The following is a 576,716-nucleotide window of genomic DNA, read 5'->3' on the forward strand; positions in this document are numbered from 1 at the left end:
TAAATTCCCCATGGTTAGCTTCTGAGTATGCTGTTATTAATATCAAGGAAAATGAAGTAGAACTTCAACGGTTTCTTTTATTTTCAAAATCTCTCTCTCTCTCTCTCTCTCTCTCTCTCTCTCTCTCTCTCTCTCTCTCTCTCTCTGTGTGTGTGGGTGTGGGTGGGTGTGGGTGTGTGTTCACATATACATATATTTTAAAGGTGAGACCTCAATTGTTTATTTATTCCAACACATACCATGAACATTGTGTGTATGTGCTTTCTCAAAATTCTATCAATTGTCTTCTAATTCTATCTTCAGATCACCATACATTATAATCTTTTTGTTTATTTGTTTGTTTTTCCAGAGAAGACACCCAATGTTCTATTTCTGGTAGGAATGATCAAAATATATAAGAATTGGAAAGACTCAGGACAAATGGACAGGAAGATCAGGTGAGATTATGGCAATAATGGTTGAAAACTTAAAAACCAATATTGAATGACTATACTCTTACTTCAACACACTTAAATTTAGGATATTAGTTTCCAATTTTTATATATGTATGTAGAAATATATAATTTATGTCAGTCACATATAATAATGCCTACCAGTCATTATAGATAGACATTTTAATTAAAGTCATAATTTTAAGATTCATAATTAAGAATTGTAATGATCAAAAATGATAATACATACTGATCCATAGAGTTCTCCTTTGTCATTCATTCCAAGGTAAAGACCGCTGTCCACACCTCTGATACTGACCAGTCCCACTGCCACACTGATGAATTCCAGGATACCTGAATTTTTAAACAAAATAAAGATTTGGATTGATTAATGAACATATAATTACAGGAAGGACAGTGATAAAGATCAGCACTTTTAAGCATTCATTCCACAACTAGGAAGCTAGTGTCATCATGGATGAATAGGTGACAGAGTTACTTCTGGCCTTCCATGGCTCTACCAGTTAATTATAACCATTTTCCATGAATTATTTTGATTTCATTTATAAGAAGCAAACCAATCTCTGATACTTCATATGGGTATAAAATTATTTCAAAGCTTCTAAAAAGCTTCTTTTGGGCTGGAAAGATGGTTCATTAACTAAGAGTACTTGCAGCTTGTGTTGATTTTTTTTTTCTATCAAGTTGACATAAGCTAGAGTCATCTCAGAGAAAGGAACCTCAATGGAGAAAATGCGTCTAATCAGGTTGGCCTGTGGGCAAAGCCATGTTAATTTTCTTGACTATTGATTGATATGGAAGGGCCCAGACCAATATGGATAGTTCAGTCCCTGGGCAGGTGGTCCTGGGTGCTATCAGAAATCAAACTTAGTGAGCTATAAGAAGCAAGCCTCCTGGGTTCAATCCTTAGCTAAAAAAAAAAAAAAAAAAAGAGGTAAGCCAGTAAACAACATTCCTTCCTCCAGGCTCCTGACCTGACTTCCTTCTGTAGTGACCTGGGAATTGCAAATGAAATTCATCCTCCCCTCCCCCCCCCCCAAGTTCCTTTTGGTTCCTGTTTTATAACAGCCATAGGAAACCTAAGACATTGTTCTTACAGTGGACCCAGGTTTGGTTCCCAGCACCCAAATGGCAGAGAACAACCAGCTACAACTCGATTTCCAGTGGATCTGACGCCCTCTCTGGCTTCTGTGGGCACTGCAGTACACATGTGCACAGGCATACTCTCAAAGCCAAGAGAAAGTACAGAATCTGACTGTTGGCTGATAGGGAAAGCTCTATTCTACATAGAGATTATTAATTTGCTCTTTGGCAAAAACAAACAAACAAACAAAATGCGCACAACATAGATTCTTAGGAAGACAGATGAGCTCTTTGGAACTATTAGAACTTCCATTCTAGTAGAACTCTAGACTTTCAGGGATCTTACTTACAGCATAATACACCACTACATAGCCTGTGAATTGTGTGAAAGAGCCAGTCTCCCTAACTGAGAGGCTGAAGCAGGAAAGACACAATGCAGCAGGAAGGTCTAGACTCCACAGGACACAAGCACAGTGCAACTGTGGGCTGAGGGGTAGTGAAGGAAAATCACACTCACTGCCAAGCTCCTCAGTGAAAGATCCATGTTAGGAACAAAAATATAAACCTGAACCATAATTGGCATAAATATATATAAATGGAATCTCACCTAGGATATAATTATAAATGTGTAATTACTTTAAATTATACTGAATATTCACTCAAATTAAAAAGTATGTGTGGCTGTTGTGTACCCAATGTTTCTACCCCAGGACACACTCCACCTACACATTAAATCTTATCTTAAGATAATGCTATCCAAAATATGTAATTACATAAGTAAAAATGATTACACATCTTTAGAATAATTATATCCAATAGTTTTAGCTTTATTAAACAACATGTAAAACCTTATACATAATCAGGCATAAATGATTTTGCAATGGCTCATGGAACTGATGGGGAAAAGATTAGGTGTGTTTTTGTGCCCCTCCTAAAGATTTTAGCCACACTTTTAAATTCTGATCCTTTTTCTCACCAAAGAAATAGTATACCACATAGTAATTTGTAATCGTTTGATTCTTAAATGAGATGTGACAAGTCTTTCTTATTTATAATATGAGGTGGCAACTAAGCTAATTCTCTTCCAAAGAATAGACGTGAAGCACTTTCCTTAAGAGGTAATCACAGATTTTAGGTAGATTTTCTAATGCCCAGTGTCCCATAAAAAGACTTGGAGGTCCTTTGTCTTTCTGGTATCATTTTCAAAGCCAGCCTTTTCTCAAATCATAATAAACAGGTGAGTCAACCCACAATGCAACCACATCAGACAAATCTATGGAGAACAGAGGAGAATAAAGGAAAAGGCTTTAAATGAATATGTTTGATCTCAGGCTACACTTTTTTTCTAAAGGAATGATTCTATGTTTACGTGTTAGGTAAAGTCTTCCTTCTATACTACTGTGCAGAAAAACTCTGCTAGAGAGATCCAGGTAGCTCGGATGGGATATTATTTTAGCCTCACTAAGAACTCTCTGTTTATGTTCAGTTGATATGGTTTTAAATTTTTAAAAATTTGAGTTTTTATGTGTTGTGTTCAAATTACCATAAAACTATTTTAGTGGTATTTAATAGCTTAGGTAGCCATCATTGAGGGTTTTTTTTCAAAATTCTTATTTTAACATCACAGAAGTGAGTTTTTTTAATGGATATCATTTAATACTTAGCTATTAGGGCACTAGCAAAAGAGGATGGAGAAGCACACCACATTGCATATGTTAAATATGACCTTGTCCCAACATGGTATATATTAACTCCTAAGTGGATTCTAGATATAAAGCAAAGAACAACCAGACTGTAACCCACAGAACCAGAGAAGCTATATGTATAGCAGGGGGGACCCTAGGATGACTGCGGCTTATAATAAGTTTTGGTTTTACTCAATTACTGAGCAAGCCTCAATGAAACATTTCACTATTAGGATAAGAATTTATACTGTATCAAGCTGATAATAGAATAATTAATCAATTAGTTAATTAAAAAATATGACCTTTTCCCCTATCCTCTGGCAGTCAGTTGTGATATCTAGGCCACTCAGAGCACCTTAAGGTATCATAAAGAGGCTCTTCCTTTAGGCTCACATACTAATATGGGTTGTTTTCCTTTTACATAATAGTGATTATTTTGTTTCTTTATATAATCTACCACCGAAGTTTGACTTAAGCCAATACAGAAGCAAAGTCATATTTTCCTAAACAATCACACAACATATAAGCTTTACAGTATACTAATAAGAATATGCCACACCCATTCCTAAAGGATCAGATTTCAATACAGCTCAAGGAAGGTTACCATGTCTGCAAGTATTCATTAATCTATTCCAACAGAATCTGTCTTCTAAGGAGACAGAACATAGCAGCAGAAGAGGTAACAATTACATTACAAGTGGCTTACAGGAAGAATTTCCTTACTCCATTGGTATGAGGAGAAAAGTCGGATTTTGCTTACATTTAACTCTCAGCTGCTTTGCCTGAAAGAGTTAGCACTTTGGGGGAAATTTTTATGTAATGAGTAGACTACAGTCATTCTTGAAGAGAAGTGGGCCACCTGGTGTCAGCAAACTCTTTAGATACATAATGTCAGCCTCCTCCATTTAAAAAACACTTTCCAAAAGTGACCCCAGGTTGGCCACTAGGTCATGACACTCTTGACTCACAGTCAGTGGGAATTTGGAAGAGATCAGTGGAAGCTGCGAACACGTGGGTTTTTAAAAGTCAAGTTTTCTAAGCCCTTAAGTGCAGCCAAATGACCACCACATGCTTATTCTCCCATCTAAGGTTACAAATGCTCCTGAAGTGGAGATTTACACTCTCCAAAGTTTTAATGAGCACTACAAGTGCAAAAAGAAATGGGAGTGTCAGGCTAAGACCAGGATGAGACAAGAAAGAGCGACACCAAGATGATATACTCGAGAAATTCCATAGTGAGGGAAAAAAAGTTGTGTAGGGCTTCCTCATGCTGTTGACAAATAAATGATATTATGTATTTTTTTAAATATAATGACATCCTCCAATGACATCGCAGGTTAGATAAAGAAAGTCCCTTGAGCATGTTAGCAGGTTAACTGATGGAAAAAAAAAAAAAATGTAGCCACGGGGGAAATATCCCGGGATATTAGAATCAGAAGGCACCTTTAGCAAACCATGGGATTTAACCTATCTTGTCTGTTGTGCAGGCAAGGAAGTAGTATTCACACGGAGGAGGGCGCCTGCTAGTTACCTGGCTGGCCCAGGAGCAATTAACAGTAGAAACTTTACTGATCTAATCTAGAATTGGCTTCATCCTATTAACCCCTTCTGCTCCCAGGTACTACTGGCTGTATGTGGAAACCATTCTCTGCGTTCCCAGCCGTATCTTCTTTCGCTTTCCCATTTCCTCTTACCTAAGGTCAATACCAAGATCTCTGCTTTCGAGTTTCGCAATTTCTAAAGGGACTCTTGGCCAGGTGGGCATGCTCGGTCCTTCTCCCTCCTCCCTCTCTCCATCTCCCTCTACTCACCCCCCCGACCCCCTAGCCAGGAGCTCAGAAAACTGCAGTCAGGCAGTCCTCTCCTATGTAGAACTGTGAAGAGTCACATCCTGTTTAAGAACCATCCCTTTAGAGTGAGACACTGGAGGATTAACCGCATAACTGCGGGGCATGCTTTACGATACCGGATGCTTCCCGTTATTAATTTCCAAAAAAGGTGGACACAGAATTACATGAGTGTAAGGAAGAGAACACGATATAGGTACCTCTTAAAATAATAAAACTGCCTGAGAAGCAAGGACTGCGGGGTAAGACTGGGGGGGGGGGGGGGTGGGTTAAAACATGATTCCTAGTCCAAGACTTGGCGCCCCAGGCAGCAGAGAAAACAGAGCAGCATCGTGCCCCGGGGTGAGGCACCCATCCACGCTTTCTCCTCCCACGCCCTGTACCAAGAGCTGCGCTCCTCCAGGGCAGGACAATTTCTCCCAAGCCCAGAGCCCGGCACCTCGCACCCAATGGGTCTAGGGTCTCAGGCAGCCCTTGCTCATTCTGCCACGGTAGAGAAAGAGAGGTGAGAAGAGGAAGGGAGTTGAGGGCGCAAGGGCGGCATGCTTGTACCTACCGAAGAGGCTGTGATCCTGCCGGGTGCCCTGCACGCTGCCGTCGGGCAGGATCTGCAGGTGGAAGCCGGTGCGGCAGTAAAGCTGCCGCCGGCGTAGGATACCGTGCAGGTGCGCCAGCTCCACCGAACCCGGTCCGCCGCCTCGGGCACCCCGCTCCAACGTGCCCCGCCGCTCGCCTAGCAGCGGCGGCCGCTCCCCTGCAGGAGGCAGCAAAAAGTGCGACCCCACCTGCTGGCCCAAGCCCTCCAGGCCGCCCAAGAAGGCTCCGACTTCGGTTAAGGGAGCCATGGAGGGGCCCCCGGACAGAAAGGTTGAAATTCCGGAAAACAAGAGAGCCCCAATAAAAAGTGTAGCAAGGGTGGCGAGGCTAATGCGGAAAAAATATAGCAAAATAAGCACACAAAAAGTTAAGGCTGGGTTACTCCTGTGGGGTCTCTGCACAGACAGTGCACTGCACTGTCTTGGAAGAGATCTTCTCTCCTTGGATAGGTGAGAGCTGGCTGCTGGCTTTGCAGAAACATCTAGAGCTGAGGCTGCTGATTTGAGGCTGGGGCTGGGGGCTGGGGCTCCAGCTCAGCAAACTGATCAGATCAGCGTCCTGTGTACATACACTCCCGGTATATATGCGGGTCCTCTTGACATATGCTAATCAAGTCCTTTCATGCGCGCCTGGGAGGTTGGTTTTTGTTTGAAATCTTAAACCAGCCTCCTCTCAACACGTTTTTGCTCTTCGGAAGTGACTACACCGAGCACTTAGAAAACTCCTTCTTGCGCTTGGCCAAAGTCAGTCAGCCAGCAAATTCGGGGAGGCTCAGCCGACACCCTTGGTACTCTGGGTTGTCTCTGGGACAACCAGGGTGTTGTCTGGCCGCGGCTGTACAACCCACCTTTGATGTGAGCTCATTTGCAGAAATAGGGGGCTAGGGGGAAGGAGCCCAGCTTGCAAGATACAGAAGGGGGAGGGGGTACAGAATCGGAGATGGGTGGGAGGAGGAAAAAGAGAGTACAAGAGGATTGGACTCCTTGGAAGCTGCTGGGAGCCTGCAGTGGACAGGTGCAAAGAAAGGCAAGGAGGGAGAAGGGAAAGAGAAGGGGCGTTACCCGAGGCTTAGGCCTGCCCAGACACACATGAAAGGAAAATCAAAGCTTTGACAGTTTCACTCACTAATTTTAAAACACTAATAAAATGTACAAGCATTACTCTTTTCTTTTATCATTTAGATGGGGGATTTTCTTTACATAATCAAGCTTAGGTTGGGAACACCCGGCTCCCCCACCCCCCTTCTCAAATTCTCTTTAATGTTTATCGTAACTCAGCAAATGATATAACCAGGATTGCCTTCTGTCTATATGGAACTCATAAATGGTGTGTGGAGGTCATGGGCTTCTCATTAGAATAATAAAATAGCACAGTATAATCAGGAATCAAGGGATTACGAGTGCATCCAAAAAGGCTGGTTCACATTCCTACGTTTTTCCGTGAATACAAAACAAGTGTAAGGAATAGTGTCATAAATGATAGACGCCTCCGGACCCTTATCCCGTCCAAGAGCACTTCCTTTTTCTCAGCAACAATTTCCTAGAAGCTAGCCTTTCTTTTTCTTTTTTTTTTTAATCCACACTTCAAGTATACAACTAAACAGAAATAATATTGGTACTTGATGAGTGTCTGAGAGTTCAAAAACTTACTTGTCAAATTTAAGAGTACCTAAACATATTTGCAAAGTCAAAATTGACCTGAAGGGGTTAGACATATATCTACATATATTTTAAATGTTACAACTCTGTATGACTAGCTAGCCTCAAGAGCTAGCTAGTGAAATCTGCAAGGGGCAGAAAAATTGAGAATTGCTGCTCAGATTTATTCTTTCCCTGTGCAGGGAGTTTTAAAGAATAGCTAATATGAGACAGAACCTCAGTCTTGTTTTGTGCTTTATTCAGCAAAAGCCTAAATTTGGGAGCTCTGATGGGTTTGACTGGGTTTATTTTATTTTCTTCAAATGTTGCCTCCTGCCCTCCTCTTCCTCCTCTTCTTCTCTCCCTCCTCCTTCCCCTCATCCTCCCTCGCCTTTGGATAATTAATTGGCAGGTGCTCTAAAGGAGGTAAAATGACACCTTTTTTTGTCACTACAGGCCTAACTACTGACCCTTGTGGAAGCAGGTTATAAAAGAGTCCTTAAAGCAAGTGATTTACTGTTGATAGACACAAAATAAAACAAAGGCCCAGGCTATAAACAGCAAGCAGATCAATTACTTTAGAAACATATATTGATAAGTGTCTTTTAAGGTTGCACCAGGTAAATATCATGTTATTTTACCTTTCCAATAACAGCAGCCTGTTTTGTGGTGGGACCCCCAAATCCACCATAATCAAGATTTCAAAGCACATCTGTGTAAACATTATCACATCAGTGTAAAGCATCAGCCAATGGGCTTTTACTTTGAACCAAATCTTCTTAATTGCAGTGTTAAATCAAAGAAAGTTAGATCAAAGTTGTGTGAATCTCATAGCAGGATAATTCAGGTAGCCAGAGCATACATTGATCACATTTAAAGAGGGGATGCTTAAAGGTTTTAGACTGAGATCAAGTGCCTTTTAATGAGGTTTGTTTCAAGATTCTATGCAACATACAACACTGTTTATATTCCACAATGAATATATTATTGCCACTTGCTTCTAGAAGTATTAGTTTAGTATGTATTTCCTCACATGAAAACTCTTAGTCATGGTATTTAATTTATAGTTATTAGAATTTTTAAATTTCTTGTATTACATACACACACACACACACAGTTTTTCAAGCATAGTCACCAAAGCCCAAATAATGTAATAACAGACCTCCTTTGTCTTTGTGTACCTTAGCATTTTTGTGTATTTTCTATCACAATAATAACCCAAAAGAGAGATAAGTATAACCAGGTTATTAAGGGAGAAAGTCTTTAACCAGGTTATTAAGGGAGAAAGTCTTATATTCTATTGGGTTTTAGTTCAGAGTCTAACATCATTTATTTGTAGACTAAAAACAGCACCACTCCATAGTTCACTGTATCCAAGGTTGCTATGAGACATAAATGTGAAAATACACATTGGAACGACGTTTTAAAACTATAAAGTTTCCTGTGTATAAAGTCCTGCACAACTTCAATTGTTGAGCAGGATTTTTTTTATTTTTTACTTTATATTTCAGCAAATGCAATTTATCTGAAATGCAAAATAAACCTTTTTTTTAACCCACAACCAAAGCTTTAATGTGCAAGTTTTAAATGGTACTCAATGCTATTTTATAAAAGACCAGAAAGAAACAAAAAGATAAGGATTTCTTTTGTTTGCTCTAGTCATGTGACAGGAAAAGATAACGTTAAAGGTTCTTTTTTTTTTTTTTTTTTTTTTTTTTTGCACATGCTGTGATGATATCATGGGAAGTTAAATAATTTTGAAGAGTGTTTTACAAGGGTACATTATTCAACGTTTAAGTATACACTGCAATCTAATCAACTTTACCTATGCTTCCTAGAGACCCCACTTGCCTTGCTGTTATACAAATACATGGTATGATTTTTACTTACACAAAATGTAGTTTCAGTTTTCCAGACCATATAGTCCTACACACCTTTTCAGTCAGCATAGTCTCATATAAACATTTGTTTTTATACATCCAATGACTATATGTGCTTCACTGGAGAAAAAATAACTCATGTAAAAGTCATGATTTACACCTTAAATAAAACAAAAATCCCCATGTGCAACATTATCCATTACATACATACAATAAAACATTGGTAGCAACATAAATTTCTGTACATATTAAGCTGATTAAATAAATTGTAATAAACATAATGAGATATTATATATTTAAAGCATAGTTTAAAATAATATCCATTATCTTTAGAATATGATATAAATTAAAAAGCGTACAACCAAAGATTAGATACAGAGTGATGACTTTTCTATAAGAAGGAAAGTAAAGAGAATTTTACATGTATATGCTTATTTTTAAAAACCAATGAATAAATGCATTAGAAACTAATAAAACTGGTTCCTGGATTTTAAAAGGCAATGGAATGAAAGAGTTACGGCACTTCTCTGAGAACTTTTTACAGAACTTCGACTCTTAGAAAAGTGTTTTTCTTTTAAGTAAAATAAACAAAGGTGATTGGGGGTAGAATACACACAGGAACAACAGAACCTAGCTGTATAGGTTCAAGCCAATCAAATGACAAGCACACACAAAATGACAGTGCTTTCAGAAAGTGAGCAGCCCTGCAGAAGCCTTTGGTTATATAATCCTGTCCTAAACACCTAAACAAATAAATATTGAACTTCAGTGAGAAAGAGTCTTTTTTCCCAACAGTGCAAGTTACAAAATGGTATGACTGAAAAAAAATGGATAGATACACCAAGGATGAGAGAGGAGTTTACATAAGGAAGGAAGACTAGAATAGGAAGACTAGAATTTACTCAGAAGTGTTGAATTACAAGTGGTTACCAGGATTAGTTCTCTCTCTCTCTCTCTCTCTCTCTCTCTCTCTCTCTCTCTCTCTCTCTTTCTCTCTCTCTCCTTCCCTCTCTTCTTCTCTTTCCTCTCTTCCTTTTCTCCCCTCTCTCCTCTCTCCTCCCTGTCCACCACCACTCTATAGTGTGTGTGTGTGTGTGTGTGTGTGTGTGTGTACTCTATCCACTAAAAAGGGCCTATATCCAAATATATGCCCAAGCAATGAGCATACCTAACATCCAGACCTTAGTCCTTTTAATTTATTCACATCCTGAAATGACTGGCAAACTTGAAGAAATTATCATGTTGGTTCTAGGACTGGGGTGTCTTTTTATGTGCCAGCTAGCAAGACAACAGAGAAAATTATAAGAAAGTATGAAAAGGACATTAAGTTTGATCTTTGACAATTTGAGCATCAAAACAAATGATAGAATAAAATGTTTATGGAACAAAATAAGAATATTCACAGGCAACTGTTTAAGGGTACAATCAAATGATAAAAGGGAATCTTTGTATTGTGAAAAATACCAATTAATAAATAGCAAAAACAAACAATGGAATTAGAGAAGGATCTTTTTTTTTTTTTAATAAGAACACTGCTGGTCCAGACACAATCATTAGTGCATGGTAAAGCTAGCTAGTGAGTTTTGATTAAAACCAGCAACAACAACAACTGAAATAGGGGAGAAATGAATGAAGTGTATCTATCACACAGAGAACAGTAACTATCATCCATAAATCTAGTGACTACTGTTCCACCTGAGTAATAAACACAACCACGTGACAGATAAACTCCATTTTTCTCTTATGCCTATATTAGTTAGTTACCTGAAAGAAAAGCTTAAGTAAGGAAAGCTTTCTTTGGCTCCCAGTTTCAGAGGGTTCAGCCCATAGTTGCTTGACCGCATGTGTTTGGATGGAACATCATTGGCCTCATGTGTTAGAGTAGAACATCATTGGCCTCGTGTGTTAGAGTAGAACATCATTGGCTTCATGTGTTTCGGCAGAACATCATTGGCCTCATGTGTTTGGGTGGAACATCATTGGCCTCATGTGTTAGAGTAGAACATCATTGGCCTCATGTGTTTCGGTAGAACATCATTGGCTTCATGTGTTTGGGTGGAACATCATTGGCCTCATGTGTTAGAGTAGAACATCATTGGCCTCATGTGTTTCGGTAGAACATCATTGGCTTCATGTGTTTGGGTGGAACATCATTGGCCTCATGTGTTAGAGTAGAACATCATTGGCCTCATGTGTTTCGGTAGAACATCATAACCGTATAAGCATGTGATGGAAGCAGTTCACCTCATGGCAAGTGGGATGCAAAGCGAGAGGAGATAAAGAAGGACTCCAGGGCAAAATCTAGCCCCTGAGGACATTTCCATACCTTCTACCTTTTATTAATTCCCAATAAGACTGTGATGTTATGATCTCAGCAAGGGATCAATCCGCTGGTTACATCAGAGCTGTCATGATGCAGCCCTTTCTGGAAATACTTGGTGAACATGGAATGGTGTATTTTACTAATCACCATAGTTTCTCTCAATCTTGTCAAGTTGACAATGAATAGTAACATCATGAACCCTAGGAAGAATACAATGCTACTTTTGTATTATTCCAGTCAAAACTTTATAGCCTGATTTTATCATGATATCAAATAAACTCCAACTGAGGGGCAGTGCAGGAAACAACCAGCCTGTGCTTTTTCCAAAATGTCAAAGGTTCACTGTCCAGATTAAAGAAAACTAAAGAGACCTGGAAATTAAATGTGATGTATAATTCTAGCCTAGAGGTCAAACTAGAAAAATAAAACCATACAAATTGTATTTACACAACTTGTAAATTTGAATACGGGAGTTCCATTGTCCATTTCTTTAACCATAAAGAGGAACAAAATGATAGAAATACATAATATAATATTAACTTTATATTTCCCTTTCCCATTTGCATTTGTTATTCTTTTGTATTTTTTTTCTTTCCTTGTCTTGCTCAACACAAGCAGGATAATGCCACTGGCTGTTATAAGACCTTGGGAAATTTTTATTATCTCCACAGAATTCAGACTTTTTCCTTTCATAAAATTCAAAGAGTAAAAGTTCATCTCTTCAGCTTGTGTGAGTACTGTAGGAATCACACGGGTCACTGTGTGTGAAAACATGAGGAATAGCTTTTAGTAACCATATTTGTTACCAATTTTCCCTGACTGTTAGGCCACATAACATTTCATGTTTTAGGTTCCAAGAAGACAAAGATAGAGCATGAGGTTTATAGCATCATGGAAACCAGCAATGATATTTGGAACCCAGAAAGAAAGAAACTGTCTACTTTCTGCTTAATCAATAGCTGGGTTTTTCTTTTGTGAGACAGAGTCTGCAGTGTTGCCTAGCCTGGTAGTGAACTCTCAAGCCCAAGTGGTCCTTTCACTTATGCCTCTAAAGTAGCTAAGATACTAGTCAATATTCTTTTGAGATGAGTCTGAGACCTTCAGCAGGAGGCTATGTAACTGCATCTTGATGAACACATGTCCATTAATGTCTCGCATAACCTTTCATTATCATTTGAAAACTCATAAAAAATTTACCGTGAACATATTTAATACTAATTTCATGGGAGGAACTGGCCAGATCACCTCAATTGAAGAGCTTCATTTGACAGTGAGTAAGGTGGCTTAATTATTATTATGACCAATACCATGAAGCTAGTGAAAAAGTATGCATAATTTAAATTAATTCTAAGGGTATCTCCTGCTTGTCCAGAGGCAGATCAGAGAAGAAAAAACAATGTTAAAAACACAGATCATGAGAGTTTGGTTACTTGAAACTGGACACATTTAAAAGTTGTCTAGTATCAGTGTCACACTAAAGAGAAACACAGTCCTACTAAAATGAAAGCTCATGCAGGAAGGGTTCTGTATCTGTTTTGTTCATTAACAGTTATTTCTACTTGACAATCAAGCTACAAATACCTAAGAAAGTAAGACAAATTGATTTTTTTTAAAATGAAGTATATGAAAAACTGGTTCAAAATGGCAACATTGTTTATACACATTACTTGATGGCTCCAGACTCTGCCATTGAACAGTGGATTAAGGAACATAATTATAGCTACTTTTCAGCCCTTTTAAGTATCTTATTATGAATGTGTCCAGAGATACTACTACATTGTTTGTTTGTTATTTTTCCATTTCAAGTAAAGAAACTGTTCTTTAATAGTCTTCATTCTCTGGAAGAATACACCACATGAACACTACAGGGATGTTTTTATTATGATGACATAAAAATCAAATTATCACATTCAAATAAATTAAATTTCCAAGAGAATGAAAGTATCAGTAAAATTTCATTTTAAGTGTTACTCTTTCAAATAACGAATCATTCCATAAAACATAGGGAAAATTTTAATAACTAATAAATTTGTTGTCTCTTTAGAATTAGATAGAAATAAAACTGCCATTTCAGAGCTGGAGGTATATGTTTCATCTGTAATAACATCAATAATAAGGATGAATGATGTTATCTTTGAAATGCAGAAAATGGACTAGTGACCTCTTACTTATTAAGCCACCTCGAGATTTTATATCTTGCAAGCAAAGTGATAAGCTGATGATACCTTATTTATGCATTCTTCTCCCTTAATTAGAAATCTGAGATAATTAGTCCAGTTTAGGAAAAACTAGAGCCTAGCCTGTGGTTAAAAAGTTGCCCAGGAGTTTAGCCAAACTAGAGTTGAGGAAATAGGAAAAAATCCATCCCTCCAGGGGGAAACCAGATAGGAGGAATGGAAAGAAGACTTGGAAATTTCTCAGACTTGGCCCAGGTTAGGAAGACACACAGCTTTCTACAATGACCAGTCTAGAAGCACTAGCACATGGCCGCTGAGCGATGCATCTGGCAGAGGGACATGGCTCGTATTTGTCTTGAAAGCAGGTACTGATGTTACGAGCACAGAGCACGACAGTATGGTTTTTGAGATTGTCTGATTTACAAATAGTCTGGTTTGAATTCCATCTTAACAAGAAACGTTGGTTCACCATTATAGTCCTGCTAAAATGTACGTTCCATGCAGGCAGAGAAAGGGAAGGTTAAAGATGGGAGAGTGGGAGGACAGGCTCGAGGAAAGAGTATGAGGAGGGATAACTAACATTAAAAAACCGTGAAAATACCATATAGAAACTTACTACTGTAGAAACCTCCAGAAATATATATATACACAAAAGGAGTTTAAACAGAGTTATTCTACAATGGGGCAAGGCCCCTTCCAGAGACCATAGGCCATCAAATAAAAAGCCCAGTGCCAGATATGAGATACTCTTTTTGAATCGTTTGTTACTGTGATCCCCATAATACCCCCAAAATATTACAAGGTATCGTCATTGTTCTTGAGTATCTTCCAGAACTTGATGGTAAGACACTATCAAAGATACCAACACTCTTGAGTCACAGAACACGGATGGCACAGACCTGGAAGTCTCATCCCTCTTGGCTGGCTCCCATACTGACAGGTGCTTTGCACACTGCTGGCGTAGAAAAGTGGTCAACAGCGTTCTATAGCTGTGAACTCTGTGACCTGCTCTAACAACAGGCCTGACAAAATCACTGGTACATTAGTGGCATGAATATCACAGGAGCAACCAGCCACTTTTCAAGATTATTGAATTTAAAGCCTCTCCACAAGACAGAACTCAACCCTATTACCACTAACTGGAACCACAAGCTATGTCTGGCTAGGGCACAGGTCCTACGGCAGAATCTAATACCATATTCTGCAAAATGGACAAAGTAATAAACTGCCCAATATGTTCTTACCTTTGTACCCATAAATTAATTCATCTCTCAAGCCTCATTGGGAGATTTTGTTTGGTTGGTTTTTGTGGTAAATGGTGATTAATACAGAGCCCTATATCCAGTCAAACTAGATAGTATAAGAAACTATGGGCTGGGCAGTGGTGGTGCATGCCTTTAATTCCAGCACTCAGGAGGCAGAGGCAGGTGGATCTCTGTGAGTTTGAGGCCAGCCTGGGCTACAGAGTGAGGTCCAGGAAAGGTACCAAAGTTACACAGGGAAACCCTGTTTCAAAAGACAAAAAAACAGAAAAGAAAAGAAAGAAACTATGGAAGATTGAACTTAAAATGGGATATATATCATCTCTCCGGGTCCCCATGGCTCAGGGAATCATCTTAGAAGAGGAAGCAGAAAAATCGTAAGAGCCAAAGGAAATAGACATCTGCAGCAAAATATTATATTTTCCAAATATGACAGCTCCTCTGCACACATGAACTCTTGGAAGCTGTGACTGCACACACATGACCCGCTCAAAATCACGCCAGTCCAAATATCCCCGTTAATGGCAGGGGAGGGGATCGTTAAGCCCTGCAGCTAGCTAAGGTGCCACCGTCAGTTGACAGCGACCAGGAGAAAGAGTGGGTTTTCTTTAGGGATGTGGTCTTTGAGGCGGCCCATGTCCCGGTACATAGCCCTACACCCACGCACACACAGGGAGCACTAAATGGACTCGGTGGCTTTTAGAAAAACAGAGCACAGGAAGTTGAGAAAGGAATGTTCGGGGGGTGGGGAGGAATGGAGAAGAAGTTTGTATGGGGGCGTGGATATAAAACACATTATATATTCAAACAATAAAAATTGAAAAAAGTTAAAAGCCCAAAACAGCCTTACATAGCTCGCAACTCTCTGAGCTACTGTAACCACTGGCCTGGTAAAATATACTATGAACTCTGGCATATTTTGCAATTAATAAATCTTTTTTTTTTTTTTTTGCTTGATTGATATGCACATTGGAGCTTTTTCAGAAACCTCAAGTAGTTACTTTAACTTCCTGAATTTACTTTACTATTACTAATTTACTAGTAATAATTCTAAGTTATAGAATCCAGAGATATAAAAATGTAACTTGGCTCTCAAAAAGCAAGTATATTTGGGGAAAACACCCTTGATTTTGGAAAAATAACCACAACTAGACATACATCCACTTGCTGTTACTGTGGGAAAGTGGTTGTTGGCCTTTTCTGGGTCAGCCACTAGAGGACGGTGTGGTCACATGCCAAGACCTTGATAAGGCCAAGAGGGGGCCTTTCCAGGCCAGAATGAATGCTGCCAGGTTTAATTTCTCAGCTTCTAGTCCTACCCTTGGCAAATTCTGCATGTAATTCTGACTTCCAAATGTGGATAGAAGAAAAAATAGAAAAAAATTAGAACTGTAGGTGATTGGCAAGACAAAAAAAGTCACAGAAAATTGTGAAATGTCAGTGGTCTGATGGGGAAGAAAATGCAGGTCAGCAGATACTACACAGCTGTCAGGACACTGAGAAAGTGTTGACGCTGAGAATATTTGACTCGAGCTATTCCTGTGAACACGCTATAAGGTTCTAGCTGGCAGTGAAACCTGGAAATGAGTTCAAGGACGAGAGCTAAGTCAAGTAAATGAAATGGCAAGGAGCTAGTGGCTGGATTTGGAATCCACTATGTCAAATACAATGACTAAAAATTTCTTTAAGAACTGTAGCACCCATAGGCTGAAGCTTTTATGTAAACACACAGGAGTCCTGAGGAGAGGGCAAGAGAAAGGAGGGGCCCCAGACAAAAGCCAGATGACAGAGTTTCTTTTCAAAAGTAGGAATCTATTCAGTTGTCTCCTCTCGATCCTCGTCTAGATAGTCTCTAATGCCAGCCAACCTGATGTTCTGATAGCCTACCCAAATTTCACAGTAATATTTAATAGTTAGGTAACTTGACTTTCTAGGCTAATTCTCTTAAGCCTGTCTCTTCAACTTGCTTAAGTTCTCCTTCCTGTACAGTTGGAGCTCTAAGGGAGATGAAGAAGGTTCTAACTATGGGACTCAAATATTGACACTTCATCAAAACAAATCCACACATAAATGTTTTATACATATAAGAGCATGAAGTTTCTGAAGCTCTCCTAAACATACTTAATATTTCTGCAGGTCTATCTACAACCTCTTATTATATGAAAGCTATCTGTGTAAAAAAAAATCTTTTTGTTTTAACACAACCCACTTATATATAAACTTTTGAATCATGGGTTTTAAATACTGGCTTTCAAAAATCAGCTAGGCCGGGCGGTGGTGGCGCACGCCTTTAATCCCAGCACTCGGCTCGGGAGGCAGAGGCAGGTGGATCTTTGTGAGTTCAAGGCCAGCCTGGTCTACAGAGCAAGATCCAGGAAAGGCGCAAAGCTACACAGAGAACCCCTGTCTCGAAAAACAAAAAAAAAAAAAAAAATCAGCTAATTTTCAGGTGATTTTTCAAGCAATGCCTCTAGGCATTAGCCACCTAAATTTCAATAACTACCTTTATGACCTCTATGTACGTTATAAAGTAACTAGAATGCTCATATTTGGCTGATGAAAGTGTAAAATGGCACCAGCACTTTGGAAAATGCTTTTGTTTCTTAAGTGGCTAAACACATATTTATGCAATTATTCAGCAGTTCCACAGGCAGGCATTAATCCAAGAAAAATAAAAAGATTTACCCATACAAATGATTGTAGGATCTAAAACTGAATATAGTAACTATGCCCATCAACAGGAGAATAGATCATGATACCATAGTATAAACAAGTAGAATACTATTCTGCAAAAAGAATTATTGGCACAAACGAAAAGATAAATCTAAATAACATGCTGAGTTAAAGCAGCCAGACAATCGGATTGTTTGAAAATGATAACATCAGTTTACATATAACTCCCCAAAAGGTAAATACCACAGTCTACAAAGACAATTAACTTTACAATAGACATCAGATGAGATCAGTGTTGACTTCTGGATATGAAGGATAGTGAATTAATTGGGAGGGTCAAAAGGAAACTTCCCAAGGTAAGAAAAATATTTTCTATCTTGAAATGTCTTTGCCAAAACTATTTGAACAGTACATTTGACACCCAAGCATTCCAGACTTTCAATAAATGTCAACTGCATTTCAATGAAAAAATAAGGATGAATTAAACATTCTTTACAAAAGAAAAAGGCCCTTCTCCCAAAGGTATGGTTCATATCTATGCAGTAGTCTCTTCTAGTTTAATGTCATATCAGCCTGCATAGTCATCAGAAAAAGATTCTAAGAAAATTTAATTTCAATGAACAGACTCAAGATAAGAACAAGAGAGCATTTGTGCCACCTTTTGAGATTTATTGAGCAAGTTTCTATTTATTTAAGACTTAAATGGATAAACTGTCCTATTAAACAATTTTCAAGTCTTCATTCTTCAGTGGGTGTATTTCCAGTTTGAACGATTACCTTAGTTTTGGAAAACATCTTGAGTTTTGTGGGTTGATTTTTAATTGTACTCTTCCAGAATAACAATAATGGCAAACTCTTCTGAAGCTCACCAGTAAGTCAGTGTAACATCTGTATTTAGATGTAGCCATGAGTACAATGATGAATTGTGGGTCTCACAGAGCATAAGTCTCTATGAAATATATTTTGATCAAAGTATATACCCTGAAACAAATACTACATACATCAAGATTCTAGTTAAATGTGGTTTCTTTATATTGCAATCGAGGGAGGAAGGAACAGGCCTCCTTATTCTGGAATAACTTGTTCAAGGAGACCTGTACACCTGGGCAATGTTAGAGTCGATCATGTAGTGGTTTTCTAGAAGGTCTTACCACCAAGTGAAAAGTCTACTTCATTTTCCTTCATGTGGTCATTTTGGGGTTTGCAGGGTCCTGAGCACAATATTTGAGATGACCTTGAAAAATTGGGAATCATTTTTTGAAGTGTATGGGTTTTGATATGCTTCAGTTGCCAAAGAACTTAGGAACACTTGCACTTTCAAACTTTGTGTTTAGATCAATCTCTAGTTTCTGAGGCACATTAATTTATTTTAACAGAAAAAAACCACATTACATAAATTACTCAAATACTACTTTCTTTTATGTATGAATACCTTCCTGTGGATAATATACAAATTTTTAAGTGGAATAAATTAAGCATTGGGTTAAACGCATTACATCACTGATATATGACTTTGAAATATATTTTTTATCAAATCTAACAGTGAGTGTTTACCTACACCAAGACGTCATGTCCTGCTATCATAAATAAAAATGTTGCTGTTAGCTGATCCAGCCATAGTAGTCTCTTCCTGGTGTGAGTAGTATGTTGTACCCATGTAGTGTCTGCAGGCCTGAAGGGTTCCCAAATTCTGAGAGAAAAAGATTAGTAAAAATGGTAATATGTAGGTTGACTGAAATTAATGAATAATCTTGTGAAAGTGAAAAGAACTGGGATCCTCCTCTTCATTAAAGATGAATAAATTCATTTGGCTACTTACAGCTGAATACAAATCCTCAATCCTGGCCTTCCTGGGTTAGACTAATGTCTTATCTACCCCATCTCGTTCTTATGTCAGTTGTTGAATTTTCCAAAAGGTTGGTATCAAATGTGGAATTATACAAATTTAGCATTAGGTAGATTAAATTACAAGTTAATACAGTTTACATTCATTCATTAAATAAGAATTCAAAGGTAAAAAGTGCCCAAACTCACCCCTTCCTGTTCATTTTGCTGTCACCTATTGTACCCTTCTTTTGTAAATAGACAGTAGAAAATCTGAACAATGATACAGTACTCTGGATGTCTTCCCAACTCTACAATCAAGTATATCATATTGGTAGCTTAAGAGCACCATGGTAGGGATATTTTATATCTGATCTGTCCTGCAAATGCTACAAACTAGAGTTCCCTATCCCTTCTATTCCCAAACTAGTCATTAAACCTTTACCAACCCACTGGCCATAGGGTCTTCCAAAGGAGGGTGATCTCTCCTTTTTTCAACAACTTGTTACATGACTCCCCAACTTTCTAACACACTGGCTTAAGCTAATGCTTCCCCTGTATAATTTGAACTAAGATTTACAGAGATTGAATGTTCTTGAACTTTCTAGGATCTTTTCACTGACTTCCACATAATTTCATCTAAAAATACATCTTTTAATTGTGTGAGTGGGATTATGATTGTATTCCTTGCAAATCAATGTGTCTTAATGTGTCTCTCCATTTCTGATGGGTTGAATATAAGAAATTTCTAAACAGTCAACCTATGTTTACAACAGCCTTTTTGTTTCCTCATCAATATAGTTAATGAGTATGTCTGCTACTGTTTTTTAAGGCTTTTCCATTGTAAAGGACACCATGTAGACAGGACTTATACCCCTCCCCCTCTTAATGAGTGGCTTTTTTCATTATCTACTTTCAGATTTCCATATAAGATTTCTTGGCAATTTTCACTAAACAGTCTTGGGAAAAAATGTATAAAGGGTTAAAAAATTAGATTAAGCTATCCCTAAATTCTTTTCAATATTCTCTGACTTTACAATGTGAACATTATAGAAATATTTAAACATTTCTTTATTTGTCTGTTTGTTCTTGCTGTTGTGTGCATTATTATTTTTGGAGGAGTTTTGAAGAAACTGTGATGGTCAGTCTCTCTCATTTGTATAGCTCACCTACTCATCCACTTTTTCATGTGAATTCTGAGCTTGCCCTGAAATTTTTACTTTATCCAAATTTTAATTGAACAAGACTAAATCACAGATGTCAGCAAAAGAGGAAACTGGTTTGCTGGCCCACTAATTTTCCCCATGTATGTGCACTGAATTCTCCTTGCCACTTTTGATTCTCTGATGGTTCCCTCCTTGTGCTGAGCTGTCCATCTGTTCTGAAGGTTGTCCTTCTGTTTGGATATCTGCCCTTAAAGCAATTTCCCATCTAACATATGCCAGTCCGGGGTTAGAGCCAGAGACAAGAGTATGCACTAGTTGCACTAGGCCTTAAGACCAGGTACCTACCGAGTCTGTCCATATGGGCATTTCAGAAGAGAGTTCTGCAACCCACAGAAGGGAAACACTGAGCATTTGCTTTCAATTCTGAGTTCCCTTTGGCTTTCCTTAAAAATAAAAAATAAAAATAAATAAAAAATTTTTTAAAAAGCTAGTGACCATCTTTTGTAGTTTGCAGGCACTGAAAAAGACAGTTTGTAAAACACTCTTTGATTAAAGCTCTGTAGTCTATGCCAAGATCATCTAAATTCCTTTTAGTTTTGAACTCTTCAATTAATTTTATTGTTTTAGTTCACACTAAGCTCCATATGCTCCTAAATTTGTAGCTTGTAACTCTACAAGATTTTCTATTTGATAAAGTGTAAGAGCATCAAGAAGAAAGGTTTTTATTTAACATAAACACATTATGCAGTGGCATGTACAAAGGACATGCAAATTTTAAGAGTATAGCTCTATGGTCATTCAGAATGGAGACACTTGGGTCAATTCACCCAGGACATTTGCAGAATGCTGGAAGTCTCTTCCCTTAACTAGTCTCACCAGCATTATCTATCTAGGGAAGCAACTATCCTGAGTTCTAACATTATAAACAAATGGATAGGGCTGGCTGAGAGAGCAAAGGCATTTGTGGACCCATATGATGGAAGGAGAGAACCAACTCATGCAAATTGCCCTCTGACCTCCACATGCACATGATTCGCATGCACTTGTGCATATACATACACACAAAATATACACAGGAAGTTTATTTTTTTGTTGTTGGTTTTTCGAGACAGGGTTTCTCTGTGTAGCTTTGCACCTTTCCTGGAACTCACTCTGTAGTCCAGGCTGGTCTCGAACTCACAAAGATCTGCCTGCCTCTGCCTCCCAAGTGCTGGGATTAAAAGCATGAGCCACCACTGCTCAGCTTAGGAAGTTTAATTTTTAACTATGTTTTTGTGCATGTGACTGTTTTCCTGCATGGATGTCTATGCACTGCATCTGTGCCTTGTGCCCATAGAGGCCAGAAGCCGGTGTCTGATCCCCTGCAACGAGAGTTACAGACAGTTGTTAGCTACCACGTGAGTGCCAGGACTCAAACCGGGTCCTTTGGAAGACCTGCCAGTTCTTCACCACTGAGCCATCTCTCCAGACCCATCAGTGAGTTTTTGTGTTTGACTTCTTAGACTCAGTTTTATCCTGTGAAATGAATCAATACAATTACACGCAAATTGCAGTTTGGGATTCTTTCTTATTTATAGTATCCAGTTGTTTAAATAAACTATGCCCTTTACACCTACACTTCCACTGAGGGACATATGAGTAGCTTATATTCTGTTGACCATTACAAGTGATGCTGCTCTGAATGCATACTTAAGTCTCTGGGCAACGTACATCCTCACTTACGTTATTTCAACCAGGAGCGGAATTAATGGGCCATAGGACAAGCATGTGTTGGGTCTTAGCAAATACTGCCAACACTTTTCAGAAGCTCATTACCTACGTTGCTACTTTGGTATTGTGGTTGAGTAATGGCTGACTAGCATCTAGGAAATGGGGAGCTATTTTGTGCCAGAAGATACCCTTTGATGGGCATGGAGCATAAATCACTATCACTCTGTCTTAGTCAGGGTTCTCTTGCTGTGAAAGACACCGCGACCATGGCAACTCTTAGAAAGGAAAACATTTCATTGAGGTGGCTCACTTACAGTTCGGAGGTTTAGTCAATCATCATCGTGGTGAGAAGCATGGCAGTGCACACAGGCAGACATGGTGCCACAGAGATAGCTGAGAGTTCTTCATCTGGATTGGCAGGCAGCAGGAAAAGAGGGGGACCTCAAAGCCCACCCCCAGTAACTCACTTCCTCCAAAACGGCCACATCTACTCTAACAAGGCCACACCTCCTAATAGTGACCCTCCACTCTCTGAGCCTATAGGAGCCAATTTTATTCAGACCACCACAACACATGAACAGAAGGCATGTGAGTATAAGATGGGCTCACTTGCTTTGGACAAGGGGCTTTGCTGGTAGCAAGTCTGAGATGCTGTTCCATCATATTCCCTAGATAATGGTAAAGTCCCGCCCAGCAAGTGGTAGGCAAAGACAGGAACTTTAAGGACTACCCAATAGGAGTTGAGCAATAAAGCACCAACAGCAAAGACCTTGAAGATTACATTAAAAATGCTAAATAGGTGGAATGGTCATGGTTAGACATGACTTGGTGTTAGAATGGTTGATGTTAGAATATAAATATGTATTAGTAACAATGTTAATGCTAACAGAGAGATACATGAGAATAAAGAGAGATGTGTGACCAGCCAGGCCAGTGACTTTGCCATAGATGATGCTGGACTTCCCTATGGGATCATAAGAGCTGAAATTCAAGGCTCTACTCCAATGTGATTGTGCCAGATTATATTTAAAGTGCTGGTCCCAGCACTAAAATCTCATTCTTGAATTAGCCTTTCTCCATGACCACCTTCTGCCTCCGATGCTTTCACTTTTCCATTTTAGCCTCGACATTGGGCAATGGGTTTCTAGAGAAATGGAACCAACAGAATGGATGTATATTATGAAAGGGGAAATTACTAGATTGGCTAACACGATAGGACGAGGGAGTCCAATAGTGGCTGTCTGCATGCTAGAGAAGCTGGGAACCCTGGTACCTGCTCATGAAGCTGGATGCCTCAGTAGTTCCAAACTGACACCAAAGGCCCAAAGGTTCTCTGGAAAGATGCTGGCATTTAGCTCACATTGGAAGGCTGAAGAGGCTGGAGCCTGAAGTTATTGGGAAGACTGCAGCAGTTGATAGGCTGGTAGCCACATTCAACCAAGAAGAAGCTCCAGAAGGCTGATGGGAACGTACTTCTTCCTCCGGAACTTCCTTGTAGCTTTGTATCTAGGTCACCTTCCATAAGGTGTCTTTGAGGGCAGATATCTGCCCTCTCCTAGTTAATCAACCACAGTCTCTCTCTGTGTCTTTCTGTCTCTGTCTCTGTCTGTCTCTGTGTCTCTGTCTGTCTCTGTGTCTGTCTCTCTCTGTCTCTCTCTGTCTCTCTCTGTCTCTCTCTGTCTCTCTGTCTCTCTCTCTCTCTCTCTCTCTCACACACACACACACACACACACACACACACACACACACACACACACTATCATTCCAAATCCTGTCATGTAGATAATCAAGAACAACCGTCGCTGCCTCCAATTTGAACCAACCAGATGTGCAGTTTGATTTTTCAGGAAGTAAAACTAATTTTTTACTTAATGTGGATGTTTTGTTGGAGTCTTATGTATAAAAAAGGGGCCACTCTAGTTCTGTATCCTCACAGTCTCCTCTTTGCTTCACAACCATAATAAAACTCCTTCATTTTAACTGACACTATTGAGGTCCTATCATGCAGCAGCAGCTGAGCACCACAGATGTTCTGACTCCATGTCACTCAGCTACAGCCTAGGTAAGAGTAAGGGAAAGAGGCTGAGTGTAGATCATTGTCCATGAAGGTGGGAGCTAGTCAAAGTACAAAGCAGATCCCCAGTGCCTCAGGTAACTTCCTGTCCACAATCTCAAATATTAGGAATTGAGCTCCAGGTCCTGGTGGCTAGCTCTCAGGACAAAAGAGCAAGAGAGGGTTGTAATCATTGGTACCAGAGACTGGGGTGTTGCTGTGATAGGCCTGATCATGCTGTTGTTTGAAGGAATATGGACCTTGGGATTGTGGATTAGAAAAGCAGTTGAATCCTTTAAGTGCTGCTTAATGGGCCACACTAGTAGAAGCATAGAAGACAGTGGTGCAGAATGGGATTTGATGAACTATGGAGCCTGGCTCAAGAGGTCTCAGAGATGAATTTTAGTATGTTGCCTAGAGACAAGTCTTGTGATATTTTGGTGAAAAATGTGGCTGCTTTTTGCCCTTGTCCAAATAGTCTGCCTGAGGCTAAAGTGAACAGTTTTTGATTACTTCTGTTGCCAGAGGAAATCTCAAAACAGTGTAGTATATAGACTCTGTTGTGTGGTTATTAGTGTTAACTCTAATGAACATTTTAACGAGAAAGCACAAGATGAGCAAGGAAAAACACAAAATGTCCAATTTGAGAAGAAAAGGAACACCAGGAAGTGGAATAGAGCTAAGTCTGTGTTCAAGGAGATAAACAGATTAAGAAATGGAATAAAGGGAGTGGTGACCTCAAGGTAAGATTCCACCAAGCTAAGTTTCTAACCTGTAAATAGGAACTAAAAGAAAACTTAGAGCCTGGTGTGGTGGTACAGACATTTAATCCAAGCACTGAGAAGGCAGAGGATGGCAGATCTCTGAATCTGAGGCCAGGCTGGTCAAGAGAGAAAGTTTCAGGATGACCAGACTTAGGCAGTGAAGGACAGAAAGCTGTGAAGATGTAATAGAATGAAGGGGCCATGTTGCAGCCCAATTAAGCAGCAGAACTTGGCAGCTTTGATCACATGGTTCTGGCTTTAGAATTAGGGATAGAAGAAAGGAGTTATGGAATAAAGCTGCTGAGGCCAGGCATGTGTCAGGGGTGTCACTGAATGGAGGTCTAGTAGAGAGGCCATTTCGTGAAGCTGAGAAGTTGAAGCCTGGATTGCTTTGAAGAACCCAAGATAGTAGAGATGCCAGAGTCATGGGATACCTGCTGAGGAGAGCTGCTAACAGTCCAAGAGTAAGAAGTGTGTTGCAGTCAACAAGGCTGAACAGAGTTGCAGATCTGATGAATATTTGACATCAGACATGGAGATGCAGAGTTTAGAGTTTGCCCAGCTGGTTTCCAGTCTTGCTTTGGTCCAGTATTTCCTCGCTATGCTCCCTTCCATGTGATTTGGAATGGTAATGTATATTCTGTGCCATTATATGTTGGAAGTAAGTGATCTGTTTATTTTGATTTAATAGGGGATTACAATTAAGAGATTACACGAATCTCAGAAGACTTTGAACCTTAAAACATTGAGACTGTGATGGACTATAGGGATGTTTGAAGTTGGACTAGATGTATTTTGCATGTGATATTGCTACAAGCTTATGGGGCTAGGGAGTGGAATGTGGTAGTTTGAATGTAATTGGTCCCCATAAGCTTATAGGAAGTGACACTGTGAGGAAGTGTGGCTTTGTTGGAGTAGGTATGACCATGTTGGAGGAAGTGTGCCACTGTGAAGGCAGGCTTTGATTTTTCTTTCATATATGTTCAAGCCACACTCAATGTTTTAGTTCACTTCCTGCTGATCAAGATGTAGAATTCTCAGCTCCTTCTCTAACTTAATGTCCCACCATGATAATAATGGACTGAACCTCTTAACTGTAAGTCACCCAGTTAAATGTTTTCATTTATAAAAAGTTGCTGTGGTCATGGTGTCTCTTCATAGCAATAGAAACCCTAACTAAGACACAGGGTTTCTCTGTGTAGCACCAGCTGTCCTGGAACTCACTCTGTAGACCAGGCTGGCCTAGAACTCAGAGATCCACCTGCCTTTGCTTCCCAAGTAGTAGGATTAAAGGCATGCAACCTCACCACCCAGCATAGCGGATGTAATTTTTAAATTGAGAAAACACAAAGCAAGTACGGCAAATGCAGACTTGAGGAGATAACATGTAAGAGTGCCCTAGAACTGGAAAAAAAAAATCAAAACAAATGCTATAAAATGCATGTGTACATGTATATAGGAAATGAAACAAGATATTTAACAGATTCATAAGGTGAACCATCTATTTAGCCCCACTATTTGATATGAAAGTGTGGCCTCCAAGACACTTCAATTGTAGCTGTATAGTCAGGACTAGACTCCAGATCTCTAGCCTATAATTACTACATGTCTAAGATACACACGTTCCTTAAGAATCATTTCTGGCTTAATCCTTTCATTTTCATTATTTTTTTTTTCAAAACAGTCTTTTTTACTTAGACCATAGCGAATAAAATGCAAGTGACTATTTCTTTGGAATGTTGAGTTCTCACTGTGCAGCATGGGCTTTGCGGGGCTGGAGGGGTCATCACTGCTTCCCTTTAGAATTGACCCAGAAGAGGAGAAAAATTGGGCTCAGTCTATATTTATGGAAGCATAGTATCTGAAACTTCAAGAAGTCCCAAATTCCTAATACCACATTTTCTTTTTCTTTTGCCCGGGAAGCAAACTTGGAGCAATATCCAGAGAGCACAGCAATATGGCTATTTTGTTGTGGCTACTGTTACAGAGCATATAACATGGGAAGAAAACAATGATTATTCTTAACAGAGTTTGGGTTTCAAATAAAGAAAGTGTGGGAAGTTGGACAACTTCCCTGCACAATGAGACATTTTTATCTCGGACTTGAGTTATCCTGTAACTCTTACAACAGAATTTGGCTTCTCCCCAGAGAAAATACTTGGAGGAAACATGGCCTATAAATCTATTAAAACTTGGAGGAACTATGCTACACACAATGCTATGTATATGTATACAGAAACACCTTCGGGAAGTAAATGCTTTGGGAAATCTAAAAACGTCAGAATTCAGAGATGACAAAAATTGAGGGAAAAAAATCCTGGAAAAGGAAGGAACTGTCACAAGTCACTGTCACTAACAAGTGGTGTTAACAGGCTTAACTGGAAAAACACAATATCCTAAAATAGATATTGCCCTTATACGTCACAGACATTTCTTTTTACCATTTTTAGTAGCTTTAAGGAAGTAAAGCTCTATGAACCCATATTAAAGCAAAACGTATCGTAGCATATGTGATAGATTACTTGCAGGTAAGGAGTGACGAACAGAAATAGCAGGATGTAGACCAGAAAACCACATTTTGTTTGCCCCCGAGTTAAGTTTTTAGCAAAAATCATAACCGACTAACTGAAACTACTGGACTTTATTGTCTATCCTAGATCTGATACATTTCAGGGTTTCCTGACACCATTCTACATGAAGAGCAGAGCAAACACAACTCGGTTATAAAGTTGACATTGACAATGTGCACACCCAAAAAAGTATGTAACGTGCACAAAAATAAAGTACACTTGTCAGCTATAGTTATACCAACAACCTCACCAAAAAAAAAAAAAAAAAAAAAAAAAAAAAAAAGGACAAAACTGAGTCTTGACAATTTTGAAAATCCTTTGTTTCAGATACTCCTCGACAGTTTTATTGAACTGAGTAGTACTAGGTATACTAGCGTTTCCGGAACATAAGAACGCTAACTAGAAATCATTAATTAGCCTGTCCTTGCCCAAAGTCCAGATACCATCCTCACGCAGTCGGGAAAACCCATTTTAAATTCAGAACTGCAGTCCTGACGACTTGAAGCAAACGTCTGCACCTTTTCTCATTTTGTTTCATTGACGCTGCGCACGTGAAGCTACATGCACAAGTTCATTCCCAGGGTGTCAGAGGACGAGGAGGAGGCGCGGTCAGGAGGGAGCCGGGGCGTCTCTCGAAGGGGCGCCGGCTCGCCCCGCAGCCTCCGCTCCGGGAGTTCCGCCGACGAGGGGTTCCCCGCTGTCGGGTTCCCTTGGCCTGCTGCGGGGGCCGTTATCTCCGACGACTGCGTGGTTAAGCTGGGGTAGCACGACGGCGAACATCCCCGCCTGTCTGCGGCTCCGTAGCTCTCCCCATCGTGCGCGGACCTCCCCACCGTTGCCCCGAAAAGGCCCCGGGCCGCGGCGGCATTGGCGGCGGCGGCTACGGTCCGCCGGCCGCACCACGGGCTGGGCACCGCACCGACTTCTCGCGAGGTTTCAGCACCGCTCCTCCCGCTCCCCCTCCCCTCAGCTCCGGCCCGCGGCTCCCCGCTATGGCTGCGCTCCGGAGGCTCCTGTGGCCGCCTCCTCGGCTGGCGCCGACTCTCGCCCCCCAGCAGCCCTTCCTGTCACCGTGGGGGCGGCCGGCGGGGACGGCTCCGGGGCTGTCGGGCCGGCCCTTCTCCTGCCGGGAGGACGACGAGGGGGCCGTGGCTGAGGCGGCGTGGCGGCGGCGGCGGCGGCGCTGGGGGGAGCTGAGCATCGCGGCGGCGGCGGGCGGGGGGCTGGTGGGCCTCGTGTGCTACCAGCTGTATGGGGACCCCAGAGCAGAGCCCTCGGAGTTAGCGGCCCCAGAAGCCGAGGACCCGCCCCGGGCCAGGGGGCTGCTGCCCATCCCGGTGGCTGCTGCTAAGGAGACCGTAAGTGACAGCGCGCGTGCGCGTGCGCGTGCGCGCGCCTCGCAGGCGACGCGTCCCGGAGGGTTGGGCTGCCAGGTGTCCCACCTGCGCGGGGAGGGCTGGCTTGTGGGGTGGGGTGTGACCGTGACATTCGACCTTGGAGGTGGTGGAGGCACTGTGAGCTCCGTGGCAGCGAGTGGGCAACCTCCAGTAAGGCGACACGCATCAACGCCAGGGGTCCTTGTTCCCACGGATGCTGGGAAGATGGGGATGATGCTGTCACGGATGCATCAGGACCGGAAAGGTTGCTGCGGCGACCGGGGGAAGCAACCAAATGCAAACCAGTACCCCCCTTCCCACCTCTCCCCGACGGAGGGCCGTATGAACAAGAGAACAAGACCGGCTGGGCCCGGCAAGAGAAAAATGATAGGAAAACCAAGTGCAGGATGAGTTTTGAAGGTGTCTTTAGATCAAAATCTGCCGCCTTAGTGTATGGAAACCCCAAGGAATGTGTTGCCAAACTGGGAAAGAAAGAGAAAAAGTAGTACATTTCTCTCTTTCATCGAATCCCTGAAGTAGTAGATAAAAACAAACCAGAAGGTAGGACGGGAAAGGTGGTAAACTATGAATGAAGCCAACTCCTGCAGAAGCATCACATGAAGATGTTGCGCTGTAATGTAGTTTGTGGTGTACAGTAAGGCAAGAATAAGTAGTGTGGTGTTTTTGTCACAGCTCTGTATTTAATGGTCATGCAAATGGCTTAGAAAGTTGGTCTGGAGAATATTTCTGCTCCAAGACTAGAAGAACAGAAGACTAGATTAGGTAAAAATAATTTAGGAGAATGGCAGGTGTGCCCTTTCTAACCTTATTAAAATTTTATATTGTTTATGCTGTATGTAAGTAAATATACAGTGGTGAATAGACAGAAGTACACCGCTTTTTTTGTATGTTTTGGGTAAAGGTTGGCTGTGCATTTAGGTTAGGGAATCTACACTCTGCACCTTCATTTAGTGCTATATCAAAAGTACAAAAAAAACCAAAGTATTGGCAACCTCACTCAATCCCCACATAACACATGTTTTATTTTGTGTCTTAGGAGATTAGCATGACATTTGTGCCCTGATTGACCATGTAAGAACATTAATTAACTGTAGTTGATCTGGAAACAGATTAACAAGGCAGGGAACATGCAAATGGTGTTTTCTTTCCTTTTTAAGAATTGACTTTATTTTAGCTTTGAGAAATTTAATCACAGAGTTACATGACATCTGACTTGGACACTTACAAGTTGTACCATGATAGATTAAGTATGTATGTCTCAATACCTGTTCCCAACAGGCTTACAGGGTGCTGTGGGAATTATATAAGTTAATATATTTGGAACAGAATGGAACACTTGGTGTGTAGTAAGCAGTCAGTGAATTTATTTTGCCTTTATTCACATTTCATGGTTTTTGTTTGTTTTTAAGTTACTAATGATCAAGTCCAGGGCACCATGCATGCTACACAAGTGCTCTATCAATGAATAATCTCCTCAGCTCTTTTATTATCTATATTTATTTACTTGCATAGTTATTGCTTCATCTGTACACAATTTTCTGTGTGTTGTTTTACAAGTAAAATGATACTAAAGTCCTGTGTCTTATCCTTCCCAGAGTCTCTGAATCAATATTATAGTTGTCACACCTTTTGCATGTGATATTTTTTCCTTCTGTAAAATGTTTTATAATCTTTTCACTATCTGAATATTGGGATTTTCACCATAATGAGCTTTGGCCTGAATATTTTTTTTATTGCTTGTGCTAGGTACTTAAATGCTTTTCATTATGGAAATTCACATTTAAAAGTTTCTTGTAATGTTTCTTATACTATTTCTGTTCTCTTTCTCTTCTGGAACTGCTGTGGGTCTAAATCTAAGCCTGGCATTCTAATTTAATTCTAATTCTAATTTAAATTTAAAAAAAAAAGAAAGAAAATGCATCCACAGAGCATTATAACCAGCCTTCAGCAGGACTCCAAAGATACATTCACTTTTAGAAGTCTAGGTTTGGCATACAACCTGAAGGAAGAAATATTTATTCTTCTAAATCCATCTTTATTTGGGGTTTTGTATTAGTTGCCACTCTCTTTGGAGGCCATTTTCTTTTAAACCATGAGACCATGTCTGGACGTTTTACTCTAATCTTTGATGAAGCCATTTTAGTGTTCAGAGTCACTTCTGAGTTTTGTGGGCCTTGATTTTGGGGACTTTGCATGTGAATGCTAATAAAAATTAAAACCCACTACATATCACCCCATGAAAGTTGACAGTGGCTGTTGTTCACAGTATGCTGTGTTATTTTGCTGACGCTAGAGATTGAATCCAGGCCCCTGAGCAGACAAACCACATGTTGTACAATGTATCTGTGAGGGCTAATGAGTAGAAACTTAAGTTACAATAGCATGAGCAGGTGTGAACAGAGTAAGTACAGGTTCTTGCAACAGCAGGTACAAAATGTGTACATTTATTTCATCACTCTAAGCATATGATAAAGTAATTTCCTTTGTATGCTTTCTTAGTTTTTCAGCATTAGTGTTTAATCAAATGCTCTTATGTTTTTCTTACTTTGAGATGTTGCACATGTAAAATTATGTATTGAGACTGCTGACCACCTGGCTCATAATAGCTATCAATTTTGTAATTCTGTCAGCAAGTGGCTCCTTTCATCCCTAATTAGTTACTTCTGCATCACTTTGATCATATAATCTGACATAAAATAAAGTTAGCAAAGATTTATTGTGGCTGAAATTTTTGAAAGTTTTCAACCTCTCATGGCAGAGAAGGCGTGCAGAGCAGCTCAGTTGACATCATGGTGGACCACAAAACAGCCAGGTGGAAACCTTCATAGGCTCACCTCAGTGACAGCCCCAAATACACACTAGACCTCACCTCATAATGGTACCGAGGGCTCCTTAAAGAGCACCATTAACTGAGGAAAAAGCCTTCAAAACAGAAGCATTGCGGGGGGTGGGGGAGGCATTTCAGACTGAAGCCATGACAGTTCCTCACTTTCTGTTTTTTCTCTTTTAAATACACAGCGTATTAATTGTCTTTGATATGCTAAAGGGTAATACACTTTATAGAGCGATCATTTATGGTAGTGGACATAAGTCTGTGTAAATAAGTGTTTTTGAATTTATTTATTTTGATGATGTTGGAGATTGAACCCAGGACCTTGAGCAGGCAAATTATATCCTCTATTATTAATTTGTGCCGCCAGCCCAAAGTGACTAATATTTTTTAAACTATTGTACCAAACTTTTTTTTTTTTATTATTTCATGGATATGGTACCAAATTTTATGTTTTGTTGGGGTTGGGGATTTACTAATATTAACATGAGACTTGAAAAATGAATAGGAATTATTAAAGAGGGAAATCAGGGCTGGTGGGTAGTGGGGGGTACTTGCCTAGCACCTAGGAAGCCCTGAGTTCAAACCCCAGTACCACCATCAATAAAATAAAATTTTCTTTAAATTATTAAAGAATGGGATTAGGGTAATTATGACGGAAAAATTTCCAGTTGGATACATAGGTCAGACTCTCATGAGGGCTGTCTATGTGATACACTTAAAGTTGGGAATGATCAAGTATTAAAAATCATAAGACTAGATGGTGTGGTTTACAATATGTGAACAGCAAAGCAGCTTAAGGGAAAGCCCTGTGAGTATCAGTGACTTAAAGAACTGACCAGTAGAGCAGTGCAGATATGAGAAGTCTAGACCTGTGGAAAGAAAAGCAAGAGGGTCATGAAAGCCAATGGAGGATGGTACTTAAGAAAGGAAGCAGTAACAGCAAAGTCTATCACAGAAAGCTACCAGTGGATGTAAAAACAACCCTCACCTCAAAGGAAATAAGATATGTTTTAGGAGCTGAATATGAGTAGTTGTACTCTAGGGGAACAGATTTAAGTTTTCTCACATACCACATTCTAACATGGTAGTAGTTTCATTAATGAAACTTCATGAAATGTTTGTTGTTACAGAACAAAAGAAACGTGCTTTTCAGGTAGTTGGTGGAAACTAGGTAGGTAGAGTTTAGCAAAGTGCAAACTCTGTGCTATACGTTTTTTTTTTTTTTTTTTAATTTATTTGTAGATGAAATTTCTAAATGGTCTTATTAAATAAGAAACACAGAGCCAAATACAGAGTTAAAGCCTAAGAGATCAGAACAAGAGCCATGACTCCCTTTAGCTTACTGCTCGCTCTACTCGCTGTCATCTCTTCCCAAGAGAGAGACCTTCTTCCTGTGTCCTATCTTTTTATTGCCTTTCTGTTCTGCCTTCTCATTGGCTCTAAACCCAACCACATGACTTCCATGTCACTGCCTGTCTATACAGACCTCCAGGTCTCTATAGTTGGTACTAGGATTAAAAGCATGTGTACCATGCTTGGCTGTGTCCTTGAACACACAGAGACGCTGTCTGCCATGTGATCAGATTAAGGGCGTGTGCCACCACTGCCGGATTTCTATTTAATGGCTATGACCTCTGATCTCCAGGCAACTTTATTTATTAACATACAAATAAAATCACATTTCAGCACAAATAAAATATCACCATATTCCCCCTTCTATTCTGATAAAAAGAAAAAGGAAATAAGTTATAACTAATATAAGAAAAACTGTATACAATAAGCACATAACTAAAAAGCTTTTTTTCATTTTACATACCAATCCCAGTTCCCCCTCCTGCCCCTTCTCCTATCCCCTCCACACACCTCTCCCAAACCCACTCCCCATCTACTCCTCAGAGAGGGTAAGGCCTCCCTTGGAGAGTCAATTAAAATCTAGCATACTAAGTTGAGGCAGGACCAACCAAGCAAGTTATCCCATCCTAGGAAATGTGTTCCAAAAAGCCATTTCATGCACCAGGAATAAGTCCTGGTCCCACTGCCAGGGGCTCCCCAAACAGCTATCCACACAACTGTCACCCACATTCAGAGGGCCTAGTTCAGTCCACTATTGGGCATATACCAAAAAGATGCCAGATAAGGGATTTACTACTAGACACTTAGAGAAATTAATGCCTACAAGTTGATAATACCATAAAATGGTATCTCTTCACAACAATAGAAACTCTTAACTACAACATCTAGCATGCACAAGGGCTGACTGGGAAGAAAAGACCAGAAAGAGAAGAAAGGGGACAGAAGGCAAGGGAGAGAGACAGACAAGTTAGGTGCTGTTGTAGATGGATTCCATGTTGTCCAAATTTCTGAGAAACTGGAACGTGTGCCACCCGATATTCCAGCCAGACTCTGCTCAACTCTTCTTAATACAGGTACATGGTCTGTCTTTGTTTTTATAGTAGAAGTTATCTATCAGATGTAAATTTTCTCAATTTATTACTTAAGTGGGTTTGCCTACTTTTCAACTTGCTTCCTTTCTTCCAGTTCTAGGAGAGAATTTTCCCTATGAAGCTACTGAGAAAAGATCACAGTTCATGTATTTGCATTTGCTGTCAATTCTGTCAATACCTCAGGAGTTAGAGCTACTCTAGCTATAGGGTGATACAGGGTACTTAGAAAATACTGCACCTGTTTCTCAATATTAGGATGTCAGTGAGCTTTGAGGCGGTTACAAAATGAGCAATCTGTTTACTGGAGTTATTTCTGACATGATGTGGGGTGGTGAGGAAGATCATGAATTGTGTATAAAAGTCCTCTTTAACGGTTGAGTAGGAATGCCCACAAGTTGCTACCTGGCAAAGTGGTAATCAATATAGAACTAGTGCATACCCATCTTTGTTAGCATTAGTGGCTTAGAACTGCCAGATATAAATGCCAGGTGAAATTAGAGGTAGAGGTGAACAGGGTACTTCCATCATCATTTACCAAAAATTGGTTAGTAGATGACAAGAGAACTTATTAATTTAATTAAATATGTTGAATTCTTGGGGATGTTGAGTTTCTAAAGGTAAATAAAAAATGTTGAAAATATAAACATTTTACTTTGGACCAATACAAAATCATTTAATAAACTCCCCTTAAAGACTAACATTCATTCCAGGAAGACTTTTCCCTTGAGATGTGCTCTTCTGTAGCAGGCTTTCTTGGACCACAACCCCCAAATCACTATACAGAGACTTATTAGTTATGAATGCTTGACCTTAGCTTAGGCTTGTTTCTAGCTAGCTTTTTTTTCTTTAACTTAAATTAACCCATTTCTGTTAATCTATGTGCTGCCCTGAGACTCATTTACCTCATCTACATACTGTCCATCCTGCTTTCCTGCTTCCTCCATGTCTGGCTGGCTGGCTCACTTCCCTTTTCTCTCTGCCTGCCAGGCTCACCTATCCCTCCTCTACCTAGCTATTGGCTCTTCAGCTTCTTATTAGACCAGTTAGGTGCCTTAGGCAGGCAAGGTGAAACAGGAACTCATGTTTACATAATTAACAATTATTCTGCAACACAAACAAATGTAACATACCTTTACTTAGTTAAACAAATATTCTACTTCACAACACTCTGATAAAGTTATCTGATGATAATAGGCTTTCATTCCATTTCACATTAAGACATTCACATCATCTCTAAGACCCAAAGTCAAGTTAGTACACAGTATAATAATCTTTTAATATCATTGTATTAGGGTGGATTAGTTTGCAATAACAATTACTCCTTCAAATTTCAGTGGATTAACTCAACAGAAGCTTCTTTATGTAACCCTTCGGATAGGCAGGCATATGGTTAACAAGGCTTCTCCATGTTTCTGTCTTCCATATGATTATTCAGGGACCCAGAGTGCAAGGTGAGCTTGTTTTCTTTAACAAGCAGCTTTGAGGATTATTCAGAATGCTGACATCATCATAGTTACAAGGTTAAAAAACAGGAGAAACATAGATGAGGATCTTTTGTGGATCAGGCCTGGTAATGACATATATCCCGTCCATACATGTTACACTTTCTAAATGTAGTAATATGGCTATATCTAACTGCAAATAATTGAAAAATGTTCTCCAGCTACATATTTAGGAAGAAAGGAAACAGGTTTGGTTGGAAATTAGTGGAATCTTCCTTAGTGAAGAACCACCTCAAGGTGGGACAGTTTTTCTTCCAGTGCACAATATGGTAATTACATTATCCTTTATAGTTTCAGTTTCCTCCAGGTCTGCTCTTCCTGTGTGCATCCCCCTGGAAGCACAACATACTGCCCATCTAAAGCCATGAAGTTAGAATGAACATACATTCTTTTTAAACACTTAAAGCAAATTTTATTTTTTTCCAAATTGACACATTACTATATTGGAAATTCTCTTGTAAGAAAATATTATTTGTTGTATTAGCCATCAAGAACAACGATTTTCCCTAGTTGACCAAATCTTTGACATGTTTCTGTGTTCCTCCACCCCTTGTCTATACATTTTCAGTAAATGTTTTTTAACTCATTAATAGTCAGTATAGTTTCTCTACTACCCACTTCAAATATCATGTCTTAATATTTAAGCTCTCACTTTAAGAATGTTATATTTTACTTAAAAATTATTAAAGGATAAAAACAGGTAAAATCCAAAATCTAAATAAACATAACTATATTTCACATATAACATTATATAGGTGTGTGTATGTGTGTGTGTACATATCCATATATGTTCATTCCTTGATAACTTCAGTCTACAAAAATAGATCCCACTGGCTTGATGAAACTGTGGCATCTGCTTTCCTGTTTTACCTTCACCATTTCCTCATAGCAGGAGAAATTTATTGACTTTAGTTTTTGTTGAATTAAACATCTTGATGGTCCTAGAGCCCTTTCCCAAGAGCACTGACAGGTTGGGAGCCTGCTCTGGCAAAGCTATGCTGGTGCTGGAGACTGAGAACTTAAGAGAATTTGGCCTATTTCTTTGAATGACAGGTTTTTCTGTGCTTTTGAGGGTAACTATCTCACACTAGGGCCATTTTCAATGTCTTCTTAGATGGTTTAAAGCATCTGTAAATAGTCTGCAAGAGTGAAATCATAAAAGCTTATTTAGAATTGTATGTTAACTGTGCCTTTAAAAACGCTTCTCAAATAAGATAGGATGTATAAGAACATTGAGTTCTCTGCCACTTTCTGTCTCTTTGACAATGATTAAACCATGTAACCTTTCAGGGAGATCATTTCGTCACTTCTGAAGTGTCATGGAATTGGGATCCATGAGGTCCGTTTCACCTATGAAGATCTTTAATGCTAAGTAGCATCCTATTTGGTTAGTGGTTGTTTTAATCTTATTTCCATTCCATGATCCCCTATAACTCTCACTTTAAAATCTATTTTAGCAGTATGTGGTTGTGCATGCCTATAATATCAGCACCCGGGAGACCACAGGATTGCTAAGTCAAAAACCAGCCTGAATTACACAGAAAAATTCTTATTATAAACTATCAACCAAGTTATTAATTCAATTTTTATAAATTACTGCTTTTATAAACTTTGTCACAGAGAGTGTCTTTTTGGCTTTCATTGATTTTAAATTTAAGTAGCCCTTAGGTAAACAAAACAAACCATCAGTAGGATGGAAGTAGACTGCCAAGACTAAATCATCTTTGTTTTTTAAAACATATTCAAGCTCTAAGTAGTTGCACATGCCTGTAATTCCAGCTACTTGAGAGGTTGAGGCAGGGATTGCAAATTTGAGACCAATTTAGACAATTAGTAAGATCCTGTCTCAAAAAAAGGGCTGGGTATGTAGTTTAGTATATAGTAAGAACTAAATTAGAATTGTATTTTAATCATTACTTTAAAAATGTTTCTCTGTAGAAGTTCCCATTTACTGCAAAAAGAAGCTGTGTATGTATTTCTTGTTTTTCTTTTTTTAATCTGATTTATTGGGAGGGTTTGTTTGTTCATTTGTTTGCCTGATTGCTTGTATTCTAGAAAGAGAGGGAAAGGGGACATGGAATAGGATGTGTTGGGATATGGAAAGGATCTGGGAGGAGTTGGGGGAGGGGAAAACACTATCAGACTATATTGTACAGGAAAAAAAAACTTTTTCAATAAAAACATAAGGAAAGAAATTAGATCATTGTAATAAAAATGTTTCTCAAATGAGTTAGGATATATAACTTAACTTTTAAGCTCTCATTTTAAGAACTAGCAAAATCTCAAATGTATGAATTTTATAAACAAAACTGTATTTCATATATAATAGCATTATATGTACAAAGCTGTACATCCAATCTCTAGTGTTGTATAAAATCAAAATAATAAGCATTGTTTTGCTATGAGTTCTGCAATGAAAAATGAATATTATTTTGAGTTTTTATATCTTTTAATTGTTTATACATTTTTTTCTTATATACTTTTATGTAATTTTTCCAAATATAAGAGTTAAAAAGTTGCCGGGCAGTGGGGGCACACGCCTTTAATCCCAGCACTCAGGAGGCAGAGCCAGGCGGATTTCTGTGAGGCCAGCCTGGGCTACCAAGTGAGTTCCAGGAAAAGGGGCAAAAAAAAAAAAAAGAGTTAAAAAGTTGTGTATTTACCATTCAGAATTAAAAAATACTATTTTGACATTTTACACCTTTATTCAGAAATATATACTCCCTAAGTGTGCTGTATTTTTTAAGAGCAATATTGAAAAACAGAATTTCCCTTCTCCTTTCAAAAACAAAGAAACAGACTATTTTAAAACAGTTTAATTCACAGCAAATGGAGCAGAAAGTATAGCATTACCATGTGTTTCCATATGCAGTCTCCCTTACTACCAGTACCTGGCTTCATGGTACATTTAATACAACTGGTAGACTTACATTCTCTAATTATTACTACTCAGTACTGTAGATATAAATATGCATATCCATTAAAGTTCCACTCTTGGTGTTACACATTTGTGTTTTAACACCTGTCTAATGGTATGTGTCGACTATTGTAGTTTTATACAAAGTTATCACTGTGAGGGTTAGCTATTAAGGAGAGATTGAAATTTGAAGCAGACTTGGAAGGAAAACCTTCTCCTAGGTTAGAATTGGAGTCTTCTCAGCGGTTGTGGAATCCCCAGATGCTGGGCAGATGCTGGGCCAAGGCTAACAAAGAGACTGGCTGGCTTGGACTGGCAGCATGAAATCCCACCAGTAGGGTGTCATGGTCAAGGCTGTCACTTGGGAGACCGCCTCCCAACCCCTGGGGATGTAGGCATTTCAAAGGAGGTGGTTGGCTAGTTAACCTTGACATAGGTCAAAGCAGCAGACAGTTCCACTGATGGAGACCAGGTGGCCAAGGATTCTGGATGTAATCTTAAAAACTGCCTTGTTTGTTTTCAGGTGATCTAAAACATCCCCAGAATGAAATGCCCACTTGGTAAGAATGCCCTGCTGGAACACCTTTACAGCTTGTGTGACACTGTAGAGAAAGGAGCAGATGAGCTGCTCTGTGATTGACAGGTTGTACTGAATGCTGGTGTCCTCCACAAGTCCATCTTGAAACTCTAACCTGTGTGGCTGTGGCAGAGATTGGGTTGCTAAGGAATAATTGAGGGTAAATGGTAGCATCATCACCTCTACAGGAAGGACACCACAAGAAAGAGCTTATCCACAAACTAGTAAGAGGACCTTACAGTCAAACAGCGTGCCAGCACCTTGTTGTCAGATTTCCACCTGTGAACCATTGTTGTTTAAGCCGACTAGGGGGTGATACTCTGTTTTGGCAGCCCAAGCTGAGTAATGTAGTTGGTAAATTCAGGGTGATTTACTTGGGGAATAGTGTAAGCGTTGATGATGTGTTTATGTTCCTTTCCTTTATTTGCCACCTAGAAAAGCTGTCTTAGAGCCTGTGTTAGTTTTGTGTACCTGTCACTATATATATATATATATATATATATAACTGACTTAAAAGATTCATTTTGGCTCTAGGTTTCACAGATTTTAGTTTATAGCTATTGGCTCCTTTATTTAGGGAACCATAAGCAAAACACCATGGCTACAGGAGCATGAAACATGTGGAAGTGGGGGCTGTTCATGTCAGGGCAGAAGGGAAGCAGTGAGATGAGAGGAAAGATCTGAGAATAAGACAGAACAGTGCCAGAATAACACCCCCCAAGTGACTGACTTCCTTCATCTAGACCTCATCTCCTAAATAGTGCTGCCAGCTGGAGACCATGCTTTCCACACATAAGCATAATGGAGACCTTCATTTTCAAACCTTAGTAGAGGCATGGTATAGCCAGGCCTTTCTGGCCATGGATGCATGTACAGCTAAAGATTTTGTCTCAGAAAGCTGGCAGTGATGGTCAAGAAGTAAAGAGTGTCACCACATTATATACTCTAGATTTTTGGAACTGAATGAGACTGAGAGAAAAGTGATAGAATGGAAAGCAGATGGGAAGCTCAGGGAAATGCAGGCAGTTGAAACAATTTTATCACCATGAACAAATGTACTGAGCATCCAACCTATAGTGCACATAGAACCTTGGTTTAAACCTGCGGCACAGAGCTGAGTATCTAGACTCTTAAGAGTTAGCCAATAAAGGGGGGATTCTCTTGACTATCAGAGAAAGAAGTATTCTCAATAATGTTTGCTTTGTCTTTATAATTTGTAGGCTTAATATTTATCTATTTTGAAGCTAAAGTTCAAAGAGTTAGTATTTTTCCCAAGGTTACTTAAATAGAAAGTAGTGAAGCTGACATTTGAACATAATCCTGAAGGATTGCAAAAGCAGTGTACTTTTATTCCAATCTACCAAGTTGTGTAACAGGAAAGAATACTGGATTGGGTGTCAAAACATCTGACTACTAGTCCTAGATTCATTTGCTGTCTATGTGACCCTGGTGACAACCTCTATAGACTGTTAACTCCTTTTTTCAAAATTACAGTAATACATTTTCTATTTCCATGTTAAAGATAATATGCTGATGTAATTATAATCTTAAAAATATTTTTATAAAAGATAACACACTACTCTTAAGTAACAGCTTAGTGTTTAGTCCAAAAAAGGGACGTTTATACCACCACCTCTAAGGCTAGTGAATCATTGAAGAAGATGAACAGAAAGACTAAGAGCCAGAAGAGAAGGAGAAAGACTATGAATATTGATTGATTGGGGGGAATGGCAGAGCCAGTGTAGTCATAACCTCACAGCAGCTGTGGATGTCTACAATGAACCTTTCACAATACTGAGTCCACCAGCAAGCGGTCTATCGTGTATTGCAAAGGGCCCACCCCCTCCCAGATGAAGTGTTAGTTACTAATGGATTTCAAGGTCTTCAGTTGTGTATTCACTGAGGTGTTCACTGGGCTCCAAACCCATGACCACACAAATGATTCTGTAAAACTCAGTGGGTCTCAGAAACAAAGGAAGAGGTATTTGAAAAGGAATTTTGAGAGGAGAGGGGCTTAGTAGGAGTTTGAAGAGGAAGAGGGTTAAAAGAATCAGAATGCACTTGATGTCTGACATTGTCAGAGAACAAATTCAACAAAAGTTACATATTTTTAAAAAAAGATAATAGATCATTTTAAAATTTGTTTTATCTGTATACAAACATATTTTTATAAACAAAATTTAAGACCAACTTTTCTGTAACTATTTTTGCAAACTATGTGTTTCGCAAATTATATCCATTTCTTTGTCCATATTCTTTTTTTCCAAGATATACTTCATATACAACTAGTAATAGGCTTCTTTCTATATTCCACCTTCACTTAATATTGTCCAGTGTTTTTGTACAATTTACTTTCTGTTTCCTTGATAATTAGTGAGCTTTTTTATTTTTATTTTAAGACAAGGTTTCTCTATGTAGCCTTGGTTGGCCTGAAACTCATATGTAGACCAGGCTGGCTTTGAACTCACAGAGATCCACCTGGCTCTGCCTCCTGAGTACTGGGATTAAAGGCATGGGCATTATGCCTGCTTGAAATAGAGAACTTGTAAAAGTGTTTTTTCTAGAAATTATCTATTCTTCTGTTCTGAGTTTGATTTTTCCATTTTCATGCAGGTAATTTTTATTATGAATTACATATCCCTGAACTTTAAGTGCAAGTATCTACTGTATAAATATTTCACTAAACTGATAGAACGTCCATATTTTTTCCCCAAGTAACATGGGTGATTTATTTTATTTTTATTTTCAGGAAATTTAGCTTCTTATTGAAAATCATTGTGAGATATATATATTGATTTTTCAAAACAGATTTTCTCTGTGTAACAGCCCTAGATGTCCTGGAACTTGTTTTATAGACCAGGCTATCCTGGAACTCACAAAGATTCACCTGGCTCTGCCTCCCAGTGCTGGGATTAAAGGTATGCTCCACCACTGCCCAGCCACTGTGATATTTTTAAATCTTCATGTTATACAGAAACCAACTTTCTGCTTTACTTAATTTTTAATACTTCTCTTTTTTTAATTAGTTAATTTTCCCCAGCTTGATACTTCCACATTTTATATTGTTGATAATGTTGTGAAGAGTAATAAATGATTAGTTTATATGGTCTATTTATTAGAAACAATATTAATAATCATCATATATGTTTTGTTATTCAGATCTTCTCATATGTTTTCTTTCTATTTTGAAAGATTGAAGTCTCTAGCTAGGCGGTGGTGGCACACACCTTTAATCCCAGTACTTGGGAGGCAGAGCCAGGCGATCTCTGTGAGTTCGAGGCCAGCCTGGTCTACAGGGCGAGATCCAGGACAGGCACCAAAACAACACAGAGAAACCCTTTCTTGGAGAGAGAGGAGGGAGGGAGGGAGGGAGGGAGGGAGGGAGGGAGGGAGGGAGGGAGAGAGAGAGAGAGAGAGAGAGAGAGAGAGAGAGAGAGAGATTGATTGAAGTCTCAACTCTGGCTTTGAATTCACTTAATTCATAATACATTTCTCTAACAGTTGCTCATTGATCTATAGCTATTTATTTTATGATTAGTTATGAGTTTTTCATTGTCCCATTTAATACTTCTAACCTTTAATTCCATGTATGCTCAGATATTATCAGTAATGTTTAACTATGACAGTTCTTAGGGACATTTATTTGGATTTTTGAAAAGTATAACATGAGAGTTTCTCTTTCTGTATTTGTGTATGCTGGGAATCTTGTACATAACAAGCCTTCACTGTACTGATGAGCAGTCACACTAACCCAGTGAGGTATTCTTTTTTTAATGAGGCATCTTAACAACATTGTATTTATTGTGATTGGGAAATGTCTGCATTTGTTTTTGCTCTCTTATGAATACATGTTCCTTTGTTTGTATCTCCTGGAATAGATTGGATTCATATTCTTGGTTTTGTCCTTCTAGTGGTTTGAAAGTTGGATGTTCTGTTTTTAGCTTTAAATTTTTTGGCTACACACAAAATTGAATAGTTTATAATTAGGTATCTTAGACCACACCTTTAATCCCAGCACTTGGGAGGCAGAGGCAGAATGATATTCATAAATTTGAAACCAAATTTGATTATATAGCAAGTCCCATATCATCAAGGGCTACATAATATCAAATAGTTTGTAATATGTGTATCTGAAAATTAAGGATAAATCATTAAAAGGAAATGTCCCGTTCCAGGGAAGAAACATGAGTATGTTTCACACTATTACTTTCTGCATCTATGTTATTCTAAAGTCAAGTGAAGTATTTTTAAGAGATATGTATTTGTTAATTTTCTCATTGCTATGACCAAGTACCTGACAAGAAGCAACTAAAGGGAGATGAGGATTATACAGTCCATCATCCTGGTGGGGAGGGCATGGCAGCTAAGAGCTCCCTGGTGGCAGGAGTGGGTGCAGTTGGTTCCATACTTTAGCACTCAGGAAGCAGAAAAGCAGGAAGCCTGAAAGGGCAGTAACCTTAAGACTTGCCTCTTCTATCCTAAGGGATCCACTTCCACCTGGCCCATTTTCCAAAGGTTCTACAGCTTCAGATTAGTGACATGAGCCTGGCTTCACAATGACACTTTCTCCAGCTAGGCCCCCTGCACTAACAGTTCCATAAATTTCCCAAACTGTCACCAATTGAAGACCAAGGATTCAAATACTGGAACCTCTTGGAGGGAACATTTAACATCAAAACTATAACAAAATTGCAGATTGTTGGCCTTTGTTTGTTTGATAATCTTTTCTCATAGTGCTGAGGATCAGACCCAGGGCCTCACACATGCTCACCATGCACTCTACCACAGAAGTGCACCCTAGCCTTGATGCTAACTTTTGCAAATATATTTTAATTGTTAAAAGAATCATCATTTAACACTTAAAGTAAGTTTTACAACTACATTCATGCATTCACTCATTCAGCAGAAATTCTTGTAGGCACTGGGAAATCCAAGAAACTAAATAACTAACCATTTCTGCCTGTGTGCTAAATGAGAGATCATTGTGGGGAATATTATAGATAAAGAGAAAAAGAAAAATTAAGGGCTGACTCTAGGGCATGGTATAAATGAAAAGTGCCCAAAAGGAGGGACTAAGAGAGATGGCTCATTGGTTAAGAGCATTTTCTGTTACTGCAGAGTACCAGGGTTTGATTCCCAGTACCCACAAGTTAGCTCACAATTGTCTATTCTGTAACTCCAGTTCCAGGGGATCTTATGCCCTGTTCTGGCCTCCTTGGTGTCACTGCCTGAGAGGTGGCAGAACTTAGGAGAATGGAGCCAACAAATGAGGTGGACTGAAGTCTCATGCAATAGCCAACTTTATTCAAAGCATCGGACAGCTTACACCCTGAGGGGTAAGAGAAGTCACCTGAGTAAAGTGTCCAGTCACAAGGACAAGCTGCACATGCCAGGCAATCATATGCCTCCATACAAGCATATAAACAAATAGCAATAGTCAGTTGTCATGAATAATCTGAGGTAAACTCACTCCTATCTGCCCGGGTCACAAAAGCCCATTCCAAGAATAACTTCCCGAAGTAGCCCTCCAGCTTCCACAGGTGTGACAGGCATTCGTGTACACCACACATATAAACAATCAGTCAATCAATCAATCAATCAATCAGTCAATCAATTAATCAATCAATAAATGTATTTGTAATTCAGATACATTAAACTGTACCATTTTTTTTAAGGACCAGTTCTGAGGTTGGGGATTTAGCTCAGTGGTAGAGTGCTTTGCTTGCCTAGCAAGCGCAAGGCCCTGGTTTGGTCCTCAGCTCTTGCAAAAAAATAAAAATAAAAAAGAAGAAGAAGAAGAGGAAGAGGAACAGTTACATGTTTTTGAAGAAACTGAAGTCGCAAGACTTTTGTCTTGGTTTCATGCAGTTTTCTCACAAATCTGGTACCTGGGCATTAGGTATAAACATGATGAATAAACATATATGCAGGCAAACACTCATACATATAAAAAATCAATTTTTAATAAAAAATAGTACTAAAAAGGAACTGCCAGAAGGACAGAGACTAGCAGAAGAATGAGGTTTGGGAAGTAGACAAAAATAAAATTTTTCAAGGGGGTTACCAGCTGTGTCAAATGGTGTAAGATGAAAACTGAGTATTGACCTTTGGATTAAGCAACAAGGAAGTCATTGACAACCTTGACAAACAGTCTTAGTGGAGGAAGAGAGCAGAGCCTGCTTAAGTTCAAAGGAGAATGAGAAGAAACCTGAGACAGGAAATGTGGACTGCTTTCCCCAGTCGCTGCTGGAAAAGGTAGAAAGAAGTAGAAGGGAGAAGAAGGCTAGCTAAATGGAGAAGTGAGACAGAGGCTTTCTAAGGCAAGAGTAGTAGTACAACAGGCATATTCAAAGAGAAGTATTCAGTAGAGGAAGAAAAGTCATGAAATTGTAGGGCAAGGGAGGTATTAGAGGAATAATGTATTCAATACACAGGAAGAGATAAGCTCTAAGCAGTACTTTGTGGTGTTGCTCTGCCTTCCTAAGAATGTCTTCATTTATAGCTTACCAGCTATACATTAAGGTATGTACTTGACAGATCTGTAAAAACTAAGCTACTGCAGCAATACAGATAGGAACATAAAAATTGGGGCCAGTGAAATGGCTAGTCAGTTAGGAGTACTGACTGCTCATTCAGAGAACCAAGGTTGATTCTTAGCACCTTTGTAGAGGCTCATAGCCATCTATAACTCCAGTTCCAGAGTATCTGATGCCCTCTTCTGTCCTTCCTGGGCATCAGACATGCAAGTGGTGCATAGACATACATGTAGACAAAACACCCATGCACATAAAAAATAAAAAAATTAAAAAAATTTAAAAAACTCTCATAAATGACTTGTTCTTTATTAACACCTTTATTCTTATCTGACCTCAGCCAAGAATATACCACTGGCTTGTCTTCAGCTGTGTTTTTCCATATAGATATATTTGTTAAGAATCAAAACATTTTACCTTGAGTACTTTGGGATTTTCCCCACACCGGGAATTTGATGATTAACCTTTGGACCACCCAGCAAGCTAAGAAAGTGTTACCTCTTTTATCTTCTTAGACTCTTAAACAAGCCGCAAGCCATATGAGAAAGTTAAACATATTACCATGAACAGCTCTTCTAGCTACTTGAATAGAGTCATAAGTATGTCCCATAAGATTTTTGCCCAACAGATTCTTAAGTGTAAATGCAAAGTTATTTGGTCTTTAATGTTTTATAAAAGTGTTGGCACAGTTGACAGCATCAGAAAGGACCTATTACCAGATAGTCCATTTCCTATGTATAATTGAATACATTATTTTTAATTTAAATTTAGTATTATTTGATTTAATTAAAATAAATGTATTTTAAAGGAAACTGGTAATGATGTCTGTTCTAAATAATCTGATTAATACAAATGATATTTATTTTTCTTGTTATTCTTCATTCTCATTTCTCTGTTTCTTGATTGTTAAAAAGTAAGACAATGTACACTGTTCAGGTAATTGTCTCAAATTACCTTTTTATGGTATTATCAGCTTGTAGGCATTAATTTCTCTAATTGTCTAGTAGTAAATCCCTTATCTGGCATTTAATCTTGCCTCCCTGGGAAAAGCAGACCTTACCACAGAGTAAATTTTCACATTGCTGACCCGAAGTAACTCGAGACTGTGTCTTGGCAGTGAACCTTTGCTTTCTGTTATTCATAGGAAGGATAATGATGTACTCTGTTGCCTGAAGGCCCTAGTTAAACTCCAATAATAAGTAACGTCTAAAGGTTGTTTGCAAAGGTTTGCACTTGGAAATTCCAGGGTAATAATTGCATTGACACATTATTTTTGTTTCTTTTGGAAAGCACAGTAATTAAAAGTACAGCTTTTAAAAATTCTGCAGTAAGATCATCTTAGCTCTGTCAGCTTGACTTTAGAGGATCTACACAGTAACCTAAAAATGGTCATTAATTTTATTAATAAATTATTTGTGTGTGCACAGGAGCAAGTGCATTCACATGAGTATGCATGCATGAGTGAGCATATGCACTTGCCTGTGTGTACCTGTATCCAGGAGAAGCCATCAACTGTGTGTCCTGGTAAATCTGCTTTATTCCCTTGGCAAAATGTCACTCATTGAACCTGAAGCTAGTTGGGTGGCCATTAATCCTCAGGGATTGCTCCCACCCCCCAGTTCTGGAGTTATAGGAGCCCATGTCCCCACATCCAGCTTTTATATAGGTGCAAGGGATTTGAAATCAGGTCCTCATTGTAAAATATTCTTATCTGCTAAGCCATCTCCTCAGCCCCAAATTCTTTTTTTTTTTATGAGCTTAGAACCTGAAATAAAGCTCACAGACTCTTTTTTTTTTTTTTTTTTTTTTTTTTTTTTTTTTTGGTTTTTTCGAGACACGGTTTCTCTGTGTAGCTTTGCGCCTTTCCTGGAACTCACTTTGGAGACCAGGCTGGCCTCGAACTCACAGAGATCCGCCTGCCTCTGCCTCCCAAGTGCTGGGATTAAAGGCGTGTGTCACCACCCCAGTAAACACAGACTCTTAATAGCGAAGAAATGTTAGGTTTTTTTTCTAGAGATAAGATTCGCAAAACATTTGTCACTAATGTGAAAACGAATGTCAGAATTTTCTAATTTTCTAGAAAGTGTAAGATATAATTTCTTAGGAAAATATAAAAAGACAAGTTTAAATTTTCTGTTAACTGCAGAAGTCTATGATTTTATCTTCTACTCTGTGGCCTTGTGAGTACAGATAATTCATGTGCTAAATGTGTGGCCTATGCTTGGGTAGTTTTAAACAGATATTTTATAGTATCTAATGTGAAAATTTTCCAGTTGATTAACAAAATTTGCTACATGTAAAAATCCTTTGGGTCTAGCAAGCCAAATTGGTAGAACACTTGCCTATCATATATGAAGCTCTTGGTTCAAATCCAAGCACCACATGAAATCAGATGTGGTGGTGCATTTCTGTAATCCCAGAACTTGGGAAGTGGAAATGGGTGTCAGAAGGATTATTATCCTTAACTGCACAAGGAACCTGAACTTCCTCAGACCATATTTCAAAACTGCAAAAATTTTTAAAGTACTTTGGCAATGCCTTCCCATAAGTGCATGGTGTTGGTATTTTCCTGTTTTGTTTTTAAAAAAAATAGTGCTGGGTTGGGGATTTAGCTCAGTTGTAGAGCTAGGTTCGATCCTCAGCTCAAAAAAAAGATAGTGCTATAAGATTTTTTCAATGTCTAGTTAGAATATTTCCATGTAAAGCCACAAAATTATAGTTGTATTACATTTAATTGGTAATATTTTTCAAAATTATTTGTGTGTTATTTCATTATTTTGTAATTTGATGATAGTTTATTTTCAGAATGAAGTTTGCTAACAATGATGAAAGAAGTTTAACTTTTCAAATTTTAAAGTTAGAATTATAGTTATTTTGGTTGATATTTTAACTATAGCAACTTATCACCAGATTTAGTTTAGGAATACCTCCATTTCTAATTAGAGAGTAAAATGTAAAAATCATGGTCTGCTCACCTATAGTTAGTTAAAATTACTTTTTATAAATTATAGGGGCAGTAATGGTAATTACTGTTCACCTTCCTCTAGATACATAGATAGGTTTCTGGAAAATGAGCAAAAAGTATATGCACATCTCTTATGGATGAAAAACAAAACATGAGGATCTCAACATGCAGGGTTATCATAAGGCAGTGTTTATGGGGAAAAAGTTACAGAAGCATTTTGACAAATTTGGAAATACAAAGCTCAAAAAAAGACAAGTACAGACATTACATTTCAAATTGATTATGGCTGCATTGAAGACTTTCAGAGAGACACTGCTTGCATGGAAATAAATGTGCATGTAGACTGCCTGCCAGAATTAATCACTGCACCTTTGTGTACCTGCAAACTGATAAAGACAATTTAGATGTTACCTCTCATAGACCTTTTAATACCTCAGTTTTGGATTATGTGTTGGTAGTATAAATCACTCTTACATACATAATTTTAGTAATTTTCTCCCTCATCCTTTATATTACACTAGTGTTTACCTCTCTAGTTGGTGGTGTGAACCTGAGAGAGCAGGGCCTAAAAACAAGATAGACTAAAGTCTTATGCCATAGCCAACTTTATTCAGAGCATTGGGCAATTTATACTCTGAGGGATAAGGAAAGTCACCTGAGTAAAGTGTACAATCACAAGCACAAGCTGGATGTGGCAAAAAACAGTTTTTCTTTGGAGGCATATGGACAAATAACAATAGCCAGATGTAATGAATAGTAAATTGAAGTAAACTCACTTCTATCCATTATACCTGGGACAGGCACAGAAGCACATTCCAAGAACAATTCCATGTTTTGAAGAAACTGAGGTCACAAGATTCTTGTCTTGTTTTCTTGGAGTTTTCTCATAAGCACTCAGAATTCTCCTCATATGACTTCATTCTTGGACTGTGTGTTCCAACACATGAGTACTTGATGTTCAAAAGGTAGTGTGACAGAGAGTGTAAACTGTTAGCCATGGTCTCTTCTCTTCCTCTATAGTAGTTAGGGAATAGATCATTTTTCATTTGCCAGCATCTCAAAAACTTTTGTGGCCAAGTCACTAAACTCTCTTCAGCTCAGTGTGAGGCAGATTATACCTCTCCTAGTCCTGACCATAAGTACTTCCCACATGGACTTCTTGACATTCTTTCACCCTCTCTTTGATGTCTTGTGGCAGTCACCATTACACTGGGTCTATGAACTGCTGCATGAAGCAGAGTTCCTTGAGCCTATATCCAACCCTAGTCTAAGAATATTCTTCCTGGATCCATAGATATTAGAGAAATTAACTCTCTTTCATTGTATTTGAGCTGGTTATTACATTTGAAAAATTCAGACTAATTGACAAAATAGAGAAATGAAAAGGGCCCTTATCATTGGGAAAGGAGGTGATTTTTTTTTAATGAAGATGATTAACTCTGTCAGATCGAGTAGTAGTCTACTATATTCTCCTAGTATGAAAGTTCTCAGAAGGACAAACATGGTATGTACTCACTCATAGTAGGATACTAGATGTAAAACAAAGATGACTAGACTGCTACACAACTCCAGGGAGGCTACCTAGAAAGCGGGACCCTGGGAAAGACACAGGGATTGCCCAATGACAGAGAAATGGATGAGATCTACATGAACAACCTGGACAACAGTGGGAGTAATGAAGGGCAATGTTCGAGGGAAAGAAAGCTTAGGGGAGCAGGAGATCCCAGCTGGATCAAGAACAGAAAGGGAGAACAAGGAATAACAGACCATGATAAATGATGACCACATGAGAACAGGAATAGGCAGAGTGCTAGAGAGGTCCCCAGAAATCCACAATGATACACCCTCTGTAGACTGCTGGCAATGGTCGAGAGAAAGCCCGATCTGACCTGGTCTGGTGATCAGATGGCCAAACACCTTAACAGTTGTGCTGGAATTCTCATCCAATAACTGATGGAAGTGGATGCAGAGATCCTCAGCCAGGCCCCAGGTGGAGTTCTAGGAGTCCAATTGTCAAGAAAGAGGAGGGACTGTAAGAGCATGAATTGTTGAGACCAAGATTAGAAGAGCACAGGGACAAATAGCCAAAAGAATGGAAACACATGAATTATGAGCCAAAGGCTATGGAGTCCCCAGCTGGATCAGGCCCTCTGGATATGTGAGACAATTGAATAGCTTGAACTGTTTGGGAGGCACCCAGACAGTGGGACCCGGACCTGTCCTTAGTGCATGAGCTGGCTGTTTGGAACCTTGGGCTTACACAGGGACACTTTGCTCAGCCTGGAAGGAAGGGACTGGACCTGCCTATACTGAATCCACCAGGTTTAAATGAATCCCCAGGGGAGTCTTGGCCCTGGAGGAGATGGGAATGGAGGGGAGGGGCTGGGGGGAAGGTGGGGGTGAGGGTGGGAGGGGGGAGGACAGGGGAACCTATGGCTGATGTGTAAAATTAAAACACAAATATACTTTTTAGAAAAAGGAGAAAAAAAAAAAAAGAAAGTTCACCTAACTGTCCACCTGTAGTTCTAACTTCACCATAAACACTAAGAGCAGTAAAAATATAGCTCATGAGGCCATTTAAACATTATTGATGGGACTGATCCCTGTGACTTGGTCCAAATTTTATATCTAAAGAAAGTTCCTTAAATCCCTACCTTGTACCCATGAACCTAACCTCTGAGTGCCACCTGTATCCTAGCTGAGATACAGAGCTTGATCTTATACTTCCTGGAGACTATGCCAATTCAGCCATATGCTCCATCTTCTTCAGCTGTCCTGTTCTGGTTTTCCATCCTCTATGCTGCTTCTAAGTCCCTTTGTGAAGCTGCTTCTGTATCATGACAACTTTCAACCCTTTCCAAGTTATATCCATATTTGTCTTTTTATCCAGCAACTTGCTGTTTTCCTATGTCTGAACACCCAACATTCATTCAAATTTAAAAAATATAAATTCTTCTGCAGAATTTTCTGTTATATAAATTGGTAAAGTTATACATAACCCATTTTTTTCTTGTTACTTTTTATTTTTTAATTTATTTTTTAAAAGTTATTTTCATTTTACATACCAATCCGAGTTTCCCTCACTCTCTCCTTCTCCCGCCACCCTGCCTCCCCCACATCCGACCCCTGATCCACTTCTTAGAGAGGGTAAGGCCTCCCTTGGGGAGTTAATAAAGTCTGACATAGTAAGTTGAGGCAGGATCAAGCCCATCCTCCATGTGCCAAGGCTGAACAAGGTATCCCACTGTAGGGAATGTGTTCCAAAAAACCATTTCATGCACCCAGGATAAATCCTGGTCCCACTGCCAGGGGCTCCCCAAACAGATCTAGCCACATAATTGTCACTCACATTCAGAGTGCCTAGTTCAGTCCCATGCATGTTCCTCAGCTAACAGGCCAGAGTGCCTGAGCTCCCACCAGCTTGGGTCAGCTTCTCTGTGGTTTTCCCCATCATGATCTTGTCCTCACTTGCTCCTGTGGTCCCCCCTCCCTCCCTTCAGCTGAAGTCTCAGAGCTCAACCCAGTGCTTGGTTGTGGATTACTACATCTGTTACCATCAGTTACTGGATATAGGTTCTGTGATGACAATTAGGGTAGTCACTAATCTGATTGTAGGGGAAGGTAAAGTCAGGCTCCTTCTCCACTATTGCTAGGAGTCTTAGCTGGTGTCATTCTTGTGGATTCCTGGAAATTTCCCTAGCACCAAGTTCCTCCCTAACCCCCTAATGGTTCCGTCTACCAAGATACCTCTTTCATTGCTCTCCTTTTCTGTCCCTCCCATTCCCATCCCCCATCCTTCCCTTCTACACCCCGCCCCAGTTTGCCCAGGAAACCTTAACTATTTTCCCTTCCTGGGGCCCTCCATGTGTGTCCCTCTTAGCATCTGCCTTTTTACCTACCTTCTCTGGGGTTGTGGATTGTAGACTGGTTATTCTTTGTTTTGTATATAATATCCATTTAAGAGTGAGTACATACCATGTTTGTCTTTCTGGGTCTGGGTTACCTCACTGTGGCAGGGTCCTGTGCTGTTGTTCCCTTTGTGGGAGGGGGCAAGTAGGCATAGAGTCAATGACACAGACTTCCCAACTTGAAACAACAAGCTCAGTTTATTCAGGATGAGGCAAGGCTTATATACCCTCCATTCCACCCTGAGTGAGGGTCTGATGAATATGCACCTGCTGGTGTGACATGGCTGCCTCTCATTGGTCCAGGTCATCTCCAGATTATGTCTCTGCTGTTATTGCTAACGCACTTAGGCAGACCCAGGTTGGCTCTCAGAAAGTTTCTTATTACTCGTTTGGCCCAGCTGGCCCTCAGGTCTGTTAGGGATGAGTCATCCCACACCTACTAAGGATGATTCTTTCTAGTTCCATCCATTTGCCTACAAATTTCATAATGTCATTATTTTTTTTAACTGCTGAGTAATACGCCATTGTGTAAATATACCACATTTTCTTTATCTATTCTTTGGTTGAGGGGTGTCTACGTTGCTTCCAGGTTCTGGATATTACAAATAATACTGCTATGAACATAGTTGAGCAAGTGACCTTGTGGTATGATTGAGCATCTTTTGGGTATATGCCCAGTGGTGGTATTGCTGAATCTTGAGGTAGGTTGATTCCTAATTTCCTGATAAACTGCCATACTGATTTCCAGAGTGGTTGTACAAGTTTGCACTCCCAATAACAATGGAAGAGTGTTCCCCTTGCTCCACATCCTCTTCCAACATAAGCTGTCATCAGTGGTTTTGATCTTAGTCATTCTGGCAGGTGTAAGATGGTATCTCAGTGTCATTTTGATTTGCATTTCCCTGATGACTAAAGATGTTGAACAATTGCTGTAGGATAATGTTTTTGTACACTGGTTTAATAAAATGCTGATTGGCCAGTAGCCAGACAGGAAGTATAGGTGGGATAAGCAGACAAGGAGAATTCTGGGAAGAGAAGGGCTGAGTCAGGAGACACCAACCTGCCATCCAGAGAACTGCATGTAATCGCACACAGGGAAAGCCATAGAACACGTGGCAACATATAGATGAACAGAAATGGATTGAGTTTAAGTGTAAGAGCTAGTCAGTGGTGGGCCTGAGCCAATGGCCTAGCAGTTTTAACTAATATAAGCTTCTGAGTGGTTATTTTATAAGCAACTGTGGGGTCCATGGGACTGGACAGGACCAGAGAAAACATCAGCTACAAACAATTCCTTAAATGTCTTTCAGCTGGGCTGGAGAGATGGCTCAATGGTTAAGAGCACTGGCTGCTGTTCCAGAGGTCCTGAGTTCAATTCCCAGGAACCACATGGTGGCTCCCAACCATCTGTAATGAGATCTGGTGCCCTCTTCTGGCATGCAGGCATACAAATCTTTTTTAAAAAAAATGTCTTTCAGGCATTTTAGATTTTTCTGTTGAGAATTCTCTGTTTAGCTCTGTATGCCATGTTTTAATTGGATTATTTGGTATTTTGATATCTAGTTTCTTGAGTTCTTTATATATTTTGGAGCTCACTCTTCTTATGTCAGATGTGTGATTGGTGAAGATCTTTTCCCATTCTGTAGGCTGCTGTTTTGTCTTGTTGACTGTGTCTTTTGCCTTACAGAAGCTGCTCAGTTTCAGGAGGTCCCATTTATTAATTGTTGCGCTCAGTGTCATTGCTAGTAGTGTTATATTTAGGAAGTGGTCTCCTGTAACAAAACATTCAAAGCTACTTCCCACTTTCTCTTCTGTCAAGTTCAGTGTAACTAGATTTATGAAGTCTTTGATCCATTTGGACTTGAGTTTTGTGCATGGGATTAGATATGGATCTATTTGCATTCTTCTGCATGTTGACATCCAGTTTTGCCAGCACCATTTATTGAAGATGCTTTCCTTTTTCCATTGTATAATTTTAGCTTTGTCAAAAATCAGGTGTTCATAGGTGTGTGGATTTATGTCAGGGTCTTCAATTTGATTCCATTGATCCACATGTCTGTTTTTATGCTAATACCAAGTGGTTTTATTACTATAGCTCTATAGTAGAGCTTAAGGTCAGGGGTGGTGATACCTTTGTTGGGGGGCCTACCCATTCCTCTGTGGGAGGGTACTCTTGAGGGAGGAGGGAGAAATATTTAAATAGAAGGATAGAGGGGAGAGAAACAGAAACACAGGATAGCCTCAGGAGGGCCTGGATCATAATCCACCAGCCGCTCCAGTGTCTTCTAAAGGGACTTTTATAGGATTGCCAATGGGTGGAGCAAAAGACCTCCCCCTACCTAGCACAGCCAAATGCAGACCCTTCCAATCGCCTGGTAACCATACATGTAGTCAAGCAATCCTCCAGTGCAGCCCTGCTGGGTAAAGCAAGCTCAGATCTCACTATGAATCCTTTGTGGGCCACCACAACTCCCTGCTGTTGATATAATAAAGGGCCCCCTAGACCCCTGAGATAGACTGTACCTATATCAGGTCGTCCTTCTTGATTAATTTTACATACATACATTCAGGAAGCTATCAAGAAGAAAGTTGCCTGTCTTTGGCTACCAGCCTCTGCCAAGAGGGAGTACAGAGCTTAACTCAGCTCTGACCTAGTTGCTCCTAAGAGCTTGCAAACAACCACAGCAATCTCCATAGCTGTCACATCTCTCAGTAAAGAGTAAAGAATAATAAAGAAGGAATATTCTTTTTTGAATGGGTCTAAGGTGACTACAGCAGTCTTAGCTGCACCAAGCCCTTTTGTAAATCAAAACTCTCTAACAGATGTTCAATGAAATTTTCAAGAGACTATTTTGATTCCCAGGAGAAAAGAGTCATTTCAAAACACTCCGAAGTATCAACTCAAGTAAACAAAAGCCTATGCTAATTATAAAGACACTTTCAGCTGTTTAAGTAGCTCATCTATACTTGTGTTCCTATCACAGCAGTAGAATTTCTGTATAAACTAACATGATTGTGGGAGGCCTACCCCTTTCTAAAAAGAAACAGAGGAGGAATAGAAACTTTTAGGAAGAAGACAGAAAAAAGCTCCCCTAATTATGACACCTTCATTTATGTTTTCTAGGGGCCATTGAGACCATAAAATCATATTTTGAGCTATCATAAAAAGTGTTCAAATATATCTGAAGGTAAAGGAGTAATAAAAACTTCAAGATGCTTCTAAAGTGATTGATTTGGTTTATTATTTAAAAATTAATGTTACCTAATTTGTCCAGACTAGACAGATATTGATGGAATAATAAAAACAATTTTAGTATGAACATTACTATACATATTTACACTTTTTACAAACTTACATTCAATATTTACACTTTTTACATATTTATAAGTAGCATGAATATCACTATACATATTTATACTTTTTTGCAAACTTAAGTTCAAAAAGAAACTCTATAGGTCTATTTTACAAACTTTCGCACACATCTAGAAAGACTCTCTTAACAAAACTGTTATATTTTCTTCCAACAAGACAGAGTTCCCAAATCATGAGTTACTACAGTTAAAATTGTAGGTGAACTCAAAACTGCTTCATTTCTAAAGTTTAGAGTTCATGGTCAGTTTTGATACAAGATTCCTGTGGGTAGCCAGCAAGCTTTATTTGGTAACTAAAGGTACAGTTTTCCCCCTTCTTAATTTTTTGAAGCTGTATCTTAAGATTGCCATGAGCTCTTTCAAGGATGTCTTGTCTTCGATAGATTTTTATTAGACCATAAGTTTTTTGCACACACAAGCAATTTTCTGGTGATCTGACCATTTTTCCCTTGCTTTCTAAAAGGTTTCAAAGTGGCTTGTTGACAAATAGCATTAGCACTTTAATTGTCTCCTGACAGGCAAGCTTTCACCTATTTCTTGTTTTCATGAGGTAAGGCTAACAAGGCTTGTGGGAAACGTGGCATTTTTAACTCCTTAAGCTATTTAAAATGAATTAAAACATGCATTTGCTCGATCTGTTACGGGGAATGAAAGCTTTTGTCTCAGTCTGTTTGCATTGTTTTCTGGGCCCGCTTGCCTATGCCACCTGGCTTTTACCAACTACATTTCTCAAGCTACCTTTCTCTATACTGTCACACTGTTACAAACTACATTTCCCAAGGTGCCTTTCAGGGCCTGGGAGAAAACTCAGCTGCAGCCAATGGTGTTCCCGGTTTTGTTCACACAGTCAAAATCAAGTTTCTGCTCTTTTATCACGGGAGGTTTTTGAGACAAGATTAAGCTTTTCACCTGGTACCATCCCCAGAACAGATCACAGGTGTCCATGTGCACTCAGACATATGCTTGTTGCCAGAAGTGAAAACTTCTTGGTGCTTAACTCTCCCACCTCACCAGATCACTGAAAAGGAATGAGAGCTTTTTCAGAGAGATTTTTTTCCCCAGTTAGAACTTCTTTGTCCCTGCTTGCCTCCTCCCCCAAGATACAGAGTCACTGATGCTGCTGCAGCTCAGGACCTACACTAAGAGCACCACACTCTTTTTCTGAATCTGGGACCAACCAAGAGTCCCAGAACAGCCACACCTATAGCTGTTTGTTTTTATTGCAGGGAGGATCCCAAAGCCTCCCTGCTTCCTCCACGCCAGCAGCCCCTCCCCAAGTCCTGCACCACCTGTGCTGGGGCTCCACCCTGGGGAGAAGCTGTCTCTGCTGGGCTTTTTCACCTGCACTCTCTTGGGCACCAGCTCTGGCAACAGGGGACTCTGGCTGCTGTTTTCTAATAATGGCTTGTAGGGGAGATAGGATTAGCAGAGAGGATTTGACATGTTTCAAGAGGGATTTTTGTTTCGTTTTTTCTAGGGCCATTACAGGTGATTTTTCCCATTCTGATAGATGTTATTTCCAGGTGAATCTAATTTTTGCCCTTATAGGAAGAAAAGAACTCTGAAAAGAAAAGACCTGGAAAGCTCTCAGTTTTTTAGAGAGAGATTACTAGGTTTTTCCCAAGACTTCTGTTCCCTAAACTTTGCTTTTGCCAAGAGGAAACCAACTCTGATAGTACGATGTTATCAGCAAGAATTTTTATCCAGCCACAACTGAGCAGAGGGTTTGGTCACACCCTTGTCTGCCTCAGAAAAATGGTTTTTTTCCCCCTGCCACTCAGGGCTTAAAGCTAAGCTATCCACAGGGATCTTTTTCTGCCCATTTTCTTTCAGAGTATTTTTTTCATGACTTCCATGACTTTCCCAGGAGTCTGCATTCATAGTCCCAAGAACACAGCTCCCCTGTCTTGTTGCTTTACTATCTTACCCAAAGCTTTTTCTACATTATATTCCTATTCTACCTTATCTTAAGTTTCTTTTTACACTATATTTCTATCTTACATTTCTTTCCTAGTTTTTATAGATAGAAATTAAGAGAGAGAGAGAAGAAAGAAACCTAGATAGAGATACTCACTGCAGCCTAACTTTTTACTTCGGCATTTCTTTCAGCCACCTTACTTTATCTATACTCTTGAAAGTAGAATACCCCCATCTTCATTATACTACAAAACCAGACATGCCCAACTGCTTCCTATGGAGCCTCCAATCCTCCTTTCACTAAGTCCCTGGTGCCTATTCTTGGCACCATCAATGGGGGGTGGCTATCCATTTCTCTATGGGAGGCCCACTCCTACCTTTTCCCCAAGGTACTCTTGAGGGAGGAGGGAGGAGAGAGAAATATTTTAATAGAGGGATAGAGGGGAGAGAAACAGATAGAAACACAGGATAGCCTCAGGAAGGCCTGGATCTTAATCCACTGGCCTCTCCAGTATCTTCTAAAGGCTTTTTATAGGCACACCAATGGGTGGAGCAAAAGACCTCCTCCTAGCACAGCTAAGTACAGACCCTTCCAATCACCTGGTAACTACAAACATCGTCAAGAAATCCTCTAATGCAGCCCTGCTGGATAAAGCAAGCTCAGATCTCACTATGAAACCTTTGTGGGTCTCCACATACCTCCAGAAGTTCCTTTATTGTGCAGGATTGTTTTGGCTATCCTGGGTTTTTTGTTTTTCCATATGAAATTGAATACTGTTCTTTCAAGGTCTGTGAAGAATTGTTTTGTGATTTTTATGGGGATTATATTGAATCTGTAGATTGCTTTTTGTAAGATTGACATTTTTACTATGTTGATCCTACCTATCCAAGACCATGGGAGATCTTTCCATTATCTAACATCTACTTCAGTTTCTTTCTTTAAAGACTTAAAGTTCTTGTCATACAAGTCTTTCACTTATTTAGTTAGAGTTACTCCAAGATATTTTATGTTGTTTGTGGCTGTTGTAAAGGGTGATGTTTCTCTGATTTCTTTTTCAGCCTGTTTATCATTTGTATATAAGAGGGCTACTGATTTTTTTTTTAGTTAATCTTGTATCCTGCCACATACTGAAGGTGTTTATCAGCTGTATGAGTTCTCTGGTAGAATTTTTGCGGTCACATGTGTACTATACTATCATCTGCAGATGGTGAAAGTTTGACTTCTTCCTTTCCAGTTTGTATCCCTTTGATCTCCTTTTGTTGTCTTATTGCTCTAGCTAAGAACTTCAAGTACTGTATTGAATAGATATGGGGAGAGCGGACAGCCTTGTCTTGTTCCTGATTTCAGTAGCATCACTTTGAGTTTCTCTCCTTTTAGTTTAATGTTGGCTGTTGGCTTGCTGTATATTGCCTTTATTATGTTTAGGTATGTTCCTTGTATCCTTGGTCTCTCCAAGACCTTTATCATAAAGGGATGTTGGATTTTGCCTAAGGCTTTTTCAGCATCTAAAGAGATGATCATTCGGGGTTTTTTTCTTTCAACTTGTTTATATAGTAGATTACATTTACAGATTTTCGTATGTTGAACCATCCCTGCATCTCTGGGGTGAAGCCTACTTGATTATGGATGATTTTTCTGATGTGTTCTTGGATTCTGTTTGCCAGTATTTTATTGAGTATTTTTGCATCGATATTCATGAGGGACATTGGTCTTTCTTAGTTATGTCTTTGTGTGGTATGGGTATCAGGATAATTATAGCCTCACTAAAAGCATTTGGTAATATTCCTTCTGTTTCTATTGTGTGGAGCAATTTGAGGAGTATTGGTATTAGCTCTTTGAAATTCTGGTAGAATTCTGTGCTAAAACCATCTGGCCCTGGGCTTTTTTTGGTTGGGAGACTTTATTACTGCTTTTATTTCCTTAGGGGTTATAGGTCTATTTAAATTGTTTATAATCTCATCTTGATTTAATTTTGGTATGTGGTACCTATCCAGAAAATTCTCCATTTCTTTTTCATTTTCCAATTTTGTGTAGTACAGGTTTTCAAAGTATGACCTGATGATTCTCTGGATTTCCTCAGTGTCTGTTGTTATGTCCACCTTTTTGTTTCTGTTTTGTTAATTTGGATGCTCTCTCTCTCTCTGCCTTTTGGTTAGTTTGGATAAGGATTTGTCTAAACAAGCGAAGGACCTGTATGACGAGAACTTTAAGTCCCTGAAGAAAGAAATTGAAGATGTCAGAAATTGGAAAGATCTCCTATGCTCATGGATAGGTAGGATTAACACAGTAAAAATGACAATCTTACCAAAAGCAATCAAAATACCTAAGAATCCAATTAAAAATGGGCTATAGAGATAAACAGAGAATTATCAACAGAAAAAGCTCAAATGGCTGAAATACATTTAAGGAATTGCTCAACATCCTTAGTCATCAGAGAAATGCAAGTCAAAACAACTCAGAGATACCATCTTATGCCCATCAGAATGGCTAAGATCAAAAACACTGAAGACAGCTTATGTTGGAGAGGATGTGGAGCAAGGGGAACACTCCTTCACTGTTGGTGGGAATGCAAACTTGTACAGCCACTTTGGAAATCAATATGGTGCTTTCTTAGAAAATTGGGAATCAACCTCCCTCAAGACCCAGCTATACCAACCACCCTTGGGCATATACCCAAGGAATGCTCAATCATACCACAAAGACACATGCAGAACTATGTTCATAGCAGCATTGTTTGTAATAGCCAGAACCTGCAAACAACCTAGATGCCCTTCAACTGAAGAAGGGATAAAGAAAATGTGGAATATATACACAATGGAGTACTACTCAGCAGAGAAAGCAATGACATCATGAAGCTTGCAGGCAATGGATGGATCTAGAAAAAATTATCCTGAGTGAGGTAACCCAAACTCAGAAAGACAAACATGGTATGTACTCACTCATAAGTGAATACTAGATGTAAAGCAAAGGATAATCAGACTACAACTCACAACTCCAGGGAGGCTACATAGTAAAGAGGACCCTGAGAAAGACATAGGGATCACTCAACAACAGAGAAATGGATGAGATCTACATGAGCAAAATGGGGGTGGGTGGTGGGGTAATGGAGGGCAAGGGTTGGGGGAAAGAGCTTAGGGGAGCGGGAGATACCAACTGAATCAAGAGCAGAGTGGGAGAATAGGGAGGGAGATACCATGATGAATGAAGACCCCAGGGGAATAGGAAGAAGTAGAGTGCTAGAGAGGTCCACAGAAATCCACAAAGATACCTCCACTGTAGACTACTGGCAATGGTCGAGAGAGTGCCTGAGCTGACCTGCTCTGGTGATCAGATAACCAATCACCCTGGCTGTCATGATTGAACTCTCATCTAGTGTCTGATGGAAGTGGATAAAGAGATCCATGGCCAAGCCCCAGGTGGAGCTCCGGGAGGCCAATAGATAAGAGAGAGGAGGGATTACATGAACAAGAGGTATTGAGACCATCATTGGAAAAAACATAGGGACAAATAGCCAAACTAGTGGAAACGCATGAACTGTGAACCAATGGCTGAGGAACCCTCATGGAACTGGATAAGTGGGACAGTTGATTAGCTTGAACTGTTTGGGAGGCTCCCAGGCAGTGGAGCCGGGACCTGACCTTGGTGCATGGGCTGGCTTTTTGGAGCCTGGGGCCTATGCTGGGACACTTTGCTCAGCCTTGGTGTAGGAAACGGGGGACTGGACTTGCCTTGGAGGAGGTGGAAATAGGGGGTGGATTACGGGGGAGGGCTGTGGGGTGGGAAGAGGGAGGACGGGAATCCATGGCTGATATGTGAAATCAAGTTAATTATAAAATAAATAAATGTGTATATATATATATATATATATATATAAAATATATAATATATATAAAATAAATAACTTCATGGACACAAAATAAAGAGAGATAATCTCATTCTAAGTAAGATTTATTTCTAATATAAATATGTTTTAACATGTAAAAACTTAATTTATGGGGTTGGGGATTTAGCTCAGTGGTAGAGTGCTTGCTTAGCAAGAACAAGGCCCTGGGTTCAGTCCTCAGCTCCAGAAAAATAAAAATTTAAAAAAAAACAACTTAATTTATAATCACATAAATACATTTCTTGAAGGCAACTTGCTAGTATCTAAGACACAGTTTGGCCAGTCAATTCTAGAAATTTATCCTAAAGTATCATTTGTAGATACTGTTAAATATTTTCAAGCTTTGTGTGTCTGTCTACAAAGAAAGGCCTTGAGGGAAGTAGAGGACTCTCCGAATGCCTGTGTACACGTACCTGCTAATCCTATTCATTTTGACTCTATGCAGAATTCACAAATACCATTGATGCTATATTCTACTAGAACTGTACTTTGTTCTAGATTATGATCTCAGCTCTAACCCTCAAGCATCACTGTCCCAAGGCTTCTGTACTGATAGTCATAGCCATAAGCAACCACCCTGAAGGCATTGGTTTCTCCCTAGAAAAGACATAGATAAGACCATGGATCACACACTAAGCACTCAGCAAGGACTGGGTGTGTAATATTCTCTCCAACTAAATCCTAAGGACCCTTCTGATGGGTGGCAGTTTAAAACTCCTCAATCCCTTAGTCACACTGTGGTAGGATCCTTCAAACATCAATTCATTTTATTACTGTAAAAATTTTCCTTATGAAGAGATTGAGGTTTTATGAAGGGATTGGGGTTATAAGAAAGAAAGTTTTCACTCTTTTACATTTACGTGAGCAGTTGGCTCTTAATAGTTTAAAAGCATCCATCTTCGTAAAGGTGGTGGTGTTCCTCCAAGTTAATATTTTCCTGCTCTCTTAACCATAGGTTGCTACTGGCAGAGCTGTTACTGAAGATTTGGACCTCTACGCTACATCTCGAGAGAGACGATTTCGTTTATTTGCATCTATAGAATGTGAAGGACAGTTATTCATGACTCCATATGATTTTATTTTGGCTGTTACAACAGATGAGCCCAAATGTAAGTAAATATTCTAAATTGCCTTTATAATTTTACTTTCATAATAATTTAAAATATATTAATAGTATCGTGATAATTTTCAATTCTGGTCTGGTTAAATAGATGACAATAAAAGTGAACTTTGAAGAGAAGAATCTCTAGTTAGTAAAAAATATGAGATCATATACATATTTTAGAATACATAACAAAAGCAATGTGACAACTCAGAATTCATTGTGTTATGCAATGTTTATGGACTGATATATCTTAAAAACCTTTATTATGTCTAAAATTGCAGAAATTTTGAGTCACTTCCTTATATATTAAACTTCAACACCACCTTCCTTGAGATATTCTTATAAGAGATTAATGTTCTACCTAATTATTTCTTGTATCCAAAATGAGTAAAGTAATTTAGAGGACTAGCATTGAAGTTAGCCTTGCTCAAGGATTCTTCTTTTCTGTCTTCGGCCTCTGTCATAGCTCCTGAAGTATAAAGATGGGCTAATTCTATCCCACTTTTCCACATGTTAAAGGAGTGGTTTTCAAACATTTGAACAGCTGCAGTTTTGGAAATGCTTTATAACTGACTTAATAAAAAGCAGCAGGATTCTTGCTGGGTGGGTGGTGGTGGTGCACGCCTTTAATCCCAGCAATGAGAGGCAGAGCCAGGCAGATCTCTGTGAGTTCGAGCCCAGCCTGGTCTACAAAGCAAGATTCAGGACAGGCATCAAAACTCACAGAGAAACCTGTTTAAAAAATAGCAAGATTCTTGTATACACTTTTATACCCAGCCTATTTTAATACATTCTTTTCAATGAAGTGTAAAAAGAAAATCCACTTCACAGATAACAGGTAGTCAGGAAAGGGAAGACAACTTTCTTCTGACCTTGGGCATTCTCTGTTTACACTGTCACAGCTTGCTAGTGGTAGTTCAGGCTTTCAAACTCTCCAGAGATGTATTGAAAGATTCTCTAGAATGAAGGGGTTTGGGCTAGATTAACTGGATGGCTGGTTGGTAAGAATGAAGTTGAGGAGGAAAGAAAGTCACTGAATTTTTGACTGATGTATTTAAGATGTATCAAATATGTAAGTTGAATTTATCTAGTTCCAGCTCACTGAAAGTTAACTAACTAAAAATTAATGTACCAAATAAACTGGCTAGTATTTGCTTCAGTTTCTCATAAAAATATATGATAATTTAGACTAAAACAGTTATAGCCATTTTCCTCCAGAGCAAAACCAAACTTTAAAATTTTTTCAATAATTTTGCAAACTTGTGCAAACTAGCTTTTAATTCTTCCCCACCCCTCAGTGCTGGATGGACATTAGATCCAGGGCTTTGTATATGCTGTGCAAGTGCTTTTCTGCTGAGTTTCATCACAACCCTCAGTGAACTGACTTTAGGTGCTTTGAATACTCTAAGTGAATATCAGGGAGAGGTCTGAACATTGGGGGTTTGTCTGTACATGATTCGTAGTTAATAATATGTATGTTGAAGTTGTCCATAGAAATACTATACTATTTTACATGACAGGGACCAATCCTTGAGGAACTCCTACACTTCCGGATGTACAAATGCTAGAAAAGGGTAGGCCTCAAGAGCACTATCCAGAGACACAAGAAAAAAGAAAACAAACAAACAAACAAAAAACCAATGTAGACTGGTACAGTCATAGAGGCCAAAGGAAATGGCTGTAGTGGTCCAGTGAGTGGAACACTGCTGCGAAGTCAGACAAGGACAGAGTAGATTCTAGACTTAGTAATATGAAGGTTGCTGAGGGTTTCAGGGACTGACTAGGACAAAGGCTAGATTGCAGAGTGGTATACAGATGAGGAACTGAAGGCAGTGACTGTCAAGTATCTAGTGAGCTGCTCGGCTCAGATGACAGGGAAAGGAAATGCAGCTGCATTGGAGTCTGAGTGAGAGGCTTGATCATGTAAGATTTTAAATCCCCCAAAATCTGAAAAGTAGAATTTGGTTTTGACTAGAGGGAAAGGCCTGAGAAAAAACACACAATCAAGACAGTAGTGGTGTATTTACAGTAGCCACTTTGGAAATGCATAGGGGAGAAAAAGTTGAAAAATAAATAGGGCTCTTTAAATAGTAATTATAAGGCTAAGATAAGATATATAGCCCTTTGCCTTAATTAACTTGGTATAATGTGAGTTATTCTTTAATTTTGAGTACTCTATACTAATTTTATTAACATGAGGTAATAGTAACCTCATGAAGAATTTTTTTGAGAATAAATTGTGTGTGGCTAGAAGACTAGATCCAGTATTGGATCTGTCATCATCATTGTGATCACTTGAGTTCATAATTAAGATCTCTGATATAATGTTATGATGACATTCAATAGGAAAATTTATTTAAGTATTTACTTAGTAATTGTAGCTCAAATAAATGTTAATTGTAAAATATATATACCACATTGTTTTTTGTAACTTTTTGGGGAATTATTTTATTTTTCTCTTTAGAGTTTAAAGGGTAAATTTCCCTTCTAGAATTAGAATATGTAGTTATTTTCCTATAGCATCAAGAACAATTTTAGTTTACATGTGTAAAAATACACTATTAGTTCAGATACAAAAATGTATCACAGATATAATTAACATCAGCCTATAACTTGAGAAATAAAATACTTCTAATATTAAATCTACTATAAATTTAATGCCTCCCTCCACCTGTTGTATTTATATACTCAGTGATTTCTTATGATAAAAGAATTTAGAAAGTCAGAACACCCTTTGAAGACTTATCTTAATGGTTCTTTAGTCTTTATTTCTTTAACAGCTAATAATATTGAACATGGTACATTTCCTGCAGTATGAATATGTCTTTTGTGAATAATCTACTCTGGAAATCTTATGAAACCACAAACTCAAGAGTAAATCTAACTTCCTCGTTGGATAAATAGCTTCTGAGCATTGCATAAGAACATGTCCATGTAGTTTTACTTTTTATGTATTTTTCTTACACTCTTTCCGAACTGTTATTTCATTGTTCTACTTACTAAAAGGAACCATTGCAGAATTATGTGTACAGTAGCATAGGTAAGGTTACATGCCAATCCTGTGATTTCTCTGCTTGATCTCTATTCATATATACTACCTAGGTAAAAGAAAGATTTATTATAAAATAGAGAAGAATTGATCTCCAAGAAAAATTAGTTTCAAAATTTTATAAAAGTATATTTTTACCTTTGATCTCAAGACGAGTTAGTATATTGCCTTAAGAAGAGAGTTGCATAGCAATGTGCCTTCTGTATAAGTTTAGATTTGGTATATATTTAATTATGCAGCCTTGCTAAGTAGAAACAATTACTGATAGTTCACCAGTTTTCCTAATGCAGATATACTGTAGAACTTAATTCCTACAAACCTGGAGATAATTCTTAGTCATTTACAATGGCAGAATCTGACAAGAGAAACAACAATTTGGGCTGTGCATCTGTCCCTGTATTTACTGTTTAAACTGAGACCATCGACATGATAAAGAAAATGATATTTTATTCAGCTACTACACTTGTGTCTCCAAACTACTTCTAGAACAGCCATATACAGAAGGGACAATGCAGATTGGAGAAGAACTCCCCAGCTCTCTGTTGGCTCCTCTTCTCTTTGTCACTATAGTTGGACACTATCATTTTTATCCTGGGCAGACCTTCACCGATGAATTACTCCACAAGTGCTCATTCAGCTGATTCCAGCATGAATATTTTATAAGCATCAGTATTTGTCCTTCAAGTCCCATAAAATATTTAACATTAAGTAGCTTAACTTAACAGGAATCCAGAAAGGCCCAACCATAACCCAGTTATGGGGAAAAAAAAATCCTGTGACACTGATTATACTTATTATAAGTTACAGTATTTTAAACAAGTAGATAACATGAAAAGATCCTATCTTAGATTCAAATATTGAGGGTAAAAAACTTCTGCCTTTTGAACATAAAAGCTTGATTTTGAGTTATGGTTATATATGGTTACTAAATATGGATCTACATTACATACAATATTATCTAATTATTTTATATTTATTTTAGTTGCTAAAACGTGGAAGTCACTTTCTAAACAGGTAAGTTAAAGCTCTTGGTCTACAACATATGCATGTACACACATGATACACACGTGTAGGCACACATGCACATTATCTGATTATATATGATTATATGTTTATGTATATGTGTGTGTGTTTTACAAATTAAAATCACATAATGGTGGTATTGTTTAGTCTTCATAGTGTCAGTAAATGAAGAAGGTTGGCAATTCCATGTGCTAGTGAAGGCAGAGGTTAATTGTCATGTGTGAGTGTAAATTTGTGTCCCTTGTTTAGAAACAATTATCATTTCTGCAAAGTTGAAACTGTATAGACTCTCTTTACCCAGTAGGTTCATGCCTGAGGTTAAATTCTACAACAGTGCATTCACATGTACCTAGCAAAGTCAAACTTAATATACTTTATAACTAGGTTATTTCACATCTGTGTTCATACCTAGAGAAATCTTCAGTTACATACAGAAGATGTTCAGCACATGAGTAATAGACCTAATAAATTTTCAAAAAATATAACTCCATTCAGATAGAATTCAAAACTGGGAAAATAAGACTACACTATTAAAGGATTCATCCACAGTTGGCAATACTAAGGGGGAAATTAACATAAAATTCAGGCAGTAGAAACATCAGGGAGGGCTTCAAAGTGGCTTCTAATATACTGATGAGTGTCTGCTTTTAAGTTAGCTACTTTTAACTTCCTTAACTAGTAAAAGGGAATTCTCAAAAGCTTATAATGGCAAATGCATGCTTCCTTGTGAAACTTCAGAAACATTCTCTTTACAGTTAAATGTAAGATAAAGGTACATGCTATCATAGCAAGAGACCTAGCAAAGAGACATACACACCTCATTAGCTGAGAATTCTAGACTGCCCTGATAAAGTATCACAGCCTAGCAACTGAAACTACATTTATCATTTCATAGTTCTGCAGACTAGAAACTTAAAGTCAGGGCGTTAGCAGGTTGGTTTATTTTGAGGATTTTCTCCTTTTCTCTGGCCATCTTCTCACTCTGTTTCCACTTGGTCTTTCCTCTTAATTTAGGAGGATCTCATATGATAACAGTGATATTTTTGAAGGACCTGTCTCCAAAGTAGCCAAGTTCTTAGGTACTACATTAGGGCCATAATATATAGAGGAGAAAGAGGAGGACAAGGGGAGGGTAAGTGTGGAGAGGAGGCATTGTAAGGACTACAGTAGTGGCAATAATACAATTAAAAAATCATATCCAATAAAAGTTTTGCCAGTTACTACTATATATAAGAATTAATGAATCAAAGTTAATAACAGGCTGATATTTAATTTTAAATTTATAATGACAGTTATATAAACTGCATTAAGATACATTTCACAATAGCAACAAAATCTATCACGTACTTAAAAGAGTACCATCTTAGTTACTTTTCTATTTCTGCGACAAAGCAGTAAGGCAACTTAGGATAGAAATTATTTCCTTGGGCTTGTGGTTCAAGATGGCAAATCAAAGGTGTGGCAGCAGAAACAGCTGAGAGCCCTCACCTTGATCCAAAAATAGGAAGTAGAGAGCTAGCTCAAAATGGAACAAGTCTTTGGAACTTCATATCTCACCCACAGTGACATACTTCCTCCAGCAGGGCCCCTCTTCCTCCTCCTCCTCCTCTTCCTCCTCCTCCTCCTCCCCTCCTCCTCCTTCTTCTGTTTGTTTTTTTTTTTTGTTTTTGTTGTTATAATTTTTTAAAATTTTTTCATTTTACATACCAACCACAGTTCCCCTTCCCTACTCTCTTCCCATTCCCTCCTCTCCACTCCATCCCCCCACCCCCATTCACTCCTCAGAGAGGATAAGGCCTCCCATGGGAAGTCAACAAAGTCTGGCATACCAAGTTGAAGGCAGGACCAAGCCCCTCCCTGCTGCATCAAAACTGAGCAATGTATCCCACCATAGGGAATGAGCTCCAAAAAGTCATTTCATACACTAGGGATAGATCTTGGTCCCACTGCCAGGGGCCCCACAAAGAGACCAAGCCACACAGCTGTCACCCACATCCAGAGAGCCTAGTTTGGTCCCCTTCAGGTTCCCCAGCCTTAAGTCCAGAGTCTCTGAACTTCCACTAGTTCAGGTCAGCTGTCTCTGGATTTCCCCATCATGAGCTCAAACCCCTACCCCCTTCTCATACAATCAATCCCTTCTACTTCTCTTTGACTGGACTCCAGGAGCTCAGCCAAGTGCTTAGCAGTGGATCTCTGCATTTACTTCCATCAGCCACTAAATGAAGGCTCTATAATGACAATTAGGGTAGTCACCAATCTGATTATAGAGGATGGCCATTTCAGGCACCCTCTCCACTATTGCTAGGAATCTTAGCTGGGATCATCCTTGTAGATTCTTCCTAGCACCAGGTTCCTCCCTAACCCCTTAATGGTTCCCTCTGTCAAATAGCTCTTTCATTGCTCTCCCTCTAATACCTCCCCCCACTCTCTCGTGTTCTCATCCCCATCCCCACTCCTCTCCCCTCCTCCCAGTTTACCCAGGAGATTTTATCTATTTCCCCCTCCCAAGGTGTTTCATGTGAGTCCCTCTTAGAGTCCTCCATGTTACCTAGTTTCTCAAGGGTTGTGGGCTGTAGCCTGGTTATCCTTTGCTTTACATGTAATATCCACTTATGAGTGAGTACATACCATGCTTGTCTTTCTGGGTCTGGGTTGCCTCACTCAGGATCATTTTTTTCATTTGCCTGAAAATTTCATGATAGCATTGCTTTTTACAGCTGAGTAATGCTCCTTATGTAAATGTACCACATTTTCTTTATCCATTCTTCAGTTGAGGGGCATCTAGGTTGTTTGCAGGTTCTGGCACTTACAAATAATGTGCTATGAGCATAGTTGAGCAAGTGTCCTTGTGTTATGATTGTGCATCCTTTAGATATATGCCAAGAGTGGTATTGTTGGGTCTTGAGGTAGATTGATTCCCAATTTTCTGAGAAACCACCATTCTGATTTCCAAAGTGGCTGTACAAGTTTGCACTCCCATCAGCAGTGGAAGAGTGTTCCCCTTACTCCACACCCTCTCCAACATAAGCTGTCTTCTGTGTTTTTGATCTTAACCATTCTGACAGGTGTAAGATGGTATCTCAGAGTTGCATTGCTTTGCATTTCCCTGATGACTAAGGATGTTGAGCAATTCTTTAAATGACTTTTAGCCACTTGAGGTTCTTCCATTGAGAAATCTGTCTAGATCTGTAGCTCATTTTTAAATTGGATTGATTGGTATTTTGATGTCTAGTTTATTGAGTTCTTTATATATTTTGGAGATCAGCCCTCTGTCAGATGTGGGGTTAGTGAAGGTCTCCCGTTCTGTAGGCTGTTGTTTTGTCTTATTTACTGTCCTTTGCCTTACAGAAGCTTCTCGTTTTCAGGAGGTCCCATTTATTAATCATTTGCTCCTAGTGTCTGTGCTACTGGTGTTTTATTTAGGAAATGGTCTTCTGTACCACTGAATTCAAGGCTACTTTCTGCTTTCTCTTCTATTAGATTCAGTGTAGCTGGATTTATGTGGAGGTCTTTGAACCACTCGGATTTGAGTTTTGTGCATGGTGACAGATATGGACCTATTTGCAATCTTCAACATGTTGACATCCAGTTATGCCAGCACCATTTGTTGAAGATGCTTTCTTTTTTCCATTGTACAGTTTTGGCTTCTTTGTCCAAAATCAGGTATTCATAAGTGTATGAATTAATGTCAGGGTCTTCAATTCTATTCCATTGATCCACATGTCTGTTTTTACGCCAGTACCAAGCTGTTTTTATTACTGTAGCTCTACAATAGAGCTTTTGAAGTCAGGATTGTGATAAGGCCACCCACACCTTTTAATGCTCCCCAAACAGCCATCAACAAGGAAGCAAATATTCAAACATATTATACTCTGGGGCCATTCTCATCCAAACCACCACATTCTACTTCTTGGCCCCCATGACCTCTGGTGGCCATGTCATAATGCAAAATGAATTTAGTGCAACATTAGAAGTCCTCATAGTCTTTCAGTCTCAACACCATTTAAAGTCCAAAGTCTAACATCTCTTCTGAGACTCAAGGCAATGTCTTAATTTTAACACCTACAAAATTGAGCCAGGCGGTAGTAGCACACAACTTTAATCCCAGCCCTCGGAAGGCAGAGGCAGGCAAATCTCTGTAATTTTGAGGCCAGCCTCATCTACAGAGCAAGCTCCAGGACAGACACCATACTACACAGAGAAACCCTGTCTCGAAAAACCAAAAAATTAAAAAGTATATAACACCTACAAAGTCAAAAGCAAATTACATACTTCCCACATACAGTGGCACAGAATATGATTGCCATTCCATAAGGGAGGTGTTGCAGCATAGTGAGGGAATTCTGGACCAAAGCAGGACTGAAGACAGAAGGGTAAACTCCAAATCCTGCAGTTTTGTGTCTAGTGTCAGAGGGCTGAAATGGCTCTGCCCTTCCAGCTTTGTTCTTGGGATGGTTTCACTCCCTGTTGGCGTCTCTCCTCAGAAGCTCTCTCATGTCTCCAGCACCTCTAACATCTTGGAGAGTCCAGCACAATCCAAGCTTCACTTTTACAGCTTCACACAATGTGGCCTTCAGGACCTTCATGCAGGGACTGCCCCACCATACAGTGCCTGCCCTCAGCCATTCTCCTTTTTCATGGAAGAAGATTGCATAACCCCTTTAAAGCCAGAACCATGTGGCTGAGGCTGCCGGGTTCAGCTGCCCACTGGGATGGAGCCTTCTTGAATCAGCTTTGCAGCAGCTTTCCGTTGTTGTTGGTTTTTAGGAGGGGGAATTCTGTAGGCCTTTCCCCTTCGCAAGTTGATAGCTACTTGCGACCTCCCCTTGAGGGCACTACTCTATATATTCTATTTTCAATCAGGCCTCTCTTCAGTTTTATCTCTTTCAGCACAAGCCTTGACTTCATCATTAAATTTCTTGATGTTATTTTTGTCTTCCAACTGTACACTTCATATTTCTTTTGTTCCACTGTGCTCTTTCATTGTAGTCCTGCATAGTAATTATAAATAACCATGTGATAGAGTCAATATCAGGCTGTCTTGAAATCTCCTCTGCCAAAGAAATTAGTCCATTGCTTTTTAATTTAGCCTCAGGAAAATTCTTAGGTCAAGGGCAGAAGGCAGCCACATTCTTTCCCACAACAGCACAAGAATGGCCTCTAGTTCAGCTGCTGTTAAAGTCCTTGCTTCCCTCTAAAGTCTCTTGAGCTGGGCCTCCACAGTCCACATAGCTCTCAGGACTGTGTCCCAGGCTCCTAGTAGGATGGTCCATTAAGCCCTGTTTATAGTATCCAACCACTTTACTAGTCTAAAACCCCAAAGTCTTCCATTTTCATCCAAAAACCACATGGCCAGGTATGTCACAGCAACAGCCCGCTCCCTGATTCCAACTTCTGTCTTAGTAACTTTCTGTTACTGTAACAAAGCCCAGGACCAAGGCACTTTACAAAAGGAAGTGTTCAACTGGGTTTGTGCTTCCAAAGGGTCAGTCAGGCACCATGATGGCAAAGCAAAGTCATGGCAGCAGGAATAGCTGAGAGCCCACATCTTGATCTGAAAGCCTCAAAGCTGATTCCCAGTGACATACCTCTTCCAGGAAGGCCACACCTCCTAATCCTCCCCAAACAGCCACCAGTATATACTAGAGCCCAAGTATTCAAAGATTTGTCTGTGGGGCCCATTTGCATTCAAACCGCTACATGTACTTAACAGAGTATGTACAACATTTTTAAAATGTCTTTCAAGGAAGATAGATATAGTATCGTGTTCATGGGAACTAAACTATTTATAATAATACTTACAAATTTATCTACAAATTATTGTTAGTATTAGTCTTACTCTCATATAATTTCAACAGAATTGATTTTAATTTTCACTTTTTGAAACATTTCAGTAAGGACTCTAAAATACTTAGAATGGTTTTAAAAGGAAATAAAGAGGTGACAGAAGTGAAAACAAGTGATTCATATTAATAAGATTGATAAAGATTACTAGTAGGTTGATAATTAAAATAATATTGTATCATTGCAAGAATATTTTAAGTAGATGAAGATGAATAATAATAGTAATAGAAAAATCCAGAGGCATTTTAGGGAAGATCTGTAAATCAGTAGAGAAAAGACTGATGCCCCAATCATGCATAAGAATAATAGGCTTTCCCTATTGGGGCAAATGAAGCTAATCCTCAGAATCCATCATCACATATAAAAGCTAACTGCAGATGGATTGTGTTCTTTTTTATCCAAGCATCACGGCTAGTAACTTTAGTCTTCATTAAAACATATTTCATATACTTAGAAAGATGAACACATCGTAATATGCCATGATAGTTGTATATAGGTACTATGAAAATCATCTCAAATTTGTAAAAGTACATATTGTATTTTTCACAGCATAATATTTACCAACAGTGTTCATATTTTACCAGTGGTTCATTCACATATATGATGATTATGTTTAACCTATTATGTATCACATACTGTCAGAACTATCTAAGTAAACCTGAAAAGAAATTACTGGCAGATTTTACTAAATTAAATAACTTAAACTTTGGCTACCCAAACCCATCAACAACATTGAAAGATATTTGATGCATAGGAAAATGCTTTCATAATTTATTATCCAAAAAACAACTTTAAAAGAGGACCCTATAGTTGTCTAGAACTTGTATAAATTGATACTAAAAAGATAATCATCTCAATAAGAAATGGACAACCTAGCTCGAATAACTAGCAAATACATATAAAATAGTTAAACTAATAACCAGAGAAACGCAAATTAAAGCAATGATGTTCTGTTCCACACCCACCAGATGGCTAGCTTCCAGAAATTGGACAGTGTCAATACTGACCAAGGGCATGAAGGAACCAATTGAAAAAATAGATGATGCCTTTCCTTTGTGGGGGGATTTGGTAATGGCTGATAAAATTTAAAATGTATATTTGAGGTCCTATTTATAGGTATGTATGCTAAAGAAAGGTTTAAATGTTCACACCTGCTACCTTATTCACGTTTCCTGACACACTGATGGAAGAGTGAAAAATTTAGAAACAATATAATCATTGGGGAAATGGATCAAATAACTGTAAGTAGCGTACCATGGATAACATAGTAATACAGAATGAAATAAATAGGTGTGTTAGAGCTGTGTGTATCCAGCTTTAGACCTAACAGATATGGTTGAGCAAACAGCAAGTGGCAGGATGGTGATGTTTTCTAGGCCCTAGAAAATCAAAGTAATTTTCCTGATTCTGGGAAGCTGTTTTATTTGGTCTCATTCTCTCACAGGTATCAGTAGATTTTTCTAAAGGCTGTATGATGAGTGATTTTATCACTTTTGACAGCTGATGGAGTGTGTGGTTGTCTATGCTTGTACTTTAGTTTTTTTGTTTTTCAATTTAAATAAACACTGATGAATACTATACAGATAAACATCTTTTGTGTCCCTAGTATTTTAAAAATGTAAACAGCTAACTTTAAAAAGTGCTATTATAAACATCTACTGTGTGTGTAGGCATTAATATCAAAATAAAGACTTTTACATAAAGATATATTTATATTATGTAAAAGACAAAGTAAAATACAAAACAGTATATAGAGAATAAAGATTCAATATTTACAGTAATAAATGGCTGTATACAATATCTATGAGAGAGTTAGATTAAAAAGTATTAAATAAAATTGAAGTGTGGTTTGTCTTTGAATACAATTTTTCTTTTCTAAACCTACAATTTTCCTATGTAGTGTGTGTGTGTGTGTGTGTGTGTGTGTGTGTGTGTGTGTGTGTGTATTAACTATATGAAAGAGCTATACTCACTTTAGAAAATTATGTAAGTTCTTTAAAAACACCTATAACTTTAGAAAAGTAAAATTAATTCAGCAAATGTGTATTTGTTCCCTACTTGCAATGCTGCAATGTAATTGTGGCACTGGGCGCCCCAGAATTAGTATCTGACTCCAGTAATTTAAAGACATAGTGCCCAATAGACTGCTCTCTTTTCAGGTGTGTACCCCAGTTCAGAAGTCTTAAGGTGCCTCACTTCTGACCTTATGGGCTATAGTTCCAGGATTTTCCTACATCTGGTGTAGTAGTTTACTAAAATGACTCATAGAACTCAGAAAAATGTAGTAGTTGGGATTACAAATAAAAAACATTTATTAAGATATCCCAAATGAAGAGACAAACTCATAGGTCTGGAAGCATCCTGACCAAGAATGTCTATCCTCTGTGCATATGGAGGCAGTCTGTCGTTCTCTGAGCATCTTCATGGGCTCCAGTGAGCTCAGTGTCTAGACTTGTCTTGGGTTTTATTTCTGAGGTGTAAGTTTCCAAACTGTTGATCATGTCTTTATCTCTGTCTCCACCTCTCTTTGCTCCCATCCTTCCTTCTGGTGACCAAACACCACCCTGAGTTATTTCCTTAGTGTACACTCAAGTGTAACTAATGGATTTCCTCTTCCTCCCAGGAGTTGGAGACAAAGGCCAAATTCACTGTATGTGGAACAGTAGTATAATAGAAAAGATAAGTATTGTGAGTGAGGAAACAAATTTCCAGCATGAATGGATATACAAAGATTTTAGCAAAGGTTAAGAATCAAAATTAGCAGATAACAAAAATGATCACTAAAGCAACTAGACGACTTAGGCCTGGAGAAACTATATTTTTATTAAAAATAACTACTTGAAATCAATGAGAATCAGTTTCTAGAATTTACTTCTATGTGCCTGACTTGTGAAAATTACTTGTCCAGTTTAGGTCTAAATAAAATATGTGTGAGAATTGGTTAGTAGAATTAAATAAGCTATTATGAGTTGACTGTTAATCACATAAAGACTCTCAAAAGTAATTGATTTTTAAAATCAGAACAGAGATTGGAATACATAGTTATAATGGGAGAAGATTAATATCTATACAAGAGAAATAGTATAAATTTAAGTATGTACAATGTATTGAGGATTTTTTTAATCTCTTAATTTGACAAAAATATTTTAGTTTCATCTAAATAGTAAATATCCTAGTCTTACCTGTTTGCCATGGTCCCCTATTGGACACTGTTCATCAGCTTGGCGTCTGTTACCTGCAGTGCAGATAAACCCCTGTGAAAGAAATGAATGCTAGAATCCATGCACAGGCTTCGAGGCGTCCAGAAAGCCCCTCAAATGCTTCTGCTTTGACATCCCAATGGTCTCTTTATTTTCCTGATACCTCAGCTTTGCAATTTAAAAATATTGTTTATAAACACCACAGAGCACTTTCTAGATTCCACTTACCAGGAAAAGTCTGTCTGAAGTATTCTCAAACTTGAATGTGCATAAAAATCACCTGGAAGTCAGGGAAAATGCAAGTCTAGTTCAGGAGGTCAAGAGAAAATGCTACTCTGCATTTCCATAAGCTTTCAGATGACACTGGGATTGTTGGAAACCACAGTAAGACAAATAAGGATCAGATCTAGAATTGGAAGTGACTTCTACATTAAAAATGTATTACTGAAAAAAGTAACTTTTAAACTTCAAATTATCCTTTCACTGGTTTTCCTTATAGCCAACCATTTTATAGTTGTTTCTTTTTTATTTTTATTATTTTTGCAGAATATGTATAATCTGTCCAAATATTTTTATATAAGCAATGTTCAACTGTTTAAATTCTCCAGTAATTTCTCACCAGCAGTGATAATTTACTTTAAGAAAGATGAGTACAAATCAATATTCCGTTTACCCAGTATTAAGATTCTTTGCGTTACCATTAAAATACTCTATTCATTCCTAGCATATTCCTTTGCTCATCTGTTTCTTTTGCTCAAACTCAGATAAATCCAGGCATGCAGCAAAGAAGAATATGGAGCCAGCTGGTCACCTGATTTTAATGAGGAAATCTACATGGCTTTTATAAAACAATCCCTTGTTCCTCGCTCCAGAACTCAAGCTTACTGTTTTATCTTAACTTAGTTGTCTTGCTATATGCATCTAGTTAGGAAATTTATCAGAATTTTTCAATAGTTCTAATTAAGTTTAATATAGCATCTTTAGCATATATTTGATATTTGCATTTTGGGCAAATACTGTAGTGGAATAAAGTGCAGGTATAGAATAAGATGATTAATGTCACATTTCTGGTCATTTAAAAGGAGAATTTCCTGGGGAGGATGCTTATATTTTTTTTTAAGATTCATGTTGAAAGAAAGTGATTTGACTACTAATCAGTATTTCAATTCTTCTTTTATAGGAATTAAGTCAGATGCTCTCAGAAACACCACCAGTTTGGAAGGGATCATCAAAGCTCTTTAGAAATCTTAAAGAAAGAGGTAAGCTAACCTTAGTGTCTATGTATTTTAATATTGACATGGATTTAAAATTACATATATATATGCATCTCACCAAATGCAAATATTTCTGGGTAACTAATATAATTTGGTATAGTGTGATTAAGGACTATGTTGTCATTATATACATACACAATTATATATACTTTAGGACCTCTTTAGCATTATCATTTTCAACCATACTGAAAACCATTTTAAATTTGCTCATAGGAAATACTTTTCAAAAATATTAGATCTTCAAATGTTAGTTTTTATCATTCCATTTTGCATCTAAGGAATAATAGTTACTTCTCCAGTTCATGAATATACAAGACTAGCCTGTGCTACATGATGCCTTGATTAAAAGAAAAAAAAAAAGCAAAGGTATCTTGGGTTTAATTGCAGTTTCCTTTTGTAATATTTTCCCAGTTGTTCACATGTAATATGAATGAAAGAGACACTTTTATTGTGGATATTTTTTAAAACTAGGGTTGAAATACTAGACTCAGGTATATTAAAACACTCCTTGGATATTTGGGCATGGTGGTCCACTTCACTAATCTCAGCTTCTCGGGAGCTGAAGAAGGAGAGTTTTGAGTTTACAGCCAAAATAGACTACATAAGCAAATACATCTCAAAAACAAAATATTCTTAGAATATTGTCTTCACATTTTAGAGTGAGATGATAGCACTGAGAATGTTCAAAACTTAAAAAGAATAGGTAAGGATAATAAATTTTAATTTTTTTGCCTTCATATATCTCATGGGAAAATAAATAAATCAGATATAATTTGAAAAATGCATGGAAGAAAGAAATCTTTTTACCTAAGAAAAGGTTAGCCTGGAAGACCTAACCCTCTATTGTTATATGCATTTTTTTATGTTTTCTTTCTGCCTTTGTTTATTTTTCAGGAGAGAGTATTCATTTAGCACTGTTAGTAAAAGTTTCTACAGTGATGGAAGTGTCCAAATTTCTTTTCTAATTTGTATAGAAACCATTGGCCAGTTATGATTACTGAGGTCTTCAAAGGTTGCTGCTGTAATGGAAGAATGAAATCTTATTTGGATTAGTCTAAATTTAAATACTACACCTGCTCATTAATTACCTATGGGATATTTTGTATCTGTCTCATATTCTTGATATTAGCAAGATCATTAAACCGTAGTCTTATAAGAATTTAGAACCAGCTTGCTAGGTGGTTGACAAATATTGAACTACTTGATTTATGTGTCGTGTGTGTGTGTGTGTGTGTGTGTGTGTGTGTGTGTGTGTGTGTGTGTGTATACAGAGATTAAGTGGTAGGAAATTTTTAAAGCTAAATCTTTAAAGCTACTAAATATTAATTTAAAAATCTTTTTAGCTATAACTCGGTAAAAAAAATTTAAGCAACTTCTTATAAAAGCAGTATGTAACACTTAGAAAAAACATGCAGTATATCAAGAAATAATAATTTAACACTGTCATGTTTTTAAGGAAGTTCTTAAAATTTTTTAATTGAATTTTCAAAACCTACTTGTCCTTTCTTCTCCCTTCCTCTCCACTACTCAGACAAGGTCTCTTTAAATAGCCCAGAGCTGTCCTTGAACTTACAATCCTCCTGCTTACCTCCTGATTGCTATAATTTACTTGACATCTTCTGTATCCTTTACTTTAAAAGACTGTACCATTACTATATAGTAGCATTTGACATTATGTTATTGTTTGTCCTACTTTTAGCCTTAAGTAAATCGAAGGGTTAGTCTTCTAATTTTCTTCTGTTTTCTGTTTATAGTTAGGAAGCATTGGGAGTCTGTAGTCAGCTTCAGCAGAATTTTCTTTTTTCCTTGACCATTATCTTTAAATTATATCACTTTCTTCTCTCTTCCTGTGTGTATATTAATCCAACTCAGTAACCAGGTAGCCCTACAGAAAAATGCCTGCCATGACTCTGCAGTCAGTTAGTCCTCCTGTTAATTAATCTTTTCATAAGAGAAATCTTGAATTAGTCATCATTAATTTTATGGTATTTTAAAGTTCTTTATATCAACTATAATACTTTGTCATCTCCTGAGCAAATTAGACAGTAAGAGGACTCTTGAATAGTTATGTTTTTATAGCCATTGACTATTTCAGAATCTCTCTCCCAGAACGTTCATGGCAGTCATCCAGAACTATCTGTCTCTAGGTCACCGTCTTCTAGTATAACAGAAAAGAATGCTTTCCCAGTCTCATGGGTAGTTCCCTTCATGTCCCTGACAAACTGCCTGAGTGACTCCTAATCTCTTCGTCCTGTAACAGAGTTAATGGAGCCTCAAAGAACATCAGATAAGTGGAGATTTAAAGTCCACAATCTATTTAAGGGTGCTTTTTTTTTTTTAAATACTTTTTACCGAACATCAGATTGACTGCAATCTAGGTAAATATTGTAGATTTATTTCTGAACTTAATTTTTTCACTCTTTTCTCGGTCAATTAAGCTATAACGCTAGCTTTAACAGTAGAAAGGAGTGGCCTTGAAGTGAAAACTGTGGTAACAGAATGTGTATTTATTTACTTCATATACATTCTTGGTAAAACTTACAGTTATGGGATACAGAGAACTCTCAATGCAGAAAACATGAAGTGAGGGCCACTGAACTAAAAATCCTTAGAGTCAATTAAGGATAAAAACTGTTATAAAAGTAGCAAATGATCATTTGACAGCAAAACACTGGTAAGTGTAAGGTTTTATTTTTGAATGTTACACATCAAATTTCTAAGCAAGTAAATATAAATGTTTTATTCAAGTGTTGCTAAAAAGTGGCTATGTTTTCTGACCTTTTTATGTTTCACATAGTAACAACAAGTAACAAGTTTCAAAGTTAAACTATAAATAAACATTAATGTGTTGCTTTTGTTGCCAGTATATTTATCATGAATGGATGTTTTGTAGGAATTTTTATAGTGGCATGTGGAAAAATTTAAATAAAATGAATTTTGCTACATTTGCAATGATTTATAATATTGTAGTCCCATTTAAAACAATATTTAGCATATACTTTAAAACTATTCATAGTTTTTATTATATACAATATTTTACTTTTATGTTTGTGAAATGTAAGTTAATATTTTATAAAGCATAATTGATACTGTTTTCTTCTAGGTGTGATTTCTTATACCGAATATCTTTTTCTTTTATGTATTTTAACAAGTAAGTAAACTCATTAAATTTATTTCTAGATGTATTTTTCCTTATGATCTTAAAAATATACCTTAGCATACTATTGGAAATTACCTGTGTATGTCAGCTGTTGTACAAATTCATATCTAGATATCACAGGAAAATGTCAAGTATAACACTGTCAGTGTCAAAAACCTCTACATTTTGGCTTGTGACAAAAATAAAATGTTCTTCAATTAGAAATATATTACTCTGTGGGTGATAAGCTACATGAGACCCTAAAGATCAGAACTTACAATAATTTATAAAGTTTCTATTATATGCATTTAAACCAGGTTTCTGCAAGTCTAATGTGAAAGAGTAGTAAGTCTTGAGTCTCCTAACTGCTGGTGAGTGTGTCCAGATGCCCATCATCCGTCTGCTGCAGTGGTTTACTCTAGCACACATGTAGCAGTGTGTATGGAAGGTTGGCTAGAGCTTTGGGTTCAGGTTCTTCTCATCCAGTGGAGGAAACTGTGCTCTACTCGCTGTGCTTCAGCCACCTGGCCTTTCCATTCCTTGGACTCCCTCCCAGGGGCAGCCCTGCACTCAGAGCCAGTGCTTCTCTCAAGAGCTCCCTGAGAGGAGGAGCGTTCGGGTTTCCTTTTGAAACACAAGAGTCCTTGCTTGGCCCCACTCTTCAGATAGCTCTCTGGCCCTTCTCTTTAATCCCTGCACCATGCTTTATTTTCTTCATAGAACTCAGGTTGCTTGAAGCTATTGGTTTATGTGGTCAGTCTCGTGATGGCTATGAAAGGTCAAAAGAAAATTGTTTCTTGGACTTTGGAGGGCCTGGAATTATACATTAAAACATTTTATAAAAGCTTCTGATTTTTGAAGCTTTTGAAAATTTAGCCCCAGATCTGTACTCTCATGATCACATTTGTTCCACAGGTGGTTTTAGATAATTTTTTTCTGAAGAATTTGAACTGGTGCATTTTCTGCCACTTCAAGTAGTTAAAAATACCGAAAAAACACTCAAATGCAGTGACCTCATACTTCCTTTTTAACAAATAGGCAGAATTTGGATATTTGTTTTTAGAGGGACAGATATCAAATATTTCCTTTAATGCTATGCAATAAGTAACAGTCAAGTACTTTGAGATCTTATTTTCAGTTCTGTTACTAAGTCTGCAATACATGAGTCAGAAATATGTATCCTTTAGTATAACTTTGATTGTATTTAATTCATTGTAACATAATGCTTTTCATTTGTTGTTTATTTTCTGCAGTGTATGTATCTGTTGAATGCATGGATTTTATGCTTTTAAATACATTTTTTCCATTTTATGAAAACTTTCTGGTTTTTTTTTTTTATTTTGTGGCAGAACCTCATGCAGGTTTTAGAATAGCTTTCAACATGTTTGACACTGATGGAAATGAGATGGTGGATAAAAAAGAATTTTTGGTGGTATGTACATGATATACTGCATTTTCTAATACTTAAATATTGCTTACTTATATGTTATGTTTTTTGTGTTATTAGGACCATTAATTACTGTAATGTGATGTTTCACCTGAATCTAATAAGCAAGTATATACTTCAAGTAATGTTTACATTATGGAAGTATAAGTTATATTGGGTTTTTAAAGTTGAATATAGTTGGAAGTTTGGAATTTGTCAGATATCTTCTAAGTGATGGATAATAGGCTGTCCTGAGATTATGTTTGTCCAGCTAATACTCAGTTTCTGTCACATTGTCATAGCTCTTTACCATAGGAACCTTTCTTTTTGTCAGTTTGAACTCACTTTTCCCTTTCCTTTTCTCTTCATTCGCTGTTACCTCAGACTTTAGGTGTGTGAACCCACTTCCCTGCTCCCTTCCTTTTCTGTGACCAAGAGCTTTGGCCTCTGGTCTTCCTCTTCTGCTTACTCATTTTCCCATTGGCCCTTCCAAATTTTTTTTTCTTTTACTTCTGTATCCAACATCTGTTTCTGTGGCAAAATGCTTCCTCTGGTTGTCTTTTTTTTTCTTCTTCTGAAAATGTGTGTGATAGAGGGGTCTTTGTAGACATCACGGCCAGCAGAGTAATGATTTGCATGAGGCAAGAAGGAAGTCCAGTTCAACATGACTCAGTAGCTAGTGTTGATTCAAACTTCTAGAATCTCATGCAGGGCAGTTTATTTTAGGCATATTTAATCACAGCACAATTTGGGGCAAGTTTCCTGATGATAATTAACTCAATCTCCTATACACAATAAAGCTTAAGTCATGACTACATCAAAACTCTTTGTAAGTTACATGTAACCTCTTCCATAAAGATGGGTTCTATAGATTGACCACATGTGACTTCTTAAGGGTCTTAGGGAGGATCTCGTGTGGCTTGACCATACAGACAGCACAAGAATCACCAGGCAGTTAACCACATCCATGCCCTGCTTTCTGGTGGAAAACAGGTTTTTTTTAAACATTAAAACATCTCTTCCTTTGGAGAGAGACCACCCTGTGTGTTTACCATTCTTAGTTTCCTTAGTGCTCATCTGTGAGCACGAGGACCTCATGGCCTCTACAGTAAAGGAAGCAGGATCAGAATTTAAAGAATGAATAATACTGTTTATAGCAGTATTATTTATTTAGAAATAGTAGGCAAGGTGCTAGGTAATTTTTTGTGATTTTTATTTTGTGTAGCACTCTATAAGGCAAGGGATTTTCCTTATTTTTCAAGTACAGAAACTGAGCCTTGGACAATTTATCTGAGGAATGGTATCAGCAGTATACTCTCCACAGTGTACACTTAGCACAAGAACTTTACAGGTGATCTTGTCCTTTGTTCATATGTCAACAAATTAGAGCAGGGAGAGCTGAGTAGCCTGAAAGAACATTAATGTGAGACCGAAGCTGGACTCTGCCTTGTCCTTGGGGACTGCTTCCATGTTCTTTACAGCCCAGCAGTTCTTCTGTCTGTGCCTCAGACTCAGATCTCATGCCTTTTTGTCATGAGCTGGAGCCAGGGAAATGGTAACATCAGAGACATGTAATTCAGCTGCGAGTTGCCAGTACCAAAGAATGTATTCTTTTCTTGTGAAAAATGCTTCAGTCAGAAAATATACCTAGAGTAGTTTAAATGTTGGTGAAACTACGTTGCTTATTTTTAGGATGTATTTAGCATAGAGTAATGTTTAGGTACCTCAAAATTCTGATGGAATTCAATTCCTGATTCATTTCCTTATAGCTTCAGGAGATATTCAGGAAAAAAAATGAAAAGAGAGAAACTAAAGGAGATGAAGAGAAGCGTGCATTGCTGGTAAGACATGCCTTATGGTAGTTTCAGATGGGTTTTCCAGGTGACAATTACTTTGTACATGTTGAAATAGTATAACATCTAAAATTGAACCTTTTCCTTTGTTGAAAATATTCCAAAGGTTTAATGTAGAAAAATTCTTCAGTATCTTATACATCAATATCAATATTTATGTTAAATATTGATATTAAATATCTGTACCCACAGTCATATTCATTAAGTCATTTTCATCCATACCATTGTTATTTGTGAGATTTGAAGGGTATATATCGTATAATAGATTAATAAGATCATTATGCATGTAAAAATTTAAAGGTGAATATGCAAAGGTTTAATTATGTGAGTGAATTTAATGATAATGTAACATAATGAATGGTAAATATAAGGGATTACTAATAATAATGTGGACTTTCTGCATCTCTTAGAAGTAGTATAGATTCCTCTGGGTTGCATATTAGTGCTTTGTTCTGAAGTTAGAATTGACAGTGTTTTATCCTTTCAGTCTTCATTTTATTTTTCCAAATATTTCAGTCTTGATTAACAGGCCAGTTTACATAATAAAAATAACAGACTGGCCCTAACCCTTTACTATCAACTGCAAGACTAGTGCTTTTCGTGCATTTTGTCATTTAATCTATCCAACAACCTTCCTGTTGTACATAATTATGGGTGATGAAACTAACCATTATAAAGTTTAAATATCTTATCCAAAGCTAAAATATTGTTCGATGGCAAAGTCACAGTTTGAATCTGTGGTGGCCAGTTCTGAATTCCATACTTTTACCCATCTTCAGTTAATCATTTGCTAATTAAAAACCAGAAAATGCTATATTTTTGTTGACATATAACAGATATTTGGCTAGAAGTATGGTTCTGGTCATTAGCATTTTTTTAAAAATACATTAGATAGCAAAGGGAGAGGGGAAATGGAAAACTGCCACACAGCACACAGTGGGGAATCAGCATCAACACAAAAGCCAAGATAAAGGAATTTTAAGACACATTTAAAGCAAGTATTTCATAATAGTGATATAAATCACATTAACTTGGATTAATAGGCAAAGTCTAGGTAAATTATGAAACCTATATTAGATCATCTTATCCTAGATGATCTCTTATTTCTGTATGTTAGTGATACATTCCCTAGCAAACATATTGGGAAAGAAATGTAGTTTTAAAGTTTAAATGTAGTTTTAAACAAGTAAAAATAACACATAAGTTGTATAGAACTTTATATATTTATATATATATATATATATATATATATATATATATGATTTCATTTCAGTATTTAATCTCAAAGGCGCCTCAGAGATGTTGACCTTAATCTAAATAGCACTGTTTAAAGCTCGCTACTTAATTTAGTCATCAGATGTTCCTGAAGTCGTTTACCTCTCACTGATAGCCCCATTCAGCAGCATAGTGCTCTATAAATCCTCACCACTGTATTGGATAGTGACAGTCCTTGGTTTCAGTACATTAGTCATATTTTAAATAATACAAATCTGAATTGATTTTATACTATTTTATCTATAGAGCATCAAGTAAAATACAAAATTCATACAAAGTTGATACAAATGATAGTAAACATGTACATGTATTCTAAACATTAGGTTGAGATTGAAACAACTAAAATTTATCTTATAGTAAAAAATAAAAAAAATCCCCAAAAGAAAGTAAAGCAGGCTCCTGCGCCAAGTTTGGAGAGTTTGAATATTGCCTCTATAAAGCATTACCTGTGTGATCTTCAGCAAGATTCTTAACCTCTCTTCTCAGTATTTTTAGTTTTACAATTGAAATGGTAGAATAATGTGGTCACCATCTGTAATTTTATGAGGATTAAATAAGCTAAAATGCTTAGCTATTTACCAGTAGAAGATATAATGATAAAAATAAACATTAAAAATGTTAGCTAATAGATTTGATAGCAACCTCATGGTTTCTTTAGCCTAAAAATTAGCATATCCAAATTAAAATTATAAAATACTTCCATGTCAATAAAACGCGTAAATGAACATTGTGTTCTGAAGTCTGTGCTAAGACCACACAGAATTCTACTCCCATGTAGTCTTCACCGTATTTCTGCCGGTAAGTATTAATGCTGCTTCCCAGGTGAGCAGAGTCTTGTCATACAGTGATAGTAGCGACTAGAGTTCCAGAGCAGGCCTCTCATACCACTGTCACCAGCATGCTGCTGAATCTACCATTCCCATCTTAGGAAAGATCCCGGAACCTCTCCACAGCATCCATGCTAAGAGGAACATGTTTGCTCACAGCAGTAGTTCTTTCGCATACAATGAACATGGCTGAAATGAGCACAAATTCATTTGATGTTTACTTACATTAGATTTTCAAAACTTTGCTACTCATCTTTAACATTTATCTCACTTGTGTGTGTGTGCTTTATAGAGAATGTAGCATAATGATTTGCCCTTCCTAATTGATTATTTTTGTCGTCTTTTTCTTTTTTTCTTTTGCTGTACTTGGGTTCATTCTGAAATGTGACACTTCATTTGGCCCTTTGTGCTGTATGTCAGCGTCTTCAACTTTATGGATACCATTCTCCTACTAATAGTGTATGTACAACACTTTAAATGTTCCTTATGTATATAGCCCTCACCTGTTATAATAGATAATGTTATTTCTTCAGATAAAGCTATATCTGCTATTTAAACTATTTTGGAATTTGTTAATACAGTAAGATGCAACCAACTCAAAATTTCTTTTCTTGATTTATGAGACAAAAATATAGAAAATAGTTGTATATCTTTATTAGTTATATATCTGTAAGTTAAAATAAATGTGAGTGAGTAAGTACCGCCAGAAATTTTGGTAGAGTAATTGAAATTTTATATTTTTCAGCAATATATGAAGCATTATACAAAAATAATAGAGCAGATAGGCTCTCTTCCTGAAGAACACAGGTATTTTAAAAACTAAATTCAGACTTCAGTCAATGCCAATAAAAGCATGTTAATGAATAGACTTTTTAATTTTCGGTTTTCATCTTTTTCTGAAACTCTTGTTTCCTGCCTACTTTCTCTGGCCTATTAAAAAGATGTATAAGATGCTACTCGCTACATTACTACACAAAGATGATTATGAGTTTTGTTCTTTTGTTGTGAAAATTTGTATAAGTGCTCTTCTTAATTGTGACTTTTCTGTTCTCTTGAGAATAAACTTATTGGTTAGCCCAGCACGTAAGAACTTGCTTAGAATAGACCTGACCTTTTCCTATAAACATATGCAGTTCATTTACTTTTCCCAGGTATCCTTCAAGTCTGTAAAGGATTCCTCAAAGTATAGAAATTCTACCTGAGAAGTCCTTAAATTCAGGGACAAGTGTTTAAGGTGTCATGTACAATTCTAAACGTGGGCATATGACCTTCTGTACTATTTAATTAGCTACTCTAAACTGTAGAATTACTTAGTTTGGATTTGAACACATACTAGAGGCAGTTTCAGCATCAAGTAAGCACAGGGTATCCTGCCTAATCATAAGGAACAACAGGGAATAATTGCAGAGCAAGACAAATCTATGGGGCTCACTTATCTGATTGTTTAAATTTGTCTAAGAAATGGAAACATTTTCTATAAAATGTACAGCTGCTTCCCAATAAGAGAAATTTTTCGTTAATTTTAGGAGTATTTCCCAGATAATCATTTAAAATTTTGTAAGAACTTAAAGAATGAAAATCTTATATTGGAATATCCTATGTACTTTTAAACATATTGTTAATAGTATTTATGACATTATGGTTTATTATCCATGTCATTGTTTGAGCCACTTTTTAACCATGGCAGTTTCAATGGTTCCTTTAATTTCATAAGTAGTTACCATATAGTTCAAACTGTACAGACTTTACAGTCTCAGGGGTTAAGAGATTATCAATAGCCAGAGTTAAACAGTGTATATTTTATTTATATTATCCTTGATGAGCAAAACATATTTTTTTTTGAGCTGAGAATCGAACCCAGGGCCTTGCACTTGCTAGGCAAGCGATCTGCCGCTGAGCTAAATCCCCACCCTAGCAAAACATATTATCTTTATTATTTTATTGGTTAGCACATTTTTCATTTTCTTTTATTGAAGACAGCTTCTGTCCTCATGTGAAATGCATGTGAATGTGATGTAACTTCATGATCTTCTGATCTACACACCAAATGGATGGCATAATTTAACTCTCTTAAGAACTGGTTTGATTTTATGAAGTTTTCCTGTAGTAGAAAATTTCTTATCAGTTAGTAATGATTTTCCTGAAGTGGCTTCAGCAAGGAGGTGGTCTGGACATGGAGACAGACACTCGTGCCGCTCGGGTAGCCAGCTCCAAGATAAGATCTTCTGCAGTCGGTTCTGCTGTGTCTCTCCCTGCTGCAGTGAAGACTGAGGCTCTTCCCTGTGTCTAAGAGTAGAGCAGTTACTTCAGCAACTGCTCTAAGTAGCCCGAATTCTCTTTAATTTTCTCATGTAGTCCAGTCTCGGTTGTTTTTCCACCGTGAAGAAAACAGTACAAAAGGAAAGTCAAAAGAATGAGTAATTCAAATAACTCTAAGATCAAGAATGTTTGACTTCAGCATCCCCCATACAGATTTTTTTGGAATTTTGTTAACTACCGTAATTATATTACTATCAGAAAATATGTCAATTTTTAATACCATTTCTCTGGTATTTCATCATATGTTGAATTGTGTTTTATGGGCTAAATGTTGATATTCATAAATGATCTTTATTTTAAAAGAATGTCTCTTTGGTTTATGATGCAGAGTTGTGATATATATGTACATATATTTTAAAATATATATTTTGAAATATATATTACTATGCATGTTAATTGTATGTTTTCAGTTTTCTCTGTCATTACTGGCAGTTTTGCCTGCTTGATCTGTCAATTGGTATATTAAACTAAATGTTACATTTATAGATTTATTGTCTATTCAAAATGTTCTTCGTTTTTATTTTATCTATTCTGAGACATTATTACATGTGTAAAAATATAGATTAATTATGTCTTAGCCAAATCTCCAGTTGGTGTTATACTAGATTTCTGAGTATATTTGCCTTACACAACCTCTAGTTTAGTTATTAAGTATATACTGCCTTTTTAATTCATATTTTAGGTTTTTTAATCATCATTTTCTGTAATGATGATAAAGCTTTTTCTGATTTTAAAAATGTATTTTAATTCAAACTTAATACAAAATAAAATGAACAATTATAAAATAGCTCAAGAAATACAATGTTACTATGCTCCAGAATCCTCTTTATACTCTTTCCAGTCATATTCTTCCCTGTCCACCAAATGATCATTGCAACCATGGTTTATAGATAGATCTTTGCTTTTCTACCTGTGCATTCTGAAAACTAGTTTGCTTTAGTTTACTCATTGCACATTATATAAATGGAATCCTTGTAGGTAGTTCCAGCTCAATCCTCTTTATTGCTGCAAGCATAGCTTTATTAGTTCTGTCAAGAGAACGTGGTGGTTCATGGAGAAAGTAGCTAGTTCAACTTGTAACATGGACTGTCTTGCTGGGCAGTTCCAGCATGTGAGTATGCAGCAGAAGTGCTCCATGAATTCTTCCTGTATTGCCACACCAGATACTGAAAATCTGAACTCAAAGGTTGCAGCAAGTGCATTCTTAAGTGGAGTCTTCTTTTCTCCAGCTGTGAGTGTGTGGCACTGAAGAATGTGGTGACTTTGGTCTTTGATGGCACGGTCTCTTCTCATTGTACAAAGTTACCAGAACTTTCACTCATTGCTTTTGTACTATCAGTACAAGTACAAATACAAAACCAAAGGCATATATCATTTGTAAAAATCTGTAAGATGTGTCTATGTTAGATTTTGTCTGGCCTTTTCATTTATTCTCAGTGAACAAGCTGGTGCTAATTACTGTTCTCTCATCAACAGTAGCCTGTTATACCTTTTTAACTTTGCTTTTCTCATTAACTGGGAAGTTTTTAATGGTATATTTTGTGAATTACACTGATCTATCTTCTCCTGGCTGATAGCCTGTGCCTTTTAATTAAAAAATTCAATTGATTTACATTAGTATGATTACTTTCTGATGTGGAGTTTAGTTATTTTTCTCTGTAAATCATTCTTTTTTCCTTGCTTTACCTTGCCTTCTCTAGATTAACTGAAATTTACTTTTTATTTAAGTTTAGAAGATATTTAATATATTTCTGTGTTTGCCTTCTGAGATTTTGATGAGTATACCTAAACTAATAAAGTCTTAGGCAGTGTCTTTGTGCTCTTCCTTAATTATAAATGCTTAGATGCTTAACCATCTTTGATATCTCTCAGCATAGTTAATTGGAATTCTTGTATAGTGTCTGCATTATTCTTTTTTCTGATATCTCAAATTAGATATTTTAAATACATACCATCAGTATCTATGATAATTTTACTGTGTAGCTTGGACTGCCTTTGTGCTCTTGATTCTTCAGCCTCAGCCTCTCAAGTGCTGGGATTACAGGCTTGTGCCACCACTCCTGGCCACTGATGTTCATTTAGAATTAACTGCATATTTACCTTTGTTTACTCAATTTCTGTTTGGAGCTAAGATGGCTCCATTTATAAAGTACCTGCATTCTGAGTTCTTATGCCCAGAGTCCACATCAAGGCCAAGTAGGTGGGACATGTATGTAACCCCTGAACGAAGGAATGTGGGACAAGAATAGATGGGTCCCTGAAGCTCATGGCCAGCCATTCTAAAAAACTGATGAACTCCAGGGACAGTATCTTGTCTCAGAAAATAAGGTGAGGAGTAAAGGAGGAAGATAACTATTGTTGACCTCTGCCCTATGCAGACATACATTAGTACATGTATATTTCTATGTGCCCACCAGTCCACATGATTAATTTAATCTCACCCCTTTCTTAACTTTGTAGTCTAATAGTCATAAAACGTGTCCTCGAGCAAGTCCCTTTGTAAATTAAAAAAATAAAATGATGATTTAGCAATATAGCTCAATGGTAACTCTACCATTGAGCTTTAGAATGTCTAAGGCCCTGAGTTCAATGCACATCACAACCAAAAGGAAAAACAATCAAAACCTCACTTTTAACATATGTTTCTTACATGTGATGATAAAATTTATACACTGGTTTTTGAATTCTATAATTGCAATTAAAAAGGTCAACTCTGAATGTAATTATTTTTCTTTTGTAGGTAACCTGGGTCTCCTCCCAGCCCTGCTTTCCTCCCACTTCTTATTGAATGTAGATCTTTTTTTCATATAATACATCCTGATTTCAGTTTCCCCTCCCTCTACTTCTCCCAGTACCTCCCTACCTCTCCTCATTTCCAGACTCACACCCCTTCTCTCTCATTAGAAAACATACAGGCTTTAAGGAATAATTGTAAAACATAATAAAATAAGATAAAACTAACACATCAGAATTGGACAAGAGAAACCAACAGAAGGATGTGTTAGTTTTGATAAGATCCTCTCTAGAGTGGTGTGTTCCAAGTCTATCACTCTCTCCATAATTTCTGCTGTGGGTCCCTGTGTTAGCTCCCATCTCCTGCAGGAGGCAGCTTCTCTGAGGATGGCAGAGCAAAGCACTGATCTCAATGAGTACAGCAGGTCATTTGAAGTCTTCTCAGTCTTTGTTTTCTGTAGTCTTGCTGCAGTGAGCCTCTGCCCTCCTTTTTTCTGTGGGGAGATTTGTTGAGCTTCAAAAAGAGGAAATTATTTTCTCCCTTTTATTATTGAGAGTTCACTGTCTTTGCCGGAATGGTATTTCCCATCTTTCTCTGTTACTCCTTTCTGGAGCCTTCATGGACACTTATTTTGTCTTACATGTTTGTTAGCTTCTCTCTGAGTTTCACAGACCTGGAGAAAACTAGTTCAACACAACATTAAATTACAGTTCCATGATTACTGGCGTACTTTTGTTGTCATTTGCTTGCTTGCTTGACACAAGTACCACAAACTCTAAAGATAGTTTTGTTTTTGTTTGTGGGTTTAAGCATGTAAAGTATCTGTTTAGTTGTGGATGACTTTCGGGAGTCATTATTCTGCTCATCACAGTAAAGGTCACTACCTCTGAGTCTTTCTTCTGAACTTCCTTTGACCTTTGACACTGCTGTTTCCTCCTTCTCTGCACTCCTTTCTTCCTTTCACAGGTATCAGTGACAAGAGATTAGAGAATCACTTGAATAGGACCCTGCTTTGACCGAAAAAAGAAAACAACTTAGAAATTCTCGAATCTGCAAAGTTTAAGAAGTTCCATTAATACCTAGCCTCTGAGTTTTGACCAAAATATATAGATCGAGATAGATAAAGATATAGATATCAGTCAGACTTAGGAGGTAGAACATTTTGCCTGTTCCATCTTTTTTTGAAGTTCTTTTGAATAGTCCATGTATTCTTTTCTCTCTTTTAATGAAAGTTCACAGTTAATGTGTTCCACTGGTAAAGGGCTAAAAGCTGAGATAACACAGTGAGATGTCTTCAAGAAGTCTTTACATGCTGCCTTCTGTTTATACACCCAAGCATCGGTGCTATCAGCCTCATTACTATCTTAGTGCCTGGCTACAGTTGTACAAAAATATCATTCTTTAACCTGTACACCTGTATCCTGATATTGAATTTTCTGTATATGTCTTCCTTTTAAATTCTACTCTGAGCTTCTTATTTACTTGAAAATAAGGGCTTTATTACAAAGCCCTACTTATATTTTTTTTCTGCTATTAAATCTTCCTACCAGTTTTGCATGTTACAAAAGTTCACTCTTAATTGTATCATTAAAGTTACTCATTAAAAATTAAATACTAGCTTAAAACCAGACATATATGGGCATCAGTGAGGATGCCCAGCAGGAGGTGATCTAGCAATCTAGCAACTATCTTTTAATTGCAATAATAATAGCTGTGAGAATATTGGATCTTCCCTCAGAAGCATTATATTTTAAAAGATGCTATAAGATAAAACAGAGAATATAGACAATCACAGAATTCTGGAAATTCATATTCTAGCATGATTTCAACTCTGGAGCTAAGTGAAGACTGAGAGAAAAGCTTTGAGGAGGGCTATATGTTGTCCTATTTTTTAAATTATTGCTGCCTTTTAAGCCACCACCACTACCAGTGTTGGTTAGGTCACAAGGGCCGTACCTAGAGGGAATTCTGTTCCATCAGGCTCCAGCTCTTTCAGAGTTACAAGGGAACTTAACGAAATCTTGGTCCCTCTAGAAACTCAAGATTCAAAGGTTAAGGTAGAATTCTGCTCTTCAGAGAGGCTGAATAGCAAGTAGCTCACCTCCTCTCCTTGCTCATGTCCTCCAAAAAGCCCTCATGATTCGCTTTGCCCCTCCTTAAAAACCCTTCTCCCCCTGGCTCCTCCCTACCACTTCCTGTCAGCTAGTTGCTGACTCAGCCTCCTGACTGCAGGTGAATTTTATTTAATAAAACACTTCTTTGCTTCATTAAACAAATGTTCCAGAGCATAAACAAAAGTGATATACCTTAAAATACTATTCTGTAACAGCTATATAACTTATGTTTTAATATCTAAATTTTAAAGTAGTAAAGTATACCGACAAATATACATTTTAGTGTTTTTAACTGTAGGGAAGTTGAAAGGGGCAGAGAGTCTGATACCGAACCATGCAGGGCACTGCTCTAATTTCATAAATCTAGTTCTTTTCTATACATGTAAAATCCTACCAGCATAGATTCACTAAGTTGTTTCTCTTAGCTCTTGTCATAGTGGCCAATAAGCCATATTTTTGAGTTTAGTGAGTTTAATAAACCTTTTTTAAATCATGTTTTAATGTTCTAAGTGACAGGTAAAATGCAAAAATCTTCAAAATAGGTCAATAAAACAAGAGTAAGTTGTTAATCTAGCATCTTTTGAGGTTATTTCTTGTTTGAGTAAGGGAAATGCACTGTGGTGTTTTGTTTTGTTTTTTTAAATACAGTTTTCCCAGTGCAGTTTGTAACTGCTTACTGTCAATTCAGTTAGAAAAAGCCGTAATGACAGATCCTTGTCCTGGGACCACACTGATACACAAGCATGTATGTCTGGTACCCATTTCCAGCTAAACAATACTTTATTATCAGCAAATTATTAGCAGTGGCCAGTGTTGTCTAGTTAGTTGTAAAGCTGGCTAAAATGTAAAAATACCTTTGAAAGATTTCTCGTGCATGCTATAGTTCTAGTATTCCCTCCCAATTTCCTGTCTATTTGCCTGAGATGGGATCTCACTGTGCTGTCCAATCAGGCCTTGAGCTCTTGGGATCAGGCAGACTCCTGCCCTGGATTCTAAAGTATCTGGTAATATAGCCACAGGCACCACACCTCACGATCTCCACTTTTTAAAAGTAAGACAGAAAAAAAGAGAAAAGTTCTATTACCCTGCCATAGTACATCTTCTTCTCTCAGTAACCAAAAGATCTGTAAGCCTAATAACTTGAGTGTTCATTGAATGTCCAGACAGAAGCTGATTTTCATTATTTTTGTTTAGAGTTTCAGGTTAGGCTTGTAGTTTTTAACCTGAGAAATTCCATCACACGAGCCAATAATGAGATGAAAATGAGTGAGTGCCCTGCCCTTGTAAGCATTAAATGCACCTTATCTTTCTTAGTAGACACAGCTGTCAAATCCTGGGATAGGTTTACAACATTTGATTTAAACAGTTACATATATTTTTTACAAGCTTTATATTAAAGTTTGTATCTACAGGTATGGATAAGTTTATTTTGATTTTGTTAGTCAAACAAGATGGATGAAAAAACAACTAATTTCTAATTTAGATAAGCATTTAAAAGGTTACTACAAATTTACAAAGATCTCCATGTACCACTTCACACAAAGTGTAAATAAAAATTTTATGTCATTCTTTCGTTGAAGTTAATGTATGCCCCAACAAAGAGGCAGACGAGATTGGAGAGCCCGATTCTTTTTGACATAGCCACATTGTGCTAAGAAACAGGTTATATACCATTTCATCCCTAAAAGCACCATGGCTCTGCTAGCTGCGTAATGTAATACTGTTGTGTACAGTAGAAAGACAATAAAGATAAGTGAATGGTCTCCCTTCTCGGTTAACAGAGACGTAAAGCACGTAAGTTATTGTTCACTGTGACAATTCTTTAGATTTATGATGTTGTTCTTAAAACTTCTACAGGTACTTAAAACAGATACTGAGGAACTCGTCTCCAGAAGCTACTGGGATACCCTGAGACGTAACACAAGTCAAGCACTCTTTTCAGACCTCGCAGAGGTACAATGAAACCTCCATGTGGTCCTTGCACTAGGTCCATTTTTTAAATCTAATCTTTGTTTGCTTTCAAGATGAAGCAAAAACAATGTACTATTTGTTTTTCTATTTCTTTTCTTTTTTGTAGTAAATTGATAAGTACTATGTGCCATATATATAATTACTATACAGAAAGAATATTTCAATACATTTATTATACTGACAAGAGATGCCTGTTATTATTGTCTGTGTTGACTGAACTTGTTTATTATATAAAGCATAACTTTCCAACTTATTTAAAAGGAAATAATAGTAAGTCTTAATTAAGGACCACTTCCTAGAAACTTGAAATAGTAATACAGATTTGTAAATTCACTGAAACTATTTATCCTCCAACATAATAGTGTTACATGAAATACTAAAAGGCATCACTTATAAAATATGGCTGGCTCTTATGTTAGATTTTAACAATTAAACTTCCTCAACTAACAGTGAACAATTTACCAAGGGCAGGGGTGCAGACGTATGAGATGGTGTGATAGGAATATTCAGTCAAGAAGTGGAGAGGTTGTTTACCATTATATTACTTAAGATTGCCGGTCCATGTTTAAATAAAAATCCAACCAGCTCAGATTCTGTTTTCTTATTGTTTGAATTTGATGCTGGTAGACACTTCAGTGCTGCACTCGGGATGGACTGCCTCTCTTCCTCTATTCCTGTAGTGCCACCATCAGCAGGCTTTAAATCTTAACTTTAAACTTAGCATCTCATTTCTAAACATTAACTGTATGATTCAGTGTTAGAGTGCTTGACATGCAAGTGTGAGGACCTGAGTTCAATCCTCCTGCATCCACAGAAAGGGCTGGTGCAAAAGCACATTATATATTCTTTAGTGCCAACAGTGAAGAGGAGGAGGAGGAGACAGTTGCTGCTGCTTGCTGGCTGCAATCTACCTGCATTGGCAAAGCCCAAGTTCATTGAGAGACCCTGTCTTAAAAAAAACTAAAGTACATCACAATCATTTTTTACTTCTTTTTCTTTTCTCTTTCTTTAAACTTTGAGGTGAAGCCTTATTTAGAGATTGATTATTTCTGTTACTGCACTCCTACATTTCTATATTGTAGAAAATGAGAATTAACTGTGTCACAACTTATTATAATTTCTCACGTTACTTTGGATACTAGTATGACAGAATTATTTTTAGTACCTTATTTCAAGATTTGGCTGATTCAGAAGGAAAGCTTAGAAATTTGCTTATGTCTTCATTACATATAATATACAACTCTTAAAATATTAGAGGTAAATTAGATCTTAGCCTCTCGTTTTCTCATTCCACTGTGGTGATAGACTGTGAATCCTAATAAAATTTGCCTGAGGATCAGAGAACAGAACAAGCCACTAGATTAAACATAGAGGCCAGGCAGTGGTGGCACACATCTTTAATCCTAGCACTTTTAATTCAAAGCTACCTAGGAGTATGTGAGATTGACTCAGTCTAGGAGAGAGACAGAGCCAGGCAGTGGTGGCACACACCTTTAATCCCAGCACTTGAGACCTCATGCCTTTGCTTAGGAAGCACATGTTTCTTTAATCCCAGCACTAAGAAAGAAGTGAGATGACTGAGTGGAGAAAGGTATATAAGGCATGAGGAGACAGGAACTAAGGTCCCTTTTCGGCTAAGGAAAGCTTTCCGGCCAAGGATTCAGAGGCTTTCAAACAGGATTCCTGGAGTTGGTGAGGTGAAGCCTGGCAATGGTTTGTTCCTTTGCCTCTCTGATCTTCCAGCATTTACCACAATATCTGGCTCCCGGTCTTTATTAAAAGACCATTATAGGTTTTGAGCAACATTCCACAGCAGCTTACAACTATTGGTATTTTAAGTTATAGAGAAATCATGTTTTTAAAATTACTGTACAATTATATAAAGAAAATTTGCATATGTCACAGCTGGCACCAATTTCTGACAAAAATAATTCAGAATACAATATGACAGGTATATCATACAATTACTGAAATCAGTTTATCAATACCAGTGTTCTAAAAATTATTTTGATTTTTACAAATAAAATTTAACTTTTTTATGCTATTAAGTTCTAATTATATATTGGATTATTCAGAAACTTCATTGTATTATGTTTAAAGGTTTCCCTTTGCTAGAGATTAAAGTTATTTTCACTTTGTAATCAATAGAATTTGTTAAAAGACTATGTTAAAACTTTATTTATTTAATTTTGTATTTTTTGGTTTTCTTTGAAATAGGGTTTCTCTATGTAGCTTTGGAGCCTGTCCTGGAACTCACTTTGTAGACCAGGCTGACCTTGAACTCCTAGAGATCCTACTGCCTTTGCCTTCTGAGTGCTAGGATTAAAGGCATGCACCACCACCACCACCACCACCACCACCACCACCACCACCACCACCCAGCAAAACTTTATTTTTATAGTTTGATGAATTTGTATTTTATATAAATTTTGAAATTTAAAATAACTTTGGTCATGCATTTATTATTGGGCTAAGGACTGAACCATGCTAACACATACTACCATGGACTGATACCCCACTACCTCTGAACTATATCCTCTGAGCTTTTATATAACTTTTAGCCAAAAAAAGAAGATTTAGATAGTGAATTTGTGTGTTAAGGGCCCATGAGGGTTTCTTTGGTTTTTTTCACTTTGTTATGAAAACATCTGAATTCATTTTTTAACAATAAGCACAAGAATCAGAAGGATAAAGTCTTTTATTTTTGCTTCCACCTTCTTGTAATTTAAGTTATGTAAATTGCTGGGATACCAAGAACACTGGGATACTTTTCAGTGGCTCCAGGGCTCAGTTTTCCTAAGGGAATGGGGTCTCCATTTGCATTTTTGGGTGTTGTGTTTTGTTTTGTTTTTTCTCTAATGTCCAGTGTTACTTACCCCTCTGCTGAACTGGATTACCTGAATGAGTGCAAACTGAAGCTAATAAGATTGGACACTGAAGACTGGGAGTGAGGGTCTTCCCTGCTCAGTGAGGTCATTCCAGCAGCCTGTGTACACAGTCCTCATCTTAGGCTAGCATCATCCTGACATGTGGGGACGTCCCAGCACTGAAGGCAGTACTATATTACCATGTCCCCTCACTTGTGGTGCTCCTGCAACCTCTCAACTTGAAAGTCTTGCTTGAAGTTTATACAGATTTAATTTCAGTAACAAAGAAGTAAGCATGAACCATGTAACAATCTTTTTTTTCCATTATCTTTGAAAATTACTTTCTTTTTGCCATCTAAGTCATGTGTCAACTTCTTAAACTTGACAAAAATAAGTAAAACATGATCAGAATAGATTATATGAAAACAATTTTCAACTAAGAAACAGGAAAAAATCCTGCTTCATTTCTTTAGCTTCCAGACAGGTGCACTGGTTTTTCATGCTAATAGGCTAGTGTCTACTCTTAAGCTCAACTTGAGCATGCCTCCAAGATCTCTGTGACCACCCTGTTTACAGCTAAGCTCTTCAGAGCAAAATAAATTGATTGAGTGAGACTATACAGAAATCATAAAAGTATATTTGATTAACATCAATTGATTTTCCCAGTGATGTTTGCACCTGTGACTACCAAAAGGAACATGTGTACATATTTTATTTATTTTTATCTATCTTCATAGTGTAGCATTTTCCTCCAAGTTGTTATGGACAAGATTGTCAATGAAGTCGATACCTCTGATTTGAAATCCTGTCATTTTCCCACTAGACAGTCTACCTCCTCCACCCAGTTACTGCTGAATTAGTGTCTTTCAGGGTTAGTCTTTCCTTGTGTGGCACACTGAAAGAAGGGCTGGTATCTCCCTCATTATTTGACATTCATAATATGCTTTTCAAACAAATATTTTTAAGATAGTACTCAGCTACCTGTATTATTTTCTCCACTAACAACCAGATGGGGCTGTTATCCAATCTTCAGAGACATTGTAGCATAAGTAGGCTTTCCTCAGGGATTTGGACCACTGAGGATACATTGGACTTCTCTGTAAATTAAAATGAGAATGGGTACTAGGGTTCTTTCAAAGTCTAAGGAAGCTGTATACTGGAGACCAGTAAGAAAATCCATACTTAATTATTAAAGAATGGGTAATTACTGAAGAATTTAAATAATTTTAACTTATTTTAAGTACAGATTCTCTACAAGATAAGAGGTTTTGGCATTTTGAGGGGAGTGTTGGATTTGGGTTTGGATTTATTTTTTTGAAATAGGGTTTCATATAGCACTAGCTAGCATGGAACTTAGTAGGTGGCTGAGGCTGGCCTTGAGTTCTTGATTCTCCTATCTCAGCCTCCCAAGTTCTGGAATTAAAGTCATGTGCAGTCACACCTGTCTCAGTTTTTAAGAAGGACATGAATAATCCAAGTAGCATGGATCACTTTTTAGAAAGCAGTTTAATGAGTGAAAGAGGGCCATCTAAGAGGGGAAGTGGGCAATCTAACTCTGCCATGTGCTGATCAGTAGTAGAAAATAATATTGGTCCAAGAGAAAGGAAGTGAGGTCCGACTAATGATGAAAACTAGAAGAACTACCTTTGTGAAAGACAGGGAAGAGCATTTTGAGGAATCAAATTAATATCAAAATGTACCTTATGGATGATGAGTGAGACACAACTGCCATGAGACCCATCCCTTTTAGAAAACCATTCTGCTTCGTGACTTCTGCTCAGTGCTATTTCCGTTCCTCACCTTCAGTGATGTAACAACTGCTTACTAATGTTGAAAATGGTGGCACTGCCTCCTTTCCTTACATTTCCTGTGAGTTGTAATCAGTTGGATTTCCTGACCTGTGTACTTGAATCTATAAAGTAGGCATGGGTTGATGCCAAAGTAGATAGGGAAGGGGAAGAAAGGGAAAGGCTAATGAAGCACTGAAGTGGGAAGTTGCGGAAAGTAATTCCATCCTGTGAGGGCCGTAATCAGAAACATTAGGAGTGTGTGTGCTGAAACATAGTTTATTAAGTTGAGTGGAGAATGGAAATCCTGCACAATTAACTTCTTGACCATTCAACAAATTACATCATGTTTTGTGTTGAAAAAAGTAGAGTGACAAATTACTGCTCTAGTTCCTCTTTCTAAAAGCAGCATCACATCTTTAAAATCAGTTGTTACATAATATATGTGGTTAGAAGAAGCTGTTTTATGAAAGGTTGGGTTCATTCCCTGTCATCTCCATATAGTCAGTATTTTTGGAGAATATCCCTCTTTTGAATGAATTTTTCAGGTTGTTTAGGAAAAAACCTAACTACTTAAATAAAAGCAGCATAATTAAATGATGTCTAAATAACTAAACTATTTTAGATAATACAAAGTGTTGGTACCCTATATGCATAATAATTTCAGAGAGAATATTTTTAAAATATAACTATGACTTTAACATTTTCTAGAATAAAGATAAGTATTGCTCAAATTTCTGTTTTTAAAATTTGACCACTTTTGTTAGTTATATTCAGTTATGTCCATGATTATAGCCTTTGCTCTTCATTCTAATGTTTGTACGTTACATTCTTGGTTTTTGAGATGTTTTTATTTTTATATGTAAAAGTATTTAGCCTGCATGTATATATGTGTACCATGTATGTGCCTAAGTCTGTGGAGATAAGAAGAAGGTTTTAGATGCCCTGGTGCTGGAGTTGTGGGTGGTTGTGAGCCACTTTGTGGGTGTTGGGAGCCAAATCTAGGTCCTCTGCAAGAGGAACAAGTGCTCTTAACCACTGATCCATCTCTCCAGCCTTGATGTATATTTTGATAAAATTCTTGGAGGGATATTGAGTATCCTGCTTTGCTTTTGTTTTTTCTTTTTATTGCTAAAATTAAATTATGTTTTTAAGCGTGCTGATGACATCACAAGCTTAGTAGCAGACACTACACTTCTGGTACACTTTTTTGGAAAGAAAGGAAAAGCTGAGCTCAACTTTGAAGATTTTTATAGGTAAGCTAACTTTCTGTTGAAAATGATTATAGACTGCTAAAGTCAAGTGATCCTGGGAAATCATCTAGTACAGTGATACTGTGCCACTCTGGTCTTAACAGAAAATACTCCATGGCCTATCAACTGGTACTGCTGTCTCTGGTTATATTTATGATATATGGTTACTGAAAGATAAAAATGAGAACATATGGATTATTATAGCTTGTGTATTTAGAAGAAAAGTCCTCAGTATCAATAAGCCACAGTAATAATGGCCAGCATCATTTCTACCCAACAAGGTACTGTTAATCATTTTGCAGATGGGCAGGCTCTGGCCCCAAGAAAGAAGCTGTATGTTCAGGTACCACTGTCACTGAGCAGTAATTCCTCAGTGTGAAGTTTTGAGCTATTATATAATTAAATTTTTTCCATGTAACCTTTTCTAGGACAGTAAACGTTTGATCATTTACCTTATTTATTTTTCATTATTTTATCACAGATTTATGGATAACCTACAAACAGAAGTTCTAGAAATAGAATTTCTTTCCTACTCTAATGGAATGAATACTATCAGTGAAGAAGATTTTGCCCATATTCTTCTACGGTATACTAATGTGGAAAATACATCAGTATTTTTGGAAAATGTGCGCTACAGTATACCTGAAGAAAAGGTGTTTAACCCCTTATGTTTATTTTGTTACATCCATTATATTGAAACATTATCCAGTAAATGGCATTTTTTATAGACTGATTAAATAATTTTATTAATTTAGCTCCTCTGTGAATTAAAAACTATTTTTTGATATGTTTCATTCTTTCCCTTTGTATCCCAAGGACTGTTAATTTTGAATTCAAGTAGAGATCCGTATTCTTAGAAATACTGAAAAATCTTTAAGACTATTTGGGTTTTTTTTCAAGTTATGACTATTATTATTTTTCAAGAGAATTCTGGTGAGTTAGGTATTTTGACTAGTAGGGATACGCATAAGGCAGCTGATATTGACATTATTCCTGTCACCCTCTGATCTTTTGGATAGCACCTCTAATAAAAGGTCATTTGAAAGGTGCCATTGCTGAGTGAATGATCTTATCTGCATTTGAAGTGAGGCTTTTCAACAAGCTTGGATGCCATGAATGGTTGAGAACCCAGGACAACTCCTTGTGTATTTGCTTGGTAGCCAATGTGGTGTCAGCCCTTTTGAGCAGTTGCATTATCTAGTGGTGTTTGAATGCTTCATTGCAACCAAATAGAAACTGCTGTCACAAGTATCCCTTTAAGCCTGGGATGTTTGGGATCGATTGCCTTCTGTTTGTTTATGGAAGGATCAGGTTAAACTGTTCAAGAAAACTTGCAAATAGTTTGAGTTTGTTTATAGAGTGGACACACTGTGACAGTGTTAACAATTCTCAGACTACTCTAAAGAATGGAAAGAAAAAAAGGGCTTGATGCATTTAGCTATTACTTTACATTATCTTTAATCAAAGGACTTTTATCTGTTTTACCCACTAAGCTGGATTTTTCTAACCAGTAGATAATTCCCTTGAAATAAAAATCATAAATTATGCTATTCAAGCTATATAATATTATATAGGACTTTTAATCTATTTGTTTTCTTTTTCTAAGGGAAACATGAAAAACTAATTCAGAAGATCAAATTGCAGGATGACCTTATAGAAACGTTTCATAGTTTTTTTTTACAATTAATTTTTATATCTAAAATTATTTCAAAATAAAAAAAATCTGAAGTTTTAAATTCAGCTTTTCTATAAACCTAACTTGTGGAAGTATCTGCAATTCTTATCATATGGTGATTGCTTGTTCTGGATTCTTCCATCATCTCTCAGAACAATCTTGCAGGCATTGGCATATTTCTTTTGGAAAAGGAAGAACTAAGGACTTTGGACACTTGTCCACTCAAAGTCAAGATTCTCTAAGCAAGTGATTCTTCTGCTGTACTCTACTGAAATCATTCCCTTCCATCCACCCTCATCCTCTTCTTCCCAGCAACAGAAAAGGAAGACAAGCTGATACCTGAATGGCACTTAACATTTCTAAACTAGTTTCATTTCCATTCACAGATATTAAATATAAGGCCTTATTCAAGGCACAAATGATATAATGACAAGATAGGCAAATCGTTGTTCAATTGAAATATATTTTACTAGAAAAACAAAATAAGTAACCAAACAGAGATGTACTTCCAAGTAAAGAGAAATGCTATGAAAAGGACCAAGAATATGGAGACTAAAAAGAAGGCAGGGTGTTAAGAGTTCTGAAGTAGCTTCGAACAGAGCCTGTTACTAATCATCCATGCCAAAATCAGACAAAGAGTACTTTAGACACGGGGAGCAATAAATGGCAAGGGCCTGGGGACAGAACATGCTTAGTTTATTTAAGAAAATGCTTTGACATTTTATAAATAACCAGAAAAATAGCAGGTGATGAGAAGGGAGCATTAGACACGTGCCGGGTCTGATAGAACTCAGGAAACTAAAAAAGGGGCCTTAGATGTAATTCTAATGGTGAAGCTAAGAGTAAATAGAAAGCTGTCACCATGCTTATAAATTTTAATGATGGGGGTCTGGAAAAGTACCTTCCTCACTAGTTCCCTGGCCGCCTAGCACTTCCTTACCGATGCTCCTCTTCACTTGCCCCTGCAGTCAAAGCTAGGATTTGGGAAGCTAGAACTGTTGGCTCTCTGCCTTTTTTCTTTTTTTCCCTGTATATTTCTTGATTACTTAAATTTTGCTGATTATATCCAAAGCTGAGATGCATTATTTTTATTTCAAATGCTGCTCCTACTTAACTGAAGTAACACCAGTGGTCAAAATGCAGCCATGAACCATCCCAGCACAGGTGGTTCTGAGCACACTCCTTCATTGTTTGGTGCCCTCTTGTGTGGACCCCTCAGTGCCATCCTCTGAGGTCACTGCACTTCCCCTGGTGACTTGGCTGCATGTGAATGACTGAATAGGTTCAATCGATGACAGTTGATGCTTACTCAACATCCCAGTTTGTGCATTCTCATTATAAACATTGAGAGCCCGATGCCGAATCATGTGAAAGAATACATACACAAAGCAAGTATGTTTTTATGGGTTTCTTACAGGTTTAGGAAGTGGTATTTAGAGGATTATCATAACTGGAACTTTTCCAGTCGTTTTTATTGAAGCTCTTCTTGAAACTTGGTGTTGACAGGGCAATGTCTTAAAACAGTTTACTATTATCTGAGGAGCAGCACTAACCAATAGAAATGTCTGAGTGAGTCCTGCAGTTTAGATAGAGAATTTTTCCAAGTGTTCCTGGAGTGCTTGCTTATGAAATATGTGGCAGATCCTAATGTTTCCCTCTATTAAGTATGTTGCACTTACTTTAATACATTTGTCAATACTAATTGTTTCACATTTACTTTCCCAAAATAGGGCATCACGTTCGATGAGTTCAGGTCATTTTTCCAGTTTCTGAACAACTTAGAAGACTTTGCAATCGCTCTCAATATGTATAACTTTGCAAGCCGTTCTATAGGACAAGGTAAGAAACCTTTCTTCAAAATTTGAAAGGCAAAACATCCCCACCTTGTTCCCAGAGACTTTGGAAGAGGCTAGGGAGGTATGTTTGATCGTGCATCAGCTTACCTGAAAGTCTGGTTTTATAATTTCTGTGGGAAATCAGTGCTGAAACTTAAAAGTATGCAGACTCTAGGGGAATATGCTGTTTTCTTACTGGGCTTGTTTTTGCCTTTTAATTTCATATTATGAGGAAGAACTAATAATGTTTATTGTAAAAGGTCTAAGAAGAAACCTTGCGGCTACTTGGTAACGTCAGGGAACACATGGCAGCCTGTAGAAGCTGCTGCTGGCCATTCACCAGCTCCACAAATTCTCACTGATCTTTGCCTAATCAGAAACCAGAAATACATGAGCAGAGCCACTTACCCATTAACCTAAATTAATGAATTTTTGAGACTGATATATAAAATTGATTACCTTCTTTAATTTTCAAAGAAATACATCTGTCATATAATTTCAGATATTGATGTCTTCAGGACTACCTCACCCCTTGCTCATGGGTTGACTAAAAAGCTAAATACTTTTTCCAGGATTCTCTTCCTTGCAACCATGTCCTTATTAAAACTTCTTGCTGTATAGGGTCTGATTGTGTCTTTAAGGCAACTTTACCTGCCTCTGCCAGAATCTACTATGTTAGATCTCAAATTATAGTCTTCAGTTTTTTTTATTCTCAAATTCTAGGGAAAAGCCAAACTACACCCCATCAACATTAATGATAATTACTTCTCTCATTGAACTATGAGGGCCTGGATTCAAATCGCCAGCTTCAAAAACACTCAATACCCACATGTTAATGTCTGTTGTATAGCCTCATTTTATTCACTGAATTAAAAGAAACCTGAAAATTATTTCATTCTTTCTCTAAACTATATGCTCAAACATTGGGAGGCATTCACAAATGATGTATTTTATCACAAATTATACATATGGCATAATATTTATATCACAAACGATATAAATATATCATATTTAATATGTAGTATATGTTACTAGAATAATATATCCTTTAAAAGAAATTAGTTTATTTGGTTCAGAGCAGAAAGTTGCTTTCTTATTTTTCTGGAACTAGGAAACAAGAAAAATTTTATTGTGTCGCTTTTTCAAATGTTTGGAAGAGTATCTTTTGCCTCTGCTGCTATCGGCACGTCAGTTCAGGCCGTTACTTCTCAAAAGGTACTTGGAGTAGCCACCGAAGTGGCATTCCTTCTGCTAGCTAGTCCTGAAACACATGGAAGACCCCCTCAAACAGAAATCAACCTTTCTTTGCTATAACTGCTGTGGAAAACTGGAAGTTTTCTGTTGGAGAGTGGACAGGTTCCGGACCTCACCGCCTATGCAGGCCTTTCCCGGCTCCCCAGTCCTGTGTTCTCCCTCACCAGGACATCCCATTGTCCACACACTGCAGTCTCTGCTCCCTCACAGCACATGCTCCTTCAGTTCTCTCATGCCTACTGCTGAAACCATCCTCCCTTTGTGGCTTAGCTCAGTAAATAATCATAGCCTTTGAAATCACCCCTGCCCCTTTCTTCCTCCTCCCTCGTCCACACTGTAGACAGAATTAATCTCTCCTCTCCAGATTCTCAAGAGCACTTTTCCAGAATGTTCTGCGGGATTCTGTATAATGGTTATATCTGCCAATCTTGTCTCCCATCTGAACTGTGTCTTGGGAATTATTTATCTTAATAACCTCTAAAGTGTCTCTTACTGACAGTAGCTACTCCTTCAACATTCATTGATTGAGAGTGTATTAATAACCCACAGAGCCCCATCTCGTTCATTAAAACCACAGTGTCTTCTTTTTCCCTAAGAGACAGTGAAAGTCATGTGTTATCCACCATCGTGGCTCATGTTTAGGGGAAAAAAAACATCTTACTGCCTTTGCAGTAATTGGCATCATCTACTAAAAGATACTGCATTTTCTTTTTTGTGACTCTTACCTAGATGAGTTTAAGCGTGCTGTCTACGTAGCTACTGGACTGAAACTTTCACCACATTTGGTGAACACCGTCTTCAAGATTTTTGATGTTGACAAAGATGACCAGTTAAGTTATAAAGAATTTATTGGAATTATGAAAGACAGACTCCATAGGGGATTCCGGGTAAGTCTGCAGATTTCAAGCCTATTGATAACTCTTTTTAACTCTAAGTTCAAAAAGAATTTGTGAAATTTTAAGGTTATAAATATTAAATGGTTTTTTTTAACTAAGATTATATAGGCCTTACTTACTTTAGAAACAATGCAAGGTGATAAAAGATAATTTTTATTTTATTTTTTTAACCTAAATTTTTTCACTTTACATAATAACCACAGTTCCCCCTCCTTCCCCTTCTCCCACTTTCCTCCAACTCCCCCCACCCCCATCCACTTCTCATGGGGAGTAAGGCCTCCCTTGGGGAGTCAACACAGGCTGGCATACCTTGTTGGGGCAGGACCAAGCCCCTCCCCCCTGCATCAAGGCTGAGCAAGATATGCCACCAGAGAGAAAAGATTATATATATATAAAATTTGATTTTTAACTCTTTTTTCAGGTTTTGGGGGTTTTGTTTGTTTTGTTGGTTTTTTTTGGGGGGGGGCGGGGAGGGTGTTGAGACAGGGTTTCTCTGTACAGCCTTGGCTGTTCTAGAACTCACTTTGTAGACCAGGCTGGCCTCGAACTCACAGAGGTCCACCCACCTCTGCCTCCTTAGTGCTGGGATTAAAGGTGTGCACCACCATGCCCATTTACTTCATTTTCACAGTCAGCTAGGGAATACCTGCTGCTGTTTGGGGGCAGGGCATTGCCATTTGTTGTCATTTTCATGTAATCCTCTCATGGCTTCAGACTTGGGAGCTGACAGGAAACTGTCCTTGTTGCACACTGGATGTTCCCGTTAAGAAACTGAGGCTCTTAAATCACTGCATACACACTCCTACGAATAAAATAAACTGGAAATAATGTTTCCTGCATATTTTCCTGTTGACATACTAATAAATAACAGAAGATCATCTTCCCTTTTCTAAAAGACACTTTTTAAAATATCAACTATAATAGGGCTTAATAAGTGTCTACACTGCTAACATACTCCATGGACATTCCAGAAATAAAAGAGGAAAAAATCCTTTTAAAATTAACAGCTGCTGTAGTCAGTCAGAGATAAACATTTGAAGTATAGAAATCCACATATAGAAAAAGAAAGATTATCATCTTAGAAATTGTTATTCAAAGATTTGCTTAATGACTTTCTGCCCAAGCTGTCTTGGAGAAGATGCTGTTGTACATAAGTGCCATCTAGTGGTAGCTTGTTAACATTTCACATGACGCTACAGACACTTGTAAGGATGTACATAGAAATCCATTTATCTCTCCTCAAAAACAGCAAGGCTTAATTCAGTATGAACCCCACTGTAAGCCTCGGACACAGCTTTCCCTCTAAGTACCATGAGTCTCACTCTGTTCACTAATCTGTGTGAGCCTATGTTCCCATAGTGTTTTACTAGTATTTGCACATTTCTTACATGAACACGTTGTAGCGTAATTATCTTAATCCAGTTAATATAATGTTGTACTTCTTTGTAGTGTGAGGCGTCTAAATCTATTTTTTAAGCAGCTTTGAAACACACATGGTTACTAGCTATGGCCACCATTCTATGCAATTGATCTTGAAAATGCATTTTTCCTGTGTGACTGGAATTTGTACCTATGGTTCACTTCTTCCTGTATCTGCAAACCTTCCCAGCCTCTGAAAACCAGCATCCTGCTCTATGTCTATAAGTTTGGCTTACAGATTCGACATATAAATTAAATTATACTGGATCCCTCTCATATGCATGTGGACATTTGTAATCCTTTATTCCACAGGGTTACAAAACAGTCCAGAAGTATCCAACCTTCAAATCCTGCCTGAAAAAAGAACTTCACAGCAGATAAGTATGTTAACTTAGGTTTATTCTAATTTCCCAGTAATAATTGAGAGTAGATGCATTTTTATAACATTAAACAACAGATGGGAAGGGGTTAGGAGTAGGGCTCAGTGGTAGAGCACACGTTAAATCCCATGTTCCACAAGAGAAGAAAATAGCTGAAAGAAATGTAATTGTCACCTACAGGTTGGTGGAGACAGAGAGGGTGTCAGGGTTTAAAAACTGTGTGTTCAGGAGCTGAGGACAAAGCTTTGTTGGTAGAGTGCTCACCTGGCATGCATAAGGCTCTGGTTTGATCTCCGGAATCACAGGTGTAGTGGTACATGGCCCCTTCTCCCAACATTGGAAGTAGAAGCAGAAGAGTCAGAAAATCAGGGTCATCCTCAGCTACATATCCAGTTCCAAGCCAAGCTGGGATACATGAGACACTGTCTCAAGAAGGAAAAAGGAAGGAAGGAATTTTTTATGTTAAGTTTGTAGCTCGGTTCCAGTGCAGGTACTGTAATAGAGTAGCACCTAGGGAATTTGTGTTAGTTTTTTGAGGGAGTGTGGTTCTAAATGTTGCCACAAAAAACCGGCAGCTTTACTTTTAAAGAATGAGTTTAGGTGTGTGGCACTCTACTAAGCATTGTTCCTATTTAATTCTCCCACATTGGTATGTTCCTCACCCTTTTTGCATTGCTGAGAATCAAACCTAGTGCCATGGGCATGTGAGGCAGCCACTCTACCACTGGCTCTCCTCCCAAGCTCTGGAGTTTTGTGGTCTTGAAGTCATGATCTTCCTGCTTCTGCTTTCAGTACATGGTCTGTAGGCCTTAACAGCTGTGCCCCTGAGTAATTAAGGAAGTCTGTCCTATTTTTGTTCAAGTCAAAGAAATATCCCAAACTTGTAGACCCAAGAATGAAGATTGGTTCTGACTTTAAGCATCAATAATAACTGTATAATTTTGGTCAGTCATTTTAGGTCCCCATGGTGGAGGTTTTGCTGCTCATTTAGAATGAGAATATGTTCTTATGTATATTTCTTACTATTTCCCTCAAGCCTGAACCCTTTATGTGTTTCCCAAAATGGCTCCTCACGGAACTGGTAAACAGTTTTTAAGAGAAAAAACAAGTTGCTTTGTGTCTTTAGATTTCCACTGCTGTGATAAAATACTTCAGTAAAAGCAGTTTAAGGGGAAAGGGTTTACTCTGGCTCATGTTCTAAGGGTGCTCAGTCCGTCCTGGCAAGAAGGCAGCAGGAGCATGAAGCAGCTGGTCCCACCTCATCCGCAGTCAGAAAGCAGAGAGCAATGACTGCATACTGCTGCCTACTGCCCCGCCCCTTATATGGTTCAGAGTCCCAGTCAGTGGTGAGTCATCCCATCTCCAACCATGCAATCCATTCCACTCCCCACAAGCATGCCCAGAGGCTTGTCTCCTGGGTCATCTCAGATCCTCTCGAGTTGTCGACACTAACCAGCCATCACACTTTGTCAACTTTGAGAAATGTAAAAGAAATGGCCACATTACTGTGTTCCTCATAGATTGATCAGCTTTCACTGTGCTACTATTAGTTTTTGTCTTTCTGCAGAGAAGCTGCAGTATGAGTGTTTTGTGGGGTAGTTTGGAGGGCTAGTATTATATGGAATGCACTTGGGGAAGCAGTGGTCCAAGACATTGAGAGACAAGCAGGCTTATTTATCTGTTAAGGTAACTTGTGATTTAGCTACCTAGGGTCTTCCATACTTCTATTTTAAGAAACTGTGTACTGCCTTATGGAACAAGAACAACTCACTGAAGGACCAGTACCATCCCATTTATACATCTCTGTATATGGTGTCCCCATTGTACTTGTAATAGCATCACACAGACCCTACTGGTAATATGTATTAGTGTGTAGAACCATAGATCAAAATGATTACCTAAATCTATGCCTTTCTGAAACTGAGTACTAAAGAAGTTTCTTAACAAAATATGCACTGGGGGCAGTGAAATGTCTTAGTGGATAAATGCACTTGGCCCAAACAACTTGAACCTACATGATGGAAAGATAATAGACTCCCACATGCATACATTCAGATGCTGCCCCCATGCACAAATATGAATAGATAAATACAGTTTTTAAAAAGCTATGAATTTTTAAATACTTTATTTTTATATTTCATATGCTCAGTTTTTAATTAGATGCCTGACTGCTTCATGTAATTTTTGTGAAAATTTTGATTAATGTCATTACCTTAAGTTACATTACATAACTATTGCTTTGGCATTGTGGGTTGTCTTTTTTTTTTTAAACTAGATCCTCCTAAAACAAAGATTGAAAGATTATGATCTATGTGACAAGACAAGAAGCAAGTTTCTGAGTGTGGATCCAAGTGTGAAGTCAGAGCATGCAGAAAATAAAGGGAAAGTGAAATACCATGAAATTACATTTTTTTCCTTAAACTGAGTTTGTCAATGTGAAACAGAGGAGAACTGAATCTTCTAACTACAAGGTTTAACCCTGGGTTTGATCCCCAGTGCCACCAAGAGAACACTTACTGCAGATGCTTAATGTGATCAGTTGACCTTTCACCTTGACTGATGGAAGTCCGAACTTTTTCATTCCCTTCACAAGTACATGGGTAGTCCCAGTAACTGAGAATGTATTTAGATGTCTATTTATTTATTAGAAATGTCTTTATTTCAAAAGAATTTATGAATAATAGAATATAGATAGCTTAAAAGCAGAAACACATTTTCTTCTGGTTTGGACTGTAAACCTGTTTTCAGGCAATGAATATTGCTTCTGACTTGTCTTAGGGCCCTTAGACTTATTCGTAAGTCCTTGTTATTTACCTTGTATTTAGTTACACTGAAGTAATTTCAGAAAACAAGTGAAAATTTACTAGATAATATGATGGTTTACATTGTACTTTCAACTTTTAAAAGTACTTATGTGATATACACTGTTGGATTTGTGTAAATTTTTGTTTGTTTTTGCTCTTCTTTATGTGTTTTGTTTTATTTTTGTACCAAAGTCAACAGGATTTCAGGTATTTTATTTAAAAAACAATTTAGATTTTTTTTTTTTGAAGAAAACATAGTGACCACATGCTGATGCTAGAAGCCAGGACATTGGTAGTAGTAATTACCATGGGGTAAACGTGGTGCTGCTCCTAATTGCAAGTAGAATATGTGGAAATAATATTAGTAATGTACTGGATATTATTAACATATGTCTATAACATCAAAACTAATATAAGTGATTTAGAAGATTGATGTACATTTAATAGATAAAAGATAATCTTTTGTTTCTTGCAAAAGGACCACATGCAAAATTGATCCAAACAGCCAGTAGTGATGAATCATTTATATATAATTTGTTTTGTTGAAATAATATGTCTTAAAAAGGAAAATAAAACTTTCTGTTGAAAACAAAACACTTGAGAAAAACTAGCCAGGACAGTCACAACTCAAGGCCTACCTGGGCTGTAATACAAGCTCAGGGCACTTGGGCAACTTAGAAGAACCCTGCCAAAGATAAAAATGCTGGGCAAATAAGTAGCTGGCAGAGTTCTTGCCTAGCATGTGTGAGGCCTCAGGTGCCATTCCCAACACTGCAAACAGATTTTAAAAGAAGAAGAAGAAGAAAGAAAGAGAAGGAAGAGAGGGAGGGAGGGAGGGAGGGAGGGAGGGAGGGAGGGAGGGAGGAAGGAAGGAAGGAAGGAAGGAAGGAAGGAAGGAAAGAGGAAAAAGAAATCTTAGATTTTTCACATTAAAAAAGAATTTTAGAATACTTAATAGAACTTTGGCTACCTGATAAAACTGGTTTATACAAAGGTATTATAAAATAAAGCAATGAGTTTAAGTTAATATATTTATATATTGCAGGTATTATGTTATTAATCTAATGTCTAAAAGATTAATAGATTCATTTATCTTCTTCCATAAGACTTAATTAGTATAAGTTGCATACACTCCAACCATTACTTTCTTTTGCATATGAAAATAGGAAACACTGGCTTTATTTTTCTAAGTTATTGACTGTGAACCTGATCTGCATCAGCTTATTTATAAAAGTAATGTTATTTCAGGGTTATTAGTATTGATTTTGTGTTTTTTAGACTTTTCCACACTCTTTGTCTGGTATTATTTATTGCACCAATATAGAAATATATTGTACAAAATAGTATAGTATACTTATTTAATTTCACCTGCTTTGAAATTTTAGTCATTTGATGTCTAGACTGAGATGCCTACCTACCTACCTACTCATTTATCATGCCTCAGGCCTGGAACGTTCTTGGTAATATATGGAAATGTAAAATAATTGAAAAAGTACAAATTATCTTTGGCATTTATCATAAATAAATGGAAACCTTGTTAATATGGACTAAAAATTAAATAACCTATTTAAAGATCCTTTGTAAGTCGTGTCATTGTCCCAAGGAAATAACACCCATAATATGAGCATAGTCACTATTCTTTATTGTGAATGGGTCTGTTTGTAAGGTGGCAAGATAATATAAAATGAAAATAAATAAAATATTCTGATGAATTAACATGGTAAGAGAATAGTGAATTACAACAATTCCCTTTGTATCACTCTTAAACTTTTTTGTCTATAAAATGGAGGTAGAAATATCTCACTGGGGTGTTGAGTACATCAACTGAAATATTTTGAATGTTTTGCAAATAATGCACTAAATACATACATGTTAGCTTCAAATTTTTCCTCTACAAATTATACAGATTTGACAAACATTAAACTCTACATAAAATTTTAATGTTACGCTTTTTAAATAAACTCTACATGATAAGTGATACTTGGTACTTTTCAGAATAGTTTATAATAAATTGTTTTAGCTTAAAGTCTGATTATTACTATAGATCTTAAAGCTATTGTGTATATCAATGAACTAATTTCTTTCTGAAAATATTATTTCTTAACTTGGGAAATCTTTATGGGTTACAATTGATCTTAAATCCACTTCCATAGTTTCCTATGCCGTCAAAGAACTTACAAATACCTCTATAGATAGTAAACTGCAGAGTCTTGGAGCCTTCTCAGAGTGTTTCAGAGAGATCCCTATCGTATAGAACTATAGCTGTTAGTACTAGAAAGATTTTCAGAAAGCTGACATGTGACTTAACAGAGTCTATTTTGTTTCACAGAACCAAACATTTAAATGGCTTAAAATAAAGCCAAAACTATAGTAGCCCATGTTACTATTTTTTATAGGCATTAACTTGGTAAGAGAACACCTAGAAGTTACATTTTAAAAGTCTGTTAGTTATCTTTCTCTCCTGTTTTATTTTGGTTTGGTTTTAGTTTAATTAAAGTCTGACCTTGTAGCCAAGGATGTTGTTTTAGTTAGGGTTTTTATTGTTGTGAAGAGACACCATGAACACAGCAACTCTTATAAAGGAAAGTATTTAATTGGAGTGGCTTACATTTTCAGAGATTTAGCCCATTATCATCAGGACATGGTGGCATGCAGGCAGACATAGTGCAGGTGAAGTAGCTGAGTGTCCTACACTTTGACTTGCTGTTAACAGGAAGTGGTCTGTCTCACTGGGTGTGGCTTGAGCACATATGAGACCTCAAAGCCCCCACAGTGGCACACTTCCTTCTATAAAACTACACCTACTCCAGCAAGACCACACCTCCTAGTAGTGCCACTCTCTTTGGGGGCCATTTTCTTTCAAACCACCACAGATAGACTCAAATTCCTGGACTCTAGCAGTCCTTCGACCTCAGCCTCCTGAGTTCTTGGAATTTAGATGTGTGTCACCACACCTCATCCCACTTCTGCTATCAATAAATAAACAGTTTTTAAATTGCAGTGTTTGTATTCCCAAAGGATGTGAAACTGTGAATTGTATAATATTCAGTAAGTAAAATAAAAACCATAAGCATTAAGTATTATATTTTTTTCTTTTATGAGCAGCATTTTTACTTTCTTAGCAGTTCATAAAATAATGGCTTATCCCATAATGTCACATGTTGAATTCTGTGAAATATCTTTGTAATTAATTGTCTTTATGTTATAATAAATATTTTTGACATCTTAAAAATAAGAACATACCTATAAAATTGTAAGTATGCAATGCTTGTAGAACATAAAATGGTTACTAGGAAGGGGGGCTGCCTCCACCCCCTCTCCTGAGGTCAGTGGCTCCAGGGGCCCAGAATGACCAGCATGGCTACCAACCAGCCCCACAGCCAGGCCTTGGGTTGACCAACCCCAGCACCTACCCCATCTAGGACCTGCTGGAGCTGCTAAAGGGACCGGTTCTATGAAACAATACTTGAAAGATCGCAAAGACTCATGGCAGCCACAAGATGTCCCAGGGGAGTTCTGGTGAGGGTCCAGTGATGATGGTGTACCCGAATCCAGAGACCTTGAACCAGACCAGTGCCTCATTGCAATAAACTCTTGCCAGTAAAACAGATGGACAAAGAGGTGTACTATATGGTGCACTGAAGCCTCCATTGCCACCAGGACGAATGAAGAGATGTTGAAGAAGCAGGAAAGCAGAAGCAAAGAGATTTTTCTATTGTTGTGATTTGTGGCTTGGTTTGGTTTGGGTTTGGGTTGGTTTGTATGGTTTGTTTTTGCTTTTGTTCCCTTGTTTGCGTAGTTTGATTGGTTTCCTTACGTGGGGGTGTGGCAGGGATGAGGGGAGGATATGGGGGAAGCGGGAGGTGAACAGATTTGGGGTGCATGATGTGAAACTCCAAATGAGTCAATAAAGAAATTAAATTTTTTAAACAGGTACTATGAAATTCATCTTGCAGGGATAATTTTGTCCTGTTTGTGAAGGACAAAGGGACACATGTTAATGAGAATTAAGTACATGGAAAAGGATCTGAAGGGGAAGAGATTTTTTTTTAAATTGAGACACAGCATGGAAAATAATTTTAAGCACATGCACATAAAGGTAAAAAGTGATAATGAGTTTTCATGTGAGTTCCAGGTGGCAAAGATGGTTTTGTAGTATGTAGGGCTCATGAGTATGTGGGGTGGTTTGGTGCCCTCTACCAGTGCTGGTGAAGCTGTCTGAATGAAACAAAATTATTCCCCCAGATGTTACTTCTGGAACACAGTATCACAATGTATACACTCACATTTATAATTTTATATGTCTACAAGTCTATGGTTTCAGTGAAATGGTATATCATGGAAAAATAGGGAATTTGTTTATGGTATTGATATGATCTGCAGGACATTTATAGGACAACACAGTAGGGTGTAAAATGTGTACTCTGCTACTGTTGTGCTCAAAATATATTTTCATTACATAGTACTGTATTGCAATTGTATTCATTATATGGTTATTCTCAACCTGTGGGTCACGATCCCTTTGGGGGTTAAATGACCCTTTCACAGAGGTCACCTTAGACCATCTGAAAATACAAATATTTATATTACAATTCCTAATGGCCACAAAATTACAGTTATGGAATAGCAACAAAATAATTTAGTGATCAGGGGCCAGCACAACACAAGGAACTGTGTAAAAAGGTTGCGGCATTAGGAAGGTTCACAGCCACTGCATTGTATATGTTTTAAAAGCCAACGAGCTATAAACTCTCCTTTTTTGTCACAATTGATAACTTTCCCCATTTCAGCTCGCTGAAAAGTTTATGTGCCTCATTTACTTGTCACTGCTTCATTCTAGATTCGTCTCACCTGGCTCCCTCTGAAGTGGAAGCTGCAGGCTTTTGCTGTCCCCATTCTGGTAAGGCTCTCCTTGCTGCCCCTTGATGCAGCATGCCTTTTAGCCATTGGCAGTGCTGGCACGGCAGCGTTTCATCTGTGGACTCTCAACGTCCAGTTTTGAAAGGAATTTTTGAAGTAAGTATTCTGAGAACGGCCTCTCCTTTTGTCCCCTCTGCCTGTTTTTTCCTGAAATGATCTGTTACTCAGACACTGCACCTTCTACGCTCAACGTGTAATCTTTTCCTCCCCACTGTTCATCCCTCTGTCTCCTTGAGATACCTTGTTGTCTTTATCCATCTCTTTAGATAGTTTTTAAGTATTTTTAGTTATTTATTTTATGTGTGTCCGCATTTTTGTCTGCATGTCTGTTTGCTACATGTGTGCCTGTTGCTTGGGGGGGGGGGGGAGAAGGGGGCATCGGATCCCTTGGAACTGGAGTTACAGGTGGTTGGGAGCCACCATGTGGGTGCTGGCATTTGAACCTTGGTCTTCTGCAAGAGCAGCCAGTGCTCTTATCCACTGAACCATCTCTCCAGCACCTAGATTTATTTTTAATTCTACCATTTATGTTCTGAATTTTTCTGTCCTCTTTTTTTGTTTCATGTATACATTACTTATTTCTAATTGTCTAGTTCTCATTTATTTGATGTTTTCTCCTACTTCTTTTATTACCTCATTCTTTTTTGTGCTTTTGTGTGTCAGGCCTCTCATATTACAGGTGTGTGTTCCATAGCTAGTAGTTCTTCGCTGTGTGCTTGTATTTTATAACACATTGGGATCTGTGTGTGGAGAGGATGAGGTTTTAAGGGACAGGTTGCCCTTTCTGCTCTTCTGGCCAGCCTGCTTCACTATGAAGCCCGTTACTATCAACACTGACAAGCCTTTTCTCTGGCTAGGATTCTACCAGATAGTTCAAAGCTTCATTTTTATTTTGTTTAGAGCTGAATACATGAAAGAGATCTTGAACCACCCCCACCCTCTTTGTTCCTTAGAGCTTTTCCATCTGAGCATGGAATCCTTTGGAAGCTTTGGAGGGCTTTCTGCTGGTGTATGTTAGGGAGGAGGAAGAAGGGAAGGGCAGGGAGGACCCTGAAACAGCCTTTCAGCCAGCCATGCATTTATAATGCAAGCTTTGCGGTGCCATGATCCTTCATCCCAAGCTTTGAGGAACTCAGCTGTGGGAATCCACCTCTATATAGAGAACCAGAGTTCTCTCCTGTTATAGGTGTTTGCATTCATTTGACCGAAGTTAGTTACTGCCCATTTCTGAAATTAAAATTAAAAATCCTTTCCCTGTAGTATCATTGCCAGTGTTTTTGTCCATGAAGAAGAATACTTTTAAAAAAATCAGCTTTTATTCTATTATTTTGGTATCATTTCAAGGAATGGCAGAAATGTGTGTCCAAAATGACATAGAATACTTAAACTCCATGTTCTGAATATATCTGGAAATCTATATAAGAAACTTAAAAATGGTTGCCTTTGAACATTTGAACTTTTGTTATTTTTTTTCAATTTCTTGAGCCACTATGGAACTATTTTTGAATATTTTAACATAACTACTTTTTTTTTAAGATTTATTATTTTCTATATGTATTATTGTTTATCTATATGTATGTATGTCACTACATGTATATCCGGTGCACGGAAAGTCCAAAAAATGAGTCAGGTTCCATGGAACTAGAGTTACACTTAGTTGTGTGTCTCCATGTGGATGCTCAGAACCAAACCTGGGTCCTCTCTCTGTAAGAGCACCAACTGCTCTCAAACACTGAGCTGTGCCTCTCCAGCCTCATGTTTACTTCAAGGAAATTTAAGGTTTATTTTATTTGTGATTATGTGTGTATGTAGGGCAGTTCCCACAGATTCCAGAAAAGGGTAGTAGATCCTCCATAACTGGAGCTACAGGCAGTTGTGAGCCATGCAACATGAGTGCTGAGGAACAACCCTAGGTCCTCTGTGAGAGCAGTACATGCTTTTACTCACGTTATTTATACATCAAGACAAGCATAGTCTTTAACACTGGGCATCTCGGCTTGATAAATATTTTTAATCACATTTATTTGTGAGACACTAAACTTAATGGCAACTGTACTTCAGCATGGCATCTCTGTAGGAATATTTCCAGACAGGCAGCTTGAAGCATGCAAGTAAGGAAGCAGGGAGCTTACAGGTAAACAGATTAATATGATCGCAGGTTTTAGAGCAGGTAAAGTGAGAGTTTGGGGCAGAGTGGAAGACAATGAAAATATCCACTCTGTGCTGTAGATTCATTGCTCTAGGTGTACTATGCGAGTTAAAAGTTCAAGCTGAAAACCTAAAAATAAGTGCCATGAAATCTATACTTTTTTATGTCATTTCTCTTTGGTGCTGAGAAGTTCTCAAGAAGGTGGGTATCTTATGTACCATTTGTGCTGTAATATTTAATTACAGCGAATGTACAGATTAGCTGTCTCAAAGATCCTTTTGAAATCAGATTGCACATCAAACCTGCATTGTGCCTGCTAAGCAAGTGAATTTAAGAAAGAGGAGAAGGTGATGTCAAGTCTTATTGCAAAAGGAACAAATAGAAGAATAGGATTTGCTAGTTGTTCAGCCTATTAAAGCATAGCCGAATGTCAGCCTTCATTTGTCACGTGTGTACTTCTAACATTTACAACAGCTTGGTCCATGCGAAGTGTTTAGTTTATACTTGGACTGAGAAGTAAATTAGGAAATAAACAAAGGCTAAATAGGCTATGCTAACAACTCAGTTTCTGCTTCTGATACTTTGCTGAGCAGAAAATGGACATGTGTGTTTTTGCTTTCAGACACATGCAGTTTCAAAACTAAGCTTAATTCCTATCCACAGTTGTTGGACCCCAAATATGTTCTAGTGGTTATAGTATCCAGAGATATTTTCCCCCTTCAAAAAAAATATAGAAAAAAGAAAAATTTTAAAAATCTGAGAGTTGAGCTTCAGGTAGTCATGGGTGGGAACCAGATGGCTCAGAACTCAACTTGCTATAAGCAAACAGGAACCAAAATGTACAGAAGAGGGGCCTGGGTCAGAACAAAGGGATGTAGTGGCAGCTGGAACTTTAACAGTAGTGAGCCTGCAATCAGCAGGGGGGGAGGTTGCTCTGAACCCATGGTTTTCTACTAATAATGTGAATATAATGTGCTTGAAATGGCAATTAGACTTCTCTGAGTTAGAAATCGTAAGGAAGGGGTTCTGAGAGAAGTATGCACAAGCACATGTGTGTGCACAAGCACATGTGTGTACACAAGCACATGTGTGTGCACAAATACAACTGGGTGAAGCAGAAAAAACATCTTAGGAGTTCCTCATAGATTACAGACACAGTGTGTGGTGCTTGTGTATGCGTGCTGCTGAGTGTTAAACCCAAGGCCTCATGCTTGCTAGACAAGTATTCTACAACTGGGCTGCACAGCATGACTTCTTTTAAAAAGATTTTATGTTTATTTTATGTGTATGGGTACCAAGTGTATGCAGTTCCTGTGGAAACTAGAAAAGGACATAAAATCATCTGGAACTAGAGTTCCAAAAGGTTGTTAGCTGCCATGTAAGTGCTGGGGACCAAACCTTGGTCCTCTGCAAAAGCAACAAGAACTCTTACTGCTGAGTCACCTCTCCAGCCCCAAGCATAATCTTTTTTTAAAAGATTCTGACAAATGCAGAACAGGAAAGCAACTATGGATTAGAATTAACAGCAACATTGAATTTAGACTCCAAGAATATAGATGTTAGAACAGAGCTGTGGTGATACTTTATTTGTGCAACCCAATAAAGTCTATCTGAGGATCAGAAGAAAAAGCCAGCCACTATATATTAAACATAGAAGTCAGGCAATGGTTGCACATGCCTTTAATCCTATCATTCAGGAGGCAGGGATCTGTCTGGATCTCTGTGAGTTCAAGGCCACAGTGGGAACAGAGCCAGCTGTGGTGGCATATGTCTGAAATTCCAACACTAGTTTACTATAAATGTTTGGAGGTTTGTACAGACAGACAGGAAGTGACAGAGCTGGGCAGGAAGAGGAAGTGATGTAGCTGAACAGAGAGAGCAAATGAAATAGCAGAATAGAAAGGCATATAGGTGTGGGTATACGAGAAATTGGTCTCTCTTGAAGCTGAGGGTTGGTAAGGTGAGGTTGGTTGTGGCTTTTCCTATTCCTCTGATCTCTCAGGTTTTAACCTCAATATCTAGTTCTGGGTTTTTTATTTAATAAGACCGTTTAGCAATTCATCTACACAGAGTAAAAAATGCAAAAGAGATACATGTGAAGTAAACCAGGGAAATGCATAGAGTATTTTTTAGACTACTAGGAATTAAATAAGTACAGTTAGTAGGTAGAATTTCTAGAAAATAAACAATAGAGCTGAAATTGAAATCACAGTGGATAGTTTTGGCCAAGTAACTGTTATCAAGTGGATCTTCCACCACAAAGAGCTACAACATTGTACAACAAAGAACAAAGGAACAACAGTTGGGATTTTGTTCTTTACTTGAGAGAAAGGAAAATGATATCCATCTCTGCATTCATTCTGGCTTTCTGCTTTGGTGTACACTGTAGGTAGCCAGAACTCAACAAAGAAGAAAAAATATTGGGGTGGCAGAAATGAGACCAGAATTCAGTTACTTGGTAGTTGTGTAGGGAGGAGAGCACCAAAGGAAACTACACAAAGAAGCCCTGAGGTCTGCTGAGTACCAAGTCTTTGATGGAATGTCAAGATGAACATTAGCAGGGCAAAATGCAGGGGAGCATGGCAGAAAACAGCTCCTGGCAGTCACAGTGCTGAGGTTTCTGACTTCAAATCAGAACTTACAGGTCTCACTAAGTATCCCACATATTAAAGACAAAACCTTCTGCCTTTGATAAAGCAGTATCTGTCTTAGCTATGGTTTCTATTTCTGTGATAAAACACCATGGGCAAGTGTTGTAGAATATTCCTTTAAGTTGTATTACTTTTGTTTATGCTCTGGAACATTTGTTTAATGATGCAAAGATGTGTTTGATTAAATAAAATTCACCTGTGGTCAGGAGGCTGCGTCAACCACTAGCTGACAGGAAGTGGTAGAGAAGAACCAAGTGGAGGAGGGTTTTTAACAGAGGGGCAAGGAGAAGCATGAGGGCTTTTGGAGGAGGCGAGCTACTTGCTATTCAACCTCTCTGAAAAGCAGAATTCCACCTTGACCTTTGAATCTTGAGTTTTCTAGAGGTACAGAGATTTTAGTTAAGTTCTGTTGTAGCTTTGAAAGGGTCAGTGCCTGAAGGAACGTAACTCCCTCTGGCTACAGCCCTTGCGGCCTCACTGATGCTGTTAGCAGCAGAGTTGCAGTTGCTGTTTGGGACAGCTGTGACTTAAAGGCAGCAACAACTGAATAAAAGGACAACAGGCAAGAGCAACTTGGGAGGAAAGGATTTATTTCAGCTTACAGCGTGCGGTCAGTCCATCATTCAGGGAGGTCACATGGAACCTCAGGTGGGAATCTGGGGGTAGGAATTGCTACAGAGGCCATGGAGGAACACTGCTTACTGACTTGCTCTGCTGCGTTTGTATGCACTCAGGCACACCTGCCCAGTGGTGGCACTGCCCACAGTGGGATGGGCCCTACTACATCAATCCCTAATTAACAAAACGCTGAACAGACTTGCCTACTGGCCAATCTTATGGAGGCATTTTCTCAATAGTAGTTTCCTCTTCTCAGAATATGTCTATGTTTGTGTCAAGTTGACAAAACCCAACCAGTACAGTGTCCCTTGCCCCTACTATGAAGTAAAAAGGTATTGTACCTACTAAGAAACAGGGAAAATTAAGTCCAAAGAAGTACATCTAGGAATGACCCCAGTATTTGAATTAATAGATTAAAAACCTTGCATGCTATGAAAAACTCAGTTCAAGAAACTAAATGAAAAATCGAACATAATAGAAATGTGAATTATATATAGAAAAATGAAAACTGTAAAAACCAAAGGAAATTAATAATTATTATTATTAATATTTTTTCCTGGGTTTGGTAGTGCATACCTATAATCCCAGTACTCAGAAGGCAGAGATAAGCAGAATTTCATGAGTTTGAACCCAGGCTGGTCTATATGCTGAGTTCTAGGCCAGCATGACAATAACTGAGTTAATGAAAGTTTAGGGGAGGAATAAAAGACTGCTAATCTTGAAGGCAAGAAGATACTAGCTATCTAAATGGATGCACAAAGAAAAAGGATACTCAAAAAATAGCATCTTACTGATATATGGAAGCACATGAAATAGCTCCCTAAGGATAATGGGATGAAGAAGGATTAGGCACCAAAGGAATATTAAAGAGGTAATAGCCAATTTGTTTTCCATATTTAAAGAGATATATAAACCAGAGTGTCAGATTTAATGACTCCTAAACAAAACCCACACTTGATGGCATCCAATCAAATCTCTGGAAAAACAATTGTCTTGGAACAAGTAACAAAAGATGGAGATGACAGAGAGTAATGTGAGAGTAGAACAGAAGACGGTGGTGCCATACCTGTAAAATGCAAAGAGTTAACCTAGAAGGCTTTATCCAGAAGAATTGCCTTCCACCCTGATGATGATAGGAAAGAACCTTCAGATGAAGACTAAGAGAGAAAGCCAGCAGACTGGCACCATAGGAAAAACTAGAAATTACCTAGACATGGAAAATAAAACTATCCAAAAACCTTGATGGGTACAAAATGATCTTTCAGTAAATACACAGTACTCTTAAATGTATAGAAAGGCAATTAACTGATTAAAGCTGAATAATGTATTATTGAATTTAATCATTAAAATGTTTGATGATGATACCACAAAGAACAGAAAGTGATAAGTGGAAGTAGCTTGTTGTAAAATCCTTACATCACAGTTGTGGTGATGGAAGAGTTCATTCAACTAATGTATGGTATAACCATAGGGCCATAAACCAGATAAGTTGCAGTGATGAAGTTACCCATGAGGCAGGAAGGAACAAGCAAGAAAAAAATACATAGAAAAAAATAATTGCATGAATCCAACAAGTTAATAATAATTCCATGCTGTGGTGTGTGATATGGTTTGACTATGAAGGAAGGGTTCGTATGTTATATGTTTGGTCGTCTGTGTTGTCCATGTCGGAGATTATGGAACCATTTGGAGGTGGAACCTGGTGGGAAGCCCTTACTTGGTTCACTGTGGGCCCTGCTCTCAAGGGAAGACTGATATCTTGGAGTGAGTTTTTTTGCAAGAATGAGATTGTTTAAGAGGGTATTAATCCCGACCCATGCCTTTGCCCCCATCTGGTGATGTGACCTTTTCCTCCCACCTATGCGCCTGCTAATAATAACCCTGTCCACTCAGGCCTTACCATCAAGCTGATATTAGCACCTCGGTTTCTAAAACCCAGAACTAGGACAGAATAAGTCTTTATAGTACCGAAGTTGGGGGCAGGAAGTACAGCTCCATTAGTAGAGTGCTTAGTCAGCACGCATGAAGCACTGAGCTTGGCCTTCATTTCAGCACCACGTAAACCAGGCATGCCACCCACTTGTAATCCCAGTGGAGGCAAGAGTATAAGGAGTTCAAGGTCATCCTCAACTACATAGCAAGTTCAAGGCCAGCCAGGGATATGGACGATCTTGTCTCAAAAGAACTAAATGAATAAATAAAAGTAAAAACAAAGTCATTCAGCTTCACATATTTAGCTGTAGCAATGACAGATTAATACTTACATTAACTTGAAGTTGACTCAGCATTCCAATAAAATATTGTATTTTTTAAATGGTCTCTGTTTTACGTATATAAGTGTCTTGTCTGCATTTGTGTCTGTACATGCTTGGTGAGCTCTTCTGGAACTTGAGTTACAGATGGCTGTGAGCCTCCATATGGATGCTGGGAATTGTACACAGGTCATTAGGAATAGCAGCCAGTGTTATTAACTACTGAGTCATCTCCCTAGCCCCTAACTACTGAATTTTTAATAAGTATTATTTACTATCTAGTGGCGATATACTTTACTTATATAAAGACATAGATAGTGTATACAAAAGATGGTGGAGAAAACCACTAATAATAAGGAACTAAAATGGTTATACTGGCCTCAGACAAAATAGACCACTAGGCAAGGAGTGTCAGCAGATACGTTTGTTGGAGTCATTAGGAGACAGAAGCCACACAACAATTTCAGCAGGAAAACCATTTAAACGCTTTTATCCATCATAAAAGAGTACAGGAACAGTAGAAAGTTAACTAGTGGAAGCTGAAGAGAATTCTAACAATACCTTACCAAGAACACCTTCATTCATTAATTTTCTCATCACTGTGACAAAATACCTCACAAAAGCTATTATTCTGGCTTGCAATTTGGTTTTTGTTGTTGTTGTTTGTTTTTTAAAGATTTATTTATACATTATTCTGCTTGCATGTGTCCTTGCAGGCCAGAAGAGGGCACCGGATCTCATTATGGATGGTTGTGAGCCACTATGTGGTTGCTGGGAATTGAACTCAGGACCTCCAGAAGAGCATTGAGAGCTCTTAACTGCTGAGCTATCTCTCCAGCCTCTGGCTTGCAATTTGAAGGGACAGTCCCTTAAGGCATGGTGTTGAGGGTGGCCCTGGTAGCTGGGGCAGGATCATGACTCAGCTGGTCACATTTCTTCAGTCAGGAAGCAGCAAGAGATGAATGCTGCCCCCCCCCATTTTATTTTTTGATTTTATTTTCCCACTTAATTTTTCCCCTTTTCCCATTTTATTCAGTCTGGCACTCAAATGTCCATGGACTGGTGCCACCCACATTCATGGTAAATGCTCCCACCTCAGTAAATCCTCCCTGGAAACTGTCAATGAGGGGATTCCAAATATAGTCCACACAGTAATGGAAATAAGCATCACTGCTTGGGTTGAGACGGGCTCCTGAGGTAGCACTCCCACTACTACAGCTGAGATCCAGACTGCTTGAGAAAGTCATAGCTTGTTCCCTGCATCAGAAAGAAGTCATGTAGGCGTCTCCTAAGTTGGAGCATAATTGGGATTTGCTGAGAGTCTCCAGGATGCCAGGGAGGCTGTCTATACAAAAAAGGATCCTCAATCGTCAGAGGCCCCGGCTGTCTCAAGTCTGTAAGAACCAAGGCAGCTGCTGATCGCTAGGCATTGTTGGAGCTGTGGCCTGGAGAAGGCAGCCCTCTTCAGGAGCCTAGAACATTGGCAGAGTAGCTTTGCCACAATAAGGCTAAAGAGTGAGTGTGGGGAATAATGGCCTTGGGTGGAGCAATTGATGGCATGGTCATGGAATCTAAGATACCCACCCCAGTCTAAGGAAGTCCTGGAGAATGTTGTAACCTGCAGGCACCTAGACCACATAAGAAATATATACAGTGGTACCAATAGAACAGAAAGTGCACTCTGCAAGACTCCAGAAGCACCAGAATCAGGGAGGGAAAATCCATCTAGAATCTTCTACCTGCAAGGTTTAACACCAGGCTACACAGCAACAGAAATGTTTGCAAAGCCCAGCTTTGTGATTACAGAGTAAGAGGAAATAAATCAATGAACATAACACTACCCCTTTGACCACTCAATCCTCCTCCATATGTACCCTGCGCAGTGTGTCGCATCCCACGGGACAGTATTATTTCCCCCAACAGAAGACTCACTGCCTTCCCAAACTGAAATACACAGCCTGATAAAAATACATCATAAGCTCTATATTAATTGCCCCTCAAAAATCCATCATATTTTCAATAATTGCTCTGTTGCATTAAAATTCAATTATAGAGTTAACCTCTAGCACCTTGTGTGTAATTAAGGGAAAGGAAAAGATTAGTTAATTCACATATGAATAAAAAACAAGAAAATGCACAAAATCATGATATTCCTTTGATCTCCTTTGTTACACGGGGCCCATGTCACTCTTGTTTTGCCTCCACTGTTAGCCAGAGCCTCTGCTGAGGATTCTTTAGCTGGTTGATTGATTCAGATCTTCATTCCTAGAAGGTCTGAATCCTCTGTCACTCCCTTTCATTTGAATTGCTGTAGGTCCTTTACTATGTGGTTCTGAGTACTAATAACCCCAGAGGATCTCCTGGCTTCGTTAGTCCTCCAAACTGAAATGTACAGTGGTAACCCATTTTCCTATTGGTAATAGAGACCAAATCGTTCCAACTCTAAAAGCAACCTACCTTCCCACACATTGGTCTAGGTGCATAAGAAATACAAAATAGCCAAACGGGAATCTCTTTTTTTCTCCAGTTGAGAACAATTCGTGTGTCATCTAGAGGAACCATGCCCCATTCAGGAAGTAAGATATGCTGCTGGTGGTGGCGAGTAGCTCAGTGGTGGGGTTCTTGACCCACAGCCATGAAGTCGGCGTGAGTTGACAGGCTACACAAGTCCTAACTGCTTTCAGTCTGGGTCCCTGTGGCCTGAGAACTGGGGAGCTGCTAGCTCCTCTGAAGGCTGGCAGAGCGAAAGATTCAGGAAACCTGAGGGTTCAAAGACAGTCTTTTGGGAAGGACTTCCTCTCTCTCAAGATGAGCCTTTATGTTCTTTTCTGGCGTTCAAATGATTGGATGTGGCTTACCCATTCAGCAAAGAATGCTTTACCCAGGCGACTGACTTCAATGCAGATCTCATTGAAAAATTCCCGCACAGAGGCATCCAGAATAATGCTTGAGGAAATATCTGGTCACCAAATGTCAAAGTACCACAGCATTAAACATCAGAATACCTTTATAACTTTGTCCCATCATCTCAATCATCTATTCTGCTCTCATACCCCAGTTTATGGCTGTCACCCCCCTAAGACAGACTGTCTTCTCAGAGGATCTGCAATAGATCATAAACATGTATGAAGAAAGGGAATTTTCTCATTAACTTTTCAACCTGACTGCTGTTGGTATATGGCAGAGAAATTGATATGTTCAGCCATTCAGCTGAACTCTTGGTCACTCTGAGAGTTTCTCAGCCAATCCCCCTCAGTTTTGTGGTATTATAGGTAAATGACCTCAGAGATTACTTTGTTATTTATATCCATGCTTATTGTTCTTAGACCTGTTTCCTGTATTCTTGAGTTAATAGGTCTTCCAGAACAATATAAAATACTAATACACATAGCAGAGATCGTTCTGTAACCTGGTTTTATGTTTTTGGATAACTCATCAAATAAGACAATGCCTCTTCACCTTCCTCCCTAAGAAGTCCTGACACCCGTGGGGTTGGCAAATATGGCAATGTGGGATTTTGATTTCTTAAAAATCCTACTTTTCAAATATTTATTTGTCTGAATGACTTGCCTGCATGTGTGGCTGTGCGCCATATGTATGCCTGGTGTTCTCAGAGGCCAAAGGGCATTGGAGCCCTTAGAGCTGGAATTATAGATAGTTGTAAGCAGCCAGATAGGTATTAAGAACTGAACTCAGGTCCTCTGCAAAAGCAACCAGTCCTCTTAACCACTGAACCCTAAAACTGTATTTTTTAAGGACTTTTAAAAATAGGTATTCGAGGTGATTTAAAAAATAAAATAGGTATTTAATTTTGTGCATGTGTGAACTATAGGAAACCATTATTTCAAACAGTTATCTTCTCATCTTATTTTTAAACGGTTGTTTATTTACACTTTGCCTCTTTGTGAATTACAAACTAATTCCTTCACAGTGTTCCTGCATAGTTTGGCTTCATGCTGTTGTACAAGTCCCATCAAAAGATCCACACACATGGCTTTTATTGTCTGTTGACACCCTCCTGAAATTCTTCATAATTTTTGAAGATTTACTTTGTTTTTCTTATTTTAACTATGTGTATATTATGTATATCTGTGTGGGGTACATGCATATGATAGTGGGTGTCCATGGACGCCAGAAAGCATCAGATCCCATGGAGGTAGAGATGGTCCTTTGGGAGAGCAACAAGTGCTGAGCCGTCTCTCCTGACCTCCAAAGTTTTTTGTTTTTTTTGTTTTTTTTTGTTTTTGTTTGTTTGTTTGTTTGTTTGGTTTTGGTTTTTGGAGACAGGGTTTCCCTGTGTAGCTTTGCGCCTTTCCTGGAACTCACTTGGTAGCCCAGGCTGGCCTGAAACTCATAGAGATCCGCCTGCCTCTGCCTCCCGAGTGCTGGGATTAAAGGCGTGCGCCACCACCGCCCGGCTCCCCCCCCCCCACAAAGTTCCTAATAAGTTGGTCTCTGATTCTGTGCTTTGTTTGTGAAGTCGTGGGAGAGTGGAGCTGATGGAGTGGCTTACAGCCCCTGCTCGCATGATACTGTCCTCAGTTCCTCCACATCTGCAAAGAATTGGTCCATTGCCACCTTCTGCCTTGCTTGACCTAACCCCACCTTTTCCAGGCAATTTCTGCCACCCTACATGCCCCTGATGCAGGAGTAGGTTGGGAAGAAATAAGGCACCTAGACTAAACAAAGTCTCCAAGTGGAGCCTGTGGGAGGCCACCATGCCCCCTCAGTTGCCTGGGCCATGGTGTATTAGCTGGTACCCAGCCAAAGCCCCGCACCAGTGAGGATGAATCTTCTTCACCCCTGATAAATGTAGTTGGAGCCTTGTAGCGTGAAGCTCGCAGTATCCTTAAAGGTTGTCCTTCCCCTGTGGGATGGGGCAGCGGGCATGGAAAAGGAGATGGCTGCCTTGACATTGCCTAGAGCATAATGCATCAATACAGCAGCTACTAACCTGGACCAGCAACTCATCTTTCTGTGACAGGTTCCTGAGAGAACAGACCAGGGAACCAGAAAATAAAGATAAAACTTGGCATTAGAAGGTCTTTACAAGCTATGTCTTATGCTAAGCAAGCTTATTAAGAAATACAGCATTTTATATACAATTTGCAGGGAGAGAATAGGATAGTCATTAGAAAGCTGATTAAGTAATAAAGAACAGAGGCTAATCAGACACAGCTGCCCCAGGACTGATAATCACAGCCAGGGGTAAGAGTTGAGTTCCCAGAAACCACAAACTTGAGTCCTTTGAGGACTTGGCCACAGCCCCAGACTGGACTTTGCCAAGTCTGCCCGTAGGCAAAAACACAGAACTAACATTCCTTTTGTCCTCTCATTGGGGCCTCTGAGAAAGCCTCAGATTGGCCTGGCTCCCAACAGGCACCAGAGGTAAATTGACAGCCACCAGTCAGTCCTGAGCAGAGGGCCTGAACATCCTATGTCATAGCATAGAGTCCCAGGCACCTATGGTGGCACTCACCTTGCCAGGACCCTGTGTTAAGGGAGTATTTCCTCAGCTAGTCACATGCTGGATGAACTTTTTCCTGTCAGTCTTCATGAGCCTGGCTGTTGTATGCATTCTGAGCAGTTGGATACAACATCTGGCACTGTGTCATGAGATATGAGTTGTGTGATTTCAGTGAGTCTACATAGCAGTTAAATATCCTGAAATGTTTTTAAAGTGACATTTTACAGTATGAACAGTAAAAGTCATACTAATTATTTAACCATTAAAAAAATAAATAAAACAAGGCAGAGTCTTGCTAGATAGCCCCAAGTAGCTGAGAACTTAGTATGTAGATCAGGCTAGACTTCAACTTGTAACAATCCTCCTGCCTCAGCCTCCCAAGTATAGCCATGTCTAGCAACAATTACTTAACATTTTACAAATTTTATTGACACAGAATGATATTAAATAGTAAGTAAAGAACATTAAAAGTTGAGAGAAATGCAGAAGGGGTAAATTTTATCATAGTAATATCATAACCACACTTTTTTCTTCCTTCCTTCCTTCCTTTCTTTTTTTTTAAAATTGGTTCTACATTTTCAGTTTGCTCTGGGCCCCCAAATTTATCTAGCTGGTTCTTTCCTGAGATGAAGAATTTTTAATGGTCTTAGTCTTTTGTGAAAAGAAGCTTCTTTGATTTTGTGTGAAGGCTACTCTTGTCTGTTAGAGGGAAAGTATTTGGGATTCACTTAGAAATTAACCTGGTTTAGGAAACGGGTTCTTCTCCAGGATCCATGACCTCACCAGCCATGGGTACTTAGCCAGGCTTACAGTACCAGGCATCAACTCCTTTATTGAGAGGGCCTTATGTCCATTTAGATGGCTGCTGGGTACCCCTAAAATATAAGTGCCACTATTGTACCCTTGGAGATGTCTTGCCAGGCTAGTTAGTGTTGTGGTTCATAGGCTTTATACTTGGGTAATACTATTGATTGCTTTTCTGCCTTGAGAGCTTGCAGAGCATCCTTAGATACTATGAGAGCTGAGATACTATCCTCAGACTTTCAGGTCAGTTCCAGCCTGATCCTGCAGAGTCCTGTGTCCAAAGTATGTGGTGTCTTCAACATAAGAGTCTTATTGTCACCTTCTGGGAGGCAAGCAATGGTTACAGCAATAACGTTGTTGTTGTTGTTGTTGTTGTTGTTGTTGTTGTTGTTGTTGTTTTGCTGTTTTTGAGTTGCTTGTGCTCCCCTGGCCAACAACTCAAAAGGACGTTTCCCATTCTGTCACTGGATTTTTTTTATGGCTCTTGAGAAGAACAATATCAGCCTAAGTGGCATAAGTTTACCCAAGCTATATACCTATATGTATGCATGTATATCCATACATTTATAATAAACTATGTATTTCTAAGTAAATATAAAACATAAACCTGTGGGAACCCACAGAGATTTCCTAGTGATATTTGAGCTTGCTTTGCCCAGCAGGGCTGCATAAAGGGATGGATTGGCCACATGCGTGGTTACCAGGTGTTTGGAAGGGTCTGCACTTGGACATGTGGTGTGCTTTGATCTGGCAAGGGGGAGGTCTTTTGCTCCACCCCTTGGTATTCCCATAAAAAAGCCCTTAGACAAACCCTCCTGAGGCTACCCTGTGTTTCTGTCTCTCTCTCCTCTATATTTCTATCTAAATCTCTTATCCCTCATTCCTCAAGCGTATCCTGAGGGGTAAAGGTGGGGGCAGGTCCCCCACAATTACCTAAGGGTCTTTTTAAACAAGCTTGGTGGTGTGGTCCCCTCCCTGTGCTGCTCTTCCACCGCATTTCTCAGTTATAGCCTACCCCATTCCCCCCTCAGAGCACCTGTGTCCTACTGTACCCTCCTCCCACCTCCCATGGTCCCTTTTTACTCTCCTGGAGATCATTACAGAAATCCAAAACTGGTGGAAATACAGAGGACAGCAGACAGATTCCCAACACCAATGGATACTTCTACAGCTCAGGCCCTCTGCCTAAGACTCAGAGAACGGAGCAGGTAAAAGATGTTAAGAGCCAGAAGACATGGACATATGTTGGGAAGTAATGTCTTTGATATAGCACAGGGAAGCTGCACCTTATAAATCTCAGACATCTGATCACTTAAACAAGATTTTCACAATGACAGCATCGGTTGCCATGCCAACGTGGATTGGGGTTCACAGGCTCTGCCCTAGATGAAGAGCTATAGACAATTATTAACTGCTGCTAAGAGGGGGGAATCAGTCTTTTACAGGGTTGAGCCATGGATAGGTTATATAGTCAGTGCTCTGCCCTAAACACAGATGCATACATGCAACACTAAATGGATGAAGCAGGCTATGTGTGTGTGATACACACACACACACACACACACACACACACACACACACTACACACACCAGTATTATGTAACGATGAGAAAGAAGAAGAGGTTATGAATTTGGGAGTAAATGGAGGAAACAATGTAAAGGAAGTATGAATTGTAGGAAATTCTGAAAACAAAATATTAAAGAGAAGTTGGGTCATTGTGTGAGTGTGTCTGAGTTTGAAGAAATATAAAATAGTAAGAAGCAGGTAAAGGAGAGATCAATATTTTTATGCTATTCAGAGGTGGAGATTGGCCTTTTTTGCCAGATGTAAATTTATAACAAATAGGGTTGGGGATTTAGCTCAGTGGTAGAGCGCTTGCCTAGCAAGCACAAGGCCCTGGGTTCGAGCCTCAGCTCAAGAACAAATTTACAACAAATAAACAATAGCAAGTGGATGTGGTATTTTTTCATGAGATATGGAGTATGAAAAGATGAGGCTTTTCCAGAATATCTTCCAGCTGACGGTAGAGCTGTGGGCTGTTGGCAAAGGACTGTATCGGATCAGCCGGAATAAAGCATGGGAGGAAGTGATGAGTGACAGCTGGGGAGGAAATGGAAAAGAAAGAGAAACTGCAAGGACTAACAAACAATGATGGCATTGTCTTCAGCCAGTGCCAGGAAGACGCTGGCCACCTCACCTTTTAGTAATAAACATCCATGCCATCATCTTCAAGTACAGCGGAAGAAGTGTTTGATAGTCGGTCGGCAGAGCTTCCCGCAGCCTGCACTGCATTGGTAGACGAAGTGCTGCCAGAGAGGAGATTCATTCAAGATGAATATGGAGCTAATTAGCACTTCGAGAAAATTGAGGTTTCCTGGGTACCAATTACGCATTAAGATGATTCATGAAAATTTTCAATTAGGTTCCCAGTATTTTAAAAAATGGATTTGGTTTGTACCTTTCAACTAAACGAATGAGTCGGTATATCATTAAGACAGGCGTAAGTTTGCATAATTATAAAGTTAAATGATCCTGGGAGAGAACCGAGAAAGTAGGGCAAGTCTAAAACCCAACAGATATAACTACTTCCAAGGAGGATACTTAGAACACACGCAAACGGGTCTACCTTCAACCCACCCTGCAAGAAGAGCATGGTGGGTAAGCCTGGGCTTCAAGAAGAGCATGGTGGGTAAGCCTGGGCTGCGAGAAGAGCATGGTGGGTAAGCCTGGGCTGCGAGAAGAGCATGGTGGGTAAGCCTGGGCTGCGAGAAGAGCATGGTGGGTAAGCCTGGGCTGCGAGAAGAGCATGGTGGGTAAGCCTGGGCTGCGAGAAGAGCATGGTGGGTAAGCCTGGGCTTTCAGTGTCCCTGTGTCTCTGTCCCTGCCCACCTCATAGGGATCCAGTCCAGTGGTGAGGCAGGTGCCCACCTACTATTCCCAAGACTTGGAGTTTGATTCTTAGCACCAGAAAAAAATAAACCCCAAAATTACGGACAGGAATCATCATGGTAGCCCAAAGCCCAAGATCCCCAGCTCCAGTACCGCAAAGACCTAGTCATTCCTGTAGGGAAACAAGGTTCCCACGGTTAGCAGCCTCAGGCTTTTCAGGTGTGAAGGTAATGGTAGTAGCCATGTTCAAAGATGCTGTGAGGATTGCACGGGGAATTCCCATAAGACAGCAACTGTAGCACAGGCTAAACCCTTAGCAAGTGTTAGTCATTATTCTACAGTAAGACTGTTCACGTCAAATCAGCTTATTTATAATCATAAGTAACTTGACCTCGAGGATTCCAAAAAGGTAAACAAGTCATGAAATGTTAGAAATTAGGTATTAGAAGTATAAAGTAGTACTCATATTGACATCGAATAGAATCAATGAAAAGAAAAAAATTAGCAATTTCATTGGGTAAATATTGCTGTGACACTGTTCTGTAAAGGGGAAAACGGTAAATTTTAGTGGATATTGCCACTTTTATTTATTGGAGTCTCTTGGCTTTTAGACAATTGGGTTTATTGAACATTTTATGCTGTGCTTGTAAAATATATAGTTCATGTATGCAGGACTATTTCTGTTTCTGTCTACTAGTTTTCCTTGTTCCTAAAAACAGAAATGAAGAATGACTATGACAAAAAAAAAAAAAGAAAGAAAGAAAGAAACAAGGAGCAAGTGAGCTGTCTCCTGTCAGCTCTTTTCCCTGGAATCCCTAAGATTTCAAATTATACATCCACACAATTTGCATTTTCCCACTCTTTGTTTAAAAAAAGAAGTCAAAAGCGAAAATGAATTTCTTTTATAGCATAAAGTTGATGTTATTGTTCAAAGCTAATTTAAAATAAAATTTGATCAATAAAATATATATATAAGTATATTTAACATATTTTTTAACTTGGCTTCAGCCCTCTAATTAATACTCCCACATATACTTTGTAAACTTAATTTAAGGGTTTTCCTTTCAGAAATGGAAATAAGGCTTTGTACTTTCTGAAAATCACTATTTAGTTCTGTGCATTAAAAAATCCTTGCATTTAGTAGATAACGGATGAATTTGTTTTGAAAGTGTAAATGAACCTAATGTAGGGAAAGAGGGAGGGAGAGGGGAAGGAAGGAAGAAATAGCAAGCCTTAAGGGCAAGTACTATTTTTGCCTGACTTTTAAACTCCTTGGCACATTTCATAAACCTCATCTGTGTTCTAACATTACAATTATAAATGCAGTTACCATTCTTGAGATGTTCATAGTCAAATCCATGTCCTAACTCAGGTTTTCCAGTGTTAAGGAGGCAGTTTTTCTTCTGTGACAGTAAATACTGATATTAGCTAACATTCAATATGCATATGTACATAGATAGCTTGTACATATATATTACACACATAAAATTCTCAGTGCATATATATATATATATATATATATATATATATATATATATATATATGGTAAACATTTTATATGCATACTATTTTCAATATCCCCAACAATCCTATGGAAGGGTAGATTAGGTATTATATTCCTTGTATTTGAAGTTTAAGGTAGTCAAATAATCCTCTAGAGATCATCTATCAGTAAATATAAAACCAATACTTATGCTCTTGTGGGAAGTTGAGTCAACTGAGCCAGTGCTCTGGCGCTGGCACAGATTTGGCACGAAGTACTGGGAAAGGTAAGGGGTATTCGGGCAGAAAACTGGGCTGCATGTAGGAGACAGCTAAATCAGTAAAATGCTTACTATGCAAGCATGGGGAATTGAGTTCAGTCCCCAGAACCTCTATTTAAAAGGCTGGGCTGTAATCTTACCTCCAAGAAGTCAGGGACGAGGGTCCCTAAGGCTGGCTGCCCAGACAGTCTAGCTAAGTCAGTGAGCCCCAGGTTCAGTGAGAGACCTCATCTCAAAATAATATGTTAAAGAGCATCTGAGGAAGATACCAATGATGACCTTGGCTGCCACATGGGTGTGTGACACACACACACCTACCTGTGCTTGGGTTGGAAAAATGCCAACATAACATCCTTTCTAAGGATATATAATTTGTTATTCAAATGAAGTCACTTCCAAAATGAAAAGGGGCCCTTGAGTATTACATCAGGATGATGCCACAAACAAGAATTATCCACGGTAAACTAGACTATGGCCACCTTCTCTGTGTTCCTCTCTTGCTAATATTTCTTTTTCTCCGATTTGTTTTTCTTTCTTTTCTCTCCTTTATTTCCCTGTGTCTCTGGCTGGCTGTTTTCTAAGTATCAATCATCTGATTGCTTCAAGTTGGGATGTTCGCTCATGCCTCATATTTGAAACCAATGCTATAAAGCACCAGGTCCTTTGCTGCAGAAGCATCTACTAAAGCATTAAAAATGATCCCAGAAGGCAATGGAAAAAAAAAAAAAAAACACGAATCTCCTACAATGTCCCATTCAGGAGCAGTTTAGCTTAGCTCATGAGACTGCACTTACTGTCCGATGAAACCAGAGGCATCTGAAAGAACAGTTCCAGAACTACTTACTCAGCAAGCTATAGGCTCATGGCATGGCTTCCAGGCTCTCAGGGACCCATCACTGAGATGGTTTTTCCTAGTCCAAAGTTACTCATGTTAGTTCCAGTTCATTCTGATAAACAGAGGTGAGGCATTGACTGGGGAGCTCTGAATGTGTCCAGTGCCTGTGCTGAAATCCTAGCCCCCAGAGAGATGTGATCCTAATAAAGGGGTGATTAGCTTGGAGTAGGGGAGCCCTTGGATGGAGTCAGAACCTTTTTGAAGGATGCCAAAGAAAGCTTACATCCTTAGAGGACATGGCCAAAAGATGCCTTCTAGAATCAGAAAGCAGCCACCACTGGCCATCACATCACCAAGCATCTGGGTTTTTGCTTAGATGGGTTTTTTTTTTCTTTGTTTTGTTTTGAGTTAGGGTCTTACCACGTAGCTCAGAGTAGCCTCCGATTTGGTCTCCTGTTCTTGTCCTTCCATGTGCTAGAATTACAGGTATGTGCAACCATGCCCAGTTAGCTTCTATAACAGGAAGACGCTCAAAGAACTTGTGTACACATGTTGTCATTTCAACTCTAACAAAATAAGCAAAAGATACACAGTGGAAGCAGAGTCAATTTGCAAGTTCTTGAATGCCAAGAAATTTCCATCCCTTTTCTCTAGATTTTCTGTTCTATAGCTGTTGTGTGTTATTCCACAATGTATAATCACGTTGTGAATTTTTATTCATTTTTAAATCAATAATTAAAGATAGTAAGACTTTCTAATCAAAGACTTAGTAGAAATTTGTATATTTGTATGTAGCAAAACGTAGACTGCTTAGATTTACCAGTAGGTTGAATGTGTTATATTAAGAATGAAAGGATCAGAAAAGAGGTGACACAATCATAACTGATCATTGAGAAAAACTTATTAAAGAAAGCAAACAGCATGGACCACTGGGTTAGTTTGGTGATGATGCTATTCAGTATTGATTGTCAAGTAGGCAGGATCAAGAATTGCCTAGGAGACCAACATCTAGGCATGTCCATGAAGTTTATAGATTGCCTTGAAGAGGAAAATCACACGCTACATGTGAGCAATCCTGTTCCACAGGCTGGGTCCCTGGCAGAGTACAAAGGAGAAGGTGAACTGAGCAGCAGCATTATCTTTCTTTGCTTCCTGACAGCGGACGAGCTGTAGCAGCGGCCATGCCTCCCCCACCATGATAGACTGGACCCCTACAATCAGAACCCTAAAAAAGTCCTTCCTCCATGAAGTTTCCCTTTTCAGCTATTTTACCACAGGCTCAAGAAAAGTGATAAGGGGACTGGAGAGATGGCTCAGTGGTTAAGAGCACTGGCTGCTCTTGTAAAGGACCAGGGTTCAGTTCCCAGCACCCACATAGCGGCTCACAACTGTCTGTAACTCCTGTTCCAGGAAATTTATGTTCTCTCCTGATTTACACAGAGACAAAACAAAAATACAAGCAGGCAAAACATTCATACAATAAAAATAAATAAGGATCGAAAGTTTTTGAAAAGTAATACAGTGATTGACCTCCATATAAAGAGAGGTGATGGCCATTACCTCCCATAAGCTACAACCTCTCCTGTCAAGCTAAAAGAGATGGAACTGAAACCCTATGTTATTTTTTGGCCCTCTGGTCTTCCTCCTAATGAGTGAGCCAACTAGAATCCAGGATGCAAAGAAGCCCATTGACATGAATTGTATATGAGCCTCCTATAAATCAGGGAAGATCTGGACGACCAAATGGAAATATCTGACTTGGTAAATTATTCAAATGAGCTGGAGATCACACTATTTTGATGAGAAGATTCCAGAGCTATTGCTGTATATAATTTACACCTTTATGCTCAAAATGGACACCAGCAAGTTCTGAGAAATATATGTTGGCACCAAAATGTTCACAGAAATTATGTCCAGATTTCATATGGGTTATGGACAATCTTACTTTTAGATGTAAAATGTCTATGTTTTATGTCATAGCAATTCAAAATAATTCTGAATCTTGGATATGTGTTTTATATCAAGTTTTAGCTACATTTAGAAGTATACAAATAAAACATTTTTAATGATATACACACAAGTGACTATCGTGATAAACTTATCTCTGTTCAAGTAAGAGACACAAACTGGGGTGTTTTCTTTGCTGTATTGTGCCATCCACTATTCCAAACCCCTTAGTCCAACTCAGATTTCCACACAGCAATTCTTGGAGGAAAACCAAACTTTAATGCTGATACTTTGGTTTATTCTAAAAGTCTAGCATACAATATGATGTCTAAAGGCATATAAGACAATATTTTGCCTTCTCTTCAGTATCTCTGGAAATAGATTCAATCTTCTTCTGAAATGAGAACATTCCATTATATAATCGACATAATTTTTTCTATATGGAGAAACATTGTGGTAAAAATAATCCCTCCCAACACTGTCTATTCAAGATGGAACTTCTGTAGTGTGCTTTAGTCTACCAGTAGCTATCTTGAAGTTAATACTATCTTCCTAACTCTCCGACCATCCCCACCCCAGCCCCTGTCGGGTAAGTGAGTACTTTTGTTTGCCATAAAACCTAAGAAAAGTTCAAGCAGTTAATGTGTACCAGCCATTGTAAATGATGTATTGTAAATTTAAATAAGATAAAACTCTTAGTTCCTTGGCTGGGGAAGCCATCCTCCAATGTTCAATATTCCAATGTTCCACTGGGCAGTGCAGATGTAGGACATAGGACAGGTCCATCACCACAGGCAATAGAGTTAGACAAAACTTGACATTTTCTCTTCTCTGAATATTCACAAGGCTGGGCTTTTATTTGTACATGTAAGAAAGAAAAGGACTCCCTCCCATCTAATCTTAACTCTACTACTATACATACACAAAAAATGCAAAGTAACAGAGAGTTGATATTTTTAGGTTTATGATACTAGAAACTGTCTTTTACTTGAAGACGAGTCTGAAGACTGAAGACTGGTTGGGTGATAACTGAGAAAACAGAGTCTTGAACAAATTTATGTACAAATGATTACTTTGAAGGTGTTTGAGAAACTTAGAAGAGTCAGCTAGCTACACAAACTTTTAAAGGTAAACATTGGGTTTAGACTCTAAACCAGCAGTGCTGGGAGACATGGTCTCAGTTCTGGCTAGCATGAGTCTTGGGACACAGAATGATCTACTTTCATTCAGGGCCATCAGAATACTTCCTTTTTGGCTACTTGGCAAGGTTGACACTGAAGCCTCTGAAAAATACTGGTTGAGTTCAGTGGCTCTGTGGAGTTTCAGGCTGGATTAATGACACTGAGTTTTGTTTATGGCAGATGTGGAAGGGGATTATTAAGTCATACCCAGTGACCAGTGTAAACCCACTTGACTCTGGTTCAAAACACCTTCTCTTGGAAAAAGGAAGAAAAGGAAAGAAAGAGAAGAAAAGTAGCCAAAGTTATCTCTATTAACTTTGAAAATAATGTTTTATTTGAGTGAATATTTCCGAGTGTTATCAAAGACCTAGATTGAATTTGAAGACAAAGCCCCTGATACAACTTACAATTGTGCAATTGAAAAACACCAAAGCAGTTTCTCCTCTGTCATCACCCCAGCTTTTGAAAAGGGCAGTTAAAAATAAAGAATAAATATTCAATGATGACATTTAACCCAAAAAAGCATGTTTACTTTGGATTCGTAGTCAAAAAATATGATTATGAGGGATTCCCATCAGCAAGAATTTATCCAGTGTAAATTACATCCTACACCTGAGAGTTCTTGAGTCTATAATTGTTTTCAACTGTTACTTAGGCACGCCATATTCTGAATATCTTTGGATTATCTCACTGGCTGAAAAGGCTTTTCTGTTTGTTTATATTCAGTTTTCGCTAACAGGCCAGGCTATAAAATTCAACATGGCAGTGGACAAACAAAACCATTTATATACGGAATGTGAGAGAATGTGGCTTTGAGGCTTTTCCAAACATGCAGTATAGCTGTTGAAGGTTCAGAATCCAAATGTTTAGAGATTTTGGATTTTGTGCATTGAACAAAATGATACATTTGGGTAAGTTTTCATTCTGTTTGGTTTTCCCTCTAATTCAATAAAATAGTAAAGATTCAGTGAGAGACCATCAAAAAAAATAAGGCAAGGAGTGATGAAGGAAGACATCTGACTTTGACCTTTGGCCTCCACAACATTCCTGCACGGGCAAGCATACACGCACACATACGTGTTTATACACATGTATACAATACGTGCACACACAAGGAAGGAAGGAATGAAGGGAGGGAGAGAGGAAGGGAAGAGAAAGAATGAATAGCTGAGGATTAAGATTCTGTAGCATTTTCAGTAAGATAATTATAATAAGCACTCTTCCAGAGGTCCTGAGTTCAATTCCCAGCACCCACATGGTGGCTCACAACCATCTGTAATGAGATCTGGCTCCCTCATCTGTGTACATAATAAATAAATAAAACTTTTAAAAAAATTTAAAAAACGAATTTAGCTTTAGATTTTATTTGAATAATATGTGTGGTTGATGACTGCTTAGTGGGTAGTGCAGGTTTAGAGAATGACATGATGGACTTGGTTCCTGTATTCCTGTGTCTCTGTTTCTCAGAGCACCTCAGCCTGTCTTGAATGGATCTGAAGTAGCCTGAGGTTACAGTATATGTTATACATAATCTCATCTTATCCTAATGTCCTCAGCAGCCTCTTTTACCTGCATATCCTAACACACACACACACACACACACACACACACACACACACACACACACCTCCAAACAATGTGCCTAGCAACCTCAGAACCCACTTCTAACACTGATCTGCATTGAATTCCACATCTGCCATCTCTGAACAGTAGTATAAGCTTTTCTTCTAATAATAATAATGAAACGTAGGCAAATATATTTCCAATGTATCAAAGCAAGAAGAACAGAAATACTGATCTGGCCTAAACTGGTTTGGGGACCATATGCATTAAGGAAAATTGTGTCCTTCAAATGAACTTTTTGCAAGAATGCACAATTTACTATCTTATGCCTATGCATAATTGGCCATTCATATGATTAAAATCAAATGCATTGTGGGAGAGAACAGGTATATAGGAAAAGATAATATATGACCTAATCTATCAATCAAAATGGGGACTACCCAAACATGCCCCTTGGTAACCCTCCCTTCCTTCATTTACATTATTTAAAAAGACTATAGCTCTTGAATACCTTCACTCTTGTGGACTCTTGTCGTTCCTGAAAGTGTAGCCCTGTTTAAAAGATCTTTTGAACATATGTAGTGTGGAAAGCAAGAACCACCTTTCATAGGAACTCTTGAGGAGAGAGGGATAAGAAATATTAGGTAGAAAGAGAGACCTAGCTGACCAGAGGAAAGACAGAAACATAGGTAGCTTCGGGAGGACCTGGGTCAACCCCCAACGGCCCAGAACTTTACTCAGAAGGGCTTTTTATAACAATGCCAAGGGGCGGGGCAAAAGACCTCCCCCTTGCTATATACAACCAAGTGTAGACACTTCCAAACACCTGGTACCCAGGTCCGTGGTCCAGTCATCCTCTTATGCAGTCCTGCTGGGTAAAACAAGCTCAGATTTCACCAGGAAACCTCTGTGAGCTCCCACAATGTAGTGTGTGTATGTGTGTGTGTGTGTGTGTGTGTGTGTGTGTGTGTGTGTGTGTGTGTAAGGCAGAGGACAGTTTGAGGGAGTCTCTGCATCTACCATGTAGGTTCCAAGAACTGAACACGGGTTTTCAGGCTTGTAGGCAAGTGCTGTTACCTATTAAACCATCTTACCAACCCCGTGTACCACTGTACTTTGCTTCACATGGAATAAAATTATCTAGCTACTTTTGCAAAATAACATGAGCCTTTCTTTTCAGTTCTTTGGATAAAAGACCAAGAACCTAGAAATACCCAGCCCAGACCTCAATGCTGATAACAACTCCTTTAATAAATGCAAATGCAGAATAAAACTAAAACTCTGACAGAGCTGTAAACATAAATAAAATCTAATTGATTACACACACACACACACACACACACACACACACACACACACACTGTCTTTTTAGCTATACAGGTACCCTGCAGAATCAACAAGAAGACCAGAGAGTCCAGCTTGAGCTGGAACAAAGGAAGCTGGTGCATAGCCAAGATGTTGGCACCAAAATAGGTCTGCCTAGAATACCTCTGTCATCCTTGGCATCGCCGGGATACTTGCTGCCACACTGCAGGGTTCTGTTGCTTTTGGTCAGGCTGCTGGCCTTTGAATGGTCACTCACGGATGGCAGATTCTTCCATTGGGCTTGTGCCATTGTTTTACCATGTTAAAAAGAAATCTATTATTTTCTTTCGTATTTGGAGTCTAGATTTATATGCACATGTACATGCATACACATGCAGTTATGACAAAGAGGGGATGATCTGGAGGGGGAAAGGACCGTAAGTAGAGGATGAGAATGTATGATAGAAGGTGGGATGAGGGAAGTAAATGCATGGTATGAATGAAGTAGTGTGTGTGTGTTGAGAAAATGTCAGAGTGAAATCCATTATTTTCTATTCCAACCAACAAATTTATATGGAAAATTAAATTATTTTTAAACTATCCATGCTGGAGATGCTGATCCATGAAGGGGGACATTTGCCCACCTTTGGGGTTAAAGAGTTTTACCCTTCCCCATTACAGGTGAGAGAGGGGATCAGTTTAGGCAAGATTAATTATTTAAATAAAAAATTCTTATTTTCAGGTATTATTCTTACTTCACATTACCCGAAGTGGAATCGGAATCCAGGTGACTTCCTGTATTGAAAGATTATTTTTGCCTTTTTAATTTCTACTTAAGGTTAATATTTTTATTCATTAGCCACTAAATTATAATATGAAATTCTATAATTATAAGCGGTGATAATTATGTGTAATTGATCATTAAGTCATAATTTATAATTGCTATGGTGAAGTTAATGTTTCATGCTATTTAATCTATACAGAAAATGCCAAGAGAACGGCACTGCTTAGGATGCTGCTGCCATCTAGTGGCCGGACACATTAACAAGCGCACAGACATTCTAGGGTGCTTGATAGGGGATTGACCAATTTTCCCCCTATTTACAATTTTCTGTGTTTTCACCCAATGGACCACACAGTGAAGCAACCTTAGACCTTGGAAGTGGTCTTTCATTCTATGCAATCAATTCCAGAGCAAATGAAAACCTAACTCTTGAAAGCCAAGGCACTTTTCTGCATCAGCATCTAAGCATCATTTCATTCCTGTGTTCCCAAAGCAAGATCCTTCTCTAAGACCATTTTCCTTTCACATGTGTCCAGAAACATCATGTCTGGTGCTTGCATGTTCTTTTCTCAAAATATCTCTGCCACTGTCCTAGTTAGGGGTTCTATGGCTGTGATGAAACACCATGACCACGTGCAAGTTGAGGAGGAAAAAGCTTATTTATTTTGCTTACACTTCCATTTTACAGTTCATTACTGAAGGAAATCAGGGCAGGAACTCAAGCAGGATCATGGAGGCAGGAGCTGATGCAGAGGCCATGAAGGGGAGCTGCTTACTAGCTTGCTCCTTGTGGCTTGCTAAACTTTTTCATAGAACCCAGGTGCTCAGGGAGGGCACCACTCATAATGGCCCGGAACCTCCTTATTAGTCAGTAAGAAAATGCCCACAGGCTTGCCTACAACCTGATCTTATGAAGGCATTTTCTTAATTGAGGCTCCCACCTCTCAGATGACTCTAGTTTACGTCATGTTGACATCAAACCAGCCAGCACAGCTATTTATAAACACGCACATAACCTGGGACTCGCCAATATCATTGATTGCTGGTTCAGCCTCCCACTCTCCAAACAGATACGCTTCATTGAAGAAAACAATAAAAGATAGTCTTTCAGCAATGGAAAAGTCATCAATAAATGAAAACAGATCACACCCCAGCTTCATTCCTTCCAATCTTCATTACTGGTGCTGGTACTCATTAAGTATCATACCTTATAGATAACTATACAATCAATTTTTTCTTTACACATACGAGACTAATAAAATTCAGAATATACCTCAAAGATATTCGCTTACTGTAATATTCATCACCAAGAATATTTTCAAGAGGAAGTGGTAACCATCAAGCAGGGGACCAGATAAAGTCAACAAAAGTGAGTGCATTGACTGAGGAGTGAGATTAGGCGGCCCCCGGGCATTAGTGAAATTTGGTGCTGTGTGTCTGTGGCTTCTGGGCTTGGCTGAAGGGTTGGTTTCTTGATACTTACTATTCAAGAGGCTCGGTGAACCTGAATATAAGAGCAGAAGCAAAATTTGGAGTCTTAACCACAAAGGCAAGATGGGGTTGGGGTCTGGGGACTGAAGACTGGGGGGGGGGGGGGGGGACGGGGAGATGCAGAGGCAATGGTGATCGAGAATCCTTCATAGAACCAAGATCTTATCACAGGACGTTTGCAATTTAAAAAGAGAACGTCTTTGAAGTGTGTACTCAATTTCATAAACTTCTGAGTGGAGAGAGACCATGGCAGAAGCCTCGCTGGGGCAAAGTTACAGCCATGTGAACCAGGGTGGACAGGCTCTTCTCAAGAATCCCCCTTACCTCCTTCTGCCTGACAATTCACCCACATCTTGTAATTTAAAAATAATAAAGAGTGGAAACTTGCATACCTCTGTGAAGAGTACGTTTCTGATCAATTGTGTATGGCCTTCCAACTGGTTTCCTGTGGAAAGGGGGATCAAAGGCTGTCTGTTCCTGAGGATAAAGGTTGTCTTTCCAGACTCACAAAAGCCTGGTGTCTAGAACTGGCTGCCGACCAAAGAGCTTGCATTTGTGCATGCGTGTTTATGCCTGTCAAATTAGAGACCAGGCAGGAATGAATCTTGTCATTGTGTGGCTTCAGACATGATTCTTCTTGCCTTCCTGTGCTGGACATTTTCTAAGATAACTATGAGCATTCAGCAACTCAGTTAACAATAGTATCCTTAATGCAGCAAAGAGTTGGAAATACTTCGCAGATATCATAAATGTGAACAATGGATGTTTTAGAGAAGCAATTAAAAAATGGCCTCTAAAGGATGTTGAATCTGCATATTGTTTCTATGGAAAGCTGTATAAAATAAATTCTCCTCCTGGTTTGCCTTCAAGCCCTAAAAGCCCGTTGAAGGTGATGCAGGTGTTATGAGTTATCTGATGAGACACGATGGCACTTTCTCCAGGCTCCCAGGGTCGATGACCTCTTGAGTCGACAGTAGTGTCCACTGGCACCACCCAATGGCATCTTCATGAGGTTATCTCAGTTCTGATATGGAAATTGCAATTCCTCTTGTTAGTCTTATTGTTTTATTTATTGGAGACTGGTGGAGCCATGCGGAACCCAGGGCCTCAAACATGCTAAGCATGCACTGTACAGGGGAGCCACACCCTCAACTCCCTTATTCTATTCCTGATTGAAGAATATAAAATTGATTTCCATGGGAGGCACTAAGGATAACAGGGGAATTATGTTTTCATTCTAGTGCACCCTACAGACTATCAGAAAAGAAATAAAACATTAACAGAAAATAAAGTGACTCACTGGGATAGGACATTTTAATGACTCAAAATCCCACATAAGCCTGACTACCATTTTCTGTGCACTGTTGAACGTCAGTGAGATGAGATTGTGTCTGTATATTAATACACTGACTGTTTCATGGAGATTGGCTATTTATATTATATTTATAATTAAAATGTGCTTACTTGTATTATATTTTATTTACACATTATATTTATATTTAATATTATAAATAACAAATAATTGTTATTTAATCCAGTCTCAGGGAGATAGGTGAAAATCCAGTGGCACTCAACTTGGGCTGAATTTCTATATTTCAGTATTCTTATCACAATTATGAAGTAATTGTATTCAATATGGTTGTGTGGTGTAAATATAGAGTATTCATTAATGTTTTCTGGTGCCTCTTACACATACCGATCATGTATATAATAGGCGGGGCGATCTCAGAAACATGTAGCTGTTTCCATTCTCGAACAGCTAACTGTGGGATGTTTGTTCTAACGACTTTTAGGATCCCTTCCAGTGGTTTTGGCAACCGCTTAAAATCTACTCTATGCTAAATTTAGAATTGCCGCCTTAAGACAAAAAAAAAAACATTGTCAGGCTGGATGGGATGAGACAGAATGCAGAGAAGGAATCGCCTGACTCTTGGGAGAGGGTAGCTGTAAACTTTACTCTTATGGTCACTAAATAATTTGACACACAAAAAAAGAGAATCTTCTTCTAGCAAAGAGTTGTCATGCCTAACTCCAGCTGTCAGTGGATTCAGAAAGCAAAATGCAACTTGCTCACTGGGCTCCTTCCAGCCAGAAGGTGGCCTCTGGCAACCGCCTTCTTGATGACAATCTGGGCACCTTGGTAGGCATCCTCATGCCCAAACACCATTATTTCGCTGGTCTGTTCTGGAAACTGGCCGCACGTTGGCTGCTCTCTACCGGTTTACCAGCACCCACAAGTTGAAGTGAGAATTTTCCAAACAGGACTCAGGGACGCGGGCCTGGGCGCTTAAGGACTTAGTGGCACAAGTCCTTCCCGGGCCGGGCAGGTGTGAGGAGTGGGTTTGCCGCTGGCCGGGGGGCCGCTCATACCCCTTCTCCCACTCGCGGCTCTGCGCAGCGTGGCCCCTCCGATCCCGGTCCGCGCCCTGGGAGTGGCTTGCAGCTGGGGAGAGTGACCCTAAGCGGGTGTCGCTTCTCCTAGCAGTCCCGCGATCCAGGGCCCAGCGCAGGGGCCGGAGGGCCAAGGTGGGCACCGGGTCGCCACCTCGAGCGCTCCCGCGCGCTCCCGCGGTGGCCCGCGGCTTAGGGAGCGCGGGTTGTCGAGCTTCCGGGGGCGCAGCGGGAGAGCGAGCCCAGAGCCCCCGGCACCCGCCGGAGGGCGCAGCCCGCCGCGCCGTGGGAGGTGGCGAGGCGGGGACCGGGCGGGGACCAGGCGGGGGCGGAGCGGAGCTTCCCGCCTCCTCTTCCTCCTCCTCCTCCTCCTCCTCCTCGCCTTCGTCCTCCCGCATCAGAGCCGCCGCCTCGGCCGGGCTGAGCAGCGGGAGTCCGCGGCGCCCGCTCGCTGCCGCGGGATGGGGAGCTAGCGCCACGGCGGCCGCAGTGGCCGCAGCGCAGCCGGCCGCCGCCCCCGGGCCTGTCCCGCCGGGTGCTCCGGGAGCCCCAAGCCCGGCCCCGAGCCAGGCCCGCGGGCGGCGGCGGCCGAGGAGCTGGGCAGGTGTGTGCGGCTGGAAGATGGCGCCCTCGGGCCCGGGCGGCGTGCGGCGGCGGTGCCGGCGGGTGCTCTACTGGATCCCGGTGGTTTTCATCAGCCTGCTGCTGGGCTGGTCCTACTACGCCTACGCTATCCAGCTGTGCATAGGTGAGTAGGCGGCCGCGTCCCGAGCCCCGCACGCAGCCGCCACCACCACCACCACCACCACCCCACCCCCTGCGGTCCCGGGACTGCTGCCCCGCTCCGCGATTGCTCCCACTTTGCGCATCCGCCAGGCTCCCCGGCGCCCTGGGCGCTGCCCACTGCCAGCGTGTCTGCCCTGCCCGACCCCTGTCCCCCTGACACAACACGGCGGAGGTCAGCCAGCTCCTCAAAAACCTCTCTTTACTCTGTCACTACCTCCGCCTCCCCTAGCAGCTTTCGGGTTACCAGGTCACCTCCACCCCAGGACGCACAGCGCGGAGCACCCCTGCTGCCTCTCGCTCACCGCTACCACCCCAGCCACACCCCCTCGCTGGCCAGGACAGAACCTGGGACCTCAGTGGTCTTGGCTTGTCTGCAGCCTCTCTGAAGAGCTGAGGCTGGGGAAGCTGCGCTGGAGGCCAGAGGGCTGGAAGCTGGGCCAAGAATGAGAGCTGCGCCAGACCCACGCGGGGAAAGGCTGGCCTTAGGCTCAGGTGGCAGAGCCAGATTCTCTCCTGATGGCCGCAGCTCTACTTTTATAAAAATTGTGACAGTGCTCACTAGTGTTGTGACTGCGTTTTTGGTTTGAGGGTTGATCATTAAGACACTTTCTAATTGGGAAAAAAAAAAGCCAGAGGAGGTGAGCCACTAGAAAGTATTTTACGAAGACATGAGAAATACAGTACTGTAATCTAGATGCTAGGGTAATAGACAGTGGAGCGGGGAACCCATCATGTGAGGTTCTTACATCCAGAGAGCCAAGTGGCCCCTTTCCAAGATAAGGCTTCTGAATTGGTGGGTGGGGCACTTCAACGCTGAAGTTTTTTTTTTTTTTTTTTTAAGATTGAGTATGCATAAGCAGAGAATACAGTTATGATGGCTAATGCAAACTTTCTGCCTTCGGAGGTTTCGTGAAAACCTGATGTATGTTATCAGGGAGAAATGTTCAAACAAGGGATGACTTTCCTGCCAATGGTTTGTGAATATTTTGTCTGATGTTCATCCACTGAACTTACTATATGTTTGCCCATTAAGCACAAGCCTTGGGCAGGACAAAAAGGAGCAAATGGGGCCCTGTTGAGCAGTTTCAAAGCTTCAGGCCTGAAATGCAAAACCATGTCTAAAGATATCTTACCTCCAAATGTTGGTCCTGTGAGAAATAGTGTCAAAATGACACACCAGAATAATTCGGACATAATTTTCAAGATAATTGAGACTGTCTTCCCATTTCATATAGTCTTTAAATTTGCTATTATTACTTTATTGACTGGATTCAGAAACAACCTTTTAAACAAATTGGGTGAATTTGTTTTGATTTAAAAAAAAAAGATTGGGCTATATTGACATCTTTATAACAATGCATATAAATATATAATATTCAATCATGTATAATATATAAGAAGAATGTTAAAGAAGTTACAGTTCCTGTATTAACAGTTAATCTGTAAATAGTTTGTTTATTGATTTACAGTATGTGTGCTACATAGTTGTATTTTATTCCTTCACTTCTGAGAAACAGTTAACAGTGTCATTTGTTGCAAAAGCAGAGTGCCCTAGAAGCCTTCACTATCAAAATAGCCAGCTTGTTCTTTATTATCACATTAAGCTAAGAAGCTTAGCCTGGCATAATGGCCCATGTCCATCATGAGGAAGCATTTGAAGGTACAGATGGTGTTTCTTCCATCACAGGTACCAGATGCTCCATTGGAAGTTTTATTCTATTGACTAGACAGGTGATGGTCAAGGAACTAAATAAGAACTTGCTATTACCTCTGAACCACGTTGTTCTTGTTTGTGTGTATGTAGTATTTGCTTATGTGCATGTGTATGTAGGTTCACTCACCCATGCTGGTGGGTGTGGAAGCCAGAGTGAAGATTGGGTGTTTTCCTCAATCAGTCTCTAATTTCCCTTTTGAGACAGGCTCTCTCACTGAAACTGCAGCTGACCTTTGCACTAGACTAGCAGGCTGGCAAGCCCCCACGATCGACCTGTCTCCACCTCCCAGGACTGGGATTGCTGGCCTGCACCCATCCAGCTTTTATGTGGGTTTGAGGGAGTCTGAACTGGGGACCTTATGCTTTGTCCACACTTTACCCACTGAACCATCTCCCCAGCAGCTCAGCCATCTTTTTATTTACATTTTCATCATTTTAAGATAAGCTGTCTGTGAAATCTGAGTCACCCTTCTCATAAGTGACAATTTGACTTAAGGACAATTTCCTAGGTGCCTGTGGCCTCTTATAGATATTTACCTGACAAAATGTCCGACCGCTCCTCATCATAGCCCACCTGTGGTGACATAAATGCTTGCCACAGTAAAAGCAATCAGATAATGGACTACCACAAACAAATAAAGGGTGCAGAAGTACCCCCCCAAATTGTTAGAAAGTAGTTTTAAATATTTCAGTTGTCGCAAACATGAGTATTGTAAAAAGTCTGGGTCCTAAAGGCCAGAAGGCGAAATTCAAGATGAAGGGGAGTTTTATGTTGGACACTATGGCAGTAGATCCGTGGTATTCTCCAAAAGCCTTGCATTGCCTGACCTTGGTTGGCTGAGAAGTTGAGTTTAGCTGTATCATTCTCCTCTAGGCACAGGGAAAGATGGCGACCAATGTGACTGACGCACACAGCCAGCTATTACAGCTTTTCACAAAGGAAATGAGAGTGCCAGCCCCCACCCCCTCTCTTGCATTAACCACAGGTCTTTCTGCCTTGCCCTCTGGGGATTTGTCCCCCCTCTTAGAAGTTGTTATTTACAGTCATTTTCCTCAAATGTTTCCTCTGAATATTGGCCAAGGTTGGGACCAAAGGAGAGGCGTCAGGGACTTAAAAGTGAAGTAGGTAACAAACAGAATTAAGCAAGCGGGCTGATTTACCCTGGCCCTCCTTCCACATCTGCTGTAAGCCAGTGATGACCCTGAATATAAATTACTCCATGCCCTTTGCTGAATGAACTGCAATTTAGGAGTAGTGCTTATCCTGGTATCCTTGGAAACGGACGATAATGGTTCTCATTACGGTTGGTTTCTATATTTAACAATGTGCATGTATGTGGCTCTCTAGGCACTTTCTCAGTGAGCACAATTTTTGCTTGGTGTTTGTATTTTACAAAAATAACTCCTCTCTTTTGGAATGTGTGTATATCAGAAACACATGGGATGTGGAGGTAATGTGTAAGAGTCAAGTGTTTCAGGTAAAATTGCTTCCAATTCTGATCATCTAGAATATGTTTATATGGTTTGCTAGTTAAATAAAACCCTTTCATCATATTCTCCCTCCTTTCTGTCACTTTCCTGCCTCTCATCGGTCCACTTCTCTCTTCCTCCTGCCCTTATCCCCATCCCTGGTTTCTGTTTTGTCTTACCCATCTTTGATCCATTCACATGTTAGCCATCTTGTTTTCTATATGGTAATGTGCATTGCAAGGGTTAAAAAATAAAACAGTGTGTACTGAGGATGCAGAATTAGAGGAGTAAGAGCGTCTGCAGCCTTGGATGTGACCTGAGGATGTGCTGGACCTGGTGTGTGTGTGTGTGTGTGTGTGTGTGTGTGTGTGTGTGTGTGTGTGTGTGTGTGTGTGTTTTACAAAGCCACCATGATAATTAGTATGGAAACATTGCTTGCTGGAGAAGGCAATTAAACTTTTTCCTCTCAAGTGCTAACATTTCAAATGGATTTGCATGTTTTTAAACCTTTCGTCTTGTTATAATTCAAAATCTACCGAACGCTCCTAAGATGATTGTAAGAGATGAACACAAACCTTGGCTGAACCATTTTGGTCTCTTGCTTGCCTTGAGTGTGTCGCTGCCATAGTTGGACCTTAGGCAAGTGCTGCTGTTACCAGTGGTGAGTATCTGGGCCAGCTCTTTTCTGGGTTGTGGGCCTTTTGAATGAATTGAAAGCCCATACAGATTGCAAAGGAGTGACCAAATTGTATTCCAAGTGGAGTGTTCTGCAAGAGAGCAGGCAGGCTGCATGAATGAAGATACTCAAGGGACCATGGTGATTTCCTGTCTGATGGAAGGAAGGAGGCTCTGGTTACAAGAGCGCAGTTTGGGTAGTTCTCTATTTTGATTGGTTAATTAGGTTAAATAATCATTTTTTTTCCTACTGCAATGGCCCTTCCCATCATGCATCTGATTTAAGTTGTATTTTTGCCCTTTTATGCATAGGCAGAAGATGGTTAACAGAATATATTCTCTAAAGGGAACATAGACTTGCTTTATTGTTTATGTACCCCAAACCAGTGCAGGCTGAATTATCCCTTCCAATCTTCTACTGGTTCATAATGGGGGAATGACTGAACAAAGTCTGCCTAAATTGGACAGTTCTTAAGAGGAAGAAAAACTTATTCCATTTTGGGGGTGCAGTGTGCATGCAGCTTGATGTAACAGGTTGCTAAGTCTCCCACTGGCAAGTTTAAGAGTCTCACACTGGCCCAAGACAAGTGGAGTCCCAGGGTCCTATACTATTCCCTACATTTTCCCGGCTGTCTACCAGACAATGAGCATTGGAGCAAACACTGCCAGTCCTGAGTTTCCTTGTGGTTTTCCTTAAGTCATTTCAAGCAACCACAACAGTCCTCGAAGCTTAGAGGTAATGTAGGCCAACCCTGTCCTGATTGTAGAGGGAGAATTGAATACTGCAGTTGCTAAACGTTCTATGTCCTTCCCGAAGTTTCCTAGTAGAGGTGGCACCTGTGTATCTCACTACTCTAGTTAAGTGTCCTAACATCTCCTTCCCCACCAACCATTCATCAAACGTCTCAGCTCTTTGCAGTTGCTTATTGAGTCTGGAACATTCATGTTGCTGTTTAATGAGTTAACAGACTTTTCTGCAAGTCAGCCTTGGCATTATGCATTCAGAGTTTCAGAAGGCTTTCTAGAAGAATGGCAATTGCTCAGCTGTGCTATTGTCGTGACAGTGTAGTCATTGACGATGCATGAATCTGTAGATATGTTCTGATATAACTGTGTTAGAAAAGTACAGTTGGTAGGCGGGATGTAAATCTTGTGAAACACCTGATGCCTGACCTTTAGAGTAAGTTAGAAGCTAGACCAGTAGAATGTTCTGGGGCTGAGGGAGTAGCTCTGTTGGTATTTGCAGTGCATGCTTGAAGACATGAGTTCAATACCCCACAGCCATGTAAAAAGCTGGATGTGGTAACACACTCCAGTGCTGGGGAAATGGAGACAGATAGTTAGTTCCCAGGAGGCCACTGGCTAGCCTGGCTAGCCTGATTGGTCAGCTGGCCTATGAAAGAGTCCTTGCCTTAAAAAACGAAGTAAAGAGCTAGTAAGGAGTGACTTCTGAATTTGTTCTCTGGGCTCCATACACTGGCACACTTGTATACACACACACACACACACACACACACACACACACACCCTTCAGCAATGATTACAACCTATTATATTTCATAGCATGTAATAAGAATGCTTAAGAATTTGAAGACGCCGAGTGTGGTGGTGGATATCTATAACCCCAGCACTAGAGAGACAGAGTCAGGAAGACTGTGGGTTCCAGGGCAGCCTGGGATGCCCAGTTAACTCCCTAAATAAATGAGTACATAAATAAAACCAAACATAAACAAAATTCACCTATATTTAGGGATCAGTTTAAGAATACATCGTCTTGTTTTTTTGTTCCTTTAGAAACAAACACATATTCCCCAAAATAAAATTCATCAGCCCTCATTTTAGATTCTGTTACGTTCTGTTTTTTTCTGAGCCCAGGACCACTGTGATCTCAAGGAGAGAGACTAGGTAGACTCTAAATTGCCTTCCAAAATGAAAATAATTTAAGCCAAGCAAAAAAAAATTTAATTTATTCTTGTTGTTGGTAAACTTTCACTTTATAAACCATCTAGGGCATTAAGATGGCCTGTCTTTTAAGATCAGAGGGACAAGTTAGTGACAGACATTACTATCCTTAAGTATCAGAATAGTTTGAAATGAAATAGAGGGCACATCTGTGAAAAACTGAGACACATAAACATTTGATGCCATTATACTTTAAAATTCTTTATATTAAAATAATCCAAATTTACTCAGGGAGTTTTTTCTTGGTAATATTAAATATTTTGAAAATTAAAATCTTCGTAAGTCTTAACCCACAATTCAAAAGTTTAAGATCTATTTCAAATTGTGGATCTGTGCCACCATCTAAGTTTAATATAGATGGTTCTAGGCAGAGTAAGAAGGAGAAAGAAAACTACTTGCTCTGTTCTTGGCCCCATGAATGCATCCGAGCACTCTTTGCCTTTCGATTGGCAGGATAATGCAGTTAATTTTTACTGGAAATACCATAAATAAAACAGTTGATGTTCTTAACATGTGGAGACAATTTATAAATGTTAAATGAACTAATCTATCTGTGATTTTTATTTGACTTCCTGTTTTTTGATGCAAGGGCATCCTACTGAAAATGCAAATGAATGTGAGAAGATGCTTTAGCCATCAGAGTTCAATTTTAATTAAGTTGTACAAAAGTTTGCCTCTATATTCTTGGGATTGTCGTCCATATCATAACAATTTCACAAGTGTTTCCCATTACCAGAAGCTCGTTCCCTAAACTGAGGTAATCCTCTCTGGGGGAGGTGTGTGTGTGTGTGTGTGTGTGTGTGTGTGTGTGTGTGTGTGTGAAAAGGTTAGAATAGAGTCATCACTGTCCAAAGCTGAGGGAAGTTCATCCATTGAACCCTGGTTGCCTGCCAAGTCTTTTCCTCCACAGAGATGATTTGTAGAACTTCACAGAGATATTTCGTAAAAGCCAAGATGTGGACAAGCGTACTCAGACCATCCTCTTCCTGCTTGAACACGAGAAAAGGGCACCTCCTTTCTCTTGCCAGCTCCGCAGCCAGGTGTTAGGGCGACAGAAATGGAACGCTGCACTGCCAGGAAGTTGTGAATTGCTGGTTGAACCCCATGAAAGGATAACCAGTAAGGAAGAGGAAAAGACGAATGGAGAGCTCATCAGTCATAATGCCTTCACGGTAGGATGCTGACTATATCTGCATATCTCACAGTCAGATGATGATCAGATCCTTTCTGCTTCCAAGAGGCATGAACCACTTTTATTTCACCCTCATTTAGTCTGTGAAAATGAGCTGGGAAATTTCACAAATGTCATTCACTGGGCCTACGCAAAGACTGAAGAAGAATAGATCTTAGGAAATTCACAGAAGCCAAGAGAAGGTGGCCAAAGTAGAGTTCACAGTATGCCAGAGGATGGTCTTCTGAAGGAGTCACTGCCTTGGCAGCCAGCTATCACACGCTGGAGATGCCACGGGGCCCAGTACACACTTACAGTGAAGATGATCTCACCATTAAAGGCCTAAGCACAGACATCAACAAGCGGAGCTGAGATTTTTTTTTGTCCCATGGTGGGGAAGGAGCTAAGTGGCCCAGGAAACATGGGCATTTGATTTTGTTGCTTTTTGTTTTGTTTTGTTACATTTTGAGACAGGGTTTCTCTGTGTCACAGTCCTGTTCTGGAACTCACTTTGCAGACCACTTTGCAGAACTCACTTTGCAGACCAGGCTGGCCTCAAACTCATGGAGATCTGCCTGCCTCATGGCTCCTTCCCAAATGCTGGGATTTAAGACATAAACCACCACCACCTGCATTTGACCTTTTTTTTTTTTTTTTTTTTTTTTTTTTTTTTGACTTTGGTGCTGAAAAATGGCACCACTAAGACACAAACAAATTTAAAAAGTAGACAGCACTATTCAGAGATAAGTACATATGGCATGTGTCAGGGTGAGTTCTCAAAGAAATGTTTGTTATTGGTTTTTGTTTGTATTATTTTTTTATTTTACGGAAATCCTGTGACTTCCCTTTTCAGAAGGATAGAATGTGGGCTGGGGGTGTGCTTAGTGGTAGAGCCTTTGCCTGGGTTGTACAAACTTGCCCTAAGTTCCAGTCTCAATCACCCCCCACAGAGAGAGAGAGAGAGAGAGAGAGAGAGAGAGAGAGAGAGAGAGAACTATAAGTTACACTTCATCATTTCTCTTGCTAATTCCATGTGTTTTGACAATTGTATCACCTCCCTAGCCTTCTTTTCCTTAGAAAGTGCTGAGCTCAGTGGTCTCCTCAGATTACAGCACTCAGTCCATAATGACTGTAGAAATAACTCTCTTCTCTAGCTGGAAAATGATAAGTTAGAATGTGACATACATTCCTCATGCTGTCTGATGAGAAAGCAATATTCCGAAGGTGGTTATGTATGAAGTTCCACTGTTACTATTTACTATATTAAGGACAGTTAATCACAAACACATAATCTCATTGACTAGGGATTTTGATATTCCGTTTGAAAACCTGATTCCTTTAAGGGGACTTTATATATTTTGATTTTTACAGTCATATGCTAACAGTGGAAAGGGGTACGTTATCAGGGAAGGGAGTAGGTCAGGGGTTAGTGTAAAGTAGGTAGTTGCCTTGATTGCTCTGGCTGCCCTCCCTCTCTCCCTCCTTCCTCTCCCTCCCTTTCCTCACAGACTCTCCCTGTGTAAGTCAGCCTGGCCTAAAGCATTTTTCTCCTTCCTCAGTCTCCAAATCCAGGAAGATTAAAGGTGTGTGCTATCACACCCCACTGCTTTAATTTCTTAAGAGCCAGTGTGGTAACAACACAGCAGCTATGATTCTTGACAATGGCCCTTTCAACATTATAACCACATATTTGTCACAGTTATGTGCCCTTTCTTAATTTGAATTTAAATTACCGGTGCTTAGAAGTGCCACAAAATCCACGTTTGGGGGAAGGGACAGTGGTGGCACATGCCTTTTATCCCAGCGCTTGGGAGGCAGAGGCAGGCAGATCTCTGTGAGTTTGAGGTCAGCCTGGGCTATAGAGTGAGTTCTAGGAAAGGGTCCAAAGCTACACAGAGAAGCCCTGTCTCCAAAAACAAAACAACAACAAATGCACATTTAATTTTACTACTTGAAACTTTCACACACATAGACAATATTTCGTGAACCCATGCATCCCCACCCTGTCTCCCACATGAACCTCGACTCAGGAGTCTCCTATCACATCTCCCTCCCAACATCCTGTCCTCCACTTTTGTCTGAGGGACACTCTTGGGCAAGCATCAATGCTGGCTGAATATGTCATCTTTTATCACTTCTGCACACTTGACGGGTCGTTCATTTTAGATTCTCTGTTGATTATATTTAAGAATGCTGATGATGTGTCTGCAGACATGGCTGGACTGTGTTCCTTGCTAATGCTTCTCCCTGGCGTCCTGGGACATCTTTCCATGTGGACTGGACAATTAATTACTTGTTAATGACTGCTTTGGCTTTCGTCACCGGTGTCACCAAGAGAAGCAGGCTGCCCTCAGGAAGTTTGTCAATAAAAGAACCCTAACCCACAGGCAAAAAAAACAAAAACAAAAAACAAAACAAACAAAAAAAAAAACACCTGGTTCTAAGCCTTTTAAAACAAAATGCTGAAAGCATAAAATGGCTTGCAATCAATCTTAAGTCTCCCGGACCATCTTACAATAGAAATAAAATCTGAATGAAGACTTCCCAGAGGTCCAAGAAACTTAGATCTTTTGTGATTCAGTGAAACTTAGAAAATGAAAATGTTCCCTGTTCGGTTCTCCTGTACGCAGCTAAAATTACATTTTTTTTATTTCTTGTGCATCTTGTAAAAAATTAAAAAAAAATGGGTTTGCATTGCATTTCAAGTGTGTTTTGAGAATGAAGTGACTTAAAGACCAGACTAGGGACTAGAAGCCTAGCTTTGTGGTAGAGCGTGTGCTTAGATTGTCTGAGACGTGGGCTTTTCCCCAACACTAAAACAAATGAAAAATCCAGACTGATTTATGTCCCTGATCCCCTGGATTATGTCCTGAATCCCCTCAGGGGCCCATGGGTTATCTCAGTCACCAAGAAGTGGGTCGCTTCCTCTGCAGAGCAGCTTTTCACTGCGTTTGCAGAGATGGTATTCCAATGCTGTCCATAAAGTACATGTAATTCACATCAGCAGTACTTGAGTGGGAGAGGCAGCCTGCTGAAAAACAGTTGGCTGAGCTATAATGAGAGATGCTTGATATCAGTTATTGAGGAGGAAAAAAAACCAATTTCAGTTATGAGTCTCCCACTGATAGTCACAAGCTTGTCTGAATTGCAGGGCTAATGTGTGATCCAGTTTATTGCTAAGTGGCAACCCCATGTGACATGCATTAGGAAGAAAAGCTGTCAGGGGTTTATGTACTTAACCCTGACTGCTAATTATCCAGGGCTTCTCCAGGGAGGCCGGGGAACAGGAAAAGATGAAGGGCAGAGGCCAGTGTGTCTTAATCAAGGCTTTCATTTTAAATTATTTTTTCATGAAATACAATTAGTTTCAGAAATAAGTACATTTTAAAAACTAAGATACAGAGAACTGAGGGCTGTATGTTAGTGAGAGCAGGGGAATGGTATCGATCCACTGCAAGTTCTCAGATGCTTGTTCTTTAATAAGCAACTTCAAAATCCAAGGATCGAATGCATTTTAAGCATCCATAAATTTTGAACAGTTTTGATTTATCCATTCAGAAACACCTATTGATTGGTCTTTGTCTGAGGTAGGGTCTATTGCTGTTGTAAAACATGATGCCCCAGAACAGCTCAGAGAAGAAAGGGTTCATTTCAAAGTATACTTGCAGGTAACTGTGCATCACTGAGGGAAGTGAAGGGAGGAAGCTGGAGGCAGGAAGTGAAGCGGAGGGCGTGGAGGAGTGCTGCTTACTGGCTTACTCCTTGTGACTTTGATATACAACTCAGAACCACCTGCCCAGGGATGGGACCATCCACAGGGATCTGGGCCTTCGCCCATCAATCATCAATCAAGACCACACCCCCACAGACTTACATACAGGCCAATCTAACGAAGACATTTTTCCTCAACTAAGCGTCCTCTTTCCAGATACGTCTAGGCTTGTGTTAAACTGACAAAAACCAAACATCACAGTCTTGAAGCTCACAGTTGAGTTGGAGAAAAGACAGGTAAATGGTTATGTCATTGTGTCGTGACTCATAGTGTCGTGACATAAAGTAAAAAGGAGGGCAGGAAGGATTGGGTGCTGGGCATGTGAGCATCTAAGCACATTTGCCAGTATTGGGAATTACAGGCAGGAAGATTCAAAGTTCAAGACCAGGTTGAGCAATTTAGCAACACCCTATCTTAAAACAATAGCAATAACACCCCCCACAGTCCTCCTCCAAAATACCTAAACAACAACAACAACAAAAAAAAAAAAACAAGAAGGTTGTGAATGTGAGGAGAAAGTCTCAATTTCAGGTGAGATGGAAAGGCAAGAGAGGAAAGGGCTAAGGCCAGAATATATGCATATCAGGCAGAGGAAAAGCTGCACAATGTTCCGAAGCAGGATCACCCAATTCTTAATAACCGGAAATGAGATACAGAAGAACTTCATGGCAGCGACCATGTCTGGCACATGCATAGTGCTAGTCCTCATTCCTGCAAGAAAAGCAACACACAGTGATATTCAGTCTATTAGCTTTCTAGAATGAATGAATGAATACATGGTGGACACACACTGAGTTTATTTGAGCCTAGTGAGAACAGTAGATATTTAAAGCAGAAAGCATAGAGTCCTTCATGAGAAGATTAGCTTTTTATTATTTGACTATTCATGTTGTCCATAAACAAGCTTATATTAGTATTTACTTACATATATTTATGTACTTATATTTTTAGGGTAGCAAATAGATGATCTTTTCCTTCTGGACTTTGAATGTAATTATGTGTAATAAAGAATTGGGTGAGTTAGGTGTGATTTGAGAATTGAAAGGAAAATACAGTATAATTTAACATCTAGTATAATAATAACTACAATTCAGACTGGGTAAATTATTTGAACCAATATACCTATAAAAGTAATCACTGAAAAAATAGATGTATTTGCAGGAAGCACTCTGACTGAGTCAGCACCGTCCAGACACCTCCACATTCATTTTTGTAGTTCTAAATCTTCCCTTAAAAGTACTGAAATCATTGCTTAATTTACATTTTTGAAAATGACTTCCTAAAATATGTTTCAATTCTTTCCTTTCCTTACACCAACCCTTCTTAAGAATGTGCTGAACATAATTTCTTTCCCAGTGACTGGAAAAGGTCACAGAGGGGGTGGGGCCTGCCGCTTGGCCTGGCATTCTTTCAATGCTCCGGCTCTGAGAACCCCGGGAAGGCTCATGAATGAGCCTCCTCACCAGTGCAGATGTCTGGCTGTGTTTCTCAGTTTATTACCTTGAGATTACTTCCCGGGGCAAGAGAGAAAACTTCAGCCAACATTAACTATTAACTTATTTGTGAATAAACTCTGGAGTAGGCAGTCTTTGTTTTTACTGTGGTTAAGTATAGATAACATAAAAACCCACTGTATCAACCATTTCTAAGTGTACAGTTCAGTGTACATCCGAATTGTTGTACCCATAGCCATCAGCCATCTCTAGAATGAACTCCCAACTGGAGTGTCTGTACCTGTTAGACAAGAATAGCTCTGCTCCTCACAATCACCATTTAACTTTCTGACTGCCAGTCTGACCACGCTAGTCCTCCTCTGAGAAGCGGCCCATGCTCTTTGGCCCTCTGTTCCTGGTTTACCTCATTAGTGTAATGTCTTCGAAGCGTGTCCATGTTGTAGCATGGGACAGAATTTCATTTTTAAAGACTGGATAATATGCCATCGTATTTATATACTCCATTCTGTTTGTCAATGGGTGTTTGAGTTGTTTCTGCCTATTTTAGCTATTAAGAATAATTCTGCCATCAACAGTGTGTACACTTACTTGCATCCTTGGTCTAAGTTCTTTTAGGCTACCTAGGAATGGAATTCCTAAATAATATGGTCATTCCCTGCTACATTTTTTGAGAATCACTCTACAGGTTTCCAAAAGAAGGCAATTTGAATGGAAAATTATTCCAGGGTGCTTATAATAGGTGTCCAAGTGTGAGAGTCTCTAGGGGTATCCATGACATGTGTCAACGTTTTCCTGTATTGTCGTTTCATGGCTCAGCAGCAAGTTCTTGGGCAGGGAATTGTGAATAGCCCCGCCTCACCCACAGGGGAGCCTTCATTACTGAGTGTGTGCCCTCGTGAGACTGCTGGCCACCAAGCTCGAGGCAGAAAACTTACTTGTGCTGGTTTCCCATGATCGTGAGTAAGCACGAGTCAGTGGATAAAAGTGTGGGAATCAGTGCACTTTGAATTAATACTGTGGGCATTAATTATGACCTAGATCCTGGTCTGCAACCCAGCACAACTGAGCAAGATTCATGAATGAATGACACACTCTCTATAGTGATTGCTGACTGAAGATGGGGGAAATGGTTCTAGAAACCCAACTTGAAGGTCTGTCCCAGCAGGAAAAGTGAGACAAACTCTCACACTGAACAAAGGAAGAAATTCAGTTCAAATATTGACGACTGCCTTCTCTAGGACAATTTGATAACTTCCCGTTTATATTAAGGAGTATACACAGTATGTAATCTGGCGGTTTTGTGTAATATTGCCCTGTTCTGCCATCATAATCCCTGTCCTTCATCTCTGAGCTGCCTAGATGATGTGAAACCTGATCCAGCTTCAAGTGAATGTCTGCTGTTTACAGCAGTAACTGCCAGGTAGATTTGTGCTAAAGCTGTAGGGAAATGATTCGTAGGGTAAGGGTACTATCTGCTATAATTAAGAAGAAACTGGCATGGTATGGTACAAGCTAGAACCAAAGAAGGATCATATAATGCAAGGTGCTCCCCCCCAAAAAAAAGAAGGGATAGATAAGGACTTTGTGACCATCTGACAGGGAGGTTTCCAAAGGCAACCACTAGTCCCAGTGATCTAGAGCTGAAGAGCTAGGGCACAACCTGATTTTAGCAGGGGCTATGGCCTAGTGCTATAACTATAGCAGTTACTGAGGGTAATAGCATTGGCTCACGTCACTTTATCTCAAGTGTAGCCTTGTAAATCCTGTTCCAGTGAGTACCGTGAACACAGCAGTTAGTATTACAGCCTTGCGTAGTTCCTTTCTCTGGAGAGCTGTGAAGTGCTGTCTAGTGCCTAATAGCTTTTTATGGACCTGGAAATATGGCTGTAATTTTAAAATGGGTTGTGTGCATTCTTTGGTCATATAATAAGTACTCTGCGTGGTGGGGATAGTTTTAGGAAGTTGTATGTTTCTTTTGAGAAGCATTGTTTGTTTCTCTTAATGTATAAAATAGCGAATGTTTGGTAGTGAGAAAGAAAAAAAAAAATATATTTTGTCCTGTGTGATAATTGTCACCTTACCAGATAATGAAAAATTGATTTAATGGCATTAGGAAACTATATGACAAAAATTATTTCTACCTGTTCATACATATTTCAAATGTGATAAAATCATTAAAATACAAGTAGGGATTTTGCTCGTTAACAGTGTGTCTGTGTGTTGGTTTAAATGAGAATGTACCCCATAGGCTCTTATGTCTGACTACTTGGTCCCCGTTGGTTGGTGGAACTGTTTAATGAGGATTGGGGGTGTGGCCTTTTTGGAGGAAGTGCATCACTGGGGCCTTGAGGATTCAAAAGCCTATGCCATTCCCAGTTGGTCTCTCTGCCTTGTGCATGTGTATGAAAATGTAAGCTCAGCTACTGCTCAGTCTGTGCCTGATGGCCTGCTGCCATGCTCCCCACCATGTTGGTCATAGCCTCACCCTCTGAAACTGTAAGCCCCCGATAAACTCTTTCTTCTAGAAGTTTCCTTAGTCATGGTATTTTATGAGAGCAACTGAGTGACTAAGGCAATACATACGTGTGAACATGGGTAAGAAGATGATGGTAAGTTACACCGGGCAATGCAAATAGCATGGTCCTTTCGGTTATGTAATCTAGGTTCTGATGAAGGAAATACCTTAGGCTCTAGATTCCTTTTGACCTTCCCTTTGACAGTAGACAGCTCATTACATGGGAACGAGCTAGAATGGGTGAGAGTCCAGAATCCAACACAGTCCATAGTTCAAAGAAATTTCTCATGGCCTCTCTGGTTTTTCCTTAAGGAAAAAATTTGAAATTGAGAAGGAAGAGTGCTGAAATTGAAAACGTTCCATGGATACTAGAACTTGAGGTTGACTTGTAGCCATGAGTAGAAAATGGAGGGCCCTACCAGTGTATGCTGGATAAATAAGTTGCACCCCTCACTGACATCTGCCTAGCTCGCGGACACTGGGAATCTTGTTTTTGTATATATTACATTATTTAAACATTGTGTTGTGTGCGCACACACATGTATGTGCATGTGTCATAGTGTGGGGATGGAGCTCAGAGGACAGCTTTTGAGAGTGTCCTTCTATGACATGGGTCCAAGGGATCAAACTCAAGTCCTCAGACCCTAAGGCAAATGCTTTTATGTGCTGAGCCATCTTGCTGGCTCCTAATCTTGTCTGTTTGGAGATACAGATTATTGGATTCCATTGAGTAAAATGAGAATACTAACATCAAGGAACTAGGCAAGAGACCAGATTTCCCCATTTATCTACACTGCTCATTAGCCAGGAGTTGGGCCAGCTTTTTCTTTGCTAATATTAAAGTGGCAGTGAGTCATAGGACAGAACAGAGAAACTGAGATATAACCATTACTAATGATTTAAGTACAGTCAGGAAATGTGTCCCTAGTGTTAATTTAGGTCTTAATACCATCCGTAGGATGGAGGCATTTTAAATATTTACAGCAATCAAATGACTATCATCGGATTGCTGAAGCACACATGTTGAATCTGTCATGTGCAGTAACATCGGTGAACCTGGACAACATTACACTAAGAGACATCAGCCAGTCACAAAAGGACTAATGTAGTTGGAGGTCAGGACAAACCTCTCTCACCTGCCAGTCCCGCAGCTGCTCAGACCCAAGCAAACACACCGAGGCTTATATTATTTATAAACTGTATGGCTGTGGCAGGCTTCTTGCTTTCTAGTTCTTATATCTTAAATTAACCCATTTCTATAAATCTATACCTTGCCTTGGCTTGTGGCTGACCAGTATCTCATGGCGGCAGTGTCTGGCAGCGTCTCCTGACTCAGCTATTGGTGAAATTATTAAGGCCACTCCACATAGTTAAAAGGGAGGTTTATTTTGTGGCATAACTTACAAATGAAGAGATAGGTAGGTTGTAGGGTCTGGCAAAGGTATGGCACAGTCCGACAGTGTTCTCCGAAGAACTCTGCTCAGTCTACCTCCAGCGTCCAGGGTCCAGGCACCAAGAGATCCCTCTCCTTTGGATCCTGGGTCTTCAGCATCCTCTCTCAGCCCTGCCTTGTAGGCATGACCATTACGGAAGCCTCAGTTGGGGTTGGAACTTCCAGGCCAAGGCTGGAATGGCTACCCACTACACTCAGCCCTCCTGTTCGCAGAATTCTCCTCTCTCTTTGTCCCACCTATACTTCCTGCCTGGCTCCTGGCCAATCACCACTTTATTTATTAACCAATCAGAGCAACACATTCACAGCATACAGCTATCCACAGCAGACTAATGCTTATTCCATTGATTCTAGGGATGCAAAATAGTCAAACAGAAGTGGTAAGTGGAGTGTTGAGTGGTTTCCAGAACCTGGAAGAAGAGAGGGATAATGGACTACATTCAGCAGATGTGAAGTTCTTCGGGCATATTGGATGACTGGGCTCTAGGAAGCTGTTGTCTGTTATTGTGCGTGTACGTAACACGACTATATTGTGCACTTAAAATGCTTCAAGGGGGCAGATCTCAAGCTGAGTCGCTTCTGTGATGAACACTGGAGAAGTTTTCCTGCCATTGTGACAGGAAAGAAACAGTTCTAGGTTTTTATATTTTCCCAAGTGTAAGAACTGGGAATTCTTAGTCAGGGTAGCCTCCTGATCTGTAGCCCTTACTAGCAGCTATCCAAGCAATGATGAGCCCTTAAAGTGTCCCAGGTTATCTTCTTCTTCCTCTGCATTGGTAAGGCTGAAAGTTAGGACACCCCTAGTTTTCAGTCACCACTAACCAACCCAGCCTTGCCTTAACAGCATAGATCTTATTCAAATTTGAAGTGAGAATCTCAGGGAAGTGTAAACTTAAGCTTTGACCTTAAATATGGGCACTGGAGTATTTTAATGGTGGCCAAAGTTCGTAATATCTGGGCCTAGATACTTGAAGAAATGGTAGAGGACTTTTTATACTCTGCTTTCCAGTGTAGCCAAAGCAGTGTGGGTATCAAACATTGGTCATTGAAGGTGGAAGCAGTCAAAGAAGGGATGTACCCGGGACCTGGAAGCCTAGCAGCGTACGTGGTTAGGAGGCAACAGATGTCACAGGTCCTGGGAGGCCACATGGCATCATCCATGAGAAATTTTTCAGGTCAGATAGGCCCATAGTTAGATCATAATTCCATATCTTATAATTTGAATGACATGTAAAGTTGTCCTCTCTCTGGGAGAAAGGCTCAGATTTTAAAACTTTAATATGATCTGCCTCAATGAGATGAACGTTTAAAGATTTTAGCCCAAATCTTCTGCATATAGTAAGAATTCAACAAATGTTTCTTATCTGACCCTCTCTCACCCACACTAACCCCAGATTCCAGCTCACCTCTATCCAGCCTTTGCTCTGTTCAAACCAACCTCAGATTTTGGAGGACATTATAAGCTATGTTTCCATTCAAGAATCTTAGTGTTTCAAACTTGAGGGCATCAGAATGTGATTGTCTTTAGAGATAAGTTCTTTTTAAAAAAGATTTATGGGGCTGGAGAGATGGCTCAGAGGTTAAGAGTACTGACTGCTCTTCCAGAGGTCCTTAGTTCAATTCCCAGCAACCACATGGTAGCTCACAACCATCTGTAATGAGATCTGGCACACTCTTCTGTATGCATAATAAATAAATAAATCTTTTTTAAAAATTTAAAAAGATTTATTTATTTATTTATTTTATGTATATGACTGCTCTGCATGTATGGCTTTATGCCAGAAGAAGCATCAAGATCCCATTATAGATGGTTGTGAGGCACCATGCGGTTGCTGGGAATTGAACTCAGGACCTCTGGAAGAGCAGTCAATGCTCTTAACCTCTGAGCCATTTCTCCAGCACAGAAATATGGTCTTTAAAGAGATTAAATTAATCCAAAATGAGGTCACTGGGGTAGGGTCTAATCCCTTATGTGTGGTGTCCATATAAGAGAAGAAATTTGTGCCTGGTGGTGGCGGCACACACCTTTAATCCCAGCACTCGGGAGGCAGAGGTAGGTGGATCTTTGTGAGTTCGAGGCCAGCCTGGTCTACAAAGTGAGTTCCAGGAAAGGCGCAAAGCTACACAGAGAAACTGTCTTGAAAAACAAACAAACAAAAAGGAAAGAAAAACAAAATGGGGGGGGGGGGGGGGGGGGACGGAGGGAGAGAGAGATGTGGGGAGGAAATTTGAAAGCAGAGTGTAACAGAGGGAAGACAATGTGAAGACAGGGAGACTTGGTGACCATTATAAGTCCAAGCAGAGGCCTCAGTGGCCACCAACTTCATCCACACCCTGCTTTCGGTTTTCTTGCCTCCTTTGTTTTATGGACCACATGTTTGCTACTTTGTTACAACATCTCTGATAAAGTAACTGGTATGATTACTAAAGAAGAGGAAAGGAGGGTAGGTTAAAGAAACACATGACAGCTCACCATGCAGGACCTGCTATAAAGGAGGGGTTAGGTAAAGAAACACATGGCAGCTCACCATGCCGGACCTGTTGGCATACAGCTACTCAAGGGAATGAGGTGAGGGGGCAGACCCAGCAGGGCAGCATCTTGAGACATTCTCAGCGAAGTCTGCCCTTTCCCCTACTTAGCTTGTTTTGTTTCATTGCTCAAGGTGGAGTGTGATGTGCTACATTTTCTTTTCATTTCCACCTCAGAAGATCTTGCCCCAATCCAGCCCTAGCAACTGTGCAAGCATTTCCCTCTGTAGCAGCCTTGAGACCATCATTTTAAACTACAAATCCACTTGCTTGTTTTGTGGCTGTAACTGCTATCACTGAGCCTGAGGGGTGGGGCGGGGAGGGGGTGGAGATGTCACGGGTGGAGGGACCACATGCTTCTCCTCTTTTCTCTGGCCATGTCTTTAGCCTCCACAAAAAACTAAGAGCCCCTAAGACATGCCAGGCTCTATGCCAAGTGCATTTGTTTTTGGGTTTTTTGTTTGTTTGTTTGTTTTATAATTTAGCTCTCAGAGCAACCCTGAGTGATGAACTGAGTGTTTAGAAAGGAAACCAACATCAACAGAAACCAAACTCACCAAGATAAAATGACCATGAAGCTATAAAGCCAGTATATAAAAAAATCTCAGTGAGCAACCCAGAGAAGAAACAGGAAAGAAAAATAGAGAGTGCATGAAGGACCAAGGAAGACGAAGGAGAGAGCGGTTTCCTGGGCAACAGTTTGTGCCGGGGTCCTAACATTCATTGCAGCCAAAGGGTGGTGAAGAGAACTGACCCCAACTGTGGTGACAGAGGAACTCTCCAGAGTCACTAAACACAGTCGGACCTATGTTCTAGGAACAACCCCAGTGCCTCAGGAACAGGGCGGCTGTGAAAAGATGTGATTTTGAAACACAGGTAGGCCAGAGCCTGGTCACTTGTGGCATCAAGGATGATATGAGGTGGGTTTATTTTAAATGCAGCAACAAGTCTTTTAGGGACATGGTTTCATCATCAGTTTACATGTTAGTAGAAAATATAGTTTGTTTCTTTCTTTATTGAAAACAAATAATTGGAGTCTTGTGGAGTTTTTGTTTTGTTTTAAGTTATAAATAAGGGATCCATTGTGGGAATATAGAGTGTCAAGGATGTGTGTAACGTGCATTTTGTGAGAAATGGCTCCATGGTGACCCAGGTATTTAGAGTTTAAGTTCTACACTATTGAAGCCTCATATTTCCCCTGTTTCTGTCCTGAAGCTACTTCGCTGTCCTTCACAAATCAGATTATATAAATCCAATGACAAACTTATTTTTGGAGTCACTTTTGACCGAGGTTGTTAAGTCAGTTTTTTTTTTTCTTTTCCAGAAAACATTAAAAGATAATAGCTTAATTTTAGAGAAGGATGACTCTTCAAGATAAAGCACAAGTCTTTGCTTAAACAACAAAATTGTAGCTCAGCTTAGCTGTGTATGGTGATCAAGGTAACATGTATGGGAGGGCTGGACGGTCAGGGTTTCCTGTGACTTGTTGAAGTACCAGTCAAGGGGCCTTTGAGGAGAGGGACAGTGTTATTCAGAAAGCCCAGAAGGGTGGAAGTGTGGTGCACTGGAAGGGAGTAGCATGACCTGAGGTGGAGAGGAAGGTGGGCTCTGGAGTTGTCCCTAAAATCACCATGGTGTATTAGGATCACATAGAAAAGTTTTATAAAGACCGTAAAAAAGGCATTACTAAAGACAACACAGTAGGAGATTGCATATGAGTATGTGCATGGAAACAAAGTTAATTACAATAAAAATCAAAATGGAAGTAGATATGTTATAAGGAAAACAAAATTTAAGGCATTAGGAAGAGGAAGCTATAGTTGGAATTAAACTATATATTTTTAATTGAACTATAAGAAACACACATAGGAATAGCAAGTGTCTCTGAGGTCTGGCATTGGATGGTCTATAGGCAATGTCAGTTTTGATCTCTAGTACATTGAATGAAAGACCCCCCCCCCCCCAGTAGCTTGACTGCTGTGACGCCATTTTGCAAGGCTTAAACATAAAGAACAGGATATCTGCAGTTCAGGGGAAGAAGGCCAAACAGGAGTTCATAACTATAGTCGGCCACCCGGCCTTGGGAGAGAAACCATTGAGTCAAAACAGGATATCTATGGTGGGCCACCTGGCCTTGGAGAATAAACAGTTGGGCCAGAAAAACACCACTATGCCCTAGACAAGGCCAAGTCAGCGCACACATCCAAATTCCGAGAATTAAGCATATGTCCCCAAGTTCACCCTGGCCTTATTTTAATCAACCAATGGGAACCCTGTAACTATGCTTCTTGCTTCTGTAACCATGCTTCTGCCCCTGGATCCTATAAAAAAGTCCCCCTTTCCCTAGGAAGGTGCACAAGTCCTCCGAGAGACTTGTTGCCCCAGGTACCTGTGTATTCAAATAAACCCTCTTGCTGTTTGCATCTGATGGATGGTTTCGGTGTGTTCCTTGGGTTCGGGGTCTCTCCTGAGGGAAGATCCCCCCCGGGAATCTTTCATGAAGATGCACATGAGCTTCTTGAAAAGCTAAGAGGACAAAGGATTCTGCTATAAGAGGCTTCCACTGGCTGAACTCAGCCAAAATAAATCCGCAGTCAGCTTGACAAACTTTTCCTAAACGAGCATAATTAGATCGGCTAGCGTCGCTTGAACATAACGAATTAATTAGCGGTAGGGCGAGGCCGGTGGGAACTTCAACAAGAGAGGTCACAGTAGGATGTTGAATAGGAGAGACCATCGGAGTTGAACAAAGAAGTAATAGGACGTTAGTGTGGGGGGGATGATGTGGATAATTGCTAAAATCGGCTTTCTTGTAAAAAAGCTAAACAAAACAAAACAAAGAAACCCCAAACAACATCGTAATGGCAGCTAGAGACAGGAAGCTAGCCTCAAATCAGGAGGTGAAGCAAGCCTCAAATCAGGAGGTGAGGCGTCATCAGAAAATAGAACTGGAAGCCGAACTCGTAGCCTTGCAGTCTGATGGGGTCTAAGGTGTCATTCTCGGAGCACTTGGCTTCGCTCTTGGTACACAGGAACAGTTTAGTAACCATGGTGATAATTTGTTGTTCCCTCTCTTCCTGCATCCCATCCATACCAATAAAGGGCTGTGATTCCTGTAACACAATTAGCCAGGGCAGAGTTTTAAGTCCTGGAGGCATAATAGAGGGGTGGACGTCTCTGGAGCAAAGCAGACCATTGCAGGGCATGGACCAGGAGGAAGTTCTACTCATTTAAGATAAAATTAGACAAATGCACTTTGAATGTAGCCCACAGTGTTGCTACTGCCTATGTCTAGATTGTCCCCAGAGGTATAAATAGTAAACATTTTAATGTAATAATGAAGTGTTCTTGTCATTTCCCCCCCCCCAATAAATTATATTTCTCTTGTCTGAGGAGAATATAGGATTTAGACGTCTTTGTTTCAGATTTTTTTTTTTTTGAAGTGAGTTTGTGTTCATTAAGTTAAAGTGTTAGATCCAAAATAAACCTTCTCACTTTTAGGAAGCAGTCTCACAAGTATCATACTAAGTGCCCCATCAAGACTAAAGTGTGGTTTTTGTCTCCTTACTTATGCTAAGGATCAGTACCATTTTGTTATTGTTGATTTTGTTATGTAAGTATCTGTAATCCGCTGTCCTCTTCTGGACTCCACAGTTCTGGCATGTATACACACACACACACACACACACACACGGGGGGGGGGGGGGGGGGGGGGGGGAGAGAGAGACTTAAAAATAAATAAAAATTTTAATGAATTAAATAGTAGTATTGAGCATATTTATAATACATCTTCCAAAAGTAACTAATAGGTTTTAAAATGGCTTTTGAGTTTTTGTTTTTGTTTTTGTTTTTTTTTGAGCTGAGGATCGAACCCAGAGCCTTCCACTTGCTAGGAGAGCGCTCTACCACTGAGCTAAATCCCCAGCCCGGCTTTTGAGTTTTAATGCAATACTATTTAATTGTATTATTAACTTCACAAAGCACAACTCAGCTGCATACTGTGATCGCAGTGTGATATACAGGAGGACTGGTCTAGAATCCAGGTTTCCTGGGACTTGTTCAAGCGCCATTTCAAGGGCTTTGGAGGAAGGGCCCCTGTTAGAATTTCAGTTTTTGTCTACTTAAAAATTATGCTTCTAACTGACTCATAGAAGATTTCCAAGTATTTTATAGGCAATTTTATAATTTTTTAAAAGCTCGCTATTAAAATACATGCAGTTATTGGAAGTCTTCATTAAGAGAGAGGAAAAAAAAAAACTCTTTTCTCAGTAACGGAACCAAATTAGCTTGGCCCCGTCGAAAGCATCTGTGCAGAATTGATTCTGCCCTAGGAATGATCTGACTTCCGGTTTAGAACTTCCTGCGGTTGAGAAAAATAAGACTTTGGGCTCTATGATATCATATTAGAATTAATTCTTCACTCAAGCAAGTGTCTGCTCCAGCAGTGTTCACTATATAAAGGAGAGACACTGAAGAAGCCACTAGTTCAAATCCCGCTAAATGATGCACCACCGCCGACATAGGAGAAATGTTGGTTCGCTTGTGTGAACGACTCAAGGAGGTGGCTGCCTTTGCTGTGTGCTCATAGCACACTGCAGAAACGCAGCCCATAATAGCAAAACCACTCTTTCTGTGTTCCTTGCTGGCGTTATTTCTCCAGAGGGAAGAAAATGCCTCCCAAGAGGGAGGAAGGCAAGTTCACATGCCTGTAGAGTAGGAAAGGCTGAGGGAGAGCCTGGCCTCAAGCAACTCTGAAGACAGGAAAGCACTACCCAGAAGATCCCAGGAGCCCCCCCACATTCGCTTTCACTAAGTCTTTTGGATTTGTGTTCAATTTGTCAAAAAGAAAATGTCCCCAAGTTTCACAGTGCTGAAGAGTTTATGCTCCTGGTAGAGACAGGTGACACGCAATCCCACTCTGACAATTGCAGGCTTAACAAAAGTTACTCTGCCATCCCTCATAAAAAATTAAAAAAAAAAAAAAAAATTTGTGGGCCGGGCGATGGTGGCAGCGGAAGTGCACGCCGTTAATCCCAGCACTCGGGAGGCAGAGGCAGGTGGATCTCTGTGCGTTTGAGGCCAGCCTGGGCTACCAAGTGAGTTCCAGGAAAGGTGCAAAGCTACATAGGGAAACCCTGTCTCGAAAAACAAACAAACAAACAAAAAAATTGTGATAATAACATCTAGTGGTGCTGCTTTGTGAGTGTGAGGAACTAGCCTCAGAAAGTGTCCTTAAGCTCCTGGCCATCTCCCCAGGCCCATGGTTTAATTCTTATGCTGATACAAGTAACCAAATGATGCTCGATTACCACTCATGTTTTTCAAAAATTAATTTATATTTCCCATACATTTTATTTGCATACATACATATTAGTAGGAAATTATTCAAAGACAAAGAGTGTCTTTCCTTAAATAGCTATTAAAAATAGCTATATTCGAAACTAACATGTTTTACATATTCTTACACAATGAAAAAGGACATTTTAAAGTTTGGTGGCTCTGACATGAAACTGAAATTGTCAAGATAAGGCACTAATGTAATAATTGGGAAAAATGTGCGGGAAAGGGCATTCGTTTCTTCCATAAACATAAAACTTAGGGTGTTCCTTGTATGTGTGAGTAAGCTATGTCCTCAGTCTGAGTATTGGTGTTTAACCAGTGGTGTCTTCCCGTTTGAAAATGGCTGTTCACCACTTTATTTGTAATATATGTAAAACAGATACAGGATCACTGTTGGGAGCACACAAGAGGGTCTCGATAAACGAAAGCTAAATAGGCCAGAAAGGAAGTCACAAGTCACTAAGACTAGATAAGGAAAACCCATGCTTATATTTTTAAAATGATACTAAGCCTCACCAGTATTAAGGTAAATTAATCCCCTCCCCAATTTTTTTTTGTTTCCTTGTTTTTGGTGCTGGAGATTGAACCAGGACCTGTACGTGCTAGGCATCTGCTGTGTCTAGCCATGAGCTGCCTCTAAGACAAGGTCTCACTATGCTATCCAGGCTAACCTTCAACTGTCTATCCTCCTGCTTCTGCCTCCCAAGTGCCGAGAGACCCAGCTTTAAGACAATAGTCTTTCTTTGGCCTATGATGTTGACTAAATTTACAAAGACTCGTATCTATAAGAAATTTGATAGCCCTATAGTATTAGGGCAATTGAACATGGCCTTTGGGAATGGTTACATCTCATTGTATAAATGTTATCAAAATAATTTGCTGTAAGTATGGCTCTACATATATCTTGTTTAATTATAAAAGAGCATTTATAGATTTTGAAGAACTTTTTTTTTTTTGGCGAAGTATAAGTCATGGATGGCAAAAAAAAAAAAAAAAAGCCTTTAAATATATAAGACTAAGGGTTGGGAATTTAGCTCAGTGGTAGAGTGCTTGCCTAGCAAGCACAAGGCCCTGGGTTCAATCCTCAGCTAAAAAAAGAAAAGAAAAGAAAAAGAAAAAGATAAGACTAAGTCAGGCGGTGCACGTCTTTAATCCCAGCACTCAGAAGGTGGATCTCTCTGAGTTTGAGGACAGCCTGGTCTACCAAACAGATCCAGGACAGGCACAAAGCTACACAGAGAAACTCTGTCTGGGGAAAAAAAAAAAAAAGGTAAGACTAAAATACTGTCTGTGAAGTTAATAATGTAATTAATATTATTAGATTATCCACTTAATAGATTGCTGTTCCAGGGCAGAGCGATTATCTGCCCACAGTAGCTGTACTTATTTTCCAGAATGTCTCTTTGTTTTACCATTTTCCCTTCTGACCACTGCAGTCAAGTGTTAGCAAGTACAAACGCTTTTATGTTTGAACCTCTGGAGTGGTCATTGAGGTCACTCAGAGGTAGACTCACACATGGATCCAAATTGCTTTTAGTTCCGCTGGAGGGCAGGAAAGGGTTACAATCAGTTTGGAGCCCTTGGCAGGGTGAGGGAGTCAGGGCCTAGAGAAAAATGCATGGGTGTGATGGTCTGAAAAGACACAGAGATCAAGCTGGTCTTGAATCTTTCCCATGGTATCAGATAAGCTCCGTCAGGGGGTCTGAGAAAGTGAACTCTGACTAGACTCTCATTTGTAAACAAACTTACATGGCAGGTTTGAAAACCAAGAAACTTGTTTCCATGTGTGCATGCATATGTGTGTGTGTGTGTGTGTGTGTGTGTGTGTGTGTGTGTGTGTGTGTGTGTATGTGTGTGTGTATGTTTATGGGTACACTTTTTGTATGTGCGGGTCAGGTGTTCATTTATGTTCATTTTATTATGTGTGTGCAGATGCATGTGCACATGTAGAGGCCAGAGGATAACCTTTGATGTTATTCTTCATGAGCTATCTACCTTAATGTTTCAAACTTGTCCCTGCCTCCCTGGGGCTGAATTTACAAGTGCATCCCTGGCCTTTTTTTTTTTTTTTAATGTGAATGCTGGGGATTAAACTCAAGGGCCCATGCTTCTGAAGCAAGCACTTTAATGACTGAGCTATCTTTGCCCATCTCCAGTATGAGCCAGACAGGCACCATGATGCTTGGCTTGCAAATGGCTTTGTCTTACAAGCTTGCTAGCAAATTTGAAGCGAGGCGGAATGCATTTCCTCACTGGATCACTGAAGTGGGTGGTAGATACAGTACATTTGACCTGAGGAAAACATTTAAAGGAGTGCAATCATGTTAGATATGTGAGCTCTTGTCATTCAGGTTTTTAGTTATTGCTATTTTATTTATTAGAAACCTAGATGCCACAATTCAAAGCCAAGCAGAAACAAATTTCAACATGGATTTGTAAATTCTTAGAGCCATTCAGTAATGTGGCAGGCTGTTCTCTAAAGCTGTGGGCTCTGTAGCTCTAGAAATACTTGGGAAAGAGGTAGGTTGGACCAGGTACTGCTAAAACTCCATCACATGACTCCAAGATTGCAGCATGTTTTAAGGCAGTGACATTTCATTCTGGAATAAGGAGAACTTAGTAGGGGTGAAAAAGATAAGTAAGAAAAATACATCCTTCTCTTGGTACAACTGGGAAAGGTCCAAACTCCAAAAGACATTATTACTAGCCCAGGAAGATCGCATGGAGAGCCAAATAAATAGACATATCAAGAAGTAAAGAACGTGTATGGATTACTGTATGCAGAGTCTTGTTCCAGTCTGTTTCAGATTGTCTATGGCTTGTCCTCACCCACCTGCTATGTTCAGAGGTAGCCCCCTGAGAGACAGTGGTTCTCCATGCCTTGTCTGGACCCCTCAGTGATGCACAAAGAGCCATGAGAGCCATGGGCGTGAGGCTTTCTGCTGGTAGAGTGGGAAACTGAAGTGCTGGAAACACAGACATTTGGTTCTTTGTGGAGAATGGACTAGATGGCTGCTCACTCATAAAGACCAGTAAATATCTCAGGAAATGCAATGGGCCTAGAGCACGCTGTTTTTTATCTGAACTCTATAGCTGAAGGCCAGCAAGCCAGTCTATGGAGGCCCACGAGGCTCACACTTGAGGAGCACTGCCTTGCTAGGTGAGGTGTACCACTGAAGCATGGGTGATTGCAGTAACTAGTCCCACCTCTCTGCCCCCTGTCCACAGTGCTCACCCCCTGTGAACAAATATTTAAAGAATGGTGGTTTGAAGGGAAGTCAAGTTATCAATCCATTTTACTGTCTTTTTGTCTTCAGGGCCCTCTGTTTACATGAGCTTCATATAACCTATGACCTTTTTCTTTTGTCTAGTGTCCATGGAAAACATTGGTGAACAAGGTAAATTAATGCTCTGCTTGTAGATGTAATGTCTTAAGAATTGTTCAAAAAAGCAAATTGTATCCTTTATACTTGGTTGGGATTAAAATTTTATTCCTTGACAATATGGTAATAAGATAGAGCTAAAGGCATCTCATTTTTCTAATTTCCCAAGCAAAATTCTGTCACACACTTGGCAAATACTCTGTAATGGCCGTAATTGTTTCAAAGATCGTTATAGCTCCAAGATACAAGGATAGGAACAATCTCCTGTCTCAGCTTGAACTACTCCTCCATAACTGAATTATCTATCTGCAGAGTGTATGAAATTCTGCCTCTATTTGTAATAAGTTCCATATTACATAATCCAAATTATACATGAATTCACAGATATAAATATCATAATTCTTTAGAAAAATTAAAAATTGCTAGTAGAAATTTAAAATATAAAACATGTCATATTCTGCTTATTTATCTGCTTAGTTTTCGTTAGAAGTGGAGGCCTGGTGCTATCTAAAAAGGAAGCTGACCACTGATCTGCACCCCCAGCCCTCAAACATTCTGAATTACCACATTTTTCTGCAATTGTTTACTTCATAACTCTGCTAATGTGTTATTCAGACAGAATTATTCTCAGTAGTATGAAATTATTATTGTAAATTCATGTAGTACTTCAAGCCTTTAAAAGAACATACAAAGTGTGTTTATATTATCAAAAAAATACTCAGGATGCTTTTCTTAACAGTTGTCCTGTGTACTAAATCAGGCATTAGAACCCCCACAGACAGAACTCACTTCATCCAGATGGTCCCTGTTTACACGTTGTCATTACAACTAACAGAGCCACCAGGGTCAACCAGAGCTAAGCAAACAGGCAAATGGCTTCTCAGATGGGAACTGCTTTCTCTGCCTCTCATTAAGCAAAGTTCATAAAATCTGAAATTCTGAACATTTGGCTAATATTGGGTTTACTCTTCTATAACCACCCCAGTTTTACAACTTAGGAAAGATCTGATTAGCCAGTTTGCAAAAAGACAGGCCTATGTACAGATGGGGAGGGTCTAGTCCTGGATATAGCTGTAATGATGCATTCAGAGAGGTCAAAAACTCTTCTTGACTTCAGGCTTTTATTCAGAGAGTTACACTTATTTGAATGTAATGTAAATACTATTTGATAGCTTATCATCATTGTTAATTTGAATATTCTGTGAATACCATGATTTGAGTAAAATTTTGCATATTACAATGATGATTATGTTTCTCTCATTTCAGTTGTGAGTCTCATGGCTTATCATCTACTTTTTGCAATGTTTGTCTGGTCATACTGGAAAACCATTTTTACACTGCCCATGAATCCTTCAAAAGAAGTAAGTCAAAGCAATAGCAGAGTTATCCTAAAGATAGCAATCTGTTATGCTGACTTCTGAAAATGAATTTCCTTCTTTTCATTAGCTATTATAAATGATTGAATACAGTGATGTTTGGGGATATTTTTTTTTAAAAATCTGTATATGTGAATGAACTTTCACTAGGTACTTATTTTTGTATCTGATAGAGTTATTCTATCAAATCTTCTATGCGTTCCTTTCTACATTGGAGTCAAGTATCCAGATGAATCAGCAAGAGATAGGTGAGAGATATAGATGGATGGATGGATAGATGGATGGATGGGTGGGTGGGTGGATGGATGGATGGATGGATGGATAGAGATAGATGGATAGATAGATAGATAGATAAATAGATAGATAGATAGATAGATAGATAATGTATGTACGTACTTAGGTAGGTGGATGGATGGATGGATGGATGGATGGATGGATGGATGGATGGATGGATGGATGGATAGATAGATAGATAGATAGATAGATAGATAGATAGATAGATAGATAAAGTATGTATGTACATACTTAGGTGGATGGATGGATGGATGGATGGATGGATAGATAGATAGATAGATAGATAGATAGATAGATAGATAGATAGATAGATAGATAGATAGATAAAGTATGTATGTACATACTTAGGTGGATGGATGGATGGATGGATAGATAGATAGATAGATAGATGATAGATAAGTATATATGTATGTACTTAGGTAGGTAGATGGATGGATGGGTAGATGATAGATACATAGATAGAGAGGTAGGTAGGTAGATAGATGATGGGCAGATAATTTGATGCAATTCCATACTAATCATTATACTAAACACGTATTAGTTGTCTGTCAATCACCAGAAACAACACTAAATTGCTTAAGTCATCCTCTCTGTATTCAGGAAATCTATAGCGAGTTCACAACTTTTACACACCTAGACTCCTTCTATCTCAATGTTCTCTCACATGATGTTTTGATTCCATAGGCCACGTCTTGGCTGAAGATGTAGCTCTAATTCCAGACATTATGAATATGTTACAGCCAGCAGGCTATAGGCAGTAGGAAAGAGGTGTCCTTTCCCTTCAGTGACATTTTCTTCAAGTTACTGATTCCACTTCCACTTGCATTTAGATGACTTCATTATGTGACCACATGTCACATGGAAGCCTGGGAATGTCACTGCGATTCTCAATGGTCATGTCAGCCACAAAAGGGATGAATGGTTATTGAGGGACACCTAGCAGTCTTCGACACAGAAGGTTTTTAAGTAGAAGCATATGACTAAATTAAATTCACATTTTTGAATATATTGTGCTGTTCATTTCTGGGTGTCTCGTTTGGTTAAATGATTTAAGAGCAAGGGATGGTACCTTATACCCCTTTGTATTCTTGCCGTTTGTTCCTTTGTGCATCTGTTGAATTTAAATAAAGGTTGCTGTTCACAGCGTATTTTTAGGAGGCCAAGTTAAAAAGAAAAGGCATCACTGTAGATCGTTCCCTAAAGCAATCGGTTTGGAATGAATCTGTGACCTACAAGCCACTATTTGTGCTTTCAGCTTGGAAAAGGGTGATAAAACCAAACCTCATATATTTGCACAGAAATAATGGTACATGTCGACTATGGTACTTTGCAGACCGTCTTTTCTTTGGCGTGACCACTTCTTTCTCCTTTTCTGCGTGTTTTTTCCTTCCTCATACAGTGCTCACTTCTTCCTCATAATCTCTGCCACTGTGTATGTTTGAAAGAAAAAGCTGGCCAGGCGGTGGTGGCACATGCCTTTAATCCCAACACTTGGGAGGCAGAGGCAGGCGGATCTCTGTGAGTTTGAGGCCAGCCTGGGCTACAGAGTGAGATCCAGGACAGGCACCAAAGCTACACAGAGAAACCCTGTCTAAAAAAAAAAGAAAGAAAGAAAGAAAGAAAGAAAGAAAGAAAGAAAGAAAGAAAGAAAGAAAGAAAGAAAATGACTGCTGTCAATGGAGAGAGTGATCATATCCACTCGGGTGGCTTACCAACTACCTTTGCATTGGTAACTTTCACATCTGTTCCCAGCTCTGATTTCTTCTGAGAGCTTAATATAGGTGTCTCTCTGTCAGACATTGCACTGACACTTTATATACATGCATACAACATACATACATACCTACATACATGCATATATGCTTTATGTTCTTGTAACTCTTAACTCATGTAGCTTCCCTAAATGTACCATCCCAGTATTTTTCTTTCTATGATATTCTTTCCCTTTTCTCACTAAAAAATTGTAATTTGTATCTGCACCAGCAGCAATTGATTAGCTCTTGAAATTTTCAAGCAGGGAATTATCCCAGAGTTCAGTTTCTGGTTCTCTCTCTTTTTTAAAAATATAACTGCATTGGCAATCCTATTTAATTTTATAATTTTATATAGTATCCCATTGGTATAACTCTCAAATTAACACATTAGCCCTGACCTCGCTCCTGAATTCTAGACTCATAAAAAAAAAAAAAAAAAAAAAAACTCTCTCTGACATCTGACAAAAATTTCAAATTCAGTGTATCTGAAAACATTTGGTTCTCCTATTCAGTTTTCTAATCATATTGTTAAAGTGGTCCCATATCAGAAATGGCAGTTACATCTTCCATTTTCAGGCCAAAAACTTTGGAGTCATCCTTGACTAGTCCTCCTCCATCCATATACAGTCAGTGATTTAGCTTCAGGCTATCACTTTAGCCGATGCCCACAGTGTGAGCTCATGCCCCCCCCCCTGCTGCCACTCTGAGCTGGGGCATCATCTCCCATTCACATATTTGCAGTAGCATGTTGAGGGGTTCTCTAACTACACCATATAAAACAGCAAACCTCCTAGGACAAGCATAGAAATTAATCACAATGAATTTAAAGCTTAATCAGATTTTGCTGGGTCAGTGTTTTACAAAAAAAAATGTGTGTTTGTGTGTGTGTGTGTGTGTGTTCAGATAATTGTGGTGTGGGGTAGATATTATTTGGTATCTTGTGTGTGTGTGTGTGTGTGTGTGTGTGTGTGTGTGTGTGTGTTCATGTGTGTGCAGTTACCCTCAGAGGCCAGAAGAGGGTGCCAGATACCCAGGAACTAGAATTAGAGGTCCCTCCTGAGCCACTTGGCATGGGTGCTAAGAACTGAACTTGGGTCCTCTGTAAGAGCAGCAAGTGCTCTTAACCACTGAACTGTTCCCTCCAGCCCAACCCATGTTGCTAATTTTCATCACAGCATAATTTTCTTGTAATATGTGATGACTGATGTAACGATACCCCAATTTTAAATTTTTAGACTGACCCCAACCTCATATTATATATGGTACTGATATTAGCACGTTTGTATGTAGAACTTTATTCACATTTTAAATTATTCCCTTAATAAAGATTCTTGAATGTAGAATTACTAGATCAAGGAAATTTCAGTTGCTTGCCAAATTGTTACCCAAAAGGGCTGCAGTAATTTCCAATACTACCAGTTATATCAGACTCTTGGCGTCTCTTGTTATTGTGAAAACTCTGTTAGCAACTTAATGGATAAACTGTTTTATGTTTTAACTTGCACATTTTAGATTCTCGTGAGGAGATTGTGTGTGTGTGTGTGTGTGTGTGTGTGTGTGTGTGTGTGTGAGAGAGAGAGAGAGAGAGAGAGAGAGACCTACATGAAAGACAACCAACAAAAAAGAAAAATGTATTTATGTTAGTTTTCTGGTTCTTTTTAAAATACAAATAATGATTTTTCTTTTTGTGTATATAGTTAAAACTGAACCCTCCTTTAATCTGGAAACTATAGATGACCTCATATCTTGGTTCCTATTACACTTACCGGTAGGAAGAAGGCAGACATTTTGGAGAAATGATTACACTTAGGACTATGCAGGAATAATGAAGATGAGCCAAGGGCATCATCACCCAGTGCCAGAAAACAAGGAAGTGCTCAGACAAACCACACAGAAGAGAATGTGTCGGAGGGACACCCGGGCCAAGGAAAGAATCCCCAGGGGAAAAGGGCGAATGATTTGAGCAGCAGAAGTCTCTTGGCATGAAATAAGCATCTGTGAGACCACTTAATTAAACAAATGATTAAGGAAACTGATGAGTAATAGAACAGAAACACCTGCCCAAGAGAAGACTTCCAAACAATTTCTGTAAAGACTTCACCTTTTAGGGGTGGAGGTATAAATCCCCACTCCTTACTTATGAACAAATATTCCCTCCAAAGAGTACAGGGTAGGAAGGAGAACTACTGAGAAAGTGTACAGTAGTGCCCCCTGACGAAAGCTCCTTCAGGTTGGAGAGGATGATGCAGTGGTTAGGAACATTTGTTCTTCAAGGGTTTAGGTTTCAGCACCCATATGACAGCTGACAACCAAAACTAACTCCAGTTCCAGGACATATGATGCCATTCTCTGACCTCTGAGAGCACCACCCACGTGGGTGCTGCTGCACATACATGCAGGAGAAGCACCCATACCCATCACATAAGTCTTAAACCAACGAAGATTTTTAACCCTCCATGATAGGTCCAGTCACATTGCCATGACCTGCTGGCAATGTCGGTTTTTCTCCTAAAGATCCACAACCCCTAATCTTCTCAGGAGACAAATGTTAGAGAAGTTGTGATTAAATGACCCTCTGCACAATGCCAGCGCTACTCAGGACTGCCATGGTAACAAGAAGAAACAAGGAAAGGAAATCATAAACAGTGAAGGAAAAATCTGAGAAAACTGCCGAGGCTAAAATGAACCTCAGAGGATGTGGCAATTGAAAATACTCTGGGATTTTCATAATCCCATATTATGCAGATATGTGCAATAGAAACACTGTAGTTTAAAAAAGATATTCCAAAGCAGAAAATCTGAATATCTATGCTGAACTTTATGTTATGCACTTTAGTGAATAATGGATCAGTATTATGTTATTAAAGTGTTAAATGTGCCGATGCTACTGTAAGATATCAATGCGGGAAACTTGGTGATGGGCTATATAGGAACTTTAGAAACTTTACAGTATTTTCTCAATCCGTTAAGTAAATCTAAGATATTCTTTAAAAGTAAATTAAATTAGTCTAGCCGCAGCAAACTCAGGATGTATGAAGAACTGTGGCAGCTGGAGGTTGGAGACTATATCAGGAGTTACGAGCTCTACTTTCCAAGATGCTCAGTACCTTCAGATATGCATAGATAGCATTTTCTAATCTCTGAACTGACAGGAATTTGCATACCATAATGTTCAGGAGAGGAAGTGGTGGAAGGGAGAACCATATAGCTCAACCCCATTACAAGGTAAAACTATTTTTGACCTCTATATTATGTAAGTATGAGTTTCACTAACTTGTATTTGATTTCTTGGAACTGACTCAGGGCTGTTCTAGTTAATTTATTAACTTAAGTGTTAAACATGCTAGAGTCTTCCATGTCCAACACTCCCATAAGATGAAAAAGACCCAGGAACTCAACTCGGTGAAAAGTCATAAAATGTTGATGAATTTCAATGCATATGGCAGTTTTAAAAAGTATTTTAATATATTATAAATAACCAATTCAGTGTCAATTTACAGTGCCAGGTTTTAAATCAGTTTTAGAAATGGCAATAGGAAGACATATAAGGAAATAGCTCAGATGGAAATGCTTGCTTGCTGTGTAACCATGAGGGCCTGAGTTCAGATCTAAAACATCTGTGCAAGAAGCCAGGCATGGCTTTTACATTAATGGGCCTGCAGTCTTATGATTAAGTCTAGCAAAGAGCCATGCACACAAAAATATTATGGTAATATAAAAGTTATTTACACTTGAAAGCTGAAGTTTTTTTTAAGTTTATTTCTAGGAGGGCAAAGGAGGCGTAAGCCCAATGTCATGACCTAATTTTTATTGAATAATTTGTCATTATGTAAGGTGACACATTAAGTCACCTTAATTTTTTTAATAGGAATTTTTTTAAAGATTTATTTATTATTATTTACAGAAGAGGGTGCCAGATCTCATTACAGATGGTTGTGAGCCACCATGTGGTTGCTGGGAATTGAACTCAGGACCTCTGGAAGAGCAGTCGGTGCTCTTAACCTCTGAGCCATCTCTCCAGCCCAATTTTTTATTTTTTATTTCTTTTTTTTTTTATTTTAAGGGACAGAAAATCTCTGGGTAGCCAAGGTTAATCTTGAACTCACGATCCTCAACCTCAGTCTCTTGAGTATTAAGGTTACAGGTGTACAGTGCCATGCCCAACTCCAGGTTGTGTTTATTTTTTCTTTTAAAAATATTTATTCTCTGAGCCTTTCATTAGCAACTCCTCCTGGGATATAGTTCAAAATAGTAGAGTACTTCCCTTTCATATATGATGCCCTAGGCTCAGTCCTTGGTACTGGTAAATAAAGTATATATAATGTACAAATTAAAGAATAATCAAATGAAAATACCCAAGCAAACATTCAGCTGATATATAGAACATGCTTAATTTTCCTATCTGTTATACACATCACAGTTGTATTTCCCTGTATTCCCCAAGAAGAAACAACTATTCTGCATTCTATTTTAATTATTCCCATCTTCTTTATAATTTTATTACATTACCTTATTGGTAATATAGAGACTGCTTAGCTTCTTGATTTTGAAACTTTATAGAGAATGTCTTCTCTGAGATAATTGGTTGTTGCTGTTTTCAGCAAGATGGTGAGATATGGTACTTCATTCTTGGATCATCACAGTTCAAGGTTAAGCCAGTAGTATGTTTAGATGTAACTTGTCTTGTTTTTTCACCCACTACCCTTTGATAGGCATTAGACTGAGTTCATATTTTTCCCATTTCAAAGAACAGCACTGTGGTTGATCTGGTACATACATACCTTCTGGACTTATTTATAGGGATTCAGAAAGCAGCAACTTTTGTACGTATATATGATTATCTAGTAGGAACCAAAACAAATTTTTCTTTTTCTCAAATAACCATGGTTAATCGGTTGAACCAAACTGTCAATATAAGTAGAAAAAATGAATACTTAGATATTTGAGTGCCAGAGGAGATTCTGTGTGACAATTTGCCCAAGTTCAAATTATCTTAAATGACAATATATATCCAATTGATTTTTTTCCTCTTTTGTTCCTAATAGTATCCAAATGAAAAATCTATCTGTTGAGCCATGCATTTTTACTGGGCCATCTTATCTATTATATAATTAACATTTTGACAGAATTATTCATTTTATAAACAGTTTTCTACATCTTGTTCTCTTTACGTTTAAAAATGCTTGAGGAAATAGGTATAATGTCTATTATACCTATTATTATTATCATCATCATCATCATCACATTCTTTTTCAAGATTCATAAAGTAGTTATCTGTGAGGTTAAGAGACATGTCCAGATTGGAAACTCTATCAACCTCTCTGAGTATACTATATACCATTAATATTTCATAAGTACCTTGGGGTATAATAGAGCAGACAAATGTGTTGTCATTCCTTTGAAAATACTGATTAAAATTTAAATTTATTCCTCAGTTCCATCTCTCTTATGCAGAGAAAGAACTGCTGGAGACAGAGCCAAGAGGAGAAGCCCATCAGGAAGTTCTGAGGCGAGCAGCCAAAGACCTTCCCATCTATACCCGGACCATGTCCGGAGGTAAGCTCTGATAATGAGGGACAGCGTGCAAATGGGGTATAATGACTCTTGGAAAGCACGTTCATATTCATAAGCGGTCAAACGCTTGCTGTAAAGTGCTGTGCTGTTTCTTGGGTTGCTATTAAATCTTTCCTGCACTGTACAGTTCCATACAACAGAGCAGAAATATGAGTCACACCGTGGCACCGAGATCTCGGAACTGATTCTGATTCTGTTCCTCCTCTGTTGTCATGTCTTGGTGATGATGTAAGGACTACTGAAGTCTGTCTCTGTAGTAGGGAAATTTTGCTTTTAAACTTTAATTATAACCTTTCCTATTTATGTATTTAAGGAAGCAATAACCTACAGTGGATAGAAAGCTAATAATTTTGCAAGTGATTTTTATGATTAAAGCAGTAATTGTGTAAATTATGTAAAACATAATTTAGGCATTGCTGTCTTTTTTATGTTAGATTTTATTTATTCTTCTTTCATACAATATATCCTGACCACAGCTTCCCCTCCCTCCCTCCACTCCCCCCTACCTCTGGATCCACTCCTCCACCCCTTTCTCCCCCAGAAAAGAGCAGTCCTCCCGGGGACATAACAGAACACTACACAACAAGATACAATAAGACTAGGCATAAACCCTTAGATCAGGTGGGTGAGGGAGCCAGTAAGAGGAAAATGTTCCCATGAGCATGCAAGAGTGTCAAAGACACCCCCATTCCCACTGTCAGGAGTAGCCCCAAACCAGCAGCTGTTGTATACATGCAGAGGACCTATCACAGGCCTGTGCAAGTGCCGGGATTGTTGCTTCAGTCTTTGTGAGGCCCCATGAGCCCTGTTCAGTTGATTCCCCAGCTGTGCTTGCTCAGTGTCCTCAACCCTTCTGGCTCCCACAATTCATCTTCCCCTATTTGGGGGATGCCCCAAGCTCTAAGGGGAGGGACTGATGTCGAGACCTCCAACCTGGGCTCTCTCGCTCTCTCTCTGACTATTGGCTGTGGGTCTGTATCTGTTCCCATCGGTTGATGGAGAATGCCTCTCTGATGATGACTGGACACGGCGCCAATCTATGACTATAGCAGAGCATCATTAGGAATCATTTCATTGATGTTTTTATTTTTGCCAGTTGTGTTTGATTCAATGGAAAGTGTTATGTAAATAAGTTAAATTAATGGAAAGCCTACTCAGCTTACATTTTAAGATAATTTAACGTCTAATGAAGTCATTGTCTTCAAAAGCCAACACACAGCCAAGAGAGGGTGTCACACACCTTTAATCCCTGCACTCAGGAGGCAGAGGCAGGCAAATATCTGAGTTTGAGGTTAGCCTGTTCTACAAAATGAGTTCCAGGACAGCCAGTGCTGTTATACAGAGAAACCCTGTCTCGAAAAAATAAACAAATAAACAAAAACCAAAAAAACCCAACATCAAAACTACATGAACTACTGATACTGCCAGGACCTAACCCAGACTGTTTTGTGGCTTTAAACTTCTGATAACCCATTATGGCTCATTAACCCATTGGTCTGTTGAGTCCTTAAAATATGGCTAGACCAACATGAGAATTCTTAAATACAAGATACACAAATGCTTTCAAAGATTTAGCATGTAAGAAATGTAAAATGGGGCCTGGAGAGATGGTTCAGTGGTAAAGAGCACTGACTGTTCTTCCAGAGGACCCGGGTTCAATTCCCAGCACCCACAACTGTCTGTAACTCCAGTTCTAGGGTACTAAAACACCAATGTACATAAAATAAATAAGTTATTTAAAATGTAAAATGCCTCATTAATATTCCTATATAATTTGCATTTGCTTTGAGCTCACATTAGAACCATATTGAATCCACATCTAATACAGTCTTTACTGTTCTGTTTACCACAATCTAGTGCACTCTGTGAGATTTATATAGAGAAATAGTCTCTCAAAATCAGCCGTCCAGATCCACTGTGCTCTCTGGACTGTTGAAGAAAAGATGCCATCATTACCTGCAAGAACTAAAAGTCTCTATTGGAAATGCTTCTTCCTATACTTGCATTGTATCATAATCAACAGAGATGTGAGGTCTTTCCCAATTTATAGAACCAATAGAGTGTGTTTACACATGCTAGACTATGTCTCCGTGGCATATTCTCAGTTGTGCACAGGAATAAACTGACTCAGCTGAGGGAGACTCTCTGTTGACCAGTAGACATGAACGCACTTTCCCCTTGAGAGCCTTACCATAGCCACTGATGACAATGGCTTAGAGAGTTTTTCTGAGAGGTCTTCTGTTCTTGGGAAATCTCTCCAGGGCAGCCTGTCTCTAGGCAAGTGTTTTCATTTTCCGTCTTTAAACTGGGTTGAATATCTTTTTTTTTTTAATTATCAAATTTAAATTCAGTATACTTTTTAGAGTTTAAATCTGGAGCGATGATAAAAAAGCCATTTAATTGTATTTTCAGTGACTTGTTACGTTTAAGACTAAGTGAACTCTTTGTTCCTAGCAATCCGGTATTGTGACAGATGCCAACTTATAAAACCAGACCGCTGCCATCACTGTTCCGTCTGTGATAAGTAAGGAAACCTTTTCTTCTCAAAAGATGTTCAGTACTGCGTTACTGCTTTCCACAATTATCACCATAGACCACATTCATGCTGTTTAGGCCACCGTTTGGATACATGAGTGGAATTAGTCCTTGTATTAATGGCAGTGTAGCTTATGGCCACAATTAATGCTGTTTCCCCAGGTTCATGGTAACATAACATGAACACATTTAGCATTTCTCACATGGCAAGTTCAACTTAGCAAGTATTAATTCTGTGAGTGTTTTCCATCTTTATAAAGACATCTTGATAGACTTCTCACACTTAGGTAGTATTGTATATTTAGTATATGACAGAAACAGAAAGACTACTCCTAAAAATTGATAGTCAGGAGCAAATTTTATATAGAGTTTGTGTAAATCAACTGATGTTTTCCACATTTTAAAGAAAAGTGGGCTTGTACTAATATAGCAGTATTTTAAAAAGAAATTGATTTGTATCTTAAGGAATGTACAGTTTGAAGTTTTATTCTGTTACAACTAGAATCAGCTACAGTATCTGTTTTAGATGAGAATGTCTACTCTTACTGGATTTTATTTTTAAATGAGTAATTTTGTAATATTTTACATGTCAGAACTATTGAAAATATTTCATATTTTCTTTTTATAATGAACATCATAAAGTGTCATGTTTTATTTTTTGGATTATTTTTAGATGTATTTTGAAGATGGATCATCATTGCCCCTGGTGAGTATAAACCTATATTAGAAATAAGTTTGAGTGCTGGGCACATGCCTTTAATCCCAGCACTCGGGAGGCAGAGCCAGGCGGATCTCTGTGAGTTCAAGGCCAGCCTAGTCTACAGAGTGAGATCCAGGAAAGGTGCAAAGCTACACAGAGAAACCCTGTCTCGGAAAAAAAAAGAAAGAAAGAAAGAAAGAAAGAAAGAAAGAAAGAAAGAAAGAAAGAAAGAAAGAAAGAAAAAGAAAAAAGTTTGAATCGTTAACAGTATAAATCGAATCACTTTTTACAAATTCTTTCACTAATCAGTTACCTTGCTTGTCCTAGAGGCACTTGCAGGTTTAGTTTCTAGTGCTTAATTAGCTTCAAAGAGCCTTCATTTGGGAGAATCTTCATTAAGTAATTCTAAAACTAGTACATTAATAACACGAAAATTAATTTTACATGTTTTCTCTGCACGAGTATTCTTTTATGCACATATACAAACACAGATGCACTAAAATACTTTCCAGAAATGTAAATATTTATACATTAATGATATATATATTACATTAATTAATAATACCTCAGTAGAAGTTTATAATAAACTTTCAACAATTTGTTTTAATGAGGCTACACTGAGAGGTAGAACAGTAAACAGACAAGTACACAGACACATTTAACTTAGAACTCACTCCTCACATTTTTTTTTACTCCTTCTAAGTCACTAATTTAAGTGACTTTATTGGGGCCTATCTGAAAGATCCACTAGTGAAGGTTGGTTTCTCTATTCTTGTTATCATTTTTCGTTCTGTGTACGTTATTCATGTTAAGGTTGCCATGTCTGAATTCAAGCATTAATTGTAATTATTACACAAGCTTTACTTCTTCCGGGGGTGGCACACAGGAGGGATATGAATGCTCCCACGTTTGCATTAGGCAGTCTGCAGGATGCACTGGATGATTTTCCTAGGAACAGAGAAGTGTAGGGAAGACTGGGGGTCTATGCTTCCTACATCTCTTACCATGGTACCTCTCCCTCTTCCTCAGCACATTTCTCCCTTGAAAGTGTTAAGGGTGGTAAACACCCACCAGAATGATGTCTCCTTTTAAAAAAATGTTTGGATGACCCCTCTTTGTACTGATTTATACTTGGATTTATTCTTCTGTTCCCCATTCCTTTCCCACCAAACCAATATCCTCAATTACCAGTTTTCCTCATTTTCATCCCCATTTTCCCCAATTCTCCCAGTGCCCCCCCAACACACAGTGCCATGTAAGTTTTCTGGTAGTGAGCAGCTCCTTTGATGACATCCCTCGGTCTTAAGAACCAGTGTGTGTTTCCTTAGTTCCTCATCGGGGCTTTCTTGTATCTGAATAAGTTTGCTCAACTCACAACACTGTTGGTCCAGAAGTACCAGGACATTACCACCTCTAGGCCTATCCTTTCAACCAGAGAAAGCCGGACTAATAACTCAACTCCATTGACAGTTTTTCCATTTTTATGGTGCTGGGCCTCAAACCCAGGACCTTGAACATGCTGGGGAAGCACTCTGCCCCACACTACATCTCCAGCTCTTATTGCTTTCTTATCTAAAACAAGCACACAAACCTACCTACCTGTACCAAAGCTATTGTCTCGGAGTCGGCTTGGAGGAGAACTCAGATTAAGCAATCTCCTGTGTGTGTTTCTGCACAATCTAAACACCATTAGCAGTGATAAAATAAGCAGGGCAGAGAGTTGATGCCAATTTTTTTTCATTGTAATGAAAGATTATGATAGTAAAGCCTGGAGAGATGGGGACAATCAGATTTGTTCCAGGTCAGTGCGTACCATAGCTCTGGCCATCCATTGTTAGGTGCATAAACTTACAAAAATAGAAAATAGTGACTTATGATTAGAGCGGTCTTCCTAAGCCAGCAATTAATAGGGCAGAATAAGAAACTTTAACAGATAACCTATTAAAAAGGTTAAAGAGAATAGCTAGACTATGTCAGGTTTTTGTTTGTTTAGTGGGGTTTTTTGGGGTTTTGTTGTTGTTGTTTGGGTTGGTTTTTTGTTTGTTTGTTTTTTGTTTTTTGTTTTTTAAGACAGGGTTTCTCTGTGTAGTTTTGGTGCCTATCCTGGATCTCGCTCTATAGACAAGGCTGGCCTCAAACTCACAGAGATACACCTGGCTCTGCCTCCTGAGTTCTGGGATTAAAGGCATGCACCACCACCACCTGGCAAAGATGGCAGTATTTAAGCAATAAGCTCCCACAGCGTAAATTCCTTAACCTCAGAAGTTTATTGAACTGTTTCTTGCACTGACATTTCCCAGGCTGCTACCTCTGTTCCCATCATCATCTCCCCTGAAGAGATCTGCAGCCTCATCAGTATGGGGATGACTGGGTGCCAAGTGCCCTGTATTCAGCAGGTGCCAATTCAATGGATTATCCAACTTTTTTTTTTTTAAATTTTAGATGGAATGAGATGGGTAAATAGCTTAGAAGTCAGGGTGCTGACCTAGCATGCATGAGGCCCTAGGTTTAATCTTTAGCACCAGAAACAAATTTAAGAATTTAATTAAAAACTATGGAGAACTAGGGATGTATCCCAGTGGTAGAGTACATACTTGGTATGGGATGAAATCTGGGTTCACACACAGTACACCCCTCAAAAAGTACAGATAAAACATAGTGTGGTTCTAGAGTTCAAAAGCAAAAACAGTGAATGTGTTTTCTCTCATCTTTTTTTACTTCTTCCCTAATCACAGAGAACCACTATTGGTATTGTCATGGCTACTGTTTAGGTCTAAATGTATCCATGTGTACATTTGTATATACATGTGCGTGCATGCGTGCACCCATCCGTGCGTACGTGCGTGTGCTCTATCTCTTAAAAAAAATATAAATGACAATAAAATCGATAGACTGGATGTGTTTCATTTCTTCATTCACTATATTATGAAACTGTTTTCATGTCAGTATATCAAAATCTTTTACACTTGTGTGAATATAATTTGTTAAAGGATTTTAGGATATTACCAGATTATTTAGCTGCCTTTTTATACAGGCCTTGAATATGGTTGTGAACTTTGGAGTACGTATCGACTCTGAGCATTTGAAACATTAGATGAACAATGCCTGTCTGTTTTATACTTAATGATTTGCAGGTCTGGCTGGGCATTTAAAATTACCTAGTAGGGCCTGGCAGTGGTGGTGCACGTAGAGGCAGGTGGATCTTTGTGAGTTCGAGGCCAGCCTGGTCTACAGAGTGAGTTCCAGGATAGGCTCCAAAGCTACACAGAGAAACCCTGTATCGAAAAACCTAAATAAATAAATAATAAACAAATAAACAAACAAATAAATGAATGAAATCACCTAGTAAGTTTTAGGAGATCAGTCTCACCCTTGTCATTTTTAACTAAATGGGAGTTTCTGTAGTGTTTATTTTATTGGATTTTTCTACTGGCGGAATGATTTTACTTTTAGCATAAACTTTTAATCATATTTATAATACTTTGGTATGCTTATCCAATAACTTCCTCAAATAAAGCAAATAATTTTAGCTTCAATGTATCGAATGCCCAATGTGTTTTAAAGAATATATATATAATGTTATCTTTAAATACTGATGACAGAAAAACTAGAAATCATTTGTCCTGAGGCTCAGCAAGGTTGAAGAGTGCACTCAAAGTCACAAAGCTAGTTTTGTTTGGGAACCTGAAAATCTACTTTCTTTCCCATGTATTGTTTTCTTTCTAGTTTAGATTCAGAAAGCAGTTCCTGTGAACCAGCCCACAGCAAATGCTTTACACCAAATTAAAATGACGTAACCCAAAATGTGTTGTTTCTGCGTAAAATTCATTGCTGTCCCTTCTGGAGGATGCTTGGATACAGCTTGATACTTGCCAAACAGTCTACACTAAGCAGTTACAATGTCTAACCTGAGCAGTTACAATGTCTAGCCAACAGCTGTGGTGAAAAGAGTACATTGTTATTCTTCAAGATAAACACTCCTTCTCTGTTTCCAGAATTTTCTATGGACACATAATAAACGGCGAAATTTTTGGTTTTGACTCCACATTCTGCATTCTTGGTTCTTGCAGAGCACATTACCCTAGCAATTATCAGCATGAGTTTCAGTAAGCTAAGTCAGTTTTAAAAACCCTGATGAAAATCATCTTCTTTCTATAAAAATGTCCTTCATCGCTTAATAAAAGCCTTCTTTTATGCATTCCTGCAGAAAGAGGATCAACAGGTACTAGTCACTGTAACTCAGGCCACAAGTTTACGCCCTTGTTTATGCCCACCCTGCCCCGTGTGTCCCAGCATCCCACCTCTATTTACCCACTCCACCTCTTGAAAACAACACAAGTAAGCAAAGGCACTCTTTGGAGAGAGATCACATTAGAGGAAGCCTGTACAGGCCTGTTTCCAGTATTCTTTCTTGCCATTATTCCATTCCGGTGCCATAAGAAACAGTCTCAGAGATCTGTGCCTTCTCGTGGGGCCCTCTAAAGCCGCAGACATCACCGTTAACAAGTAGCATGCAATTTAGCTTATTTATGAATTGCTTCTCCATGGACAAGACCTTGAAGTTCAAAATTACTAAATCTCCTATTGGTCCCTTTACATTGTGCTTTTTTTTTTTTTTGAGGTACAGAATGTAAACATCATTTATGAGAGTATAGATTTTTTTTTTAAAGCAAGAAAGGATAAAATGTTTGTTTCTTGACCACGGTCACCGGGTTGAGGGGAAGAAGATGAAGAAGGAGAGGGACTGGAGGGAAGAAGAACAGGAAGGAGATGAAGAAAGAGAGGGGCTCAAGAGGGAAGAGGAACAGGAAGGAGAGGAAGCAGTAGGTTGACACTGTGCCTCAGGTTTGTCGCCCCAGCTAACTACCAGTTAACTCCATCACCTCCATCTGCCAGTTTAGCCACGGAGGCTGTGAACATCTGCAGGAGATCATGGAGTCATACCCTTGTCTTATGGAACATGGGAAAACAGAGAAAATGCCTACAGTAAGAAATGCACTCAGTTTTGTGTTGCGGATATTTATAGTTGTGAGTCCACTCTCCCCCAACCGTCATATAATAGTTTTAGAACAGGAACTTAGGAATTTATGAATTTTCATGTTTGGAATCATAAAATGTAGAGCTGGATTCCAGAAATTACTGAGCACTTATAAAGAAGATGGAACTCTAATAGGCAGTAGCCCGTTCTGACCCCCCCCAGAGTCATAAAATTATCTAATATCAAGTGGGCGGTACACTCTGTTTAGCTGGCTCCCACCCCTCCTGTTCAGAATTCTCCCATTGAATGCACCTTGATAATTTGGTTGCCTCCGTGATGGCATGCGATGAGAAATATTGAAGGGACTTCATCCAATTTGGGAAAACCTGAAAGACAGACTAACTTACTTAATCACAATAGGAAACAGAATCGAGAGCTAACTTAGTGAGTTCTCCAAATCTGTTTGACTTTGTTGGGTTTGTTACAAACTCTCTGCCCTTAGGTGTGTGTTTATTTCTGTAATTCATCATATATGAGGTGGAGCGACATGATCTGTGATTGATTAAAGCAATATTAAATATCATATATTGAGTATCTGAGCACAAAACTTTCTTTTAAATGTGTTAGGAAATGTAATGCTCACTATGAATGGAATGCTAATGAATTGTTAATGAACATACACCCAAAGCCATGCTATGTTTAAACATATTTATCCCTACACTGAAGCTGTAACTCATTGAGACTATTTTTGTTTTGTTGGCAGGGTGAACAATTGCGTTGGATTTTCAAATTACAAATTTTTCCTCCTTTTCTTGGCGTATTCTCTGCTGTACTGCCTTTTTATTGCTGCTACAGATTTACAGTATTTTATCAGGTTTTGGACAGTAAGTCATTACTTTAGTGCCTTTTCTGTGTAGAAATATTCAGCAGTGAGTTATTGCAGGGCCTGGCTTTCTAGGGTTAGTCTGTGAACCCTCAGCCCTCATAATTCGCCGTCTGTGTTTATGCATTCCCCTTTTCCAAATTGATTTGTAACTTCCCAACCAATGTTCTTAGAGCTTTTTCAGTAGTTTCTAGACACATACAGATGTGTGCAGTGCACATGCATGTCCACAGTTGAGGTAAACAAGGCATCGCCCTGCCCCATCCATCTCAGGGTCCCATAAACATGTATGTTCTCCTGTGGTCTGTGTGCCTCTGGGGTTTGTGGATGGTTTTTTGTTTGTTTGCTTTGTTTTGTTTTTACCTTTTGTTGATTTTGCAATATAAAATGATCTTTAAACGTACTGATGAAGTGCTGTCTGTCTACTGTTTCTAAATGAGACTGATGTGTCTCATGGAGAAAATACATGCTTCATCCAGGCATCAATTACAGGACAAATTCTGTTGTTCAGAATTTCCATATTAATAAGTCAATACAATACATTAAATAAGGGGCATTCAGGCAAAACTTCACATCAGATAAGGTTGTGGTGAGTAGATGCCTAAGGCATTATGAGAGGAGAAAACCGACCCCATGTTTCCTCTAGATCCAGTACTCATGGATCCACTGTTCAGGGCAATCTTGTGGAGCGTAACGACAATGAATAATTGGAATCAACTAGATAAGCAGATTTTTTTCCTCAGTATTTAAAATTTGAAGTGTATACTCCTCCTGTGTGGGTTGTCTTTAAAACTGTTATATCTGCAATATCCTGAATTTTTATTACAAATTCAATTAATAAGCTTTAGGCAGTTCCTTTTTTTGTACTATATATATAAGCAAGGCAAAACAAAACTGTGAAGTATGTAATCTATCTAGAAACATTTCTGGTGAACATGAAATGATGGTTTAAAAAAAAGCCAGGATTGTTTTTTTCATTGAATTTTATTTTATTTTCATTAAATTGTCTTTCATTATGGCAAGAATTTCTGAGTTGCTAGGTAACTTTTATGAGATTTAAACAAAATTTAATACTAACAAGTTACTGAATGCTTGCTGCATGCTAGTCTCATTGCTAAGAAATACAAAACACTGGTGGGTTCCTAGCATTCAAAGATACGTCCATTTCCGGTTGATGAGTGGTCTCTAAAAAATGTCTTCCAGACTGTAATCTTACTGCCCTCCATTCCTATGGGTGGTTTTCATTCCAAACCTCAAAAACATCTGAACAGGAAAGACCAACATTTCTTTTGTTCAGACTTTACTGTTGAAAGCTGCCAGCGAAAAGGTCTTATCTTTTATATCAATAGCAAGTACTGCCGGGAATCATGTTGATCATGCTGGAATGGGAGGCCCTGGCTTCCTAGTGTTCTCCATGGAATGCCAGGCCTGCCTTCATCCCCAAGCCAGCCCATCTCTCCAGCAGACAGTGAGCGACAAACAGGTGTTGTAGTGCTGGCTTCTTTAAACCTCGGGTATTAAAATATTTATTTCAGACAGGTATTACTAATGTTGATCATTTCTGTGATGCTACTAACAGCTCGAAGCATTATTGTGGGGCATGTCTCCTGTATTCTTTTAGTCGATGCTGTTGTTGATAGTCAAAAGTATCAGTGAGCAGAGGAACTAACCTATGCTAACTGGCCTTCATTTTCCTGGCATTATAATTAAAGTCATTTAAACATTTGTGAATATGAGGCATGCTAAAAACATATTTGGACAGTAAATTTAAAACTCCATTTTATAGTTTCTCTTCACTTGTTTCCTACTGGCATAGTGTATACTGCCATGTTTGTTTGTTTCTAGGATTTGATTTGGTTATGCAAAGCAAAAGTAAATATTCCAACTTTAATCTTTTCTGAACATATATTCATATATCAGGAAGCATTTAATTTCATATGAAATAGTTTTTACTTTTCTCCTTTTTAAATCATTTTCCATTTCTAAACTATTTAAAGAAGACGGTGGTGCTAACCGATACATCCGTGGAGGGGATATCCCCTCACCCCTCTGACAAACACGTTGTTCTCTGCCTTCCCTTGTAGAATGGTCTGCCCGATACTCAAGCCAAGTTCCATATTATGTTCCTATTCTTTGCTGCAGCCATGTTCTCGGTCAGCTTGTCTTCTCTGTTTGGTTATCATTGTTGGCTCGTCAGCAAAAATAAGTCTACATTAGGTGAGTATCCCATTATTAGAGGGAACCGAGCTTTAAATATGCATGCAGTCATTCCCTAAAAGTTGCCATCTGAGTAAGTTTCATCAACCTGTCTTGAAGTTAAAAAAAAAAAAACTTTCTTATTCCCCATGTGTTTTGTAATGTCATATAGACACATGCCCATTCTTTGTGTGTGTGTGTGTGTGTGTGTGTGTGTGTATTTTTTTTTCCAGAGCTGAGGACTGAACGTAGGGCCGTGCGCTTGCTAGGCAAGCGCTCTATTACTGAGCTAAATCCCCAACCCCCTTTGCATATATTAATTAGGGGTGCATGGTGTGCAAAGCAGTATTCATGTGAGGGGAGAGCAAAGAAAAGCAATCTTTTGGGGGACACAAAGGCAAAAATCAAACATAAAAGTAAATATTAAATATAAAATCAGAACACTTTGAAGGACACAAACAGGCCATGAAGTATGACAGGAGGGCTGGAGATAGTGGAAGGGAAGCCATTTTTGAATGAGTTGTCAGGGACAGTCTTGCCACACTAAGAAACAGTCCATCTGAAAAGTTAACCACAGGAAGAGCCAGAACACTGTAGGCACAGAACAGAGTCTGTTAAAAAGCTCTAGGCCGGGCAACGGAGGCACATGCCTTTAATCCCAGCACTTGGGAGGCAGAGCCAGGCAGATCTCTGTGAGTTCGAGGCCAGCCTGGTCGACAGAGTGAGATCCAGGAAAGGCACAAAGCTACGGAGAGAAACAAACTCTGTCTTGGGGGAAAAAAAAAAAAAAACAGGAGGAGGAGAAGGAGGGAAGAGGGAAGAAGAAGAAGAGGAGGAGGAGGAAGAAAAGGAGGAGAAGGAGGAGGAGGAGTGATGGGTTGTGTGGGTTGTGTTAATTGTTAAATAATATCTAGAGTCTCTTGAGAGATGGCCCTCTCTCTGGGCATGCCTATAAGGAGGTGAGGTAGGCAGAAGATTATCTTAGCTCCCTTAATTGAGGTGGGAAGGTCCTCCTGCTGTGGGTGACAGCATTCCCTGGCTGGGATCCTGAACTGTACACATGGAGGAAGGGAGTGAAAAGCAGCGTGCATGCATCGTTCACTCCTGCCAGTGACTTCCTGCCATGATGGTCTGCAGCCTCAACTGTGAGCCAAATAAACCCTTTCTCCCTTACGTTGCTCTCCTCTAACTCTTGTCTCACACCACCAGGGAAAGAGACTAAGATGGAAGGGATGTAGCAGGGCTCAGAGGGAAAGGTACAACTGCAGGTGTCCACACTGAAGAGGAAGGAGCATGTCAGCCAGTAACTGTACAGTGGGATGAGCCAGAAAAAAAACAAAAAACAAACAAAGCAAGCAGAGGGAAGGATGTAATTCATATAGGAGACCCCAGAAAGGAAGTTAGAGGAAAATAAATGAAACCCGTAACTGTTATTTTTACTACAATGAATCTGACAAGGCTTAGCTGAGGAGAAAAAGTAAGAGTTATTACCAAAATTAGAGGTGGAAGTAGCATTAGGAAGTGAAGGGTTTTGAGAGGACTGTGGGAAATGCTGCCCATCAGCACAATGGCTGACCTAGGTGTGATGGGAAATGACCAGAAACAAAGCACCAACCTGAGAGAGGAAATAGCCAGGCCACATCGGGAAGCCCTTGTCTAATAAAGAAGGTTGGTTTGGGGGGATTTGTTGTTGTTGTTGTTGTTGTTTGTTTGTTTGGGGTTTTTTTGTTTTGTTTTGTTTTTGAGGGGGGTCTTTTCTTAAAGCTGAACATCCAGGAACAACACAAGCTAAAGCTCTCATAACTTCACATTTCCTTTGGTATCTGACCCTGCCAGTTAGACTTTGTCTCCAAAGCAATGGACAAAATCTCTACATGTCTAAATGCGTTCCTGTCCTAAAATGAAGATTTTAGAATTTGCAAGGCTACCCAAGAGGAGCACGTGGCATTGTAAAAAGAGCCCTGATGGCCTTGCAGGAATTCCACATCTGTATTCTTTGGTTATGTGACCGTGGGCAATTCTGATGCCTCTTTGGACCACAGCTTTGATACACGGAATGGGCACAACTGGATATGACTGTTTGGGGATTAGATTTTTGTTTGGGCAAGCTGGTTATAAAGTATATTTTGGGGGCAGCTGAAAAATTATGATGAGATAAAATTTCAGTGATGTTAAAAGTTGAGTTTATTGACTTAAAGAGGTTATCGGTGATATGGAAAATGTACTCACATTTTGTTTTAAAGTATATAAGTTTCAATACCTCAATATTATTCAGTCCATCCACCTATTTTTATTAATTAATTAATTATTCATTCATTTATTTGCCAGATCTAGAAGGTGGGCTGGTAGAGTAGTTCAGTGGTTAAAAAAAACAAAACAAAAAAACAAAAAAAAAACCAGTAGCTCAGTGGTTAAAAACAAACAATACTTGCCACAAAGCCTGACGATCTGAGTTTAATCCCTGCGTCCCACATAAAGGTAGAAGGGGGTACCCTCTCCACAAAGTTGCCCTCTGCCCCCCACATGCACACCATGGCACGTGTGCTCCCATGATGCCCACATACACACATACCAATGATAAATAAAACAAAGATCTGGAAGGGGTCAATTTTAATTTATTGGGTCATTGGTATTTTCTAGTTTTTCTCTAGTGCACATTGTGCTCTTATAATAGTGAAAATTTAAAATAGACCCACTCAACTCATTTCTTAATATTTTAAACCAAAATAGCCTGCATTTCAGAGCTATGGATAGGTCTCCATGGAGGCTATGGTCACTTCACTAATTCCAATGTTAGGGGTCACTAGTGTATACATTCTGTTCTCATGGTACTGGCTCTCTGTTTCTTTTAGAGGCATTCAGAAATCCAGTATTTAGACATGGAACAGATAAGAATGGATTCAGCCTGGGTTTCAGCAAAAACATGCGGCAAGTTTTTGGTGATGAGAAGAAGTACTGGCTGCTACCCGTATTCTCCAGGTACGTTTTTCCGAAAGCTTTTCATCTGAACTAATGAAAGGAAGCAAACAAAGGACACCCTGAGTTCAACTTGTTGTTTTCCTGCGCAGAGCTTTCTAGAGTATTATCAAGCAGTTCAGTGTTGAGCGTGGAGAGCCACTGACTCACTGACCCACATCCTCTGCCTGTTTGAGTCTCACTGTTTTCTTTATTACAGTCAAGGTGATTCTCACTGGTTTTTGATTACAGTTAAGGTGATTCTCACTGGTTTTGTTTTGTTTTGTTTTTTTATTACAGTCAAGGTGATGGCTGCTCCTTTCCAACTTGCCTTGTTAACCAGGATCCTGAACAACCGTCCACTCCTGCGGGACTGAATTCAACAGCTAAAAAGTAATGCTACATTTTTTTTTTCTGTTTTATTTTCAAGCGATTTTCTTTTTTTCTGCTGTATTCTTTGGTTCTTGTGTTCCTTTGAGGAGAAGATGTCGAAGATGTAGGAACACTTACTACAATGGTTTCCACCTGTGGTGATGGAGGGAGTCAGTGGCATAGTAGAGAGGATGCAGAGTTTTAATTACATTCATAACAGTGGGAGTAAGAAAACAGGTGTGCTGGAGAGCTGGCTCAGTGATTAAGCGCTGGCTGCTCTTCCAGAAGTCCTGCCAACTCCCACTACCCACATGGTGACTCACAACCATCTGTAACTGCCATCCCGTGGGATCCAGTGCCCTCTGCTGGTGTGCAGATGTACATGCAGACATAACACCCATATACATAAAATACATAAGTAAATAAATCTCTTTTAAAAAGAACACAGGGGTTGGGGATTTAGCTCAGTGGTAAAGCCCTTGCCTAGCAAGCGTGAGGCCCTGGGTTCGATCCTCAGCTCAAAAAAAAAAAAAAAAAAAAAAGAAAGAAAGAAAGAAAACAGCCAGGTGGTGGTGGTGGCGGCGGCGGCGGCGGCGGCGGCGGCGGCGGCGGCGGCGGCGGCGGCGGCGGCGGCGCACGCCTTTAATCCCAGCACTTGGGAGGCAGAGCCAGACGGATCTCTGTGAGTTTGAGGCCAGCCTGGGCTACCAAGTGAGTTCCAGGATAAAGGCACAAAGCTACACAGAGAAACCCTGTCTCGAAAAACCAAAAAAAAAAAAAAAAAAGAAAACAGGTATTACACCTCTAAACATTTTAGTTGAATGAAATATATAATCATTTTTGGTTGTGAGCCTAACTTTTAATGGCTGAGCCATCTCTCCAGCCCAAACTATGTTATGATTTTTGAAAGGTAGTATTTAAAATAATAATGTAAGTCAAAAGTAGTTCCCCTCTGCTCCAGGGAGAAGTCAAGGTAGGATTCTTGTATCACCCTCTGTGTTTTTCCTCCATGGTAATGTTTATAAAAGTTAAAGAAAAATTCTCCAATTGGGCCTTTGGAGATCAAAAGAACCTCCAGGCATCCTTTTGATACCGAAGAATACAGCTGTGTACACTAAGGTCTCTAAGTCCTACCCCAGTCAGGGTGGGGGGTGGGGTGTGTGTGTGTGTGTGTGTGTGTGTGTGTGTGTGTGTGTGTGAGGTGTTTTTCCAAAAGAAAGGGAAAGGTGCGTGAAAATTCACTGTGTGCAGACTTTTGCTCCAGCTTTAAGTTTGTTTGGGTTCTAGGTCTATCAGGGACTTGGGGATAGCAACATAAAGAGTGAAGTTTACTTTTGGCTTTCTACTCATTGGAGAAGGGGGAAGTACAAAGCCATTTAAGTTGCTACATGAGAATTTTCTGGTTTGAAAAAGTAACATGGCTATATCCCCTTGTTTTTTAGAAAGATACATATGCCTGACTGTGACATTTTAAAGAGCTTTATTTACTTCATTTGTGTGCACAGTGTTTTGTCGGCATGTATGTATGTGCAGCACATGCTTGCCTGGTACCACAAAGTCCCCAAAGGATGCCGGATCCCCTGGAAGTGGAGTTAGAGATAGCAGTGAGCCACCTCATGTGTGCTGGCAACTGGACACAGGTCCACTGCAAAGGCAGACAGTGAGTGCCCTTACCTGCTGAGCCGCTTCAGCTCCCCATATGAGAATTTCAGTGGTCTGAAGTATTAATTTTTATATATTTACATGTGTGACAACATATCCTAATTTTTAAATGAAAGCCAGTGACAAAAGTATAAGCATGGTATCATTATAAATTTTCAGAGTTTTTCTTCATTGCTCTAATTTCAGATGCAAATGGCCCCTTTTCCTGTGAATATGTCTTATTGATTACAGTGCTTTCCCCTATGAATTCTGGAGTGTTCGCAGAATTATTTTCAAGGCTGTGATCCTGGCAAACATTCCAAAATCACATTAAGCTTTTAAAAGACTTAAAACCCATTGTTCACTCCATCTTTAGTGTGAGCTGTGCATAGGCCAGATTTTACCCATTAGCAGAAAGTTTATTCTGATGCATTTCACTGAGACATTCAGAGGCCAGTCATTTCCTGGGTCAAACTTTAGGTGTTTTGGCTTGAAAATTATATATAGTTAAACATTAATGGATTTTCCTATACATATCAATGAAAAATAACTGAGTTCTAATAAATTATTTAGGAAATGTTTTTAAAGTTCTGCAAAATTTAATAGTAGTTTACATTAATATTACTGACCCCCTGTTAAGTGGTTTTTGTACTTTAAGAATTGGCAGGTTTTAGAAGCAACATTTTTCTCTATCTTCTAGGTTCTATAGGGTTGGGGGGAAATCTTACTTCTGACATAATTACTCAGCTAAGTGAATTTGAAGTGATGTGTCCTCAACAGCCATTTCTTATCTTTTGTTTAAATGTTAAGGTTCAATTTGAACAACCAAGGGGGATCTTGGGTTTAAAGCCAGCTTGGGCTATATAGCAAGTCCAAGACTAGACTGACCTACATAGAGAGACTGCTTCAAAATCAAAGGCCATGGATATAGTTCAGTGGCAGAACTCAGGCCTGTTGTGGATGTGCAAGGTCCTTGGTTTGATTCCTTAACACTGCAGAAATAATATATATATATTTAAATTTTTTTTCTATTTAGCCACGCGAAGGTGGCCTTTAATCCCAGCACTTGGGAGGCAGAGCCAGGCGGATCTCTTTGAGTTCGAGGCCAGCCTACACAGAGAAACCCTGTCTTGAAAAACAAAACAAACGAAAATTTTCTATTTATATATAAATGCTTTTTTCCCACTTGCAGTTGCGCGCGCACACACATGCACGCGCATCCTTGCTTACCACATTCATGGCTGCTCTCCTAAGCTAGCACACTGCAGTCATTTCTCTCAGAAATGATTTCAACAGGTTTCTAACTGGTATTCCCAGACCATCTTCCTCCTTTGGGACTGAGTCTTGCTTCTAGTTCTGCAATGACCTTTTAGTTCTTGCCTGGCCTGCTAGACAGTTTCAGATCTGCCCTTGAAAACTCTTTGATGTCCTTCCTCCTCACCACCTTATCATGACCAATCCACAAATACAAGTATCATCTGTTTCTAAACTCTACCAAGCACACTTTGTACTTAGTGCCTTGGGACTTGCCAGCTCCCCTCTGCTAAAGAGCTACTGCCTTTGAGAACCATTGCCCACTAGGGTATGGGTTGTAAGGGAGTCAGATAGGGTCTCATGTCACTACATAACTGATGATGACTTTAAACTCCTGGTTCTCTTGCCTTCATGTCCCCACTGCCAGGATTACAGGTGTCTGTTACCCCTCCCTGTATATGAGAGGCCATGTTCAGTAATGCTTGGACAACACAATCTATTGCAAAGGGAAGCGCAGAAAGTCATCGACTTTATTATCACCTGGTCCTGTGTGTATTATTCTTCCTTCTTTAATGATAAAGTTTCCATGACTATGAAGGCTTCATTCTTTGATGTAAGAGATATATAATTATCTTAGTTGGGGTTTCTATTGCTGTGATGAAACACATGACCAAAGAGCAAGGGTTTATTTGGCTTACACTTCAGCATTACTGTTCATCACTGAAGAAGTCAGGACAGGAACTAAACAGGGCAGGAACCTGGAGGCAGGAGCTGATGCAGAGGCCATGGAGGGGTGCTGCTTACAGTCTTGCTTCCCCTGGTTTGCTCAGCCCATCCCTCTTATAGAACCCAGGACCAGCAGCCCAGGGATGGCACAACCCACCGTGGGCTGGGCCCTCCCCTATTGATCACTAAATGAGAAAATACCTTATAGCTGGATCTTATCGAGGCATTTCCTCAACTGAGGTTCCTTCCTCTGATGACTCCAACCTGTGTTAAGTTGACACACAAAACCAGCCAGTACAATAATAAGTATCTTTGTCACTTGTTATAATCTTATTAGCAGTAATGAAATTTCAACCAGCAGTTAATTAGTAGGTTATGCCTGTCCTATCATCTCCTCCCAAGGAATAGGAAATATTAAAGTAGTATTTATATATTTATATATATATATATATATATATATATATGTGTGTGTGTGTGTGTGTGTGTGTGTGTGTGTGTGTATACACACACACATATATATATAGTTATATATATACATATATATAGTTATATTGTTTTATATATATAGTTATATAACCTGGATAGCCATGCTTTTTAAAGATTTTTTTTGTTTTTTTTGTTTTTTGTTATTTTTGAGACAGGGTTTCTCTGTGTAACAGTCCTGGCTGTCCTGGAACTCACTCTGTAGACCAAGCTGGCCTTGAACTCAAAAGATCCACCTGGCTCTGCCTCCTGAGTGCTGGGATTAAAGGCGTGTGCCGCCACCACCCGGCAGATTTTCTTCTTTTTAATAAACTTAATTTATTATTTGTGTTAAAGCCACAAAGACTAGATTCAAGTATTCAGAAATTTTATATGTGAGGCAGTTATGTTGCAAAAGCTTATCCTTTTAGCCTTAAAAAAATAATCATTATAATCAGCTGAGATGTGGGAAGTTATTCTTGGAAAGATTTTAAAAGGTGCTTTTGTAAAAGATTGTTACAATTATTTGAGGGTATCCTAAAAGAGTTTCTGAGCTAATACATGTCCCCAAGTTAAGTAATATTTTATGTGCCATCAAATATGTTAGTGTGTAGCAGTTCTAACTAATTTTTTTAAACAAAATTCTTCTTTCAAGATTTCTTTCTTTGTTCAAGCCAACTTAGGTCATTGCCAAACACAAAGCCAAATTTCTTCTTTGGCTTTTCTTCTTACCATGTTCTTTATATTCCCTCCATACACACATATCATTTTAATAAAATCATTATCTATTTCTTTAACTTGGTACTTAATATTATGTGTATGTCTGTGTGGTGGCCTTGCATATGTCTGTGCATGTCCACATGTATGTGGATGCATATATGTGTACAGGTGCACATGTGTGTGTGCACATTCATGTGTGTGTGTGTGTGTGTGTGTGTGTGTGCATGCGTGTGTGTGCATGCATGTGTGCACATGCATGTGGAGGCTCTAAGTCACATCTGGAGTCTTCCTTGACCTCTTGCCATCTTATTCACCAAGGCAAGGATCTCATCTAATTCTATAGCTCACCATTTCGGCTCGCCTAGCTAGCTTGTTTGCTCCAGGGAAATGCTTTCTCAGTCTTCTGATCACTGGCATTCCGGGTGGGCTACCACGTTCACCCAGCATTTACATGGGTCTGTAGATCTGAACTCTGGAATTCATGTTTTGCATGGCAAGTGCTTTTCCCACTGAGTCATATCCATGGCCCTCCGTCTTAATTTAAAAGCAAATTTCAGCAGGGCGGTGATGATACACACCTTCAGTCTGAGCACTTGGGAAGCAGAGGAAGGTGGATCTCTGAGACTGAGGCCACCCTGCTCTAGATAGGACAGCCAGAGCTATACAGAGAAACCCTGTCTTGGAAAACCAAAGAAAAAAGAAAGCAAATTTCATTATTATTGTCATAAGTGAGAAACTAGTATTATTTGGCATAAATAAAATAATAAATGGTCATCAAGTAACTGCTATTGCATACTAGCTAAATTCCTTTACGTGCTAAAGTTTGACTCTGAGATCATTTTTTGCATTCAAAATGGAAATTTCCCAGAGTTGGGGACTTTCACCTTATCATAATCAGGAATGCAAGAAGACTAAACAGGATGATTCTCTCATGGAGAACCTGATTTAATGCCTCATTCTTGCAGTCCTCCGGGTATCTTGCATCCCTCCTAAAACCATCTTGCATTGCAAGAGGTCTGCACATCATTTCTGAGACACGTTCAACAGGGTTGTGAAGCGTTAACTTGTGATCATGATTTCTTTTTGTCAGCCCTGAAAACCATCAGTTCCCTGCAAAGCCATTGAGAGAGTCCCAGAGCCACCTCCTTACGGATTCTCAGACCTGGACTGAGAGCAGCTCAAACCCTGCAAAAGGCAAAGCCGGTGAGGATGCCCTTGCTTTTCTTTTGATAACTTCTGTTTTTAAAAGGTAAAAGAGGAGAAAAAGTCATTGCACAGAGTTTTATATTTTATTTTTGAGTCAGACTCCCATCATACACTTCGGGTTATTTTCAAAGAACTTCTGCCTGTTCACCACCGAATCTTCATTGTAGCATGTTGTAAAGATGACAAGTGATTCGCAGTGTAAAGTATGAAACAATGGGACCAATCCAGAAATTTGCAAAGTAGCTCCAGGAAAGGATCTTAAAGTCTGCAATTTTTGTCTTTTCTTTAAAAATGCAATCTGGTTTCAGAATAGCTAAAGTGATTACATAATCACTATAACCTCAGCTACTCTTGAGTCCTTCACATCTCACTCAGTTTCTCTCATTGCTGTTCATTGTTTTTATTTCTTCGGTCACTGTGGCTTATTAACAAAGAACAAGCAAGGTTTTGAACGCAGGCCTGCTTACAAATCTGTCACGTGATTTTTAGGTCTCCTAATGGCATTGAGATTTCGTTTCTTTACATTCACAGCACTGGTGTGTGTAAGGGTTAAATGCAGCGTGTGTGTGTGTGTGTGTGTGTGTGTGTGTGTGTGTGTGTGTGTGTATACAAGTGTGTGCATATGTGTGTTTGGTGTCCTAACATATGAGTACAAAACCACAAATCTATGATTAGGGTACTGCTATCCAGAAGATCTCCAGATCAATTTGACTCATTCTCATTTAGACCTTTACTTATGTTTACCTTTTGCCCTTTGAATTTTCAAAATTCAAATGTTGATTCATTATACTTTAAAATGTTGAGTGATTTATTTGTAATCTCTTTGTTGTTTAGTGACAGTCTGAGCAAAATAGATACTCCTGAGTAAAAGTTCGAGTTATTATTTAACATCTAATCATCCATATTCTCCTAAAGTATAAGGTTTCTTTAGCAAATCTTCATTTTTTTCAAAACACATTTGCCTCATGATTTAAGTATTATAATATGGTCTCTCTCACTTCCAGACAGAGTATTTCACTTTTCAGGCTGTGGGAAGGGTGAGGTATTACCTAGACAATAGTTGATGGTACTGATTTGGCTTCTGAACACTAGTTTCCATAGAAACAAAGAAGTGATACAGGGCCAGTTGTCGGGGAGGCTCACAAATCTTTCTTCCAGAAGGATTTATATTTCATCTTACGGTACACATTAACATACTGCTGATTTCTTGTTTCTTAATATGCTATTAATTATTTGGCAATTAAGTACATTGATTTTTATGTTTCTTTGGTTGCTAAATGGAGGAGCTAAAGTTTCAACATGAGAAGGATGGGATGGCAAAAGGGCTTCCAGACTGTTTGCATAGGAGAGGAGGGCAGATGTGGGAAAGCAGGTGTGTATGGTGCCTGCTCCAGCATCTCTTTCCTTACTGTGGTCCCTGCTTCCTCAGAAGGAGAGCCCTGTCTCCCTTCACTGCCCCTGAGTGCGCTCTCTCTCTTTCCCTCTCCCTTCCTCTTTCCCTTCCTTCCCCCCTCCCCGTGTGTGTGTGTGTGTGTGTGTGTGTGTGTGTGTGTGTGTGTGCGCGCTCTCTCTCTTTCCCTCTCCCTTCCTCTTTCCCTTCCTTCCCCCCTCCCCGTGTGTGTGTGTGTGTGTGTGTGTGTGTGTGTGTGTGTGTTTGATACTGGAGTGACTTACCTGGTGCCATGTAGTGTGTGACTGTCTATGTGTTTCTGTAAATCACATAGCAACACAATATACAGGAGTCTTTTGTTAGTATTCTAGAGAACTGCTCATAGATAAATAGAGATGTTTTTGCCATTTGTCCAAAACAGTCAAAAGCCTTAATTTCTGTTCTTTAAGGTATGAGCAACCCTGCATTAACTATGGAGAATGAAACTTAACTCTACAATCAAAAATGAATCACTTTTATAAAGTAAGATGTTTTGCCCTTATTGTTACATTTTATATCTTTAACAGGTTTCCAGTTTCAAACAGTTAATAGTTTCCATGAATAATATTTATTTTGAATGACTCAAAAGATATCTCTCTTGACCTAAGGAATTCCATGAATCATGATGGACATGGACCTAGCTTCAGTATTAGCCAGCATACAGGTTAACTTGACAAGCTATAGAAATAACATGATGGAAAAGTTACTATTATAGTAATACATTAAGTGATGGGGATGCATCCTAAGATGAACATTATTTTACATTTTTCATGAACATAAAATTAAATTTTCCTCTCATTAAATAGGATTATTGTCACCATATCTTTGATCACCTATTAGCAGACTCTTACTTGGTCTAAACATGGATGATTAAATCTTGTCAGACAAAACTCTTCATCCTCATTATTGGGTCACTCACAGTAGGACCTCACTATAGGTCATCTTTAATAGCTGTTCCCCATCATTTTCTTTACATTATAATTAACACATGAAACCTGTGCTCCAAAACCAGTTTCCTTAAAACCTATTCTGTTTATAAGCCTGTAGTTAGCACAAAGGTGTAATAAAGAGTTCTCTGAAGTAAACAAGCCAATGATATTTGCAGTATTAGAATAAATACGATATATGGTATACATGCATATATCCTGGAATCCCAACACTCAGACAGCAGGAAGGCTGTGGCAAGGGCAAGGCCAGCTGGGTCTATTTAAGGAATTTCAGGCCACCCAAGGCTACAGAGAAAGATCCTGTCTGAAAAGCAAGTCAACAGAAGCCTTCAGTGTCCCTCATTCTCAATCATGAGTCTGCAGTCATCAATACCGCTATAAAAGAAGCTTCCCTGCCCATAACAGCCAGCGGCATCATGGAGCATGGTCAGGGTGCATTGTATGAAATTCCCAAATAATCTGTAAAAATATTGTGTTGGTGGGGGGGGGGGGAAGCAAGTAAAGAATAAGCAGATATAACCCATTGAAGCATTCATTGTTCTAAACACAACCTTCTATTTTAAAAACTGCAATCTAAAAATCCCCAATTCTACAGGAAACAAGGGATTGCTGTCTAAAATAAAATAATTTGTATCATCATGAACACTGTATTTTTAAATTTGCTTTGCTTGGTTTTGATGAATAACTATGTAATTAAAAGCAAAGCACAGTAGGGTACAGAGGCATGTTCATTTAATCCCAAAATTCAGGAGCAGGGGCAGGTAGACCTCTGTGAGGTCAAGGCCAGTCAGGGCTATATAGTGAGTTTGAATTATTCACAGCTGCAAAATGAGACTTTGTCTCAGAGAGGGAGGGAGGGAGGGAGGGGAGGAGGGAGGGATTACATATTCAATTCTAAGTGGCTAGTTGAGTAGTGTTTTGACTTTGGGAAGCCATTGGTCACCTCTGAGTACATGATGATACAGCAGATCAGACTGACCATAGCTGTGGCTAGGAAGGTGAAAGTAGAATATCCTGAATTTGGTTAAACACCAAGTAGATAATTTCTGGAAAAGATCCTGAGAAAGGACCTGTGAGTGCAAAACTATGAACCATGAGCTAATACTGCAAATTAAATATGTTATAGAATTTCACAGAAGTTGTGTAAGACATAACATTCACAGGATTTGTTTTCAGTGTTTTGAATCGTTGGTTATAAATACCATTTTTATGAGGTCATTATTAGTACAAAGCTTCCTCTGTATCAATAGTTCACTTGTTCATATGGCAATACTGTGTCTAAGTCTTCTTGGCATCCTAATATTTTGATACTGACCAGTGTTGTAGTTGTTGATAACTAACCCTGACACCTTTCACAGAGACAGCAATCATAGGCTGTCAATAAATATTTGAGAGAGAAGTAATTGAAAAATATTGAAATTAAAAACCCACATTAGCTTGATTTTATTACATTTGAACATATATAATTGGTATTCATAACCAAATGGCACAAAATCAATGACACACACCTAATAAAAAATGATTTTCCCTATATGTTTCTCATTTAAGTGACATAACTATCACCAGAAAAATTTTTAAGATTAAATTTCTTCTAATATAGTAATAGAGACAATGCTGTTTGTCTTGAGGCAGGTTTCTTCTGGCTGGCTTGGAACTCATTGTATGGACCAAGATGGCTTGAAACTTAGAGAGATACTCCTGTCACTGCCTCCCCTGTGGTGGAATTAAAGAATACCACACTAAAAAATAATAATTTTTCTTGCGTTGTGTCTCACATTTGCAAGTCACTTAATATGCACATTTATGAAATTGTTGTCTAGGGAGACTAGAGAGATAGCTCAGCAGTTTAGAGCACTGGCTGTTCTTCCAGAGAAACCAGGTTCAATCTCTAGCACACACATGGCAGCTCACAACTGTCCATAACTCCAGCTTCAAGAGATCTGACACCCTCACACAGACATGCATGCAGGCAAGACACCAATAAAATAAATAATTATGGAACCATGTCTACTGTTGCTGGATATAGTTCAGATTACCAAATGGTATCCTGGATGCTTGTCTTTCTGAACTACATTAGTGAATGTTCTGTGGCTTTGGGTAAGATGGTGAGGATGGAACCCAGAGCCTTGTGCATTCTAAATAAGCCCCATACCATACCATACTATACCATACCATGCCTTGCCATACCTTTGAGTTAAGTCCCAAGCCTAAACTATGCCTTTTTATAGCTTCTTTCTTGGTTCAATATAATTTACAGATAGTTATATTTTTCCTGAAATTCATTGTGATGCTAAAAACATTAACTTTAGTACACCCAACCCTCCGTCCTGTACAACAAAACATATAAAATACTGTGATATCATGAGTGTCAGTTTTCTTAAATTTCCTTTAACTCTTCAGCCATTCCTAATCCCCAGCTGCCCTCAGAGGGATGAATAATGAACAAATGACATGAAGCCCTACCACTCAAATTGTGGTCCTAAAGTAGCAAACCAAGCATCCCCTGGAACCAGATGGTCATGCAGAGTCTTGTTCGTTATCCTAGACTACCAGATCAGAATCTATATTGACAGTGCATTTAGTAAGATCCTCCCTTGTGTATTACATTAGATCTGGAGATCTACATTCAAGAACACACCTACCAAGCCTTGCAGCAGAGGAAACAGTTTTGAACGGGGCTGTGTGGTAAATAATGGAGAAGTTGCTTGGTCTTTGTATTTAACATAGTTTCATGGGTTTTTTTTGCTTTTAAGGTACCAGTGCTGTGGAAGGATGGAACAGGCTTCCCACAGGAAAGCACCATTGGCCAACTGTTCCTACATCCCTTTGGTTAAATATGCAAATTTTTCATCAGTGATGGGGATCAAACCCGGCAGTATAAAGAATTTTGAGTAGTGATCACCAAACGGATGCTTACAGCAGAACACAGTTCAGTCCAATATATAAACTGCTCTAACTAACACAAATTCTTTTAGAAAGCAATTAAAAAGGAACTATTTTCTGCCAGAAACTGAGAATATGTTCATGGGCCGGGTTTCATTCAGATATTTGGGTTGTACAATTTACCATATAATCCCATTAGTCATTTGATATTCTTTCAGAAAATTTGATCTTCAAATTTAAAAATTTTGCAAGTCACATTACAATGCTAAGCTGTATTCAGAAGCAGGTAAGAAACCGTCCTTCTGTGGTTTTGCCCGCTGATGTGAGCCTGGCTTCGGATCAGGGCACTGCATTAAGTATGCATTCATTATGAAGGTCAAGCAGCCGACAGCTGAAGGTCACTGTCTTTGGTGGAAGGCTTTAATTGTAATGCTAGACTTTATCTCCCGTTGGAAAGTTAGGTATAAACACCGAATCTCCACCGAATCTCCACCGAATCTCGAGGTCACTGTTCAAAGCAATTGGATAAAAATCTTTGTCAGAGCTAATATAATGCTTTGACAAAGATCTTACATCAGAAATGTATTTACATCCTTTAATTTGAAGCCAGGGGGGATTTATGCTAATTATTATGAAGTTGGCTTAGTAACACTCTTTTGTTGGTTTGGCTGTTATAAAAATCTGTTAACTGCTTGCACTATTTTATGGTGGAATTACTGAGTTCTAAGCATTCCTGATGGATCAATGGATTATTCCTCTACTTCTGTCTGTAACATCTCTGTGTCCTGTCATCAAACCTATAATTGCCAGTATATATTTTTTCCTCAAATACCTATCAAGATTAAATTATGCAAATCATTTAAAAATCATATACTTTTGGAAGTTTAGTTTCCTGTAAACTAAACAGTGTGCTGTTTGGAAATATAGTTTCAGGTAAACTAAAATAATGTGTTTGTTGATGCCACAATGTTTGGCCTCAGTAAATAAACTCAGAAGCTTTTGTGCCTTGTCTGCACTATTTACACAGAGAAAACGTCTCATTTAAAAAAAAAAAAAAAAAAAACACAGAAGTTTTATAAATTAACCATTAGGGTAGTGAGCTGTGCGGTTTCTTTGGTACTAATTCTAAGGATTTCAAGTAGATGAGCTTTTAAAAAACAGCTAAATAACTGACGTAAGCAAGAATTCGGTAAAAAAAAAACAAAAAACAAAAACTAAAAGCCCAGGAGATAAAAGAGAAATGAAAGATCCTTGCACTTCTTCATCTTTGCTAAAACATTCTAGAGTTTAATGTTAAATGTGCATACGGAAGAACGGGCATCACCCCCACTCCATTCTGTGGTTCACTCGGGTGCCCTTCCGTGAAAGAGGGTGACAGTCGCAATCATATAGTTGGAGCTAGGGCGTTTAATCTGACAATCCACTTCCAAAGCCTCAGAGGATTAGATGTGCTTTCCCCAGTGTCTTCAAGCATGTTTTGGTCATTCGTCATTACCTGAAGTGCCAGACTGGAGCCCAGAGCTCCTGCTAAAAGTCTTTGGGGCAGCAGCACGTGGTGTGTGAGAAGATCTATGCAGCAGGTTTTTCTGAGAGCACAGGGCTCCCTTATCCGTTTCCCAGGACAGGATTCTGTTAGGCATTTCCTTTTGTCAAACTGGAAGCTGGTGGGGATGGGGGAGGGTTTACATTTTACCCTGCTAGAATACTGTTATTTCTCCGATCTTTAGGTCGTCTCTGTATGTATTTAAATACCTAAGTCCAGACACCTTCGAGTCAAATTGGAAAAGAATTTAAAAAATAAAGTCTTTTCATTATGTTGTAATGGTTACTTCTGTTTCCATCCCGTTCTTTAACCTCTGAAGTTGGTTGGTCATTGTGTTCTTCCTCGTGGGATGAGTGAGTGGAACAACTGTGTAGCTCCTCAGAAACACACTGTCATCTTGCTTGAGCAGACAAGCTCGAATAAACACTTCTAGGCTCTGTACAATATCTTAAGCAGTTCTGTTTAAAATATTTAATGGCTTAAATCAGATCTGTACAGCACACATATTCCAACAGTCCTGATTATGTCTAAATGGATAATTTCCATTTTACTAGTTTAAAGAGCTCTTTCCATATAGGCACCAAGATTTAAGAAACTCTTCTTTTAAAAGTATTGAGCAAATATTTCATTTACGTGATCTCTACTGCTATATAGAGGAGGAGAACTGGTCTGTTCAATAACACTTGCATCTGAATATGATCACAAAGTCTCCCCATGTTTGTGGATTTTGCTCTGATGCTCTGATATTCTCCAATGAAGTATCTGTTCGTCTTCATTAACTGTCTAGGTGAAATGGTCTCGGCACTGCCAATACCATTTGTAAGACGAATTGCTAAACGGTCTTATTAATAATTTAAAAAAAAATGGAGCCAGATATTGAGGAGAAACTGAGAGATCAGAGAAGCAGAAAGAAGCCAGCCACATTCTTACCACTTGGAACTCCTCAGCTCAAAGAGAGCTACTTCCTGTATACTCACCCCTATATCCTTTCTGAGCCCTGCCATCTCACTTCCTCTCTCTGCCCAGCTACATCACTTCCTGTCTGTCTGTACAGACCTCCAGACCTCTATGATTAACTAGTGCTGGGAAATAAAGGCATGTGCCACCACACCTGGCTCTGTTCCCAGTGTGGCCTTGAACTCACAGAGATCTGGATGAATCTGCCTCCAGAATGCTAGGATTAAAGGCGTGTGCTACCATTGCCTGACTTTTTCCTCTGATTCAATAAGCTTTATTGGAGTGCACGAATAAAATATCACCACAACCATGCAAGATGGGCTTTTTTATAACAGTCTCCCAAAGCTACCATTGGCAGAATTCATGTCAACAATTTAGTCATAACATGAGTCTATGGAGGAGATGAGATGATGAAGCATTAATTACTTGTTGGTAGTTAGGTAATTCTGAGGATGATTGGAAAAAGACTGTAAAACTCTAGCAAATTATAATTTATAGAAAAAAATATGGCAAATGTTTAACAACAAACTGTCTTCTCCAAGGAAATCAGATGCAAAGAATTTATTAGCCAAGTGTATCAAAAGTAGCCTATCGTGTGATTTATGTTTTAAGAAAATGTGCCATTATATTACAAACTAGTGATTTTTTTCCCCCACTTTTAAAGACATGTACACTTGCTTGGCTGATTCTGTAGTCATGTATGAGTATTTACTGATGAAAGTAGTGGTTTTGACACCTCAGTGAGTGTTCTGAAGCCCATAAGCATAGACACAAAACAGTAAGGCGATTTACATTGTAAACCATTGGCAGTTTACCCAGCACGACCTCTCCTTCCTACTCAGGTTGTATACTGATGGGCCACTATTTTGTACAAAGTGGTGGAACTGAACAGTGATCCCCCCCCCCTCTGCCCCAGCCCCCAAATAATGTGTCTGTACATAAGATCCTTTTGTGGAAACTTGTTCTTCCTAAGCAGAGAACCAGCTGCCTGCCAGCCTTCTCCACATATTTTGGCTGATTCCTAAAGTATTTGAGCGGTAACCAAAGATGCCACTAGAAGGATTTTAGCCTTATCTTAGGAAAAGTTCATGTAGCATCATTAAAGGATTAAATGCATGCCAACATTAGAGAATTATTATTTTAAAATTGAGTAATATGTTCACCAGCAGAGTTCCTTTAAAATTTCTTAACAAAAGGATCTTACTTTGTTTTAGGACATGGGAAATTTTTACAGTAGGTCAAGCCATGAGTGTGGTGATATTGTGCTCCCCAATATATTGTGCACCCTAATAAACTTATCTGGGGTCAGAGAAGAGAACAGCCACTAGATTTAGAGGCCAGAAAATGGTGGCACACATACCTTTAATTCTAGCATTCTGGAGGCAGAGATCCATCCAGATCTCTGAGTTCAAAGCCACACTGGAAACAGCCAGGCATGGTGACACACCCCTTTAATCCCTAGAAGTGATGGCAGGAAGCAAAAAGGTATATAAGGCATAAGGGCCAGGAACTAGGTCTGGTTAAGTTTTTAGGCTTTTGAGCAGCAGTTCAGCTGAGGTTTGGATTGGATGAGGACTCAGAGGCTTCCAGTCTGAGGAAACAGGATCAGCTGAGAAGTTGGTGAGATGAGGTTAGCTGTGGCCTGTTCTGGCTCTCTGATCTTCCAGCATTCACCCCAATAGCTGGCTTCAGGTTTGATTTTATTTAATAAGACCATTTAGAAATTCAGCTACACATGGGTCCTTTCTTTCCCATGGTGGATGTGTTAGTTTATAGTGGTGTCCTGGCTTGTAAGCAGTGGGCATTACTGAAGGGATGAACTCAGGCATTCCAAAGGCATTCCTGTGCATACAGATACAATCAAGTGGCACTTCTCAGCACAATGCTATGGTGGCAGAAGATCCTGGAATAGTTTAGCTGCTGTTCCTTTGGAGTCTCTTTGCAATGTGAGTAGAGGATGACTTGACTATCACAGAGCCCACACAGTAATAGCTCAGTCTCTAAGACCCTCTAATTCTCCTTACACTAGCAGGGAGTTCCTATGTGGTACCCAAGATACTTCTGGTAAGGGTATTCTCTTTGCAAAAGGGTCGAGCTAAAAGTAAAACAGGTCAGAGTTGCTCACAGACCGTTGACGCTCTTGTCCACAGCTGGTGCTGATATTTCTATATTGCACTTGTGATGAGTGTCTGCTCAGATGGTCCCCTGGTGTGGCTTACTTCTACCAGGACCGGATACACCAAAAGAGACTTTGAAAAAGCGATTTTAAGATCTGGCTTGTGCTACATAAAGCAGTTCCTCACTACTCCGAAGGGACCATACTATGTTATGACATATGACGAGAAGCCATGGCTTCTGTTGCCTTATCAGGAGGAAAACAATGTTAGGAACTTCCTCCTGTAAGAAATGGTTGTTACAGCCGTTTTTCCTGCAGGAGGAAGGGAGACTCACGCACAGGAGACTCTGGAAGTAAACAAAACATCACATGTTTGGGAAAAGCCAAAATTTGCAAGGTTCTTGAGGCTCCCTCCAGCTATTAGAGAAGTAGCAAATGACAGCAGAGGTGGCACAGAAAGGACAGACTGCCTGTTTGAGCTGCCTGCCAGTTGTATGGGAAGCTCAGCTTTCCTGCGGCTTTATCCTTCTTAGGGTGGGGTGTTTTGTTTTGTTATATAAATGCAGCTGCTTCTGAGTCATCTCTGCTTCTGTTAGTAACCCCTCCCTCCTACTCCTGTTAGTAACCCCTCCCCCACACTCCTGTTAGTAACCCCTCCCCCACACTCCTGTTAGTAACCCCTTCCCCACAGACCTGTTAGTAACCCTAGTAAATACTCACTGGTTCACCAAGTTGAACTTTGGTCCAGTCATTTGGTCTGTCCTAGCTTTCTTTCTGGGATGAGTAGATGTGAAGTCTCTCACACAACAGAAGTTCATTAACCCTTAATAATTCATTTGACTTACAAAGGTGCTCATTCAAATAGAGGGAAAAATCATAATGCTCCAAGGTATAAACATGGTTAAGACCAAATCAAAGAGCAGATCTCAACCCTAGACCAACGGTCCTCTCACAAGTTTGGATTAAATTGTTTTTTTTTTTTCTTTATTTTCTACCAGTATGTATGGCTCCCTTAAAGTGTAATATTAAGGAATCTTTACGAGCTTAATAAAACATTTGTGTATGTCTCAAACACCTAGTCCTGGAATGAGGGTGTTAAGTGCTTGAAGTTCAGCCATTGGAGAGGACGGGATGAGTCCCGAGCAGAGTGACCTAAGGCTCATGCACAGAGCACGTGAATATTTACAGTTTTTATGCCTAAGTATGCCAGCAATGTAAGAGCTGCTTGTTATTTATTAGGTGGCACTGTTTACTAGAAAGAAAGGCCATGAGGCACAATAAAACCCACTATAAGAGTTTATTAAGGGAATAGAGAGGGGTGTGCATAAGCCTGCCGAATGACCGTGCAGGAAGAGAGGGAAGGAATAGATGGAACCCGCTTTTATACCCCCCCCCCCCCCCCCACTGCTCATAGATTCCGTGATCACGCTGCACACAAACTGCATGATCACGCAGTGCACGTAAGGCCCTAGGATGGACTAAGCATCTTGCCTGGCTACTGGATAGCGAATGACGTGAGGTCACGTACCTGGGGGCGTGGCTAGGAATTCTAACCCCGCTGACAGTCAACAATGTTCATTTTTTTGTTTCAAAAGCAACAACCACTACAAACGTGCAGCTAGCTGGGCGGTGGTGGTGCACACCTTTAATCCAAGCACTTGGGAGGCAGAGCCAGGCAGATCTGTGTGAGTTCAAGGCCAGCCTGGTCTACAGAGCGAGATCGAGGACAGGCACCAAAACTACACAGAGAAATTCCGTCTTGAAAAAAAACAAAAACAAAGTGCAGCTAATGAAATAGATCTCCATCGAAAACACTTAGGACTGAGGTCAACTGTGATATAAAATAGTGTGTCACTGGGTTTCTCCATGGGAACTTCTTAAATTGGAAGCCAAACGGTGACATTCAGGCTGAAATGAAAGGGAGCCCCAGCAGGTATGAATTTCCTCTCCTGGGGCACCATAGCCTGAGACTATATTCCAATTTCCTGTGTACTGATTGGAGTTCTTCACAAAGTAAGGAAGGATTACAGAGAAAGGCACACGGTTCATTCAGCTATGAGGTACAACTATGGGGCAAATAATGTATTTCTACAACAATGTAGAACAACTTACTGTTTGCTGCTATGCTATATCTTATGTATAACCAAAAGCTAACACCATAGATGATTGTTTAATACAAATCAGAACAAATGGAAACTCAGAGTGAATGTATATCAAAGTTTTCTGATTAGCACTTAACTTAAAAGTGAAAAGCCTGAATGATGGAGATTCTGCAGGACTTGGATGATTTGCTACAATCTGTTATATGCAGATGTCTCATGTAAATGATACCCAGAGGCATAGGAGAGGGTATAACACAAAGTACCTCCATTCAGGAGAAATACTCCATTCTTTTCTAACTCAATAAGTTCTAAACTCCAATATACCTATCCAATGAAAGTGAGGTATTTATTGTTTCTATTCATAATTTGATTCCACTTCAAGGGACCACTGCATTTGGTATTGCAGATAAAATAGCCAACAGGACATATTGGAACCACGGAATTTTCTCTATCAGGGGGCATACTTTTTTTTTTTTTTAAGGTTAGATAGTAAATATTTGAGGCTTTGTGAACTAAAAGACGAAATCAAGAACATTACTCTGGTACTTACACAGGAAAAAGATTTTTTTCAAAGAATTTTTTTGTTTTGTTTTCTTTTGTTTTTTCAAGACAGGGTTTCTCTGTGTAACAGCCCTGGCTGTTCTAGAACTCACTCTGTGTACCAGGCTGGCCTCAAACTCAGAGGTTCACCTGCCTCTGTCTCCCAACTGTTGGGATTTAAGGAGTGTACCACCATGCCTGGTGCAAGAATTTCTTTTTTAAAGGGCTTGAGAGATGGCTGAGCAGCTACAAGTATGTGCTGCTCAATCATTAGGACCAGAATTGGGTCCCAACACCCATGATGTATGCTCAATGCTTGTAAATGGAGCACCAAAGGGTCTGATGCCTTCTCCTGGCCTCGGTGGCACACACCCCCACACACATGTACATGTGCTCGAATGCAGACATACATAAATGTCTAAAAATAAGTAAAAATGAAAATTTTAACACATTCAAAACATAATAAAATAGAATTTGAAGGTGAATACAATTTGGTCAACTTGGGCTTGTTAGTGTTCCTATCAAAATTAATTCAAAATGTTCATCTAGAATGAGATTTTACTTATTACTGAATTGTTTTTCCCCCACAAATAGGTCAGGGTAGTACCAAACATGTCTGCCCCAAGCATGATTTTATTTACTCATATCCATCATTTTTAAAGTCATTTATGGGATCCCATTAATCTTTCTTTGGTCTCCCTCTTTTTTTTTCTTTTTTTTGTTTTTTGTTTTTTGTTTTTGTTTCATGCACAAGACCTACTTATTATAAGACAAAATATCTCCTCCATGAATCAAATGGGTAACAGCTGTCTGGTCTTTAAAAGGAATTCTCTCTTTTGTCCTAAGATTAGCAGGGCTTCTGTGTGATAAGGTTGACCTGACGAGAAGAGCAGTTGCTGAGATCTGGTCCTTGGGGATCCCATATTCCATCAGGAGCAAGGCATAGATAAGTTGATACACCTATGGTTCCTGCTGGGCAGGGCTGCTTTGCTACTTGCCCCTGATGGGTCTTAAACCACATTATTTCCCAGGCCTCCACAGCTTCACAGCTCTCTTCCCTAGCTGGAATTTGGGAGGCTCTAGATGGCAGGTGTTGGTAATGTCATCCAGCCCTTCCACAGCTGGGGACAGTGTGCTGGTACTGCGGTTTCTCCCGCCTGGCAGGGATGGCATGGTACCTCTCCCTGTGTTCCAGGTTAAGTAGTCTGGAGAGTGGTGCTGGTGGTATGCTTCCCATGCCCAGGGGGGGCTGTGGTAGATATTCCTTGCCAACTTCTCAGCCGATCCTGTTTCCTCAAACTGGAAGCCTCTGAGTCCTCATCTGAGTGGATCTCAGCTGAACCCTTGTTTTCCTTTTTAGCATGCCTTTCATTGTATATAATTTCCAATAAATGAAGAAGAAGCTCTTGGATGGTTAAGGGCTCAGCCCTACACAAGACATGTAGACCACTTCCAAGGCTCAGGGGAATATCACAGAATGGGGGTGAGGAGGGAAAGAAGAATGTGAGCTGGAAGATAGGGAGAAGGGCTGTGAAATACTTTGGGGCATGGCACAGCCATTCCAACTACGACCTGACAGCAGCTGCCTGCATTGGACCTACACAAGACTGTACATGTCAACAGCTAATCACGGATCAGTAAGAGGCTCCCTGCAGAGAGCTATTGCTGCCCATGGATTCTAGCAGGAGGTGGCTGTCATTATCTTTGGCTGAACTCACTGGTGAGCCTATCAGGCTCCAGTGGTAGTTCCCGGAACATGGTCACACAGACAGCCCCATTACACTTGGTAGGACATCAAACAAAACAGTATCAATGAGGAAAGGGGACTGACTTGTAGGAAGGAGCAGGAGGTGAACAGGAGAGAAGAGAGGGTAGGAGGCGAGAACAATTAGAATGCAATATATACATGTATTAAACTGTCAAAGAATATTTTTAAAACATTTACTTATTTTACATTTATAAGTGTTTTTCCTGCTTGTCTGTATGTACACCATGTGTGTGCTTGGGGTCTGGAGACAATAGAAGAGGGATTCTGTTGAATCCCTGGGAAGTGGAGTGTCTGATGGTGGCGAACCACCATGTGGTTGCTGGCAATCAAACCCAGATCCTCTGCAAGAGCAACATGTGCTCCTAACCATGGAGCCATCTCTCCAAAGAACAAATTTAGTAATGGTTATTTAAAAAGAAAAACCATAAAAACTCAATTGCAGTTAAATGGACTTTGAAATACAATTTTCATTGCACTTGCATCAAAATAAAGAAAGTAAAGAACTGTGGGAAAACATATCCAGTGAGAATTTGCGGAGAATGGAGATTTCATTTCTGCTTTTCATTCTTTAGGTGTGTCTGTGTGTGCGTGCGTGCACATGTATGTGTGTGTGTGTGTGTGTGTGTGTGTGTGTGTGTGTGTGCACATGCCATGCCATTTGTGAAGGTAAGAGTACAACTTTTAGGAGCTGTTCTATCCTTCCACCTTGTTGCTGAAGGGAACTTCAAGCCCTTGAGCTTCTGAGTGATTCTTCTGCCTCTGTCCCATCTCCCTGTGGGAGTGCTGGGATTACAGACGTGTGCCTTTGTGTCCAGCTTTTTGTTGTTATTGTTTTGTTTTTTTTTTGAGATAGCTTTTCTCTGTGTAGTTTTGGTTCCTGTCCTGGATCTCGCTCTGTAGATCAGGCTGGCCTTGAACTCACAGAGATCTGCCTGGTTCTGCCTCCTGAGTGCTGGGCTCCAAGGTATGCACCACCTCTGCCAGGCAGGTCCAGCTTTCTGCATGGATTCCAGGGACTGAACTGGGGCCATCAGGTTTGCATACCTAATGCTTTTACCCACTGAATCATTTCTGCCAGCCCTCCAAGTTGAATTTTAATAGCACCAAAAGTATAAAACAACTTGGTATGCTTCTTAATTCAAATGTTAGTTTTTGCTGAAAATTTATCACAGGGAAGGTTTTGTTTTGCATTGTAATTTTAGGGCAAAATTGTTAAGGAAAGCTATTGAACTCACAACAAGAGCTGGTAGCCAAAGACACTTGGTGTCCCATGTGACTGAAAACAGTTATTCAGAAAAATTTCTGTTAACCCTGGGTTTAAGAATTACAATAAAAAGCCTGATGTGGTAATACATACCTTTAATCCCCAAACTCAGGAGATAAGAGGCAGGCGGATCTGGTTGAGTTTGAGGTTAGCCTAGAGTACATAATGGGTTTGAGGTTAGCCATGGTTACATAGTGAGGCCCTGTTTTGAAAAACAACAATAAACAATAAAAGTTAGCATTGAATTCAATGTGGTAAAAGTTAGAATTTTCTGCTTGTTTCAAACTTGGAAAAGTGAGGATAATTGTAAGTTTAATAAGGCCTGGTCTCAAGGAGTTCAAGGTCAGTCAGGATTATTAGCAAGTCTGGCCTGAGGAAACATGAAAATAGATTTTTTTGCTTGTTTCAAAACATAGAACTGGTGGGCAGGTCCATGAGAATGAATGAAATGAATGGTTGACACTAAGCAGCTCCTTAACAGCAGAATTTCTGCCAAGTATCCATTGATGAATAATAAATTGAACACTTGCATGTTTTAAACACCTCATGTTTCATAAGGTTTACAACTTTAGTCAATTAAACCATTTTCTGCTTATCTTTACCATCAGTTTTAGTACACCTAGCAGATTTACTTTACAATATACTGACAGTGGTTTTGAACATCTTTCAATTTTTTGTTTTTCTAGACAGAGTTTTTCTGTGTAGCTTTGTGCCTTTCCTGGATCTCGCCCTGTAGACCAGGCTGGTCTCAAACTCAGAGATCCGCCTGGCTCTGCCTCCCGAGTGCTGGGATTAAAGGCGTGAGCCACCACTGCCTGGTGCATCTTTCAATTTTTAATTCTTTCAGTCCAAACTCAGTATTGATTTCTCAAAAATTAAGGCCAACTATCAGTAACATCTGCCTGATTAAATGCCAAAGAAAAGCATTCAAAATCATTTGATGTTGTTTCTAATATCCTCTTCAGTCTTCAAGCAACTGTTAAGCAAAGGTCTGGTGTTTCTCTGGACACTTTCAATTGAAACATTGGAACACAGCTTACTTAACTGATGATGGCAACAAACTGGCCATTTGTAAAGATTCTTTGGTTGCAGGTTATTTTCATGAAATTATGTTGTGATGCGTGTTCTGGTGGGAGCTCCCCCTCTGCCCCTGGCACCCTGGCATCCATATACCCTAAGAGTCTGGAATGTTCTGGTGGAAGCCCCACCTCAACTCCCCTTCCCCATCTCACTCCCCAAACCCGTCCCCTCAAAGCCGGCCAAACAAGGCTCCTGCCCCAGAGATGCTCAAGACCACTGCCATAGGGTATTTAAACTGCATCCCAGAAAACAGGTTTTTTGGTCTCTTGTCCCTGTCTCCTCTCTAGGGGTGGTAGAGAATCACCTGGGGACACTTTATCCATTAAACTGGGACTTTTTCTAATTTGGTCTGATTTGGATTGCTGCATCAATGGAGAGGCCTATCGGGGTGCAAAAACTTTTCACTGAGATAACCCATCTTAAAGTTTTTAATTCTTCTATTGTTTTCTCCTAAGAGGGGGACACTGTCAAGAGTTTATCCTGGAAATGTCAACATACTGCATTTGCCAAATTAGCATGCTAGCATTATAATGAAAATGCATGCCAGAAACCTGATACAGAGATATAGCTCTCTCCCTAACTTATGGCTACCTGGTATAAACTCACAGGCTTTCACAGAGATCTGAGGTACCCTGCTGGAAAAAGATCACCTCAGGAAGCATTTGCTGAGGTTCAGTTAGCCAAGCTCTCACAAGGTCCTGAGAGTGTGGGCGAAGTGGGCCCAGGAATTGCTTGACCCTGCCAACATGAAGAGATGGACACTACTGAAGATCAGCAGCTAAGAGTGCTGGCTGCTCTTCTGGAGGACCTGGGCCCCATTAACAGCCCCACAGGATGTCTCACACCTATCTATAACAACTCCAGTCCCAGGGGACCCCATACAGCCTCTTCTGGCTTCTACAGGCACCAAATCAAGCCTGTAAGTGATGGATACACATACATGCAGAGAAAACACATTAAACAAACAAACAAAAAACAAGCAAATACTTTGCAACAGGATAATAGTGAAGATGCCTTGGGAGTATATCAAGATTACGCTTAAAGAAGAAAACGTAAAGTCCTCTCCCCAAAGCTATGCTTTCATGAACCTGAAAGCATAAGCAAAGTGCACGTTTCCTATTTTGATACAATGGTCAGGTACTAGGAAAATACAATATGGTGTAGGATGGCATCTACATGTGGCATTACAAAAGCAACCCATAAGCAGCTTCTGCAGCAGCAACTCAGCTTTCCTACTGTCAAGGGAAAATAGCCATGAACAATCCATGAATGATCAATGTAGCTGAATTTCAATAAACCTTTCACTTACAGGCTGGAATGATGATGGCTGCGGGGCGTTTACCCACCGACCCCAGAGCTCCCCAGAGTTGTCTTGAGTGTGAGCAGCAGGAAATATTAGATAGGAGGATTTATAGTGCGGAGATAAACAGAGAGAAAATAAAGGATAGCCTCGAGAGGGCCTGGGACCTTTTCCAACGGGCCCTGTCTCTGCCCCAGGGTATTTATAGAGACACCAAGGGGTGGAGCAAAAGACCTCCTCCCCCAGCACAGTCAAGTGCAGACCATTTCAGACACATGCACTTAGGCCCGAGGCCCTAATCATCCTCTATGCGGACCTGATGGGTAAAGCCACGAGGAACCCGAAAATGGGCTCCCACAGGTGGCTCAGTGGTTAAGAGCACTGGTTGCTTTTCCAGAAGATTTGGGTTTTATTTCTGGCACACATAGTCTCATAACTACATGTAACCAGTTTCAGGGGATCCCATGACCTCTTCTGACCTCTCTCAGCACCAGGCATGCTGGTGCACATACGTATATTCAGTTAAAACATTCACACACATATAATAAAATAAACCCAAACCCTTCACTTATGGACACTGGAATTTGGATTTCATACACTTTCCAAGTCAGGACATGTTCTGCTGTCTAACCATTTAAAACTAAAAACCATTCCCTGTCTGCAGACGCAGAAGTATACAGCAGACTGGTAAGACCAGCTTAACCTTTCTTCTGTAAAAACTGCTGAATCCAGATGAATGGATCAGACAAATGTATCCAAAGCTAAGCTTTAGTAAGGTTTTAACAGTCCTGAACAGAAGTTGTTATTACTTTCAGGGAAAGAAAAACCTAAACTGATACAAACCAGGAAATGCAGCAGCCATTACCAAACAGGCATACTTGCAATCCAGTTTTCTGAGAGAAAGATAAAAAAGAAACCAAATAGAACACTGCTTCATTTTGAGTTTTCAAAATAAGTAATAGTTAGGTTGAACTAAATATTATTAGCTGGTAAGTCTCATAAAAGCCAGACAGAAGATCCTCTTCTATCCTTTCTGGAGGTTCCAGGGGATGGAAGCCAGGGTTTACTGCTCTTCCCGAACTCAGAATCCTCCCACTATCTCCCAGATGCCAGGGGTTACTAAAATTCCTTCCTGGGAGACTCAGCATCTACCCCTCCTCCTAGGGTCCCAAGGACAAAGCAAGGCATGGCGCCTGATGTTCATTCTGAGAAAACACTGCGTTTCTGGAGTTCCCTTACAGAGCACTGGTGAGCATTACTTACAGGGGATGGGTACTCTTCCATGCAGCAGCTCTAACTAGATAGCCTTTACCAAGCAGGGACGAGGGCCTTCCCTTAGCTACATACAAGTTCCCCCTAATCTTCCAGGTCCATGTTCTCTAGATTCTCCCTGAACATGTACAATTAAGAAGGAACTGTGTACAACAGTGGAGTGGCAGGATACTCAGGTGAGGGTATTGTGACACTCTCCACCCTTCCCAGATGGGGTATAATCAAAAAGCCCAGTCGGGAAAATCCTTTTGCAAGGAGGCGCAGCTGAACTCCTCAGGATAGTGGATACCTGACTCAGAGGGTAGTCACTCAAAACAGAAGGACTACCGATGTGAATTAGGACACCAGAAATTCTTACTTCAGTACTTACAAAGGGCAAGAAAAAGACAACACAGTCGATGCAAAGGGTTCAAAAGGCCTTGCTTTACAGACCAAATCTCATGCTGGAGAATTAGCATATGGACCAGTTTGCCTTCCTGTAACTTTGAACATTAATAAAAACCAAACCAATCTTTCAAAAAGATAAAAACCAAACCCATCTTTCAAAAAAATGAAAACCAAACAAAAACACCTACAGCTAGAGAAGCATGGCCACTAAGTTCTAGTGCCTAAGAAAATGGCTCAAGAATTCAACACTCCTAAGTGCTTCAAAAACAAAATCACCAGTCACCAATACGTAAGAAAACATTTCTGAAGCCTTTATTTACAAAAGCTTTAAAAACAAATAATACCCTTTGTTTGCAAATAATGTTTAGTTTAAAAAGGACCGCCCAGTTACAGCATTTTAGTATCATGAATATCGAATGTACAAGGGAAATGAACTATGTTGCTAACATTTGGAGACTTGCTGATATTACTGAAGTGTAGCTAACACACATTACAACTTGTAGTCCATCACTTCAGGGTAGAGTTAATGATCACCAAAATCTTCCAACACATGCTCTGGTCTGGTCACATATTCTGCATGGCTAAATATTTCACAGTCTCTTGTCAATATATATAAAATAGATTGCAAAGATATACACAAAAAATAAACAAGCATTACACTCCTCAGGTAATTTATTAGCTATATATATGTGTGTGTATTTATACATATTTTGCATTTTGTTGTTTTGCACCAAATCTCTCCATTATTTTTGTAGCATCTATGAAATCACATTTTTTTTGCTTTTTTAATTTGATATAAAATGTACTTAAAGACTTATCTTTGGACTTCAATGAAATTGATTTGTGTAGTCAACAAATCAAGAACATCATAAATATGCTTATAAAATAAAACAGTAGGGGTAAAAGTGATGGAGTAAAAGGAAGCCAACCAAGGGAGGCGTTGCTGTCATAAAATACAACTGGAGCTCCACCATCTTGAACTTTCCGGCAGATAGTAAACGTCCAATCACAGGGCTTCTTCCTGAAGGTGTAAAGCTGGTCTCCAAGTCTTCAGTCACAGATCAGCCTATGCATGCCAATTAGAAACCAACAGACCCGAGATGTGCTTGGAAGGTTAAACACTACACACAGAAACAGTAGTTACTAGGCTCTTCAGTAGTTCCTTGTCTTTTTCTCTTAGTCCTGCTGAATCAACAATTTGCACAATGCATGTGCTGTACTCTGAATGTCAAAAACAAGCAAATCCTGTAACAAGGTGGCAGATGGTCATTTTTCCAGCTAAGAGCAAGAAAAACCACAATTTCTGATAAAATAGAGGATTGGAATCACTCTCTAAAGTGCAAACTTGATGGTCCACAATCTTAAATACCTATAAGTACTGCAGAATAGAGGGAGAGGCATGAAACAGGGAAATAAATTACAGTCAATGCTAGTTAATTTAGGAAAAGGGAAACAAAACCAAGCTCAAGTAGGCAAAGTTTATCAAATTATTCAGTAATGTAGCTTTGTCACACAAGCTTGATAAGAAGTGTATTAAATTAAGGCCAGATTTAACCTGAATGTACTTTTATTTATTAAGATCACAGCTAAGAAAGGCCATAGGACAGAAAGCAGAAGATAAGGGCTACAAAAGGAGGGAGGTATTGCCTATCACTTAAGGGTTTCAACCAGAGATAAAACCTATGTACAAGCATGTGTGTAATTCGTATAAAAGAAAATAAAAAGACTACTGGATGTCATGACTGCTTGTTGGCTTCCTCTTCATATGCATTCCCTGTGCCGTTCTGTACATAGGATGAACCAGAACCAAGGCCATATAAATGACCACAGTATTTGGCATCATCAATATGATCTTCAAAGAACATCTAAAAAGGAATTTTGAAAGAAAAAGATCATTTTAACCAAAAAATACCACTTGTAATTCACATCTCACACTGCAATCGCTACTCACTAGGTGGAACAATGCTGTCTGTGAAGTCCCTTTGAGACCATATACTGTCCATTTAACAAAGAAGACTGATGCCCCTGACCACAGGCCTAATGGACACTTTTCAAAAAGCATACATCTGTCTTTCTCATTAACATTTATACCATTTTAAAGAGAATTTATGAGCATGGAAACATGGGAACAGACCTTTTTATTTCATTAATATGGCCAACTCACCAGAATGAGAGAAATCATGGCAGAAGGGAGAAGAGGTTACACCATTTTAAGTTGTCTTTTGTCTAGGTGCAAGGCTGAATTAACTAAAACTAACCAAATCCTCAACATGTGACAGGCAGTAAACACCTGAACATTCTCACTACATTACTGTCCTTGAAGAAGCCAAGGAAAATAAAGATAATAAGCTGGTGCTGGAAACCCGCCATTAACTAACCATTAAGCATTTTAAAAATGAAAATCAAAAAGGTGGTTGTATTGAAACTAAACAAAACATTTACTTCTCATGAGTGGACAATCCAAATAACTTCTGAATCAATACTACCTGGCAAAACAGATCAAACGTGTTCTATCATTAGCATGCTTCCACCAAAAGAACATACTCAAAATAATTCCACAGCAAATACTTTGCAAAAAGAAAAATGTTTTTGAAAAAAAAAAAACTCACCCTATTATGGTTTGGTAAAATAAAAAAAAAAGTTTCTTTTATTAGTACCATCAATGATGTAACCACACCACCCATCAACTAATTACCTAACATAAAAACAGACTTTCGCTAAACATCGTCCTTCCATTCCTAACAGTTTTATATTGAAGTACTTAATGTGGGGTGGAGGGGAGCTTCCTGATACAGCTTTCCTTTTTTTGAGATAGGGTTTCTCTGTTTAACAGAACTGGCTGTCTGAGAACTGGCTCTGTAGATCAGGCTAGCCTCAAAACTCACAGAGATCTGCCTGCCTCTGCCTCTCAAGTGCTGGGATAAAGGCAGGTGCCACCACTGCCCAGGCTGATACAGTTTTTAATCCAACTATATATCAGATTTCAGATTTATTTAATCCCTTATAATTGAAAACCCCGTTAAAGACTTAGTAAGCACTCTTAAGTTCTACTTTATAAACTCTTCAAAGCAATTAAGAAAGACATGAGCAAATAAATTTTGACCACCAATTTCAAGTAAGAGACTGTCACAAATGCCTGACTCAGACGGGACACTTATAGGGACTAAGAAAGTCCTCTAGAACTCACTCACTAGTGACCTTTGAGCGTAAACAAGTCACTTAGCATCTGGTCTGAGAAATAGGATGTTCACATGTACATAGTTTCCACAGTCAAATCATTTTATATTCTATAAATAACATCTTTCATGTACAATAAATGGAATGTTTTTTATTTTATTTCCTTTTGAATTACATTTCAGGAGGACTTATTTAACACTTTCACTCATGTGGTGGATGTAACTTATATAGTACCTCTATTTATATCTTCACTTAGTAGGTTCTTAATGCCCCAAACTTTTGTCATCAGATTTTTAATGTTCTCTATCTAAAACCAAGAAAAAGGCACTGATGTCTTCATACTTCTCTCATTTTGAAAAAGGCCATTCCTGTAAGCAACGAATCAGATCCTGCTTGGTGTTGAGGTCCTATCCGTTCCAGCTCTAACTGTTCAGCAACTTCCTGTAATCCACCCTAGGAGGAAGAAAAGTTGCTAGTCAAGTAGAGAAAAGACTTTGGTACCTGATTTACACACTAATAAAAATATGAATGCATTTTTAATGTGTAAAGACTAACCTAGTAAAGATGGCAAGGGGGTTATACAATAAAAATAAAATAATATATTTGTGGAATTTAAAAGCCTTTTAACAGAAAATGAAAATTCTAATAGGAAATTTTATCTTAATTATGTATTTTAAGGCACATGACAGACAAACCATTCCCTAAAGATATGGAGAATGTAGTTCATATTCAGAGTAAAAGTAATCAACCATACTCAGTGTATTGAGCCATCAATCATTAAAAAATTCAGTATCAAGTATAGAGAGTTTCTTTGAAATTATCTACCTATCCACTAAACTGTTTAAAATGAAATGAAGCAAAGACATCACGATTATTCAGATCATTGTCAATATACCACATAACTTTATTTATTTATTTATTTATTATTTATTTATTTATTTATTTATTTATTGTCACCCAAGAAGAGAACTTTACAAATATAAGACTTTTTAAACTGGTTTGCTATGGCAGCTTGCAGTAATATAGCTAGGACTGAGGGGAAAAAAAAGAATGTGAATGGAAAAAAGAGGGAAGAAACAAAAAATAGAAGTAAAATCTACCAATGAAATTGCTCCTTCAATTCTAAAGCTTTTACTAATAACCCAGACCTTCCATCCTAGCTTTCGATAGGACTTTGTACAGCAACCACTTCTGTGCTAAAAATGTCATGTGTACTAAGTGTCATTAGCAGCTGCTTGTAACACAGGAGCAGAACAGAAATGAGTGACTAGTGCCTTCTCACTGACTCAACTTTTTAATATAAGCAGCACACAATACAAATATTGGGTCTTTTTAGACACTTTTGAATAAAAAATGAGTAAAAATGTAGTACTCTGTTTCTGAAAACTATTATTGGGCCAAGCTGTCAACTTAAAAAAAAAAAATCCCGAGCCACATCAAAGCATGGAAGCCTTAGACTCTCAACACACCACACGTTTGTAGAAGTGGTCAGGATATTCTGCTGGAAGTTAACTTAGGAGAAGACTCCTTGAATAACAGAATATAATCATGAAACTATCTTTAGAAAAACTCCTAGTTATATGGCACCATACCCACATCGGAGGCAAATAACCTGGGTTAGTCCTATAATTCTCAGTCCATTTGTTGAAATCAAAGCCTCCACATTCAATTCCTCTATTCCTGCTAAAGGAAAACTCTTAGAAGTCCTTACTATCCCCTAAAAGCACAGCTCTGTACTTTTTTGAAGCCTCCTTAGAAAACTTGACCAATCTTGGTTCTCCTGAAGAAAGGGGCAATACTAACTACAAAACATCCACAGCATCTGAGTTTGTTTTGTGTCAATAGTTATAACTTAAACTCACACCAAAACCCAGCTACCAAACCCACACACTGTACTGCCAGGGATATGTGCCAACTCAGTGAATTTGCTCTTAAGCCGAAGAAGTCCTTTTCTTTAATCAGGAAATGTTTGTTTTGATAAAATTAATGTTCAAAGGTTAAAAATAAATGGCTACACATGTCCAGTAGTATCAGACTACGCTAAGCCTAAGGTAGAGCCTACACGTTTACTATAGCACTTACACCTCACCAGTTCCAGCTATGTAATTAAATCACAAACATCACATTTCAACAAGGAAGAATAAGGAAAATGTCTGTGATCAGGACAGTCTTAAGGAAAAACTCATTCACACACTACTGGATGTCTCTGCCTGCTGCTGGCCAACCCCACCTGCATCTCTATGACAGTTGTGTGTGCTGGGAGCATGAGTTCCTCTGTGACGGGACCACTACTCCTCACACTTTCCTTCAGTTCATGATTCTCAATCTGCAGCAGTAACAAAACTATGACCCTTAGCTCGACCTTTGTTAAAGATTTATTCTGGGGGCTGGAGTTGGTTCAGTAGCTAAGAGCGCTTAACTACTGTTGTGGAAGACCCAGGTTCAGTTCCCAGCACCTGCTTGGTGACTCACAATTGCTCACAACTCCAGGTCCAGAGGGTCTGTCACCCTCTTCTAGTCACTGCCTGTTCTAGCTATACAGGTACACAGGGACAGACTCACATATAAACCCTAAAAACAAACAAACAAATACAGCAGCCTTATTCTATACAGGTACACAGGGACAGACTCACATATAAACCCTAAAAACAAACAAATACAGCAGCCTTATTCTATACAGGTACACAGGGGTAGACTCACATACAAACCCTAAAAACAAACAAATAAACAAATACAGCAGCCTTATTCTATACAGGTACACAGGGGTAGACTCACATATAAACCCTAAAAACAAACAAATACAGCAGCCTTATTCTATACAGGTACACAGGGACAGACTCACATATAAACCCTAAAAACAAACAAACAAATACAGCAGCCTTATTCTATACAGGTACACAGGCGTAGACTCACATATAAACCCTAAAAACAAACAAACAAATAGAGCAGCCTTATTCTGGGCTAGAAAGAGGGCTCAGCAGTTAAGAGCCTTTGCTGCTCTTCCAGAGGACCCGGCACTCACATGCTTGTTTCACAACCGTCCATACTACAATTCTAAGAGACTGAATGCCCGACTCTGACATCCTCGGGCAGCAGGCACACATTTGGTATGCAGATACACGTGCAGGCAAACTATCATATACATAAAATAAATAAATTTAAAACACACACAAAAACCAAACAAACATAAACCTAAAAACACCACCTCAACCTGTCAACATAAGTACTGCAGTTTTGAAGAGGGATTATCTATACATTATTATTTCTGTTAAGAACATAACATTTAACAGCATTTGCCATAACTTTGAAAATATGGTAAAACATTCAGGCCTAAGACATTATGTAAGTTACTTGGGCTAACTCAGTGGTTCTCAACCTCCCTTTAATGCAGTTGTATTAAACTCCTGCTGTGGTGACCCCAACCATAAAATTATTTCCATTGCTACTTCATAACTGTAACTTTACTATGAACTGTAAGGTAAATATCTGTGTTTTCTGATGGTCTTAGGTGACTCCTTGTGAAAGGGTTGTTTGAACCCAAAGGGATCTCAACTCACAAGTTGAGAACCACTGGTCTGACCAATGTGCTGTTCCAGATAAAGTCATCTGAAGCCTTACTTTGAGATTTTTGCAGCTCTTCATGAGGTACTTCACATCATAAATGACAGGAAAAAATAATCGAAGGATCTCAAAGAAATCAAGTTCTTCTTCAGGCAAGTTAGAGTTGGTCAGGATTTTGATTAAATAGCCAAAGTCATAACCACTAATAAAAAGATTAAAATAATACAAAAAAAGCCCATCAATAACAATGAAAGAAATTAGTTTTTCAGATACAAAGTTTAACAAATGATGCTATAGGCAAAAAGAATAAAAAAAAATGTGCACACAGGAACAAATAAAGGAAACATATTCATAACTGCAACGCAGAAATGCTGTGAGCTTATGGCCCAGTGATCGCTCTGAGTCCTAAGCATATGAGATTATTAATTCAACTCTATCATCTAAACTAACATTTTTCTGATACTTAAGAAAATTCTGGGCTAGGGAGATGCTGTTCAAACTAAGTATTTGAGTTTGATCCCCAGGACCCAAGTAAAATCTGAGAGTTATGTCAACCCCACAAAGAATACACCCATGCACCCACACACATAAAATAAAAAAAACTCTAAAAAAAAAATTAAACTATAATGGACATTAAGAATGATGAATGGAAAGGAGAACAAAAAAATGTTAGAAGCTAGCAAGACATGACTTTCAAAGGCAAAAATCATGTACAAGTTTGTCATGATTTACAGGAAATGACAACAACCCTCCCCCCCAATTCTAAAGTCCCTAACAGAGTAAGTATTTCCTTTCCTCAAATGCTGTTTTTATCTCAGTTACAATTCTCCAAGAGATATTATCAACAGAAAAGTTAAACATGAACAAAGAAAAAGTGAGAACTGGCTTTTTCCCAACGTGATACACTGCAAGCTCCTGCTGTCTCAAACTGAGAGCACCCCCTTACCACTTCCTGCAGCTGCCCAACTCCCTCCCCTGAACGCAGACACTTCTTTCTAATGAGGGGCAGCCTTCCCTAAGTGCCCAATTCCCCAATTCCTGGAGCTCATCACAGCATAAATGCTTGCTGGGACTAGCCTGTAGGAACAGGACTTTCTCCACTGCTAAAGGACAGGAATCATAGTTCTATCTTTCCTTTACATATAATTCGAACTCATATTTGGCCAATGACCTGACCTCTCTTTTGGAGACACAAAATAAAACTTATTTGACATTCATTATTTTACTTTTAATTTGAAAGGGGAGTTGTTTTACCACAGATCTTTAGCATGAGCACCCAAGAGCAGAAAGCTTACATTTATTAGTTTGCAAAGAAGTGAACTTTCCAATTACCTAAGATATAGTACTATATTGCTTACTTCTATAAAATACTATAGTTCAGAGTTTATTTATTTAATGATTTATTTATTATGTATACAGAAGAGGGCAAGAGATCTCATTACAGATGGTTGTGAGCCACCATGTGGGTGCTGGGAATTGAACTCAGGACCTCTGGAAGAACAGCCAGTGTTCTTAACTGCTGAGCCATCTCTCCAGCCCTAGTTCAGAATTTATATATACGTGAATATTTATGTGTGTAATTTATTTATTCATTTTTTTTGACCAGGTTTCACTACGTAGCTCTGGCTGGGCTGAAGTTTAGTTACTATGGAGACTAGGATAGCCTGAACTCAAGACATCTACCTGCCTCTGCCTCCCAAGTACTGGGATTAAAGGTGCCATAACTGGCAAGATTTATAATTTAGAAAAATTATTAGAAATAGATTAAAATATGAAAACATTTTAATGGGAAAGTCTCATAGCTTGTTAAAAACTTAAATATCCCCACACTAATCTGGACAGAAGAGCTGAAGAAACACAAACCCTGCTTGGTTTCCCCCGTCCAGCTGCTGCCAGTGCTCAGTCAATGATGTGTTATACAAACTAAAAGAACTAGTTACATTGTATCTTTATAAGTAGGAACCTAGAGAAAAGCTGCTGCACTATTTTCAGTACTTACAACTTAAAGCTCACTACACAACACCACATCAAAGTCTACTTCAGGAACTACCCAACACGATAACCATTCCATGCGGAAGATTCTTATTGGAAAAAAAAAAAAAGTGTGAAGGCTATCAAGATTAGTGTAGCTCTGACTGGCCCAGAACTTATTATATAGACCAGGCTGGCCTTGAACTCACAGAAATCCTCCTGCCTCTGCCTCCCGAATGCTAGAGTTAAAGACATATGTCACTATGCACAGCAACATAGTACATTTTAAAAACCTAAGACTACAGACAGAAACCCTGTTATCAAATTAATCAAAAAAAAAAAAAAAAACCAACCAAAAACCAAAAACAAACAAACAAAAAACAAAGGAAAACATTTCCTCACACTTGCAAGTAAAGTAATTTTTTTTTTTTTTTTTGGAGTTGAGGATTGAACCCAGGGCCTTGTGCTTGCTAGGCAAGCACTCTACCACTGAGCTAAATCCCCAACCCTGTAAATTAACTTTTATAAAAGTGAATTAACTTCCCTATAGAAATCTGAACTACTCAGTTTTATGTTTTATAATAAAGAATTAAACATCACATTCTGAGTATATAAAATATTAGATGCTTTAAATAGGTTGTAACTGACCATTGAAAGAAACCTCAATGAGGTTTTTTGCTAAGGATAGCCTTCCCAATCACCTGATTTAAAAAAAAAAAAATCCCATAATATTCATTCTTGGCATTCTCTGTTGATCAGTTATTCTTCATAGTACTTATTATTGTGTAACAAACCACACTTAAAATTAGGTCAAACAGTGTTGGTTTACCTTCAGCAGAAAGGAAACCACACAGGAAGAAAAAGTCTAGTCTGTTGTGTTAAGTTTTAGGATCTTAACACAGTGGTTACCATTAGAAAGTACCATTAAGTTTTTAAATGGATGGCTTCCTTCTACAAATATAACTAAGATTTAAAAATGGTTAAGACCCACAAGTAACACAATTCCTCAATTGTTTGCCAGATATTAGTGAAGGTTTGTTCTATGTTATTTCCACTAAGCAACATTACCTCTTACAGGCTAAAATAAATTCCTTAAGAAGTAAAGTGGACATTATTCTCAAGTGAGGTAGAAGACTGCCTCTCATGGTAGTTAATTCTTTCTAGAACCAAGCATAGAACTTCTGATATGTGACCCAAGTAAGTGTAAGGCAGACATAAGATGCAAGCACACTGCAATCTTTTTATTTATTTTTACCTATGAAATGATAACCATTTGACCCCTTCACAAAGAACCACTCCTGAAGTCATAAGAAGTTCTGCAAAGTACTGGGTCTCAATTCCTTCCTCCTCGTGTTTTTTAAACTGGATACCAGATGTTGTTAGTAGCTCTATAGAGTCCTGAGCATACATGTCCTCCCTGCCAGGAGAAAGAGAAAAAGAATGTTCAAGGCCACCGTCACTTTAAACAGCTGTTCTCCCACTCACACCTCAACTCCAGTGCAGAAACAAGATGGGAGTGGTTTATGTCCAACCATCCCAGTGCTTCACAACTCTCAAGAAAAACAAAACTTAAACTATCCAAAAAGTAAATGATCATTCATAATAGTCCAATGGTGAGTTTTTAACCCTTACCATCAACTCAATTTCATTAGCTTCTACACATTCTATGACTTTCACTGGGCTTAAAAAGGGTCTTTTCCTCACCAGAGGCTACCACAGACATGCTCTGTTCAGGAGCTCTCAGTCTCCACAGCTATTTAGTGCTGCCAGATGGAGCTGTAGCCACAGATAGGAGGGGCTATGCACACCTCTCATGCTCTCAGCAGAACCAGGAAGGAGACACCAAGTGGCAAACATTTCTTGTGGCTGAGTTAAACTACATTCCATCTTAAAGAAAAAGGCGATGCCTCCTCTCACCAATGAGGAGCCTTCAGTGGCTCCAGTAAGCAGGGAACTGTTCAGAATTAAGGACTCAGTTACCGACAGCAGTCTCTTCCTCCAACAACCACATACCTACATTAGAGGCAAACATAATCCTAGAAGACTACCTTCTAAAACCAAGCCAAGAAACCTAACTATAAGCCAGCCCTTCAAAATTTCACTGAAGCCAGAAAAAAGGCACTTCTAATTCCTAAGCACAAATACAGTAAGTATCCAAATTAAAAACTGAGAACTTATGAAAATTTTTTTTGTGGATTTACCATTAACTTATACTTACTTCTTTAAATTAATACTGGTTTCTACCATTAGCAAAAGAAAATTTCTATGAAAGACTTTAACAAAACTAACAATACCAAAATAAATGTTTGACTTTGATCAAAAGTATTTTTGTAGTATACTCTCTGGAAATCAATTTCTAACACAATGTCAAAGGTAACTTTTAGTTCCCAGACTGTCAGGAGGTAAATAACCAAGCTAAGAACTGAAACATTTAAAAACAGAGAGAAGCCACAATCGCCACATAACATCATCATTTCTCTTGGAAAATTCTTTAGGAAAGATAAAATAAATTCAATGCAGTTTCCCCCCAGTTATACTAAACCAAGTCCCTTACATGAGAATCTCACCACCAGGTCCCTGGGCTCACACTGAAGTATGTTTGAACAAGTGTAACCAACCAAGAATACAGCAGATTGTTCTCCAGGCTCACATTGCTTTTAGCCACAAGCTCAGATTACTATGTTCAACATCACATAACCATGACCAAACTAAATAATATATCAATGAGGAAGAACAGTGAGTTTTGTGGTATGTAAGTCATCATTCCCCACACTTGCCCAATGATAATAATCACCAGGGGAACTTACCAAAAATATGGATTCCCAGGTCCCATTGCAGTCCCAGACCTATTGAATCACAGTTCCCAGGTGAGAGACCTGGAGGAGTACCTCGAGTATTTTATAATGAAGTAAGATTGGCAAACAAAGACATATGTACAGTCCCTCTCTCTCTTCTGCAGAGTTCACATAGCTTGCTCTAAGCATTGTAGAAATGAGACTTTTAATATAAAGTTTGGTACAGATCCATACTTTACAATACCTAGCTCTTAACCATATGGGTAAGGGAAATCTCTAAACAGGATGATGGAAAATTTCTATAGTAAGGTAACTGTGAGAGCAATCATGAGTCACATTTCCAAATCAATGCATCAATCCTTTTCTGATGCCAAGTTTGAAAAGTTCTGCATTCTTCCTCCTTTATCCTTAAATACTCTAGCAATAAAGGGGGAAAATACTAAAACTAACCTTAAAAAGTAACCATAAAATTGTTTAGTCAAAATGTAAGAATTTCTGCTGGTATTGGCTACTGCCTATTAGATACATTGTTTAGAATTATGAATGGTATTAAAGATTAATCAACTACTGATGTTTAAGACAGCAAAATATCTAGTTATGACTGAACATGAGTAAAAACCATGTAAAAATTTCTAAAAACTTCCCCAAAGGTAGAGGTATACTGTTATCTTCAGTTAACATCTACTAACTCACACTATGTCAAAGTACCAAATTTACTACTTTTATAATATGAACAAATTCTATTATAAAAACTCACACTTCTAAAACCGAGTTAATGAGAAGTAGTTCTGGATCATCTCACAGATGCCTACTACAGGGTGATATAGTATCTTGTTGAAATGTCACTTATTGCTATATTCAGGCTTTCCTTTATAAGTCAAATTTGCTTTCATAAAAATATAAACTCCAATATATTACAATTTATGCTACAATCATAGTTAAAATATAAATAAGCTGGAATAGTTATAAGATGGTTAGCCACCTTTAGTTTTTAATAAACTCAAATAAATTCATAACACAAAAATATCCCTAAAACCATAAAGGCATGAATGACAAGACAAATAAAAAGAAAATAGTCTCACAAGTCAAATTAGCAAGCTATTAAAAAATACAATATTTACTATTTTGATAGATGAAACTGGGTAGGACTTAACAACCTCTAAGTGACTACAACTTCCAGAAAGCAGTAGCAAGCCCACCTGCCTGTTTCTCAATATGTACATATGTGCCTAGTTAAAACTTACTTAAAATACCTTAAATATTCATTCTGTGAATGGAGAAATGAAGCTTAACACTGTTTTTACCTTTGGATTTAGATCTTTCCTTCCAATAAAACAATCACAAAGTTTTCTAAAGATATACAGATACTCCATGATTGATGTTATGTTCTGGTAAACTCATTAGGACTTAGAAAAACACAGTAACAAAAGGTGGAAATGCTATTAAACTAAGAAATCAAGCATCAAACCAAGCTTGGCAGCTGAGTACAACACAAAATGCCATTTTTATATACTAGAGAGTGGCTGACTTGGAAATGGTGCTTGCCATTGTCACTCAACACTTTACATGAATAACATTGCTACCTAAGAAAAAGTCAAAATTCTACATTTAACATCTCATCTATTGAATGCATCTCATTTTTGTACCATTATAAAGTCAAAAAGTAAGTTAAGCCATCTTAAGTCAGGAGCCACAGGAGTGTCTCACTAAAGAAGAACCTAAAACATATACCCTAATCACTCAACCATAGCAACTGTTAGATATACTACAGTACATTAAGAAAAAGGTCAAGTAAAGGTCATTACTTAGAACTATGAATATAGCAGTATCACATAGAAATGAGATGTCCTCAATATATACTGACTATAGTAAAATAGTTACAAAACAATTAGAAGGAAGTGCTGGAAATAATAGTTGTTGCTAATAGTTGTTTCAATGTTTCAATACTACCCTGTTTCAAAAAGCACGTTATTTTTTTAAACAAAAAGACAAAGTCAGTAAATATGGTTTATAAGTCACAGTCTTATTTTGTTACAGTCATGTTTGCTTTCTTTCTGTCTAAAATGCATACACTTTAAAGTTAACAGCCAGTCCTTTAAAAAGAAAAAAGGCCAGTTGGTGGTGGCACACGCCTTTAATCCTAGCACACAGAGGGAGAGACAGGTGGATCTCTGATTTTTGAGGCTAGCCTGGTATACAGAGTGAGTTTCAGGACAGCCAAGGTTACACAGAGAAACTGTCTTAAAAACAAACAAAACAATCCACACAGGGCAAATGTGTTTCTCACCAACCACCTTTCATACCCAAAGAGATAATGGTAAGTCGAGAAAATCCCACTGAAGCAAAACCAACAGTTTTTTGGCTACAACGGCAGTGGTGGCCACAACCCCAGCTCACTCCATAGCACTGAAGCTAAGCTCTCATTTAGGACACTAGAGCAGTCACTATGCTCCTTAACTAAGGCTGTAACGCTCTATACTGTCAGAAAATCATCAAGGATTGCAAAAAGGAAGCAAACCATCATAGCTTTACAACAAACATTAGTAAAGATAAGTTTGCTTCCAAGCCCACACCACAATAAGTATAGTAATTACGATGATAAAAATCCCAAGATGCCTAAAGAAAACCATTTCTACATAAAGAACATTATCTGTTCCTAAATGTTTGTCACATAATACTCATCTAGATACAAATCATACTTCAATGATTCAGAGAATGTAAATACTTATAACTAAAACTTGAAATGAGTGCAGGTATTTCTTACATGTATGCTACTCTGAAGTATCTATTCAAATCTACTCAAAGAATCTATTAATATGACACACACTGTAACCATAAATACCTTTCCATATCCTAAATCTTTATATCTACACCTGATAAATAATGATTTGCATTTACTCCCTTGATGCTAACGTAAAACCTGAAAGAACACTGCAAACCTTGAGCCACCCTGACTTGGAGCGAAGTGAATTTAAACACAAAAGCATTCACAAGCACAGACAACAGACAGAGGAGAGATGGGAAGTTATAATGACTTTGAGCAATGTTCCTCATTGTACTGTAGAGCATTGCACACTGACACATTCCTTCTAGACATTCAACAAGGTCAATTTCACCAATCTTCAACATGTCCAAGATGCTATCATGACATTTTCCACCTTAGGCAGTACTACTTTTATCTTCTCAATGGCTTTTGTTCTGCTTACCATTTTTCACTTAGTCTTCTTAATTTTTAAACTTCATTTTTCATTTATTTATTTAGTGTGTCTGTGTGCCTACACATGTCCATCATGGACACATGTGAAGCTTAGAGCAAAACTTAAGTCAGTCTGCTCTCTCCTATTATTTCTAAGCATCATACTGAGGTCATCAAGCATGGTGGCAGGCACCTATTCACTGAACCTTCTCACCAGCCTTTATATTCTTTTCTTTACCATATCTCTTGACATTATCATTAGTATAAATAGTAGCAAAACTTGCCAGTGAAACTAGCTCTGTCTAAATAAGGAAAAAAACATTGCTCAGAGACTAATAGGAAAGTCACTGCTACAAAAACAACTATTTAGCAAAAACTACCAACTTTACCATCCGACACACTGATGTATTAACTACTGGTCACAAACTGAGTATCTTATGTACAAAAACAAAAAGCCAAACAAAACAAAACAAAACAACAATGCTATGGAACCTTGAAGAAATAAAATGGTGAGAAACTAAAGAGTCTTCATTTGAGAAAAGGCTGGAAGGCCATTTCTAGTTTGTTCCAGATTTGTAGTACTTCAGAAATGTTACACAACTGCAGTGGACATGAGCCCCTTTAGCCAGTAAAGGCCCTAGAGACTACTGCCTCTATGGTACTAGATATTAAAGTACTCAGTATTATTTACAGTTAACACATGCATTTAAAGACGCACAGCTGCACCACTGACACCTACATCCCTAAAACCATCAGTCCTGCTATTATTCACTAGGTCTTCCATGCTAAGCAGTCCATACTCAACAAGGAAGAGGAACAAAGAATTCTTACGATGGCACTAGCATTAATTTTCTTATCACCTCTGTTGCTAGTTTTCAAATGAGATGTTTGATATTATACAAATACAGGCTACCAAACATAAAGGCACTAAAATATTGTTACACAGCGCAGAGAATACTATGTATTTTATTTCCATACTTAACAGAAATAATATGCCCCTGTCCCCTACTGGGGATTTACAATCTGCAGTTCAGAAGCACATGAGCTCCATGATAGTTATGAATGTGGCCCAACACAAAAGTGTAAATTGTAATAAAAAACTGTGATTTTTTTTTTTCATTTTTAAAAATTCACTGCATGGTACTTGAGCATGAACTTTGCCAATGACAACATCGTGTCATAATATCAAAAAGATGGACTCACCTCCATGTAGTTCCCTCAGCTATCAAGACTACAATAAATAATGTAGAACCATTTTAACGAAGGAAATGGAGTTTAAACCCAAGATTTGAGTTAGACATCACATTCTGGTATACCAAAAGATCAAGAATACTATTATAATTCCTGTATTATAGATTAAGGTTTTGTGGGTTACATGGGAATAGTCATTAAAGAACACAGATTTGAAAGAAAATATACTTAACTTTCCAATAAACAACTTATTGCATGTGATAAGTATCTACTTAAGATGCAAAGTATGAGTGTAATTAAAAAAAATCTCTTCATGGGAACGATAACTATTAACAAATGTATAGTGCACTGGGACTGTAGGTGAATGGTACCTGCTTGCTTGGCAAAAGTGCCTCCCCAGTTGTATTTTCAAATTGGGCACAAAATAGTGAAAGTTTTATGTGTGGTGGCACACGCCTTCAATTCCTGCACTTGGGAGGCAGAAGCAGATGGATCTCTGGGAGTCTGAGGCCAGCACTGTCTACACAGGTTAGCATTCTACAGCCTGGGCTACGTAGGGAGACCCTGTCTCAAAAGAGCAAAACAGTAAACTGTAATGGTAAAATCAATAGCCTAAGTTATGTTTCAGGACCCCAGGTTTAATCTGTAGCACCTTAAATAACGACAAACAACAACAGAAAGCCTTAACAAAAGTACAATTTCACAACTTTCTGGAAAAGCAGCAGTCTTATTTTAGAAATAACATCTCTATAACTAAACAGTCTTTGCAATTAGAAGTTTTTATTATCTCAATTCTTTTGCTTCATAATAATAAGCTTAAGCTTTTGAAATTCTCTGTGCAATAAATTTTCAGAGAAACTACAGCAAATACACTTACAATTTTACTACATTAAAACTCAATTCCTAAAATTAAACTAGAAGCAAAAAGTTGGGGTTATATATTTATTTCCCACTTACGTCAAATTAAATTTAAAATTAAACTGCCAAGTTGAAGTTCCTGGAGGGTATTCTCCTTGCTCATTCATAAACGTCAGTCCTAGCTGAATTATCTTTAACAAGTCTACATTACATCGCAATAGTTGGTATTGGTAGTCAGCATTGCTCCTGAATTCTCCAATGGGCCTTGCAACAACACCTGGAAACTCGGTGTCCTGTAAAATAATTTTGACATTCATTATTTACTAAATGGTCATAAAAAACAATCCATAAACTCTCAGAATAATTTATGAGGCAAGTCAGAGAATTCTATTACAATGATATTCTGTAAGTATGAAGAGTATTACTTTTTAGATCCCCAAATTTTATAAACTTAAACTTTTTTCTTAGTTTAAATTTATCAATAAATTATTACCTTGTACAGATAACTCATGATATACTCAAGCAAATATTTGCTTCATATCCAAAGAGGAAACTCACAAAAGCCTGTCAAGAGTCCCACTCCCTCTTACAGACTGTTCTTATTTCTGTACGCAGCTATTCCATATCATTAAGAAATAATGACAACTAGGAATTGCTCCTGCCTAATTTGCCCAAACAGAAAGTTTCAGTCCTAATGATGGAAAAGTACACCTTTATTACATAGGTAATGGAGGTCTATGTACAGATATTCCTGTTTTAAGTAAGCATCCTGTTCATTCTCAGAGAAGCACTTTTTTTTAAAAAAAACTTGTGATACTAAGAAAATTAAATTCTGTTTTAGTTTGGCATGAGAATTCAAATTAAGGCCAGCTAAAGACAAAAATGAAATAATAAGTCAATATGAAACAGCAAAGAAATCAAAATTTCTTGAATTAGTACAACCACCAGCCAATTATGAGATTCTATAATCGTGACACTAGACTTGAGGGGCTGGGAATGGAGTGTAAGACATTAGATAAAGTACTGCTTCCTAGAACTAATAACGGAGTGGCTCCAGAACACAATGACGTAGCTGTAACAGATACAGAGCGCAGTAACAGGCTGGAAGGAGCTGCACTCTAAGCAGACCGGATGCCACCTGAAAGAACTGAGTTGGTTAATGACCTAGTGTGTTGCTCCAGCTTTAGCAATGTTTTCCTAAGAGATCTAATTGGGTTTTCCTTTGTTTGAAAAAGATACCCCAGAACTCACTGGCTTCTGAAACCTTATCTGGTACCAGTAGCATGGCCTTGGGCTAGCTTAGAACTAGCTGACATTCTTAAATAGGCTTTAGTGTTCTCTGGTTGAATGTAATCAGTTTCACAAAATTTCAACAGCAGAAAAGTATACTCTGTAACTATGTCCCAACAAAGACCAAAAAATGTGTAAACCATACAAATAATTAAGTTTCTCAAGCTAGCTAATGCCCTCTGCAGCCTTGGTATCACCTTTGTTTTCTCTGCAGCTAAGACTCAGTAAGAACCCACAGGAATACCAGCTTCCTGAGAGCATCCAATCCACACAAAGCCTGTCTCCTGTAAGCCCTTAAAACCACCTGACACAAGGCCAAACCCTAAAGTATTTCTAAAACTTTTATTCAGATGCTCTTGACTCCTAATCCCTTGTCAATTAATGATAGCAGTAACAAACTCAACCTGTCAAATACAGGCTTGTTTCTGATGGGCTTTGCTGGAGGGACTAGGCAACTTTTTTCATGATTAAATTAATCCCTTGATATCAATGAAAAGGGTTTTTAATTCAAGATTTCTTAAATCCCACTTCAGGGCCTGAAGAGAGAATTCATTTGGTAAAATGCTTGGCATGCAAACAAGAGGACTGGAGTTCAACCCCTAGAATCTGTTTTTAAAAGTGCATAGTCCATGTGCTTGTAATTTAAGTGCTTGGAAAGCAGAGGCAGGTGAAGCCCTGGGGCTTCCTGGCCAGACAGCCTCACTTAATCAGTAAGCCCCAGGCCAGTGAAATAACCTACACACACACCCCCAGGCCAGTGAAATCTCTCTCTCTCTCTCTCTCTCTCTCTCTCTCTCTCTCTCTCACACACACACACAAGAACAAAATTCTCACTTCACCCTCACAAAAGGCATTTTAAAGATTCAGTCAGGTCCATACCATAGCAACATAATTGTATTTTCGGATAACTTGACGAATTTTCTTCATCTCTTCATCCAGGTTACAAGCCCAAACTTCACAAATTCTCTGGCTATGATCTACAGTTGCTGCTGGCATAGTGACAGCGCAAGGAGTCTAGATGCCAAGCATCAAAATGTTACACTTGATTGAAGATTTGTTTCATAAAAATATTTTACCCTTTATTTGTGCACCTGTTGAAACAAAAACCACCTATATTATGAATGTGAATCATAAAATAGGGCTGGTATAAACTTAAGGTTACTTGTTCAAAGTTCATAATTCATAACAAAACCAAGTTTTAGAAAGTTACTTTGCTTAAGGTACACAATTAATATACAGATAATAAAGCACCACAACATCGATTTCCCAGTTGAATATAAATTTCATTGATTAAAATCTGCTCCCAGTTCAATTCACTCCACACAAAACTATGATCCATTTCAAGCTTAAAAAAAAAAAAGACAAACCAAAATTAAGATGAAATGTCCCCATAACAAAAGCAGTGCTTGCTTTTATTCTAACAAAACACTTAATAATCTTACTTGATTAAAAATTCTGCATTACTGGTGTTGGTATCATTCAAACCAAATCAGAGGAAACATCAAAAAAAATTTTTTTAAGTTCTGAGAAAGCGTCAGGCAATCTCAGAAACCAATGTTCATACGGCAGGAGAGAGAGAGAGAAAGAAGGCAATAAAATATGGGCACCTAAAATTTTCGAATTTCAAAAAACAAAAACAAAAAACCAGACCATTTCTCCTGGCTAGCAAAGCGGGACCTCAGGTTTCTGGTCCTAAACACAAGGTTCGCGTTATACAATGGAGAGGTAATACAAACAGAAGACTTGATTCTTCGAGGCAAGAAAATACCAAATGTTAGATGGTAAAAAAAAAAAAAACCCACCACCACAACAAAGACCCCAAACAAACAAACAAAAACGAGTAAAAGAGGATGGCCTTGCGTCCTCAACTGGTCAATGGAAGCTGGAGTCATCTCAGACACCCAAGGTGATACTGGGCACGCCTTCTTTCTCCCTTCTCCCTGCTAACCCGGGCGCACGCACACCCTACGGGGAAACACTGCAATTTAACCCTGCTTCCCTCCACCCGGCTCTCTGCTGCGGTCTCGGGGTGGGGAAAGCCCCGAAGAGGCACCAAAGGCCTTCTGATTACTGAGGTCGCATGTCCTCCGTGGGCTCCCCGAGCACCGTGAAGAAGGCACAGACGCGCTCATGTCAGGGATAACTCTCTTCGCTGGCACACGGCCAGGGTGAAGGTGCTGATAGCATTCACCGGAGCCAGATTGGACTCGCAACCACAGCCAGGACGAGCTAGGAGTCCTCAAGTAGGCCACCGCCCTCCACTCTCAATTTCCTCCCCCACAACGGAGTCCCAGGTACAAAGCGGTGGCGTCATCACGGCGCGCCGCACTCCTGACAGGCGCCCCCCCCCCCTCCCCCGGCCCGTTACCACCACCACCCCCTCCTTCTTCCCCGTCGGCCAGCTCGGGGCTTCGGCGGGCGCCATCGCGCGCCCTCTCAGGTTCCCACTCCCGCCCCTTTCCCCTGGCCCCAGCTCGCCCCGGGGTGGCGGGGTCGGGGAGCGCCGCCGGATCTACTTGTGTCTCTGAGCTCGCGCTCCTCCTCTTCCTCCTCGCCATAGAGATAGCACCCGGCGGCGACGGCGGCGGCGGTGGCGGTACCGACGGCGGCAGCGGGTGCCCCATAGACACCTCTCGCCCTGGAAAGGGGAAAGGGGAGCTGCAGCTGCGCTGCCCAGCGCGGCGCCGTCGCTCCTCGCACGTCCTGGCGAGGGCGCGGCATGATGACGTCGGGCCCCGAGGGGGCGGGGCGCTCGGGAGGCGGGGCGGGCAGGTGACGGACGCCGGGCCCCCGGCGGGGAAGCTCCGGGCGAGCGGCGGGCCTAACTCACTGCCGGGCTGCAGTTGGACGCGAGCGCACCGAGGGCCCGCCGTCCACTTTAGGCGAGTTGTCCTTTTCCCGGCTGCTGGCACTGGAAACCCGTCCCGCCGGAGCCAGGGCCTCGCGAGCGCGGCGTGTAGGGAGGAGAAGGCGCGGCCCCCAGCGTGCCGGCCGGCCGTGCTCGGTAACCCGGGGAAAAGGCTAGGCTAAGCGAGGAGGAGCAGGCCTGAACCTTCTAGGGCCTCGGGCCGGGACCCGAGGAGGATGAGCTGGCTCTTTCCCCTGGCTAAGAGCGCGTCATCCTCCGCCGCCGCCGCCGGGTCCCCCGCCGGCCTCACCAGTCTCCAGCAGCAGAAGCAGCGGCTGATCGAGTCGCTCCGGAACTCCCACGCCAGGTGACCGGTGGCTTTGACCCGGGGAAAAGTGGGGCGGGCGGGAGGGCTGCCTGCAAACACCGGGGCCGGGGCCGCTCCGCAGGCCGCTCCGCCGCCAGCTGCCTCCTGTTGAGAGTCCTTCCTGTGGGTTCCCCCGAGCGTGTCCCTCGGGCCCCAGCACGGCTCAGCTCGGCTCCCGACTTGCTCACCTCTGCTGACCCAACGAGATCATCTCTCTTGATCCGTATTTAGTACGCCTCGCTCTCACGCTACTATTTCCTTGGATTCACCCAATTGTAGCTTTCCTTTTGAATTGTTAACATGCTAACACTTCGCTAGAGACTGTTGGGAAGGAGAATGCCCAAGTTCCACAAAGTGAAAAATTAAACTGTTGCCAACACCAAAGGAGAGGGAAGCCAGTGTTTTGAGCAGTTCAATCTGTGGTGGTGATGATCCTTTTGAGTTTGTAATTAAAACTCACCCTGTCTTGCAACTGTTAAAAGAGTCTGTTCACCTCTCATTCTCTTGACTTTAGTAATTGACATGCATTGCCTGGATTATTCGTTGTCTTTTTTTTGGTTTTTCGTGACAGGATTTCTCTGTAGCTTTGCGCCTTTCCTGGATCTCGCTCTGTAGACCAGGCTGACCTCGAACTCACAAAGATCCACCTGGCTCTGCCTCCAGAGTGCTGGGATTAAAGGCGTGCGCCACCACTGCCCAGCATTATTCATAGTCTTTTGAGTTTGTTTATTTTATCGTAGTCAGACTAGAAATACAGGAATTCGGGTTATTTCGACTTTTTTTTTTTTTTTTTTTTTGTCTGTAAAATCGTTTGCTGCAGCCTTTTATGTTAGTTATATGTCCGTGGGCGCTAAGGGTTTTCAAATATCAGAATATATGAGTTTTACAATTAACTGGTCCACAGCCTACTTTATGTATAGAGCCCACGTGGTTAAACTGTAGCCTTTCAAAAACCTTGTCACATTATAAACATTATAACATGTAATATGTTTTTTTAATGCATTATATATGTAGATACACATTCATTAGATAATAACATTGAGTTATTGAACACACCATCAGGGGTTATTTTTACGTTACACGTCAGTTTTGTTTTGTTTTCCCAAGCAAGTAAATAATAATCTCCAGTCATTTTAAACTTGTTCTGTAGACCAGGCTGTCCTTGAATTTAGAGATCCACCTGCCTTAGTCTCCCAAGTGCTGGGATTAAAGGTGTGTGCCACCGTATTGGATGCCTTTCTTCCTGTTCTTATCTCTACCTCTGTGTAGCATTCCTTCTACCCTGTTACAGGGACAGAACTCTCTAGAAAAGAATATTTTCTAAGAAAGGAGTGGCCTTTCCAGTTAGGGTTTCTTTTATCATCCTTGGGGAAAAGGAATTTTTGTTTCTGTGACTACTTTGAGAGGGAAAGATGGGGCAAGAGGTAAGAAAACAGAAGGAGACTGCCTCTGGAAGCATTCAAGTTCAAGGTACTCAGCATGCCCAAGTGCTATATTTAGGGTGTCAATTTCTGAAGCCCAACACATTTCAGTCTTTCTCTAAATGTTTTTTTTTTTTTTAAACCTTCAAGAGCTACACTTTCAAGGTATTATAAAATAAGCTGACTACCTTTTAAGAAACACAACAAAGGTTTTCCCCATAGAATGTCACCTTGGAAAACTGTAGACTGTTAGTACTACTATTACAGAAATACTAGTGGAATCATTTGTTAGCCTTTATTCTTTCCTGTTCATAGGGCTGGTGATTTTTTTTTGTGGTTGGAAGTTGAGGTGGAGCTTTTGAGACACTAGAATTCTTACTGCTAAAGCTAGTAATTGAGGAAAGCCATCTGAAGTTTGTACTTTGGTCCCAGTAGAAGTAATAAAACAGTAGTTGTTCATTGAAGGAGTTCTGGAGTTGGTTTAAGAGGATCAGTCAGTATCCTTAAATGGATGCACAAACTATTTTGTGCACTAATCTTTGAGAAATTTTGGACATGAGACATTATCTACACACATGTCTTTTAAGTTCTTGAGATTAATTCTAAACATTTAAGGATCTTGTAAACACTTTAACAAATTCTTAGCTTCTCTAAAATGTTAGGTGAATTTTATGGCCATTTTCTTTTACAAGTGGGGAACTGTCATAGCAGACTAAAGGTGTTTAATCAAAGCACAATGAATGTTATGAAAATGAAAAGTGGAAGTTATATAGCCTGGACTCCAGAGCTAATCTCCTAAATAACAGTAATCACACTATTCAGTCTGCCACTAAAACTTAGGAGTTCATATATAGGAAAACAAATTTTTGTACTGCTTGAAGTTTACTTCAGAAGACACTTGCTTTCCTGTCCAGGTCCATGTCCTCTGAATGCTTTAAAGAACACCTGTTTTTGTTCTGTTTTATAGGACACAGACTTAGTAGAGGTGATTTCAACCCAGGAGATGTAAATCAGTGATGATGGCCTCAACTCACACCCTCACCTCTTTGTCAGGAGGAAGGCTCCTCCTCCTCTTCATCTCTTCTTCTTTTCCTTTTCCTTTTTTTTTTTTTTTTTTTTTAAACACACAGGAGCCATCTGCTGCTTCCACAGTGCTGGATTCAGGCTTAGGTTCACATGACCGTGCCAGAAGCAGGACTCTTGACTTCATCTTGGTAAATAGAAGTTGGAGGGAAAGTCCAGGTTTTCTCAATAATATAAAGAGCTGTCTGGGAAGACAAAGGGGAGGGAAAGGCGATGTTTGGGTTTTAGACGTTATTGTGTTCATTTGGGTCACGACTGAGGGCTGACAGCGTGGTACAATAGAAGGACATTTTCCTGCTAAATTAATGAACTCTGGGGTGAGCCTCCTTCCCCTCTTTGGTACTTAGTGTTTAAGTCTTAAGCATTAAGATAAATGGTTCCTCACTGGTAAAGTGACTTTCCCCTGCTTTTCAGTGACGTGTGTTTGTGATTATCTGCGTTAACCCAGCTAATGCTTAGTTTCTAGAAGTGAGGCTGTTGAGTAGAATTTCTCTGTGCTGCACCCCAGTTAGAAAATACTACAATGGTTAACAGTGACTGTTCTAACCAAATCTCTCTTTTCTTAGTAACTAATGTTAGTTAACCTCTTTATTAACTTCTTTATCTCTAAAGCAACCTAAATCTCGGTTGCGAATGGTAATTATTATTTACAATTAACTATGTAAATCCAAAGTCACACAAGTAATAAGCCATTTTTATTACCTTTACCTGGATCTCCCAGGTAAAAGGCTTCTGAATTCATTTTAATAATAATTACATAGTAATGGAGTAATGTTTTATTTATGAGTCTTAAGTTGGTTGTGTTGACATGCATCAGAATTGTGTGTTTCTTTTGTATTGTTGTACAGCTAATAGAATCCCTACAAAAGAATCTCTGAGCCAAGAAGTTAGGAGATAAAGATAGGTCATTAACTGCCCATACAAGCTTGGGTGACTTGTCATCTTTATATGCCTTATGGCCATGCAACTGAAAGAATTGACTACTTGATCTCTTTCTGCTCTGCTCAACTAAGAAAGTCAGTTCATGGGTTGGGGATTTAGCTCAGTGGTAGAATGCTAGCCTAGCAAGTGCAAGGCCCTGGGTTCGGTCCTCAGCTCAAAAAAAAAAAAAAAAAGAAGAAGAAGCAGAAAGTCAGTTGATTTCCAGCTCCTCAGTATAATGACATTCTGAAAGGCAGAAAACAGTGAATATGAGCATTGTAGACCTGTAGGGGGAGCACAAAGGAATAGAAGCTTTGTAATGAAACTGTCTTGGATTCCAGTTCTGGTTCTAACACATTAGCTTCACAGTCTCTTGGTAAAACTTTCAGTTCTTCCAACTTCCCATTTTCTGCCTGTAAAGCTAAGAATTAAGATTCTTATGTGAAATCTGGGAGATGAGCAGGTGCTGTAGGGATTTAGGAGATGGAAGCCAGAGCCTTGAGGATGGGAGGCAAGTGCTCTACCACTGAGTTACATCCCTAGCTCTCTCTCATAGGGTTTTTGGTATTTGAATAGTAGAAACATTAACTGGCTCATAGTAGGCATATAACAAAGTACACTCCTTTTTGTACTCTCTTAGTATGCCTACAACCATTGCTTCTTAATCTAGAGCAGTGGTTCTCAAGCTTTCTAATGCTGCAACTCATTAATACAGTTCTTCATGTTGTGGAGATCCCCAACCATAAAATTATTTTCGTTGCTACTTCATAACTAATTTTGCTACTGTGATGAATTGTATTTTGGGAAAGAGAGGTTTGCCTAAGGGGTTGTGACCCAGAGGTTGATAACTGCTGATCTCAATGCTTCTGTCCAGCTTATTGTATATGTATCTTTCACAACCCTACCTGTAACTTGCTTGTCTTTGGCAGACCTCCATCTGACTGTCCATGTAGAAAACAAGTCTGTTCAGGAGAGTTAGCTAACTCATAAGTGAAGTGTCCTATTTAGAAGGGTTTAGTAAATTCCAAAGAAGCTACAGAATCTGCAGTATTGTTTAACACACAGCAAATATTCTATAAATGGCCACTGATATTTTATTCTTGCTCTTAAAAATAACAGTGTCTGTGTAGGTCAGCCTTTCATCACCAAGAAAGCACCTGAGATAAACAGACCTATAAAGAGGAAAGGTGTGTAGGAGGTAGCTCAGTTGATAATGAACTTTTCAATCCTTGGGACCCCTATAAAAAGGCTGGGCACAGTGATTCCTACTTATAATCCCAGTGTTAGGGATGCGGGATCAGGAGGATCCCTGTGCTTCACTGGCTAGTCAGCTTAGCTTCTTCAAGGAGCTCTTTGGAGAGAGGCCCTGTCTCAGGAAACAAGGTATACTGCTTCCTGAGGAACAATATCAGAGGTTCACTTTCATATACATGTGCATACTGTGTACCCAAACACCATAAAAGGAAGGGAGACTTACTTGATTTCACAAATTCAGAGGCTTAAGCAGTGGTTGGCACTCTTGCTGAGCTTTTCAGCCTACGGCTAGGCAAAACGTCATGGTGGTAGTGCATGGCAGAGGAAATTACTTCTGCTATGACAGCTAAGCGGCAGAGAGAGATGAGAGACCAGAGCCCAAATATCTCCTTCAAGTGCATGCTCGGTTACCCAGCTTCCTTCTGTTAGGCCCTCCTCCTAAAGGTTCCCTTACCTCCCAAGTAGTACCACAAGCTGTGATGCAAGCTTTCAGCTCATGGGCCTTTGGAGAACACTCAAGATCTAGACCTGTAGTAAAACTATAGCGTAGTCTTTAAAACATCCTTTGGTACTCTGTTTTGCTACCATTCCATGGATCACAGAGTTCGTTTTGATTATTCAAACCTTTACCCATGTAGCTTCCCTGGAGAGTAAGCTTTTGAGTAGTTCTTGACTCACAGCTTTACACTTTATTCTTTGTTCATAGTGTAAGGCTTTCACCTTCAACTTTGGCTTAAGTCTTTCTGTAGGTTTTACTCAGTTCATAAGACTCAAAAACATTGAACCCTAGCACACTTGTAATGAGAGTATATGTACATTGTCTTTTTAACTTACTCTTATTTTTATTAAAGAGTTCATATTCAGTAAAGTTGGGGTTTTAGGTTAAAATATCCAAATCTCCAATTTTTTTTAATAGACTTTATTTTTTTAGAGCAGCAAAATTAAACATAAGCCCTACCCCATCCCCGTCATGATTCCTCCAACTTTTCTTTTTAAAATAGGGACATCTGGAAAGATCTGGCAGTAATTTCTATAAAGCGACATTTGCTTCAAGCTAGGGAGCCTGTCCTCTGTGCCGGGAGGCCCATTTTCCAGTTCACCATCCTCTGTTGTGCAAACAACTGTATATTCACATGCATTACCTACTACTGTAGGCATTTGAGATGAACTTGTTGCAGTAAAAAGTTCTATAGGACGGCTGAGGAGATGAGGCAGTGTAGGCAAGAAGCCTTGCTGCACAAGAATGAGGAATCACGTTCAGATGTTAGCACCCACTTTGAAAAAAGCAACTATTGTTACATGTGCACCTGTAACCGTAGGAGGCAGAGGCTGCAGACTCACTGGGCTTTTCTGGCCAGCAGTCTGTCTCCAGATTCAGTAAGAAAGCCTGTCTCAAGGGAATAAGGTGGAGAGTATTAAAGCAGGATGCCCCAAATCCTCCTCTGGCCTCTACCTACACACCCACCTGCATACACGTATAACACGCACGCACGCACGCACGCGTATAGGAATCTGCTATGCCTTGGTCTATTGAAACTAGAGAATTCTACAAAATGCAGTATTTGGGCTCCATAAATGGTCTTTGAGTTATGCTGTAGTAAACCAAGATTATATGTGTTGAGCAATCCCATAATTAAGTTTGATCCATTGAGTGCATAGTCTATAAGAAGGAATTAAAAGCGATAATTGTAGAGTATATGGTATAATAAAAAGCATGTTATGATTTAAGAAAATATTTCGTGAATAGATTATAACAACTCAAGCTGTTAAAGAAATTAACCTCATTTAAAAAATAAGTCCAAGTGCTTTTCACCAGGACAGTCAGAGGTTTCTGTCTCTGAAATAGTCCGCCCTGTTGTGTGGCCTGTGGTGAGGCAGCACATCACAGCACTACATGTCACAACATGCTGCACAGCTGTTCACTGGACAGCAAGGTTACAGTAAGAGACTCTGGTTCTATAATCTTCTTTAAGGGGCATGCGTCTAAACGTAAATCCCTCACTTACTGGGCCTCCTTGTAAGCGTCACTCCTTTCCGGCAGTACCAACGTGATACTACAGGCCCAAACTGTAGCAGGTACCCTGTTTTATTTTACATCTGAAGCTTTTTCAAGAGTGTGTTCCTGGATTCTCTATTCCCAGTTGCTAAGTCTCAGTTGACTTTTAAACGTGCTTTGGATGATGTTTTCCCTCTCTGTTCTCCTCCAGGTTTCTTCTGTTTTATAGCTCTTCCTATATTCTTGGCCATTATCCTGTCTGCCCTTTAGAACACTGCTGAGAAGATAGGAAATGAGTGCTACATGTCACACACTCTTGAAAACAAGTCAAAGCAAGGAGTTTACATTAGAATTTCTTACATCTGTGTTCTCCAGCAGACTGATTTAGGCTGGAGTATTTTCCAGATAACACAGACCATGTATTTGAGCTGTTTATTTTAAATTTTTAGTTCCTTTGTTTTTTGTTTTCATATCAACTACATATATATGCAAATACGTGTGCTTATTGATTTGTTCTTCTGAAGATATTAACCATACAAAATTGAAGTCTCCTATTTGCTATTTTCTCGAGTGTTTTTCTTCCTTCCTTCCTTCCTTCCTTCCTTCCTTCCTTCCTTCCTTTCTTTCTTTCTTTCTCTCTCTCTCTCTTTCTTTCTCTCTTTCTTTCTTTCTCTCTCTCTCTTTCTCTCTTTCTTTCTTTCTTTCTTTCTTTCTTTCTTTCTTTCTTTCTTTCTTTCTTTCTTTCCTGTTTGTTGAGTTGGGTGCCTGCCTTTTGATAGTTTTGTTTATTTTTTGAAAGCCTTTTGATGTTCTTATGTTCTTATTTCTGTGACTCTCTGTTTGTGGTTACTTTATCTGTGATCTAAAACTTGCCCGTGGTAATGAAAGGAAAAGAATACCTAGTTCTCTGCACGGCCAGAGTCGGGTCCTGCAGCACTGCCATCTTCAGTTTTCCGTCTCTTGAGGTCTGTCTCACCATGTTAGTTGTCAGTGCATTTATCGCTGTTGTTTACGTTGGAGCAAGCCGGAAGAAGAGGAAGGACCTTCCCTCTCCCTACACAGTCTTCTTTGCACCGGCTGGTTCCAGGGCTTGAGGACCCTTACACTGCTCTTCACTTTGCATCCGCCATATGTTTGGGGATGAATCTCATCTCTTATCCTTTAAGAGTCTCACTGTGAAGCTCTGGCCTGGGCTCACTGTTTAGACCAGGCTGGCCTTGACTGTGGAATGCTCCTGCTTCTGAGTCCCGAGTGCCTAGATGACAGTTGCGCACCACCTGCCTGCCTGCCTTTCATCTCCTGTCTTGCAGGCGTCCTCAGATTCTCTTGTGGCTTATGGTAGTGCTTGCTTTCAGTGCTGTCACTGATTGACGTTGTTAAGAAAGGAAAATTGTATAAGTCCTTTGAGAGGTTTACCTATGAATGATGATCTGAATTACCAAGTACTGGGGGAATATACATGGCATCTTCATCTTGAAGCTGTGTGCTCCTTCAGAGACATAGCCATTTCAGTATTCCCAGTTTCTTGAAAATTGCTAGGTACATAGTATCTGTAGATGAATTGCTAAATGGTCTTATTAATAAAAAATCCAGAGCCAGATACTGAGATTAAAACCTGAGAGATCAGAGGAATAGGAAAAGCCACAAGCCAACCTCACCTTACAGACGCCTCTGTTTCCAAAGAAACCGACTTCCTGTGTACCCACGCCTATATGCCTTTCCCTTCTGCCATCTCATTTCTTCTCTCCACCAGCTACGTCACTTCCTGTCTGTCTGTACAGACCTCTGTGGTTAGTGCTGGGATTAACGGCGAGTGTCACCATCCCTGGCTCTGTTCCCAGTGTAGCCTTGAATTCACAGATCCAAATGGATCTGCCTCCCGAATGCTAGGATAAAAAGTGTGTGCTACCATTGCATGAATCTATGTTTAATATAGTGGCTGGCTTTTTCCTCTGATCCTCAGATAAGCTTTATTAGGGTGCACAATATTTGGGGCGCACAATATATCACCACAAGTATCTGTTCAGTTTTACTGTGTTTGGAGAAATCTTTGTTTACATATATAAGCAGAAACCAAACAATAAAGATGGTTTATTTTTTAAAGGTAACTTTTAACCATAACTAATATAAGTTTTGGATTCAAATTTGGGGACTACCAAAAATGTGAGGCCAATTAATTAATTATATATTCTGATTAACAGAAGTTTGAAATTTTTAGATTTATGTGTATGAGTGTGGTGCCTGCACATATGTAAGTGCATCATGTGTATGCATGGTGCTCAACATGAGAATAAGGCACTGGCTCCTCTGGATCTGGAGTTACAGATAGCTGTGAGCTGCCATGTGGGTGCTGGGAACTGAACTTGGGTCCTCTAAAGGAGGAAGAAGTGCTCTTAGCTGTTAAAACATCTCTCCCATCTCTCTTTATAGTCCAGATCAGCAGTTCTCAAGTTGTGAGTCACAATCCCTTTGGGGCTGAACAACCCTTTCACAGAAGATGTATACCAGATATTTACATTATGATTCATAAAAGTAGCAAAATTACTGTTAGGAAGTAGCAATGAAAATAATTTGTGGTTGGGGTCACTGCAACATAAGGAACTGTATTAAAGAGTTGAGGCATTAGGAAGGTTGAGAACCACTGTTCTAGATTTATATAGCTCCAAATACTTAGAAACATTGAAGTAAAACTTTGTCGGGCATTGTCTAGTAAATGCAAGAGCCTGGATTTGATCCCCAGCACATTATAACTAGTGTGACTGTCATTCTGAAGGTAGTTATGAGAATGCTTATTATAGCATGATTTATATTAAAATTAAAAAATATATGATTATTCTATTGGCCATTTATATTAGAATATTATTCAGCCATTAAAATAATAAAGTAACATTTCCACTAATGCGAATTTAGTTATCACAATAAATTATTGGGTGAGGAAAAGTAAGTTATAAAATTGTGCAGTGTAATTATAGTTTTGTCATAAAGAACGATGTAAATGTAGAAGATATTAAAAAGTTATAGTAGTAGTTGCCTTAGTGATAAGGTCCTAAGTTGCTAATACAATCTCTTAACTGAATTTTTCCATTGAGAATAATTAGAATAGCAAATGTGAGCCAAGACTGGTGGTGTATGCCTTTAATCCCAGCAACTGGGAAGCAGAGGCAGGGTAGATCTCTGTGAGTTCAAGGCCAGCTTGGTCTTGTTTAATTAAGTAGAGTAATTAGATATCTATCTGCTGTTTTATAATGCATCTAGGAATACGCATTACTATTTGTCTTGATTAACAAGTTTTGTTCGGTTCTCATTAATAACTTTCTTTGTGTGTGTGTGTGTAAGATTGATTTCAGGACTGACCACTTGGTTTTGGGTAACCAGTTAAGGAGCTCATCCCTGGTGAAGACTAATTCTCCTGATCTCAGTGGTCCTTGGTTGCCTGTCTCTTTGTCTAGATGTGGGACCCTGTGAGTTTTCCCCTTTCTACATTAGCATGTCTGTTGTTTGGTTTTGCTCTTTTGAGGGGCCTGCCACCCAGCTCCCAAGTAAATTCACACATGCAGGCTAATTTTCCTTCTGAAGGCCTGGCCTTAGCTTGGCTTGTTTCTTAACTTTAAATTATCTCATCTTCCTTTTGCCTCTGGGCTTTTCCTGTTCTCTGACTTCTATAACTCTTACTCCCTGGCTTGCTGTGTAGGTGTCTGGCCCTGGAGTCCTCCTCCTCCTCTGGCTCCTAGATCTTAGATCTCCTCCCAGATTTCTCCTTCTATTTATCCTCTCTCCTGCCTCGCTATTGGCCATTCAGTTCTTTATTAGACCATCAGGGGTTTTAGACAGGCACAGTAACACAGCTTCACAGAGTTAAACAAATGCAACATAAACAAAAGTAACACCTTAAAATAATATTCTACTATGCCTGTCTACTCATGTTGTCCTTGTTAAACCTCTTGTCACGGCATTTATGAGTGGAGCTTTCCTGTCATTTCTAGGAGACATAAGCTCACAGCAGGTTTCCTACTTCTCTGGCTCTTACAGTCCCCTGCTTCCACCTCTGAGACATCCCCTGAGCCTGAGGTGCAGGAGTGGTGGTGTAGATGGCTCCATTTGGGCAGGGTACCCAATGATCATTGTTCCTTGCATTTTTGGCCAGTTACAGTTTTCTCTAACAGTCTTTGTGTAAAGAGATGCTTCTCTGATGAGGCGCGACAGCTACACTTATGTGCGATTATAAAGCTAAGTACTTATTGTGCCGTTAGGAATGATCCTGGTTTAGTAAAGTAGAGGTCGTGGCATCACTAACCCCAGGGGGTTGCCAAGTTTCCATTACCAGGCCTAATTTCCCTTGTGTTGAGCAGGCCTTAGGTCTAATTGGACAGCTATTGTTTAGTGCCAAGATATGAATGCCACGATTGCATCCTTATGGATATTTTGCCATGCCGGTCATTATTGTGGTTCATAAGTGTCACAGCTGGGCAGGACTATTGATTGCTTCCCTTCCTTGGCAGCTTGTGTTTTAGTATGTTTCCTACGATTTTTTAAAATAAAAATTCAGACAGTGACTGAAAATCTTAGTGAGTTAAAACTTTATTACCACAAATCTGAGACGGTACAACTTAAGTAAATTTTCTAAATGCTTTAAAAAAAATAACACTTAACACATTGAACAGTTATTTGCCTTGTAATCTCCTGAAACCTTTACGTATATGAACTTGCTTAATGTGACATCACAAGGCAGATGGATGTTTTTAATATAACCATCTCTCATTCGGGGGAAAAAAAAAGGTTCAGGAACTTGTATTGATCTAATTCCAAGTGTTTTCGTCAGTGTTCTATTGCTGTGAAGAGACACTTATGACCAAGGCAGCTCTTACCAAAGAGAATGTTTAATTGGAGGCTTGCTCACAGTTTCAGAGGTTTAGTCCATTATCATCATGGCAGCATGCATTTTGTTGGAGCAGTAGCTGAAAGCTACATCCTGATCCACAGGCCAAGTGAGAAAACGGCCTAGCATGGACTTTTGAAACCTCAGAGCCTACCCCCAGTGGCACTTTCTCCAGCAAGGCCACACCTGCTCAAATACTACTACACTTCCTAGTCCTTCTCAAAGAGTTCTTTTTTGATAACCAAGCGTTCAAATATATGAGCCTGTGGGGGCCATTCTTATTCAAACCGCCACAGCAAGTAAAATGGCGTATGTGGGATTTGATCTCAGGAGTCTGTCTTTAATAAGCCTTGCTAAGATGCTCTACTTGACTTAACTGATAAGAAGATTCTTTCACTATTCATTCCTTGTGCAGTGACATCTTGGTAATGTAGAGGAATGAAGAAAGTTTGGACTTTAATGCCACTTAATTATGTGGCATTCATATAGAGGAGGAGGGTGTCAGCCTAAACCCAGTTCCCAAAGAGAAGCTTTCCTAAAAATCACGTAAATCCTGACTATCTGTTTGAATCTAGCTTAGCTGCTTCTTTCTTTCTTCTTCTTATTTTAATATTTGAGAGTTCTATACAGTGTATTTTGTTCTGTAGTTTATTTCCTCCATACATCCAGGTCCATTCCACTTCTCTACCTACTCAACTTTGTGCTCTCCTTTTTTATTTTATTTCTTTTAGTTTTTGCATCAAATCCAATTTGCGCTAGCTATGTGTTCTTGGATATGTGGCCTTCCACCAAAGCAGGGTTGACCAAGAGGCGACGCTCCTAAAGAAAGCTAACTCTCCCTCTTCCAACAGCTATGATTGGCAGTAGCTCCTCACCTAGGGGTGGGACTTGGTGTCCACCTCCCATCTCCATGCTAGTATGGGTCTGACTTAAACTTTGATGTGCTTTGTGCATGTTGTCACAATTACTGTGAGTTCATATGTACAGCTGCCTTTTCGTGTCTGGAGGGTGTTGCCTCCATGTATTTATTTATCAACCACCTCTGACTCTTACAGTCTTTTTTACCCCTCTTTCACAATGACCCCTGAGCCTTGGAAGGAGAGGATTTGATATAGATGCCCCATTTAGGGCTGAGCATTCCTTAGTCTCTTATTCTCTGTACCTTGATCTGTTGTTGTATTGCAAATAGAAACTTTTCTGATGAAGTTTGAGAGATGCGTTAATCTATGCAAAGAACACTAAGCCACTTGGAGTCAGCTTACTTCTGTGTTATTTAGCTGTTCTCCCCTAGACCTATGACTTGCTTGGCTGCAGATTCTTGTCCCTGTCATGGTGCTGGGTTATCGTGTTGTGGAGAGGCTGTAAATACAATCAGAAAGTGGTGAGGTTTCCATTATGTTTGTGCCACTAGTGCACCAGGGCACAGCCTTGCCAGCCAGTCATTTTAGCATACAGGGTTCACGGGTGGATTGATGATTGCTTTTCTCCTCCAACCATAATTTATGGTAAGACCCTATCAGCCTGGACCAGCAGGCTGTTCTTCAGTGATAGGTCCTTGAAGGGTGGACCTGGTATGAAAAAAATAAAGAAGACAGGAAAGTTGGGGTCAGGAGGTCTTCTTGCATAAGCTGATGCCTTATGCCAAGCAAGTTTATTAAGTATAGCATCTTACATACAGTCTGCAGGGGGAAGAATGGGACAAATTCAACAGAAAGCTATCATACAATGGGATGAGGTCAACAGGACGCCAATCAAGCAACATTGTTCAAAAGAAATGCAGGATATCTCAAGCATGTCACAGACTGAGCACACAACAGCCTTGGGACTGATAACCATAGCCCCTTTCGGAGAGGAGTTAGGTTCCTAGGATCAGAAGTTGCTGCTTTCCCAAGGCCTTGGCTTCAGCCTGACCAAGCATATTACTTGTTTTAGACAAGGACCTACATTCCTTCTCCATATATCAGGGCATCAGGAAAAGCATTGGATCTCCTTGGCTCCCAGTCCTTGTTGCTGAAGTCACTATATACTTGAGACATAGAACAAGGAAAAATCAAGCTGATTCTGACCTGGAAGCTTCATCCCTTATGGTCAGCTTTCATACTGATGGAAGGTGCTACACATGCTACTGAAAGAGAAAAGTCAAAGAAAAGGAGAAAATTTCTTAGCTATTTCTTGTCAGTGTCAGCCTCATTCCATAGGGTATTAGAGGGAAAAGCTTATTTGTGTCTAGGACTCTCCATGGCTCCATCCCAACAGTGGAGGTGTGAATGAGAATGGCCCCATAGGTTCATATACGTGCACGCTTGGTCCCCTGTTGGTGGAACTGTTTGGGAAGAATTAGGAGGTGTGGCCTTGTTATAGGAGGTGTGTCACTGGAGGAGGGCTTTGAGGTTTCAAAGGCACACGGCAAGCTCAGTCTCTCTCTCTCTGCCTCCTATTTGTGAATCAGATGTAAGCTCTCAGCTAAAGCTAATGCCTGCCTGCTGCTGTACTCCACACCATGATGGCCAATGGCTAGACCACTGAAACTATGAACAAGACCCCATTTAAATGCTTTTTGTAAATTGACTTGGCCCTGCTGCTGTACAGCAATAGCAAAGTATCTGAGACATCAACACTTAGGAACCTTTAAAGTACACAAGATTTACATATTTGAGAGGCCAGGTTTTAATTAAAGGCCAGAAAATAAAGTAGTCCAAAACAAAAAATGAAGAAAATAATAAGCTTTGTTGAAGCTGTTTGAAATAACTAAAAGAAAAGGAAGTACATCATTATGCATTTGCTTGGCCTTTCAAAGATTCATAAATAAATGTCCTCTACTGAATCAACTGAGTACTACTTTGTGTGTTCCCTGTAGAACAATTATGAATGTTAACATTTCAAGTGAACTCCCAAAAGTTTGATATTTCTTACGTTTTAGTTGTAAATATGACTACAGTCAATAAGATAAACTGCTTGTATGATGATGTCAAGTGATAAGGGCTTTTTATTGGGAACTCTGCTCTGATAGCATTAATCAAGACTCTGAAAGTAGTAGCTCAAACAAGATAAAAGCTTATTTTGCTGTCACATAAAAGAAACTTAAAGTTAGGCATGGTGACACCTGTCCTTAATCCCAGTACTTAGTAGGCAGAGGCAGATGGACTTCTGTGATAACACCAGCCTGGGCTACATGCATACAGTAAGACTTGTCTCAAAGAAAACAAAACAAACAAGCAAACAAAAACTGAGTCTGGCAATTTTATGCTTATGAAGGACCCCAGCTAGTTGTCTCATTGCTGTGTAGTGCCTTGCCACCCATTCATAGGAGCCTCAAAGTGACTGTTCCTATAACAGGAAGTAGGAAGAAGGCAAGAAAGGCAGTTCTACTGTAAGCTGCTTCCCTGGAGATCCACCCTACTACTAACTATATTTTTATTAGCCGGGACATAAAGTCTTTATCAAGAGCTACTTACAAGAAAGAGTATGGCTACAGGGTGGCTACCTTTGGGGAAGAAGAGGAAAGGTGGAAAGCAGCCAGGAGCCGTTCGTTATCTTGTCTCCCCAAGTGACACTCATCAGGACTTGTTGGTTTAAGCTCTTAAGACCCAGACGTTCCCAGCTGCCTGCAAAGCTGGATAGTGGCACAGTTACCAGAAATCAGATTCGGGTTGACCTATATTACCAAGGAAGCTTGCAGTTGCTTCTACTACTGATAAATTGGATAGAATTATATTAAATCAGTCTAAGATTAATCTGAGTTTTTCTTGTATGTTTTCCTGAGCATCCCTTCCCTTACCCTTTGGATATTTTAGAATATTATTGCCTAAATATTTGATAAGCCTTTCCAACTATGGTAATTTTCTCTTTAGATACAAGCTGTATCAATGCTATCCAAATGCTGTGATTAAAATTAAGACATTTAGTAGGTTATAGCATTTAACATTTGGTTTTGATATTAATAATTTTATAGCATTGATCTCTTTATGTCTTTTCTAAATTTTCTCTTATAGTATAGCTGAAATACAAAAAGATGTAGAATACAGATTGCCATTCACAGTAAACAACCTGACAATTAACATTAATATGTAAGTAGAATTCTTTTCTATTTTTTGTGTATTAGTTTTTAAGTTTTGCTTTATGTCTTACTAGCCTGGCAGTACTAATGTGTGAATAGATTGTAATCTATATTTTATGTAATAGGAACTAACTTTTGTTTTGAATCTTAGTTAATATCAGACATATGCTCTTCAAATGAACTTATTTACAGTAACTGTAACATAAAATAGTGCTCAGTTCAGTGAAATAAAATCTTTATGGCTCATTGTTTAGCACATGGACATAGGCCTTCATTAAATACTGGTTCTGAACAAATCCAAGGACGGAGCGGTAGCTCTGGCAAGCATTAAAGCACATTAACGTGACAAGTATGAGCTTTATGAATCGACATAGTAGTAACCTTACAAATTAGGATGTATTACAGACTCATAAATAAAGGGCTGGGAACAAACTCATTGTTTGGCTCCAAAAGCTGCTGTTGCCTCTTCTACAAACTAATTTAAAAATTTTCAGCTATAAAAACAAACAAACAAAAAACCCCTATAGCTGTATAAATGACTTCATTTTAGTTCCCATCCAATATCCAGGTAGACATAGGTAGAAGAGTCCAACAAAATCCAGTTTTTGATAATGCTGTCAGCTATAGAGTGAGTTCCAGGAAAAGCGCAAAGCTACACAGAGAAACTGTCTCAAAAATCCAAAAAAACAAAACAAACACACACACAAAAAAGAAGTACTTTCTTTAACCAGTATATGAACAGAAAAGCTTAAAGGGAAATATTCTTAGTTTTTAAAACTTAGAAAACAGTTATGGATTTAATAAACTTCTATTAAAATATTTTTATAAACTAATCTTAATTTTATAGTACTTAAAAAAAGTTAAATTTTGCTAGGCAGTAGTGGCACACACTACTTTTTAATTTAATTTAATTTAATTTAAGTCCTTGGGAGGCAGAGGCAGGCGGATCTCTGTGAGTTCGAGGCCAGCCTGGTCTACAGAGCAAGATCCAGGACAGGCTCCAAAGCTACACAGAGAAACCCTGTCTCGAAAAGCCAAAAAAAAAAAAAAAAAAAAAGTTTTTTACTCTTTTGATTTATGAGATTTTTATTCTTACTGGGAACCATGTGATTTTCCCTCAGTATGAGGAGAGGTGTTAAGCACAGCATTTAGGAATTAGATAAACAAAGGTTCAATGACAGGTGTGGTAGTTCAATCTTAGCTACTTCCCTTTGTATCCCCTTCCTCTTTAGTAGTGTATGCATGCTGAGGTAATTCTAGGCAGGACTTAACAGGTGAAACACACATGCACTCAGAGCCAGGGCCATAATCCACTAAACAGCCAGGTGGAGTTTTTGCATGATTTTCTGGATACAAGTGTACAATCTAATTTTTAGCTGAGATTTTTATTCAGCAAGTTATATTATCTTTGAAATGAGTTAGTTGACATGCTAAAAAGACTGTTTTGTAATACATGGAGCCCATATTCCACATTAAAAAGAATCTATTGTATTGAATTACTGTGTTATCTTAGTGCCAAAACATAGCCTTTTATATATTTTCAGTGTGGTCAATATCTATGATAAAGCACTTGTTACTAAAGAATTAATCCATATAAGTCAATGTGAAAGTTTAATTTGCTTTTAAATAACTTTGTTTTAGGATTATGATGTATTTTTTTTTCATTTGTTTGTGTTTTTTGTTTTTTGTTTTTTTGTGTGTGTGTGTGTTATTCCTTTACTAGATTACTTCCGCCACAATTTCCTCAGGAAAAACCAGTGATTAGTGTTTATCCACCAATAAGACATCACTTAATGGATAATCAAGGACTATATGTCACCTCTCCATTAGTAAACAATGTATGTATATGCTATAGTTTATTTCAGAATAATCTAACACATTTATTACATTTTGAAATTTTCATTTTGAAATTAGTAATCTTAACATTTCCTTAGACAATACTGTTTACTTAAGCCTATGACTTGAAGTTTTTGGATACAATGTGGTTGATTAATGTGACAAGTTGCAACTTAAATATACCCTGAGTATTTACCTCTGAACAATCCAATTATTGTAAAGTGTGAAGTATGAGAATATTTTAGCTCCATTATTGATTAAATAGACTTTTAACCTGATTTTTTAATTACCAAATATTTATAGTATTGATTCTATAAGAAAGTGTTGTAAGTCATGGATTGTTAGTATGTTGACACAGTGCTCTTTGCTTTTCTATTTACTTTTTCTTTATTTTTATTTTATGTGTATTAGTGTTGTGCCTACATGTAAGTGCACCACATGTGTGCAGCACCCACAGAGGTCAGAGCAGAGTGTCATATCACCTTGAACTGGAGTTAGAGAGGTTGTGAGCTACCATGTGGGTGCTAGGAACTGAACCTGGGTCCTCTGCAAGACATGGAATGCTCTTACCCACTGAGCCATCACTCCAGCCCTCTTCTGGTTATTCCTTCCTGCAAACGTTGGTTAAGATTTCAAATGACATTTATTACCATGAAATTTTGCCATCCTGTTTTGAGAGGGTTTTTATCATTATGTATTACTGTTACTTTCAGTTTACTATGCACTCAGATCTTGGAAAAATTATTCAGAGTCTTTTGGATGAGTTCTGGAAGAATCCTCCAGTTTTAGCTCCTACTTCAACAGCATTTCCATAGTAAGTATATTTATAGTATGTAACTTTAGCACAAGGCCAACGTTTTCAGAGGCTGCTGTGTATTTCTCTTGTAGCTGTTTATTCCCCTACCTTTGTGATAACAGACATGGTACTATTCTTGAATTTCATTTTGGCTACTACCTATAGACCTCTAACTATAGTAGATGAGGGTTTTAACTGTCACAAAAGTTCCCTTCTCCTCAGTGAAAGTACATCATGATTTCTACATAAGTCTATTTGGTGTGTTTGTCACATGACTCTTAAGTATTAGCCATTGCTGAGCCAAGTGTGTTTTTTATCCCATTTTTGTTCATGTCATAGCGGGCAGGTGATCTCTGAGTTCTGTGTTTGGTTGTTTTTCCTCCACTTCTTTGTTAGTTAGACCTCATTCTGTTGCCCAGGTCTCATTCGGTAACTCCCCTTTGTTGTCGTCTTGACATTTCCTTTGCTGTTTTCATGTAGTGGACTGTTTGCTTCTTAGCTTTTCTAAGTCTCTTTTTAAGGTTGTCTCCTAATATCTTGGTTTACTATCTTCCAATAATTTCCTGAGTAAAGCATTAGCATGAATAACAAATCATATCAGAACTTGTACTTAAAATAGTGAGGTGTGTGTTATAGGGATCTGAGGCCTGAGCCTGTGGCCTTGCACGTGTCAAGCAGGGGCCACGGAGCGCCATCCCCAGTATATTTTAATGTTTTATTTTAAGACGGGCTCACACTCAGGTACCTAGATTTGCTTGGAACTTGCAGTGTAACCAGCAGAGCTTGAAGTGAGCATCTGTGTCTCAGTCTCTGGGTAGCTAGAATTATAGGCCTGTGCCACCATGCTTAGATGTTTCTCTTTATGAGTCTATAGTTAGGTTAGGTACTAGTGGTAACTAGTTTGTTCTACTTTTTCAGTAGTTGGTGTGGCTTTAAGAAGTGTGATTGAATAATATGGAAACACACTTGATTCCCTTGTCTGGCAGTTTTTGTTAGCCAAACACTAAGACTGTAGCGGAGGCTCTCAGCTCTTACCACTGACGGCAGCCTGGGTTTCCTCGCAGCATAGCACATGGAGAGAGGTCAGACCAGCCAAGGAGAAGCTGTGCTGCCTGGTTAGCTATATCGGTGGGTGTTGTGCATCATCATTTCCGCTGCCTTTTCAGTACATCCGGCCTGAAAAGGAAGAAGAAACAGACTTCATCTCTCACTAGTGTGGCAGAATTTAAGAAAAGCATGTTTGTGGGAAGTGGGCTCTGGAAACCTTGCAGTGACTATTTTAAAAAATGCAGTCTGCCACATCTCTGATCTTAAGAATTCACCTATATCCTATATGCAAAAGTATATTCACTTTCTCTCACACAAGAACTTCCGTAGTTTAGTATATAATAGACTCACGCTCATGACCAGGTATAGAGGAGGTTTTTCAGCTGTGTTCCTTCAGAACATCTCTTAAACTGAAGAACTGTGGATTAAAATAACAATATTGTTGCCCCACATATATCCAACATGCAATGGTAGTAGACCACTGTAGACTACCCATGATGAGGGAAAACAGGAATGCTGAAATCCCGCTGGGCTCAGTGTTTTGATAGAGCCTTGGTTTTGCTTTGTGGAATGACAAGAGAATAAACTTTGGTTATTGATTTTGCTTTTGGATCATTCTTTCTATTAGATACATACATGATCTAGTGATTCATCTCAAATACAGTTTTGCTTTGGATATGTGAGGCCCTCGATTCCATCAGAAAGATAAAAGGAGGGTCACAGGAAGGAAGGAGAAAAGTGTGAGATGAAATTAAAGCCCATAAAATAATTGTCACAGTATAAAAGACCAGTAACAAGATGCATTTCCATGAAGGTTCATAGTAACAAAGATTAAATTTAGAAGTTGTAAGAGATCAGAAATTAAAATGACACCAGCTATATTTTCTTTAGTGTGTTTGTGCATGTGTACATCCAAGTATATGAGCACGTGTATGTGGGGCCAGAGGTTGATATTGGATGTCTTCCTTGACTGCTCATCTTACTGTTTCGAAACAGTTTCTCCCTGAGCCAACTTGAGCTCATCAATTGGCTAAGCAGGCTGGCCAGTTAGCGCCAGGGTTCCTCTTGTCTCCATCTCCTACCCAACTGGGGTTGCAGATGTATGTCTCTATGCCCAGCTTTTAAAAGGGTGCTAGGAATATCAGCATAAGTTCTCACACTTATGCGCACCATCAGATATAGAGATTAGATTAATGAGATTAGAATCTAGAGTACAGAGAATACAAAGTGCACAACCAAAAAATTTGAAATGTACTAAATATCTAATGTTAAATTATCTAATATTAAAGCTGTTTGTCATTTTTTTAAGTCTCAAAATTTATCTTCCAATATAAATCTTGAATCTCTGAAACTGTCTTCTTTTAACTTTTTCTGTTAGTTTTGTCATAACAACGAGTAGAGTAACTCACACAATTTTTTGTGGGAAGGTATGGCCCCGAGGATCAAGCTCAGAGCCAAGTTAGCCAGGCTAGGGCTGACTTCCTAGCTTCTCCCTATTTTTAAATCTTGAGACACTTACTCAGGCCAGTCTTGAACTCATAGCTCTCCCTGCCTCAGCCTCAGAGTAGCTAGGATTATAAGCCTACACCACCAGCCTAGCTAATACAATTATTTCAATCCATAGTTTTTACAATCTGCAGCAGGTAGAAATGAAATCCTACCTCTCCCCCTCCCCTGAAAAGAAACTCTGAAGTGTGGAAGAGTGTGAGACAAGCAGGACTGGAAACAGAAGTGCTCGCTCTGTGAGGGGCAAAGACAGAAAGCAGGAGACAGTGGCTGCAGCCTGCTGGGCTTCCATGCGGTCATCGGTCATCGGTCATCGAAGGACAGCTCTTAGGTTTGCAAAGTTCACCAGTGTGTCTTGCAGTAATGTGGAAGGAGACTCTGCCTAGTGAATGACAGGGTCTCTGTAGAGGTTTCTGGACAGTGGTGAAGGTGCTGTCTTGCTTTGCTGGCTGTAAGACACTGTGGCAGGACACAGATGAGTTAAAGACCTGCTGAATGTATCAGAGACAAGACTTGTCATTTCAAATCTTGTCGCCCATTCTGTTTTCCCTAAGTCTCAAGAAAAGCAAAGTTCAAACCGCTTTGATGGGTGTTTTAACAATGGACCTCGGATGCAGGCAGTGCCTTAGCAATTGTCCAGTAAGGAAAACATCTTCTAAACACATTAAAAGCATTGTCTCTCAGCAGCCTTACTGGAAGCCTCATATATATATTTCAGACCTTGGTTTGTTTGCTGTTGTCTAAAAAGTGAAGAGACTGTTACATCTTTAAACATCTGTAGGTCAGAAGCAGGTGGGAAAAAAAACCCACTAGCAAAAGTAGGTGTGCTTTTTCCCGTGTGTGCTGGGAGTTGCTATCTCTGTGTGTATTGTCTGCTGTGTGTGCTATCCTGACTTTGCCACTGAGCTGTGACCCTCGCTCACTCTTTCTCTATGGAATTCCTTCTAAGTCTGCTTTGTATCTCTTAGAGTGGTCTGGTTTTCTTTTTGTGCATTTTAATATTTTCATTTATTCTAGAAATAGTATTTTGACAAATACTGCAAAATTGTCCTTTAACATAGTTACTTACATACACAATGCCATTTATCCATGCCTATTTCCAGTATGGGATATTGTCAAAATAGATACTTGCCCACTTTGTAAGCATAGAAATTGTTACTTAATTTTAGTTGTTATCTAACAGTTAAATTGAGCACCATTTGCTGTTTTTAAGATGCTTTATTTTATAGAAGTTATGTACCATTCTGACGTCCACTTGTTAAGTTGCTGGAAATTCTTTATGTATTAGAGAAATTGCCTTATGTGTGATATGACTTTCAGCACCTTGATGTATGTTAGTTAGCTAGTTGAAGGTACTGGGGATAGAGCCCAGAGCTTTGGCCTTGCTAGGAAATGTTCTACACTGACCTTTTTTTGTGTTATAGTGGGCCTGGTGTTTTGGTTTGGTTTGGTTTCAGTTTCTCCAGACAAGGTTTCTCTTTGTGACAGTCCTAGTTGTCCTGGAACTTGATTTGTAGCCCAGGCTGGCCTTGAACTGATAAAGATCTGCCTGCCTCTGCCTCCCAAATGCTGATTAAAGGTGTGTGCCACCACCCCTGGCTTGTTTTGTTTTTGGTAGTGTAAAATTTGTCATTATTTTCTCTTAAAACTTTTGAGTTTGGAATTACAGAAATTCCTTCATACTTTTCCCACTTTAAGGTTGAAATATTCCAAAGATTTCTTAGTTCAAGATTTTAAAAGCTATGTATAATCCTTGATCCGTTAGTTTTTATTCTATTATGAACACTTGGCTCTTACTTTGTGCCAAACATTACCACACTATTTTTCAACTGCTCTGTTTCTACTTCCAACCATAACAACTTTTTTTCATATATTTTATATTTATTTCAGAATCTTCCTAGTCATTCACCAATAGCATGCTTTAATTTTTTAATTACTTACTAAGGTCCTATATTTATTCTGCTGTGTGGAAGAGGCAATATCTCCTTCTTTTCCTTTCTTGGATTATTTCTATTCTTGCATAGTTTCCATGTAAGCTTTTAGTGCCACTAGGGAATACTTCAAAATTCATAATGGATGTTTTTTTCTAATAAAATGTCCAACTCAGGTTAATTTCTATCATTAAAAGAAATTATAGTAGCTCTACAAAAATAATACTAGTATAAAGTGAAATAGTTTGGCAGTTATTATATAGTACTATCTACAAAATATACCTGTAAGTCTCTTTTCTTTTATATGAGAATGACTGATTGATCGATTCAGTTTTTAACTCAAATGTTTGCATTTTGATGAGTTTTCAGTGTTCATTTATTCCTGAAGTACTCCTGATTGTTTTGTAATTTGATTTCTTCACATTTTTTTGTTCGTTTTTTTTTGAGACAAGGCCTCCCTATGTAGCCCTATGGTCTACAACTCTTGGCAGAGAGGATGGCCTTGAATTAATAGGAATTTGCTTGCTTTTATCTCCCTAGTACTGGGATTAAAGGTGTGGGCCATTGAAGCTGGCTTTTTCTCACTTTCATGAGAAGAAAGAGGTTCATTTTAAAACATCTTGTTAAAATAAATATTGATAAATTACTTTCTGATTAAGTCCCAACTAAGTAATGATTTGCTACTCTTTAAAATATACATTTGTGTTTACATATGAATCTGCTTGTAATGTTTTAAACATTTTAGTAGCTCATGTATATAATTTTTCTTTCAAAATCTCTAGAAAAACAGTTTCAACTTTAAGGTAGATTTCGCCCAACTTCAAAAGCCACTTAGCAACATCCACTGCATAAATACTCTGGATAAAATGCTCTCTATAAAGAAACAAAACTAAATGATGCCATTGGAAAACTGAAAACTGTGTATGACTTTTACAGAGAGCAGTTGGATTGTTTGCTTTCTATAGCATTCTTTCTGATGGATTCTTTTTTTTTTTTAAGATTTATTTATTTATTAGGTATACAGCATGTGTCCCTGCAGGCCAGAAGAGGGCACCAGATCTCATTACAGATGGTTGTGAGCCACCATGTGGTTGCTGGGAATTGAACTCAGGATCTCTGGAAGAGCAGTCAGTGCTCTTAACCTCTGAGCCATCTCTCCAGCCCAAAGGCTGTTTCTTTTTTTGGTTTTTCGAGACAGGGTTTCTCTGTAGCTTTGGCACCTGTCCTGGATCCCACTTTGTAGCCTAGACTGGCCTCGAACTCACAGAGATCCACCTGGCTCTGCCTCCCGAGTGCTGGGATTAAAGGCGTGCACCACCACTGCCCTATAGCATTCTTTCTTTTCATAGAAACCATACTTTATTTTTCAGGTGCTTATAGTGTATACTTTATACAATTTAATTATAAAATCACTTACTAAACGAAATCTCCATATGTGGGAATGCTTGGCCATTGTATTTAGGATGGTATAGGATATATATATATTTAGGATAATTTCACTCCTGATATCCTACCCAATGATCTTCTCTCTTTTCTTCAGCCTATATAGTAATCCAGGTGGGATGCCTCCTTACCCTTCTCAAGGTTTCCCATTTCTTCCTCCGTATCCTCCACAAGAAGCTAACAGGAGTATCACATCTTTGTCTGTAGCTGACACTGTTTCTTCTTCAACCACAAGTTATACCACAGCCAAGCCAGTGGCTCCTTCATTTGGCATCCTTTCCAGTCTGCCGTTACCTGTTCCCATGACAGAATCTTCAGCACAGGTTGGTGTCTTGTGGAGTCTGTGTTCTGTACCTGTGAAGTAGGTATTCAGTTAGCTGGCATTTATTATGTCCATCTACTGAGATAGGCATGAAAGAAAAATTAAATCATACTTGTCATCTCAAAACAACTCAAAAGTTAACCAATAAAGAATTGCAAATATAGAGCTTCTAGGCAGAGAGAGCCTAGATGTGGGAGACAGCTGAGTTCATTGTCTCCACAGACCAAGTAGCAGTAGTAGGGAAATAATATCATTCCAGGGTTTTACTTTATCTCAGTACTTCAGACTATGCCCGTAGTAGATGCTCCGGGGAAAATGAGGCAGATATGGGTGGATGAATTTATGCCTGAGGCCAGATTTTTAAAAGATGGTTTTAAAATTTTGAGGATAACAAGAGGGTACATAAAGTATTAGGTGATTGGGTACATTGACAGAGCCTTGCACTATCTGCTGGGTGGCGTGGAAGTATAGTTGCCTGTAATAGCTCTCTCTAGCTGTCATGTAGTGTATACTGGACAAGGCACAGGATGTGATTAGGAGAAGCAGGTGTCAAATTGAAGAGGGCCTATTGGAGCATGCTGAAGTTTTCCAGCATTTTATTGGCAAACTCGTATGTTTAACAGTACATTGAGGGTGGAGGCACATGTATGCATCTCAGCCTTCGGAAAGAGAAGGCAGGAAGATGAGTTCCAGACTAGCCTGGACTAGTTAGTGAGTTCAAGGTCAGGCTGAGCTTTATGGTAAGATCCTGTTGTGACAAAATCAAGCAGAATAAGTAAGTACGTTAAGAGACTGACGTAAAGGAAATGTATGTACATGTGAAGGGCAGAGATGAGGTTGTGATTTGAAAGCACCAATAGATGCAGTACTTTAAAGTTTATATAAATAAATGGGACCAATCTGAAGTATAGTTGAGATTTAACATTCTTCAAAACTCTTCTTTAGATTAACCAAAATGGTTTTGGTTATAAGATGCCGGATATCCCTGATGCATTTCCAGAACTTTCAGAACTAAGGTAAAAAACCTGAAGAGTAAAGATGGTCTTGTCTATTTTATTTATAGTTTCATATTCAAATTTAAGTAAAATGATTTAAAATTCCTCCACTGTTCCTTTACTGTGGTTGTCTTAGTGGCTAAGTGGTATAAATCCACTTTAGGATGATAAATTGTCACATGACTTGTTTGTGTCTAGGGATTGCTCTAGATGCCAAGAATGATGAAATAATTACCAAGATAACAAAGTTTTTTTCCTTCACTGTAGCTTGCAGTCTTTGAGAATTATCTGTGAATATATTAGATTCTGATAATTTCAAAATAGACCTTTCATTTTTCCTTTAGTAGACTAATGTTGTGTATAGATGAGTAGACTAAAGTTATGGTAATATTTGACAAACTAGTTTTAGAGCCAAATTTTTACTCAAATTTATAGCAGATAAGGTGGCAGGATTCAAGTTTAAGGTACTATTTTTCACATAACATAAGATGTGCTGCAAATAAAGCATTTCTTGGTCCCTTCATTTAGTGGAGTATCCCAGGTACCCCATTAAGGATTTATAATATCCATGAGGCTAATATTAGTAAGACCATTAAATGTAATTAAGAATTATGCAGATTAAAGTTTGTGAACAATCCTGTAATTTAAAAAAACAAACTTTGATGTTATTTGATCCTGTATTTCTATTCATGGGTAAACATCAGAGATAATTTTTAAAGAATGCAAGTCCCAAGACAGAAAAGACGTGTTACATGTATTTTATGGGGTTTGGTATACATGCTCAGCTGCCAAGAAATAAGACTATCTTTGAAATATTGCCTTTTATCCTTTTTTAAAAGTTGACCTACTATAAAAACTTGTGAAAACATCAACACTACAGGAAGAAAAATAAAAGAGTGTGATTTGCCTCCATATTCCTAATCCTCCATGTGTTTCTGACTCTCTTGTTTCTCGTGCTGCTGTGTCTTACTCTGTTGGGTAACTGTGGACATGAATCAGACTTGCTCTCCAGGGCTTGTTTGGTTTCCTTTTTTTAAGCACTGCAATGAGCTTGGCCCTCCCATGTCAATCACTAGTTAAGACAGTGCCTCCCAGGTTTCCACGCAGAGTAGTCTTCCAAAGGCATTTTCTCAGTTGAGCTTCCTCCTTGGATGACTCGAGCTTGTGTCCCATAAAACTAGCCATCACTCAAGTCAGATTGGAAACTGAACATTTATCATCATGGAGAAAAACTAGATGGCTGGTATTTATTAACAGTTTCTTTTTCTTTTGTCTTTAGTATCTCACAGCTCACAGACATGAATGAACAAGAGGAGGTGTTACTAGAACAGTTCCTGATGTTGCCTCAACTAAAGCAAATTATTACTGACAAGGAAGACCTAGTAAAAAGTATCGAGGAATTAGCAAGTATGTTTCCATTTGCTTAAATTCACAAGTCCTGAGAAAACTGTGATCTGTGCTGGGAAATAAGCCAGAGATTTATCTTACAGGAAATAATCTCCTTTTGGAGCATACCCTGGAAACCAAAAGGCAAACTGTTTTAGATAAGGTGAGTTACTGATCATTTTTAAGACATTTTTACAGTTCAAACATCAGATGAAACAGCAATCTTATGTTTTCTTTTAGTATGAATTACTTATCCAAATGAAGTCGACCTTTGAAAAGAAGATGCAGAGACAGCATGAACTCAGTGAGGTAGGACTGATGGCTTTTCTCTCTTCCTCGGGGGGCTGCTAGTCTGCAGGGGCTTGGTCACTTCCCTGCTTTCACTTTCTCAGAGACAGTTATTACCCACCTGACTTTATAAAGCTGAAACCTGGTGTCCATGCAAGAGGTTATCTAGTTCCAAAACCCATAGAATACAAAAAGCCCCAGCAAATACAAATTAGGAAAGTAGTATACCTTATAATAAAGCCTAGTAACAAAAAGATAACTTTAAATGAAGTACATTTTATAAGATTAGACTTATACTTATAAAAAATTAATCTTTAAAAATAAAAAAGTAGATGTAATTTTTGTAACTCATTCCAGTAAGAAACATTATAGTTAATAATAATCTATTACCCTTAAAATTGAATTTTGAAAGGTAAAGCCAATGTAATATAAAACAACAGCCAAAAAGAGACAAAGGAGAACAAAAACTTATAATGAGCTTTCATATAACATCCTTTAAAATAAAATTAATATAATAAAGGTTTAGATTGAATAGTTAATATATTTCTGGTACTGAAGTAATTTGTACATATTTACCAAATATCCCAAACTTTATGAGGAAACTATTACCTAATCATATTTCTATTTTTCAGGTAAGGAAATTGAAACACAGAGAGGTTAAATAGATTCCTTGAGGTCATATGATAGGAAATATTAGAGTTGGGAGTTGAACTTAAACTGTCTGTCCCCTCCCAGGAAATCTGAATACCTGAAACACACAACCAACACACAGTAGTTTTCACAGCAGTCGACATCATTCTTTTATACTAGCTCTTACTAACTAAAAATGCAGTGTCAGAGTCCAGCTCCAACTTGTCCGAGAGTTCTTGTGGGGGATGCAAGAGGAATGAGGGAGTATTAAATATGTAGCCGTAAGTTTCTCCAGTCCCACCTGGCCCTGCAGTCCTGCAGCCACTTATAAAATAATCACTCAGAGGCTTAATATTACTTACTTGCAGATTATATGGCCTATGGCTCAGGTTTCTTATTAGCTAGCTCTTATAACTTAACCCACCCCATAACTATTAATCTATGTATCACATGTTCTGTGGCTTTACCTGTGTCTCATTACAGGTTGCTCCTTGGATGGCACTTTCGTGTCCCTCGGTCTCCTTTCTCCTCTCACTATGTCTCTTGGAATCCTGCCTGGCTCCATCCTGCCCTGCCATAGGCCAATGCAGCTTTATTTATTAACCAATCAGAGCAACACATATTCATAGCATACAGAAAGACATCCCACAGCATAGCTAGAAAGACAGAGGAGAAGATAAGACAGACACAGGAAAGCCTTGGAAGGGCCCTGCGTCAATACCCACTCACCTCATCCTTCATTCTAATGGGCTTTTTATATACTACCAAGGGGAGAGGCAGAAGACACCCCCTTCCCCCAAGATCAAGGCACAGAGTACAGCCAAGTGTAGACCCTGGTAACCACACCCATGGCCAAATCATCCCATTATGCAGCCCTGCTGGGTAAAGCAAGCTCCAATTCTCTGTCTTTGAGTAAGATCTTACTAGGGAGCCTCTGTGGGCCTCCATAACATAGTATTCTTTTATTTAAATAATCACTAGAAAGCACCAGTGAACATCACACTAAATCAGTGTATGTAAGAAATACCCTACCTGTTGTCTGTCATTGCTTGGGAAGTACTCAACACCGTGATAAATCAAGGGAGGCTGACTTACACTATGAAAGAACAAGTAAACAGTTGTTACCAGAAAATAAGCAGAATGTTAGAGAAATGAGAAAACTTTTTTCTTCCATTTCAGCAATTAATGTTGCAAAATGATGTATGGACAAACAGAAAAACCTCCATTTACAATAGAAGCAGAACTGTAGAGTACTTAGAACCTCCTGACATGTTAGGGAAACTGCTAATTGATATAAAAGAATACTTCTATTCTCTAGTTAGAACAGCGTAAAATATCAATGGAATGAAAGAGTATTCATAAGATTTGATTCTTAATATGTCTTAAAACTTTAATATTTCCAATCAGTTCCCCAAATATGTTTTTAAAATTTTTGACAGATTTTTTTAAAAAAGTCTGAATGGATTAAAGTAATCAGGAAGGAGTTGAACAAAAAAAGGGATGAAAAAAATCATGCCTTCTTGTATATCATTTAAAATGATGTCGTAGTTTTGTAGGAAGATGAAAAATAGTTGTATGGAACAGGTTGCAGTTCAAAAATAGGTTCATGTATGTGAGTAATAACGGGAAAAACTTCAGGATTCAACAAATTATGTAATTGCTTATTGGTTTAGTGTCCAATCAGCAATAGTCTTGATTCTTTATATCAAACCTCATAAAGCTCATATCATACAGAGTGTAGAAAGACACTATACATATAGTTTCAGTAGAAAGTATAATAACCAGTTAATTCCTAAAAGATTTTTATGTGAAAAGCCCAGTTTTCCAATTGGAAAAAGCAAAAGCATAGAGGAGAAAATATATATCAATTTAAGATTTATATGTACTAAAATAAAATTGAAAGTGAAGGTTTTTTTTTTTCTTCAAAGAACATGTACAATATGGACAACACAGATATTGCCAGTGGGTAGTAAAGAACAAATGAGAAAACAGGAAGCCCAGCCAAGGAAAACCGAATGTCTCATAAAGAATTCTGCTTTTGAGCTAAGAAGTAGAACACTTACTGAGCCTTTGTAAAGATGCACTTGCATCCCCATCACCAACACAGTTGTGCTTTAACACCTTTTCTTACTTGTCACATTTATGTAAGAATTGTTTGAAGTGATATCCCCCCTATACACACACACACACACACACACACACACACACACACACACACACACCCCATAGGGTTTCTGTGTGTATCCCTGACTGTCACAGAGCTTGCTCTAGACTAGGCTGGCCTCGAACTCAGAGACCCACTTGCCTCCGACTCTTGAGTGCTGGGATTAAAGGAGTGCACCACCACCTCCTGGCTTGAGATGATTCTTGAAATACTTAAAAATATAAAACAAAGAAACCCTTCACTTCCTGAGTTCCTGGAAATGTGCTCAATAATATTTTCTAGTGATGGTGAATTCTCTGAACCATGCTTAAAGTATGAAAATCAAATCAGTAGACTTTTGATCACCTGTCTCCACATTATGCAGTGTGTGCTCCAATGCCTGGCACATAGTTGCTAACAAATATATATTTAATGAATAAGTAATGGAAATATATTATTAAACTATTAAATTCTAGTTTTTTTTCTCAAACAAAACGTGTGTCACACTTATAAAAATAGGTAACATGTGGGTGATAAGGAAATGTTATTTGTTGTATGTATCTGTAACAGTACCTCAATAATGCACCACCCACAACACTCTAGAATGGCTGTTAAAAATAGTTTCAGTTTCTTCATTTAAGTCTATAATGCAATTAGAATAAATTTTTCCCTAGATATTTCCTTTCTTTGGAGAACTCTGTTCAGGTCCCAGGCCAATTAATTGAATGGGTTGCTTATTTGTTTTTGACTCTTTCATTTTTGAGCTCTTTATGAGAAGCACAACTGGCAAAGATTTTTTTTCTCATTTTGTGGGCTTTCTCTTTACCCACTGATTGTTTCTTTAGCTATGCAGAAGCTTTTTAATTTTTGAAGTCCCGCTTGTCAAGTTGTTGGCCTTAATTCTTGGGCAAATAGAGTCCTATTCAGAAAGTCCTTTCCTACATCTATTATGTAGGGCTCTGCGTATGCTTTCTTGTGGCAGCTTCAGTGTTTCAGATTTCAGGTTTAGGTCATTGATCCATTTAGAGTCAGTTTTAGTGCAAGGTGACAGTTATTGGTCTAATTCCATTCTTTTGCATGTGAGCATCCAGTTTTCCCCCACACCGCTTGTTGAAGATACTCTCCTTTCTCCAGCTTTTATTTTTGGCAGCCTTGTTACATGTACATGTTTGCGTCTTGGATTTTGTTCTGTTGGTCCACGTGTCTGCTTCTGTGCCGATGTCATACTGTTTTTGTTACTGTGGCTCTGTGTACTCTATCTTAAGATCTGGAATGAGAACCCCTCCAGCATTGTGCTTTTTTGCTCAGGATTGTTTTTCATTGTCCAGGATCTTTTGCGGTTCTATATGAATTTTAGGTTAGTTTTTTTCTATACCTGTGAAGAATAAATAGGGATTTTTATTGGGATTGCATTGAATCTCTATGTAACTTTTGGTAAAATGGTCATAATTTTCATAATTCTACCAATCCTTGAGCATGGATGTATTTCCATTTTCTAGTGTCTTTTTCTGTCTTTTTCCTTGGAGGTTTAATGTTTTCATTGGTTAGTGGTTTTTTTCCCCCTTAGCTATTTTATTTTCTTTGAGGCTACTATGAATTGGAGTGTGCCCATGATCTCTTTCTCTGTATGTTTGTTGGAGGTATATAGAAAAGCTACTGATTTGTACAAGTTAATTCTATATCCTGCCACGTTTCTAAATTTAACGTTTCCAGAAGTTTTTTGATAGAATTTTTGTTACTCTAAAGTGTAGTATCATGTTATCTGCAAATAAGATAGTGTGGCTTCTTTCAATATTTGTGTCCCTTTAATTTCCTTCTCTTGTCTTATGTTCTACCTAGGAGTTCTAGCACAATATTAAAAAGGAGTAGGGATAATGGACATCTGTCTCGTTGTTCCTGAGTTCAGTGGGGTTGCTTGAAGCTTTTCTGTCTTCCAAGTGATACTGAGTTTCTGGTGTGTATCTTGTATTGTGTTGCGGTATGCTCCCTCTAGCCCTGCATTCTCTAGGACTTTTATTATGAAGGCATATTGGAGTGCTCCTTCTGGTTCATTCTCTGAATAAGGAATAATTGGCTGTAGGTCTTCAAATGTCTTGTAGAATTCTGCTGGGAACCTATCTGGACTTCGTTAGCTGGTAGGGTTTTTTTTTTTTTTTTGGTAGACTTCTTGGTTTAATTTTGGTGGTTTGTCTGAATGTAGAAATTCAGCCATTTCTTTTTTTCCAGCTTAATAGAGTACAGGTTTTAAAAAAGTATTCCTTGATAATATTTTGAATTTCTTTGGTGTCCATGTTTCTGTATTCATTGATGATTCTGTTAATTTGGGTCTTCTTTGTTGTATAGTGGGCCGAGGGCCTGTCCATCTTGTTTATCTTTTCAAAGAATTAACTCTTAGATTTGTTAATTCTCTGCATTGTTTTCTTTGTTTCCATCTCATTGATTTTTGCTCTGATTTTTTATTATTTCTTGCTATCAAATAGGTTTGGATTTGGTTTGGTCTTGGGTTTACAAAATTTTGAGTTATCTCAGGTCATTTGTTTGCCCTCCTGATAGTTTAGTGCAGGCTCTCACAGCTGTAAATCCCCTTGGAGGACAGCTTTGCATGTGTTTTGTTGTATTGTCTCTTCATTTTCATTTAGTTCCAGGAATCTCTTTCTTTCTGTCTTGATTTCTTCTTTGACCTATTCATCATTCAGTAATGAGTTGTTTAATTTCTAGGGGTTTGTGTATATACTAGAGATTTATTTGCTGTCAATTTCAAGTTTTATAGGATTGTATTCAGATAAGATACAAAGAGCAATTTCAATCTTTTTGAATGTGTAAAGATTGGTCTTGTGTTCCCAGGATGAGGTTTATTTTAGATAAGCTTCCCCTTGCTGCTGAGTAGAACCTGTATTCTTTGGTGGTAGGGTGATATATTCTGTAGCCATCTGTTCAGTCCTATTTGATGTATGAGGTCAATTAAATCTTAAGTTTTTGTGTCTATTTATTTATTTTTGTACAGATGGCCTGCTCTTTTGGAGAAAGTGGAGTATTGAACCACCTATATAGATTAATTGAATTTGTGTCTTTAAATCCAGGAGTATTTTTAATGAAATTACTGCTCCAAAGTTTGGTGCATATATGTTTAGGATACAAATGTCTTCTTAGTTAACTGTTCTCTTGAGTAGAATGAAGTGTCCTTCCTTTTCTCTTGTGATTAGTTTTAATATTTTGTCAGATGTTGGGATAGAGATGCCTGCTTGCTTCCTGATTCCATTTACCTGGAGTGGTTTTGTTTATCCTTCTACTCTGAGAACGTGCCTCTCCCTAAAGCTGAGGTGTGTTTCTCGAAGACAACAGGTAGATGGATTTTGTTTCCTGATCCACTCAAACAAAAAGCCTGTGTCTTTTAATTGGAGATGGTACCACCCACAATGGGCTGGGTCCTCCTCCATCAGTTACTAATTAGGAAAATGCTCCATAGGTTTGCCTGTAGCCAGGTCATATGGAAGTATTTCCTTAATTCAGGCTTCTTCCTCTCAGGTAACTCTAGCTTGTGTTAAGGTGACATAAAACTAGTCAGCACAGGTCCTGATATTCTGTCTTCTCCTTGATTCTAGTTTTCAGATGTTTTTTGATTTCTCTAGTCATTGGGTATTTTATTCCATTTGATTTCAGCTTTAGTCTTCTTCAGTGTTTCTCTCTCTCTCTCTCCCCCTCTCCCTCTCCTTCCTTCCTTCCTTCCTTCCTTCCTTCCTTCCTTCCTTCCTTCCTTTTTTTTTCTAGTTTCTCGAGACAGGGTTTCTCTGTGTAGTTTTGGAGCCTGTCCTGGAGCTCACTCTGTAGACCAGGCTGGCCTCAAACTCACTGAGATCCGCCTGCCTCTGCCTCCTGAGTGCTGGGATTAAAGGTGTGCAGCACCACTGCCCGGCTTCTTCAATATTTCTATCTCCTGATTGAATTCTTTTCTCAGGTGTTAGATTGCCTTATGTTTGAGCTTTCTTGTGCATCTGTGCATGAGACCTTCATTCTCTTTGTGTTTGTTCTTTAAGTTCATTGAGCTGTTTCTTTATGTCTTCTTTAAGTTCCTTTGACTTTTCAATTCTGTGTCCTGGGGTTCATCTAGGTAAGTCTCATTGGCAGCCACTTCTACAGGACTGGGAGATTTTGAAAGAAGATACTGACATAGTCTTTCATATTGTTTGTGTTTTTGTGATGAGATCTGGCTGTTTGGCCTTCTTTTGTTAGTTCTAAGTCTGATATAATAAGAACATATTAGGGCAGAGGGGATGTAAGATTTGGGTTTGGCTTAGAGGTTGGAAATGGTTTGGGAGGAATGAAGTCAGGTGGACAGAGGTATTGGACTGTATATAGGATGTGCATCCTTGTCTGTGTCTGGAGTGTGGGAGTAGATTTAGCTAAATGTGGTATAGAAGGGTCCTGTTGGTTGGAGGGTAGGAATGGTCAGCCTTGGTGGAAGCCTAGAGATTGGTTTGGGCATGGACAGGGCTGGACCGACTATGCCTGGACACTGGATGTGGGTCCTGGGCGAAATCTAGCAAGTTGTCAAGTATGTGGTGGTAGTGGTGGTGGGGGCATTTACATACAGAATAACCAGGCCAGACCCAGGAAAAGGATGTGGGGGATCTGGCAAGGTGGAGAGGTAGAATGAGGGTTGGTAGCAGGTCACTGGGGGGATGGTCTTGTTGGAAATCTAGAGGTGGGTTCAGGGGCAATGAGGTGTTCAAACTAGGGCACTGGATGTGGGACCTTGTCTTGATGTGGCTCCTGGGGAAGTGTGTGTGTCAGTGTTTATGGTTGGGAGATTCACCTGTTTGATCCCTAGGGAAGGATGGGTGCTAATGTTTTTGTTAATCCAAGTTTAGTAATAAGCTTGTGGGGGTTTTTAACCTTGGTTTGTTTGTTTAAACAGGATTTTTACATAGCCCAAGCTGTCCTAGAACTCATTACGTAGAACAGGCTAGCCTCAAACTCACAGAGATCTGTCTGTCTACCTTTGTCTCCCGATTGCTGAGATTAAAGGCATGTGCCACCACCCCTAAGAATTTTTAATTTACATGTGTTTTGTATATTTGGGTGTTTTGCCTTCTTATATGTCTATGAACCATGAGCATGCAGTACCAAAAGAGGCTAGAAGGAGGTCAGATCCTTTGAAACTGAAGTTAATCCTTGTTAGTCACCTTGTGGGTGCTGAGACTCACTCAGGTAGCAAATGCTCTTAACCACTGAGACATCTTTTTAATCCTCAAATAATAAATTTTTAAATCAGTAAATATGAATGCTTCAACATCATTCCTTTTCAAGATCTCTTGGCTATTCAGAGTCTTTTGAGATGTCCTATGAATATTAGGATACTTTTTTCCAATGAAAGGCTCTTGAAATTTATGAAATTGCATTGACTATATAGATCTTTGGGGTTAGCATCACCATTGTAACCGTATTAAATCTTATAAGCTATGACCACTTAACCTCAGGGTTTTTTGTCCACACTTTCTGCTTCTATAGTTACAGTAAATCCCTTCACTTTTGTCACATTTGGTTCTTTGAAATGAATTACTGTCTAGCCTGTATACTCACTAGGATAGACAAGAACAGGAATACAAGGAAATGGGGTCATTGGGTATTCTCACAATGATTTAATTCCAAAATATCCAGGATAGAATAATGGTTTATCAGTTTCTTATTTAAATAGTTTACAGCTTGTGATTTGGTTTCTCTTGTGTTTGGTATCTGTACTTGCTGGTTTTATGTCAACTCAACACAAGCTATATTATATTTATCAGAGAGGACATAGTCCCTATTGAAAAAGTGCACCTGTAAGATTGGGCTGTACTCAAACTTGCAGCCCATTGTGGGTGCTGGCTCCAATGGGCTGGTGGTTCTGGGTGCTGTGAAAAAGTAGGCTGAGTGAGCCATGAGAACAAGCCAGTAAGAAGCATTCCTTCATGGCCTCTGCATCAGCTCCGGCTTCAAGGTTCCTGCCCTGCTTGAGTTCCTGTCCTGACTTTTTCCAATGATGAATAGTGATGTAGAAGTATAAGCCAAATAAACATTTTCTTCTCAAATTTCTTCTTTTTTTTGTCATGGTATTCCATCACAGCAATAGAAACCCTAAGTCAGAAGCTATCCAAGTATCCAATGTGAATATTGCTTTCCATATCTCCGCCTCATGTTCCTTCTCCATAGTTTATCTGAGAATTAGAGACTAATGCAGTGCTTGATGTTTTGTTGGTTTGTTCACAGAGTTGTAGTGCCAGTGCCCTACAGGCCAGATTGAAAGTAGCTGCACATGAAGCAGAGGAGGAGTCCGATAATATTGCTGAAGATTTCTTGGAGGGAAAAACTGAAATAGATGATTTTCTCAGTAGCTTCAAGGAGAAGAGAACAGTATGTAATACTCTTCAGTTGAGGATGAGTGACAACTTAATATCAAATTTCTTAAGTATGTCCATGGTAAAATCGTTAGCACATACCCAAGCTGGAATGTTGAGTATGGAGCGGACTCTGAGAAGCCTCTTTGGGGAAGGACAGCAGTGCGTCACTGTTGCTGTAAACCTGTTAGTTTGCAGTACACGACCAAGGAATTTAATGATAGATTTGTACCATTGTGTAGGAGCTGGTAAACCAGTTTAGTTTGATCAGCTTAACAGCCATAATAGTCTCCTGAAAAACAACCTGCTTTAGAAGTTGCTTAAATATAGAATGTCCTATAGAGATAAAAAACAATAATAATAAAAAAATAGAACAGCTTCTATTCTGGTGTTTACATTGTATTCAAGGAAAAAAATCTGCTTAATAATTTCATATTAGTTCATATAGCCCTAAATATTTACCCAGTATTTCTGAAAGTCATATTTGTTTGTTATTTATTAAGTTTTATGAAATGTTTGCGTGTGGGTGTGTTTTTGTGAGTGTATGCTTGTGTGTGTGTGTACCCTGTTAAAGCAGACAGGGCAAATTTTATTTGATTACCTCTATTTTTCATGAGAGACAACTGAAATTCAGAGATGGGTTAGTAACTTGCCTGTGTTTATAATATTAGTAAGAATTTGGTTTCTGACCCATTCTGTTCTATAGAGCTACAATGAAGTTTTCGTTAATTTTCCATGATTAACAAGAGCAGGGTTTAGTTCTGTGTTTTTAAAGCACGGGCATTTGAAATTAACGTTAGGGAAGTTTGTAGTCAAAGATGGTTTTCAAACAGCTCAATGTTTTTCTGGATTCCTAAAGTCTGAGGAATTATTAGCTACTTTAAATGTTAAAAACTTAAAGGGATGTTAGCAAATTAAAATAGTCTTACTTGCAATTCTGTCATAATGTAGGAAGTAGATGGAAAAGTGATTGGTATTTTACATGATTTGTCTTGTAGATTTGCCACTGTAGAAGAGCGAAAGAAGAGAAGCTTCACCAGGTGATGGCAATGCCCAGCCAGTTTCATGCTCCTCTATAGGTAAGTGGCATTGCAGCTAGTGCAGTTCTTAGCAGTGCCTGTTCACACTGTCATTACAGTTGTTGCTGTTACAAAGTGCTGCTGGGAAAGACACCGCTGTATAAGTAGCCTGTAGCCAGCAGAAACCTCCCCCTAGTCTCAGTGTGACCTGTCCTTCAGGAGAGGTTGCTAACCTGTCATGTTCCCCCATTCTTCTCCCATCTTCTAATCCATGCTCTGGGAGCTCTGAGCTCTTTTCTTTCTCCTGTTTGTTATAGGAATGTTTTGTTTACAAAAGAAAATCCTGCCTTGTATTAGTTCTATTGATGTGATAAAATGTCATGGCCAAGACAAGTTTTAGAGGGAAGAGTTTATTTGTGTTTATGGTTCCTAAGGGAGAACCCATAATGGTGCAGGAGGCATAGCATTAGACAAGCTGGAGCAGGAAGCTAAGAGTTCACATCTTCAACCACAACACGAAGCAGAGAGCAAATTTTTAGTACAGGGAAACTGCAAACTCTCAACGCCCACCCTAGTGATACATTAGCAAGGCTGCATCACCTCCTACAACAGCTCCAAGTGTTCAGATACCCAAGCCTATGGAGGACATTTCTCATTCAAACTACCACATATCCCAGCAACCTTAAATACAAGGTTGCTGTTGAAGGAAAATACAAAGATACTTTCTAGAGCCAAAATAAAGAAGGTACAGCCCAGTTACTGAGAGTAGAAACACTGGAGGCCACTCAGGCTGGCAGTTTCCCACTGCCGAGTCTGACTGTTGTGTTGGATTGCTGGGATCAGACCCATGGTTTTCTATGTGTTCAGCAAGCACTCTAGAACTGACCTATATCACCAGCACTCTTTTTAGTAACCCATTAACCATTACTGCTCACAGCAGTTGGTGCAGAGTACTAAGAGTCTCGAGTTAAAGTACAAATCCCTAGGAGAGATGGGTAAATTACCTGCCCTAGCCTAATCAGCATGGCTAGAGATTAGGACCATGTGGTCTTGCACCCAGCCATCCAGGCTGAAGGAATAGACTTTAAGGAAGAATATGGGGGATTCTTTGAAAAAGTGATAGGCATTTCTCATCTTTAGTACAAATTGCATTACTACCAACTCTGAATTACTTTGGATTTTACTTTCTAAATTGAGCTCATTTTTATACTTTTTGTGTTCACCCCAGCTGAAGAAATAGAAATAAATTATTATATAGGAACATACTGAAACATTTTCCTTACCCAATTCCCTCCCAGTCAAGTTACAAGAAAACAGAATAAAGGAATGGGAGTTTATCATCTTAAATCTTAAGTTCAAAATTTTTTTCATTTCAGATTTTCCTGAAAACATGAATCAAGAAAGAAATGGGACACAAAACTAAGCACATTGTTTTATATTTATGACTTATGAATTGGCATTTCATGACCATGGCTGAAATTCAGATGCACTCTATAGATTGTATACATGACTGAGATGATTTTGTATAGATTAGAATGATTGCTATATTTGTTTTGAGCAATTTTTCTGCACTGTTTGCACTAAAAATGTTTATTGTTGACAAATCCTGTATTTAAGTTCCTCTGCTATTCCTGATTAAACGTCTATGCATGTAATTCTAGCTAGTTTTTAATATTTTATAAAACTACTGATTAACATTTGTAGTTTTAACTTGAAGCTGCCTCATTTCTTTATCAAGAAGGTTATTACTTAGATTCTTTTCCTGTCAGCCTTGGAAAAGACCAACATGCACGCGTGCGCGCGCGGAGACAGACAGACAGACAGACAGACACAGACACACACACACACACACACCAGGAGTCCTGCCAATGTTCCATCTCAAGAAAGCAGCTGTAATATCTGCAGTAAATAAGAGTGGGGAAGCTGCTCTTACAGGTTCATTTTCAAACTCAAGATGCATTTAGGGAGCTATACCGGTTAATATGCTAGTTTGGTTTTGTTCTGGAACAGGGTCTCACTGTATAGCCCAGGCTAACCTCAAAATTGTGATGCTCTCACCTGGTAAATACTTTACTTAAAAACTGCCTTTTTACTTGAACCAGTCCCATACGGACTTCCATGCTGATTAAAAAATAACTGTCTATGGGTTTTTAGTTAAATATATTTTTTATATTCCAAATGTTTAAAACATCTTTTTGTTAAAAGATGGTAAAGCTAAACCTAAAAAGTCAGTGAAATTTTAATACTCTAACTTAATCTTTCCCTAAAATTAATTTTTCCTAAGAAAAAAGCTTTGTAACAAGTAATACTCAGTCTTACTTTTTAATGAATTTGATTTTCTAATTTGTACTTGCATTCAGCAATTTGTTTCTGTATTGTTTCACAAAATGAGCCTATTAAAGTACATAACGAAGAAAATGAAAACTACTTATCTGAGGTTTAGTAAGTTAGGATCTAAATCACTAAATACCCTAACATTGATTGCTCAACTGTCATTCCAAAGCCTGTGTACTTTACAGATTGTCTTGTCTTCCTTCCTCTTACTCTACATGACTTCGTGTTTTTCCTAAAATTTTATTACCAGATACTTTCTTATTGGAAAATGTTTCATGTTTGTTGAAAGCATGTTCACATGGACTGTAGCGATCCATTGTGGTTGTACACTGTTTTAACTGCCTGTCTTCCTGGCACTGTTGCTGAGGACATGCTATTTAATCCTCAGAATGGCCAGATGAAGGGTAAACTTGTTATTCCCAATAAGGATGTGTAGGTGAGATAACTGATAAGAGTGTTTATCAATTTTGTGACCAACTTGGGGGCATTCAGAGAAGTCTCCTTACTGCCCTGGTGTTGGAATGCAACATTGCCAACTACATTCACTGTAATGATAGAGAATTTATCAGTCTCAGGCTAGTTGCTTTTAAAAACCAGGCAGATCCGAGAACAAAAGACAGCAGACTGCAGGCCTTCTAGAACATTGCTTCATCTGGTCTGTCTTAATGAGCATCTAAAGACCTCCAGCACTGCAGAAGAAGGCTACCCAGAGGTACCCAGTGTGGTCTCTGGTGTCTGTGCGTCTTTCCCTACCCACTTTACACAATGCACACACTGCACTGCTTACCAAAACACGCTGTTTATACAGCCACGATAGGAATCCAGAGGGGTGTTGTATGCTTGTATATCCAAGTTTCATTGTCTGTCAGCTAAGGAAGCAGAATTTATCCTTCAAAATCCAGAGACCCTCTTTAGAATCTAAACATTAGACAGACCTTGACCAGTTACCTGCTTACCAGTTGACAAACTTGTTCAGATGGCCATATTTCTTTGTTGTAAAAGTTGGCTACAGATATGAATACCAAAGAAGATGTACTGACTACTTTATAATATAGAAGACTATAAAGGAAGGCCTAGGAATTAAGACTACCTCCAGTAGAATTTGTCATGTTAGTACTAAGTCAGTGAGGTAAGAGTAAAGGCATCTATTTCAATGTTGGGTGAAATTTTCAGGATAAATTAACACTAGGGGATTAATGTCAGAATACAGAACTGAGGTGGTTTGACTAGTTTACATAGAAGACAGATAAGATTGTGTTGAAGTAAACTAGGGTTTTTTTGTTTTTGTTTTTTTAAGGTTTTTTGTTTGTTTGGTTTTTTGTTTGTTTGTTTGTTTTTAAGGCAGGGTCTTTAACCAAGACTACCCTCTTGACTTGCCGTGTAGCTGAAGATGACCATGACACTCTGATCTTCCACCTCCCGAGTACTAGAATCGTAAGCAGGTTATCAGCAAGCCCAGTTTACGTGGTGCTTAGGATTGAACTCAGGGCTTCAAGCATATGAGGCAGGCACTCTGCCGGCTGAGTTCTCTTCAGGAATGAAAATTTGTACCGGGTAAGGGGCTCAGTGCTAACCGGTTTGTCATGCAAACATGAGGACCTGCGTTCTAATCTTCAGAACCTGTATAAAAACCTGGGACCTGGTAGAACACGTCTGTAATTCCATTTTTTCTACACAAGAGAGGCGGCTGAGGAAATCACTCAGGAAGCTTTGCAGACCAGTTTGTATGACGGACAGAACAGTGGCAGATGAGACCTTGCTGCACACGGGGTGGAAGGCAAGGACAGACACCTGGTCTGTTCTCTTCTCACTTTAGAGGCGTGCACACACATGTGCCAATTTAATTTTAAAAAATCATTTGAAGGTTAGTTTATTTTCCTCACTGTTTTTAATTTGTCAATTGACTTGTTCAAACATGATCAAAATTCTTTCCTTTTTCATGTCAAGTTTAGCATTACTAAAAGTCACAAGTCACTTGAGTTGTAACGATTACTAGTTGGGAAGTACTGTGTCTTGAATCAGTTATATACTGAAGTATTCCCTGAAACACTACCTTAAATAATAAAATGCTTCATGACTAAAGCTTGATTTAGAATGAACATGTAGTACTAGAGGTTTTAGTCTTGTTGAATTGACCACAGTTTGTCCAGGCTCCCTGGAAAGACAGGCAGTAAATTTGTATGTAGTTTCAGTGCTAGGTTAACTTGTAAAAAAGACTTGGTGAACACATGTTTACATTATGTTTTGTAAAAGGATGAGGGGAACAGAAAGTGTGTGGCTCTAATGTCGAAGGTGCCACGTTAAAAAGTTAAAATTTAAAATATATATACTGTTTGTTTTTCCAAATACATTATCCAGTTTGGCACAGATGCTGGCTTTTGTTTTTTTCTTTCTTCCCTTCTTTTTTTTTTTTTTAGTAGATTGTCTGCCATAAGAAATTAGGCAACAGTATTTCTTAAAAATGGTAAGAAAGCCAGGCATGATGACACACACCTTTAATCTCAGTACGTAAGGGGCAAAAGCAGAAAGACCCCTGAGTTTGAGGGTAGCCAGGACTACATAGTCAGATGCTTCTCCCCCGCCACACACCAAGAAAAAGAAAAAAAGAGTCATGTTATAAAGCTATAAAAGCCAGTCTCACTGTATCCCATGTGTTTGTTAGCTATTAGACTATTAGCTAAGACTACAAAAAAAAAAATGACTAAATATTTCTTATGCTTACATTGGGGAATTTCTCAACAGAAAATACTCAGATTTAACATCTAAAAGAATTATACTTGCTTTATTTTTATATTAACAATATTTTTATATTACAGGCCTTTAGTATATTAAAGTCATCTTTAAATGTGAACACTACTGTATTACATTATGTGTATAACCCACACTAGAGGTTTTCAAAGTCTCTTGTCCTTTCTTAATGTATTTCTATTTCCACAAAATTGAATACATTATCTGATACAAATTTTCACATTTTAAAATACTGTTATAAAAACTAAGGTTAAATTTATCTCTTTATTAGAATGTATTAATATTGCAGAATCATACAATAATAACATTTCAGTGTTCAAACACAGCAACATTTCTCCATGAAGAGTCTTCAGATCAAAAGTTTGATTCAGATCTTGTTTTTTAGCATAAGATGGGAATAATGCTGCTCTAAATGTACATTTTAACAGAAACTTCAGAAATGGCATTCATCAGTCCTACCATGAGATATTGCTAACGTTACTGAAAACATTAATTTGTTAGCTAATTTGTAAAGTGAAAAGCACTATAACCTTTACTCCCCATGTCTAATGGACGTGATGTAGGGGTTTGAAGAATGACCCAAAGGCTTATATGTGAACGCTTGGTTCCCAGTTGGTGGAACTGTTTAGGAAGGATTAGGAGGTGTGGCTTTGGTGGAGGGGGTATACACCATCACTGGGAGCTGGCTTTAAATTTCAAAAGGCCCACAGCATTCCCAATGAGCTCTCACTGCCTCTGGGTTATGTGTGAAGATGTGAGCTGTCAGTCACTGCTCCAGCCCCTTGCCTGCTGCTGTGCTCCTCTGCCATGGCAGTCATGGACTCTGACCCCCTGACACTGTCAGCCCAAATAAACTCTTTCTTCCAGTGGCCTTGGCTGTGGTGTCTCATGACAAGAGAAAAGTAACTAAGACACAGAATCCCTAGTTCTTCACTCTAGTTTTCCCTTGCTGATGTATTACAGGTTGGTGGTGGCTCACAGTTTTGGTAAATGTAGTCTCTGAAATAGTAATAAAAGGTTGCTAAGAGCTGATATCTGGATTCATATTTGAGATAAAGTGAGACTTCTGATACTACATACATGTTAAAGAAAAACATACATTTTAGCATTTTTCTGTGATGAAGAAAAGCAGAAGATACTCCAGAGGGGGAAATATAATTTAAAATATCATCTAATGAGAAGTTAAAAGGATTATCCTACCTGAAAGATTAATTTCAAAGCTATTTAGGAATATATTTATTAACAAAAAGATTACTTTCAATACTTATTTTTTAAATTATTGGTAAAGGCAGAAGGAAATGTCAAATGTTTCAGAAAACACACTGTATTTGGAAGTGAAGTGAAGTTCTAAGCCGTTAACAGTAGAAGGGAAGGAGAGGAGAGGCTGTGTCTGGGAGGACATGTATGGACCACCTCAGGAGATGATGGTTTGTTTCTTCATAGTGAATAGCACTTTCACCGTCCAGCATGAGCCTCAGGAATGCTGAACAGTCTCATTATGAGTTGATAAAAGAAGTGGCTATTGAAAGACTGTATTCTCTTTTTCTTTTTCATGTTCATAGCTGTATTTTATGGTTGTGGATGGAACGTGCCATTTCTCAAGGTATTTTTATTATGAATTGCACTGTCCCCTCAATTTGAAAGTGTTTCTGTGTCTTTTACCTTGGAACTCCAAAGGGAAACTTCAGGCAGTGAGAAACACAGCTTCGTCAGAGTCCCGGTCCTTGCCACTGTCTTCGCTGGGTGCATGCTCACCACCACTTGGAGATCGGCAGCTCAAATCCTCCACCCCAGACTCTTGATCGCTATTCACTGACAGATCGGGATCTGAGCTCTTCAAATTGTCTTGGGTTAGAATCAGAGCAGAGTCTTCATCACCCTGGGAAGGGCTCCTGGATGGGAAGGACTTCATGTTCCCACTGTAATCCTGAGGAGTGTTGGCCGTGCTGTTGTCTGAGGTAGAAAATCCTGAGTGTTTGCTGGGTTCACTTTGCTTACTCTTCACTTTGGTGCCATTTAAGTGGACTTTCTGAATTTTTTCCAGCCTCTAAAAAATAAATAACAACTTTGAGAAAAGTCATAATTTATTCTTTTTTTTTTTTTTTGGAGCTGAGGATCGAACCCAGAGCCTTCTGCGTTTGCTAGGCAAGTACTCTACCACTGAGCTAAATCTCCAACCCCAATTTATTCTTATATATATGCATGCCTTATTAGTCATTGCTTCCCAGTAGAGGATAATGTTAAGAGGTCATGAATGTGAACAAAATTGAGAAGCTTGCTCTCTTCACCTCTAATACAAGGTTGGTAGTGACTGCCTTGACAGATTCTCTATAATGTGACCAATGCAATCTGGTTGGAAGTAACTGGAAGTAAGTGGTTCCTTTCTTTTTTATGTCTATACAGTTTGTCATCGTTATTTTCATCCTATTAACTGTAAACGTGTGGGGTTTATTATTTTTAAAATATTTTATGCATGTGGATGTTTGTGTGTATGTGTGTGTACCGTGTGCACCTGGTATCTGTGGAAGTCAAAAGAGGCTGCTGGTTCCCTTGGAACTAGTTCCAGACAAGTGTAAGCTGCCATTTGAGGGTTAGGAATTCACAGGAACCCGGAGCCTGGGTCCTATGAATCCAGACACAGCCAGAGGACACTTGCAGTGTGGCATAACTAAGGCAGAGCTCCCGCAGTCATTTCGAGAAGGTAAGCCGGTTTCGGGAAGAGCAGAGGGAACGCTGTCACAAGACAGAGCAGAGCTTGGACCCTGCAGTGGCCAGAAAGCCAGAAAGGCAGCCAGCAGAAAATGCTATAGTTAAATGGAGAGCACTTAACTAGAGCTGAAAGGATTAGCACATTATGAGGAAATCTCAAATGCTAAGCTAAGAAATTTTAGCTACTATAAGAAATAAATTAACATTTTAAGATTAAGGTACTTTTGATTCTACATACTTTATTTCTACATTTGACAATTTTTTTCAACCACAATAAGTAGGATCCTAAGATTAAGAAAGCTGGATGCCTTTATGAAAAATAAATTGGCCAAACAAGAGGGGACTTTGGCAAAAGGTCTAAGATGCCTCTATAAACTTAATCTGGGGCTCATTTCAGTTCTCTGGTTTTATTCTTTAGTCCAGGTCTCAGCTCTACTCAACTCCCTTCATCTAAACATGTGGATTTCTAGGCTTGGCGCTCAGGCATTAGACTCCTTAGAAAGTAGTATCCTGCTGCATAGTGAAGAGCTACTTGTCCAGTAATGTACAACGATGCAGAACAGAGCTCTTCATTATTAGATGTTCCTTTGACAATAGCTCAGTTATACTAGAATAACTATTTAGCTTATCTCAAAAGTACTCAAGTCCAACACGGGAATATGTTTAATACCCTAAACTTAGGGCCTGAAAGCGGATTTATTCTAGTGTATTATGAAGAAAACAAGTGTCATCCATGTCTAAAACAACTCTATTGCTGGCATCCTTGCACTGTAAAGCTCCATTTGCCGAGGCCATAATTCATAAGTGGGGATCTGCAGGTGAGTTTCCACTGGTCACACACATTCAGTCTGAATCTGCCAACTTTATCTAGGCCATTATCAATCTGAGAGGAGTTCATGTCCTTTCCTGTACCATCATTGCATTCAGCCCTCATCATAATGCTTATTTTATATACTACATATTATTACTGTTTAAAAGTCTTATTGTATTTAAAAATTTTTTTAAATATTTATTATGTATACAGTGTTCTGCCTGTGTGTCAGATCTCATTACAGATGGTTGTGAGCCATCATGTGGTTGCTGGGAATTGAACTCAGGACCCTTGGAAGAACAGCTGGTGCTCTCGCTGAGCCATCTTTCCAGTCCCGTATTTAAAACTCTTTAAAGCATTTTATATGTATGTGTGTGTGTCTTAATGCATATGTGTACATCACATGCATCCAATGCCTACGGAGATTAGAAGCATCAGATCCCCTGAACTGTGGTTACCTAGGGTTGTGAACCACCACTGGGTGTGGAGAACCAAGCCCCATCCTCTGAGAGGAGTACTATTCTTAGCCACCAAGCCATCTCCAGCCCCATCTCATTCTTTTTAAACATTGATTCTCACTTGGAAATACAGGTTCCAAACAATAGGAATTTATTGCTTTCTTGAGCAGATGAATGGTAGAGTTTTAAGATGAGTGAGGCAGAATGAACAGTATTCACTGAAGATGAAGACGTGCAAGAGGAAACACATGAGTGCGCATGAGCACACACATATGCACGTGCATACACACATACAACACACACATCACAATGTCTGCCTAATAATGGAAATTACACATGCATAATTTATACCACTATGGTCAATCTCAGATATTTACATTTAAGTACAGCATCAAGTTGAGCAGCAGGCTTTTAGTTCAGTTGAATGCATCCAATTTTGCTTTTTCATGCCCCCCTATCTTTTTACAGAAAACTTAAGTACTCTCAAATAACAGTGATGATAAAAATAAAATGTATTGACCAGGTTTGGGTTTGGGTGTTCATTCATCTGGGTGTTCATCAAAATGAGACCATTTTGTCTTATCCACTGAGTAAAAAATTGTAGACCTTGATGGTCTTCCTCAAGTTAATGCTCAACAGGCACAGAAAAAAATATAGCAATAGGAAGACTCACCCCTTCTAGGGCCTCCAGTTCCTCCTCCAGCTGCTGGGACTCCTCCTTCACGGCCATGAGGTAATCTGTAACAGACTGTCGAGGCTGCATCCCCTTTTCAAAGCGGTTATACATGCCACTCCAAAACCTGGGAAGGAAGGATACCACATATCCCAGTCTGAAAGCTCACGGTTTCAAGTCTTGTCTTCAGTATCACAGCATTAATATTAATAACAAACAGCAACTACTAAAGGTTCCCGGTTGGTATTTTTTTCTACGGTAGTTGATTTCTCTTAGAGTAAGTTCATATAATACTGAATTAAAACATACATGTTTTTTCTACAATAGACTGGAACAGCATTTTTTTTTTTTATAATTGGAACTTTGAGAATTTGTGACTATATATTTAGAATTCCTGCTGCAAAGGAAAGCTGGCTTTTAAACTTAGAATAGCTTTCACTTTATTACAACCACCAGAAACTGACATTTGCATTTTCAATAAATCTATCCAAGACAGTAAAGCATTCTAGGATGCAAATGCAACAAATGTCACCCTGGGAACATACTTGGGCCTGTAAAGAAGTGCCTCGAGAGAAAGGACTCTCATGTGTCTGCAGCACAGAGAACAGTGCCTGAGCCTCAGTAAAACATTTTCTTAATTACTAGTTTTGAGCTGTTAATAAGCTGTAGTACAAATAACTGTAGCAAGTCTTGATTAGTTTTAAAAGTTGCTATTTTGCACAAACCATGCAGGCATTTTTGGTGCAGAATTAATGTTCTGCTAAGTTGTCAGAAGATATACCATGGTATCTCGGACTGAAACCATTTTTAGGAATAGAACCCAGTGTGTAAAACTGTCTTCTGTTTTCTGGCCTGATCTGAATCATTTTACCATGAAGAGAGACGGGTGGATGCAAAGGACAGCATGCGGCGTACACTTAGTGTATCATAACCAGAACCTGTAAAGGCCCCTGCTCCCCTCCCCCGCCCCAGTGCCATCTTCTAATCAGTGCTTTCCACAGGCGGGTATTCCCACCCAACTTGTCCTTCCAGTTCTACTTCCACAGGGCTTGAGTTCTCTCTCTCTCTCTCTCTCTCCAAACAATTGCCATGGTAGGAACTTATATTTTAAAGCCCTTATTACAAAGCATCAATTTCCATGGGAACTTCACATGTAAAGTAGTGGAGAGAAAGAGCACTTCCAGAAATAGCACCCTCAGATGGCAGTGATCTTCTCTATTGGATTTGATGTCCACCCTCAGATGGCAGTCATCTTCTCTGCTGGGTTTGATGTCCACCCTCAGATGGCAGTGATCTTCTCTATTGGATTTGATGTCCACCCTCAGATGGCAGTGATCTTCTCTACTTCTCTATTGGATTTGATGTCCACCATCAGATGGCAGTCATCTTCTCTGCTGGGTTTGATGTCCACCATCAGATGGCAGTCATCTTCTCTGCTGGGTTTGATGTCCACCCTCAGATGGCCAGTTATCTTCTCTGCTGGGTTTGATGTACAGCATCAGATGGCAGTTATCTTCTCTGCTGGGTTTGATGTCCACCATCAGATGGCCAGTCATCTTCTCTGGTGGGTTTGATGTCCACCATCAGATGGCCAGTCATCTTCTCTGGTGGGCTTTATGTCCGGCAAAGCCTTTAAGCTGGTATTGCACACTTTTGCCCCTGAATGTTGTCATGATTTGGCAAGTTCCTAGAGACTGACTTACTTATATGTGAAGTTGCAGGGAGCTGTAGGCAGATGAAGGCTCCCCTGGGTCTGACTATGGTCAGCTCTAAACAGAGGATTGAGGTAGTCAGCCCGATTCTTCCACAGGTGTGACCACAAAGAGTAGGTTCTTTCTTGAATCCTGTTATTTAAAAAAAAAAAAAGGCAATAAACTACTCATCTTGGTTCTTCTAAATAACAGGTAGTTTCTATTCAAGCTAGAAAAGAACTAATAATTGTTATCTGAGGTGTTCTTAATATACAGCAGTGGTATTACCATCTGCCAGTAGATTCTTGGCATGGTACAAAAATGTTCTTAGGATAGTCTCCACTACTGTCTGTACTAGCCTTGACAAAATGTTTGCTTATTTTAAGTAAAGAAACATCGAGGTGTGGGGGGAGGGTTGAAGAGACGGCTCAGTGGTTAAGAGCACTGACTGTTCTTCCAGCACCCACATGGCAGCTCATAACTGTCTGTAACTCCAGTTCCAGAGCACCTGACACCCTCACACAGACAAACAGGCAGACAACACACTAATGCACATAAAAAAAAAATAATTACAAAAAACCCAAACATAAGTTATATAGTTTCTTTCAGGTTCTTCTCCTAAAACAGTTACTGGATCCTTAACTTTCTAAGCCCTATGCTAAATGCTTTGTTTTTCTTTCATTTAATTCACAGTTCCTATATAGGTCCCATTTTCTGGATGAAGAGACCAATGAATGGAGTGGTCTCAAGTCCCATACCTAGTTAGTAGAAAAGCCAGTATTGAAAGCCAAGCAGATACCATTAGACCACAACCTATCAAGAAAAACAAGTGAGACTAAAGGATGTGTTCTGCTATGTGTCCGTTCTTACATTCCTGTGGTTGCACACAGGCCAGCATTCACCCTCAGGGGTCCTTCAGGAACTGTCGACCCTCCCCCCCTTTCCTAGTCTTACTATATGGGGGAGGGAGAGGTTGTGTGTATGTCTGCAATGTGTGGGAGCAGACGTCAGAATCACCCTTAACTGTTCTACCTTACTCACTGAGGCAGGCCCACTCATGCAAACCCCAGCTCAGTCTCACTAGACAGCTGCTCTAGGGTTCCCTGGCCGGCCTTCATTTGTTTGCGAGCCCAGACTCCAGCACTTATGTTTATAGGCAGACATAAACCACTGAGCCATCTCCCAAATCCCACTTGTTTTTGAGTCCGTTCTCACTGATGTCAGAGATCTACAAGGATCTGCCAGCTCTACTTCCCCAGCACTGGTATAAGCACACCACCAGGATGGAGAGAGAGAGGCCTCAGCAGCAGTCCTTCCTTCAGGACCCACCCAGGTCTGGTTCCTAGCACCCATATGGTGGCTTACAACCAACCAGGGGATCTTGCACATTCTTACATTCAGGCAAAATATACACCTAAAATAAAAATAATCTTTGAAAGCTTCCACTACACCTAGTGGGTTTTTGTTTGTTTTTAAATGTGAGTTCTGGGAATTGAACTTAGGTCCCCATGTTTGCACAGGAACCACTCCACCAACAAGCAATGGTCTTTGTTTATCAGAAACCATACCTTAAGTCCTATGAAGAGAACATATGAGCATCCACTAGAAAAAGTAACTTTATTCCACTCCAGATGGTACAAACCTACTGAAATCTACTTTATTTGAACTGACCCTTTCCCACAATTAAACTGGATGTCTTACACAACAGAGCTAAAATCATTTTATGCTATTAGTACCTCAAAAAGTTCTACCATTTGTACTTCTTAAACCACCTTAAGTTTTCAATGGTATTTAAAATTCTACAGTTTAGAATTACGAGTCTTGACTAATGCAACACAGCTTTAAATCGAACCTGGATGGAGTTGTTCTCAATTGTGATGGCACTCAGGTGCAAAGATCCTGAGTTCCAGGACAGCCTGGGCTATACTGTGACACTCCATCTCAAAGGGAAAAAAAGCCCAAGGAAAGGGCAAAAAGGCATCATAGGATCTACCTGAATAAAAGTATCTTTATGATGAAACTCATCAACTGCTATGTGCAATGAATATACCCCCCACCCAAAACTAAAAACCTTAATGGCTTCAGTTTCAAATATACTTTTCCAGTTAATTCGAAGTTTTTATTATGTCTATCAAATATGTCTAACATTTTTTTTTTAAAGCAAACATAAATTTCTTTAATTCCAGAAGTTTCCCTTAAATATTCGTGTCAAGTCTTCCGATTCTGATTCAGGCAGAGTCACAGGGAAAAGTGACTCTCCATATTCCTGTCAGTTGATAACATTTAAACCATCTATGAAACGATGTCAGGAATGGGGAAAGAACATAGGATAGTTCTGTAACTTCAGTTAAGTAGTTTCAAAATTATGAAACTCTATGAAGCCCTCAGTTGCCAAACTCATTGAAAACTGGCCGCCAAGCCTCACCCGAGCTCCCTCCTCTCCTTCTGGCTGTTACATAGGAAGTTTCCAAACTGGCAGGAGTAAACATGATGCTGAATGTGAACCAGAAACCTCTCGTTGAACTCGAAGGCGCAAGGGAACTGCTCCATTAACTGCCAGACGCACTCAATGAACTGGTCGATGACTGGAGAGATTTCTTTCGGGTCGCCATCTAAATTGCCATATCTAGAAAACCAAGTATTTTAGACTATAGCGTCAGAGGGTTTTAAATTAGAAATCTACAAATGCAAAGATAGTCATCAAAGCAACCTTAATTCCTAAATACATCTTACAAACAGGATGAAGTAGAAAAAATTTAAAATTCCAATCGGAAGATAAACTTTGTAATGGAAGTCTGGGTAGAGGAGAGAATGTGTGTGACAGAAAACTTTGCATGGACAAAGAATATTTTTTAATTCAAACTTCGCTTTTGAAGTTGGTTAATACGTTTTGTTAGGTTAATAATACCGAAGCAATTTTTAAGCAACTTCTGAGTTCTTTCCATTTGCCTTATTAGCTGTAAAGACCATATCTATAACAGAGTTATAGCTGAGCACAGATTCCACACTGCAGTGCTCCCAATCACAGTCCTCAATTAAGAGTACCAGTGCTTTACACTAGTTTGTGATTTTTAGAAATAACCCCCAGTCTCATCCTCAGCCCTGCAGCAGCCTGATAAAGGAACCTCTTCCCCCACCCTACTTCCATTCCCTGAGGACTTAGCTGAACCCTGCTGTGGGACCCAGCTTTCCTCCTCAGCCCTCCCTCTAGACAGTTCCCATTCCTTTGTTGCTTCGTGTTATCCTGGATGCCGGGAAGCACTTTCTACCATAGAAGGCCCACTCCCCCACCCCCCATCCCTACCCCTGCCAAATGGCTACACCAGACCTGGACTTAGATAGTTCCTATCCTTTATTACAACAACCTACTCCGTTCCCTGGGAACTCTGCCAAACCTTGGTGGGGACCCTCTCCATCTTCCCTCCTCCTTTGTGTCAGCCCCCAGTACCCAGAAACATTCTTTCCCTGGGACCCCCAGTGGCCACACCACCTCCTTCTCCTACAACAACCCACTTACAGGTCCCCCTCCTCCCACCTCAACCCCATTCCCTGGAGACTCCAACTCCTGGTTCTGACCCAGGGTACCCCAGCCCTTTTATTCCTGTCTCTCCAGATTATTTGTCTTACTGCAACCTACTTGCAAGATCTGCTCTTTCAGCCACACTTACTCCTCTCTGTGGAGCCCACTTCTAGGTGTGAACAGGATCCCCTTAGCTCAGCCTTTTCTCCAGCCCATTTCGATTCTTCTCTGCCACCCACAGACTTGCACAAGTACTTTCTACCAAACAACCCACAGCCACCACACTTCCCTAAGATCTAGAGAAGACAGCAGAAACCAAGGTACAAAACACCCACCCAACGAAGACAAGTTCAGGTACCAGCACCTAGAATTACAATCATTCTGAACCCAGATGCCTAGACACCAGCGTAAAAACACCAACAGCTAGGACATTAGGTCTCCCCTAGGGCCCAGCAACCCTACCACAGCAGGCCCTGAGTATTTCAGCATAGCTGAAGCACAAGAAAAAGAATACCTTAATGACTCCGATAGCCTTTATAGTGACTATGATAGAGGTCTTTAAAGAAATGAATAAATCCCTTAGAGAAATCTGAAAACACAAGCAGTGGAAGGAATGAACAAAACAGTTCAAAAGACCCGAAAGTGGAAATAGAATCAAGAAAGATAACCCAAGCTGAGGGATATCCGGACATGAAAATTTAGGAACTTGGACAGGCACTGCAGAGGCTAGCCTCACCAAGAGAAAACAAGGGATGGAACTATCTTAGGCATTTAATACAAGACAGAAGAAATGGATGCCTTGGTCAAAGGAAATGTTAAATCTAGATAACATCCTGGCACAAAACATCCACAAAATCTGGAACACTATGAAAAGACCAAATCTATGAATAATAGGAATAGAGGAAGGAGAAGAAACCCAGCTCAAAGGTACACAAAATATTTCCAACAGTCAAAGAAAATTCCCTACCCTGCAGAAGAAGGTGCTCAACAATGTATAAGAAGCTTAGAGAACACAAAATAGCATGGACCAACGAAGTACATTCCCCATGGCACACTAAACACTGAACTTACAGGACAAATAAAGAATATTAAAAGCTAGAAGAGAAAAAGACCAAGTAATGTATAAAGGCAGACCTATTAGAATAACACCTGACTTCTCAATGGAGACTTTAAAGCCAGAAGGGCCAGACAGATGTTCTCCAGACTCTTAAGAGACCACAGATATCAGCCCAGACTACTATATCCAGCAAAACTTTCAATCAGGTGGGGGAAAAAAAGACATTTTATAATAAAACCAAACTTAAGCAGTATCCATCTATAAACCCAGCCCTACAGAAGGCACCAGAAAGAAAACTTCCATCTAAAGAAAACCATACCCAAGAAAACGCAAGGAGTAAGTAATTCTAGATGAACAAATCAATACATCACAACAAAATTAGTGTAATCAACAAACACTGCTCCATGTCTCTCGACATCAGTGGCCTCAATTCCCCAATAAAAAGATACAGACTAACACAAGATAGAAGAAATGGATACCTTGGTCAAAGGAAATGTTAAATTTAGATAAAATCATAGCATGCAAAAATAGGACCCATCCTGCTGCTGTAGCCAAGAAACACCTTAACATCAAGGACAGACATCATCTCAGGGTAAAAGGATGGAAAAAATATATCCCCAAGCAAAGGACCTAAGAAGCAAGCAGATGTGGCCATTTTAATATCTTACAAAATAGATTGGTGCCTACATATAATTTTAACCCCTATGTCCTAGTGACGTTAGCACTAGAAGGTACTCTGTATGCTACCAAAGGAGAAACAAAAGCCAACCCCGCTACTACAGCCTCTTTGATCTACAATGGTGTCCTACCTGTAAGATAAGCTAGTGCAATGGTGGCATAAACTTACGGGAGCAACCAACCAATTGTCTGACTTGAATTAAGGCCCACTCCATGAGATGGAACTCATACCCAACATTGCTTGGGTAACCAAGGAACCTGAGACTACAGAGTCCAAGAACCTAGAGTGAAACCAAATACTACTCTTCTACTAAAATAACTCAGCAATAAAATGATACCTGATGACATTCTGCTACTCACAGACCAGCAGTTGCTCAGCCATCATCAGAGAAGCTCTCTCTTGCAGCAATGGCAATAAGTGCAAAGACTCAGACAATATGCACAGGGTAAGAGACTTAGAACACTCAGCCCTACATGGGACGTCTCCCTGCAGAAGGGGAGGCAGAAAGAGCCTAAGAGCCAGAGGGGATGGAGGAAGGACACCAAGAAAAAAAGGCCCTCTAAATCAACATGGCACACACATAAATGCACAGAGACTGAGTCAGCCTGCACCAGATGGGGCCCTAGAGCTAAAAGGAGAAGTGGACCCATGCCCCATCCCTAACCCAGAAGCATCTCCAGTTGATAACCACTTGCAAATGAGACTTTAGTCTCATCCAAGGAAGTTTCCAAGAGGAAACAAATACTCTGAAGGGTAAGCTGATGCCTGGCAGTAGATGGTCAACAGAGAACAAACTCAACAGCTCTTTGGAGATTCCTTGTCTCTTAATGCCGTGTCAGGGCTTTTTCTTTTCATTTCCTTTTCCTTTTTTATAAAATTTTATCTTTTATTGCTTTTTAACTACAGGTCCTTTGTATATACATTATGGCTTCTGGTTTTATGGTTTGTTTGTTTTTTTCCGGAGGGGAGAGACTTACGACTCCTGAGGGCAAACAGGTAGGTCTCTGTGTCTATATCTGTTTCTTGTGCCTTTTCTTAGGCTCTTTTCCTCTTGTTTTGTCCTATTCCAATGTGCTTTCTTTTGTCTTATCTTTTATTTTATTATTATCCTTAGATGCCTATTTGTTTTGTAATGATAAAAGGAAAGTGGCAGATCCAGATGGAAGGGGATGTGGGGAGAAACTGGGAGAAGTAGATGAAAAGGAACTATAATCAGGATCTACTGTATATTTAAAAAAATCTATTTTCAGTAAAAGAAAAAGTATGTTGCTTACCTATGATTAAATTTATGTCCAAAGGCAATCCAGTCCTTTTCAATTAATACCTGTACAAAAAAGAATGTAAATATCCTGGAAGCTTCTGAGGGAAATATAAGAGACCCATACAATAATAAAGGACTTAGTTACTGGCAGCAGACGAAACCCCCAACTGACAGAATATGCGATCAGACAGGAGAGTGGGCTCATTGGTTTAAGAGCACTTGATGCTCTTCGGAGGACCCAGTGTCAGGCTCCAGCACCCATACAGCTACTCACAACTGTATGTAACTCCGATTACACATGCACATGGTGCATACATCCATACCTGCAGGCAGGCATGACCTCTCATATAAAACAATAGTAAATCAATCTTAGAAGAACCATGTTATCCAGAATGTGCCTAAGAGGAGCAAAGTTGAAGGAGGCCTTCCATATGAAAACTAAATACATGTGTTCGGCTGCAGTAACTCTACCCAGAGTCCTCCTCTGTGCCGGGCACTGTGCATCTGGCTTTACATGTCACTGCGTTTGTCTGACAGCTGCCCTGACCCATCATTTTAGAGAAAGGGAAGCTAATGTAAAGATAGATGAAATATTCTCCAAAGACCATGGTCTTATGAAGTACTCCATGTCCTAGGCCTCTCTGTTCCTAACATCATCTGTTAACCAACATGTAATGCTCTTTCCCTACAATGTAAAAATCCCTCCCTGCCAAAATAAATACATAAATAAAAGATGATTTCTTGTGCCTTATAGTAAAAAATTCTAAAACCAAGGGGTTTAGGGCTATGTTTGAAATTTTGGCCCTGCTTTGAAATTAGGGCTACCGTGAGTTTACTGTCTGAAATAGTGCAGATTAAAAAAAAAAAAAAGTTTAATCATAGGCTGGAGTAGGTGTACAGCTCTTGCAGAAGACCTGTGTTCAGTCTCAATCCTCACTTCAAGCAGCTTATAATCATTTGTGACTCTAGCCCCAAGGGAATCCCATGTGCACACATGCACATACATATATACACACCTTTATAAAAAAATGTTTAACAAAATAATGTGGAATGATTCATTAATATCCCTCCTTAGGAATACATGGATGGGCTGCATGCAGTCAGACCTTGACAACTCTAAATGTATTTCATATGTTTAATGGCTTAATGTGGAAAGATTCCTACAGTAGTATCCAGGAAATCCTACACTCACCAACTAAACAAAGGAACCTAGCATGCTCAGGAGAACACTGAGGCTGAAGCATATCTCAAATGTCTGAAGTAGTATGTTCTCCACAAGTAGCCTGCCTCTTCCGCCTTGTCCCAGAATAACAGTTGACAAAACTCACTAACAAAAAGGTTCAGTGATACAGACAATTTTGTGGAGCTCCTGTCAGCCTGTCCCAAGCAGATTCAAGATCCAGCACAGCACTTTCTATCATATTGTGGTTCCAGAGGCAGGTACTAGGTCACCTAGTCACCAGGAAGTCCCTGAAGTCATTTGAAGGAATTCTACCAGCTCAGCTACAAGCTCACATCCCAGGCAACTGCAACTAGAGTCAAAGCCAAATTGTGATGCACACCCAAAAGGTTCTAGCTCTCAAAGATGTGTTCCTGACTCTGGCAAAAATGGAGAACACTGTGAAATTCAATATGCTATCCAGTGCTGTCAAAGACCATTTAAAAATAGACAGGAATAAATGCTGCTTTTTGTTGTTCTTCTCCCGAGTACTATTTGTACGTGCAGAAATAGATACAATGCAGAGATCTTTTTCCCAAATATTTTCCCTCACGTTTTGTTATATAGTCATATACTGCCCCAACCTGAGATACTTGCAAGCAAGTTATATATAAAAATCACTAGTTTCCAAACTTCTTTATATTGCTCCCGAATTCGTATTCAGCACTGACCTAAACTAGTCTCAAAACCCTCAAAATTGATCTACTTCAATCCTGTTTCAGTTTCTCCCCAAACCTTGCTGATCTACTAAGAGAAGAATGCTGATTAGAAGGGAAAAGTCACAAAATTCTAAAAATAAAGTGCACTGCTGTTCAAGGCTCCGCCTCTTGTAGCTAGAGTTTTCCTGGTCCTGCCTGGCCCATGGTCAGGACAAATCTCACCGGCCAGTCCACAGCCGCTCAGACCCAACTAAGTAAACACACAGAGATGTATATTACTTATAAACTGTATGGCCGTGGTAGGCTTCTTGCTAACTGTTTTTATATCTTAAATCAACCCATTTCTATTAATCTATTATACTTTGCCACGTGGCTCGTGGCTTACCGGTACCTTACATCTCCCTGGTCATAGCGGTGGCTGACACTGTCTCTCTGCCTCAGCCTTCCACTTCCCAGAATTCTCTTCTCTGCTTGTCAGGCCTATACTTACTGCCTGGCTACTGGCCAGTCAGTGTTTTATTTATTAACCGATCAGAGCAGCACATTTGACATACGGAATGTCCCACAGCAGCCTCTTAGGAAGGCTGTCACCCGACTCACCATGAAGCCCTTCACAGTCCGGTAGTAAGGGTCCAGCAGCAGGCTTGCCACTGAGCACACCTGGGCAGTCCTGTCCCAGCCGTCGGAACAGTGGACAAGCACACTTGCCCCTTCCTCTGAAACTGCCTGAAATGGCAAAGGTCATAGTGACTCGTAGGTTTGGCTAGAGACTAACAGACTTAGTTAGGCCCTTAGGCCTAACCTTCTTAGAACTAGCAGCCAAATCTTTTCTTTCCCTTCTCATTACATACAAAAAACACCAGTCAATTCTCCACACATGAACAGGGGTACCGAGTACAAGTATGTGCACTATACGACACACTCTCATGGCATGTCCCCAACTCACCTGCAACCCAAGTTAAGCCTTACTGAAATGCTACAGGCCTTTTCTAAAAAGGAAAGGTATGAAAAATCTAATTTATTAAACTGTAAAGTTACAGATAAAAGGAGAAGAGTCAAGTAATACATCCAGGGGAAGGAAAGACTCTATCGGAAACTGCTAGGAAAGAATTCTATTTGCTGCTGTATACATCTTTAGCTATGTTGGCAAAAAACATAAATTAGAAAATGTGAGAGGCAGGCGGATCTTTGTGAGTTTGAGGCCAGCCTGGTCTACAGAGTGAGATCCAGGAAAGGTGCAAAGCTACACAGAGAAACCCTGTCTCAAAAAACAAACAAACAAAAAAGCCCAAACAAACAAAAATTTAGAAAATTTGGTGATTATGTAATATCTGTCAATAACTAAAATTACACTTTTATATGTGTATGTGTGTGTGGGGGGGGGGGGAGACTTCTGTAAGAGACTTGATTTGATCCTGCTTACTCACTACTGCATACCTAGCATGGTGCCAGGTGCTAAATAAAGATCTATTGGATAAGTATCTAATAATGGATACACCATCAGCAAGGCATGGTTCTCTTTAGGCAGAAATCTAAGAGGAATTTATTTACAGAAAACACCCAAAATCATAATAGAATTATTAAACATTTTTACATAAAAATATTTTATATAAAAAATTTCACATATATGTTCCAGCAGATCCTTCCAATGGCAGAATGGAATCTACCTGTTAGCTTTTGCTTAAGTCATGACTGAAAAGCAGGATTTATTAGATATAATCAAGACCCTATCATTGAGGTGACTCCCATGAGTTCTACAGTCTGCTACAGAAAATTCTTTCCTTTATCTAGGATTAAAATAACAAAAGAGAGAATATCTGCAAATAATCTAACATTTGACCATTGTGATAAAACACAGTTAACTGGCCACTGTACTTTTTCAAGAAATTATTTTCAGCACATGGGGGCCTGAAAGCCTGCAACCCACGCAGTAGTATGGGAGAGCCAAAAGGAAGAGGACAGGCATGGTCTGAGGCCATACTAGCTTCGTATCTACCCCTCAACTTTTTCCTCTGTGCCTTCACAAACCTTTGCAATGAAGACCCCTGCATCCATGATGGCTTTGATGTGCCTTAGCCAGCCTGAGTTCTCTAGCCCCCACAGGAAGTCACTCATAGAGGGCGATTTAAGCTCACACACTGCAAGAAAAACCATGTTAGAAAAGTGAAATTAAGGCAGTCTCTCATTCTACATGATCATATTTAATAACTTCTTGGCTTTATGAGATATTGTGTAGCTAGCCAATAAATATCCAAGTTTGTAAAATCAGATTCTATTTAATCACTTTAAATAAAGCTTTATAAAAAAATGTTTTCTCTCTGGTCATGGGAGATACTGACTCTACTTACAAGATTCACAGTATTAATGAAACTCAATGACTGTTGCCATTACAAAGTCCAGCACAGACCATCCATCCACTTACCCTTCTGGCAAAGGCATTAAAATTACACAGCTAAAAAGCACTGACTTAAGAATGGGAGAAAATCATCACAGTGGTGACTCTAGCAATCACTTCAATTAAAATGTTCCAACACCTCAATGCTTCATATAGGACTGTTAGAAGAACACAAAGCAGAATAATCCCAAAAGTATTTCCCACACGGCCAGAAGCCTACTAAGTGAGAGTGAAATCCGTGATATAGAAAACTGAGTTCTGTACCCCTGGTCCCAGTTCTGTGCATCAGGCTAGGGATTTCTCCTTTGCCTAAATGAAAAACTAGGATCCAGTGGTATCCATCTATGTCCAAAGCAGGTATGTAGGTACTTCTAAAGCGTTATCAACAAGAAATGGTGATCTCAAGAGCTCATCTTGTATTTAATGTAAGAAATAAAATGCGTTAAAGGCTAATGTTCTACGTCTCTCCAACACAACATCCCAAACCTTTTGAGTATACATGGATATAAAAACCTTTGAAGCCTTAGAGATCAACCAGGAAAATTAAATAATGATCTAGAGTTTTATTTGAGCCTAAGGGTATCCTATGGTGCTCGTTCATGTAGTAAACACATAGAGAAAGTAGGGAGCTCTGTTTCCTTCTCCCAACTGTCAATAAGTGCATCATTTAGAGTTGTTATTCAACTCACTAAGCCTCAGGGTCTTCATTTTTTTTTTTTTTTAAGATTTATTTATTTATTATGTATACAGCATGTTTGACTACAGGCCAGAAGAGGGCACCAGATCTCATTACAGATGTTTGTGAGCCACCATGTGGTTGCTGGGAATTGAACTCAGGACCTCTGGAAGAGCAGTCAGTGCTCTTAACCTCTGAGCCATCTCTCCAGCCCTCTTTTTTTTAAAAAGACAATAATTTAATTACATTTCTCCTTGCCCTTTCCTCCTTCCAAACCCTCCCCTATACTCTTGCCCACTCCATTTGTGTGATATTTTGATTGTGTTCTGACAAATAAACCTTGCCTAGAGATCAGAGGGTGGAGCTAGCCACTAGTTGACTATAGAGGCCAGGCAGTGGTGGCACACAGCTTTAATCCCAGCACTTGAGAGAAGTAAGCAGAAAAGATCAGGAGTTCAAGACCACCCTGGGCTACACTGGATTGAACCAGTCTAAAAGAGAAACAGATCTGGGTGGTGGTGGTACATGCCTTCTATCCCAGCACTAGGGAGCAACAGGCAGGAAAACAAGGCAGGTGGAGCCAGGATCTCAACCCCCTCCCGATTTGGTCTGAGGATTTGTAGAGCTGAGAAGTCTCTATGGCTGGTTGCTCTGCTTCTCTGATCTTTCCGCTTTCATGCTCAATATCTGACTCTGGGTTTTTACTGTTAAGACTAATTAGGATCACGCTTCACACTCCCCCTCAAATTCATATTTTTTCACTAATTGTTTTTTGTGTAGACACACACACACACACACACACACACACACACACACCCCTAAGTATAGCCTGTTGAGTCCAGACACTGTTATCTGTGTGCATGTTTTTAGGGCTTACTGTGAAGCACTGAATAAGCAATTGCTATGCTTTTCCCTGGGGAACCACATCTTCCAGCCCTAGCTTTCCGCAGCTGCCTACAGTCCTTTATGTACAGCTGAGGCCTTGTGGTCTTTTCCTGGCCCAGTTTCCATGTTCATCGGTGTCATCCTTGTTCTGCTCTTGTATGGGCAGAAATGTTGGTGAGACCTTATAGATGTAGCTTCTAATGTTGCTAGGAGACAGAATCTCACAGCAAACTCCCTGATCCTCTGGCTCTTACAATCTTTCTGGCCCCTCTTCTACCATGTTCCTGAGCTTTAGGTGTGTGAGCGTTAAAACAATGATATGCGGGGTTGGAGATTTAGCTCAGTGGTAGAGTGCTTGCCTAGCAAGCGCAAGGCCCTGGGTTCGATCCTCAGCTTCCCCCACCCCCCAAAAAAGATATGCTTTCAAAGCTAGACTCCCACATCCAACTTTTAAGTACTTTGCAAGTACTGTGCATATGGGAGTACATGGAAATTGTTAAGGACCACATTTAGTTCAGCAGATGCTTCCTGCCAGGCATCAGATTTTCTGCCATGCATCAGCAGTTAAACTACTTCACACAGAGATAATGAAGAAGGAAATAACACTGAGATTCCCAGTACAAACATTCATTAAGAAAGTTGTTTTATCAGAGCCTGGGGAGATGACTCAATAAGAAATTCCCTGCTGTATAAGCCAAAGGACATGAGTTCAGATCCCTAACCCCCAAATTAAAACCTGGGCATGGTGATGCATTTCTGTAACCCTGGCACTCAGGAGAGAGGGATGAACAGGAGGATTCTTGGAACTTGCTGGCCAACTATTCTAGCCAACTGGTGAGCTTGGGTTCAGTGAGAGACCTGTCTCAAAACAATAAAGTGAAGAGTACTAAGTAAGGGAAGATACCCAGTGTTGAGCTCCAAACATGTGCACACACTGCATGCAGATGCATCAAGCACGCACACCCACACGCGTGCACACACCCACACACAACTACATGAGTACACAAAAATAAAAATAAACAAATGCGCAACCTAACCACGAAAACACAAGGAGTAACCTCAAATGTGTGTAACTACATGAAAGGACCCGCTGTGATAGAGCTTCCTATCCATTAGGAAAAGACAAAATAAGGGGAAGACCAAAGGTCAGTGGTTTCCAATGGTCAGGGCAGACAGGGTGGCTCACCAGGGCACAAGCACTTTATGGACAGTAAAGCTACTCTGTATAAGGGTGGATACATGTTGCTAAACATTTAGACAAATTCGGCCAACAGTGAACCCAAATGGAAACTGGGCTTTAAGTGGTAATAATGTGTCAGTGTAAGTACACAGACTGTAACAAATGTGTCTCCCGGTGAGGAATGTATCAGTGTAGGTACATAGATTATAACAAATGTGTCACTGTGGGAGGGGACTTTCTTAAAACCATGGTATTAAAGCTGGGAGGCTATACATGTGGGGATGCTATAAACATGAGCAAAATACACACATAGGGGAGATATGCATATTGAAGCCTGCTTGTGGGTGGCTATACATGTGCAGAGACTGCATAACGGGAGCTATGCATGTGTAGAGTTATGTGGGAGGCGTTATGCATGGGGGGGCTTTTCATGTGAGGGGCGTATGTATTGGGGGCTATGCATGCAAGGGCTACACATGGGGCTACACATATAGGTATATAGGGAATCTGTGTCTACTGCTTAGTTTTACTGCAAACCTACAGGTAGTTAAAAAACAAAACAAAACAAACAACTAACTTTAAAAAATGCTGAGCAGGCACCTCAATTGGCCACAGCTATTTCAAGAGAAAGAAAACGTTCACTCAACCCAATTCTTCCCTCCATAATTCATTGTTAGTCTCAAATGTGTTTTTATCCTTTCTTTAGTTGCACAGAAGCTTGTGAGCTTGCCTTGTTCCTTCTCTCAAGGGTAAAATGAGGCTAACAGTTACCCTTGTGGAAAGGCCTAGGACCCTGCAGCTCCATCAGGCCAGCTTCCGGTTTCACAGGTCTCCACCAACTTCATCTGATTTCAGTCTTCAAAGCCACTAATCCTCGCCTACCTGTTATCCTCTGTCAGGTTTATGCTGCTGTCTCTTCCTCTTCTGCTCTGATATTTTTGTAGTTTTGCCTTTTTATTTAAAACTGTTTCATGATCACTTTAGTGGGGAACCAGGAGGAAGTGGGAAAGTGTGTGCATCCAGCAGGGTGGTGACCGAAAAGCCACTGACTGGCTGAACTCCACCAGGGAAATAAAATCGACCCTTGGGATGTTGAAATAGTTTAGACTCATCTACTCGAGAATTCAAACTTCCATTCCCTCCACGCAGGGAAGCCTGCTGCGGAAATATGGCTACCCCAGGGGAGGAGCCTCTGACGGTAACAAATCTAAAGGTGCTCAGGGGCAAGCAAGCTTCCATAGTCCGTGGAGTCCAGAAGCCGCACCACTGCAGAGGAGCTTACAAGACAAGTGACCGAAGCATCGCCAATAAAAAAAGACAGGGAAGATCCCAGAGTAGTTTGGGGAACAGAGACAATGATCAACAGGATTCATGTCTAAACTGGAGCCGGGGAAGGGAACAGAGCACACACATCACTTTTCTCATGTTTAGATCCACTCTCTGTCGGCATGGGGAACGACCAGCTGTCCCCTGCCACTTTGGTCAGTCACAGCAAGACTTCACACAGTCCTGTCTGCACGGTTCCAGATCCCAGTTTCCCAAGATGTCCAAACAAAGTAAAGCAGGCAAAGGGGAGTCCCTTGCTGCAGAGGCCAAGGCACAGTTCTAAGTGGTCTCTGCTGCCTCAACCTGACGTCACAGCCCTGCCCCCACCCAGCTTTCCTGCCCTGAACCTTCCATCCCAAACAGGAAATGCAGCCTTCCTGAGCCTCTTCTGGAGCTCCACTCTGCACCCCTTCATCCAACACCCCCTGCACACTTAGCTCAACAACAAAGGCCCCTAATCTAACCACCGCTGGTTGGTTGTCCAGTGGTGTCTTCCAGGATTGACCACACACCAGAGTTTCATGGAGCGAACCATGCAAACAGACACGGAGATGACTGGAAAAACCCCGGGAATATATTAGTATTAGAGAGTTATTAGCCTCAGCCCGAGAGACAGTGCAGAACAGTAAAGGTGATGTGCATGCTGGGTAACAGCAGTGAGGAGAGGGATTGCAAGAAGCGCAGCCCTCCCCCTCGGAGTCCTCCCAAGAGACCCCATGTAAAGAGCATGGGATCTCAGAGACCAAATCCGCATGGCCTGGGACTACAAGGGAATCTAGTGCCCTAGGAAGAAGGAGTGAATGGAGGGATGGCAGAGACCGAAAACTGCAACTTCAGTGCTCTTTTGTTACAAACACAGAACTGCTTAGAATTCTACAGAACTTTCTCCAAGTGAGAATTTTATTGAAAATCAAAATGTAAGGTCTCTTTTAACCACTTCCAGCTCCAGGCCTGGCCTCCAACCAGCCTTCACCCCCTACACCCAGGGATTTCCTTTGTCTGGTCTAGTTTTGTAGCTGCAATCAAATAACCCAAATAACCGAGGCAGGCGACTCTGTCAAAGAGGTTGCTTTTGGCTGGCCAGTCTGAGCTGAGCATAGGGCTGGCTTCTGGTGCCACCCCCACCCCCAGCAGGGTTCAGGGGGCGTTCAATGGTTACAGTAAGAGACAGCACATGCACCTGCATATTCTCTGGTCTCTCACACTTCCCATGAAGCCAGCAGTAACCCTGTCACTGAGCTGCACCCTGAAGGCCTTAGTCAGCCCTCACCGCCCCCAAAGTCTTCCACTCTACAAGGCAAGCCTCTCACCGCTTCTGTTTTCAATTTCAAAAGAGCTTATTAAGCATAGAGCGAGCAGGAACAAAAAAGCTTCAGACATATCACCCAGCAGGAACTACTGAGGAAACACCCCTACCCCCCAAAAGTTAACCGGAAGCCCTGATGAACAAAGGGAAGCCCGGGCAGGACGTCTCTGCCCTGACTCCCCATTGTCTTAATGATCACAATAGGAGCTGGATGTTTTTAAAAGTATGAACCCTGGAGGGAAACTCAAATCTTCAGGCTTTCTTTTTATAACTACATTCAGTCAATGTGTTCAACAGGTTTTTAGCACATGTTGTGCATCTGAAACTCAGACCAATCCCAGGAACACTTACATCACTTCCAAACATTCATTGTGTCTGGCAGGCAAAATCTCAGTGCTGTGTTCTGTAGCCTCAGGCAGCCACGATCTATTTTCTGTCTCTCTAGACTGATTGATTTCAGGCATTTCACACACCACAAGTTGAATCAGACAATGTATGTCATGTCATAACTGACTTCTTTCATTTAGCATTCCCACCACTGTGTCCTTATTTCAACCCTTTTAAAAGCACTTTTAAACAAATCTATTCAACTGATGGACACTTGGGTCACTTCCTACATCTTTGTTATTTTGAATAATGCTGTCATGTATGTTCATGCACAAGCCTTTCGTGAACATACATTTTTAGTTTTCTTAGATTCCACCTAAGAGTTGAATCTCTGGATCACAGGATAAATCTATTTTTAATCATTTGAGGAGCAGAAAGAATTTTTTTTTTCATAGAAACTGCAGCATTCTGCATTCCCACCAGCAGCGAAGAAGGCTTGATTCCTCTGCATCCTTCCCAGTAAGTTCTTTCATGTCTGTGATCATAGCCTCTCTTCTGGATGGAAAACTGGACCTCACTGTGTGTGGTTTTGAGTCTTCCCCCAAGTTAAATTACATCTAAATTTAAGCAAATATCTGCTCCATTATTTATAATTGCAAGTGTCTTTATCTGGCAGTATTTCATTCACATCAACTTAGTCTTAGATTTCTGTTTGATGTGAATTAAACCATCAGGCACGCTTGAGTTCAAACTTTGGTCCTGCCCTGCCTAACTCTGTGGCCAAACTTGGCCATGTTAAATGTAAAAGGAGAACAAAATGAACTTTCCTCAAATAACTGTTGTAAAGACCACACAGGGTAATGCATGGAGTAGGCCGGCATAGTGAAGATTCCCCAAGAAGTCAAAAGACAAAGTCATCACTGACAGGAAGATCTCACAAACAAGTGTTCTGACGAACAAACCTGTTGTCTTGGCCACCACAGCATGGCTACATGGGTGAGCTTTTAGTAGAAACGCTAACAACCGCAGGAAAACTGCAATGCCAGATGCTTTTCTAAGTACCTCCCAGCCATGAGCTTTCCTATTCTTAAACCAACCACTGTGGGGACGGTGCTAATTGGTGTCCCATGTTCAGTGTGAAGGCAACGCAAAGAAGGATAGCACTTGGTCCACACTCCTCCAGCTGAGATGTGCAAGAGGCTGGACAGAGTGGCCCGGACTACAGGGTCTTCATTGCCTCTCCATGTTGATGTTTCATAATTCAGATGTGAGCCAGCACGAGCTCTCCTAAGGATCACATATCTTAAGCTCCACCTTGAGATACTGACCCCCACTTCTGCCATGATTCCACCCCCACTGCCTGCCACACTGGTCACTAGTATGGCACTGAAGACCCATTTCTAAGCCCACACTCTTACTGCCAGCTAATTCTGACAATAAGGCCAGCAATACACACTAGTGCTAGTCTAACTGGACAGCTACATACGGAAGAATGAACCTACATCTTCATCTCTCGCCCATCTAATCAAAATGAATCCAAGACTTCAGCATAACGTCTGGCATACCTAGCATTATGTTATTGGAGAAAAAAGTTGGGAAGATGCTTCAACTTACAGGCACAGAAAGGGACTTTCTGAAGAAGACCCCAGTAGCATGGGCATTCAGATTAACAACTGATAAATGGTCCATGAAAGTAAAAATACCCTGGCAAACAGCAGAGAACATCATCATTCAGGTAGAGAGGCAGCTATAGAGAGGAAAGCCCCTTGCCAGCTACAAATCTAGAAGTGGGTTAATTATCACTCAACTCTTGTCAGAGAAGCTTCTTGATGTAGTAGATGGTAATTAACAGAGTATAAGATACTTGGAGTGCTCAGCCTGGAATGAGACATCTATCATACATACATACATACATACATACATACATACATACATACATACATACACACACACACACACACACACACACACACACCCATACACATCCTCTAAGGTCCAGGGATTATCACAGAAAAGAACCACTGGCAATGGATGACTAGAACAAAACTGTTTTCTGGACCAACAGGACAGCAGCAGCAGCAGCACATATGAACTCACAGGATGCACACAGGAGAGCAGCAGCGGCACATATGAACTCACAGGCTGCACACAGGACAGCAGCAGCAGCAGCACATATGAACTCACAGGCTGCACACAGGACAGCAGCAGCACATATGAACTCACAGGCTGCACACAGGACAGCAGCAGCAGCACATATGAACTCACAGGCTGCACACAGGACAGCAGCAGCAGCACATATGAACTCACAGGCTGCACACAGGACAGCAGCAGCACATATGAACTCACAGGCGGCACACAGGAGAGCAGCAGCGGCACATATGAACTCACAGGATGCACACAGGACAGCAGCAGCAGCGGCACATATGAACTCACAGGCGGCACACAGGGCAGCAGCAGCAGCACATATGAACTCACAGGCTGCACACAGGACAGCAGCAGCAGCACATATGAACTCACAGGCTGCACACAGGACAGCAGCAGCAGCACATATGAACTCACAGGTTGCACACAGGACAGCAGCAGCAGCAGCAGCAGCACATATGAACTGACAGGATGCACTAGACCTGTACAGACTCAAGCCTGACAAATCCCAGCATGGATGAGACAGTCAGGCACAAAGTCCCACACCTAGCTGAGGTGTTATTGGCAGTGAGGGATGCTGAGAAAAAAAGAGGGGATGTCACCTTTCTTAAGGCTATGTATGGCCCCTGAAAGGCCGGTAAATAGCCCTATATCTACACACATAACTGCCATCACTAAGTGGACTCATTGGTTTATAACAAAAAATTAACACATGAAATCAGGAAGGAATAGTATGGTAGTAATAATGCAGAAATTAGATGAAAAGAATGGGTGACAGTCTTGATTCAAACATATTACATGCATGTATGAAAATCTCAAACAATAAAAAATATTAATCCATACTTTTAAAATTATTTTTAGAATTTAACCACCAGAAAGCTTAAAATGTCACATACTGGTCACAGCTGTGACTTGCATTAGGTTGCTCAGGGAAGTTTAGTTGACATACATACCTTTCAAATGAATTGAAAAAGAAAACTGCATAGGTGAATTGTAAAAGTATGCATCCCCTTACACACCCTGAGTCATTCATCTTGATGCAACTTAAGGAATGGGAAGAGATTTTCTCCTGACAGTGGGGAAAATTCACGTAGAAAGGGAGTTTGGAAGAAAGCCGGGTTAGGAAACAGGACACAGAAAAGCTGATGCGCTAATGACTCCCAGGAAGCAATGCAAGCCACAGTACACCGCAGAGGGCTTCCTGAGCTCAGAGAACATTATCATGAGTAGACAGTGGAAGCTGATGCAGAGGCCAAACGCCAGGCCTAGCTGCCTCTAAGGGAAGCGTGGCCTGACACATTCAATGGCCCTTGGCCTGGCAGGCTCACCTCCTCCTGTGCACACTACCCAAACAGCAGAAAGCAGATTCTAGCTCCCTGCCAGAACGCCTGCTGCTTCTAACACCCAACACCTCAGGCCATGAGCCAAGGTGTTCAACTTAATCCTACAATGCACACATTGCAAAGAGGGAGTCACCAGACTCATGTGATTCCATTCAGTGTTCCCTGGAAAACACTGTCTTGAAGTTATTTGACTCAAGAGGCCAGTGCTCAGGTTGGTACTGCAGAGCTGTGGGTTGGCTAACACACATATTTATTTCAGAAAACCTAGCAGGCCCAAGGGCTAGCCTGGTATTCAGAATGTGTCGCTCAGGCGAGAAGAAAGGGTCCTGTTTACCCTCTCTTCCCGCGGGGTGCAGAAACGACAGGCAGTTCTGCTGACAGTCAGCAGAACTGCCGTCACCAGGCTCTGGCTAACCTGGAGATGGCCTGTGCTGACAGTGGGAGGGGAGAGGCAGCTCAGAGCGAGGTGAGAGTGGGCGGCAGGGGAGGGACACGGGCTTCTGCCAAGTCAGGCCTTCTTCCACACCAAGAAGAGCTCTTGTGTAACCACTCTGCTTTCGGCCACACTGAAACTGCACACGATGGGGAAAAATCTCGCCAGGACTGCAGGCAAGGTGACAGCTGACAGGGGGTTTCTCCCTAATGGCCAGCGGCCACATTCAAAGCAAACAGCTCTGTGGATGATTAACACACATGACAGATGGAGCTACACCGAAAACAATCAGTGCCTGGGCTTTTAAACACAAAGCTGTTGGGTTTGTTTGGATAAACTCAGGATAAGGCAGAAATACTGATTTGTTCACTCCTGTTGCCAAACTCGAACCAATATTTACAAACCATTTTGCTGAGCAAAGTTCATGGCAGCTGACATCAGAAGCGTATGCCACAAAAGTACAGAGAACTGTACTGGCCAGCCTGGAGCTAGTCACACTGTGTATATATAACTGGGCATTTCTATTGCATAAACATACGAAACAGTGTAAAAAGTTAAAAGCCAACATAAGATGTGTTGTTTTCGAACTCAAGAAATATGAAAGTTACTCAGAAGAAAGGCAGCCCTCCTTGGTCTTCCCAGCACACTTCCGGAGTCATTTACTTTTCCCTGTGCAAATGCTGGGAACACAAAAAAGGGCAGGGGGTTGGCCTTTCCCACACTCCCTAGTACCCACAGCAGTAGCGAGCATGTTCTTTCCCACGAGGCCTCTTGAAGCATGCCCAGGTGCTGCTGATGTTCGCTTTATTGCTTTTCCTTTTGCAGTCGAGAGGCGAGGGCCCCTCAGACAGTCCCCAAAGCACCAGCATATACTCCTCTCCCTGCACAGACAAGCGCAGGAGGAGCTGCCCTTGACGGACGTGAGTGGAGCTGAGGAGGGGACAGGCCAGTCAAGTGGGCTTTGTCACCTCCCTCTTTTACGGAGACTCGGAATAAACTTCTGACTGTATTTAATGTCATAACTCAACAATAAACACCTCCTCAACCTCACCAGCCACACAGGCCATTTACAGAGGATTTTTCACCAGCTGGAGAGATCCTCCATCAAATACCAACAAGACTAAAGACTAGTCTTCAAAACATTTCCACTTTTTGTTCAAGACAGTATTGTCTGAAATCTCTATATAATATTATCTTTTTTTTGAATAGCCTTGTTTTCCTTAAAAGAATGTAATATTAAATGATACAGTGCAGTCAAAGGTAAATTCTGTGCGTCTGTGTTAGCACTGCTTGAGCTAGTAGCATAGGAAACAGTGCCCATTCATGTGGATATATAGGTAACAACCATGCACATGCAAATGCAAATGTATATCCCACAAACACGCCAGAATATTAAACCCTGACCCGAAGAAACCCAGATGGCAGATTCCCATGAGGGATGCCCAGTAGCTCTTCTTAGCTTCCACAGTGAGTTTTGTATATGAAGACAAGGTCACAGAGTAGAACGTGCAATGGTAACCTACGCTCACACCTAACGGTCGCCATACAAACTGGGCCAGCACGAACAGGAACTGACAGCAGGATTTAAAAGATGATAAAGTCTAAGTAGGAAGCTTTCAAAGCAAGTGGAGACAGAAGTTGGGACTGGGAGTGGGCTCTGGGGGCGCTGGGAGGGTATGACTGAGAGGGTGAAGAGAGCTGCAGAGGGTGCAGGGGTCCCACACCCGCACTACAGCGCCAGTGCTCCCAGGAAGGGCACACTAAGCAAATCTGAGATGATACTGTCGCTGGCAAACAAACACCAACCGACAAGCCCCAGGACAGTCTTACGGAAACAGCTCATCATGTCGCCCTTTAATTCCACATCAGACACCTTCTTCTTTGTTTACTCCGTTCAGGAATACCCCAGTTGCCCGAAGTCTTGCTGTCACAGCATAATATGAAATAATAATTAAAAAAAGGGAAGGTATGGGGGGGCGGGCTGCTGAAATCCTAAATCCTCACAGGACACCACACAGAGAAAGAGCACACACTCTTGATCCACTGTATTCCCCTCTAGGGTTCAGAAGCTGACAAACTGACAAGCCTGAAGGACAGAGCCTGGCTCAGGAGGAAACTATTTTCAAATGTCTGAAACGGCTGCTTCCGAGTGAAGCCGCCCATTCTGTGAAGAGTGGCCTAAGAGGTTCACCATGTCACCCACGGTAGCACGACCAGGAAACAGTCCAGCTGAAAATACGGACTTTCCACATGGAAACTAGGCCCTGGAGCCGAGCTCTGAAAAACAATGTCAAGACAGATCATGATCTCTGGGGCCACCTCATTTTGCTACAGAAGTTCCCACAGTTAAGGGCTGCAATTCCAACGCTGTGGTGCAAGCGCTCTTCAGTCCAGGAGAGTGGAACCGGGCCTTTCAGGCAGCACTTCCTTGTGTCCTGCCAGGACACTGACTGACACTCCACCTTTGCTCCATGCTTTCTAGGCCCACTTCCCATCTGGTCTGCCATCCCTGAGATCTGTTGTCTCTATACAACAACTTGCTGGAAAATCTCCACCAGGCCTGACATGTTCATTAAATTATTTCTGATGCACTTAGACTGAGTGATTATAGACTTTATTATTATACATGGCTCTGAAAACTGTCTTTTGAATAAGGAAATTAAGAAAACTGATCCACAGGAAGGCACAGGACCTATCAAATACCTGGCTGACTGAATTAACCTATCCATTTTATCCAGTGCTTATTTTAAAATACATTATTGCTCTCCAAGAGCAAACAGTATGGACCTTAGATTGGGAAACACTTGATAGTCTACAAGGCACCTTAACATTATGACCAACAAGGAAATATATGCATCGTTTACATTACCTTACACACATAGAATAAAGATCTGCTCAATTTTACTCCGACTAAAACAGGAACCCAAACCTAGGATTTCTACCCAGTTGGACCTGGGCATTTTCTAAATCAACCTCCCTTCCCTAGGGGCAAGAAAGTTGAGTGCCTAAAAGTGTGGCATCGGGTTTATGCTAATGAGCAAAAGTCATTTTCCCACCACTTACGGAGGCAAGGCTAACAAGGCACTTAGCCTCTGTGCCTCCATTTCCTCACTTGTCAAATGAGGAAGAATGGCAGCTACAAGGTGGTCACAATGAGGTCACAATGATGTACTTGAGCACATGTATCTTTAAAAGTCAGTGTCAAGCATTCTGTCACCTCCCCAAATGCTATCTCACCATTTCTATGTAGAGAGGTTTTCTGTGAGCATTTCCGTTTTGGAAATCCCAAACCAACAAGGTTCACGGTAATCTAACAGAAAGCACTTTATTCAAATGTTCCTCTATTCCATACATGATCTTAACAAAGGTGTGTGTGTGTGTGTGTGTGTGTGTGTGTGTGTGTGTGTGTGTGTTATGTCTGCCTTACATATTGAAGACTTTCTTCCTGAACCTGGAACACTCTGAATCAAGCTAGCCTAGCTAGCCAGCCTTTAACGAGTAGTATGTGCTTCAAAATGTCTTACTTTAAACTGTAATATACCAACCACATTCCTGAATGGAGAGAAACACCTGTAGTTGGCTCAAGGAAGCCAACTGTCACATGTCACTAGTTTATGCAGAAGACCACACAGCAACTGTAGCAGCCACAGGATCGAAAAGCCACAGGCCTCTAGCCAACAAAATGGGAGACCCTGATCTGAACCCTGCCAATAGGCTGGATGAGCACAGGAGCAGACTTCCCCAACCTGAGCCTGTTAACGAGAACACAGGCCAGCTGACACTCCAAGGCCCTGAAGAGCCTCGAGATCCCCAGCCATGCACAAAACATGCTTAGAACCCCGAACCCCAGAAAATGTGAGCTAATGAGCATTGCTAAACAGGTACGGCAGGCAACCGTGGCACATGCTTTGTCGATACAGAGGGGCAAGACCACCACCACCCTCCTGCATTAATTCAGCAACCATTCCCGAATTCTTCCTCACCTTTCCTTAGACACAGGGCTCACTGCATAGCGAGAGTAGGCGTGCAGCTTTACAAACTGAAGGCTTTACTTGCTTTGCCTGCATTTTCTATCAAGAACGTGGAAAAAATACCTAACTAGTTTACTGTTGTTGTCCACGTATCTGGCTTCCAGAGTTCTACCTGTGTAAGTGAAACACTGATATCCGTGTGGGTATGTTTACAGCCACATTCTGGATTAGGCCAGGAGAGGAGGGATTCTGATAAGAAATTATGTGTCTCTAAGCTACTCGTCCTCCTTCCCTGTCTAGGTCAATTAAATGACAGAAATACTCAAAGCATGGTTTTACCACCTTCTTTGTAGTGTTGAAATTTCGTCTGTTTTTTTCAAGCTGAGAGGTGATTCTTTGCAATTTAGCAAAGCAAATTTAAATATTTTTATGACTTTTTCAAGTCAGTTTTATCTTCAACTGTCTGACCTCTAAGATGATCACTCTGTTTATATAGCACAGATGCCATGCATTACAGAACACTGATATGAAAACCAAACACAATCACTCAGGTGAAAATGCTTGCCTGACTGTGATCCCAGCACCCAGAAGGCAGAAGTATAAAGCTAGCTAGTGTGAGGCCTGGTCTACATAGTAAGACCCTATTTCCAACAAAAAGTAAGGAAGAAGAGGAGGAGGAAGGAAGGCAGGAAGGAGGGAGAGGGGAAAGGGAGGGGATGAAGAGGGGAGAGGAGGAGGAACACCACCCCAGCACCCCAGCCTGACACTTTATTTAAGTGACCAGGTGGTCCAGATACAGAACAGCCAGCAAGCAGTACAAGATTGTGTGGAACGTAAGGAATAGAACCGGTGAGGGAGGGGGAGGGAGGGGGAGGCGGGGGGAGGCAGGGGAAGCTCTAGGCAATATCGGAAAGATGGCACATTGGTCATAAAAAGGAGAACTGCCCCTGCCACATCCTTGCCCAGCGCCCTCGTCCGAGGACAAACTCCACAGAGGGTTCAGGCTGCTGCGCCACCTCACCAAGCTGTGACATTGAACACTTCCGTGTGCGTTACGTGTTTCCATCCTCGTACAAACGGTAGATGGCCTTTTCACCACCGAACCAAGGATGTGAGCAAGACAAGCTCCACTGCTCAAGAGGACAGGCTCACAAAGAGCCCACTCTAGACTCCGGCCACCATGCTTACAGCAAAGAGAACCCAGCGCTCCTCTACTCTTTGAGAAGAAAGCCGAGTATCTGCGTGAGAAGAGGAACTACTGTGAACAACAATTAAGTTACAAAATTGCTAGGCACCAGAAACATTCACCTACTTGGTAGGGAGGGAGAAAACAGTTTGATTTCCACCCTAAGTTAAAGTATAAGTTGACTTATATTGACCTCAATGAAAGGACCTACAGAGGGTGTGAACTTGATCCTAAATTTCTGTTTCTGATAAAATATCCTGGGGCACCTACTCATAGAAAGAACTTCCCCAGAATGCAAGTAACTCCACCTTCCATTTCACATTCTCCTGATAATATCCCAAACCATGGTTTAGCAAATTTGAAGAAAGTAAGAATCAAGAAGGAACTCCATTAGCTGTCTCCCAGCCTGTGATGCCAAGGGCCCCTGTTGGAAGCAGAAACCCCTAGGAAGGTGGGTCTCGCTGTATCACTGAGCCTCCAGCAGTGGTTTATAATTTACTCAGGAAAAGCAAGTAGTCAAACATTGTTCAAGACCCCTGAAAGGCATCCAGAAAATTGTCCTTGCTTCCAACACCACACAGCCCGAGGGTTACGCGGCAGCACCATGATCCCTTGTGAAACAGAGCTGCCCTCCCGAACTCAGTCAGTTTGCTTGTCCTTTAGGAAAAGCAGTGCAACAGCCAGAGGACAAGGGTTGAAAAACCAAACACACAGTAATTTAGAAACCAAAGTCAGAGGCCTATGGTACAAATACTCCTAGGAGCAATTTACCAGGCAAAGAAAATTCATGACCTCAAACATTTGAAGCTGCTGAATGCAAATTATAAAGTGTGCCAGTGTACAGTTTTCCTAGTGACTGCAACAATGGTGACCACTTCTCACACTAAAGAGTGTCTTGTCAACAACAGTGTCAGGCTAGTCTATTTTTCTTCTACAGGCAAAGCTCTATTGATAGCAAGGACAAAGTCAAAGAGTCTAGATGCTTAAGAAACTCAAATACTCACACCTAGATTGTCAGACCTGTGACCTCAGAGACAGACTGTCAAAATATGACACACATAGGAGCTATATGCTGTTCTTGTTTCAGATGCAGGCATCAGCTTCTAATTATTTAATTGCTTGTTTATTTAGCCCAGTGCTGAGAACTGAACCCAAGGCCTTACACTACTGAGCTAGACCGATAGCTTTTAGTCAAATTTTCAAGTGTGACAGCCAAGGGCACCAAATTGTCATAGAAGAAACTGGGTAAGTTATTCATTGAATCCTTCCACTCCCCTGCTGGCAGAGATGCAAGGAAACAGCTGATGTGTTCCAAGTTTCACAATGACTAACGTCAACGGGGGTCCAGGAGAGGGAGACTAGGCCTCTGGGACATTTCCTCCAGTGCACCATTAGGGCCTTGCCACACCGTGCCGTCCTGATGGAACAGAGGACTGTCACGGAGTGCGGATGTGCATCCCCGAAAGCAACTCAGCTCCCTCCGTGTCCTTCTTCATCCCAGACTCCACAGCTGCTACCGAGACAACCAGCTTCCCTAGCCTTCCACCAGCCCTCCACACTCTCCTCAGAGGTGCTCTAGCGTTCACAGGCACGGCTCTGTGGCTTCTGCATCTTCCTCTTTTTCAGGTGCCTCTGGGGGCAGCAGGATGCCTTCACAGGCCCTCATGAGCAGGAAGAGCATAAGCAGTCATGAAGCAAGTCTTGCATGAAGTGCAGACTTTCTGCTAATGAGCACACTGACATAAGAGGAATTCTCCCACATTACACCAACCCATCCTTTCATTTCCTCTCCACATGAACATGTAGAATTTGCGTGTCCTCACAGTTCTCACTGCTCTATTAGGATGGGGGTGGCATGTGCCTGTGTGCTGTGGCAGCTCCTGGTACTCAGAAGTGAGGCTCCAGGTCTCTAACATCCTTCCATCTAACAGGCACTCAGGAATAGTGGGCTACTGCTTCAAAGGTAGGGCTGCTTTCTTTCCAAATGTCTGTGAATGAATAAATGGAAGGAAGGAAGGGAGGGAGGCTGGCTGGCTGGCTCTCTCCCTCTATATTTTATCTAGAATATTGAAGTAACAATGCAGAGTCCTGGCTGCTAACTGCCACATGATAAAACCACCTGATGAAATGAGAAAGCTGTTACATGTTTAAAGAGTCACTGCAACATGATTATTCTCTCAACTGCAAATATTCTCCCAACTTGCATGCGTTTAACAGTATCATTAGAAAAAAAAATTAAAAGACTATCTTATTCTATTTTGGCATCAAAATACATAAGTATTCTTTTACTGCTGTGCATAATGAAATGGTTTACCTTCCAGCATTTTCTGAAGACTGTTCCTCATGACATGGATGTTCTCTATCCCGATAAACTGAAACTTGATATTGGAATAATTGTCTTCGTTCTCATAGCCTTTCCCTGCAGCGCGATTGGCCATTGCATTAAGCTGCAGTGGTCAGCAAAACAAAATAGTCATCAATTACATTCAGGGCATGGAACAACCAACACATTGCTTGGACACTTGTAAAAACATTGCAAAGATGTGTAGACAGGTACGAATGCGGTCTAAATCCCTGGAGCACTGTACTGAGCTCCCGTAGCTACAAGTACAAAGGCTGAGCTACGGCCAACGGCACTCATGTGCTGCTGGTCTGGGTAACGTTTTCTTAGCTGTAAGTCATCCTGGAGATGCTCTGCCAGTCCTGACACCAGTGCTGACCTGATAGGGAAGTCCGTGGCAGAGCCAATTCAACACCATACATCAGAACTTGCCGACTGGCTCTGTAAGTTAAATTATCTGCGAGAACCATAACGCCAACAGACACACCATCGGGTAGGGCTGTTCCTTCCAATGTGCCCAACTGAACCCTCAGCAGGAACCCGACAGACTGAAGAAGAGAGAATGCTGACTGACAGTCAGGCTTCCGGTCGCTTCTTCCACTTGCCTTCGCCCAGTCTCCATGTCTAAGGGGGGGTGGTGGTTTCTGTCACTCTCACAACCATAATTGTAGATAAGACATTGGAATTTCAGTGTAAACTGGGTTTGGTGCTAATGGACTCAGAAGAAACTGATTCAGGCCAATAGACCCCGACCTACCCCCCCCCCCCCGTTTTTCTCTCACATCACACAGCTACGTGGACATATGTGTCAGCTGAAGCATGTTCGCGCAACTACCCACTGTTAACAAACTTACTGAAATATTTATTTACATTCATTAAGAAGAATTAAAATTACTGATAACTATGCCACTTTGGTAACAGTTTCAGCAGAAGAAGAGCTGGCAGGTTGCAGGGGAATACTATCAACATTACTTCTTCAGCTGCTCTTGTGGCCTTTCACTGTTTCAAGAAGCACACATTAGGTTTGGATCATGGGTCACAGAAATGAGGCCATCAGGAAGGAAACACCACACATCTGAGAGCAAGCCCCTGCCACGGGAGCGCCTGCTTCAAGAGCAAGCCAGACTCCGCTCCTCAGCTCAGCTCCTCTGCCATCCATGGGGTCTGTAGGCTCTTCAGAAGACTCACCCCAGGCTACAGAAGCAGGCCACCAATCCTAAGAGCACAGGCTTTAGCCTCAACCAAGAAAAACTTTAATAATATATCTTAAGGGACGTTCTTTTCTTCCAGGAATTACACATAGACGTTGTTCTCATGGAACTATGTACTATAAACATAAACTCACCACTTTATGTAATTATTTTCAGGGCTGTTGGCTAAACCTTTGTAATGAGCTTCATAAGATGCAACAAATTAACAGGATCCATACAAGAAGCTTTGTGTTATATGCACTGTGCTTATTCTGCATCTGAATTCAAGTCAAGCCTTCTCACCACATATTCCCATCTTCTAAACATGTGTACCATGTAACAAGCAAAATACTGTTACTATTACAATTGTTACATGAACAACATATGCTCACACTTTAAAATAATTAAGAGGACTGACTGGCAGTTTTCCTTAAAAACACACAGGAGAAAGCTTCTTGAAAGTCAATGTGTACTTCACATACTGGACAGAAGGTGGCGATATTTAATCTATCATACTAACAATTTCTTCAGGAGCTCTGGTAAAGCTGAACTCTCAAAGCAGAAACACAGTTTTAGGAATAATAAATATCCAAAAAGTTACTTCAGACTGAGATAGATGATTGACAGGTAGGTAGGTAGGCAGGCAGGCAGACAGACAGAGTATGCTTCACATCAACAAATCACAATTAGCAGGTCTAATGTGGCTCCTTTGGCTGAGAACTACAATTCATAATCAAGTAAAAAGCTAATGCCAGGCAGTGGTGGCACCAGCATTTCTGGGGCAGAAATACCCACAGAAGACATAAGAAGTCACTGGCTGGGATGAAAAGATGCACGGGAAGCTGTTCTTGCTGCCTTAAGTACGTAATTGAATATGGAAGAGAGAGCACATGGTACCAGTGCCCAAAGTAGCAGATGTTTCCACCAGGCCTCAGAGGGGCCATGGCTAGCAGGACTGGTAAGAGCTGGAACCTGGAGCCACCCTGCAAGGTGAAAACAGTCACAGCTGGGGTTCACTGGTGGTGGTGGGGGGGGGGGCGGGAGGGGCTGTCTGCATGAAGCTGTAAAGGAAACTAGGTAGAGGCCCATGAGGGGCTCAAAGCATTTAGGGTCCTCTACAGACAGCCTCAGTTAGGGAATTTAAACTGTGGTGGTGAACAATCGCCGAGTCATTCTGAGTATCTTTAATGGAAAAACAGAAATTGATTTAGGGTTGGCAACAGAGAAGAAGGTCCACCATATGGGAGCAGCATGCCAAGCAGTGGGTATTTAAAAACCCAGGGGTGAGCCAGGCCTGTGGCACAGGCCTGTATTCCCAGCTACTCTGCAGGCTGAGCCAGGGCCAACAGTGCATGTTCAGGGTCAGCTTGGCAACTCAGTAAGATCCAGTCCCCAAACAGAAAGTGAACAGAGACTGAGGAGATAGCTCAATAGCAAAGCACTTGCCCACGTATGAAGTCCTAGGTTCAACCCCAGCACTGAAAAAGAAAAAAAAAAATCATCAGTGAAGAAGTGGAGAGAGTGTGCTGCCTGGTAGCCTCATCAGTTACAGACACATCTCTACACCACACTTATGGCCACACTCTACACATGGAGACCTGATGACTGGCTGACCAACTGGACACATGACTACATAAAAGAATGAGCTAAGAGGTGATCAAGCTAAAATTACACAGAAACAGAATCAGGTCCTGTACCACCCCATGAATCACACCCATGAATAACCAGTGAGTGTTGGTCTTGAGACCAAGCTGAAGGAAGGCTTGGTCCCTATCCTAGCCTTAGAGTCTAGGATCACACCAATTACATTTTATGCCTGAATCATAAAATGTATGAGGCCTGGCCTGACAGTGTGCAACAGGAAACCACAGCAAAGGTGACTTTAGCAGGAGAACTGGGCCATAGCCTGACACAGGCTGTCAAAGGATGGTCCTTTCCTCTCCTCATCTTGCTATGACCTACTATCTTTAACTGTGGCACACTCAGGGAAACACTAGATGATTTTATTGCCTACAAGTACTATCTACAAATCAGCTTATCAAATTCTCCCCCTCACTATCTAGAGACGTCTTGTGCATATTGAAGTGTACTGGGATTATATTCAAGTAGGAATCTTGATTCAGGTTAATTTAAACTTCCAACCCACACACAATGAAAAATGGTCTCTTTCCCTATCCACAGGCAATGTGGACTGTTGGATGCTTTGCTCCAGGGCTCTCCCCTCCTGTGCTCTCTGGCAGGCTCATCTTTTCTGTGTAGTCAGTAGAAGGGGCCACATGGAAGGAAGGCATCAGATAAACAGCTCTTTGTAAAGCCAGGCAACTGCAATTGTCTTAGTGGTTAACAGTGCTTCTCTGATTAATACTAACTGACAGCCTCTGCCTTCTATTTGCTTGGGTATCCAAAGGGTACCTTTCTGAAGGCACACATGTAGGCTCCTAGGGTAGGAAGTGCCATTTCACTCACGTGGGAGATCCACTGTGGCATGGGCCTATTCCAGCAGCCTTACCAGCATACTTGCCCACCAACCCTCACTGGGGACCTTCAGTGTAGATAAGCTGTCTTAGCCAGGTTTTATCAAGTTTGTTCAGGTCCAACCTAAGCCAAAGGACATTTCTCCATCCTTGCACTGACAAAGAACAGGAGAAAAAACTGTCCCCAACCTGCCATGAAATACAATGCCTCTCTCCCATGCCCCCATCCTCCTTCATCAGTCAATGACCACCTGCAAGGCGGATGCATATATGATCACGAAATAAGGTCCCACCTGTCAGGCACCCCTAATCTTCATAGCTGTGTCTTGAAGATGCCACCTGCATGGGACCCAGTGAACAGACACTACCCATTGCCAGAGAAAGAGAGAAATACCCCATGACTTCCTCTTACACAATAAAATAGCCACTAAAGCAGTGACATTAAGGCCATAACCACAATGCAATCTTTGGAGCTGGAGTGTGACACAGGGCCAGTCTCAACCTCACCCCTGCCTTCAGGACTCACACTTCCTCCACAACTGGGAGGCACACAGTGCACAGTTCAGACCCTTCCTGCTCCTTTGGCCTTGAAATGATTTTGGCTGAGCTTGGGGCTGGCTCTTCAGCTGTGTCTCCGGCTCCACTGGGTGTATGCTCAACTGAGGTGGCAACCCTCTACAGAGTCCTATATGGAGACATAGTCCCCTAGAGATGTTTTTGATAAATGGAACAACACTGGCTTTGTGTCCGATAAGCCTGTATTAGATTCAACATGGCCTCAGCCCTCAACTGTGTGATCTCGGTGAAGGACTTAACCTCTTTAAAGCTAAGCCATTACCAAGGAAAAGATAAGGAAAGAAGTTTGCTAATCTGCAGTGTTATTACAAGAATTAAATAAGAGAGCACTTGACATTTTTGAAAGCTCATCAAAATCTGATAAATTTTGAAATCAGAACATCTGATAAAGCCACGGGTAAGGTTGAGATATGATGAAACACTCCTTGTTTCAGACCTCAACAAATTCTGTTCTGCCACATTTCCACAGGTTTTAATGCACCAATCTCGAGCAGCAGCAAGTGGACCCCAAGGAGACTCTTGTCAATACATACTTGAGGCTGCCATGGCCTCTGCTGCCCATCCCTCTCACGTCAGTGAGCAGTTCAGAAGGTTTTCATCTGAGTGGGAGGCTTGGGAAGCTCTCGTGTGGAATTAGCTTTGCTCAAAGGCCAAGGTTCAGGGTCCTGTGAGCTACCTCCTAAGCCTTTCTCTTTTTAATTACACTAGGGAGTGTGTCTGGGTGCCCGGCAAGGACTGAGGAAAACCCGCATGTCACCATGCAACCCTTCCATGGCAAACATCCATTTACTTCCCTGGCTACCTAGGAAGCCTAACACACTCAGGGTGGGGACGGGGACCAACCAACATGGTCATGGTCCTTAAAACAAAAAAAGAAAGCAAGCAAGCTTGAAGCAAGCAGTTTAAAAACCATGTAAGTGTGCCTGGATAAAGATGGGAAGAAGGTACCTAACGTTATTTAGTGGACAGGAGTCAAACTCCTTATCACTTAGAGTAAACAAAGTTGAGGACTAAATATACCCTTCAAATCAAATCCTGAGGATTAATTGGCTTTAAATATGGACGAGGCCTGGCCTTGCAGCTGCCACGTTCTAGGGAAGGCTTACACGACACAGAGCCAACTTGGATCACTGGCTCTTCAGTTAGCAGGTCAATCTGTTTATCTCTGTTTAAAGCTGGAAGAGTAGGGTAGGGAAAGGAGATTTGCAGTCTCCACTTGGTAAAGGCCCGCCTTCCCTCCCCATCCCGAGTCCTCTGCAGAGTACCTTCTAAGGAGCACAAACTACCAGAGGACACAGAGCAGCTCTACCTTACACAGAAGATACAGGGACGAGATGGGAGGGTGGCCAGGGTCGGAAGGAAGGGGTTGGAGCCTGAGTTGGACAGAAAGACACAGATTGAAAGACAAAATAGGAGTAAAAGACATTTTCACATCTTCCAAGTGCAAACCTTCCAGCGTCTTCATGCCTGGTCTGCAGAGTTTGTCTATGTTGTGCAGCGAAAGTTGATTAGAAAGGCAGAGACCCAGAATGTCTGATGTGGCAAGATGTGAAGACTATGTCTATAAACACCTACAACTACACTGCTAAGTGCCTGCTCATAATGGTTTTACTTTTAAACCGACTTGAGCTATTTATTAGTTCACTTTCTCTTTTGTATGTCATGTTTTTATTCCCTTGTGTTCTTTTTTAAATAGCATTGCTGACATGTAATTCACGTGTCATACAACTCACCCATTCAGGGAGGCAAGTTGTAAAACTGAACTGCACCCATTTACTGTGTGACCAGCACAATGTGAAAAACAGGGTAAATGGAAATGTCTTCAGCAGTCAGCCCCTCCCAGAGCTGCGATGCAGCAGAGAGCAGGGGTCCCCACAGCCTGCTCATGTCAGGAACAACCCTTTCTAGATGAAGCAGCCGGAGCAAGGAACGGTATCAGTGCAGCTTTGCTTCCCTCCAGCCTCGGGACTCAGGGCCGGAGAGACATGGATGACAATGCTGACGCTTACTTTAGGCCGCGTGTCCACGACATAAATGAAGTCACTTCCGGGATTGGCTTTCCTGATGGCCTGGAGCATCTGTTCGTCCTCCAGACACCGAGCACTGAAGCCGGAAAGGGGCTGGCTGCTCCTGCAGATGGAGGCCTGCGGGGAGAGGCCACAGCAACACTGTCATCAGAGCTTTGGGACCATCCCCAGAACAAGGAGCCTTTGGCCAGCCTGCACCCCATACCAGTGTCGGAAAAGGGGATCAGACTTTGTGGAAATCAGGTATGTCTGTTTTAAATCCAAGTCGAAGAACCCTCTATATGAGAAAGTCTTCTGGGTAAGACCTTAGGAATGTGTGAAGACGTAGGATCCCAATCCTGAAACTTTAAGCTAGTTAAGCACCTAGTTTCCTTTCCCTCATATTGTTTCCTTCTACTGTGAAAGTAGAACTGTTCTCCTGAAACTTACAAGACACGATTAATGGCAAGACTGGGGGAAAAATGAGTGTTTTTTTTTTATCATTTTTTTTTTATACTAGTCTATTTAAAAGGATCATGAGCACCCAAAATCGAATCTACGGGTCCCATTTTCCCAGTGCCTGCCTGCACCAGTGGGGTTAACCAGCTGCAGCTTTAAACAACCATGGTCAAATGATTCAAATCAAAGCACTGAATCTGTATCACATACACTTAGACTTCCTTGTCGCCTTTACCGTGGTTGGTCATTTGAAGCAGCCAAGAGCCGATGTAAAGTATGCAGAGGAGGCTGTGAGCAGGGCACAAGCAAACGTTACCATGTCATGTGAGAGACTAGCACGTGCTGAGACAACGCTTTCTGGGGGAACTCTGGGACCAATCCCCACAGATGGCATGCAGACCCTGATACTGCACTGGTGGATGATGTACAGAACAGCCATGAACAAATGAGGATAGAGACACACATTAAACATAACTTTCGTGGCCAAATACTTTTGCAGGTTTAGCTCCTAGCATTTAAATTACATATGAACCTCTTGATAAGATGCATGATGATTAAACACATCTATACTGATTCTGCAAGTCTACCACTGTGTAGAAGGATGAAAGGAGCCATGGTTAGTAGGAAACAGATCCACTCTAAGTGAGCCGGGCAAGAAAAACTCCCTAGTCGTCCCACACCATCACATGCTTAGGGTCTTGCATCCAGATCTCCATCTATGAAACAAAATCACCCCTCTGAGTTGGAACTCAGCCCTTTTGCCTTCTCAGTCATGCTGGTTAGCTCCTGTCAACTTGTCACAAGCCTAGACATATCTGAAAGAGGGACTCTCACCTAAAGAAAGCATCTCCAAGACTGTCCTGCAGGCATGTCTACAGGCATTTTCTCCATTAATGTGGGAGGACCCAGACCACTGTGAGTAATGCCAACCCTGGACAAGTATCCCTGGATTCTATGAGAAAGCAGGTTCAACAAGCCATGGGCAGCAAACCAGTGAATAACTTTCCTCTGTCTCAGTTCCTGCTTCCAGGTTCCTACCCTGGCTTCCCCTGATGATGGACTGGAACCTGTGAGCCAAATAAACACTTTCCTCCCAAGGCTGGTTTTGGTCAGTGTTTTAGCACCACAATAACAAGCAAACTAGGATACCAATCCAGCAACTTGGCCTTGGCCTGGGTTTGCTAGAAAAAAATAAAAGGGTACACTTCAATGCTGCCATTGGAGATGGGGTGTTTTTCTTCTCTTTCTTTTCTTACGTCTTTTTTTTTTTTTAATTGATTTTGGAGACAGATTCTCGCTATGTAGGCCTGGCTGGCCTACAACTCACTTTACAAACCTGCCTAGCCTGGAAGTCGCAGAGATCCAACCGTCTCTGTCTCCTGAGCACTGAGATAAAAGGTATGCACTACCACACTCAGCCCCTCTCTTAGTCTAAAGACCAAGAATTTTGGGATGGAGAGCTTGACAACTCGGTGAGGAATCCAGAACAGCTCAGTGGCAGACAGGCAATTGCTAATGTGGTTCAAGGGAACTGGGACCTATAGCCAGGCTCACAGTTCAGAGGGAAATACAAGGGAAATGTAAAGAGGCAGCTGAGACAGCCTCAGATTCACAGGAAGTAAGTAGTGAGGAGAAAGGGGCCAGCAGGTCAGAACGTGGGTGAGGGAGGTAGACAGCAAGCTGCAGCCAGATCCAGAAGAAGCTGACGTGACAGGAGGGACCTAAAGGTTTGGGGGCAGGTGCAAACTGAGTCTGCTGGAAAGAAACAATCTCAAATGGCTTGGAAAGGTTTACATCCTCTGGTCTTTAAGGAGTAAGAGTCAGCCAGGCATAGTGCACTGACCTGAAATTCTAGTTACTTGGGTGGTTAGGGAAGAAGGGTGGCAAGTTTAAGGCCAGCTTTAAGGACAAAGTGAATTCAAGGTCAGCCTGTATAACTTGGTAAGATGTCTCAAAAGAAAAGGGAAAAATAAGACTTGAGATCCAATGCACCGGTTGAGTACCTGCCTAGCTTGCATAATGCCTCAGGACTGATCATGTAAATAAGCACAGGGCCAGGGTATGCATCCTGTTCTAAGGGATCTTGGAACTGTCTTCATAGGATACTTTATCTAGGTTAAAGAAATCGTAGTTACGGGTAACTGTTATGGGGATATCCTGTGAAATGTGGCCAGTAAATCAGACATATTAGACTCGATTTTGTTATTTTGTAGTTCATTTTCTTAGTGGTCAATGCTCCGATCTAAATGAATTCTTTACTCACTCATGCTTTTGTTCTCATACTTTACAATTTTGAATTCAACCAAAGCAGTCTCTACATACTTTTGTGTCTCCTACACTTACCCTAGGGTCAGATCATCGAGAGGACCTCACCATTACCTGGCAGCACCTTTAATATATGCCAGGGCCCTGGGTGCAGACACCAAAGCCTCCCCAGTCGTCTCTATCAGAGGTGCCTTATTTTCTTGTTTGTTTTGTTTTTGAGGCAGGGTCACATCTAGTTCAGGCTGGCCTCAAGCTCACAGTACAACTGGGGATGACCTTTTTGATCCTCCTGACTGCTAGAATTTCTGAATACACCACCATCCCCAGCTGGTTTATTCAGTGCAGGGATTGAATCTAGGGCTTCGTGCATGCTAGGAAAGGGATCTTGTATCTGCAGGCCCTGACACGGCACGAAGTCAGGCAGTCTGACACATGACTAAGAGTAGCATTTGAGGAGATCCGATTGGAACCTCAGCTCTGTTCTCAGTGTAAACTGTGTACCTTCTCTGAATCTCCGCGTCCTCATGTACGAAAGCTGGTAATTACTAATGGCAAGTGATGTGCTACAGGGTACAATAGTGTAACAATCCTAAACTATGCCTAACACCTTAGTTGCTGTTTCAATGAACAGGACTATACACGGATAGCAAGAAAGCCTGTCTTGTTGAAGAAAATTTGCCTTAATAAAAGTCATTTGTGAATTTTGTTCCCTAGAAATTTATGCTGTGAATTTAGGAGACTGTGTTGTACATAACTGAAAGCAAAGTACCTCTTACAAACCATAATAACAAAGAAAAAAGAAGAAAGTGACTCTCAGTAACAAATACACCCAGAATGTTGTTCAGAAGTGGAAATCTCTAACCATGACCTGAAAAGCTGTTTGATCTTAAAGGGAGACTGGATGGTGAGGAGCTCCACAAGGTCCATGCACAGAAAGGCTTAAAATGGATGTGATGAGGTGCTCTGATATATGGTAAAACCAAAAGACCCTAACACAAGCTCTCAACACACACTGCTTCTATAGATAAGGATCCTCATCACATAAGTCTCCTGGTCTAATAGCCTGGGGTGACTCCTGGTCATTTAAGTATGGGGCCTCAGTTCCCCAATAGCCTATGGTAAGAACATAAAAGTTAAACCTCCTGTAGGAGCAGGGATGACCTCCCTGTCATACTGCAAGGCCTGACCCCCACAGCACCTTGTTTTCACTGCTCCTGGTGCAACCTTAACATGGCCCTTATTCGATGGGTAGGTTCTAAGGAGCAATAAGAGGATGGGAAATCAATAAGCCACCTCACTTGAATCTCATATACCCACAGAAATCCATAGTCAGTAATGGTACTTCTTAAGAAGCCTTCACCCAGAAACACTTAGATGTTAAACATGATACTGAAATCCAAATATTGTTACAAAACACAAATATGACTGATTCCACCTGCAATTCAGACTTTAGTGTGTACAGAGGTGTGGAGCTCAAGGGCCCATAGAGCCAGTGTTTCCCAGAGTAAGCCCATCATGAAGTGACGCCTGGAAACATGTCTCTCTGATACCTTTGCTAGGATAGCTAAAATCCCATGCACAGGATCGCCGACTTCCTAGTACACTTAGCTGCCGGGACATTCAGGAAGTCAAGCAGAAGAAGAGCACTTGAGGCAGGAGTGGGCGACGGGGGTCAGAGAGAGGCTAGCCTGAGCTACCTTCTGAAGAGCTGGTCCTGTCTGAGGATACTGCCCTTATGACAGCCACACTGACCCAAGAAAGGTTCAGTCTCCTCCAAACTGGGAGCAGCATGGGCCCTGACCTCACTGTTTAAATGCCCTGTCAATCCTGCGGTTAAAAGAAGGGACAATTCTCTGTCTCTTGCTTAAATCCCTCTTCCGGCTCACTTCACCAATAAACTACAACACGTGAATGCTATCGCATCCCAATTTAAAGCATAACACCACGATATCTCACAACCTTACTAATTTCACTTTCAAGAAAGAGGAGTTACATCATCCTTTGCCTCTAAACACTGTTCCTGCATGGACTAAAACACATCAGGGGTTAAATAATACAGGCAAATGTCATGGCTGGGAAAAGAGCAATGGACGCAAATGCATCCTTTCAGGGAAGAGCCCTCGCCACTAAGCAAGTATTTTCTTTTGGAGAAGGTAGCACAGCCTTGTAAGCTCACTCTGGTGGACCTGTCTTGTTCAGAATATTTTTGGCTGCCTCTTTTATCACCTGACAGCTGCTGTTCCACCTCAACTGTAGGTAAATTTATATTCACTTACGCACAATTGCACGCTTGTATACATGTGCGCGCGCGCGCACACACACACACACACACACACACACACACACACACGAGAGGGGGGAGGGGGGAGAGAGGGAGAGCGAGGGAGGGAGAGAGAGAGAGAGACAGACACAATCAAACCTCTTTGCCTGGCAAAGACCACTGTTATTCCTCCAAGTTTGTTCTCCTATCTCCCAGGGAAATGGAGTTTTAATTTTTAGTTACTTGCACGGCTACTTTCAAGACTGCATTTTCCTTCCTTCTCTGCATAGCTCTGGTGAACAGTGTGTGAGCAGAAGTGTCACACTTGCTTCTGGGACCTTCCTTTGAAAAGTGGGAGCACCCTGAATCCCTCCTCATCCACTGTCTGGAGTCGGAAGTGATGGCTGGTACTAAAGCCTTCTCCATCGAAGGATCAAAAAGACAGGCACAGCGCTTCCAGAGGGGACAGCTTCATCTGTGCAGCTGAGCACACAGCTTCTGTCTGAGTCTGCCATTATGTTACTGCCAAACATACATGGAAGGTAAGTCTCTACATGAAACTAGATTGTCTCACACTGGCCACAGTATATCCATGTACCACTAAGAATTCAAATAAATACACACAGAGAAAGGGAGAGGGAGAGAGAAAGAGACAGAGACAGAGAGGGGGGGGAGAGACAGAGACAGAAACAGCTAGAAAAAAATCCCATCTAGGATCAAACATAAAAGCAAAGTGTAAAACGAAGCCTGTTTTGAGACTTCGAGACGTACATGGCTTTCTTTACAGTAGTAAGAAAGGGCAGGAAATCGCCGTCTGCTCCGGAACTTGGAACTGCCCACGATGATGTGTGCTGTGGCTGACTTGGGGACGTACAGTTCCGTGGGGTAAGAGTCACAAACCTGTCACCAGAAAATACAAAGGTATGTTGAGGCAATCATGCATTACATTGCAAACTGACACCAGAAATCCCATTTCAACATGCCTGAAGGTTGCCAGTCTTAGCTTTCCTAATCAAGTTACAAAGGAGGCTGTTTTGAGGAAACCTGAAGCCACTCAGAGAAACAAAGTCCTGTGGATTCTGTGACAATTCTGAAGGACAGCAGACTACCCATGAACATCTGTCACTGTGCCCCGTCCCTTCTCTCCAAAGGCTCTTTATGTGGGGAAGAAAGCCACAACTGAGCATTCCTTTCCTCAAAAAGGTACAAATTGTAATTCTGCATCCTAATGGCTGAAGAAACATTAGGCCCCCTGTATGTGACTGGCAGCCTGTGTGGGGACAATTTCCTGAAACATAATCACAGCAGTCACATCCTCAGGTTACTTGTGTTCCTGGCACACTGTGTACTTCTTTAGCCTTCTCTGAACACCCCTGGCCCTGGTCTTCTCAAGTCTCTTCCATGCGTCCCCAGCCTACGAAGTCCCGCTTTCTTTAGGAAGTCTCCTCCTGGGTCCTCCCCTAGATAGGATTTTCCATGGTGTGCCTCCCATCACCACACAATGCACCAGCTTTATTATCTACATTTCAAGTGTGTTGATTTTGTAAGTGCTAAGAAAAAATTTGCTCCTTCTGGCAGGAAGGACCACAGTGGGACCTTGAGGGGATCATGGGATTGAGAATCAGAAATCGGCTGCTCAGTACACAGCTTGGCATTTATGCCTCTGCAACCCCAAAGAGCCAAACTACACCAGATGCTTTGCTTTCTGATCTCCCAAACTGATAGTTTAGTAATGATATTTCAGGGGGTGGATAGACAACAGTCATGACAGCGCACTTTATAAACCACCAGAGCCAAAAACGATGCCAGCACTTGGCAATGGTGACCTGCTGGCTGTCGGTGTTTGCCTTTCCCATCAGTCAGTCTATGAGATGGCAGTTTCCTGGGCTTCATCAACTGCTTATTTCCTGGAAGTCAAGCATCCTTGGAGTCATAGTAACAGAAATCCACATGGGTGTAGCAATAGGGGTGATATATTATCTACGGATCCTTTGGCCAACTCCACCTACCCTGACCACATGACAAGTCACCACTGAAGGGAAAGAAAAACGACAAGACAGCTCTCAGCCTCTTGACTGTTTGCAAATGTTTTTGTCAAGATGCCCTCAGTCCTTGCCCACCTCTACTGATTCCCTTAGCCAGACAGCTAAAAGTCATGGAGCAAGAAATAAGAAGGCCATAAAAGGAATGATCATAGGTCCAAGGTATAACTTCAATCTCATGTGGGCTTGGGTACTCTCAAGGAAAACCCTCTTCCAAGAGTGGAGAGCCCAGTGTACTTGGACCCAGACAGCTAGAATGAGGCCACAAAACATTGCACTTCCTTCCTGATTCTAGCCTGGTGTCTGAATCTGTCTCAAGCAAGCAAGCAACACACACCACTCCTGCTGGCCCAAGGGTCAAAGATGTGATCATTGCACCAGACTGCCATGTGCTGAAAATAGCCAGTTTTAAAAGGAAGTAGGTTTTCAGTAAATTGAGGATTACATATACTCTTACTTATAAAAAACAACATGAAGAAACTGAAAGGCTTTATGGCTAAGTGAAATAATAATCTGTACTAGGGAAAATTTTCCAAAATATTGCATATGGCTTCTGAAGATCAAGAGGAAAGTGAAGGACTCTGCAACTCCTGAAGGTCTCCCAAGGCCAGAAAACGTCTAGTGTGGTTCAGGCCAAAGCACTTTGCACCTCATGGCTGAAATGAGACTCGGGGGAGAGATACCCAGAGGCCAACCTCTTCCGCACTCACAGCCCCACTCCAAACTCTGAGGCTGTATGTACTGCTTGCTGTCTCTGCACACACAGCCTTTTTCACTCACTACTGTGCAAGACAGCTGCTACCTTCTAGAACAGTAGTTATCACTCTCCAGGAGAATGCGGACCTTTATGGCTCCGCCAGCGCAAAGGCCAAAGCTCCCCTACCCAGACCCAGTCAATAACTGGCTGGCACAACCTCCTTTCTTGAATACAACTCTATTAAAGGAATCCTGCTACTTCAGAGCACTGAGCCCCAGCCTATGAACTACGTATATGGCATTATGATACATCTTCCAGTAGGATCTCTAAGAAGATAAAGAATCTGCTAAATCAATTAATGATGATGATAATAATAATAATAATAATAATAATAAAAAATGATAATACCCTCAGGCTCACAGTGTCATTTAACTTAAGTTCTATTAACAGTTTCTTATGGAGCTGAAAGAATGAAATTTATCCCTCTTTCAAAGTAGGCAACACTCTCAAGTGAAAACAAAGAGTCCCACCCTGAAAGCTACAAATACTTCTGAAGAAACTGAAAATACAATATAATGATACTTGAAATCCTATATTAAAAGGCCCAGTAGAGCTACCATGTTCCTACCCAAGGCAATCCTATCAAAGTCTCAATAGCTGTTTTGCAGAAATACAAAAATTTACCCTAAAACTAATATAAATTCTCGAGAGACTCCAAATAGTCAAGACATTTTTTTTAAAAGAACAAAGTTGGGGATTTATACTTCATAATTTCAAGGCAGATTACACAGCCACAAGTATCCAAAGAGTGTGATAGTGCATAAAGAAAAGCAGACCAATAGAATGGAGAGTTCATAAATAAACCTCATATGTACAGCTGAGTAATCCTAACAAAAGTACCAAAACTATTCTTGGAAAAGGATGGTTTCTTACCTAGTTATTGGGAAAACTAGAAATCTACACCCAAAGTAAAAAGGTGAGCTCTTAGCACTTACAAAAAAATTAGCTCAATATGGATTAAAGGTATAAATGTAGGATGCAAAATTCCTAGAAAACTATGAGGAAAAGCTTCATATTAAATCTGGCTTTCATTTCTTATGTACAGTATTAAGAGTAAGCATTGGAAGAAAACAAATGAGATTCCATTGAACAACAACTTTTATGTATCCAAGGAGCAACTGAAAGGATGCAATAGCAACCCAACAAATCATGAGTTTACTATCCAGAACACATAGAGAACTTCTCATCAACAAATTCAAATGCCTTGACTAAAAACAAGCAAGAGACTCGAATGTCCCCAAGGATGTTCACAAATAGTCAGCACACATAGGAAAGGAAGTTCTGTAGCACTAACCTGTCAGTGAAATGAGAATCAACTACAGTGAGAAATTGCCTCACAACTGTTAGGCTGGTCACCACTAAGACAAAGCCGAAAACAAGTGTTGACAAGGATGCAGAGACACTAGAACCTTGTGCATGTGGGTAAGACTGGGAAGCAGTGCGAGACATCCTTCACAACGTTTGAACTACAATCACTGCTGCTGTGGGATGTTTTCCTGCATGCTGTGAATATGTGTTGCTCTCACTGGTTGATAAATAAAGCTGTTTGGCCAATGGTGAGGCAGCATAAGGTTAGGCCGTACAATCAAACTGAAGACAGAGAAGGGTAGAGTCAGGGCAGATGCCAGCCAGCTGCTGAAGTAGCAGGATGTGTAGAAAATGAGGTAGCAAGCCACAAACCATGTGGCAAAGCATAGATAAGAAATACGGGTTAAAGTAAACGTAAGAGCTAGCTAGTAATAAGCCTGAGCCATAAGCCAACCATTTATAATTAATATAAGCCTCAGTAATTATTTAAAAGCAGTTGTGGAATGAGGCAGGACACAGAAAAGCCTCCAGTTACATATGGTGCTCTAATGTGCCACTCATAATTCACATAAAGCTTGAAAACACTTTTTTAAAAAAAGGGTTCCAGAACACATAAACAGAGACAAAAACAGCTTCCTAGTTGTGATTCTCATGCGGGCAGTGGTATAGAGACACCACAGTGTGTGGGTTTGAGCTACAGCATAGTAGGTTCCCACTGTGGTACACAGAGGTGTCTCCAAGCTGAGTAGCACTCTGCACAGCTAATTTAGCTTTGTTCATATGGACAAAAAGGGGTTAAGAAACACAGTAAAAACAGATTCATACAGAAAGGCCTCTAACTGGATCATGGTGTGCTTAAAAAATATGCATAGGCTTAGGAAAAGATAAAGGGTATAGTCATAAAAAATTAATAGTTTAAAAATAAAGTCTTTAAAGAGAAAAGTAAAATAATATAAAAAGAACAGGCCACATAAAGATGGGAAATACACAAGGCATCTGGATCCTGTATAGCAGTACTATGCTGATTCTGAATATATGGAATGTTGACAAGCAAACAATAGTTGCTGAGAGACATGGGACTGCAAGAGAGACTGATGAAATACACCAGTCTAGATATTTTAAGAATGTCTTCACTTTAAAACAAAAGTAAAAAAATACATTTGTAAAATGGAACTTAAAAGATGCATTGCTTTGGAGGAGTGGTTTTGCTTTTGTTTCCACAGGATTCGTTCCAGGTTAAGATGGATCAGATTTGATCAAAAGAGACCTACTGAACTTTGACAGGTGATATCCATCAACAAAGGCTATAGCTGGTCTTCCCAGGACTTGGGTCATTATCTCAAATTTTCACAGGGTCCTCATAAGATTACCAGCACTCCCAGTCAACAGGAAGTAGTCTAAAAAACTATGCCCAAATTCCCAAAATATTGTTTATGAATGTTTGTTTTCATTTAAAGGGGGTTGGTTATAAATTGTTAATGATCATAGTCAATCTCTTTCTGAAGAAGAAAAGGGAATATGGTATAGGAATGTTGGAGAAATGGGTAGATTATTATGAAAAAAGGTAGATTATTGAATCTACTTTAATCCCCCAAACAACTGTTAATATCAAAATATTTTATATTGGTAGGGTTTCAGTTTATTGATACAAATTTAAAGTCCATTTTGTTACATACTGTATGTATATTTCTACTCTTGTTTAAGGTATTATGTTTATCTAGCTCATGTAAAAATAATAGTGTGTAACTAAAAAATACAAATTAATAGTCATCTATAATAGTCAAACTTATAGCCATATTAGTTAGGTTTTCTAGGTATACAAAGATATATTCCAATTAGGTAGGTAATCTTCAAACACTTCAAAGACCTACAGAATATGGAATTTAAAATGTTTTAAGAACTTAGGCTTTTCTTGACAGTGAGACAGTCTGCTCCTGGCAGCACCAATTACTTCAGAGATTATGGGCATCAAAGAAACTCCATATGGAGTTTGGTTTCAATGTGGCAAGGCTATCAGTTGAAACTTCTCTTGCCTGGACTGCTTGCCAGTACGCTGTATAAAATAGACATGCAGGACCCACAGGAAAGTGACTGCTAAACTTTCCCAAAACAAGGTGGAATGGTCCTTCAGCGTTCCTGCTTCACAGAAGAAACTGCCAGACATTCTGCAGGATACAGAGGAAAGTGACTGACAAACTTTGCCAATATAGGTGGATAGTCCATCAAATTCCTGCTTCACTGAAAAGTCTGCCAGATACTCTAGGCCTATAGGCTGAAGATGGATGTCCCAATGTTACAGAAGAACTTTGGATGACTGTCTTGGCAGCCAAATGTCTCTGTCATTTCCAGAGTTTTAGATGTTGCTTGCAATGCACTTCCCGTTTACTCAGGTAATATTATATCCTTCTAGAGTCTTTGATGGAGTTGAAGACTAGATAGTTATAGTTTTCCTTAGTTATGATAAAAGGTAAATTAGATATGAAACTTTAGGCTCAAATAGATAGGATAGATGACAGAGTATTTTCTTTAATTAATAGACTAGATATTATAACTGTAATTCTTGCTTGACAACTGTTTTGTTATATGAAATTTTACCATGTTAAAGTGAAGACCTTCCTTTTCAATTAGACAGAAAAGAGGAAATGCTGTGGGATGGTCTTTCTGCATGCTGTGAATATGTGTTGCTCTCATTGGTTGACAAATAAAGCTGTTTGGTCAATGGCAAATCAGAATAAGGCTAGGCTGTGCAATCAAACTGAAGACAGAGATGAAGAAGGGCAGAGTCAGGGCAGATGTCAGCCAGCCACCAACAAAGCAAGATGTGTAGAAAATTAGGTAATAAGCTACAAACCACATGGCAAAGCATAGACAAGAAATAAGGGTTAATTTAAATGTAAGATATAGCTAGTAATAAGCCTGAGCCATTGGCCAAGCATTTATAATTAATATAAACCTCACAATGATTATTTAAAAGTTGCTGCAGAATGGGATAGGACAGAGAAAAGCCTCCAGTTACACACTGTATGATCCAGACACCTCACTCTGTATACATAAGAGTAAGAATAAGTAAGAGTTGCAAGGAAGTATTCACACAGCCCCACTAGAAGCAACATTGTTCCTGATGGCCAAGAAACAAATACAACTCTGGAATCCATCAGCTAAGGGAGGAACAAAATGTTTTCTATTTATGTCGGACTATTGTTCACCCTTAAAATGGAAGTAAATTCTGCCATATAAGCCAAACAAAGAACTAACATCACGGGGCTGGAGAGATGGCTCAGCAGTTAAGGGCAATGACTGCTCTTCCAGAGGACCTGCGTTCAATTCCCAGCACCCACTTGGCAGCTCACAGCTGCCTGTAACTCCAAGATCTGACACCCTCACATAGACAGACATGCAAGAAAAACACCAATGCACATAAAAAAAGAAAAAGAAAGAACTAACATCACATGACTCCATTTATATACAGTATCTAAAGGAGTCTAATTCATTAACACAGGAAGTAGAATGCTAATCACCAGCCGAGCAGAGAGGAGACAGGGGAGAATTACTGTTTAATGGGCCCAAAGTTTCAGCTTTGCAAGGTGAGCTCTGGAGTTCAATTGCAAAACAGTGTGGCACACTGAACTCTACTAAGTGCACACTTAAAAAGGAATATGGCAAATTCGGTTCTGTGTGTTTACCAAAAGAAGAGCAATGCTTCAATCTCAGAAATCTCACTGCTGTCACTTTTACAGCTAGTTCACAGAGCTGTACTCAAAATCCTGGTAATGAAGAATGCGTCACACAATATGATTTACACTACTACAGTTCAAAATTCCTCAGGAATCACCTGAGATTTTTGTCTGGTTTGGGAAATCAAAAGGGAAATTCAGAGAGAATGGGAAAAGTTCACAAGAGTGAAAAATGCTTTTCTGTTGAAGCTTTTTACATCTTACTTGACTTTGTTAATGAAAGTAATTTAGGCTATTGTTTGTGAATAAGAAAACACTATTATTATTATTATTTTATTATTATTATTATTATTATTATTATTATTATTATTATTATTCTCACTACAAAAATTAGCCTGCATTTCTCATGAAATTGCCAGCATTAAAGGCTCATGTGTCATGTGTCTTAGGGCCCTACCCTAAGGAATCTTTTTAGGTAATTCCTGTATTCTTTCAGTAAGCTGCTACCAAGTCGTTACTTGATTTCAGGAATTACTGTTAGATCCTGGACAAAAATGAGTAACAGAGAAGGAGGCTGTGAAGATGCCACATTCTCAGAACCAGTCCCTACAGACCTGGGTACCTTCCAGTAAACGTATTTACCTATGCAGATGCTATCCATCCATGCTCTCCAAGGGGTCTGAGTCAGACCTGGGTGAGCAGGTTGTTGTCGGGAACTGAGACACATCTACACGGAAACATCTTTTTAAATATTTAGGCCCTAGAATATATTTCAAGGAATTCATGATGAATAATGAATGGTATGAGCAATGTAAAGTTATTTATACATAAAATACAGTATGGTAAGATTCATCTGTAAGGAGCTGAAGTAAACAAGTCTGATTAAATATGTGGTTTAGATCACATTTTAAATTATACTACAAGAAAGACTGAGCAACCTTTTCCCCATTTCCAGGGACTGAACTTGGGTCCTCTGTATGCTGATCAAGTGCCCTACCACAGGGCTACTTTCCCAGCTTGACTAAAAACTTTAACCTTGTAATATTTAATACCAAATAAAGATAATTTCAGGGTTGTGTATGAAGTAAAGTACGTGCTTGGAGAGTTAGGCTGCCACAAGCAAGTGTGGCAGGTATCCTAGCTGATGCAGCCTTGCCAGCAGAGCCGAGAGTAACAGCTAACCTGGCCAAGAGCACACAAGCAAAAAAGAGCAAAACTCACCTGACATCATCCCCATCCCTGGCCAGTGTCTCCTGCCCCACCCACTTGAAAGGATTTGTGCCAAGTATAAAATACTCGTAAAGCAAGAGGGGAAAGTACGTTTTTCTCAATTATAAGGTCAAATTCATATGAAGTGGATCAAGCTGAAATGATTTTCTCAATGGATGACTAGTCAGAACTTACTATATAAGACAATTTTTGTTCTATTTCTAAACTGGCTATAAATAAAGATATTTCTGTGATGTTTCTCAAGTCAGAAAATCCCCAGGGTTTTCACCTTTTCTATCACAACCCTCTGGACATGGCTGGCCTTGTTTTTGCTGTGTGTCATTCTGGAAAAGAACCACTGTGTGACATGTGGTTTTCAGCCTATGTAATGCAAGACTTCAGTCACCATGGATGAGTTATATTTGTGATGCCAATTCTAAGGGGAAAGTCATCAAAAGTAAAATGGCCATATTTTCAAGAAAATTATTCACTGGTTGTAGCTCACTTTATTTTCTTCCTTGATCAAGAACAGTCATACAATTGTTTTAAAAATAAAGACATCCAACTTCCTTTACTGAAGTTGGACTTCCCTTCATTTTCATCTTAATGCTAAAACATTTGTGTAAAAGTTGACTTTAGCAATGGACAATCCGGTCTAATTACATTAATCTGATACCTCACAAAGATCAAGTAAGGTATCAATTATTAGATTTAAGCATAATTACAAAGAAGATTTAGTATCAGGAGTAACCATCTGCATCGCAAATAATCTGTTTCTCCAAGATATTCTGGAGAATAGTAAAGAACTACCCAATTTTAGGATAAGATTTAGTCTCAAACTGTAACAACCATAATCAGTAAAAATGTTAATTGTAGATCTTACAAAGTGTCAATTCTGGACAAAGATTAGCAATATATAAAAGCACAAATCATAATTAAAATCAGTGATTAGAGTTGGGATGTAGCTCAGATGTTTTGAGTTCAGTCTCCAGCACTCTATAATAATCAGGCATGGAAGCATATACATGTATACATGGAAGCACACGCATGTATCAGGCATGAAAACACTTTACATGTAGAGGCAGGAGGATCAGGAGTTGAAGGCCATCCTTGGCTATATGGTGAGTTTTTGAGTTCAGCCTGAACTACCTAAGACTGTCCAACAACAACAACAACAACAACAACAACAATAACAACAACAAAACCATAAATCAAAAGTTCCGAAGATCAGGAAACATGTTGGGATGAGTCTTTAGCAGCTACATGAATGATAACAATCACCTAAAGCAAAACAGTACCTCCAAATAGACACTGAGACAATCTTCTACAATAAAGGAGCAAGAATGCAAAAGGCAATTTGAAGAGTGGCCATGAATGGCCAATAAACACAGGCACTATTTATCTATCAAAGTATGTAACTACCATAAAAAAAGGAGAAAAGTTAAGACAGAAGAGTGGACTTGGAGTATATCTCAATGGTACGGCATTTGCCAGACATGCTCAGAACCCTGGGCTGGAGCCTCAGCAAACAATACCCATAATACACAACAGTTAAACCAAAGATATTATCATTCATAGTCGCTCTCTCTTTCTCTCTCTCTGACCCCTCCCCACCTCTCTCTCCCCTCTCTTGCTAACTCCCTGGAGCACTAGGAATTAATTCTGAAGCTAATACTAATATGTGAGCTCATCACGGGAGAGAACAAGGCATTCATTTGACTCTCCTTCCCTTTCTCCACACTCCCTCCTCTGAGTATAGGCACATTTTTTTTTCCACATCTCTCTAGGGAGCCTCTTGGTGACCTTATGTACCAATTGAGAATCCAGTGAGCACACCAAGAGGCTGGTGCCAAACTGCCATCAGAGTCCCTCTGATTTCCCCACCAATCGTCCCCTGTGCTATAAAAAGATGTGATGGGAGAATGAGGTCCCAGCCAGCTCTCCCATCAACTGGCTAGCCCCAAAGTCTCCACTGGGCCCTGCTGAGTTTCCACATGCTCACCCTGTAAGGGGAGACGTACGCAGGAATGATCTTGAGGTGCAGTTGGAAAAGAAAGCCAGAATGGGCCAGGGATACAGCTCAGTGGCAGGTCACTTGTATAGCATGCATAAAACCCTGGGTTCAATCCCCAGTGGGAGGGGGCAGGGAATAGTAAAAAAAAGAGACACGTGGGGACCCTCAGACAGCATCTATAAAGAGCTGCGGAGATGAAAGTGATCCCACGCTAACCACTGTTGTGATCTCATGCAGATGAAGTGTTTGGGGTCCACTAAGATGGTGCCACTCACTCTGTAGTCTCTGTTCACATCGCTGAGCTGCCAATAGTTATCAGGGAGGCCCATTCTCTTGTATTCTTCACTGAGCTCAATCAGCAACCAGCCCTGTTCTCTTTCTTCCTTATCCAGCTTGGGATTGAAGGAAAAGCAGTATAACTCCTCGTATTTCACTGCAAGAAAAAGAGAGTAAAGCCAAATCAAGCTAAGTCAAAGCCAGAAACTGCCCCCAAAACATTCTGTCCCAGCTGGAGTTCACCATCCCAGCCTCCCACCCCTGGCAAGGGGACAAGGGCACCCTGCTGTTTGGACAAGGGTCACACAAGCCCCTCCCAGCACTGACAATAAGACCTTGAGGCATCTGGATTCGACTCTGCAAGAGCCTCCTTCCCTGCAGAAAGCAGGGCCTTTCCTGGCCATGGGCAGATCCGCTTTAACTGCTTCAAAACAGAAAATATGGAGCATGAAAACAATTAAGAATGTAGGAATTCATCAGATATCTATTGTGTTTGGATCTGGAATGGATTCTATGAGGGACACAGTTTGATGCTCACAATATTAAGAAAGCAGAAACAAACAAACAAACAAAACCCCGTGTATTTTAACAACTACACATGATATAACCATGCTGCTCTTAAGATCTTTATAGGAGTCATTAGTAAAATCGTTCATAGTGCACAGCAGCCTGAGGATGCATCATGGAAGTCCTCCTTCCACTTTGCGGGGAGGTTTTTTATCCCTCAGGCTGTGAGGTCAAGCCCGAGAGCCTCACTGCTTCCCTTTTCCCAATAAAATCTAGCGTGTGAGCTTTTTTTGCTCTGGTCTTGCCATATAAGGGAAGCACACAGTCCATCATATAAGCCATATTGCCGTTACAAAAGTTCCTGTTGCCACGTTAAAAAATAAAAAGAAACGGTGAAATTAATTTAGTAATATTTCAATCCAGTATAGCTAATATAGTTACTTGAACATGGATAGAGTACAGATCTCATAAAACCACCTTTTGTTCTGTCTGGGGACTCCAGGTAGAGTCTATATTCCTACAGCTTGGTTCAGGCACAGCCACACTTGAAAGTGCGGGTGGCAACTCTGGCCTGTGGCTTCCATACTGGAAGCTCAAGACTAAAGAATTCCTGGTTTTATTCTAGAGTCTATTCTAAGAAACCTATCAACCCAGCTGGTAGGCATTGATGCTGACCCTCACTTAAAGATGGAAAAAGTGAGGCAAAGGAGGCTGAGGAACAGCACTCATGCAGGGTCACCGGTAGAGGGGTGTCCAGCCAGTGAGACAAGCTGGCCACGCACGGTCTCAGTTCTTCCCTCATCCCCTCCTCCATCCTCGTGAACTTCCTTTCGCTCTCCGATGTGTGCCTATATCCTCACAGTTTCCCCAGGTCCTCCCATGGCGTGCTCAGCTTGCTGACAGCACTCTGTGTAGGCAACTTAATGTTCTTATGTGTGACCGAAGGTCCTAGAAAGGACCTGGCCACCAACAAGAGGCCAAGCAAAACTCAGCCTTAGGGTTGTTTTGACTGCTGTTAAGATGACTCACCCACACGAAAAGAAGGAAGACAAGGGTCATATTTTGAAGAAAGATAAGGCATTTCCAAGTAGTACATCTTTTTCATTAGACATGTAAGAGACACAACCAGACCAATTACAGTCCACTTCAGTCTCTCCTGACATCGCCGTTCTAAACTTTAAAGCACAACACTGTGCATCAGAGAAGAGAGGTACACAGACACACTCACACAGACCAGACATGATCAGTAAAAACAGTTGCTGGCATATGAGCTAATGGGGAACAGCAGAGAAGACGGAGATCCTGTTCTGGGAAGAGCTGGTTCAACACTGACCCGTCTTTTCCGAGACTGTGTACAATGACTCAGACTTCTGCTACCATAATGCTAACTGCAAAAGCAGTTTGTTGGAAGATGCCAAAAGGACCTCTTGAGAAATCTTCAGCTCCCTGGGGGTAATAATGGGAGTTAAGCTTCCTTTTGTTAAGTGTTTACAAGTGGGGTTAAAAGGTAGGAAGAGAAAACATCCCATGACTGAGAGTTCTCTGTATGCGGGCTGATACCGAATGGGCAAAGTGCATAATACCAAGAACTTCGGACAGGAAGGCTCTGGAGGTGGAAGACATCAACTCGGTTTACACTGAAATTATAAAATGTTTTCTTTTGGACATTTTTCTAGAAAGGGATGATAAACAAATACTCATCCCCAATTTTAACTAAAATTCCATATGTGGGCAAGGAAACCTCCATTTTAATTTTGTTGTTGTTGGCTAAACCTAGATCTTGCTAATGTACTGTGGACAAGCCTCTTGCTCAGAAGCCAGCCTACACTGTACACTGGGGACTGTGGAATCTGAGAAATTAAAAAGTACCCTAGCACAGATGTCAATCTTACAGACTAGTTCCCATTTCATAATTGTTCTGTTCCTCCCATCCCCAATGTTTATAACAAAATATGGCAACATTTTAACAGTTATCAGGGAAGTAAAATTTAAAAAGTTTTTGGACTAAAGAAATGTTTAGGGGTATTCTGTTTGCAGATTTTTTAAAAATTTCTATATTTACAAATTCTAGGTATATATTATTTATGAGGTTCAATGTGATATTGAGATTATTATCATCACCATCATTGTCATGTGTGTGTGTGTGTGTGTGTGTGTGTACACAGGTGTATGTGTCCCATGGCACAGGTGTGGTGGTTGGAGGTTCTCTCCTTCCACAATGGGATCTGGGGATTAAACTCAGGTTGGTCACCAAGCTTGCACAGTGAACAATTTTAACCGCTAAGTCACCTTGCAAGTCCTGTTAAGATTTTTTAAGTACAATATAGAAGGATTAAATCAAACTAATGAACTTCAAGTAATAAACAGGTTTGTGATGAGAACATCTGGAATCTAGTCTCTTAGGAGCGCTGAAACGTATGATACTCATTAATAGCTAGGCTTGTCATGCTGTGTAACAGATCAACAAACAAACAAACAAGTCCGGTTTATTCTTCATAACTGGGGCTTTGGACTTCGGATGACCCCTTCCTTCTCCATTCACTCCCACTCCTGAATGTCCATCATTCTTTTTCCATTTTGGTGAGCCTGCCCAACTGTTTTACACTCCAAATCTAAACTTGAACATGCTGTATATGTCTTCCTTTGTCTGGCTTATTTTATTTGGCACATGGCACGCTATTTACATCCAGACTTCCACAAATATGACAAGATTTTTGCCTTCTCAAAGGCTCTTTAGTAATCCAGTTATTGCAGGGACTGGAGTGAGCAGTGTCTCCATAGGCCTGTGTACTTAACTATTTGGTCTTCTCTCGTGCTCTCTGAGGAGGTTATGGGATCCACAGGATGTGGAGCTTTGCTGGAGGAAGCACATCACAGGGGAGGGTCTTGACAGTTCTACAGACTCAGTCCACATCTAACTTGTTCTTCCTGCTTTCTCAGCTTGTGTCCTAAACCCCAACCCTTTGCACCTGCAAACCCAAGTGAACTCTTCCTCTAGAGCACTAGAAAAGGACGCACATGTGTACCGAGTGTTCTCTCCACTTATCAGGTGATGGAAACGCAGGGTGATAACTGTGTGCGTGTGGATACTGCTAAACTGGACGAGGAAGGAGACACCTCTCCAATGTAACAGTTTCAAGTCTGTTGGGTGGATCAGGTGGTATCTCTAGGTTCAGTTTTTTGAGGAGGGGTCACACTATTTTCGATAATGGCTATACTCATTTATATTCCCACAGTACACAAGAGTTCTCTTTTCTTTATATCCTTTCTGATCTCAAAGAGTCTTTTTTTCTTTTTCATGCTAGCCACTCTCACAGAGGAGAGGCAGTATCGCAATGTGCTTTTCGCTCTTATCTCCCTAATGATTAGTGATGTCAATTTCTCACCTCTTACCCACTCAGATCTTTTTAGAAGTGTCTAGTTAGGCCCCTTGTAATTCTTACTTGGCTTATGTGTTTTCTTCACACACACTTTAAGTTCCTTATACAGTCTGGGTATCAATCCTTTACCCCATGTATGGTCTTACAGATGCATGTCTTACAGCTATCTCTCAGCCCATGAACTATTCCCTGCTGTGGATATCGCTCTGTATAAATAAAATGCTGATTCACCAGTAGCCAGGCAGGCAGTATAGGCGGGACAAGCAGAGAAGAGAATTCTGGGAACAGGAAGACTGAGTCAGGGAGATGTTGCCAGCCGCAGCCATGAATACCAACATGTAAGATACTGGTAAGCCACGAGCCATGTGACAAGGTGTAGATTTATAGATATGGGTTATTTTAAGATATAAGAACTAGATAACAAGAAGCCTGAGCCATTAGGCCAAATGGTTTAAATCATATAAGAGTCTGTGTGTTTATTTTATAAGTGGGCTGCGGGACTGCCGGGGCTTGGCGGGACTCAGAGAGAAACTCTCCAGCTACAATCCCTTTGTTGCACAGCTTTTCATCATATAGAAATCTTTAACCCTGAACACAGAAAAAATTATTTGCCTGTGAAAGCAAGGCCATATCTCTCAGATGACACATCCCTCTTAAAACAGACATGATAAACATTGCAAGTCTGTGCCATCACATCCATCAAAACACCTTCCACTGCAGGGACAGGCGGAGGGGGCTTCATTCTAGGGTGTCCTTCTTAGGAGGGCACACTGAACCTCTTCCTATGAAAAGCAAAAGCAAACCAAACCAACAATGATAACAACAAACCAAGCTTCTGAACTATGGCAGTAATCTAAGGTGCACCTTTAATTTTAAAAGTTGCTTTTTAAATCACAGAAAGTTACAAAGAAACTGTATTACTACATCATTGCATACTACCTACTGAGACAATATAATTAACTTAACAAAGGCAGACTTGAATGTTTCTCTACCCAGAAAAGCAAACTGACAATTCCTAAAATATTACATAAGATTAATTAAGCATGAATATTTCCAGAAAGCCAGATAGGCATTTCAGTCAACAGCATAGTGAAAACCGAGCATAGAGGCATGCGCTTTCACTATTTTAGGCTATTGCTCACTGTGTCCTCAGCCCTGAGAAGCAAGAGTGGTTCCACTCCAGGCTCAGCCTTCTCTTACCATCGGGTTTCCTGTCAGGGAACCATCCTGTCGATTCCCTGCTTCCTACACAACGTCACCGAGCATAAACTCTCCACTGCGAACCTGTCACTCACCCTTTGCTCCTTCTCTACATGTGAAAGGTGGCACCTGGCTGGTGTGGAGACAGATGTGGGTTAAAAGGGACACATGAGGGAAGAAGGAAAGTGGCTTGTTCTTCAGTTATCAGCAGAAAGAGTTATTAGAGGAGGGTATTTAGAAAAAAATATGAAGAGATGTTACCTCCTTACAGAATAACTGGTAAAAGTAGAGGGTAACTTAATGTTAAAAGTACTTTTAAAATTCAAGGAAAAACAAAAGGGAAGAAAAGGCCACAAGCTACCATGAGGATGCAGAACTATGCAGTTTTTAGGACCAGAAGTTAAGCATTGAAGGCCTTAGCCATTCCACTGAATTAAAGCCAATTCAAAATAAATGTCATGGGAGGTCCATCAGAGAACAGTAAGAAGGTAACACAGTCTCTTACTGGATTTTGCACCCCTGAGATAAAATAATAAAGGTGCCTCATCTTCACTGTGTATTTTAAACAAGTCAAAGTTAAAATTCTACATAAAGGCAGTAAGCATTTCACATGTGTAAGGCCCTAGGTCAGATTCCCACCACAAAAGTGGGGGGAGATATGCAGAAGAATTGGGAATTAAGATGAACTTTTTAAAACAGGCTATAATTTGGTAAAAAATAAACATAAGAACTTATTTCAGCATCGAAGGATACATAAACACTGAAGAAGGCAAGATAGCCAATATACAAATAAACAGGAGGAGTAAATTAGAAGAGGACTGAGCAGGCCCATGGGATAGCAGAGCCCTCTGAGAAACGAGCTTCTTTTAATCAGAGAACTTGACATCCTGATTAGTACGTCAGACCCACTGGATTAATGTGTTGTCTCATTTGGGTCCAACCCTTCTGTTAACTAAATTATCTTACACTAGTATCTTTTAGTATCCGTGACCAACTGCTTAACCATCTTTGTTTATATGAAATGAAAACCAGTTAAATCTCTCCCAATGTTTTAGTAGTCCTTGAAAAAAACCTCCTTCATAAGTCTTGAATTAAATGAATTCCCATCTTAAAAAAAAAAAAAAAGTCTTCTGTAGCACTCTGTAATTAGCCATATTCACAAGAGATGAAGTACGTGATCCACACTGATGACCAGAATAACCACTGAGTTGACATGGGACCATGCACTGTGCCCTTTAACCCCCAACTCTCTCCCTGCCCCTTCTCTCTTTCCTCCCCGATTCTCTCCCTCTCTTCCTTACTGACATGCCTATAGGAGGAATAATGGTATACTTTGTCAGCTGTGTCCAGATGATCTGTGAGGAACCATGCCTTCGCCCAGTGGAGAGCTGCTGCTTTGTGTATGAACCCCTCTACCCCTCTCTTCGTCCTGATTCCAGTCCTGTCTCTGAGACTACAGCCAGTAACAGCCCTTCATTCAGCAGCATGCTCTGGAACTGCCTGGGCTCTGCCCCATCTTCCCACACTTATTAAAACACTGTGTGTTACATAACCTGGCATTGCTAATGCCAGTGTTTCAAACTGCTAGAGACATTTTAAATCCAATCAGGTGATAGTTTTAATTCAATTCATTACTAATGTTTTCTTTTATGGACAAGGCATCCAATCAGGTCTTTGGCTCCATCTAACATCTAATGACAAAATGCCACCTTTGAAGAAAAAGCATGTGCTTTTAGAAGCAGAGGGACCATCCGTCACAGTAAGTCCCAGCACTTCCTGCTCCCACTACGTCGGTTCCCACACTTACAGCTGCCTTCCAGCTCTATTTAGCTCTTCCCAGTTCTCTAGCGACTCCTAAGTCCCATTAATCCGATCAGAGCTCATTTATTACCCTGCACATCCATTAATCAGTGACTCAGAAATTGCTGGCACAACCTCTTCTTGCAAGTGCTGCTGCAAGCTAGTAGGCTGCATGCGGCCTAGCCTACATCTTCCCAGAACCGCTTTGCCAATTATAGAGCGCCTGCAGAAAGTTCAACTGATTCTCTGGCTTACTCTGCAGTTCTTAACACTGCCTTGAAAGAAGAACAAAGTCAAGTCAAAATGACCAGACTGTGACAACTCCCAGGCATCACTTCCATGAAGTCACATTGGCGCTCAGTGACCCGCAAATGAGGGAAGTCAGAGCCCAGCCCAATGCCTTTCTCATCCTGAACTTCTCATCCTGAACCGTTTGGGAAAGGAACTAGGAGCACATACCCTATTTCCCCTACTGATGCCTTCCGTGTGACGCTGAAGCTCTGCCTAGATGACATCTCTTCACAAGAAACCTGGAAGTGTATTTCCTTTAGGCAAGCTCGCCCAAACCTTGCAGAGTCAAGAATGCTTTTCTGGAGGGACACAGTAAGCCCTCCATCTAACCCCCAGCTGCTATATGAGCTAGAAGGAGACAGTTACACAGACTGCCCATTTCCATCTCCAGACACTAGTCCCACCGCATGTGTGGGAGTGTTCTGTGGGGGAGGGGGACGGGGGATTATGCTAACAAAAGCCTCGGTAGTTGTTACTAATCATCAGACCAAACACATATCCTCCCAAATCTCTGAACAAAAGCGGCCAACACAGCAGCTCACACTTGTAATTCCAGCCCTCAGGAAACAGTGGCAAGGAGAACTCCAAATTTTAGGACAGTCAAGGCCACACAGTGAGTGACACCCTGTCTCAAAGAAACAGAAGAAAAATACTCAAGAAACTGTGGGGTGGGGAAGAACGCACCACAAGTTTGAGGTAACCATGTTTTCTACTCAACACTTTGTAAGTTTTGTCCTAGGCTCATACCAAGAGACTCAACTGCCCAAGTTATGGAGTTTTTGTTTTTGTTTGTTGTTGTTGTTGTTGTTGTTATTGTTTTGGTTTTTTGAGACAGGGTTTCTCTGTGTAGCTCTGCTCCTTTCCTGGAACTCGCTTGGTAGACCAGGCTGGCCTTGAACTCACAGAGATCCGCCTGCCTCTGCCTCCGGAGTGCTGGGATTAAAGGCGTGCGCCACCACTGCCCAGGGAGTTGTGCAATTTTCTTTAAAGTGACTTCAGACTTTAAGAAAAACGCAGTCTAGAAAACGAGAATATGAAGGCTATCAAAAGAGTCCTATCTCATAAATAACTCAGGAGAGACCTCAAAAGACAAGGCTAATGCACCAGGTGATCATTAGGGCCATGGTAACAGGCAAGTTCTAAAACACTGCTATTCCTAAGCATAATACAAATTCTTCACCATGATTTGTGCCTTTCTTCAGAAGTCACCTATCCGATGCCACGTTCCTTTGCCTACCTGGCCGTGCGAGGCGTATCAGGGAGATGTACACATCATGGCAGTCTCTCTCCTGCGGTATGACAAGTTGGACAATCTGAAAGTTCTTGCAGCGAATAAGCAGAGGACAACCAGTAGCCGTCGTTGGCTGCTTTTCAATGGTGGAGATCTGACTGTGAAGAATCTAAACCAAAAGTTAATATGAGCATGATAAGCATGACTAAGAAACAAAATGACAAGGACAAATGGGTCCCTGAGCCACACAGACAAGAAACACTCCTCAAAATCTGCCTCGCTCCACACCTGCACTCTGCTTACAAGAACTCAAGAGACTCCAAGTAACAACCAGCTGTAGAAATCTTCTAGCTTTCGCTTTCGGTTCCAAACTGCCTGGTATCCACACTTACTACTTTGACGAGTAAAATTCAGCATTTAAATTTGCACAGCTCCAGGTAGGGAACATTTTGGTAGTCGAAAGCTGAATGCATTTAACAGCTAAAATTAAATAAGGTCATGGGAAGTTAGTAAGAGAAACTTTGGCAATCAACAAAAGCTAGAGATGGCTCCACTGGGAAGTGCCACCATGCTCCTTAATTCCACACGGGATGCTCAAGTTCAATGGCCACTTGTTCTCTAAGCTGTTGGTGGTCAGGCAGTGTGCAAAAGAAAATATTTTGCTTTCTCGTTGTTTCTTATTTTCAGTGGGCAGATCATAGTACAGTGTGCTATTCTAATATATGTATACAATGTGGATTGATTAAATCAAGAAAACTAATATATAAACTTCCTGAACTATGATTTTTGTGGTAATACATCTGAAATTTGCTCAAGAGATTTTGAAATGTGATATACTATGATTTACTGTAAACCCTGGCATACAATACAATCAACCTCAAAACCCTGTCCTTCTACCTATCTGAAACTTTGTGCCCTTTGGTCAATATCTCCCCATTCCTTCCTTCCTTCCGTCCGTCATCTATAACCTCTGCAATCATCATTCCATTAAGAAAACAAACTGATAAGAAAGTAAACCATTCCGGACTGTGACTCCCTGGCTTTTGAGGAGATCTATGATCTGTCCTTAAGGGCAGGTCTCCATGAAGTTCCTGTCCACTGTGTGGTACCAGCTAGCTTCTGCTAACTGCAGCCCTGTCCATGGAGTATGGGAATGGAATCTACAAGTGAAGCTTTGGGTAACAAAGCCATGTTTTTACTACTATTATAATGTCAGAAATGTCTAATGCTTTGATGATCAAGCACAAATACACCTGGTGACGGGACTAGTCTCCAGCTTTCCCTTTCTTTTTGAAATTACCAGAAAAGTAAAGTCAACATAATAAAGTAATAGAACAAACAATTTGTAAGATCCTGCATGACAGAGGGGCCCCTGAGGTCCTACCCTTATTGGAGGAACTACTGACAACTGATAGCTGCTGAGAAAGGGAGAGAGCCACTCTCCTCTCGGGACATGGCCCTAGTGGTTAACAACATAACCATGTGCATATGGACAGTCCTAACTGGACCAAGGCATTACTAACAACAATAAAAAGAGGAAATGAAGTTGAGAGGGAGACAGGATGGGGGTACTGGGAGGGGGGTGGAGGAAGTGTATGATCAATACACATAGCAGTGAATGTATGAAACTTTTAAAAATACCAAATATTTAGAAAACATCCTACAAATATTAACTTACAAATATAAATTTACAGTAAATCAGGCACTATAGACATGCTACAACTGACATGGCGGAGTCCCTTCTCCACGGCGATGACATGACATTCCTGCAGCTTCAGGCCACCGCTAGGCCTATCTTTGATGATGTCTAAATAATCAATGTTTAAAACACGTCAGTGCCTCAGGTAGATAGGACTTTGATTTCATAAGGACATCCTTTTTCCAACACACCACAGAAATCATCTCCAAAATGCCCCAAATAGTCTATGTTCCCTATCTTGAAACAAATCAAAAAACATGAAAGATCAAAAATATGGACGGCATACCCAGGTTTCTTTCCTTGTGTCGGGTGCATTTTCCACGAAGATGACATGAGTCGCTGTCAAATATAAAGTCCCCAGCGCTGCTTTTTTACAAGACATTCGGTCTACCAAGCGGACATTTTCAACCTAGAAAAGTTTGAGGAAAATCAAAAGACCCAATCACAAAATATTCAGCAACCTTATATTTAACTCTAAAACGTACATCTGAGAATATCTCCAATAATCAAATCAAAGTATGCCCCTTAATTCAGCAGCAGAGTATGTATCTCAAATAGTAAAATGCCAGTTGTGAAAATATGACTCCAAATGTGCCACAAAACATTAACAAGCTGTATTCTTTCCTTGAGTATGTGGGCCAGTGTTTTTATTTCATGACAGTTATACAAAATTTTGAATTTAAGTCAGCACACATATATGCATTAAAGCTCTGCATTTACATGATGACTGTATGGATGAGTTATGTTCTATAGAAACAGTATGCTTGCCCATGTGTCTGTAAAGTTGCAGACATGGCATACAGATGTTGCTATATTAGGGGATACCAAGATACCTGTGAGAGGAAAACGTATCAGAGAAAGGTCCATAAACGCTAAAGACTGAGATCTGCTTTGGTTTGCTGGAAAATCTTTCCAATGATTCTAATGAATGGAATTCTCCTCCAACTGTTGGGTGTATAGAAATGCTTTTTATCAAATATGTGTATATATTTTTTTTTGCAGAGCAATTTCAAGGTTATTGCAGTGGGACTCTTAGCTGGCAGACCAGAGAAGCCAAGACAATGTGTACTGGGTGTGTGTGAAACTGAAACCTAATGACTTCTTTAGTGAAGCAGATCCTTTTATTTCAGGGTTGATTCTGTTTTCAATTGGGTAAGTTTGTGCATGTGAGCACAGGTGCCTCAGCAGGCAAGAAGAGGGCACTGGATAGCCTGGCGCTGCAGGTGCAGGGGACTATGAGCTGCTGGTTGGGTCCTTGAGAAGGACTCCTAAGTGCCATCTCCTCAGCTGTATGAAACACAGCTCCTTTAGTCGTACTGAATTAAGTCTACTATTACCGGCTGTACCTCTTCTTCTGTGACCCAAGACTATTTTAAGGCACTTTTTTTTTTTCAGTTCCCATATGGTTGCATAATTTTATTTACCAAACATTCTATTTTGAACGAACTTTAAGAAAGATATTATGAAACAACTATGGAAGGAGAAAACTAAAAGGATATATTATTTTTATAGCATTTCTTTGGGGGACAATCATTTGGCTGTTTAAAGGTATGCAGCTAAATTAGCTAGGGTTAGTATACTAATTAACAATATGTAAAAATGAAATACAAATAATTTTTTTTCTGCCCTTAGGACTAGTGAAACTGAACTTTATTCTAATATACTGAACATAAGGTAACATAAAAAAAGATATATTTTCTTATTATGTATACACTGTATACATACTGCCTGCATGTATGCCTGAGCACTAGAAGAGGGTACCAGATCTCATCATAGATGGTTGTGAGCTGCAATGTGGTTGCTGGGAATTGAACTCAGGACCTCTGGAAGAACAGCCAGTACTTTTAACCTCTGAGCCATCTCTCCAGTCCCCATAAGGTAATATTTTAAGGTAGAAATATTCAGTATGGAATATTCTCCCCACAGAAATGAAAGAGGCTATACCACTTAAAAATAATTTTTAGAAAGCCCCGTAGAACAACGTGATGTTAGCAGATTGGAAGACTTAATGGAATTATTCCCATATCTTTTTGTTAACTTTGGATGCTGCTGCAGGAAAATTAAATTTCAAAGTTTGGCAATTGTTCTCACAGGTCCCAGAGCTGTCAAAAGCAATCTTGAAGCTATAGTAGAAAAAATAAATAAATGGAGGAAAAATAAATGAGAGAAAAATACCCAAACGATCTGCCAGTGTGTCCAACAATACAAGAAATGGGTAATGAATGTGACAAGTCCATTATTGGACCAAGTGTGTGAAGACAGTGCATGCTAAGGTAGCTGGAACAACCTTACATGGAGTAAATCTCCCAATTCTGGCACCATCCTGCAGACTGACTAGTTTAATAGCCTTCTTCATTGTTCAGCTACCTCAAGTCTGTCTCATCTACACAGCAGCGATGCTTCTCATAGCTGAAGATGAGACTTGGAAAACTACTCATTTCTTGGGCAAAGTTACTGCAACTTTTTGCCTACTCCTGAGAAGACTACTCATGACACACAGGGACACACACTCTGGAAACGGCATTTAATAGATGCTAAGGAAATTACACTTGGGATTTTGGGTTATGCATTTTGCCACAAGTTTGACATATTTGAAATGAAATCCATTTACTGATCAATGGGATTGCATATCACTATGTTATTTATTTGGCATTGCTCTTTTCTTCCTTTGTGGAGCATAAAATTGTGGCAATAGCCAACTTTATTCAGGTGCTTCTTATTACTGGTGTCTAAGCTTTGCTCCAATGCAGTAAAGTTATAGACTCTGGCGTTCTATGGAGTGTTAAAGTCATGGACAGAAGAGGTAACCTTGAAGAGTATGTCAACTAGGAGAGAAGACATCTGAGGAAACCTGAGAGGAGTATGAAAGCCCACAGAGGAACAGTCAGGTAGGATGCCGGACGTATCAGATTTCACTGTCAGGAGCGGAGAGAATGTCCAGGCTGCTGGGACGTGGAATGAGGCAGCCCATGCAGACACTGGTCCTTTAGCAAGGAGCGGACTGGGAACACCAAGACTGGAGGCCACACAGCCACCAGAGGACTCATTAGTGCTAAGGATGCAAACATTCTGTCCACCTCAAGTGAGGGTGTGACGGGACCGACGCCGGAGGCAATTCCGATCATTCAGACTCCACCGCAGAGCCGTAAGGAAGCTGAAGTCGTTTTAGAGAAAGAGGTCTGCTGTCAGAACACAGTCCAAGAACGGAGGCGTGTGAGGGGAATCCTGGGTGCTTGTGAGAAAACACAGGACTGCTCTTGGAAAGGGTTTCTGTGCTCCTCCCAGGTGTAGTGGATGGGAAGGAGTTCAGCTGTTGCTATTCATGTGCCTTGATGGGAAAAATGTTTTTGCCAGGGGTGGCTGATCCTTGTGATTGTACACCTTCCTCATGTGACTCTTCTTAACCCTCAGAAGACAAACTGTCTGATGCTCTGAATAAAGTTGGCTATTGCATGAGACTTTAGTCTGCGTCATTTTTTTAGGCAGGTTTATGTAGCTGGAAGGTTTCTCTGCGGTCCTGGGCCACTTACAAAATTATCACTCAGAGGCTTAATATTAATTATCAGCTGTATGGCCTATGGCTGGCTTCTTGCTAGCTAGCTGTTACAGCTTAACCCTTTTCTATTAATCTCTAAGTTGCCACGTGGCGGTCTGGTGGCATTCTGCTGCTCCTTTGGCGGCAGCTGGCATCTTCCGTTCCTCTCCTTTCTTCTTCCTGTCTCTCTCGTGGATTTCCTGCCTAGCCATAACCTGACTAGTGACAAGCCACAGCAGCTTCTTTATTTACCAATCACAGCAACACATATTCACAGCACATACAAAGACATCCCACATCAGGTTTACACCGCCAACTAGAGCGGTTGCCCACACAAGAGCACCCATGATTGTGGGGCTGGCATTAACTGATTCCGTTAGGAGGTGAGTGTGAGGCTGTTATGGTCTTACATTTTAAAGGACTAGAAACGATTAATTTTCTAAGGGTCAGAAGGATCACTGAGTAAGCACATATTTATGCCACTTATTTAAAATCCCCACCCCTATAAAGTTTCTTGGCTTTTAAAACTGTTTTTTTTTTTTTCAACTGTGGGACAAACACTAGTTTACTTTAAGTTTAAAGATCCTCTAAAATAAAAGGAAAAAAACATGCCTAAAAGCATAATCCAAGCCCAAGCACTGTCCATCTTTTAGTATGCTGTGGAAAACATCTGTGCCTCATTGCAAGTGGTACTAGATACAGAGTGTTAGAGGAAACCATCCCCACTCTAACAGGCAGGTATGAATCTAGCTTGTGTGCTTTACTGTGGCATCACTCCTACCTTAGCCAAAATCATCCAGATATACATACCAGCCTTGCTATTTTGGAGACTCGAAGTATGACTTAGAGGCAGGTTCCCTGCCTGGCTGCATCAGGGAGTAAAGATAAGTAATAGATGCTAAAATACCTGGAAATAAAATGTGCCAAGGGGAGAAAGAAAACACAAGGCCCAGTGGAAGCTGGCAGGCATGCTCAGAACAGCTTTGGACTTCTACAGGAAAAGAGAACAAAGGTACTCAAAATAACCCTAGATGGCTGGGCAGTGGTGTCGCATGCCTTTAATCCCAGCAGTTGGGAGGCAGAGGCAGGTGGATCTCTTTGAGTCCGAGGCCAGCCTGGTTTATAGACTGAGTTCCAGGACAGCCAGGGCTATGCAGAGAAAACCCTGTCTCGAAAAACTTAATAATAATTCTAAAAACAACACATACATCAACCCCAATCCAAGTTGTCATGGTCCATATAAAAATTACCACCAGCAATAAAGAAAAAAAAAGCAAACCTTTTAGGTGTGTTCTTGTACTGTGCATATATCGCCCTATCTATTACTTTGGACATCTGACTTCACTTAATCCCCACAATACACTCACAAGCCAGGTTCTTTGTTATTCCCATCACTAAATTCTGTCCAGATACTTGATCAATGTCCTTAGATCGAGGGACTAACTCTAAAACCTAAGCTTGCCGTTCAAGTCGGTGAACAACACCTACCAATGCTTCTGAGCTTATTCGAGAACTGTTGTTTAAAAAAATGTTTAAGATAATGAGCTCACAATTACTTCAAGCAATTTTACACATAAAATTTGAGGCTTGAAAACAGGGTGATTTACTTAGGTAAAAACTACACTGCAGAACTATAGTCACACACACCATCAAGCTACTCTTTGGGACAAATCCAGAGCCAGAAGCTTGGAGATCGGGAACAAGAGCCCAAACACTGGTACAGTCTGACTTTCGGGATTCTCAGAACTAACGGAAGAGCAAACAGTAAATATGTCACTGCACTCCACAGGTCGCCCATGTGCAGCACCGTGCGGGGTACTGAGGGAAAACAAAATGGGCAGGCCAATCATTGTACGGCTTCCGGGACCTTACAGACTCAGTGGAAGATCTACGACAGTTCAACATCCCTTTTATTCCCATCCCTTCTCGGCTGGGTCCGGGCTGAAGGGAATAAAGGGCGTTTTGAGCTTTTCTAGGACAAGGCTGAAAGGCTTCAGTCAAGACAAGGCCCCACCTCCCACTGCCAGGTCTGCAAGCAGACACCCTGGCCGCAGAACAGCAACCTGCCTCTTTCCCTTTCTGCCCACGTCAGGAGACGGGTCTTATAAATCACCAACAGACAGGGCCTCTCTCCAGCAACTCGCCATCTGCTAATCTCCACCAGAAGAGGATACTGCTTTCCACCCTGCAGGTCAGACTCTGGGTTGCAGAACCATCTGAGATGACCTGAGTAAGTACAGCTGCCCTGCAGGACACGGGGCTCACAGGCAGAGTTACCATTCACTGAAAAGGATGGGAGAAGGACCCATGGCGGTGCCACAAAGTGTTCTCAGGCCAAATACCAAGTCTTCAGTGCTATATAAATTAGGCTGAAGGTCAGTGTCAATCATTTGGGGGAAGAGGTCCAGAGACTGTTGAACAGAGAGAAATCAAAATGTCTGCAGCAGCCAAAACCAAAGACAAGTTTATGTTCTAACCTAAGAAAAGCAGCTAGATAAATAGTTTGCCATGCTAAATTTGGTATCGTGACATTTTCTAACTCTACCAACATGAAAAGAAAAGTATTCACAAGTCAAGAGGCCTGTGCTCTGGACTGGATTCTGAAACGGGACTGCTGAGTAGAGGCAATTGAGTTCTCTGCTTCTGACCTGCAGGAAGAATCTAAGGGTCTCCAACATCTCCCTCGATTCCAGGATGCTGTAGCTCTGTCTCAATAGTGGTCTGGGAACACAAAACAGCCACAGTGGAAATGTACATGGTAGTGACTGGGTACTAGGAACTCAGGCACGTGGGAAGGTGGCAGACCAACAGCTCTACACACAAAGTGAAGCCATCAACACCGCACATGCAGGCACACAGGCCACTGGCAGGCTTTTGGGCTGAGCTCCCCAAGTCTTTTTCCTTCTTTGGTAAGTTAGGAAAAGACCAGCTACATGCTAGCACCCCAAAGATGTCCTAGGTTACTTCTACCTGCCATAATTATAATTTGGTTCTAAGTCTGAATTGGGAATCTTGTTACAGCAATGAAAACAAAGCCCTTTGGTTGACTTAACATTCTGAATCTCTATTTAGGCATTACATACAATATGACACCATTAAAAAAATGTTAAGATTGAATAAAAGAAAGCCTTTCTGGTCTAGTGGCATAGCCCAGTCAGTAGAGAGGATCTGAGTTCAATCTCAGAACCCTAATATTGTAAAATCAGAAAAGGGTCATGGGTCAAAACCCCAACCTCCAATTTCCTGGAAACTCTAGTCAGAATCTTAGTATGTACAAGTGAAAAGGTGTGATGAAGCCAGAGGAGTGACAGGCAGGGTGGCTGGCCATCTGAGCCCCGTCTGCTCCGTTCTTGACAGGGCAGACCCTCGTGGCCAATCTCAACAGACTAGTTTCCTGATTATCCCATGATCCATGGCAATGCCTTGAGGTCTGCAAAGGTACATATCCCACCGGGAGCTGTGAAGACCTCCTGCAACCAAGGAGAAACCTTTTGTGAGCCAAGTCTCCTTAGGAGCTGTCTTCATTCCTTATGTCGTTGGTGTGGTGGGAAATACTCTGACTAAAGCAACGTAAAGAAAGGCTCACAGTTCCAGGTTATAGTCCATCATGGCAGCACATTCCCTCCATCAAGAGCTCCAGGGAGCTAGTCACATTGCATACAGTCGAGACATGGAGAGGGACAAATGATACTCAGTTCACTTTGCCCCATGTACACAATCCCGAATCCGCTGCCTAGGAAGTGGTTCTGCCCACAATCAAGATGGGTCTTCCTGGGACTGGAGAAATGACTCAGTGTTGATAAGAGCACTGGCTGCTCTTCCTGAGGATGGGGGTTCAACTCCCAGCACCCACATGGAAGCTCACATCCATCAGTAACTCCAGTTCCAGGAGCTCCAACACTTTCTTCTGACCTCCATGGACACCAAGCACATATAGGTTCCATAGATATACATACAGGCAAAATACCTATACACATAAAAATATTTTTGAAATTAAAATGATGGTTCTCAACGCATCACTTAACTAATTAATATATCCCCTCACAGGCATGCTTACAGACCTATCGCCAAGTGACTCTAGATTCTGTCAACAATTAATAATTACCATCCATTAGCCATGCAATATTTGCACATATATACTTGGAAATTCCAAAGTGGTCTTATTTATAGAAGGTTTCACTATCTGCACAATAGTTGCTATGCTATGATGCTTCAAGACATTTCAAAGCTCCTGAAGTATCAATAGTCCCACTCGGAATAATATGAGAGAGAGAGAGAGAGAGAGAGAGAGAGAGAGAGATAGATAGATAGATAGATATGTGTGTGGTAATGGTGTACATCTCAGTGGTTCTCAACAGAAGTAATGATTACTAAGTTAAGCCATAACAGAGGCCAGAGTTTACTTTTTCCTCCTGCTGAATGCTCACATCTGTAGCAGAGTTCCCTTGAGTTAAAGGAGATGGACTTGATTATAGTTGGCTAAGCACCCTGATACATAAGAAGAAAAACTGAAGCAAAAACCAATTCTTGGGGGCTGGAGAGATGGCTCAGAGGTTAAGAGCACTGCCTGTTCTTCCAAAGGTCCTGAGTTTAATTCCCAGCAACCACATGGTGGCTCACAACCATCTATAATGAAATCTGGTGCCCTCTTCTGGCCTATAGGCACATGTGCAGGCAGAATACTGTATACGTAATTAATAAATAAATCTTAAAAAACAAAAACAACAATTCTTCAGACCATTCAGAATTGCTATCATCTTATAATTAGGGGTGGTGGTGATACATTTTTCTATTTTAAAAAGGAAGCACTTTCCTTTTCCTTCTTTGTCCAATCAAATAAAGAGCAGTGGTCACGGAGCGTCAAGGGTTTTCCAGTCAAGCCTTTCGGTTAAAAAAAACCATGAACACCAACCCTTTCCCCAAAAGGCAGATTTAAACTGTTCAAAACTATAAAACCAATGAAAGTCTTTTCCCAAGACCATTTTATTCCAAGGTCAGAGATGGAAGAAGAACTATGGGAAGAGAAATAAAAAGTCAAACACAATCCAGGAAATACATGTCATGTGACCAGAAGAAACATTCTGCCTTCGGGGACCCTTAAGGCCTTCAACAACTCATGAAAAGATACACTGCTGTGCAAACTGAATTATTCCAAAAGCACTGTTAGTAAGAACAGCACCTGAGAATGAACCCATCGACAGCTGAGCCCTAGCAGTTTGCTTCAACTTAATAAACTTACTATTTAGTTATGGACATTTGTTGAATACCTGTTGTGTGCCAGGGACCCAGACAATTTATCAAAGGTTTCCAATGAGTAACTAGGCACAGATTATTTGACTCTGTCCATTGGTTATGAACCTTCTAGGAGAAAGAGAAATCTCAGCCTCACATGGCTCAGGCCAGAGATGTTACTAAATCAGATGTCCACCAAGGTCAGTGCTAACACTGACTTCAGACTGGCAGGAACTCAGAACACCCAGCTCCTCACACAGCAGCTCCTGACCATACCCTCCCTCAAGCTCTGGGCTGTCTGCTCCAGGCCATTCCAGCAACCCCAGCCTCACCACCCACCACATCTATGGACAGATGCCCCATCTGTACGACAGCTCCCTGGGCCACATGCTTATCCAGAAAGCCATGTAATGATGCAATCTGAGAGCTAGGACTACTAGTACAGGATACACACCCTGCATACAGCCTGGGCAAACATCTTAAGAGCCAGAGAGTGACAATGAATCAGCATACATCTAACAGAGAATCTTCCCCAAGTTCTACGGAAAGACTCCTCCTTCTAGACACTTCGACCTCGTCACTCTATCCACAGCTGCAACCGCTCCCCTCTGCTGCTGCTAGGGTCTTTCACAGCACAGGCTCACCTGATCAGCTTAACAGCTCTTCCTTACACTCCCCGAAACAAGACAGACCTCACTGACTTCTCTTTAGAGACAGTGGCACATCAGAATTTACAGTCGAGCCAAAAACCTTCATCCTCTTCCTTTCTCTAGCAACAGCTATTTAGCCCACATTTTTAACTTTACCCTCTCAAGCACAAACTTTTCTCCGGACAGGGCCAGATTCATCCAGATTAACTGAAGTACAAGGGTTTCTATTGGGAAAATCCACACTCCAGTCTAAAGCAGACTTACAATCCAATGGGCTTAGACAGACATTAGAGAAGAGAAATGCATCCCTGTAATCTTGATGCACTTTTGAAAACTTCCAGAATAGAAAGGTATAACCTAACTACATCCAAAAAAAAAAGATGTTAAAATCTTGGAATTCCATGCATATTAGGAGGATTTTTTTTTTCAGTGTACTAGATTTCAAAGTAAATAAGCAACATATTTCCCAATTTGCTGTAAATTTTTAAGTCCTTCTAACACCTGGGAAATAGGAGTACTGGATGCACATACTTCTAAAGATTTGTGAGCCACATACATAGTCTCAAATAATTCCTATATAGTTATATCCCATCTGTGAAAACAAAGGCTTTGAGAATTCTTCTTTTAAAATGAGGGGGGAAGTTTCATTTCCTGCATTAAGGTTCTACCTGACCTAGGTCGAGACAAGGAAACCAGCTTGGCAATTCTGAATAGACCTGAATGTTTACTCACAAGCTGGGTGCTGTTCTATCCATTTATTTAATTGCTAGGAGAGCAGGTTTGACTGACATTGAACTCAAGTTTAAAACTCCTCTGAGGTAAATAATCAAGTTAAAATGGTGACACAGAGCAGTAGCTGCTGAAGAAACAGAGTGCTCGGAACTCCTGGGAAAGTCAGAAGAAGGGAGGCCCTGTGGCTCAGGGCCACCACAGATCTCTACCAGAAGCTGGCTCTCAGAAATGCTCAGACACTTGAGAGTCTGCATGGGGCCAAGGGATTTATTTTGGTAGGGTGACCCTGGATGTGTAAGCTCAAAGGAACATGTGTCGTTGAACAAAAGAACAGTCCCAGGATTTATTTCAACGCCATCTTAAAATAACCTCAACCAAAAATACCATTTTCTGCAAACGTAAGTAAGAGAAAGAGATTGAAAAAAATGTTTAAAAGAAAACAAATTAAGAACAGATGCTGGGCCTGATATAATTCAAATACTAAGTGAATGGAGCAATCTATTCACGACAGATTTATCAAATAGAATAAAGTCATTAGAAGAAAAGTTAACTTGTTTTGGGAGAAAAAGGCCTTGCAGTGAATCAACACAAGAATGCTAGAGGCTTTTTTTGTGTGTGAAAATGATGCATTATCACAAAATATCTAAAAGTATTTCTAAATTTCTAAAATCCTTCTGAATTTGACATTTTTCTGACAAAAGCATTAGCCGATAAAATATTAAATAAACCTTTACTTACAAAGCTCGTTGGAAACTGGGAAATGGAACTCAGGGTGGTCCAATGAGAACAGACAGCTTGGGCACAGAGACAGGCAAGCCTTATCCTCTCCCACCAACCCTGACAATTCCGAGGGCCTGATGATGGAAGAGTGGAGGCCAACCATTCTGGGGGAAAAAGCAGGCTGCATCGTGTTTACACATCCCCATGCTTCCAGTAGAGCCCTTGAGAGACCATTATTCCCTTCCTACGAAATGAGCGTATAAGGTAAAACGTCTCACAGATACAAACACAGGGGGCCTCTTCTGAGTGCTCAGAGGCAAAGCTACACAACTGCCCTGCCACAGTGAAGTGACATGCTCAGCACATCCTCATACCCAGGCCTACCCATGGATACCTCTTTGCTGGACCACCCAGTGCAGTGGCCATTCTCTATCCTTTAAGTTGCAATAATGCCTCTGGTAATTAACACTTAGTTTACACTTGCCAAGTACTGCCTTAACGCAGGCTATTCCTACAGTACTGCATAATCTAATCTCAAGGAAAGCACTAGTTATTTTGCGTTTGATCCTGCAACCCCAGGCAAACTTTTACAGATATTCCATGGCTTACTGGATTCCAGAAGCAATAAACAATAACAACTGCAGATCAACCACCCTCAACTGTAGGATCCCTAGGGATGGGCATCGTCTTTCATTCTGTAGGCTAATGCCTAACATAGGCACCAAAATATTTGTTCACTGAATGAAAATTAATACAGCTTTGGTTAAAAACAAAGTGTATGAGAACCTGTAGCTAGATCTGGGCATGACTAAGCAGGAGGGTTTTTTTGTCTTTTTGTTTTTTTTAACCCTGTAGCTTCAAGTAACAAAACCTATGAAGTCCTGTGTTTAAATGGACAGTGATATAACACTCTGCAATACAAAATACAATGTACAGAAATTTCTATGAAGTAAACCTAAAGAAACACACTTGATTTTTATGCTTTTGCATTTAAGTTAGAAACTTTTACTTTATATGTTAAAAAAAAAAAAAAAAAAAAAAAAAAACCTTCACATCTTATTAGAGGTTGAAACTGACACTTTCGTGTAATTTAACCTACTGACAGGAGGGCACTCTTAACTGAATTTGACTCTTTAGATGAGGTATAGAGGGACATTCTATTATGGAATACATAGTAAGTAGAGGAAACAAAGAACAGGAGTAATAAAGGAAAAGAGAATTCATGACCTATAGCTAAAACAAGACACTCAGGTCTTGAAGCCTCGACCCAAAGTCACATCAAACCATATCCTCTAGTCATTCGTTCGACAGCGGGGGGCCGGGGGGGGGGGGGGTTCTTCCCTCTTGTAGCAGACACTGTCTTGGATGCAGGGGATAAATACTTGAGTTAAAATCACCGCCTGCACCCTACTTGGGGATGTGTAGGCAAGAAACAGACAATACACCAGATGGGCAAATAAAATGAAGTTTGTGTGCATGCATCTGTTTATGCTAGAGGACCCAAGATCTGAGGGAGGAAATTAAAGCAGATAAACACGTCAGTAGGGACAGTGGTCTCCTCAAAAAAGGCTTCTCTAATAAAATGGCAAGCTTTTTCAAAGAAGAGAAGCAACTGAGTAAATCAGCCACATGGAAATGTGGGGAAAGAACCTTCTAAGAGGAAAGAAAACCCACAGGCAGAAACAGCCATGGATGCTCAGGTGGGGATGGCTGATCAGGGCATGTCAGGCGTGGGGAAGGATGGATGGGGCGGCAAAGGTTACAGAGATGAGTCTTGGAGGGTCTTCTAGACCAGGATATGAACTCAACGTTGACGTTGAGTGTACTAAGAAGCCTGGAAAGCTTACAGGAGAAAAGGAATGGGGCTGGAGAAAGAAATGGTCTGGAAATGAAAAGGTTTTCCATACAGAGATTTCAAACACGCTGTAAGTTCTGTGAAACTAGGTGTGCCAGTCACGTTAACCACCCAAGATCCGGGCCTTGACACAGATCTACCATACAAGAAGCATGCAAGTTAACAAATGCATGGACAGGCTTTCAGGCTATCTACTTAGTTCAAAGGCAGGTTCCCCACCCCCCCATCCCCCCACCCCCAATTTAAACTATCACTGCTCAAACTGGTTGAATTGTAATGTGTGCTTTGCCACATGCCCAGAGGAATAAAACTTTCTTTCAGAGCTTGGCAATAAATTTATTTCTCCGGGAATCTGTGATAAACAGTGTTTTAGTAAGCAAGAAAGAGGAGAAAAGTAAATATACAATTTTATGAAGTTGTCATGGCCTGCCACCAAGCTTTAAGTGGAAGCTATTTTTAAACTATTTCAAATGGCTGTGGGAGGAAGGGTTGGGTCCATGTCCTGGGAAGTACTCTTACTCCCAAAGGCTTCAACTAGCTGTCCACCGGGGGAAAGGGCACTAGAAAAAAAAATAGTTTAAACTGTTCCTGGCCTAAGAAATACGATACAAAATGAGCTACTTGCAGGCCCTCTGAGTATACTGCAAGAGTACAAAGCTGAGCCTTCACACACACACACACAGTCACGGAATTTTGGGTATCTGGTCAAGAGGTTTAACTTCATACATACTTTCACAGCTTCTCCTGTTCCAAGTGGAAAAAGTAGTAAAAATAAGGTCCAAGTCAGGAAGAGAAAATCCCATGGAAATCTCCTCTGTAAAACGAAGCATCCCAGACATTGCTGTGCCAGCACAAGATGAGGCAAGAGGGATGAAAACTTAACCTTACGTGAGTCCACTGAGGAAATGCCAAAAGTGACCAAGAAGTAAGTAATGGCAAACATGGCCACACACAGTTCAATGTCTCCATGACTCAAGCATGCCAATGTTCTAGGCCCATCACAAGTGCTATAACCGAATCCCTCCCCTCTTCAGTACAAATGGCACTTTTCTCCACTACAGAACTGTGTCCCCGCTTCTCCACAGGAGCACTCCAAAAGACCCTCCCTCAGGAATCTGGGCAATGCCTCACAGGCCTCTCTGTAGTCTCCCCAAGCAAAACTGGATACTTTCCTAAAATCCACGAGCTTGCAGAGATTAATGTTTTTATTAAAGAAAAATACACTCTGAAAGCATGGGTGTGAACTAGCATTGGGTTACACAAAGTCACTCTTTGTAGACTGCCTCCAGGGGAGAAAAATATTTAAACCCATTGTGAAGTGTGGAAGGGAGTAAGTAGGTCAAATGAAATGTTTGGATTGAGAAAATTATTTTTATTCTCATATTGCATGGAAGTTTTCTCAGCATACAAACCTGGCGTCATCTCCTTTTGCAATCAGAGTAATAATAATAAAAAGTGCTAAGAAACATCACGAGCCTTGTTATTAAGTGTTGTAAATACATTCTTTGTCTGGTCTGTAAAAGTCAAAGACTAGGGAGCCGCAGTTTTGAGAGTTCTCAGGAACTCACTGAGGCCATAGACCTGGTTGTAGCCAGGACTGCGGTACTGACCACTGAGGGACACAAAGATGAAAGGAACAAGACTGGGCTGAGAAAGCCACACATCTGCGTAGAATTGATTCTCAGCATGAGTGCCAAGCCAAGGAGCTGGATCAAGCAGGGTCTTTTGAATAAACAGCTCTGGAGCAACTGGTATTCCAGAAGTCAAAGGACCACAACCCTAGACCTCACCCAACAACAAAACTTCATTCCAAGATAGAAAACCTAAACAGCTAAGTCTTTGGGACCTTGGGTTAGGCAACGGTTTGTTAAAAACAAGGCATCAAGGAAGGCACTGAAAAAAAAAAGATTAAACTGGATTCCCACCCAACTAAAACCTTAATGTTTCAAAGGTTAAAAGAGAAAAGACATTCCATGGAGTGAAAGAAGATAATCATAAGTCATACATGTGCTCATGAGTAGAATCTATGAAGAACACTTATAGCTCAAAAATTAAAGACAGATAACCCAGCTCAAAACAAGCAAACGATGTAAACAGATCTATATCCAAATAAGATATAATCAACACACACAAGAAAAGCAGTCAGAATAATGATCTCTTGGGGAGGTGCAAACTACCCCCAGTAAAGACCACATCCCACCATTTACAGAATAACTATAATCTTGAAAGCAGACAGTGAATGCTAGTGAGGAGGTGGTGAAATTGGAATGCTCATCCATCTTTATTGGGAATATAGAATATAAAATGGTGCAGTATCTCTAGAAAACTGTTATGAACCAACAGACTCCTGGTTATATACCCAAGAGAACTGGAAAACATGGGTTCCTCAAAAACAGTTGCTCACGAGTGTTTGTGGATGCACTACTCATAGTAAATAAAATATCCAGAAATAACCCCAATAGCTATCAACTAAGAACAACCCTGAATACATCTACAATAAAATATTAACCAGCAATATCTGGGAGATGTAGCTCAGGACGTAGGCTCTAGCCTCACACTGGAACTAGGTAAACCATGTGTGGTGGCGTGTGTCTGTAACCAAAGTAGTTCAAAAATTATTATCTCTGAACCAGTATAAGCTACAGAAACCCTGTCTCAAAACAAATAAGAATGTTATTTAGCAATATATTCTAAAAAATAATATGAGCCCTAAAACATTACACTAACTGAAAGAAGTTAGGCACAAAGAATAAGATATTGTATAATGCCATTTAAATAAGATGTCCAGAAAGGGCAAATCTGTAAGACAGAAGCAGGTTAGTGGGTGGCCACAGTATGAGGAGACACAAAGGGGAAATAATCGCTAACATACCCAGGGTTTCATTTTAGAACATGCTTAGGTTGAAAACTGTTGGAAAATGATATTTCTTTTTTTTTTTTTTATGAACCAAACTTTTTATTCATTCATGTCTTGCACTTAAAGTACTCTTCGATGACATCCGAGATTCTTTGCCACAGTCTTCCAACCACTACATAACTGCAACCAACCATTTCCCATGGCATCCCTTCTTGATCAGTTTTACAAAGGCCTACCCATTCCCCTAGCGTCTTGTTGTCATCAACCTTAATCAGGTTGATGTGGTGCTCAGCACAAAGTGCCTCCACCAACCTGACATCCACAGGCTCATCACAATTGGATGCGAGCACGCAGAGACCGGCCTGGCGCTTGTCTAAGGCTCTGGCAGCTTGGCAGATGCCATGTACTAGGCCATCGTGGATGAGGGCGGTCTTTAGCACCTCCTGTAGAGCAGCACTGACATCCATTACATTTCTATACAAAAGTCATCTTACCTGGAAGACTTTCATCATCGTGTATAAAGAATAGTCCTAACTCACTCCCAGCCACCTGTTTTCTCAGAGTTTTCCATTTTTCTCCATCACACTGTCTGCCACAACATGCACACACATGCCACTCATATTCAGCCTTCATCCAGGCTTAAAAAGAATTGGCAGCTAGCTGCATTCTATGAATGAATAAAAATACAATTTAAGAATGAAGAATTCTTTAGTTCTGTGACAGACTGTATGTCCTAAATATCAAAGGCTGACTTAGGACAGCAAGACTTTATCCAAGTATTGCTAAACCTATTAGTGTGTGTGTGTGTGTGTGTGTGTGTGTGTGTGTGAGAGAGAGAGAGAGAGAGAGAGAGAGAGAGAGAGAGAGAGAGATGAGGACATGAAATGCCCTGTTCTGTCACTCTTTCCCCTATTCTTTAGAGGTAGGATCTATCAGTGAACCCGGCACTTGAGAGTTTGAGGCCTCCATTGGAGGTCAGCATGCCCCATGACCCTGTTGTCTCACAATCCCTGCTGACAGCCAGCCCCTGTTTTTCACATGGGAGCCTGGGATGGAATTCAGGTCCTCACCTTTGTAGCACTAAACACCCACGGAGCCATCTCCCCAGCCCTAAGTATGGATGATTTCTGAGGCATGGGTAGCCCAATTTCTGTGAGGATTTGGCTTTCTACAAACAAAAGATATAATTGCCACAGCTATGCTTTAAAGTGCAAGGGTTCATACCAACAAACACAGCCACCTTGCCTCTGAAGTGTGAGAGACCATGTGTGATTTACACAGACTATCTCCTCTGCAGTTGTTAAAAAAGTACTGGATGATATAGAACATATCTAGATGAAAACACAATGCTGCATCTGATTCTTTTGGTGAAATCAATTTGCAATATAACGAAAAAGGTAAGCAGGATGTTTGGTAACACAAATGCAAACAAGCTGTTAACCTGGAGACAAAGATACAAGCAGGCAGCCAAAGGCCTGGACCTAGGAGCATCCGGCCCCCACGCTGCCCTTACATTTCATGCTCAAAAGAACAACAAAAACTAACACACCTGTAAAGCATATAAAATCTGGAGTCACACTGTGCAATTCTGAATCTCAGTCAGCCCCCTCTGGCAGAAAAACCTGTTTAGCCCCCGTTTCCTCGGCTTTGAAGTGGGGCTAACAACGGTATTCATCTGAAAACATGACTGAGAAATAAGTGGATTATCACATGGAAAGTCAGAGAACAGCACAGAACACAATGGCTACAGAGCTCTATAAGGATGGCTTGCATCAGACTATTGCATTGGTGTTGTTATAAACAGCTACAAGATAAGCTCAATCTTACAGGTAAGCAAAGAAACATAAATCAACAAATCACATATCATCAAGAATTAATTATTTTAAAAACTTATGCTACAATACTACTATACAAAATTCTGGGAAAAAAAATGCTAAAAAGCCATCAAATCAATATTGAAAACGTATGTTGAAATGGAACCAAAGAATAGAATATAGGCAACACAGACTTTTGCACAATGACTTAAATACACTGATGGTACTGTGGTTGTTTATTAACAACAAGATGGAGGATGGATTAAATAGTAAATGTTTATCTTAAGAACAATGAAGTATCTAAGACTGCTGACTGCTTCCCAGAATTCCATATAGATGTGAGACTTCTGCGTCAGAAACGGATGTTGTTGTTCAGTGCATACCAAGATTTCAAGCTTCCTGTTCATACAAGCTCCCTAGCTTGCCTCTTCACTGTGTCCAGGGGACAATATAGAGCAGTCCACAAGGACAACCAAACCTGAAGAGCCTTTGCCTCCAAGGAAAACAATTATAATGTGTGTGTGTGGGGGGCGGGAATCAAGTCACTCTATGCTACTTAGATAGGTATGCCTGAGAGAGAGAGACACACACAGAGACAGAGACAGAGAGGCAGAGAGATAGAGACAGAGAGAGAGACAGGGACAGAGACTATCTAAGCTGTTTGCTATTCACCATCCTTCAGATATAGCAGAACCAAAATGTGAGCATGCAAATGACCTACAAGAACCGCTATTGGCCTACACTAGCTTACTCATGGTTTAACCACAGACTATAATTATAGTATCTGAGGTTATTAAAAGTCATTTTCAGGAAAATATTCAATAAAAAAATTCAAAGAGAGAGAATATAGACCAAATTTTGTTTTAAATTCTATTCATATGCAAAGAAAAAGGTTAGTATTACATAGAGAATTGAGTCTTTCTGAGTGTTAAGATTATGCATCATTTTGTTTTCATTCCGCTTTCCCAACTAAATGTCTATAAGCCTTTATACCCAGAAATAACAACTTAAGGAAATAGAGAAATGACACCAAAACCAGGAGTATCTCCCCCCAAAAAAGAACAAGCCATGAACACTTGGGTCAATAAAATTAAACTCTCACATTTCAGAAGATACTAACAAAGGTGGGGATGCAGCCTGGGTGGGAGACTACACTGCACTGTATTGACTTGGTTTGTATTGTCTGGCAATGCAAGAAGCCCTGGGTTGGATCCCCACTGACAAGCATCACTTCAACCAGGCTTGACAGCACATGTCCACCATCTCAGCAACTGGAAGGTGGAGGCAGGTAGGATCAGATGTTTAAGGTCATACTTAGCTACAGAGCAAGTTCAAGGCCAGCCTGGGATATATGAGATGTCTCAAAGCCAAACATGACAAAGAACACTATCAAAACTGAGGAAACCCTACAGAATAGGAGAAAACACGGACAACTCAGAGATATGACTAGAGACTGACATCCAGATGAACTTTCACAATTTGACAGTTAAAAAGAAAAGGGGGATTGAGGAAGGGGAAGCTAAGAGAAGTTATCTGGGGAAGTTGACATAACCACAGCAGGGCATATGTGTCCATGGGGACTTAACAGTGATATCCATTAGTATGTACAACTAACATGCATTGGTGACTTTAAAAAATAATGTCTTTAAAGAATCTGGAAAAAGCTGGGCGGTGGTGGCACACGCCTTTAATCCCAGCACTCGGGAGGCAGAGCCAGGCAGATCTCTGTGAGTTCAAGGCCAGCCTGGTCTCCAAAGCGAGTTCCAGGAAAGGCACAAAGCTACACAGAGATACCCTGTCTCGAAAAACCAAAAAAAAAAAAAAAAAAAAAAAAAAGAATCTGGAAAAAAAAATTCAGCTTCACAATAAATGATTTAAATAAAATTATCTAAAGACACATAAGCTCATAGTAACACAACTTGGCCAAAACGAGAAATAAGGCTTAAAAGGACATAAAGGGCCTTATATTCTATAATTCAATTCATATGGGATTTCCAGAAAAGATAACATAGTGCAGATAAAATTTATATTATTGATTGCTAGAGAAATGGGATGTGACCACTCATGAGTATGGGATTTATGTGAGGATAATAACAGTGGTCAGAGCTGGGCAGGGTGGTACACACCTGTATGCACGATCTACTATTTTTATCATCTGCAAATTATTTGCCAAATAAGAGAAAAAGCCCTAGTGTCAAAGGTATAATGATGATAATCGGGGGAGAGAAAGAGAATCCCAAGTCTTACTGTCAAGGGAGAACTCACAAATGAGATTACTATTCCCAAATGGAGGATACAGTCAAACTGGTCAGTTTGACATTAATTCTAGACAAGATTCTAAAATTAGATACTTAATGGAACTTTGCAGCAACTTAAAAAAGGAAACCATCAGGAGCATCAAGATTCACTCAGTCATCATTTCAAAGGTCTGTACATCCTTTCTTTCTCTTGACTATTTGGAGGAGGGAGGGAGGATGGGCTAAGAGACCAAGTAGAGCTACCAAGGTCAAAGCTCTACGACACCGGGGCAAATGGCATCAGCTGCTGAGAATGTACACACCCTAGTTTCTCTTGGATAAGCGGAGGAGCAAGGTTGCAAAGCTTAGCACAATATATATTGCATAGTACCAAACTGAGGATGGGTAGAAGGATCCAAAACAAGATTAAGCAACAATCTAAATCCAATGGAAAACAAGCAAACAAACAAAAAAATCTGACCCACATAAGTTTAAGACATTGTAAGTCAAGGCTAACCAATGATTTCTTTGGGAGTGATGAATGTGTTCAAGGACTGAATAGTGATGGTGGGTGCACAACACTGCACATGTACTAAAACCACTGGGTTGCATATTTGATACAAGGGTCTTACATTATTTACATTTTATCACATTAAATATAAATGTAATCATTATGTGCAATATATATATACGCGATATATGAGGATTCACAATACAATCAAGTTATAGATGCAAGGCATATGAAGCCTGGATTATTAATACCTATTTTTTAAAAAATGAAGTACTAAAATAAAGAATACTGTTCATTCTTTCAAGTATTATTTATCTGATGCATGCTTACTTGGTACTGAGCACCATGTGAGGTGCTTTGGATGCAGGAGTGAATACATCCACATTCTTCTGGGACTCCCAGGTAAGAAAGGAAACTCAACATTCAAGTGAATATAATAATCAAAATGAGGAACATAAAAGAACAAAATGGTCCTATACAAAAGTACAACAGGCAATAGCCCCTTTGAGATTACATTTACTAGATTTATTTATTTTATGTGTGATTTGTCTGTATCTATGTGTATGTACCACATGAGTGTTTGGTATTTGTATAGGTCAGAAGAGGGCTTTGGATGCCCTGGAACTGGAGTTATAGATGGTTGTGAATTACCATGTGGGTTCTGAGAATTGAACCTGGGTCCTCTGCAAGAGGCACAAGTGCTCTTAACCACTAAGCCATCTCTCCAGCCCTGGAGAGTACATTTAATTTGAAACTATGATTATGAGAAATTTAGCCTCGCAAAGAAAAGATCAGAGTGCACCTTCCCTCATTCCTCCCCGCAATGGATTGACAGTGCACAAGTCCTGAGGTAGAGAAGAACCCGTCCACACGTGATAAACCTTCAAAGGGCATCGCCCTGGTCAGGAAACCATCACTAAACAAAGCTGGGGAATTAGGACAAGTCAGTCACACAAAGCCCTAAAGTCCTCTGGGGATTCTTGTCTTGTGTATGGGTTCAGAGAGAAATCACTCAAAATACTGTGACACAGAAGGAAGAGGGCTGATTCCAACAGCTTGATTGGATTTGAAAAACAAAAACAACAAAAACAACCAAAAACCTAGAGCATTGATGAGGCACATGGATGTGGGAAGCACCATCCCAAGAGCTGGGGTCCCAGACTAGATCAAAAGGGCAAAATAGGGCTGGAGAGATGGCTCAGTGGTTAAAGAGCACCCACTGCTCTTCCAGAGGTCCTGAGTTCAATTCCCAGCACCCACATGGTGACTCACAACCATCTGTAATGAGATCTGGTGCCCTCTTCTGCATACATAATAAATAAATAAATAAAAATTTTAAAAAGGGAAAAATAACTAAGTGGTATCATTCCCCTTCCTCTGCCTCCTGCTGAAGACCAAGGACCAAGCCATCCCACCATCACAGCCTCCCACTCCATGACGGACTGTGAACCCTCCCACCGTGAGCCAGAATAAACTCTTCCCACCACAAGTTGCTTTCTGCAAGGTGTCTGGTTGCTGCTCTGAGAAAATTAATCCAAGTAACGGAATGGGCGACCGTGTCCTGTCCTGATAGAATTACCCAGGCAAGAAGGAAACAGGAAATGAGGAGACTCTAGAGGAAGGGCTCACCCTAAGGAGTGGGACTCGGAAGGAAAAGGAAGCATTACAAGGTCTGTACCGGAGATGATCACACATTCCACCAATAACTCCAATCTACAAATGTGGAGGAAATGCCTTTCAGAAGATTACTCAGCCAGACCCCAGACAACCAAAAGAAATTCTTAACACTTCAAGCTGTTTCTAGCCACTCAGAAGTCTTTTTATAGAAGTAATACTTGAGCTCAAATAACTGCTAACTTTCCAAGAGCACGGGCATGATTTCTGGGTGGTAAAAGATCAACAGCAGAGCCGAGACCCCAATTTCCACCATCAAGAGTACAGGTAACACCAAGTGGCCTCACTTCACCCAACTGCAAAGCAGCTTGTTCTTGGTGTATTTCCCCCCCTGGTAGAGATGCATCCTATTTAGCCCATATTCTATTAACAGCTTTAGTAAAGTGCACACACAGGCACACAGAGAAAGAAAGAAATACGTACAAGACATTCCTAATTATTCATATGTATGTATCTTCTCAAACTTCACTCCAGAGCACAGGTGGTGACAGCTATTAGTTTTCATAGCACAAATCAATAACTTCCATTGTCAAATGGGAAAGCAACTATACACCACACATACATGCATTTATTTTCTTCAAAGCAAACCCGTTTCCATCCTGGTCAATACAGCACCAAATAAACGGTGGGTCAGTTAAACAAATTTGGTATATACTATGAAGTCAAGAAAAACTGCCTATTCAGTTTCCAGAGGCGGTAACGGGGGCATGAAGTGTAAGCATGATGATGACTGTTAACTACCACACATTTCACAGTGTATGCTTTGGAAGTATCTGTACTCTTTTCCTTCAGGCATATGCAACCTTTAATGGGTAAAATTCATGTGTTTGGTGTATGCACCTCTAGGGGCTAGAGCTTGACACTGGATGCCTTCCTCTATTGTCCTATGGTTCTCCACCTCATTTTTGAGGCAGGGTATCTCTTGCTGAACTTGGAGCTTGCTGTTTTGACTAGACTGGCCGGTGAGCTATGGCAAGCTTCTTATCTGCACCCACCCGCTCAGCGCTGGGGTTATCGGTGTGTGTCAACACACAACCCAGCTTTCATGTGGGTGCTGGGGTTCCAAACTCAGATCCTCATACTTGTGTAATGCACACTTCACTCACTGAGTCATCTTCCGAGCCCAACATACTATAACCTTTTGATGTTATTCTATGTGACTTTGTCATCTACAAAGGTCACAGCTGAGTACCATGCAACTGAGCTCTGTTTGTTTGCTCTCATACTGTTTAAAGTTTCCTGTTTTGTGTTGGGCTGCATTCACAGCTACCCTGGAAGTACGATACACTGCCTACAGGGTGGTGAGGAAAACCAGTTTGAAAAATACTTCTTGGCTATGTCCAAGGTGAAACGGAGTCAGGACTGGGAAATGACTTTACTCTCCCGAGTTCATACTGAAAGAGAGAATGCCATCCAGTGCCATGAGAGATACCCTGTCACCCTTGCAGCTGACATCCACGTAAGACACCACCTGTATAAAGCGCCTCTTCATCATGAAAGAAGAATGCCCTTGGTAAGAGACAAAGGAAATTCCGGGCTTAAATTCATCATTCTCCAATAAATTATTTAGTACCACTTAAGCCTTGAAAGCCTTGGGCCACCTATCTTGTGGTTTATGGCACTGTCTTCCAAGTTTATGATTTCCTGATTGTAAAGCAACAATTTAATTCCACAGTGCAACATCAATACAATTTACATTTACCATTGGCGCTGACATTCTCCAGCAAGATAGAAGATTGATTCCTCCACAAACATAATATTAAAGAGGTTTTTACTAAGAGGTATCGGCCTCCATTTCAGACTGTAGGAATAAATTCTTCTTCTGAGTAGAGAGCAAAGTAATCACATTTACCTTCCCATGAAATAATAATACCCCTGGGGCCACATGAGTTCTGTTCACTCAGATGTAGCTTTGGCCTAAGTCTGTCGGAGGCCTAGGCTTTAAATATAAGATTTTTTTTTTTTTTTTTTTTTTTTGAGCTGAGGATCGAACTCAGGGCCTTGCGCTTGCTAGGCAAGCTCTCTACCACTGAGCTAAATCCCCAACCCAATAAGATGGTTTTTAAAGGGCTGTGTGGTGGTATCAAAAGACAGACAACAGGATTTTAATAAGTATTCCTTCCCAGGGGTTTTGAACATCTGATAGTAATTTTTATTATTATTTTCATCCTAAACTATATTACAACAAAGAGTGGTAAGGTTTGCTACAGTGGCCAAGGCTTCCAGTCTTATTTGACTGGATAATCGGGAACCCGTCATTTTTGTTCAGTGGCAATCGCTGGTGTGTTTAACACCCACCCACGGACGAATCTATACGCAGCATCCTTCTTCCCTAAGAACCAAACAAAGTGGAAACAGAAAAATACGCCATCACTCCATTATGGCAAGTATGGATCCTAAGCTCTGAGGAAGGACCCTAGCAGCTCCCACCCTGGAATGGGAAAGGATGCATCGGGTGGGTCTGAAGTCTTAGCATCAACAAGCTTCCAAGTTCATTCAAGCCATCTGTTTATAACGCGCTTTCCAGGCACCTGCCATTCAAGGGCTTTTGCTCCCCTTTCAAGTGCTCAGGGCTACCAGCACCTTTTTAAAACGCAATTTTCAGATGCCTAGAACCAAGCAAGTAGAAAAACCTTGTTACTCAACCCACAATTAGGGTTCATTCCCTCCTGCCCACCCCTGCGTCCACTGCGCACCCCTCAACTCCCCCCACCTCCATCCAAGGACAAGCAAGGCTCCTGCTAGGCCTGGGAGCCAGCAAGAGAAAAGAGCAGGCTCGCAGCGTTCAGGGAGATGCTAGGGAGCCGCCAGCTCCTCCCTCGCTCGCGGTCCAGCTCCCCGCCGGGCAGCCCCGTGCGCTCAGCATCCCTCCTGCTCTCCCTCCTCCGCCCAGGCCACCAACCTTGGGCGTGCGGATGTGCTCCATGGCGGCCCCGCGTCTGCAGGGTCCCCGGCGGGCGCGGCCTCACGCACCTGCGCGCGCGTGCGGCGCAAGGGCAAGGGAGGGGAGGGGGCTTCGGCGGGAGCGGGCGTGGGCGGGCCCGCGGGCCTGGCTCCGCCTCCAGGTGCGCGGAGATGTGTGCGCGCGCCCCCGGGCGCCTGCGCCTCCCCGGAGCGCGGCTCTGCGCCTGCTCGCACCTGCGGGGGTCTCACCCTTGGACTTGGCTCTCCGTCCCGCCTCGCCTGCCTCTCTCGATGAGGATCTGCTGCTGCCCAAGCTGCTAGATTCTTTTGCAAGATGGGCATCCTCGAGTCGGCCGTGGTAGCGCTTGCCTGAAGTCCCAGCCACTCAGGAAGCTGAGGCAGGAGAATCCTGCAGCTCGGAGCCAGCAAGAGAGCCCTAGACACCCCCGTATTTTAAAAAAAGAAGGAAAAAAAAATAAAATCAAAGCCGGTCAGCCGTCGTAATACCGTAATACTGTGGCACTACTGTCTCCTAGGGCACAAAGAGGGCCTTGTGTTGGGTGTGGCTTCTTGGAGAGATGCGAATAAATATGTGTAGCTTTACACCCTCATTGGCTGCCTTCCAGAGCATCCCAGGATAGGTGGAATTTCAGAGTGGGGTAAAGGGGGGAAAACAAAGGCGACAAATGCACCCTGATGTGGTACGCATAGTCTAGTGGACTCTGGCTGTATTTTGGCCCAGGCTCAGCCAGTGGAGTATTTGGAATAAAAGTGAGATTAATACCGACATTGTTTGTGCCCTAATAAGTTTGCGGTTAAGTCAGACATCTCACATCACCATGCGACTTCACTGTGGGAACTCTTGACAGAGATGTGAAAACCCTTGGCCCTGTGCTAAGTACACGTTGGCCATCTTTACCTAGTTTTAACTAAACAGAAACTAAAGACACAGTTCATCCATTATGAGGTTCTTTTAAGCCTCTGGGGAAAGCCGGAGACTGAAAAAAAAACGTCAGCTCTAAGTGGACACCCTCTGCCATACTGAAATTTCGTAGAACAATTCTTGGAGGAGTATTTATTTCATTGTTTTCCTGGCCCTTATTTAGGACAGTTTTGTAAATTCTTTGGCCCTACATATTGCTTGTTTATTTGTTTGTTTTTATCTCTTTCTGTTCAATGTCTGGTAGGCATCTTGCAATCTTACAAATATTTATTCAATAATGTCGAGCTCATTTTAAAATTGTCACACCCCCTTCACACATTTTAGGCCATTGTCATCCTTCTACCGCCCTGGAAGCTAGATTGGAACAAGCACTATAAATTGTCACTTGTAAATGACAAAAATGACCCAAAGTGTAATTTCCTCCTTAGGAAAGAGCACCAGACATAGTCAGAGGCTCTCTCTGATCTCTACTCAAACTGGCCCCACTCTCCTCATTTACAGAATGAGAACACCATCTCCCATCTAGGTGACCTCATCTCCAAATTAAATCTTAAGATAGAAGGAGCTTGCATCTGTTTGGAGATGGGGGGACATTCAGAACTGGTCGACAGTCCTGGATTAATGTGCTTTCACGTTCTCTCTCTCTTTTGATAGGCTGATCAAGAGTCTACTGGATCACCTTTTTTTTTTTTTTTTTTTTTTTTTTTTTTGAGAGAGAGAGAGAGAGAGAATGGGTTTCTCTGTGTAGCTTTGCGTCTTTCCTGAAACTCACTCTGTAGCCCAGGCTGGCCTCGAACTCACAGAGATCCACCTGCTTCTGCCTCCCTCGTGCTGGGATTAAAGGCTTGCAAGCCACCACTGCCCGGGTGGATCAGCAATTTTGCCTATAAATACTATTGTATAGATTTGAAAAACATCAATCCATAGGCAAAGAGATGTAAGTCTGAACAATTCAAGATTAATTTAAAAAGTTTATCATTTAAAAAACATTGTACTTATAAAAAAACACCCATGTAAAAATAAGCACTAAGTTAAATTAATTGATTATATGCCAATCATTAGGATAAATTAACAAAATATGATGGAAATATAATAATAGGGAAAGAAGTTTCCACTAACAGCAGTTGGGCTAATAATTTCCCAAGGAATATTTCTCAACTTGTCCTATAGCTCCAACATTTTGGAGGTGAATTCAATGAGAAGGTGTTTAGTCCCGAGTAACACATGAAGTCTCTAGTACTTAGAATGCTACCATATATCCCTCTGGCTCACTGTGTCTAGTACTTGGGATGCTAGCATCCCTCAGGCTCACTGTTTTCACTATTCACCACCCAGTAGAACAGAAGAGACTGAAGGGTTTTGTTTTGTAGAAGGGATCTTAGAGTGGTAAGGTGAGGGAACAATATATGTTATTGAAACATCTAATTTCAATATGTCTATATCCATGGAATGCCTAAATAAGTTCATCCTAGGTAGGTGATAAAGCTGAATAATCATTTGTTGAAGAGACACGGTCATTATTTAAGCAATTAATACTCAGAGTATCACAGGAGATGCCAAGAGACTGATGGGTGATGTAGATGAGAATACCAAGTTATAAATATGGTACAGCTAACACCAAGCAAATGAAGGTAAACCAACTAAGATGTTTCCACACAAAATGTGAGGAAATGCCTAAGGAAACCTCCCGACAATGATTTGTATCTTGAACCTTTTTGCTATCGCTTAGATGAAACTCAACAAATAGAGTTAGAATCAGATACTTAATTCTTAAAGTTCAGTGTTGCTAGAGGGATTTTAAAATAAAAACTTGCTATAAACTGGGGACTTTTCCAATACTCTGTGATCTTCAGTGGCTTGAAGAGATTTGGAAATGTGCCAAACACAAGTCTTTCTGGAATACTTTGATTTCTCCCAAGACACATCAAATTTCTGATCTGGCAATGACGCCAAAAAGTGTTTCCTTGGGGGCTAGTGTGGTTAATGATTGCACATTTGGTAAAACCCTAGTCAGGACTGTTAAACCCTAATGGTCCATGATATGTATAGAAGAGGGCACACATCTCCAAACAAGCCCAGCCTCTGGTAGAAAATGTGATGAGGCACCTACGTGAAAAGAACAGAGATGGATGTGGAGTTTTGCCATGTAGGAAAAAACTGACACCCCCCTCCCTTTAGGTTTAAATAAACTTGATAGTGTGAAATATCACCTCTTCTTTGGCTTTGTCTTGTATCAAAGATATAGAGAAAAAAACACTAAATGGATTGTAGACAGCTCTGCCCTTTTTCCAGAAACCAGAAAAGAAACATCAGGGCAGCCAAAAAGAGCACTTAACTCTGTGAGCAGGCAGGGTTTTTAAATAGTCTCTTTTATTTTGTTCTCTCTCCAGGAAGACTTGGGGCTCAAGCCAAGTCTGTGTCCTTAGGCCACTTATGTTGCTTATTTGTTTTTACTTCCATCCCTTCAAGACTACTTTACTACATGTAATTCCCACCTTGGTATTTCCAATCCTGAATTTCCTCCCTAAATATTATAGTTCTATTTACCTCCTCAGTGTAGCCCCTTGGATGTCCTTTGCAGCCTGGAGACATAGCTCAGTTGGTAAAGTGCTTGCCCCATTAGCATGAGGGCCAGAGTTTGGATTATGTAAAATTCAGGTATGGTGGAAGAAACGCTAGCCACCCCACCACTGAGAAAGCAGGGACAAGTGTATGATGTTAGGGCTCACTGATCACCTAGCCTAATCTAATCAGGCAAAGCCACAGATCCCAGTAAGAAACCCTGTCTCAAAAAACAGGGTAGATGTCTTCTTGGGAATGACACCTGAGGTTGATCTCTCTCTCTCTCTCTCTCTCTCTCTCACACACACACACACACACACACACACACACACACACACACACACACACTTCTACCCACGAGCCCACACATGCACACAAGCTCATGCACCCGCATAAATGCACACGACCATACACATGCAATAATAATCCACTTGTCACAAACCAGGTATGGTTAAGAACCTGGGCACTGAAAGGATATAGGCTTTGATTCCAATCACGACTCCAACCTATATAATTAGTGCTGTAACCTTGGCTAGGTCATTTAGCCTCTCAGCTTCAGGCCTCTTGTATATATAATGTGTATGATGATGGTGCAATGCTCTAGATATTTGTGCTCCTTCAAAATGTATGTATGTAGACTTGAACCCCTGAGGCAGTGGGATTAGAAGTTGGGAATTTGAGGAGGCAGCTCCTTTAGGATTCGCTAATGACAGTCGTGAATAGGATTAGGTTCCATGAGGAAACTACTCATGTCTTACATCAAGCAAGTCGTGGTGGAGAGACACCCTCTATGAACCAGAAAGTGGGTCTTCACCAGACAAAAATGAGCTGGTATCTTTATTTGGAACTTCCTAGCCTCTAGAGTGGTAAGTAACAGATGTCTGTTGTTTATCAGCCACTCCGTTTATAGTATTTTTGAGTACTGATGCCAAACCAAAGACAGATATGACAAAGCTCTCTTTGTCATGCTGAGCAGATGGATATGTCTGTGGCATATTCATTATAATATTCTCTATTTTATGTATGTGTGAAGTTGGTCAAAAGCAAAAAGTAATTAATAGGACAATATGGCTTAATCATACCTCCCTTAGGATGATTATGTAAATTCCATGAGATCAAACATATAATACATTTTGCAACAACTGCCATTATTGAGGGCTCATTTTACACTAAGCATTGGGACTATAGTATAAATGAAAGTTAACTGCCACAGTCCCTGCCTTCAAGGTCTAATATTACCAGTTCTTATTATATCATTATAATATTGCATGTTATATAATATATTTTATTTATCTTATAATATATTAGTTCCATATTATATATTTGAATAGTAAATATTTGCCTCAGCTTTCTGTGTTGACTATGTAGTCCCAGATAATGGCACTCTCTGGGGGGGGGGGGGTTGCTGGGAACCTCAGGAGGTGGGGGCCTAGCTGGAGGGAGTGACTCACTGGGGATCATGCCTCTGAAGGTTAGATAGGGCCCTTAGTCCCTTTCTATCCCTGCTCATGGCTAACCTTGAGATGAACAACATCTTCGCACATACTTCTGACATGATGCACACAGAGCTAACCAACCATGTGTGCAAACCCCCAAAACCATGTTCCAAAGTATCCCTCCCTTTCTGCATGTTTATGGTGGTCTTCTGTCAAAGCAACGTGAAAACCTAGCTCACCCAATGCCTCCTAACTATATTGTACATCTTGTTTATTTTAAACATGCTGCAGTGTGCTTGGAGATGTTCTTGGCTTTGTCTCTTGCTGGCTTCACATCAAGACGTTCCTTCCTTGCATCCTTGTCCTTTTTCACTGTCGTTGTTATTCAACTTCAGATCCTCATTGTTTCTCCCTGGCTGGAACATCGCTTTCTGCTGCCAGATTAATCTTCATAAAATGCAACTCTCATCATTATTACTCTGCAGCTTAAAACCTTTAAGTGGTTTGCTGTCTGGACCGTTTCCTTATTCTGTTGTGTAAGGCCCAGATACATCTTCTGTTTGTCGCTTATGAACCCAGCCAAATCAGTTACTGGGCTCAATAAATCTTCCCTTCAGTTATCAAGCAATCCCTTCCTGTGGCCTGCATTTGCTTATCAGTATGTGTTTGTGTCTAAAGTTCTTTAGCAAAGCCTTTGAGGCTCACTTCAAATGCATCTTAACATCCCCACCAGATGCAGTTCTTCCAACATGACTCAAATTTGTTCATGGCATTAGTCCAAGCTCATCAAAGCCATTTTTTTGCCATCCAGAAATGTAGCTTTTTTGCCTCTCTGTCACAGTGTATCTATAGGACCTTGATCAGTACCCTATGTCAAGGACCCCAAGGTCTAGTACATTGATAACAGTAACAATCAATTTTTCTCATTGTATCTAGTGATCAGAAAGTAGGAGAGACCCAAGTAAGCACACATGAATCTCAGAAGGAAGGCTGAATTCCAGGATCAGCTGGGGTCCTGACATCTCAGTGAATTGTCTAGGGATCTGCAGTACTCTAGGAACTCTGGGGAAAATTACTTCATAGGAGAGGCAAGTTGCTTCACATTATGTTCTTATCACTCTCTCAGGTAATCTATTACTAACATATTCAGTGGAGCTATAGGCCCAGCATGGGACCCAAAGCCATGAAAGTCTCTTTGGCTTACTTAGGTTGTCATGGATACAGATCTAGCACAGCAGTAGACTTTTGACCTGAACAGACTCACATACACTCAAGGTATCTGAGACCACAGGGGTTATGTTGGGGAATCCTAACACGCCCCAACTAGAAATACAACAGATTATGGGCATGGCCCACCACAATTTGTTATGCCTTTGTGCTAAATTTATTTTATTTTTCTAAATTTGTTTTTATAAAATAATAACATAAAACTTGCTCCTTACCCATTTTAAGGGTCCAGTCCAGTGGTGATAGGCACATTCACAGTGTTGTACAAACAAAGGGTGGGGTGGGGGTGGGTGATTCTCTCAGCGGACAAAGCCCTGGGATTTTTTGGAAATTTCACGTGCCTTGAAGGATGAATGAGCAGATGTACAGACGGATGCCAATTTCGGGTGAGTGGCCTCGTTTTGTTCAAATGTCAGGGATTTGGAACAAGATTGGCTGCTGTTGGTGAGAGCTAATAAAAATATGTCTGGGTTGGTGTCTTTGAATGAGCCCACAGTGCGACATTAATTTGTGTCCTTTGAAAACATTGCAGAGTAACCACTTCTCTGGGAGTGAGACTCTTAGCAAGCATAAGGTCATGAGTGTCCATTGATGACCTCACTTACTAAACCTTCTCCTTTCTTCCTCCTTTTCTTCTCCTTCTGCTAATTTTGTAAGCCTCTTTGCATTAAATTCTGTTAGTTTCAAATGCTATTGTGTACTGAATGTTTGGGTCCCCATGAAACCCTAGATTGAAGTCATAACCCCAAATATGAGTATATTTGAAGACAGGGCCTGCTAGGAGGTAATAAAGGCTAAATAAAATCATAAAGCCCAGTCCGTAATCAAATACAGCTAGTGCCCTATGCTTAAGAAGAAACAAAAGTTTCCCCCTCTCTTTCCCCTCCCTCTCTTGCTTCCTTCTGTCCCCCCTTTCCTCCTTCCTCTCTCATTTCACAGAGAAAAAGTATATGTCAGTAATCCACAAAGAAAGCCTTTAAAAGCAATTAAACTCTACCAGGCCTTGATCTTAAACATACAGACTCCAAGATTCACTTGGAGTGGTGTTTTGTCATGTCAACCCAAACTGACTAGTAGAAACATTTAGTGGTTTTTGGTCCTTGTATCAATGCCAATCTGATTATGTATAATAATATAGCTTATGACATTATTTCAAGATTTCTAAACTTACAAGTGCAAAGGCACTCTCACATGCTTATTAATACCCCGATCTCATATCCCTAAACCTCCATGTTTGTAGAGATTCTTCCTCTGGAGAAAGCATGTAAGCACACACCAGTCTGCCTGCAGTCCAATGCAGGGAGTTTCAATGAGATGAAATGAGCAGATCCTTATTTCACTGCCACGTAACTGCAGAGCATGCGCAGCACATGATACCATGGCAACTGGAGTCCGCCTCAGGTTCTGATTAAAAAGTGAAACATACAGTTTAGAGGATGTCCCAGCCCAGCAATGTCAGCCTCTGACATTGCAACAGTGTGTTTTCTTTCCCAGGATAGTGATGAAACCAGAGCCCGCAATGGCTTCATTCAGTGACCATCCTGCTAGGTCTTATCCCTTAATGTGATGAACCATTGCCATTGCTGACAACTCTGAGATTTCATCTCACCACAGGCAGAATGGCTGAGACCAGCAAAACAACTGGCAGCAAACGCTGGAGAGAATAGGAAGAAAGGGGACCCTCATTCACTGTTGGTGGGATTGCAAACTGCCCCAGCCACTCTGGAAATCCTTGTGGATAATCCTCAAGAAAACTGAAAATAAATTTACCACACGACCCAGATATATCTCTCCTTGGCATATGCTCACAGGATTCCACATCCTATTTCACAAATACTTATTCTACTATGTTCATTGCTCCTCTATTCACAACAGCCAGGAAATGGAATCATATCAGGTGTCCTCCAGCTGAAGAATGGGTAATGGAAATGTGGTACATACACACTATGGAATGCCATTCATGAAGGAAAACTTGAACCACGAAATTTTTAGGTGAATAGATGGAACTTGAGAAGGTCATACTGAGGGAGTTAACGCAGACCCAGGAAGACACATGTCACATGTTCTCTCTCATTTGTGGTTCTTAACCATCTCCAGATGTGAGTATTTAACCTGGAAATAGGGAAGGTAAAAGGGGATGGGGATGGGGCTAGAGTGGGAAGTGGCAGCATAGAGGAAGGGGGAGATGGGGCACCTGGTGAGGGCAGCCTTAGTTGCGAAGGGGAGCGGGAGCTCAATATAGGAGAGGGAGAGAGGAGATAAAATCACACTAAGGATGTTTGATAAAACCTCAAGGGTTCATATTATTTTATATTTACCTACAATTATATATATATATATATATATATATATATATATATATATACACATGTAAGGGCATATACATATATGTGTATATGTGTATTTCTTAAATGAAGTTATGAAACTCGGGCTGACAATGCTTCTCATAAAAGACTAACAAAAAAGCCAGTTAAAGACCTGAGAAGCTCCATTTGAGTTGTTGTTAAGGGTGTTTAACGGACTCCCCAAACAGTATAGGTGATTGCTTGTTGTCCTGGGTCGCCTCTTAGAGGTTGAAGTTAAATCTCTATTGCTGAAGACATAGCACATTTCTGAAAAGGACTTGGGGATTTGAGTGTGATCTAATGAGAAAACCTCCTTCTTCCCTAGCTTTTACAGTACCAGAAGTTGCTGTGTAAGCTGCCAGTTGTGATACCTAGGAACTGCAACAATGACCCGAATGGCAATAGGTCCCCAAAGGTACAATAGTGGTACTTATTTATATTTTAATGGTTATTACCAGTAGCTAAGGCCTGCTCAACAGAAGGGAAAACCATGTCTAGTACTGGAAACTTGCCAACTATTGGAACCTAGTGAGGTTATGAATCTTTGAGAAGAACCTACTACCACCTCTTTAGTAGACCAGCGTAATTCCTAACTGCATTCTGAATACTTACCCACGGATCAGTGTATCCCTCACCTCTCATCAAATAAACTTCTCTTTATAGCAAATGGAGACAGTTACATAACTGGTCATAATGCAGAGAACAACGTATCATGAGGGTCCAGTCCCAGTTGCTACATCTGCCACACAACATCTATACCTAAGACTCAGACAACATCACAGAAGAGTGTGTGAGAATATTCTAAGAGCCAGCGGACCAGGAAGTCCACTGAGACTGTGTCTTCCAGAAATCATAGGGATGCTACACTCATGATACCTCAATAACATGCCTGCCTATGTACACAACGACCATACCAATAACCCTGCTAATGAAGAAGGGGTAAATCTCATGGGGTTCCACCCCTGCAAAAAGAACTGTAGGCATCTAATGCCTGCTGGAAGAGGGAGAATTACAGTCTCTCAGGAATGAACCTCTAATTGGTTATCTGATACTAAGTGGTCAGCCCTGAAATCATGTACACACAAGCAACACTAAACAGATTCAGCAGGTTATATTGGCATATTTATGCACACACACACACACACACACACACACATACACACACACACACACACGAACACGTATATGAAAGAGGCCATGAATTTGAGAGAGAGTGGGGGATATGGGAGGGTTGGAGGGGGGAAGGGAAAGAAGAAAATTAGGCAATTACATTTTAATTAACTAAATTTTTTGTTTTTTCTTTTTGAGACAGGGTTTCTCTGTGTAGTTTTGGTGCTTGTCCTGGAGCTGGCTTTGTAAACCAGGCTGGCCTCGAACTCACAGAGATCTGTCTGGCTCTGCTTCTCAAGTGCTAGGATTAAAGGCGTGTGCCACTACCACCCAGCGCATTTTAATTAATTTTTAAATAAACAAATACATAAGTGGTGTTTTAAAAGAAACACCGACTTAATTGCCTATATGTACACAGAGTGGGGACAGCCACTGGGGCATGGTCAGCCTACTAGGGCTCACACTCCTAAAGAAAATTGACTTCTGATTCCCTAGCAGCTATCAGCTATTAGCTATCAATCACTCCTTAGCCAGGGTGAAGATGCATGTACCCTCCACCATTCATGCTAGAACATGAATTTTAAAAATTTTCAAGTAGTGTCATCATTAACAATCATCTCATAGAATCATAAGTCCAAGCAAACATTTCTGTGAAAACTAAAAAAGCAAAATTTAAGCTGGAAACTGAATAGTTGAAAGACCATTCATGTACTTAGCAAAATTTCAACTCGAAGATATCGTTCTGAAAACCGATCATTTTTCAAGAATCAAATCAGTCGTATATCCACAGGGAAATAATAAATGCAGATATCCCCAACACATAACAATATCTGGAAAAAGAGAGGGGTTGTTCCCCTGCTCTCATTGTCATAACCTTGGCATAAAAATCATAATCGTGATTTTTTTACAACTGATAAAAAATTCTTTCTGGCTGGGCAGTGGTGACGCACACTTTAATGCCAGCACTTGGGAGGCAGAGGCAGGTGGATCGCTGTGAGTTTAGGGCCAGTCTGGTCTACAGAGTGAGTTCCAGGAAAGGCTTCAAAGCTACACAGAGAAACCCTGTTTCAAAAAAAAAGATCTTTCTATAGTATTTTACAGCCAGTAAATATCCTATAAAAAAAAGTACTTAACATTGCTTCAAATTTTATTTACAAATACAAAATGTATCTTTGGTAATTGGAAATGGAATAAGTAAATTTAAATTAAATTTACATAATTAAGTCTTATCTGAATCTCACACTTCTTTTAATCTAGTTGAAGATGCTAAAAACAAGAGAACCATACACGAATATGGATTTTTTTGTCAGTAAAACACTGAGATTTTTGACAAACAGTTATCAGCATTGTGCTTGGGTTATACGACGGTTTCTTGGGGAGATAAGGAGTCATTCCAAATATTGACATGGCCAGAAAATCCTTTCTTCTTTCTTTGGCAGGGAGAATATTACCTGAACATAACCAGTGAACAAGACTTGCTCAAAGCAATGAAGAAACATCAGAATTTGATGCATGTAACTTGCTGAGGGCCACCTATGTGCATTTGGATCCAGCAATACCCACAGACTATTGTAGCACTTTGGAGATATTCTTGAATATGAGTAGAAGAATAGAAGAATGGGGGTCCTATTGTTCTGCTAGCTGAGCTTTTAAGATGCCATGATCTCCATAGACTGTGAAAATGATATTCTAAATGTGAAGAAAGATATGATTTATAGTCCTCGATAGAATACAATAACAGTAAATGTCAATGAAGGGTCTATCTACTTCATCAGACAGCTCCTCCTGAACTTCAATTTGTAAGCATTTGTGTTTTCAGTTTGGTATTGGATATAGCAAACGTAAAGCATGGCTTTGAGTTAAAGAAGTCTGAAGGAACTGACCACGATGACATGACCAGGATACATGGAAGTCTTTCTTCACCTAACAAAATATCACCAATCTAAAAACAAACAAACAACTATCAGCGCGGTAGATACTTGAATGATCAACTGCAGTTTCCTCCTCTGGGTTTCCTCTTAGGCGGGTGTCCTCCTGCCACTCCAGCAGCTATCACACCTTCCATTCTATACAAAGACAAAGCCCACCACACACTAGAGCCAGCAAGCCTCCAGCATCAACCGCTGAGAGTCAGGGTACCTGAGGGGCGCAACGCTTTCTGAATCCCAACGGCACGGACTTCTTGATCACGAGTCAAAACATAAGAGGAGAAGACAAAGTTTATACACAAACAAGCCAGCATGGACTCGCTACTTCAGGGACGGAGGAAGACGGAAAGCTCATTTAGCTCAGCCACACAAGACGATGAAGGAGTTTTCTCTGGGTTGAGGAAAGGCACATCAAAGGGGAGAAGAAAGCAGAAGCATGTATGAGGCGTCTGGCTCTCACCTTGTTTCCGCCTTTAGCAGCGACCAGGTGGGGAAAGCAGACAAAGGTGGGCATAGCCTTCTTTCTCTGGTTTTAACTAAAGAGACCGAAAGACTTGGAGGAAATCTGCATCCATCCTGGCCAGCAAGCTATAAGAGATACACCCAGAAAGCAAGCCCAAGGAGAGCTCCTCACCAAGGAGAATGACAGGTCGTTACTATGAACCCTGAAAAGATATGGACGAAACCACAGCCAGAAGACATTAAAGAATCTGACCTCTGAACCTAGGGAGTGAGGGGAGGGGTGATTCCCAGAGTAGCCAGCTGTGCTGGATAATTCTATGTCAACCTGACACAGACAATAGTCATCTGAAAGAAGGGAACCCCAATTGAGGAAATCCTCCATAAGATTAGGCTATAGTCATCTTCTTAATTAGTGATTGCTATGGGGTGGTCCAGCCCATTGTGAGTGGTGCCAACCTTGGGCAGGTGATGCTGGTTTTTTTTTTTTTTTTTAGTTTTTCGCGACAGGGTTTCTCTGTGTAGCTTTGGAGCCTGTCCTGGAACTCACTCTGTAGCCCAGGCTGGCCTCGAACTCACGGAGATCTGCCTGCCTCTACCTCCTGAGTGCTGGGATTAAAGGCGTGTGCCACCACCACCTGGCTTTTTCCAGATTCTTTAAAGAGATTATTTTTTAAAGTCACCAATGCATGTTAGTTGTACATACTAATAGATATCACTGTTAAGTCCCCATGGACACATATGCCCTGCTGAGGTCATGTCCACTTCCCCAGATAACTTCTCTTAGCCTCCCCGGCAATCCTGAGTTTCATAAGAAAGCAGGCTCAGCAAGTCATGATGAGCAAGCCAGTAAGCAGCATTCCTCCATGGCCTCTGCACTAGCTCCTGCCTGGTTTGAGTTCCTGTCCAACTTCCTTCAGTCATAGACTACAGTGTGAAGGTATTAGCCAAATAAACACTTTCCTCCCCAACTTGCTTTTGGTATAGTGTTTCATCACAGCAACGGTAACCCTAAGACAGTAGTTTACATGCGGTGAGTAATCAGGGTGCTTGGGAGCTCTGTGGCCATTTCTGGACATGCATCAAGCCACAAGGCCTGAGACCTGGAGCAATAAGTTCAGAAATGGCCAGAGATAAACAGAAGATAACCCAGGATTCAGTGTCATCTTGCCCTGACCTAAAATGCTGGTTAAATTACCTTCTTAAAATTTGTGTCACTTCCTATGTAGAAGGGAGGGAAATGCTGAGGGAGAATCTAGACTGAGATGGTGACCATTATCCATTGAATTTGTAAGCCCTCCATGTCTGAGTCAACCTTGAATCAGCACATGATTTTCGTCACTACCACATAAAGGGGGGATTTGAAATCAGGCTCCATTATAAAGAGGTGAAGAAAATTTCATTGTTGCATACCTGTGCAGTGTGGGTGAAAGGTACATGCTCACAACTGACCTTCCCACTGTTGAAAGTCACTCTCCTGACCACACCCTCAAGCCAGTTTATTGGGCTCACTCAGCCTTTCTTCTTAAAGGGCTCTCTTCAATCATATTTACTTCTCTCTTCATTTAACTGTAGACATTCCAAATTCTGTGTTGTGCAGAACAAATCAGTCATCCTCAGCTCCTCCTCTGGCTACAGGCAAACCCATTACACCTTCAGTAGTACAGCGCCACATATGTCCACTGAACAGAATCCTTTCTTAGAAGCCTTAGGGTTATGATAAGTGTGTTGGTTGATCTTCATGGTCATTTTCTTCTTCTTTCTTTTTTTTTCTTCTTCAATTCAGAATCACTCTGCAAACACTTCTGAGTGGGCTGAGAGCACGTGCCACATTTTCACTGTTCCTACAGAGACCAGAAGACGGTGTGGGGTCCTCAGGAACTGGAATTATAGGCTCTGGTGACCCGCCATGTTAGTGCTAGGAGCTGAGCATAGATCCTTTGGAAGAGCCATTAGTGCTGAGCCATCTCTTCAGCCCCTCGGGTAAGATTTCACTGAGTAAGGAAGACCCATCCTAAAGTGGGTGGCACCATCCCATGGACTGGGGTCTCGTACTAAATGAAAAGGAGAAAGCAAGCTGAACAGTATCGTTCATCTCTCTGCCTCCTGACCATGGACCTAATAATACCTTATATGCCTGCTTCCATCCCTTGCCTACCATGAAAGACTGCACCCCACCCCCACACCTCCCCAATCACTAGTGAGACAAAATAAACCCGTCCTTCCTTAAGCTCCTTTGTCAGGTCATCTGTCACAGTAGTGAGAAAGAGAGACTAATGCAGTGTGCTTCTCCCCTAAGACTTGTGGAGACAGCTGGATCCTAGAAGACAAGCTGTGTGTGCTGCAGAGGGCAAAGCTAGAGAAGTGACCCAAGCTCCTTGGAAGAGTCCAGAAGATCAGGAGTGGATCCCAGACATTGGATACTGAGTTATTTACAGCTGGGGTTTGGATTTGCTTTGATTTTATTGTGACTCCACCCTGGTTCTTCCCTCTTGAAGAAAGCATTTAACTTAATTTTTTATTTTTGTAGGAGTCCACGGCTGAAGGACTTTGAACTTTCAAAAGATGTTTTAGATTTTTAAAGGGATTGAATATTTTAAAGAGACAACCTTTGTGCAAGCAGAGGGACTTTTAAAGTTATTTGTTTTATACTGTGATATTAATATTAACATTCCATCTTGGGGACAAATGAGAAAGGAAAGGTTCTGATCGAAAAATGATGTATTTGTGTGTCACACTGACAAGCAGCTAGTTGTACTGTCTACTTTTATGTCAACTTCACACAAACCAGAGTCACCTGAGACTAGGGAGCCTCAATTGAGAAAATGTCTCTGGAAGATCCAGCTATAAGGCATTTTCTTAATTAGTGATCAATGGGGGAGGGCCCAGCCATTGTGGGTGGTGCCATTCCTAGGCTGGTGGTCCTGAGATCTGTAAGAGAGCAGGCTAAGCAAGCCATAAGAATCAAGATAGTAAGCAGCACCCCTCCATGGCCTCTGCATCAGCTCCTGCCTCTGGGATCCTGCCCTGTTTGAGTTCCTGCTCTCACTGCTTTTGAAGATGAGCTGTTATATGGAACTGTGAGTGACATAAACCCTTTCCTCCCCAAGTTGCTTGGTCACAGTAATAAGACACTGACCTTATAATAATTCAGATAAAAAAATCTGTAGAATTTTAGAAAGAAAAATGAATGAAACATATATAGTAAGTCTGAGAAACTCAGCTCCTTGTATCCTTATTTCCACATTCTTCACCATTAGGCATCGTATCACAAATATTCTAAGCCTTTGCGTATGTGTTATTAACAACTTTGCAGGCTGTTTCTTGATCCTTTCATTTCATCTGTACGTTTGAATTTGTTCCAGTCTGTTTAAGCCAGTTCACTGGTTAATGAAACAACTGATGGCTGATTGGCTCCGTCTCCACAGTGAGTGGTAATTATCTGCTTTCATATTTGGCAACCTGCTCAGTAAACTCAGCTGCTCATGCTCATTGCTTCCTGAAGCCTGGGGGAATCTTGTAATTGCCCTTTGGTGACAGCAGTCATTTTCTGCCCAACTTTTAATTTCATTTCACGACGAAATTTTGATCATGAATGGTTCCTGCACATCTCTTTGGGAGCTGTAGCTGATGTGTGATGTTACTGTTGAATCAGTTTAGATCCACCTGTCACATGGATACCATGGTCTCCCAAAGCACTGGCTCCCACACTCTCCTTTGAGGAGACACCTCTAGAAGGGATTTGATTTATATTATTTCCCAACCAATGTTCTCACAAAAGGTGGGGTGGGGGGGGGATAGAGTTACATAAATAGGTGGAATCACAAAAGTCTTGCCCTCAATGAACAAAGTATTACTTCAATGTGCCTACCACTCATAAAAAAATAGATATTTCCAATATGTTCTTGTTACTAAAAAGACTACATGTAGTATACTGCGTTTAACCTTTACAGGCTAATTTTTATTTCAGATTATATAATTTTTAAAACATTCTATTAAACATTTGAGTGATTCTAAAAAGCAATAACTTTAAAAACAATCTTTTATGAGCAAATAAATTGTACTACAACCACTGAGCAGTAAGGTATATTAAATTCAGATCTAATTTGATAGACTTCTCTATTTGAAAAAAAATTCTCTAATCAGAGGAATATGGGTTGGTTTAAGAACAAACTATAAGAGTTGGAGAAGTAACTCAGCAGCTAAGAGTACTTATTCTTGCTGAGGATCTCTGTTCAGTTCCCAGCACCCAATGGTGGCTCGTAACCATCCATAACTCCAGCTCCCAAGGATCCAATGCCTTATTCTTACTCTGAGGGTACCAGATATGCATATGGTACAAATATATGCATGCAAGCCAAACAACCATGATATAAAATAAATCTATTTTTAAACAAATAAAAAGAATAAACATATGGGTACAATTCATCATAGTATTAGACTAAAAAAAAAAAAAAAGCCTGTATTGTCATCTTAAGAGATGCAGAAAAGTCATCTCACAAAATAGAAAATCCATTCCCAAATTTAAAAAAATGATTCAGCAGCTTAGGAAGAGAGAACTTCCCCTACCTGATAAAGTCTACAAAGATATAGGCAAAACACTCATCCATATAAAATAGATAATTTTAAAAAATAAATTTAAAAAGTATTTGCCAATTGAGTTGTGCAAGACTAAGGGCTAACATAAGATTTGTAATTGTAAGCAATAGCACCATCTACTCTGAAATAGTTTATAAATATTTCATTTTTCATAATACCTCTATGAAGAAAGATTATAAACATTATCAGAATTATGAGGGGGAAATACCCATCTGCCCCTCGAGAAGAAGTAACTTAACCCAGCTGAATACAGAATCATGCTGTCTAACTCACATTCTCATGCCCTGTCCTTCCATTGGCTTCTTGAGAAGGTCATTGTGCTGTTGCTAAGGCTGACATACTGGCATCCCATAATTCACTGGACTTCTTTAGCCAAGGGTTGTTTTTTCTGTTTTTTTGTTTTGTTTTGTTTTTTGTTTTTGTTTGTTTGTTTTTTGTTGTTGTTGTTTTGTTTTGTTTTGTTTTGTCGAGACAGGGTTTCTCTGTATAGCTTTGTTCCTTTCCTGGAACTCGCTTTGGAGACCAGGCTGGCCTCAAACTCATAAAGATCCACCTGCCTCTGCCTCCTAAGTGCTGGGGTTAAAGGCGTGCGCCACCACCTCCCAGCCAGCCAAGGGTTTATGTCCTGTCAGAGGGTCAATGGAGATGTCTGAGCCTTGACTTCCCAGAGATATGTGTATCTTAATGTCAGTGTGACGACATTTGTAGTGCTTTACGTCATAGCATTAGCTGGCGTTAGTAATAAATTACGACATAGGGGCAATGCTGTCAACCAAAAATCAACTAGATTTCCAGATTTTTAAAAACATATAACCATTTCAATATCTTCTCCTCCTTTTCTTCCTCCTTCACTCTTCCTTTATTCCAAACAAAAATTTTCAAATGATTAACTTATAGAAATAATTGACTCACAAAGTTTGAAGATTTTAAAATCTCAAGGACTGAAGAGTTTGCTGGCAGTCTCTAAGAGAAACGTAGGGAAAGATCCAGGGTCTATGTGAGTTCATTTGACATGGTAGCAGCCTGGTAAATGTTTGTTGAATTAACCAATTATTCAAATCAACAAATATTTGCTGAACTAAACTCCCTGGAGGCTACAGGAAGAAAAGGTCTTGTCCTCAAGCCTCAATGACCTCACGGAGGAAAATCAGCATGGACACCTGAACACTGAAAGCTGACTGTGTAAGAGTTCGGGGCAAATGGTTGTCCGTTCAGCTGACAGGTAACAGAAAACAAAGATTTTTATGGCAGAATATAGCCATTCAGTCAGAGGTGATCAAGTAAATGGTTTGTGGAGAAGAGACCCTCAGCCAAGCCTCGCAGAATGGCTCCACTTTAGATGGATGAAAAGGGTCGGTCTAAGGGAGGGCTCCTCTCAACAACCTGGAACAGAGAAACACAAAAGCTATCTGAGAGGCCACTTGTTCATTTAAGACAGGGGATGTTTGGAATGAAATTGCTTATGCCAGAGCAATCATTGACCTTTAGGTACAGATATCAAAGAAGCAAAATGGAGGACTGGAGACAGAGCTCTGAGTGGTGGTGGGCTTGCAGAGCAGGTCCTTGGGTCCAACCCCAGGACACAAACAAAATAAAATCAAAACTTCTTAAGTACTCTCTAACACTTTGGAGACTAAAAAAAAAAAAATCAATAAATTAGTAAAATCCAAGTTGAAAATAAGATCGTTGTCTTTTTACGATTTTCTTCTGCTTACTTAGTAAAATTTCATTCTAAAGAATGTCATTGGAAGTCTGATGAGATGGCTCAGTGGAAAAACGTGCCTGTCTCCAACTCTGATGACCTGAGTTTTATACTCAGGATCCATATTGTAGAGGCAAGAACCAGCTTCCTCAAGTAGTCCTCTGACTACAAGCACATGCTGTGACATGAAGGTGCCCCCATAGTTATGGACGGACACACACACACACACACACACACACACACACAAATGTAATAATTTTTAAAGTAATACATTTTTAAAAGATAAATATCATTTGTATGAGTAGTTATGTTTTCCTAGAGTTTTGTCTATGATTGAAAATTTAAAGCATAGCCCCAAACACTGTTTACGAGTTAAAATTAAATTATTTAAATTATCAACAAATACCTTTTCCTTTGTGACTGTGTTAGTATGTGTTAGTATGACACATTGAAATCAGAACTCCCTGTGTGTCTTTGTGTTTAAGGCCATCTTATGCCTTTTCACTTTTTATGGTTTTAATTGAGTTTGTAGTATGGGGATAATTGCTTTCCACTTGCTTCTCTGTCTTTCAATATCTGTGTATCAGTTAGTGATCTGTTTCCTTCAAGTCACTCACAGACCACTTTGTTTTCTGAAGTCTGTAAAGAGCTTTAGCACCAAGCACTCTACCCAGGACGTGGCCCTTGAGTTTCCTGCCTGCTGCTTAGCTGTAGTTAAATGAAAACAAATAGGAATGCTTTTTCCTAGACGTTGACTGCTTTATTTTAAAAACCCACTTTTCTGCCACAGAAGTGAGGCTGGCACAGAGGCTTTCTAGTCTCTGAGGGAAGCTGATAGAAGGAAATGAAGACACATCTATGACTGGATGAAACTTGTCTTCATCCTTCCAAAGCTGGAGTCATGTGCCAAGAAAGCATGCTAAGAATAGAAGAAAGTGTTTTTTGTGGCTGATTAATGTAGCTGTGAGAGGCAGCTGCAGATCTTCCTGTGGAAACAGTCCCACACCCTGTTCACCCCAAGAACTTTTCTTCCAACGAAGAACAGATTTCTCCTGCCCTGGAAGTTCATGGGATCATGGAAACTCTGAGATTCTTTAGAAGAATCTACCCAACATGTCTTGTCTCCTATCATGTACTCACACCCACACAAGATACTTGCCACTTAGCTTTGAGTGAAAGATCTGGTCAAAATCTCTATGTCTTAGGAAGGGGCTCAGGGAGGGCTGGGATAGCCAGCTCCTTCTTTCTCTGGAGAGATGTCTGCTCATCTTTCAAAACCCAGTTCAAAGCCTCCTTGTGTATCAAGGCTTCCCCAGTTCTCTCAGGCAGCCAGTACGCTTACCACAGTGCTTGCTTGGTGTGTTACAGTATTCTGTTACAAGTCCTCCCTAATTTTATAGAGCTATCTCCTGTCCCAGTACTTGCCACTTAGATCAATTAACAACTGCTGATTGGGTGACCATCCAGAACTTCCCCTGCAGCCCACCTTACCTCCAATATGTCAGCCATACATTCTCAGACTGGATTCACATCTAAGTTGAAATAATTACTTGAAAAATAATTTTAAGCCTTGTATCTTTTAGAAAGTAAACTAAATTAGGATGGGTGTTTATTTTTAAAAGTCTTTAATTTGTATGTTGAGTAAATTGTGAACTACAACCTACTATGAATCAAATCCAAAGCAGAGAAGGTCATTCAGCATTCAGCTCAGAGAAATGTAATCTCTAGATCAAGTTAAAGTTAAAAAAAAATTGAACCGGCCTGTCTGTCTTTATTTTGCGTGAAGTTTCTTTGTCCTTCATTAGCTGGGTATGATTCAGCTTGACAATTCTTTTTGCACTTTATGCTTCTCTTATCCTTATGTGACACTGTACACCAAAGACTGAGGGGGTAGATTAATTAGCAGTCTCCCTGAAAGCAGAATGTACCCACTTCAATCCCCAGAAGCCACATTTTAAAACCTAGGTGCACAAAATCCTGTAATCCTAATTCTGGGGAGGCAGAGCAGATCCTCTGGCCTCCACAAGGATGTGCAAGCCCATCTGCGCCCACCTATACACCCACATGTGCCTGTACAGAGATGGGGGAATCCCATAGTAAGTATTTTAGGGACTATGCAGAATAGAACCTGAGATTACATGCTAACTCCTCCCCCAGACACACACACACTGCTATCTCATTAAGGTACAGCAAGTACAAGATGTCAAATTCTTTAAATTTAATTTTTATAACATTAGGTCTATCCACGTGTTTCAGCCCAGTGGCAAATTTGGAATTATTTACTCGGGGGACTCTTGACGACATTCCTGATAAATCACCCCAGCTATGACGTGAGGCCCTGGAATTGGCTTCCTGTTTGTTCTGTCCACTATCTTCTCTGTCTGTTTAAAATAAGGCAAGCTATGGCAGACATCCATCCTCTATGAAATAACCACTAACCCGACAGAGAGCAGAGTTCAGTAGAAAGGTTGGATAGGTTTTTGGGTAAAACCCAAACACACATAAAACTTGGTATGAGCAAATTGTAGGCATTCATGAAACCAAAAATAAATGTAGTGAACTTGCAAAGGTTCAGGACTCAGAGAAGTCTGTCCTTGAAACTTCTGGTGTAAGTATAAAGTTTCCCTATAAACTTTAAGTATTAATATTTGCAATTCTTTCTTACAGTAAATAGTTGTTCCCTGGGGAAAAAAAGCACAGAAGATGTAAATGTTTTTTTTAATCTATGTTTCCAGAGAGTATATTCAATTTTCAGACATACATAAACATGTCTTTAAAATCTGCTTTCTGATTTCCTATAGAAGTAAGGCCTGTTGTCCTATGTAGAGTGCTACTGCTTTTTATTTGTTTGTTTCTCCAGAAACACAAAAAGAGCATATAACATTTGACTATCTGTGCCTATAGACACACCAGAAGAAGTTCTTTTGGTCTGCTTTATTATTTCTTCTACAAATGGCTTTATTTGAGTTTGAAGATTTTTCACTTGTTTGCTTGCTTGTTTGGGTACTGGGGCTTGCCTTCAGGGTGTAACGCATACTAAGCATTTGCTCTACATGGTACTGTAAAATTAGACTGTACTCTGAACTGTACTACCAGCACCGGAATATGTATGTGCATACATGTATTTAAATTTATATGTACACATTTGTTAGAACACATCTAAGAAAAGCTAGAAAACTTTCTTAAACTTATATGCTAAGCAAATGAGCAAAAAAAAAGTTCTTAGTAACTACTTGGAGCTGATGAAGAGAATTATTTGAGAATATTATAGGATAGGCTAGAGAGATGGCTTAATAGGTAGGAGCACTGGCTGCTCTTCCAAAGGATCCGGGTTCAATTCCCAGCACCCACATGGGGGCTCACATCTGTCCATGAATCCAGTGCCAGGGATCTGACACTATTTTCTGGCCTTTGTGGGCAGCAGAAACACATGTAGTATACAGACATATATGTAAACAAAACACTTATAAAATAATACAATAATAATAAAATAGAAAATGTTTTTCCATGCCACATCTCAGCCATATCTACCGATGCATTTCACATGGATGTTGAAGCCTAGACGTGTCAGGAAAAGACAATTTGGTGGACTCCCGTTGTTTGTGAGCGTGTTACAAACTGAGTTTTATCTGAGCCAGAGCCATGACACCAAGCATGGACACACCATAATGTCATCCTCTGCATCCTCTGAGATCAGAAATGGCCTAAAACTTAAAATGGAAAACAAGCTGGGCAGTGGTGGCGCACGCCTGTAATCCCAGCACTCAAGAGGCAGAGGCAGGTGGATCTCTGTGAGTTCGAGGCCAGCCTGGTCTACAAAGTGAGTTCCAGGAAAGGCACAAAGCTACACAGAGAAACCCTTTCTCAAAACCCCCTGCCCCCCCCCTCAATGGAAAACAAAACAACAAGTCTCCCACTACACTCCCAAGCATTCTTATCCATCCCCTAGCTCCCTCTTTAAACCAACAAGATAGGTAACAGGTTCCTGAAGCTTCTACCATGCAAGCCCTAGTTTTAAAAGATAATGTCAGAGCTCTGCTTTACTTTCTTTCCAAGATGCACACAAAGTGTGACATGGATATCAGGAGCCAGGCTCCCTTTCCAGTCCTTCCGGGTTTACAACTTCCTTCCTGGTGTTCCTTTTCCTTAACCCAAAGGTCCGCAATGTCATGTAGCATTTCAACGTTCCCCATGACATCCAAGTTAGAAAGGGGCACCCCCCCCCCATATGCTTCGGTTAAGAGATAAGGTTTATTTGCACGATGAGTTTTCTCGGTAGACAGGAATACAACCCAAGGCAGACATGGGTGAGGTAAACAAAACGGCGTTTGACAAGTGGTATAAGCTAATCAACCCTTCTCTGGTGATGGCACATTGCAGCAGGATGTAGCCTAAACTTCCTCTCCTTCCATGGAGTTAGGCCCAGCACTGATGTAGTCCTACCACTATGGGAGCGGATCACTTCACCGTGTGCATAACCTTGGCTGTCTCGGGTCAGGAGATTCTGTTCCCAGAGCAAGTCGCTTTAAGCGTTGTTTGTTTTCCTTCATTGATCTCCGTACCCAAGGCCACTGGAAGTGCGTCAAGTGACAAAGCTTTTCAGGACACCTGTGTCACAAGATGTTGGACACTTCAAGTCAAGTCAATAATGATTATTCAAGTCTCGTTGAGTTGTGTGGAAAGCCAGCGTGACTTACCAATCGAGTTTTCTGCGGGGAGAGTCTAGGGGAGAGGAGATTGCTCTATAAAATGAAATTTTTGTTGTGTACTGTAGAAGATTGTACATCCTGTTAATAACATTCAGTGGCGTGCAGCCATTTACTTTCTGAAAGGATTATTGTCTAATTATCATAAGCACATGCATATCAATCTCTGATCTTATCCAGTGATAACACGATTTATTCTAGGTTCGTTGGTGGTTTTTGTCTCTTCACCAGAGATTCCCCACCAAAATGAGTTTCTTTCACCCCTTGAAAAGCTATTTTAAATCACTGAAGAATCTCCCACTGTGCTATTTTGATTTTACTTATAAGAATAAATCTAATCCCGTTAGTGAGTGAAATGTCCTACTTCCCAGGCACATGAATACAGTATCTGAGCTCTGGGGAGGGAGAATCACTTTATTACTAGCAGAGACTGAGGAGACTCCCACACAGCAGGGACTCCCTCCTAGACCCCTGGATTAGGCACAAACCACACCCAAATACCCATTTTCACAGAGAGATCCTTTATTAAGCAGGAAAGAAAAGTTGAAGTGGCTGCTTCTGACTCAGGCAGAAAAACAGCAGCCAATGACCTTGCAGGTGTAACGTTTGAAAGGAGAAAAAGAGGAGGGTCTGTGTTAGAATGGGCTAGGATGCTGTGGTAAGGGAGACAGAGGATGAAGAAGAAGAGGAAGAGGACAAGGAAAAGGGGGGAGAGGTATTTGTTCCTGGGGGACCAGAGGACTACCTCCTGATAAAGGGGGAGACAGGCGGGGAGACAGATGTGACCCACAGGCAAATGGCAGTTTCGACAAGTAGAGGGAGAAATGCAGCATTAGGATGAGGTGTTTAGTTTTAACTGGACGTGTTAATTAGGTGAGCCAAAGGGGGCTTTTGGTTGCTGGATTTCAATAGTTTGATAGCTGGGTTCGGTAGTAGACCCCAGGTGGAGGAAGTAGCCAAATAAGGGAATATCCTCGGAGGCTAGCTTTAGGAATGTAATCTAAACATTTTTAGCCAGGAAGAGGGAATGGGAGAGAAGGACAAGGCCTGCCAGAGCCACGTGCTCCAGTGGGCTAGCATCCTTCAGAGACATCAGCCAATCACATGAAGAAGAAATCCGAAAAACAGCGACATCATCTCTCTCTCTGTTAGTTGAAGCCAGTGGACTTGCAAATCTGTCTCACTATCCTTATTTGAGGAAGCAGAAATGAAGGGGGGAAATTTCAGATATAAATTTGAAAGAGAATTATAAAATAAATGATTTTCCTAAGAAAGGCAAAAGAAAATGCTGCTTACATCCCAATGGGCAAATCTGAAGTTTGGTAAATTTTGCAGTGTATCTCAATTTTGCTACGTTTTCCTCTATCTCTCTCCTACAGGCTCTCAGAGACCTCCTTGTGAAATGTTTTAGACTAAGACAAATCCAACAACACTCATTTGAGAGAACTGAATAAAGAAGAAGAAAACAAAATAAATCTCTTCTCCAAATGCAAAATTTACAGAGCCTGTATCAGGGGTGGCTATCAGTGGGTATTTGTTTGCCCTGTAGGAAGAAGCCAGTGTGTCTTGAGGGCATGTCCCTGAGCTGAGCTTGGATGAGGCTAAACACTCTGGGAGGATAGTGGCCAATCTGGTGGTGAGATCAGGGAGGTGGGGAGAAAGGACTACAGAGAATCAATGATGGGAATCAGTGTAACCTGGAGAGGACAACACATCGGTTGGGTTCAGAGACTTTAAAAATATCTACAGAGAATGGAGACAAACTTTGATGTGAGGTGCAGTACAACCAGAATGAGGGATAACATTCACCAAAGGAAGCAAACTAAGAGGAAATGAGTGGAGAGACAACCTAGGTTCACTTGGAGCTGGGTAGCAGGGTTCCAGTGGTGATAGTTACAATCAAGGTGTGCAGTACTTGTTTATAAATAGACACCAGGGACAAAGGTATGAAGGCTTGGTGGACCCAAGGGAGTGAAGAACTCTGGACCTCTTTTTTTTTTTTTTTTTTTTTTTTTCCTGGTTGAACCATTAAAGTGGACTTCTTGCCTCATGTACATAAGGTCCTGGATATAACCACCAGCATCACAGCCAACAATAGTAAAATAAATCAAATACAACTAATCCGCAGGCCCTGTTTCAATAAATCTGTGTGGATAGCCCAGGACTCTGTATAGATAAGCGGCATTCCAAGCCCTTCTGCCCAGAACCAAACACTAGCCCTTCTATGCCACATAGAAAAAGGCACTCATGTGTAGGTTAGTCTGAGACTCTGTCCTGCTTCTTCCCCCTAACGTGGTATTGCCAGTGAGTATTTCCAAGCTATCAAGGATGGTGGGATTTCAGCCCAGCCCCAACCAGGGTGGCTAGACAGAGCATGATGTATACAACTTTGTCTTTTAAGAGGTGATTCATGGACAACTTGGGAAAGTCCACTTTAATCCAATATTCTCCAAAATTCCCTAATGATACTAACCTGGTAGCCACACAAGCAGGAAATCCCCAGAAAACAGCCTGAGATGATTGAATCAGACTCTCCAAAGACACAGACAGGGAATTCATATTCTCAGCTAGTGCCTCATGGATTCTTGTCCTTAGAAAAGCTTGGGAAATATTGACCTAAAGAATGACTAAGCTGTGGGTGACCTTTCAGCTTGGTGTGTTCTCTCTGGCTGGGAAATCTGAAGCATCTTTCTGTTCCAGATCTTACTTTCCAGGATGAAACCAGAAGCCATAATACTGTGTACTAGAAGAGCCAGCTTGAAAGACATTCATAACAATCAAATGCAGAAGGCTTGCTCTTCCTGGTCTCTGTCCACCATTGTCGGGAGTCAGGGTATGAATTGAAGTGTGAACTTGAGAGCAAGCCTACTATTCCACAAAGCATTATCTCCAACCTGGGAATCCACTCACTTCCTACAAAATACCACAGAAGTCATGGAGGATGCTACTTGGTGGCTCATTCACAGGCTTATGCATATACATATATATTTTGTGTGTGTGTGTGTGTGTGTGTGTGTGTGTGTGTGTGTGTGTGTGTAATGCTTTCCAAAAGAATGGTGCTGCCCACAATGGGCTGGGTTCTCCTACATCAATTAACACTCAAGAGAATCCCTCCACAGCTCAGTCTGAGCAAAGAGGTCTCTCATTTGAGATTCCCTTTGTAGATGATTCTAGGCTGTGCTGAACTGATGGTTAAAACTAGCTAGAAGAGAGATTATAATAACAAGTAATGATAATTAGTACCTAGTAACTAAGATGGAATAGTTGTAATTAAAAATTATTTAACTTTTTGAGATGCTTATTTCTGGAATTTTCCATTACTGTTTTCTAACCTAGTTTGACTATGGATATCTGAAAATGCAGAAACCAAAATTATAAACTGTATGGCATTTATGCTCACAATGCTTCTTTTCACTCGCCATGCTGTGCAAGATGGTAGATAAAGGGAATTCAGTGTTTTTGTGCGATCACACCTACATATTTTGAACACTCGAAATTGCTGGAAGCTTATTAGATAGTGATCTTATTTCTGAAATTCAAAGACAGAAGTCTCACTGTTTTACAAAGCAACTCATAAATATTTCTAAGAAAGAGCAAACATGAGTCTATTAAAAAGTATTAGAAGTGGATCTTTGATGTAGTGTTCTTACTGCTTCATTAACTTAAATATAATATCAGAAATGTGAATAAAATATGTGCTCTAGAGTCTGGTAATTATCACATTATGATGATAAAAATCCTTACAATGTATAATGTTAGCAGACCAAAATGGCATAATGTCTGGTATTAGGGAGTATGATAATAGTATCTTGTAGTTTTAAAACTTAGAAACAGCTGGGCGATGGTGGCAAATACCTTTAGTTCTAACACTTGGGAGGCAGAGGCTGGCAGAGTTAAAGGGCAGCCTGGTCTACAGAGTGAGTTCCAGGACTGCCAAGGCTACATAGAAAATTCATGTCTCCCTGGGCGGTGGTGGCGCACGCCTTTAATCCCAGCACTCCAGGAGGATCTCTGTGAGTTCGAGGCCAGCCTGGGCTACTGAGTGAGTTCCAGGAAAGGGGCAAAGCTACACAGGGAAACCCTGTCTTGAAAAAACAAAAAACAAAACAAAAGGAAAAAAGAAAATTCATGTCTCTAAAAACCAAACTAAAACAAAAAACAAGCAAACAAACAAAAACCCTTAAAAACAAATTCCTTTTATGGTGATTCATGAAAACAAATTCTATTCCCAAAGGTATTTCAGCCAAGAACAGTGTAAATAATGGGCAAATGGTTGTAATAAGAACCAGGGTAACTTTTGGAGGTTCCTAACTGGAACATGTGACCAGCTAGGGCCCTTGATTACTTGATGGTCTAATGACCACTCATCCCCAAGGCTGTAGGATTTGGTTGACAGCCTCAGATCTCATGTTCTTCCAAAAGTCTTAAGAAAATTGATTCCCTATGAATATAGATTATCAAATATACTTCTGAAGGCTAGGACTCATGCTAGGAATATTTTTCAGAAAGTGTTAAATGTGACTACACAACTTGAAATGATCATTCCAAGTCAACAGAGTACCTTGTGAACAACAAACTCCAACTTTGACAATTGTCTTATCAAAACAGAGAATGTAGCAAGGCTTAGTAGTACAAGCCTATACCTGTGGCACTCAGGAGGTCACAGCAGGGGGATTGCCAAGAGTACTAGCCTAGAGCTATAGAGCAAGTCCAAGTCCAGCTTGAGCTAGAAGATATCCTTGTCTTAAAAAGAGGCAAAACTTTGAGTTACTAAAATGTTTATAGAATGTGGTTTCAGAAAGGCTGGAGACCATGGAAAAGCCAGTGGCTGTGGTTTTAAAGCTGTGGTACCCAGAGACTATTGACCACAGTGGTCTGATTGCTCCAACATGTCTAAAAGGAAGAATAGAATAGCATGGGGACTTTTTTCCCTACCTATAATCAACCACAGTTTTGTTTGCATTTATACCTATCTTTCTGAGAAATAAATTCTGCTGTGAAACACAGAAATCTCAAGTAAGAACTCAGCATTGACAAGGCTGACCTATTAGAGCCAAGGGCTCTGGTGGAGGTTGAAGCCAAAACATAAGGTGTTAGGGTGTTATTGCCTTTTGAACATATTAGCTGTTCTTTGCAGTGAATTTCTTGTATGCTATTGTAGCCTTCTGAATTTGTTCTTTTCCCAAGAACTTCTAACTGTGATCAATCAATTATTGGGCATGATTTCCATTATATGTTTGGGCATATGGATAATTTCCCTTTAGCTATTTGTGAAAACAGTCACACAAACAAAGACCCTACTGCTTCCCAATAGTGCCACTCTACAATCCAGTGCTTTAATCACAACACATCATTGGAAGACACAATACCTAGCCAATATTGGCTCTTTTGTCACTGGTTAGTATCCATATGTAACTGTTCATACATGCCCTGCCAAATCTGAAGCACGCATTATCATTTTTAAGACATACAACCAAAACTTCTAAATCATGCATATTGACTGATAGCTACTGTCACAATTTCCCACTCAGAACTGTGTCTATAGTGAATGGTGTGGCTGTGACTTTGAGACTTCTGTTAGTGAGAGAGTAATGGAGAGATCTGTCAGGGAGTATTACTTCTGGAGAGTTAGCATACCACTGTAGTAATATCGCCTTCACACAAATGCTTTTTCCTCCTTTCCTTACTTCCTCATACCACATAAACTTCCTGCATCAGACAACATGAAGCAGATCACAGGAACAATCCTACAAGATGAACACAATTGAATCGGTATCTTCAAAACTTCCAAGAAAGAATTTTCCAGGCACCAAAACAAACAAACAAACAAACAAACAAAACAACAACAACAACAACAAACCTCAATGAAGAATTTATCAACTATCTAAACAACTAACACCACTTCAACAAATCTCTTCTAGAAGGAAGAATCATTCTGAATTACTTTAAAGAGGACATTGTTACCTTGTTACCACCAGCCAAAGATGATATGTCTAAGAACTAAAATGACAAATACTGTGAGCCAATAGTTTTCATGAACTTAGATACAAACTTCTAAATTGACAAAATTTCAGCAGAGAATGAATTAAAAGACTAAAGCACCAAAGTCAAGCAGAATTCTTCCAATTATTCAAAGCTGGTTCAATATTTTAAAAATAAATGTGTATAATTCATTTAGCAAGGTTAAAAACACACAACTATTTGGTAGAATGATTGTAAGAGCCAGAGGATCAGGGAGTTTGCTATAGAGTGTGTCTACTAGTGGCATCAGAAGCTACACCTGAATTTTCACCAACATGACTGCCCAAACATGTGCTGAACAAGGATGACACCAATGGACACACCAAGCTGGATGGTGGAAAGACCGTGAGGCCTTAAACCTACACAAAGACCTATCGGCAATTGGGAAAGCTGGAAGAAGGAGAGGTGGTCTTCCCCAGGGAAGAGCACATCAATTTAATGTCCAATGCCAAATGGCCAGCCCTGAAAACCTACATACAAGTAGCATTCTGCAGACTGAACAGGTTATAGTTAGGAATATATATGTATATGCCTATACATATATGCATGCAATAACCACTAGTGAAAATTTAGGCCACGAATTTGAAGAGTAGAGGGAGGGATGTATGGGAGGGTTTGGAGGAATGAAAGGGAGTGGGTAATGTTGTAATTATAACCTCAAAAATAGTTGCAGTATAAAAAAAAAAAAAAGAAAGAAAAAAATCTATATGGCTATGCCAACTGACCTTCCTGCCCCCACAAAAATAACCTGACAGAATCCAATACCAATTCATGATTCAAAAAACCACCTCAATTCAACAGTAATAGAGAATATTTCCTGACCCTCACCAAGAACATCTGTGACACTCTTACTGCTAACATTATACTTGATGGTCAGAGACTGCCTTCGCTCTAAGATTGAGAACAAAGTAAGAGTACATGCTGTGACTGTTCTTAGCAGTGCACCGAAGTCCAAGCCATGAAAATAAGACAAGGAATAAAAACCAAAAAGCATACACTCTACAAAGGAAGAAAGAAAATGATCTGTATTTGCAGATGATCAGATAAACTACACAGAAAATAGAAATCTACGAAAGGAAAAACCAAAACCAAAACTAGAAATTGAGAATTCAGTGGAGTTGTGAAACATAAAACCAACACCCAAAAGTTAGACACACAACCATTTAAAATTACTCCAAGGAAGATTAAATTTGTAAGTATAAGCCTACCAAAATAAGTGTTATACATTTACTACAAAAATGTTAACATGCCAATTAAAGAAACGAAAGAAGACCACAACAGTTGGAGAGACTGGCTGTGCTCCTAGACTGGCAGACTTGGCATGGTAAAAATGCCCCTTCTCTCTAAATTGATCTAGAGCTTTAGCACCTTCCCTATCGAAATCTTGTGAGTCTCTCTCTCTCTCATATATATATATATATATATATATATATATATATATATATATATATACACACACACAATGTTATTCTATAATTTATATAGAAAAACAAAATCACTAAAATAGCTAAAGCAGTTTTGAAAAAGGAGACTAAGTCAGGAGGGTCACAATCCTGGAGTTGTAAGTATAGTCATCAAGATGGCACTTCTGAAGTAATGATGGCTCACAGGGCAGTGGAACCAACTAGAGACCCAGACACAGATCTACATAAACACATGTCCAATGTACTTTTGATAAAGGAACAAAGAAGCAAACCAATAGGAGAAAGCCATTCTTTTTAATAAATTATTCTAGAGGAATTAGACATCCATAAGTACCACCTACTCCCCACGCCCCAGAAAAAAAAGCCACCTGTGATTCAAACTCCATCCCAAACTTTATATAAAATTTCAACGTGGACTGTGAAGTTAACAGTAAAATATACAACTGTAAAAACACTAGGGTGCTGGGTGGTGGTGGTGGTGATGGCGGCGGTGGCAGATGCCTTTAATCCCAGCACTCGGCAGTCAGAACCAGGAGGATCCCTGTGAGTTCGAGGCCAGCCTAGTCTACAGAGCGAGATCCAGGACAGGCACCAAAACTACACAGAGAAACCCTGTCTCAAAAAATAAAAAATGAAAACAACAAAAACAAAAACAAAATCCACTGAGAAAGATAGGATACAGAGTGCACATACAATTAGATGTTTGGTGAAATATGAATGTACTCTGTAGATTCTATGAATATCAAGTTCTTGGGCTTTAGATAATTATTAGTATATAAAACTTGCTTTACCCACAGAAGACAATACAGTCAGGGAGCTGGTTGAAGGTAAATGGTCCCTCCCTGTAGATTCCTGCAAATCTACAACCATTTCAAAATAAGAAGTTAAAAACAGGAAAATGGAAGATGGTAAATCTTTCTGGATGCAGTTTGAAGACACAATGTTAATAAAAGAGAGCTCGCTGTATCTCTTCCCCAAACTGTCAACCAAGAACTCTGTTTTAGAACTTTAAGGATATCATCTGAAGTCAGAAAAAAGCTATATGAAGGAAGAAATGTTTATGATATTAGCCCCAAAATATGGATACAATCTAATAAAACCAAAGACACTCATTGAAAAACCGAAATGTCATTAATATAATTAAAAAAAACTAAGTAATTAAAGGGAAAATGCATAATATATAGAAATTCCAACACTAGATAGCATTACTTTTACAACAGAGAGCACAAATGTAATATGTAAATATGTAAAGGTGTTATATACATGCTGATATGATAAAACCTGGAATGCTTTCCTAGGTTTAAAAAAGTGCTATTTTTTAAACTGACTAAATAAATCCTCCCTTCAGCTTTTAGAACATCACCAAGTGCATGCAGGCTTGAATAAGCAGCCCTGGGCTCAGTCATGGCTGCAGGTGCTTGGGGAAGAGGTGTAGAGTGCATGCTGGACACTACACAGGTCATGGTGGCATGGTTTTAGATGTGGTCTGCATAAGAGCTCTGGTAGGAAGACAGTATCTGCCTTCTAATTCTTGCTTCACTCACCCAGAACTCAACTTAGCATCGTGAATAACCATGCTTGGTATGATGTGATGGGGTAAGATAAGCTACAGGATATCCTATGTGCAAGCAAAAGCAGCATAGTCTCTTAGGTGGAAATCAGCTAACAATGTGATGGTCTGTATTTTTTTCTTTATTAAAAAGTTTTGTTCAAAATATAATTGTATCACTTCCCCTTCTTATGCCACCCTCCCACTGCTCCCATGTCCCCTCCCTCTAGCTCATTCCATATTCCTACTTCATCTTCTCTCAAACTGATAGCTTATTTTATTATTGTTGTTGTTGTTAGATATGCACATAAAGATATAAATACAACCTTCTAAGTCTGTTTAGTGTGACGTGTCATTCATGATTTCAGGGTAGACTACTTTGTATTGGATCATCAGGGCGTGCTCACCACCAGGAGAGAGTTGCCTGTAGTTTTTTGATTTGTACTATACTATATTTTTTTATTACTCTATTAGCATATCAATTGATATTGAATCTGACAGTTTCTTTTTTTTAAAAGATTTATTTATTTATTATATATACAGTGTTCTGCCTGCATGTGTCTTTGCAAGACAGAAGAGGGCACAGATGGTTGTGAGCCACTATGTGGTTGCTGGGAATTGAACTCAGGACCTCTGGAAGAGCAGTCAGTGCTCTTAACCACTGAACCATCTCTCCAGCCCTGACAGTTTCTTAATAAGCATTAATGACATTAGTCTTTGTTTACATTTTTCAAATGGATTCATACACTTTTGTGTGTATTTTCTACATCTTATAAAACAAGTATTGGTCCTATCTCGCTTCATAAAAGCCAAATATGACTTGAAAGCATTGCATAAAAGTACAGCTAGGACAATGAACATGTATTGGATGGTTACTAATCCAGATAATTACCTAGAAAAGAGCCAGCTGACCAAGAGATGTGTGTCCAGCAATAACAGTGTGCAGAATTCTCTGCTTTCTTTTGTGTTTATGTTAGACTTTGTATAATTATTTTATTCTTTCTTCCACTCAGCTTGATGTCCCAAGAGGACATGAACACTATATTACCTAGCTCAAAGTTGGTACCTTATAAATATATAATGAAATAATAAATATAAGTAAATGCACTGCCCTTCTGGCTATAGGAATGGAGGGAAAGTATACTATTCTTGCGAATGTATTATGCATTAGGTAAAATGCTTATTTTCTCATATAGCTCATATTACAATCCTCAAGCTAGTTTTTTAGTTGCTTTTGAAATAACAAATTGAAGTTTAGAGAGGTTATTTTTTTCATAGATTGTTTTAAAACCAGAGTCTTCCTAACCACAAATATGGGTTTCTTCTTCTATCTCACTTCTATCTTACACAAGCTAAGAAGAAAACCAATGGCAAAATCTTCAAATGTATTTGAAAAAACAAAACTGTAGGTTCATCTGTGGAAGATGTTAAAGGAAAAAAAAAAAGGCCACACTGAAAAGTATATGTTTTATAAAGTCTCAAACCCTGGCCATCACTGACTACCCAAAAGATGACCTGATGATACCAGCCCTTTGGAGCGCTGTTCAAAGGCAAAGCGTGCTGGGGGAGCATAGTGAGATCTTCTGAAGCCATGTTAAGATGTGCAATGAACTTTTCATTTGGAAACCCTTGAAATCTGTTTGATTGCAATACAGCTGCATTGGAAGACCGTCTGCGATGCTCTAAATGAAGCAGATGGGACCTCCTGCTACAGTTACCCCATCCTACTAGTTTTCTCCTTCATAATTTTAAATAAACTATTGATAAGAACTACTTCAAAGATGGGCAAGAATTAATTTATAGTTAGCACTTATAAAAATGACCTAAGCAGTTAAAATCTTTTAAATATTCTGAAAGCCCAATATCAGATTTACTATTACATGGGTATATTATTTCTAATCATGCCAATTTAAAAGATATCAATCACAGAGCCTGCTGGCATTCTTCCAGGTGACAAAGAACAAAGGAACAGGCACTCCAACCTAATCAGTGATTTAATTCATTGAGGGATTCAGACTCTGAACAGGTTGACTATTGGGAGGTGATCTGGAATGGGTCTGCTTGAAGGAAATGGGTCTCTATGTGGTTGTCTTCCTCCATGGCTCTTCCCAGCATTCTCTGATCCCAGGATTGCCATGAGACAAGCCTTTGACATGTACTCTAGCCTCCATGATGTTCTTCTGCCTCACTTCAGGCCCAAAGCAATAGATCTACCCAATCATGCATAAAAACCGTGACATGAAGAACCATAATAATGAATCTTTCTTTTTAAAAACAGTTTCTTTAAGATATTTGTCATGAAAGAGAAGAGTCAGAATACCATGACCCTTATTTCCCCAAACACATTATTTATTAGTAGTCTAACACTGATTTTCTAGCATGTTATCAAAATACTATTCATTATCTGATACAAAGAATTTGTCATGGATGGGTCATTGACAAGAAAGCATCTCTCACTTTGTACTCCCCTCCTCGGCCCCCTGCCACTGTAGGGAGCAAAAATCTCATTAGACTGCAGACCCAGTAGACACTGATGGTTTGTTTTTCATATGGTTGCCTAATAACTAAGTTATCACAAAGATTACCCAACATATCAAACTTGTCAACAGGTTTTTGACGCCTATGTCAACACCAGATAGAAAGCCATGATGGCAACTTGCCAGCCACACCCCTCCACACACACACACACACACACACACACACACACACACACACACACACACACCCGACATTGCTAATCCCAGGGTTGCCAGAGAGGACAGCCAATCCAATAGGTTTGCCTCAGTGTCCACCAAGTTTCGCTTGATTCTTTATCCTTTTTGTATAACAACCTCTTAACCCTCAAGAAAAATCACATAGTTTTAATCTATCAAGTGGAAAATTAAACAGCATATTTGAGACAGATAAAGCAATGTTCTGAAACTATTCTGTTTGAATAACATGCCCCCTTTTATTACCTCTTATTGATTTGTAGGCTGTGAAACATTTCATTTTCTTGGTAGATAGTTCTGGCAAAGCTCTACTCATTATACAGCTGTCTTTCCAGTTACCTTCGGCTAACACCTCTGAAACACAAGTCAGGGACAAACTGTACCTGAAAGTGAGATGCGTGTTTGTCTAGTGGGAAACATGTGTGGGGCAGCTTCTACTCTTGGCTAACTACTTTACCCTGACCCACAGGGCACCCGATGCCCTCAGCAGGAGAACACTGACATGGTCAAGGGAACGTAGGGCACACTTCTCTCTTCCACCTGTTGTTTTCTGCTTTTGACCATTTGGTTATGATGTGTCCTTGTGAATTCCTCTTTGGGTTGAATTGGTGATCGATCTCCTGGCTGTCTGTACCTAAAGGTAGTCATCTTTTCCCATGTTTGGAGAACTCACAGCATTCTTGGCTTGAATATGCTTTCTGCATCTTCCCATTGTTTCCTTCATAAAATTCTGCCAAATGTAGATGTCCTAGAGAAACGTTACAATTGTCATGGGCCTCCATTCTTTATTTTACTTTTTATTATTTATTTATTTTACATCCCTGACCTCAGTTTCCCCTCTCTCCTCTCCTCCCAGTTCCTCCACACCTGCCCTCTGCCCATCCCTATCCACTTCTCTTCTGTTTCTATTCAGAAAAGGGCAGGCCTCCCATGGGTATCTACAAAACATGGCATATCAAGCTATAGTAAGACTAAGTACCTTGCCTTGCATTAAGGCTGAGGAAGGCAACCCAATATGAAGAATAGTATCCCAAAAGCCAGTAAGAATCAGAGATGCAGCCTGGGCTACCAAGTGAGTTCCAGGAAAGGCACAAAGCTACACAGAGAAACCTTGTCTCAAAAAAACCAAAAAAAAAAAAAAAAAAAAAAAAAAAGAATCAGAGATTGTCCCTGCTTCCACTGTTAGGAACCTCACTTGACTACATACTGGCAAATGTACCTTTGGGTTTATAGATCCTTGTTTTCTGCTTAGTCAATTCCATTGTCAAGGATTTCCTATTGAGAATTATTCGGAACTCTCTGTCATTCATTTCATAGGTATCCATGTTTGCAGAGCTCATTATTGGAACACAGTTTATTTTGATTGTTTCACTCATGTTTCCAAACCTTTGCATGCCTAACATTTGAGGAAGTGGTCAACCCTTACAGTCATTCCTGTAATTCCTACAATTCCTGCTATTCCTGGGGAGTGGCAGAACCTTCCTCTGTAGTTTAGTTCAGAATTATTATTAGACTGGCTTGTGGTGAGCACAGAGACAGTTCTTATTAGACCCAGGTCTAGCTGGGAAAGCCTGTGAACAGTGTTCTGGATGGTGAGATTGCTGGCTGTGCTACACAGTGTGGCACAACCCTCAGCTAGATTCCACAGTAGGAAAGAATAGCTGGCTGAGTTCTATGGTTCCTTCTCATCAGACGATGCTACAGATGGTCATTCCTGGTAGCTGAGCAGAGCCACATGTTAGGTTTTCAGATTGAGATCTCTATGATCACTATTTGGCCACCTCGAATGGGCAGGGCTAGGACAACACTCCAGGGGACATGCATGGATGTGTGTTTGCCTTCTGACCTTGGGTAGCCTTACTGCAGAACACTGAAACTTGATGAATTAGCCAGTTGGCCACTAAGCCTGGGTAGGGCAGCAGTTTCACCTACCTGCCCCTGCCTTAAAATCTGGGAAGAGTTAAAGAGTACACTGAAGTTTGGTTGTATAGAAGCTTAGATGCTAGAAATAGGTAGGACCAAACCTTGCCTTTGTAGATGATCACCAGATTGGCAAGGGGACTTTCAAGGAGAACAGTAGGACTAGATAAGAAACTCCAGCAGAGATTCAAATCTGGGAGATTTGGCTGTCTTTTCATGATGATGGTGTTGGCCACCCTCTCTGGTAGTACAATCCAATAGTAGTAATTCATAGTAACCCTCTGAGCTCACCATAGTGTGAACCTCACCCTTGTTATTCATTCATATGTGGCCCGTACCACTAACAACTCCAATGTTTTTCCTTTGCCGAAACAAGAAAGCACCTCTTGTAAAGGGTCCTAAAATGTTGGGGGAGCTGGAGAATTCCTAATCTCTGTCACCTTACTCCAATATCAAATCTGAATGACTCTCCAGAGTCACTGTTAGCATTATTTCCATGCTGCTTATAACAAATTGTGAGTGACCAACAATTATATAAAAGTTCTAGCTGTAGAATATTGTAGAAAAGAAAAAAACAAAAATAAAATCTTGAGTGACACTGATGAACAGATCATTTGTACTTCCTGCTTTCTTTGAGGAGAACTACACATGATTCTCTTTATATATTTAAAATATTCAGTTATTAGATATTGTCAATTATTTGTATATTATTCTTCTTGACTTTACTGCAATAATTGAAAGTTAGGAAGGCTGTTTTGTAACTTGTGAAAAACATAGATAAGCCACTAAGTAAAGAATATCAGTGAGTCTGTGTTTTCAAAGCCAAATTACTGGAAAACATGATTTTATGTGTTAAGAACTTCAAAAATAAGCCAGAACCAGAGGAAATGAGAGAGATTTTTTAGTCTTTTTTTTTCTGTTCTTGAGTAGCTTGTCAGATTCTTAAAAGGTAAGTAGTTCCCATTTTTCCTAATTACTTTGAAGAAGTTAATGACTTGAACCTAAGCCCTTGTTTCTAAAGACACCACACACTTCAGACACAAGACACTGGAACTGACCAAGACACTTTATACCTGAGCAGTAGAGCTCATAGGATTAGAAGGTGCTATGCAAGCCACAAAAGCAGAAAATCAATGAATAGTCCTACTCAGATGAGACAACTAGGAACCACAGAAATGACCGGTTCCAAACAATATCCCCAGGGATGCAGTAGTGCCATTTTTATTTTGGGGATAACCAACAGCTGTCTAATCGGACTCAGGTGAAAGGGTCCCTTCAGGTATCAGACAGGGAAGTAAACCCGTTGAAGAGATTAGAGTGAAAATCTGGTACAGGCTGACTTTGTCAACCTGAGTCAGACTTTGAGGAGTCTCATGCCAGGCAGTTCATTAACAGTATATTTTAAACAGTACAACTTGGGAAAAGGTTTCCAGACAACAATCAGTCCAATTCCAGGTGCACAATAAAGCTGAATGTGTGACTACATAGAGATTCTTTTATAAAGTCCATGTGACCATGAGGGTGGGTGCTATGGCTAAAAGGCCTAAAATTTCTGACCAATAGCACAGAGATCAGCAGGCCATAAAGTGCATGTGACATCTTCCCTAGGGATGGGTGCCAGTCTAGGGAGGGAAGAGTCTGGGATAATCATTATAGGGAGTTTGGGTGAAGTCTGCCTCTATAGGAAGAGATGGGTGAGGTCTGCCTTCACAGATAGCAAAAAGGTCACTGGGTTGTTAACAAGATCTGCTGCTCTCAGCTTTCTGGATGGAATTCAGGTATTTGATTTTCATCTTCTCCATTGACACCTCTGTGTGATTGACATTCCTGGTTCTCTTAGCGCTTCTTTGTGAGTACAAGGACCATCGTGCCCCCAACACTAAGGCCCATTCTTCAATAAAGGAGAATCCTTGCCTGGTATTTTAAACCTACCCAACTACTTGAGATTGGGGAGGTCATCATGCCCAGAGAAGAACTTTTTGCTGTCATCTTCCTAAACCAATACATAATTTCTAACTATACTTTAGATATTTAGCCTTATACTCATAGATAAGTGTAGGTCTTGTCCCTCATCAAGTAAGCTTCCTTTTTGCAACAGAGACTATTAAAGAGCTCTACAACTGGTCAGAGAGAATAAGGGACTATGGAGTTCCAAGCTCCGATTTATACACTGGTAAGGCAATCCCTACACCAAAGGCTTAGGGAAAATCATGGAAGAGCCAGAGGACCAGGGTGTCTGCTGCTAGAATGTCTTCCAGTCATGAGAGGGAAGCTGTACCCATGAAATCTCAACAACATGGTTACTTAAACAAGACCTACACAGTGATACCACCAGTTGGCATGCCGATATGGGATAGAGAAAATGTCACAAGGTCCCAATCCTAGGTGAAGAGTTGCAGACAAACAATGGCTGCTAAAAGAGGAAGAATCTGTTGTCTCCAGGGATGAGCTTCCTGATGGTTTATCCAATCCCAAGTGGTCAGCTGGGAATAGGCAGGAAGGGTGAAGGTGAGGTGAGGATAGAGCTGTGTATGGACAGGATCGATGCATGACATATACATGTGTGAGAATATCACAGTGAATCCCATTCATTTCTACAATTATTATGCTTTAATAATTATAATAAAACAATTTCAGTAAATGGCTATCTCTTGCATTCTATTCATTTACTCTAGGTTACTCAATTTGTTGATATGTAGATTCAGAATCACACATTGCAATTCTTTCTCTTTCATTTCTAAGCTTATCTTATGCTATTTTAGTATTCTCACATTTTTCTTTTTAGTTTAGCAAAAGGTTTTTTAAAATTTTTTCTCTTTTCCCCCTAAAAACCTACCATTATTTTTATTGTTTCTTTTCTATTTCCTTATTCTTTTTTGTGATTTCTTTCCTTCTGCTAATTTGAGGCTTAGTTTACTCTTTTTTAAAATGTGTATTGTTACTGTTTATTATTATTATTATTGTTATTGTTATTACTATGGTTATATGCATGTGTGGTGTGATGTGTGTGTGTATACACACACACTCCTGTGCCACTGTGTGAGTGTGGAGATTGGCAGTTTTCAGGAGTTGGATCTCTTCTCTCACCTTGAAGTTTGGGGCTCAGACTCAAGTGCAGGAGTCTCCCCTCCCCCATTTTAAAGAAGGCTTTCTACATAAAGTTTTTAATGTTTTCTTTTTCTTTATTCTTCTCTCATATAATGCATCCCAAACACAGCCTTCCCCTCCAAGCTCCTCCCTACCTTCCCTCTCCCCAGGATCCACTGTTCCTTAGGTTTCTTTCAGAAAAGAGCAGGCCTCCCATGGATAACAACCAAACAGGGCATGACAAGATGCAGTAAGACTAGGCAGGAACCCTCATATCAAGGCTGGGTGAGGCTTTAGGAGGCACTTTTATGCACTGAGTCATACAGAGAGTTATTAGTGACTGGATTACCTAGAAAAAATTTAAGATGGGTTTTGAATTTTATCTGGAACCTAAAGTGCTTCAAGTACTCCATGATATGGCTAAATATTGAGGAAATAACTTTGGACAGGGGTAGTAGTATGAGAAAGTTTTCAGAAGGTAATATATCCATGTTATGTGTGAAGGACATACACATTGGGAGAACAGAAAGATCTGGTCATATTGGAAAACTACTAGAGCACAATAAATGTGGGGAAGGAAGCCAGATTCACTCACACTGAGGAGTAAATAGTGACAAGATTTGGTTGAGATGGTGGAGACACAGTGGGAACGCCAACTCCCTGGCCCTATAGTCTAAAAGGCTCTTGTTGCTAAGCAATTGGATCTAGAACTTAATCCAATGAGAGACAAAGGAAGAAAGAATTTCTTTTCTCTTTGTCATGTGAGTTCTCAGGTAGAAATCCTTGCTTATGAAGTAGCTCTTACAAATGAGTCATGAATAGGGCCACACCAAGAAATCATCACTCCATCTCCTGGTAAGTTACTCAAGAGTTTAGGTCTAAAGAACAGAAGTTCATGAACATGCCTACATACACCTTGATTCTTTTTCAGTTGTTCACATCTGGGGAAGGACTAGTAACTCCTACTATTTCTTATTCCCCTCTCTTTATTTGGACAGGATAAACTTTTTAATGTGTTGTTATTCATAGTTTATAAAATATTGAATTAGACTGTAAACAATGGCAAGAGCTAGTTCATGATTAAGATACATGAACTGTTGAGTTGGATGAAACTGGGATTAGGACATGCTAGAGATGGTGTTTAAAGTTCTGTACTAATATGGTACTACAGGCTCTTTTAAATGCGTGGACATCATCATTATCATTGTATATGTTTTTGATCATGTGGGGGGGTGGCTGAGTGGGGGTGGTGTATGTGGAAATCAGGGAACAACTTGCAAGAATTGGTTCTCTCTACTATAGATTTCCAGGATCAAATGCAGGTTGTCAGGCTTGGCTGCAAACACTTGTACCCATTGGGCCATGTCTGCATATTCTTTCAGTTGAAAATGTTACAATCCTTGAGGACCTGCGGTCTCTTTAGTCATCATTTAAAATAATGTAAGATATGAGAAAACTGACTCAATTTTCAAGTTTGTTTGCTAGTGACTTATTTGCCAGACGAGGTCTTAGTAATGATTCTGATAGTTTTGTATGGGTTAAATAATATTGTTTATTAACAATATTATTGGTAAACATCGTCCTCTCCACCATAAAATATATAAACTCTATGATCATAACCAAATATATACATACATTATAGATATGGCTATAGACTTATATTCATGCTCTGCATTATGTTCCCATCTACTATACTAATCACATTTTGAATTTGATTAAAACTTACTCTTCTATTTAGGGAGGTATACAATAACAATCTTTCAGCTTGACCCTTTTGCAAGTTCCCATCATTATTCCTGCTGTTCACATACAAACTCTAGACTCCAACAATTCAACAACCACTGATCAAATCACTCAACCCATGTAGTTTCATTTGTTTTCCAGCTTTTGATGCTCTTATTATATATGCTGACTATCTTTCTGGGAATATGGATCATATAAATAAATATATATATAAAGATAGACATAAACAGAGAATCAGCATGTCAGAATTTTACTTATACTTCCTACACATTATCCTCAAAGATTCCTTTTACTGATTTGCTTTTGTATATGGGGTTCTGGGCATTTCATAATGGAAGCCTCTACTTTATTCTACCTGTTTATTTTTCCCAAGCACTGAAGACACCCATTACTTTTGTAAGTTCTTTCTAAAACAAATCTCCTGTTACTGATATGCAAGGACAAACCAAAGACACAGAAAATACCCTAATATGAGCTTAAGAAGAATTAAATGAAATATTATTGGTTTATCTATTTTAAACACTAGGATGTAACAATAACAATTTTTAAAAAATGATAATTTTCAAACAAGGGTGCTTCACATTATTGAGAAAATGTACAAAATTAGAAAATTAAGAAATACTGCAGACAACACATCAGAAGTTATTACTATAAGGCTATTTAGGGAAAAAAATCTTCCATCATGACTTTAAGCTGTGTGATGAGGAGACTGTGGCTATCTTACTTGAATTTTGTATATCCATCTCTTACACAACCTTCTCAATGGATTCTGTGATCCATATTCCCAGAAAGATAGTCAGCATATATAATAAGAGCATCAAAAGCTGGAAAACAAATGAAACTACATGGGTTGAGTGATTTGATCAGTGGTTGTTGAATTGTTGGAGTCTAGAGTTTGTATGTGAACAGCAGGAATAATGATGGGAACTTGCAAAAGGGTCAAGCTGAAAGATTGTTATTGTATACCTCCCTAAATAGAAGAGTAAGTTTTAATCAAATGCAAAATGTGATTAGTATAGTAGAAGATGCCATAGACACTAGAACATGGAGGTGAAGGTTCTATGCAGGCACCAGCAGTGAGCACTTGCTGTCAGTTTGTAGAGGGCAACCCACCAGACTAACAATTCTTAGTCTCATCACTGTAACATCCCATTCAGACTAACAGTTCTTCATCACTCTAATATCCCATAAACCCTGTGGGTGCTTTCAGTTGTTAATAAAAACGGGCAATTTGTATTGCTTTGCTCAATGCATAATGACAGAAGCTTGAATACACCTTTCCCCCACGTATGGGCACACAGTGGACCCCATTATTGTCAAGATTATTGTTTCAGTCACCTACTCTGACCATTAAGGCCCATATCATCCATTTATATTTCTCAAGTGTGTGCTTTACTATCTAAATTTTATGTAAATTATCAATGTGTTTTCATGATAAATGAACAACTAGTTGTTATTGGAAGCCAGGGACTCTGCTGTTACAGGGTTTCCATTATTAGTATTGTTGAGGCAAATTTTTCAATATTTTTATTTGAGATAGGTATTTTTTATATGAGATAGGTACAGGTATTTAAAATTTTATCAGATAAATTTATTTGACGATTGATCCTTAGCAATTCTTAACTTTTAATCCAGGAATTTGTTTTTTGATCCACAAGACCAAATTGCCTTCCTGAACCTTTTATTCTTTCTGAGGTTCCTTGGTTTTCTTTTTCTTTCTGAAAACACTTGGACTTCTTTCAGTATTTTTCATCTCCAATTAGGAAACTCACGGTTCATTTTAGTTATTTTTCATTTTATATGACAAGGGGACTTGGAAATGTACTCCTGAAACCTCCAGTCTCATCCCTAGTGCTCCAACAGACCCCAGTGGCAGCTTCCCCGACCCCATCTCCTGTGGATCTTAACCTCCCTCCTCTGACTTGTTGCATTATACTAGCTTCCATCACCAAGAAGCATTCCCTGTGTCCAAACTGGCTGAGCAGTCCAGTAAAACAGGCAACCCACAGCCATCACACTTCAAAAATCCAGATAGGAAACAGAAACTAAGGAACAAAACACCCTCTCAACGAAGACAAACCCAGAAATCAGCACCTAAGACCTATAAGCATACCAAATCCAAATGCCTAGACACCAGCATAAGAACACAATCAATAACAGTCAGGGCAATGTGTCTCTACTAGAGCCCAGCTATCCCAACCACAATAGGCACTGAATATTCCAACATAGCTTAAGCATAAGGAAAAAAAACTGTATGAGATGATAGAGGCCCTTAAATAGGAAATAAATGAATCCCTTAAAGAAATCCAGGGAAATCACAAACAGTTACAGCAACTGAATAAATCCCTTAAATATTGCAGAGCAAACACTGACAGTTGGAAATACATAAAACCATCAAAGATCTGAAAATGGAAATAGAAGCAATAAACAAAACACAAACTGAAAGGATTCTGGAAATGAAAAATTTAGGAATTCAAACATGAACTACAAAGATAAGCTTCACCAAAAGAATTCAAGGGATGGAAGAGAGAATCGTAGATATAGAAGATATGATAGAAGAGATTGATGCATCAGTCAAAGACAATGTTAAATCTAAAAAAATTTCTGACACACAAAACATAAGGAAATCTGTGACACTAGGAAAAGAAGCAAACCTATGAATAATACAAATAGAGGAAGGTCCAGAAAATAATTTCCACAAAATCATTCAAGAAAAATTTCCTAACCTAAAGCAGGAGATGCCTATAAAGGTACAGGAAGCATACAGAATAACAAATAGATTGGACTAGAAAAGAAAGTCTCCCCACCACATATAAAACACTAAACACACAGAACAAAGAAAGAATATTAAAAATGTAAACTGCAAGGGAAAAAGGAGCAAGTAACAAATAAAAGCAAACCTCAATGGAGACCCTCAAAGCCAGACGGCCTGAGAGATGTGCCGCAGACTCCAAGAGACCGAGATGTCAGCCTAGACTATACACTATACACAGTCAAACTTTCAATTACCACAAATAGAGTAAATGTTAAATTCCATGATAAAATCAAATTTAAACAATAGCTATTTAAGTAAAACTAGCCAGACCTACAGAAAAGGCTAAGAAAACTCAAACCTAAAGAAACTAACTACAGCCATGAAAGCACAGGACATAATAATCTCACATCAGCAAAAAGAAAAGAAGGGAAGCACATACCACTACCACCACCACCACCACCACCACCACCACCACCACCAGTAACAAAATAACAGGAATCAATGCTCATTTGTCATTCATTTCTCTCATTATCAGTGGTCTCAATTCCCCATTAAAGAGACACAGGCTAACGGAATACAAAAACAGGATTCACCCTTCTGGTGCAGCTAGGAAACATACCCAACATCAAGGGTAGGCACCACTACAGGGTAAAGGGTTTGAAAAGGATATTATAAGCAAATGGGCCTAAGAAGCAAGCTGGTATAGATATTCTAATATCTAACAAAATAGACTTTAAACTGAAGTTAATCAAGAGTCAGGGAAGGACACTTCATACTCATCAAATGAAGAATCCACCAAGATAATGTTTCAATTTTTAACTTATATGCCCCAAATGCAAGGGCACTCACATTTGTAAAAGAAACATTACTAAAGCTTAAACCACACATCCACCCTCACATATTGACAGTGGGAGACTTCAATACCCACTGCCAACTGACAGGTCATCCAGACAAAAACTAAACAGAAAAGTACTGGAGCTAACATGTTATAAACCAAACGGACCTAACAGATATCAACAGAACATTTCACCCAAACACAAAGGACTATACCTTCTTCTCAGAAGCTCATGGAACTTTCTCCAACATTGACCATATACTCAGACACAAAGCAATTCTCAACAGATACAATAAAATTGAAATAACTCTCTGCATTCTATCAGACAACCACAGTTTAAAGCAGGATATACACAACATCAGAAACAACAGAAAGTTTACAAATGTTAGAAATTGAACAACTCTCTACCAAATGAAAAATGTGTCAAGGCAGAAATAAAGAAATGAAAGACTTTCTGGAATTCAATGAAAATGAATACACAGCATACCCAAACTTACAGGACACAATGAAAGAGGTGCTTAAGAGGAAAGTTCATCGCACTAAGTGCCTACATGAAGAAATTGGAGAGATCTCATACTAGCAACTTAACGGCACATCTGAAATCTCTAGAACAAAAAGAACTAAGCACATCCAAAAGGAATAGACAGTAAGAAATAATCAAACTGAAATCAATAAAATAAAAACTAAGAGAATAATACTGCCAAATTCATTTTATGAGGCCATAGTCACCCAGATACCAAAACCAGATAAAAAGTCAACAAAGAAAGAGAATTATGGACCAATTTCTCTTATGAACATATATGCAAAAATACTCAGTAAAATACTTTCAAACCAAGAACACATCAAAAAAAGATCATCCACCATGATCAAGAAGTATGCTCCGTCCCAGCAATGCAGGGGTGGTACAATACAAAAAAATCAGCCAGTGTAATCCTGTTTTCACACCCTTAGATCCAGCTCACATGCATTGGCATCACAAGTGACAGCTCATGCTGGTGAGGATGTGGACCAAGTGGAATACTCTTCCATTGTTGGTAGGAGTGCAAACTTGTACAGTTACTATGGAAATCAATATGGTGATTTCTCTGACAATTGGGAAATGATCTACCTCAAGACTCAGCTATACAACTCATGTTGAATATACCCAAAGGACACTCCATCCTACCACAAGGACAATACTTGTTCCACAATGTTCTTTGCAACTTTATAATAGCCAGAAACTGGAAATAACCTAGATGGCCTTAATCAGAAGAGTAGATACTCAAAATGTGGTCCATTTATACTATGGAGTATTACTCAGCTGTTAAAAATGGCATCATAAAATTTGCAGGCAAATAGATACAACTAGAAAAAAAAGTCATCCAGAGTGAGGTAACCCAGACCCAGAAAGACAACAATGGTATGGATTCACTTACATGTGGATATTATCTGTTAAGGAAATGATAACCAAACTATAATCCACAAGAGAGAGGGGTTATGGAATCAGGATGGCTCAAGGAAGGGGGGCATGTTCCCATCCCCCAACTCCTCCCTTCTACTTCCCCTCCTTTACCCAGGAGATATTAACTATTTCCTCTTCCTGAGGCAATCCATGCATATCCCTCTTAGGGTCCACCTCTTTACCTAGCTTCTCTGGGGTTGTGGATTGTAGCCTGGTTATCCTTTGTTTTGTGTCTAATATCCACTTATGAGTGAGTACATACCATGTTTGTCTTTCTAGGTCTGGGTTACCTCACTCAGCATGATTTTTTCTAGTTCTATCCATTTGCCTATTTTCCTGATGTCATTGTTTTTCTCTGAGTAATACTCTATTGTGTATATGTACCACATTTTCTTTATCTATTCTTCTTTTGAGAGACATCTAGGTTGTTTCCAGGTTCTGGATATTATGAATAATGCTGCTATGAACATAGTTAAGCATGTCTCCTTGTGGTATGATTATCTTTTGGGTATGTGCCCAAGAATGGTATTGCTGGATCTTGAGGTAGATTGATTCCCAATTTCCTGAGAAGTCATTATACTTATTTCCAAAATGGCTTTACAAGTTCGCACTCCCACCAGCAGTTGGGGAGTGTGCCCCTTGTTCCAAATCCAAACATAAGCTGTCATCAGTGTTTTTAATCTTAGCCATTCTGACAGGTATAAGATAGTATCTCAGAGCCTTTTTGATTTGCATTGCCCTGATGGCTGAGGATGTTGAGCAATTTCTTAAATCTTTCTGCCATTTGAGATTCTTCTGTTGAGGATTCTCTGTTTAGACCTGTACTCCATTTTTTAATTGGATTGTTTGGTATTTTGATGTCTAGTTTCTAGAGTTCTTTATATATTTTGGAGATCAGCTCCCCTGTCAGATGTGGGGTTGGTGAAGTTTTTTTCCCATTCTGTAGGCTGTCATTTTGTCTTATTTATGGTGTCCTTTGCATTACAGAAGCTTATCAGTCTCATGAGGCCACATTTATTAATTGTTGCTTTCATTGTCTGTGCTACTGGTGTTATATTTAGAAAGTGGACTCCCATGCCAATATGTTAAAGGCTACTTCCCACTTTCTCTTCTATCAGATTCAGTGTAACTGGATTTATGTTGAGGTCTTTGATGCACTTGGACTTGAGTTTTGTACATGGTAATAGATACGGATCTATTTGCATTCTTCTACATGTTGACATCCAATTATACCAGCATTGTTTGTTGAAGATGCTTTCTTTTTTCTGTTGTACAATTTTGTCTTCTTTGTCAAAAATCCAGTGTTCATAGGTGTGTGGAATAATGTCAGGGTCTTCAGTTCAATTCCATTGATCCACATGTTGGTTTTTAATGCCAATACCAAGCTGTTTTTATTACTATAGCTCTATAGTAGAGCCTGAAGTCAGGGATGGTGATGCTTCTGAAAGTTCCTTTATTGTATAGGACTGTTTTGGCCATCATGGGTATTTTGTTTTTTCATATGAAGTTGAGTATTGTTCTTTCCAGGTCTGTGAAGAATTGTGTTGGGATTTTGATAGGGGTTGAATTAAATCTGTAGATTGCTTTTGGTAAGATTGCCATTTTTACTATGTTGATCTTACCTATTCATGAGCTTGGGAGATCTTTCCATTTTCTGATAACTTCTTCAATTTCTTTCTTCAAAGATTTAAAGTTCTTGTCATACAGGCCTTTCACTTGTTTGGTTAGTTACCTGTGGTGATATTGTGTTCCTCAAAATACTGTGCACCTTAATAAACTTATCTGGGGTCAGAGAACAGAACAGCCACTAGATATAGAGGACAGAGAATGGTGGCGCACATGCGTTTAATCATATCACTTGGGAGGCAGAGATCCATCCAGATCTCTGTGAGTTTAAAGCTACACTGGCAACAGCCAGGCATGGTGACTCATGCCTTTAATCTCAAGAAGTGAGCCTTTAATCCCAGGAAGTGAGGGCAAAAAGCAGAAATGTATATAAGGCATGAAAACCAGGAACTATGCTGATTAAGCTTTTAGGTTTTTGAGCAGCACAGTTCAGTTGAGAGGCATCCAGTCTGAGGAAACAGGATCAGCTGAGGAATTGGCAAGATGAGGTGTCTATGGCTTGTTCTGTTTCTCTGATCATTCAGCGTTCACCCCTATACCTGGCCCTGGGTTTGTTTTTATTAATAAGAACTTTTAAGATTCCTGCTACAGTTACCCCAAGATATTTTACGTTATTTGTGCCTATTGTAAAGGGTGATGTTTCTCTGATATCTTTCTCAGTCCATTTATCATTTGTATATAGGAGTGCTACTGACTTTTTTGAGTTAATCTTGTATCCTGCCACATTACTAAAGGTGTTTATCAGCTGTAGAAGTTCCCTGGTAGAATTTTTGGGGTCACTTATGTATAGTATCATATTATCTGCAAATAGCGAAAAGTTTGAGTCCTTCCTTTCCAATTTTTGTCTCCTTGATTTCCTTTTGTTCTCTTATTGCTCTAGCTAGAACTTTGAGTGCTATATTGAATACATATGGAGAGAGTGGATAGCCTTGTCTTATTCCTGATTTTAGTGAATCACTTTTGAGTTTCTCTCCATTTAGTTTGATGTTGGCTGTTGGCTTGTTGTATATTGCTTTTATTATGTTTTTAGGTATGTTCCTTGCATCCCTGATCTCCCCCAGACCTTTATTATAAAGGGGTGTTGGATTTTGCCTAAGGCTTTTTCAGCATCTAATGAGATGACCATGTGGGTTTTTTCTTTCAGGTTGTTTATATGGTGTATTACATTGACAGATTTTCATATGTTGAACCATCCCAGCAGCTTTGGGACAAACTAGTGCTGTTAAGTCACTAGTGTGAAATTTCTCCAACTTCTTTATATAGGCACTTAATGCTATGAACTTTCCTCGTAGCACAGCTTTCATTGTGTCCCATAGGTTTGGGTATGTTGTGCATTCCTTTTCATTGAATTGTAGAAGTCTTTGATTTCTTTATTTCTTCCTTGACCCAGTGATGATTCAGTTGAATGTTGTTCAGTTTCCACAAGTTTGTAGGCTTTTTGCAATTTGTGTTGCTGTTGAATTCTAACTTTAAGCTGTGGTGATCTAATGAGATACAGGGGGTTTTACCATTTTTTTTTTTTTTAATCTGTTGAGGTTTGCTTTGCTACCAAGTATGTGGTCAATTTTATATGTTCCTTTGATGAATATGAAATGTCCTTCTCCATCTCTTTTGATTAACTCTAGTTTGAAGTCTATTTTGTTAGATATTAGGATAGCTACACCAGCTTGTTTCTTAGGTCCATTTGACTGGAAAATCTTTTCCCAAACCTTCACTCTGAGGTAGTTTCTGTCTTTGAGGTTCAGGTGTGTTTCTTGTATGTAGCATAAAGATGGATTCTGTTTTCATACCCATTCTGTTAGCCTGTGTCTTTTTATAGGTGAATTGAGTCCATTGATATTAAGAGATACTAATGACCAGTGATTATTAATTCTTGTTATTTCGAGGGGTTTTGGTGGTAGTGGTAGTGTGTGTGTGTGTGTGTGTGTGTGTGTGTGTGTGTGTGTGTGTGTGATGTATTTCCCTTCTTTGGGATTTGCTAGTGTGAAGTTATCTATTGCCTGTGTTTTCCTGGGTGCAGCTAACTTCCTTGGGTTGGAGTTTTCCTTCTAGTACTTTCTGTAGGGCTGGACTTATGGGTAGATATTGTTTAAATCTATCTCTGACATAGAATATCTCTCATTTTCTCTGTCTTTTGTGATTGAGAGTTTTGCTAGGTATATTAGTCTGGTCTTTTAGTGTCTGCAGAATGTCTGTCCAAGACCTCCTGACTTTCAGAGTTTCCACTGAGAATTTAGGGGTAATTCTAAAAGGTCTACCTTTACATGTTACTTGGACTTTTTCTTTTGATGCTCTTAATATTCTTTCTTTATTATGTATGTTTAGTGTTTTGATTATCACATGGCAAGAGAACCTTTTTTTTTTTTTGGTCCAGTCCTTTGGTGTTCTGTAAGCTTCTTGTATCTTCATAGCCATTTCCTTCTTTAGGTTGTGGTCTTTTCATGGTATCCCAAATTTCCTGGATGTCTTGTATTAAACATTTGCTGTATTTAATATTTCCTTTGACTGATGAATCTATCTCCTCTATCGTGTATCCTCAATGCCTGAGAGTCTCTCTTCCATCTATTGTATTCTGTTGGTTATGCTTGCATCTGTAGTTCCTGTTCATTTACTCAGATTTTCCATTTCCAGAATTCTCTTGTTTGTCTTTTCTTTACTGCTTCTATTCCAATTTTCAAGTCTTGAAGTGCTTTCTTTGCTTGTTTAGTTGTTTTTTTGTTTTTGTTTTTTTTTGTTTTTTGTGTTTTTTACTTCCTTGGCTTTTTTAAAAAAGGGATTAATTGATTTCTTTCAATTTTTGTTTGTCTTTTCCTCAATTTCTTTCTTTCTTTTTCTTATTTTTGGTTTTTCAAGACAGAGTTTGTCTGGGTAGTTTTTTTTTTTTTTTTACTGTCCTGGATCTTGCTTTGAAGACCAGGCTGGCCTCGAACTCACAGAGATCCACCTAGCTCTGCCTCCCAAGTGCTGGGAACAAAGGCGTGCACCACTACTGCCTGGCTTTTTCTCCATTTCTTTAAGGGAATTTTTCATTTCCTCATTAAGGTCCTCTATCACCATAAAGTTATTTTATGGTTGTTTTCTTCTGATTCATCTTTCTTGGGATGCTCAGGTCTTGCTGTTGTAGAACCACTAGTTTCTGATGATGCCATATTGCTCTTTATGTTGTTGAATGCATTCTTATACTACCACCTGCCCATTTCTTCCTCCAATCCATACAAGTGGAGTCTGTACCTCTGTGAGTCCCTCTTCCTCCAGTTGGTACAGGTGGGACCTATGGCTCCAGTGGTCACTGATGCCACATGGGATGGTTGGTGAGGGTGTGAGGGAGGATGCTGTTTCCCAGTCTCTGGGGCTGTGATGGGTTGAGGAAGGGCACAGTATGTGCTCCCAGGGCCAAGGGGCTAGAGAGATGGGCTGTCTAGGCAGGAGGTCAAGGACTTTGAAACCCCTTTTCATCTCTACTTTCTTCTTCCTGTTTCTTAAGGTCCTCCTGCTCTGATGGATCCATTCTTCCAGAAGACAGACTATTAAAGGTCAGTGCTGCATGAGGTCAAGGCAAAGGAAATACCAAGGCAGCAGAACTACATCCCATTCTCCTTTGCTCTCTCTAGTAGGACAAGGTGGCTATGAGTGAGGCTCTAGTACAAGTGAGGATCAGTCTCCTGCAGGTATGGTGGAAGGTGTTGTTCTTTCCTTCTGTATGGCCCCTGAGTTGGTGTGCTGAATTCAAAAGCCTTCCAGAAGTAGTGATACCCTTGAGGGTAGCTGTCTCTAGTAGAGACATGAGTCTTGCAGGCTGGAAGTCCTATAGACTTCATGTTGGAGGCCAGAGACACATTATCTCCATGAAGCCCAAGAACTTTTTGGTATCCAGACATCTCTCTGTCTTCACCTACAGTGACCAAGGAGTCCTCTTTGAGGACCAACCTTTTGTCCAGAATGACTGTTACTACCTTGGTTTTGTAGAAGGGGACCCAGAATCCGTGGTTGCTCTTACCACCTGTTTTGGGGGCTTGCAAGGAACATTACAGATAAATGATACCACTTATGAAATTAAACCCAAGAGCCCTTCTTCCACATTTGAACATCTGGTTTACAAGATAGACAATGACAAAGCTCAATTACCATCCATGAGATGTGGATTACCAGATGAAGAAAGAGCAGGGCAAGCAAGACTTCAAGAGGATGATGACTCTCCTGTAGCACAAATTGTCTATGGGGATTGGTGGACTCACAGACTGCATATTGAACTGGCATTGGTTATAGACCATAGACAATTCCTCCATCGAAGACGTAATGTTTCTCTTGTGATACAAGATGTATTCATGATCATGAGTGGACTAAATTTCTTCTTATTTCCAGCTGATATTAACGTGGATTTACTAGGACTGGAAATCTGGAATAATAAAAACCCCATACCAGTGAAAAATATATATACTCTCTTGCCAGCATTTTGTAAGTGGAAGAGAGAAAACCTTGATTCTTACATACCACATGACATTGCACATCTCCTTGTGAATTATAATTTTAGTAACTATTTTGGCATAGCCTATGTTGGAACAATATGTAATAAGACATTTGGTTGTGGTGTTGAGAGTCTCTTGGAAGAGAATTTCTTCACCTTTGGACATATTGTGGCACATGAGATAGGTCATAATTTGGGCATGCCCCACGATGGGATATTTTGTACATGTGGAACAGAACCATGTGTGATGTCTGCTACAATGGAAAGATCCACAAAATTCAGCAACTGTAGTTATGCTGTGTTGTGGGAAAACACAGCCAGAACAAACTGTTTGCACAATAAGCCCAACCCTTCGGCTGTCGTCCCATTTAAGTTCTGTGGGAACAGGGTGGTTGATCAAGGTGAGGAGTGTGACTGTGGATCCCCGGAAGATTGTAAATATAGTCTCTGTTGTCTGCCTAGCTGTACTCTCAAGGCTGAAGCTTACTGTGCCACTGGGCTATGCTGCAGCAACCTGTGCCAAATCCTGCCATCTGGCACTCTGTGTAGAATTCCGGAGAATGAATGTGACCTTCCAGAATGGTGTAATGGAACTTCAGATGAGTGCCCTGAAGATGTTTTTATGCAGGATGGGAGCTCTTGTACTAATGGTGGCTACTGCTATGAAAAAAGATGTAACAGCCATGATCAGCAGTGCCAGAGAGTTTTTGGCCAGAATGCCAGGAAAGCATCTGATAGTTGCTACCAGGAACTCAATACTTACGGTGATCGTTTTGGTAACTGTGGAATCATGGACAATGTATACGTGAAATGTAATAGTTCAGATATCCTCTGTGGAAGAGTTCAGTGTAGCGAAGTAAAAAAGCTTCCCTTTTGGAGGAGTCACTATACTGCACACTGGACTCATTTCAATGGAGTCAGCTGCTGGAGCATTGACTACCATTTTGGGATGACCATCCCTGACCTGGGGGACATAAAAGATGGCACAAGCTGTGGTCCAGAGCATGTGTGCATTAACAGAAAGTGCGTTAGTAAGTCACTTTGGAGAAGTGATTGTTCACCAGAGACCTGCAGCAAGAATGGAGTCTGCAATAATAAACATCACTGCCATTGCAACCCTGGCTGGAGCCCACCACACTGCCTGGTAAATGGCACTGGAGGGAGTATTGACAGTGGTCCACCTCCTGGAAGCAAAACTAATGAGAGAGAGAAGGACAAAGACAAGGAGAAGGACAAAGACAAGGAGAAGGACAAGGAGAAGGACAAGGACAAGGAGAAGGACAAGGACAAGGAGAAGGACAAGGACAAGGACAAGGAGAAGGACAAGGACAAGGACAAGGACAAGGACAAGGACAAGGAGAGGGTGAAGAAATTACAGAAAAATAGCTTCATAGGTTGGTTATTTCCTATTTCTTTTGTGGTTTTTCTTTCACTTTTATTTCTTTGGCTTTTTTCGGGCACTACACCATCACCTGAGGACAAAGAGACGACTGAACCATCACTCGAGGAAGAAGAGACTAGTACTTCAACTTCAACCACTTCAACTACCACAGAATAGAACCATTGTTTCGAAACTGTCTTTACCATTGAATGGAATTTCCCACACAGTAACTTTTAGTGTCCTGGTGGGAGAAATGCTATTGTGTGTATTATATGCTACTGATAGAACATCCCAGCAATCTATGATGGGCCAGACAAATATACTTTGATCATGCCATAAAAATAAAAACTATCATATTGCTACTCTTCATAATCTGAAGAAATTATGTAACTTATTTCAATTTTTAGTTTACTTTATCTCATTTTGATGTAGCAGGAATCTTAAAGAGTCTTGTTAATAAAATCAAACCTGAGGCCAGTTATTGGGGTGAATGCTGGAAGATCAGAGAAGCAGAACAAGCCACAGCTTCCTCACCTTGCCAGTTCCTCAGCTGATCCTGTTTCCTTAGACTGGAAGCCCCTGTGTCCTCATCCAAATGAATCTCAGTTGAACTGCTTCTTGAAAGCCTGAAAGCTTCACTTGCCAAAAGCTTCTAGTTTCTGGTCTTCACCCCTTATATATCTTTCTGTTTTTGCCATCACTCCCTGGGATTAAAGGCTCACTTCTCACTTCTTGGGCTTAAAGGCGTGTGTCACCATGCCTGGCTGTTTCTAATGTGGCCTTGAACTCACTGAGGTCCAGAGGGATTTCTGCCTCTGAAACGCTAGGATTAAAGGTAAGAGTGTCACTGCCTAACCTCTATGTTTAATATTGTGGCTTTTCTGTTTTCTGACCCCAAATAAGTTTATTAGGGTGCACAATATTTTGGGGAACACAATACCACCACATTTTCTAGTTAAAAAAAAAAGAACTTTTATGGGAGTTGCACCTTCTTGAATTACTGGCCAAAGGTGGTTCCATAGAGCCCTCAAAATTTCACAGCCTACTATTGCCAGTCCTTCAGTACTCTCCACATCTTGAAGGCCCTGCTGCTGAAGATACCACTCATTATTTGTGAAATAGTTCAATGAGTATTGACATTAGTGGTTCTTCCGTGGTCTTGTAGAACTGTGCTGAATCCATTCAGCCCTTTTTGGGGGGTGGGGAGTGATGCTGGGAGATTTTTAGTTACTCAGTAAGGGGTTATGAGTCTACTAATTGTTAACTTTTGTAGATCATATATATCAAGAAATTAATCTATTTCTAGTTTGGTGGAGAACAGATTTTTAAATTATATCTTTGTGAGCCTCTGGATTTTTTTTGTATTTGTTGCAACAGCTTCTTTTTCATCTCTAATTTTATTAATTCAGATCTTCTCTGTCCATCTTTCGGTTAATTTGGCTAAAGATTTCTGAATCCTGTTGACTTTCTCAAAGGATCAAGACTTCGTTTCATTGAATCTTTGTATTTTGTTGTTGCTGCTGCTGCTGTTTGTTTAATTTCATTGATGTTAGCCCTGAGTTTGTTTTCTCACAGCTTCTCTTTGTGTATGATTTCTTCTTGTTTTCCTAGAGCTTTCAAGCATGTCACCTAAGTTACTATGATGAAATTTCTTCAGCTTTTTTATGTTGACACTTGATGCTATAAACTTGCTTCTTAGAACAACTCTCATTGTGTCCATTTGTCTGAGTATGCTGTGTTTTCATTTTTGTTTAATTCTAAAACACTTTTAACTTTTTTACTGATTTCTGTCTTGACTCAGTTTTCATTCAGTGGTTAGTTGTTCAGCTTTCATGAGTTGTAAACTTTCTGCTGTTTCTATTGTTAATATCCAGCTTTATTCCATAATGGTCAGATACAATGCAAAGTGTTATTTCAATTTTTTTATATGTTATATTGTTGTTGATTGTTCTTTTCCTCTTTGGGGGGACCCACCACCCATCTCCTAAATAAATCATACACAGAGGCTCATTTATACTTATAAATGCCTGCCTTAGCTGTTGTAGAATATTATTTTAAGGTGTGTTACTTTTGTTTATGTTGCATTTGTTTAACTCTGTGAAGCTGTCTTACTGTGCCTGCCTAAAACACCTGATGGTCTAATAAAGAACTGAATGGCCAATAGCAAGGCAGGAGAAAGTATAGGCGGGGCTGGCAGGCAGAGAGAATATGTAGAAGGAGAAATCTAAAAGAAGAGGATAGAAAGAAGGAGCTAGAGAAGGAGGAGGTCATCAGGGGCCAGCCACCCAACTAGCTACACAGCAAACCATGGAGTAAGAGTAAGATTTAAAGATACAAGAGAACAGGAAAAGTTCAGAGGCAAAAGGTTGATGGATAATTTAAAGTTAAGAAAAGCTGGCAAGATATAAGCCAGGCTAAGGCCAGAGATTCATAATTTAGAATAAGCCTCCATGTGTAATTTATTTGGGAGCTGGGTGGTGGGACCCCCAAAATAGTAAAGCAAAACAAAACAAAACAAACAAACAAACAAAACCAACAACACTTAGCTTGGCTTGTTTCTTGTCAGCTTTTCTTAATTTTAAATTATCCAATCTATCTTTTACCTCTGGGCTTTTCCTTTTCTTACTTCTGTAATCTTACTTTCACTCTTACCCCATGGCTGGCTGGGTGGCTGGGTGGCTGGCCCCTAGCATCCTCCACTCCTTGTTCTCTTGGTTTTTCTTTTCCTCCCAGATTTTTCCTTCTACTTATTCTCTTTGCCTGCCAGTCCCACCTATCCTTGTTCCTGCCTTACTATTGGCTGTTCAGTTCTTTATTAGACCATCAGGTGTTTTAGACAGGCAACTGCAACATAAACAAAAATAACACAGCTTAAAATAATATTCTATAGCTGGGCAAGGATGGCACACTTCTTTAATCCCAGCACTCAGGAGGCAGAGCCATGTGGATCTCTGTGAGTTTGAGGCCAGCCTGGTCTACAGAGCAAGATCCAGGACAGGCACCAAAACAAAGAAACAAACAAAAACTACATGGAGAAACCCTGTCTTGAAAAACCAAAATAAAAATTTCTACAATATTATATTTTTATATATTATATTTATTAAGTGTTGAGACTTTCACTGTGTCCTAATATGTAGTCAATTTTGGAGAAAGATCCATGTGCTGCTGAAAAAAAATATATATTCTTTAACATTTGGATGGAATGGTCTATAGATTCTGTCAGGTTCATTTGATTTAAAACAATAATTAACTCTAGAATTTCTGTTTGGTTTTTGTCTGGATGACTCATCCATTGTCACTGTGTGAGAGTAGTCAATATGTGATTTTAACTGTCGTAGCCTTTCTTTTATAACTTGGGTGCCCTTATATTTGGTGCATACATGTTTAGAATGGCTCTATTCCTCTTGGTGGATTTTTGGTGAGTGTGTACTGTCCTTCCTAATTTATTCTGATTAATTTTTGTTTGAAATCTATTTTAAAAGATATTAAAATGGCTACACCTGTTACTTCTTGGGTCCATTTGCTTGGAATACCCCTTTTCATCCTTTTCCCCTAAAGTGATGTCTGTCCTTGTTGGTGAGGTATGTTCCTTGGATGCAGCAGCAGATTAATCCTGTTTTCTGATCCAATCTGATAGTTTATGTCTTTTTATTTGGGTACTGATACCATTAATATTTGCAGATACTCAGGAACAATGTTTATTAATTTCCATTATTCTGTGGTGGTGGTTGTGGCTTTTTCACACTTTTTTTTTTTTTTTTTTTTTTACAAACAGTCTGGAATTATTTATTCCTTGTGTCCTGTTGGGTGTAGTTAGCCTTCTCTTCAGAGTAAAGATTTCCTTCTAGTGCCTTCTATAGAATGGACAGAAATTACTTTTTTCGTTTTTAATCATAAAATGTTTTTCCTTCTCCATTGATTGTGATTGAGGATTTTCTGGGCATAGCAGTCTGGGCTGGCATCTCTGGTCTCTTAGAAATGGTAGAACATCTGTCCAGGTCCTTCCTACTGGCTTGCAGATACTCCACTGAGAGGTCAAGTGTTATTCTAAAGGGTCTGTTTTTATATGTAACCTGTTCTTTTTTTTTTCCTTGCAGGTTTTAATATCCTTTCTTTGCTCTATGTATTAGCATTTTGATTATTATGTTTCAGGCATAGTTGTTGTTGTTGTTGTTGTTGTTTTCTGGCCCTGTCTATTTGACATCCTGTATACTTCTTGTACCTTGATAGGTACCTTCTTTGTTAGATTGAGGGAATTTTCTTCTATGATTTGTTTAAAAATATTTTCCATGCCTTTGACTTAGGTTTCTTCTCCTTCCTCTATACCTTCCTCTCATAGTCTTATGATAGTATCCCCCACGTTCCTGGATGTTTTGTGTCTGGGTTGTTTTTTAGATTTAACATTTTCTTTGATGAACTATCCTTATTTTTCTATCATGTCTTCATCATCTGAAACTCTCTTTTCCATGTTTGTTTGTTTGTTTTCAAGACAGGATTTCTCTGTATAGCCCTGGCTCTGTAAGTCCTGCAACTCTGTAGACCAGGCTGGCCTCAAACTCAGAGATCCACCCACCTCTGTGTCCCAAGTGCTGGGATTAAAGGGGTGCACCACCACTGCCCGGCCCTCTTCCATGTTTCTTAATCTAAAGTTTTTATTTGACAACCTGTTTTCTATTTCTATTTTCATTTCAGTTTGGGTATTTTTAAACGGATTCTACTTGTTATTAGAGTCTTCTTTTATCTCTTGAATTATTTTCAATCATTCAATGTCTGTGTTTTCACAATCTTCATTAAGGCTTTTACTTATACCCTCTTTTATGTCTTCAAACACATTCATAATTTCTACTTTGAAATCCTTTTTCTTGTGTTTCATCTAAATTCCTTTTCTTGTGGCCTAACACAATAAGGTTGCTGGATGTTCACACGGCCTTGGTTGCTCAAGTTTGTGATTTTGCAGTGAATAGAGGCATCTGGAGTTCTGACATTTGGATTGTTTTTTTAGTGTAGATAGCTAGTCTTGTCTTTGTTGGGAATGGTTCATCATTTGGTTGCTGCTGCCCACTCTGAGTCCTATCCAAGTATAATCCATGTACAGTCCCAGGTAGATGGGTTAAACAAAATTGGAAGGATATTATTAGGGTAAGCCCCTCGGGGATGGAGATGGGCTAGGTGGAGAGGCTCTTACAGGCAGGTTTCAGCAAGGCTAAGGGTAAGTCTGGAGAGACTGGAGTAAGTTTTGTTTTGAGTTGTATTGTGTTGTTGTGAAGACAGATTCTGACTATGAAGACTAGGCTGTCTTTGAACTTGTATTCCTCCTGCCTGAGTATGATAAAACTGGCTTATAGGCATCCCCCAAAATGCACATCTAAGACTACTCATTTCTTTTGTTCTTTTTCTTTTTTTTTTGTTGCTGTTGTTTTTATTTATGTTTGAGCACTGGGCCTTGTACCTGTGTGGCAAGCACTCTATCACTTATCTATATTCCCTAGGCTGGTGGTTAATTCTTTTAAGATTTGAAAAATAAATTCGTGTGTATATATGTGTATACACATGTATATGTGTGTCCTTGGGAGCCAGAAGAGGGTGTGGGATCCCCTGGAGCTGGAGTTACAGGCAGTTGTAAGCTGCACAATGTGGACGGCTGGGAAGTCAAACGCCACAAGTTCTTTTTATCTGCTGAGCTATCCATCTCCTCAGGCCCCCAGCAATTTATTTTTTATTGGAACTAGTGCCTTTGCTTTTACTGTGTAAAGATCCGACTCACGGAATTCTCTGTGCCTGTACGTTTTCAATGCTATTTCTCAATCACAAAACACCTATCTCTCTTCATTCTGCTTTGTCACATGATGAGAGGAAGCCTCCAAGTTGCGTTTCTTTCTTTCTTTTTTCTTTTTTGGAGCTGAGGATTGAACCCAGGGCCTTGCGCTTGCTAGGCAGGCACTCTACCACTGAGCTAAATCCCCAACCCGCATTTCTTTATTATTAGCCCTTTGTAGTAGAATGTTCCGATAGGGAATCCAGAGGGGGCCTAGAAACTTGTTTGGTTGGAGTTTCCATCAGTTTACCCCAGTGTCGACTCTCATCTATGAGCGTGAGCAGGTTTTAGGATCTGAACATGATAATATGTTCATTCATCTCCTCCCCGCATTAACAGTGTTGTCGACTTTAGAGATCCAGAACAGTATCGGACTACTTACTCCACAGTTCTCAGTCCCAAATGTTTGAATTCTCCACGAAATTGTGGAGGTTGCATCACCAAGATGGTTGTGTCGTGTCTTTAGAGATTTGGGCCGGGACGGCGGCGACGGCAGTGGCGGCGGAGGCACACGCCTTTAATCCCAGCACTCAGGAGGCAGAGGCAGGCAGATCTCTGTGAGTTCAAGGCCAGCCTGATCTACAGTGAGTTCCAGGAAAGTCGCAAAGCTACACAGAGAAACCCTGTCTCGGGGAAAAAAAAAACAAAAAAACAAAAAAAACAAAAAAACAACCAAAACAAAAAACAAACAAACAAAAAACCCAAATATATATATTTGGGCCTTAGAGTGATAGGATAAACTCCAAAACTCTGTGTTTGAGTATCTTCAATCTCTTCCTTTTGATGTCTAGCCATAGTGATGAGAGCTACGCATTTTGTTCATTAACTTGTGTTCATCTCAGGGTGTTCTTCAATAGGGAATTGAACTCTGTGTGACACAGAATATAACTTAGTCAAATTCATCACAGAATTTTATTACCGCCCATTAGATCTTGGGGACAGGATTTAGACTTAGGTAGAATTCCTTTAAAGTCATGACAGTCAATTACTGTCCTTTTTTGTTTATAAAATAGGACTGTGGGTGTACTTAAAGGAAGTCTATGTTGGATGGTATTTTTTTTGTTTTTGTTTTTGTTTTTTGAGACAGGTTTTCTCTGTAGTTTTGGAGCCTGTCCTGGACTAGCTCTGTAAACTAGGCTGGTCTTGAACTTACAGAGATCCTCCTGCCTCTGCCTCCCAAATGCTGGGATTACAGGCGTGTGCCACCACCACCACCCAGCAAAGTCCCCAAATTTTAATCAAACTTTAAAAACCATATTGCAAAGGCGGGAGAGAGCTGTGATCAAATGGATGACCAAATCAACTTTTGTTTTATATATAGGAAACCATTTTGAAATACTTTTGTCTTCCATTCATTTCTTTGGCGTACTCACTACATGTGAGTTGAGAATAGGATTTGTCTTAGGCAAAAGAGAGGATTTCTGCCCAGAGATTCAAAAAACCCATTGCTCTAAGTATTTACACTGCACTAAATTAACAATATTTGGGGCCCCCAATTACTTGTCAGTTTTCTCCAAGTTACATTTACAGAATTTGATGTATTTTAGGGATGCCGCTGAGATAATACAATGTTTCTAAATGCATTTTTTCATAAGTTTTCTTATATTCTAAAAACATACTGAAAGTGCATTTGTATTAAGTACATATAGTTTCACTATTAGAAAACTTACATTATTTTGAATTTAAATTTGGCTAGAAACCTGAGAAATACATAGGGAACCTTTGGATGGGAGAGATTGCACTAGTGGTTTTCATTGCTGTGACAAAATACTTGTGAAAATAAACTTAACTGGCCGGGACGTAGCTTACTGGTAGAGCACCATTTCAGCATTCACAAGGCCCCGGGGTCCAGCCCCAATAGCACAAAAATAAATGTAAGGAAAGAATGATTCAGCAATAAGGGCTTATCTTCAGCATCTGAAGAAAAGCAGCAGCAGTAGCCTATATTGTTTTAGGAGTCCTGTCAATGCCCTTGACCAACAGCTCAAATGAAAGTTTCTCATGCCTCGTACTGTTGTTTTGATTAGACAGTCTGTAGCTCCTAATGTGAACACTGACAACCCAAGTGGAACAACTTTATTTAAGCTACATCACACACACACACACACACACACACACACACACACACACACACACATAGCACATATCAATTTTTTTCTTTTTTTTCCATTTTTCTGTATTAAGAAATTTTCTACTCACTCTATGTACCACCCACAGATCTCACCTCCTCCCTCCTCTTACCCCCCAGCCCTCTTTCTCCCAAGCCACCCTGCATCCCCACATCTCCCAAATTAAGGTCTCCCAAGGGGAGTCAGCAGAGCCTGGCACTCTGAGCCTAGGCAGGTCCAAGCCCCTTCCCACTGCACCAAGGCTGTGCAAGGCGTCACACCACAGGCACCGGATTCCCAAAAGCCTGGCCATAGACCAGGGACAGATCCCAATCCCCCTGCCTGGGTGCTCCCCAAGCAGTTCGAGCCAAACAACTGTCTATTGTATCCAGAGGGCCTAATCCAGTCCCAGGGGGGCTCCACAGCCACCAGTCTGCAGTTCATGGGCTTCTGCTAGTGTGGCCAGTCATCTCTGCATGTTTTCCCATTGTGATCTCAACGTCCCCACCCCCCTGCAGAATCCCTCCTTTCTCTCATCGATTCTGACAGAGGGTTGATCTCCAAAATATATAAAGTACTCAAAAAGCTAGACTTCAAAATACTGAACAATCTAAATAAAAAAATGCGCTATAGAGCTAAACAGAATACTCAACAGAAGAAGCTCAAATAGCTGAAAGGAATTGCTCAACATCCTTAGTCATCAGGGAAATGCAAATCAAAACAACTCTGAGATACCATCTTATACCTGTCAGAATGGCTAAGATCAAAAACACTGAAGACAGCTTATGTTGGAGAGGATGTGGAGCAAGGGGAACACTCCTCCACTGTTGGTGAGAATGCAAGCTTGTACAGCCACTCTGGAAATCAGTATGGTGACTTCTCAGAAAATTGGGAATAAGTCTTCCTCAAGACCCAGCTATACTACTCTTGGGCATATGCCCAAGGAATGCTCAATCATACCACAAGGACACATGCTCAGCTATGTTCATATCAGCATTATTCGTAATAGCAAGAACCTGGAAACAACCTAGATGCCCATCAACTGAAGAATGGATAAAGAAAATGTGGCACACATACACAACAGAGTACTACTCAGCAGTAAAAAACAATGATATCTTTTTTAAAATTTTTATTTATTTATTTTTCTATTATCAGCTTGATACAGTATAAATTCCTATCCTACTAGTGATAATGAAATATTTCATTGAGGCTTGCCCAGTAATTGAGTAAAACCAAAACTTATTATAGGCCACAGTCATCCTAGGGTCCCCCCTGCTATATAGCCTCCCTGGTTCTGTGCGTTGCAGTCTGATTGTTCTTTGCTTTGCATCTAGTACCCACTTACGAGTGAGTACATACCATGTTTGTCCTTCTGGGTTTGGAAGAGAAAAAGGGAAGGGGACAACTTAAAAAAAAAAAAAACAACAGGTAAGTATTGGTGAGGATGTAGAAAAACATGCTGATGAAGAGTACTTGATTTAGAAAAGTTTGATGGGTCCTCAAGCAAGCAGTCTACTCGGGGTATACAACCAAGACAAATAAAAATACAAATGCTCGTAAAATCATTACAGTAGCCAAAATGTGGAGGGGGAAAAATCAAATGCCCATTAACTAATGAAGACAAAATACGAAAGTCCCCAAGAGTCTACTGTCTAGCAATGAAAATAATGAAATATATGGAAAAGTCCACCCTGAGAAGTGAAGGAAGGCAGTCATAGAATACCATGCATAGAATGAGTATGACTGCCTTTATAGGACACGTCCCGAAGAGGCCGATGTTCAGGCACAGAAAGCAGAATAGTAACTTCCTAAGAGTAGCGAGGAGTCAGGAACATGAGCAAGTGGGTACAGGGTTTCTTTTTTGGGAGATTAAAAATGTTCTAAAATGGATTATAGTGACAACTGCACAAGTCTCTAAATATACTTTAAAAAAATGATGATATGAAATTTGCAGGCAAATCGATGACACTAGAAAAAATCAAGTAACCCAGACTCAGAAGAACAATCAATTTGTATCCTCACCAGGTGATAAGGGTTCCCCTTCCCCCACATCCTCTCCAACATTTTTTGTCAATTGTTTGTTGATCTGTGATGTTCTGACTGGGGTAAAATGAAATCTCAAAATTTTTTTAATTTACCTATTTCATTCAAAGATGATAAAAAAAATTTGGAGATACGTCTTAGCCATTTTTTTTTTCTTCTTTTGAGAACGCTCTGTCTAGATACACAGCCAGCTTTTTAATTAGGCTGTTTGCTTTCTCAACCCTTTGCTTGTTGAGTACTTTCTATGCTAATCCTGTGTCAGATGTTTAGTTGGCAAAGATTCTCTCATTCCATGAGCTTTCTCTTCACTCAAATGTTTCCTCTGACGTGTAGAAGCTTTTCAGTTTTATGAGGTTACCTCTTGTTAATTGTTGACTTGATTTAATTCATGGGCAAATGGAGTTGTACTCAGAATGTCCTTTCTGCTCTTTTATCTGTAGAGCAGTACCTGTGTTCTCTTTTAGTGATCTCAGTGTCTCAGGTTTCAGTGGTTGTCCTCGACCCATTTGGAGTTAGTTTTTGTGTTAGGCAAGAGATACAAATCTAATTTTATCTTTCTGCATATGAACATCCTGTTTTCCAATTTTCCAGCACTATTTGGAAAGTATGTCTTTTCTCCAGCATATGTTTTGGTCATGTTTGTTAAATATTGGATGAAAGCAGTTATATATTCATGTTTGGGTCTTCAGTTTTGTTTTATTGGTCTATATGTCATCTTTTTTTTAATGCCAATACTATGGACCTATTATTACTATAGCTTTGTAAAATATCTTGAGACCTGGTATGATAATCTCTCCAGTATTGTTCTTCTTATTCAGATTATATTTGACTATCCTTAGTCTTTTGTAGCTCCATATGAATTTTTTGGATTTATTTTCTATTTCAGGATTATTTTTCTTGTTTCACCCATTTGTCTGCAAATTTCATGATGCCATTTTTAACAGCTTAGCAATACTCTATTGTGTAAATGTACTACCTCTCTCTCTCTCTCTCTCTCTCTCTCTCTCTCTCTCTCTCTCTCTCTCTCTCTCTCACTCCAGGATTTCTCTGTAGCTCTGGCTGTCCTGGAACTCACTCTGTAGACCAGGCTGCCCTTGAACTCATAGAGATCTGCTTAGCTCTGCCTCCTCTTTACTGGGACAAAAGTTGTGTGCCACCATGCCTGGCCAACATTTTTTTAGTTTTTTTTTTTTAAAAAGAATGGTTTACTTTGTCTCATGATTTCAGAGTTTCCTTTTATGCTCACAGGGCTTTACCTGGCCTTGTACTAAGGCAGAATGTTGATGGCAGAATGTGGTGGAGCAGAACTTCCCACCTCATAGAGGCCAACACTGTTAAATGAAATATCTTGCAGATGTCTCCTACATGTACTCAGAGACTACACATAGCCTTGCTTTCATAATTTTCTTTGAAATATTGGCAGAACCTCCATCATTTCACAGTAGAGTTCTAAGTCAGATTTTGTGATATCTCCAGAATGACAGTCCCTGCTCATGGTTGCTTTGGTTATTTGGGATCTTTTGTGTTTCAACATGCATTTTAGGGTTGTTTCTTCTGTTTCTTTGAAGACTGTCTTTGGTATTGAACTCACAGTAATAAAACAATTTTCACAATGGCATTTTTTCTTATACATTAAAGTGAAATGTCTTTCCATATTTTAGGGCTGGCTTTTATTGTTTCAAAGACTTTATTATAGTAGACTTTATTATAGCAATTCTTATGCTTGGCTTTATATCTAGATATTTTTCTAAAAGTATTTTCTAAGAACTTTCTGGTGGAAAATTTAGGGTTTTTAGGCATAGGATCATATCACCTGAAAAATTTGAGTAATTTGCTTTCTTTCCTACTTGTATCATTTTTATTTTGCTTGTCTTATTGCTTTGGCTAAGAATTAAAGCACTATATTTATCAAGAGCAAACAGAGTCAACAACCTTGTCTGATTTCTGATTTTTGAAGAAATTATTTGAGTTTTTTCTCATCTAGTATTATGTCACTATAGTTTTGTTGTATATACACTGTAATTTGTTGAGATGTGTTCATTGTCTTCCTAGGTTCAGAGTTATTTATTTATTTATTTTTATCATGAAGAGATGTTTAACTTTGTCAAAGGTTTAATCTATTGGGGTGACCTTGGGAAAACTTCTGCATCCTGTTACACTTATTTGCATATTCTGAACCATTTTTCTGTCCCTGAAATCAAACCCACTTGACTATAGTGAATGAGACTGCTAATGTATTGGTGAATCCAGTTTGTAGTAATTTTACTGAAAAATATCTCTATGATCATCAAAGAAATTGGTTAATGGTAGTTTTCCTTTCTTGTGTTCTTAACCAGTTTTGGAAGAAGATCATAATGATTTTACAGAAAGAATTTGGTAACATTTTCCCCTTGCTACTTAAGGATCATTATTGTTGTTTCATCTTTAAGGTTCTAATACAATTTAACAGTGAACTTATTCAGTTATGTTCATTATTTTGTCTGGAGTCTCCAATACTTCTTTGGTTTCATTGTCCACTAGTGATTGTTCTAAGTTTTTGTAAACTTTTGGTTTAACTTGCCTAAACTTTCCAGTTTACCGAAACATGATTTCTCAACACATTCATTAATAATTCTTTGAGTTTCATTAGTATTCACTGAAATGTCTCATTTTTTAATCAGAATTCTGTGAATTTTGGCCTTTGTTCATTTGAACAAGTGTTTGGCAATCTGATTTATATTTCTAATGAGCTGCTCCTTGTTTCATCAAGCCACTGGTTTGCATTGTTAGTCTTCATTTAATTAATTTCTGCAATCGTCATTGTTATTTCTTTACATCCACTAATTTTATGTGTGGATTGGCTTCTTAGTCTAAGACTTTGAGGTGCATCATCAAAGTTCTCTGATTTGTTCATGTAAGCATCCATGGCTAAAAAGATCCACTTACATCTGGCTATCTGTATTCCAAAGGTCATGTTTCCATTTTTCTTTTTCTTTTAGTCATTATAAATTTCTTCTCTGTTTTTTCTTTTTCAGTGATTTACTGCTCGTTCAAGTATGTTCATTCCTATGTGTTTATATGTTTTCTGTAGTTCCTCCTATTGGTGACTCCCAATTTTGTCCTTGATGATCTAATTAGACACAAGAAAAATTTTTCATTTTTTATTTTGTTAAAACTTTGCATTTGTCGATACTTACTTTATGGATCAGAATGTGATCTATTCTGGACAAAATTTTATGAGATGCTAGGAATGCATATTCTTTAGCTGTTGGATAAAATATTAAGATGTCTCTTAAGGCTACATATGGTGAAATTTAAGTCTATAGATTTTTTTTTTTATATATGACCTATTGATGAGAATAGGATATGGAAATAGTCCTGAATCTATTAATGTGTCCCTTTGGGTACCATAGTGCTATTTTGTAAAAGTTGGTGAGCTATAATTTGGCACATACACATCTGCAGTCTTTATGTCTTAAATGGATATTCTCTGACCTTCCTTAATGCTTTTGATTAATTTTGACTTGAAGTCCACTTTTACTGATAGGAATATAGCTAGTGCTACTTATTTTTGCCTTTAACTTTCTTAATGTAATCTTTCAGTATGGATTTATGTCTTTGCATATAAGGTGTGTCTCTTGCAAAAAAATTGTTAGATCTTATTTTTTTTTAAGATTTATTTATTAATTATGTAAACAGTGTTCTGCCTGCACATATGACTATTGGCCAGAAGAGGGCACCAGATCTCATTATTGATGGTTGTGAGCCACCATGTGGTTGCTGGGAATTGAACTCAGGACCTCTGGAAGAACAGACAGTGCTCTTAAACTCTAAGCCATCTCTCCAGCCCTAGATCTTATTTTTAATATAGTCTGCATTTTCTATTTGGAAAGTTGAACTCATTACACGTTGGGTTACTACTGAGAAGTGTTCACAAATTGCAATAATTTTGTAGTTTTTTTTCCTTGGTTTAGTTCAACATGACTTTTTTTTCTTTCTGTTGTCTCAGGAACTGGAGTAAAAATGTTCGACTCTTTCCTAGCCCTATTATTCGGCTATTCCTTTCAAGAAACTTATTCTTCCTATAAACTTTCATGCTTACGGCTCTCATTCTTCCTCCAGTGTGAAGTGGCATTCTTCAAGCATCTTCTACAGCACTGGCTGGGGCTCATGAATTGGTTTATGGTTGTATTAAAATGTCATTTCCCCCACTTATTTCGAAAGATAACTTTGCTAAATATGTAATAGTCTTGTTTGACAGTTCTTTATTACTAGAGTCTAGAACTCATTATGTCATATTTTCCTGGCTTTTAAAATTTCGGATGAGAGTTCTGATATGACTTCAGTGAGTTTGCCTGTGTAAGTTGGCATTTATCTAGTGCAGCTTTTGATATCGTTTCTTTGTCTGTGGTCCTAGCATTTTAGCCACACTAAGGAATAAAGAGATTCTTTTATGTCCATTTGAAGTTCTAAGCACCTACTGTATTTGTATGCATATCTAGATTTAGGAAATTGTTTGCAATATTTATGTTGAAGAGGTTTCCTTTCATTTATTTTGTACCTCAGCATCTTCCTCTACCTCATGGATTCTTAAGTTTGGTCCCTTGATCACTGCTCAAAATTCCTCAAAGTTTTCTTCATGCTTATTTTTTTCCCCAAGGACTCATATATCTCATTCTGGTCTCAAGTTTGCTATGTAGCTAAGGATGACCTAGATCTTCTGCCTCAATTCCTGAATACTGGCATTACAGTCACCCACTTGATATGGTATGAGGTATTTTACTCAAGACTTTGTGTATGCTAAGAGAATACTCTGCCACCTAAGAGAGTGCACCACCAAGTACGCTACATTCCCAGCCCTACATTTTAATTTATTGATGCTTGAATATAGTATTTCCTCTACCTTGTGTTCAATTCATGATATTGTTTCTTCTCCTTGATCTGGACTATTGTTGATGTCATCCAGGGTGTTATTCATTTAGTTAGTTTTTTGACACAGAGTCTCACTATATTGAGTTGGCTGGCCTGGAACCCTCTATGTAGATCAGGCTGACCTCAAACACAGAGAAATCTGACTGGTTTAGAAACATAAAGAGGTAGTTTCCTCTATTCTCCCCAGATGACAGTCCTCCCCTAACATGGGCTTTTTCTACTGAACCAGTGTTCAAGGTCAGGAGGCTTGCTGGGTACCACACCAAACATTTGCTGACCATGCACCATGCAGATGTCCAGTCTACAACTTTGTTTCTAAAAAGTATCATGTGGTATGACTTAGGTTATTCTTTTGCTTTTTTACTTGTGACCCATGGGGAGGTAGGAGACTCTCCTCCCCTTTCCTTATATCTTTATTCAGTGTTCTTTATGTTACCCGAAGGTATTGGTTTCTTTAGGAGATAATGACTTGCTGGATGAAATGTATCCCTGGGCGGGCAGATCTAGAAAGTTTTGATCAGGACACTTCCTGTTCATACTTGCTTCCTCACTGTGGACACAATTCAACCAGCAGACACCCCTGTCCTGCAACACATCTTCTCTTCCATAATAGAATGTATCTCCTTAAACTAAGTTGAAATAAACCCTTCCTTCCTTCCTTCCTTCCTTCCTTCCTTCCTCTTTCCTCCCTTCCTCTTTCTTCCCTTCCTCCCTCTCGCTCCTTCCCTTCCTCCCTTCCTCTTTCCTCCCTTCCTCTTTCCTCCCTTCCTCTTTCCTCCCTCTCTCCCTCCCTCCCTTCCTCTTTCCTCCCTTCCTCTTTCTTCCCTCCCTCCCTCCCTCCCTCCCTTCCTCTTTCCTCCCTTCCTCTTTCTTCCCTTCCGCCCTCCCTCTCTCTCTTCCTCCCTTCCTCTATCCCTTCCTCCCTCCCTTCCTCCCTTCCTCCCTCTCTCCCTCCCTCCCTTCCTCTTTCCTCCCTTCCTCTTTCCTCCCTCCCTCCCTCCCTCCCTCCCTTCCTCTTTCCTTCCTTCCTCCCTCCCTCCCTCCCTTCCTCTTTCCTCCCTTCCTCTTTCCTCCCTTCCTCTTTCTTCCCTTCCTCCCTTCCTCTTTCCTCCCTTCCTCTTTCTTCCCTTCCTACCTCTCTCCCTTCCTCTTTCCTCCCTTCCTCTTTCCTCCCTCCCTCCCTTCCTCTTTCCTCCCTCCCTCCCTCCCTTCCTCTTTCCTCCCTCCCTCCCTCCCTCCCTTCCTCTTTCCTCCCTTCCTCTTTCCTCCCTCCCTCCCTTCCTTTTTCCTCCCTTCCTCCCTCCCTCCCTTCCTCCCTTCCTCTTTCTTCCCTTCCTACCTCTCTCCCTCCCTCCCTCCCTCCCTCCCTCCCTCCTTCCCTCCCACCTTCCCTCTTTCTTCCCTTCCTCCCTTAAGTTTTGTCATGTATTCCATCCTAGAAATTAAAAAGTATCTGGTACAACTGGTTGTGGTGAAAGAGAGAGAGCATAGAGTCCACTGCAGCTAGAAGGGCAGAGTAAAACTGATGGATGATGTCTCACTGTGAAAAGACATCAGTAGATAGCAAACATTCAGATATTACCGACCTCTTTCCCGTCCAACAGGCAAATTCACCAGGTCAACAAAAACTTCCACAACTTGTCCTAATGATCTTGCTACACAGACTTTTTTCTGAGTGTCATTTTAAAATATCCAGATAATCAATTTAATAATAAAATTTGTTTCTATGCTATTGTTTTCTGTGCCAAGAACTGGGGCCTTGCAAGTTTTAGGCAGACACCTCTGTCACTGAGGTATAAAGCTTAACCTAAACCCATTTTCTCTTTTTTTCTATTTTCTCTAAACCTATTTTCACTTTTTTTTTTTTTTTTTTTTTTGATTTGCTTTTCCAGAGATATTAGCCATGAGTACCAAAGTGTCAGAACTTGGCAAATCCTTTCATTGGGTTTGTATGATTTGGTCAGTGACAGCTGAACTGGCAGTGTCTACAGATGGGAGTCTCCAAGATGGGAGCATTAAAAATGTTAAAACATACTGAGGGGGAATTGATAGAAATCTATGATTGATTTCATAAGGTTGTGTGTACATTCTTGTTAGTCTGGATTGCTTCATATGTTAGTCTGGATTGATTCACATGCATATGTGTCTATGTTCCTGTGGAGGCCCAAGGTCAACACTGGGTACCTTTTCATTTATTTATTTGTTTTGTGAGAGCCTCTCACAGAACCTGAAGCTGGTTGATTCAGCTAAGATGACTGATCAATGAGCTCCTAAGATATACCTGTCTCTGTCTCACCAGTGCTGGGGTTACAGGAACATGCTGCTATGCCAGCTTTTTACATGGATCCTAGGTGTCCAAACTCAGCTACTGATGCTGGTGCAGCAGGTGGAAGGTGCCTTACCAGCTGAGCCATGTTCTCAGCCCTAGTAGTTTTTCACTGAGAATAAAAGCTGTGCTTAGAGGGCTGGAGAGATGGCTCAGAGGTTGAAAGCACCGACTGCTCTTCTGGAGGTCCCGAGTTCAATTCCCAGCAACCACGTGGTGGCTCACAACCATCTTTAATGAGCTATGGCGCCCTCTTCTGTATACATAATAAATAAATATTTTTTTTTTTTCGAGACAGGGTTTCTCTGTGAAGCTTTGCGCCTGTCCTGGAACTCACTCTGTAGCCCAGGCTGGCCTTGAACTCACAGAGATCCACCTGACTCTGCCTCCCGAGTGCTGGGATTGAATCTTTAAAAAAAAAAAAGACAGGCGGTGGTGGTGCACGCCTTTAATCCCAGCACTCCCGAAGCAGAGGCAGGCGGATCTCTGTGAGTTCAAGGCCAGCCTGGGCTACAGAACGACAGACAGGGACTGGCACACGCCTTTAATCCCAGCACTCGGGAGGCAGAGGCAGGCGGATCTCTGTGAGTTCTAGGCCAGCCTGGGCTACAGAGTGAGTTCCAGGACAGGTGCAAAGCTACACAGAGAAACCCTGTCTTGAAAAAAAAAAGAAAAGAAAAGAAAAAGCCGTGCTTAGCAATTTAATGTAAGACAACAGTTAAGAGTGAAACAGGCCACATCTCTGAGGAGAGGGTATAACAATAAAAATCAAAAAACACAAGACATTGCACATGTTGTCCACATGCTTGCTAGACACACTGAGATTTTTGGTTTCGATAATTATACATTTCACTAGAGGAAGAAAGTAGCAAAGGCCACTGACTCCTTTGCTATAAACTCTATCTCTTTATGGAAAGTCACAGTGTTTTTCTAGAAACCTAATGTTACAAGTTTGCCCAATCCCCTTGATCCAATGAGGAATTCATTTATTTAATCGAATTACTTTCCTGACAGAGTTTTTCTACCTGTATAGTCATAATGTCAGCAAAGAGAGAACCTTAGCTATCCCTTTCCAGTTTATTTTATTTATTGTCTATTTTTTTTTTCAGGCTCAGAGTTCCCGTGCCATGTTAAGTAAAAGAAAAGAGAGGGAACACCCTTGTTTAGTTCCTGATCTTAAGGAAAAGCCATTGCAGAGGATGGTGTTAAGCTGTGAGCATTTCACATTTGGCTTTTTATAATGGCTGAACAAAGTTCCTTCTTTACAGAGTATGGTGAGAGCTTTGATCATAAAATAGAATTGAATCTTGGCAAACACCTTTTTGTATATATTGAGGTGTTTTTGTGATGACTACCCTTCATTCTGTTAATGTGTTCTACCACAGTGATCAAATTTGATTTGTTGAAATACCCTTGCACAGAAGGGATGAGTCATACTTGGTCACCTTTTAAAGTGCTAGTGGACTTGAACTGTAGTTTCTTTCTTTGTTCATTTGTTTGTTTGAAGAAAATATTGACAAAATGTCATTTTTATGATTTCCTTAAAATATCAAAAATGGAAGGAAATGTGATATGTGTATAGTAATCCACATTTGCAAAACACAAAATGATACCATTAGAGATGCAGCTGCTTCTGAAAATGTAAAGTAGGCAAAACTAGGCTTTTTTTTTTTTTTTTTAAATCAAGAAACAAGTTTCATTTCTGAAGAGATTTAAGGCATTTTTGGTCATTTGTTATTTATTTATTTATTTATTTATTTATTTATCATTCTTCTATTTATTTTACATCAAGTCTGCAGCCTCCCCCTCATTCTCCCCTGCTAGTCTCTCTTCCCCATTACCCCCCTCCAATGCATTCCTGGCACTGGAGATTTTACTTGGTGTCATAAGATATCTACTTGGGTCATTGTCACCTTGGTTTATTTTGTTAGGTATTAGGCCTCTAGGAAGTCATCCATTACCATTCCTTTTAGATTCTTCAGCTTGGTGGAATTTGTATATTAACATCTGTATTCATAGTGTTCTGAATTTCATTCATGCCTGTCATGATGATTCACTGTTCATGTCTTATTTAATTAATTTGGATTTACTCACTCTTTTTGTTAGTGTGGCTCACAGTGTGTCAAATTTGTTTAGCTTTCCAACGAACCCATTGTTTGCTTCACTAAATTTTTGTATTTTTTATTTCTCTTCTTTCATTTCTGCCCTAAATTATTTACTTTCAACTACTAATTTAGGGTTCACCTTGTTCTTGGTTCTATATGGACCTTAGATATATATTGTCTGAGATCCCTCTGATATGTTAATGTAGGCACATGGTCCTATATACTTTCCTCTTTTCTTTCATTGCATTCCGTAGTCTTGTATATGCAATGCTTTATATTCATTCATTTCTAGATGTTCTTTGATTTCTTCAATAACCCATGCATCATTCAATGTGTTCTTATTTAATCTCCCAGACTTTGTATGTGTTTGATAGTTTTATGTGCTTTTGATGTGTGGTTTTCCTTCATTGTGACCAGATAGAATACGAAGAACTATTTCAGTTTCTCTATAGCTTTTAAGACTTTCACTTTGTCCTATTTATTAGAGAAAGCACCATATATACTTAGAAATTGTTTATTCTATACTCTTTGGGCAGATTATTATGTCGCTGTCTGTTATTCCACTTGATCTGTGATGTCATTTAATGTAGACACTTATTTGCTTGCTTTTTAACTGTATAATGAGAATAAGCTGAGGCCATGCTGGCAAAATGAGCAAAAGTACAGAAGGCATAATAATTACATGACTTATGGAGGAAATGGAAACTGGCAAAGCTATGAGATTAACTCATTGTGAAAAGTCATTGAAACATAATAGAACATCTGATTGCTCATACTGAGGAGTCAATAGAAAGCAAATTAGTTGAGATTATAGGGCATGGAGGTAGAATCTTCTCCAGTTGTAATGTTCTGTAGACTGAAATGTTCTTGTTGCTAGGAAGTTCAATCTAGAGCTTAACCCAATGAGAGACAAAGGAGGTAGGAGAAATAGTCTCTTCGTGTGTAAGGTCTCAAAAATACTCTGTGCTGTAAATGAGACATGAAGCAAGCTATCATTAGAAAAGATCATGGACATTGTCACTTCACCTGCTAGTAAGTCATTCAAGAATTTAGTACTAAAGGACAGAAGCACAAATAATTAGACCATGATTTCACACACAAACGCACAATGTGATTCTTATCCAGTATTTCAAACTTTGTGGAGATTAAAAAAAAAAAAGATTATAACCATGTTCTTTCCTATTCTGTTCTACTCATTTGATTGGGCATTCTAAACATTCTGATTGTGTGGTTACGCTGGCCTTGAATAACTCTGAACTAGACACTGCATCAGAAAAGTGCTAGGTAGAAACTACAGTACAGAGATGGATGAATTTGATGAAGCTATGGAAAGAAAACAATGGACAAAAGATTTTCAAAGTCAAACTTAAGGATTCTATACTATATGGCATGATGTATCTTTATAAATGAAGATGTTATAATCACTCAGGAGCTATGGCCTGATGAGTCATTGTATAAAATATTATAGACAGCACAAAGACAATCCAGATTGTATTCTTTTGTTTTTCTTTGAGAAGATTATATGACATTTTAAGAATAAATTATGTTTAATTTACGTGTTAATTATCAAGAGTAGTACATCGATAATAAATCAACGTTTACCATCAGAACAAAAACTAATATTTAAATTGCCAAATGTATTTCAAGAAAAGTATGGAAACCAATAGGGTAGTACATGTCTGTAATCATAGCACTTGTAAGAGAGCCTCAGGCTAAAGGACCATGAAATCAAATTTAGACAAAGTCATAAACTGAAATCCTATCTTAAAAAAAAAAACCAAAAACTAAAACTAAACCAAAAACCAATAACAACAAACCACAAAGACATGAAAAACAATAGTAGTATCAGGATGTTACACAAAATTTAGAAATTTCTCTTCCTTTTTTCTGCTATGTTCTCTAAGCATTGTGTGCAATAAGCCATGTGTGTGTGTGTGTGTGTGTGTGTGTGTGTGTGTGTGTGTGTGTGTTGTACACCTGAGTTCAATTGTGAATATATATGTGAGTGCACATATGCTGGATGTCTTCCTTTGCCTTTACTCACCTTATTTCGAGACAAGATCTCTCAATGCTCACAGAATTTACTAATGTAACTAGATTGGATGACCAAAAATCCCCAAGAACCTCTCTGTTTCTGTTCACTCATTTTCAGCCTTGTCTGGCAGTGTTGGGTTTGCAGGAAGAAATCACTGACCCTGATTGTATATATGAGTTCTGGTGAACCAAACTCACTCCCTATCCTTGGCCTACTAGCATCTTATATACTAAACCATGTCTTCAGGCTTGCATGCCTCTTTGGTCCTTGCTTACTTTATCCAAGTCACTAAGGCATTAATATTATTCTAAAAATGAGATTTGTGTTTGATTGAAATAAGATCCTATACATGCATATTTAGTGACAAAACAAAGATTCAGGAAAATAATTAGTGAAAAGCTCCAATGTTGAATAAAAATAATTCAGTGAAAGCTTCTTGATTTTACAAGTTAATATATTATTTAAATTCAACAATCAACGTGTAAAAAAATAAACAATGTCAATTTTCATTCATGTTCCTATGTCTTGATTTTAAAAATTCAGAAAATTAAGGAACAACATGGAACAAGTATAAATTATTAAAGAAGCATGGGGCATGTTTAAAATACATTTCTCATGAATTCAGCTTTCAGCTAAGGTGTCAGACTATCTTATCTCAATACTGTGTTTCCAAGAAAGCGCTGTGAACAGGAGCTTCTCTAAGGCTGGCAGAAGCACTGACCTATGAACAAAAGTATATTTAGAACACTAGTAGAAAGGAATATCAGGTCCACTTAGTAAAAAGATACGAACAGCTTCCCCACCAGCCTATAGGAACTCTGAGATCATGGGCTTCTGAACAGTGATGCTTTCACATTTTTCAACTTCACTAAAATGAAGATAGAAAAAGTAATGGTTTACTATAGATTGTCTGTGTGTACATGTGTGTGTATCATAAATTGATAATAAAAATACCATGTGAGCAGTGCTTACAGATATACCCTAAGAAAATTTACTCAAAAATTCATTGTTAGAAATTGAAAAAACACTTTGTATGTATTCTAAATTGATACATAGACAACAATTTTGCCTTGTTAAAATATGATGCATGACCACTGTCTAGTACCACCTTTTGCTTTAAATATTTATTGAAGGTATGTGAACTGGTATATTTAAGAAGCAATATGTTAAAAAAATAAGAGATTTTTATGTCTGTATAAAAGGCATCAACATGGACAAATTATAATTCTTACTTACACCCATAGTTTGACTGTACTTCAACAAAATTAAACAGCAAATCAAAAGTGCTCTGTGGAGTTGTGCCTTAGACCAATACCTGAGCCATTTAATCTCAGGCATGGCTCTCTCTCTTCTACCTTTGCCTGCCCATAACTAAGCTACTCCTGTGTCTGTCTTCTTCTTCCTATGTCATTTGGTCTTGCTGCTCTAATGCATCAACTCAGCCAGAAGACAGACCATTAAGAGTCAGCACTGCATGAAGCCAAGACAAAGGGCATCCTCCTTTGATGTCTCATGGGACATGGTGGCTATGGGTGAGGCCGTGGTGCACAAGAGGATAACTCATCTGTACCTCTGGTTGGAGATGTTGATCCTTCTTTCAACATGGCCCTTGACTGAGCATGCTCAACACACCAGCCTCCCAGAAGTAGTGATACCCTTACGGGTCACAGGCAACAGAACAATGGGGACTGTGGGATGGCTGACTTATAGCCTGCACTTTGGGGGTCAGAGACATTTTATCTACATGAAAGCCAAAAGGGCTTTCATATCTAGACACCTCTCTGTATTCACTTACAATGACCAAGGTGCTCTACACAAGGACCAGCCTTTTGTCCAGAAGGATTGCTACTACTATGGCTATATGGATGGAGACCCAGACTCCATGGTTGCTCTTACCACCTGTTTTGGAGGCATTCAAGGAATATTACAGATAAATGGCACAGTATATGAAATCAAGCCCAAGAACCTTTCTTCCACATTTGAACATTTGGTTCGCAAGACACACAGCGAGGAGACACAGTTACTCCCCATGAGGTGTGCATTGACAGCAGAGGAGCTAGCATGGCAAATGAAGTTCCTCAGGAATGATAACCCCACACTGATGCAAAGCGGCTATGAGGGCTGGTGGACCCACAAGAGTTTTCTTGACCTGGCACTGGTCGTTGACCATGAGCGAATCCGTTATCTGAATGGCAATCAGTCACGTGTGTTAGTGGAAATATTGATCATTGTTGGATTAGTAAACGAGATTTACCTTCCACTGGATGTTGAGGTAGTTTTACTTGGGGTTGAGATGTGGAATGAAGGGAATCCAATGACAGTGACTAACATACATGATCTCCTGATAGACTTTTGTTTTTGGAAATCTATCAGCCTTAATAATCGTATTCAAAATGATATTGCACATCTTTTTGTGCATCATAATTTTCATCTAATACTTGGTTTAGCCTATTTGGGGACTGTTTGTATGCCATGGGATAATTGTGGAGTTGACAGCCTGATCGGAGATAATCTTTTTCACTTTGGACATATTACAGCACACGAAATCGGTCATAATTTGGGTATGCTGCATGATGAGGGTTCATGTACCTGTGGAATGGAACAATGCTTAATGGCTCCAACAGATGCTGGCACCCTCAAATTCAGTAACTGCAGTTATGCTGACTTTTGGAAAGTCTATGCTACTACCAACTGTATGCGCAAGGAAAATAAGTCAGTAGGCATATACAAATTAAAGTCCTGTGGGAATGGTGTGGTTGATGATGGAGAGCAGTGTGATTGTGGATCTTGGAGAAAATGTACAGCAGATCCATGCTGTATGAGGGGCTGTACCCTCAAAGGTGGGGCTCCCTGTGCTTTTGGGCTTTGCTGCAAAGATTGCCAGATCATGCCATCTGGCACAGTGTGCAGAGCAAAGGACAATGAATGTGACCTTCCAGAATGGTGCGATGGACATTCACATGAGTGCCCTAAGGATGTGTATTTGCTTGATGGGAGCTCCTGTAAAGATGGTGGCTACTGCTATGAAAAGAGATGCAACATCCGAGATGAACAGTGTCAGCAGATCTTTGGCAAAGAAGCCAGGAGCGCAGCTCAGAGATGCTACAGGGAAATCAACAGCCAAGGTGACCGTTTTGGCAACTGTGGTCTATTCAGGAGTACATACTTAAGATGTAATGACTCAGACATCCTCTGTGGGAGAGTGCAGTGTGAGAATGTAAAAGCTCTTCCTTCTTTGAAAGACCATTCCAGTGTTCACTGGACACACCTCAATGGTGTCACTTGTTGGGGGACTGACTACCATTTTGGGATGACAATACCTGACATTGGCCACGTGAAAGATGGCACAGACTGTGGTCCAGAGCACGTGTGCATTAATAGGAAGTGTGTCAATAAGTCGATTTGGGTAAGCCATTGTTCACCAGAGACATGCAATATGCAAGGTGTCTGTAACAATTTACACCACTGCCACTGCAACTCTGGGTGGCAGCCACCATTTTGCCAGGCACATGGCTTTGGGGGGAGTGTGGACAGTGGCCCTGCATCTCCACCTCGACCTCCAACTTCACCTGCACCTACACCTACACCAGCACCTACACCTGCACCAGCACCTCCACCTGCACCAGCACCTCCACCTGCACCAGCACCCCCACCTGCACCAGCACCTCCAACTGCACCAGCACCTCCAACTGCACCAGCACCTCCAACTGCACCAGCACCTCCACCCCAACCTGCACCTCCAACTCAACTTCCAGCTCCAACTCCACCTCCACCTCCAAAACAAGTGAAATCCAAGAAAAATAACTGGGTGGGCATGATCCCGATTCTTTTTGTTACTTTTCCATTCTTTGTGTTCATTTGTCTTCGCAATAAGTATGGAATACCACGTAGGAGTGAAGAAGCAAGAGTTTCCACGTCAGAAGAGGAAGAAGAGTCCAGTGACGTCAGCACTGCAAGCCAAAGCTGGCAATTCCAAAAGTCGTAACAAATCTTCAAAACATTCCCATGTGTTTCCATGTGTGAACTTGGCCCTTGAAGCACTGCTTGTTTAAGAATTTGCTGGAACAAAACCATAGAGATGTTTAGTGTTTTCAGGATTCCAACCTCAGTATTCAATAAAAGTATAGTGCTAATACACAGCTGATGCTCTTCACTTCATGCTATCTCACACTCTTCTCAGTAAAGCCCCACCTGAGGGATGCTGCATGTGTGTGTTTTGGTTTGATCTCTCTCAGTTCCCCTCTTTTTCCTGCATGTCCCCTAGGGAACAGGATTCTCTGGATCCTGTTGTTCACTGGTTGCCAACCCTAGTGGAATCTTCCTACAGGGGAGCCACTGGGAGATTGGAGACCTGTGCGAACTGTTTACCTGAAGTTCCTGTCAGGGTTGCCTCAGTGGCCATTCTTACCTGTGTGGCACCAGAAGATTTCCTTGGCCCTTGATTACAGGGTGTGGCCTACATCATGTGTTATACATAGAAAGTGCTGTCCTTTGTTACACTTGACAAGCGCTCATTCACTAAAGCTGAACCACCCAGGGGTCTGCCACAGTAGACATCCCTGCCTTTGCAACTTGTGCCTGAGCCCACTCCATTGTCTCAGGAGTGGCTGTAAGGTGGTGTTGATAAGGGCTCATGGAGTAGACAGTGGTTGGTTGCTACTAGCTCTCTGAAACAACAGTGTTGTAATCCCCAGAGATACAAAACAATTGATGAGCAACCTGTCTCCCAAGTGCTGAGACCTGGGTCTTTGAACATTTCCTGAATTACAGATTGGGGATTTAGCTCAGTGACAGTGTGCTTGCCTAGCAAGCGCCAGGCCCTGGGTTCGATCCTCAGCTCAAAAGAAAAAATATCATTGAACATTTCCTGAATCATAAAGGGTCCAACATCAAGTTACCAAAACCCTCTTCAGACACTGGAGTGCCACAACTGGAGAACTCACTCCCAAACTCTGGGCTGAATATTTTCAGTCTCTTCATGGTGATATCCAGTCTAGAGGTGGTGCCAACACCGTGTAGTTTGCGATGTGTAGGTTTCTCAGTGGCATAGTGTTTATGTCTGCATGCTGAGTCACATACAACATCCCTTGGTATAAGAGAGAACACAGGAAGGAGTCACACATCAGAAGATTTTTAAAATTTTCACTTGTTCACCTTCTTTCCTCATAATTTTGCCATGTAGTCAAGTAGAATTTCTTAAGGTCTCTTAGCAGAAGGTACTATCAGCAGCAATTGGACTTTTTACACTTTTGTGTATAATATAGGATGCAGGGCTATAAAGCTCGCTCTATTAGTACTGTGCCTGCCTCACAACTATGAGAACCTTAGTTCTCTAGAATCCATGGTAGAAGGCCAGCTGTGGTGGTGCTGGCTGCCTGTATTCCTAGCTCTGGGCAGGGAGAGACAGGGAGGCCCCTGGGTTCACTCAATGGCAATTCTATCCTAATTGGTGAACTCCAGCTCAAGAATCCTTGTCTTGTCTTCAAGGAGGTGGACAGTGTCTGATGGTGCCACCAGAGGTTGTTTTCCTGTCTCCACATGAACATGCCCACACATGGGCAATGTGCACTTCCACCCAGTTGCATAGGTTCACACACAAACATGCCTATGCACCAAACATGTGCATACACATACATGCATATGCAATTATATTCCAGAAGATTATAGCTCTTAAAATTATGTGTAGAATAATTATAATAAGGATTCACTGTCATCTTTTCTGTGGAAATAACACCAGTAATCCAAATTAAGTTCTAAAAATCATATAATGAAAAGGCAGATCTCTGTAGTGGTGAGAAGAACTGCATCAAGAGAAATTCCAAACAATGAGAGCGATCTGAAATGCCCAGAGCAAGCACAGCCTCCCTTTGTTCAGCAGTGCCTACTTGGTGCCCCCATGGGATCTGAGGGTGGCATCTGGCACAGTCCATGTAAAGATCTCCTCTGAGAGAGAAGCAAAACCTAGATATTTTGCTGTGATACAGTAACAAACTCATGAGCAGAGAGTATTATTAGTTGTCATGGTAATTATCATTAGTATCATGTACCACCATGTCCAAGTAATAGTTGATGAATTGGAAGGCTTTATGGGGCCTTCTGAAATTTCTAAATTCAGTAGCTTCATGAACTCGTTGCAAGTGAACACAGGACAGGAAATGCTGTGGATAGCACTCTGTGTAAATAAAGTTCTGATTGGCCAGTGGCCAGGCAGGAAGTATAGGCGGGACAAGAGAGTAGAGAATTCTGGGAAGTAGAAGACTGGAGGGAGACACCGCCAGCCGCCACCATGAAAAGCAACATGTAAAGACACTGGTAAGCCACAAGACATGTGGTAAAGTATAGACTAACAGAAATGGGTTAATTTAAGATAGAAGAAGCAGATAACAAGAAGCCTGCCATGGCCATACAGTTTCTAAACAATGTAAGTTTCTGTGTGCTTTCTTGGTTGGGTCTGAGCGACTGTGGGACTGGCGGGTAAGAGAGATTTGTCCTGACTGGGCCAGGGAGGAAAACTCTAGCTACAAGGAAAGGGGCTTGTCTCAAGGATACACAATGTCTCTGTTAGACACTTCATTGATTTTGAACTTGAATTTGGCAAGAAGGTAGGGAGTAGAAGGATCCCCTGTAGATTGTAGATGCTAATCCTCACACACCTTCAAAACTGTGGAATGTAGTCATCTACAAACTCAATGAAAGTTGGCAGGACCACATGTGAACAGTGGGACTGAAGACTGAAGAAGAGCTGGTCCATGATGGACTGAAGCTCACCTCTGACCTTGGCATCTATCACTGAATTGGGGAATCTGGCTTCTTGCTGTGTTTTTCTAACAGAAGAAATAGAGTAAAGTTCTGGTATGTCTACATGGATACTAATTGACAGTACAATTACCTTGACACTAAAACATTTCTATCCCGATTATGGCTTGGATATCACCAGAAAATTCATTTTGTTTTCTTTGTCAGTATAATAGTAATGGATGGGGCCTAGAAAAGGATTTAGGGACATGTTGCTCTTATGGACTAAGGCTCCCATCCAAGTGCTAACCAAGGTCAATGTTGCTTAGCTTTGAAATCCACAGACACCTATTCTATTCAAGGTTCTTCAAATAAAGTGAATTGACTTGATTAGCACATGATTTGGGGTATTCTTACTGGGGAGGCATGAACAAATGTGTACTTACTCAAGAGAAGGGTCTGCCCACAGACCACCATAAGGAGACCATCCAAGTCCTGTATGGACAACTATTGCACATGGAAGGGAAAGCCATTCTCATGATACAATAGCAAAGATGTCTCCTTCAATTTATCCATGCATTAGTACTTTGAATAGCACAAAACTTCAGAGTGGGAAACTGCAATGCCTGCAGAAAAAGAAATGTTTGAGCAGCAAAGCATTGATACTATTTAGCCACTTTTGGGCTATATAATTTTTTTTTAAAAGAATCAATTATTTAAAGTCAGAATTCATGGGATTGTTTGTATTTTCCTCATGTCTTCACACTAAATATACATGAAAATTAGAAGCTAAGATATGCATATGAGGGAGAGAACATAGGTGGGTTTTTTTAAGCCTTGATTATCTCATGTCATAGGTTTTTCCAGTTCCATTCAATTTCCTGACAATTTCACAACTTCATTTTTCTTTGTAGCAAAATCCCATTGTGGACATATATTATCATTATCATTAACGATTTATCTGTCAATGACATCTAGAATGATTTAATGTCTTTGCTATTAAGAATGCAGCAGCAGCCAGACTTAGTGGAGCACACCTTTAACTCCAGTCCTCAGGAGGGAGAGGCAGCTGGATCTCTGTGAGTCTGAGACCAGCCTCATCTACATAGTGAGATCCAGGACAGCCAGAGATACTTGGTGACACACTGTATCCAAAAGCACAGCAGTAATAAACATGGATGTCAAGAATTGCTGCAGTAGGACATATAGTCCTTTGGATAGGCGTCCAAGAGTAGTATAGCTGGGTTTTATACTATAGCTCCATTGTTTAGGTTTTTGAAGAACATCCACAATGATTTTCATAAAGGATATACCAGTTTAAACTTCCATCACCAAAGAATAACATTTTTCCTTTGTTTCATCCTTACCCACCTTTCCTCTCATTTTCTTGATACCAGCCTGGATGATTCCACCCTCGTGTGTTCTCTGTCTCTTTTCTGTCCTGAGTGTGATGTGGTGGTGGTGGATGTGTGTGTGTGTGTGTGTGTGTGTGTGTGTGTGTGTGTGTGTGTGTGTGTTGAGGATGGATTCACTGCTTCATTCCATCCTGGTGGTTTCCTCAAAACCATTCAGCACCAATATGCTGTGTTCCCTGATGCTTCTGAACAGTAAAGGAAGCATGCCAATCACTGCAGAGAGCTTACAGAATGACACAAACACACAAACAACTTTACCAGATAGAACATGGCAGAAGGCTAATATAAAAAATACACAGGGTCTTACATGATGGCTCAGTCTGTAAAGTGCCTGCCGCACAAGCATAAGGACCTGAGCCCTGATCCCCAGAATCCCCATAAGGAGTCAAGCATGGTGGCATATACCTATAACCCCAAAACTGGGAGCAGATGTAGAAGCAGGTGAACACTTGAAGCTCACTGGTCAGCCCCTTTAACTGAACAGATGAGAAAGTCCACTGATAGAGCTTACCTCAAAAAATGTGGTGGGTGGATGAGTGATTAAGGAAGATAACAAACATCAACTTTTGGCTTCCCTCCACATAAATTCATACAAACCCACACATATATACATAGCTCAGCACACATGCATGTACACCTACATGCACATATAAAACACTCTCAGATACAAATACATATACCACATAAATGCTCATGCACACACACACACACATACACACACACACACACACACACACACACACAGAGAGAGAGAGAGAGAGAGAGAGAGAGAGAGAGAGAGAATTAAATAGAACAATAAAGAAATAAGCAACGCAGCTTTTAAAAATGAGCTAAGTAGAGTTTTTAAAGGGAAAAAAATACAAATCACTATAACTGCTTTAAAGTGTTTAAGATTGGGGAAGAAGAGGTAAGGCCCTGAACTCTAAGCTGGACAGCCTAGTTCTCTAGCCCCTGGTCCCTAGGGCACATACCATGCCCCTCTCCACACCCAGTGCAGCCCCAGAGTCTGGGCAGCAGCCTCCTCCCTCCCTGGTCAACCATTCCCCAAGACACCATTGACCACTGGAGCTGGAGCCACAGGCCCCACCCATACCAATTGGGAAGAAGATTCCTAGAGACTCAGCAGCAGCATCTTCCCCTACCCACTTGCCAACTACCCCTGTGGCACCAGCGAGGGAACTCACATGACCCTCCTGCACTGAACGGGAAGAAGCAGGACCACCAGCGCCACAGGCCCAACCTGGACTGATAGGAGGAACATGGACTCCTGGAGGCACAGGCTCCTCCTGTATGAATTGAAGTAAGAAATGTGTAGACAGCAGTGTAAGAACACATTCAACAACATCACATAACAGTGTAACACCATTAAAAATAGTGGTTCTACAACAGCAAGACCTGAACATCCCAATGCAGATGAACCAGAAGAAAACTATCTTAAAAATAACTTTATGAAGATGATAGAGGCCCTCAAAAAGGAAATGAAAAATTGCCTCAAAGAAACGGGTGAAAAGACAAACTAAAAATTGGGAAGAAATCATTAAATCCCATAAAGAAAGCCAAGAAACCAAAGATAAAGCAATCAAACATGAAAGAAACAGTTCAAGACTTGAAAATTCAAATAGAGGCTGTAAAGAAAACACAAACTGAGGGAATGCTGGAAACAGAAAATCTGAGTAAATGAACAGGAACTACAGAGGCAAGCATAACCAAGAGAATACAAGAGATGGAAGAGAGACACTCAGGTATTGAGTATATGATACAGGAAATAGATCATTGGTCAAAGAAAAATTTAAATCCAGCAAATTGTTAGCATAAAACATCCAGGAAATCTGGGACAGCATGAAAACACCAAATCTAAGAATAATAGGGATAGAAGAAGGAGAAGAATTCCAGTTCAAAGGCACAGAAAGTATATTCAACAAAATCATAGAAGAAAACACTGGCAACCTAAAAAAGGTATCCCTGTGAAGATACAAGAAGCTTACAAAACACCAAATAGAACTGACCAAAGAAAAGTCCCCTCACCACATAATAATCAAAACACTAAATATACAGAATAAAGAATATTAAGAGCAGCAAAGGAAACATATAAAGGGAGACCTATCAGAATTACACCCGACTTCTCAATGGAAACTCTGAAAACCAGAAGGTCCTGGACAGACATTCTGCAGACACTAAGAGATCATGGATGCCAGCCCAGATTACTGTACCCAGCAAAGCTCTCAATCACCATAGATGGAGGAAAAAAAAGATATTCCATGACAAAACAAATTCTCAATAATACATATCCATATATCCAGCCCTACAGATAGCACTAGAAGAAAAAAATCCAACCATAGGAAGATATTTGCACCCATGGAAACACAGGCAATATAGATAACCACACAACAGCAAATCCTAAAGAAGGGAAACACACACACACACTACAACCACCATCACCAAAACAATAACAGGGATTAACAATCACTGGTCTTTAATATCTCATAGTAATAATAATCTCAATTCTCCTATAAAAAGACACATGCTGACAGAACGGGTATGAAACCAGGATCCATCCTTCTGCTGCATACAAGATACACATCTCAACCTCAAGGACAAGACATTACCTCAGAGTAAAGGATTGGGAAAAGATTTTCCAATCAAATGGACCTAAGAAACAAGCTGGTGTAGCTATCCTAATACTTAACAAAATAGAGTTCAAATTAAAATTAATCAAAAGAGATGGAGGACATTTCATATTCATCAAAGGAAAAATTCATCAAGATGAAGGATTAATTCTGAACATTTATGCCCCAAGTACAAAGGCACCTACATTTGTTTAAAAAAATTATGAAAGCTTAAATCACACATCATACCCCACATGCTAATAGTGGGATGCTTCAACACCCCACTCTCACCACTGGACAGGTCTGCCAGAGAGAAACTTAACAGAGAAATAAAGACTCTAACAGATGTTATCACTCAAATGGACCTAACATATCTCTACAACATTTCACCTAAGTACAAAAGAATATACATTCTTCTCAGCACCTCATGGAACCTCCCCAAAATTGACCACATACTTGGTAACAAATCAAATTCTCCAATCAGACTACTTAGGCAAAAGATTGGAGGGAAGATAAGCCCCTTCTGGTTTCTTAATCAGATTGGGGTTGGAAGAGTTGGGGTGATCCACTTGAATGGCTGTTCAAAAGTTTAGACAACTCCTCACACTAACTTAGCATAAATTATATCAGAAACCTAACAAGACTGCGAGTGTATTGGGAAACTATGAACAATGCTTTGGCTGAATTTAAACCCAAACCAATGCAATTCAACTGGGCTCTATGCACAAAATAATAAGATTTTAAGATAATCAAAGCACTTCCTACAATTCACAATTGTAAAATGAATGCACTCACACAAATAACTCGTAGGCATAAGCTTTGTACTACTTTAGAGGGATACTGGGAATATAAAAAGTGCAGTGCTAAGTTCAGGCAGGAAAAGATTATAATCACCTTTCATCCTTGAGCAACATAAGGAGAGTTTTTGCCTTATAGATCGATAATAATGAAAATAGTTCCGGACGACATACTTCAACACTATGCCTTTGTTGCATTAATTGTTAATATATCGAACTGCTACTTTTTGTTACAGCTAGATATAAGCATAGAAACAAGATAAGGAGCAAGCCTACACCCTACTCCAGGCTATGTAACTATGTCTAGTAAGGGTGCCACTATTAGGAAGTTTTACATGAATCAAATTGAAGGACTTGAATCATAATTTAGAAACATAAGTACCCAAATTACAGAGAGATCCATAATGAAAATTCATAATTCATGAGTAGGTGGATGTTTCTTTGTGAGTTTAAATAAATCAAGTTATTGACAAACCCCTTATCAAAACTAACCAAAAGCGTACAGAGAAGAATAGATCCAGATGTTTGACGATGTGTACAAATTATTAGATAGTGCAAGAAGGGCATAACAGACACTGAGGGAAGGATCACGAGAGGAGTGGATTCCCATGGGATTGTCTTCATATACCTGTTCACTAGATCAGGCAATTGATTTGTTATTTTATACGGAGAACTCCACTAAAAAGGAGTTTGGAATATATATTTGAAAGTAAAAGAGAATTATTTTATAAGGACCACATCAGTGTTTTGTTAAACTGGAGATAGGTAACCCCCTGATAATCACATTTGTTCTTGGGTTTGATGTGGTTTGTAGATTGTGTAGTGTGATGTGTAATTCCTTTTAACTTCAGAGGTACTATTGATTGGTTCATGTTGCTTCTTGGTGATTTCTAAATATTTGCATGTTTGTTTTCATGGGTGCAAATCATCTTTCACTATTGGTTGAACGCCATTTTTCTTATACTAGTGGCATGATGACTAGTTTAAGAGAGCAATCTCATCACAAAGTCCTGCGACTAACTCGAAATTCGAAAGCTGCCCAGGTTAGCAAGATTTTAGATATGTAAACGTGGACACGAGAATTCTAATTACGTTTCATTAAAAGAACTATTTTACCTCAAGATAACTTACTTCAAATTGTTTCTTACACTATCCACTCAGCTATGAAAGATGGATGGAGGAAGCATCTGGCAGATGAAGCTTTTATTTTTCTCTCGCCTCGCTACCTTTTCCATATGATTTCCTATGTTCTGCAGTACTTTTCCTGTCAGCTTCTCTCTGCTGGTCCTCACGTCACCTTCCTTCCTTCCTTCCTCCCTTCTCCCACCTAGCATTCCTCGGCCGTGTAATTTCGTACTATGTCTTATTTGGCTCTCTTGTTTTTTATAGTACATTGTGTTTACTCTCGTGTGTTAGCTTTGTCGTCTTGTGCTGGATAACATTTAGCTTTGTGGTGCGTAATCGTCATTATGCCGTTAACTTCTGTATCTCACGGATACCATAGGGGTTGAGCGCTCGCGAGTCCTTCTTTTCGTATTGATTATTATGCTGCTTAGATAGGAATCGTCCGTTTCTCTGGTTGCGCTCTGTCTCGAACAATTGTGATACTGTCCTGGTGTTAATTAAGCGCCTCATTTGTATATTCTGTTAGGTTTTTCTTCATTGCTAGTCAGATTGCTAACAGTTAACCCTGAATCACTCAACCACACAAAGATCAACAGGGAAAAGAGAATTACAGCCCAGTCTCCCTCATGAAAAATGATGCAAAATACTTAATAAAATACTGGCAAACCAAATCCAAAACGTATCAAAAAACATCATCCAGGTTGGGGATTTAGCTCAGTGGTAGAGTGCTTGCCTAGCAAGCACAAGGCTCTGAGTTTGGTCCTCCACTCTGAAAAAAAAAAAAAAAAAAAGAAAAAGAAAAAGAAAAAGAAAAAGAAAAAGAAAAAGAAAAAAATTATCCACCATTTTCAAGTAGGCTTCATCCCAGAGATGCAGGGATGGTTCAACATATGAAAGTCTGTCAATGTAATACACCATATAAACAAACTGAAAGAAAAAAAAACACATGATCATCTCATTAGATGCTGAAAAAGCCTTAGACAAAATCCAACACCCTTTCATGATAAAGGTCTGGGAGAGATCAGGGATACAAGGAACATACCTAAACACAGTAAAGGCAAAACACAGCAAACTAAGAGCCAACATCAAACAAATTGGTGAGAAACTCAAAGTGATTCCACTAAAATCAGGAGCAAGACAAGCCTGTCCACTCTCTCCATATCTATTCAATATAGTACTCAAAGTTCTAGTTAGAGCAATAAGACAACAAAAGGAGCTCAAGGGGATACAAATTGGAAAGGAAGAACTCAAACTTTTACAATTTGCAGATGATATGATAGTATACATAAGTGACCTCAAAAACTCTACCAGGGAACTCCTACAGCTGATAAACACCTTCAGTAATGTGGCAGGATACAAGATTAACTCAAAAAAAATCAGTAGCCCTCCTATATACAAAGGATAAATGGACTGAGAAAGAAATCAGAAAAATATCACCATTTACAATAGCCACAAATAACATAAAATGTTTTGGGGTAACTCTAGCCAAACAAATGAAAGACCTGTATGACAAGAACTTTAAGTCTTTGAAGAAAGAAATTGAAGAAGATATCAGAAAATGGAAAGACCATGCTCATAGATAGGTAAGATCAACATAGTAAAAATGTCAATCTTACCAAAAGCAATCTACAGATTCAATTAAAAATCCCCATCAAAATCCCACCACAATTCTTCACAATTGTTCCTGGAAAGAACAATACTCAATTTCATATGGTAAAACAAAAAACCCAGGGTAGCCAAAACAGTCCTATATAAAAAAATGAACTTCCAGGGGCATCCCCACACCTGACTCTAAGCTCTACTATAGAGCTATAGTAATAAAAACAGGTTGGTATTGGCATAAAAACAGACATGTAGATCAATGGAATCGAATTGATAAATCTGACATTAATCCACATACCTATGAACTCCTGATTTTTGACAAAGAAGCTGAAACTGTACAATGGAAAAAAGAAAACATCTTCAACAAATGATGCTGGCATAACTGGATGTGGACATGTAGAAAAATGCAAATAACTCCATGTCTATCACCATGCATAAAACTCAAGTTCAAATATATCAAAGACCTCAACATAAATCCACTTACACTCAGCCGGGCAGTAGTGGGGCACGCCATTAATCCCAGCACTTGGGAGGCAGAGGCAGGTGGATCTCTGTGAGTTTGAGGCTAGCCTTGGCTACAGAGTGAGTTCCAGGAAAGGTGCAAAGCTACACAGAGAAACCCTGTCTTGAAAACAAACAAACAAACAAAAAATCCACTTACACTGAACCTGATAGAAGACAAAGTGGGAAGTCGCCTTGAATACATTGGCACAGAGACCATTTCCTAAGTCTAACACTAGTAGCACAGACCTATGGTCTGCCTTATTCAGCCTTGACGCAAGGGGGAGGAGCTTGGTCCTATCCCAACTTGTTATGCTAGCCTGTGTTGACTCCCCAAGGGAGGCCTGACCCCCTATGAGGAGTGGATGGTAGTAGGATGGGGAGAAGGAGGGAGAACGCAAGAAGGAGAGGGAGGGGGAACAGTGGTTGGTATGTAACATGAAAAATAGAGAGAAAGAAAGAAAGAAAGAAAGAGAGAGAGAGAGAGAGAGAGAAAGAAAGAAAGAAAGAAAGGAGGAAAGAAAGGAGGAAAGAAAGAAAGTGTTTAAGACCTTCAGCCATCTACTGATTATTCACCACAAAACAATGGTAAGGTCCTATTGCCAAACACAACACTTGCATAACACATTTAATACAGAGAAGTAGCACTGGTGCCTAACTAGAGCCTTCACCCCTGCTGACTAGTGTTCACGGTACTAGAAGGCACTCTGCATGCTACCAGAGCAGAAAGGTAACCACCAAGCCAGCTACAAACCCTTTGATCTACAAGGATCACCGACCTGCACAATACAAATAGTGGCACTAATATTGTAGGAGTAACCAACTACTTTTTGCCCACTCCATGAGGTGGAACCTATGGCTAACACTGCTCAGTTGGTCAAGAACCTGAGACTAAATAGGCCGTGGACCTCGGGGAAACCCAAGTATTCCTGTTCTGTTAAAGGAATGTAACAATAAAATGTCTCCTAAGAACATTCTACCATAGTCATTGGTCAGTATCTTGCTCAGCCATCATCAGAAAAGCTTCCTCCTACAGTAGATGGGAACAAAAGCAGAGACTCACAACTGGACACCAAGTAGGGAGTGAGAGAGAATGGGGAGATGGAAGGAACTGGGAGAAGCTGAGGGAGGGGAAACTGTGGTCAGAAAATGTTGTAAGAAATAAAAACTGATGTTCAATAAAAGAATCCTCAGCATCAAGGAAATGCAAATGAAAAGTACTGATCAGAAGGATTTTATTTTAATGAGGTTCCGTTTGTCAATTGTTGGCCTTATTACCTTAGTTAGGAGTCCTACTCACTAAGTCCTTACCTGTTCTCATCTTTTCCCTCTAGTAGCTTCAGTTTTTTAAGTCTTCAATTACAGTCTTTGATCCAATTCTACATGTGGATATCCAACCTTATCAAAATAGATATGGCAAAGAAATTGGCTTTTTCCTAGTGAGCATTTTTGGCATTGTGATTTAAAAAAAAAAAAAGCTGAGTGTAGCTACATGGGTTTGTGTAAGGCTCTTCTGTTAATCCATTTTTGTGCCAGTATCATGCAGGTTCCTCTGGTTACTATGGCTCTGTAGTGTCCATTGAAACAGGTTGATGGCAACACCTATCTTAGGTCTTTTGATTAGGATTGCTTTGGTTCTCTGAGGCCTTTGTGATTCCATGTGACTTTTGATGTTTTTTGTTTTTGTTTTTTGTTTTTTCCTAATGTTGTAAAGACTAGCATTAGAATTTTGATGGGAATTGCCTGTATCTGTAGACTGTTTTTGTGAAGATAGCCAATTTCACAAAACTGATTCTCCCACCTGGTGAGCATGAGAGCTTTTCTAGTATCTTCTTGACCTTCTGTCCTTGGAGTTTTAAACTTTCCATTGTAGATTGTTCACTTCATTGGTTCCGGTTATTCCAAGGTCTTTCGTTTTATTTTTGTTTTAAGGTGGTTGTGAGTGGAATTGCTTTTCTGGTTTCTTCCTCAGCATGTTTGTTATTTGTATATAGAAATGTGACAGGTTGTATATGTCAATTTTGTATCCTTCCACTTTGCTGAAAGTGTTTAGCAGTTCTTAGAGTTTTCTGGAGTCTTGGGGTTTCTTATACACAGAACCACAGCATCTGAAAACAAGAATACTTTGACTTCTTCCTTTCCCGTGGTATTCCTCTTATTTGCTTTTCTTGTCTTAGTATTCTAGCTAAGCCTTCCAGGACCATATTGAATAACATTCAGAAAGCAGACACTTGCTTTGGTCCTGATATTAATAGAACTGCTTTGAGCTTTTCCCTAATTAATATAATGTTCACTATCAGTTATACATACCTGAATATACTTACATATTATGGTAGGAGATAAAAGGAGATAGAAATATAGATTAGATATAGATCTTTTCATTATATTTGGATATGTCTCATCTAATCCAGTTTCTTCAAGACGTTCATTTGTGAAGGAATGTTGGCTTCTGTGAATATCTCTTCCTGAATCTGTTGAGATAGTCATGAAATTTCTGTTCTTCAGTTAATTTAGGTGATAAACTGTAATTATTGACATCTGGATGTTGAACCATTCCTGGTATCTGTAAAATAAAGGAAACTTGATCATACTGAGTAGTCTTTTTTGATGTATTCTGTTTAATTTATTCCTTGATTATACTTCTTCTTTATTAAGAAATATTGCATATGATATATTTGATCATGATTTCCCTTTCCTCAACTCATCCTAGATCTGCCCCACCTTTCTACCTACCAACCCAACTTTTTGTTCTTTCACTTTCAAGAAGTTAAAAAAACAAAGAGCTAAAATCAAAATAAACAATAAACTAACTTGAGAAAAAATTCCAAAAACACCAAAAATGAAACAAATCACCCATATACAAAATATGAATGTCTAGAAGTTCATTTTGTATTGACCACCTAGTCCAGACCATGGAGTCTATACTGGGATGTGGTTGATTGGCTCACTGACACCCTATTTGAAAAAAAAAATGATTTTCCCTTTCCCAGAATGTATCAATTACAAATGACTTAGTTGTTTGGGGTGGGAGCTCATGTTCACTTTCTAATCTCACTGCTCTGACCCCATCTGTATTGAACCTATGTTGGCCTTGTGCATGTTACCACAGTCTCTGTGAGTTTATGTGTCTCTCTCCTGTTTTCTTGAGTCATCCATCACTTCTAGCTCTTAAGAGTTTTTCTGCCTCATTTTCCACACAGATCCCTAAGCCTTGAAGGAAGGGGTTTGAGAGAGACATCTGATTTTGGACTGAATCTTCCAAGGTCTCTCACTTTCTGCAGACTGTCTACTTATGGATCTCTGTGTTAATTTCAATAAAGTGCAAGAATTTGTTTCTCTAATGGTAACTAAGCATTGATCTTATGAGTATAGCAGTATGCCATGAAGAGTCATTTTATTGCTATGTTCATTCATCATAATAAAAGCATTGAATTTTCCCCTAGTCTCATGACCTATCTAACATCAGGCTCTTGGACACTTTAGCAGTGTCTTGTCTGGGTTCATTCTCACAGAGTGGGCTTTAAATCTATGTTTTTAAAAAGTCATTGATGACTTCCATGACATTTGTACCACAGTTAGATCAGTATGTCTTGCAGGCAAGGTACTGTTGTATGTCTGTCTCAGGGTTTATAGCTGGGTGATATTGATGATTACATTTCTCCTGTAATGTACAGAGTACTTTCCAGGACTGTAAACACTAGTCAGTAGGGGTGAAGCTTCTAGCTGGGCACAAGCTCCACTTCTCCATGCCTGATAGCACATGTGTTGTCTTCAGCAATTTGGCCTTACCATCAGATTGTGGAAAGCAACCAATAGCCTTGGCAATAGTTGTGATGTTTTGGCAAACATCTCAACAGGATGTAACTCATTCCTGGCACTGGAGATTTTACTTGGTGGCATAAGAGTTCTACTTGGGGCATTGTCACCTTGGTTTATTTTGGTAGGTCTTATGCCTCTAGAAAGTCATCCATTTTTCATTCCCTTTAGATTTTCCAGCTTGTTGAAATGTGTATATTAACATATGTCTTAATGGTATTATAAATTTCATTCATGTCTGTTATAATAATTCACTTTCATCTCTCATCTCATTAATCTGGATTTTCTCACTCTTTTAGTTAATGTGGCTCACAGTTGGTTGATCTTGTTTTTCTTTCCAATAAACCATTTGTGTCACAAAAATTTTGTATTTTTTATTTCTGTTCTTTCTGCCCTGACTTATTTATTGTCAATTACTAATTGAGGATTTTGCATGTTCTTGTCTATATAAGGTCCTTAGTTTCACATTATTTGAGATTCTTTTCATTGTTTAAATGTAGACCCTTTGACCTATATACTTTCCTCTAATGATTGATTTCATGGTATCCCATAGGCTTTTATATGCTATGTTTTAGTTTCTTTTTTAGAAATTCCTTGATATCATCAATGACCAATCATTCATCACTCAGTGGGTTATGTTATTTAATCTTCCAGAGTTTATGCATGTTTGATAGTTTCTTGTGCTAATTGATTTGTGCTTTTAAATCATTGTGTTCAGATAGAATATAAAGAATTATGTCAGTTTCCATACATTTGTTAAGACTTGCATTTCTGTTCTAATCTTTGATTTCTTTTAGAGAAAGCTCTGTGGATACTAAGATTGTTTATTTTGTAGTCTTCAGATGATCCATTATATAACTGTCTATTAAGTCCATGTGATCTATGATGACATGTAATGAAGAAGCTAGTTATTTGTTTTTTTCCTGGATGGTGAAAATCAGCTGAGGATCTATTGGCAACATGAGCAAATCTACAGAAGGTTTAATAAGTATATGACTTATGGGGAAAATGCAGAGGGTGATAAAGAAATGAGGTTAATTCATTTTGAAAAGTTATTGAAGTATACTAGAAAATCTGGTTACTCGTACTGAGGAAAGGAGTCAATACAAAGCAAACTGGTTGAGATAGTAAAAGAGTAGATTAGAATCTTAGCCAGTTGCCAGGTTCTATAGCCTGAGAGTTTCTTGTTACTAAGCAGTTCAATCTAGAACTAAACCATATGGAATGTGGGGTAAATATTCTCCTTGTCATGGAAGGTCTCAAAAATAATCTATGTTTCAAATGAGACATGAAGCAAGCTATCATTAGAAAAGATCATGAACAATGTTGCTTCACCTGCCAGTAAGTAGCTCTAGAGGTTAGAAACACAAATAACTAGCCTATAAGTCAAAACACACACCATGATTGTCATCCAGTGTTTCAGACCTTTCCCAGATAAAAGAATCACTGAGTTTTTCTCTTATTCTGCTTTATTTGTTTGACTGGGCATTGTAAACATTTTTAATGTGTGATTACTCTTGCTTTGAATGACATTAAGCTAGACATTGCATCAGGAATATACTAGATAGTAACTATTGTACAGAGATGGATGAATTTGGTGAAGCTATGGAAAGAAAATGGACAAAAGAGTTTTGAAACTCAAGTTTAAGGTTTCTGTACATTATGGCACTATGTATCTTTATCAATGAAGACATTACAGTCACTCAGGATCTGTGGCCTGTTGAATCAATGTGCCAAAGATTGTACAGAGACAATCTACATCACATTCTTTTGAGTTTGTTTTCCTTTAAGAAGATTACATAACAACATTTTAAGAATAAATTATGACAAATTTATATGTGTTAGGCTAATTTTCAAGAGTATTATGACAAAAATAAATCCTTACCATCAGAGCAATGACTAATATTAAAATTTGGCAAGTGTATTTCAAGTACAGTATGAAAAGCAATATGATGGTGCATGTCTGTAATTCCCACGCTTGAATGGGAGGCTGAGGCTAAAAGACCATGAGATCAAAACCAGACCAAGTAACAAAACCAAACCACAAAGACATGGAAAGCAAATGAGAGCATTGAGATGTTACTCACAATTTAGAAATTTTGTCCTCAAAAGTTTATTTCTCTTCTTTTCTCCTATGGCCTCTAGACATATCATGCAATAAGACATCTCAGTGTGTGTGTGTGTGTGTGTGTGTGTGTGTGTGTGTGTGTGTGTGTGTGTGTGTGTTCATGTATAGACACGTGTGTGCAGGCCACAGGTACATGTTGGATGTTTTAGTCATTTTTCCTCATCATTTCAAGACAGGATCTCTCATTGTACACAGAAGTTAATGATGTAGCTAGACTGGCTGTCCTGAAAGAGCCTAGGATGTCTCTGTTTCCGTTCACTCCTCGGTAGCCTCATCTGCCAGTGTTGGGGTTATAGACACAAACCACCAATCCTAGAGTGTAAACATGAGTTCTGGGAACCCAAACCCAGTTCTCATGCTTGCCTCACAGAAATTTATATTCTCATTCATTACTTTAGTCTTACAAGCCTCTAATTTTTGTCTTTGTGTACTTCACTCAAGTACTTAAGGCACTATTATAATTGTAAAAATACGATCAAGATTTCTTCCTAAATCAAGTTTCCAGGTGCATACATTTAGTGACAAAACACAGATTCAGGAAAACAATTAGTGAAAAGCTCCAGCATTGAGTAAAAATGAATCCAGTGAAAACTTTTGATTTTACAGCTTAACGTATTTTGATTTAAATTCAATAATAAAAACACCCTGTAAAAGGAAACAGTGTCTGCTCTCTGCTGGGTTCCTTGGTCTGTTGAAATATTTGAGAGAATTAAGAAACAGTGTGGAACACATATAAATTATTAAAGAAGCATGAAATATGTTTGAAATATATCTCTCAGTGACTTCAGACTTCAGCCAGGTGCCAGGCTATCTATCGAAATGCCATGTTTCTAGGGACACAAGACAAACAGGAGCTCCTCTGACTAAAGTTGGCAGGAGCACTGACCTATGAACACAAGCATATTTGGAATACTAGGAGGCAGGACTGTCTGGTCTAATTAGAAAAGAGGTATCAATAGCTTCCACCACCAGGACTTAGCAACTCTGGTCATCGGCTTTTGAATAGGGATGCTTTAAAATTTTTCAAGAACACAGATTTCAAATAAGATAGAAAAAGAAATTATTTACTGTGTGGAGATGTGTGTGTGTGTGTGTGTGTGTGTGTGTGTGTGTGTGTGTGTGTGTGTACTGAACTGATAATTGAAAAGTAATATAAGCAGTATTTACAAATCACTCCAATGTAAACTAACTCAATAACTCATTATCGGAAACTGAAAGAACACTTTATATTATTCTAAATGGATACATAGACATCAATTTTGCCCTATTAAAATATGATCTATGTAACCACTATCTAGTGACACTTTTGCTTTAAATATTTATTGAAGGTATGTGAACTGGTATATTTAAGAAGCAATATGTTAAAAATAAGAGTTATTTATGTATGTATAGAAGGCATCAATATGGACAAATTATAATTCTTATTTGCGGCCACAATTTGTTTGAATGTACTTCAACAAAATTAAACAGCAAATCAAAAGTACTATGTGGAGTTGTGCCTTAGACCAATACCTGAGCCATTTAATCTCAGGCCTGGCTCTCTCTCTTCTATCTTGGCCTGCCCATAACTAAGCTACTCCTGTGTCTGCCTTCTTCTTCCTATGTCATTTGGTCTTGCTGCTCTAATGCATCAACTCAGCCAGAAGACAGACCATTAAGAGTCAGCACTGCATGAAGCCAAGACAAAGGGCATCCTCCTTTGATGTCTCATGGGACATGGTGGCTATGGGTGAGGCCGTGGTGCACAAGAGGATAACTCATCTGTACCTCTGGTTGGAGATGTTGATCCTTCTTTCAACATGGCCCTTGACTGAGCATGCTCAACACACCAGCCTCCCAGAAGTAGTGATACCCTTACGGGTCACAGGCAACAGAACAATGGGGACTGTGGGATGGCTGACTTATAGCCTGCACTTTGGGGGTCAGAGACATTTTATCTACATGAAAGCCAAAAGGGCTTTCATATCTAGACACCTCTCTGTATTCACTTACAATGACCAAGGTGCTCTACACAAGGACCAGCCTTTTGTCCAGAAGGATTGCTACTACTATGGCTATATGGATGGAGACCCAGACTCCATGGTTGCTCTTACCACCTGTTTTGGAGGCATTCAAGGAATATTACAGATAAATGGCACAGTATATGAAATCAAGCCCAAGAACCTTTCTTCCACATTTGAACATTTGGTTCGCAAGACACACAGCGAGGAGACACAGTTACTCCCCATGAGGTGTGCATTGACAGCAGAGGAGCTAGCATGGCAAATGAAGTTCCTCAGGAATGATAACCCCACACTGATGCAAAGCGGCTATGAGGGCTGGTGGACCCACAAGAGTTTTCTTGACCTGGCACTGGTCGTTGACCATGAGCGAATCCGTTATCTGAATGGCAATCAGTCACGTGTGTTAGTGGAAATATTGATCATTGTTGGATTAGTAAACGAGATTTACCTTCCACTGGATGTTGAGGTAGTTTTACTTGGGGTTGAGATGTGGAATGAAGGGAATCCAATGACAGTGACTAACATACGTGATCTCCTGATAGACTTTTGTTTTTGGAAATCTATCAGCCTTAATAATCGTATTCAAAATGATATTGCACATCTTTTTGTGCATCATAATTTTCATCTAATACTTGGTTTAGCCTATTTGGGGACTGTTTGTATGCCATGGGATAATTGTGGAGTTGACAGCCTGATCGGAGATAATCTTTTTCACTTTGGACATATTACAGCACACGAAATCGGTCATAATTTGGGTATGCTGCATGATGAGGGTTCATGTACCTGTGGAATGGAACAATGCTTAATGGCTCCAACAGATGCTGGCACCCTCAAATTCAGTAACTGCAGTTATGCTGACTTTTGGAAAGTCTATGCTACTACCAACTGTATGCGCAAGGAAAATAAGTCAGTAGGCATATACAAATTAAAGTCCTGTGGGAATGGTGTGGTTGATGATGGAGAGCAGTGTGATTGTGGATCTTGGAGAAAATGTACAGCAGATCCATGCTGTATGAGGGGCTGTACCCTCAAAGGTGGGGCTGCCTGTGCTTTTGGGCTTTGCTGCAAAGATTGCCAGATCATGCCATCTGGCACAGTGTGCAGAGCAAAGGACAATGAATGTGACCTTCCAGAATGGTGCGATGGACATTCACATGAGTGCCCTAAGGATGTGTATTTGCTTGATGGGAGCTCCTGTAAAGATGGTGGCTACTGCTATGAAAAGAGATGCAACATCCGAGATGAACAGTGTCAGCAGATCTTTGGCAAAGAAGCCAGGAGCGCAGCTCAGAGATGCTACAGGGAAATCAACAGCCAAGGTGACCGTTTTGGCAACTGTGGTCTATTCAGGAGTACATACTTAAGATGTAATGACTCAGACATCCTCTGTGGGAGAGTGCAGTGTGAGAATGTAAAAGCTCTTCCTTCTTTGAAAGACCATTCCAGTGTTCACTGGACACACCTCAATGGTGTCACTTGTTGGGGGACTGACTACCATTTTGGGATGACAATACCTGACATTGGCCACGTGAAAGATGGCACAGACTGTGGTCCAGAGCACGTGTGCATTAATAGGAAGTGTGTCAATAAGTCGATTTGGGTAAGCCATTGTTCACCAGAGACATGCAATATGCAAGGTGTCTGTAACAATTTACACCACTGCCACTGCAACTCTGGGTGGCAGCCACCATTTTGCCAGGCACATGGCTTTGGGGGGAGTGTGGACAGTGGCCCTGCATCTCCACCTCGACCTCCAACTTCACCTGCACCTACACCTACACCAGCACCTCCAACTCAACTTCCAGCTCCAACTCCACCTCCACCTCCAAAACAAGTGAAATCCAAGAAAAATAACTGGGTGGGCATGATCCCGATTCTTTTTGTTACTTTTCCATTCTTTGTGTTCATTTGTCTTCGGAATAAGTATGGAATACCACGTAGGAGTGAAGAAGCAAGAGTTTCCACGTCAGAAGAGGAAGAAGAGTCCAGTGACGTCAGCACTGCTAGCAAAAGCTGGTAATTCCAAAAGTCATCACAAATCTTCAAAACATTCCCATGTGTTTCCATGTGTGAACATGGTCCTTGAAGCACTGCTTGTTTAAGAATTTGCTGGAACAAAACCATAGAGATGTTTAGTGTTTTCAGGATTCCAACCTCAGTATTCAATAAAAGTATAGTGCTAATACACAGCTGATGCTCTTCACTTCATGCTATCTCACACTCTTCTCAGTAAAGCCCCACCTGAGGGATGCTGCATGTGTGTGTTTTGGTTTGATCTCTCTCAGTTCCCCCTTTTATCCTGCATGTCCCCTAGAGAACAGGATTCTTTGGATCCTGTTGCTCACTGGTTGTCCTCTCTGTGGTGGTATTGTGTTCCCCAAAATATCATGCACCCTAATAAATTCATCTGGGGTCAGAGAACAGACAGCCACTAGATACAGAGGCTAGAAAATGGTGGCACTCTTGCCTTTAATCCTAGCATTTCAGAGGCAGAAATCTCTCTGGATCTCTGTGAATTCAAGGCCACATTGGAAACAGCCAGGTGGTGACACATGCCTTTAATCCCAAGAAGGGAGACTTTTGTCCCAGGAAGTGATGTCAGAAAGGTATATAAGGCATGAAAACCAGGAACTAGAAGCTTTTAGCTGGTTAAGCATTAAGGCTTTGATCAGCACATTTCAGCTGAGATTCATGTGGATGAGGACTCGGAGGCATCCAGTCTGAGGAAACAGGATCAGCTGTGGAACTGTCAAGGTGAGAAAGCTGTGGCTTGTTCTGCTTCTCTGATCTTCCAGCATTCACACCAATACCTGGCTAAGGTTTGATTTTATTAATAAGACTCTTTAAGATTCCTGCTACACCTCCCTAATGGAATCTTCCTACAGGGGAGTCACAGGGAGATTGGAGACCTGTGGGAACTCTTTACCTGAAGTTCCTGTCAGGGTTGCCTCAGTGGCCATTCTTACCTGTGTGGCACCAGAAGATTTCCTTGGCCCTTGATTACAGGGTGTGGCCTACATCATGTGTTATACATAGAAAGTGCTGTCCTTTGTTACACTTGACAAGCGCTCATTCACTAAAGCTGAACCACCCAGGGGTCTGCCACAGTAGACATCCCTGCCTTTGCAACTTGTGCCTGAGCCCACTCCATTGTCTCAGGAGTGGCTGTAAGGTGGTGTTGATAAGGGCTCATGGAGTAGACAGTGGTTGGTTGCTACTAGCTCTCTGAAACAACAGTGCTGTAATCCCCAGAGATACAAAACAACTGATGAACAAGCTGCCTCCCAAGTGCTGAGACCTGGGTCTTTGAACGTTTTCTGAATCACGGGTTGAGGATTTAGCTCAGTGGTAGAGCACTTGCCTAGCAAGCGCCAGGCCCTGGGTTTGATCCTCATCTCAAAAAAAAAAAAATATCATTGAACATTTCCTGAATCACAAAGTGTCCAACATCAAGTTACCAAAACCCTCTTCAGACACTGGAGTGCCACAACTGGAGAACTCACTCCCAAACTCTGGGCTGAATATCCTCAGTCTCTTCATGGTGATCTCCAGTCTAGAGGTGGTGCCAACACCATGTAGTTTGTGATGTGTGGGTTTCTCAGTGGCATAGTGTTTATGTCTGCATGCTGAGTGACATAGAACATCCCTTGGTACATTAGAGAACATATTAATAAGTCAGGTATCAGAAGGTATTTAAATTATCAGTATTAAATATTTTACCCTTGAGATTTTGCTTTGTATTTTGCATTTAGAATATCATAAGGCCTTAAATATAAGTTACTATCATTAGCAACTCAAATATATTACAATGTTTTTCATTCCTGAGAGTAACAATTAACTTGTCAATTTTAATTGAAAACATTTTATATGATGTATTTGATTATGTTTTTTCTTCCCCCCCCCCCCCCCGACTCCTTACTGGTTCCCCCGCCCCACCTCCCTTCTCAAAATTTATGATCTTTTTCTTTTTCTTTCTTTCTTTAAACAAACTAACCAAAACACACAAAAAATGGAAGTCAATATAAACAAATAAATGATCAATAAGACAGAAAGTACCCAAAACACTGCAAAATGAGTAAAAAAAATCTACAAAAATAGCATTGAGTTTCTTTCATACTGGCCAGTGATTTCTGAGCATTGGGTCTGCCTGAAGTTAATATAACTGTGAAACTCTACTGGAAACAAAACCTGATGTGTCGTCTGCCAACGGGTATCAGTTGCAGATAGCTTCTTGGTTAGTTTGGGAGACAATGGTAGTTTTCCTTCTTAATGCTGATAACCTTTCTAGGCCTTGTGTAGATTTCCAGTTTCTGTGAGTGCATTAGTTTATCAGTCCTGTTATGTCTGGGAGATAGTATGTCCTTGAAGTCATATATCCCTCTGGCTCTTAAAATCTTTCTACTACCTCTTCTGCCTAGATCTCTAAGCTTGAGGGGAAGGCCTTGATGAAGCCATCCCTTTTCAGAAAGGTGTGTTCTTAAGGCTCTCAGTCTCTTTATTGTCCAATTTCTAGCTATTATAAATAAAGCAGCAATGCTAATTATGATCTTCTGTAAGAAGAAGAGACATGGACCAGGCTGGGTGAGGCGCTAATCTTTGGTTGTCACAGTGTATCACTAGCAATCTTGTCATGGCTATGTCCCTTTAACTGAATAATAGTATTAGGTTTCCTCTTAAGCCTGTGACCTATCTAGACTCAGATTCTTGGCCACTTTCTCATTGTCAGGTGTGGGTTCCATCTTACAGAAAGAGTGGGCCTTAAATCAAGTCAGAAAGTGTCTGATTACTCCCATATGGGTTGTGCCACCGTCACACCAGTATATCTTGCAGGTAGGTTTCTGTTGCAGGTTACAGGTTTGATCACTAGGAGATGTTGATGATTACCTTTCACCTCCAGTAGCATACAGAGGTCCTTCCAGTACCACAGAAACTATTCAGTAAGGTGAAACTTCTAATTAGACACATGGTCAATTTCTTCATGTTTGATATCATATGTAAGTGCTATGTTCTCCAATAGGACCTGTGGTAGTTTGAATGTAATTGGCCCCCATAAGCTCATAGACAGTGGCACTATTAGGAGGTGTGGCCTTGTTGGAGGAAGTGTGTGTCCCTGTGGGGGTGGGCTTTGATGTCTCTTATGCTCAAGCTACACCTAGTTATGTTCACTTCCTGTGAACCCATTAAGATGTAAACTCTTAGCTCCTTCTCCAGCACCATACCTGCCTGCATGCCTCCATGTTTCCCACCACAATGATGATGGACTGAACCTCTGAACCTGTAAGTCAACCAATTAAATGTTCTCCTTTATAAAATTTGCTATGGTCATGGTGTCTCTTCACAGCAACTGAAACCCTAACTAAGACAGGGCCCTACCATAAGTTTGCAGAGAATAACAACTCCTTTAGCAATACTCTGTTGATGTTGGGGTTTCATGAGGCCCCATGGGCCAAAAACTCAAAAAGATGTAACCCAATCTTACCACTGGAGGTATTACTTGGTGGCATATGATGGTGATATCTACTTGGGACATTGACTGCCTTAATATTTGATGGATCAATTTAGACTCCTTTCATATGTATATATTTTAGGAAGTTTCTACCATAGTCGGTGTGGGAGTCTGTTGGAGTCTAGCTCCAACCTGTTGAAGGGTTCTTGGGGGGGAGGGAGGAGAAGAGTGAGGAAATATTAGGTAGAAAGATAGAAAGAGACAATAAGAAAGATAGAGACACAGGATAGCTTCGGAAGGGCCCTGGGTCGATACCCAGTCACCTTGAAATTTATTCCAAAGGGCTATTTATACAATGCCAGGGGGTGAGGCAAAAACTTCCCCCTTACGAGATCAAAACACACCGTACAGCCAAGTGTAGACCCTTTAAGACACCTGGTAACCACACCTGTGGCCTAATCATCCCATTATGCAGCCCTGCTGGCTAAAGCAAGCTCACACTCTCTGACCCTGAGTAAGGCCTCAGTGGAGAGCTTCTGTGGGTCCCCACAAGTAGGCTTCCATATGGTTTTTCAAATGGCCTTTAGTGTTACTTATGCATCCCCATATCCCTCCCTTTACCCTTCTCTTCCATCTCCTTCCTTGCTTGACCATCCCCTTCCAGTTTCACCTTTCTGTCTATGTAACAGTATATTTTATTCTCCCTTCCTTCAGAGATCCTCTCTTCCCCCTTACTCTCTTATTAGGTACCTGGCCTCTGTGGTTATTCTTATTGTAGTATCCATATTGAAAGCATAAAAAAGTATCATCCACATATAAAAGATAACATACAATATTTGTTTTTTAGTGTCTGGGTTACCTCACTCAGGATGATGGGTTTTTTTCACCTGAACATATCATACTGCCATTTTTCTTAACAGCTAAATAATATCCCATTGTTTAAATGTACTATTTTTATTATCTATCATTATTTGATGGACATTTAAGCTGTTTCCAATTTCTAGCTATTATGAATAAAGCAGCAATGAGCATGAATTAGAATGTGTCTCTGTAGTAGGATGTAGAGAGACATAGCTGGATCTTGAGAATCTAATCCCAGTTTCCTTAGGAACCGTCAAACTGATTTCCATAGTGGCTATTCACATTTGCTTTCCCACCAGCAATGAATAAGCATCCCCTATTCCTTACATGATATGTCCTCATTACTCAGCATGAGCTCTCATTTGTTTTACTGATCTTGGCCATTCTGGCTGGGGTAACATGAAATGTCAAAGCAGTTTTAATTTCCATTTCCCTGATGGCTGTTTCTCAGTTATTACTATTTTATTTTTGAAGACTCTGTTCAGTTCCGTACCTAATTTTAAAAACTGGTTTATTTGTTTTCTTGATGTCCATTTTTAAGTTCCTTATATATATTTTTAATACTTATACTCTGTTAGATGTATAATTAATAAGTACCCTTTCACATTTTGTAGCCTGCTGGTGTGTCCTAATTGTGGTGTCTTGTGCTATGTAGCAGATTTTCAGTTTCATGAGATCCAATTTATTGTGAATCTTAGTGCCTGTGCTAATGGTGTTCTATTCAGAAAGTCCTTTCCTATCTCAATGAGTTCAAGACTAGCTTCCACTCCCTCTTCTACCAGATCCAAGGTAGCTGGCCTTAGGGTGAGGTCCTTGATCCGTTTGGAATTGAGTTTTAAGCAGGGGGATACACATGGTTGTATTTGCATTCTTCAGCATCCCATTTGCTTTGACCAGCACCAGTTGTCGAAGATGCTGTCCTTTTCCCAACATGTGCTTGTTGATTCTTTATAAAAAAAAAAAAAAAAAAAAAAAAAAAAAAAGGTGTCCATAAGCATGTGGACTTAGGCCTTTCAATTTTTTAGATTTAGCATTTTCTTTGAGAGAGCTGTCCATTTCTTGTACTGTATCAACACCTGAGATCCTATCTTCTATGTCTTGTAATCCATTGATGAGGCTTATCTCTCATGTTTTTGCTTGCTACCCTAAATTTTCCATTTCCAGTTTTATTTGAGTTTTCTTTAGTGTATTTCTTTGCTAGATTTTCCTTTCATCTCTCCCCCTCTCCCCAACCCAGTATTGTGACACAGTGGCTTTCTCTAGGGCCACCTACATGGGCATGAGTGTCTCCCTTTCTGCCTTCAGTATGCTTTGTTTGTTCTGTATATTAAGTGGTTTAATCGTAATATGAAGGGGTAGGTTCTTTTCTGGTCTTGTTTGCCTAGTGTTCTAAATGCCTCTTATATTCTGCTTGGTATTTCTTTCCCTAATTTAGGGGGATTTCCTGCTATTATTTTGTTGAAAATATTTTCTGTGCCTACAGTGAATTCTTCCTCTCCTTCCACGGCCGTGATTCTCAGATCCGAACTTTTCATAGGGTCTCAGCTGTTCCAAGTCTTTCACCAGACTCAGCTCTTCTGTCCTCTTCTTGATTCATCTTATTGGCAAGGATTTTTGGAGGGCTTTTGTTTGGGGTTTGGTTTTTAATTCTTGTGTTCTTCCTTTCATTCAAAGTGTTGGTTGTATTTTCTTGGGACTTGTGGAGGAATTTATGTTCTTCCTTGAACACATACTTGATCATTCTTTGGAGGTCTTTATCTGGGGTTTCATATAATTCACACTCACTGAAGGCCATTACTATGGGATTAGTCATTTTCAGAGGAGTTATGTTGCCTTGTTTTTTTTTCATATCACTTGTGCTTTGGGGTTGAGAGTTGTGCATCTAGAGGAATCACTGGTTGAACCAATTTACTTATTTATTTTCTTTGTTTCTTAATTTTTTATCATGTATATGTAACACATATATGTAACAGTAATAATTTTTAAAAAAGGAAGACATCATAAATTTAAGAGAGAGTGGGGGAAGAGACATAGAGGAGATAGAGAGAGAAAAGGAAGGGTAAATAAGTAGACTGTTCCACAAAAAAATAAATAAATAAAAATATGAGGTTTCTATCTATTGTGAATTCTTTTATTGTGTTCAGTGAAATATGACTTGTCAAAAACCATTTTTAATGCTCAGAATATTTATAAGGCTTTTGCCTAGTAGTGATTTTTTTAAATGAAAATGAAGCTGTCGTTTCCAGCTAAAGGGATGTTGATATTTGTTACATAGATAGACTATCTCTGCTGTGAATTTTCTGACACTTATGGTGGTTTTACTTCTGAAAGACAAACTTTCTACATCTACTAAACTCAAGATTTTTTCTTTAGTGTGTGTTTTATGTGGAATAGTTTATCCCCTGGGAGAAGGTACTACCATAGATTTCATTCATAAGTCTCCTCTCCATTATGGATTTTCTCATGTTCATGGCATTTGACTTCTGGGCAAAATCTTTCTTACATAGTCTCCATTTGTTTATCTCTTGTGTGTATATTCTCTGGTATCCCACAAGGTTTGCCTACTAAATGAAAGCTTCTGTACAATCCTTATATCTATACAGTTTTATTCCACATAAATACTTTTTGGTGAATGAAGATTGAGCTTTGTTGGAAGGACTTATCATGTAAGTGTATTACATGCATAGGCTTTCTCATCTTTATGAATTTCTCATGGTTTCTGAGGGATGGTTTCTAGGAAAAATGATCTCCCACATTCTTTGTTTGTAGGATTTCTACTTGGTATGGCTTTTCTGGTGTTGAGTAAGACTTACTCTCTGCATGTGTGATTTTCCTCCATATTAGTTTTAGTTATAGTTATCCATTTTGTATTAGTTTTCTGATATTTAATTGAGCTCCCATCTCATGCTGAATGCTCTTCCACATTCATTGTGTTCAAAGTATTTCTCACTCTTATTCATCCTCAGCTGACTCTACAGATGCGACTTTGAGTCCCTTTCTACCAGGATTACATTCAAACTATGTTTCTACAAGTTTTAATGTGTGCTGGTCAATGGATTTTATGTACCTATTGTATTTATAAGAATTTGTATGGGGCAGTGATGGTGCAGGCCTTTAATCACAGCACTCAGGAGGCAAACACAGATGGATCTCTGTGAGTTCAAGGCCAGCCTAGTCTAAGTCTACAGAGTAAGTTTCAGGACAGCCAGAGCTGTTACACACAGAAACTCTGTCTCCAAAAACAAAACAAAACAAAACAAAACAAAACAAAACAAAACAAAACAAAGGAAGGAAGGAAGGAAGGAAGGAAGGAAGGAAGGAAGGAAGGAAGGAAGAAAAGAAAAGAGGCCAGTCTGATTTCCAGAGTGAGGTCCAGGACAGTCTCAGTTATACAGAGAAATCCTGTATTGAAAATGAAACAAACAAACAAACAAATAAAAATAACAACAACAAAAAACCCAGACAGACAAAAGAATTTCTTTTTACACAACATTTCCTACCTAGATGATTGAAACACCTTCCAAATAGGTCACATTCTAGGAGCCTGAATCATGAAGGACCATCATTGTCATCTATGCTCAGTAGAAAGAGTTCTTCACGTTCAGTGTCTTTTTTGCTCAGGGCTATGTTTTCCTGTGGATTGATGCAGTTCTTCTCTTGGGAGTCTTCTCCACATCCCAGTTTCCTCTCAACATCCCACATCCTTTTTTCTTGATAGCTGCTCATCATCATTTTTCTTTCTAATAAGTAAGACCTCAAGATTATAAAAGAGATTGGAGAGATGGGTAAGTCAGGCAAGCATTGCCTTAGAAGGAGGAGGACTCAAGTTCAGATCCCTGGAACCCATGTAAAAAGGGTACACTGGCACACCAGTAATCCTAGTGCAGAAAATGGCAGGTGGGGACAGGCAAATCCCTGGAAGCATATGAGCACCCCTGTGGTTGTGTGTGTGTGTGTGTGTGTGTGTGTGTGTCTTCACACACTCGCCAAGATCACATCTGGTTAGGCAGTTTCCATTCATCTTAAGAAGAAGTTTTATTACAGTTTTTCTTGTACAGATTTCTTCGTCTAGGGTTCAACCCTGTGACTCTGTCACAATGAGTCCCTGAAGGTCACTCCAGCCTGGGACTTGCTTATTTCTTGTTCTTTTTAAACCAAATAATCGTGAAATGCAATCTCTCTTCCAAATCAGGTACAAATTGCCGAGGCCCTTTTTGATGTCTGTGGCCTTTTTTTCATGTTGTAGTCCTTTTACTCATCTTCCCTTCCTTCCTTTCTTACTTTACCCTTCTGGAGACGTGCGGACGTGCACCTATAGGATTTATTTAATGATGTCACATCACCCCATAGGCCTTCTTCACTCTGGTTACTGTTTGCTTTTCTGATGAGACAGTTTAAATGCCCTGCCTTTGAGTGCACCTCTTTATTGTGAATCATTTGACCTGCTGTTGAAACTCCATCGCATTCTTCATTTTGGTCATTGCATTCTTTAGTTCACTTTTATCTCTTGTTGAACTTCTAATGTTGTTTATCTGGTATTTTCTTAAAATTGACAATTTAACTGTTTGTACCGTGTACCTTTCCATGCTTCTTTGAAATAAGTATTTTTAAGTCTTTTATAGGTGATTTCATCTTCCCACCCCCTCTCTCTTTCTGTCTTTTTCCACTTTCTTTTGCTTTTCCTGGTAATTTCATCCAGTGTTTCACCAATTCAGAAATCTTCAAGGGAGATGAACAAAAGATTTCTCTGAGATATATCTTTGGGAGCATCCATGTCTCATCAAAAGAATATTCATGTTGCTATTTTGGATAAATCATTGCATAAAGTCTATTAATGTCAGCTATATTGACAGCTTGGGTCAAATGTTGACATTTGCTGTTTAGGTTTATCTAGTCATTCTTCGCCACTGTGAAGGCTGGCATCTCTAACTGTAAATGGGGGCTTATCTCTGAGGGTGTTTGGTTTGTATTTTGAAACATTTTTATTAGGTTCAGGTCCATGTAGGTTTTTATGACTCTTTTGGAAACTGACCTCTTTTCCGTTATGGAATGTCCCTTCCTGGCTAGCCAGCTTCAGCTGGGTCGACAGTGTCACAGCTCATCTGGTTAGTCACCCATACTTACACTGTATATGTTTTTTGTCATCTTGTTTTCAGCCAGTCTGAACTTGGACATTTAAAGACGGTTTGTTGTTGTTGTTGTTTTAGATAGCACATTAGTACTTAATTTTAACTTCCTTTATAATCTCTGCCTTTATTAGACTATCTAAATAACCTTCTATCATGGCTAGCATTTCCTATGTTTTACATTTTCATTTTGCCTTTCCCTACATTCTTTCAGATGGAGTACTGTTATCATCAAAGTAGTGATATTTGGAAGTAAATGGGCTAAGGAAAGTACCACACTGCATTATCAGATACAAGCCAACGTGCAAGTTATATATCATTTTTAAATATTAATTAAGCAATTGATTTTTCCCAGCATTTCCCCTCCCTTCTGCCTCTCCTCCCAGTACCTCCCCGCAAAGTCCCCCCCACCCCCCGCAGGTTACATTTTTATAGCAATACATAGGTCTATTTTGTTGCGTTGTGACTATTATACATTATAATATTAAACTATTTTATTGTTTCTCTCCTTGTAGTGTTACATTTATGTGTCTTTATTTTATAATAAAAATATCTCATTTAATCAATAAATTATTTTTAAATTACAATGCAAATATACTTACTTTCTTTAAAAATGTTTTTATTAATTCTTTAAGACTTTCATATCATGTATTTTGAGCATATCCAATCCTTTCTCTTAACTGCTCTCAGATTTACCTCCACCTCCCTACCTTTCCAACTTTAGGTCTTTTTTTATTTTTAAGCCCATCATGTCATATTCATGCTATTCAGACACTCTTGGGCATGAGGCCAACTCTGGAGCTTGATTGACCCATCTGGGGCCACACCCTTAAGAAAAACTGACTCACCCTGTCTGCAGCTATTAATTTCATGTATGAAATGAATCTTAAACTGTGTATTTACCCCTGCCGCTTTCAGCACCAATTGATCGATAAGCAGAAATGGTTTCCATGAAGATAAAAGTTGCTGGTGTGTGCAAGGAAGTCTATTCTGCAGGTCTTTACCAAGGGGCTTGCTCTGGACAGTGAAACGTGTTCACCTATTGCTGTTTTGTGGACCTGGAATGTTCTCCAAAAACCTACGCATTAAAGCTTAGTCCATGGTGTCATTGAGAAGTAGCAGATACTTCAATAGATTGGGTCTAGTGGGAGGTCTCTCAGGTCATGGACAGGAAAAGGATGTTGGAACTAGGCCCCTTTATCCTCCCTTTTCATTTCTGACCACAGCATGAATGTTGCCTTGTCCAAAGTTAGGAAACTTCATGCATGTTTAAAACCCATTTTAAATGCTTATTCATACACACACACACACACACACACACACACACACACACACAATTGTTGCCAATTTTGTGTTGTCAAACCAAGTATTTTATTTGCCTTTATATTTATTATTTACTTATTTATTTACGTGTGTGTGTGTGTGTGTGTGTGTGTGTGTGTGTGTGTGTGAAAGAGAGAGAGACAGAGACAGAGAGAGAGAGAGACAGAGACAGAGACAGAGACAGAGTCAGAGACAGAGACAGAGACAGAGACAGAGATGTTCAGATGTCAGACGAGGTCATTAGATTCCCTGGAGCTAGAGTGAGAGGTGATTTTGAGCTGCTGGACATGGGTGCTGGAAGCCAAACTCAGGTCCTCTGCAAGCACCCCAAATACTCTTAACCACTGAGCCATCTCTCCATCTCTGAGATCAAGTGCTTTATAAGAAAAAGAGGGTTTTCTCCTTCGTGACTGCAGTGGCTGGAAAGAGCAAATGACATCATGTAGTTACGTAAGAAGGACCCACTTGCTGCCTGTGTTACCAATAGTGGAAGGGCGTGGAAGGACCAGGAAAGAGAAGCAAGAGAGAGAACAAGAGAATGCATTGAAAAGGCCAAATACACTTACAACAGCCTGTACTTGTCTAGTAAGGAGAGCTGGGACTCCTTTGAAACTGCATTAATCTCTTCTGAGAGTGGATCTCCTATAACCAGATCACTTCCATTAGGCCCACATCTTAATGGTTCTTCTCCATCTTAACACCATTACCATGAGGACCACCGTTCCATCACCTGAAACCCTAGTAACCTACAGACACACAGACATCTATTTGGATACTGGAGTGAACAAAATCAGTTCTTTGAGACTCTTCCCTTGCAGACAATCTTTTTATTCATGGAAACCTCAACATTTTTTTCTTGAATTAGGTATTGTTATATTCTGTATGACCAAAGAGTTCCTTCTCAAACTGTACCCCACAATGATGAAACCTATTGTGGTTTACACAGGGTACAAGCAGCCTAGCCTTATAGAGCTACAACATGGATTTGCAAAATCTTTGTCTCCCCCTCCCTTACATATTGCTGTTAACCTTGGGTGCTCAGGAGGTGGCTCTGTTGGTAAGGTGTTTGCCATGCAAGCACAGGGACCTGAGTTCAGATCTCCAGCACCCACATAAAAAGCCGGGCATGGTAGTGCATGTCTGTAGCCCCAGTTCTAGGAGCGTGGTATCACAGAGACCACTGTATCCTCAGAGCTTCCTCGGCTAGTCAATAGAGCCGAATCAGTGAGCTCTGGATTCAGTGAGAGACCTTGTCTCAAAAAATAAGGTGGAATGTGACCAGGCAAAGATACCCACTGGTGACAAAAGGTTTCTACACAATATGTATTCAATATGCACATTCACATGAAAATGCACATATGTATGTAAGATACAAACACAAGACATTGCTGTCAAGCTTTCTTAAGTATGAAGTGATGTGAAACAACCTATCGAACTGAAGCTTGCCCCCAAGTACACACATATATACACGTAGAGGACGAAGGAAATGTTAGAGTATGGCTGTGGAAGCAACTTTTGCTCATTCACTTTTTTGCTGCCCTGGGTGGCTTTATCTAACACTGAATGCACCCGTTGAGTTGTATTTTAAAGCAGGATTCTCTATGATTCTCTATACTCTTCCCAGCCTAATCACATTGGATCCGGATAGAAAAGGCACTTGTCAGGTTCAATTTCGTCAAGATTGTCTCTCTAACAATACTTCAAAGATTTCATCCACATAATTCATACAGGAGGATTAGAATATGCACTCAGTTAAAAAGATTGCTTTTCTGATGAGCGTGCACAATCTCGTTGCTAATCAACTCCTTTGTATCATTTCCCACACAGACAAGTGGAGATTCTCATGGGAAATATGCCTATGTACGTTTTCAAAATACATACTAAAGTTTATATGAACAATGAAATAGAATCTTTAAAAAGGAAACCTTCGAGTGAATGAGTAGCTTTGGGGGATTACTATTAATTTTGATATATTTCCATTGGCTGCATGCTTATATGAGTAAACTCAGTAACTGGTAGTGAGATTACCCCCAGGGCAATTCAGCTGGCACTGATGTGGCTGACTGGCTGGCTGGCTAATTAAGTCTCTCTCTCTTTCTATTTCTGTCTTCATCTCTGTCTCTCTCTAGCTATGTGTCTTTCTCAGTTCCACGACTTACCTCCTACCAACTCACTATTATGTAATACCTGACAAGATGAACATTTTGGTGTTGACTATGTGGCATCACAGGGATACTGAGGCTGTGGCCTCAGCATAAGATCCACAAGGTTTCCTGAGCCTTGTTTTGAAACACATTTAATTTAACAAACTGGATAAGTTTTGTGTATTCTTGATAATGATCACAAACCTACAGATGTTATAGCATGTGTGCTGATTAGTCTTTTTTTGACTTGATGCAAGCTGGAGTCACCTTACTGAGAAAATGCCTCTATCACATTGGATTAGAGGCAAGCATGTGGGAGCATTTTCTTGATTAATGGTTGATATGGCAGTACCCAGCTCACTGTGGTTGGTGCCAGCCCTGGGAGGAGGGTCCTGAGTTGTATAAGAATGCAAGCTGAGCAAGCCATGAGGAACAAGCCAATAATCAGAGTTCTTCTGTGGTCTCTGCTTCAGTTCCTGCCTCTGAGTTCCTGCCTTGAGGTCCTGCCCTGGTTTCCCTCCATGATGGACTATAAACTGGAAGATAAATAAACCCTTTCCTCCTCAAGTTGCTTTTGGTCATGGTGTTATATCACAGCAACAGACACCTAACTATACAGCATGGTTAAGCCTTTAAAATTAAAATATAATTTCAAGAATTTTCCTACTGTCTTATTTCTCTTCTGTGTTGCTTTTTGTATCAAGATTCCATAAATGATAAACATGCTATGAACATGTTAGACGCTGGTCCTATGAGCACTACTCTGAATTCCTTTGGGCCAGTTAACAACATTAGGTCACAATCTGGCAATCATTGCTGCCAACATATAGAGGTGGCCACATAGATAGAACTATTGTTTAAGGATTTTTTGGACAGAGCAATGTGGTTTGAAAAGGCCAGTCCTCTGACACCCTAGTGTCTTAATATATCGAGTCTCACTATATCAAAATATCTGAGGCTTAGTAACTCACAGAGAAAAGAGATGTATTTAGCTAATAGCTTTGAAAAATGAAAGTTCAAGATTGGCTCCATTATGTCAGCTACTGGCTGAGGAATTTTTGGTTGAGTTATTACAGGGCGATGAAGTCATTGGATGCATACACATGTGAGGGTGGTGAGCAAGGAAGCCAAACTGACTTTACCATCATGCACTCTCAGCACAACCAATCCATTTCCAACAGACAAAGTCCTTTCCCAAGAGAAAGCACCAAGCTGTACTCATGGCCTCCCTTTCCAATGCACTACATTCTTAACCAAACTTCCAGCACAGTGATCTTGGAGGGGCAACCAATAACACATTCTTCATTTGAGTCTATAATGGATGGTAAGATGACATTATATTATTTACATATATAACCTGAGAATTACAAATTTTTATTTCTTTTTTTGGGGGGGGCAGTTTGAAACAGGGTCTCATGTAGCCCAGGCTGACCTTGAACTCACTAGACTGTCAATGAGACCTGAACTCCTGATCCCATTGCTTCTGCTTCCTCAATGCTGACATTACAGGATTACAGGTGGGTATGACCATACCTGGCTATTATTATTTATTTATTTATTTATTTTATTTGTATGTATATACACATGTGTGTACAGGTACATACATGTACTGGTGGAGGTTAACACAATCATGCTCTACTTTAATTTTCTGAAACAGTATCTTTCACTTAAAGTGACACTTCCTGATTTGGCTACATTGGCTGGCTAGCAAACTCCATGGATCTAATCCTCTTTTCTTTGCCTTCCCAGCGCTGGGATTGCAGGTTTGTGCAGGGGACTGGGGATTGAACTCGGGTCCTTGTGTTTGTGCAGCAAGCACTTTACTGACTGAACCATATCCCAGCCCTGAATTCTATTTTATTTTATTTTAATCTTTTAATGAAAGATAAAAAGTTATATTAGGGCTGAAGAAGTGTGTCAATGGTAAAGAGCATCGGGTGTTTTTCCAGAAGACCCAGGTTCAATTACCAGAACCTCTTCAGGCCTCTGGTGGTCCCAGGCATGAACATGATGCAAAGACATACATGCATACAAAACACCAATACACATTAATAATAATAATAATAATAATAATAATAATAATAGTTATTATTATATTAATGGGGATATATATGTTTTAATGAATGTATTCATTGAGTATTGCTTAAAGCGTGTTAAGCATATTTATCTTCTCAAATATTTATTGTTTCAACTTAGAGTTGAAAGCCTTCAACCCCCTTTTAGTGCTTTAAATCTCTATACATGATTGTTATGATTAGTTGCTCTCTGCAATAGCACGTGGGAGTCTTTTATTCCTGTCCAATTGTAACTTAGAATGCATTGACTGACTTTTCTCACCTCTCCCTGCCAATTTACTCTCTCAGGCTCTACTCTTCATCTCTACTCTCTTAGGCCTCTGGTACCTACGGCTCTATTCTCAACTCTATCATTTTTTTTCATATTCACTGTATGAGTGAGGTCATTATTTTTAGAACTAAGAGATTTTTTTAGGCCTTAAATGGCACTAAATTTTGACTAATGGAGACATGAGATAATAGAAGAAAAATTTGCAGTTTAGCTTGTTTATGCTATTTCTTAATCGTTCAGAATAATTAAGTACCATTATCCCCTCTGTCACTGCAATAATAAACTATAAAATACACTCTATGCTCAAAGTCATATGCTTAGTTAAGCTACTAGCATGTCAGACTAACACGATTTTTATTGATGTGCAATGGTATCTTTATTTCATGACCCCTTTCCAGAATTGGGTTTATAAAAATATTAGAGGGAAAACCTAGGCAGAAATGATCTGACTTCCAGGTTAGGGCAGGATTCTATCCATGCTTAGCCGACCTGTAAACTTGTTCTCTCTCTCTCTCTCTCTCTCTCTCTCTCTCTCTCTCTCTCTCTCTCTCTCTCTCTCTCTCTCTCTTCCTCTCTCTCTCTCTCCTCCATTTCAGATAAAACCCAAGAACATATATGTTGTGGAGCTCTGTCCTCTGGCCACTGGCATGGCCATTACTATTTCTAAGTTAGAGCAACTATGATTGCCCACAAGATGAAGCCTGGCAGCATTTCTTCAGGAAAGCATCCCTGAATGGTCTCTGTGATCACAGCAACTCCCTAGTCCTTCCCTCCTGCACCCCTGATCCTCGGGTGTATGGTCTTGAAGCGGGGAGTGGGTGCTCGGATGCCTAGGAGATGGACTTAGGAAGTAAAAGGTTAACTAAGTGGAGATTTCGTCTATGTACATTTCTGGAGGTCATGCTCTATGTTTGGGTAGGACTTTAATGTCACGTGACTGTTCTGGGATTATCCACAGTCCTGTGAGCAACAACTCACCCATCCCCCTGTGTAAAAAGAAAGAAAGAAAGAAAGAAAGAAAGAAAGAAAGAAAGAAAGAAAGAAAGAAGAGAACAAAAGAGAAAGAGAGAAAAAGAGAAAAAGAAAAGCCCAATAAACCCATTGGTTCATCAAGGGTTGGGAATTATTTCTTTGGTCTATTTTCAGTGTCTTCCCTGGGGTGAACAGGCATTTGTTCACAACTTTTCCTCAGGAAAAGTCACACAACAGCACATTTCCCCCTAAAAGTTTCTGTAGAAAAGGCCAAGTAGCCACATATAATACAATTTGATTTGATCATCGAGACTAGAGATAAGCTGCCTCAGAGATAGAACCTCCACTTCTTCTGAGAAAAGGTCTCCAGAGGTTCTCCCAACTGAGTCAGCTAGCTCAGACTTGTTACAAAGGAGCAGATGAACCAGACTCATTAAACTAGACTCTGCCTTTTTATTTGGGATACAAAATTTCTGGGGAGACTGCTTAATGTGTTGAGCAGTATCAGTTCCTGCCAATCTAAATATAAAGGTACCACAGGTAGAAACTTAAAAAGATGCAATGATGCATTCACCACCTGGAGACACTTGGGACACCCACTCACTCACCCACACACAGAGTATTCTGAAGCGTGGATCCTGTGAGCCAAGGCCAGACAGTTAATGATATCAAAGTTACATAGAACAAGGAATCTGGTATACCTCTCTCTTCCTGTCCTCACTGGAGGATAAACTACTTTTCACTGTTTGATCTCAAAAGAATTTTCTAATGAGGCTACAGTATCTAATGAGGCTAGACTGTATCCATTTCCATACTGGTGTTTTCAGACTGCTCTTGCAAGCTGGAATTCCTAGCACTTCCTGAGAAGCTATTGCTAAGGGGAAATTGGAACTTTGTTACTTTTTCATAGAATGGGTGAATGACTACTACAACAAGCTATACAGACATATGCTGCTGTGGATATCGCTCTGTGTAAATAAAGTTCTGATTGGCCAGTGGCCAGGCAGGAAGTATAGGCAGGACAAGAGAGAAGAGAATTCTGGGAAGTAGAAGGCTGGGGGGAGACACTGTCAGCCGCCCCCATGAGAAGCAACATGTAAAGACACTGGTAAGCCACAAGCCATGTGGCAAAGTATAGACTAACAGAAATGGGTTAATTTAAGATAGAAAAAGTAGATAACAAGCAGCCTGCCACGGCCATACAGTTTATAAGCAATATAAGTTTCTGTGTGTTTTCTTGGTTGGGTCTGAGCGACTGTGGGACTGGCGGGTAAGAGAGATTTGTCCTGACTGTGGGCCAGGCAGGAAAACTCTTAGCTACAAATGGCGCCCAACGTGGGGCAAGAATTTTCACCTAAAACCTGAAAAAAAAAAAAAAAAGATTCTAAAACGTAGCTAAAAACAGCTTCCTAATTGTCTCTCTCAAGTTAGCGGCAGCCTGCCAGTTTGAGCTAATATGGCGGGTTCCTGGTGTGTGTGAGTCTGACCTGCAGTGTGGCGGGAATGAGGAATCTATAAGCGACACTTTACTCTGCTGCATGGTGGATTTAGCCTTTGCTAGATTTTAAAAAAAAAAAAAGGTTTCTGGGCTATGCACTGCTCTGATAGAACTGCTTCTGATAGTTGATGGTACACATGGCTCCAGACCCAAAGCTGGCGGTAAACTGTACCACCTCCATGTTGGGAAGCTGAGGTGGGTGGAGCCAGCAGCCACAGTGCTGTTTCAGTCTTACAAAGATGGATATTACACAGAGAATCTGGTTTATGTTGTCTTTGGGATTTTTAACTACAGAAAAAGATTTGATTGTAAAAGCTGTTGAGTTAAACAAATATGTAAATTTTAAAGGTACCTTGACTTCAAAATTTGGATATAAGGATATGTTGCTTTGGAAAAGAGTCTCTGCTTTTGTTTCCACAGAAAGCCAGAGGCTGTGGATTTGTTCCAGGTTAAGATACATCAGGTTTGATCAGCCAAGACCACCTAAAAGGTCTCTGATGACACCATGGCCCAGATGATCCAACATCCAAAATGGTTTCAAGGCAACTGGCTCAGAGGTTCACCCTAATGGACTACTCCATAGTCCTAAAATTTTCTTTGTGTCCCCATAAGATACAGCGCCCCCCTCCAGCAGGAAGTAGTAAGAGAAACTACGCCCAAATTCCCAGCTGGCTTTGGAGATGGAATTGGCTCACTCCTCTAAACCCAGGCATATTGTTAAAAAAAAAAGGTTAAGAGATTCTTGTGTCCCAAATCAGAAGAGCCCTCTGGTGTGGGACAGAGAAAAACCACTATTTTATTTAAAACAGGTTGATTATAAATGTAATCTCTTTCTAAAGATAAAAAGGGGATATGATATAGATATGATAGGATGAAAGAGTAGATTAATGAACTTACTTCTAAAGAGCAACAACTCATTTAAAATGTTTCACATTGGTATAGATTTTAGTCTTGATACAAACTTAAAGTTAATTTTGTTATACTGTGTGTATATTTCTACTCTTGTTTAAGGTATTATGTTTGTACAGCTCATTTTAAATTAAAATGGATAATTAAAAATAGATTAATAATTAGTCATCTATGATAATCATACTCGTAGCCATGTTAGTTAAGTCTTCTAGATATACAGAGAGATATTTCAGATAGACAGGTAGTCCTCAAACACTTCAAAGGTCTACAAAATATGGCATTTAAAATATTTTTAAAATTTAGACTTTCTGGACAGTGAGACATGTCTGCTCCTGGCAGCACCGATTTACTTCAGAGAGGAGGATGGGCATTAAAGACACTTCATATGGAATTTATCTTCACCTTGGCAAAAATAGCCATTTGGGCAAGAAACTGTTCTTACCTGGACTGCTTGATCAACTGGACATGCAGGACCCATAGAAAGGTGACCACTGAACTTTGCTTGACAAAATGGTCCTTTAGGTTCCTGCTTCGCAGAAGAAACTGCCAGACATTCTACAGGACACTGAGAGAAGTGACCGAGAGACTCTAGCCCTGTGAGCTGAAGACAGATGCCCCAACTTTACAAAGGAACATTAGGTGATTGTCCAGGCTGCCAGCTGTCTCTGTCTACTCTTGCAAGACTCCTGAAAAATGCTTATATCCTTCTCCCGGTTCTCAGGTAATATTATATCCTTCTGAGGTCTTTGATGTGGTTGAAGACTAGATAGTTATAATTTCCTCAGTTATGATAAAAGATAAGTTAGATATAAAACCTTAGACTCACAAATATAAGATAGATAGGATATCTTCTTTAATATTGTAACTGTAATTCTTGCTTGATAATTGTTTTGTTATATGTAATTGTACTATGTAAAAGTTAAAACCTTCCTTAAAAAAAAAAGAAAAGGGGAAGTGCTGTGGATATCGCTCTGTGTAAATAAAGTTCTGATTGGCCAGTGGCCAGGCAGGAAGTATAGGCAGGACAAGAGAGAAGAGAATTCTGGGAAGTAGAAGGCTGGGGGGAGACACTGTCAGCCGCCCCCATGAGAAGCAACATGTAAAGACACTGGTAAGCCACATGCCATGTGGCAAAGTATAGACTAACAGAAATGGGTTAATTTAAGATAGAAAAAAGTAGATAACAAGTAGCCTGCCACGGCCATACAGTTTATAAGCAATATAAGTTTCTGTGTGTTTTCTTGGTTGGGTCTGAGTGACTGTGGGACTGGCGGGTAAGAGAGATTTGTCCTGACTGTGGGCCAGGCAGGAAAACTCTTAGCTACAATATGCTGTAAGTAGTAAGATGGGGGAGGTTTCCTGTTCAGTTTCTGAAAAGTTCTGCCTTTTCACCACTGTGCTTCATTCCTTCAGGACATGGAGGCTTGGTAATCATGTGTCTTTGCCCTCAGAATTTGGAGTTGAATCTGCCTCTTTGATTTGACCTGCTGCGGGGATTTCATGTCATTTTGATGCTGAGCTTTAGTCAGCCTGGAACTTGAGAGAAAGCATGGCTTCAGAGGAACATGGGCGGAGCGATGGACAAAGACACTGACAGGGCCTCTATGAATAGACAAGCATGCTGCAGATAGAACTCATATTCATCTGTTTTTGGACTGAAGCATCCTCTTCTTCCTTTCATTACATGGGTGACATCCTTCTCCCTCAGTGACAGATCTTAAATGAAAGACAACTGGGGGTTGGGGATTTAGCTCAGTGGTAGAGCGTTTGCCTAGCAAGCGCAAGGCCCTGGGTTCGATCCTCAGCTCCGGGGGGGGGGGGGGAAGACAATTGACTCCAACATAACTTTGTAATTACTTACAGTAGTCCAAAAAATAAAATAAGGCCAAGAAAAAATATGAAGCTAGTGCTGACACAGTGAGCTACCTCCATTACCTTCCCTTTAACACAATTTTATTTTTTCCATCATTTTGCCATGGCCATCAAATTGGCAGGAGGGGGGTGACTAGAAACGAAAACCAAAGACAGCTTGAAACATGGCAGAGTGAGTAAGGTAGACCATCCACTCAAGTTTCCCCAGAACTGAGAAGCTTTCTAGGGAATGGACTTTGGATGCTAAAACTGAGAAAAATCACACACACACACACACACACACACACACACACACACACACACACACGTGAATCTAGGTAAGTGGTTATATAAATAAACACTATGTTCAGTCATCTCAGAGGTTGGGCTCTTGATTCCAAAGGCTTCGAGAGAGTATGTAGTACCATTGTCTACATACATTTGAGGCACATATAAGAATCCATGGTCCAAAGGAGGGAAAAAGATTTGGCTTCTGGCATAAATATCTCTTTGTTTTCTATTCAGGTTCTGAATGTGGTTAAGAAAGGAAGAGAACAGCCGGGCGGTGGTGGCATACGCCTTTAATCCCAGCACTTGGGAGGCAGAGGCAGGCGGATCTTTGTGAGTTCGAGACCAGCTTGGTCTACTGAGCGAGATCCAGGAAAGGTGCAAAAGCTACACAGAGAAACCCTGTCTCAAAAAACCAAAAAAAAAAAAAAAAAAAAGAAAGAAAGGAAGAGAGCAGTGGGACAAAAAGGAGATGTGTAGACACAGTCTAAACCAAACCACAGTATTCACCTAGACTGTTTTGGTTTACACATTTTATATGTTTTCCTGCCTCCTCCATCCCAGAATCCCTTTCTCTTTCTCCCGTAGGTACAGAAAAGAAGTGTCATCTATCCTTTACGGATCTTCTGAAACTCCGTTTCTTTAGAAAAGCATTCATGACACCTTCCTCCTCCAATCTTCCACAGGGCCACTGTTTTCTTTGGTTCTTTGGGTCCCTTACTTGTGTCTTTACTTGATTCTCAATGCTTATCAGCTCAGTGGGTTGTCAGACTTAGAGGACTATTATTTCTCTTTTTTAAAATTTCTTCTCACATATTTCATACGCCTAACCCAGCATAACTTGTTGATTGTTAAGTGTTACCCATAATAAGGTAGACCACCTTATTGGGTAAAAAAGCACAAAGAAATAGGTTAAATTAATTCTAGTCCTATCTATATATAGCCTACTATATTCAAAATATTATATCAAAAGTTATCTGGGTCCAAGCGCCTGTGGGACTGGTGGGTGAGAGAGGTTTGTCCTGACCACTGGCAGGCTGAGACACAGGAAAACTTCTGTTACAGTTATCAGCGTGAAAAAAAATTAATGATTCATTTTGTATCACTTTGAATCTAAGTTTTTAAAATCCAATGTGATTTGAAATAGCTTCATCTCAGGAACAATGATTAAGAAGAAAGATTTAGAAAGATAGTCTAAGAAAGAAACGAGTTTTGTTTTTGTTTTTGAGACAGGGTTTCTCTGTGTAGCCCTGGCTGTCCTGGAACTCACTATATAGACCAGGATGGCTATGAACCAGGAAATTCTCCTGCCTCTGCGTCCCAAGTGCTGGGACTAAAGACATGCACCACCACTGCCCAACATGTGCATTTGTGTTTTTAAGCACCTTTTTTTTTTTTTTTTTTTTTTTTTAACAAGTTGTTTTTCTTTTTTCTATCAAAGTCACACAATTTGAGCAAAGATAAGAAATGAGGCAAAGTGGCTTTGGGGATCGAAACCATCAAAATGGCTGAGCCTTAGAAATACATGACAGCTAAGAGTGTGATGGTTGATGGGTATTATAATGATTCAAGAATGTATTTAAAAGACCACAGTTAGTATGCAGAACAAAAAGTTACCAGGTTTGTAGAAGAAACACTGACAGATCTCAGAAACCAAGGAGAGCTCAGACATATTTCAAAAAGCAGAACAGCGAACAGGAAATATGATGTGTATGAGAGCTGAAGAAGGTCTATTAGATGTGGATCAGGAGAGACCTTTGAACAATGAGAGCCTTGACAACCATCGCTGAGGAAGAAAAGAGGACTTGCATCCGCTAAGCTCTTTTCTAAAACTGAGCTTTGGGTCCTTAAAACTCCACAGTAACTAAAGACATTTGGATTGAGGAAAGGGACTTTTTCCAGCAGACACGGACCCAGCAGGAATCCTGGCATAAGGAAACAGAAACCAGCACAAGGTTGGGTGGAGCTCCGGGCGATTCTTGATTAATGGCCAATGTAAAGAAAACTCAGCAAGAAGCCAAGTGACAGAACACAGGGAAATTTGTAGGGAAAGTACTGTGGGGACTCATAACTATTGCAAAACCATTACTTGGTCTCAGTCACACACACACACACACACACACACACACACACACACACACACAATCATAAAAAGATTTTAAAGATAACTTGTCATAGAGACTTCTTGAATTTTTTTTTTCAACCGCTTCACCCCTCTCCATATACAATATTTCACAGCTTATCTTCAGTGATGGTGAAACTGAGCTAGGTCCAATGGAAAGCTGACTTCAAATTTTTCATATGTTTTTACAGGTTAGTGAAGAGCAGCAGTGACCTGAAAACCCTCTGAACTGTACTGGCTAGACCTCTCTCTAGTCTAGTATTTGTTCAAGTCTTTTTTTGTTATAACCCAAGCTTCCCTACTCAACATCTAATCAGTGTACAAAATGGCAACTTTTCTTTTCAGTTTGTGTTCACCAAACCAGCTTGAAGGTAACAAAGCCACAGACTGGAACTTGTTCAGAAGCAACTCATTCAGTCTTAAAGTGAATCCCTCCTTTATGAGCATGTGATTTCCCACGGGTTGTGACCGACAAGAACGGTAGGACAGGGTGTGGGATTTATTCATTGATGAAAGTCCCTTGAAATTCCCTGTCATTTCATCAACCCTTAGGAGCTCAGATGTGCATAAATGTTTGCGAAATCTAGAAGATGACAGCCTGAGTTATTCTTAAAAAAAAAAGAACACATTGGCCTCTCATTCCTAAGGCGGGAGATTTACAGGTATAAGGTTTAACTTGTTTTCAGAAATTCCTGTTCTATATTCTTGCATCTGTCATAGTCCATATTGGCGTCTAACACTAGATCTGTGGATCCCATTCTTTCTACATCCACACATCTTTAGCAAGTTGAGAAATAACCAAAGCTATAGTGCAAGATTCAAGGTTAATCAATAATTTCACACAGGAAATATGATGTTGGTTTATTTATGACATTAAAGATTAGCATGTCAAACTTCCTAGTCGATGTGCTGGAAAATTGTTGTCAATGGCTTGCTTGCTTTTTTTGTCTTGCAGGGAAATAGCTCTGATTAGGCCCATGTAGACACAGTACATTCATGCTTCAGGAAATATCAAAATCACATTGACCCAATCATTGGTATTCGGTCAGAATTGGCAATTTCTAGATAATACATCGCTTTGTCCCATCTCATTGTGCTGCAACATAATCTCTGATTAAGTATATACCTTTAGACGCCATAATGAACTTAAATAAAAATATATGGATGAATGATGTCTTAAATGTTAAAATAGATACTTCTATGCTCAGAAATGGAGGAGACAGGACAGTGATTGAAAGGCAGTGTAAAGAATCTGTGGTAACATAGTCCTATTATCCGGACACTTGGGGTGGGGACAAGGTCATCTTTGGCTACATAATGAGTTCGAGGCAAGTCTGGATTACTTGAAACCCAGCCTTAAAATTAAAAACAGTGCAGCAGGCAAGGTAATAGAGAGGAAGTGTCTGCTCAGAGTCACTCCAAGGGGCTGTATTCATGGGAGGAGGGGTTCTTCTCAGGCACTAAGGCAGTATTTCAATGTTCTAGCACCTTGGTTGTTTGGGTTTATCTGATGGGATATCTATGTAGGTCTCCTATCTAGATGAATAGGCAGAGACCTTATTATTTTACTGAGAAACAGTTCTTCAGGGCAAGTCGGCTGTGTTTTTCCTCCTGAGACTATCTGTGCAAGATGCTCAGGTGACTAAGGGTCAAACTCCTGAAGGTCTGAGTCTTCAAATTAAAGAGTCGTGTAACATGAATCGCAAAAGGACTCATTAGTAAAGACTAACCCGGGAGACAGATATTGGGGTGAACACTGAAAGATCACAGAGACAGAACAAGCCACAGCCAGCCTCACCTCTCCAGTGCCTCAACTTATCTTGTTTCCTCAAACTGGAAGTCTCTGTGTCCTCATCTGAATTTATCTCAGCTGAATGCTGCTCAAAGCCTTAACTGGGGCTCTAGTTCCTGGTCCTCACGCCTTATATACCTTTCTGCTCCCTGCCATCATTTCCTGGGATTAAAGGCGTGTGTCACCATGCCTGGCTATTTCCAGTGTGGCTTTGAACTCATAGAGATCTGGATGGATCTCTGCCTCCAGAATGCTAGGATTAAAGGTGTGTGTGCCACCATTTTCTGGCCTCAATGTCTATCTAGTGGCTGTTCTGTTATCTGACCCAAGATATGTTTATTAGGGAACACAGTGTCACCACAGAGTGGAATTCTCTATAGTCATGTCATAGGTCCCTAAGATAGATTGTATCCAGGGCTTGCTAGGGCCAGGACTCAGTCCTGCTCGAAGGCAGCAGGAGCCTTGCTCTGATCCCAACCTACCTAGAGTCAAAAATCAACCTTGTCCTGAGGTTAGAGTAACTCAGCATGACTATCCATTGCAGAATGATAGCCACAAAACTTTCTATTTAAAAATACATATATAAATGATTTTTTTAAAAATAATAGATCCATTGTCCTTATAAAATCAGCAAGGCATTGTGAGGCTTGAGAAGTGTGGGACTGAGTTTGAACAGACATTTGTTGTTAGTTTCCTCGTGTATCAGTTCACTAGATGTCATGAAAGACAGTTTGCACGGAGAATCTGGGATAAAATGGCAGAGTTCTATGCTGCAGGCTTTTATTGCTTTAACACTTTTACTTTATCAGTTCCCTCATACTCACTATGCTCTCTAGACTTGGAATTCTTCATTGAGAACCATGGTTAACTTCCTTGGATTCACAGCCTCTGAAGATGGTAACAGAAATTGTGTGCACTCGAGTTAAATTTATGTACGGCATCACATGAATGGGCACGTGGCTAACGTTATTAGTAGCCGTTGAATAAAGAGCCCTTCATCACAATGTAAGCTGAAAAGGGTAGCCTTTCCTACCCAAACCAGAAAAATTGACAGTAATACTCAATTCTGGGCCAATGTTCTGCTTCGTTCTCTGTTAAAAGAAAGTTTCACATTGTAACTTTAATCTTATCAGAAATTCCTAAAGTAAACAAAATAGCAGGGAATGAGAAACCTTGATTGTGTAACTTCTGCTTTTGCTGGCTAGGAAAGACCAACTATGCTTTTCTTAAAACCCACTTCAAATAACCATGACTGCCTGCCTATTCACAGGTCTCCAAGTTTGGATCTCCTTAGAGGGACTCTTCTGGCTCATTATCATCATATACTCCTATTGCTTTTACGTCCCCAATTCTCCATGAAAAAAGAGACAAAACTCACGCTTCTAAGAGTCTTCAGAAACGCCCCCGCGATTGGGGTCTGCCAAGGCAAGGGGGCCTTTTCCTCTCCCCCTGCCAAGCCCTAGCCTTTTCCGACCCACGCCCACCCACCCACCCACCCAGCAGGCGCAGAACCACGTGTGCGCGCGCCCTGGCCCTGGCCCTGGCCCTGGCCATACAGAGGCGCGGAGCGGGACACCGCCTTCCTGGGGCTCGGGCGCGCGGCCGCGGCACGCGCTCCGGGCGGGGGTCGCGAGCACGAGGGAGGGGCGGGGCGGGGGCGGCCCCGCCTCTAGCCCCGCCCCTCCGCCCTTGCCCCGCCCCTCCGCCTCTACTCAGTGGGGCGCCCACGTGCCCAGCCCGCCTTCTGCAGCGCGGCGGTGGGAGCTTCTGTCTGCGCCGACCTGGAAGGTAGCGGCGGCGGCTCCTCTAGCCTTCTCCAGCTTGGGATCCCCAGCGCACTGCAGCCGGTCGTTCGCCGGTCCCCGTCCCCGTCCCCGTCGCGCGGTCCCGGGCGCTGCCCCAGTAAGTTGCAGAAGAGAGCGCGCAGGGCCAGAGGGGAAGCGGTGGGGCGCGGGCGTCCAGGCCGCTTCCAGCTGCGCGCAGCTGCCCGGAGACGGCCTAGCATCGGGGAGGGGGGGGGTTGTCCTGCGGGCAGGGGCTGCAGCCTCGGGCTCTCGTCCTCCGGGCTGCACCCTCGGCTGCCACCCTCCTCCTCTTGTCGACCGCCGGGGCCGCTGGTTCACTGGCACACTCGAGGCGTGCACGATCCACAGCGGCCACGCGGGTCGTAGAACTTGGGGTAGGGCCCGACACTGGGACTCCGCGAGTGTCCATAGTCACTTTAGTTCTGGAGGACCCTCAGTATCTCTCTCTCCGAGAGGGCAGCCTGCCTCCACACCCTCCATGCGGAGTGGTCCCCCGAAGTCGCCTTTCACTCCCTTGGGATTCTTGGTTTAAATTTGGAACAAGGCTTGGCTCGCTAGAAGTCTTTTCCCATCCTGCTCTGGATCTGTAAGACAGGTAAAATGACCCACTTGGAATGGGGTGGGGGTGGGGGTGGGGGTCTGTATTAATGTTTTAAAGTAAATGGGTGCAGTATTAAGCGCTTGAGTTGGTCTATGTGTTTTATACTGTTTCACGAAGCCTTCAGTCTCGATTGCCTTAAGACCATCGCTTCAGGTTGTAGCTCTGTCTATTCCGCCTTCTGTTGCCGCATATATGCAGTACGCGGTGTAAGGCAATCCTGAAGTTATTTCAAAGGAATAATACGCTCAACAGAAGTCGAACGGTCATAGATGGCTCTCAAAGTGGAAACTGCCTGCATGCCAGAAGTAAAAGAGTTAATCCGGCTCGAACTTTAAACGCCGTAAAATTGTCTTCAAAGATCTTTAGGTCATGACTCCTTCGGGACTGAAGAATTAGATCCGTGTGGATCCGTTCTTTGCCAGAATGGAGCTATCAGATTCTAGGGCTTGGGCCGTGCAGTTAAATGTGTCTGGGCTAACACTTCATTCTTTTAAAACTTATTTTTCTTTTCTACCTCCATATTAATATTTATCTTCTCAGTGAAGAGGAACATTTTGTTGTCTCTGGCTAGGGGCTGTACAGGTGGAGAATATCCTACTTTTATGATTTTTTTTTCCTTCTCATTGCACCAAAGTTGCATGAAGAAATGATACACCCGTTCAAAACATTTTTTTTCCCTTACGCTCAAACGTTGCTAGTTGGCAACTGCCCAGGAGTGAATCGTGGAGGCAGCATGACATATACCTCCTTTGCTCCCCGCTCTCTTTCCCTCTGTCTCTCGATGAGTGAGGGTCATTTTCCTTAAGACATTTTTAACGTTCCTTTTGAGCTGTGTCCCAGCCTTGAAGATCAACCACGCTAGGGCTTCATGGTGTCTGCAGAGATTCAGTTTGCAGACTCCTGATCTTCATGGGGTCAGCAAAGCCCTTTTGATTCCGTCTCCAGTTTTTATCACAAGGCTTAGAGTTAATTAAGAGCCTGGGAAGAGGGACAGCCAGGAGGGCAACATGGTTGCTGTGGGTCCCTCGAACACACGTGTCTGGAGGGTTTTAAAGCTGGCGTAGCGTTTCTTCACTACAAGCCACTTACCTTCACAGAGGTATTTGCCTCCTCTGCCTCCTAGGTGGCTCAGTGCCAGCCTTTCGTGTTCTTCTCCTATCTTCTAGTTCAAGTCAGTGTTACTTCTTCTCACTTTTAGCCAGGGACCCTCCTCCTAAGTGGCTAGTTCTTCTTTTTCCAAATAATCTTCCCTGAAGGATTGCTCTGGTAACATGTCTAAGCCAGCTAATGAGTTTTTATTTGGTTGCTCCTGGTGTGTGTGTGGGGGGGGGGGGGGGTGTTCAGAGCCATCTCCTGGTTTTATCTCGTTGCCTTTCAGAGGCAGCTTTCAGAACAGAATTCTGAAAACACCCTCACGCTGCTGTTTGCTTCATTTCCCCCCAGACATAGTAGGGACATGATCTTGAAGTCTGGTTTCTCAATAGATGACTTCGTGTGTGCCAAATATTTAGAACAAAAGGAAAATTTTCAGTTGAATGTGTTTCTAAGCTTTCGTGTTTGATGCTGTGTGCCAAAGGAATGCTTCTCCATAGGTCTGACAGGCCATGGGAGCTGTACGACCTCATTCTCATTATGTTTATCAAACACCTTAGCAAATTTAAATGTTTAACTGCTTCTGAACCGTTATGAAAATATCCAGAACTATGTCAATAAAACTTTGAGCAATAACAGAAACCCATGAAGCGCTTCCTTTTGTGGTTTTCTATTTCAATAATTGTTCTATGCCCTCACCTAGTGTGACCTAACACCTGCTCAGCGTGTCTTTATTGTAAAATAGACAGCAGTGATTCCAACAACTGAGAAAACACATTTTGTCTGTCTTCTAATGCTTTCATACCCTCACTGAAAGCGTATTGGGTTTCTGCAGTACACCAGGCATTGGGTGACCCCAAACTAATGACTGCCACCACGGAGGGATTCTGTAATCATTTTTGCACGTGGGAAACTCCTCCTTGCTGGATTTTAAGAATGGTTTGTTGTCAACTGTATGGCAGTAACAAATCTCAGCACATGGCTTCGGTGCTGTGTGCCCTCAAACACCATGACATAGGAAGATGGTGCTGCTATTTGGTTATCAAAAGCATGCATGCTGGGTACTTTTGTTTCACAGATAGCAACAAATTTACGTTGATCTGCTCATGCATCCTTTTACTTGTTTTTCTGGCTTTTGCCTTAGAAGTGGAACTGTGAGTGCTACTTTGTAAGAATCGAACCCAGTAAAGATTCATTTCCAGCAGGTGGCAGCCAGTCAAGACAATCCCAGCTCCTTTTATTCATTTTTCTTGTCTGACTCAGTAAATGTAACTAACTGTTCTGTGCTAATCTGTGGGGGCAGACAGAATACTATTGTTTTTCACATACTTAGAGACACTTTTAGACCACAGGGGTCATTTCTGAAGACTTGCCCTGCCCGGATGACAACATTCTGACTGGTAAGTATGGTTTGGTTAGTATCAACTTAAAAAAGCTATCTCAGTTAATGTGGCTTTTTTCCGAAAAGACTAGCTTTGAAAGTGTGGGTCGGTCATGTGGCTTCTCCATTCTTATTGCACCTTTCAGTTTGGATCTCTGCCCTTAGAGAGCTGGGCTTCTTCATTGTACTGGGTGGATGTGGATGCAATATGTTGTTAGAAACCTTGGGTTTTCTTAACGACGGGCTTCATTCATCTGTGGCTGGCACGTCAAGCTAGAGGCTGCCATGTATTCTCTTTTGTGCTTTATGCTTATCTGACTGTAGAGGGGTAAAGATAAAACTTAAATTTGTGGAATAAGCTTAAAAATGAAGAGCATGCTTACACATGCTAGGAGGCTAGAATAGCGCTGTGTGTGCTGGCCCCTCCCTTCAGAGAACTGACCCTGGTCAGAGAATCTGCGGCATAGAGAGGGAATATCCCATGACCTTTCCTCCAGGACTAAATTTCATTTAAGAAATGCTTGTTAAACAATATATAACAAGGGAAGCTTATGGCCCTTGTTGGGTCTTGCGGGTTGTCTCCCCTGCTGTGGGGAAAATCTTCTTCTTTCCTGAACTCTTGCTGGCTTTGAGACTCTGGTTGTCTTCCTACCATGTCTAATATGGCACGTCGCGGCACTTCTTGGCAGTTCTCAGGCCGTGGAGATGCCCTTCCAGTGTCCGTGTGGTGGGCACAGCATATAGACCTTGATGTCATGTCACCCAGGGATGCAGAGAAATACCAGAGTCAAGCCGCTCACTTTATTCTAGTGCTTTGCTGGGTGGGAGGGATGTTCATAGTTAAGATAATTTGGATTTGTTGCACTTTAAAACAGGCATTTTCTTCCTTTTTTTTAATACCATCAGATAATAAACCTTAAAACTCACGTGTTATTTGTTTTAATTTTTGTGGGGAGAAAAATGGTGCTTGAGCTGATACCTTGATCAGAATTGGGACATGATTGTGAGGATTTCTTGCACTAGCTGTCATACCTGCTAATGTTGTCACCTTGGAAAACAATGACGTGCCAGTCACTGGTAGAATTAATAGCTATTTAACATTGAACCAAAAGGAAAAATTAGAGTATCTTTCCAATTCCAGCAGTATTTATTTAATATGAATTTGGGACAGATTTTCTAAATGCAATACAATTTCTTTATTAAAAAAACAAACAGAAACAAGAAACAAACTGAAGAAGATACTTGGGCAGCGGTATCTAGGTGTCACCCACAATGTGTGCTTCAGCAGAGCACATGGCTCCTCCGGGTGGTCTCCCCAGCCTTTATTTCCAATTTATAGAAGGTCTGCGCCACACGAAAGCAACTCAATGTGTTTCTGAAGTTGACACGCCAAATTTACCTCTACCACTATGTAAAACTTGTGCTATTTAATAATGACATATTAAGCCAGATGACTGAGTGCAATTTCCCAGGTCAGGATTCCCTTAGAATAAAGCTTTGCAACTTCCATCCCAAGAATATCCTAGGAGACATTCTGTGTGGAGTTTTCCATCGCTAGAGATTAGTTTATCTATTGCGCATTAATATCTGTGTGTTTGCATGTGTATATGTGTGTGCGCCGTGCATCCACATTTATGCTTAGCTAATAGTTCACAGAATGTTTGTGATTTGCACTAGTAGTTGTCCTGATTTAAAAAAAAAAAAAAAAGAAAATTCAAGGCTGAGCATTGTGGAGCACCTTCAGTTCCCAGCCCGGCGTGGGGTAGGCAGAACAGGCAAATCCTGATAGTTTGTATCAACTTGGAAATGAATTCCACTAGGAGGAACCTGTTTCTGAAGCTTTAGGTGGCTCTATAAAGCACTTTGCTTTGCGGGCTACTTTCCACTCAAGAAACATTTATTCAGGGGAAGAAAGAAGAACCCGTGGCCACAGCAGCTAGCACCTCTTCACAGCAGTGGCTTGTGACATGTCTGATGAGACGTACAGATATTTTGTGATAAGTTTTTCTCTACCTATCCCACCCAGTTCCTTTCTCTATAGAAAAGAGCGCCAATCCCTGACCATCTTGTGTGAGATTTCTGGACATTCAGTGTCTCTGTTTCCACCCAGTAGACAGAGTTTCTACAAGTTGGGGTGAGAATCCCACAATACAGAAGCCACTCTTGATGGCTTGGGGAGGTTCCTGGAGAGATTCTGTTGAGTCTGCATGGAGCAATCTTGGTCATGCATTCTGTCTTCCTTGATGCTTTTAAGATGACCTACAGATTCCAAGGTGGGCAATAGCGGTTGGGGGTTCACTGTGAGATCATCTGGTAAAAAGATAAGGTTTTTCCATCCCCTATAATTAATGTGATCATTAAAGCAGACGGGACTATACTGAGTAGCCTGGAGTTTGGGAACAGGCTCCCCCCTCCCCCAGAAATCAACTTGATACAAGGTAGCAGGAAGACTTTTCATAGTAGCATAAGTATGACCTGCCTCTTTGTGCCACGGTGAAAAGTATTATACTTCCCTCGAATCTCTAGCATCATAATCCATTCTCCAGATTCTCAGATTCATGGATTTCAGCATGCCTACAGACCAAGGAGTGAATTTGATTCAGTTTTAGCAAAAGAACGCCTCATTTGTATAGTTGTGATTACACCCGTAAACAGGTCCAACAAGAATGGGTAAGAATGATATGTAGTGTTGGAACATCTTGGAAATGACATTGAGATCCATCTTCCTGTTTCATTGTACATCTAATGTAGGAATTGTGGACATCTCTGGAATTTCGTAAACTTGTTGAATCAGAGCTTAGCTAAATGCTAGTAACAGGGAAGGAACACAATGACTGGAGCAAATGACTAGTTTGTAGCAGTTGCTGGTTACATTTGCTTAATAATGTGCTGAAGCAATGGCCTTGAGCCCAGAGAGGGATATTTACAGTCAGTTTCTCTGCTGAGGTCCATTTTTTTTTTTTTTTTTTTTTTTTTTGCAGAGGTTGTGTGGTCAGGATTTGTAATATTTGGTTAAGGGGGTGGAAGAGAGGAAGAAAAGGCCCTCTGATGTACTGCATTTGTAGCCCAGTGCTCACGTAGGGGGAACAAGTCTTGTATGTGTGCTATTCATCAAGGAAAGAGCACAGGGCGCATTTACATGCCATTGAGGAACAGTAGTGGGTGTTGATACAATTTGTAGTACTAGATGTGTAAACACAGCCTAGGCTGGTGCCATCTGAAACTCCTGAAACTGAACATTTCTTCTCCAAAACAGCCGTATTCTCAGAGGATTCGTGCCTGAGTAAGGCTTATCTGCCTGGAGAGGCGGTTGGTGAGAGATGATTGTAGTAGTTGGTTTTGTATCCCAAACTCTCCAGCACCTTGAAAACTGTCTTGTGACAAATGTCTGAAGTTTCCCAGTGTCCATTTCTTGCATCCTTCCCCATGGACAGTTAATAAGTTCCTGGCACGTCTGTCCTAAACAGCACTAGACAAATGTGTAAAGGAAGAGAGCGCCTGAGAATGACATTTTAGAATGCCCTGTAAGCTCAGAAATCAAGGTCTTGAGAGAGAGAGAACACTGAAAACTGAGACAGTGGATCCAGAGCAGAACTTAAGAATTTAGATGTGGAAGAGAGGGCCAGTTTGTTTCAGGCCATTTTGTTTTCGTGAAAGAAAACTATAAAAATTGCTAAAATGCACACTTCGTGTAGAACTTTGCAAATGGGAATCAAATTACAATGCCCACTTAAAAGTTTTTAGATTTATAATTTTCTTAGACCCTAACATGTTTGCATATTTTAGTAGAGTGGCATTTTGAGGCTGTGAACAATTTTAATAAATGGCATACTTTACAAGGAAATGAAAAATATAGGCTTAATCTGAAAAAAAAAAAAAGGAGACATCTTCAGTATGGGTTCTAAACCGTTGAAGTCAGTGTGAGCTAAAGCCCCTACAAATGGCATTTCTGAGCCAAGTGCTATTTGTAAGTGCTTTTGTGTTAGCTCAGAATAAAAGAAGAAAGCCGTGTGAAGTTTTGTGTTTTCAGATTTTCCTAGGTAACAGCTGGTTTGCACTTAGTTCAGTGACCCAAACAAAAAAAAAGAGCAGACTTTGCATAAAATTTCTGTTGATACTGCATATTGGCCTCACTGAAATGGATCATATGAACTTTCTGCATAATGAACAGCATATTTACATTGTTTGGATCTTTTTCCCCGGCTACAGATTACAGGAGAGATATGAAGAGCCAATAGCCCAGCACTGTCACCTTAAAAGTTATCCTTGTAAAGTATTTGGAATATGCTTCTGTTTTTCTGCCTCTAGGTATTTTTCCATGCCTTCTCTACCACTAAATGTGATCAATTATCTCAATGAACTACCAGAAGTTGTACTAAGTTACTTTTTGCAGAGATTTTTAAATTGTATGGTGTGGGCATGTAGAGTCTCAGGGTTTGGGAAGTAGAGACAGGAAAGTCAGGAGTTCAAGGTCAGCTGCAGAAAACCCTGTGTCAAGTCCCCTCTGTCTCCACACAATTTAAAAGTATTTAGTATAGTTAACCTATTTTTTCTGCCCTTTCGTAGTGTTCAGCTTTCATGGTATGCAGTGGTGAAAGCTACAGGCGGTGGTGGCACCTTAGGGTGCAATGAGAAATATTCCCAAAGTGCAGGTTGTGGTGGCATTGTCCTGTAACACCAGCATTGAGGAGGCTGAGGCAGGAGGATTTTGAACCCAAGGCTAGCCTAGGCTACAGAGTAAGCCTCTGTTTCCCCTAAACAAAATTGATGTTCCTGAAGTGGAGTAGTTCTTCTAGAAGGGAGTAGGAACACCAACTGTCTTCTTTGGTAATAAGAGTAATAACATTTTTGAATTTTCTACTTTAAGAATGAGCCTTTATTTTATAACATAGACTCTTAATGCATTATATGTTACGTCCAGGGAATAAACAGGGTTGAGTGAACTATGGTTCCATTTCTCATTTGTTTGCTTGAATCAGAATTTAGGCTCTTTTCAAGAGTTGGTGGGAAAGTCATTTCATTGAATTAAGTATAAAAGTAAAGGAGGAAAAAGGGATGCAAAAAATGCTATTCATTTCTCTTTTTGTCCTCAGTAAAATGATTGTATAGAATAATGCTTTAAGAAGTCTCATCTACAGTAATTACTTACTGAACTGAGATTTGCATATCTTTTATTTTTTGTTTTTGAGACAGAGTTTTTCTGTGTAGCCCTGGCTGTCCTAGAACTTGCTCTGTAGACCAGGCTGGCCTCAAACTCACCAGAGACCTGCCTGCCTCTGCCTCCTGAGTGCTGGAATTAAAGGTATGCACCACCATCACCCTGCCAGATTTGTACATCTTTAAAGATGAAATGTTCCATATTGCTTGCCAGCATTAGTGAATTACCAGGTTGCTGGCTCAGAATCATCTCTCTTACATTTCTTGTCAAGCAGAGTCATGCCTGGCTATTCTTCATAGGTCTATGTACAGTGTAAATGTGAGCTGACTCTGGGATGTCTGTGCAGATGTAGCTGAAAGCAATCACATTTCTAAACGGCTACCGTAAATGTCAACGTTTTCATATTTAAAGGTAACAAATGGTTGAGGGTATCTGTATCTGTTTTGATATCCATATCCACCACTGCAGTATTGGTTTTTCCAGCTCTTTACTCCAGTGCCTGGGGGACAGGGGTAGTTAGAACTTCACAAGACTGTTTAAGTTACTACTCTGAAGGAGCAAGAGGCCTGTCTCTCCCTGTTTGCTATTCCTTAAGATTTCCCCTCCCTGCTGTGATCCTTCTAAACACATTGCACTTGATGCCACTCTTGCATTAGAGGTCCTGGTGTCTAGCTGGGACATTCCTGATGGTTTATGATGTGTGAAGTGCTGACATCAGGACCCATGTGGTTCCCTTCTTCCCCCTTCTCCTCCTTCAAAATTAAATGAGTAGCTAGCTAAACCCAAGCCTAATGCTCACTAGTGTCTGAGCTGAAATGCTGGATCTTGTGTGGACTCTCTCTGGGTGTCCCCTATTAATCTATTATCCTTGGCCTGAAGAAATGGCTCAGAGGTTAAGAGCTCTGCTTCTTCCAGAGGTTCTGAGTTCAGTTCCAGCAACCACATGGTGGCTCACAACTATCTGTAATGAGATCTGGTGCTCTCTTCTGGTGCTCAGGCATACATGCAGTCAGAATACTGTCTACATAATAAATCAATCTTTTAAAAATAGATTGTGTTTTCTACGATCATGGAGGAGGCACAGGCTCTAGGGAATGTACTGGTGTGTAAGGATCCTGTGCTCATCATCTGCTTATCCCTCCTCCCTCTGTTTTCTCTCCACTGTTTTCCTCAATCTTGACTGTAAATGCTGACTCTGGCATCATGGACAGCCTTTGTAAGAATATAACATGGGAGCAGGGTATATTTAACCGTTTAGAAAGCTTCTGTCTCCATCAGCCTATGCCATTGTGTTAACTTTGTGAGGCAGATCTCTGGTTACTCAGGAAAGAGTTAGTGGTGGACTTTCCCAGTTCTCTCTTGGTTATCAGTTTGAGTGCTTCTGTGAGTAAAGAATTCATGTAGAGTAACAGTTCCCAAGGGTTGAACTCTTTTCTCCTGTTGCTATATTTGTTACTGTTGCAATTCTCTACAGACCTGAAAGCATTCACTGGCTTACCTTTGCATTGTGTGTACCCAGTCTCTGAAGTGTTAATCATTATGTGTCTAGTGAACAGGCTCTATTTTTGTCAGTTTTTCAAGGACAGCATGCACTTCATAGAGACCTACTGATGCAAGACATCAGACCTGCTTAATGCTTTGGGGGAGGGGAATCTCATTCCAGCTTAGATCTTGAAAGCTCAAAGTTAGAGTGAGAACTCATACTGGTCACTGAAAACTGTGTTCTTTCTGAAAGTTGCCTAATGACAAGCTGTGGCATGTGCACCTATTAATTTCACAAAATAATCTATTGTCCTTAGAGGAAATCACCTCATTTAAGAATCTTTGGATTGCTAGCTTAAAGGTAAATTTTAAAAGTTTTAAGTTTGTGTGTGTGTGTGTGTGTGTGTGTGTGTGTGTGTGTGTGTTGACTTTTAATTTTGTGATACTACAATTTTATAAAAATAATATAAAATTGGCTATCTGAAGTTTTTTTTTTTTTTTAAGTATCCAATTCAGTATTGTTAAGTACATTCACAGTGGTGCTAAATAGTTTTCCAGTGCTTTTGAATCCTGAAAAAAAAGAGGGGGGGGGAACTATATCCCTGGGGTGGGGTGGTAACCACCATCCTATGAATGTGTAAGAAGAAATTTACTTGTCCTTTGTGACTGGATTGTTTTATTTAGCAGAGTGTCCTAAAGGTTCATTCATGTTTTACTGTGTGTCAGAATTTGTCCCCTTTGCATGAGGGGACATGTGTATGAGTGTGCTTTCTGGTGTGTTAGTTCATGTGGAAGCCAGCTGTCATTCCCTAGGCTGTCCAGTTTGTTTGAGAGAGTCTCTGACTGGCCTCAAGCTAACTATGTAGGTAAGGCCAGGAAACCCTGGGGATCCACATGTCTCTGCCTCCCCAGCACTATGATTACATGTGTGTGCTACCACACCACGTTTTTACATAGGTCTTGGAATCAAACTCAATCCTTAAGCTTTCAAGCAGCATGCTACCAGGTGAGCTCCTAGAATTTGCTTCCTTTATATAGCTGAGTATTATTATTTCATGATATTAATTCTCCTCATTGTATTTATCCTTTTATACACCTGTTAACATTAGGGTCTCTTCTACTGTCTGCCTATTGTGAATAATGCATCCATGAGCACAGACATGTACCTGTTTCCTGGAGACCCTGCTGTCTTTTAGCTGTGTGCCTGGAAATAAAACTGCTGCATCATGTGGTAATTCTGCTTTTTATTTTTTCTTTTAGTTTGCAATACTGTTTTCCAGAGAGGTGGTACCATTTTGCATTCCCATGCAACAGCATGCCATCTAATTGGTTCTCATTCTCACGCTAATCTTTGGAGGGCACTTTGTAGTTACAAAGTTGCCCTAATGTCTCAAGAACAAAAACAAAGCAAGCCTTTCAAACTTTTATTCATACACACAGATTAAAAATCTTGCCGGCTGTTTTTCCAAGATTTAAAAGGTTTAAAAAGATATCTCAGGATGTTTTGTCCGTGTAGTAGTGAACACCATGGGGTGAGGAACTCCTGGGATTGTTTAATACAAATTGCATTTAAATATTAAACATTCACAGTAATGCTGGGTTCTCTCTATATGGGAATGTGTTCATCCCTTGTAGGATTGCTTGGCAGCAAAAATACCTCCATGCATCTGTAATGGGTGCTTTCTTTATCCCAGAGTCTACTACTAATCTGGCCCCAGTTCTTTGGGTCCAGAAAGGAAGATAAATGAAGAAATCCTTATGCAATATAGTAAGGAATTTGTGGAACTAAAATGAACCAGAGACCAGTTAACATAGAAAATACTCTGTGTCCTAAAACATACAGTGCACGCTGGGAGCAGTGACTGATAAACAGTTGTAAAGGACTCAGTGCCACTAAGCCTGTAAGTCCAGCAAATGGGAAGGTTGAGAGACAGGAGGGTCATGAGTTCAAGATCAGCCTGGTCACCTTAGTAAAACCCTGTCTCGAGATAAAATGTTCAAGCTGGGATGTGACTCAGTGAATAAAGGGCTTGCCTAACATGCACAAAGATCTGGATCTGATTCCTAGCACTTCATAAACCAGGGCAAGAGACAGAAGCAGAAGGGTAAGTTATACATTCCAGAACAGGCTGGGATACTTAGCAAGAAAGAAAAAAAAAAATCAAGCGAAAAACCAAGAGTTTGTTTAGATGGTACCCCAGTGCCAGATGCTACATGAATTGTACCCAGTGAGTAAATGATAGAGCATTTTCTTCTTATCTTTGGAGAAATGGTTCCCTGTCTCCTGGGTGGGTACACTGGCAGAGCCATGGGTAAGGGCAATCAATGCCTGCTCTTTTGAGTTAAACACACCACCAGAATAGAGGGGAACAGGGAGTGAAGGGAAATTACACAGGTAAACAGCTGGCTGAAATGGGTTGTTGCATCAGTTGAACCTTTACACTTAAGAAAGGTTTACTAAATCAATATTTACTTGATCTAAGTGTTATGCTGTGGTGTCATGACCATTGGCCCTTTTCCAGAGTCATCAGTAATGAGAGCATGGCTGTTGTTTTTCTAAAATTCTCTAGCCCCTGTGGTCTTGCTGGATGCAAGGATGGGGATGGTTTGGTGTAAGGTGAGGTTTGGTGCTTTCGAGGAGGATACTTGCCTCTGCAGCCTGACTGTTGGCTTGAATGTGTGCAGAGAACCAGGGACTGAGCATTGTTTTCTTCAGCCACAGAACTGGGATTGTTTCATACAAATTGCATTTAAATCTTAAACATTCACAGTAACGCTGGGTTCTCTCTATATGGGAATGTGTTCATCCCTTATAGGATTGCTTGGCAGCAAAAATACCTCCATGGATCTGTGATGGATGCTTTCTTTATCCCAGAGTCTACTACTAATCTGGCCCCAGTTCTTTGGGTCCAGAAAGGAACATAAATTAATGAAATCCTTACGCAATATAGATTCCAGCAGCTGCCATAGCTGATACCCCACAGAATCGCCTGTCCTGTGGTCACACTTCATCCTGCTTGTTGTTACCCAAATCCTGCATTCTTTCATTGATCTGTAAGTGAGGACATGGTCTCCAGACCCAGACACCTGTCCTGTCCTGATCACACTGTATTTGAATACTTCATAAGGACTTAAGAAGATGGAGCTAGAGGAAGGTATCAGCTCAGGAATATTTTGAGTTCCTGTTACATGCCAGTACCAAAGTCTCTACCTTGTGTAGCTTACATTCTAAGGGTCTTTATGCTGTGCCTCTCAGGCTCTGCCACACTGCCTTGTCCTCCAGGGATGGACCAGACTGGGTAGCAAAGGAATGAAGAAAAGATGCACATACACGGGCACTGACAGAATTACCTGCAGTCCAGTGGACTGGGCTCTCAGCTGGAGAAACCCTAGTACCCTGGAAGCTCAGCATGTTTTATTAGATAGAGTTGAACAGAGAGGCGGGTAGGTTGCATACAGCTGAACAGGGAGGCAGGGTTATTACATACAGATGAGCAAGGAGGCAGTGTTTGTGGTAAATAGCTGGATCTAGGGGGCAGATTTAGTGGTCTCTGTAGGAACAGACTCTCTAGTGGGCTGGCCTTCAGGTGGTATACATCTCTAAGAAGAAGCTATGGTGGACGTTTTCTGCACACACCACCAACACTCTCTTTATCTCCAGAGGAAGGCTTTGCCAACCTTTGAGCCTAAGGCTAATGGAATTCTTACCATGGTTGTGCCCATATCAACAGCATACAGTAGGCCTTCCTTCACTCTCCACACCCCACAACAGCTGTTAATAAGTAGAGGTGTTGCTGGGCAGTGGTGGCACACACCTTTAATCCCAGCACTTGGGAGGCAGAGGCAGGCAGATCTCTGTGAGTTCCAGTTCCAAGAAAGGTGTAAAGCTACACAGAGAAACCCTGTCTAGAAAAGAAAAGAAAAGAAAAAAAGTAGAGATGATAATTCTATGTGAAAACTTCAAATAATGTTTGAAACATACCAGATATCTCTACCCATTACCTCCATTGTCATTACTTCAAACACATTCCTTCTGTGGATTAAGAAAATAATGTTAACTCTAATTGAATTACACTAATTTACTTCCAGACATGAAATAAAGCCCCAGAAATCCTTTTGACAATAGGAATGGGTAGTTCCTGATATTACCAGTGGTCAATTGAGATTAAAAAAAAAAATCTTTACAAAGTGAAATAAAAAATTGTGTAACTTGGATGGCCAAGATATTTGCTCTGAAACAGTTTTGGATTCAGAAATATGTGAAGACTTTGAGAAGATTAGATATTTGAGAAGCCAAAAGTCAGATTAAGAATTTGATGAGTAAACCATGAACTATGTATAGTGTTCTAGGAAGTGCAATATAGTTGCACTAAAATCAACAGCTTTGTACTGCAAATAGCCTCATATTAAATCATGGAAGGGTTTTACAGCCAGAAGAAATAGGATTTTAATATACGGTAGTAGTCTTGACATGATGCTTATCTAGATACTTTTCTTTCCCTTTAAAGATTAATTTTCTATGTTGCTTGCATAGTAATTATTGCATTTCTCTTCTTGGCCAGTGGTAGCTTTGGATACTTTGACATTGAAAGACTAGAATCTCATGCAGATGAAGTTTTAAAATTCCAAAGCTTTCCAGGCAGTGGTGGTGCAAGCCTTTAATCCCAGCACTCAGGAGGCAGACCCAGGTGGATCTCTGTGAGTTCAAGGCCAGCCTGTTCTACAGAGCGAGATCCAGGACAGGCACCAAAACAACATAGAGAAACCCTGTCTCAAAAAAAAAAAAAAAATCCAAAGCTTTCCAGATTTATTTTTCAGTACTATCTGAATGACTTTCAAATGTCCTTTTATCAGCTGAGCATTAGGTGAGCTGCCAAGAGCCTGGGGCCAGAAAGAATTCTACATTTTCTTATTGCTTCTAGGTTGTTTAGAGCAGAGCAAACAGCAGAGGCTTGCCAGCCATAAGACCTCAAGACCAAATGTCTATGGTTTTGAACACATTATTTAACGGTGCTGAGCTTGAGTTTCATCATCTGAAGACAGGTTGAGGTGCTGAGAACTCAGTGATGAGGTCAGGAGCCTCACTGGATAAGAAGATCATCCACTATTTCCAGCACTGTATCCCAAAATCTAATGTAGGACAGCTTTGCTTAAATGTGGAATCCTCTTTGAATTACTTTTTTCTCCCCATATGAGAGTCTCAGATATTTAGTCCTTTTCTTTTTCTTTTCTTTCTCTCTCCTGCCTCATCCCCAAGTATCAGAGCTCAAGAAAACACTATGTCAGGCGCCTCTGTGGACTTGGAGTTTCTCTGCTGCTGCTTTACTGAGCTGGATGATGTAACCATTAGCTAACATTGGCCCCTCACCAAGCAGTGGCGACAAGGTTCTTTCCTGAAGGCATGCTGTGGGTAGGATTTCAGCTCAGTTTAGAAGGTGTACTTCATAACAGGACTATTTATTTGTAGAGAACTGCCTGTGCTTTGCTTTCTGGGCTGTGGTAATTAACACTCTGGTCATCCTGTTTCCTCAAGCAAGTGCCCATCATGGGAAACTGAGCTCTGAGAGAAGAAGAGACTTCAAGCTGGCTTCTTGAGATGGTGCAGGCCACCCCAAAACTTCACCTGCTGCAGCACAAATAGGGGGAGAGGTTGTACTAACTGTTGACTCCCCTACATTGTTTCTAGAACACGGATGCACGTTACAGCCTCTTGTCGACAGTCGGACAAAGTTGATTCTGTGTCCTAACTTGTTATGTCCCAGTGTCTTCATCTGTGCCATGACAAATAAGCATAGATTGGAGGCTCAAACCATGGGCATTAATTTTTGTATAATTCTGGAGGTTGAAAGATCTGGGAGCCAGCATGCAGAGACTCTAGTGGGGGCTCTCCGCTTGCAGATGCTTCCTTCTCTCTGTGTTTACATGGTGGAGGGTGAGTGTCAGCTCCAGGGCTTATTAAAGACACACTTGTATCATGGGTTGTGGTGATATTTTATTTGTGCTGTAACAAATAAAACTTATCTGGGGATCATAAGAAAGAACCCGCCACTAGATTGGACAGAGAGGCCAGACAGTGGTGGTACACACCCTTAATCCTATCACTCAGGAGGCAGAGATTTGTCTGGATCTCTGTGAGTTCAAGGCCACACTGGGAACAGAACCAGGCAGTGGTGGCACACACCTTTAATCCCAGGACTTGAGATCTCTTGTCTTTGCTTGGGAAAGACACATGCCTTTAATCCCAGGAAGTGACGGCAGGAAGCAGAAAGGTATGTAAGGTGTGAGGACCAGGAACTAGAAGCTTTTAAGCAATTCAACTGAGACCCTCAGGGGTGAGGATTCAGAGGCTTTCAGTCTGAGGATTCGTGGAAACAGGATCGGCTGAGGAGTTGGCAAGGTGAGGTTGGCTATGGCTTGTTTTATCCTGCTGACCTTTCAGCTTTCACCCCAATATAACTGACTCTGGATTTTTTTTTTTTTTTATTAATAAGACCATTTAGCAACTCATGTTACAATGGGGGATGGGAGCAATTCATTCATATGACCTCATCAAACCTCATTTAACCCTCATTGCCCCCAAAGTGTCTACCTCCAAACACCATCACATTGCGTTATAAAACTCAAGTGAATTTTGGGGAGATGCCATCCATCCATAACACTTAGCTGGAACTTAGCCGCTCTGGGCTCTGGTTTGGTCACCTATAAACTAGAGATGATAACAGCAACTACAGCGTAGAGTAGTTGTATTGCCCTTAGGGTCCCCAAGTCTTCTTGATGAAGGCTGTTTGCATAGCCACACTGGTGTATTAGTATATATTTATAAACCTGTCTTAGCCCATGCATTGATTAGAACTATTTAAGTTTTAAAGTGATGGTTACATTCTCCATTCTCTGTAGCCTTATCGAAGTCTCTCTTCTGTGTTCCTGCCCTTTTCCCCAAGCTGTTCATCTAGGTCAGCCTTCTCCCAGGGTGTGGCTGCTGACACAGTCCCTCACATCCTTCAGACTCTTTCTTTCTTTCTTTTCTTTTTCTTTTTCCCCTGAGACAGGGTTTCTCTGTGTAGTTTTGGTGACTGTCCTGGAACTCACTCTGTAGCCCAGGCTGACCTCGAACTCACAGAGATCCACCTGGCTCTGCCTCCCAAGTGCTGGGATTAGAGGTGTGCGCCACCACCGCCCGGCTCTTTCTTGTTTTTGTTGCTCTCTCTTGTCTCACTCATTCACTTCAAGATGATGTGTGTTTTGAAAAACGGGGAAGAAAAGAGTTTTATGGGACTTCTGAACCAGGACAGGCGATTTCTTATGCCAAACTGGTGCACTCATCTTACACGGAAGGTTCAGCTTGCTTATTCTCTACCATCTCTTCCCCAGAAAGCCTTCCAGAATGACTGATGAGAGCCCCCTGGCTCTTCTGTAAAGCCTGGTTCACTTCCTGCCAGAAGGACATGTGATGAATTGAAATGTCTATCCCCCCAACAATGAATTCGGAGACAATGTTTTTTTTCTTGTTGTTTTGTTTTTTTAAGAATTTGTGATTAGCATCATGACATTAACATACACTAAAGCAATAATATATTTAATTTTCCATTATTTCAGTACTGCTGGCTACCTCTTTGGAACACCAAAAAAAGCCTCATGGAGAAATTAGGATTTGAGAAATATAAGGAGAGGAATAAAAGGGGTAGATATAAGTAGAGATAAGTATTGACTCACTTAATTCTAAAAGAGATTAAGCCTTGACATACAGACTAGAACGTGTGTTTGAGTCACATCAGCGAACAGCTGGGGGTTCTGGGAACTGAGGGTCCTGGGGTGAACTCCAGATTGAAGGACTGCAGCGCCAGAGGTACCCGTGAGCAGCCATCAAAATATTTTTCTATGTAAATCTTTAAGAGGATGTGAGCCGGGAGGTGGTGGTGGTGCATGCCTTTTAATCCCAGCACTCGGGAGGCAGAGCCAGGCAGATCTCTGTGAGTTTGAGGCCAGCCTGGTGTACAGAGCGAGATCCAGGAAAGGCACAAAGCTACACAGAGAAACCCTGTCTCGAAAAACCAAAAAAAAAAAAAAAAGAAAGAAAGAAAGAAAGAAAGAGGATGTGTATTTTTTAAAGGGATAGCTGGTTTGGTACGCTATTGTTGATCTGTGAACACAGAACTACTGTATAAAATTCCTAAAGTATTTGGAAAAAGTCAGTTCTTTCTGCTATCTGCACTAAAGTTATTTAGCTCTGTTACTGCAGAGCTAAAATATTTGAGGTTGAAATGACCTTTTGTAAACCTGTCCTGGACTGAACATTTTTTAGGTTTGATTTTGAAAGAAAACACATAGTACCATAATGATGTTTACTCTTTCGGATTTGTTGATATTATTGATTAGGCTAACATATGCAAGGTAACTCTAATTTTTTTTTTTTTTTTTACTAATTCTATTCTCCTTTTTCCCCTTGAGCCCTTTTAGGAGACTTGCCTTTTAGAAAGAAATACACTTAAAATATGAAATTGTATATTTTGATAGGAGGACAAAGAAGTATTTATATTTCAGAAGAAAATGGGGGGAAATACTTGCAGGGGTTAGGCAATGTTTAGTGTACTTTGTGGTTTTCCCACATAAGAAGAAAAAGGAGCCTGTAAATGACCTGTATTTGTTCTTCATGATGGATGGGAAGGGAACAGAGTGTGTGGCTGCAGGAATTTGCCTCAGATTAGTCTGGCTAATAGCTCCTTTAGGCAGAGTTTCTGTGCTGGCAGGTGGATTGAAACGCCTAAGTAAAGATTGCATTGGTAGAATCTGCTCTTCCATCCCTACCCAGCACCATTTAGGGCCTCAGAAATTCTTCCCTAGTCAGAGCACACAGTGAAGACAGCCACAGCAGGACTTGGCTCAGGGTGAGCCAGTAGCCCTGGAGAGGGGTTCTGCACGGGAAGGAGACGTGGCTCTGACCTCTTTTCAGGCAATGACTCTTTCATTAGCATGGGGTGCTGGGATACACTTGGCTCAGGAGGAAAACTCAAGAGAAGCCTTGAAGAAAACGCAGCTCTTGTGTCCATGCCCAGAATGATGTGTTACTGGCACACAGCTTCCTTCGTACAAGGAAGAAATCAAACCCAAATGTGGAGGCAGGCTGCTTTCATTTTGCTGTTAGAGTGTTCTGGTCAACGTTCACTTCTCATAGCAAAGGCCAGGCTTAAGGAATTGTGTTTGGAATGGTTTTTAAATTGAGACTACAGGGGCCTTTAAACAGCTCAGCAGGTGAAGGCACTTGCTGAAGACTTGCAACCTGAGTTCAGTCCACTTGGTAGGAGGAGAGTGCCAAATCCTGCTAGTTCCTCCTGCCACCCCCACACATGTGCCATGGTGTGTGCAAACACAGTCAATCAATCAATCAATCGATTGATCGATTATATTTAAATTGAGATTACAAAGACTTACAAACCAGTAGGGATGCCTCCGTGACTATAATGGCTGCAGAAACTCAACTTCAGACAGGAAAGGTAATTACCTGGACCTTGAAGTTGAAAAGTTTTCAGCCACAGAAGGGAGCCGCAAAGGTGGCTTGGAGATTGGAAGTCCTATGTGACCTTGGCTGTACTACCCAGGTAAGTGACGGAAAAGAGAGACTGGGTGGGGTGTTACCTTGTGTGATGTAATGGAGTTCTGGTTGTCCCCAGTGTCTGCTTCCCGATTTTAACCTAGGAATCTCCATGAACACATGAAGTAAAGAGCAGAGTCTCAGTGTCCTCTGCGAGTACTGTGGCCACTGAACTATCTCTAGCTAATGTCATGTAAGGTACTGTAGCCTTTGTGACTTCTAGGAGGGGCCTTCCTCTCACCCTTTCTATGTCCAACTGATGGGAATACAGATATAAGGGCTGGAGTTGGAAGAGCTCTTCAGATCGTGAGGTTAACTTAAGGCTGTGTAGTGAGCTGACAGGGCATAGGCTATAAGGGGCTTATGTTTCTGGTCTGTAGACCTCAACAGGCAGGTGACCTGGACCCATGGGACAGTGAGATTAGCCTCTAGTTCAGACCACTGTGTTCTGGAGTTTTCTCTCACTGATATTGGGACATAATCCTAACACAGGGACTTTGTGGTAGAAATGAAGACAGACAGAAGAGGTTTAAGTTTTCAATATAGGAGACTTTTTAAAGAGCGAACAACGTTAAGAACAAAATGCATTGGCAAGCTCTCAGATGAATGTATTAAAACACTCAGAACAGTATTTCTGGGAGTTTATATTGAGTTCTTTTTGTATAGAAACGGAACATTTAAAAGGTTGGAGGATTTGGTTTTTTTGTTTTGTTTTGTTTTTTGGAGGCCTGAAATTCTATGAAAGCTGTGAACTGCATCTCAATTTCTTGAGTATGTGGATAAGCTTCCAAATGTTCCAAAAGTTGTCTGATAAATAAATTCCTTCCCAGATTAAAAAGTTGTATATGTTTTTACATGTTTATCCTGGGTGTGATATGTATGTGGATTCTTTAGTCCCAGATGAAACTTCTGCTGTGTTGTTCATTCATTGGTTGTTTGTGTCCACCCTTGCATTTCGTTTCCATGAGGGTAAGCACTTGGCTCTGTTCACCCTTCTTTCCTCAGAACCCAGGACAGTGGCAGGTGCATAGGAGAATGATAGAGTTTGGGAGTGGGTTTCATCCAGTAAGCTCTCCCTATCACTTATAGTACTGACTGGTATATGTGTGTTCAGAATTTTTTAATTTTTATTTTTAGCATCAGTAACTAAAGAAGGTAAACTGAAGGCTGTCTCTCTAGTTCCTTATTTTCACTTCACTTTGAAGCTGTTTTACTGGTACTTCTTGTTAGGTGTGACTCCTCAGCGTGAGGTTATGTGCTACAAGCTTGGCCCTCAGTATGGCCAAGTTGAGAGGTTATGGGACATTGAAGAGGTGGTACAAGGCTGGGTGGGGTTGGTTGTGCCATTGGAGCCATGACCCTTGGAAGGGACAGAGGTAGTCCTTGTCAGTCCTACATGAGTTCTCACAAGAGGGTTGATATGAAAAGTGCGAGAGGGGCCTCTCCCTCATCAGAGCTTATTTTGCTATGCGATCTCTTCCTCTGCTCATGTTCCTCACATGATGCCATCCATGATGAAGCTGAAATGATGCTTCTGGACTGAGTAAATCCCTTCTTTTGAAGAATGCCCACCTTCAAGTGTTTTGTTATAGTCACAAAACGGGCATATCTATATATATTTTAAGACTCATTTCTCCCCAGTGAGTTGAATTTATTCTATTCTGCAGAGAGTCTGGTTAGGCTTTTAGCTTTAGAATTTACCATATCTCATAAGCTGCCGTGGTTTCCATTATGGTTTCTCTCTCTCTTTGTATTATTGGCATGTGTCTGGTTGTTTTGCCTTTATTTGTTGTAGTTATAACATTGGCTGATTCTTTTCCACCCACCTGTAAGTTTCCATGTTCTTTTGATTTGATGAGTCAGTAATGACACATATAACTGAAAAATTAAAAATCCAGAGGATATCAATGGGAAATTTTTTCAGTCATGTTTAGTATGATCTTTGGTACATTTTGATGTCTGCATTTTAACTAGTGATTTTGTTGTCTTTTTTTGGAGGTTTTTTTGAGTTTTTTTTTTTAACTTAACATAATTTTTTGTTGATTCTTTGAGAATTAATTAGTGATTTTTATGTTTTGTTTTGTTTTTTTGTTTGTTTAATCTACTTTATTGGTTTTCTGTTTTGATTCATATTTTTAAACAGTAGTTTGATGGTTTACATTTTTATGCTCATCTGTGATTTCCATTATCTGAAGTTTTAGAAGGGCTCACATAGTTACTTTTATATGCAGTGGCTTATTGTATAGGGTCCTGGTTTGTTTTGTTGTGTACTCGGAAAATTCTGGTTGTAAGCACATAATTGACTTCGTTGAACCTGTAGGAATGCTGAAGCCCTCAGTGGAGTAGACTCTCCTCCCAAGAGGATTTGCATTCGTGCAGAATACACGCCAAGAGTCTGTTTTATTAGGGACACAAAAGTGCTACTGACCTTGGTCACATGGGTCCTGTTTCCATGCTGGGGGGGGGGGGGCGGCTCTCTGGTTTCTGCCCTTGTGTCCTGTACTTCCGCAGACATCTGACTCCTTATTAACTGTTCATCCACTGTTCTGCTTCCACCTCATTCTTGGTCATTCTCTGCCTCCATCTCTCTCCCTCTGCCTCCCTCCCTTCCTCCCAGACCCCCCTCCTCTTTCCCTCCCTTCTTTGTGGACCTTCCAAATGCTACTCAACCGAGCTTGCATTGACTCAGACTTCAGAGGTGGTTTGTAGGCCCCTCCTGAGCATCCAGCCCATGGTACTTCTGGAAACAAGATTGTCTGCCTAGTCACCAGGCATTAATAGTCTGTGTGCTTTTCATATCGCACTTGTGATGTGGGAAAGGTGGTTTTGCGCCTGTGACATCTCACAGAGGCAAATGTTTGTCAGATTCAGCCTCTGCCGAATGCTCAAGTCTCTTGACATTTGAAATGCAGGCTGAGCAATCCTTAATCGCAAACTCTGAACTCCCAGATCTTCTCAGTCCAAAATGTATTGAGCTCAAAAAGTTTCAGGTTTCAGATATTCATACTAGAGATGTGGAAGTCGGTAAATATCCCCAAATCTCTTTCAGGTCTCTGAGACACTTCTGGTGTCAAGATGTCAGATAAGTAATTTGGCTGGTGCTAAGTTACCTTGCCCACACAGGACTCTAATGTCCTCCAATTTGATTAAAGGAATTTCAGGGATGAAGAGGAGGTGAGCTAGCGGACACAGTGTGTCCCCTAGCTGTCACTTCAATTCCCTTGGGATACCTTTGGGAGTTCCTCAGAATGACCCAATGGAGGCGGACTGGAATTGTGGCTCCTGAACTGTCTGGTCAGCCTTCTTGGGGAGAAAGGGGAGGAATGGAAGTGTGAGTCTGGTGAGGGATTCTTGGGCCCTAGTTTTCTCCTTTAAGGAGATTCTAATTTCTACCTTCCGACACTCTTCCTAAATAAAAGTTGGCGGCTTATATAAACACTTTCCGGTGTTCCAAGATAAAAATTTTCAAACACATATCTTTGGTGTATGTTCATGGAAATAAATAAATTAATAATTAATTATAATCTGCCCCACCACACTGCTATCCGTGGAATGCTTGGTGACTCTTAACATGTGTGTCTCATGTGATCTTTACAGCAGCTTAATAAGAATACTGTTGCCTTTCTTTAGCCCATCAGAAATCTATCACACCCATAATTCCACGCTGCTTCCACACGTGGTGCTGCTTTTAGGAGCTGTTTAGGTCACTTGTTAGACCCGATGAGCACAGATGGTAATAGAATGCCGCCCGATTCTCATTAGCTTTCAAAATGTTTAGTTTCCCACGAAACTGAAGAGTTGTGTTGTTGTTACTTCTATAAAGGGTCAGAACAAAACAGAACACTCTGCCCCCCCCTTCCCCTTTCACCATTCAGAAGTGAGGAAATGACCAAAAAGTATTGATTGGGACAACAGTCGAGGGTGGCAGCAGAGCTCAGCTCTGTCCCTGCATGTGGAATATTGTCCCCTGTGTTTTCTTTCTATTTGTGTGATTAAAAATATCCTCTCAGCCCTTCAGGTTCGCCTTGAGTTTTGAAGGTGCATGGTGTCCCTTTGTCCATGTCTCCCATGCTTGTCCACATCGATGGGGGCAGTGGGAGTTTTCATTGTGGGTATTTATTATTTGAAGGAAAACACATTGAGAAGGACTTCTCTTTTAAAGGGGTAACAGATTGCCAATTGGATGGGTCTGTTAACCTGATTGTAACCAAAAGCAATCATTTCAATGTGAAGAACTATAGTTAAATGCCTTTGTCATCCACCTGAAATATATACAATACAAATGAGCAAAAATAGCCAAGCCCCAGAGTATAACACAAAAGAGTGTCCAGCAATCTTCATTGTAATGATTACTGTTGGTTGTATTTGCTTCTTGTCTCTTCATGAATTGTGTGTGCATTCACAGGAAGACATCCCAACAAGGGACACTATGCGGATAACAGTGTGAGACACGTGAACTGAAGGAGAGGCAAGTCCTGAGGCAGACGTAGGTGATAATCTGGAAGGATTTGTTTGTTCAGGTCTTAATTTGACAATCAGCTCCTGACTTTTGAATGATCAAGATGGGCTATAGATGGATTCTCACTCAGGGGACATTAAACAACTCGAAGGTTCTGGAGCTGCAGATGTTGGAATCCTGCTTTGCTTCTTGCTCACAACGACATCTCTGTGAACGGTTATTTTTTTGTAAAGCCTCCTATGAAAGGTTCTTAAACAAACATGTTCTCTGTTGACATAAGATAAAAGAAAGAGAGTTGACTAGGGAAAGTCAGGAAGTACAGTTTGCAGTAAATACTCTTTTTGGTAATAGTCTTAAAATGTCTCTTGGTGACAGGGAACTAGTTTTCTCAGTCTGTACCTCCCAAATCCTTTTAGCGCAGGTTTTTAAGTACTCAGAGAAAATATGGCTATGATGCCAAAGACTAAAATCCTGAATGGCAATGCTGTTTGAGAAAAGGAAAAATCAAGTATCACGAGAACCCTGTCAGATCGTGAATATGCAGTCTAAAGGGGGAAAGAAACGTAGATAGATACCAAAAGAATAACTGTGGCTGCCTTGGGAATTCATTTGAGGGATTTTAAAAACATGCAAAAATAAAGTAAGTAGCCACAAAATATTAGAATTGATGTTTGTGAAATAGTTTACCGTGTACATGGCCAAAAAGGGAATGACTTGGAAGGGGAACCATAGGTTACTGAGAGAAGACGAGCAGTGAAATCCCCTTTTGGGGAGATGTGTGCAAGAACGCAGTCTGACTAGATAGAACACGCATCCCTGAGGTGGAGAGAGAAGGACCTAGCCACTTCAATCTGGTTCATATTTTCATGTCCAGGTGAATTACACCTTAGGGTGTTAAAAGAACGTGTAGAAATGCACACTGAGTCACCCTCTGTAAACTTGGCACTCCAAAATAGAAGGGGCCTGAGGAAGGAAGGAAGCAGTTACCCTTATTTTCAGACTGGAGACCCCTGGGAACCACAGGTCAGGCAGTTGCACGTTATTCAAACATTTCTAGTATGTGCTGGGGAAAAAAAGGACCAGATCCCTAGAAGGCATCATGAGCTCACCGTGAACAAGTTATGCCTCATACACTCCACAACTTCTTCTTTTTTTTAAGCACCTAGGAAGTCACTGTCCCTTCTTTCCCATTTCTTTTTTTTTTCTCCTTTTTTTATTTATTATATTTGTGTTTTAATTTTACACATCAGCCATGGGTTCCCCTGTCCTCCTCCCTCCCACCCCTGAGGGGAAGGCACAACTTCTTTTTTATGTGGTTATTAGGCCAGTGGATCTGGGAAGTTTAGACATAATTCATGTTGTATATGGTGGTGAGTACCTGTAATTCCAGCATTCGAAGGTTGAGGCTGGAGGATCCCAGGCTCCAGACTAGCCTGAGATACAGAGTGAGACCCTATTTCAGGGGTTGGGGGTGGGGTGGGCAAAATAGTATGTCGGGATTTTACAAAGGGTTTAACTCCATTTATTGTAACAACCTTGTCTAGCTAGGCCAAGAGATTGGCTAGAGAGAAATAGAGGTAAATTGGTAGCTGTATGGTGTGCCCAGAGTTTTGACAGCAGGCCAGCTTCATGTTAGAGGAATATTCTTGGTGAAATGATATCATGCTCTCGCCTTCTTGTCAGGATTAACATGTCAAATATAATTTATTTAAAGTTGGAAAACATACCTGTTAAAATTGAAATAGCACAAAAATAGATAGGGTACTCAGTGAATTGATTGATGGACCTGTATCACCACAGTCTCAAATACGACACTCAAATGCTAAGTTTCCATTTTTAAGTGGTGTGGCAAAACCCTGGAGTTAAGGCGTCCACTTGTTTGCATCTCTCTCTCTTTTTTTCTTTTTCTTTTTTTCCAGAGCTGAGGACTGAACCCAGGGCCTTGCGCTTGCTAGGCAAGCGCTCTACTACTGAGCTAAATCCCCAACCCCAAGGCATCCACTTGTATAGGTAGCTTTGATTAAAAACAAAAACAAAAACAAAAACAGGCATGTGTGTTTGAGTTGACCACAAACCAAGTCTGAATCAGTCATAGATGTCTGTCTATATTTCAACATCAGTGAGAGCACACGGAATACAACAAACAAATAAAATGTTCAAGAAACTGAACAGGCCAAAGGAGTATGTTGATTTCTAGAGCTTGCTGTACAAAAGCACAATAAACCAGATGACTTCACAGAAATGAACTGTGTCACAATTCTGAAATGACAAACCCCTCAAAATCAGAATGACTGCTAGGGCATAGTTCTCCGGGGATCTTGAGGGGACACCCCCTCTTTCATTCCCTATCATCTGAGGGTGGGTGGCCCTCAACTTTTGGTATTTGTTAGATGAAAGATGTACCACTAATTTATGCCTCTGCTACCACATGGCATTTTCCTGTGTGTCACGTGGCAGTTTCTCATCATATGTGAGCATGAGTCATCTGCTAGGGGCTTGATCTAATGATCTTAATGCCTACAAAGACCCTATATCCATTTGATGTCACCACGCAGGGCACTAGGGTTTAGCACTCTGCATCTGTTTGGGAAACACAACTTGGCCTGTAATAAGGAGTAAAATGTGTTCATCCAAGTGGTTGCCTATAATTATTATAAAGTCAGAAGTGATATAAAAATCCAGAGTAGGCTAGGGGTGTAGCATGTATGCTTTTTTTTGTACAATGTGTGTGATTGTAGGTGGGGTCCCCAGTACCAAGAAAGAAAAAGAAAAATCCAGTGCTGGGAAAACAAGAGTGATCTAATTTAATGTAAAGGAAAAAGCTGCTTTCCAAGAAGAATGACCAACTAGAAAGCCTGAGACTCTGTGTTCTGAGGAAGTTCAAAGGAAACCCATTGTTGTTGAAGGCAGAGAGGAGGGAGCAGAAGATGGGCTAAAGAAATGGGGAGGGGGAGCAGATCCGAGGCCTGCATGCCATATTTTGGGGGACAATGGGGGTGTGGGGTGTGTATTAAAAACGGTCAGCTGATAGATGGATGTCGGGTGGAAGTGGACTGTAAGCAGATGAGACTCCTCCGTATGTGCTCAGCCACATCTGGGACACTCTGCCTTGTGGGGTGTGTTGTTGCCTTACCCCACGGGTTCTCAGTATGTTTGTTGGACTTGAATGGATGTGTGTATATACGAGGGTGTCTTTGGGCAGCAGCCATTTGGATTTATTTGAATGAGGAAACACATTCAGGGATGAAGGGCTTTCTAGCAATGCATCCTGCACACAGGGAGAACAGGACGCCTTTGTACCCAGCCTCTGTTTAAGGGCAAAGATGAAGAAGGTGATGTGGAATGGTGGAGGTGGTGGTGGTGGTGGCGGTGGTGGAGGTGGTGGTGGAGGTGGTGGAGGTGGAGGTGGTGGAGGTGGTGGTGGAGGTGGAGGTGGTGGTGGTAGAGGTGGTGGTGATGGAGGTGGTGGTGGAGGTGGTGGTGGGGGTGGTGGTGGAGGTGGAGGTGGTGGAGGTGGTGGTGGTGGTGGGTGGAGGTGGAGGTGGTGGAGGTGGTGGTGGTGGAGGTGGTGGTGGTGGAGGTGGAGGTGGTGGAGGTGGTAGAGGTGATGGAGGTGGTGGTGGAGGTGGAGGTGGTGGAGGTGGTGGTGGTGGAGGTGGTGGTGGTGGAGGTGGTGGTGGTGGTGGTGGAGGTGGTGGTGGAGGTGGTGGTGGTGGAGGTGGAGGTGGTGGTGGTGGAGGTGGTGGAGGTGGTAGAGGTGATGGAGGTGGTGGTGGAGGTGGAGGTGGTGGTGGAGGTGGAGGTGGTGGTGGGGGTGGTGGTGGGGGTGGTGGAGGTGGTGGTGGTGGTGGTGGTGGTGGTGGTGGAGGTGGTGGTGGAGGTGGTGGTGGAGGTGGTGGTGGAGGTGGGGATGGTGGTGGTGGTGGTGATGGAGGTGGTGGAGGTGGGGGTGGTGGGGGTGGTGGTGGTGGTGGTGGAGGTGGTGGAGGTGGGGGCGGTAGGGGGTGGAGGTGGGGGTGGGGGTGGAGGTGGTGGGGGTGGAGGTGGGGGTGGAGGTGGGGGTGGTGGGGGTGGAGGTGGTGGTGGAGGTGGTGGTGGTGGTGGTGGTGGTGGTGATGGAGGTGGTGGAGGTGGGGGTGGTGGGGTGGTGGTGGTGGAGGTGGTGGAGGTGGGGGTGGTGGGGGTGGAGGTGGGGGTGGAGGTGGGGGTGGAGGTGGGGGTGGTGGGGGTGGTGGGGGTGGAGGTGGAGGTGGAGGTGGTGGTGGTGGTGGTGGTGGTGGTGATGGAGGTGGTGGAGGTGGGGGTGGTGGGGGTGGTGGTGGTGGAGGTGGTGGAGGTGGGGGTGGTAGGGGTGGAGGTGGGGGTGGAGGTGGGGGTGGAGGTGGGGGTGGTGGGGGTGGTGGGGGTGGAGGTGGGGGTGGAGGTGGTGGTGGAGGTGGAGGTGGTGGTGGTGGTGGTGGTGGCGGCGGCGGCGGCGGCGGCGGCGGCGGCGGCGAATGACTGTGTAGTGAGGTGGGGTGAGGAGGCAGCCCTTTCCTTAAAGGTCCTCTACATGAAGTATCCATGAGATGTGAAAGGTGGCACTGAGATTTCTAAACTGTATTACACATCCTTTAAAATAAAAACAAATTAAGAAAATTAAAAATCTTAGTGTTACTGGAGAATGATCGAATACCTGAATTAATTTAAAAATCTTAGCAGCATTCTTTGGATAATTTTGCTGTGCTGTGTTTAATCCCAGTTGTCCTTGCTGGCACGCTAGAGTAGTCTCAGTGAGAGTCTTTAAGCCCATGTCTTTGGTACAAACTCTCTGCTCTTCCCTGTTTATTCCTTCAGCTTTCCACTCATTCTATATCGAGCATGATTTCATAAAGGTTATTGCAACACATTTGCTAAGCCAAATATGTCTTATTTAGAAATGATGGCACGTGAGTGTACGCATTCTGTGTCACAGGGAATAAGCAATGCTGCCTTCTTCGGAGAGGAAGGAACCAGAGGGCAAATAGTAGTACAACAGTACATTCATTTACCAAGGTACATTTGAGAGGGATTTCAGACCTCACCCCTATCTCTTGGAGGAGATCTGAATCAGACCCCAAGCCTCAGAAGTCTCCCTTCCTTCCACTTCCCTTAGAACAGGTAGACGGATAATCTAAACACACTCATTCTTTTGACTGTTGGCTTTTCTTTCCAGTGAAGAGGAGTAACCAGGTGCTGGTAGAGAAGGCAGAGAAATGTCTTGCTGACTCCGGTAGCTCAGACAACCTGGGGTGAGGACAAAAGCTGAGGGCCAGGGGACAAGTCAGGAGCAGCCAGGAACACACAGGTCAATAGCCCTTTTTCACGTGTGTGGGCGAGAAAGCAAATGTTCCAAGGATAGTTGGCGAGCAGATCAGAACACAGCATTCGTGTGGAGAGCTGCAAAGTTCGAGGCTGGAAGGGTAAGCTGGAGATGGAGCACAGAGGGACACCCAGGCCGAGAGAGTTGACCCAAAGCATTCAAATTAAAATCTTACTAGCTGTATATTGTAATTCCTGTATCTGTGTTCTGATGTACTATATATGTAATATATATGGAAATATGTATGATATATTTCCAAGTGTACTTAAAATTACAGAAGCTAATTGGTAGCTGTATGGTGTGCCCAGAGTTTTGACAGCAGGCCAGCTTCATGTTAGAAGAACATTCTTGGTGATATGATATCATGCTCTTGCCTTGTTAAATTTTACTTTTCTTAAAGTAATTTATTTACAAACCCTTGTACAGCATAGTTTCAAGTATTTGCTGCTTCTCCCAAGCATCATTTAATTAAAGTGAGAGCTGGGAGACAGCAGCGTTGGTTTCCTGGACATAACCAGGGCTCAGACCCTAAGGTAAGGCTCTCTTTCTGAGCATGTTAATGCTAAAGACCATGCTGGTCAAATCAGTTAGTGTTTTGTAAAGCAGCAGTGGGAATTCAGAGCAGAAGAGAGTGTCTATCTTTTTTCTTATATTCTTCTTAACACTGTAAATGTGTATTTATAATATAAATTGTTGGCTTTAAAATACTTTATGTTGGGTGTTGAATACTTTTTTGTACATTTGTGTGGTATGAGTGTATGTGACCGTGTTTTGTGTGCTGCACATGGGTGGAGACCATGGCTGGATAGCAAGTGTTCACCTCTTTCAGTCTGTTTTATGGCCACAGAGTGGCTTTCTCAGTGAATTGGAAGCCCTCTGTTTGGGCTGTGCTCACAAGCCAGCAAGCTCTGGGATCCAACAGTCTCTCCCCACCAGTGCTGGGTTGGAGGCCAACACAGCATACCCAACTTTTTATGTGGTTGCCGGGGATTCAAACTCAGGATCCCAAGTCTGCAGAATGAGTGTGCTTACCCATTAAGCCATCTTGCTAGTCCTTGTTTTGATTTTGTGAGTCATTTTTTTATAAAACCTACTCTTCCCACATTATTTAAATACCTTAAAACTTTCATTGATGAATGTCTATCAGTTTTTGGTACAAGATCATTTAAATTTTAAATCACCTAGTAATGTTAATTGCTGCTGTTTAAACTTAAACAAAATAGATGGTTGGAGGAACTCTTGGTAAGGATTTTATATATTAATAATTGTTTTAAGAAACTTTCTTTTATTATTTATTATAGAAATGACTATTATTATTTTGCAAAAGTTTGGGTTCTTTTTCCGAGAAAGGGATTGTTGCAAATAAGTAAGAGACTATTTGAACTTTCAGTTATCTTTCAGAAGTAGCACAGGTTGTGATCTCATCGAAATTTCAAAATGAGTTTTGAAGATGTAGATATTGCTTCATTGTTAGAAGAATGCTAAATAGGTTTTCTCATTTATATTTTTTTTGGCTTTAGCTTTAATTACTACTTTAGTTTTTGAGACAGAGTCTGCCTATATGATCTAGGGCTGGCCTCGAACTCTTGATCTTCTTATGTCAGCCAGCAGAATGCTGGGATGGGAGGAATGCATTGCCATGCCTCGCCATTTCCCCCCACATCTCTGGAAGACTTCTCTGCTTCCAGCTCCAGCTGAATCCAAACAGTGCGCCCCCCGCTGTGCATTGGGGGTGGTCACGACTTCCTTTAATAGATGTGGCTGTAGTGATGGCCAGTCTGTCTCTTTCCCCTGTCTCAGTGCTCTCTAGAATGGTTTTAAAGGAATTCCACTTAAAAAAAAAGTTTCAATTTTTGAAATTTCTAAGACTTGACCTTTAAAATAACTTAATGTTTTGTTGAGCAGTTTGTTGGCTGAGTTCAGTCTTTACAGAAATATGAAAATACTGATTTTTCTAAAAACTTGTATGAGCAATTCTTGACAGTGACGGCATATTAATAATGTGTCAAGACAGCCAGGCTTGCATTTTAAGAACTCCCTTGTCTCAAGTGGGGCTCGTCTTTCACATTATCCTTCGTTTGCATATTCTAAATATAACTCGTGGTTCTGCACCATGGGGATGAGCTGGCCTGGGTTTCCTTCTTCCTCTGAGCACACAATAGGAGTGTTTTATTCTGAAGTAGCTGAAGCCAAGTGAACTTAGCAAAGTTCCCTTAATCAACAGCAGTGTTTCAAGGATCTTCCCAAGATGCCAGCGATAACAGGCTCTGCTCATACATTGTGCCCAGAATTTAAGAATTGCCAAATCAGGGCATTCTTTTCAAAATTGAAAATGTAGTGTCAAAAGTGACCTTGCCCCTCCCCCCACTCCAAGAAATAACTTCGTAGCAAAACCACAAAACTAGGTATCCAGCTACATTTTTTTTTTTTTTTGAGCTAAAAAATGGGTGTGATTCCTGTAAAATTCCTTTCCCACCACAGTTTGATGGAAGGAATTTTTGATCAGCACTGAAACAAATGTGGTAGGATTCTGAAAGCCGGCTAAGTTAAGTCACTTTGGGGGCAGTTCATGGGGGGGGGGGGGGCAGTTGAAAGGGGGTGTTTTGCCTCTGGAAAGAGAGTGAAGGGAGGAAAATCAGAGTGTCCTAAAGCATTTATCAGTTCTTTGACTTCAGACAAAAGACCTCAGCCATTCTCCAACCCCCATCTTGGTCCAGGTGACTAACCCAGAAATAAGTCAAGCAATTTGTTTCCCTGTGCACTGGAGGCCTCAAAAGGTGCTAAGTACATAGGTTCTTTCAGATCATCTGGATTTTCTTGGCATCCTGGAATTGACAGGGCATTAAGGGTAGAATGAAGGTAATAGGAACCATTTTTAAAACGGTCATGGTCGTTTTTTAAAGTTTCTTTAAGAAGCAGTATTAAATGCACCCCCTCCCCCGATTTGCTTTGATTTTGCTGTTTTTATTTGCAGTGATTCTATTTATTTGTGCAGCATGGCCATTTTGCTGAAGCCCCCCACCGCTGGCCCACTTGCTCCTTCCTCACAACAGCATTGTCTCCCACCTCAAAGCCACAGGTAGCTGGACCAGAGACAGACAGGCAGGCAAGCAGGCAGGCAGGGCACACTCGGATGCCCCCTAAACTCTAAAGAACACAGTGACTGGAATACTCAAACCATAGTGTTTAGGCTGCAACCCCTCAGAGTAGAGGGGACTGAATGTGCTCCCCCACCAGGGAGACATGGCCAGAAGGGGACCGGTCACCCTCTCTCTTCCCTCCAACCCTGCTGAACTTGCACCGGTAGGCTGTGTTTCCTCTGCTTTGTTTTCGGCTAACACCCTGTACCTGTAAGCTGTGCTGAGCTGCGTCTGGTCATTCCAACCAGAAGCTACCAATGAAGACCTAATGGTGCTGCCAAGGCCACGCTACCAGCCGCTGTAATTTTGCTACTGCTGTGAATCGTAATGTAAATACCTTATATGCAGGACATCTGATATGTGACCCCTGTAAAAAGGGTCATTTGACTCCCCAAGCAGTTGAGACCCATAGGTTAAGAACCATTACTCCAGAGCCATTGGCAATGGGTTTCATCTCCTTTCCATCATAGGTGGACTGTGGTGTTGGCTAACTAAACACTACCTTAGTTTGTTCATCTCTATGATGAAATTAATAATAGACCTGATCTTACAGGAACACTGAAAGAGTTACAGGATGGGACAATAAAATAAATAAATAAATAAAAAGGTGTCAGGGAGAACCGGGCACATTAAAAGCAGCAGAGACCTTTGGTATTTTAACAGGAGCCCTTGCGAATTAGTGGCGGGCATAAAATCATTTGGGGAGAGGCATCTCCTGATGTTTGCAATGATGCCTCTAGAGTGACTGGCACTAGTAGCTTGGGAAATGGCAACAGGTGGTACCCTGTGGCATTCAGGGTGATTTGTTGGCCAGCCATTGCTGGAGAGGGCTCATACTGCTACCAGGCCAGGGCAGAGTGCTGACTGGGCAGCTACTCTGGTTACCACAGAGTCCAGGGATTTGCTCTCATTATTTCACTTTTTGCTTCATTCTCTCTTCCCTTCCCCTGGGAATGTTACACGCTTAAAAAAAAAAAAAATCACATTCCATCTATTTCAATGAAACCACTCGATCTGTAGCGTGGCTGTTTTCACTGTTCCTGAGGTAAGTGTACCCACGTGTTACACACCACTTTCCAAGATCCTGCATCAGCTGTTCGTTTGTTGTATAACCTTAGGAGAAATGCTTGCCCGTGGGAAGTTTTGAAATAGTACATTTTTGCCTTGACTTTCTGGCTGTACTGATTCAGTACTTTAAAAGGGAAGAGCGCACGCCATTACTGGTACATTTGTGATGACCTCAATTGTGTCTTCACGTTGCTTTTCTCTACTTTGCCATCCACCTATCTGGGGAATACCTTAGAGGAAGAACTGAAAAGAAAGGCTAAGCTGTTAGGGGAAATAAACACAGAAAAGTGCTTTTCAGAAAAGCAGTACTGTTAGGTTTCAGTGTTCAAGCTCGTTTCTGTTGTTGGCTAGTCCAGGTGCAACAGTCACCATTTCGGATTAAATAATACTTTGCTTTGAAAAATGTATCTCTCAAAGGTAAGTAAAAAGAATTACCATCATTCGTGCCATATCCTTCCCCCCTTTTGGTGACTTATTTTACCTATAATATAATTTAAAACTTTGTGTTGGAATTTTAAAATTGTAGGAACATAGTTGATGTTGACTATGGAGGTTACAAAATCGAAGTATCTAATCTGAAGAAGAAAAAAAAAAGGGTGGCGGCGATCCCTGTACTATACATCATAACTGCATTTCTCTCCATCAGTCCAGAAATACAAAGTGCGCATTCCCTACCTCGAAACTGTCAGAGGAATGAGGAGGAAAAGCCTGGGTTCTAACCGGGACTAGCTAATTGGTCGCAGGCTCCTGGGACCACTGCCTCACTGGCTTGCCTCCTTTTTTCATCCTGTAGTATTTTTGTTGAGGACATGTGATCATGGTGCAGGGGCTAAGTTTGACATATCAGCCTTGTCATAGGGCAGGGTGGAAGGATCTGTTTCTGTGACTTTTGCATCAAAAGTGGAAATAAAGCCACAATCCAGGATGGACATTTTTCTGTAACTAGCAGATTTCAAATGATACATAAGGAAGCTGGGAAGGAGGGGTGGATTTCTACCCCCTGGTGTTGAATCATCGGGTATGAGGGTTTTCTAGACCCAGAATTCTCTGCTGTCAAATTGATGACCTGGGTTGAAGAAGGTTTAGAAGTTACATCTCCAGGTTACCGAAGAAGGATTAATACTTAGGAACTGTCATCCATTCTTCAGGTTGGGAGTGGGCTGGGGAAGATTCACATGTATCCTTAGCCTCAATAAAACCATACAGAGACATGCACATAGTGTAAACCCCCCCCTTGTCTGATTATTTTCAATCTCAGCTCATGTGTGTTTTTCTTCCTCAAATGAAGCTACTATTTTAGCAGTTAATAAAATAATCATTTGTTCAAAAAGGATATGTACCTATTTCGACTATCATCAGCATCCCTGATTCTGCAGGGATGTTAGAGCCCAAATGTCCAAAGGCTAAGGACATAACGCGAGTGTCACATGCAGCAGGCTCATAAGTTTCTGTTACTGACAATGAATGTGATAAAGTCGAAGGGACCTGCACCCTACACCAGCAGATCATTGTGCTGGTGTTCAGCCCCTGAAGTGCAATCAGACATGACGTAATGTCTACGGTGGCATTGATGGACACACAGCATCAATTGTCTTCAGTCTACTGAATTACATGTCTCTGTAGACTAAGTCAAACGGACTTTTAAACTTGCAGTATTTCTTTTGTATGTAAGTTATAAATATTCCTTGGAATTAACCCAGAGATAGATAATAACAATATGTATTAGATGAAGTACATAGAAGTAAAAAAAATTAACTCACCATCAAAATATGGTTAGATTAATATTTTGGTTCAGATCTTTTTTGCTGCAGTGTGTGTGTGTGTGTGTGTGTGTGTGTGTGTGTGTGTGTACACATTACTGAAATTCACACTTGGTTTGGGCCAGCTGTGGAGAATGGAGCTCTCTTTCTCTTCATTATTTGTCCCATTTGAAAAGAATGTGAGACAACATAGCCTTTGAACTTGTTTGTTTTAAAACCTCAAGCATAATAAGCCCACGTAGTTTCAGACCAACCCATACTTAAAGCATGGATGGATGGCAGTTTTCATAAGAGAAATCTAAGCATGCTTTGAGAAGCAGATTTTTCTTCTAGTGAGTTTACATCTGCTCTTTTGTTTCCAGCTTAAGGGGCAATGGGAGTGTTTCTGACACACTCAGTGAAACTTTTGAGTATATAACCACCATCCTTTACCTACTTTAGGCCATAGCTAGACCATAAGTCCCTTAAATGAGAGGCCACCCAGGCGTGAACCATTCTACATATATTCCTAGTGCAACCTTGGCATTTGAGAAAGCCACACATTTCTGGGGTTCACTCACACGGAGTCCCTTTGACTTGGCACGTGTGAGTGAACCCCAGAAATGTGTGGTTTCCTCATCTTTAACCCTCCTGGTTGGTTGCTCTGAACCAAGTACCCACTAGGGAAAGGAGTGGGGATCCTGCTGTGCGTCTCTGTCCAGTGGGAGAGGAGATGGCCACAGACCCCTGCTTGTGACCCCTCCCCACCTTTCTCTCCTAGGTTGCTCTCTTGACCATGATTCCCTGCAGAGCGGTGCTGACTTTTGCGCGATGTCTGATCCGGAGAAAAATCGTCACGCTGGACAGTCTAGAAGATTCCAAACTCTGCCGCTGCTTAACCACCATGGACCTCATCGCCCTGGGGGTTGGAAGCACTCTTGGAGCTGGAGTTTATGTCTTGGCTGGGGAAGTCGCCAAAGCAGATTCTGGCCCCAGCATCGTGGTGTCCTTCCTCATCGCCGCCCTGGCTTCGGTGATGGCGGGCCTTTGCTATGCTGAATTCGGGGCCCGAGTTCCCAAGACTGGGTCTGCGTATCTGTACACGTACGTCACGGTTGGAGAACTGTGGGCCTTCATCACTGGCTGGAACCTCATCCTGTCATACGTTATAGGTATATTTCAAAAACAAGTATTAGTTGTGGACAGGGTGTAAATAGCTCTCCAGAGAACCCCGGTGCTTGGGGTAAACCTGCGCTTCTCAGCTGTGGGGTGTTCCTCAGAGAATCACTTGTTCCCCTGTCTCGTTTTTTAAAAGATGTATTTATTTGTTGTGTATACAGAAGGGGGTGCCAGATCTCATTACAGATGGTTGTGAGCCACTATGTGGTTGCTGGGAATTGAACTCAGGACCTCTGGAAGAGCGATCAGTGCTCTGAGCCATCTCTCCAGCTCCCCCGCCTCTCGTTTTTGTCCTCTCTAAAATACATCCTCATTGCCAAAGTCTCTGATTATGTTTCACCTTTGAATTTGTGATTCTTAATGAGTTTGGAAGTTGTTTGAAGTTTTTAAAATACTTTATTTTCTCTTTGTGAGTTTGTGTGTGTGTGTGTGTTCACATGTGTGCTGTTGCACATACTTCTGTCCTGGGGTACATGGGGAAGTCGGAGAATATGTCATGAATTTCCTCAATGGCTCTTCTGCTTTGTTCTCTGAGGCAGGATCTCTCAGGTGAGCCCAATGGTTACATTCCAGCTAGTCTTACCCAGCTAGCTTCGGGTCCTGCCTCTGCCTTCTGAGGCTAGACTTACTGGCTATGCTCCCCGGTGGGACTTAAGTAAAATTGACATCTTGCTTTAACTGCTCAGCTATCTCCCTAGCCTCTAAAGAGTTCTTTATTGCAAATAAAGTTGCCCGATACAAGCATTTGCACACCTGTATGAAGTCTGCCCGGGCTGCATGACAAGACTCTGCCTCAAAAAAGAAAAGAAAAAGAAAACAGGGTATTCTTTTCCTGTCTGTGTGTATTAATTTGGTTTTCTAATATGGTTAAATTTTCAGTCGGTGTGACCTAGGCCAGCCAGGTTTACCCAGGAATCAACTAATCAGATGAGTTATGTTAATTTTCTACCAGTAACCTTTTATTCTCTGAACCTTCTGCTTTGGGAAGGTACATCCAGTGTCGCAAGAGCATGGAGTGGCACCTTCGATGAACTTCTTAACAAACAGATTGGTCAGTTTTTCAAGACGTACTTCAAAATGAATTACACCGGCCTGGCAGAATATCCAGACTTTTTTGCTGTATGCCTTATATTACTTCTGGCAGGTAAGAAAACCAATCATATGCTGTTTCCTGTAATGAACCACACCAGTGGGCCCTGGTAAATTTTCTGAATGAGGTCAGCGTATCATATCAAGACCCACAAAGGTCAGTGTTGGGTCACTGTGGGCTTTATCTCCTCTATGTTTCTCAATAGGATTAAATGTCCATGAAAGGGAGAAAGGGGGTGAGAGGAACTAAGGCAGGTGGATTCCTGAATTCGTAGATCCTATTGAACAACCAGCCTAGTCAAACTGAGGAGCTCCAGGTACAGTGGGAGCCTGTCTCCAAAATGAAGTACAGAGCATTCAAGGAAGACACCTACATGGACATGCTATATACTATACATACACACATACGCACACGCGCGCACACACACACACAAACACACACACACTGCATGCCCTCCCATACACTTAATTTGTAGACTACTGTAAGGAAAATGTTAGAAAATGCAGAGGGATATTTATAGGATGACAATGATGTCAGTGCTGTTTATAAAATAAAAGCAAGAGTGACCTAATTGGCTATAAATAAGGGATTAAAGTGTCTCCACATAGAATGTTATGCAGCTGCTAAAACTGATGATAAATTTGTTGGTGCAGAAATATGTGTGTGTGCATGTGGAGAATTCTGCAGGGATATCATAGCTGATCTTTATTCTTTACACTGCTCTGTTTTTGCAAACTACTAGAATAGGATGTTTACATTCCTAATATAAAGTAAATCTATCAGGTGAGAATGGATTTAACAGAGGATGTTTTGGGCATGGCACTTAGGAGAATTATTTTCTGGTGATACAATCAGAAGGTACATGGCAGACTTTTACATTAGCCCTGGAATAGCTTTTAAGGACAGCCTTTCAAAGTAGGTGTTCTAGTAATAACCAGGGTTACTAAACTTACATAGACAGTGTGGAACTCTGGAGTGTGAGCACAGTCTGCTTCCAGAAATCAGAATCAGTGCTGTCTCCAAAGGGATTGCTTCCCAGAAAAGTGATTAAGTGAACTAGCCGTAGAACTGAAGAAATGGAAGGTAAATATATGAATGCTGGTGCAGTAATATCCGATGCATGTACTGGCATCAAGATACCATTGCCTTTTTGGTTAAAGAGTCCACCTTAATGCCTTCTCCTTTTCCATAGGTCTGCTATCTTTTGGAGTAAAAGAGTCCGCTTGGGTGAATAAATTCTTCACAGCTATTAACATCCTGGTCCTTCTCTTTGTAATGGTGGCCGGGTTTGTGAAAGGAAATGTGGCTAACTGGAAGATCAGTGAAGAGTTTCTTAAAAATATATCAGCAGGTGCCAGGTAAAATATTTAATCCCTCCTACTCTCCCCTCCCCTCCGCTCCCCTCTCCACTTTCTTTCTTACATTGAGCAGCTGTTCTCAGTCTTGCTGGTGTTGGGACCTTTCTGGAGGATGGTCCTAGGATGCGGCTCCTCTTCCCAGGCTCCCCACACTAAGGTAGGGCTGGGCTTCCAACTGAGCCACTGTGTGAAGTTCTGCAGATGCTGGCCCCCAAGGCAGCCTCTAGGGCAGAGTCTAATCCTGCAAGAGCTCCCTCTCTGCTCCCCAACAGTTCACCAGCTCTAAATAACTAGGAATATTTTTGGTTCTTGCATCCTGTGGTTTCTCCTTTGGGACCATCAGTTTCATGGTTTGCATGCTTTCAAGCTTTTAAGGATTTTGGAAGCCACATGGTGGTGCATGTCTTTAATTCCAGCATCTGGGAGGCAGAGGCAGGCAGAGCTCTGAGTTCGAGACCAGCCGGGTCTATAGAGTAAGTCTCAGGACAGGTGGAGCTACACAGAGAAACCCTGCCCTGAAAAAAAATGTTTTTGGGAGCCTGTCTTAGTTTAAGTTTCTACTGCTGTGAGGACACACCATGAAAACAGCAACCCTTATAAAGGAAAACATTTAATAGAGTGGCTTACAGTTTAAGAGGGTTAGTACACTATCATCACTGCTGGACATGGCAGCATGCAGGCAGCCATGATGCTGGAGAAGGAGCTATATCTTGATCCCATAGGCAACAGGAAGTGGTCTGAGACACTGTGCGTGGCTTTCTCCAACAAGGCTATACTTCCCATTAGTGCCATTCATTTGGGGTCCATTTTATTTTTATTAGTAGTATTACTTTCATAAGCAGAAAAAGATTACAGAAATATCTATTATATGGTGTAAGGTGTATGTACATTTTTTTTATTTATATATGTCATTTACAGTCATCCTGATAGGGGAAAGTTAGTATCTACTGGTCTTATAGTTTTTAATATATGGTAAAGCATTAAACTTCTAGGATGATTAATCAAGCCTATGGGATTCTGTTCTAACTTTTTCAACTATATTCTAAATAAATTTTGTGGGCTTTTTTTCCATTTTTTAATTGTATTTATTCAGTGTTTATGTGTGTGTTTGTGTGTGTCTGTGTATCTCTGTGTGTGTCCCTTTGTGTCTGTGTGTATGTGTGTCTCTGTGTGTCTGTGTAACTGAGATAAGTGGGTAGATGTCAGAAGACAGTTTGCAAGAGTTGATTGTCTTCTTCCAAGATACTGCTCTGATTCTGGGAATCAAATGCTGGTTGTCAGGCTTGGTGACATTGTCACCAATTTACATCACTGTATATTTACATCACAATTACATTACAATTTACATTACATCACCAGCCCCTAGGTGAATTTTAAAGATGTACAGTCTGCCTTTCTTTTTGTTTCATGTGTTAAAAATTGATTCTTTGCAGGGGGCAGAGGGGAGTGAGAAAGTTCCTTACCTTTATTGTAGAGCATGGCTCACAGACGAGATCTCTGATGTCAAAACCCTGCTTGCCTGTGTGCTCCATCTAGCACGCGTCTATGTAGATCAGCGCAGTGGTGCTCACAGAAGGGCGAGGCAAGAGGATTGACAGAAGTCTGAGTCTAGCCTGAGCTATATTGCAGGATCCAGGCCAATGTGGGCTCATAGTGTCTCTCTCTCTCTCTCTCTCTCTCTCTCTCTCTCTCTCTCTCTCTCTCTCTCTCTCTCTCTCTCTCTCTCTCTCTCTCTCTCTCTCTCTCTCTCTCTCTCTCTCTCTCTCTCACACACACACACACACACACACACACACAGTTGGTCTTGGCCTTCTGTATTTGCTGTTGAATAGCCTGTAGTTGGATGTCAGTGACATAGAGGGTCATTGTGAGGAATTCTACCACATTCTCCAGAAAAAAATGACAGAATACAGTTTTGGTCTTATATACATTGCCAATGAGCAACAACAGTCTTCCAAGGATGCGGCTTGAGAGAAATCACCAGAAGGTAGAGGTTCTGTGAAGTGGCTGATTGTGTCTGTTCTTTTCTTCAGAGAACCACCTTCTGAGAACGGAACAAGCATCTATGGTGCTGGGGGCTTTATGCCCTATGGCTTCACTGGAACTTTGGCTGGCGCTGCAACTTGCTTTTATGCCTTCGTGGGCTTTGACTGCATTGCAACCACTGGTAAGGGCGGTGTCTCCTCGATAGGTGGAAGCAAAGGGTACCACAGGGGTAGGTAGCTACAGGTACAGCAGAGGGTCAAGGAGAGAAGATGAGATGTGGGGTGGGAAGGGTACCAATTCCAGATCCACCCTCAGCCCACGCTGCATCTGGTACAAAAGCCACATGGTGAAACTCTCAGAGCAGCATTGGTATCTGTCCCGTCCAGAGCAGCACCTACCCTGAGGATTTTATGACGACCACCTGATCGGATGAGGAATCTTAAATGATACTCACAATTCTATCCTTAACCTTTTCACTAAAAGTTCTGTGCCTTCCAGAATGGTCATTGTCTCAAACTGTCTCTTCATTCACCAGGCAAAATACTATACCAGTTCTTTTCTCTTTATCCCAAGTGACAAAATACTCATCCTGGCATCTTTCAAGCTTTCCAGCTGCATAGCCTGGTAATTCACTCACATGTCTAGGGAGCTTCAAATGTTAATCTTGTAAGAAGGATATTCTGATTTTGTTTATAGAAACTAAAGTTTCATATAAATGATAAAATAAATTTGTTGGAAGCCTTGCAGTTCAAACGCTTACAAAATACCCATATAACTGTTTCCCACATCAATTGCCTTTCTAGACCTAAACACTTAAGAAGGGCTCATGGGTTGTTTCCCCCCGACTTTTTGCAAGTAAGAAACTGACTTGTGTATTCCGTTCTCTTCTCCGACTTTTTGCAAGTAAGAAACTGACTTGTATATTCCGTTCTCTTCTCCCTCTGATAGTTGGATCATTTTTTGTTAATACCAAAGTATCCTGAAGAAGAGAAGGGAAATTTCACATGAGATAGATAGAACCCACTAAGAATGTAGAAGGGACAAAAACATGGTAGGGCGACGACCATGGAGGCGGGGGGGGGGGGGGGGGTAGGGGTGAAGGGTGCTTTGATCCACAGGAAGTTCCTAAGCTGTTTGACTGTTTACTAACCATGCAAACTTTCTGTTTGTGTTTCCTTAGGTGAAGAGGTCCGGAATCCCCAAAAAGCTATTCCCATCGGAATAGTGACTTCCTTACTGGTTTGCTTTATGGCCTATTTTGGGGTTTCTGCAGCGTTAACACTTATGATGCCTTACTACCTCCTGGATGAGAAGAGCCCCCTTCCTGTAGCATTTGAATATGTTGGCTGGGGTCCCGCCAAATATGTTGTTGCTGCAGGATCCCTCTGCGCCTTGTCAACGAGGTACATCGTACTGTCCATGGGACTGGGGCTCCTAGGGGCCGTGCAGCGTGTAGTCAGTGTCTTCAAATTTGCTTTTGTGGGTTTTAAGGATAGTCTGTGGTAGAATTCGTGACTAGCATTCTGGAGGCCCTGGGTCAGTACCCTGGCCACTGGTACCACAAAATTGACTTTGTATATTCTAAAAATATCCTAACATGAGGAATGCATTATACAACTATGCACTCAATGAATAATTTGCCCAGAACCACCTTCTAAAAATCTTGAGTGATTCCAAAAAAAGCGACCATCATCAGCTAAGCCCGTTTTTTTGTTGTTTTTTTTTTTCTTCTTCAAGATAATGGTGATCTAAGCTACAGTAGTAATATGCCTAGCACTGGGACACACACATGTTAGACACCTTTGGGCTGTTCATGATGTTGCCGTCAGTATTGCTCACATTGTTTCAGTTAGAGACTGGACACAGACTTCACCCTTGGGACAATTCTCTGTAAAGCAACAGTGTGTCTGGGACCAGAAGCCATACCTGTGCCATTTTTTAAAATGGAAATGTGCTTCTAACTGTGACATACTGAACCTTTTTTCCTTATAGCACTGATCAGAGTGGATTTATTCAAAAGACAGAAATTACCATTGGAAATTATTTGTTTATATGAAAAGAAAAGGGAATTTGACTGTCAAATTTCCAGGAGCTCCTCATTTAATACATTACAGCTCAGATTTCCAAAGTCTCTCATACGATCCAAAGCAACACATTTTGTTCTAGTTCTTACCACACTGCAGAGTAGAATATTCTCAAAGAGAAAAGCTTTTTGCCTAAGAATTCCTTTTTTAAATTGAAAACAATTTTCACAATTCTGAAACTAGACATTTTTCTCAATATATTATTTATCCACATGGCTTTTTTTTCTCTTTCAAATGTGCTTTTAGTTTCTAAGTGTCCTGGTCCCAATAATACTAAGCGAGTTTAGGAATTTTCAGTCATCTGCTGTTGGTGAGGTTTATTATGAAGAATTTTGAATAGTTTGAAGCCCAAACTTTGAAGATACTGTGCCAACATGATCTTCAAAGCCTGTAGCTACATCAACTATTGATGCACAGCCTATGACTATGGTTGGTCCTGACACATATATAATTTGGATTTTTGGAAACTTTTGCTGTCAACTATGGAAAAAAGTTTCTCAGTTTACTGTGTTGGGTTGGCATTATACAGAAACCAACAGCCACATTGGCCCAAAAATGTTAAACTTATTTTTTTCCATTTGTACAAGGGTAATACACTGAATTAAATATGTATGGTCTCATTGGTGCAGGTTTGATGGCAGGAACTAATAAAGTATTCTCTAAATAATGAGTTTTAAAAAAAGAAAATAGTTGTTTTTGGAGACAAGGTCTTGCTGTGTAGCTGCAGCTAGCCTGATTCTAGCTGTGAAGTCCAGGCTAGCCTCAAAATTTAGCAATTCTGCCTCATCTTCTCAACTGAAAGGGTTTCAGGCATGAGCCACCATGTCCAGCCAAAATAAATAAATAAATAATAACTAAATAAATAAACAAATAAATCAATCAGCTTTTAAAATCAAATATCTTGCCAGGGTGGTGGTGATGCAAGCCTTTAATCCCAGCACTCGGGAGGCAGAGGCAGGCAGATCTTTGTGAGTTCGAGGCCAGCCTGATCTACAGAGTGAGTTCCAGGACAGGCTCCAAAGCTACACAGAGAAACTCTGTCTCGAAAAACAAAAACAAAAACCAATCAAATATCTTACCTCTTTTTCTTAGTTACTTTCACAGCGGAATCATATGTAGATTGGCATAGTAGTAAACATAAATAATGAATTTACCTTAAGCAAAAAATTGTCCATTAAACCTCGCCGTTACTAACACTTGATTGTAGCTCCTTCTATATACTAAATCTATAGTATGTTGTTTTTTAAGCCATTGTTTACCTTGATAATTTTGATGCTTGTAACTACTACTTGTATCAAAGATCAAGCTAGAGGCTGCAGAATCATGGTAATATGAAAAATACATAATCATTGTATAAGTGGGCGACTTACTGTGACATAAAATTGATTAATTTTTTTTAATGACCCGTTAATTTGGGAATTTTGCTTTCTGAATTGTTAACACTAAAACATCTTGGTGTTTCAGCGCCTTCATTTTATTTTGCAAAGTCTAATTCACTTTTAATTGAGTAACAATTATGGATACAAACAGTATTGTTTTCAGTCTTATAATTTGTTTGGGCAGATATTTGCAAGAGTAATAAGTAACACAGTGGCCGTTATTGGCAGGTGTGTTTAAATGCCCAGTTATATTGCACTGTAAGCCTATGTGAGTCCTTGATCCCAGCTGCCACGCTGAGTGTTATACAATCACTGTGTTTCTCTTCTGGGTGTGATCATGCATGACTGTGTTTGCCATACTGCATGTCTTTGCTTTTTACTCAGTCTTCTTGGATCCATTTTCCCAATGCCTCGTGTAATCTATGCTATGGCGGAGGATGGGTTGCTTTTCAAATGTCTAGCTCAAATCAATTCCAAAACGAAGACACCAATAATTGCTACTTTGTCATCGGGTGCAGTGGCAGGTGAGAGAGTTGACTTTTACTAAGAAAAGGGGGATCGTTTTCATCCAGAACTCTGGAAAATGTGGAGTTAGGCGGTTTTCTGTTTTGATTAACATAAGGTTCAATAACTTTGTGACTTTCCTATTTTGATATTTTGACTTCTTTGTGTACCTGTATGTACCCTGGTAGAGTGATACTCAACTCACGTTGGATTATGAATTTTTCTGTTCTAGTCTTCTGGGTTCTATGTTCCCCTTACCCCGCATTCTGTTTGCCATGGCCCGGGATGGCTTACTGTTTAGATTTCTTGCAAGAGTGAGTAAGAGGCAGTCACCCGTTGCTGCCACGCTGACCGCAGGGGTCATTTCTGGTAAGCGTTACAAACCCGGGTTTCTCCATCATTGGACTAAAACGTGCTGTGCGCATGCGTGGACTTAAAAAGGATCTGCATGCTGTGCATGTAAGTTAAGAACAAAATCATGGGTAAATTAGTGTGTGAATCTTGGGATTAACATCTGACAATTATGGTGATGGTGAAACACTGAAATTCATTCATAACTAATCACTGGGGATTCTGTTTTTACTATTTTAACCATTCAGGAATCTAACCACTGTGCAAAGAGTTAATGACTCTCCACTATGTATTAGGTATCACTCTTCTAACTGGTGAATAAACACATAAAGTTATAATTTGGGCACAGAAAAAATTCTAAGTTGAACCATTGCTTAATGTTGGAAGTACTAATTTTAAAATAATGATTGCAGGACTTCGGGAAAACTGAACTTTGCCAACTCTTAGTCTAACATAAGACAAGAAATGCCAGAGATAATCTGAAGTTGGTTGTTCTCCTCACTACCCAGAGTAAAGTGGGTTGCCCAGCAGGGTTAGACTTGCACCTTCTCAGCCTCCATTAGGAACCTAGTTGTCCTTCAGTATTTTGGACATGCAGGTTTTGCTTTCAGACTACAGATTGCCTCTACTTTGACATGCTATGGTATCTATGTTAACTACCTCTGGCCAGGTTCTTAGAGCATGAGGGATTCTAGGGATGTTATAAACTGAGACAATAGTCTTAAGGGTCCTTACATGGAAAGAAGAGAAAGACTGTAGTGAACTTTATAGCTAAGTGAATTGAAACTATCTCAGGGGTAGATAGATGTTCAAATAAATACTCTGACTTTGTTAAGACTCTAACATGCTGGGAAGTTGGGATCAAGAATGTTTTATTACATATCCAGTTGGGTTTTCTTTCAGGTCAGGAAACATTTGCCTAAGTAGTTTTCACCTGGCACACATCTTCTAAATCTGACACTTGAGATGTATGTGAGAAGGTCAAATCATTTCTCTCAGGCTTAAATTTCTGCCCTCATAAAATGAAGATTTTTCTAGGTCAGTGGTTATCCACCTCTGGGTCCCAATCCCTTTGGGGTTGCATATCAGATATCCTGCATGTCAGAAATTTATATTACCAGTAGCAAAATTATATTTATGAAGGAGCAACAAAATAATAAAAAAGAACTGTACTAAAGGTCAGTGCATTAGGAAGATTGAGAACCACTGTTCATCATAATGTTAAAGACGAGCCATGTCATAAATACTTCTCCACAAAGTAAAAATCTTTCCCATTAATAATTCTACTTTGAATGTAGAATTTTAAAGATAATTGAACTTTTCCTTCATTTAGGAAGAATGGAATTTAACATTATAATAAGACAGTTAATGGTGGAATGCTTTCTAAAATATTGTATATTTTACATTCTTACACCAAATTTGCAGATTTTTCAATTTAGATTGGAGAGTTTATATGAATAATTAGTATTTGGCTATCTGTGGTCATTATAAGCATGCTAAACGTTTAATAATCTATTGTATAATTATACTAGTAATGAGATGTTTGCATAGTGAAGCATGTGGTGCATATTCAGAGAGAAGATGAAATATTGTAGGGTTATAAGGACAGGAAAGCTCTACTCGTATCTACCCATTGTAGCCTTCTTAAGTCAACCTGTCTATAAGACAGGAATAATCCTATCAAGGAAGACCATGGGAAGTTGCTGGATTTGGTAAAAAAATAAGTAAGTAAACAAGTAAATAGTCAAATACTGTCCATTTTATGTAACTAAAATGGAAGTAGTTTCCTCTGCCTGCTAGGGTTATTGGTGGAAGATAAAGTAAGGTCATAGACTATAAAACTTGTAAAGAAGTCTAGGACACCATACAAACGGAATGTGGTGTTATCTGTTTACTAAGATAGGGAGTAAGTTCAGCTGATATAAAGTATTTTTACTTTTTAAGACTATTGAGATTTTGTGTACAGGATCATAAGTTGATCTTTCTCCATCTAGTCAGTCTTCTAGAATGTGTGGCTTTAATTTGATTGGAATTTACTCTACACCCAAAAAACGTCATTTTATTGAAAAATAAGTATTATTTTTGTAAAGACTATTTCAAATGTTCTGAGTTGCATATGACTTGATACGATAGAATTTAAAGTGATTATATAATCTTATAAGAAAACTGGTATTTCCTATCAGTGTTTCTTTACCTTCCAAGACCTCAAAAGGCAGTGTTCCATTATATAGTATTTCACACTTGGTCAAGCCAAGTATGTCTTAAATAATCATACCAGATGTATTCAGTGTTTCCTAAAGAGCTGGGGGCTTTGAAGTGTTAGTGTTATCAGTTTACATGGCCCAGAGACCATCTTATGATGTTGTGATGTTGATCTGTTATTGGTACCCAAACAGAAAAGTATCAGTCAGCTGTCCGTGACTGAGTGACCAATTACAAGAAATGTCCTCAGGGGCCTTCGGTTTTACCTTTCTTATCTGTTTCCCAATAGCTGTGATGGCTTTCCTTTTTGACCTGAAGGCTCTTGTGGACATGATGTCCATCGGCACCCTCATGGCCTACTCTCTGGTTGCAGCCTGTGTGCTCATCCTCAGGTGAGTCTCCTGTGGGTTCTGAAGGGTGTGTGCCTGGTGGGATACAGGGAGTAGAGACAGGAAGGACTACAAAGAGCCAGCAGTTTTACCAAAGTGGGAGGCTGTGGCCATGAAAGCAGTAAGGTGGAGTACGGGAATCAGACTTGGCTTTTAGCAAAAAGTCAAGGTTAGTTTGACCCTTACCGATAGCTGGTCCCAGTCTACAAGGCAGTTCATTAAAATGTGTGGAGATACATAAACATGTTGTGTTTTTGGAATTGTAAATACTAGCAGACTGATAAATAGAGCCCGATTCTTGTCTACTACATGACACCGCCTTTGTTATATTAGCAATATATCCTGAATATTTTTCCAAGTCAATAAATGTATACCTACCAAAAATGTATGTGCTTACCAGTACTTTTGGCATTAATAATTTAGTGCTAAGGTTCTTCCTAAAGACCTTATCATGGAGACACCAACAAATAGATGCATATGATGCTCACAGAAAAGGTAGATTGACAAGTGTGAAGAAAACGTAACTGACTTGAGAAACAGTAGGAGAATAATGAGGTAAAAGAGGGTACATGTATTCAGTGGTTTCTTCTATGTTAAAAACTGCCATTTCAGTATATTGATAACTATTCCAATTTGAAGACACAAAGCTATAGCATTTGAATTTGTTTAAATAACATTACAGATTGACATTAAGAAATAATAAATGTTGATGTCTGCATACGTTCCAAGATGAACTTATACCGAAATGCTAACAGTGATTAAGTTAATGGTGCTACGGGTTGTTGTGCCTTCCTTCTGTATTCCTTTGTGCATTTTCCTTAGTGGTTGCATTTCTTTACAGGGGCGGGGGGGGGGGCGTTTCTGAAATAAGCAAGGGCTGCGGGTACTAGGACGTGAAGTAGGCGATACACTGGGGGTAAATAACAGAGAAAAATGATGCCTATGGTGTAGTTATGTGGCCAAGTAGCTGAGTGAGCATCTCTGGGTGAAGCTAGATGAATCGGGTTAGAAACAAGGAACATGGGCAGAGGGACAGACTCTGATGGCAGCCTTTGAATCCCAAGCCCAAGAGACTCTGACTTCCATAGCTGGTGGCTGTTTCTGTTTTCATGAATCCCGATTCCAGTGGGCACTGGAGGCTTCGGGTACCATCCTGTCATCATTGCTTCACCTTTAATCTTAACTTCACTTTTTGGCATCTCCTATACAACTGTCTGACTACACAGCAGTGAGGGGGAATTTGATGGGAGAGGTTTATACCCTGCCTAGCTGGGCACACTGTGAGTTGGGGTCACGAGACCTGTCACCTGACTGCACACGCTGTGACTTTGTAAAGCATCTCACCAAAGAGTTTAAGGTGACGATTTCACGTGGGCCAATGAGAGTAAAGATGCCGATATTTATTTGGGGATAGGTACCAACCTGGCCTGTGTTATGAGCAGCCCAAATACACCCCTGAGAAGGAAAGTCTGGAATCGTGTACCTGTGCGACGTCCAAAAGCGAGTCCCAAGTCACCATGATACAAGGACAGGGTTTCAGCCTCCGAACCCTCTTTAGCCCCTCTGCCCTGCCCACACGACAGTCGGCTTCCCTCGTGAGCTTTCTGGTGGGATTCCTGGGTAAGTTCTTCACTACAGATGGTAAAAGATCCAATAGATGTGGGTGTGTGGAACCAGTGCTTGTGGGAGGGAAAGGACAAGGCCTCACATTGCCTGGGATATGTTAGCAGCCAACTTGAGACATGAACTTCGACCTACAGAGGTACTGGTAGTTGAGGTCATGGTGTATTATGTAGGAAGATTTATGAGCTGGAGAGAAGGCTCTGTGGGTAAGCACATGCTACATACACAAATATAAGGCTCTGAGTTGAGATTTCCAAAACCCATGTGAAGCCGGGTGAGGAAGTACATGCTTGTGATACCAGTGTGACCATGGCATGGTGGGAGTTAGAAAGAGAATTCCCCAGTAGCTTTCTGTACACAGTGACAAATAAGGGACTCTGCCTCAAACAAGGTGGAAAGTGGCAACCAACCTCCAAGGCTATCTCTTGACCTCCACATGCATGCCATGACACACATTTCCACAGTCACACATATGCACACAAAATCAAGGAATTCCTACAGTAGGAGTGGCAGAATTATACACTGGCACATTCCATTAGCCCTGGGTGCTTCCTATGTTGAATCATCAGTCCAAGTAACAGAACTGAAACCTGGTGGTATTGGGAAGCAGTAGAGGAAAGATTTGTTTGCTCATCTAGTTACCTAATCTGTGTGTTTAGTGACATCTGCTGGGTATTATCTGTGTGCCAAGCACTGTTCTGGGCACTTGGGGTAGTGAGACAGACTGTCCTTGCCCTTGGAAATTGTACAATAAAACCATGGCAAGCTAGGGAAGAACAAGTTTCCTCAAGAGCAAACAGAAGGGGCTTTTATTGCATACTTGATGATCAGAAGAAGCCTGACATTATGGCCTGGAATTGGAAGCTTTAGATCCTGTGATATTACTTGTTTGCATTAACAAATAATCTTTATACATAGCTTAAATAGGCAATGCTCCATTCTTCATTTGAGAAAAAATGGAAGCCACACACCACTGAAAGCATCCTATCCATATAGTCTGAGGACAGGAAATGAGGAGTCACATGACAGACGAAGCAGGATGTTAGTGGCAAATGGGGAGGCTGGTTTCTAAAAAGACAGAAATGAGAACGCGTCCATGCTTCCTAGATGGGTAAAGTTCACTGTCTCTTTTTCACAATAGAAAAGACGTGAGGGGGTCTGTGTGCAAAGTAGATTATAAAGAGCTTGATGCTGGGCCAGGATAGATCAGTAGGTCTGAGAAACATAGGGGAAGGATGTGTGCTGACTCTGCCTTGTGTACTGACCCCCACAGCCTTTCTCATCTTGGGCATGAGTATTCTAACCACGTATGGAGTCCAGGCCATTGCCAGACTGGAAGCCTGGAGCCTGGCTCTTCTCGCTCTGTTTCTTGTTCTCTGCACGGCCGTCATTCTGACCATTTGGAGGCAGCCACAGAATCAGCAGAAAGTAGCCTTCATGGTATGTGAAACAGTAATTAGAAATCCTAATTATTATATATACACTTCCTCTGTGTGTCTTCTGTGTTTAATTTTTCTGAACAAAAGTAATCAATGGACAAGACTGTCAGAATTCTTTGAATTCCTTTTAGTCACAGTACATGAGTTATCTTACTTCTCAAAAACTTGAGGATGCATACATATATACATACATACATACATTGAACCATTTTTGTGTTGAACAGTCCACAGTATCAGAAAAACAATTTATGAGATTCTGGGTTTAATCCTCAGCACTGAAAATAATTAAATTTTTAAAAATTTAATTTAATAATTAAAAAATAATTAATAATTAAATTAAGATGAAAGGAAATAAAGAAAGGAAGATAATTTGAGGATTTTATTTTCAGAAATTTGAAGCCCTCTTGTGAGGACTTATTCCCACCAAGTTCCTTCATCTGCAAACTAAATTATCCCGCCCCACTGGAACTAGGCTCAGGAACATCCTCCAGGATGCTCCATGTATCCAGAGTTCCAGAAGCACTTCCTGTTGATGGCCATATGACACCACTAGACTCGGAGCTACACTGATGCCTAAGCCCTGTGGTGTCTTGATGATGACCTGCAGATGTTACTGTGTTTCTTTCAGCTCCAGCATGTAATGTCAACAGTGATTGTTTCCTTTCACTAGTTTCTATAGGGATGGCATTTATTCAGGTTCTCCTTTTTTTTGAGACTATAAGCTTAGTGACACAGTATGAGTACATGTCAGATATTGACATGCCCTTGACGTTACTTGGAGAATGTGTTTCTACAGTAACAGTGTATTCAAAGGATGTTTCTTCCCATAGGTCCCATTCTTACCCTTTCTACCAGCCTTCAGTATCCTGGTCAACGTCTACTTGATGGTCCAGTTAAGTGCAGACACTTGGGTCAGATTCAGCATCTGGATGGTGCTTGGTAGGTCTTGTAATGCCTTACACTTGTGGAGTTTGGTTCACCTTGCTTTGTGGGCTGTGGTTACAGGAATGATGTGCTCTCTCCCTTCCTAAAACTAAATGTTCTCTTCATTTCCTCCCACTCCTACTTTATCTCAACGTTTACTTTCCCAGTGTTTCCAAACACCTTTTCTTTGTTCTTTTCTCTTCCCTTTCTTTTCCTTTCTTTTGTGCTGAGGACCCAACCCAGACCTCAAACAAGCTATCCAAAGGCCTCTATCACTGAGCTACATTTCCAGCCCTTCAGATGATACTTTTTTCATTCATTCAAATCTCCCAGTGACCCTGGAGTTCACACAGATTCTGCTTTCTCCGACTTATGAATGAGAAAAGGAAGCTCTCCAATAGTATCTTAACAATCCCAACTCTCACCTGGCTTTCTAAAAATAGAACTAAGACTGGGTAAATACATATTTATAAATAATTTTCCTCTAAGGATGCTTAAAACATGGCCTCCTTTCCCTCACAGTTAGCAAAGCTAGTGACAGTCATTTTGTGCCCAGGCCTTAGGCCTCCCATTTGACAGTAACAGGTAGAAGGACGTCCATGTCTATTGTGAACACAGGGCATGCTTTCCAGACTACCCGACCATGACTCTGATAACTCACTGCTAGGATTTCGTGTGTAATGTGAGCCTCGTCTGTCATTCTGTGTAAAGTTATTCTGTTGAGTTTTGAGAACGTAAGTAGAAAATTTCCACCTAACTGATGTCTGAAAATGCTTGTTGAGAGAAAAATATATTCTGTAGGGTTGAGATGTTACAAATGAAGAGGTGCTTTCTGTCTAGATAGGAGATCTGTGTCACATCTCATTTTCACATTCTGTTTTTCATTTTCAAGATTTTTTATTTAAGTATATTTTAAATTGAAATATAATTATATTACTTTCAAACTTCCTCCCTTCTCTCCCTGAAGCCCCACCCAGGTACCTCCCTCTAGCCCCTCCCTTGTCACCACCCCCCCCCCCACACACACACACACATACACAAACTCTCGAGTTGGTAGCCTCTTACCAGGCTTTTTCTTTTGGACCACCAGTCAGCTCCCAAATCATGACATGGCGAGTTTTTTTGTTTTGTTTTGTTTTGTTTTTTGTTTTTCTAGACTGGGTTTCTCTGTGTAGCTTTGCACCTTTCCTGGATCTTGCTCAGTAGACCAGGATCTCTAACTCACAGAGGTCCGCCTGCCTCTGCCTCCCCAGTGCTGGGATTAAAGGTGTGCGCCTCCGCCGCCCGGCTGACATGGAGACTTCTTACTAGTTACGAATGTTCAGCCTTAGCTTATGCTCATTTCTGGATAGCTCTAATAACTTAATTTCACCTGTTTCTCTTCATCTATGTTTTGCCTTGGGGCTTTTTATCTTTCTTTCTATATGTTCTACTCTGTGTCTGCTGACTGGTGACTGCCTGCCTGGCCCCAGGAGTCTCCCTCTCTTTCTCCCTCTTTCTTCCTGAGCCTAGAGTTCTCCTATTTATTCTCTCTGCCTGCCAGCCCCACCCATCCCTCTCCTGCCTAGCTATTGGCTATTCAGCTCTTTATTAGACCAATCAGGTGCGTTAGGTAGGCAAGGTGCAACAGCAACACATCTTTACATCTTTAAACAAATGCAGCGGAGGCAAATGTGACACCCCTTTGCTCAGTTAAAGTAATATTCCACAGCATAAACAAATGTAACACATCTTAACATGGTTAAATATTCCACAACGGCCTCTAGAATTACAGGCAACAACTAACAACTGCTGGAGGAAGGAGAATTAGTCTCTACTGGGGATGAGCCCCCTTATTGGTTGTCCAGTGCAGAGTGGTCAGCCCTGAAGCCATCTCCACATGGATAACAAAAGCAGACTCAGCAGATTGTATTTATGTATGTATTTATATATGCACACATTCTGTTCTCCCAAGGTTGTACAGAAAGAGAGGGGGAGACTTACCATATTAAGTTGTCCACATTAAAACACTTCCTAACACATTGATATGCTTTCCTCCCCAAAGGCTTTCTGATTTACTTCGCTTATGGTATTAGACACAGCCTGGAGGGTAGTAACCCCAGGGATGAAGAAGATGATGAAGATGTTTATTCAGACAACATTAATGCAGCAACAGAAGAAAAATCTGCCATGCAAGCAAACGACCATAACCAAAGGAGCCTCAGTTTACCTTTCATATTCCATGAAAAGACAAGTGAATGCTGATGCTGGCCCACGGTTTTACCACACGTAGCTTACAAGGAGTGAACTATGACAGGACGTCACCATCATGCTGGGATGTCATGGGTTTGCTGCAGAGATGGTTCACCTAACTTATATTTCCCCCTCCAGACAGCTTCTCTTCAGATGGTGAATTATGGGTCTGGGGAAACTGCCTGAGCGCACTCCTCAGCAATGAGTATCCCCAAAGTAATGTGTCTGTGTGCGTACATGTGTGTTTTGGAATGTGAGTGTTAAGTGTTGTTGGTTTTTATTATGATGTGGCATTGTTCTAGCGTTGTGATGGGTGACAGATACTGCACATTCTAATATAGGGTAATTGCCCCATAGAAGTGTATTCTGTGTATGTTCCAGGTGGTTCAGGTAATAGTGATGATGGTTTTCCTTATTAGGTCTGTGACTGTCAATTTGGACATACTGAAAATGTAGCCTGACCTTTAGCCGTGGTCAGGAGTGGGGAGGGGATAAGGAATGAGCCTTTTCTGTAGATTACAGTGCCTCCGTAGAGTTTTTTACACATCTTCTTCTCCTACTTGCAAGGACAGTTTACTAAAACTTCAGCCCGGGGGAGTGTTTGTTTCTTCAGTATGACAGGATGGAGTGAGAGAGAGAGAGAGAGAGACTCTGTGACACCAGATGGCCACTCCTGTTTTTGAGAGCCTTGATCCTTAAATATAAACAACAATTCCACCTGCTATAAGTGATATGCTTCCCCAACCCCAGTCCCACTGAGGACTCAGGAGAGGTACTAGGGCTTCCTTGGGACCATTTAAGCCAGAGAATGAAGGTGGTCCCATGGCCTGAAGACCAGAGGCTTAGACAGAGGCTCAGATAGGCTTTCTGTTTTTAAAGTGAATGAAGACCGCCCAAGTCCCCATGTCACACATTTGGTGGAATGGTTTGAATTGTTTTCTGTTACTAAGTACCTGATCACAGCTCAGCTGCTGTCTCTGTATCACCCCCTATTGCTTCTGATATTTTCTCTGATCTAGATGGAAATGGACAAGATAGCAAATTCTATCTTTGCAATGTACAAAGAAGAAGAAGATGAAGGGGTGTGGGGAAATACCTTTAAGCCAGCCTCACAGGGCATTTGGCCCCATCTTAATAGATTCTGAGACCTAATATACCTCTGATGTTTCTTTTAGAAATGTTTAGAGATTCCTGCTCCCCACCCCATCATTTATCATTTTCTTTTTTCATTTGCTTTTAAATGACCACATTAAGCCTATTAACACAAACTCTGTTACTATACAATAAATCATCAATTACTTTCACAACACATTATTTAAATCTTTGAGTTAAATAACCAAATTGAATTAAAAACACAGTGATCTTTGTATATGATTAAATACATTTTATATGTAAAATTCTCTGCTACATTTTACTTTATAGGGTTCACTGATAATGGATTATAAATCTCCAATCATTCTTACTCCTCATGAGTTAATTTTGTATAAATAATTAAATGGCTTGTTAGGTAAATCTAGAGGCTAGACACTTAACACAGGTGTGGCCCTCCCAAGAGACAATGTGTTACCAAGAATGCTAGTTGCCTGGCATAATCCAAAGACAAGAAAAGCAGTTGCTTTCTCATAGTTCTTTTAAAAGATTGTTCATTTTACTGATGCTGTTTAAAAGCAAGTTGCAATCCTCCGTGTGGAAGGAGACATTTATTGTGATTAATTATCAGATAAGCAGGCAAAGGTTCTGGGTTCTGGGCTGTTAGGGGTGCCTCCCTAACCCAGGGCTTAGTGCTCACATTCCAAAATTTCCAGGCTGCACATGATAAAATCTGAAGCCCAGAAACTTTCCAACTGCTTGCTTTACTACATATAGTTTGGAAAGGACTATAGGCATGATCAGGAATTTTTGTTAACATTAATGGCTGCCCAGAGAGGAAGAATCAAGGACGAGCCCCCTGGTTGGTTATCTAATCCCAATTGGTCAGCGTTAAATACTTCTATACACAAGCAATGTTAAATGGACTCAGCAGGTTCTGTATACATACATACAGTATGTGTGTGTGTGTGTGTGTGTGTGTGTGTGTGTGTGTGTGTGTAACAATAATAAAGAAGAGATCATGGATCTGATAGGGAATTGGGGCAATTGTAGTGGGGTTGGGGGGGGAAGGGAGGGTAGAAAATTATCAGAACTGTATACTCATATAAAAATTTCTCAAAAAAATTTTTAAATTTAACTTAAAAAAACTCCTTGCTGTTACAGCAGTGCTCTTCACTCAAAATGTGAAGAACTTCATACATGCATGTCTGAATGTCTGTAACAAAACCAGATTTGTTTGGACCGTGATAGGCAAACAGAAGTACTGTGCCCACTCTGTTCACTTAGGAGCAGAATGTTCACACCAAAACACGTTGGAAACACAGATGTCTGTGAAGAGATGTTTTGTCAGAGACCATACTCTTCTTTTTTTTTTTTTTTTTTCTGTGAAGACTCAAGCATGTCTGTATGTGTATAATGTTTATAAACACATTGACATATGTATGTGTGATGTATATTTGTGTGTTTATGGGGGAGGGGGCGTTCGGTTGTCAGTGTCTAAGTTGGGTTTGTGATGAGCTTTGGATGTGATATTGTTACATAGATTAAAAACCCAATTGCTGTGGAGAGAGATTAATGTTTTATATTGATAGATATTTTAGATTTTTAGCTATTTTAAAATATACAATTTTATATGTATGTTTTCTATAGATAGATTCTTTAAGACATATTTATCATGTTTCTAATATGAAATCACTAGACTATACTATATTATGACAGGTGCTTTGGAATCTGAATGGAGTAGGGGTAGGGACCTTGAGGTGTTCTTTTTTGTCTCTGTAAGTACTCTTTCTGACACACATGTTCTTGGGTGTGCTTGGCAGTGAATGCCAATACTACCAGCTCTTTGCCAACCCTCTGTCCTCCCAAACTTGAGTTCATAACACTTTGAACATAACATCCTATTCTGTTTTGTATGATCACCAAAATATTTTGTATAGATTTGACTAGTGGGCAAACGCTCCAGAATCTCAAATGTGGACACCTTCTGTTCATCATGGCAAGCAAAAGCAGTTTGTAGTAAATTTTTCTTACACTGAGAACTGTGTTGTAGGTATTTTCAATGAGATTGTCTTATCATAGCACCTTAACTTCATGCCTTCACTAAAGAGAATGATCTGTGAATTAGCACATAAATATCAGGCCAACCACCTATTTAAATGGATGGTCATAAAAACTCAAGGTTAGAAGCTCCTGAGAAAAACTTAACTAGAACCTTTGATGTATAAAAACAATCTTATTGTTTCCTTAGTGATAAAAAATGTCAAGAAAAATAACCAAAATATTATCTATACACATGTATATATCATATACAGATATATATCAATGTTAATATGTAGAATCAACATTGAAACTACTTTTGGTATGTTAACTTTAGTAGTACTAACTGTAACTGATTTAAAAGCAATGCCAGCTTCTGAATCATCTTCCTAAAGAATAAAAGGTTAGATAATTTTAATTTTTATAAAGTTTTTTATTTTAGCCATTTTTTCCAAGTCCTAAATGTTTCAGGCAGTTGTTTAAAAGGTCTTCTAATAAAACACTGTGACTCAGAATTGTTACTAGATAGTTTTCTAAGTTTGTTTGAACGTTTAGCACAGGTGAAGAAAAGTAATTGTCCTACAGTGCTAAGGACTCAGAAAGAATGCCTGCACCTTACCCTCTCGTTTTTTGTTTTTGTTTTTGTTTTTGTTTTTTTTTGAGCTGAGGATCGAACCCAGGGCCTTGCGCTTGCTAGGCAAGTGCTCTACCACTGAGCTAAATCCCCAACCCTCGCTTCTTCTATCAAGAGTGCATGTGTGTCCATGTGCGCATGTGCACATGTGGTGGCTGTGTAAAAAATCGGAGTGTACCCCAGAATTGCCACCCAGATGATGAAATTGTACTAAAGTCCCAGCTCTTGCTCCCTGCAACAAGCCAGGGATTTCTCCCGATACACTTCAAGTGATAGTCCCCCAACACGGTTTCAACAGCACTTTAAAAGATAGGGCTTAGTGTTACTAATGGATGATTCACATTCACGTAGTGTGCAGGGGCTGGTGACATGAGTGACGTTAATTGTTCTTTTTGCTAGTGCCAAAATAGTGCCTTCTCTGTACATTTTCTATTTTATATATCAAGGCAAAGTGCTGAAATTCACATAGCAAATAATGCCAGCAAAGGTCATCTTAGCTATAGATGTGAAAATAAGGTTGCTAGACTTTATTGTTTAGCAGAGTGTTTTTCCCCCCTTGTATACTTATATTTAAAGAATTAAATAGCTTTGTGGATTTTGAGAAGTCTGATACTACTGTTGTATTGCTGGTTTAGGTGTTGGCTTTTGTAGTAGTCATGATTGTTTATATTTACACAGTTTTGGTCTTACTGATTTCAAATGTATTCTGTTATGGCATAGCCCAATTTGAACACTACTGGCCAGGAGGTCTGGACTCATCTGTTCTTACCCACAGCTAAAGCCACTACCATGGCCTCTGGGCTCTAAGCAGCCTTTCTGACCACTGCTAGGCCCATGGAGAGTACAGCCAGGACCCCAGTTTGATGCCACAGCTAGGCAGCCTACTCTATGTGGGTGCCTCTTCTTACACTTTGGCAGTGTCTAAGATAGTGAAGTAGAGCAGGAAGTAAAGGACTTCTAGTGAGTAGAAGGTCATCTGGGAACCCCAACTTCAGTTCCAAATATCTCATCAGTATGTTAAGGTGAATAAGGACCAAGAAATATCTGTGACTCATGGAGGGGGTGGCTATGTCTTGGAATTGGCATGGTAGGGCCTGGTCTGCTGTATTTCCCACAGGTACACAGCCTCCAGGTGAAAAAATGCATGGTGGAAACCCTGTTGGCAGAAAACCTTGTACTGCCAGCAGGGTGACCCTCTGTACCCACAATTCATGGATGGGCCCCTCCATTTTTCATGTCCACTAGCAGTGTCAAATTGTTTTATTGCTTTATTTTGTTATCATTATATTTAATAGCAGTTGGACATGGAGGCCTAAAATAATCTAAAACTTCTATGTCTACAAAACCCTGCAAGTACCCTATTATACTTGTGCAAATGTAAAGATGTTTTGTTCAGTAGATAATTTTGATGTTTTTAATCATTGGTGTTCCTTTTTACATATGAAGTTGGACTCTTTTTTTAGAATTTGTAATAAAAACTATTGCTGCTTTAACTATTATAATGTTATGCTTTATAATGTAACCATGTGTTTTTAAATAAATCTTAATATGACTTATAATAATTTTGAAGTGTGTCATCCTGCGATCCCATGTCTGAGATTACCATTTCAACTGCTTTGACATTGAGATCAGGAAGCTCCCCAGCATCCACCCCATCACTAGCAAAACTCTTGATGAGGGGATGTAGAGATAGCTGGGTGTGGCAGTGGGGGGAGGGTAGAGCACTTCTGTGAAAGCAAGAGGACCTGAGTTCAAATTCTCAGCCCCCAGGTAAATATTAGGCATGCCCACATGTGCCTGTAACCCCAAAGCTGGAGGAAGTATTCTAGGTGGAGATCAGCAGATCCAGGGAAGTTACTAATCTAACCTAAATGGCCATCTTGGGGTTCTGATAAGAGACTGCCTCACAAATAAGGTAAGAAAAGGAAGAAGGCACTCAGTGTGTTCATCTGGCCTCCAAATGCATGTGGCAGGTATATGAACTTGCACACAATACATACACAAGCACACAAAGTACATGATATGAAGTGAGAGTCGTTTTGGCCCCTGGTTTCCGAGGCTTCAACTCACGGCCCCTTGGCTGAGTTTCTCTGTACACCATGGGAAAAGGTGTGGCAGAGGGAAAGCTGCTCCAGGCAGCCAGGGAGCAAGCAAAGAGACAGAGCAAAGGGCAGAGACAAGCAAAGGCACCCACAACGACCCACTTCTTTAACCAGGCTCCACCTCCCAATAGCCCATTAAGCTATTAACTTCACAGTGGGTTGACCCATTGCTAAAGGCAGTACCCTGGTGATCCAGTCACTTGCAATAGTGCCACCACTCAGGGCCCAAGCCTTCAGGGCATGAGCATTTGGGGCCATTTATACCCAAATGATAACAGCTTATCATAATTGGTGGTTGGTATGTAAGTAGAAAATTCACTAATTTTTTTTTTTTCAGCCTAGTAGATGAAACATTTCCCAATAACAACTCTACCTACTAAAGGGAAGGGAGAGGTAAAGAGCATCTTAACATGATTCTAAGTCATTTAAACTACAGGTCTCTTGGATCACCTTGTCTAATTGTGAAGGTCCTTTGTGGAGCTAATTAGTTCCTCTTGAGTCTCCCCCAGGAAGGACTACACCAATTGGTTATCAAACATCCTTGAAAATATACAAGTAACATTATACAGACTGAGCAAATCACACACACAACACACACACACACAGAGAGAGAGAGAGAGAGAGAGAGAGAGAGAGAGAGAGAGAGAGAGAGAGAGAGAGAGAGAGACACGTATGTAACAACAATTGTTGGATAGGCATGAAGTCTCTTCAATGGGGCTTTGTTTTGTTTGCAATGAAGGTCTCACTGTGTTGCCCAGATGGCCTTGAACTCAGCTCAAGAGACCCTGTTATTTCCTACTTCCTGAGCAGTTGGGTCTGTAGGTGTGTGCCACCATGCCCAGCTCCCCAGAGTGATCTAGTGTCCCCTGTGTCTAAGGCCTCCAAGTCTGGACTGCTGAGGGATTGTGTTACATCTCCACTTGAGTGGACATATTTCAAAGTAACAAAGATTTCGCAAAAACACACAAAAATAACTCCTATCTGCATATTGCCTCAATTTGCCTTTTAATGTAGGTCAAAGTAGAGAAGTATCCAGAAACACTGGCTTGCTATGTGGAGCTTTCTAGTAATAGATTGTAGACACTGTGTCAATACTTTTAGATACTTAAGCATTTTGTTACATTTAAGACAGAAGTAGTCAGCTGGAAGACAAAGTCAAGATGGACCACTATCCAGGTATACCCAGGGCTACCTCACAGTCCAAGTCAAGAAGGAACTGTCATGGTTCAGGGTACCAGGCTTTTTCATTAAGGCCACCAACCATCTCCCAAATCATGACACTAACTTATTATTATCTTTGAATGCTCGGCCTAGCTTAGGCTTATTTCTGGCCAGCTCTTTTAATTTAAATTAACCTGTTTCTCTTCATCTACCTTTTGCCTCTGACTGTCTTCCTTCCTTCCTTCCTTCCTTCCTTCCTTCCTTCCTTCCTTCCTTCCTTCCTGTGGTGGTGTACTATGGGAGCCCAGCTAAGGAGTCCAGCTCTCACATTTTACAACAGGGTGCTCTTGAGGAGAGAGGAATAAGAGATATTAGATAGAAGAAGGATGGGGGGGGGAGAGAAACAGAAACACAGGATAGCCTGGGGAGGGCCTGGATCAATATCTACTGGCCACTTCTGTCTCTTCTAAAGGCTATTATAGGAATGCCAAGGGGTGGAGCAAAAGACACCCCCCCCCCCCAGCTCAGCCAAGTACAAACTCTTCCAGTCACCTAGAAACCATGCACGTGGTCAAGCAATCCTGCTGGGCAAAGCAAGCTCAGATCTCACTAGAAAACTTTTGTGGGCCTCCACAGTGTACCATAATAAAATTTACCTGATGATGAGAGAGACAAAGGAACAAGCCACTGCCAAATCTCACCTCCCCAACTCCAAGAATCCTCTGACTGAATGCCTTTGAGTCCTCAGCTGAAAGGCTCCAGCCGAAAAGCTTTCAGTTCCTGCCTCCTCACACCTTATATACCTTTCTCCACCCAGCCATCACTTCCTTCCTAGTGCTGGGATTAATGGTGTGTGTGCTTCCCAAGCAAAGGCATGAGATCTCAAGTGCCAGGATTAAAGGCTTGTGACTCCCAAGTACTGGGATTGAAGGTGTGTCCCACCACGGCCTGGCTCTGTTTCTGTTCTAGTCTGAGTCAATCTCATGTAGTCCAGGGTGGCTTTGAACTCACAGAGATGCAGATGGATCTCTGCCTCCCTAGTGCTAGGATTAAGGGTGTGTGCCACCACTACCTGGCATCTAGGTCTAATCTAGTGGCTTGTTCTGTCCTCTGATCTTCATGCAAATTATACTAGGATTCACAATATATCACCCTTCCTTCCTTCCTTCCTTTCTTCCTTCCTTCCTTCCTTCCTTCCTTCCTTCCTTCCTTCCTTCCTTCAACTGCTTTTCTTGTCTGGCTGACTGGCAGCTGTCTGGCTTCTGGCCCTGGGCATCTCCCTCATTCTCTCCTCTCTTCTCTCTTTCCTCTCTTGATCCTAGATTTCTCCCCCTACCTATTCTCTCTGCCTAGCTATTAGCCATTCAGCTCCTTAAACCAATCAGTTGCCTTAGGCAGGCAAAGTGGAACAAATGCAACACATCTCTACGTCATTAAACACACATCCTTACATCGTTAAACCAATGCAGCATAAACAAACGTAATACACCTTTACACAGTTAAAGTCATATTCCACAGCATAAACAAGTCTAACACATCTTTTCATACTTAAATAATATTCCACAACAGTTCAGGATTCAATAATTCTCTAATTGTTGATTCTCCGAGATGCCAGAATCGTCCCTGACCTGCTAACATGTAAGAACCAAGGGTTTCACTGTTCGAGAGAAATCAGGCTTGAATGACAGATATTTCTGAACTATTGGCTAAAATGGACACCAGGATATAAATGATTGGTAAGAGGAGCTTTTTGGATAAGCAGGAGAAAGTAAATTGGTGACATTGTGGAGCAGAGGTAGGAGAGGCAGGGTGATCGTGGGTCAGAAGTTCCTGCTTTCCATTTTTGCTTGCTTTTGTGCTGTGTGACTGCAAGTGGACAGGCAGCAGCTCATCTTTGTGATGAGATGCATCCTGGTTTTGAAGAGTTCATGGTTTTTGTGGTTTTTGTTTTTGCCTCACAGAAGTGACGTAATTGGGATCCTCGTCTTATCCTATGTTACCTTTGACGGCTAACTTTGGGAATGTCAAAAAAAATGCCTGCTTTCCAGGCATGGTGGCACATCCCTCTAGTCCCTGCCCTTGGGAGGCAGAGGCAGGTGGATCTTGGTGAGTTTGAGGCCTCTACATAGTGAGTTCAAGGACAGCCAGAACAATGTAGGGAGACCTCAAACAAAAAGTGTGCGGCTTAAAAGTAAAATAATTTTGTCATTTTTGTAAACATTCATCTTGAGTCTACTTAGATGGAAGACTATTTAGAAAACTTAAATGTCTTTATTTGTGGAGGGGGGAAGGGATTCCCAAAATTTAGACCAAAACAAAAACAAAAACAAAACAACAAAAAAACCTGTTTGCGTAAGCAAACTCTTAATGGCATGTGCTATTCTGAAGGGATTTTTTTTTAAGTAAATAAGGACAAAAGGGACAGTGAGAATTTAAGATATTGAAAATATTAAGATGTATAATTAAAATACTATGTAGAAAATAATCCATAGACAAGAAAAGCATTATAAGGGAAGGACTGAAATTTGACTGTGATCTTTGATCTAGGACTGCTGATAATACTGCTCCTCCTCCATTGGATACAGTTTCTACCAGTGTACCCTGAGGGGTTCTTAGAAGGAATGTGCCTTTCTAAACTGAAGTCGACACTTAAAGCTCCCTCTACTCCAGCACCACACCCAGTTCTTTCCCCTACTGTTCCTGGAATCTGCTTCTTCCTTCTTCCTTCTCCTCTTTCCTCTCTAGCTCTTCATTTGTTAAGCTCATGCAAGAAGTTGCTGTACCTTGCTCTTCTGAGAAAGATGAGCCATCCAGGCACTGGGCAAATAGCACATCTCCTCAAGTGTGACAGTGGTTCCCTGGACAGTTTCCACAAGACTCTTCTGTGTATCTCACCTTCTGTGCACACACAAGAAAGGAGCTGTAGCTAGTTTTCCTGTGTCCTGCCTGGCCTGCAGTCAGGACAAATCTCTCTCACCTGTCAGTCCTGCAGCCACTTGGACCCTAGTAAACACACAGAAGCTTATATTAATTAAAACTGCATGGCCATGGTTCAAGCCTTTTGTTAGCTAGCTCTTATATCTTAAATTAGCCCATAACTATTAATCCTTAATTAATTAGTTATGGTCCATGGCTTTACCTATGTCCCATTACATGTTGCTCCTTGGGCAGCTCACTGGTGTCTTCTCCCCCTCTTCTTCCTATCTCTCCCTTTGAATTTTCCACTTGCCTCTAAGCTGCCTTGCCATAGGCCAAATGGCTTTATTTATCAACCAATCAGAGCGACACATATTCAGCAGTGTACAGAAAGACATTCCCCCATCAAGGAGCTGGCTCCTGAGGGGTGTGGCCCCAGAGAGGTGTGAGGTGTGGTCCCCAAGTTGTTCAGCTTGTGGATTTGGGGAATCAGTGGGAAAGCAAGTGTGAGGTTGAGGGAACAGGCAGCTATAATCCGTAAAGAAAAAGTGGCTGTTGGCTATTCATGCAATCACTTACCAAAAATGCAAGAATTTGAAAACTAGAAAAATAAATCCACATATGTGAGCTGCCATAAGATAAACAGATAAAAATCAGTCAACTCTTAGGGAACCAGGCTTCAAGCTGTGTTTGACTTTGGGCCACAGGAGAATATACACTTTTGTTGGCTAACATTACAGCAAGTATTGAAAAAAATAATAGAAAGGATCAACACAGAGAAGCTAATAATGAAATTCCTTCTCAGCCTGAAGACAAAACACATGGGCTTTTAATAGTGAGATAAAATCCACTGAAAATACAAGTGGGGTAGTTTTGTTTTTCAGGTTCAAAACTGTGTTGAGATCATCTCATTCCAGGTTAATAAGCTTCATGGTTTGGCAGCTCCGTGTCTCTGAAAGCGTTGACTTTTCGTATCTCTGGTCCCATCCTAACACAGACCCCTGTACAGGTCTCAAAGCACTGCTAGGAACAGAGCACCGCAGACCGAGTGGGTTATACAGCAGAAATCTATTTTCTCCTGGTTCTGGAACACGGATGTCCAAGAACAAGGTATCAGCGACTTGGTTTCCTCTGAGACCCGTCTCTGGCTCTTGCATGCCCATTTTCTCCCTCTGGTCATCTTGATAGGCCTGTGTCAGAGGTCATTGTCTTCCAGCATGTAAGTTTCATGCATTCATAACTAAAATACAGCGATGTTTGTATGGAGATGGACAAGCTGATTCCAAATGTACCTGGAAGAGAAAATGGGTACACATCATCAGCAGAAGAACAATGATGGGAGGCATCCCTCACCCATGGAGAAGCAAATACATTAGATATGATTAATAAAGAACCCAGGTGTGAGCCCCACAGGCACAGATGAGTAGAGTGAGCTAGAAAAGAAATAGATCCATCCTCATTGGGCATCAACATTTCTAAGTGAATTTCAATAGGTCAGGAAAGGCCCAAGGGATATAGGTATTACCGTCTCATTGGAAGCACAACAAATCAGAATTCTAAACTGTCATAAAGAAAATTAATTGTGGGTAGCTTTAAAGATCAAACATAGACAACAAAATTATAAAGGTTCTAGCTGAAAATAATATATGGAGGTTTGATAATCTGGGGGTGGAGGGGAAGCCGTGAAGGAAGTTATTGAAAATGGAATTCCTCAGATATATGCTTGAGGGATTGGGGATTTAGCTCAGTGGTAGAGCGCTTGCCTAGCAAGCACAAGGCCCTGGGTTTGGTCCTCAGCTAAGAAAAAAAAAAAAGATATATGCTTGAACAATAAAGAGTACCATTGTCAAAATGCACACAGCAAAGAAATAAAAGAAAGTGTCTACAAAACCACAAAAGCTTTGAGTGAAACAAGAAGACAAAAAAGGAGTGCCCCTGTCCAGGATGACGACAATGACAATGATGATGACTCGGGGCAGTCTCTCACACACCTACTTAATAGTCTCCTGCAGAGCAACGAGGCTTCTATGTACAGGGTAGGCTAGCACACAGGGACAAGAGCTGGCCTTCTGCGAGCCCTTCTGAGGGCAGGCACTCAACCCTGCCCCTCCACCACTCTGATGGTTCCCCTGCAGAGAGATGCTCAGGTTCATCAGGTCCAGCCCCAGCTGCTTATCTCTGACCAGACCTAAAGGAGCAACCACCTAGTTTCTCTGGGGTTGTGGATTGTAGCCTGGTTATCCTTTGTGTTACATCTAACGTCCACTTATTATACTACGTTTGCCTTTCTGGGCCTGGGTTACCTCACTCAGGATTTTTTCCAGTTCTATCCATTTGCCTGCAAGTTTCATGACGTCATTGTTTTGTTTTGTTTTGTTTTTACCACTGAGTAATACTCCATTGTGTAAATGTACCACATTTTCTTTATCCATTCTTTGGTTGAGGGGCATCTAGGTTGTTTCCAGGTTCTGGGTATTATGAATAATGCTGCTATGAACATAGTGTAATTGAGCCCAAGAGTGGTATTGTTGGGTCTTGAGGTAGATTGATTCCCAATTTTCTGAGAAACTGTCATACTGCTTTCCAAAGTGGCTGTACAAGTTTGCACTCCCACCAGCAATGGAGGAGTGTTCCCCTTGCTCCACATTCTCTCCAACATAAACTGTCATCAATGTTTTGATCTTAGCCATACTGACAGGTGTAAGATGGAATCTCAGAGTCATTTTGATTTGCATTTTCCTGATGACTAAGGATGTTGAGCAATTCCTTAAATGTTTGTGGTCACTTGAGATTCTTCTGTTGAGAATTCTCTGTTTAGATCTGCACTCCATTTTTATATTGGGTTGCTTGGTATTTTGATGTCCCTAAGAGGGACACACATGAAATGTCCAGAAAGGGGGAAGTAGGTAAGATCTCTTGGGTAAACTGGCAGGGGGCAGGGGAGGGAGGAAGGGATGGGGGATGAGAACATGAGAGAAAGGGATGGTTGAGTAGGGGGAGGGAGAGACAGAGAAGAAGAGCAATGAAAGATATCTTGAGAGAGGGGGTCATTATGGGATAGGGAGAAACCTGGTGCTAGGGAAATTCCCAGAAATCCACAAGGATGACCCCAGCTAAGACTCCTAGCAATGGCGGCCTTCCTCTGTAATCAGATTAGTGACTATCCTAATTGTCACCATACAGCCTTCATCCACTAGCTTGACGGAAGCAGATGCAGAGATCCACAGCTAGGCACCTGGAGTCCAGTTGAAGAGAGGAAGGGAGGATTGTATGAGCAAGGGGGGGGGGGGTCAAAATCATGATGGGGAAACCCACAGAGACAGCTGACCAGAGCTAGTGGGAGCTCAAGGACTCTGGAGTGACAGCTGGGGAACCTGCAGGGGACTGAACCAGGCCCTCTGAATGTGGGTGATAGTTGTGTGGTTTGGTCTGCTTGGGGAGCCCCTAGCAGTGGTACCAGGATTTATCCCTGGTGCATGAACTGGCTTTTTGGAGCCCATTCCCTATGGTGGGATACCTTGCTCGGCCTTGATACAGGGGGAGGGGCTTGGTCCTGCCTCCACTTGATGTGCCAGACCTTGTTGACTCCCCATGAGAGGCCTTACCCTCTCTGAGGAGTGGATGGGGCATGGGTGCCTGGAGGTGGGGGAGAGTGGGAGGAGAGGAAGAAAGGAGAACTGTGATTGGTATGTAAAATGAAAAAAAAAAATTAAAGGAGCAGCCACAACAACCAATATTTTTTAGTGTAACAACGGTCTCCCCTTTTTTTTAGTGCAAGTAAGAGAACACCTGAGGATCAAGAGAAACTTAGGGCACGCGTTTTGCTGAGAAGAGTCGTGTGTTTCCATCAGCAGGGTGATGCTTAGGCCTTCCTGAACAGGGTAAAGTTACGTCAAAACACTGAAACTCTGGAGAGAATCGAGGCATGACATCATCCATTTAGTTTCCCCAGTGCTTGGAAATAGCGCTATCCTTCACAATTCCACCAGGGGGCAGGAGAGCTCATATTACACGGGGAATTTTTTTTTTCTTTTTCTTCTTCTTTTTTAAAATCTCCTACTTTTCTTCCAAACTGTGCCCCCCCCCTCCCCGCCCGATGAAACCGAATCCTCCAGCTGTGGTGTCCCAGGCGCCGCCTCCCTCGGCGCCCCTGTCCTGCCCTGCCCTGAGCAAGCCTGCCGCGAAGCCCACAATCCCCAACTAGTCTGCAGGTCACCAGCCCTGAAGATGAAGGTTTGGCTGTTTCTGGGACTTCTGCTGGTACAAGCAGCGCTGGAAGATGGTGAGTGACTGGGCCGGGTAGTAGCTGGGCTCTGCCCGCCTTCGCCCAGGACCCACAGTCCCCAAGATTCCCCTAACAACTCCTCTAACTTTTGACCCAAGGGATCGGCTCCGGCGCGGTCACCATCCGGTGCACCTGGCCCCTCCTAGTCCCCAGGTCCACTTTGTTCCAACCCCACCTCCCGGGAGACCCCTCTGGGAAGGTGGCGGGGGCTTTGACCCATCGGAGCCCATCAGGACATCTCTGGCCTTACCAGAAAACCACAGGCGATCAAACCCTTCATTCCCCAGCCAGCGACTGTGTCAACGTGTCAGTCTGATGGCCGTGGATGCTTCCACCTTCCTACCCGCGCCTCGCCGCCCCGGCACCACCTAAGCAAAACGAGTCTGGTGGAAAACACTGTGGCCTCCTTCCTCTTTGCAGTCCTGTTTTGTTTGTTTGTTTTTGTTTGTTTGGTTGGTTGTTTTTTTTTGTTTTGTTTTTATACCAACCTGAGCTAAAATCCTGCAAGGTCTTTAACAACAACAACAACAACAACAACAACAAAATTCTGCGCTAAACCTCAAAAAAAAAAAAAAAAAAAAAAGGTAAATAAATAAAAATAATAAACCACACCGCAGTTACATTTCCCTTATAAATGGGAGGATGAGTGAAAGAAAAGAACTACATTTTTGGACCACATAAAAGGTCCTTGCATCACTTCATTCTTTAAATTACATTTCTTGTGTGTGTGTTTGTGTATGTTCGGGTATGGGCGTGCTAGTGTGGAGATCAGAAGACAACCTTCAGGAGTGGGCTCCCTCTTTGCACTACGTGAGTTCCAGGGATTGAACTCAAGCTGTCAGACTTAGAGGCATGTATTTTGACTCGGTGAGCTATCTTATCAGCCACGGCATCACTTTTTAAAACCTATTTTGAGATGAGTACCTGTCCGAGGTCCATCCTGTTGTGTAGAGGTATGGCCACAGGGTCAGGCTTTATTGTTACATATTTGTGCATGTGTTTGTGTGTGCATTGTTTTTATGTAAAGATGACATATGTGCATATTACTGCTAATTATTTCATGTGCTCAGTTATTTATTTAACTGTTGCTGTTTGCGCAGTACATCTTTCAACAGCTGACATCCTGCTAACCCAGTGCTTGTCAGCCTTCCTCATGCTGCGACCCTTTAATATAGTTCCTCACATTGTGGTGACCCCCAACCATAAAATTGTTGTTGCTATTTCATAACGGTAACTTTGCCACGGTTATGAATCGTAACGTAAATGCCTGATACTTCTGATGGTCATTGGGTTGGCTCTTGTGAAAGGGCGGCGACCCACAGGTTGAGAACCAATGCACTAACCTTGAAACTCTTTAGCTACTGCCCCACATTTGTTTAGATTTGGTTGGAAAGCAGACTGTGCTGTTGCGCAACCTCACGCTGGAGACAGCTCAACCTGGCTCGAATTAGATCTTCAATCCTGACCCACCCCTTTCGATCCTCCGAAATCACAGTCACCTTCCCAAAAAAATACCAGACTCAAGTTTGCAGAAGTTCAAGGTGGTGGTAGCCCGTAACACTGTGCGTGAGGCTCCTTAAGGACAGAGCCCTACTTAGTAAAGGGTAAGCAGAGCATCTGGGGGAGGCAGACAGCAATTCCTCTTTGCCCAGAGAAAGGCTGGCATGAGCTCAGTTTGCACAATACAGCATTAAGATGTTCCTGGCAGGTCCTCGTATCTGACTGCAAAAGGGGGGGAGATACAGTATTTGGTATCATTTTTGAGTAGGGCAAAAGGAGGCCAGACAAAATCACTTCAAATAGTCCATTCACTTTTGTGACACCCAGGATGGCAGTTGGAGAGGTTCAGGAGGTGACTTCAGCCAATGGGGATCAGAGCATGTGAAGTACAACACGCATCTGTCTAAGTAAATTAGCATCCGTGTAGGTAAACTGCAATTCATTCAAATAATAAACATTTATGAGACAGTCAGAGAAAATGGAATACTGGTCAAGTACTTCGTAATTAAGAATGGGTAAACTGTGAGTTTTGTGTTTAAACAAATATAAATGCATGATAGATACATTTGTGATATATATATGACATACATATGTAGATATATATAATGTATAAGTCATGAAGAAAATTTGAACATACCTATTGAAGACCTAGTGAATTTACTTCATTAAGTTATTTAACTCAAGTAACTTAAGTTAATTTACTTCATTAAGTTAATATTAAGATATTAACCCTCAATGGGCGGTGGTGGCACACACCTTTAATCCCAGCACTCAGGAGGCAGAAGCAGGTGGATCTCTGTGAGTTTGAGGCCAGCCTAGGCTACCAAGTGAGTTCCAGGAAAGGCGCAAAGCTACACAGAGAAACGCTGTCTTGAAAAACAACAACAACAACAACAAAAGGTATTAACCCCATCAAGAATTTTTGTTTCTTTGTTTAGTTTGAATCCTAGGGTGGTGACAGCGGAGGGAGCAGAGATAACCACAGACAGTGAATATAGCAGAGGTGTTCTTCCAGTGCTTTCCTCTGATTGGCAGGTCAGGATATGTTACCCCTGGACCATCCCCCAGCACCGACTGCATGTGCAGGCTGTGATTCTAATTGTCCCTGAGCCTGTCAGCTTGGGGATCACATTTGGGAGAGAGCCTCACAGGAAGAGGACATCCATGAAGTGGTCATCTGTCCTAACCAGTGATGTTTGCCTTGTCCAACTCTACGGTGACCACATTGTGAGAAATAGTGTTAGTTCTCTCCATGAGAAGGAGCTGGCAGACCGCATAGTCTACCCATTTCACTAAACGAAGGCTTGAAAACAGTAGATAAATAGGCCAAAGACTCCAGCTAGGGAGGCAATGCTCCAAGTGCCTGCTCTCCAATGTTCTAACACTGCACTGCCGTGTTCACACTTAAAAGTATAAAACTGTGGTCACCCACTGACTTCTTATCATCTGCATATGTGTATTTAATGTTAGGGGCAAGTGCCGAGGTCCTCATATTGATTCTTTACTGTGGTTTTATTTACCTACACAGTCCCTTTATCCAGTACAGTCTTCAGTTCAACACGCGTTTATTCTGCATCTTTTTGTTTTGTTTTGTTTTGGTTTTTCGAGACATGATTTCTCTGTGTAGCTTTGCGCCTTTCCTGGAACTCATTCTGTAGTCCAGGCTGGCCTCGAACTCACAGAAATACGCTTGCCTCTG

The 576,716-nt window shown here is 40.3% G+C and overlaps 11 protein-coding genes and 1 long non-coding RNA gene across 22 annotated transcripts in view; 8 read left to right on the top strand and 4 right to left on the bottom strand.

Moving 5' to 3' along the window:
- Fgf20 (fibroblast growth factor 20) overlaps positions 1-6,144 on the bottom strand; it is a 7,454-nt gene extending 1,310 nt beyond the window's left edge. Inside the window, exons 1-2 of the mRNA XM_036166945.1 lie at positions 5,624-6,144; positions 682-785 (exon numbers count right to left, since the gene is read on the bottom strand). Coding sequence (XP_036022838.1) covers positions 682-785; positions 5,624-5,912 — 393 coding nt within the window. The 5' untranslated portion in view covers positions 5,913-6,144. The remainder of the gene's footprint in view (positions 1-681; positions 786-5,623) is intronic.
- Positions 6,145-28,632: 22,488 nt separating this feature from the next.
- On the top strand, positions 28,633-111,845 carry Micu3 (mitochondrial calcium uptake family member 3). Of its 3 annotated transcripts, XM_036209334.1 has the most exons (15): positions 28,633-29,061; positions 62,908-63,061; positions 67,089-67,120; positions 77,354-77,432; positions 80,551-80,598; positions 81,936-82,018; positions 83,782-83,853; positions 86,388-86,426; positions 94,992-95,087; positions 100,915-101,015; positions 101,494-101,665; positions 104,418-104,526; positions 106,506-106,663; positions 108,404-108,472; positions 110,747-111,845. In XM_036209334.1, the coding sequence occupies exons 1-14, from the start codon at positions 28,696-28,698 to the stop codon at positions 108,470-108,472; spliced, it is 1,578 nt and encodes a 525-aa protein (XP_036065227.1). In that variant the 5' UTR covers positions 28,633-28,695; the 3' UTR covers positions 110,747-111,845. The 3 variants fall into 3 exon arrangements, with proteins under 3 accessions (XP_036065227.1, XP_036065228.1, XP_036065229.1); XM_036209335.1 differs by lacking the exon at positions 86,388-86,426; XM_036209336.1 differs by lacking the exon at positions 80,551-80,598 and having other exon boundaries at positions 81,948-82,018.
- A 34,643-nt stretch (positions 111,846-146,488) lies between these two features.
- On the top strand, positions 146,489-211,223 carry Zdhhc2 (zinc finger DHHC-type palmitoyltransferase 2). Its single transcript, XM_036166360.1, has 13 exons — positions 146,489-147,034; positions 174,499-174,525; positions 175,777-175,871; positions 183,370-183,490; positions 185,963-186,032; positions 186,717-186,749; positions 192,485-192,605; positions 194,689-194,821; positions 197,653-197,779; positions 198,056-198,148; positions 204,021-204,133; positions 205,976-206,048; positions 209,266-211,223. The coding sequence occupies exons 1-12, from the start codon at positions 146,908-146,910 to the stop codon at positions 206,014-206,016; spliced, it is 1,101 nt and encodes a 366-aa protein (XP_036022253.1). The 5' UTR covers positions 146,489-146,907; the 3' UTR covers positions 206,017-206,048; positions 209,266-211,223.
- A 12,791-nt stretch (positions 211,224-224,014) lies between these two features.
- On the bottom strand, positions 224,015-244,496 carry Cnot7 (CCR4-NOT transcription complex subunit 7). Of its 4 annotated transcripts, XM_036166405.1 has the most exons (8): positions 244,280-244,496; positions 242,643-242,854; positions 240,573-240,766; positions 235,241-235,279; positions 233,689-233,850; positions 230,520-230,664; positions 227,244-227,354; positions 224,015-225,589 (listed from the first exon to the last, which is right to left on the bottom strand). In XM_036166405.1, the coding sequence occupies exons 2-8, from the start codon at positions 242,757-242,759 to the stop codon at positions 225,461-225,463; spliced, it is 897 nt and encodes a 298-aa protein (XP_036022298.1). In that variant the 5' UTR covers positions 242,760-242,854; positions 244,280-244,496; the 3' UTR covers positions 224,015-225,460. The 4 variants fall into 4 exon arrangements, with proteins under 4 accessions (XP_036022298.1, XP_036022294.1, XP_036022295.1 ...); XM_036166401.1 differs by lacking the exon at positions 235,241-235,279 and having other exon boundaries at positions 244,280-244,495; XM_036166402.1 differs by lacking the exons at positions 235,241-235,279; positions 244,280-244,496 and adding an exon at positions 243,835-244,062.
- Positions 244,497-244,527: 31 nt separating this feature from the next.
- Positions 244,528-283,708, top strand: Vps37a (VPS37A subunit of ESCRT-I). Its single transcript, XM_036166400.1, has 12 exons — positions 244,528-244,978; positions 260,522-260,596; positions 262,310-262,424; positions 263,136-263,236; positions 269,243-269,468; positions 270,413-270,483; positions 271,742-271,869; positions 271,953-272,011; positions 272,089-272,157; positions 281,156-281,299; positions 282,282-282,362; positions 283,679-283,708. Exons 1-11 carry the CDS (start codon positions 244,848-244,850, stop codon positions 282,360-282,362), a joined length of 1,200 nt encoding a protein of 399 aa, XP_036022293.1. The 5' UTR covers positions 244,528-244,847; the 3' UTR covers positions 283,679-283,708.
- Positions 257,581-267,212, bottom strand: LOC118568878. Of its 2 annotated transcripts, none has more exons than XR_004942997.1 (3): positions 265,927-267,212; positions 264,254-264,394; positions 257,581-258,654 (listed from the first exon to the last, which is right to left on the bottom strand). It is a non-coding gene; the product is annotated as an uncharacterized LOC118568878 (long non-coding RNA). The 2 variants fall into 2 exon arrangements; XR_004942996.1 differs by having other exon boundaries at positions 257,581-258,097; positions 258,596-258,654; positions 264,254-267,212.
- A 3,921-nt stretch (positions 283,709-287,629) lies between the features above and the next one.
- Mtmr7 (myotubularin related protein 7) lies at positions 287,630-379,387 on the bottom strand. 2 transcript variants are annotated; one of them, XM_036166398.1, is made up of 14 exons: positions 379,221-379,387; positions 354,537-354,659; positions 352,558-352,720; positions 344,142-344,299; positions 333,634-333,762; positions 327,882-328,016; positions 321,606-321,738; positions 304,150-304,259; positions 302,722-302,847; positions 300,257-300,306; positions 296,152-296,352; positions 293,739-293,879; positions 292,036-292,162; positions 287,630-289,431 (listed from the first exon to the last, which is right to left on the bottom strand). In XM_036166398.1, the coding sequence occupies exons 1-14, from the start codon at positions 379,311-379,313 to the stop codon at positions 289,069-289,071; spliced, it is 2,052 nt and encodes a 683-aa protein (XP_036022291.1). In that variant the 5' UTR covers positions 379,314-379,387; the 3' UTR covers positions 287,630-289,068. The 2 variants fall into 2 exon arrangements, with proteins under 2 accessions (XP_036022291.1, XP_036022292.1); XM_036166399.1 differs by lacking the exon at positions 379,221-379,387 and adding an exon at positions 378,970-379,094.
- A 38,369-nt stretch (positions 379,388-417,756) lies between these two features.
- On the top strand, positions 417,757-437,084 carry LOC118597736 (disintegrin and metalloproteinase domain-containing protein 24-like). Its single transcript, XM_036209418.1, has 3 exons — positions 417,757-417,786; positions 430,715-432,755; positions 437,044-437,084. The coding sequence occupies exons 1-3, from the start codon at positions 417,757-417,759 to the stop codon at positions 437,082-437,084; spliced, it is 2,112 nt and encodes a 703-aa protein (XP_036065311.1).
- Positions 437,085-455,763: 18,679 nt separating this feature from the next.
- LOC118597737 (disintegrin and metalloproteinase domain-containing protein 25-like) lies at positions 455,764-458,274 on the top strand. The gene has a single exon (XM_036209419.1). It carries the CDS (start codon positions 455,764-455,766, stop codon positions 458,272-458,274), a length of 2,511 nt encoding a protein of 836 aa, XP_036065312.1.
- An 18,411-nt stretch (positions 458,275-476,685) lies between these two features.
- Positions 476,686-479,037, top strand: LOC118597739 (disintegrin and metalloproteinase domain-containing protein 25-like). Its single transcript, XM_036209420.1, has one exon. The coding sequence runs from the start codon at positions 476,686-476,688 to the stop codon at positions 479,035-479,037; it is 2,352 nt and encodes a 783-aa protein (XP_036065313.1).
- A 26,385-nt stretch (positions 479,038-505,422) lies between these two features.
- On the top strand, positions 505,423-561,348 carry Slc7a2 (solute carrier family 7 member 2). 4 transcript variants are annotated; one of them, XM_036166474.1, is made up of 13 exons: positions 524,359-524,810; positions 541,332-541,722; positions 542,718-542,873; positions 544,012-544,177; positions 546,211-546,344; positions 547,344-547,573; positions 550,011-550,150; positions 550,363-550,499; positions 552,973-553,075; positions 554,487-554,692; positions 555,969-556,135; positions 556,965-557,073; positions 559,103-561,348. In XM_036166474.1, exons 1-13 carry the CDS (start codon positions 524,673-524,675, stop codon positions 559,300-559,302), a joined length of 2,277 nt encoding a protein of 758 aa, XP_036022367.1. In that variant the 5' UTR covers positions 524,359-524,672; the 3' UTR covers positions 559,303-561,348. The 4 variants fall into 4 exon arrangements, with proteins under 4 accessions (XP_036022365.1, XP_036022366.1, XP_036022367.1 ...); XM_036166472.1 differs by lacking the exons at positions 524,359-524,810; positions 550,363-550,499 and adding an exon at positions 505,423-505,597 and having other exon boundaries at positions 547,344-547,566; XM_036166473.1 differs by lacking the exons at positions 524,359-524,810; positions 550,363-550,499 and adding an exon at positions 505,788-506,095 and having other exon boundaries at positions 547,344-547,566.
- Positions 561,349-573,329: 11,981 nt separating this feature from the next.
- The window catches only part of Pdgfrl (platelet derived growth factor receptor like), a 63,906-nt gene continuing 60,519 nt past the window's right edge, over positions 573,330-576,716 (top strand). The window contains exon 1 of the mRNA XM_036209493.1: positions 573,330-573,514. Within this exon, the coding sequence (XP_036065386.1) occupies positions 573,460-573,514 (55 nt within the window). The 5' untranslated portion in view covers positions 573,330-573,459. The remainder of the gene's footprint in view (positions 573,515-576,716) is intronic.

The sequence above is a fragment of the Onychomys torridus genome, chromosome 17 (genome assembly GCF_903995425.1).
Source record: "Onychomys torridus chromosome 17, mOncTor1.1, whole genome shotgun sequence".
Lineage (NCBI taxonomy): Eukaryota > Metazoa > Chordata > Mammalia > Rodentia > Cricetidae > Onychomys > Onychomys torridus.

Excerpts from the sequence above, each read along its gene's own strand:
- Micu3 (XM_036209334.1), top strand. The coding sequence starts at position 28,696 with ATGGCTGCGCTCCGGAGGCTCCTGTGGCCGCCTCCTCGGCTGGCGCCG. Across the intron at positions 104,527-106,505 it reads AAGCCGTTCTATAGGACAAG|ATGAGTTTAAGCGTGCTGTC; the intron begins GTAAGAAACCTT and ends ACTCTTACCTAG. Across the intron at positions 106,664-108,403 it reads GACTCCATAGGGGATTCCGG|GGTTACAAAACAGTCCAGAA; the intron begins GTAAGTCTGCAG and ends TTTATTCCACAG.
- Zdhhc2 (XM_036166360.1), top strand. The coding sequence starts at position 146,908 with ATGGCGCCCTCGGGCCCGGGCGGCGTGCGGCGGCGGTGCCGGCGGGTG. Across the intron at positions 183,491-185,962 it reads TACCCGGACCATGTCCGGAG|CAATCCGGTATTGTGACAGA; the intron begins GTAAGCTCTGAT and ends CTTTGTTCCTAG. Across the intron at positions 192,606-194,688 it reads ATTTTATCAGGTTTTGGACA|AATGGTCTGCCCGATACTCA; the intron begins GTAAGTCATTAC and ends CTTCCCTTGTAG.
- Cnot7 (XM_036166405.1), bottom strand. The coding sequence starts at position 242,759 with ATGCCAGCAGCAACTGTAGATCATAGCCAGAGAATTTGTGAAGTTTGG. Across the intron at positions 235,280-240,572 it reads AATTTTAAATTTAATTTGAC|GTCTGGGACTGCAATGGGAC; the intron begins GTAAGTGGGAAA and ends GTGATTCAATAG. Across the intron at positions 227,355-230,519 it reads AGAGCTGCAAAAATCTCAAA|GGTGGATTACAGGAAGTTGC; the intron begins GTAAGGCTTCAG and ends TCTTCCTCCTAG.
- Vps37a (XM_036166400.1), top strand. The coding sequence starts at position 244,848 with ATGAGCTGGCTCTTTCCCCTGGCTAAGAGCGCGTCATCCTCCGCCGCC. Across the intron at positions 270,484-271,741 it reads CCAGAACTTTCAGAACTAAG|TATCTCACAGCTCACAGACA; the intron begins GTAAAAAACCTG and ends TTTTGTCTTTAG. Across the intron at positions 281,300-282,281 it reads GCTTCAAGGAGAAGAGAACA|ATTTGCCACTGTAGAAGAGC; the intron begins GTATGTAATACT and ends TTTGTCTTGTAG.
- Mtmr7 (XM_036166398.1), bottom strand. The coding sequence starts at position 379,313 with ATGCCCATCTTGCAAAAGAATCTAGCAGCTTGGGCAGCAGCAGATCCT. Across the intron at positions 321,739-327,881 it reads TCGTGGACACGCGGCCTAAA|CTTAATGCAATGGCCAATCG; the intron begins GTAAGCGTCAGC and ends TGACCACTGCAG. Across the intron at positions 296,353-300,256 it reads GGACATAAATTTAATCATAG|ATATGGCAATTTAGATGGCG; the intron begins GTAAGCAACATA and ends TTGGTTTTCTAG.
- LOC118597736 (XM_036209418.1), top strand. The coding sequence starts at position 417,757 with ATGGAGTTCCAAGCTCCGATTTATACACTG. Across the intron at positions 417,787-430,714 it reads AAGCTCCGATTTATACACTG|GACAAGGTGGCTATGAGTGA; the intron begins GTAAGGCAATCC and ends TCTCTCTAGTAG. Across the intron at positions 432,756-437,043 it reads CAGTGGTCCACCTCCTGGAA|GTTTTAATATCCTTTCTTTG; the intron begins GCAAAACTAATG and ends TTTTCCTTGCAG.
- LOC118597737 (XM_036209419.1), top strand. The coding sequence starts at position 455,764 with ATGAAGCCAAGACAAAGGGCATCCTCCTTTGATGTCTCATGGGACATG.
- LOC118597739 (XM_036209420.1), top strand. The coding sequence starts at position 476,686 with ATGAAGCCAAGACAAAGGGCATCCTCCTTTGATGTCTCATGGGACATG.
- Slc7a2 (XM_036166474.1), top strand. The coding sequence starts at position 524,673 with ATGGCTGCAGAAACTCAACTTCAGACAGGAAAGGTAATTACCTGGACC. Across the intron at positions 550,151-550,362 it reads GTCATCGGGTGCAGTGGCAG|TCTTCTGGGTTCTATGTTCC; the intron begins GTGAGAGAGTTG and ends TTTCTGTTCTAG. Across the intron at positions 553,076-554,486 it reads GCCTGTGTGCTCATCCTCAG|GTACCAACCTGGCCTGTGTT; the intron begins GTGAGTCTCCTG and ends ATTTGGGGATAG.